The sequence below is a fragment of the Schistocerca americana genome, chromosome 7 (genome assembly GCF_021461395.2).
Source record: "Schistocerca americana isolate TAMUIC-IGC-003095 chromosome 7, iqSchAmer2.1, whole genome shotgun sequence".
In the NCBI taxonomy this organism is placed as follows: domain Eukaryota; kingdom Metazoa; phylum Arthropoda; class Insecta; order Orthoptera; family Acrididae; genus Schistocerca; species Schistocerca americana.
Window position 1 is genome coordinate 371,388,663 of NC_060125.1, and position 576,716 is coordinate 371,965,378.

Below are 576,716 nucleotides of genomic sequence, written 5' to 3' on the forward strand. Positions count from 1 at the left end.
TGCAGTTTCTGTAGGTGATATGAGGTAAGTACCAGAGATGACTGATTTTATTGCCCTTACTTGTCCAACCTGAGCTTGTACTATCTATGGCTTGTTAATTCTGATCATCCTTTTTCCCTCCCTGATTTGGTTAACATCACAATTGGACCTGACTGAAGGTCTGAAAAATCGCACACCAGTAAGTAAACAAAACTGTAGGCTCTCTTAATGGCAGTTCCAACATTGCTTTGGTATAAAGGACCAGCAACTCAATTTATTTATTATTAGTGAATCCGGCAATGCTTTCCAATTGCTAAATATGTGGGCACTGAATATACATCCTAATCTCCTCTCCCCTTTTTCTGTGTGTCTTCTCCTCCTCTTCCCTTTTCCATCTCCTGCTCTTCCCCCTTTCTCTTCGTCCACTTCTTCTTCTCCTCTCTCTCACAGCCTATCTCTTCAGTTCCCCCCCTCTCCACCAAAAAAAAAAAAAAAAAAAAAAAAAAAAAAAAAAAAAAAAAAAAAAAAAAAAATCTCTCCATCTACTACTCACCGCTCTCTCTATTCATCTTCTCCTTCCCCCTCTCTATGTCCATTTTCTCCTCCTCCCCCATCAGTCCATGTACTCTTTCTCTCTGACTTTGGGCCTTGTTTGCAAACGAAACCTAGATTGGGAAATGAAGTTGCTTAAACTGAATGGGTAAATCCAAGTAATATAAGGGGTACAGGAGAGACCTCTCCAACTGCTGGATCTGTGAGGATAGTAGCTTCAATGACAATATTTCTCATACTTTTAATCTGTGAACGGGTAGGATTGCAAAGTTTCAGATGATTCAGATTCCATAGTAGTATTGTAATCAGAAGTTGATCAGAGGCCATAAATAAAACATTCCTCTTAAAACTGATTGCAGCAATGAAAACAAAACTGCACACTGTCATGTATTGTCATTGTTTGTTTAAAATTATATATAATGCGAAAGAAAATGAAGAAACTCTTTGTCTAATGGTTTAAAGGCCATGATATCTAAGTTAAAACTGACTACGGAAAAGAAAATCAAACTGCCCATTTTTGCAGCACACCATTCTCTTTCTCGTAGTTGGCTTTAACAGAAAATCTGTCCATTATTGTTCAAAAAATTATATAGCCTATGTCCATGTGAGTGTTAGTTGAGTATCCTGCAAGAGTTTGATGCAAAATGGTCAAGGTTTTTGAGATTTTTGCTAACTATGTTTGTCCTTTTCATATTTAAAAAATAAATAGCCTCTATCTGTACAAAAGTTTATTAGAATATCGTATAAAAGTAACAAATTGGTCAAGAGTTTTTTTTGAGATTTTTTACTGACAGTGGTTCCCCTTTATGTATTCCATACATATTTACGTACCATATATATTTAAAAAATGTGTAGCCTGTGTTCATCGGAATCTTTATTAGAGTATCGTGCCACAATTTGAAGTAAATCGATCAAGGATTTTTAGAGTTTTTTTTGCCAATGTTTCCCCTTTATCTACTATATATACATTTCTGCACCACATATATTTAAAAAAATATACAGCCATTGTCCATCAGAATATATATTAATTAATAGAGGGAAACATTCCACATGGGAAAAATATATCTAAAAACAAAGATGATGTGACTTACCAAACGAAAGCGCTGGCACGTCGATAGACACACAAACATACACACAAAATTCAAGCTTTCGCAACAAACTGTTGCCTCATCAGGAAAGAGGGAAGGAGAGGGAAAGACGAAAGGGTATGGGTTTTAAGGGAGAGGGTAAGGAGTCATTCCAATCCCGGGAGCGGAAAGACTTACCTTAGGGGGAAAAAAGGACGGGTATACACTCGCGCACACACACACATATCCATCCACACATATACAGACACAAGCAGACATATCATATATACCTCCCCACCAAATTTAATAAATATTATGGATAATGATGATTCTGATTTAGTGTAACCTCCCCACAAAATTCTTTCTCATTTGTAACCTCCCTACAAAATTCTTTTCACATTAACCTCCACACAAAATTCGTTTACATTTAATCTACCCACAAAATTCTTTCCGATTTAATCTAAGCTCAAAATTCATTCACATTTAGCGTGACCTCATAACAAAAAAATTCCTAAACCTCTCAACAGTAAAAATTATAATTATGTCGTTCACATTCAGTGTAACGTCCCAATAAAAAAAAAATTCAGTAACCTGCTAATAAAACAATGTAACTAACCTCTCAATTAAATTGTCACTCACTTATGACTTTTCAATAATTCACTGTGAATTTAACCTGGTAAATTTTGGACGACAGCAGTGCTGCGTCATGGCCCTGGAAGATCATTTTGAATAAAAAAGGAAAAATTCTTACTTCAGTGAAGTCGCCGGATATATCTGCTCTTGCAATAAATTTTTCCGGCACAGCTCTGTGCAATGCTGGCCGACCTATGTGTCATTTATGAAAGGAAGCAACTGATTTTTCTATTGCAATAATCGGGATGATCATGGATGGGAGAAATTAGTAAATTCTTTAAATTGAAATGAATGGTTGTTAAAAGTTACTTTTTATGAGGAAGATTATTATTACGAGAGTTTTAAAACATTTACATGCGACTTCAGATAACGTTACTACATATGCGCGAGGCTGCTTTTTACCTTATACAATAATACTCAGGCTCCGACATTGCTGCACCGCGACCGGGCCAGCCAACACGATACACCAGACCAGACCAGAGCAGACTCCAGACTAGCCACAACTTACTGCTACAGCTACACGGTTCCTATTGCAATCAACACTGCTCTCTGGTCAGAGACCTTGCATATCGCAGGCAGCGCATGAGCAATACATCGAAATTACATCTGCTCGGACCTCTTACAATGTGACAGCAGAACTGTCAAACCACCTGTCATTTTTATTTTATTCGTTGAGATTTTCATACAAAAACACCATCCCTATTACCAACTTTTCCAGTGGATTTTCCAAAAATGTTCTTTGTTACAAACCTTGTCCTAAAAATTATTAACACAAAAAAAAAAATCAACCAAATTGGTTGAGCCCTTCTCAAGTGATGATCTTTTATACCTGCGGCAACTGATTTTTATTTATATAGATTTATTTAAGTTTCTAGCATAGTTGCATAGTTTTTTATGTTTGTGTTCATTGTCAAACCATTGCATCAATCTCTAATGTTTGACTGTAACATAATTCCAAAGGAACATTCAAAAGACATATTCATACACCAGATCAACATACCAAATATCGTTAGAAGAAGTCAACAGGTGCCTTTAGTTGTTTACTGTGTATTAACGTGCACACATTGTTTGCAGTTGTGAATATGGAAATATCTCATTCTACATAGAGAAAATCGTCTTCCTCCCCCTCCTGAACCTTTTCTTTGTAGAAAAAAAATCTGGGTACAGAGGGATATGTTCTGTACATCTATCACAGATTAATATTAATAATATGCGCATTCCATTCCTCTTCTTCTATTGTGCAACGATAACATTTTCTGCAAAACCAGCTGCTGAAGTTTTATTTGTGGAAATAAAACCCCTGTTGACAGTTGCAGTTCAGTGTATGATTGCATTGCAGTCTGAGAAACTGTCTGTTGGTTTGTGTTGTGGGCTCTTTGGCTGATGTTTGTTGATGATTTTTCTGATGTTTCACCAGCTTGAATGGCTGGCATTGTCAAAGCTTCACCCTCCATTGCTGGTGGAGTGTGAAGCTTTGGCAATGCCAGCCAATTATGCTGGCGAAACGTTAGAAAACTTACCAAAAAAATATAAGCTGAAGAACCTGAGGCAGAGGCCAACAAGCAGTTTGTCAACAAGTGGCCACGAAAGCCTCAACAATTCCATTACAGTCTGTTTAAGGAGTCAGACACTGCAGCATTTTTCAAGTGTTGTAAGTTGAAGGAATTTTCAGTTAGTTTGTGCTCTGACTTGCATGCAGTAATAGAATCAGGAAATTTATTCTATCTCCTTTATCCATATTCCCCTCCAACATAACGTACTGTCACCAACAATGTTTTCTAGTCTTACTGTTCCATTAGAATAAAATATTGAGTCATAATACTGTACATTGCCCCTGCACAGTGACCAAGAGATTTTTAACATGACCTGTATCATCCTTCTGTTTATGAAAGAGGTAATACTCATTGAGTAACTGATCAGCATTACTGGTAATTGAAGATCCTGTAGTAGTGGGACTGGGCATATTTTCTCTCAGTACTCAATTGTTGTCTCTGAGTTTGTGATGTACTTAAGTTTTTTCCTCAGTCAGAAACCACTTCTTTGGATTTCTACTCATATTAGGCAATTTGTAGCACACAACTTCATACTGAAGTAGCTTTTAAATGTCTGTCAGCATTGGAGGCATCTGAAGTCCACTTTTTGTTGTTCCAAATTGTCACTTCAGTTGCATAGGTGTTACTGTTTGATACGCCTACAGCATATGGGAAAATGTGAGGCCCAACTGTGATTCATCCTCCAAGCAATAAAAAAAATCATCAGCATTCGCCTTAAGAATTATTTGCCGAGACTGCTGTATCTAAATCGGAATATCTTGGATATTTTCATTCTTTAATGTGTTATACCATAAATTTGTGTGTCAGCATTATGCAACTGTTGCTGGAAAATTAGTGAAGGAAAAATTTGGCAATCCACCTAATGCAACACTGAAACAACTTTCATCTATTGAAATACACAATATATCCATGTTTCTCAGTCCAATAGCCCCAACAGAACTCCTAAATACTATTGATTCACTGAAGAGTAATTATTCAACTGGTATTGATGATATCCCAGATTATATTATAAAAATAACAGCAAGAGACATACTCTCTCCTTTATTAGACATATGCAATTCATTCCTATCATGTGGTGTCTTCCCACAGCAACTGCAAATGGCAAAAGTAAGGGAGACCAAGAGATGAATGCACTAAGCAGATTCAGAAGGATGTAGATTGTAGTATGTACTGGGAGATGAAGCTTGCACAGGATAGAGTAGAATGGAGAGCTGCACCAAACCAGTCTCTGGACTGAAGAACACAACAACAACAACAACAACACATGTGTGTCTTGTTCTAAACAATTCCTTACTATGAAAGAAATGGTTTACACTATAGCCATAACACCAGACTAAAGCATGACATCTGCTGTGAACTTGCGTCTCTGTCACTAGCCCAAAAGGGGATAAAGTATGCTATTACTAAAATAGTCAATTCCCTACTGACCAATATTAAATACATGAGAGACAGTACATTTTCATTTTAACATAACTTATGGAAATATCTCCTAGATGTGTCTCTCTATTCTTTATTATAATTCTTCCTTTTTATATATTTAAGTTAATGGGTCAGTTTTCCTAATAGTGGAGTGTTTTTTTTTTTTGGGGGGGGGGGGGGGGGGAGTAGATGTTAGGATGTACATACATTTAGTGATTAAAGATATTGGCATTGGTGAATTGATGACTAATAGAGTACTGTTCTCTATAAGGTATGTTTCAGTTGCTGTTCTGATGGGAATATTGCTGTCTGGGATCTGCACAATCAGACATTAGTACGCCAATTTCAAGGTCATACTGATGGTGCTTCATGCATTGATATTTCTGCGGATGGCACAAAACTGTGGACAGGTGGCCTTGACAACACAGTACGCTCTTGGGACCTCAGGGAAGGACGACAGCTGCAACAGCATGACTTCTCATCGCAGATCTTCTCTCTTGGTTACTGCCCAACAGGGGAGTGGCTTGCTGTCGGCATGGAGAACTCAAATGTTGAGGTATTGTGGTATTTGGGTGGTGGAAGAAGTGGAATAGGATGTAATAAGTAGTGTTGTGAATATAATATTATTAGAGATGCTAGACTAACTGTGTGAGAAACTACATCAAAAAAGGCTCTATTTTTACAATAAAATTAGCTACAAAAGCATCACATTGGTGAAATATAACTTAAAATATGAATTACTGGAATGACAATTTGAATCATTAATATCTTGTGTAAGAAATGTTCATTTTTTGTGTTTTACTTTCAAAAGTATCACAAGCAACTAGAACTGTACATACGGAGACGATGAGTACACCATTGCACATTACCAGTGCAATTGGATTACCATTGCATTTGGATTGAGACCATCTTGCTAGACTGCTGTCTTTTGCACAGCAAGTTTTACTGTCTATAGACACACTGTTGTCAAGTGTGCAGGTGAGGTGATGTACAGGTTATACTGCTTGCAGACAAGTTACTAATGCCTCACATGTGGTGGTCATCTCGTCTTTTATGCTGTGAAAGCACTTGTGTTCCAGACTTCCGGAAATTACTGTAGATCCTCTCCTATATTGCAACATAAGGCAAACCTTGGGAGCAGTAGTATACTATTGTTGGTGCCAATGGATGACATTCTACACATTGAAAAAATATGTGAACCATTTGTTGTTGTGGGAAACTTCATACTGCAGTGATGTTCATTGATACAGACTTTATCTATTGATAGGTACTTCTCATTTAGAGATATACAGTGAAAATATACGTCTTCAATTTAATGATAATACTGTAGTAGTCATGACACACTGAAATTGCGTGGAGGAGCTGCAGTTTTCCTTGAAAAAAGCAAGTGGTAAGGAAATGGTTCAAATGTGCAAAGCAAAGGAAATATCTCACAGCAACTCATTAAGAACACGCTGGATGTTGGAGCAGCAATTCTGGTGTGAATGCTTTAACATTGCCAGTAATAGCAGTGCCCTGATTCTGATATTGATGATCTTCACGGCTGGTTTTCTCCCTTCCCCCTCCCCTCCCCTCCCCTCCCCACCCCTCCCTCTCCACCTTCCTCTGCCGTTTCTAGTCTTCATCTGTGAAGTGTATGGCAGAGGGTACTTCCCAGTGTACCATCTCATAGTGTTTCCTGTCATTCCATTCACAAATGGAGTGTGGATAGATTGACTGCTTAGATGCCCATGTGTACACTGCAATTAGTCTTAACTTTTCTCCATAGTACACTGGAGGTATGAATTAAAAAATGCCTTCAGTTACAACTTTTCATGTTTTATTAAATACAGGATGCATTTTGGACCCTGTGGGTCCATCACCAGGTGTAATGTGCCTTAATACAGTTTTATTTCTTATCTTGAATGAGGTGAAATAAAACATGTATTAAGACACATTACACCTGATGATGGACCCACAGTGTCCAAAATGCGTCGTGTATTTACTAAAACACAAAAGAGATGAGTGAAGGCATTTTTAAATCCATACCTCCAGTGTACTGAATACAGTCACGTTTGAAACTGCAAAATGTGGATAAAATTAAATTTCTCAATAGTGCCTTTGGGAATAATACTTCAGTGGCTGTAGTACAGGCCTAGATTCCTCTCTTAGTATTGGTTCTTAAAACTTTGTAAGTAATATTTCTTAGGATAATTGACTTCTGCAATAAACTTTTTGATCTCGGCCATGGCACTTTTTGATGAGTCAGACAAACCTGTAACCATTTGTGGTGCCCTTCTTTGCATACATTCAGTATCTCCTGTTAGCCCAGTCTTATTTGGTATAGGTCTCAGATACTTGAGTAATATTGTAGGGTGGGTTGCACAAATGCTTTACAATCAACCTCTTTTGTTAATTGAGTGGATTTTCATAGTATCCTAAGAAAAAAGTGAAATTTGCCACTTGTCTTATGTCTGGTTCAACCAGCTAGTTGTGGCTGCAACATTTTTGTGCTTTTGAAGAACTGTTTAACGCTTTGGAACATTTAAAACAACCTGCCAATATTTGCACCACTAATCTTATCCAGATCTGTCTGGGTGTTTGTGCAACTTTCTTCTGTTCATTATAAATAACAGAATTACTGCAAGATGTGCAAGGTTAGAATTAATGTTGTCTACCAGGTCATTAATATATAATTTGAACAGCAAGGGTCCCAACGCATTTCTCTTGGGCAGATTTAGTCACTGCTGCATCTCTTGATGACTGTCCTTGCAAGATAACTTGCTGTGTCTTCTGTACCATGAAACTATCAGTCCAGTCACAAACTTCCTTCGATACCCCATATAATCATACTTTCTCTAATAAGCATTTGTGTGGTACTGGACTTCATGCATTTGAGAGGTCAAAAAATGCTGCATCCAGTTTACTGATTTGATCCTTGACTTTCCAGTTGGCATGTGAGAAATGTGTGACATACATTTCATGTGGCAGATGTTTTAAGAATTCAGTTTGGTTGGTGTGGAGGAGATCATTCTGTGTAAGATACCTCATTATGTTTGAGTTCAGAATCTGTTCTAAAATCGTATAACACATTTATGTCAATAAAATCAGAAGATAGCCATGTGGATCACTTTTGCTACACTTCTTGTAGGTGGGTGTGACTTCTGCTTTCTTCCAGCCATTGGGCATAGTTCTTTTTTGAGGGATATACTGATCTTACGGCTAAGAGAGGGGCTAACTTAGCTGCAAATTCTGTATAGCAGGATCAGCCACGGTGTACTAGACTGCACGCCAGCACGATGTGCTGGCAAAGGATGAGCCTGTGTCAGCTTTGCTCAGTACTTCTAGGAAGTATGACATTCTTCTGGTATGGTGTCAGTGCTGTTTACCCCCTGCTATTTGCTCATAGTGTAAAAGAAGTTCACAGGTCCAGTTGCTGTTTGCACAGAAAGAGGCAATCTAGTTATCTAATGCAGAAGCCTTTAAAAATGAACGGTAGTGATCTAACACAGAAGTCTTTAAAAATGAGTGGAAATGTCTGAAGAAAAGGCTAAGAAATCTCAGTATCTATTATGCTATATACAGTCGAATAATCGACAGGTATAGCAAATTTGCTATGAAATATCATTACACCAAGCAGAAAGAATTTAAAGATTTAGTTGACGATCAAAGAGCAAAAAAATTACAGTGATCAGCAGATTGAATTAATAAATTGTTCTGTATATCAAGAAGCACTTTGTGCTAAATTTGCAGGAATGGAACACATGATGAAATGAGTGGTACGAATAGTAAATTTTCTGAAGTCACACACATCATTTGACTGTGAGCTGCAATAGTTTTTGCTGTTGTCAAATTTATGAAGGAAAATCGAGAGTAGGAATGGGATTCCAGACCTTGCTTTTTAAGTGAATTTGACTGCACTCTGACCACACTAAGAAACTGCTGTGTGAGAAACATATCACTTCTGATTGGATGGGGCTGTATTTAAAAAGAAAATCACATTGTGTAAGGGACAAATCCTGACAAAAAAACACTATTTGTTTCCTTAAGTTCACTGGTATTGAAGAAAATGCAAGGTTTGAAAATTTCATTGTGGCCATGAAGGAATGTCAGGGATAGTTTTCTAAAAATTTTGAAACACTGCCAATCTTACCTCTGTTTTTGAGCTGTTTTCGAGACCATTTGCTATTTCAGTTGAAAGCACCTCTTTGCATGTGCAGTTGGAACTGAGTGATCTGCAATATAATTCCTATTTAAAAGAAAATTCTTTTACATTGAAAGTGTCCATGAGGTCTACATTGTTTTCCTCTGAAAGAGTTTTCACATCTCCACAGTGAGGTTTCAAATGTGATAAAATATTTGAATCAACATGTGTGTGTGTGTGTGAAAACAAACAATGGTATATATTTAAGCATTTGTCCACAAGGCCTCCGTATAAAGTAGAAAACACAAATATACGCACAAGCATAACTCACACGTGTGTTTTCTACTTAAGAAGAAGGCCTTTTGATGAGTAGCAATCTATTCTTTTCATAATATTGTTGTATGTGCGAGAACAGCTTTTTTCCATCATTAACCTAAATAAGTCATAATTACATGGTAACGTGAGTATGAAAATCTGTGAAATTATATGTCTCTGTCCATGTTCCAAAAGGTTGTACCAGATAAAAATTATATTATGCCTTCAGTACATGAAAAATAATTAAATAATACTGAAATATAAAATATGAAACTAAGTCCTATGCACTGTGATTACATTGTCATTTAAATGCGATGCATTCACAGTTTCCCCTTCCTCGTGCCAGGCGTGGTTATGGGGGAGTGCGCAGCTGCTAGGTGAGAGCACTATGGTACGCAAGACATAGCCCTGCTCATGTGCTGAATTGTTGGCCATCTCTGCTGTATAGAATTTGATAGACACACAGCCCTGCTCATGTGCTGAATTGTTGGCCATCTCTGCTGTATAGAATTTGATAGAGACAGAGCCCTGCTCATGTGCTGAATTGTTGGCCGGCTTTGCTGTGTAGAATCTGATAGTGTTTTATGGGGCCCTGAAGTCATGTTCAATTTTTATGATTTTGGCTGTTCCTCAGCACCATTGACATTAATATATGTGTCACTCATTTTTGCAATTGTGAAGGAATTAAACTGGAACAGTACTCCTGTATCTTCCCCCCTTTGTAAATAAACATTTAAAAATGGGACTCAGCATTCTGCTTTTGTTTTGCCACCCTCAGTTTCAGTTCCTGTGTCATCCATGAGCATCTGGATAGTGTTGGTGCCAGTGATAGTATTTACATATAATCTGAAATTCTTTTTGTTTTGTGAGAGGTATTTTTGATAAGATTCTGTTTAAGTAGGATTCACAATTGCCCTTTTGACAGTGAAACACATTTCATTTAGCATCTCTCTCTAAATCCTTATGTTTTGTTTTCCACCTATTGTGCAGTACTGTGTGTTTCTTTAAAGAGACTGTACACAATGGGGGTCCCTCTCATCAGAAACAGTTTTACTAGGTACACAGCCTACCTATTTAGTGCCTGGTTAACTATTCTTCTAAACTTAAGCAGCAGTTTCCCTACATGCTCCTATACAGAATGAAATGGCTTTTAGTTCCTTCTTGAGGTATGGAATTCCTACTTCTTTATCTAGTTTACTGAATATGCAAATCTTTCTAATTGTTTTAGTAGTCCTTTGTACTTTCTTAATCATCACTGCTACAGCTGCTTCATGGTCAGTGATACAGGAGTCATTATACATATGGAAAGTGGACAGGTCTATATGTTACAAGGATATCTACTATATTTCTTTCACGAATGAGTATCCAAGCTATCTTTTCGAAGTATTGTAAGAGATGTCTTGTCATGCCCACACGCTTGACATATGTGCAATCAAGACGACCATCGCTATCAACTGGCACAATGAAGACTGATTATCAATTACTGCATGACCTCAATTGCCACATTAATTATACAATTATAAATAATCTTTTTGTGGATTTCCAGTGAAGAAATTTCCAGTGACATATTGCATGAGCAAACTGTCACTAAAGATGGTCTTTTTGTCATCTGCAAGTATGAAGTGGTGTCAACCACAATCCTATTATTCTTCTAACTTGATTGTGCTGTGCAGGTGTACTTGAATGTCCCAACAGCAGAGCTACTGAGCATCTGCAATTTACTGTCATATATGATTTCTTCCTCTTTAGAGCCTCCAAGATTCTTGCTTTTCCTTGACTGACTTATTTTGTTGTTATCTCTGCTTTGTTTTGCAGTCTTTTAGAAAATATTGTTTTTATTTTCTAGTCTCAGTAACTTTACAGCACGAGTCAAAAAGGACTTTACAGCTTTGGAATTATGTAGAAATCTATTGAGATAACTTGGAAGGTCAGTAGATGTATGGAAAGTTCTGATTGAGAATGACATTATTTAGGAATAAAGAGATGACTCACTGAAAGGCAGAAGTGCTGCACCATCGACAGATACATGAACAAAAGATACAGAAATTTGCTTTGCTAGCTTTCAGAATGAAATTCACACACACACACACACACACACACACACACACACACACACACACACGTGCACCCACACACTCTCTCATTCACTCACATGCATATGCCTGTCTCACTAATTGTGCTCATTCGACTGGCAGCTCTTTCCTGGCCCATGGTTAGTGAACTGGGGTGAGGTGAGGGTGCAGGGTGGGGTTGTGTGTGGGATGGAAAGAGGCAGAGGCAGGGAGAGGGTTGGAGGGAAGCATCTAGTGGCTTGTGTGGGAGAGTGGGGAGCCATCCATGGGCTATCTATACAGCATATCCTGTAACTCGCTGTCCCCCCAGCCCCACCCAATAGTGTGTGTGTGTGTGTGTGTGTGTGTGTGTGTGTGTGTCCCATTACTCCCCCCCCCCCCCTGCCCCCCAAATACTTATCAGCTAGTTTTGTGCTGTAATCTCACGCCCTAATCTGTTAAATCGCATGCTCAGCTGTCTGCCGCCTGCCCCCTCTACCTGCACCCGTAGCTAGCCCACAGATGGCTCCCTGCTCTATCACAAGCCGCTTCCTCCCAACCCCTTCCCTGCCTCCTGCCTCTCTATATCCCTCACACACCCCACTCTGCACCCCACCTCACCCCAGTACACTCACCAAGGGCCAGGAAAGAGCTGGCAGACAAATGAGCACAATGTAGGGAGACTGGCATGTGATGTGAATGAGTGAGCGAGTAAGTGCATATATATGTCTGCTTGTGTCTGTATATGTGTAGATGGATATGTGTGTGTGTGCGAGTGTATACCCGTCCTTTTTCCCCCCTAAGGTAAGTCTTTCTGCTCCCGGGATTGGAATGACTCCTTATCCTCTCCCTTAAAACCCACATCCTTTCGTCTTTCCCTCTCCTTCCTTCTTTCCTGATGAGGCAATAGTTTGTTGCGAAAGCTTGAATTTTGTGTGTATGTTTGTGTTTGTTTGTGTGTCTGTCGACCTGCCAGCACTTTCATTTGGTAAGTCACATCATCTTGAGGGAAACATTCCACGTAGGTCTTTAAATATGTCTGCTTGTGTCTGTATATGTGTGGATGGATATGTGTGTGTGTGCGAGTGTATACCCATCCTTTTTTCCCCCTAAGGTAAGTCTTTCCGCTCCTGGGATTGGAATGACTCCTTACCCTCTCCCTTAAAACCCACATCCTTTCGTCTTTCCCTCTCCTTCCCTCTTTCCTGATGAGGCAACCGTTGGTTGCGAAAGCTAGAATTTTGTGTGTATGTTTGTGTGTCTGTCGACCTGCCAGCACTTTCATTTGGTAAGTCATATAGCACACACTTACTCGCTCACTCACTCACATCACATGCCAGACACACAAACACAAATATCAAGCTTTTGCAACCCATGGTTGCTTCATCAGGAAAGAGGGAAGAAGAGGGAAAGACGAAAGGATGTGGGTTTTAAGGGAGAGGGTAAGGAGTCATTCCAATCCCGGGAGCAGAAAGACTTACCTTAAGAGGGAAAAAGGGACAGGTACACACTCCCCCACACACACATATCCATCCGCACATATACAGACACAAGCAGACATATGTAAAGGCAAAGAGTTTGGGCAGAGATGTCAGTCGAGGCGGAAGTACAGAGGCAAAGATGTTATTGAATGACAGGTGAGGTATGAGCGGCGGCAACTTGAAATTAGCGGATGTTGAGGCCTGGTGGGTAACAGGAAGAGAGGATATATTGAAGAGCAAGTTCCCATCTCCGGATTTCTGATAGGTTGGTGTCAGTGGGAAGTATCCAGATAACCCGGACAGTGTAACACTGTGCCAAGATGTGCTGGCCGTGCACCAAGGCATGTTTAGCCACAGGGTGATCCTCATTACCAACAAACACTGTCTGCCTGTGTCCGTTCATGCGAATGGACAGTTTGTTGCTGGTCATTCCCACATAGAAAGCTTGGGGCAGTTACAAGGGTAGGAGCCAGAGGGTAGGGAAGGTGGTTTGGGGATTTCATAGGGATGAACCAAGAGGTTACGAAGTTTAGGTGGATGGCGGAAAGACACTCTTGGTGGAGTGGGGAGGATTTCGTGTGTGTGTGTGTGTGTGTGTGTGATAGTGTGTGTGTGTGTGTGTGTGTGTGTGTGTGTGTCATGTTTCTCTTACAGCTTGAGGAAGGAATTTCGTTCCAAAAGCTAGCAAAGCAAAGCTTTATACATTTTGTTTGTGCATCTTTCAATGGTGCAGCGCTTTTGCCTTTCGGTGAGTTAAGAGGTGGAATCCAAAATTTTCAAGGCTGGTGCTTCCATCTGAAAAGTAGGAGTACTAGATCTTTGCACTGCTAGGTGGCGAGAGCTGCATATCTGATGAGTCAGTGTGCAGAGTGGCATTCAGCTGGGAGGACATGTTGCGTGTCCACAATGATTTCCGTAATACTCTGCATTCGGTGTGTGGCGATTTTATGATGGGTCTGCGAGCAGAACAATGCGTGTGTATCAAATTCTGTGTGAATCTCAGGAAAAGTGCAAAGCAGGCCCCTCCAATGATTCAACAAGTGTTTGGGGGACAGAGCATGAGTCGTGTGTTTGAGTGGCATGCTCAGTTCAGGGCCGGCCATACAGACGTCAAAGATTATGCTGACACTGGAAGGCCTGTTAGCCACACAACGCCAGAGATTGTAGCCAAACTTCAACAACTGGTTCGTGTGGATCGACATCGAACCATTCAAGACCTTGCAAATGAAGTGGGTGTTGGTTATGGGACATGTCAATGAATGTTGACTGATGAATTGAGGATGCATTGTGTCACCGCAAAATTTGTGCCAAGTGTCTTGACTGCCAATCAGAAGGCACAGCATGTTGAAGTGTGCACGGACCTTCGTCAGACCACATCTGATGATTCAACCGTCTTGTGACAGGTTATCACGGGCGACGAGAGCAGGATTTACCGTTATGACCCAGAGACAAAGCAACAATTGCCACAGTGGAAGAGCCCAGGCTCTCCAAAACTCAAAAAAGCGAGACAGGTGAAGAGAAAAGTGAAGAGCATGATCATCGTTTTCTTTTATACCAAGGGAACTGTGCACAAGGAATTCATCGCACCCAACCAAGCAGTGAATTCCGTGTACTACTGTGACGTTTTGTGACGGCTCCGTGAAAATGTGCGGTGACGATGGCCCAAACTTTGGCATCAAGGGAACTGGCTGCTGCATCATGATAATGTGCCCTGTCACACGTCCTTGCTCACCAGGACCTTTTTGGCAAAAAACAACATGGCGGTTGTATTCCACTCACCGTACTTGCCAGATTTGGCACCTTGTGACTTCGTGCTATTCCCAAAACTGAAACTCGAGTTCAAAGGCCACCAGTTCAACACTAGAGAGGATTCAAGAAGCATTGCTGGCGGTGATAAGCATGCTCAAAGAACAGGACTTACAGAAAACGTTTGACCAGTGGCAGAAGCTCTGGGACCAGTGTGTACATGCAGATGGGAACTACTTTGAGGGTGATGGTGACCATTAGTCTAAAGGTAACGTTTTCAACAGATGGCAGCACCAGTCCTGAAAATTTTGGATAGCACCAAAATAATAATTTGTTAGAAATGGTAGATATGTCTTTTGTAGCAAACAACCTCAAGTTTGATTTACATAGTGCATCAGTACCCCTGTCTGCCACCAGGAGCTTCAATTCCACAGATTGATGAAGATAACCGAAATGGAATGGTTTATTACCAGCAAGATTGCTGTTATATCAGAATAACACAATAAAATCCAAAATACTTAAATGCTTCATTCACAATGATACTGATTCGCAACAGCGCTTCACAATCCATAACAATTACACAAGTCCAGGGCACCCCAGTTCACATTCGAGATGGTAGAGACAGTATCCTAAGTTCCACAGGGTTCATAGTACGTGTGGTCACTAGTTACAAGTGCAAGCAAAGGCAGGTGCTAGACTCGCTGTACGAAGCTGTTGCAGTGGCCTATGTACAGTCCTTGTAGTCCCTGAATACGGCATGTGGTGGCACCAGGGGCCGAGTGGAGAGTCGTCTCCATTTCGCAACACTGGCCCTCTAGTGGTCATTTCGAAATGGGCTTCGCAGCCGGTCGGTGAATCTATGTGCCCAGTCCATTTGTGTTACCTTTGCAGCTGTGCAGCTATCTGTGCTTTCCGTGTGTTGACGTCCGCCATTGTTGGCTGGTAGCTGTTTGATATCAGATACCACACTCCTCCCACAGGAAGCTGTGAAACAGTGGCTGGTGATGTAGGAGACATCCATGTGTTCTTCATCAGATTCGTGTGGGAAAGTGGTGCAGTAAGGCCGAAAATGTCCCTGGCGATGGCAGAGACAGCGAGGCTGGAAGACCTGCTGGGGCTGAGGTGGTGGAGGCAGTTGCAGAGGCGTCTTGTCATCTGGGCCCCTGTCCAGGAACAGCATTGTAGTGTGGGGGAAATGTCTTCGGCCAAAGGTTGTGCTCCCAGTGAAGGTGGCTGTTGTCTGGATGGGCTCCGGATATCGGGATACCCGTGATGCCACTTGCTGGAACCAGCAGGTCCGCAGCAGGTGGAGGAGAAATCCGGCTGATGGGCCTGCGATCCAACTGTCGGTGGGGATCTGGCTGGCAGGCAGTCGATAGTTGCTGTGCTGACTGAGGAAGGAGCTGATTAGCATGCTAGAGCATGACCTGATCCTGGATCTTGACACGGAAAACCTTGAGGCCCCACTGTTGGAGGATCACACCCAGCAGCCAATTCGGTTGGCAACCAAAACCTCAAGCCCAAACAGCCACTCCGGGACAGAAACGCAACGCTGATGGAGGTGGCACTGACCTGGGCAGTGGGAACAAGAGAGTGAGGAGCATCCTATTTCCACAGTTGGGTCTTGAAAGTCTGCACCATGCATTCTGCCTTGGCATTGGACTGGGGATGAAGTGGGGATGTAGGAATGTGGTGGATTCCGTGGTACAGGCAGAAGGTGAGAAATTCCTGGCTGTTGTCAGTAACCTTCCCTTCATGGAAGCCTTCAATGGCGAAGTACGTTCTAAGGCAGGTACAGTAACAGATGTGGTCGTGGAAGGACAATGGACAAAATATGGGAAGTGGGAATAAGCATCCTCTACGATGAGGTACACATCATCAAAACACTAGCCAGTGAAATCTAGGTGTAGACATTCCAGCGGGCAACAGCAGGGAGGCCAGAAGAAAAAGTCTGACATTGTGCCACCTGCTGGTGCTGGCAAGCTGGGCAGTCATGGCCCATCTCTTCAATGTCATGGCTCATGCCAGGCCAGTACAAATAATGGCAACCCAAGAGCTTGGAGTAAGTGATGCCCCAATGGCCCTCATGAAACAGTTGCAGGACCTGGAGCGCAGTGCATCTGGAATGATCACCCACAGTTGTCCATCCTCAGGGAGCAGGAGCACTACTCTGTCTATAGTGGTGAACTGGTGGCCCATGGTAAGGTAGTGCCGGCAGGCAGGAGAAGAGAGAGGTGGCTGCCTCTCTGGCCATCCACGGAGAATGCTACTGCAGACCCACTGGATCAGGATCCTGACCTGTTGCCTTTGCAACTGTGGAACTAGTCAGTGGGAAGGAGTCCTCCGCCACTTGGACTGCAACATTGATCTGAAAACAGAGAAGCTCTTCTTTGTCAAATTCAGGATCGGGGCCCCAGGGAAGGTGTGAGAGGGCATCTGCACTAGCATGTTCTGAAGTACGCCGAAAGTGAATGTCATATTGATAATGGGTCAGGAACAGCTCCCAGTGCTGCAAACGATGAGCTGTCTGGTCCGGAATTTTGGAGGCAGGGTGGAACAAAGCGATGAGAGGTTTGTGATCTGTTATTAAGTGGAACTTAGTGCCGTACAGAAACATGTGAAATTTATTGAGTGCAAAGACAATTGCGAGAGCCTCTTTTTTGATCTGGGAATATTTTTTCTGAGTATCTGAAAATGTTTTAGAGACATATATTTCATCTGTGAATCGATGCACCAACACTGCCCCGACACCCGCCTCCGATGCACCTGTGGCCAGGATGAGTTGCTGCCATGGGTCAAAGCAGGAAAGGCACGGGGCTGTAAGCAGTTGTGATTTCAAGGTCTGGGAGGCAGTTTCACAAGACTGAGACCAAGTGAAAGGCACCCCATTTATACAAAGTAGGGAAAGAGGAGCCGCCACTGTTGCTGCCGCAGGAAGGAACTTCAGTAGTATTACACTTTACCAAAAAAGGGCTGCAGTTGCATGAGATTGGTGGGTCCCAGGCAACTGGACAGTGGCGTGGATGTGATGGTCTAGTGGCTTGATTCCTTCGCTGGAGGTCTTGTGTCCCAGATGTTCAATTTCCTGCTGGAAAAAGCAGCATTTGTTTTTGTTGCAGCAGAGGATACCATTACGGAGAACCTGGAAGATTCTGGAGGTGGTTGTTTATCATGTGTTGTGTAACAATCACATCATCAAGGTAGTTGACACAGCCTTTGACTGAGTTGACCAGTTGTTCAAGAAAGTGCTGGAAAATGGCCGGTGCACTAGCAATGCCATACATGAGTCACTTAAGGCGATACAGGCCATGTGGAGTATTGAGTGTGAGGAACTCCTGAGAAGCATCATCCAAGGGTAACTGCAGATACACCTCTGCTAAATCAGTCTTAGAGAAATATTTGCCATTGTGGAGTTTTGCCAATATTTCTTCCGTACGAGGTAGTGGGTATGTGTCAATTTCCGATTGGGAGTTGATGGTCACTTTAAAATCAACACACAAATGAAGATTTCCGGATGGTTTCCTGATGACGATGACAAGTGTGGCCCATGGACTGGAGGATATGGGCTCCAGGACACACACTGCAGTGAGACGATTTAGTTCTTCCTTGACGAGATCGTGGAGAGCGATAAGGGACCGGACGGGCACGAAAATAATGAGGACGGGCACCAGGCATCAGGGAAACACGTGCCAGAAAATTGCATGCTTTACCCAATTCGTCACGGAAGATATCTTGGTATTCATGACAAAGCTCTTGCAGGCCAGCATATGGAACTTCATCAGAAATCACATTGACAGAGTCCTTGATAGAAAATCAAAAGGCACAAAAGCCGTTGAGGCCAGAAAGGATGGTGGTAGTACTGCTGTTGATTATCATGTATGTGATCATCTGTGTTACGCCACAATAATTTGTAGGAAGATCAACCTGGCCCAGGAGAGGAATGCTGAGTTTGTTGTAGGCCACTAGCCGGCGAGAGGAAGTCTGCTATGGGAGCGCTCCAAGATGTACATAAGTTGCATAATTGATCTAGCTAGCTACTGCTCCAGTGTGGACCTGTAATTTTAGTGGCCTGTTGTGAATGGAGGCGTCCTGGAACAATTTATTGGAAGTGTCCTGGACCTCAATAGTGGAAATCTGATTAACATCCATTGGAGTGTTAAAAGAGTCTTTCTTGGACGTGGATTTAGCAGAATGACACACTGATGACACATGATCTTGTAAGGTGCAGAGAGAGCAGTAGGCCCAACGATCTGGGCAGTTGTCCCTTTCATGTTGTTTGTAGCAGTCCGGACAAGACGGAAGACAGTTTGGGGTCCACTGGTGAGAAAAGCACCCGGGCTTCTGCTGAGATCGTGACGGGCATGCAGGACACTTGTCGGAGTGGATGGTGGCAACCTCCACATCGTCAGTGGGTGTATAGGGATCATCAGGATTACGGGGCAAGGTGGCATGGACAGCTGCAATCTCCTCCCAAGTCTCCAATTTTAGGCTTGCAGCGCACGAGGCTTCAGTCATTTGAGCCAGTTCTAAAACTCTGTCTAACGAGGGATCCTCAAGTTATAGGGCGTCATCCTGGAATTCTCTGTCTAGTGCACCATGAATAATCATATCATGGATCATTTCCTCAGCATACGATTCATTATATGTGGCAGTGACAAAATGGCATTTGTGGCTGAGGCCTTGTAATTCAGCTGCCCACTCACGATATGATTGTGATGTGTGCTTTTTGCTTGAGGAAATAATGCATGGGTGGTGCTGGTAAAATTGCATCAACAAGGCACATATCTCCGGAAATGATAATTCCAAAGGAGTAGACAAGGACCCAATTCGCACAGGAAATGATAGACCACCGGTTTAGACCAGGAAAGAAACAGAGATTTCATGAGCTTGATGTCAGTTGCCTGAAAGGCCTAGAAGTGTTCCTTCAGACTTGTTTCATATGATTCCCACTCTTCAAGGGCTTCATCAAAAGAAGGGAAAGCCGGAATTTGATGAAATGATTGTGCTGGTGAGAAGAGGCTGTAGACTAGCCATGAGTTGTTGCTGGTTCTCCACCTGTTGCTGCATTAACTGCGTGATCCAGAGATGTTGATTCTTGTTGACTCATCACCATTTTATTGTGTTATATCAGAATAACACAATAACATCCAAAATACTTAAAAGCTTAATTCACAATGATATTGATGCACAATAGCACTTCACAATCCATAACAATTGCACAAGTCCAGTGCACTCCAGTCCACATCCGAGACAGTAGAGACAGTACCCTAAGTTTCACAGGGTTCCTAGTACGTGTGGTCACTAGTCACAAGTGCGAGCGAAAGCACGCGTAGGACTCCCTCTTCGATGCTGTTGCAGTGGCCTATATACCATCCAGGTAATCCGGGAACACGGTGTGTGATGGCACCGGGGGCCAGGTGGAAATTTGCTTCCATCTCGTGACACCGGTCCTGTAGTGGACATATCGAAATGGACTATGTGGCCAGTCAGCGAATCGATATGCCCTGTCCGTGTATGTTATCTTTGCAGCTGTGCAGCTGGCTGCGTTTTGCTCATGTTGACATCCATCGTTGTCGGCCGGTGGCTGAGTGATGGCAGATACCACAATTGTGCATCGCCTCATTTTCTCATGTAAGTTTGAAGCTTCCTCAATAATTGCTTCCCAGGTCTGTGGGCTGGCCATGAAGGGCCAAATGCGTGGTCATCTCACTTCCCAGACTCCACGCCATTGAATTCCTTTCTCTGGGGTTTCATTTAAAGACTGTATATATGTTCCTTCAAATAGTTCAATTGGCTCTGGGTACTATGGGACTTAACATCTGAGGTCATCAGTCCCCTAGAACTTAGAACTACTTAAACCTAACTAACCTAAGAACATCACACACATCCATAACTGAGGCAGGATTTGAACCTGCGACCGCAGCAGTCATGCGGTTCCGGATTGAAGCTCCTAGAACCGCTCGGTCACCTCGACCGGCTATGTTCCTTCCCTACCAAACAATTTATCTGACCTGAAATCTTCAATCTACACTCCTGACACCCAAGTTATACCCGATTTGCTGCAACAAATTTGAGAAGAAATTGATTACCAGTGAGATGTTTGCTGCATCAAGTGGTAATCACATCATATCAATGTGGCACCACTAGTATGTGAAACTTGAGGTTGTTTGCTACAAAGGGATACAGTACCAATTCGGTAAGCTTTCTCAATAAATTCCTATGTCATTCCAAAGTTGTAAAGTACTTTTTGACTCATCCTGTCTATAAAATAGTACAGTTTGTTTGATGCGTATTGGTTGATAGACACTGTGTTTCAGTTTTAAGTTTCTTTTTTCAAAAATGTTGTCTCTCTTGATCTCTTTTCTTTCCTTAGCGGCCATTGGCAAAATTTTAATTTTTAAGGATGAAATTTCCAGGCATATTGCTTATTTTTCTGTTCCTCTTTCTAGCATAAAATCTCATCAAAAATTTAACTAAATTCTTGTACAAAATTACATATGGGTCTTACCTATGTTACAGTATTCAGACTGATGTACTTTGTTTCTTACAGGTGCTGCATGCTGTGAAGCCAGACAAATATCAGCTTCATCTGCATGAATCCTGTGTACTTTCATTGCGTTTTGCTGCCTGTGGAAAGTGGTTTGTCTCTACTGGCAAAGACAATTTGCTCAATGCCTGGAGGACTCCGTATGGTGCATCAATATTCCAGGTATATTAAGCATAATTTTTAAGACCAGTATTGAAATAAATATCAACAATAAATTATGTATAGTTGTTTCGTGATACAGCAGTTGGTATGGTAGTTTATGAAAGGCAAAAGTCTAGGTTCATTTAAAAAAAAAAAAAAAAAAAAAAAAAAAAGAAAGAAAAGCTACCAATAATAATGATGAGGGCAGTGAGACCTGTTGATAACCACATTAGGTCCTATACAAGTGGATTAAGACTGCTATTGAATCTGGTGTACGTGAATGAGGAGAGCATTTTTTTATATGGTTTGGAGAGGACACTGACTTCAATTAAGTTTTGTTTTTGTTATGGTGATGTAAGTTGCACAGTAAGGTGTTCCTGTTTGAACTTTATCTGCAGATGAGTTTATACTGATGAGCTAGAACATTACAACCACTGTTCGTAGTGGGATTAAAAACCACCTGGCGACATCATGGGCGCATGACATGGAAAAGAAAGCATATAAGCAGAGCAGAAATAAATGGAGAATCATTCTAACAATGATACAGTCCACAAACGAGAAATCAACTGACATAAGTGACTTTAGCGAATGACATATTGTTACAGCCTGGGACTGGGGAACAAGCATCTCAGAAATAGTATAGCTGGTCAGCTGTTCATGTGGTACTGTTGGGAACATTTATGGAAAGTGGTTTAAAGGCAGTGGATCCACGAGCAGGAGATAATGTGTTGGATATATGCATCTCTTCAAAAAATATGGAGATTGGAGCCTTGCTCACTGTAAACCAGGATAGGTGATGATCTGTGGCAGATCTGATGATAGAGTACAGAGCTGGTCCAGGCACAAGTGTTTTGGAGCACACTCCTCACCCCAAGTTATTGAACATGTGGCTCTGCAGCAGGCAACCCATAATTATTCCTGTATTGGCCCCATAACATCGTCAATTACAATTGCAATAGGCATGAGATCATGGAGATCAGACTGTGGATCAGAGGAAACATGACAGATGAATCACATTTCTTGTTAGACCAGGTCAAGTGTTGTGCCTGGGTTTGCAGTCATCCAAATGAATGGCTTCTCAAAACATGCCATTGTGCCACAGTTGCAGGCCAATGGGGGCCTTATTATGCTGTGGAGGCCATTTGCTTCGGCTTTCATGGGGCCTGTGATACTATTTGGAAGCACTATGAATGCTGTGGACTGTGTGAACCATCAACATACTTTACACTTGATCTCTCCGCCAACAGGGATGCCTCCAAATTCATCTGAACTGAATGTGGTGTAACACATCTGAGACACTGTCGGGTGGCAGTTTGACCCCCCCCCCCCCCCCCCCCCCCCAACCCCCGGACTGCAATTTACAGGACCTGTGCTTAGACATTTCGTGCCACATACATCCAGAAACCTACCAGGGACATGTCAAATCTGTGCCATGCGGATCTGCTGCTGTAAGGGTTGTGGCTATAAATTAATGGGACTGATGCTGTCACAAATTAAGTACCCATTCACCAAAGATGAACAATCAATAGCAGTGAAGCGTGGAGCCTTCTCAGCCGAACGCAGCATCTCTGTCATCTATAGACAAATCAGTGTGGCCATGGCCTTCATTTGTGTGAGAGCTATTGTTTTGTTTTGCAGCAAAAATGGTGAATGTAATAATAAAGCAACAAGTTGTTGTGAAGTTTCACATGAAACTTGGAAAAACTGCTGCTGAAACCTATCTTTTATTAAAAGAAGTGTATGCTGAAGACTGTTCATCACATATGTGAGTTTTTAAGTAGCCTTCTCAGCCGAACGCAGCATCTCTGTCATCTATAGACAAATCAGTGTGGCCATGGCCTTCATTTGTGTGAGAGCTATTGTTTTGTTTTGCAGCAAAAATGGTGAATGTAATAATAAAGCAACAAGTTGTTGTGAAGTTTCACATGAAACTTGGAAAAACTGCTGCTGAAACCTATCTTTTATTAAAAGAAGTGTATGCTGAAGACTGTTCATCACATATGTGAGTTTTTAAGTGGTTGAAGCATCTCCAAGATAGCCAAGAAGACGCGGAAGATAACTCCCTCCCAGGATGCCCATCAACATAAAAACCAAATGAAAATATTGAAAAAGTGGGTAGTATGATTCAGTCTGACTGCCGATTGAGTATTCAGTCGATTTCTGAAACCGTAGGAGCTGACAAAGAATGCATAAGACAAATTTTACCTAACCAATTTAGAAAAGTGTAAGCGCAAAACAGTGCTGAAAATTCTCACTATCAAACAAAAAGAAGCTCGTGAAAATGTTTGTACTGACACATTGCATACCATTGAAAATGATCGTAATTTCTTGGGAAGAGTGATAACATGTGATGAATATTGGTTTTTCACAAGTGATCCAGATCCATGCACCAAGAGCGAATAGCTTGAATGAGCACGTCGAGACTCAAAGCAATGATGATTGTTTTTTTTTTCTGATATTCATGGAACTGTATATCTTCACTGGATTCTTGGAGGTCAGACTATTAATTGACATTACCACCTTGAGGTTCTTGCTCAACTCTGCGGGAAAGTAAGAAAAAAAAAAAAAAAAAAAAAAAAAAAAAAAGGATCCAAGTTGTGAAAGAACAAGTGTGCGTCAAGACAGTGCACTAGTTCATACTGCATTGTCTGTTTAGAGGTCTCTAGTGAAGTACAGCATCCTAGTGTTTGACCATGCACCATGATTTTTATGTTTTCCCCAAGGCCAAATCAACATTAAAAGGGACAAGATTTCAGTCCACTGAAGGGGCATGTGTCATCAAGGATCTCACAAAGGAAGACTTCCAGCATTGTTTCCATCAGTGGAAAATTCGTATGGAGCATTGTAGGGATAGATGAGGGTAATATATTAAGGGTGACAATAACTAAATATGTACAGTTCTGAAGTAAAATATTTACAGCAATAATCCCATTATTTTATAGTCACACCTCATATTGCATTCCAAAGATGGAACAACATGCTCTTAAGCAGGCGGTCATAATTTTTAGCTCAACAGTTGAATTTAAAATTTTTTAAAGTGATTGTATTGTGCGTGTTTAGTTTAAGTAGAAAAATTGGAATACAATCTCTCAAATATTTCTTTGGTTTGAATTGCTTATTACCAGTGGATATTCGTTTGTAATTGGTGAAAGTTGATAATACATGCATCCCTCTATCATTTTCAAGTTATCCATCTTAGATTTTTTAAGCGTTCACTTTGTACTTCTTTTTTTTTTGTGTTCTGACTTGTGCCAGATGTTAAAAAAAAAGATCCCATATATACATCTATACCTCACAAACCATCTTCCAATGCATGTTTGAGGGTACATCTGATACAGCATCATTTAATTTTGTGAATGATGTGCTGGATGAACAACTATTGGTAAGCGTCTGTATGAGCTCTGATTCCTCTGACTCTCATGGCATAGTCATTTTGTGATACGTATGTGGGAGGAAGTGATATGTTGCCTTACCCTTCTTCGAACATGGACTCTCAAAATTTTAGAATAAAATTCTGCATCATGGACAATGCCCGCTTTTAGTGTTTGCCTCCAGAGTTTGATAAAAGTTTCAGGGATGCTCTCACACATGCTGAACAAACACTCCTTTATTTTTGATGTTTTTTATCTCCACTATAAATCCTACAAGGTAGGAGTCTCAGATCGATGGACAGTGCCGTTGAGTTTGTAAAGAAAACAATTTCAGTTGTCAAAATTAAGAATAATGTCTTTTTGGAAGTTGTCTGTATCAACAATAAAGGATGCTCTTACTGTTGTGAATATTCTTGGCAGCAAATTAAAGTTCAATGAATTCTCATCCAGATATGAAATCCTCAGTGACTGTGGTGTTTTCCCTATGATGTACATACAAATGGATCATTGCACCTCAATGTCAGCAATATTAGGCCACCTAAATATTTGCTGGAAAAATACGTGATGGAAATGCTAAGCCCTTATTTGGGCAAATGCACTCATCATATCTGCAATTCTGTGGACTTTGTAAAAAGCCTCAGCAACTTCAGGGTGAAAGACTTAGATATTATGGTGAGCTTTGATGTCATTTCATTAATCACCAGGGTACCTCTATGAGAGTCAGTAGAACCTATTGGCCAGAAATTTGACGAGAAGACCACCGACCTTCCCATGTATGTCCTGGCCCCCACGCATTTTTTGTTTAATGGAGAATACTATGAGGAGGTGGTAGGAGTCGCAATGGACAACCCACTCTCAGCTGTGGTCACTAATTTGTATATGGAGAACTTCAAGGAGGAAGCCCTGGCATCACCCAAATGAAAACACGTTTTTTTCCTGTTATGTGGATAACACATTTCATCATCTGGTTCCATGGAAGGGACAAACTCCTTGATTTCTTTACACATTTGAACTCTGTACATCGCAACACCAAATTCACTATGGAGACTGAAGCAGAGGGAAGATTCCTGGACATCATAGTCAACAAAGGAGCTGATGGCACCCTGCACCACAGTCTGTATCAGAAGAAAATGCACACGGACCTGTGTTTGTGTGCAGGCAGTTGCCACCACCCAACACAGAGGAATGGGGTACTAAATGCACCAATACACAGGGCGTGCACCATTTCAGATACAGAGTGTCTGCCTCAGAAGCTGGAACACCTTAGAACTGTATTCTGAGAAAAGAGGTATTCAGAATGGCAGATTAGGCAAGCTCTCCAGCCCACCACAATAGTACAACCTGTGGAGGCAGAAGAAGCCACGGAGAAAGAGCCAGCCACTGCCTTTATACTGTATACTGATCAGGAAAAATTGGATGCCTATTTTGCCAAGTGTATACTGTCTTTTGCCTTCCCAATAAAACATGAGCATTATTGGAAAGCATCAAAGGTCATGTTGGTTTGCAGAAGGCCGGCTTATATGAGATTCCATGTCAGTGCAGGAAGACATATATTGGACACACAGTGCACGCCATCAAAGATTGTTGGTGAGACCACCAGAGGCACACCGATTGATGTATCCCACCAAATCAGCAGTTACAGACCACTATTTGTCCAAGAATCACATGATGAAGTACAAATGTACCAGGATCTTGGCACCAACTTCCAGATACTGGGCAGCATTGTTAGAAAGGTCATAGAACTTTGCACCAGGGACAATATCATCAACAGAGATTGCAGCTATAATCTTAGCAAGGCTGGGGAACCAGCACTGAGTTTAATAAAGAAGACTCTCAGCAGACAAAATGATCAGGAGATAATGGCGGACTGTGAACTTACATTGATGCTATTACAGACACCGATGTTAGCATCTCTGTGACTGCTGATGCTCAACAGCAGGCAGGGACTGTGAAGGGAGTGGCTCATGGGGGCAGGCGATATTAGTGGCCGCACGTCCTCAGGAACTTAGTTTGTCAGCGCACCCAACGATGGCAACATATCTGACCATTGAATTATTGTGCCTGTTGGACACTGTGAACTGGTGGTACACCCATGAACTATTCAAGCTACATACAAGTAAAGCTGTGAGTGCCGGGCGTGAGTCGTGCTTCGGTAGCTCAGATGGTAGAGCACTTGCCCGCGAAAGGCAAAGGTCCCGAGTTCGAGTCTCGGTCGGGCACACAGTTTTAATCTGCCAGGAAGTTTCGTTACATACAAATAGTTTAAAAATACCAATTTTCTCATCAGAATATTCCATAATTGTGGCAGATTTGTTCATGCTGTTTGCGAAACACGTAATAGCTCGAGTGCAAATGAAGGGTGATCCATTACATTTAGCCCACATTTAAATTGTTTGGTTACAAATCATATCCAGTGTCTTGGATGGTCTTGTACAGGTGATTCAAACCAACATATTATTCCATGGAACAACATATCCTTTGGGAAAAGCCTGAAGTTAAGTTATTCCAGCATCATTGCCAACTTGGATACCAGTAACCTCCTCCTAGCATTATCCCATGGCCATAGAGTTCAGTCTGTAATATCACTGAGTGTATATATCCATCATCTCTCTGATCTTCATTGTGGTCTTCATCCGTCCACATTGAGCTGATATGCAAACTTCATCACTGTTCCTTATGCTGCTCTGTGACCTGTTTTCTCAGTGATTGGTTTCATGTTTGCCCACAATCTGATAGTGGTGTTACTTACGCAGTCAGACAGTCACATGTTATTAGATGACACTGATGGATTGCTCAGTGAGATTTGTTATTGACCAACACATTGTAGCAGATACAGTGCAAGTTCAAGCACAGTTTTAAGTACTTGGGCACTAAGTTGGAGTAGAATTTTGCTGTTGCATAGATAGCCTGTTACTTTTATGCCATTGCATTGATGCTGCATTGATCCTGGTTCAAGTATCATCATTTGTGATACCAGCACATTGCATACAGGATCTGAAGTAGTGAAACCTTCTCTAGTATGTTGCCTCTTAATGTAATGAAACCAGGGACTTGAATGATTATTAAGTATTTGGTCAGATGGAAGACTGTTCCTCAGCTAGAAAATGTAGAGGAAGCCCCAGCAGTGAATTACATGGAAAGCCCAGTCAGACCTCTCTCTGCATGAAAGTCACCATTGCTTGGAATAAAAGTATACAGTCTGGAAAACTTAAATGTACTACGTAAAGGCCTTATCTGATGCCTTATAGTTGCCCAGACTTTAAGCCACATAAAAAAGTTCTCAAAGCGGTTTTTACAATTTGCAAACTGTATCGTAACTGTGGTGTAAACACAGGTTGCTGAAGAACCAAGTAAGAAGCTTCTATTTATTCCATTTTGTTTGTCATTGGTGGACTTAATTAACTGGGAGCATCCTCAGGCCTCTCTTGAAAATTCAGCTTTCAAGGGGCATGTAAAAATAATTGATCATTCTGAACATCTACTACATACAAAATTCTGTAAATACATAGATGTTGCACACAATAGAGAGAGATTCATTAACTCAAAAAGTTCAATAAATTCAATCATGAAAGACAGCCTTAAAGAATGTGGAACGAGTCAAGTTATAGATTAACAGGCAGAAGCAACAAGTGCTGCTACTTCTGTGTAAGAATAATGAAATGCTGAAATTGTTTATTTGCAGGATGGCATATCCACAATTATACATACCCTTAATATCCCATTCATACAGCAAGGGGCACATGTATTGTGAGGTAGGGCTAGACATAGTTTGCACATGTTAAAATGGATAGGTGTAGCAACTGGTTGCCAGCATTGTATTCTAACTGGTATCGCCAAGAAGCACATTGCAGTCACAATAATCAAAGGTCGTGACAGTGAACTTCACTGACAGAGTACGGATATTTAAGCACCTGAAACCAGCAGAAACTGAAAATATTGTATTAATTCATTTTGCTCAAATTCTCTAGCTAGATCTTAAGAGTTAAATCTTTTGCAACCTAACTCATCACTCTGCTATGCATGTTAAGAGACTTTATAGTTGCTTATTTTAGAAAATAAAATCCTAACATGACAATAAAGACAAAACTACCACTGACTAAATGCATAGAATGCTTGTTGTTCATTCAAAACACTTCATTCAAAACATCACTGAGATCACATGCACTTGAACAATATTCTGGAAGAATCCCATTGTTTAGATAAATAGTTACTTTAGATAAATAGTTACTTTAGATAAATATAGGTAAATAGATACATATTAGATTTACCTCATATTGTTAACTAAATTATAATTTATCATTTATTTTAGTATAATTATATATGCACCACAGTGTTAATTTTGTATAATAGACTTAAAGTGATTAAGATGGTTTAGTCGATAGCAATATTATTTCAATTGTAAGTCAATAATATTAGAATCTTTCACAAGTGTATTCATCATTTCTTTATTCAGTTTAGGTTATTTAATAATGAATTGTAAATTTTAGGTTTCATTTGAAATTTAAGGTGTAGAACAGTACTTTCATCTTCAGAATTACATGAGAAACATATACAAAGTTAATGACAATATTATGGAAAGGATAGACTGCTACTCATCACATAGCGGAGGTGCTGAGTTGCAGATGGGTACAACAAAAAGAGTGTCAAACAAGTAAGCTTTAGGCCAGAAAGACCTTTTTCGAAAGTAGATAGACAAACACACACACACACACACACACACACACACACACACACACACACACACACACGACCACTGTCTTGGCTGCCGAGACCAGATTGTGAGCAGCTGTTTATGGGGGAAGAAGAAATCATTGTGGTGGCAGAAAGGAGGAGGCTGGGGCAGAGAGGGGAATGGATAACAGGATTGGGGTGGGTGACAGTAAAGTAAAGTGGTGCTTGTGGGAGCATACAGAGCCATGGTTGGGAGAGGGTACGGCTGGTAGGTGCAGACAGGGGGAGAGAAGGGGGACAGAAAAGGAGAGAAATAAAAAAGACTGTGGATGCATTGGAATGGGCGCTGCAGTGATTATAGCTGTTGCGAAATACATTAAATATATTTGCACATGCGAATATCGATAACCACCAGCTGTGTAATGGAATGATACAGGCACTTCAATGTCATACTTATCCACAGACACAGTGCAAGCAGCTTCAAAGTAAATTGTCATCCCTGTATGGGAATATATGTAATGGATGTACGAGTTCAGAGAATGGAAGTTTGGGTCTGGCTGTGAATCATGCTCGCGTAGGCAAATGGTAAGGTGGCTGATCGCAGTAAGTGGGAAATCCAGTCCGGCACAAGTTTTCATTGTCATCATTCCATTATACAGCTCATTATATGGTTATCCATATCTACAACTGCAAATACATTTAATGTATGACTTAATGAAGGTTGTGGTCGGGAGGGTTACGAGACGTAGGATATCTTGCAGGAAGAGTTCTCACCTGGACAATTCAGAAAAGCTGTTGTTGATAGGAAGGATCCAGATTGCACAGGCTGTGAGGCAGTCTATAGAATGAAGAACTTTGCATTGGGCAATGTACTCAGCAACTGGGTGGTCCAGCTGTTTCTTGGCCACAGTTTGTTGGTGGCCATTTATGCGAACAGACAACTTATTGGCTGTCATACTCACATAGATCACAGCACAGTGATTGCAGCGTAGCTTGTGGATCACATGACTAGTTTCACAGGTGCTTGTAGTAGGTGATTGTGGGAGGATGTATGGGACAGTCTTGTTTCTAGGTCTGTTACATGAAGCAAGGGCTTGGGAGTAGAGGTTGTGTAGGGATGGAGGAGAATATTGTAAGGTAGGAGAATATTGTAAGGTCTGGTGGGCAGCAGAATACCAATGTGGGTGCAATGGGAAGGATAGTGGGTAGGAAATTCCTCATTACAGGCCACAATGAGGTAGTTGAAACCCTGGAGGAGGATGTGATTCAATTGCTCCAGTCCTGGGTGGTACTGAGTAATAATGGTAAAACTCCTCTGCAGCTGGATGGTGGGACTTTAGGAGGTGGAAGTTGACCAGAGAGATAACACACAAGGTTGGGAGCATAATTTTGGTCTGTGAAGGCCTCAGTGAGACCATTTGCATATTTCAAGAGGGACTGTTCGCCACTACAGAAGTGATGGCCACAGGTAGCTAGACTACATGGAAGGGACTTTTTGGTATAGCATGTGTAGCAGCTGTTGAAGTGGAGGTATTGCTGGTGGTTGGTAGGTCTGATATGGATTGAGCTACTGATGTAGCAATCTTTGAGTTGGAAGTCGACATCATGGAAGATGGCTTGTTGGATTGAGAAGGCCCAGGTGAAGCAAATGGGGAAGAAGGTGTTGATGTGCTATAGGAATGTGGATGGGGCGTCCTGATCCTCGATCCAGATCACTAACATGTCATCAGTGACTGAACCAGGTGAGGAGTTTGGGATTATGGGTGGCAAGGAAGGATTCCTCTAGATGGCCCTTCGGATCGGATGGTGCCATGCGGATACCCATTGCGATGCTCTGGATTTGTTTGTGGGTGATGTCTTCAAAGGAGAAGTAATTGTGGGTGAGGATAGAGTTGGTCATGGTGACCAGGTAGGAAGTTGTAGGTATGGAATCTGCTGGGCGTTGGGAATGGTAGTGTTCAATTGCAACAAGGCTATGGGCATTAGGGATGTTAGTGTAAAGGGAGGTGGCATTAGTAGTGACAAGCAGGGCACCTTTTGTTAAAGGAACAGGAACTGTGGGAAGTCGGTGGAGGAAATGGTTGGTATCTTTTATATAGGATGGTAGGTTGTGGGTAGTAGGCTAAAGATGTTGGTCTATGAGAGTGGAGGTTCTCTCAGTGGGGGCACAAAACCAGCCACAATGGAGCATCCTGGCTGGTTGGTTTTATGGACTTAGTGAAGCATGTAGAAGGTAGCAGTGCAGGGGAGTGGTAGGGGTGAGGAGGGATGAATCTGACAGCTGGCGGATCCTTCTGCCAGATAATCCGTGCAGTTCGATACAACTGTGATGGAACCTTTGTCAGTAGGTCAGGATGAGGATCAGTTTTTAGGTGGTGCGTTGTGGTTCTCTCTGCAGATGCTAGTGTATTTTGCATGTTGAGGGTTGTGAGAATGATAGTGAGGCAAGGTTAAGGTTAAGAAATTGTGGAAAGTTAACAGGAGGTGATTTGGGGGGCAGTGGGGATGGCACAAAGTTGGATGGAGGAGTGAACTGAGTCAGGCAGGGTTTGATATTGGTCTTTGGTTGGGATGTTGGCGAAAAAGTGTTTCCACTGTAGGAGTCAGGAGAAGAAGAGAAGGTCTTTACCAAGTCTAGCATGATTGAATTTGGGAGCGGGGCAAAAGGTGAGGCCTTTGGAAAGGACTGATACTTCTGTGACGCTAAGACTTTTGGAAGAAAGCTTCATGACTGTGTTTTGGGACTGTTTAGGTTCTGAACTCTATATGGTGGTGGGAGGGAGTTTTTGAGGGTGGGGTAAATGTAGGAAGTTGTTGCAGAGGTGATGGATTGTGGTAGTCCAAGGCAGGAGTAGGAAGTAATGAGGGTGGAGAGTTTTTTGAGAGGGCATTGTGCATGTTGCTCTGGTTCCTGGAGGGCACGAGATTCAATATGCAATACCGATCCAGGAATATGGGAGTGCATAGCAGGAGAATTTTGCAGATGGAGAGAAGGTATTGCAAGGTGGTTTGGGCCTGATTGATATGGTTTTGCAGGACTATGTTGGTGAGGGTTAAGAATTGGCAGAATCTGTACAGGCGGAGGTCATTGTGGAAAGAAGGATGGCAGCTGGAGATGGGTAATTCGAGGGCAAGGCCGTTTACAGGGGATTCCATGGCCCAGGCAACAACACTGGAACAGTGTGTTGGACAGGGTTCTGGCTAGGGATAAGGAGGTGTTTCTGTATTGGTGCAGATGGAAGGAGCAAGGACCCATGGTGGAGGCTAAAAATGCATAAAAATACATAAATAACATAAAAATACATGTGAAAAAAATTCACAAAAGTACACCAAAATATGTGGGAAAAATCGTTAAAATAACGGAATGGATGAAGTATGCAGAAACTAGATGAAACCTAAGGAACCAGGCCAATAGTGAAAGGCGAATATCCACTGAAATTGGAGTGATAACACAATGAAATCAAAGAAAAAAATAGAGTGTGATGTTGCTTGCAGGTCTGTGGCCAGATATGTCTGAAAAGAGGGACAGCAGATGTGACCAGATAGATGAGGTTAGTTTGTGAGAACTGATATATGAGAGGTGAAGGAGTGGGGGGTGAGGAAGGGTTGGTAGCATGAGTTACAAGTTTGTGTGGCACAGGAAGGTACAGAAAATAACACATGAAAATATACGGGAGTGACACAGGGGGAATGACCTATTTGAAGGTCTAGGATTAATGATATCGGCAGTAGAAATGTGGGACACGAGATGCTGCACTGGCAATCAGTGCACCCTTGTAGCCTTGTGTTGTGCGCGGATGAGACAGTTGGTACAGTGTGACTCATAAGTAAGAGCATGCAGTGCAGGAAGGCGACGCGTAAAACACAGGAAAGAAGAGAAAGAAGGACAGACGGTGTATAGTAATGCATTAGAAAATAGTAACAAAGGAAAACAGCTCTGGGTTACAGGATGGAAGAAAATCCATTAGGCAAAATGAAACAATAGAAAATTCAGAATGGAATAATGACAATATTGTGGAAAGAATAGATTACTACTCACCTTACAGAGGAGACATTGAGTCACAGATATGCACAACAAAAAGACTGTCAAACAAGTACATCTGCAGAAAGAACCACAAACCACCACCTAAAAACTGATCCCGACCTTATTATCTAACCTGCTGACAAAGGCTCCTCCATTGTTGTTTTGAACTGCAAGGATCACCTGGCAGAAGGGCTCTGACAGCTATCACATTTGTCTACCTGCAAACCATACCACAGTGACTCCATTCCAGAAAACCAGCAGCACCCCAGAGTCTGTCTCTCTCCTCAAACTTATCACTCCCTGCACTTCCACCTTCTAAATGCTTCCTACAGTCCATAAATCCAACACTCAGGACACGCCATTCTGGCCAGTTACTGTGTCCCACTGAGAGAATCTCCATTCTCATAGACACCTCCAGCCTATTACCCACAACCTTCCACCCTATATAAAAGATACCAACAGTTTCCTCACCGACTCTCCACAGTCCTGTTCCTTTACCACATGGTGCCCTTCTCCTCACTATTGATCCCATCTCCCCTTACATTAACATCCCTAATGCCCCTGGCCTTGTGGACATTAAACACTACCTTTCCAAAGGCTCAATGGATTCCAAACCTACAACCTCCATCCTGGTCACCATGACCAGATATGTCCTCACCCACAATTGCTTCTCCTTTGACAGCATCACCTACAAACAAATTCAGGGCTTGGCAATGGGTACCCGCATGGCACCATCCTATGCCACCCTTTTCATGGGCCATCTAGAGGAACCCCTTCTCACCACCCAGAATCCCAAACTCATTATCTGGTTCAGATTCATTGACAACATTTGTGTGATCTGGACTGAGGATGATGACACACTATCCACATTCCTCCAGGACCTCAACATCTTCTCCTCCATTTCCTTCACCTGGTCTTCCCCAACCTAACAATCCACCTTCCTTGATGTTGACCTCCACCTCAAAGTTTGCTACATCAGTACTCCGTCCATATCAAACCTCCAACCACCAGCAATACCTCCACTTCAACAGTTTCTACCCATTCCATACCAAGAAGACCCTTCCATGCAGCTTAGCCACCTGTGGCCGTCGCATCTGTAATGAGGAGCAGTCTCTCTTGAAATATACCAAGGGCCTCACTGAGTCCTTCACAGACCATAATTACCCTCCCAGCCTTGTACAGAAACAGATATCCCATGACTTGTCTCTCCAGTCATCACCCACCACCCAAAGTCTTACCATCCAGCCACAGTTGAGCATTTGCCTCATGACTCAGTACCACCAAGGTCTGGAGCAACTGAGTAAGGTTCTCTACGAGGGTTTCAACTACCTCTCATTGTGCCCAGAAATGAGGAATGTCCTACCCACTGTTCTTCCCACCCCACCCACAGTGGTATCCTGCTGCCTACTGAACTGACACAATATCATTGTCTGTCTCTACACAACCCTTGCACCCAACTCCTTGCCTCATGGCTCATATCCCTGTAATAGACCTAGGTGCAAGACTTGTCCCATACTTCCTCCCACCATCACATATCCCATCAAAGGCAGGGCTGTGAAACCAGTTATGTGAACTATAAGTTAAGCTGCAACCAATGTGCTGTGTGACTGTCAAGAATCTGTCTGTCCGCATGAATGGCCGGTGACAAACTGTGGCCAAGAAACAGCTGAACCACCCAGTTGCTGAGCACACTGCCCAACACAACATTCTTCATTTCAATGACCGCTTCAAAGCCTGTGTTATCTGGATCCTTCCTACCAACACTAAATTTTCTGAATTGCGCAGGTGGGAACTCTTCCTGCGATATGTCTTACTTTTCCGTAACCCACCTGGCCTCAACCTTTGTTAGTCATTCTCCAGTGCCTATCTGTCCACTTCTGTCTTCCAATTCCAGCACTACACAGCCCTTATTCCACCAACGAACCCACAGTCTTTTTACTTCAATCCTTTTCCACTCCCCTCCCCTTTTCTTGCCCTCCGTCTAACATCCAAATTGCAACTAACTGTGATACCCTCTCCACACCACGTCCCTGTATGCTCCCACAAGCAGCACTTTACTGTCCCCCACCCCTACCCTTCTCTCCCTCTCCCTCCCCTCCTTACCCCCACTACTCAGATTGCTTCTTCAGTTATGTTCACATGCTCATGTGCACGCACGTGTGTGTGTGTGTGTGTGTGTGTGTGTGTGTGTGGGCTGGCACTCGCACGCATGTAAGAAGGCCTTTTCTTACTTGTTTGACAGTCTTTTTGTTGTGCCTGTCTGCAACTCAACATCTGTGTTATATAGTGAGTAGTAGTCAATATTTTCCATAATATTGTCCATCCTGAATTTTACATTACTTGATATTGTTTAACACAAAAATTGTAGAGAGTCACATAAATACTTGGTAGGTTTAATTCCTGTCACATACCCTAGCAGCCACAGGGTCTTACACTACTGTGGACTATCTGTTTTGCATTTATACATTTTTCTTTTTTTTTCTTTTTTATTTTCCCACTTACATTATGCAAGAACCTGATGAAATCTTTCCTTCTTTTTGCAGTCAAAAGAATCATCATCGGTGCTGAGCTGTGACATATCAGCTGATGATAAATACATAGTGACTGGTTCGGGTGACAAAAAGGCTACAGTTTATGAAGTTATTTATTAATGTTATAAAAAATTTCTTCATAATGTAATACTGAAATAATTTTCCTACTCCCTTGTTTTATTTGGAGTTTCAGATTGTTACATTATTTGTCATTGAAACTGAAATGGACATCAACAGGGATGAACAAAGTATGAAAACAGTATTCTTGAAATCATCTACAAAGATGATTGCCAATGACAGCTATTTTAGTTTTAATTTCAAAGTATCTGAACTTAAATTATTTTTCTCTTTAACAAAAAGAGTGTGTGTGTGTGTGTGTGTGTGTGTGTGTGTGTGTGTGTGTGTGTGTGTGTGTGGGCGTGCTCGCGCGTGCGTGCGTGTGCATGTTCATGTGTGTGCATGCTTGTGATGCCATTGCACATGTATGTTTGAATGAATGTCACAGAAAGAATTAGAATAAAATAAAGTTGTGAATGTTAAATTTCTTGTATTACAGTACATGAAAGCTTAAAGGATAATAGTACGAATGATTTCGTCCTATTTAAATAAGCAGGGGTTAGTGTGTTAATAATGAACATAATATTGTTCTCCAATAGTTGACAGTATTTTTACTACAACAGAAAAATCTTTTACATGCCATCAATCTGTGTTAATTAAGTGACTGACTTCCAAGGCTCTCTAGCTGTAGAGATGTTATTTCCTGTGTACATTCCTTTGTTTAATTTTTAAGGAACTGTGGCAAAAATGAGCCTTAAGGTATGGCTCTTATATTATCAATGCCTGTAAATTTTCGCCCCATTTACTGGTCACAAATGTATCTACATGAGTGCTTGCTTATGTATACCACAAGGAAAGAAAGCACACATGCGTAGTAAAACATGCACTTTTGTAACTTTAGCTGTCAAGGAGAGAGGAGTTTAAATGAGAACTCTGATGAACTTGGGTGAATTTTCTTGGTGGAGTGAATATTCAAAGAAGTTTTGGGTTCGCTGCTGGCTGTTGTTAATTACAGTCCATGATAATTCCACTGGGCACCTGCCAGTCATCTTCAGATGAGCCATCGAACACTCAAGATGATTTTCCCCATATCACAGTTTATTATTATCATGCTGTATATATTCCACACATGTCTAAGATAGCAGTGGGAGATTGACCGCACTACGTTACTGGCTGACCCACCACTGGGTGCTGCCTGCAGGGTAGTGTGATCAGTTTCCCATTACTATCTTAATGCATATGTGGAATACACATACCATGGTAATTAATTGTGGGATGGGGGAAATCATCTTAAGTCTTCACTGGCTCACCTGAAGATGACTGGAAGGTGCCTAGTCAAAATAATGTGCCAATGACTGGCAGCAGGTTTGATTAACTTGAAGGATAGAGGAGGAGAAGGAGGAGGTGGAGGAGAGAGAGAGAGAGAGAGAGAGAGAGAGAGAGAGAGAGAGAGAGAGAGAGAGAGAGAATTTATTTTTGTTTCTAAATACATCCATCAGATGTTAAGGGAATGTATGTTCTCGATTTTAAATAGGATTTGTTCTCTCTCTATATATATCCATGTTGGATAATTTTGTTTGTAACTTTATTTTGAAGAGTAATATCACTGCAGTGTAATTTCTTTCAGCAAAGAGAAATTTGAAAAAAATTGTAGATTTGCCTGTATCAGGTGCTTTCTGTATAACTGTAAATAGAATCCCTCCTGGTTACCCCCACAGTTGAAAATTTAATATATAACTGATTGTGGGATTTGTTTTCATTTTGTAGCCCTCATTCTTGTTGCAAAGGAGACATATCTTGAAAATGTGTCAGGAGATAGTATGTGGATGAGGAGGGAGGCACCAGGTATATGTGAGCTCACAAAAATGACTAAGATGACTATGCAAATTTTGCAAATTAAAAACCATTACACTCCTTGAATCATATGTTACCACAGTTTTCTGTATATGGGGAAGGAATTGAGATAACAGTGTTGTATTACTGTATTTTTTTAAGGATTAGGTAGATTCTGGCAATTAGTTCATCAAAATTATGATTCAAATAGTCAACTAAGAAACAGAATTGTTATGTCTTTGAACCATTCAGGCCATATTTGATCCTTCATTTGCAGTTCTACAGAAAGGAACCATTGAATGTTACAATTATTTTGTTAGCCATTGTTGTTACAGGCATTGAAAATGTAAATTACAAAACTCAATTTTTTCTGGACAGTGTACTTCACAGCAATCAGTGCATTTTAATCCATTAGTTGTAATGGAGGAATAACAAATGTATCAAACTCAGAATGCAATAACAGGCACAGCCAGTTGATGTAAATCAGGGATTTATTTTTCTGAAAGTATGGTTAGCTGTAGCACACCAATTTAAACCCTTCCTGTCACTTTTATACTAGCATCTCAGAAGATCAAGATCTGTATGTGTGAATGTTATTTGGATCAAATTACATATTTTTGAAGTCAACCTGATTTTTTTTTCTTTTGAAATGGTGCAGTGTGATAGTGGAAGTTTAATTCAATTAATTTTGCTTTGTCAGATGATGTAACATGACAGATACCTCAGCACGAATTAAGTGTGCTTTTTTCTCTTTTTTTCGTTGATCACATCTCTGTTAATTAAAATGCTTGGCAATATGAGAACTGTTTCAAACTCTCATGCTGATAGGTCTATTTGTTGTTGAACATCTGATTGCATTGCATCATTGCAACCCACAGACAGTTATAATAAAGGGAGTGTGTTTTACGACATTCACATTTGTTTTTATGGATATTCTGCCTTGACTATGCAGTTGACACATTATCTCCTCAGAGTTTTATTTTCTACACATTATGTATTGTAACAGTATTTCATGATGTAAGCCTGTTACATTTTAAATATAAGCCCTGTAATGGGCACCTCTTATTACAGAAACTAACAAAACAAAATGTGAAGTGGCTATTTGCTATGTTTATCTCAGGGGTTTCTTTCATAAGCTGCACAGATAATGGATTTTTTTAACTGAAGCAGAATACATTTTCTTTCAGCAGATGACATTCATGTACAATAAAGAAACCAAATGAATGAAAGAAAATATAGAATTTTTTTCTAATAAAAAACTGAAAATATTACATACATGCTACAAATTTAATTTCCTGCTGCTGGTAATAATTTTAAAAAATGTTACCATTTATTATTAAGAAAAATACAACTGTAAAAAATGCAGCTATTGCAATAAATGTTAGGCCTTTTTCAAATTCTAAAAGTTCTCTATTATTTTAAAAACCACTAGAGATATATTACAAGATCTGCAATGTTTATATGGAATACTACAACGTGGGACAAATAAAAGTGGCCTGGATGAGTGGCTAAGACTGGATCTGAATGTATGCATTAATGGAGGAGGAAAATACCTACAGTTACTACCAAGAGGATGGAGCAGCTGCCCACACACCCAACCAAACATTAGAGCACATTTACATAATGTTAATACCTGGCAGAGTTGTTAGCAGAGGTCAGTCTTGTTGTGGCCACCCAGGTCACCAGATCTGACAGTGTGTGATTACTGTGTTTGGGGAGCTCTCGAGTCTAAGGCATATCGGAATGACCCTCATAGTCTTCAAGAAGTGCAACACAACATTTTGAATGAGATTGCAGCAATTCTAGCAGCAATGATCCTCCTCCAGCAACTTGCCGACCTGGGCCCAAAAGTGCCAAGAGATGAATGGTGGTCGCTTTCAACACCTGCTGTAGTCAGGTTAGTACTGTGTTTATTTCTCTTTGTACCTTAGAAGTCTGTTCTCCAAGCCATTTTCATCTGCCCCATCCTGTATAATTTATGCTTTTAAAAATTGGCACATGATATGAAATTACTACAGCATCTTACGCAGAATGATTATTATTCTTAGTATACCATGTCAAAGGAAATGAAGGGCAGTATCCCATCTTTATTTTTCATATTGTTTGACATCCTTTAGGTACACACACATTCATTTTAAGTTGTTTACTACAATAAGATCTGCAAATACTTTATGTTCTCTATTTTTCTTCAGTGTGTGTGGTGAATTATGCGTCCAAATTAGTTCTCGAGTAAATTTTTATTTTGGAAAGTAAAAGTTGAATACCCCCTTCACCCAGCCAGTGCTGGGGTTAAGGACTGGTATGATACTTCTCCAATTATGTGGAGAACCAACTGCACCTGTGTAAAGGCTATTATTACAATGGGGGTCACAACTTCCAAAGGCATTTGAAAGCTACTGCCACCTGTCCTGTTTGCTTTGTTAACTTCTTCCATTAATTGTTAAAAACATGAGGAAAATGAAAATGTGTCATCAGCAAAAAAAGGTGGTTCAGGTGTGGTGCATTAACCGATATTTCTTCTTGTTTTTCCCAATATAAAGACTTGATAACTTTCTCTGAAACTACTAACAATAGTTTCTGAAACCCATTACACCCTTGCTTAATTCTCTATAAATTCTTGATCTTCCACCATATTTTCCTGAGTATTTGAACAAACTGAATAATTATTCAGCTTCTGGAGGACTATTGGGATACATTTTATGAAAATTTTTTTTTTTTTTTTTTTTAGTCGGGCAACACAGTAATAATTTTCATTGCTAGTTTTGTTCACAACTTTCAAGTTGTTTGTTCTAAAGCCAGCTTGTCCTGTTGCTTGATTTCTCCATGCAATTCATGATAATCTTTCAAGATAGATATGCTTCAACTGTATAAGTCTTGTTTGGGAAAAACTAACGTATCAAGCTCAGTTTGAGTCAGTGAATGCAGTGGTGTTGATATCCTGTTACGGAAGTGCCTAGTTTTCAATCAGTAAGGCCATGCATTCATAGACCAGATATCCGTTTTGCAGGCAAGTGGCAGTGTTAGTCCAATCCGAAAATAAACTCTGCAATACACAGTACACTGTGTAAACACTAACGGATACATTTGTTTTCATCCTGTAACATGCATATGTACCTACCTACCTACATTCATACATACATACATACAAACATACATTAATATGAACATAAATGGTGTATTTTGCTCCATCATATGATGGTGTTCATATGTGATAATGAGGTCTGATTACAAAATGTTCAAGGCAGAACTTCTGAGAACAGTACAGACAATTAATAACAGCACAGTATTCACAATGTTTGATACAACAATCACTATTTGGTACATGTAACACTGATTTAAGTATGCTATTGGAATTCAAATCAGTTTTCTCTGTCGCATATCCACTGGTCTTCCAGGCATAAAGGACCACGTCCTTGAAAACTGGTAAAGACACTTGGCGGTAAATAACTGAATGAAGTTATTAACCCTTAACATAAAACCCCAACTTATCTCATTTTTATTATTTTGACAGAAACTTAAAATCTCGAGTATACTCAGGCTGAACAGATCTTCGAAAAAATGAAGCCTTGCTTATATTTGTTTCAGCACTGAAATTTAAAGAGTTCAGCCAGTAGAGAGCTCCTGGTACTACATTTGTAGTGGGGCTGTTGTGTTTTAGTTGAGGTGGTTGCCACTAAATATCATCTTTACTATGTGCAGCTTTGGATACTTGTCAACAAAACGTGTTTTCAGCCTCTCTCATGTGTTGCTGTTTAGGCAGTGCTTTAAAAAAAGCATGGCTATAGTGATCCTGAGTTTGTCATCGAATTTAGTGGCTCAGAAAGTGAAGAAGAAAGTAATGTTACTTCATTAGAGACTGGAAGTGATGACAGTTCATCAGTTGAGTGACAAGTGCTTGCCAGTGACGTGAGATAAATACATCAACTGCGCTTCAGCCAGCTGCTTCAAGACTTATGTTCACAGGAAACCATTGTGAAATACGTGGTTAAACTTCACAGCTACACATAAACTACAAAAGTCTTCAAGTTTCAGGATATTTTCAAAGTCCGGTGCATGAGTATCTCGCAATTTTACTAGTGTTGATCTTAAGAATTTTGTAACTCATTATTTTGGGCATTAAAAGCTACTTTTATGTGTCTATATGTAATGTCATTAATTGTAGAAAGTTTTTCATCAGTAAAAAATATATTATTTTTTGGAACATAATTTGAAAAAAAAAGCATCGTTATGTTAAGGGGTTAATACTAGGTCATGTGTAACTTGCAACATCTCAATTTCTAATGCTGTATTCATGCCTGTGAACAACAAGTTTATGTTGCCTGAAAAAGTAGACTTCAAATGGCTGGATGTATTGTGAATGCATTTTCAGTTTAAGGATTTCTGAATTTCAGGTTCTTAAAATGTAGCTCCATGGACTGCTAGTCCAAGAATCAAGCAAAAGAAAGGAGTTGCCTTTTGAATCTGGAATTCAAACATTTTGTAATCAACTGAGAATAGATTCCACTTAAGTTTACTACGGGTGCTAACATCAACAACCATGTTAAGAGGAGTTTCCCATGTCTCACCTTTGGCCTGAATTGTCCTTTTTGTTCTTGAAAACAAATGTACAGCTTCTTACCAAAAAATTCAGCAGATGGCATATGAAGTCAGACAGTCTGAGAATACGTTACAGATAATATAGATTTCACCACAGCATACATATGCTTTTCTCTTACATTCTATAAAGTTTGCCTACTTGCCGTTTTATATTCAAATCATGATTGGTCTGTATTGAAAATACTGTTTCCACTATACCTGTCACCTGTGATTAAGGTGTGTACAAATGCTGCTGCAGACCACTTAATGTCTTTTTTGTCCTTCGTTCCCTTTTGTACAAACTAATCTTTTGGGAGTTTATGTGGTTTTCTCTTTTAAATCTATATACAAAAGTTTTTGATTCAGTGCATTTAAAACTGCATTCTTTGGCCGATCATGGACAATCAGACCATGATCTCTGCACTCCTTAAATTTTTCAAACATTTACTTTTATATTAAAGAATACTGATATGATGGGAGATTTTTTTAACAAAATCTTACCAATATATAAGCTATATTCATTGCACAATTAAACTTCTTTGCAGTTGCCAGTATATATTTTCTATTATGCTTCTTTTTAAACTTTTCTACATATGCACACATTTTCTTATACATCTCTCTCTAGTGGTTTCTGTCAACTCATGTCATTTAACTCTGTCTGATGATGATCATCCATGTTAAACAGCTTCAAACAAGTACAAAGTATTTCTGAAATGGCGAGGTTTCTCAAACTGATGATAAAGTGTATTATTTGTGTACTTGAGTGGTGTACAAGTAATGTGATGACTTAGTGCACATTCTGCACAGAGAGAGAAAGAGGGAGAACACTTTGCAGCATTGCCCCTTGCATGCTGCCATTTCAGCACTAGGTGGACATCTGGGAGAGGTGCACAAGCAAACATTATCATTGTTGGTAAGAGTTTATCATTCCAAAGGTAGTGTTGTACATTTATTAAAAGAGAGATGTTGAAAGAAGACAGCAATGACATAAAAATTTAATTGCTTACTGGATGAACAAAAAATTTCTGATGAAAAATTATTTTGAAGTACATATGTGCCACATAAGAAAGAGAGTCATGTTAACAACAACAAAAGTGGAACTAACTAATAAATGTAGTAGCAGTAGATGGTGTGTTGGTCAAACTGAAAATAATAAACGGTGTGTTGTTAAAGGCAGCAACCTTAAAGAAATTTAGTTAGGGAAACTCTATTTGTTGATCATATGTGTGTGCTTTGCATATTCAAATGAACTTTAGTGACCAGTTGGATTTAAACAGTCTCATTCTTGCTCAATTTGTGAAATTAGAAGAAGACCAAAATGATTATTTTGTGAAACACACACACACACACACACACACACACACACACACACACAAAAATTAATCTACACTCACATAGCAGCTGCTGGAAATCACTATTTGCCTCTACAAAAATAAAATATAAGCATCCCGAGGACAGACTGAAAATTTGCAATGCATTCATGGATTTGACAGCTACACAGACAAGGTGATAATTGGTTCATGCAAATACATTCGTGGTATCTAATTCCTGAAGGTTTATGATAGGCTCCAAGACAAAACCCTTGCTGCTATTTTTAAAATCTTCGACTTGCACATCTTATCACTCTGCCCATAAAAACCTTATTATGCTTTAGATCAGTGTGAGAGACTTAACATTTGCAATTTATGAAGCTCTGCTTTTCTTTTCATGCACAGTTTTTATACACCCAGACTGAAACAGCGAGTGAAAATTTGAACCAAGGTCAGGTATCAAACCTGGGTCTCCTGCTTACAGGGCAGGTGGATTAGCCACAGATTATCCTGGCATGCCTCCCTCCTCAATCCAGATTCTCACTGCAGCCCTAGTCTACTTAAATACGCCCTTACACTCGAACAGAATTGCCAAGACTCTCCATGTTCTGGAATAGAACCTCAGCATTGAACGCAAATGAGGGACCCGGCCTGAAATCCAGGTGCAGTTACTTCTGGAAATGAAATTATGCAAAATGCTTGTATGTAAGGGGGAATTTAAAGCAGACTAGGGCTGCAGTGAGAATTTGGATTGAGGAAGGAGACATTCCAGGGTAATACATGCAGTTGTGCTAACTGCTGTGCCAAGGTGGCTCAGTGATGCACATACCTAGCAAGCAGGAGACCTGGGTTTGATTCCTGGCCTAGGTACAAATTTTCACTCGTTACTTCTCTATAAGCATGAAATCATATCTTCATGAGAACAGTAAAGTCTCTGAAATTGTGTAGTTTCATTTGTACACTCCTGGAAATTGAAATAAGAACACCGTGAATTCATTGTCCCAGGAAGGGGAAACTTTATTGACACATTCCTGGGGTCAGATACATCACATGATCACACTGACAGAACCACAGGCACATAGACACAGGCAACAGAGCATGCACAATGTCGGCACTAGTACAGTGTATATCCACCTTTCGCAACAATGCAGGCTGCTATTCTCCCATGGAGACGATCGTAGAGATGCTGGATGTAGTCCTGTGGAACGGCTTGCCATGCCATTTCCACCTGGCGCCTCAGTTGGACCAGCGTTCGTGCTGGACGTGCAGACCGCGTGAGACGACGCTTCATCCAGTCCCAAACATGCTCAATGGGGGACAGATCCAGAGATCTTGCTGGCCAGGGTAGTTGACTTACACCTTCTAGAGCACGTTGGGTGGCACGGGATACATGCGGACGTGCATTGTCCTGTTGGAACAGCAAGTTCCCTTGCCGGTCTAGGAATGATAGAACGATGGGTTCGATGACGGTTTGGATGTACCGTGCACTATTCAGTGTCCCCTCGACAATCACCAGTGGTGTACGGCCAGTGTAGGAGATCGCTCCCCACACCATGATGCCGGGTGTTGGCCCTGTGTGCCTCGGTCGTATGCAGTCCTGATTGTGGCGCTCACCTGCACGGCGCCAAACACGCATACGACCATCATTGGCACCAAGGCAGAAGCGACTCTCATCGCTGAAGATGACACGTCTCCATTCGTCCCTCCATTCACGCCTGTCGCGACACCACTGGAGGCGGGCTGCACGATGTTGGGGCGTGAGCGGAAGACGGCCTAACGGTGTGCGGGACCGTAGCCCAGCTTCATGGAGACGGTTGCGAATGGTCCTCGCCGATACCCCAGGAGCAACAGTGTCCCTAATTTGCTGGGAAGTGGCGGTGCGGTCCCCTACGGCACTGCGTAGGATCCTACGGTCTTGGCGTGCATCCGTGCGTCGCTGCGGTCCGGTCCCAGGTCGACGGGCACGTGCACCTTCCGCCGACCACTGGCGACAACATCGATGTACTGTGGAGACCTCACGCCCCACGTGTTGAGCAATTCGGCGGTACGTCCACCCGGCCTCCCGCATGCCCACTATACGCCCTCGCTCAAAGTCCGTCAACTGCACATACGGTTCACGTCCACGCTGTCGCGGCATGCTACCAGTGTTAAAGACTGCGATGGAGCTCCGTATGCCACAGCAAACTGGCTGACACTGACGGCGGCGGTGCACAAATGCTGCGCAGCTAGCGCCATTCGACGGCCAACGCCGCGGTTCCTGGTGTGTCCGCTGTGCCGTGCGTGCGATCATTGCTTGTACAGCCCTCTCGCAGTGCCCGGAGCAAGTGTGGTGGGTCTGACACACCGGTGTCAATGTGTTCTTTTTTCCATTTCCAGGAGTGTATATGTGCAATTTTTACCTGCATTCATAACAGCTTGGTGGGATTTTAATGTCACTAGTATGTCAGCAGCCTACTAACTTGGTTCCCATGTTGTTTTACAGTCTTATTGTCAGTTTGTGGGCAACAGAAGCAATTTCACTTTGATTTGTGATGAGCTGTGAGAGGGAGAGAGGTGACACATTGTTCAGTAACAAAATGGTAATACCTGGTTTCAGTGTACGCATATTGGGGGCTTCGTTCTTGCTGACATCCACCACAGTGATTGAATTTGTAGGGGTACAGGAATTACTGGTTTGTAAATCAGTGTGTGAAAACACTGTACATCATTTTGCAGTGGTTTTAGACTTTTATGCCTTAAACATAATATTAGAGAATTAAGGATGTGCGTGCTGGTCCTGTATAAACAATTCACCCCAATGTCAGACAGCCAAGCCTGTCACTAATTTTCTATCATATTTATGTTTTGTGACTCTGGTTTACATATGTTTTTGTAATGAATGTGGTCTTTTCCAAGCAATTACATGAAATGTATTTGAAGTTGTGAATGTGGGCAACCATCAGCTGTATAAGGAAATGATGACAATGAAAATTTGTGCGAGACACGGACTCGAACCCGGACTTCATGCTTTATGAGAGCGATCTCCTTACCCACTTTGGCTATCCATGCATGACGCATGGCTAGGCCCAAACTTCCATATGATGTTGTTCCTGAGTCACAAAATGTTCTTGTACACACACTATGTAATTCTCATACAAGGGAGGTCATTTTAATTGAAAGTTACCACCTGATATTGCCAGATAAATATGATGTTGCAGTGCCTGTGTTGTTAAGAAGAATGATGAAATGTTCCTTCAGACATGAATTCATGGATGTCCGAAGGAACAGGCACTGTGGTGACTACAGCCAGTATGAAATACATGAAATATATCCACAGTTGCAAATATGGACAACTATCAGCTGTGTAAAGGAATTAAGACAATGAAAATTTGTACTGGACAGGGATTCGAATCTAGGTTTCCTGCTTTATGTGACCAGTTGTCTTAACAGCTTTGACTATGTGTCTGAAGAAGCACTGCATCATCCTTCTTAATAACACAGGCACTGCGATATTGTATTTATCAGTTGATACCAGGAAGCGACTTTCAGTTGAAATGTCCTCCCTTGTATGAGAATTACATAATGTATGTACAAGTTATTGTTGTGACTCAGGAACAACAACTTATGGAAGTTTGGGTCTAGCCATGTGTCACACATGAATAGCCAATGCATTTAAGGAGATGGCTCTCATAAAGTGTAAAATCCAGGTTTGAGTCCCAGTCTGGCATAAATTTTCATTGTCGTCATTCCCTTATACAGCTGATTGTTGTTAATATTCGCAACTGTGAAAACATTTCATAAATTTTGTAACAACTGTAGTCACCACAGTGCGTTGCATCATTCTTCTTAGCAGCACAGGCACTGAAATATCCTATTTCCAAGCAAGGTTGTGCGTCTGTTTTATTCTTCTTTGCAACTACTGTATCACTCACCTCGATAATTAATTTCTTTCTAACAGTCATTTTAAGATGTCTGATGCACATTTCTCTAGTATTCATAATGTTTTCCATTTACTGTTACTAAAAGTCATGGCTTTGTTCATTTGCGAAACTAAAATTTTTGTAGTCAGGTATTCATGTGTAGAATACAGAGGAATTACATATGGCATAAAATGTTTTTAGCCAAGTTGCTTAGAGTACCTATGTCTACTTTGTGATTGTGTGGCTCCCCTGAGGATTTAAAAGATGCTTATATTCAATTTGATAGGTGTCTGTTGCATGATTCTCATGTGTCATACACTACATGCTTTAATTACTCTCACGTGACAACTGCCATCAGTGGGGTGGGTACTACGTGGAGACATACCATCTGCTTCCGAGACACTCTCTGAAGAAATTATACACAGCTCTCATTTGTTTGTGCTATGCTTCTCAATATTCTCTTTGGTTTCCCACAATGAATGCTACAAGGACAATTAGTTGTCAATACATGTGCCCAAAAGGAAAAACAACTTTCACAACATACTACTGTGTGTGGGAGAGGTACACTATGGGCTGCAGCTTTATGCAGTATGCTATCTCTTGCTACTGTGCATCTCCCCACCGCCCTCCCTAATTGCACAAGACTAACTGTTTTGGAAATATAAGAGCTTCATGTATCATTGATATCTGAAGTGAACTTTGTTGATGAGAGTGTGTTGAGGCTCTCTTGACACATTACAGAGGAACGGCTCATCATTCAAATAAATAAGGGCAATCAATATGACACTTGCAGGAGACGCACAGACATGTTGCATGGGGCTTTAAAACAGATGATTGATGCCAGAAACATGCTGATGATGAGAATGCATTCTGAGTATTCTCATCCTGAGTGTTCTTGACAGAGTCAGAATGGAACTGCTACTAAATAGCAATGGCTAACCATTGTCTATAAGTCACCTTTTCGTGTCCAGTTTATAGGCAAACATCTAGGATGACCAGCGAGAGATGCCAGAGATTGAGCAATCTGAAAACAAGATGATGCGATAATAGGGGCACCAGGAAATGTTTTCATGGCATTCTTCAAACCCATCACATTGTGTGGGAGATACTCTCGACCAGTTTGTTTGGAAGCCTATCCTTGCACATAATGGCTACCCCTATATGATGACTGCACTTCCTTGACAGGGTGGGATGTTTCTGGAAGATAATGTGCCTTTTCACATAGCTAGAAATGTCCATGTGTGGCTGGAAGGGCCTGATAAGTAGTTCTGTGGGCTTCCCTGCTCCAAAAATTCTTCAAATCTTAACATAAAGGAACATTATCCATCAACAGTTGTGAGAGACATTGCCATCAGTCCAGGAACATGTAGATACTGTGTATCGACACACGCTGAACATCTGTTACAGAATCCATTTTTGATTGGGTTAGTTTCTTATCAATTCACTGATGAAATGTCTCATTAACATTGGCTGTAATAAGATAGTTGATCATTCTAACTGCATATTCATTTTGGTATATGATCTTGTTCCTGTTGTAGGCTCAGCAAGTAAAGAAAATCTGGGATAACTTTCAATGTCTTGCAATAGATCCATGCATAATCACTTTTCAGTATTAGATACTTTATAGAGGTGTCAGACTGCTTAACTATTTCAATTACAGTATATTGATAATTTTTACTTATGGGCCATCTGACAGCAACTGAATAAAACACAATTGTAGTGCCATAAGTGTTTCGCCCTTATTTTCTGCAAGGCATCATCAGTGGCAGGTTGCATGGACAATTTCTTACATATTATGCTCCTGTTGCATTTTTGGTGTTGTTCTTCTTCTTATGAATGCCAATTTGTACAGCCCTTTGATACAAGCCTTTGCTGCATTATCTTAGCCATGAAAATTCATTGAATCTATATCAGCGAGTAAATATCTCATTCCGAACCAAAAATACCTACAGTTATGCATGGACAATGGAAGCCCACCCGTCACTGACAGACAGTACAAGCACATAACCACTGCACTATCTCTTAATTTCTTTACCAGTATTCAGCAATAATTATTTGACTGGAGATGATAGTGGGGGTGTGTACATGTTTTATCTGCAACTGATGAAGTACTTAGTCCAGTAGCTGATATTATCTAGCAGTCTTTTTCAACATGCCTGTCTGCCACTCAAAACTTGGCGAGTAGTGATCTATCCACTTCATACTGAAGTTATTACATCCCAGATTTTCAATTGTTCAACAAATGAGTAGCTACCCTGACTCTGTTAATTCCATTGGAATTAATATAAAGCGTCCATCAAAAAGATCTCCCGTACTTGGAGAGGCCTCTGTATGAACAGTGGTGGAGATACTGATGTGGAGGGGATATTGATCAACAATAGTGTACGTCACCAGAATGAGATTTTCACTCTGGAAACTTCCTGGCAGATTAAAACTGTGTGCCGGACCGAGACTCGAACTCAGGACCTTTGCCTTTCGTGGGCAAGTGCTCTACCAACTGAGTTACCCAAGCACGACTCACTCCCCGTCCTCACAGCTTTACTTCTGCCATAACCTCGCCTCCTAACTTCCAAACTTAACAGAAGCTCTGGCAGAAGTAAAGCTGTGAGGACGGGGCGTGAGTCGTGCTTGGGTATCTCAGTTGGTAGAGCACTTGCCCGTGAAAGGCAAAGGTCCCGAGTTCGAGTCTCGGTCCGGCACACAGTTTTAGTCTGCCAGGAAGTTTCATAGTGTACGTGCCATTTTCAGTAGGCGCAATGGCATGGATAGGTGAGCATTGTGCGTTTGTTGCGCAGCAGTATATTCGTAATGGTAGTTTAGTGATTACTACTCAGCAAAGCATTTCGCATTTGGTTCAAACTTGGCTGACATGATTCTGTTCATGATAGAAAAACTATTCAAGTTTGGAGTCTACTGGCTGGCCTTGGACTGCAGTAATGTGGAAAATGTGGCATGTTTGAGAGCATCTGTCCAGAAATATGCAAATCATTCAGTACTTAAACAAGCAGCTGCCTAGGGATCTCCGATAGGAGTGTAAGAAGAATCTTACATAAAGATTTTCATATGCATCCATACAAAATGATGGTTACCAAAGAATTAAGCAAGAGAGAGTCTGAAAATGGCGTAGCTGTGTGTGAGGAAATTCTTCAGAACATCCCCTGAAAATATCTGCTACTGTGCAGCAGAAAACCCTCAGGAATTTCATGTATGACCACTTCATAGCCATTGTGTAACTGTTTGGTGCACCTTTGCTGAGTTTGGTATTGGGTCCATATTGTATTGAAGAAGATGCTGTAATGGGAATAGTTAATTCAAATTGCCACTTTCACATGATGGTGACTGTCCTCTGACCTAAGTTAAACTAGTTTGTTGGGGAGCTTGAAGATCCCAACAAGACGGAGCCACAGTTCACACTTCTTGGCATTTCCCAGAAATTTTAAGAGAGTTGTTTGCAGGATATTTTCTTTTTTACTGAAGAAAAATTGTCTGGGCCCCAAGGTCACCTGATCCATCACCTTGTGATTATTTTCTTTGGGGCTACTAAGAGAATGAGCTGTACAAAAGTTGCCCCACAACCCTGCAAGTGCTTAAGGAGCCAATCACCATTCTACCGGAAATGGCACAGAGAACTATGGACAGCTTCTGGGAAAGGCATTATCAGTGTGTCAACAATGAGGATGCCATTTACTGGACATAATTTTTTTAATCAACCAATGTAAAATCAAATAGTATTTATTCTTCACAAATAAAAGTATTTTTGTGCATCCTTCTTTGTTTGTTTGTAACTACCTTTTGAAATATGGTAGGTCTTTCTTCTGGACCCTTTAAATTATTGTTTGTAAATTGATCAAGACATTCAATGAGCAGCAAGTAAATTAAGTTTCCAGTTCAACAGGATAAATACAGAATACATGAATCTTCATGGGGACCATAATGTCTCACAGGGGCTACTTCCACATTTCCAGGCTGCAGATGGACTATGCTCCCAAGTTCAAGCATTTAGGGGTGCTACATTCAAACAGGAACCTACCAACCAAGTTGAAATACTTGTAAGTTGGCCTTTGACCCGTATTTTTGCATCAAGGAGCTACGTGGAGCACCACAAGATAAGACCTGAACAGGCTACTGGTGTGTGGAAGAACCTTCATAAAATCTATCGACTCATTGTAGATGCAGAAAGTGAAAAAGCGATTACAATTTTGAACTATACACCACATACAATTAGCCAAACATTATAGCTGTAATCAAAATGTAACATGCATAGTGGGTAGGTATGATTAGCCAGAAAGCCGAAGGTCAAAAATAGTGTTAAATATCAAAATCACTGGTGCTAGACCTGTGGGAAGACCCCAAACATTGCAGATGAAGTGTGATTTCAAAGATCTACAGCATGTAGGAAAGAGAGCACTGAACAGAGAGCTAGAATGATGTCTCAACTAGGATTCCAGATACTAACTATTTTTTTGTACAAATATCAACAATGTAGAAAAATATAGATTGCTACTTACTATAAACAAGACATATGAAGCTGCAGACAGGCACAATTAAAAAGACACTTACACAAAGCTTTCAGCCACAGCCTTCATCAGCACAAGAGAAACACTCACCACCCATACACACAAGCAAGCACACAACCACACCTCATGCACACATTACTGCTAACTCCCAACAGCCCAGGCCAGAATACACCTGTCACATGGGATGGCAGCAGCAGTTTGGAGGGGTCAGGGAAGGGGAAGGGATAATAGTGACTGTGTACAAGTTGGTGTACAGAGAATTCTGTCTGGCAGAGTGTGCAGGGACTAGAATGCTGACAGGTGCAGCATCAGGAGGCTATGGGACAGGGGGATGGCGAAAAAAGGAGCAAAAAGGAGAGAAGCGGGAAAAGATGGGCGAGTGCATTGGCAGAGGGCGGCAAGCAAATGAGATGATCATATGGCATTGTTGGCCGGGAGGCCCCAAGAGGCTGGGAGATGAGAGTGGGGAGGAGATAACGGACGGAGGGGGTGGAAACTGTTGGAGAGAGGTCAGTATGTTACCACAAGTTGAGGTTGGGATAGTTATGGGACTGGAGAATGTGTTGTAAGGATAACTCCCATCTGCACAGTTCAGAAAAGCTGGTGGTGGAAGGGAGGATCCAGATGGCTTGGGTAGTGAAGCAGCCATTGAAATCGAGCATGCTATGCTCAGCTGCATGTTGTGCCACCGAGTGGTCGACTTTGTTCGTGGCCACGGTTTGGCAGTGGCCATTTGTCCTGGTGGACGGCTGCTTGGTAACCATACCAATATAAAACACTGTGCAATGGTTGCAGCAGAGCTGGTAAGTGACATGACTGCTTTCACGGGTGGTCCATTCTGTGTTGGGGTAGAGTAAACCTGTGATAGGACTGGAATAGAAATTGCTGGGCTGGTGGATTGGGCAGGTCTGTTAACTCGTTCTTGCACAGGGATATGATCCTTGTGGCAAGAGGTTGAGACTGGGAGTGGCATAGCGAGGATGTTGTGGAGCTTTGGTGGTCGATGGAGGGATGCAAAGGGTCTCAGGTAGGATGTCCCTCATTTCAGGGCATGATGATAGGTAATCAAAGCCCTCGTGAAGGACGTGGTTCAGTTGTTCCTGTCCGGGGTGGTACTGTGTGACGGATATTGGTATGACTTCCAACCAGCTATCCACCAGGAAGAACACCCATCATCAAACTGTGGCCACGAGCAAAGTCGACCACCCTGTGGCAAAATATGCAGCTGAGCATAACATGCTTGATTTCAATGGCCGCTTCACTACCCAAGCTGTAAGGATCCTCTCCTCCACCACGAGCTTTTCTGAACTGTGCAGGTGGGGGTTATCCTTACAAAACATTCTCCACTCCTGTAATTATCCTGGCCTCAATCTGCAGAAACATACTGTCCCCACAGCCTCCACCCAACAGCTTACAGCCCCCTCTGTCCTATCATGTCCTCCCCATTCCTGTCTCCCACCCTCTTTGTTTACCACCCTCTGGCGACATACCTGCCCATCTTTCCCCATTCCTCTCCTTTTCTCGCTACCTCCATACTCCACAACTTCCTGATACTGCGTCTTTTGGCATTCAAGTCCCTGCACATTCCACCGGACAGCATTCCTCTGTCCCCCTACCTGTACCCTACTATCCCTTCCCCTTCCCTGCCCCCTCCAGATTGCTGCTGCCATCCCATGTGATAGTTGCATTGTGGCCTGAGCTGTCCAGCATGTGTGTGTGACGTTTGCATGCTTGTGTATACGTATGATGCATGTTTCTCTGTTTCTCTTTTGCTGATGAAGGCTGTGGCCGAAAGTTTTGTGTAAGTGTCTTTTAATAGTGCCTGTCTACAACTTAATGTGTCTTCTTTATGGTAAGTAGCACTCTACCTTTTCCTGCATTGTTTGCTATTGTCTGTAAAAGGCTCATACAAATATGCTGTCCAAACAAAGGGTAAGTCATAATTTACGAAAGGTATTATTTCTTGCACAAAATAAAATCCTCGCCCAATACATAATTACAAATTTTTACTCTTCATATCAGAATTAATCTGCAGGAGTGCGATCATACATGGTGGCCAATAAGCTGGTTTGGAATGGTGGAATGGAAAAATGAGGAAGGGTTTGTTTGAAACAAACACAAAAGGGGAAGAACTGAGACTTTTCAACAAGGTTTTGTGCAAATTGGGATGAAATGAAGAGAGGAGGAGGATAAACTTTGAGAATACTGGAGCTGAGGAATTAAAAGAACACAGAACCAAAAATATAGGTACCTCTTCCCACCCATCACACCTGGAACCCTATTTATGTGAGAAACTGACAAGCTTTCTGGAAGGTAGATAGCCAGGTTGTAGAGAGATAACATCATAAACACTGAGATGCATGAAAAAATGCTGTATCATGCATGAAGTTTTAATACATTTAATCTTTACTACTAAGACAGTCCTACAGTTGACTCAATTTAGGGAAATCCCTGACACCTGGCAGCATTTTTGACAGCTTTCAATTGTGATGCACAAATGGCTGTAGATAAAAACAATCACCATCTGTATAGCTATGAAGAAGTGAGGCAGCTGTGCCAATTGTACAGAAACTGTCGGGGATATTACCTACAAACAGTGTTCATTTTTCTTTTTGTTTCTAATAGAAAATTGGCAAAATGAGCACCCAAGTAATGCTGGGTTTTTGAGCTAATAAACAATAAAAATATACATAACCAATTAATTTCCATCACTATCTCCAATCATTCACCATTCTCCTTTTGGTACTACTGCCATACAGTGAAATTTCCTTAGCAAGGAGTGCATCAACTTTTTTTACCATATTCTGCAAACCACTGTGAAGTGACACAGCAGGGGATAATTTCCATTCTATCAAATAAATGGATCTCCTTCCATTCCCTTTACATATAGATCACCGGAAGACTGACTGTTTAAATTTAACGTTATCTCTTTAAGTCCCCACATAGAGGGGTGTAGTAGATTCATAAATTCTGCTTCTTGAAAATTTGTATGTAAGTTTTTCAAATAATTGAAAATCTGGTATGCAATAACAATAATATGAATTATGATATATTGCTACTCACCACACAAAAGAGACATTGAGCAGCAGGCAGGCACATTTAAAAGTAGACTTAAGCACTTAAGCAATCAGACAGTTCTCCTTCAGATTTAGAAACACACGCACATGCAGGGCCAGATTTTATAACAAATCTAATTGCTAAATTGTGGGTATTTCCTATTACCACTTGCTCTAGGCTGTGTTCTAGTCTTTGTGCAAAATTAAAATCTGTCCCACTTTACAAAAAAGAATTTCTCCTAGAAGTTTGTAGGGAAATACAAATTTATCTTTCCCACATTACAGTATATGCTCATTATGTTTCAATTATTAGACACACCCAGAAATACATTTCACTGGGTATTAATATTACTCTTGAAATTAATGATCTAATTTTCCTAACAATTTCTTCCATGTGTCTTTACCATGACATTGACTATGCTTTAAAATCTAGCTTTAGGATCTGCATATTTTTTGTCATTTTCATGTAATAACTATGAATTGGATATCCTACTGCACATGAAAGCCTTATAGTTACTACTAAGAGAAATTATCAAATAACTTCCGGGAATTCAGCCAGGTAACACTTTCAGCGACCGCTGATATTTCGGCGGGAGAACACCCCGCCATTTTCAAGGCAGTTTGCCGAAATATCGGCGGTCGCTGAAAGTGTTACCTGGCTGAATTCCCGGAAGTTATTTGAAAGTTGTATACGCCAGGAGAAACTCAGGTCTCACAAAGAGAAATTATGTTTCCCATAAAGATTAATATTATAAATTAAATGAAACACAAAGAATAAACAAAAAGGCACAATAATCAAATAAGTGTTCAATTAAAATATAATTAAACATCAGTGAATCTTCATTGCACTTTCAATCAAGAGCATCAGATGTGACATGGATGAAATTTCAGTTCAGTCACTACTGAGGGGTCGCAATATAAGCACGCACATGTTGTACTATGTCCACTGCTTATTGTACTACCTACTCCACCACAGCGTGCACTAACCAGACAGCCCACAAGTCAATCTGTGGAAAAAGGTGTAGGTTGGTTGGTTTAAGGTGGGAGGGGTTGAAGGGGCCAAACTGCTTGGTCATCGGTCCCTTGTTCCTATAAAACAAGTCCAAAAGGGAAGGAATAAAACAAACAAGACTTATCGCACAAAACCTGGAGAAAGGAAAACCAAAAGAATTACAGAAGGGCAACAGACACTACAGTGGACAAAATAAGACAAGAAAACCACAGAGAGACACAAGAAGCATGTAGAAGGGATTAAAGCAGTAGAGCAGATGACCATGGCTGGCTGATCACAAGAATAAAAAAGGGTAAGCCAGCCTCTCTGCAACACATTAAAACCTCCAGCCTAAACACAGATGGGCACAGGACACGCACTAAAACTTAGATGGAATGATAAAACGCTCCCTCACATATAAAACATAAAACTAAATCAGCCAGTGAGGGGTTGTCAGCTAAAACTAGGGGTAACAAGTCCAGTAACTGAAAATTCCATTGCAGGGCAGCTAAAGCAGGACAGTGCAACAGGATGTGGGCCACCGTCAGCTGGCCATCACACCAACACTCAGGTGGGTCATCACAGCGGAGGAGATAGCTGTGGGTAAGCCAAGCGTGGCTGGTGTGGAGCCGACAGAGAACCACGAGTCCCTGTAAGAGGACCACATGGAGGACTTCCACACATTCATAGTCTCCTTTGTGGCACACAGTTTATTGGGCATACCTAGATTATGCCATTCTGTATCCCAAATCCCAAAAGCCTTGTGGCGTAATACTGGGCACAGGTCAGTTTCAGAGATACCGATCTCCAGAAGCGGTTTCTGAGTAGCCTGTTTGGCTAGCCTTCAGCAAGCTCATTTCTTGGGATTCCAACGTGTCCCAGAGTCCAGACAAACAACACTGAACAACTGGACTGTTCCAGGGTGTAGACAGACTCCTGGATGGTCACTACCAAAGGATGACGAGGGTAGCACTGGGCAATAGCTTGTAAGCCACTCAAGCAGGCACTACAGACAAGAAAGGACTTACCAGAGCAGGAACGGATATGCTCAAGAGCATGTGATGTGGCCACCAGCTCTGCAGTGAAAACACTGTGCAGCCATCCAGCAAGGAGCACTGTCCAATATGTCCTATGTGCACATAAGCAAAACCAATGTGACCATCAACCAGCAAGGCATCGGTGTAGACTACTTTTGAGCCCCAGGACACATCAGGAATCGAGAGAAAGTGACAGCAGAGAGCCTCAGGAGGAACTGAGTCCTTAGGGCCATGCGAAAGTTCCAGCCAAAACTGCGACCTAGGTATGCACCACGGAAGTGTATGTGAATGGACCCAGAGAAGAGGTGGTAAAGGAAAGGACTCTAGTTCAGACAGAAGGGATCGGATGCGAACAGCAGTTGTAATCCCTGACCTGGGCTGGCGACGTAGGATATGAACTGCTGTGGCTGGGAAAAGGAGATTGTGATCTGGTTGCTCAGGAGAGCTACGAATGTGTGCAGCATGATTGACAAGCAGTTGTCAGCGCCTGATCTGCAATGGAGGGACCCCAGCCTCCACCAGCAGGTTGATCACCAGACTCATCCTAAGAGCTCCCATAGCTAGCTGAACCCCACAGTGGTGGACCGGTCCAGCAACCACAATGCTGAGAGCACTGCCAAACCATAAACCAGACTACCATACTCAAGGCAGCACTGAACAAGGGCTTTGTAGAGCCTAGAGCTATCAGCACCCCAATTGGTGTAGCTCAAGCAGTTGAGGGCATTATGGTGCTGCCAGCACTTCTGCTTAAGCTTACAAAGGTGAGGAAGCCAAATCAATTGGGTGCCAAAAACCAGTCCTAAGAATTGTCGTGTCTCCACTACAGTGAGTAGATCATCATCAAGGTAAAATTCTGGTTCCAGATGAACGATACGATACAGACAGAAGTGCATGACTTCATGGCTGAAAATTGGAAACTGTGGGTTAGAAACCATGACTGTTCCTTTTGGATGGCTCTCTGTAGGTGTCACTCAGCAACACCAGTTTTGGAGGAGCAATAGAAATTGCAAAAGTTGTCTGCATACAGAGAAGGTGAGACGGACGGCTCCACAGTTGGTGCTAGACTGTTAATGACCACTAAAAATAAAGAGACACTCATTGCTGAGCCCTGCATGACACCACTCTCCTGGATATGGGAGAAACTGCAGGAGGCACCAACATGGACACAGAAAGTACAGAACGACAGGAAGTTTTGGATAAAAATCATCAGTGGGTCCTGGAGACCCCACTCATGTAATCTTCGTACATTCATAGTTGAAATGGAGGACAGTGGAACGTCAGCTGGTGTGAATTTATATTAAAAATGAAGAAATTCCTCGAGCTGTATTTAAAGTGTCGATTTTATTTTGGCAACTAGTTTCAATGTTGTAACATCATCTTCAGGCCCTATAAAATATACCATACATACAACAACCAATGTGACCTCAGTAATCTATGAGTTATTATGTAAACAAATATATTATAAACATATTACATAATGGACGAATTCAATAAAATTAATTACATTTTGGCCGTTTTCATTAAATGCAATCATTCTGGAAATTAACAATTTATGTGGTACAAATGAAATTATATATACATGATCATTTATATTACAGATCAATGTCAAGCATTAAATGAAATGGGAGTATACATAAAAAAACTTAGGTGACAAGCCATTACACTTACGGATAACAAGTGCTAAAGAGAATATGCATTGCTAATCAGACATATGTAGGGTAAGATCCATTATTAAAGAATGGTAAAGGGAGGGAAAGGTAGAAATAGAGTTATGTTTGCATAACACTGCATTGCCATCATACTAAAGTGATGGTGAAACGAGTTACTTAAACAATGTCAATCATAACGTCGCAAAATGAATAATAAGAAACCGGAAAACAAATATGGAACCTAGTTAATAAAAGGTAGTTTGTGGTGTAAAATACATACTAATCAATCTAAAACTTACTCATTTCAATAAAAATGTAAGTTAACATGCCGCTGAAAAACGCTATTTCAACACCTTTGTCTCATCAATGGCAGTAACCTTGGTCACACGTAGTGTAATTCTAGTATGCTTACATGGTCAATAGAACGATCAAGTTCATAGCAATACTCCAAAAGAAGTAACTAGGTATTGACAGTCAAAACAATACGTCACACCTGTAAAATATTTGCTGTTCCTCTAATAAATAAACACTTATCAGAACGAGGACACACAGTAAAGTGTACAGCGTATAACCCTCGTATTGTAAATGTGATCTAGTCAAAGGTTGATTAGGTTAATTACACTTGATGACATGCTTAATCACTACTTATTAGGATGGCGGAACATCTGACAACCAATACCACCATTACACCACGGGTATTCATTCGTTTTGCTTATCCATATACATCAGTTCTTGTATTAAATTAATAATTAAAATATAAGCTATCTACTGATTACAAGAACAAGCATGAGAGTGGGAAGTAAAATTATTCTGAATACAAGGTCTCTTAAGTGATTCGGATGAAACTGACCTGTAACAGCGAAAGACGATAATGTGTCCAATCTGGAGCCTGACAAGGGAAAGCGAATTCTCTGTCGAATTGACCACATAGTGAACTTCATAGTGGGTATAACCGAGCACAAACACACTACCTTATAATCAGTAAAGGATAAATCTCCATCTATAGGGGTGTCAATCCAAGTACATGAATTCACATAATCTAATTATCACATCAACCACAATATGGGAAACCATAAGAATCTGTATGGATGATTGGCATCCGGTAATTGTTAACAGGCCGACATCTCTCACAATAATGTGTCATGTAGTCAAAGGAATAATATCGGTCCTACGTACACCACAACTTTTGTAAATATTTATGATACTGTTTATCCGCACTACCAACAAAATACTATTAACTTCAAAGTGAGTGGTTATTTCCTGTTCATACAGAAGTCAGTTCTGCTCTATACTGTATGTCAAAGGAAACCAAAAGTAGTATTTAAAACTGTATCAATGTTTACTGATAAAATAGTTTGAAACCCAAATACCTAATCATTGTTATAGTGCAATGTGGCGAGGATATGGTGTTGCCATGTTGTGTCGTAGCCTTTTCATAAATCAAAAAAGATGGCTACCAGGTGTTGGCATCTGGAAAAGGTTGTTCAAATGTCAGACTTGAGGGACGCTAGGTTATCAGTAGTACAGTGATCCTTGCAGAAACCGTCCTGGCAGGGAGCTAGTAGGCCCCATGACTCAAGGAGCCAACAACACCATCACTCCAGATGCGGTTGAAGATGATAAGGATATATCGCTGGTAGTCCAATGAGAGATGTTTAATTATCTGAGTGTGGTCACGATCTGGCCCAGGAGATGTGTCAGAACAATGTACAAGGGTGTGGAGGAGCTCCCACTCAGTACATGGAGCGTTATATGGTTCACTGTGACGTACAGTGAACGAGAGGAGTCTCTCTTCCATGCATCATTTGAGGATACAAAAGGCGGAGGGGGGGGGGGGGCTAATTGTTTGACGCAGAGCCCCGAGCATAGTGCTCAGCAATTTCATAATTTCATTTGCATTGGTAGTAGTGCTCCATTGATAGATATGCCAGGGACACCTGTTGTTGTCTGGTACCCAAAGACGCATCTAATCTTTGTCCAAACTTGCGAAGGTGATGTAAGTGACCCAATGGTGGAGACGTGCCTCTCCCAACACTCCTGTTTCCATCTTTTTAGGTGCTCCAGTGATAGGTGCCACTTTTGTCTCTGTAGAGCCCGCCTCCACTCTTTAATGGCCTCAGTAATTTCTGGTGACCAAAAAGGCACTGTCTTTCACCAGGGCCACCCTGAGGAATGAGGGATCACCTTTTCTGCAGCAGAAACGATCATTGTGGTTACACTCGTGACCACCACACGTTACTGTGTAGGGAAGTTTCAGTGGTGACGGTGGAGGTGAAAACTTCCCAATCTGCCTTGTTTAAAGCCCAGCTGGGTAGGTATCTGGGGGAATGATGCTGGGGGAGTGACAGGAAGATGGGGAAATGGTCAGTACCACACAAGATGTCGTGGGCTCTCCATGGATAGATGGGAGGAGTCCTGGGTTGCAAAGAGATAAATCAGTGGTCGAGTAAGTGCCATGAGTCCTACTGAAATGTGTGGGGGACCCAGTATTTAAGAGACAGAGGTTGAGTTGAGAGGAAATTTTTGACATCTCTACCTTGGCCAGTAAGCACGGTGCCACCCTACAAGGTTTTATAGGCTTTAAAATCTCCCAAAAGTTGGAATTGTTTGGGGAATTGGTTAATCAGTGTAGCCAATATGTTCAGGGTACCTCACCATCTGGAGGAAGATATACATTGCAGGCAATTATTTCCGGTGTTTCCTTATCCTGACAGCCACAGCTTCAAGAGTAGTTTGAAGGGGGACGGGTTCACTACATACTGCACTCAGGACATAGATGCATACTCCACCTGACAGTCTATTATATTCACTACAGTGTTTGTAATATCCCCTATAGCTGCAAAGGGTAGGTGTTCACATTGCTGGGAACTAGGTTTTCTGGAGGGCAATGCAGAAAGGAGGTGTAAAGTTTAACAGCTGTTGTAGCTCATCTAGGAGGTGGAAACAACCACTGCAGTTCCTCTGGAGGATGAAGTTGTCTGGAGTCTGGGAAGGCAAGAAGGACCCAAGGAGGTAGTTTTTGCCTTAGGGTCACCTGCTGCCACTGACTGACTACCTGAGCGATTGATAGCCATCGTGTCTGAAGCTCCAGCGAGATCTAGGTCCTTGGGGGATGCCAGAATCTCCACCTCGTCCTCAGACATGGAGTTTGTAGGTAGCAGTGGTGTGGGGGCCACTACAATTTCTTTTTTCTTGGGAGTCTTTTTCTTTTTGGATGTCACTGCTTATTGGATTTCTTTGGCTGGAGTACTTCACTGATTCAGTCTCAGAGGCCGAGGAGGACCTTGAGCCCCCATGACCAGCCGCTGGCGGGCATCCTCTTCCTTCTGGTAGGAACCGGGGAAGGCAGTGACTCAAGGGACCCTTTCCTAGCAAGAGGAGCCAAAGAAGACAGGTGCTTCACCGACTGAGAAGTGGGAACTGATGTCCCCGATGGTTGGGGGGCATTGCTCCCAAAGTAAATGTTGAGCGAGCAAGTGCCACCCACCATCAAGGGGGCCAGGTGTAGTCTTGCAGTCCTCAGGACCAACTATAAATGGAAGAACTGATGGTCTGTAACCATTGTTATAGCTGTGGTGTAAGATGATGTCATGTGCACAGGGTTTAGCCTTTCAAATTTCTTCTTAGCCTCTGTGTAGGTCAGTTGGTCTAGGGTCTTGTATTCCATGCTTTTCCTTTCTTTATGGAGAATCCTGCAATCCAGCAAGCAAGGGGAATGGTGCTCTCAGCTGCTGACACAAATGGGAGGTGGGGCACATGGTGTATTGGGATGTGATGGATGTCCACAATCTTGATATGTGGTGCTGGAAGTACAGCAGGAAGAACTACCAGCAATTAAAGCACCACATTGGGGGAGGGATATAATTATGGGTTTACATCGCATTGATATACCATCACTTTGATCTTCTCAGGTAATGTGTCACCCTCAAAGGCCAAGATGAAGGCATTGGGGGCAACCTGATTATCCTTCAGACCTCTCTGCATGTGCCAGACGAAATGAACACCTTGTCGTTCGAAGTTGGCACGCAACTCATCATCAGACTGCAAAAGGTCCCTGTGGAATATAATACCCTGCACCATATTTGAGTTCTTATGGGGCATGATGGAAACAGAAACATTCCCCAGCTTGTCACAGGTGAGTAATGCCCGTGACTGGGCAGAGGATGCTGTTTTTATCAGGACTGACCCTGATCATATTTTGGACAATCCCTCCACCTCCCCAAACTTGTCCTCTAAACACTCCACAAAAAACTGAGGCTTCATTAACAGGAAAGATTCCCCATCAGCTCACATATATACTAGGTACTGGGGTGAATAAGGTTTACTCCTACCTTTAGCCTGGTGATCCTACCACGGTGTGGCCAGGGAAGGGTCAACTTCCTTGCATTGAATTGAGACCTTGAACTCTAAGAGATTGCTGGTGTTTGACCACAAGAGAGACATAGTCCACTTCATTGTGGGTCATCCACCCTGATGCCACCCACTCTGACCAGCCCCCCCCCCCCGGGCGCCACCCAGCCTCAGCAAAGGCCACCTGGCAGGGGGCTACAACCAAACAACCAAAAGGGTACATGGTGACCCCACCTCAACACAGCGTCAGTGCAGAAAATGACACTGCACAGTAGATGGAGGAAATGCAGTTGGGAAGAAATCCTTGTCCAATGGCTGGAGAATGAGTGGAATTGCAGATCCATGATGATAAAGGATGCCAAGGCCGCAGCACACGAGAGACATGATGTACCATGTAAGGGGCCTTTCCCCATTTGGCTCGCTCTTTGGGAAAATTTTGAAGAGTGGCAGGCAACACTATAGGGGACCATCACAGATAGGCTGAAACATCTGAGACTCCTTTTGGTCACCTCTTACAACAGGCAGGAATACCTCGTTGAAAATTTGTGTGTGGTTTTTCAAATAATGGAAAATTTAGTATGCAATAACAGCAATATGAATTATGAGAAACTGCTACTCACCACATAAAAGTTGTATTGAGCAGCAGACTGGCAGTGTAAAAGTAGACTTAAGCAAACGGACAGTTCTCCTTGAGATTTTAGAGAGAAAAACACACACACACACACACACACACACACACACACACACACACACACAAACACAAGGGGCCAGTGTCATTTCCGTCCTTTAAAAGACATCATGTTATAACAAATCTAAGAGAGCGGCCTGAGCTGGCGAGGCGGGCGCATCGCTGCTGTTGCGCGCTTCGCTTACTCGGCCGTTGAGAGCTCGTGAAGAGGTTTTCTGTGCTGTGGGCGCTGCGGAGAGCAAATTGTCGTGCGTTGTTTTGACAACGCGTGCAAATTGTCGTGCTCCGCGCCTCGCAGCATGGGAAAGAAGGGTGCGCAGAGGAAACCTGCCGCTACGAAGGGTCCTTCGGTTGTGCGACTCTCTGAGTCTGCCGACCGTGCAAGGAACTCCTGTGAAGACGAGTCGCGGCCTGTCCCCCCTTTGTACGTCAAGTGCAAAGGCGGGTGGACAGCGCTGTTCGACACCATGACGAAATGCGCTCGGAACGAGGTGGTCTACGAGTCTGTCGATACAGACTCGCTGATCTGCGTTCGAGCCACAAACGTGGCCGACCACAGGGCGATCAAGGTCGCAGTGGCCGACCACATCGTCGACGCGCCGCCGGCGCGTGAGAAGGCACCTTCCGTAGGAAGGATGAAGACGACTAAGGCACTCCTCAGGGGGTTGCCTTGGTGCTGTGACGAGGCAGCGGTCCGGGAAGGGCTGCTGCGAGCCGGGTTTGGTAATGCAGCCGCAAGGTTGCACAACCGGACCAACAGGAAGAGGGCGCCGCTCTATGCCGTAACCGTGCAAACGGTCGACGGCGGGAGCGACATCTTCGACTTGCGGAAGTTGCTGGGCTTCCCGGTTACGACGGAAGCTCTCCCGACCGCCATGGATCCTCAGCCCCAGTGCTTCAGGTGCCAGGGCGAGGGCCATGTTGCGAAGTATTGCCGCAACGCGGCGCGGTGCGTCAAGTGCTCAGGTGAGCACGACAGCCGCGCCTGCGACCGCGGCAGCAACGCTCTGCCGACTTGTGTCCGGTGTGGCGGCCCGCACGTCGCCAGCTGGCGCGGTTGCGCGGCTTTCTCTAGCCGCAGCCGTGCCGGGGGCGGCGAAGCGGCCGCGGCCGCACCGACGCAGCAGCAGAAGAGAAGACGACGTCGGAAACGGCGTAGGGCGGAGAACAGCCCGGTGCAGCTGAGGGATGGCGCAGCAGCAGATCCACCTGCCAGGGGCGGGGACGGCCGCTCGGAAACGGGCCGCCAGGACGCAGCTCGCCCTCCCGCGAAGAGATGTGACCTCGAGCTCGGCATCGCCATGAAGGAGGCCACAGCAGCCCTCAAAGCCGTAATGGCGGTGGAGAGGGCTGCCTTCGCAGCCGCCGTGGCTGCAGAGAAGGAAGAGGCCTTGAGGCAACTGCGTGCAGTCTTCGCCCAAGGCCTCAGTGCAGTCGTACCTGCGAACACTCCTGCGACCTCGCAGAAGGACGTTCGCGCGCCTGTCCCAGCGGTTGCCCCAGCAGCACCGCAGGTGAAAGGTGCAAAGAAGAAAACCGCCAGGGCAGTCTTCATCGCGCAAGCGTCGCCGCGCTGCCGCGCCGAACTTTTGTGTTACAGGGAGTAAGCCACTGCGGCCGGCCCAGGAGACAACGAGGGAGCCCAGCCGCGGCACCGGACTGACCCAGCGAACGACCACGCAGTACATAGGTAACGTTGCACGATACCTCACGCTAACCCCCCTCACCTTGCATGCTCTGTCGCAGCTAGCAAACCGCTACTGCTCTTACTTCCCGTCCTACTGTCGCAGAGGTTTTTTTCCCTTGGCGCTGGCCTTGGCACTTTTTTTCCTCTGCTCTTACAACCGCTACCCTTCGATCGCTTTCGACCACTACTATCTCCTGATGGACCATGTTAATGAGTAGCCTTACCCAGACGCATGGATAACATCACAGCCTGCATCCTGTGACGCCTTGATTCAAAACTAACATGCATACGGAGGTGACAGTAGAACTTTTGTGTTGGTCACCACGTTGGTGCGGGCGTGGAGGGGCCCCATCCTTAGTAAAACAAATCTAACTGCTACATTGTGGGTATTTCCTATTACCTCTTGTTCTAGGCTGGCTTCTAGTTTTAGTGTAAAACTAAAATGTAAGGAAATACAGATTTATTTGTTCCACATTATGCTATGAGCTCATTATGTTTCCCTTATTACCCCACCCATTTCATTGGGTATCAATATTTCTCTAAAGGTCTTTGAAATAATGAGATATTTCCTATTTTCCTATGAATTTCTTGCGCGTGTCTTTAACATGACATTAACTATGCTTTAAAATCTAGCTTTTGGATCTGCATATTTTTAATTATTCTCCTGTAGAAACTATGAATTAAATATCCTATTGCACATACAAGCCGTACAGTTTCTATTCAAAGAAATTGTGTTTCTCATAAAGATTAATATTATGTATTGTATGGAACACAAAGAATAAACAAAAAAGAAGATGCAATAATCAAATAAATGTTCAATTAAAATATAATTAAACAGCAACAAATCTTCATTGCGGTTTGAATTAACAGCATCAGATGTGATGTGGATGAAACTACAGTTCAGTCACTGCTGAGGGGTTGTAATGTAAGCATGCACATGTTGTACCTTGTCTATACTACTTATTCTACTACCTAATTCACCACAGCACGCATTAAGCAGAGAGCCCACAAGTAAATCTTTGGAAAAAGTGTACGCAAACAGTCACTAGCAGCATCAAGAATCCCCAGTATTATATGCTGGATATTGTCACCATGTGCCCACGAGCACTGAGTTCCTGATATGCAAGCTACCATTCCAATACCACATGTACAAGACTGTGGAGGATTTAAAGACTGACCTACACTTCTAATGATTTCTCTTTCATGGTGCTCAGGAACCAGCAACACTTACAAAGTGTCTGACAAATCATGTCCTCTCCTCAACTTTGTACACTTGGGGAAAATAAATAGGTCTTTTATTGCCATCCCTCTTTTTGAAGCTGACAATTTTGTTAGACTACTGTATTATTTCAGTTGTGAAGCTGTGCCTGATTTGAGAGGATGGCATTACACTGTTGTGGGGCGATTAGTGGCATGTCTGTGGTTGCAAGAATGTACACAGAAAGGGAAAACAATGTCAGGAATGTGCTGAGATTACTTTGGTTAAGGCCCTACCTTGTAAAGCAACCCTACCTAATTGTTTCAGGCAGTGTCAAAGAAAGGTAACTTACTGGATGTAAGAAAACACAAGAGAAAATGTATACTGCTGTCACTCAGTGAGCAATCTCCAATGAAATCATTCACAAAAGAGCAGCTAAACTTCAAGTACTGTGGTGCATGACCACATTAAAAAAGACTTGTAAGTGAAAGGATTTTGACTGAAGTTTGTGAATGAATTATCTGAAAGTATCAAGGAGCAGCAAGTTGTAGCCTATTGTGCTTTGTTGGCACAATTTCCAAATGTCATGTCTCACTCAAGAGTGTTATTTTATGATGGATATACAATTTATCACAATTCACACAGGAGGAATGTGGTTTTCTGGTCTAAAGAAAAGGCCTGTTATGTGCAAGAGTTGCCAAGGAACTCACCTCATGTTATGCTAGGGGCCAAGATGTTATCATGATACTGTTCAGACCCTATTTTTCTGAAGTGCACAATAATGAAAATTCATATCTGACTGTGTTGCCAGTATGGTTAATACCTCAGCTCAAATAATGAGATTTGTGGTTAGAGCAGGAAAAAGCTTCAACAGATTTTGCTTTTCAGGCGAATGAGTTCCTTGACGAGCAATTTTGAAGCCTCTGGATTGGGCATGGTTGAGAAACATTTCCTGCGCCATTGGTGGGGCCTCTACAAAACTTGCACCTTACCACACCAGTCAACTCGTAATGGGAAATAATGAACTCCCATGTGTCAGTAAAACATTATTGGAGAATTGCGCAAAAATGTTGAGGAAATCTTTCAAAGCATAACTTGTCAGATCCTCTGCAAGGTATCAAGCAGGACACAGATAGCATAAGTCTATGAGTAAGGCTTGATGATGCACAAATCTACATATATATACATACTTTAGAAACCACTGTGAAGAGCATGGCAAATGGTGTTTTCCATTGAGCCAGTTAATAGGGCTTCTTTCCATTCGATTCACACATGGAGCATGGTAAGAATGACGGTTTAAATGCCTCTGTGCACATTGTAATCAATGTAATCTTGTCCTCATGATTGCTATTGGAGTGATAAATAGGGGGGTTGTAGTATGTGCCTATTTTAAAGCTGGTTCTCAGAACTTTTTAAATAGGCTTTCTCGGGATAGTTTGCATCTATCTTCAAGCATCTGGCAATTCAATTTCTTTAGCATGGCTGTTACACAGTCCCATTGGACAAACAAACCTATGATCATTCAGGCTGTCTTTCTCTGCATATGTTCAGTATCTCCTATTAATCCTGTTTGGTACAGGTCCCATACACGTGAGCAATACTATAGCATGGGATGCACGAGTGATTCGTACGCAATCTCCTTTGTAGACTGATCACATTTCCCTAGTATTCTACCAATTAGCCAACGTCTGCCACCTGCTGTACCTACAAGTGAACCTATGTGATCATTGTTCCATTTCATATCCCTAAAATGTGTTACACTCAGTTGTCTGTCGCTTGACTCATTGGACTGGATTGGTGCGGCTATGCAGCTAAAGGGACCAAACTATGAGGTCAACAGTCTGTCCATCCTGTATACGTCAAGCTGGGACAAGTCCTTAGAGAGGAAGGACACAGAAGACAAAACCTGAGGAACGCTTTGTAACCGAAAACCAATAGAACCAAGAGATAGAAAGAAGTAGAAATGAGAGCAGAGGAAGAGGTTGGAGACAGGTAAGTTTCACCACTCAGAAAGCAGCTGGAGGTTCCCGTGGCATGTTATGCAGTGGGAGATGCACCCTTGGCATCTGTTAGTTCCTCATCTTCCATTACCACAAGAAAAACTAGCAATGCAGACAAGTTGATAAAATCTCAGGAAAGAGAACAATGGCTGTGAGACAGTAAACCAACAACAAATGTAAAAGAATAAGAAGAATTGTTGCATGTATATACGCAAAACCTGTTCGTCTATTGACCATACAGCCATCAGTGTATACCACTTCCAAACCCAGAGATGCATCGAGGATGGCCAGGAACAAGTGGCAAAAATCTTGAGGTGAACAGAACCTTTCAATGAGTTGACTGATTCCAACTGTGACTTGTACTCATAGGATGCTACATTTTTTTCATTTTTGTGAAGTGTAGAATTTTATATTTCTGAACATTTAAAGCAAGTTGCCAATCTCTGCACCACTTTGAAATCTTATCAAGCGCTGGGTGAATATTTGTTCATCTTTTTTTCAGACAGTACTTCATTATAGATAACTGCATCATCTGTGAAAAGTCAGTGGTTACTACTAATATTGTCTGCAAGATCATTAATATACAACTTGAACAGCAAGGGTCCCAACGCACTTCCCTGGAGAACACTTGAAGTCACTTCTACATCTGTAGGTGTCTCTCCATCTGAGATAAAATGCTAAATCCTACCTGCCAATAAATCCTCAGTCGAGTCACAAATTTTGCTTGATACTCCTTCTCAGGTATTGTTGAAAGGAAAGTGCGAGTATTAGTTGAGGACCAATTGGATGAAAATCAATGTGGGTTTAGGCCTCTTAGAGGTTGTCAGGACCAGATCTTTAGCTTACGGCAAATAATGGAGAAGGGTTATGAATGGAACAGGGAATTGTATCTATGCTTTATAGATCTAGAAAAGGCTTATGACCAGGTTCCTAGGAGAAAGTTATTGTCTGTTCTACGAGATTATGGAATAGGAGGCAAACTTTTGCAAGCAATTAAAGGTCTTTACATGGATAGTCAGGCAGCAGTTAGAGTTGACGGTAAATTGAGTTCATGGTTCAGAGTAGTTTCAGGGGTAAGACAAGGCTGCAACCTGTCTCTACTGTTGTTCATATTATATATGGATCATATGTTGAAAACAATAGACTGGCTGGGTGAGATTAAGATGTGTGAACACAAAATAAGCAGTCTTGCATATGCGGATGACTTAGTTGTGATGGCAGACTCGATTGAAAGTTTGCAAAGTAATATTTCAGAGCTATATCAGAAATGTAAGGACTATGGTATGAAGATTAGCATCTCCAAAACGAAAGTAATGTCAGTGGGAAAGAGATATAAACGGATTGAGTGCCAAATAGGAGGAACAAAGTTAGAACAGGTGGACAGTTTCAAGTACTTAGGATGCATATTCTCACAGGATGGCAACATAGTGAAAGAGCTGGAAGCGAGGTGTAGCAAAGCTAATGCAGTGAGTGCTCAGCTACGATCTACTCTCTTCTGCAAGAAGGAAGTCAGTACCAAGACTAAGTTATCTGTGCACCGTTCAATCTTTCGACCAAGCGAAAGCTGGGTGGATTCAGGGTACCTTATCAATAAGGTTGAGGTAACGGATATGAAAGTAGCTAGGATGATTGCAGGTACTAGTAGATGGGAACAATGGCAGGAGGGTGTCCACAATGAGGAAATCAAAGAAAAACTGGGAGTGAACTCTATAGATGTAGCAGTCAGGGCGAACAGGCTTAGATGGTGGGGTCATGTTACACGCATGGGAGAAGCAAGGTTACCCAAGAGACTCATGGGTTCAGCAGTAGAGGGTAGGAGGAGTCAGGGCAGACCAAGAAGAAGGTACCTGGATTCGGTTAAGAATGATTTTGAAGTAATAGGCTTAACATCAGAAGAGGCACCAATGTTAGCACGGAATAGGGGATCATGGAGGAATTTTATAAAGGGGACTATGCTCCAGACTGAACGCTGAAGGGCATAATCAGTCTTAAATGATGATGATGACTCCATATGATCATACTTTTGATAATAAACATAAATGTGGTACTGAGTCAAATGTTTTCCAGAAATACAGAAACACTGCATTTACTTTACTGCCTTGATCCATGGCTTTCGGGATGTCGTGTAAGAAAAGTTCGATTTTGCTTTCATATGATTTGTATTTTTCCATAGGATACAAAGTTTTTATGTACAGGGTGTCCATAATTAAAGTTCCAATCTCAAAGTGCTGTAGAAAGAGAACCATCACTGAGAATGATGTCAAATTTGAACAGCATATTATTGATACAGGGGGAAACATCTTGGAACAAAAAAATATTTAATGAAAATTTGACCAATGATGGCACTGTGTCAGAATATGCACATCAATGGACACACTGTTCCTCAATTTGTGACCGAGATGCCCAACATGACTGTCTTCATGAAGGATTACACACTGCTGGTAAAGATTTTTTACACGAACAGTGACTATGCACCATTAACCCTGCAGAAGTTCTGTTCACTCAAGGTATGGAAAAAGGCATTGGGATGATGTGTGATGAGGGTCTGGAGAAAATGATTACAAAATTCGAAAAGATAGGTTCTTTTTAAGTGCAATGTGGCAGGAGGAGGAAAGCAGTTGATCTGACATCTGTCAAAGATGTGGCCGCAGCACTGCAGGAGGGGTGGAGGGGTTGAGTGGTGGTGCGAAAACGTGCAGTGCACAAGGAACTGCCTGAACATTCGACATGCCTGCGAGCATGGTGTATAAAATCCTATGAAATGTCCTCCATTGCTATCCACATAAAATCACCCAGGTTCAGGAGTTACTTCCATTTCTATCCATATAAAATCACCCATGTTCAGGAGTTACTTCCTGCTGACCTGCCAGCAAGAAAAATGTTCGCTCTGGAATTTCTTGCTCACATGGAAGTGGACAATGAATGGGTGTGGAACGTACTGTGGACAGACGACTCCCACTTCCATCTCCATGGACATGTTAATATGCACAATATTGGCAATGGAATATCAGCAGACACATCAACTGGTATCACTTCATTCTGCAAAGGTGACTTTATGGCAAGGATTGATGGCATCATTCATCATAGGGTCATATTTTTTTGAGAAGATGAGTCCTGTGCATCTTGTTGCCTGTATCATCAGTGGTAAATGCCATGAGAGCATTTGCGCATCAGTATCATTCCAATCCTTCAACAGAGCGAATGTGTGGGTAGGATCATTTTACGCAAGATGGCCCTCCTCTCAAGATGGCCCTCCTCCACACATCGCACAGCCAGTGAAGCATATGCTGCAGTGGCATTTCGAAAATTCCTAGAATTATCAGCCATCATTTGCCTACAGCCTGGCAGTCCAGACCACCTGGTGTTAATCCTAGTGACTTCTGTCTATGAAGTTATCTGAAAAATGTTGTATTCAGTGCTCAAGTTACAAACATAGCTGAATTGAAGGCATGCTTTGTGCAACACAGTCTGAACAGGATGCCCAAGGCAATCCGATCTGTTGTGTAACCAACTTGTGGCAGAAAAAGGTGCATAGCATACAGAACATGTCTTACACCAATCTCATTACAATTGGAAATCGATGTCATTTTGCCTTTTACATGGTTTTTGGCCTCAGAAAATTAAAAACCAATATCATTTTGCTTTTTATGCAATTTTTGGCCTCAGGGCAATTAAAAACCAATTTTTCCCATCTGATGTGGTATGACCCAGCCATAGTGAAGGGCTTGCCTAACTAACTGCACCACAACTATTGACTTCCAAACTTGTGCAATACGCAAATTGAACAGTATGGAAGGTGTAATGTGCTACTCAAACCACAGCCATTGTATTGTGATATGTCTGTCATTTACAGCTGACCCTATTTGCGTTAAGACACTTGCAGCACAATACAAAGTATACTGGTAAAATTTTTGTTAAACTTTCTTTGTTCCATAATGCATCAAAAATATGCTGTTCAATTGTGACATCATTCTAAGTGGTGGTTCTCTTTCTACAGCGTTTTGAGATGGACACCCTATATAAGTACTGCACTATACAATATACTCCGAAACTTCTCAGACACATAGTACCCACCAACCTCTTTGAAGACACCAACTGGTGTGTCAGTCATCCTAAGTGCATCACCACTATGTCTGTGGACCTTCAGCTTACACTCTGCATACACAGACTAATTCCACTTTTCTCCATTCATTCATGACGTGGTGTTAATGCAGCAAAAGAGAAACATACAGATGAATTTATACAATAGCATAAAAAATTATATCTTGTGCACAGAACTATCAGATAATAATATCCCATCAAACTTCACTAAAATAATGTCTACCATGGAGACTCCCTAAACTTCTATTTATTACATGTGCTTTTTTATAGAATCAATTATTTTATTATGCTTGTCTTGTCACAGGTAAAAAACAGCCTTTTTCAGTCCATTCCGCAATTATTTTAACGATGTTTTTGATTTGTCCTTCTTCCTCCTCAAACTGGATTAATGCTTTCTGTCATATTGTACATAGATTCAAGGGGAAGTGTTTTGACAATTCACTAGCAAGTTCCGTATGAAACTGTTCACAACTGCTTATAAGTGGACACCTTTCTGTCTTTTATTTAAAAACCTATCGCATGAGTCTGTTAATTTGGCCCATAATAGCTGACCTTCCCTATTCACATTAACTACAATGTCACTGTTGTTCTCTTCAGCTGTGTTTGTTCCACCTCTAACAGTTGTACTTTGAATAGTAATTGCAATAACTCATTTGAATACTGCTGTGTTTAGAAACAACTGTAGCAGCCAGAGGACTAATAAATTTTTTGCTTCTTTAGGTCATACTACTTCTACAATCTGCCCATCAGTTTTTGTTGGGTAACCTTGAGACAAGAATTAAGATAGATTTTGTATGCACTTCTGACAGTCAGTCCCACATTTGCATTGTTAGATGTTCATTCATTCTTTCACACCGTTCTAATATTCCTTTGCATTCAATAATGTTTTGAACATATCCTGTATATTCTCCCTGCATTAATTGTTGAAATTTGGTCACTATAAAAATAAATAATTACATGAAATGAGTGGCAAAAATATGTTTTAACCTTGTAATTATGTTTTACAGTACTCATAGTGAAATCATTTAGCAATATCTCATGTTAAGCAGTATCTTACTCTACACTTTCCCTTTAATTCCTTGAACACTCATTATCCAAATATCTGTTAGGGCAAGAGAGACTATTTCAAATTAAAACTGATTTTTCTCCCAGTAATACTTTGCTATTATACTCATTTCATTACAATCCTCAAGTATCTTGTCAAGGATCACTAAAAAGTGAAACATCAGCAGCATGGGATGGGATACCAACAAAAGTGTTAAAAACAGTCTATTTGCCAAACACACTGAAGTATGCTGTAGTTAAGCCACTATTCAAAAATGGCACAAAAGGACATATGGGAAACTATCGCCCAGTCTCTCTTCATCCATCACTATCAAAAATATTTGTAAAGGTAGTCACCAAACAAATTCAAAATTTCATAGAAAAATTTAAAATTATCTCAAAAAATTGGTATGGATTTCAAAAAGGCAAAACCACAGTATCTACTACAAATAATTTTGTTGATAAAATTAGCTCATCTCTAGACAATTCACTGCCTGCCATATGAATTTTTTGTGACCTATTAAAGGCCTTAGATAGTGTGAATCACTCCCTGGTACTCTGTAAACTGGAAAAGTATGGAATTTGGGGCATGGTATTAGAATGGTCTAAGTCCTATCTAACCAACCGAAGGCAAAGAGTGGTTATAACATCAGAGAGAGGAACTTATACTTCAAGATGGAAAACCATTTTACGTGGAGTATCCCAAGGTTCTGTCTTAGGTCCCATTCTGTTTTTGTTTTACATAAATGGTCTGCCACTTAATATTGGGTGTCATTCAGTTTTATTTGCAGATGATACATTGTTGAAAGTAACATTACTGATCAAATTCCACAAACTGAATTAAATACTTTAGAAAAATTAGATACCTGGTTTGATTTAAACAGGTTTAAGTTAAACATGGAAAAGACTCAGTAAATGCAGTTTAGAACAAAACAAGCAAAATTAAATGATATTCAGGTCAGTCACAGAAACCAGGATTTGCAGAAAGCTAGTTGTGTGAAATTCCTTGGAATGCAACTAGATAAAAATCTATCATGGGGATCACATATACAGTACCTTGCAAATAAATTAAATAGCCTAGCATTTGCAATGAGAATATTGTACAATGCTACCAGTATGGGCATAAGAAAAATAGTATATCACAGCTACTTTGAGTCAGTAATAAGGTATGGAATTGTATTTTGGGGTAACTCAAAACATATGTGTCGAATACTAAAACTTCAGAAAACCATCATTAGAAATATGCACAATGTGGGGTGAAGAAAATCATGTTGCCCACTCATAAACATATTAAATGTTCCCTCACTAGACGTGTATGAGCTGATATCCTTTGTACACAGCAACCTTGATTTATTTGTAGCAAATCACTTTCGACATGGTTACAACACCAGAAATCAAAATTATTTTATGCTGCCCACCCACCGTTTGAAACTTTATACTCAAACTCCACATTATATGGGTATGAAAATTTATAACAAAGTGAAAGAAAGAGACTTACTCAGCATAAATTTAGAGACACTGAAAAAATCCTTATATGAGAAACTAGAGCAGGAGTATTACTATTCAGTAGAATTCATAAATGACAACCTGAAAATTTGAGTAGGAGAGAGCAATTACTTAAGACTGTTAATCTTAAAAGTCTGTTACTTTTGAAGAAAAATTATTAATTGCTTAATTAAGTAGTTATTCAGTACTGTATATTATATTACTGGTATTACAAGGAAAATTGTAAACCAGTTTTTGTGTTTTGATGAGTCTCCTGTACTTTAAGTCAATGGCTTGAAATTCTAATTCTACCACTATTTATTCCTCTGATATTGTTTCTGTTGCTAATCATTTCAAAATAACTTTTGCGGATATTTCTTTTTCTTCCAATAACTGATCAGAATTAATTATCCCATTAGTTAAATATAGTAGAGTACTCCATATGTATCAAAGAAAAATTTAATACAGAAAACTATAAATTATGAGACAGAATTGCTGGCAAGTACTTCATTCCAAGAAATGAAATGTGTAGTAATGGCAGCAGACACAAATGAAAGTAAAAGTGAGAAACTACTTTGGAGCTACAGTTCCTTCCTTGTCAAGGAGAGAGGGAAAGGTAAGTAAATTTAACAAGGACAAGCAAGTCATTAAGACCCCAGCTGAGAGAGAATCACCTCACTACATGTGAGGCATGAGTGAACTACCCTTGTTTTTCTAAATTCAGCAACATATCCTTCACTCTCCCATGAGGAAGAACTGTAATTGCGAAAGGTAGGAAGTTTGTCAGTTTTATGTATGTCTTTCACCAGTATTATACATTTTGTGGTTGGAAGTTAAATACTGGCTGGCGAGCAATTCTGTCTCATAGTTTATTAGAGAACTCCATATTTGTATTTGAGTAACATGAAATTTATTTTCCAAGTTGTTTCTTCCTTTCTTCTTTAACAAGATTCTCAACAGTCCTTGATGAGCACAGATGCAATCTTGCTTCAATTCTGTTTTCAGATGCATATAAAAATTAGTGCAGCACTTCAATAACATACTAGGAAACATTCTAGGTAGCAGTTCTGACAGGCTACAGGTCACCAACAGCCAATGTTTTAAACTTCATTAAACACTTAGTTAGGGGATTATTAAGACTTAGCAGAAATAATGAGGAAGTGACTGCATGTGGAGATTTCAATACATATTTCACACTGGGTAGTCCTCATTGAAGGCATCTATAGCTAGCGATGTCCATCTTTGTTTCGACTCCGCAGTTATCTTCCCAACAAGAATAGGAGGACATAATGCAACAGCAATTTATAATTATTTTGAAATCCAACTTCCTTTTATGAACAGATGTAAGGCCCGTGATAAATAGTTAATATGGCCATGGCAGTAATAAAGCATCTACAGCAATCAGGTTAACTAAGAAAAGAGAAATAAAATTTTGCAGAACTATAAATGCTGACTCAGTTACATTATTCAGAGAGTTTACAGGATGAAGCATGAGAAGAAGTTTACCAACGACACAAAGTAGGCAAGAAATTTGCCAACAGCAGCTCCCCCCCCCCCCCCCCTTCCTTCCATGGTCTCCGACATCAGCAGTGTTTGAAGAACGTGCAAAGTACACTGCTGGCGTCAGAGACTGCAGGGATGGGGTTGTGGGCTGCTGTTGGCAAGTGATCAGCCAAGGCTATCCAAACAAATGTGGGCATAAAAGGAAGGTACTATGAAACAGATATTCAGTTATGTTGCAGTAACAATGGAAACATGTTGTCTAAATTGAAAACATGGAAAGATAAAAGGACAGTTGCAGCTTGTGCTTTATCATGGGTTGCAACAAAAAGAAGTAATGCTGCAAGACTTACTACATCTGCTACTGCTGGTGTTGCTAGTGATAATTCTATTACAAGTGAAATACTTGACACCGTAGTTGATCTGTTTCCTAATTTAGACGATGAACCACAAGAACCATGAGATATTATTCAAGAAGCATATGATAATAGTGAATTAAATACTCCACCTATTGAGGAAATAGATAAGCATTTTTGAATTAAATGGAAAGCTGAAGAAGATCCACGGGCTGGTCCGGTAGGATATAAGCAAGCATGACAAGATACTTCAAGTAATGAAGTAGAAATGGCTGAAGAATGTTTTGCACAGATTCGTCCTACTGGAAATAATAATAGTGACACTGATAGTGGTATTAATAGTGTGAATCAACTGTCAAAGATTTTTTACGTGGAAAAGTGTAAATGCTATTAGAAACAGTGATATGCATTTTATTAATATTCATCTGTTTCAAGTGTGGGGTTATGGACATGGCTGGCAAGATGTTAACGATGCTCAAGATAATGTTTATGGTAAACATTATGTTACATCTGCAGCCCAGTGGTATTCTAATCAATTAAGTCAATTTTTATCTAAGTCAATTTTTATCTAAAGCTCAATTTCATAGTCTACCAGATTATTGTTGTGTTAAATCGATTTCTATTGAATTTTGAAAATATAGTTTGAGAACATTTATTCTTTGTATTGTAATTTCTGAGTAAATTATTATGTTGGAGATAAGCCTCTGTAATGAGGAAAAGCTCAAAATAATAATAATAATAATAATAATAATAATAATTGATGTAATAGCTGATGGATTAGAAGCTTCATTTTCCGCACATAGTATATTAAGTGGATCAGGATCTATAACACGTGTACCATTTATTATTTATAATAAAGGTGGAAATTTAGTTGTTGCTCATGAAATAGTTGAAATTAAGTAGTACATCTACTAATCCAATGTTAAATAGCGGTATCAAGGGAAAAAAGATTTAGCTAAAATCATGTGGGAGGAGGGATATAATGATCATCTGTCCTGTACAACAGTAGTACAAAATTGGCCTAATTATGACTCTTCGTTTATTCCATTTGATAATAATGGTTAAGGAAAAAAATATGTGGAGTATTCATAATGCAGTAAGTGGATCAGTATTATTAAATAAAATGTGTTCATAGAGTATAGTAAGTTGTGCAGTTGATAATTCAGAAATTTTTTCATGTGAATTATAAGTCACAAATAGTAGAATTAAAAAGCACATTGTGCTCAGGATGTAGGTTTAGCAAATGATACACATGTTATGTTCAATGAATAGGCCTGATTTTTCAACTGTAATGAAGAATGTAAGCCCAAGTGGTTTTGCGGTGCAAGAAGAGAGTGAAAAATTAAAACCAGTATCTAATAATATAACATTATTTGTGTATGATCAGTTTAGTGAAAAAGGTCAGGAAGTAGGTAAATTAAATGAAATGCATCAAGCACCTCAAATACCTACTTTTAGTTTAGGTGTTAATCCTGATCCAAATAATACTCCTACTGGGATAAGTTTGTTTGTGAATGCTAAAATGGTAATTCAGATGACAACTAGAATTACTATGGGCACTAATTATGAAACATATAAGTCTCAAACATGCGCATTGAGTCATTCTGATGAAATGTGGGTGACTTCTTCAACTATATATTTTGTAGATGATTTTAGAGGTGTTTGTTTTGATTCTAATACAATATAGAGTACTGATATAATACCTGGATCCTCTGCACATATTTCTGATACTTTAAATGTACCTAATCCAAACAATAAAGGAAAAAATGTAAAAACCATGATCGTAGTAGATCGCCTATTACAGGTACTAAGGATGATGACGATTTAAGATAAAACAATTTGTATTATTTTTGTCAAAACTTATATTCAATGGATTTAATTGTTTTTTTTATTTTATATCCTATGTAGTCCAATAATATTTACAAATCCTTTGTTCCCATACATCTCCTTTGAAATATTCAATCTTAGAATATACAAATTCAGGAGTTTTATCAAGAGTAAAAACTCCTTCACACTTTATTTGAATATTGGGCCACTAAAAATACATTTTAATTGAACAAATGATTCTGGATCAAAATTAGGATCATTCATCCATTATTAGCACACTCCATCAATCCAAATGTAAAATTTTTATTATTTTTATTACATCGTCCACTATTAATCATAGCAGTTGCCATTAAACAAGCAAATGTAGATTTGAAACTATTAGGTAAACCTATTAACTGAATACAATTCCATTTTCCATTTGTTTTGTTTAATATATTATACAATGTACATACAAAATCGTAAATGATATCCCAGTCACTTCCAAATTGATATTCTAATAAATGTTTAATTATATCTAAAGATTCTTTTTCATCGAAATAATATGAATCAAATTGTCATGCGTATGAAACTTCCTGCAGATTAAAACTGTGTGCCAGACGAAGACTCAAACTCGGGACCATTACCTTTCACGGGCAAGTGCTCTACCATCAGAGCTACCCAAGCACAACTCACAACCCATCCTCACAGCCTCAATTCTGACAGTACCTTGTCTCTTACTCCACTGCAGAGTGAAAAATCTCATTCTCTTGTGCATATGCTTGAAAATACACTTCCTTTGCATTCAAAAGATAATTATATAATTGCCATACAGAAAAATCACTTAACATAATTTGAATATGTTTTATAACATTTGAAAAAATCTTATCATGTAAGGTACATAAAGAAATAGTATTCCTCCAAAATAATGTATTTTGTATCTTGTTAATTGGAACACTAACATGATTTTCCACAATATTAACTAGTTCTGAAAATGTTTACTTTCTTTTGCAATCTTATTTATGGCCCAGATAAATTTGTATACTGGTTATCAAATTCTGGCCTGCTTAAGTCACTTTCAAATTGGGATTCTCCATATTCACATACATTTGTATTTCCCTTAGTTTGGCTTTGCACCAAACATTGCTTGGTAGTTTTGTGATTTTTTTGTACATTGTAAAACTGACAAATCATAAATACATTTTTTGGTTTGTCCGACCATAATGAAGAAACACATCTGTCTTGGTTTCGCAATGAAATACTTGAGGAGACTGATTTTCGTAAATTCGGCCCGCCCAAAGTTAGAAGTGATGCTGTTGTGGAAGATACATCTGCATGATACGTTACGTCATTTGCAGTTATGAATGAAGTGGATGTGTTCTTTACTACTTCCTGCTTTTTTCAGGAAGACGAAGACAAATTTTCCAAGTAATTGTAATGATTTTGTAATGGTAGTTATTGGTTTTCCTGGAAGATCTTACGTGTCCAATTGCTTTGAAACTTGAACATGTTGCAGAAATTAATGAAATGTTCTGGTTTTTGGAACAGTTCCATTTGCCTTGTATACAATTCACTATTTTGAATAATTGTTGTTGTTGTTGTTGTTGTGAACAGTCCAGAGACTGGTTTGATGCAGCCCTCCATGCTACTTTATCCTGTGCAAGGTTCTTTATCTCCCAGTACCTACGGCAACCTACATCCTTCTGAATCTGTTTAGTGTATTCATCTCTTGGTCTCCCTCTGCGATTTTTACCCTCCACGCTGCCCTCCAATACTAAATTGGTGATCCCTTGGTGTGTCAGAATATGCCCTACCAACCGATCCCTTCTTCTAGTCAAGTTGTGCCACAAATTTCTCTTCTCCCCAATTCTGTTCAATACCTCCTCATTAGTTATGTGATCTACCAATCTAATCTTCAGCATTCTTCTGTAGCACCACATTTCAAAAGCTTCTATACTCTTCTTGTCCAAACTATTTATCGTCCATGTTTCACTTCCATACATGGCTACACTCCATACAAATACTTTCAGAAACGACTTCCTGACACTCAAATCTATACTCGATGTTAACAAATTTCTCTTCTTCAGAAATGGTTTCCTTGCCATTGCCAGTCTACATTTTATATCCTCTCTACTTCGACCATCATCAGTTATTTTGCTCCCCAAATAGCAATACTCATTTACTACTTTAAGCGTCTCATTTCCTAATCTAATTCCCGCAGCATCACCCGATTTAATTTGACTACATTCCATTATTCTCGTTTTGCTTTTGTTGATGTTCATCTTATATCCTCCTTTCAAGACCATGTCCATTCCGTTCAGCTGCTCTTCCAGGTCCTTTGCTGTCTCTGACAGAATTACAATGTCATCGGCAAACCTCAAAGTTTGAATAGTGATTTTGAATAGTGATGCTCGTATATTTTTTGATAAAGTGGTTATATAGACATACAAGGAGTCCATACACTCTTGTCCCAACTAATATAACTTAACAATTTTAATTAGTAGTGTTACAATTCCTAGGTATTTTACTGAATCAGTACTTTCAAGTTTTCTTAGATGGTGAATTCAAACTGGTGTCTTCTTCTTCCTTTTCTACAACAACTTCTAGATCTTTACCTGGGGTTTTAGGAGGTTCTTGATCAGTGATCTTGCCAGTATCAGAATAGTTTAAAGAAGAATCAGTAGCATTAATTTTATTATTGGTCATGGTTTTCGATCCAAATAATTTGTTAATTTCTTTTTGGTTTGGTTGAAAATAAAAGTACACTTTAGTTTGTATTTGTGTGTCATCATGATAAATATATTCATCAACAAATTTTGTATGTATTCTTTCTCCAAATGTTGCTTTTAAACATACATTTCAAAAAAAAGAATTGAACTCATTTGTAATAATGTTTCAAACATATTATTAATATCTTTACATCTAATTTCCAGTGTTTGGAAAGCATAATGATGTTGATTTGGAGAATAAGTTGAATAGGTGTAAGTTCTGGTACCGAAACATAGTTAATTCTTTCAATGCATCATTATCTCTCTTATTGACAATTTCATTTATGTAACATTCAGGACACAGTGCTGATAATATTACTTTTATATAAATTAAGAAACAAATGTAATTTTCCAATATTTCACTCGTGATATATACAATTGACCAAAATAATTTCTGTAATTGGAAACTTACATTCATTTGGCCATGATCATTTTATACAATGTGTCTCAGTTATTACAGCCAAACATCACATAAAATGATCATATCTTCTAAACTCTTTTAATTCCAGTCGAAAGACCACAGAAAATTATTGTCATTAGGATATAAGTTGTTTATCCAATAATTTCATGAATATGTGAATTTAAAATTCATTTAGGCCATGTTAATTCAAAACAAAATATGTCTGGTCTAGATGTAGTTCTTTATTTATACTTCTTATATCTTCCGTGCACTTTATGGAAATACATTTCAAATGTTCTTTTATTTGTGAATCTGATATAGTTGTATTTGATTCATCACCAGGATAAGCTGTAATACCATCAGATTCATCTGAATCCCATTCTAAGATTGCACGTGCATCTGTTGTAGATGAAAGTGAATCACTAGAATTGGTATCCAAAGTTCTACAGCTTTAAAAGACAGCCGTTCAACATTTCTAAAAATAAAATAAGTTAATTATGTTGATAAGTACCAGCTCATGCTTTCATGATCACTTGCCAACAGCAGCCCACGACCCCCCCCCCCCCTCCCCCTCCCTTGTGGTCTCTGATGTCAGGTGTGTCCGAAGAATGCACAAAGCAATCATGGGTTGCTGTTTGAGAATTGTGTGTTTCGTCAGTAGGATCTTTAAATCCTATTTATTGTATGTTATGGTATGTTTTTAAGAGTTATTGTCACTGTTTGATATTTTCTGTGCTTTCTTTTCTCAGCATACATCACATCATCTGCAAGTTTGTTGGACGGCATGTAGCTGATTCTATACACAGAAAAACAAAACTTTTGCATTTTGTTTATGTTCAAGAACATTATGCCATCTTGCTATTCTAAACTAAAACTAGGTACTTGAGGTGCTTGATGTATTTCATTCGATGTACCTACTTCCTGGCCTTTTTCAATACACTGATCATACACAAATAATGTTATATCATTAGATACTGGTTTTAATTTTTCACCATCACTTGGACTTATTTTTTTGATTACAGTTGAAAAAGCAGGCCTATTCATTGAACCTAACATATATATATTGTCTTCTAAACCTACACCATGAGTATGACATGCTGTTTTAATTATACCTATTTGTGGTTTATAATTCCATGAAAAAGAAATCTGAAATATCTACTGCACGACTTGCTATACCTTGTGAATGTTTTATTTAATAATACTGGTCCTCTTACTTCATTTTGAATACTCCACATAATTTTTTTTTCCTGAACCATTATTATCAAATGGAATAGACCAAGAATCATAAATAGGCAAATTATGTAATACTGTTGTACAGGATGGATAGTCATTTTATCCCTCTCCCCACATGATTTTTAGCTAAATATTTTTTCCCTTGGTACCACTAATTAACATTAAATTAGCAGATGTACTATTTATTTCAACTATTTTATGAGCAACAGCTAATTTTCTGCCCATATTATAAATAATAAATGGCACACGTGTTATAGATCCTGACCACTTAATGTACTTTGTGTGGAAAATAAAGCTTCTAATCCAACAGGTATTAAATCAATAGAAGTCGAATTAACATAACAATAATCCAGTAGACTATGAAATTGAGCTTTAGATAAAAATTGACTTAATCGATTAGAATACCACTGGGCTGCAAATGTAACATAACATTTACTGTAAACATTATCTTGAGCGTCTTTAACATCTTGCCAACTATGTCCATAACCCCTTACTTGAAATGATAAGTATTAATAAAATGTTTATCACCATTTTTAATAGCATGTACAGTTTTCCACATAAAATCTTTGATGACTGATTCACACTATTGGTACCATTATCAGTACCACTATTATTATTTCCAGTAGAACAAATTTGTGTAAAATGTTCTTCAGCCATTTTTACGTAGTTACTTGAGGATGTCATCATCAGAAAAAATGAAACTGACATTCTGTGTGTTGTAATGCAGAATGTATGAGTCCTTGATTGAGTAGGTAGGTTAGCAAATTTTAAAAAAGAAGTGAACATGTAGCAGACAGAGACAGTGGGAAGTAGTGAAGTGTGATGGTCAGGTTAGTGCATGATTATAATTACAGAATCAAATAGGGGTAATGCAGGAGTAGGTCTTCAATCAATCTCTTTATTCATCTGTTAACAATATACATTGTATGGATGTCATCAATTACAATATAATTTCTTATATTTAATTTGTTTCAAAAACTTGAATAATAAACACAAATATTTTATATCAATATATATAAATAATATTACTTTTCTATATTCAGATTTTCTTAAACGTTATAAAAACTATGTGTTAGTAAAAATTGTTTTTGATCTACCTTTAATTTATGAAATTCTTTAATTTTCTTTATTGTTGCAGGCAAAGCATTAAAAAGTATCTTGGGCTGGCAGCTTACACTTTTTTGGTAGAGCACTCCTTTGTGGGTGTTTCTGTGAAAATCATCTCTGTTCTTTGTCTCATGGTTATAAACCTGATTACTTAATGTTGAAAATTCGTGGTGAATTCTCAGATAGAGGACACATTCATAGATGTATAAGCTAGGAAGAGTAATTATTTTAAATTCTTTTAATATTTCCTTGTGTGACACTCTACAGGGAACCCCTTTCATTATCCTAAAAGCCCTTTTTTGAAGTTTGAAAGCTTGTTTTGCCATACTTTAATTTCCCCAGAAATCACATCTAAGCAAACTGTTCATACACGCATAATAGGCACACAGCAATGATTCAGTGTTGCAACAGCCCCGAAGCATTCTTAGCACGTAGCAGCATTTAAACAAAACTTGTAGATGCTTTTCCCATCTCGAGTGCTCATCCACCCACATACCTAGGAATTTTGTGTATGGAGCTTGTGCAATAACATATTTCCCTAACTCAGCTTTTACTCTTCTTCTAGCTTTACTTTTAATATTACTGAAATTCATCAATACCATTTAACTTTATTTATGATCAAAGCATTATCGCTAAACCATTTTACTGTTTCATTTATTGTCCTAGAGACACTGTGCTGCAGATTATCCTCAGTGTTTCCGTTTATGAAAATGCTAGTGTCATCAGCAAACATCACCATTTCTGCAACTGTCAGATGGTTTGGCAAATTGTTTATATACACCAAGAACAACACAGGGCCTAACACAGAACCCCAGGACACTCCATAGTTCGTTTTTTTTTAAATCTGAAAGATACTCTTTGTCTTCATGACATACTTTTACTTTCTGTTGTCTGTCGAGAGATAAGTCTTGAACCATTTGAAGGCGAGTCCCTGGATCCCATAAAATTCAAGTTTCATAAGCAATAAGTCATGGCTGATTAGATCACATGCTTTAAATAAATCTAAGAATATCCTGCAGCTTAATTCATTATTGTCCAAGGCTTTTAGGACCATTTTCAGGAATCGTAAGACTGCTGTTTCTGTGGATCTGTTCATTCTAAACCTATTTTGAGCATTAGTCAGTATTTTATTTTTATTCATGAAGTCAGCTAGCCTTTCATACATTACTCTTTCAATTACTTTAGAAAAACCTGACAATAATGACACTGGCCTATAATTATTTATGTTAGCTGTACTATCCTTTCTGTGAAGTGGCTTTATTATGGAGAATTTTAGTTTTGATGTGAACACTCCTGTCCTGAAAGAAGTATTAATAATGACAGTTAGGTGAGTATCTATACTGGTAGAACTATGTTTGATTACCTTGTCTGGACTTCCGTCAATACCACAAGACGATTTATTTAATAGTTTATTAATATCATTTCTAATTTCACTTTCTGTTACCGGGTACAGAAACATTGTCTTTTCACAAGTTGGTACGTTTATGTTTTTGTTGTTTGAATTGCATAGACTTTTAATTAGGTTCGGTGCTATGTTCTCATGTTGATTGAATATATTGGCTATCTGATGAGCATCTTCTATCACTTTACCCTCACTTCTAATTTTGAAATGATGGGTCTTGGTTTTATATTTTCCTATGCTATTGTTTATAACCTTCTAAATTGATTTCGATTTATTGCTTTCCATGTTAATGTATGAATCACTCCTTAGCCTTTTTGCTGCATGTAAAACTTTTCTATAGACCCTTCTATATTTCCTATAGTATGGTTTTATTGTTGTAATTATTTTAGTATGTTTGCTTAGGTTTCTAATGGTGATTGCTGATTTTTTTAATCCCTTGTGTTTGTCTTCTCACTGACTTTATAATCAGTAAGAAAACTGTCATACTATTTGTCTACATCATCAGTTTGTTCTATGCCCCATTGTACCCTCTTTAGCATACTATTAAAAACCCTTATGTTGTTTGCATTAGTAAGTATTCTTTGTACTTATTTTTCAGTGACTGTGCATTTCTTATTTTTCTCATTCCTTACCATCATTTTTAAAGCCACATGGTCAGAAAAGACTGTATCTGTTACTTCAATATTGTACTCACAGCTTTGTCTGTTGGTAAATATCTGACCATGTGTTGTTTCTGACCCATCCCCATATCTGGTAATTTCCTGTACTGTAGGTTGCATGTTGTGTGAGTTAAACAGATTTAATAATTGTTCCTTGTTCTTATTACTTTTGTTAAAATTAATGTTAAAAGTCACCAAGAACTATTGTGCTTTTTGACCTGCCTCTCGATTCATTTAAAAGATCATCTATATAATATAAGAATTGGATAAAGTCACCTGATGGGGATCTATGTTTATAGATTTAGAGAAAGCTTTTGATGACATTGACTGCAACAGTCTTTTAGATTCTGAATGTAGAAGGGATAAAACACAAAGAGAGAGGGCTTATTTAGAACTTGTACAGAAACTAGACTGCAGCTAGAAGAGTCAAAGAACATGGAAAGCAAGCAGTGGTTGACAAGATAGTGAGACAGAGTTGTAACCTATTCCCAGTGTTATTCAATCTGTACACTGAGCAAGCACTAAAAGAAACCAAGGGCAAATTTGAAGAGAGAATTACAAGTTCAGGGAGAAGAAATAAAACTTTGAGGTTTACTGATGAGATTATAATTCTGTTAGAGGCAGTAAAGGACTTGTAAGAGCAGTTGAATGGCATGGATAGTCTCTTCCAAAGAGCATATAAGACGAACATCAACAAAAATAATAAAATAGAGTACTGGAATGTGATTGAATTACCTCAGGTGACACTGAAATAATAAGACTGGGAAACGAGACATTAAAATTGCTATTTTGGGCAGCAAAATAAATGGCAATTGCTGAAGTAGAGAGGATGTAAAATGCAGGTGAGCTCTAGGACAAAAAGCGTTGTTGAAGACCAGAGATTTGTTAACATCCAATTTCAATTTATGTATTAGAAATATTTTTCTGGAGTTATTTGTCTGGAATGTAGCCTTGCAATGAAGTGAAATGTGAACGATAAGCAGCTGAGACAAAAAAAGCATAGAGGCTTTTGAAATGTAGTGTTACAGAAGAATTCTGAAGATTAAATGTGTAGACTGAGTAACTAATGATGGGTTACTGAACCAAATTGGGGAAAAGGAAAGTTATGGCACAACTTGACTAGAAAGAAGGATCAGTTCATAGGACACACCCTAGGACTACAAGGAATTGTCAGCTTGGAAGTGGAGGGAAGGGTAGGGCGCAAAAATTGTAGAGAGATACCAAAGGATGAAATCAGTAAACAGATTCAGGTAGAAATAGGCTGCAGTGGTTATTCGGCAATGAAGAGGCTAGCAGAGGACAGAATTGTAGAATAGTGTAGAGAGTTACTTCACATCAGTCTTCGGACTACAATGACAATTCATCAAAATACTTGTATGAAACTTGTCCAAAGTCTAGTATAGTTTTGTGAATTGATCTTACAGGTATAGTTTTTATGCCAAAATGCATTAAATACAGCAAACTGTGTTAAATATGGTACAAAGGTAACATTAGGCAACCAGTTCAATTTTCTACTACATGTATATACATGGAAGAGACCTAGGAAGGTTTCAAAAAATTACATAATGTACAACAGATATTTCAAAACAGATTTTAAACTGCGAAACATTTCCAGTCGCAGCTGTTCACTCTAATCATACTTTGTTGGTTATGAACTGCAAATTAAAACTGAAGCGCTCCAAAAAGCAAGGAAATTGAGGAGATGGGGCCTCGACAAACTGAAAGAACCAGAGGTTGTTGAGAGTATCAGAAAGAGCAAAAGATGACTGCCTGATTGAAACCAAGGAAAGGAATATAGCAGAACATGAATGGTTAGCTTTGAAAGATGAAATAGTGAAGACAGCAAAATGTCAAATAGGTGAAAGGATAAAGCTCAGTAAAAGTCCTTGGGTAACACACACAGTACCGAATCTAATGGACAAAAGAAGAAAAAATAAAAATGCCGCAAATTAAGCAGGCAAAAGGGAATATAAATAGCTAAAAAAGGAGACTGATAAGAAGTGCAAAGCGCTAAGCGGGAAATGCACAGGTGTATAGAAGCACGTGTAACTAGGGGAAAGATATGCAATACCTACAGGAAAAATAAAGAAACTTTTGGAGAAATGAGAAGCACCTGTATGAATGTCAACAGCTCAGATGACAAACTAGTACAAAGCAAAGACGATAATGCTGAAAGGAGGAAGGAATACAGGGTGGCCCAGGAGGAATGGCAAATATTCAGGAATGATCATTTGAAGGATTGGCTCTAAAATTCAGTCCTTGGAACCTACAAACACTACTCCATACCTTCAGTACATTGAAACAGATCTGCAAGCTCTTTGCTTTCCATAATTTGGAAGGAGGTATTATGGACCAAAACAAGGAAAAATTGTCTAGTAAACAAAAGCTCTACGAATGCTTGCTTGCTTTGAGAGCTATAAGCTCATGTTCAGCAGAAGAGATGTGTTTAATAATAGCGAAGATGAGCAAGTGCTCACAGCTCTTAAGATATGTACTTTAGAGCCCATGTTTACTAGACTTTTTTTTTGTTCTTTTGATCCATACTGCCTCCTCTCAAAATACGGAAAGCACCGAGTTCATAGAAGGAGACATTTGTTTCACAGTTTCGAAGATGAAGACGTGCTCACAGTTCTTAAAACATGTATTTAAGGTCCATATTTACTAGACTTTTATGCTTCTAATAATTGTTCCTGTCACATCTCTGAATAGTGTACACTCTTTCTGGGACACCTTGCATAGAGAAGGGTTGTACTAGAGAAATGAACTTGAGCACAATACTATAGAAAGAGAAGAGGTAGTAGATGAAGACAAGTTGGGAAATATGGCACTGTAAGGTGATTGTGACAGACTGCTGAAAGACCTGAGGTGAAACAAGGCCCCTGGAGTAGACGACATTCCTCCAGAGTTGTTGAGGCCCTTGGGAGAGCCAACCATGAGAAAACCATTTCACCTGGTGTGTAAGATATATGAGAGGGGAGAGCTTCAGACTCCTAGCAGAATGCAATAATTCAAATTCCAAAGAAGGTAGGTGCTCAAATATGTGGATACCACCAAACCTCAGTTTAGCAAGTCATGCTTGCAAAATACTGGCACAAATTATTTACAGAAACATGGAAACTGGTAGAATCCAAACTTATGGAATATCAGTTTGGGTTCTGGAGAAACATGAGACCCCACGACTTGTCTTAGAAGCTAGACAGAGAAAAGGAAAATCTATATTTATAGATTTAGAGAAAGCTTTTGATGACATTGACTGCAACACTCTTTTAGATTCTGAATGTAGAAGGGATAAAACACACAGAGGGGTTATTTAGAACTTGTAGAGAAACTAGACTGCAGCCAGAAAAGTCAAAGAACACGGAAAGCAAGCAGTGGTTGACAAGATAGTAAGACAGAGTTGTAGCTTATCCCCAGTGTTATTCAATCTATACACTGAGCAAGCACTAAAAGAAACCAAGGGCAAATTTGAAGAGAGAACTACAAGTTCAGGGAGAAGAAATAAAACTTTGGGGTTTACCAATGAGATTATAATTCTGTTAGAGGCAGTAAAGGACTTGTACGAGCAGTTGAATGGTATTGATAGTCTCTTCCGAAGAGTATGTAAGATGAACAACAACAAAAATATAACAAGGGTAATTGAATGTGATTGAATTACCTCAGGTGACACTGAAATAATTAGATTGGGAAATGAAACATCAAAATTTCTATTTTGGGCAGCAAAATAAATGGCAATTGCTGAAGTAGAGAGGATGTAAAATGCAGGTGAGCTCTAGGACAAAAAGCGTTTTTGAAGACCAGAAATCTGTTAACATCAAATTTCAATTTATGTATTAGAAATACTTTTCTGGAGTTATTTGTCTGGAATGTAGCCTTGCAATGAAGTGAAATGTGAACAATTAAGCAGCTGAGACAAAAAAAGCATAGAGGCTTTTGAAATGTAGTGTTACAGAAGAATTCTGAAGATTAAATGTGTAGACTGAGTAACTAATGATGGGTTACTGAACCAAATTGGGGAAAAGGAAAGTTATGGCACAACTTGACTAGAAAGAAGGATCAGTTCATAGGACACACCCTAGGACTACAAGGAATTGTCAGCTTGGAAGTGGAGGGAAGGGTAGGGCGCAAAAATTGTAGAGAGATGCCAAAGGATGAAATCAGTAAACAGATTCAGGTAGAAATAGGCTGCAGTGGTTATTCGGCAATGAAGAGGCTAGCAGAGGACAGAATTGTAGAATAGTGTAGAGAGTTACTTCACATCAGTCTTCGGACTACAATGACAATTCATCAAAATACTTGTATGAAACTTGTCCAAAGTCTAGTATAGTTTTGTGAATTGATCTTACAGGTACAGTTTTTATGCCAAAATGCATTAAATACAGCAAACTGTGTTAAATATGGTATAAAGGTAACATTAGGCTACTAGTTCAATTTTCTACGCAGAGTACGCGAAAGAACTTGCCCCCCTTCTAACAGCCGTGTACCGCAAGTCTCTAGAGGAACGGAGGGTTCCAAATGATTGGAAAAGAGCACAGATAGTCCCAGTCTTCAAGAAGGGTCGTCGAGCAGATGCGCAAAACTATGGACCTATATCTCTGACGTCGATCTGTTGAAGAATTTTAGAACATGTTTTTTGCTCTAGTATCATGTCGTTTTTGGAAACCCAGAATCTACTATGTAGGAATCAACATGGATTCTGGAAACAGCGATCGTGTGAGACCTAACTCGCTTTATTTGTTCATGAGACCCAGAAAATATTAGATACAGGCTCCCAGGTAAATGCTATTTTTCTTGACTTCCGGAAGGCGTTCGATACAGTTCCGCACTGTCGCCTGATAAACAAAGTAAGAGCCTACGGAATATCAGACCAGCTGTGTGGCTGGATTGAAGAGTTTTTAGCAAACAGAACACAGCATGTTGTTATCAATGGAGAGACGTCTACAGACGTTAAAATAACCTCTGGCGTGCCACAGGGGAGTGTTATGGGACCATTGCTTTTCACAATATATATAAATGACCTAGTAGATAGTGTCGGAAGTTCCATGCAGCTTTTCGCGGATGATGCTGTAGTATACAGAGAAGTTGCAGCATTAGAAAATTGTAGCGAAATGCAGGAAGATCTGCAGCGGATAGGCACTTGGTGCAGGGAGTGGCAACTGACCCTTAACATAGACAAATGTAATGTATTGCGAATACATAGAAACAAGGATCCTTTATTGTATGGTTATATGATAGCGGAACAAACACTGGTAGCAGTTACTTCTGTAAAATATCTGGGAGTATGCGTGCGGAACGATTTGAAGTGGAATGATCATATAAAATTAATTGTTGGTAAGGCGGGTACCAGGTTGAGATTCATTGGGAGAGAGCTTAGAAAATGTAGTCCATCAACAAAGGAGGTGGCTTACAAAACACTCGTTCGACCTATACTTGAGTATTGCTCATCAGTGTGGGATCCGTACCAGATCGGTCTGACGGAGGAGATAGAGAAGATCCAAAGAAGAGCGGCGCGTTTCGTCACAGGGTTATTTGGTAACCGTGATAGCGTTACAGAGATGTTTAATAAACTCAAGTGGCAGACTCTGCAAGAGAGGCGCTCTGCATCGCGGTGTAGCTTGCTCGCCAGGTTTCAAGAGGGTGCGTTTCTGGATGAGGTATCAAATATATTGCTTCCCCCTACTTATACCTCCCGAGGAGATCAGGAATGTAAAATTAGAGAGATTAGAGCGGGCACGGAGACTTTCAGACAGTCGTTCTTCCCGCGAACCATACGCGACTGGAACAGGAAAGGGAGGTAATGACAGTGGCACGTAAAGTGCCCTCCGCCACACACCGTTGGGTGGCTTGCGGAGTATAAATGTAGATGTAGATGTACTGCAAGCCTTTTGTTTGGCACTGACATTTGTTGGTTTCACCAACTCTCAACCAAATTATCATCTTCCATCCCCACCTAGGCATTAGGCTACACTACATATCAGTCAAAGGCAAAGGGTATTGAACACTCATATGACAGTAGCAGTAAGACAAATGAAATGAAATTCAAGAAGTAGTTGCAAATACAGGGGCAAAAAATGCTCCATCAACAGCAGATCCAATAAACTGACTCAAGACTAGAAAAGTGTACAGATTAACTGAAACGTCCAATATCGCTTCACCAACTCACAATCAAAGTGTCACAAATGAACTTAACCTACACTCCAAGCCACTGTTTCCCAACAGGCGGTCCGCGAGCTATGCCAGAGGGGTCCGCAAGATGCTATTAGAATAAAAAATATATTTCGTATCATAACAAATTTTTTGTTTTGGCTGCTTCCAGCATGAGCAGAACTTTAGCGAATGCTAACTTCTGTGTCTAGCGTCTTCCTAGAGCCAACTAACGCTAGCACACTCTAGCGCAAAACTAGAATTTGATAGAGGCAAATAGTTCTTCTGTATGCCGTTCGACTGCGCGCGCTGCCTCTTTGCAGCTGACAAAGACAATAATGAATACGTCAGTGTTTTTTCTAAGTACCAAAAATAGAAAACGTATAAAAAAGACTCTTAATTTGGCTTTTTTAGGTACTTGATACTGCGATATGACAAGGTACCAATCATGCTTGATGAGGGGGTCCTCGAGAAAATTTTGTTGGGAACCCCTGCTCCAAGCTATGCTTCAGAGCAGTACATCACATGTAATATTTTGTAATCACATTTGTTGTCCTCATCAACAGTCAGCCAAGCTGTCACTTTCTAAATTAACCTCGATCTCTAGCTATACTGCAGATCAATGTCACCACAACTTACATTTGAAAAACTTGTATAGAAGAAAAAACAATACTGTCAGTGGTCTGTTCTCTTTCTGTTTACTCAGAAGTTAAGTTACACACCACATTTCATTATGTTACAGGATGAAACCAACATCCGGTATCAGAAAGTTCAGTTGACCTTCAATGCTTGGGGCAGGGACTGGGAACCGTAGTGGGTCTATGCAATATAATAATAATAATAAAATGGAAATGAGCTAATGCAGGACACATTTCTCTGAGAATCATTACTTTCACTCGCATACATCTCACAAGACGACTATAAGGAGCAATACAGGGAAATCATAGCTCATGTTGAGGCTTACTGACAGTTGTTCTAAGCACACACCATTTGCGAATGGAACATGAAAGAGGATAAATGATAGTGGTACCCAAAACACACTTTCACATACTAAAAAAATACCAGTCCCGAATGTAATGAGCCTCTCAAAAATCCTCGCCAATGAACAGCATCAACACCATGACTAACCAAATGACTAGTGATTCTCATCGTTTCAAGAATTAAAGTTTTTTTTTTCCCCCCCAAACCGGCCTAATACCAATTTATAAATCCCTCTTAATCCAAGATATTTGCTCTCCTCTGTGATGACAAAAGCTGTCCCTCATAGTTTGTATAGATAATGTCATTTACATATGTTACCGATGACGATTTCCGCTTGGTCAACAACTTATCGGCAGTTCTCAACTCTTTCACATGCGATGGACGATGACATCTGAATTAGCCGACATACATATAAGGCAAATTTATCTTTAAATTCCTTGTCGCCTTGTAGGTTGGCAATCACAGTCACTTTTTGCGCAAATGTATTTCAATAAGGACCCTTCATCTGATCACTAACTCGTAAAATGTTAGTTAATTTTCATGGTAAAACATTGGCAAGATGTTGATGGTTTTCCTGATAAATATAGAAAATCTTGATAACGGAACTAGATTCACTATCACATCAGATGAAAGTTGGCTGTTAATAAGCTCCAAGCTGGATATCAGTTGAAAAACGCAAGACAGCCTATATAAATTCCATACAACAATACAGTTAATGGGGCACATTTTGTAGCATATCATTTACACGATTTTGGATTCAGCTCCTAAACAAACAAGAGAATTTTGAGTGTTTAAACAGAGACGTTTAGTAAACAACTTCTACGGCAGATTTTGACGACACATTCAGTTAACAAGTACTGTTAAGCAGTACACATTAACAGCTCAGATCAGCCACAACCATACATCGAGCTTTTCAATTGATACACTAGACAGTATCGATTGTTGTTATAATTTTAAGGCGTATCCTAATGTCAAGGATGATGGAAAGATATATCATTTTAGCTTCACATTAAGAATATCTATGGACGTTTCCGAAAACTTGTCAAAATAATTATAGAAATCTATGTTTTTCAGTGATACCGAGAAGGTACAATTAATGTACTGGGAGCAAGCGTCATACATCTATAAATATCAGCCCATCTTTTTTTCTTGACGTGACAAATCATTCGCATCCTGCTTTTGCCTTCACAGTGCGCATGCGTAGTTTGCATAGTATTATGGTAACTGTTCATTGAGGAATGGTGGGTGGTGTTTTATTAAAGTTGTTTGATTACGCCAGTTATTAACTTTTTTTTTTTACAAAATGTGAAAATTTTACAATCGTTTAAGTGACATTTGTTTGAGTTTTTCCGCCTGTAGAAATATGATAATTGGCAAATTTGAAGCTTCATTTGGTTCTTTGCTGTCGAATAAAGGCACTGGTGGTTTTTATGGAACGAAGAAAAGTGTTGTATTCTGCGTTAAATCGCGTTAACAGTCAATCCACTGGAACAACGGAGTTACACATTCTTATTGCTTGGAATCAAACCGTAAAGTGAGACTGCTGTTGCAAACAACCAAGTTAGGAAGTGGATGTGTCATAAAAAATTGTCTCGTGTTCCTATATTGACATGTGTTGTTCTGAAAGTGCCGAAGGCGTTTTCCTGTGGAGTGCATCAATTAATTGTTTGGAAACTGTTCATATTAATCAGTCATGGCATTAAACAGAGTTATTATGGATGCTTTGGAGGTTAGAGTGTGGTGTTTTCTGTCTGTTTACTTTCACCTACACTTTCATCAGATTTGAATGTTAAAAGGAGCGATGAGAAAATAGTAGCAAGTGTTGCTGATGTTTCTTGTCAAATCGCCTGCAAACATGTTTCCACAAGAAATCAAATGTGCTGCCCATTATGTGCCTCAACCGTTGAAGAGAAGACCAACATAGGCCACAAGAATGTCAGGAAATGTGGAAAACAATCGCTATATAGTACAAGTGTTCGTGGGTGCTCTTTCACAACATTATGAATCACTGTCTGTGGAAGCTGGAAAGCAGACTACATCTGAAGAAATAGTGTCTTGTATTGTCGAGCGACTGTCGCTAAATGATAGTAATGGAAATCACTATGAACTTGCCGAGGTGGTTGGTGATTCTTTTGGCCAGGAATGCAAGGAAAGAAGACTTGGACCGAATGAGAAACCTGTTGCTGTTATGCTGTTGTGGCCCAGGGTGCTTGACTCTCATCAACAGTATTACAGGTAAGCTTATATAACCTTTTGCATTTGGAGAGGGTGATTGCAGCATACTGTCATATATTCTAGATATATTGGTAGTAGATACTGTACTGCAGCTGTTATATTTATTTGAGATCTTTGATGAATCAGTTTAGATAGACCACTGTTTATATTTCATTGTAGGCTATGTAACAGTATCATATTAAGTTTACTTGCAAGAGAAAATATTTGTGATTCTGATTGTTTGTGCAGAGATTGAATAATGCTCTACCTTTCTATCTTTTAACCTAATTACTGTTTTATTTCTTCAGCATTAGGTAAAAGTTGTAATGTTGCTATATTTGACTGTCAATGTGTTAGGCCTGTGTCTACTTATTTCTCAACAGAAAAACTGACAGCACTGGCATGAATGATTGTACACACAAAAATAAATCATGTATGATGAATGGAACGAGAAAAACTAGTATTGTTCTTCTATCTTTTGTTGCTGAACAAACAGACAATTTTTATTTGCAGTTGGAACTTGCATTTTTGTAAAAGATCTCATCTTTGCTTAGTTTGTGTCAGTGTAGCCCATTGACATCTTTGTTGTAGTGACACTGATCGCAAGCGTGGTCTGACATCTAGTTCATGTTGGAAGGAAAAAATGCGGTTACTTTTTCATAATTTTGTGTGGACTTGATGATCAGTGATGTCAACTAGTAGTAAATAAAATAAAGCAGTTTCTTGCAGTTTAAATGTATCAGTCCAGAAAGTGTAGTTGAGTCAGTGTACGTTGATTCCTGGCAGTTGCAGTGAGTTGGGTGTGGCACCGTAGTTGGCCTACATCAGCCAATAGTGTAATGCAATTGTGTAAATTTCTCTATGGCAGTGGCTCAGTGTTATCACAGCTCTGTAGATAGCTACTGCTTCTGCCTGGAGCCATTAGCTTTTCACAGGTGAAAACTGGCAACAGCCCTATGAGCTGTCGGGGTTTTCTTACACCGTCTCGATGTTACTTAGTAATATAATTGTTGGTTTTGTTGTGCCCATAAAATTCTGTATTAAGGCTAGCTTACGACTGAGTAAAAATAGTATATTGAAAGTTAAAGGAGTGAGGACTAGGCTGTACTTTATTCTCGAATGTGTGCAAATTATTGTGTTGCCTTTCATATTGGTGCATGTTTTGGGAGAGGAAGTTTTTGATAGAGCTAGTATGAGATAGTGGTAATACTACATATTACTCCACCCAGGCAAATTATATTGTGATAGCTAAACTTAAGTAATTACCTAATCAGTAGTAAATACAAGTGATTCTTGTAGCAAGCATAGCTAATATTGTACATAACATCTTGCCCTACTTCTAGAGTCTATATTGGTAGCCTTTTATTGGTTTTCATTTCCATGGAGTAGTAGCATCTTTCAATTAGGAAACAATGTGACTTGTTTTTTAAAATATTTGTCTTCATATTCATTGTGTTGCATACTTTTATTGTGCTGTGAATTTTCATGGCTATATACAGAGGAGTGTGAGCACACAGTTTTAAGTGATATGAGGCGAGCATAAAGTTTTCTTTATATCTTGTGTTGGATGAGTATCAAAATTTTTTTAAGTAGATCAGCTGTGCTGCGTCTTTGTGGGTATCATTCTTGGCCAGGTAGACGTAGTTACACATCAATCTACCAGAGTGATATGTAATACTACATGTTACTCCACTCAGGCAAATTATATTGTGATAGCTTAACTTAAGCAATTACCTAATCAGTAGTAAATACAACTGATTCTTGTAGCAAGCATAGCTAATATTGTACATAGCATCTTGCCCCACTTCTAGAGGCTATATTGGTAGCCTTTTCTTGGCTTTCTTTTCATATGTCTTTATCTTATTTTAGTTCCCATATTAATAGCTCTTAAGCACTTATAATGAGAGTGTGGTCATATATAAGTCTCACAGATTTTCACCCTAAAGTAAATTTATCGTTTTCCCTTGACCATTTCTTATTTTGTTTTGTTGGTACATAATTTTTTGTACTCTTTCTTATCCATGGTGCAAATGCAAAGACATCAGCATTACTCAACAAAGTTATAAGGGGCAGTCATATGAAAATGAGACAGATTGAAAAAAATATTAGGCTGTTTATTGTTTCAAAAGTAATCGTCATAACTGTTAATGTTTTTTCCATTGGGAGACAAGACAGTTAATGCCTTCCTGAGAAAATGTTTGCGGTTCCCTGCAGAAGCCTGAGCATACCCAGACATGCATCACTCCATAAGAAGCAAATCATTGGCCCTGAATGTCTCTCTTCAGGGCTCCAAAAAATATAAAAATATCCAGGTTGTCACTTTGATAATATTGAGATGCACCATCAGGTCCAAATGCCCAGGTATGTTAGACAGCATCATTCTGTTGCAGGATAGTGCTTGCTCACGTATTGCCTTGCTTATTTTGACTACACTGCAGAAGTTTTGCTGTCCTCCGTACAGTCCCGATCTCTCCCCATGATGCAATTCTTGGTCATAAGTTTGATTTGGGTGAAGAGTTTCACATCTAGGTGCAATTATGGTTCTATAGGCAATAGCAAACATTTCTCCATGAAGGCGTTGAACGTTTTGCGTCACAGTGGGATAAAAGTATTAACAGTTATGATGAGTACTTAAAAAAACGGTTTACTAACATTTATTAGTGTGTGATATTTTAATTTGACAGCTCCTGATATATTTGCATATCATTTATTCATGTATTTATTTTCTTTTGGATGTATAACCTGCTGTACACCATATTTTATTGGTATCATTTATCTTAAACTCATAACAGCATTTTTCAAACTCTACATACATTTATTTTACAATAATTTGTATGTCCCTTTGTCACCATAACCACACAGATGAAGTTACATTTTGAGCACCCAGTAACCTCCGATGGTCATCATACAAAATTCAGATATTTTTTCATTCTTAACGATTACTACCTTTAGTATAAATAACATGTTATTAGAACCCGGGTAGGTTTCTCTAATCTACAACTTTGGAGTAAGCCTCAGAAGTATTGTGCCCTATGCTTACATGTAGAAACTGTAGAACTGCTGAGAACGCCTCCTTCCCCAGACGGAAGGCACCAAATTGTACACTTTTCACAGTGATGATATCCCTGTATACATTTCATTTTTCCTCAAGTGTAGATCCTGCTTAGATGCATCTAACCTGTTCCATATTATATGTATAAGGATACATCATCCTGATTATAAAATCTCATTTATTCTGAGACCAGTTTACTCCTTCAGTATTATAAATACATATGAGATTGCCTAGTTTACTTGATTTCTAGTTTATAAATATTCCTCTACATTACCTTAGCCAGTAGCTATTATCATTGATGTCTTATCATAGTTAGTTTTTATTGACCTTTATTGCTCATTAGAAACACATTAAGTTATCCCAAACCAGTGCCTACTCATGGTGTTATGGATGCCATTGGTTACTCATTGGAATATGTTATTCAGAAACTGTGTCAACTTAAGCTGCTTTGAATGCTGAGAACACCTCTTTCACTAACTTGGATGTTACCATGTCATTAATGATGACGTCAAACACATGCCTTACCCTTCGCTTGTGAATGTGATTTCACTAACATCTGAATACTATATTGTGCAAGATATGGGGTGTTTCAGAGAGTTTGTGACAACTATCTAAGGGTAATGGACCACATAGGGAACAACTTTTGTTAGACACAACTGAGATATCTGCTTTTTTTTATATTAGTTTTATGTTTCGCTTTTATTTTTTCCTAGATAGAAACGTGATCATTCCATGTTCCTTTACCTCACAGTACGAAGCCCAGGTCCTTAAAAGCACTGAATATTATAACAGGAGTGGGACAAATGTATCTGCTTCAGTTTTGTCAAACTTTTGTATGATTCATGAGTGCACAATTTTGCTACCATTGTGTTTGCAAATATTGTATGTATTGCACCGTTATGGAATTAGTGTAGCTACTAGGGCTTTTTGGACCTGCCAGGTTAGCCGAGAGCGCTAATGCACTGCTTCCTGTACTCGGGTGGGCGCACCGGCCCCGAACTGAATCCGCCCAGTGGATTAACGATGAGGGCTGGTGTGCCGGCCGGCCTGGATGTGGTTTTTATGCGGTTTTTTACATCCCGCTAGGTGAATACCGGTCTGGTCCCCGTGTCCCGCCTCAGTTACACGACTCGCAGACATTTGAAAAAACTTGTGCTGAGATTGGCGGGCAATGACTGAACAGCTGACGCCACTCAACACTCATCAGTTCTATAAGATAAATTACTATTTACGCTACAAACACCTGCATATCATACTGTAGCTCAACCAATAATGGAATGAGTCTTTATTAATCATGTTTGAGTAATGATACTCTGTGGATTCTTTGCAAAGAGAGATTTGGGTTTGACTCGTTTTGTCATTTTGTGCCAAGATTGGAGCAGTTTGTAAAAATGGCCTATAATTATATTCGATTCCGCAAAATTGTAAGAAAGAATGCATTCAGATGTTGCTATACATCGATTGTTCAAAGCAAGGGGAGGGTCTCAGGGTATTCAGAGTACATGTTTTCAGGGTACATGTTTTCAATGAGTTCATTGTATGCAGTGTAATATTGCACATGATTCTGAAGACAGTGGAACAGGTGAAATGCCCTCATAGCAATAAATTTCTCATCTATTCAGATTCCTTTAAAATGTTAAAAGCAATACAAAAGATTTAAGCAGCAGCATAAATAGTGCAAAATATACAGGACTCCCTCATCTCCTACAGTGACAGGGCCAACATGTATCATTTTGCTAGGTACCTGGCACATATGAGTCCAGAGAAAGTAAGAAGCTGACAGCAGCCGAGGTAGCCAGTAGGGAACACAATAAGACACAATACACCATTAGCTTGGAAGCTGCAGTTGTCTTGTTGACTTCAAAAGCTATGGAAATGGGAAAAGAGGAATAAACTGTGGCCAGTGAAATGATAGATTCACCTTTGGGTTAGGTAACACAGGATGATGTCACCCTCATCCACCTTTGATTCCCTCTTCCCTGTTTGATGTGCAAACAATGATTGGGAAGAATGATTGTCAGTGAGCCTCTGTATTAGCTCTAATTTCCAGAATTTTGTCATTGTGGTCATTTCACAAAATGTATGTGGAAAGAAGTAATATGTTGTCTGACTCTTCGTGGAAAGTACCCTCCCGAAATTTCAGTATTAAACCTCTCTGTGATACACAACACGTCTCTTTTAGTGTCTGCCACTGGAGTTTATTGAGCATCTCTATAAAACTCTTGTGCCAATTAAACTATCCCATGATGAAACGTGCCACTCTTTGTTGGATCATCTCTATGTCTTCTATCAATCCTACCTGGTAAAGGTTGCAGATTGATGAACAGTGCTTGAGAATCATTCAGATAAGTGCCTTGTAAGCCTCTTCTTTAGTGAACAAATCACATTTCCTTAAGATTCTTCCTAAGAATCTGTTTTGAGCCTGCTTTTCCTACTATTCATTTAATGTGCTCAGTCCACTCTGGATAGATACTTTCAGATATTTTATGGTGATTACTGTGTCCAGCAATTAGTTGTCAATAGTGCATTGTACAGCAATGGATTTCTTTTGTATATGTGAAATATGTTAATTTATTTATGTTCAGGGTCAGCTGCCAGTGCTTGAAATCCTCTGTAGGCCCTTCTGCAAATTGTTACTGTCTTCCGGTGTTGCTATGTTCGTATAGACGACTGCATCATCTGCAAACAACCTTAAAGAGCTACCCATGCTTTATATTCAATCATTTATATACATTCTAAACAGTAATGATACCCCCATCATTACCTTTTCATCTGTCAATTTTATCCCCTTAATAATGACTTGTTGAGTCCTGTCTTAAGGAAGTCTTGAATCCAGTTGCAAATCTGCTCCAATACTTGGTAAGCCTTCTTTTTTTTCTCCCACTCCACTAAATGACAGTGCAGGACAGTATCAAATGCCTTCCCCCAAAGACAAGGAACACAGCAACAACCTGAGTACTAATGTTTAGAGTGCAGTGGATCTCGTGGAGGAACAGAGTGAGCTGAGTTGTTTTGCAAGATCTCTCCAGAACACATATTGATACTTATAGGAGTGATTTTCGTTCTCCATAATTCTGCAACAGATTGGTGTCAGCAATGTAGAGCAATAATTATGTGCTCCTCTCCTAAGACCCTTTGAGAAAACAGAAATAACTGGTACTTCCTGCAGGTGCTACATATCCTTCATTGCTCCAATAACCTATCATAAACTGCTCCCTACTACTAGTAGGGGGGCAGGTTCTTTCACATAATCTCTGCAGAATCTTAACAGGCATTTAATCTGCTCATGATAACTTTCCACTACAAAGCAGTTGTAGCTGTTTTTCTGCTCTGAGATCAATTATCTCAATATTTGCCATTTCAGAGTTCATATGATAGCTGAAAGGATGAACTGTGTTAAGATCTTTTGCTATGAAGTAGTTTCGGAAGACTGAATTCAGTATTTCAGCCTTTCTTCTGTTATTTTCCATTTTGGTGCCATTATCTACATCTAAATCTACATCTACATAAACACTCTGCAAGCCACTGTACGGTGCATGACGGGGGTACCCTGTAACACTAAAAGTCATTTGCTTTCCTGTTCCACTCTCAAACGGAGCGAGGGAAAAGTGACTTCTCTGTGGATCCCTATGAGCGCTAATTTCTCTTATCTTTGTGGGCCGTATGTGCAATGTATGTTGGAGCCAGTAGAATCATTTGTCAGTCAGCTTCAGATACTGGTTCTCTAAATTTTCTCAATAGTGTTTCTCGAAAAGAATGCTGCCTCCAGCCAGGGATTGCCATTTGAGTTTCCAAGACACCTCCATAACACATACATGTTGTTCAAACCTACCGGTAACAAATCCAGCAGCCTGCCTCCGATGTCTTCCTTCAATTCAACCTCCCAAACACTCTAGCAGTACTCAAGAATAGGTCGCACCAGCATCCTGTATGCTGGTTCCTGTACAGGTGAACCACTTTTTCCTAAAATTCTCCCAATAAACTGAAGTCGACCATTGCCTTCCCTACCCCAGTTCTCACATGTTCGTTCCATTTCATATCAGTTTTCAAAGTTATGTCCAGGTATTTAAATGACTTGACTATGTCAAACAGGACACCAGTAATACTGTATCTGAACATTACAGGTTTCTTTTTCCCGCTCATCCACATTAATGTATATTTTTCCACCATTCATTACACCAGCTGGAAATTTTGTCTAATCCTTTATCTTCGTACAGTCACTCAACTTCGACATCGTACTGTAAACCACTGCATCATCAGCAAACAATAGCAGATTGCTGCCCACCCTGTCTGCCACATCGTTTATGTATACAAAGAAAAACGGCGGTCCTATTACACTTTCCTGGGGCACTCCTGGCGATATCTTTGTCTATGGTGAATATTCGCCGTTGAGGACAACATATTGGTTCTATTACTTAAGAAGTCTTAGAGCCTCTCACATATCTGTGAACCCATATTCTCGTGCCTTAGTTGACAGCCTGCAATAGGACATCGTGTCAAATGCTTTCTGGAAATGTAGAAATATGGAATCTGCCAGTTGCTCTTCATCCATAGTTGACAGTGTATCATGTAAGAAAAGGGCAAGCTGAGTGTCACATGAGGGATACTTTCTAAAACCTCACTGATTCGTGAGCATAAGCTTCTCAGTCTCAGAAAAGTTTAATATATTCAAACTAAGAATATGTTCAGTGATTCTGGAGCAAACCGAAGTTATGGATATTGATCTGTAATTTTGTGGGTCTGTTCTTAACCCTTCTTATATACTGGAGTCACCTGCACTTTTTTCCAGTCACTTGGGACTTTGTGCTGGGCGAGAGATTTGTGATAAATGCAGGCTAGGTTAGCAGCCATTACCATAGAGTACTCTTTGTAAAACCGAGTCAGGATTCCATCTGGACCTGGTGATTTATTTGCTTTCGAATCTTTCAGTTGTTTCTCTGTGACAGGGATGCTTATTACTGTCATCCATACAGGAGTCTGTCTGATGGTCAAATGATAGTATGTGTGCACTAATCTCTTGTGTGAATGATTTCTTGAGCATGAAATTGAAATCTTTGGCTTTCATTTTGCTGACTTGAACTGCCACAACAGACTGATTAACAAGGAACTGAATGGAAGCCGTAGACCCACTTAGTGTTTTCTCGGGATGTCAGCCAGCTCTTATGCTAAGGTGTGATGGTGCTAGTTGTTGAATGCTTCATGCATTTCACCTTTTATCCACTTACTAGGCACATACCTCTCCTGACCATAGTTTACAATCTGCTTAAACTTTGCCCATTATTCCTCCACATGTGTCTTACTGGTACCAAGTGAAGTCAGTTCACTGTCTAAGTGAGATGCTAACAGCTGCTTATCTGCTCTGTGTAGCAGAAACACTCTCCTAGCCTTCTTGACTGATTTATTACCTTTTGTAATCACAGTTTCTGAAGAAGAGAAATTTGTTAACATTGAGTATAGATTTAAGTGTCAGGAAGTCGTTTCTGAAAGTATTTGTATGGAGTGTAGTCATGTATGGAAGTGAAACATGGATGATAAACAGTTTAGACAAGAAGAGAATAGAAGCATTTGAAATGTGGTGCTACAAAAGAATACTGAAGATTAGATGGGTGGATAGTGTAACTAATGAGGAGGTACTGAACAGAATTGGAGAGAAGAGAAATTTGTGGTACAACTTGACTAGAAGAAGGGATTGGTTGGTAGGACACATTCTGAGGCATCAGGGGATCACCAGTTTAGTACTGGAGAGAAGTGAGGAGGGAGGGGGGGGGGGGGGGGGGGAAATCATAGAGGGAGACCAAGAGATGAATGCATTAAGCAGATTCAGAAGGGTGTAGGTTGCAGTAGTTACTCGGAGGTGAAGAGGCTGGCACAGGATAGAGTAGCATGGAGAGCTGCATCAGACTAGTCTTTGGACTGAAAGACCACAACAGCAGTTGGTATAATGACATCATGATCGCTAATTGTTATTAACATTGTCGATAAGGTCTGGCCTAAGGTCTAAGATATTTCCATTGCTTGGACTGCCAAGCTAGCTGCTCAAGACAGTTTTCAGAAAACGTATTCAAAAGTATTTCACATGACTGTGTGTGTGTGTGTGTGTACCCATCACAATGAATCCATAGACATCCCAGTTATACTTGGTAGGTTGAAGTTGTCTCCAACTAGTATTGCATGATCTGGGTTTTATGTGCTACTGGCTGAGGACTTCCTTTGAATGACTCTAGAACTGTTGCACCTGAATCGGGTGGCCGGTAAAATCAGACAACAATTGACTTGCTTTCACCTACACCTGTTATACATGCTCAGATAACATAACTGTCACATTCAGCTTCAACCACAATGAAGACAGTATTTTTATTAACTGAGATGAACACTCCCCCTCTTATGATCTCTAATCTGTTATTATATGTTATATCTTCCATGACTCACTAAATGCCTCAGAGCTTTCCACCTCAGCTTTCAGCTCACTCTCAGTCCGATAATTTTAGTGCGATAAATTTCCTGGAGGGCAGTAAATTTGAAAACTTTATTAAGAATACTTTGACAATTTACTGATAAAATTTTGACAGTTGTAGTGTCTCTATTCTGAATGCTGTTTGACTTCCCGTGCTGTTTATCAACTGGCGAGTGTTCATCAGAGCACCTCAAACTACCGTCTAGCCATAAAACTGTTGTATGCCCTCCACAAGTACTCTGATACCTGAGTAACTACTTTCTTTGTATAGTGCACCCCTGACCTATCAAGGAGAGTACTACAAATCCCCACATGATAACACAGGTCTAGAAATCTGCAGCCAAGACCGTCACAGAGTCAACAAAGCCTTTGGTTGAGACCATCCACTCAGCTCCAAACCAAAGGTCACCCATCAACTCTGGGAACAATGCGGCAAATTGTGAGCTCTGCGCACACCCTACGTGCGAGACCAGAAGTCTTCACCATCTCCGCCAGCTGCCTGTATGAACCGAGGATGGCCTCAGAACTCGTGTGACAGCCGTTGTCCGTGCCGACGTGAACCACAACTTGCAGGCAACTGCACCATGCAAGCTTGTTGGCTGCAGGCAAGGCCACCTACACATCTCGGATGAGCAGCCTCCCCTCCCCCCTCCCCCCCCCCCCCAATCTCCCCTCCCAATACACTGAGTACTAATTGGCTTGCTTTCCAGTCCTGAACACTATCTGCTGAAGGGGCTCCATAATGCGCCTAACTTTGGAGCACCGGATAACTGGTAAACCCCTCCCACCTGCTGAAGGAGTGGCCACTTGTCCACTCACAGGGTGAATGGGTGAGGCCAGTCGGCCAGTATCCACATTCCCCTCTGCCTCTAGTGACGCAAATGCGTCACCACCAGCCACTCATCCTGATGTGAGAGCGGATCCAACACTGAGTGCACTAGGAGGTGCTTCGAAAGCAGAACCCATGAGCAAAACAAGCGACATCTGAGGAGTCCTAAGCGAAGTGCCAGATTCTATGCCACCGCTACACCCCGAGGTAGCAGCCTGAAAGTGACAGACCTTAGCCAAAAGTGCACTTAGCTGTTCATGAAGCACCAGCTCCTCCTGCATCTGCACACAGCATGCACATGTCCTAACCATCCTAACAAGATGAACTGAATAGTAAACTGTAAGAGTAGGCAAACTCCTAGAAATGCAACTTTCCGCCCTCCTTATGTGTCGCCAATGGATGCCGATATTTTGATGAGAGATGTAGCTGGCTGTTCAGTGAGTAACTATTGCACTACAGAATGAATGAATTTACATGAACAAAAACACGGATTTAAACCTCTGAAACAGAAAATTGTGCACAAAATTAGATAAGTATACTATGAGGAAAACGGAGAGAAAGATAAACACTTAACTTTTCCTTCTGTAGACTTATATCAGCCAAGATCTGGAGTCTGACAGTCACTGACTGACTGAATAGATGACTTCGAACTGATTACCAATTTTATGCAACACCAAAACCTCTTACTGTTTTTAGTAACATATTCATTTGCACTTTGTTCAGCTTTTGTTTACCAGATAGGTTTTGACTTCTCTCAGATCTGTGATAAAGCTTTCTTTGTTTAAGTAGCAGTTTTCTAAGACCACTACTAAACCACGGTGGGTCATTCCCATCCCTTAAGACCTTGCTCGGAACGTATTTAAGGCAGTTTGAATCATGCTTTTGAATTTTTCCGTTTGTGCTCCAAACCTTCGTTCCTGGCACTGAACATTTGATGTTACTCAGATACTCAGCAATTTGTATCCCGTCACTCGTGCTAAGCAAAAATTAAAATATTTTCTTAACTTTCGTAACATTCCTTAAACTGTAGTCACAGATGTTACCATAGGCATATGATCATTTATATCTTCGTAAACAATTTCTGATTTGTAAAGCTTGTGTGTGTTTGTTGCTAGGAGGTCTAAGTCACATTTGGAATCCGTGATAGTATCGCTACATGTTATTCATTTCTTTACTGCAATAAATGTGCTGCCATTATTGTCAACTAAGCTATCCTTTGATAAATATTCCAATATGAATTTACAATTTCATTGCTATTCACTTCTGGTTTCAATCAACTTTATGCTCCTAATACAATCTGGGCGTTATAACCTTCAGTAAGCGCTACTAATTCTGGGACCTTAAAATGGATGCTCCTGCTGTTTACTAATACCATGTGGCTGATGTATCTTTGATTTCAGCGGGCAGTTCATCTCTGATCCCAAGGGAAGTTCCTCTAACCTTAAAAACCCCCATGTGCAGACCTCACATAATCCGCTATCCTAGCATCCACCTCCTGTGAGCAGAGCATGCCTGGTTTACTAAGGGGAACCCTACAACTCTCCCCCGATACTGGAGATCGTTTGCATCTGGATGGCCTCTTTCCTGACCTGCCCCTGTTCCCCGAGGGGCTCCATTACTCGCCTAACATACGAGATCCCAATGGCTAGCATAACTGTCCTCTGCACCTGTTCGGATTGGGTTGGAAAATGACCCATTGGCCAAACATGAGAGGTGTCACACACTGACTCAGAAGTGTCACCAACTGGGGTAGTATCTCATACCTGTTTTTAAGCTGTAAGGAGTCAGCCTTGCTGCCAGTTCTCTGTTTTGACTTCTGCCCAGAGACACTCGAACACACCTTTATCCACCACCCATTCTCAAGTGAAGACAGGCTGGTAAGATGTTGCATATCGGAAGTAAAGTGACAACTGGGTTGCCAGGGCACCAACAGTTTCCCAGGTCTTGTCCCGATGTCACTGTAGCTTTGAGAGCGATAGGCAGAAGCCTGTTGACCATGGCTAGCATAGCTTCCAGCTTTTTAAGGACAATGGCCAATTTCCCTTGTGTCTGAAAACAACAAGTGCAGTGCTTATGCATATCATACTGTTTGAAAATTTGTATGAGATCTCACAAAATACAAACAAAGCCATCTGAACTCACTGAGGAAGAACAAAGAACCCCCGCCCCAACCCCTCCCCCCAAACCACTCCAAACCAGGCAGGAAATTACCCAACTGTGGCACTACTGAAGTTGGGATATGTGCAAGATATAAATGAGAAGATGAGAAGAAGAAAGAGGCACTAAAATATGCTCCATCGAATTCTCGCTATAGCCTAAGATTGAAAGAAATGTACTGAGGGAGGGGGAGGGGGAGGGGGGGGGGCAACAGCTTAGAGTAAGTTAGTGGCAACAACTTAGAGTAAGTTAGTAAACACTAGTCAAGACACTAAAATGCACAGGCACAATTTACTTCCTCACAGAACTGTGTTTGGAAACAGAAACCAACTAAATTAAATTACTGCGTATCAGACAAACTGCTACAGCTATAGGCACACTTCTCATCTCTGCAACAGCTGCTACAGAGGATTCGGAGTGTGCCAAAGATTTGGCTGTGGTGTTCCTAAACGACTGTAATGTTGCCACCCCCCTGGGGTTGGCAGGGTGGCTTTGGTACAGGAAGTTGTGGTGGGATTGCTAGCCGGAGGTAGCCCTAATAAATATGGCTATTAAAATACACACTTTACTTTACTCAGATATGTGCACTTGTCATACACAGAGCAATGAGAACGCCTGTTTCAGCATGTGTGCCAGCAAGGTGACAGCTAGTGCCCAGCAGGATGGTGCGTTCAGGATTGCTGACACCAGTGCCCAGTATGTGTCATGCGACCCAGTTAGCTCTGTTGCGTCACATGCATGTTGTATTAGCGGTGCTCAAAGGCAGCCTGAGTTCTTGCAATAGCGTTCTGATGGATGGCTGTATCCTGCGAGAGGCCGTGTGAAGCGTGGCGGCACCTGCTTCATTGGTGGCAGAAGGCAGCTGCCTGCCTGGGCAGGAGTCCAACCCACTGATTGAGTGGGCCCTGGATAGCTCTGCCACACCCATGGCACCAAGTGTGGAAGGTGGACTGAGTACATGATGCAGCTACAGTCTGTCACTGTAGGTCCAAACTGGTGACTGTTGCCAGTGGCTTCGTGTCTATGAATGGCTGCAAATGATCTCAAAGTAGCTGAACGTAACCGTTCCCAGTCAATGGCCAGTTCAGTTTGACCAGATGATCCAGTCCACTTTAAGTAAACACAGCCCATACCATTAGAGCGCCACAACTTGCACAGTGCCTCATTGACAACTTTGGTCCTTGGTTTCATGGAATCTGTGCCGCACTTGAACACTGCCAACAGCTGTTACCAACTGAAATCGTGACTTATCTGACCAGTCCACAGTTTTCCAGTCATCTAGGGTCCAACCAAAATGGTCATGAGCCCACCAGAGGCACTGTAGGCGAAGGCAATGTCATGCTGTTAGCAAACGCACTTGGGTCAGTCGTCTGCTGCCATAGCCTGTTAACACCAAATTTTACAACATTGTCTTAAAGGGTACATTCGTCGTACATCCCACATTGATTTCTGCGGTAATTTCAAGCAATGTTGCTTATCTGTAGCAATGACAACTCTACACAAACGTTGCTGCTTTCAGTCATTGAGTGAAGGCTATTGGTCACTGTGTTGTCCATGGTGAGAGGTAACGACTGAAATTTGGTATTCTAGGAACACTCTTTAACACTGTGGATCTCAGAATACTAAATTCCCTAATGATTTCCAAAATAGAATGTCTTATGCATGTAGCTCCAACTACCATTCCATGTTAAAAGTCTGTTAATTCCTTTTGTGTGGCCATAGTCAAATCAGAAACCTTTTCACATGAATCACCTGAGTACAAATGACAGCTCCACCAGTGTACTGCTCTTTTATACCTTGATACTTTGTGTACTCGATACTACCACCATCTGTATATCTGCATATCACCAACCCATTACTTTTGTCACCTCAGTGTACGGTAAATTACTGGGTTTTGCTTTTCTTTCTTGTATTGCTTGTTTCTCAGAATATGACAATTTGATGGGATATTTTTTCGTATTCCAGCCTTATAGTTTGGTTGTGAGTTAGTGAAGCCAACAAGTGTGACTGGAGGAAAACTGGCTGTGGTGCTGGATTGATATGTATCATAATCCTGTGATCGTTTCGGAAACCTTCTGGGATATTTTCAGAAAGTTCTGATTTCCATGATGGTGGCTAGGCAGGAACTTATCAGTACAGTTTAAATTTTATAACTTTTTTTTTTACTGCATACTCCACAATATGTTCCGTTATGTGACCTTGTAAATTCATCCACTTGACAGCGTGACAACGTTTATCAAATCCTGTTTTATCATTGGTTCTGCCATCTTGTCTAGTCATTCAACTCTTGATCCTATCATGCAATGTGCAAGTATTTCCCAGTTGCATCCCACACTGGAAAAGCTGCTTACACCAAGAGCAGAGACAAGCCAGAACTTTGCCAGTGCTGTGATAGTCTCAGCTTCAGAAATTTTGACATGAACTGTAGGTGTGCTATGGATATAGAGGGTGGTACACGATAAGTCACTTGATTTGTTTAATGAATAACACATTTGTTGTTGACAATATTTGTAATTTAATGATGTAGAAATAAAGAATACAGCTTTGAAATTCAACCTAATGAATCACGTGTTCAATATGACTGCCGTTTTGGTTTACAACTTTTTCAAGTCGCACGCGTGCATTTGTGATGACTCTCCAACACAAATCTTCTGGAATGGCGCGGCTCAACTCCACAGTGTTGGCCCTAAGTTGCACTGCATTTTTGGGGTTTCTGTGGTACACCCTCTCTTTAAGGAACCCCCAAAGGAAGAAGTCACATGGGTTAATATCTGGGTTGTGGGGAGGTCACATTCCTCCTCCTACATAACGTCCTGACATTCCTCCTCCTACATAACGTCCTGGAAATCTGTTTTACAAAACCCTAAAGCCGTTGGAACACGGACCATGCTGTTGAACGTTAATGTTGAGCGTGCCAAGTTCAACGTGCTGCTGAACGCTCAGCTCAGGAACGATGCGACTTGTGCATACGGTACGTGGGCCCCAACGTGGTATACCCGATTGCAACGCACTGCAGCGGCAGTTGAGGGATGTTTCTGGTTTGTAAATCACATTGTTTACTCAACGGGCGCGCGTAAAATTCCCACGTTAGCTCTATTAAAACGCACATTTCCTCCATCGTCCACGAAAAGGAATGTACCATGTCCAATCAATAAGGACACAGACTTATAAAAGTTCCATTACAAAGAGTATGGTACAAATTTGGAATACTTCTCTGCATAAGATAAACATTATTTCATCATTCCCACATTTTAGTAAAACCCCAAGGCCAGTCTTACTTGATCACTTTGCAACATTTGAATTACGAAACGTAAAAGAAAAAGGAGCAAAATATCTTCATACAAGTAGCACAAGCTGAGGGGAGAGCACTCGACTCTGCCACTTTTAAACCGACAGTATTTTGGCAGTACATTGACGACACTTTTATAGTGTGGCCTCATGGTCTGGACCATCTCCAAGAATTTTTACGTCACATGAACTCCATACATGAAAACATAAAGTTTACCATGGAGATAGAGAGAGAGATGGTTGTCTGCCATTTTTAGACGTCTTGGTGCGACGGAAGAGTGATGGCACACTTGGTCACTCGGTGTACAGAAAGCCCACTCATACAGACCTGTATCTACAAGCTACTAGTTGCCACCATCCAGCACAAACAATGGGCGTTCTCAAAACCTTGGTCCACTGTGCCCATACTATCTCTGACGCCGACAGTCTTCAAGCGGAACTGGAACACCTGCAAAAAGTATTTTTGAAGAATGGCTTTTCACCTAGGCAAGTGAACAGAGTGATGAAGACCTACAAACGACGGAACAAGGAAGAGGAAGAGGCCTTCAGGTCGACTGTTTATCTACAATTTATTGGGAATATTTCTTTACAGATAGGCAGAATATTGAGAAGGTATCAAGTGAGAGTCATCTTTCGCCCTCCTTCCAAAATTTCATCACTGGTGGGATCCGTTAAAGACGACTTGGGCCTGCGTAAACCAGGTGTTTACAAAATTCCGTGTGAATGCGGCAAATCGTATATAGGGCAAACAACACGAACTGTGCAGGAACGCATTGTGGAACACCAACGGCATACTCGCCTTCTCCAACTCACCAAGTCCGCAATCGCCGAACATTGTATTTCCACAGACCATTCCATGAATTACGACGATACAAAAATTTTGGCCCATACATCAAACTTTTGCAGCTCGATTATCAATGAATCTGTGGAAATAAGATTGTCTGACAACGAGACTTTCATCAGTCGAGATAGCGGTTATCAGCTGAACTCTGCTTGGAATCCTGTTATAGAGAAACTTCGTAGTCGACATAGTTATCTGCATAAAGATGGAAATCGACCTGACACCGATACGCCAGGCTTTCGCAGTGGAGGGCGCGAGGCGCAGCGCACGGAGCCGTTATGAACGCGCACGCTGAGCAGCGCATGCGCAATGTCACCTCAGAAGGCTTTAAATAGCGGAGCTCAGCGCGTACTCGCCAGTACTACTAAAGTGGCATTCACCTGAAGATGGCCAGAAGACTCTGTGCCGAAATATCGTGGCAGGAAGTTACTGATATCCGGCAGTTCTCCCGTGTTTTTATGGAACAGTCTAAGCTGTCCTGTAGATTAAGCCAATCGAACAAAGTCACCCCTCAAAAAAAGGTGAACTTATATTTACATAACATCAAATATTATAGCATATACTTATATTAAATTAATAATAAAGTATCAGAACCTAATAAAAACGCAAATGTTAGGAAAAAAATTGGTAGTGTTAAAACGGGAACCACCATCCCATCAAAGAACTCCCTACGGGACAGTGACGGCTACTCGTTACGTCAAACCACCAACACATGCTATCTGTCTAATAGTATTATGTTAGCCGTTGCTGAAAATGTTAATCGTAGATAATTATGTTACTAATTGAAATTTAATTATAACACATTGTACCAAGAACAATGCGTTTTGGGTGGATCTTCGTAGTGTCGCTGCCTTAAAATAGCCTACTCTCATAATACGCAAATTACAATAATTCTTTTGCCACGAATATGATGTTTCTCATTGTTTTATTGGAACGAATCACACAGTTGACAACAGGTTTTCCAGTGATTCTCAGTTTGCTGGTGCTCAGAAACTGTATATATACGTATAGGCTTGAAATGAATGCCAATATGGCGCCCCACAACTCAGTACTGAAGGGAGATGCCGTGCGTGTGACGTAGGTGGCGTTGTGCCATCTCATTGGTCAACGCTCAGACGCACGCTCTGAATATCTGACATGCCATATATTGCACTGCACGTTCGGAAAGATTCCCGAACGTGCTATTCCATGCTATGACGTCAGAAACTCAGCACTCTCAACGCTCAACGTTAGGATGCACTGTCCGTGTGCCGACGGCTTAAGACCCAGTCATTTGTGTAGGAAATCAAGTACAACATTGGCAGTATGGGGGTGTGCTCCATCCTGCATGAACCATTGTGTCTGCAATGGAAGACATGAAACCATGAGTTGAGGAAAGAACTGGTTTCGCAGCATGTGCAAACAGCATTCACTGGTTGCTGTAGTATCGAAGAAGAATAGCCGATGATTCCATGGCTTGACATGACGACCCATACCCACACTTTCTCCCCGTAGGTGTCTTTCCTGTGGATTATTCGTAGAGGTTCACGTGCCCAGAATCGAATGTTCTGTTTGTTCACAATACCGTTCACGTAAAAATAAGCTTCGTCAGAAAACCATGTGTTGTGTAGCACTGCCTTTTGGTCTTGCTCGATTGCCAAACAGTCAAACTGCAGTCTCCGCTCCTTATCTCTCGCAGTAACCTTATGCACTGCAGTCATCTTGTACAGATACAAGCGAAGGTCAAATTGAATAATTCTTTGTACATATTGGCGTGAAATTCCCAACTCGGCACTGGCTCTTCTAGTTGACTTACTCAGACTACAAGTCAAAGCCACTCGAACTGCTTTAATGTTTTGTGGCAGACATACGGTATGCACATGTGACTGCTGACATTCCAAAACAGATCCAGTACCTTTGAATTTTAGATGTAATCTGCGTGTTGTCCATGGGCTGGGAGCCCACCATGTGCCGAAATGAGCATGAAACCTTCTCTGTGACAATGTAACGCTGTTCGTCACTGCAAACAGTAACACAATCTTCTTTTTTTTGCGTGACGGTCAACCGTCCTTTGTCCGCCGTCGCGGCAAACTGAAATGGTGGACTCACAATGAAAGCAATGAACTCGCAACGACATCTGGCATAATTTCCATAAGCTGCATGAAGTTGGACACACAATTTGAAAGCTATTGCCCCAATAGTATACTTGTAGGATCAAAATTCAATCAGGTGACTTACCATGTGCCACCCTGTTTCAGGCATACACGTTACACTGAAAGTTGTTGTTATGGGGATTTGCTAGTGCAATTCCAGGGCTATCAGCTCCTAAACAAAGAACAAAATTTAATTGCTGTGAAACTGGTTGGGAATGTTAAGATTTTAGTACATATGTGCTTACATATTCTCAATGAAAACCTAGTTTCACCTTTCTCTAAGAAATCGGTGATGTTCTTATAATCCTATGTATGAAACACCCAGTGGAACCTGAGATACAACTTAAACAAGATACATAATGGATGATTATGTTAAATGTCAAATGAAGAGGAATCTTTAATAACAGTATGATTATTTGATTAGTAAGTAATAAACGTGTCTTCTTGACATCGTATGTGGAACTGCTCTGCAATTCACTTTTGTAGTATTTGTTTGTTTGGTTTGTTTGTGTATGTTTGTGTGCGGAAGGGCAGGGGAGGGGGGGAAACGCATTTGTGTTTAGTCATTTTTAACAGGTTTGTGTGGCTCAAGAAAAGAATAATGAAATTAGTGAATAAGACTGGAACTGTCCTCAAGCCAACTAAGAATGGAATGGAATAACAACATAAAAATGAAAATGTGTGCTGGAGCTGTGTTTTGCTTTGGTGTTCACATACGTATTTTGAGGTGGATATTCTGAAGTTGTGGTTACCGGTGAGTTTAAACTGTTTTGTTAATATTTTATTGCAACCTAGAACCCCATCAAAACAGAGTCTGGCAGATAGACATTTACCAAAAAGTGATGTATGTAGGTGAGCAAGTTGCACACTTTTGTTTCTATTGAAATATGTACTGACAGAATGTTACATTTCACAACAGAATTATCGTTAGGCATGGATACTGGTAATGGAAATTACACATCAGAAAGGAAGTGGCTTTTGCAGGGAAACTGAGATACACAATCCTTTCGGGTGTTCAGAATACAACTCTATTGGATGTTATGGGTCCAGGAGAAATTTACAAATCTTACCAAATTAACAGTTAGGCAAAGCAAAAGGCAAATTTTTCACTTGCATTTGCTATAATATTTCACGAGGTATGATGTCTCAGAGAAGTGTGCTGTCAGTTGTCAGCATCGGATTTGTAATAAGAAGTGTATGGCTGCCCCAGCAGTTCAGCTTTTTATAATAAAGCTATGTACATTTTCTGCAGTTGAGGGCAGGACTGTTAAGGTTAACCAAATTTTATTGTCAGGTGCCATACTTGTTTCTTACTGTTGTTGCATAACTTTTTGCAATCATTGATGTTTTAGAACTATATTAGAGCAGTACCATTTGTTGAATATGAAATTTCATTGTTTCAGGTTCTACCTTAGGGAAAAAGAACGAGTCAACGATGCATTATGGACTGACACTTTCACGATGGATCCACAACTTATCCGTGACTATTTCTACAGATTTCTGTATCAGCCAAAGGACCGGGAATATCCTGATCTGTGCCAGTTACCAGATTTAAATGAACAAACACTCTTAGATAACCTGAAGGCAAGGTTCAATGGAGGGCATATATATACTTATGTAGGGTCCATACTTATTGCACTCAATCCCTTTAAGGTAATTTAAATTGAGTATTTTTCTATCATCCAACAAAAATTTGAATAATCATAGGTTGTTGGTGTTGGTTTTTTTTATTTTTTAGCGTGTGCGTGTGTGCGTGTGTGGGGTGGGGGGTGGGGGGGAAAAGTCAGTGTTTGTTCTTTTTCCTCCCCTATCAATATAATGAAAACAGACGCTCCTATTCCAGAGCTGTGACCAATCTCAGCTTTCACTGTGACGTGTTCATTCTCATGGATCAGTCTCGTGAGTACTCAACAATTGCCGTACTATCTAAAAGAAACATTTGTCGTTTTCCTTGTTATGTGTTCAGTAACTATATTAGAAAGTTACTGCGTACATTGAGAGAGCTGCAAGAAATATTTTAATGGAACCAAATTTCTTGGTCAAAACAATCAAAAGTACAATTTTGTTAGAAGTCAGCTGTTAATTCGAAAGTGAGATCATTCCTGATAAATTCTTAAAAAAATCTTTAAAAAATGTTGGGTCTATGTAAAATTAGTTAATGGAACAAAATCTGCTTTCCAGATGCTTCCTTCAGTTGTCATTTGGGGGGGGGATACATAAATAATTGAACAAGGAATTGAAAATCAGTCCACGCCACTAGCCAGACGGAAGGCCACCATATGTGATTATGTACCTGTCATATTCTGTATCAAATATGAACAATTGACTGTTTTCGAACTGTTTCTTGTAGATCTCTGGAATACTAAAACACAGTAAGTGATTGCAAGAAGGTGCAGGTTCTAATCCAGAAGAAGGATGTAGAACAGGCGTGCACAACTGTATGCTTACTGCACTCCATCAATATGTTGTTGAGTTGAGGGGTTCATTGTACTCATTTATGGTAATGATGTTTCTGGATACTGAACAACTTAACTGCAGGAAACAACATATTTTCAGCAAGCACCAATTGTGTCTAAGATTGAACTCCCCATTTATACGCCCTACAACACTTTCTGAAACCATCCAGGTGAGCTGATAACAACTTCCCTAAGCACTTTTTCTGGTACCATTGTAAGGGAATGGAAAATTTGATTGTGGGATAGGGCTGGAATTCAATAATAGGAAAAGGAAGAGAGAGAAAAATAGTAGGAGAATATGGACTGTTGGAAAGGAATGAAAGAGGAAGACACCTGATGGAATTTACCACAGAACATAATTTAATTATTGCTAACACTTGGTTTGAGTATCATGAAAGAAGGTTGCGTACATGGAAGAGATCTGGAGATACCTGAAGGTTTCACGTTGACAATATGACTGTAAGACAGATTTTGGAACCAGATTTTAAACTGTAAGACATTTCCATAGGCAGATGAGGCCTCTGAACATAATTAATTCACTTGAATTACATATTGAAAGTGAAGAAATTCCAAAAAGATATGAACTTAACGAGTTGAAACCTGAATAAGTTGAAAGAACCAGAAGTTTTTAGGAGTTTCAAAGGGAGCATTAGGTAGTGATAGTCTGGTACAGAGGAAAGGAACACAGTAGAAGATGAAATGTGCAGCTTTGAAAGACAAAATTGTGAATGCAGGAGAGGATCAGGTAAATAAAAAGACAAGGCGTAGGAGAAATCGTAAGGTATCACAGCAGGTATCAAATTTAATTGATGAACAAAAAATGCAGCAAACAAAGCAGGCAAAAGGGAATACAACCATGTAAACAATGAAACTTCAGAAAGTACAAAATGGCCAAGCTGGAATGGTTGGAGAATAAATGAAAGTGCGTAGAACCATGCACATCTAGGAGAAGATAGATACTGCCTTCAGAAAATTAAAGACATCTTTATAGGAAAGAGAAGCAGCTGTATGAACATCAAGAGCTCAGATTGAAATTTAATACTAAGCCAAGAAACTGAAGCTAAAAGATAGAAGGGAGATGTAGGGGTAACATGAGGAAAAGGAACATAAAGAAAATATTACAGAAAGGAAAGAGGAAGTAGATGACAATGAAATGGGAGATGTGGTACTGTGAGAAGGATTTGACAAAGTACTGAAACACCTGAGTGGAAACAAGGCCTGTGGAGTAGATGACATTCCCTCAGAACTACTGATATGCTTAGGAAAGTCGGCCATGACAAAATTATTCCACATGGTGTGCAAGATGTATGAGGTGGGCAGAATATCCTCAGACTTCAAGAACAATGTAATAGTTCGAGCACAAAGAAAGCAGATGCTGATTGTTGTGAACATTACTTAACCTTCAATCTTCTAAGTCATGGTAGTAAAATATTGACCCAAATTATCTACAGAAGAATGGAAAAAGACGTTGAAGTCTACTTGCAGATATCCCCTGTGGTGTCTGGGGGCTAGAATAGACCTGTGGCCCTTCCTTGCCTGTTGTAAGAGGCGACTTATAGGAGTCTTTTTATTTGGCTGTGTTTTTTACCTTGGTATGTTGACTATACTTTGGACTTCTGAAGGTTTTTGATCTTTCTGCTTCTGCCTCCCTCCCCCCCCTTCACCCCTCGCACACTCATCACACCTTTTTTGGCTTTTTAAATTCTTGTCCCCATTTTGGGTCACCAGCTCAGTAGAATTCCCAATGTTATCTCCCATCAGGACCTAACTCTACAAACTGATGAAGAGCTGTGTACTAATCTGGCATGGTGCGGTTTTGTCCACAGCATCCAGAAGGGACCCAAGGGTAATAGAGTGGACACTGGAGCTTTCATCCTGGTCTTTGACGGCAGTATTTTGCCTGAGAGGGTTAAAGTCATGGTTTATAGGTTTGCCTTATTATTCTCCTCTGATGAGATGTTTTAGGTGCCAGAGGTTCAGACACATGTCCTCCCACTGTTCTAAAGAGGATATCTGTCAGGTATGTGGGTTGGCATCCCATGGGGGTGGCCCTTGTGATCAAACCCCTCAATGTGTCAACTGTCCGGAACCACACCCTCCTTGTTCACTGCAATGTTCAGCGTTTAAGAGGGAGAAAAAATCAAGAGTATAAAACACTTGACTGCCCACCTTATCAAGATGCAAAGAAAAAGTTTGAGAGACTTCATCTGACTGATGTGGTCTCCACAATTTTGTGATTGTTGTCCCACAGTCCAAACCTCACTTGATGAAAAGGTCTCGCATGGCACCTCCTGATCATGGTCATATTCTGGGGCCTGCCCCAAAGTTGGGGAGGGAGTGTCAGCTCCCATGCCTCCTGCACCTGTAGCACAGGTGTTTCCCACGCCATTGGTGCAGCCAGGGATGCCCAGTCATCCTCTGGCGGTGATAGGGACGAGGACACATGTCGAGCTGCTCGCCTCTCAAGACAAGGGCAAGCAGCCATAGGCTGCGAGCAGAATAAAGGATGGTCCTCTTCGCTCCTGGAAGATAAAATGAGGAAAATCTTCACAGAAATTGAAGTCTCACAAGGATAAGAAGGAAGATAAACTACTTTCTAAGACTTCAGGTGTTCCTCTCTCCATCCCTGCAAAGGTTGAGCCTATGCACCTTATTTTCCACTTTCTGAGACCTGGTTCCAATGCTCCTTCAATGGAACTCTAATGGCTACTATTGCCATCTTGTCAAACTCCATTATTTACTGGCTGCTTGTTCCATAATTGGCATAGCAGTACTGGAAATGCAGTTTACAGCAATACAGGGTTATTACAGATGATTGAAGCGATTTCACAGCTCTACAATAACTTTATTATTTGAGATATTTTCACAATGCTTTGGACACACATACAAAAACTCAAAAAGTTTTTTTTAGGCATTCACAAATGTTTGATATGTGCCCTTTTAGTGATTCGGCAGACATCAAGCCGATAATCAAGTTCCTCTCACACTCGGCACAGCATGTCCCCATCAATGAGTTCGAAAGCATCGTTGATGCGAGCTTGCAGTTCTGGCACGTTTATTGGTAGAGGTGGTTTAAACACTGAATCTTTCACATAACCCCACAGAAAGAAATCACATGGGGTTAAGTCGTGAGAGCGTAGAGGCCATGACATGAATTGCTGATCATGATCTCCACCACGACTGATCCATCGGTTTTCCAATCTCCTGTTTAAGAAATGCCGAACATCATGATGGAAGTGCGGTGGAGCACAATCCTGTTGAAAGATGAAGTCGGTGCTGTCGGTCTCCAGTTGCGGCATGAGCCAATTTTCCAGCATGTCCAGATACACGTGTCCTGTAACGTTTTTTTTTGCAGAAGAAAAAGGGGCCGTAAACTTTAAACCGTGAGATTGCACAAAACACGTTAACTTTTGGTGAATTGCGAATTTGCTGCACGAATGCGTGAGGATTCTCTACCGCCCAGATTCGCACATTGTGTCTGTTCACTTCACCATTAAGAAAAAAATGTTGCTTCATCACTAAAAACAAGTTTCGCACTGAACGCATCCTCTTCCATGAGCTGTTGCAACTGCGCCGATAATTCAAAGCGTCTGACTTTGTCATCGGGTGTCAGGGCTTGTAGCAATTGTAAACGGTAAGGCTTCTGCTTTAGCCTTTTCCGTAAGATTTTCCAAACCGTCGGCTGTGGTAAGTTTAGCTCCCTGCTTGCTTTATTCGTCGACTTCCGCGGGCTACGCGTGAAACTTGCCTGCACGCTTTCAACCGTTTCTTCGCTCACTGCAGGCCGACCCATTGATTTCCCCTTACAGAGGCATCCAGAAGCTTTAAACTGCGCATACCATCGCTGAATGGAGTTAGCAGTTGGTGGATCTTTGTTGAACTTGGTCCTGAAGTGTCGTTGCACTGTTATGACTGACTGATGTGAGTGCATTTCAAGCACGACATACGCTTTCTCGGCTCCTGTCGCCATTTTGTCTCACTGCGCTCTTGAGCGCTCTGGCGGCAGAAACCCGAAGTGCGGCTTCAGCCGAACAAAACTTTATGATTTTTTCTACGTATCTGTAGTGTGTCGTGACCATATGTCAATGAATGGAGCTACAGTGAATTTATGAAATCGCTTCAATCATTTGTAATAGCCCTGTACATCCCCCTGCTCTGAAAAATTACAAACACTGCTGTACCAATTGCATTAATGTTGAGAGAGTGTCCAGTGGTGTTTGTACTCTCATGTGCTCAGTATTTTCAGTGAGCAGAAGCCTCTTCCACTGAACAAGAGGCCGTGGCTGTTAGTGTCTACCTGTCAGTTTGGATGACAATCTGTAATGTTTATCTACTCCGAGGAGGACCCTTCCATTACAAAGAACTGTTAGAGTTACTGGAACGGCTGCCTGCCCCCTTCCTCTTACTGGGGAACTTTAATGCCCATAATACTCTGTGGGGCGGTGACACTACATCTCGTAGAGGCCAAGCACTAAAACACCCCCTTTCAGAATTACACATCTGCTTGCTTAACACTGGAGCTGCAACGATTATCAATCTGTTCCTGGCCGCTTGGTGCTTTGACTCAATCTGGTTAAATGAAAAAGAAAGGAAAGGGAAAGTCCATTTGATGTACAGGCTAATCTCCTACTCCCTATCTCTTTGTCCATATTCTCCTCCTCCCCTTCTCTTTGTACATCTGCTCTTCCTTTCCCCTCTCTGTGTCCGTCTCCTCCTCCTCTCTCTCTCCCTCCATCTTCTCCTGCCTGTCTCGTTGTCCATCTCCTCCTTTCCACTTTTTATGTCCATTACCTCCCATCCCTCAGTCCATGTTCTCTTCTCCCCTCTCTCTGAACTTGAGCCTTGTTTACTGTTACAGCAAATACATATTTGCAGTAGTATTCTAATCATAAGCTGATAAGCAATAAATACAACATTCACGTATATATCATTGGTGTATTGTGTAAAAACTTGAAGTAAATTCCTCAAGACTTTTTTGAGATTTGTGGTAATATCATTTCGCCTTTATAAATTACATTTTTATTTATATACTATATATATTAAATATATATATATATATAAAAATGAGCCTATTCGAATGCAACATTTGTGAAAATTTCAAAGCAGTTGGTAAAGAACTTAAAGAGATTTAGGGTTTTGAGCAAATGAACATTTACATTTTTATTTATTTAGTCGATGACTAAATTTGAAAGCTTGATGTATATTATTATAGCTGTTATGGCATCTTTTTGAAAATAATATCAAGTTTCCAAATTTAATAAACTGTGTGATCATTGAATAATGTCATCTAAAGGAAGTTAACAGTAGCATCTCTTCGTCTCGTAAATTAACATTAGAACTTGTATCCCTGTCGACTGTGTAATAGCCGTAGTTGGTTAATTGCATATATTTTATAATTTTTGAGCTATGCATTACAAACTTTTAAGAGTCTTCTCAGTGTCTCATTATTATTCCTGTGGCATTTTAAGACCAAGTGGTACTTCATGTTACATGTTTGAATGCAGTTTGCAATGCAGAATCATTATCTTATGTTTCAGTTTCATCCGATCTACAATCCGAAGTATGTTAAACTGTATCAGAACCGACGGTTGGGTCCAGAGTTGCCCCCACACATATTTGCAGTGGCAGATGCAGCATATCACTGCATGTTAAAAGAAAGGCGGAATCAGTGCATAGTAATTAGTGGTGAAAGTGGTTCTGGAAAAACTGAAAGTACAAATTTTCTACTCCATCATCTGACAGCACTTAGTCAAAAGGGGTGTCATGGCAGTGGAGTGGAGCAGACAATACTCAGTGCTGGTCCTGTACTTGAGGTTGGTTATAATTCTTGACATTCCTTTCATAGAACTGATAATTTACTTTGTGTTCTTACAAATTACAGCAACATAATTCAGATTAGTATTTGATCTATATATATATAATAGATGACATTTAGATGAAATGTTAAAAGTAAAGACAGTATTTATGAAAAATTGTGAGAATTATAAGGACTAGATAGACATTGAGGAATATCTTCTCTTCATATATTTCTTCATTTTATGAAGCATCTCAACATTTTGATGAACAACGGTTTTAATAATATAATATTGAAAGAATGTGTAAGAGTAACTATACCTTTGCTAAAAAAATTACACATTTAGTGTTATAATAGAATTTAAACTGTTAAATAGCAAAAAGTAATGTGTAGTATACATCATTAGTCCATTGGGTACAAAACTTTCATAAGAAGTTTTGCTAAGAAGGTTATTAGTATCACCATGTTTGGAGAGTGCAGTTGCTCCTGAACAGTAAAAATAAAACGTCTAGGAGAAGAAATGGCTCTTTTAGATTGTAAAGCTACCTGCATGCAAACAAATTGAAATGATAGTGGTGGCCCCTTTCATGAGGAGTGTGACATGTACATTTAATTGCACAGAAAGTGATAATGGCTAAAATTTGAATAGCCCATCATGTATGTAGGAGCCAGTCATATTACAGACTGAACAGTACTGCTCATAAAAGTGAAGAACGTTTGTAATTGTAATTAAGGGAGCTAAGGAGGAGGGGGGAGGGGGGTGTATTGACAGCACAAAGGTCACATTCTCCAAAAACACAAAAGAAAATCTGCCTCATATTATGTCTTTGATTTCATATGTGGAAAGGGCACTTGAAGTTTTGAGGTGAGTTTAAGGGCAGAACAGCAATAAGAAATAGTTAATATTGCAGCACTTAGTACAGTGACGTCGAAGTGTGGTGGGGTAGTCCATTGGGTAATGGATAACCAGCTGCATGACACCGGGATTGGGATCGAATACCTCTTTTGACAATTATTCCCTGTTTTAATGCATTAATTTGTTAAATATGTGGAAAATGCCAAATTAACAAAACTTACAGTTCCCCCCCCCCCCCCCCCCCCTCCCCCCGTCTCTCAAAAGGGCACTTATTATCGCATCCAAAGGCCTTGCACTTCATTGTGCATTTGCATCTACAAGGAAGATAGTCTACTAGGTGAGCAATAAATCACTCATTTTCTACCACCTCACCACAGTCAGCTAAAGCGACATTTAGAAGTTTGTTGTGGGTTTTTGATAGGGACCAGGCCAGTTTTCTCACATGGTCAGTTTTGTCTCCAGCTGTATGTTTGCAGTGGGGCTGAGGTCTGGTGCAGGAGGAGGCCAGTCGAGAAGAGAGATCTCATTCTGTTACGTAAGCCACTTTTGTACCATAGTTGACATATGTTGTATTGGAAACATGATTCCCTCAATATATAGTTTATGGGATTATAGCATTCCTCATAATATGACTGTACTGGGCAGCATTGAGCCAGCCATCTATTGTGTGAAGCTTCTTTTGTCCACAGGAAGACATCCAGTCCTAAACTGCCACAGACGCAAGGCCACTGTGAGGTGACGTGCGGATATATTTTGGGTTGAAATGGCAGCTTATGGCTTAATACTTATACTGTACCATTATTTTCTATGAAAATACTTATTCATAGGAAAATATTGCATTGTGCCGCTCAGAATATGAGGTGCTATCCAAAATTTTCGAGACTGCCATCTGTTGAAAACCTTACCTTTGTACTAATGGTCACCATCACCCACGAAGTAGTTCCCATCCGCACCTACACACTGGTCCCAGTGCTTCTGCCACTGGTCAAACATTTTCTGGAAGTCCTGTTATTTGCGGGTGCCTATCCACGCCAGCGATGCTCCTCGAATCCTCTCTAGAGTGTCGAACCGACAGTCTTTCAGCTTGAGTTTCAGTTTTGGGAGTAGCATGAAGTCACAAGGTGCCAAATCTGGCAAGTACAGTGGATGGGGTACAACTGCCATGTTGTTTTTTGCCAAAAAGGTCCTGGTGAGCAAGGACATGCACCAGGGCGTGTTGTTGTGATGCGGCAGCCAGTTCCCTTGACGGCAAAGTTCGAGCCGTCGTCACCACACGTTTTCACGGAGTCGTCGCAAAACATCACAGTAGAACATGGAATTCACTGTTTGGTTGCGTGGGGCGAATTCTTTGTGCACAATTCCCTTGGTATCAAAGAGGACGATTATCATGCTCTTCACTTGTCTCGCAAAAGCGTCTTAGAGAGCCCGGGCTCTTCCAATGGGGCAATTGTTGCTTTGTCTCTGGCTCATAACAGTAAATCCAGTTGAATCATTGCAAGGGTCTCCATAGCACTTTTCCCGAGATTCACACAGAATTTGATACACACGCGCTGTTCTGTTTGCGGATCCATCATAAAATCACCACACACCAAACACAGAGTATTACGGAAAGCACTGTGGACACGCAACACGTCCTCCCAGTCAAATGTCACTCCGCACATTGACTCATCAGATACGCAGCTTTCGCCACCTAGCGATGCAAAGATTTACTACTCTTACTTTCCAGATGGCATTACAAGTCCCAAAAATTTTGGATTCCACCTTGTTCATATTTTCCTCCACCTCGCGCCCGCCTGGGGGCTCATGGCTCTTTTGTCAGTTCACGCGTAAAGCATATGGGTTCAGAGCTACTGTGGCCCTTTTCTTCTTTCCTGGGCTGCATTCCTGTCCCTGTGCCCCTCCCTCCCTATCCTTGCTCCTTCCCCTCTTGCCTCCTACTCCACCTCTCTCGGTGTCCTTGGTTTCATTGGTCCAGCTATACTCTTGGTTTCTGCTATCCCTTAGGAATCCCCCCCCCCCCCCCCCCCCCCCTCTCTCTCTCTCTCTCTCTCTCTCTCTCTCTCTCTCTCTCTCTCTCTCTCTCTCTCTCTCTCTTTGTCACGTACATCTTGCTCACCAGATGGTAGAGTTTTGTCAGGACTGGCTCTCCCAAGACTGTCAGTAGTTCTAATGGAATGTTGTCTACTCCCAGGGCCTTGTTTTGACTTATTTATTTATTTAACCTGATCAGATTAGGGCCATCAGGCCCTCTCTTACATCGGACCAGTATTCCACACATGCAGCATTTCACACATCAGAGTTACATCATGACCATAGTTTAAATGAGAAAATTTGCTTACTCTAGTGGCAATATGAATAAAAGAGTAGTGACTAAGACCTAATAAAGTAAATGCTGGCAGTATATTTACAACAGGTGCTATACATACAGATTATGATAAAAGCAATAATAATAACAGTAAAAAAAATCAAATAATAATGACAAACATGAGAAAGATTGGCAATAGTAATGAAGGTTTGTGATGATGTACATTAATATCTTGGTGTGTAAAGTAGATGTTTACTAGTATAGCAAGTTTTGGGGAAGGGAGATTTAAGGAGGGGGAAAGAGGGAAGTAATGAGGTGAAGTGCATTCATGTACAGAGGAAGGCATTACTGTTGCTTAAGTAAATACGTCATTAACTGTTTTTTGAAGCCAGACGTGTTTTTTAAGTTCTCTAACATAATGAGGGAGGTTATTCCAGAGTCGGGTTCCCGCTACTGTAAAGGACTTGGAGAAGGTGACTGAGCGATGCAGTGGAACGGAGAGTATTTTATTATAACGGGAACTTGTGTTTCTGTCATGTTGTTGCGACATGAGCGTTAGGGACAAGGAGAGATATGAGGGACAGTGTACATTTATAAGGCAGTAGATGAGACGGAGTGTATGGAAATCTCTGCGTTTGTCTGCACGCAGCCAGGACAATTTTGCATATGCTGGTGAAATGTGATCAAAAAGTCGAACGTCACAGATATATTGGACGCATGCATTCATGACCAGTTCTAGACGTTGGGAATTTTCCTGAGAGAGGCCTTGTAGGATAATATCGCTGTAGTCAATGATTGGGAGTATAAGCATTTGTACTAATTTCTTTTTCAGATTGAAAGGGAAGAGTTCTTTATATTTTTGTAGGACATGTAGGGAATGCTGATGCTTTTTTGCACACTGCAGTTAAATGCTCTGTCCAATTTAGATATTCATCTATTATTACTCCCAAACTCTTTGCTGAGGGAGAGAAGTTAATATTTGTTCCATTTAGGATAAGAGGTGGTACGGATTCCCGATGTTTTGGACTAATGAGCTTAGAGCGACCCATAAGTACCGCTTGGGTTTTAGATGGGTTTAGTTTTAGACCTATGTCCTGCGCCCATTTTGACAGTGCATCGAGGTCATTATTGAAATTTGCAATAGCTTTCTTGAGATTGCTTGGTTTCGCACTTAGATGCAACTGAAGGTCATCAGCATACATATGATATTTGCAATAGGTCAGAACTGATGACACATCATTGACATACAGAGAGAAGAGTATAGGACCTAATACCGAGCCTTGCGGAACGCCTGACACTACCTGCCGCCATTGTGATTTTATATTCCCAGACAGGATGCGTTGCTGACGAGACATCATGTGTGAGCGAAACCATTGCACTGCACTTGGTGAGAAATTTAGACCGCTAAGTTTGGCTAGTAAGATGTCGAAGTCGACAGTATCAAGTGCTTTGCTGAAATCTAAGAAGCAAATGATAGTCACTTCTTGTCTGTCCATGGCAAGTTTCAGGTCATCTGTCACCTTTATCAGTGCGCAAGTTGTGCTTCGATGTTTACGGAAATCTGATTGGTATTCGTCTAGTAGGTTGTTAGTAGTTAGGTAGTTGGTGAGCTGGTCATGAACTATATATTCTAAGGCCTTTGATAGTGCAGGAAGAAGGCAGATGGGGCGGTAGTCAGAAGGTGCTGTGGCGATGTCCTTTTTAGGCAGTGGCTTAATTTGTCCCAGTTTCCAGGCCTCAGGGAAAACACTTGTGATTAGTGAATTGTTGAAAATGTCTGTTATAGAGGGCAGTAGTTGGTCAATAATAAGTTTTACCATCTGGATAGTGATACCATCATGTCCAGTAGATGCTGATCTAATCCGCATTATGGCTTTCTTGACAGTACTGCAAGTGACGTGCTGTAGATAGAATTTTTCTTTGCTACAGTCATTCATCCCCATGAAGTAATCAGTGATTCTCCGTTTTTTTTTGCGGTTCAGTTTTGGTTACAGGGAATGTGAAGAATCGGTTTAGTTCTTCAGCTGGGATCATGGGATTTTCTGCAACTTTTATTTTGCCTAAATCGAGACTACGGAGATTTTTCCACAGGCTAGCTGGTCTACATCTATTGTCAGCTAATGTACGGGCATGTCTGAGCTTAGCGTTTCTCACCGCTTGACTGACTTTGTTTCGTTTCTGCTTGTATACAGCATGATTTTCAGGTGTAGGGTGTATCTTGTATGCTCGATGTGCAGCATCTCTGAGATTCATGAGCTGTTTTAATTCATCAGTGAGCCAAGGTGCAAGTTGCCTTTTTACTTTTCTGGTCTTTATTGGAGCATATTTGTCATATAGTTGAGTAATTTTGTTAGTGAAATCCTGGAGTTTGTCGTTTATGTTCATGAGGGGAGTAGAGGTCATCCCCCAAACTATTTCTTGTGCTTCAGTTTCGAGTTCAGGCAAATTTATGCGTTTGAGGTCTCAGTATGTAGACAGTTTTTGTTTCTTTCTAGGGCATTCTAGTGAATACGTCATGGAAATGATGTCATGGGCAGACATGCCAGACACAGATATTTGAGAGGTGCGGATTATTCTGTTCGGAGATTTCGATGCGAATATATCTATGAAAGTGTGACTGGTAGTCGTGTGATGAGTAGGTGCCAGCTGAAGTAACGTCATATTTGAGGAAGAAAGCATCCTCTTAAATTTTCCAGTGGAAGGACTACTGCACAGAAAATTAATGTTAGTGTCACCTGCTATAATTACATGTTCATATGACGATTCGAGACTAGAGAGGGCAGTTTCGAAGGAGGCGAACCCACCTACTTTAGGAGGTTTGTAAAGGGCACATATTAAGTACTTTCGGTTAAGTGATTTGATCTCTATGAATATATATTCCACTTGTTTATCTACATTGTTGTCGGAAGTGTGTAGTACTGTAGGTGACAAATCAGAGCATTTATACGCCCCTACTCCGCCCCCTCGTCCGTTGCATCTGTCGTACCTGAGAAAGATATAACCATCTAGGTTTACGGAAGTTGTAGGAATACTTGGTTTGAGCCAAGTCTCTGACAAAAGTATTACGTGTATATCAGCAGTTTGAAATATATATTTGAACTTGTCGAAGTGCGCTGGCAGAGACTGGACATTTGCATGTGCAATATGCAGCTTGGTGCGTTCAGGTGTTGATTGCCCGAGGAGGCTGCCGACCGATGTTTGCGGGTCGTGGTTAGCGGTGACAAGAGGGCCTGGCATGAGGAATGCGGAAGGCGTGTGAAGGAGGGGTGGTGAGGGAGTGTCCTCCCAGTTCTGTGCAGTGAAACCGGCCAGGAGGGGAGGGGGTAGGTCCCTGGGGAGGCATGGGATCTGCGGCCAAGGTCAGCGAGGTCTGCAACGGTTCTGGAAGTAGCCGTGGGCTGGCAGGGGAAGGAATTTCACTAAACACAACGGGAGTAATCTGCACGTTACGACAGAGTGTGATATTAATTTCACTTATGAGGATAACAACTAAAGTATGATGGTGGGTTGCTAATTAAGGATGGAAGTGAGACTAACTTATGTAATAATTAACAAAATTACATGAGAAAAACAATTAAAGATGAAAATAGTTATGTGGAGAAACGAAAAGTTGATAATACAAATAATAACAAAAATTACACGAGAAAAAATAATTAGAGATAAAAAAATAGTTATGTAGAGAAACGAACAATTTGATAATACATTAGTTAAGATATGGTTGACAGTGTAAACAAAATAAACATACAGGTTAGTGGCAGCAAGTTTAGACATGATTTAGCTTCTAAAGCACAGGCTTTCGAGTTCATTAACACCGCAAATTGTTTTCTTTCCGTTTTCGGTCTTAACCATTATCCTGCCGTCATTTGTCCATACGTTCTGTAGCCCAAATTTCGAAATCGCGCTCTTCAAAATGTTTAGTCTTTCAGAGGTCAGATCCTCGCGTACCGTCAGACCCGACTTCGCAAGATTCTTCTTTGCTCTAAAGATTTCAGATCTTTTCCTATATGACATAAATTTCACTATTATAGGTCTTGGTTTTGTAGAACCTGGCGACTTACGACCCACTCTATGACGTCTGTCAATGTCACTCAGAGTCACCTGCACGCCTAGCTTTTCTTGGACAAGGTTTATCACAAGTTCATCTGTGTTCTCTCTGCTGCTCTCTGGAATGCCGAGCAGTCTGAGATTGTTGCGTCTCTGATATTGTTCGAGCTCGTTCGTCTTCTCGATCAGTTTCTGTTCGAGCAGTCGTGCTTTCTCCTCACTTGCTTTTAATGATGTGTCCAGTGCACGGATCTCGCTCGCATTCGTCTCCAGAGTTTTCTGTATTTTGTCCGTCACTGCTGCAGTGACAGCATCAGTGATGGTTTGAACAACGAGCCCGAGCATCTCCTTAGCCTGCAGCGCAGCACTCACCTCAGTCTTCACGAGTGCGGCGATGTCAATGATGCCAGGCGGAGCGGCCGCAGCTCCCGGTGTAGTAGACTCCACGCCTGCACTGTTGCCGGCCTGGCCGTTGGCTGCACTGCGCGTTGTTCGGCGATTTTCCATTTTAAGTGCGATTCCTTGTAATTGGTGCTCAGTATGTGATGTAAAATACGACACTCGGCGGTAGATATACGGCTTTAGTATATGTAGACTAGCCTAACTGCTTAAAACACCTCCAGATTTCACGTAAACTTGCGAGCCAAGCTAACGCACGTCACTCACTCGCCGCCATGTTGCACTTTAGGTCTTTCAGTGCTCTGTCAAATTCTTCACGCAATATCATATCTCTCATTTGATCTTCATCTACATCCTCTTCCATTTCCATAATATTAACCTCAAGTACATCGCCCTTGTATAGACCCTCTATATACTCCTTCCACCTTTCTGCTTTCCCTTCTTTGCTTAGAACTGGGTATTCATCTGAGCTCTTGATATTCACACAAGTGATTCTCTTTTCTCCAAAGGTCTCTTTAATTTTCCTGTAGGCAATGTCTATCTTACCCCTAGTGAGATAAGCCTCTACATCCTTACATTTGTTCTCTAGCCATCCCTGCTTAGCCATTTTGCACTTCCTGTCGATCTCATTTTTGAGACATTTGTATTCCTTTTTGCCTGCTTCATTTACTGCATTTTTATATTTTCTCCTTTCATCAATTAAATTCAATATCTCTTCTGTTACCCAAGGATTTCTACTAGCCTTTGCCTTTTTACCTTTATTTCTTTTTGCCCACTTCATTTACTGCATTTTTATATTTTCTCCTTTCATCAATTAAACTCAATATTTCTTCTGTTACCCAAGGATGTCTACTAGCCTTTGTCTTTTTACCTACTAGATCCTCTGCTGCCTTCACTATTTAATCCCTCAAAGCTACCCATTCTTCTTTTACTGTATTTTTTTCCCCCATTCCTGTCAATTGTTCCCTTATACTCTCCCTGAAACTCTGTACAACCTCTGGTTTAGTCAGTTTATCCAGGTACCATCTCCTTAAATTCCCACCCTTTTGCAGTTTCTTGTTTTAAATCTGCAGTTCATAACCAATAGATTGTGGTCAGAGTCCACACCTGCACCTGGAAATGGCTTACAAATTAAAATCTGGTTCCTAAATCTCTGTCCATTATATAATCTATCTGATACCTTCTAGTATCTCCAGGCTTCTTCCATGTATACAACCTTCTTTCATGGTTCTTGAACCAAGTGTTAGCTATGATTAAGTTATGCTCTGTGCCAAATTCTACCGGGCAGCTTCCTCTTTCATTTGTTACCCGAAATCCATATTCACCTACTATGTTTCCTTCTCTTCCTTTTCCTACTATCGAATTGCAGTCACCCATGACTATTAAATTTTCATCTCCATTCACTGTCTAAATAATTTCTTTTATCTCATCATACATTTCATCAATTTCTTTGTCATCTGCAGAGCTAGTTGGCATATAAACTTGTACTACTGTAGTAGGTGTAGGCTTCTTGTCAATCTTGGCCACAATAATGCATTCACTATGCTGTTAGTAGTAGCTTACCCGCACCCCTATTTTTTTATTCGTTATTAAACCTACTCCTGCATTACCCCTATTTGATTTTGTATTTATAACCCTGTATTCACCTGACCAAAAGTCTTGTTCCTCCTGCCACCGAACTTCTCTAATTCGTACTATATCTAACTTTAACTTATCCATTTCCCTTTTAAATATTCTAATCTACCTGCCCGATTAAGGGATCTGACATTCCATGCTCCGATCCGTAGAACTCCAGTTTTCTTTCTCCTGATAATGATGTCCTCTTGAGTAGTCCCTGCCTGGAGATCGGAATGAGGGACTATTTTACCTCTGAAGTATTATACCCAAGAGGACGCCGTCATCATTTAACCATACAGTAAAGTTGCATGCCCTCGGGAAAAATGATGGCTGTAGTTTTCCCTTGCTTTCAGCCGTTCGCAGTACCAGCACAGCAAGGCCGTTTTGGTTAGTGTTACAAGGCCAGATCAGTCAATCATCCAGACTGTTGCTCCTGCAACTACTGACAAGGCTGCTGCTCCTCATCAGGAAGCACATGTTTGTCTGGCCTCTCAACTTATGCCCCTCCGTTGTGGTTGCACCTATGGCACAGCTATCTGTATCGCTGAGGCACGCAAGCCTCCCCACCAACGGCAAGGTCTGTGGTTCAAGGGGGAGGGGGGGGGGGGATGTTAGCTTAAGAAAAAGAAAGGAATGTTTGAACCCAAAAAAAGCAGCAACTTCCCATACAAAGACTTGCGTGTATCTTCAAAAGACAATGTTATGCATCTGGCGGAGCGCTGACGGTGTCTTTTACCACGAGTTGCTTCCCAGCGTTGTAACCATCACTTTGGGCATTTGTTGTTAACTACTGAGACAGTGATGAGGAAGACTGTGTGAAGTGAAGTGATGCTACTCTATGATAATGCCCACCTGCATTCTACTACATGGACAATAAACACTATACAAGAGTTGGCTTGGGAAATCATTCTGCAGTCACCTTATTCTCCTGATCTTGCGCCCTCAAATTTCCACCTTTTCCACTCTTTATCGAAACACTTTCAAGGAACTTCGTTGTGCGGATGAGTTCTTCACCTCAAAATCACTTGATTTGTACAGTTGCTGAATTGAAAAGTTGCCACAATTTTGGCAGACTGTTGTAAATAGTGAAGGAGAATATGTTATTGATGACTAAAGCCTCTGTTGTTTGCATCTGTTGTGTTTATTCAACTTACGGAGAAACTCTACGAACTTACAAAGCAATCCAATAGCAAGCACGGTAGCTGGGGTCATTTGTACCTTTTTGGTTGAACACCCTGACAACACAGGGATCAGCTGCTACATCCGCACATATACTTAGGAATGGTTGCTTGTCATCATGGAGCATTGGAATTCCTGACAACAGCCGCCATGCTAGAAGGCCCTTGCTGTCACTGGTTGGTGCCCATGGGGGAGCCCCTGATTGGGGTGGGTGGGGTAAAAGTGGATGTTTTGCATATGAAATGTATTAAGCTCCAAAAAAACTGGCTGTACTTTTACGATTGTCTCTTTAGTGGGACAGAGACCCTTTAATGCCATTTCTTATGACCCTGCAACGTTCCCTTCCCAGGCTTGCTGACTTGGGGTGAAACACTTTCCTTGCCACCGGTTCTGCGCCAGGACTGACGACACTTTCACCGTTACCAAGCCATTATTTTTCATGGAAACAATTGAAGACAAGTTCGGCGAAGTGGAGTCTCTGAGTAAGTTATGGAAGGGGTTGCTGTTGATCGTAACTTCTGTGGCCCAGTCTGTGGGCCTTTATGCCTGTGACCATGTTGGCAACATCCCAGTGCCTGTTAATCCTCACCAGTCTTTGATATGTTTCAGGCTGTCATTTTTCATAGGGACCTCATCTCTCAAACTGATGAGAAACACTAGGCCAATGTGGAATGGTGGCATGTTAATTTTGTTCGACATTTTCAGAAAGTAAGGACAATCACATTGACACCGGCACCTTTATTCTGGCATTTCAGGGGTACCCTCCCAGAGAAGGTAAAGATTACAGTGTAATCAGTGTAACATGAAGCTGCACGTCCCACCACCCATGAGGTGTCTCCGTGTTTGTGTTTTGGGCACTTGTCTTCCTGCTGTACAGCAGACTATGTGGATACCCACTCCATGAGGGGAGCTCCTGTGTTCTGCTGTATGTGTGCATTAATTGTCACGACCATCACTCTCCCTGCTCACTGGACTGATTGGTTTATAAGAAGGAAAAGAAAATATGGGACTAATTCCATTGATCATTTATCCTGCATTGAGGCTCATCAGAAATACAACCATCTTCATCCTATATCTGTGACGTCTAACTTTGCTGCTATTACATGCTTTCCCCCTTCTCCCGTGTCCTTATTCCCGTCCCACTCCCCTCCTCTCTCTCTCTCTCTCTCTCTCTCTCTCTCTCTCTCTCTCTCTCTCTCTCTCTCTCTCTCTTACTCTTCCCTCTGGTCTCCACACCCTCTCATCTGGGTGCTGCCCCCTACATGTGTGGAGAAGTGTCCCACTTCTTCAATGTCTGCTAGAGATGGCTCCCGACCTGGCCCAGCCCTTCTTGATCTACAAAAGAGAAAACTAAGTTCCAGGACAAGGCCCCTTTGATGCCCCTCACAACCTGAGTCTGATCTCTTGTTTATGGATGTTGCCGTGTTCTTGTTGGTGCCCCTCACAACCTGAGTCTAATCTCTTGTTTATGTATGTTGCCCTGTTCTTGTTGGTGACGGATGGTGACCTGGAAGCGTAACTGGCTTTGACCCGATTGCCTCTCATTTTGATCCCTCAGATTTTGTCATTCTACTGAAATCTAATTTTACAGATGCTGGCTCACTGACCCTTCTTGGTTTCAGTGCTTTCTGTTTTAACCGAATCAGCACTTTGGGGGCTTCCAATGGCATTTGCATGTTGGTCCATATTGACATTGTTAGTACATGGATCCCCCTTCATACCACATTGAAAGTGGTTGCTGTCTAGATCCAGTTGGGCTCTGTGGTCATGATTGGTAATTCTCATCTCCTTCCTGGCAGTCCACCTGCACCCACTGCCCTAAATGCTCTCCCTCAGCAACTCCCCCATCCCTTTGTCCTCAGGGATTTTATTTTCCATCACCCCTTGTGGGTTAGTGCTTTTTTTGTCTAGTCGGGGTCCCCTCATAGAAAAGTTTCTTGTGGATCATGACCTGTGCCTTCTTAATGATGGTTTCCATACCTATTTTCCTCCTGAAGCCGGGTTGCCCCACTGGGCTTTCCATCACACTGATTGACCTCTATATAATTCCCAGGCCGTGTTTACTTCCTCTTGGTTAGGTTGTATTGATGAAGTCGTCCATGAAGTGTGCGATATGATTATTTGTGCCACTGGATTGCCGGCCCCTGCTTGACAGACCCCTTTCACCACCAGCTGTTCCCGTGGTAGAGTATGGCCATTGTAGTCATCATCCATGATCACTGTTGAGCCTTACAATGCCTTAAGCGGCATCTTTAAATGCCTTTGTGCAGGTGGTTATCTTTAAATGCTTTCGCGCTAAATAGCACACTGAACTCGGATTCGGGAGGACAACGGTTCAATCCCGTCTCCAGCCATCCTGATTTAGGTTTTCCGTGATTTCCCTAAATCACTTCAGGCAAATGCCGGGATGGTTCCTTTGAAAGGGCACGGCCGATTTCCTTCCCCATCCTTCCCTCACCCGAGCTTGCGCTCCGTTTCTAATGACCTCGTTGTCGATGGGACGTTAAACACTAATCTCCTCCTCCTCCTCCTTTGCGCAAAAGCCCTTTACTTAAACAAACAGAACAAATAGGTTTGTTGGGAACACTTTGTCTCTTCCTAAATTTTTCTGTCCCTTCATCATGTGTGTGGACTACTCTCTGCAACCTCCCAGGTTGCCAACTGCCTTCTTATATCCTGGCCCTTGACCTCCTCAATGACCTTTATACGGATCTGTCTATTCTTGCAGAACACCTTGTGTCCATTTTGCAACATCATCAATGCAAGCCTCCTATCTGGCCACCTTCCTCCTCCTGATAAAGCGGGCTGAAGCTTCCCGCTTATGTTTTATCCCTTATCAGGTTGAATCCTACAATGAACCTGTGACTGAATGGGGACTCTTCTGGCCCACTCCTTTTCTCATGAACCAACCCCCAACCATGATTCCATCCATAACCAATTGTGTCGACATCTCAGTCCTCCACAATGACAATACCTCCTCTGGATGTTTAACTCCTTAACTCCTTTTGGCTCCAAGGTGATTTCCCCTCTCAGTGGAGGGACAGTACTATGGTTCCTGTCCTAAAGCCTGGTGAGGATCTGTCATCCCTTGATAGTTAATGCCCAGTCAGACTGACCACCATCCCTTGCAAGTTATTTGAGTGGAAGGTGGCTTGTCATCTATGTTGGGTCCTTGAATCGCGGGTCCTTTTGTCTCCTTAACAGTGCAGCTTCCAGGTGGGACAATCTAAGATCGATCATTCCTTTGGTTGGAAACTACTTCACAGTTTTCTTTGGTCTTTTTAAGGCCTAAAACATGGCTTGGTGCCATCTTATCTTAATTACCCTCCATGAAAGGGGCCTTTGGGGCTCCCTCCCGATTTTTATTCACCAGGTCCAGTCCCACCAGTCATTCAAAATTAGGGGTGACACCATTGTCAGATCTCAGCGGACCCGGGATAATGGCATTCCATGGGGTTCTGTATTAACTGTTCTCCTTTTCCTCATTGCTGTTATGGACTCATGGCCCCCATCGGATTGTTGGTCACCCAAACTGTCTGTGGATGATTTCTGTATCTAGGTTAGTTCTCACTCGGTGGCCTCTTTGGAGTGACAGCTCCAGGGTGCCATCCGGTGCACTTCTGCGTGGACCCTTTCAGTTCTCTTCCCTGAAATTGTGTGTGTGTGTGTGTGTGTGTGTGTGTGTGTGTGTGTGTGTAGGGGGGGGGGAGGTGCATTTTTGCTGATATACTACAGTCTGTCCCAATCCCGAGCTGTATCTTGACATTCAGTGCCTGATCGTGGGGCTCCAGATCGATTTCTTGGGTCCTCTTCTTGACAAAAATCTTACCTGGTTGCCTCATATCCACTTTCTGAAAATTGGGTCTTCCGTAAAGTCAGTGTCCTTCGCTTCCTTGCCCACACCTCTCGGGTGCAGATCATTTGACACTTCTCTGCTTTTATTGGGCTTTAGTTCTGTCCCATGTGGACTACGATTATCAAGTTTATGACTCAGCTACCCCTTCCATACTGCTCCTCTTGGATCCATTTGGCCACAGGTGCCTTTTGCACTACCTATGTTGATAGTCTTCTAGTCTTCTGGTTGATCACTGGGATCTCCCCCACCCTCCTTCACCTTTTTAGTTCCTTAATTCCAGCTTCTGGTTTCCTATACCATTGCTATTCACTCTTTTCCTGCTCGGTTAAAGGCTGAATCTGGCAGGGGTGGGGAGTGCGATTAAGGGCAGTCCTGCCACGTCGCAATTTTCCTTCTGCCTCTCGTGATGGGAATCTACCACTTCTCGCTTTCGTCGGCCGTCGTAATTTAATATATTATTATTATTATTATTATTATTATTGTTTGATTGTTGCCGACTTACGTGGTGGGCCTTAATAAAAATGATATTTCATTCAATTTTGATTTACGATTAAATGCTTTCCTGAAGTTCTCCTTTTTAACAATATGAATCTTAAATAATTTGCTACTTTAATGAATGTTAGACTCACTGAATCTTAAAACATGACCATATAAATTGAACAATGGAATAAACTTTTCATGTTATTTCCTCAGCTAGTCAGTTCATTTTAAAGCAAAAAATCTTTATTTATTAATTACAATTGCGGACCACACACTTGCGAGAGTATTTTTTCTTACCTCCATTAACCATTGTATTATAGTTGGAGTCCTGACTCTGGCTTTCGGTTATGGTACTGAAAATAAGAATCTTAAAGCTATGTATTTCTGCAACTTCGTGCGGCTGTGGAGAAAAATGAATATTATGTTAATAGCGGGCGAGTTTTTTGCTTCCGCTAAATTTTTATAAGTTAATATCGTCGCGTAATGGCGTCGTTGGCTGCATTGGCCATTACGATTGTTGGACTGTAAATTACTTGAATGCAGGTTAATTCAAGGAAGGCGGACATGAAATCGGGATCACCTCTTACAAATTAAAAGTGAACAATGATATTATATCAATATATTGTCTGCTTAATTCGTACAAATATGCTTACATTTGCCAGCACTCGCAAGATGTCCGTCTACACGCAACTAAGACGAGAGAAGAAGTGAAGACGACTAAAAAATTAACAAAAGAGCGTATCTTGTCTCTTTAGATCATTTTGTTATATTTCTTTGCACTCGAAACTTATACAGAGAAATTATTATTTTATGGGTACATTATAAAATTTTTTAGTGTCTCTTCTTTATAAATACTGTTTTTAAGTGTTTCCTTATTACTTCACTGGGGACGCTATATTGCCCCCCAAATTGTTTATGTCATAAAAAATGTTCGTGTTTTTGACATAAATATTTCCTATTTCATGTCCACAGTGCCCACACGCAGATTTTTCTTTCAAGGTCTACATATGTCACATTGTATGTTTAAATCGTTGTAATTACAGAGGTTTGTTGCACACAAAGTGTAATTAATACAGATGAAGTTATTTACATAACAATATAGTATATAATTCGTTACGAATATAGTCATGTACAAAGGAAAAGGACGTAGAATACAATTAGTTTCATTTTGGCTGCTTCTTTTTAGGGTTGCAACTTTTCAGTGTTCAAAGATATACAATCACGAGTTAGTCTGTAATACTTGAAGTACCACTGGTTGCCAACTGTTCTCTCCCCACTTGGCGCGGCCTTAGGGAAACACTAACTGCTTTGGTTACTTTCACTTAATTGTTTCTGGGATGTCATTGGAGTACAGGATGTGCATACATTACGAACAATTTTTTGTTGCACTATGCAAAGAAATGAGGTAATTATAACAATTTATATATTGTCGTTATTGATAGCGGTGTCATTGATGATCTACACCGAGACATTTAGCTCGCGACGGTGCCTGTTGGCATGTTCGGTGCTCGGCGTTCGTGGCAGCTGCGGAGAGGTCAACGCCCGCTCGACGCCAGCGTGTCTCTCGCCGTCGCGGAACGTCAGATGATTGGCTGCACGGTTGGCGATGCGCTTCTGTCTCGGCTGGGCGTGGCGGAGTGGGATGATATCAGTCCCTCACGCTTGTTGGCAGGAGTCAGCTATGCTACGCATCTCCGACGTAGTACATGAAACATACACGCAACCGACGTAATATTCCCTCCCACTGCAGATGGTTACGCTAGTGGGAAAGAAGCATTTATTAGTGCGGCAGTTGTTGTTAAGTTTTCGCCAGTTACCGAGTGTCAAGCCAGCATTGTCTTGTAGAATACATGACATGGATCTTCTCCCTTGAATGCAGTTTTGATGCGATACTGTTTCCATTGCATGTCAGCTTTTGTCTTGATAAAATTATTTATGTTTTCGCCGCACTCGCAGGCACTGCTGAGTGTCCCAATACGAGCTTAGCATAACATTCGCCGTTTCTGCGGTCGCTGTTTTGCAACAGTCCAAGCATCGCATTCCAATCTTGCATTATTGTACTCGCTGAAATTACAGTCTGTCCCAAAAATATTGACTGTGGGTTCACTTCACATTAACAGTTCACATTTGTAAGTAAATTCACAGTTTTTCGTGCAAAATATTGGCGTTTGGCATCTTCACCGCTGTTGAACGTTCAATACTAGCACTTCACTGTCCATATCACAGTTTCACCTTCACAGTTTTTCACACTGCTTAAAGTAACTGGTTCGATTAGTTCACAAACACTAATGTATTTCTTTCAGTCTGAACTGGATTTTGGCTCGTGCTGGATTTTACCAGTCTCTCGCACTAATTACCTCATTCCATTTTCCACTATAGTTGTACTTGCCTTCAGACTTTTGACTATACAATTGTGTTTCCGTCTCATCTGAGGTAAGTCCCCATGTCATGCCTGCCTATTCATTGTGTACTTGCCCTCCAGAGCCAGACTCGACTTTACAAAACTTTGCCTCTCGCATTATTTTACACATTTTTGAATCTAGGCCTAGCGTGCAAGTTCCTAGATTAGTGTTAGATTTGTGACTTTTGTTTACACGATAAATTCATGCAAATCTCTGCCTTAGCAGATGGGATTATATTTTAACAGTGCTTAGCGTTAGTCGGGTTTACTGATTTGCTTTGTACCTTGTCCACAACACATGAGGTACCTTGTGTGATGTACACGCTGCACTCATGTTGTTTAGTAAATTATGATTGAGCATATTTCAGGATTGGTATAGACATAAATACATGGAACAACATATACACTATATTATTGAATTTCATAAGTTTCATTACTACTGCAGTTCAAAAATATTCATGATACACTAATGAAATATTCTTTCATCATTACATGCTGTTGAATTTTTTTAATATATATTTTTAAAGCATATTTAAATGAAATTTGTAAAATATTCTTAAACCTACGTTCATTTTTTCTTTCATAATGCAATTGCTTAAAAATACTGTTATTTCTTAACATCTACAAAATTGAATCGTACTAATCATGTGTGCCTCATTGTCTTTAAATGTTACACTAAAATCTGAACATTTACACACAGAAAAAATACACTATAAACTTAACCTACATATTTACATATGTAAAATTTGCTCTACTGAGCGAACGCCTTTAAGTCTTTGTAAGTATTTTTGTTATTTCCTTCGTAACTGCCTCCTTCTTTGACCACGGGATGGTGTAGTTTGCGTGACAGAAAATATCGTGAGGTACCACTTCGATGTTATAGGCGTAGCCCTCGATAACACCGGGTTTTTCCGAAAACACATTCTCATAATCTGTAAGTAGCTGAGTCAATTTGTTTTGTTGTGCTTCAGTCAAATGTTCTGACTCCCTGACTTTCATGGCTATCAGTTTCCTTTTTTCCTCTCTGACTTCAATAATAAACTCTTTATAACACACTTGTCTTGTACTTAAGTCAGAATATAAATTCATTACCTGTATTCCTTTGAATCTAGACTGAAAGCTTTGGCAATATTTACCGTGCATTTCCCGTGTCCTCAACAATGGCAAAATTACATGTCTACCCTCATTCATAAGGCTTACTTCCCCGCACAAGAGGTCGATATTTGCATCCCTCTGGCGTAAAAATTCCGTCCCCAGGATACATGCAACACCTAATCTCTTAACTACTAGGATCGAGCTTTTCATTGCTTTATTTCCTACTGTAAACTCGACTTGCACCTGGTGCTTTATGATATGAGATTGTGCACCTGTTACACGACAGTTCTTCACTGGCAATACTGGTATTCTATTATTTTGACTCGAGTAGATTCTTACTTAAATTGCATGTGAGTTTCATATAGGAGGTGTAATTTCGAGTTTTAGTTACTGTAATTGTAAATTCAGGCAGATTGTAGCGCAGCCATTAGGCATTTGTACAGGATAGTTCATACATTCTTTGCGTGTTTCCCTTGCGTTATCTAGGCATGGACTCTTGTTTCAGTAACTGTTGTTCAACATCGATTAGAATGGACAGGGACTGTGATTGCTGTGTTCGGATGAGGACTGAGTTGGCATCCCTTTGCTCACAGCTGCAGGCGGCGCTGACGGTTGTGCAGCTTGAGGCTGTTGCCACTGGGCACCACTGTGGGGAGCCGGGCTTGGGTATCACGGGGATGTCAACCTCGTCCCGTCTGTCCCCAGATCGGTCTACCGCTGTGGTTGCCCCGGTTGCTGCCCACAGTGGGGCTGAGCCCTCGCCTGTGGCTGATAGGGAGGTCTTTCCAAGGCGTGGCAGGCAGCGAAAGACGTCCCCGGAGGCTGATCAGAAAGCCTCCCCAGTGTGTCTGACAAACAGGTTTCAGGTACTGTCTCTGGCTGAGCCAGATGCAGCTGCCTGCCCTGTTTCAGAGGATGATTCTCAGCCTTCAAGGTCCGGGCAATCGCAGAGGGTGGGCTTATTGGTAGTTGGGAGCTCCAATGTTAGGCGCGTAATGGGGCCCCTTAGGGATATGGCGGCTAAGGAGGGGAAGAAATGCAGTGTGCATTCCGGGTATAGTCATTCCTGATGTGGAAAGGGTCCTTCCGGATGCCATGAAGAGCACAGGGTGCAGCCAGCTGCAGGTGGTGGCACATGTCGCCACTAATGACGTGTGTCGCTTTGGATCTGAGAAAATTCCCTCTGGATTCCAGTTACTATCTGATTACGTGAAGGCTGCCGGTCTTGCTTATGAGATGAAAGCAGAGCTCATCATCTGCAGCATCGTTGACAGAACCGACTGCGGACATTTGGTGCAGAGCCGGGTGGAGGGTCTGAATCAGAGGCTCAGACGATTTTGCGACCGTGTTGGCTGCAGATTCCTTGACTTGCGTCATAGGGTTGGGGTAGTTTCGGGTTCCGCTGAATAGGTCAGGAGTTCACTACACTCAGCTGGTGACTACACGGGTAGCGGAGGGGGTGTGGCGCGGACTGGGCAGTTTTTTAGGTTAGAAGGCCTCGGGAAAGTACGGGGTGGGCTGCAATCTCGAAGGGTGCATGGCAAAGACAGGAGGTGCTTGGGTCAAGGAACAGTCTGAATTGTAGTTGTAAATTGTTTTAGTTGTGCTGGGAAAGTCCCTGAGCTTCAAGCGCTAATAGAAAGCACAGAAGCTGAAATTGTTATAGGTACAGAAAGCTGGCTAAAGCCTGAAATAAGTTCTGCAGAAATTTTTACGAAGTCTCAGACTGTGTTAGGAAAGATAGGTTAGGCAGAATTGGTGGTGGAGTGTTTCTGCCTGTCAGTAGTGGTTTATCTTGTATTGAAGTCGAAGTAGGTACTCTGTGCGATTTGGTATAGGTGGAGGTTATACTTAACAGCCAATCTAAGTTAATAATTGGCTCCTTCTACCGACCCCCAGACTCCGATGATATAGTTGCTGAACAGTTCAGAGAAAATTTGAGTCTCGTAACAAATAAATACCCCACTCATATGGTTATAGTTGGTGGGGACTTCAACCTTCCCTTGATATGTTGGCAAAAATACTTGTTCAAAACCGGTGGTAGGCAGAAAACATCTTCCGAGATTGTCCTAAATGGTTTCTCCAAACTTATTTCGAGCAGTTAGTCCACGAACCCACGCAAATTGTAAATGGTTGCGAAAACACACTTGACCTCTTAGCCACAAACAATCCAGAGCTAATAGAGAGCATCATGACTGATACAGGGATTAGTGATCACAGGGTCGTTGTAGCTAGGCTCAATACCGTTTCTTCCAAATCCACCAGAAACAAACACAAAATAATTTTATTTAAAAAAGCGGAAAAAGTGTCACTAGAAGCCTTCCTAAGAGACAATCTCCATTCCTTCCGAACTGACTATGCAAATGTAGATGAGATGTGGCTCAAATTCAAAGATATAGTAGCAACAGCAATTGAGAGATCATACCTCATAAATTGGTAAGAGATGGAACTGATCCCCCATCGTACACAAAACAGGTCTGAATGCTGTTGCAGAGGCAACGGAAAAAGCATGCCAAGTTCAAAAGAACGCGAAATCCCAAAGATTGGCTAAAATTTACAGACGCGCGAAATTTGGCGCGGACTTCAATGCAAGATGTCTTTAATAGGTTCCACAATGAAACATTGTCTCAATATTTGGTAGAAAATCCGAAGAAATTCTGGTCGTATGTAAAGTACACAAGCGGCTAGACGCAGTCAATACCTTCACTGCGGAGTGCTGATGGTACTGTTACCGACGACTGTGCCGCTAAAGCGGAGTTATTGAACGCAGTTTTCCGAAATTCCTTCACCAGCGAAGACAAATGGAATATTCCAGAATTTGAAACGCGAACAGCTGCTAGCTTGAGTTTCTTAGAAGTAGATACCTTAGGGGTTGCGAAGCAACTCAAATTGCTTGATACGGGCAAGTCTTCAGGTCCAGATTGTATACCATTAGGTTGCTTTCAGATTATGCTGATACAATAGCTCCCTACTTAGCAATCATATACAGCTGCTCGCTCACTGGTAGATCTGTACCTACAGATTGGAAAATTGCACAGGTCGCACCAGTGTTTAAGAAGGGTAGTAGGAGTAATCCATCGAACTACAGACCTATATTATTGACGTCAGTTTGCAGTAGGGTTTTGGAGCATATACTGTATTCGAACATTATGAATCACCTCAAAGGGAACGATCTATTGATATGTAATCAGCATGGTTTCAGAAAACATTGTTCTTGTGCAACGCAGCTAGCTCTTTATTCGCATGAAGTAATGGCCGCTGTCGACAGGGGATCTCAAGTTGATTACGTATTTCTAGATTTCCGGAAAGCTTTTGACACCGTTCCTCACAAGCAACTTCTAACCAAGCTGCGGGCCTATGAAGTATCGTCTCAGTTGTGCGACTGGATTCGTGATTTCCTGTCAGGAAGGTCACAGTTCGTAGTAATAGACGGCAAATCGAGTAAAACTGAAGTGATATCAGGTGTTCCCCAGGGAAGCGTCCTGGGACCTCTGCTGTTCCTGATCTATATAAATGACCTGGATGACAATCTGAGCAGTTCTCTTAGGTTGTTTGCAGATGATGCTGTAATTTACCATCTAGTAAGGTCATCTGAAGACCAGTATCAGTTGCAAAGTGATTTAGAAAAGGTTGCTGTATGGTGTGGCAGATGGCAGTTGACGCTAAATAACGAAAAGTGTGAGGTGATCCACATGAGTTCCAAAAGAAATCTGTTGGAATTTGATTACTCGATAAATAGTACAATTCTCAAGGCTATCAATTCAACTAAGAACCTGGGTGTTAAAACTACGAACAACTTCAGTTGGAGAGACCACATAGATAATATTGTGGGGAAGGCGAGCCAAAGGTTGCGTTTCATTTTCAGGGCGCTTAGAAGATGCAACAAGTCTACTAAAGAGACAGCTTACACTACACTCGTTCGTCCTCTGTTAGAATATTGCTGCGCGGTGTGGGATCCTTACCAGGTGGGATTGACGGAGGACATTGAAAGGGTGCAAAAAAAGGGCAGCTCGTTTTGTATTATCACGTAATAGGGGAGAGAGTGTGGCAGATATGATACACAAGTTGGGATGGAAGTCATTAAAGCAAAGACGTTTTTCGTCACGGCGAGATCTATTTACGAAATTTCAGTCACCAACTTACTCTTCCGAATGCAAAAATATTTTGTTGAGCCCCACCTACATAGGTAGGAATGATCATCAAAATAAAATAAGAGAAATCAGAGCTCGAACAGAAAGGTTTAGGTGTTCGTTTTTCCCGCGCGCTGTTCGGGAGTGGAATGGTAGAGAGATAGTATGATAGTGGTTCGATGAACCTTCTGCCAAGCACTTAAATGTGAATTGCAGAGTGATCATGTAGATGTAGAAGTACTTGTAAAAATTTGCACTCATGACATTGGTTGACGCACTGGTATCGACTATTATCTGTATTGGTGCTCCGTACATATCTGCTTGCAATATAGCCTGCACAACACTTTTGTCGGTTTGGTTACATTTCTGCGGTATGTCTACCAGTTCCTTTTCTATTTTTATTCCCTCATTGTATCTCAGCATACAAAGTTTATGGCTGTCATCCGTGAATGTGCCCTCACTACACCATCCTGCACCCAACACGGAGAGCGTATTGTGGCTGCCTTTACTTTAACGGACGAGCATTAGTGGATTGACAGTTGTCTGTCACTTCCACTAACCTCACATTGTGGTTCTGGTTGTTGTTGTTGCTACTGTTGGGTTGGCCGCCCCGATGGCGTATTTTGATACTGTGTATGGCTCTGGTTTTGGGGTGGTCGGTTGTAACTTCCTGACATGTTCTGTGATGGACCTGGGTTGGTGTTTCATTGTGGCACTGTGTTTTGTTGCCACTGTGGTGTCGGTTCATTACAACCACGCCACTGGTTTCGGTTGTTCCGCCATTGCGGATTGCCGTTACCATTATATCCATTAGTCAAGCGTCCATCATAATGTCTCTTCCGATTTTGATGACTATAACCGTTGCCGTTATAACCATTGCCATTGTTTGTGCCTCGATTCTGTTGCCGGTGCTCTTGCCTATTCCCGTTACCATTTGGTACTAAGTTACTACCGCTACTGTGGCTGCCATTGTAATCGGCTTTTTGTTGATTACAGCCTGCATGGTTCCACTTGTTTTCGATTTTCATATCTTCGATCAACAAGTCAACAGAATCCACTATTTCCATGAATTGTTCTATATCGTATTCCGGCACATTGATGAAATATCTTTTAATTTCACTGGGCAACTTCATTTTTATTAATCTGATTATGTCACGATCGGACATGGGCTCGTCCCAGTACCTGGGTTTGTTTATATACTTTTCAAAATATTTGCGTAACGTTCCCATCTTAGGATTGTACATTTCTGGGCTGTACAACTCTTTGCGTAGTCTTTCTTGGACGTTATCGGACCAGAATTTTTGCAAGAAAGCACCTTCAAACTGTTGCATCGTTAGACATTTTTCGGACACTTCGGTGGCCCAGAGTGCTGCGTCACCTTGAATAAAGGAGACCACGAACTGTATTCTTTGTCTTTCCGTCCCTGTCCTGGGAAACACATTCCTGAAGCTCTTAATGAATACCACAGTGTGGACATTTCGCTTTTCGCTATTGAAGGGTTGGAATGTCCTGTTTTTTATCACATTGTCCTCCTTTTTGCACATCTGATTGCTACATTCTGTGGCATTCATTACTTCGTGATGTGCGCTGCACGGTATCGCATATTGTTCGTGCCCGTAATTCACATTAGGTTGCGTTTGCGCACTCGCACCCTGCATACAGTCTGCGTTATTATAGTAATCAGTACACGGAGTCGGATTCATTATCTGTCCGCCACTGTTTACATTGCTTTCCAACACAGTCTCCGCGCGACCTCCGCTGTCACACGAGATTTGATCTGTGTTAATTCAGCGTGTAATGCGGCAGCGCTAGCGTCAATATTTACACTCGCGGCTGCAGTTGCTTGTTCTACAGCTATTTTTACGTCGCTTTCAATCTTTGCAGATATCTCGCGAACCTTTACTTCTAGCCATTCATTAAATTCTTTTTTGGCTTTTTGAGCTTGCACTTTCAAATATGTGTCAATACTTTTCTGTGCATCTATCTCCACATTATCCACGCAGTTGGATAAAGTCTGGACATTGTCTTCAAGCCTAGCCTGCGATATCTGTAATTTTTGCGTCTCGCCGGCTAAGCTTTTCACAAGATCGGGTATTTCTTTGCAAGTGTCCCGCATCTCGGCAAGTTCGCTTTGGATACTGTCTAATTTTGCTCACGTAGCATCTGAGCCAGTTTTTTGTCTCTTTCTTTTTCCCTCTGTTCTGACATTCTTTCTTTTACTCTTTCTTTCTGTTGTCTTTGTTGCTCTTGCTCACGTAGCATCTGAGCCACTTTTTCGTCTCTCTCTTTTTCCCTCTCTTCTGACATTCTTTCTTTTTCCCTTTCTGTTCTCTTCGTTGCTCTTGCTCATAGAGCATCTGAACTAGTTTCTGATCTCTCTCCCTATCTCTTTCTTCTAACCTGCACAGAAATTCTGCAAATGGGTCTGCAATCGGTGAGCATACTGGTGCCCCGCTTAATCTAGCACTCGATTGGCCCCCCTGCCCAGGCAGTGGAGTTGTTGTTATTCTATTCCCATTCTGCTGTGGAGCGTCATTCACCGTCCACAAATCCTCGTGCCCCGCTCCAGAAATTATGTTATCCGAGGCGGTGGCTTGGGATTCGTTTACATTTTGCAACTGATCCTCACTTTCCATATTAACAAAATTTTGTTCGTCTGGTACGGATGCTTTAGCTTGTCCTATCTTACCCATAATAAATTCACTTTAAGCCACTGACAAATCTTTAACATTGATACATACACGAATAATTATCCCCTCCAAAAATAAACACATAAATACACAAATACAATTTAAATTGCACTTTACTTACTATTTTTCACTGAAGGTATCTCATGTGCACATGGGTTCGATGTTCTGCAAAGAGCTACACAGGATGCTTGCACAATAGGCCTTGCCTTTGTTATTTTTCTTTATCGAAATCCTTTATCTTTTCTACACTTTTCTTCTTGAGATCTCCTCAGGGTGTGGTTTTGTTGCTGTACATGTAAAAGAATTCATATAGGCATTAATATTTTACAACAATTAGACACATACATAATTACATTCCTTACAATAATAAGTATTATATTAATAAATGTCGAATTTTCTTTGATCGAGCCCCACGTTGGGCGCCAATCTCGCGTTCGTCGTAATTTAATATATTATTATTATCATTATTATTATTATTATTATTATTTTATTTTTGCCGACTTACGTGGTGGGCCTTAATAAAAATGATATTTCATTCAATTTTGATTTACGATTAAATGCTTTCCTGAAGTTCTCCTTTTTAACAATATTAATCTTAAATTATTTGTTACGTTAATGAACGTTAGACTCACTGAATCTTAAAACATGAGCATATAAGTTGAACAATGGAATAAACTTTTCACGTTAATTTTCTCAGCTAGTCAGTTCACTTGAAAGCAAAAAATCTTTAGTTATTAATTACGATTGTGGCCCACACATGCGCGAGAGTAGTTTTTCTTACCTCCATTAACCATTGTATTGTAGTCGGAGTCTAGGCTCTGGCTCTCGGCTGGGGTACTGAAAATAAGAATCATAAAGCTACGTATTTCTGCAACTTCGTGCGGCTGTGGAGAAAAATTAATATTATGTTAATAGCGGGCGAGTTTTTTGCTTCCGCTAAATTTTTATAAGTTAATATCGCCGCGTAATGGCGTCATTGGGTGCATCGGCCGCTGCGATTGCTGAACTGTAAATTACTTGAATGCAGGTTAATTCAAGGAAGGCGGACATGAAATCGGGATCACCTCTTACACATTAAAAGCGAACAATGATATTAAATCAATATATTGTCTGCTTAATTCATACAAATATGCTTACATTTGCCATCACTTGCAAGATGTTCGTCTACACGCAACCAAGACAAGAGAAGAAGTGAAGACGACTAAATAATTAACACAAGAGCGTATCTTTGTCGTCTGTTTAGATCATTTTGTTATATTTCTTTGCACTCGAAACTTACACAGAGAAATTATTATTTTATGGGTGTGTGTGTGTATATATATCGGAAAGACTTACCTTAGCGGGAAAAAAGGACAGGTATACACTCGCACACACACCCATATCCAACCACACATACACAGACACAAACTTTTATATATCTGTATATAGACACACACACACACACACACACACACACACACACACACACACACACAAAGAAGATGTGACTTACCAAACGAAAGCGCTGGCAGGTTGATAGACACACAAACATACACACAAAATTCAAGCTTTCGCAACCAACGGTTGCTTTATCAGGAAAGAGGGAAGGAGAGGGAAAGATGAAAGGATGTGAGTTTTAAGGGAGAGGTTAAGGAGTCATTCCAATCCCGGGAGTGGAAAGACTTACCTTAGGGGGAAAAAAGGACAGGTATACACTCGCATACACACACATATTCATCCGCACATACAGACACAAGCAGACATTTGACAGCCTTTACAAATGTCTGCTTGTGTCTGTGTATGTGCGGATGAATATGTGTGTGTATGCGAGTGTATACCTGTCCTTTTTTCCCCCTAAGGTAAGTCTTTCCGCTCCCGGGATTGGAATGACTCCTTACCCTCTCCCTTAAAACCCACATCCTTTCGCCTTTCCCACTCCTTCCCTCTTCCCTGATGAAGCAACCATTGGTTGCGAAAGCTTGAATTTTGTGTGTGTGTTTGTGTTTGTTTGTGTGTCTATCAACCTGCCAGTGCTTTCGTTTGGTAAGTCACATCTTCTTTGTTTTTAGATATATTTTTCCCACGTGGAATGTTACCAATTTTTTAGTGTCTCTTCTTTATAAATACTGTTTTTTAAGTGTTTTCTTATTACCTCACTGGGGACACTATACACTCTCTGCTGTCTTTGTATCGGCCATAGCAGGTTGATACACGGTTTTTTACTCAGTAATGAGCTGCCCCACATTGTAGTTGGGGAGCCTGCTGTCATGGTAATACACATTTTGTTGGAGTGCCGTCACCTTTTGGCCCTTCGCTTTAAACGTGCCCTCTTGGGTGTTAGCGGTCAACCCTTGCGTGGTTACATCTGTACTCAGTTTGTTCCTCCTTAGCATACCTTCTGACTATTTGTTTGACTGTTTGCCTTTCCCATTGATGGACTGTGCTCTAGGTGTTGTTCCTCCCTTAGTTTCTGCTGCCTCAGACCGTGGGACCGATATCCTTGCCGTTTGGTTCCCCCATCAAATTAACTAACCAACCAACTCAGCAGATACTAATTAGTAAAGTCGTTGATCGTAGTGGATATTCCCTTTGATGGCTGCATGTTTGATTTATAGTACAACCTCCTGAAGACAACACTGTCGGGGTTGAGGTGAACGACCTCTGTTGGTTGGTGTAGCTGGGCTGCTAGGGGCTAGGAAGACCTGCAGTTCACCACCCTAGGTGTGGTTGTAGAGGTGTGGTGGGTGGGTACCAGGTGACGTCCTCGTTGGCTCATAGAGACAGGCTGGTCTTGACTGGTTATGTGTGTTTAGCTCGGCAGTAGTCTGTTGTCTCTGCCAGTGCATGGCATTCCCCTGGGCAACAGGAGGTGTTCAAGTGAGGCAGTCTGGTCAGCACTGCAGTGGTAGTACTGATTTGAGCCCTGTAACCAGAGTGGCAAGTGGCGACCAGTGTAGACAGCTGTGCAGACTGGCACGAATACACAGCTCAGTGTGGGAAGCACTATAGCATGCAGAACCAAACTGTGAACCCCACCATAGGCAGCAGCGGCTTGCAGTGGTGATGAGTGCTCACACAACTGGTGATGAAGAGCAACGGGTGTTTGCTGGCACAGGCAATGGCGGCTAGGTGTCCAGATTGCCCAGGCTCAAACTGTGGATCCCAAAGTAGACAGCCAGCACTGGTCTGGATCTAGCCAGCAGTAAGCCCACCAGTTAGTAGGCAGAAAGTCAGCAGTGCTCAAGACGTAGTTGCGGACAGCAGACCCACAGTTACTGAAGAAGGAGTAGAGCGACAGCAGCTTATAGACCCATTTCAACTTGTAGACTGGGGTAAATTTCCTCTCGTAATTGGCTGCCGGTAGTGAATGCATAATGCCCGTTTAAAATTGGCAGCATATAAGCAGGCCTGTCCTGCTATTGTTTGTGAAACTGTGGTGCTTTTGCCCTCAAGTCATAACAGGATGAAGGTGCAAGACATGACTGTTGAAGATTACACCGTTGCCCCAGCTTTCCTGTTGTGTTGGCAGCTTCACAGGCCTAGGTGTGTAGTAATTCAAGTTCCCAGTAATAGTTTCTATTGCATCACCATAATCCGCTTACAATGTTTTACATGAAAAACCTGACCAACCCAGTACTGTGGCTTGTCATGTCACCTTGGTGTGATGTCTGCATCTAAATAAGTCATAGAATTATTCTGCTGGGAGAGGCGAAGCTGTGCACAACAGTGCGAACTGTGTCAACCACATTGCGAAATGCAGTCTTACATTTGAACTGTACTCCAAGAAAAATATTTTGCTATGTTGTATTTAAAAGTTGATTGTGGAGTGGTGTTACATGCCAACATCCAGTTTCCACTGAGCTGCTGGAGAATCCAGTAGGCAAATTATTTTTTATCCAGTGTTGTGCGGTGTTCTCGGAAACCCTCCATGGCTTTAATGTGCCCCTGCCTCCGATGCTGTCACATTCACTTTGCCCACCAGAGTAGTTAGTAGCTTTGTTACCAGTGACTATAATAATAATATAGATGGGAATCTTATATATATTACAAATGCAAAAGTTTGTGTGTGTGTGTGTGTGTGTGTGTGTGTGTGTGTGTGTGTGCGTGGGTGCGCGCGCATGAGAGAGAGAGAGAGAGAGAGAGAGAGAGAGAATCAGTATGTGTTTTAATGGACTGATTTGGATGAAATTTGGAATGGAGACAACTTATACCTTGTATTAACACATAGATTACTTTTTATGCCAAAGATACTTAATGTTCTCCTGGGATGTTCAATGCGACTACTGTTCCCGTAGGACGGTCAGTATGACTACTGCTCCCGTGGGATGGTCGACATGACTAAAAAGTCATCCATGAACATTAACTATCAAATAAATATGTTAAGTTCAGCATAGAAATTAGTTTTTAACTGTTTTCACAGATGAAATATGTGCATACATAAGTGCAAAACAACAGAAATATTCCTGTAAGGTAACTTCACTAGCTCTGTACAGTTGTAATGTCATCACATGAAAATATTTTGCACCATGTAGAAAGTTTTGAAAGTCTGTTTGATTGAGATTATTTCGGGATTCTTGAATTGACATGGCTTTTCTGTTTGGATCTGAATATTCATAGGGTCTTTGATGATTTTGTTTGTCTCTAGGATCTTGATAGTTTGCTTTCCAGATAGGTTTGTTGTTTCTTTCATGCATTGAAACAGCATTTGTAATGAATTACTGATTGTGTTTTCGATTTGGCTGCTGATTGCAGCCACCTTTATATATCATCATTGACTTGGCTTATTTCTGGGATTTTGGTATTTGCATTTTGAATAGGTTTTTGGTTTTATATTTCTAGGTACTTCTTGAAGTAGTTATATTATTTTAGGGTTAGGTTGGTTAGTTGTTGGGTTAGGTTTTTCAGGTACGGTATATTTCAACATCAGTTCTTTAGTTTAGGTATAACTTTTTAAATTTATAACGTCTCACAAATGCAAGCCACATCTTTTGCAGAGTTTACAAAGAGCTTTTACTATGGAGATAGACAGCAAGAATCATCACTTCATACTGAACGGCACAGATTAGAGCAGGTGGGGTGTTAGGCAAATGCTTGAGTAGCTAAATTATCAATGCAGGCTGATACCCGAACATCAGCAGAATGCTACCAGCATTGCATCTCAGTGTGCTGCTGAGACACCAGAGCAGTTGAATGCTCCATGACAGGATGTTGCAGAACCCATGGCCTCTTAGCGTGCTTCTGACACGCCTGAGAAGGCAATTTCTTGAGCTCAACAACACTCATCACCTCGCTGTGTGTCTCCTGAGACAGAAGCATTGGTATCTCGACATCAAGCTAACACAGAACTCTTGGGCTCTCTATGTGCTACCGAGATAGCTCAGGAGGCGGTTTCTCAGTGTCAAGAAAATGCAGTATGTGTGACCACATTGTGTGCTCCAGAGACAGCGAGAGTTGTGGTTTAGATGTCATGAGAGCTCAGCATGTGTGGCTTCTCAGTGTGCCTTTCTCAGCAAGCCTCTGAGACTGCAGAGGAGACGGTGTCTTGACACCAGCAGCACGCAGAACTTACGGCTTCTTAGCATAACTCTGAAACAATCGAATAGGTGGATATGCACCGACTCTCTGTTTTTAAAAATTTCAACTAGTATCCAACTTTAGTTACCACAGGCTTGTCAGTATTGACTGTAAAAACAGGCATGCAGATTTTGTTGGGCACTGAAATGGAAGGAGGAAACAGAATGTGTCACTGTGGGGGCAAGGTAATCATTCTCACATTAGAGGAGCCGGTCAATCTTTTAAAAGAATTATTTTGTGTTGAGACTGATCACAGCGCTCCATAAACCATATCAAAAAATATATATTTCAGTTTTTACGTGACCCCCTTTGGGGCAGATAAAATTCTCGCCATGCATAGGGTTTCACTGATTTTTATTGTGCAGGGGTAAGTGCACCATAAAATAGAGTCACTTTTACCTCTATGCAACAGTCAAGCACAATTACTCAAGTTTACTTTTATGGGAGACGATGAGATGGAGACAGATACTTCATGTCAAATTATTCAGGGAGTTAAACAGGCAACTGTGCTCTAATAAAAAAATGTTGCATGACCCCACTGTGTTGGTGCAAAAGTTTAAAACAGCTCGCGGAAACTTGCCTGATGAGCTGTGAGGTGGTGATCCACGCAGATGGCGTGCCGAGCGGACAGCATGCAACCAACGCCTCTACAAAGCATTGGTCATGCCGAGGTTGTGGTTGCAGGCACTGATCCCACAGTCCTGAGGGACATTGTCATGCGTGCACAGCATGATTCCCTCACCCAGTTCGCTGACACACGCCGCTTCTAAGCTGCTCTACAGTATCCTCTTATGTTCTGGAAAGGGCAGAAGTTATATCAGTTCAGTATCCCTAAAATGAATCCGGCCACTGGATGACTGAACCTGAACAAAAACATGTTTTGTATTGTGCATGGATTTCTATGCATTTTGCCTGATATTACATGAACATGACTTCAACTTGTCGGTGCAGTGTAGTGTACTTCTGTCCCAGTTTGTGGTAGACGTGTACATGAAGATCGAGAATGAGCCTCAAGACGCCATCGCGAATGACGGCAATGTGAATCCTAATGACTTACGACAAGCGGTGATCCTCTTGTTATTGAGTGACAACACTTGAGTGATCCTGTGCTGACCGCTTCTTTCCAAAACTTTTAATACTCACATTAACGTGAAGTTTTGTAACCTGGTCCAGGAAATTAAATACATTTGTAAGTACATAGACAAAGGCAGTGACAGCAGCAGTAGGGCTGTGCTAAAATTAACCCAAGAGACGAATTGCAGATGTTTAGAGTGGCTTGATATGTGAGCAGCAATGAAGCAGTACGGCGGATATTGGGCTTGCTGCGAGAGCCACCTGACAGTGGCATATCTTGCAGTGAACCTTCCCAACAGTGAGCATGTTTACTGCACAGAGGCCATCTGGCACAGTAGAGTAGCGACACTGCCCATGACTGCCCTGACCACATTTTTCCATCTGTGCCAGACAGACATGTGGAAATGGCAAAATATTACACATGGTATGCATTATGGAAAAAATGGAATTGCTGTGTACAGGGTGCCCCCATTGAAGGCTGCTGTGGTGTGAAGGTGTCAGATGCCTGGATAGAATTTAAACTGTGCAGGTGACATATTTTGAGTGTTACTGTGTATGATTACTGCTGACCTGTGTCTAAGGACCCATCAGCTTTCAGGCCCTCAAAACAGTCAATGGACAGAAAAAATCCATGTTCTGGGAAGTGCATGAGACAATGACATATTGTGCTGGTCAGTGGCCAAGTCGAGGGAGCTCTTCACTATCACATTTAGCACCTGCAAGTGCTTGAATCCATGCAGCTTTGGAATAAATATAAAACCACATTATTGGAGGAGATCGCACACAGGAGCTAAGAGAGAGCAAAGGCTGCCACAAGAAAAAAATATTTTAATGAAGCACTGAAACTTACTGAGGACAAGGTTTTCTCAATTGTGGGAAAATGGCTGATTTTGGCATGCCCATTTCTCAGCAGATGGGATGGTTGTCCACTGATTTGCCCAGGGAGCTCAGTTACGACACTGCAGACTTGGAGGCAAAGTCACCCAAACTGAGCCCCAGTTATTACCAGAACAAAGGCAAATTTTAATAAAATTGTGAGTCATTGGAGAGTGGAGAAGGGGTCTGTATTTTTTGGACACACCAGGGGTTACTGGAAAGGAATTCATATTGAATTTGTTGCTGACTTAATTGTGCAAGGACAGGAATGTTGTGGTAGCTGTTGTGTCCTCTGTGGTAGCTGCAACCTTGCTCAGTGGAGGAAGAACTGCCCACTCGGTGTTCAAATTCTCACTGAACCTTGCAAGTGAGGAAACCCCCACTTGCAGTATAAGCAAGAGCAATTGTCGTGGCACTCAGTTGCAGCGTTGCAAATTGATCATGTGGGGCAAATGCTCTGTCACACAAGCATGTGATGGAGGTGCTCAATCGTAGCATGCAAGACACTCATGGTAACTGAATGTTGGTGGGCGGTGTGATCGTCTTGCATGCAACCGACTTCCAACAGATGCTGTTGGTCTTTGAGTGAGGCACTGTTGCAGGTGATATCAATGTGTGCCACAAGGTTATCAGTGCATGTCTCAAGGCTTCGTCAGTGCGGCCAAATGTAGACAGATCTCACCTCTCAACTAATATGAGAGTCCAGCTCTACAATTCAAAACCATCTCGAGATCAGTGATGGTCACATGGCAATGGCTGTGGAAAACCTAACAAAATTTGAAAGTCACTTTTTAATATTGTAAGCTTGGAAGATGACCAAGTTAATGATGTTTTTCAAAGCTTACAACAAAATTTGAGCAACAAGGAGTAGTTATGTGAGAGCAGTCATGGCGTCTATGAACGAATCAGTGGGAAACATCAATAAAAAAATTATTCATTCAGTACATTCTGAGATGACCATCTATGTGTCAATCAATACAGTGATGACAAGTTATGACACAACTACATATCTTGTAGAGTTTCTAAACTCAGTAGAGCTGTTGGTGTACCGTCCCGCAGGTTAGAGCTGAAGATGGATGTGCCAGCTGTTGGTGTACCGTCCCGCAGGTTAGAGCTGAAGATGGATGTGCCTGCCATACAGTTATGTAACCTGGATGCACGAAGAGTGTGTTGTGGCATCAGGCTATTCATCAAGGAGCTGAAAAGGAACATTGTGCAGGCCACCATCATCACTGAGAGGGCCAAAGGAGAGACTGCATTGATTCTATTAATTCCTACCATCCCAACAAACTTGCCTTTCCAGTTGAAACGCTTGTAGTTCCATTTGAAATTTGCCTTCTCGATCACTATAAATAAGAGTCAAGGATAAACATTAAAAGTAGCAGGTATTTATCTGTGCATTGTATATTTCTCACATGGGTAGCTCTATGTTAGATTAGATTAGACTAATTATTCATTCCGTAGACCCATAAAAGAGGGAATCCTCCTGGGTGTGGAACATGTCAGATAAACACATTACAAAAATGTAAGTAGAAAAACTTGAGTTTAATTAATTTTAATGATCCTCAGTCAATAAACAGTAAAATTATGCACATGAATTGAATTTAAACTTCTAATATTTACAGGTTTAATACTTACATCTGCTTTCATTAAATCCATCATTCAGACATTTGCTAGTTTCTTGGCTATTACAACCAAGTATTGTCAAAAATTAAAGTAAATTATTCATTTCGGTGATCCCCAGTTAAGAACAGTCAGATTATGTACAAGATTTAAAATTAAACTTCCACTATTTACAGACTTAAGACTTACATCTGCTTTCCATACATCAATCATTCACACAGTAGGTAGTTACTTGGCTGTTACAACCAAGTATTGTCAGAAATTAAAGTATAATAAATTTTCATTAAAATGGTCTACTGCACTTGTTGAGAAACTCATGGAATGGGATAGAAGGAGTTGGCCACCAAAAATTCTTTTAAATTATGTTTAAATTGTGCCTTATCTGAAACTAAACTCTTAATGGTTGCTGGTAATTACTGAAAATATGCGTTACTGAATACTGGACTCCTTTCTGGGCAATCTTTATGTATATTGTTCTTATGTGTACTGAGCAGTTTGTTGGAAAAAGAGATGTATTATTTACAGCAAACTTCATTAAGGAATAAATAAACTGAGAAGCTGTGGTTAATATGCCCAATTCTTTGAATAGGTTTCGACATAATGTTCTAGGATTTACACTACTCTTACTATACGCTTCTGTACTCTAAAAATGTTTTCTCTGTTTGTGGAGTTACCCCAAAATATGATACCATATGACATAATGGAGTGAAAATAAGCAAAATATGCCAGTTTTTTAATATTTATATCTCCTATGTCTGACATCATTCACATTGCAAACACAGACTTGTTTAGGCGCTTAAGCAGTTCGTTAGTATGTTGCTCCCAACTGAATTTATTATCAAGTTGTAATCCCAAGAATTTTACACTCTCAACTTCTTCTACACTACTGGCCATTAAAATTGCTACACCAAGAAGAAATGCAGATGATAAACGGGTATTCATTGGACAAATATATTATACCAGAACTGATATGTGATTACATTTTCACGCAATTTGGGTGCGTAGATCCTGAGAAATCAGTACCTAGAACAACCAACTCTGGCCGTAATAACGGCTTGATACGCCTGGGCGTTGAGTCAAACAGAGCTTGGATGGCGTGTTCAGGTACAGCTGCCCATGCAGCTTCAACACGATACCACAGTTTATCAAGAGTAGTGACTGGCGTATTGTGATGAGCCAGTTGCTCGGCTACCATTGACCAGACATTTTCAAATGGTGAGAGATCTGGAGAATGTGCTGGCCAGGGGAGCAGTCGAACACTTTCTGTATCCAGAAAGGCTCGTACAGGACCTGCAACATGTGGTCGTGCATTATCCTGCTGAAATGTAGGGTTTCGCAGGGATCGAATGAAGGGTAGAGCCATGGGTCGTAACACGTGTGAAATGTAACGTCCACTGTTCAAAGTGCCGTCAATACGAACAAGAGGTGACCGAGACGTGTAACCAATGGCACCCCATACCATCACGCTGAGTGATACACCAGTATGGCGACGACGAATACACGCTTCCAATGAGCGTTCACCGCGATGTTGCCAAACACGGATGCGACCATCATGATGCTGTAAACAGAACCTGGATTCATCCGAAAAAATGACGTTTCGCCATTTGTGGACCCAGGTTCGTCGTTGAGTACACCATCACAGGCGCTCCTGTCTGTGATGCAGCGTCAAGGGTAACCACAGCCATGGTCTCCGAGCTGATAGTCCATGCTGCTGCAAACGTCATCGAACTGTTTGTGCACATGGTTGTTGACTTGCAAACGTCCCCATCTGTTGACTCGGGGATCGAGACGTGGCTGCACGATCCATTACAGTCATGCAGATAAGATGCCTGTCATCTCAACTGCTAGTGATAAGTGGCTGTTGGGATCCAGCATGGCGTTCCGTATTACCCTCCTGAACCCACCGATTCCATATTCTGCTAACAGTCATTGGATCTCGACCAACACGAGCAGCAGTGTCGCGATACGATAAACCGCAATCGCGATAGGCTACATCCGACCTTTATCAACATCACAACAAAGTTTCACCAGGCAACGCCAGTCAACTGCTGTTTTTGTATGAGAAATCGGTTGGAAACTTTCCTCATGTCAGCACGTGTAGGTGTCGCCACCAGTGCCAACCTTGTGTGAATGCTCTGAGAAGCTAATCATTTGCATATCATAGAATCTTCTTCCTGTTGGTTAAATTTCGCGTCTGTAGTACGTCATCTTTGTGGTGTAGCAATTTTAATGGCCAGTAGTGTATTTCCATGTCATCATATTTTTTACACACACCAGAAGGAAATCTCTTGGAAGTTCTGAACTGCATATAGTGGGTCTTTTCAAAGTTTAATGACAGTGAATTGGCTATGAACCACTTATTAATGTCAGTAAAAATTTGATTAGCTGCCATTTGATTTACTATTTGTTGCAATGTTTGTATTATCTGCAAATAAGACAAACTTGGCATCTGGTAATGTAACAGATGACAAGTCATTAATATACACAAGAAACAGTAGTGGGCATAATATGGAACCTTGGGGAACACCACATGTAATTTCTTCCCATGTCTGATTGATTACTGCTGAAGTTGACTGCTCATATGCATCAAGAGCCAGAAACCTGTATATATACGCAGGGAACAAGAAGTCTGGGGAATGTTGTTTACAGATGTATTGCTGTACATTTCTGGCCGTCCATACACACAGAGGCAATAATGATCTTTCCTGCACTAAGAATGTCACGCCCTTTTTTGGCACATTTTGTTAATTTGATACTCCATCGTATAAAAATGTTTTCCACGAACTAAATGAGTGAGGTATGAGTGACTTGAGTTCTGTCATTTTTTCCCCGTTGTCTCAACATTTGGTGCTCTTTTTTTTTTTTCCAATGTTGTTTGCTGGGCTGCAAGTGGCTCACACTTCAAGGCTTCCAAGAAAGAACTTTAGCGATGGCTCATTGTGTGGGTAGTGAATTTTGGCATTAGCATTTTTTATAAAAGCTGTATAACCATGGGTAACACCAATGGGCACAGCTAGTAATACAATATGTGGTTGTAGATAATCATGTGTGTGGTGTCATACTATCATTCATGCAGTCACTCACCTTTTAACTAACTACGCACAGACACATTTTCATGAATATAATTCAAGTCTATTTTCCAGTGACTATTAGGCAAGGGGAATATAAAACTTCCTGGCAGATTAAAACTGTGTGCCGGACCGAGACTCGAACTCGGGACCTTTGCCTTTCGCGGGCAAGTGGTCCCGAGTTCGAGTCTCGGTCCGGCACACAGTTTTAATCTGCCAGGAAGTTTCATATCGACGCACACTCCGCTGCAGAGTGATAATCTCATTCTGGAAACATCCCCCAGGCTGTGGCTAAGCCATGTCTCTGCAATATCTTTTCTTTCAGGAGTGCTATTTCTGCAAGTTTCGCAGAAGAGCTTCTGTAAAGTTTGGAAGGTAGAGACGAGGTACTGGCAGAAGTAAAGCTGTGAGGATGGGGCGTGAGTCGTGCTTGGGGAGCTCAGTTGGTAGAGCACTTGCCCGCGAAAGGCAAAGGTCCCGAGTTCGAGTCTCGGTCCGGCACACAGTTTTAATCTGCCAGGAAGTTTCATATCAGCGCACAAGGGGCGTATATGTTGTGGGTTCAAGTCCCTGCACTAACGTTTTTGTTGTTTTCTTGAGGTAAGAATAATATAATATGTGGTTGTAGGTAACCATATTATTATTATTATTATTATAACTTTTGCAGAATTCGTAGCCAACCTATGTTGGTGGGCTAGCCATAAATACTGTTGCCAGTTTTATCATATTTTCCATTACAAGTGAACCTCGCCGATTTGCAGCCTTAAAAAATTGTCAGATGTACTACGAAAAATTAACTGCACATCATCGGAATAGAAGGAAATTTTTCCGTAATAATAATAATAATAATAATAATAATAATAAGCTGTTAGAACTTAACATGTAATCCAACCTCAGCCGCTTTACATCCAAAGCCTACAGTTGGACCATTTAGTTATAGTGATGACCCGCTTAAGGGTCTATGCAGTGTATCTATAGCTTATAACAGTGTATTTTATTTGCTAGAAAACCTTTTGTTTTCTTCGAATAGGTTTAGAATACAGACCGAACCATTTCTGTGTTGCATTTGAAGTAATAATTCCTCTTCTGCATGTTCTCAGCATAATCCGGAAAAATGGCGCGTATCATTTCTTTTGCATCAGTGCTATACCCTACAATGACTCTGGCTGTGATTTTCATCCACTACTTCTTGTTGCGTCAAGTGCACAATGGAAATATACACCAATCCCAGATCGGTGGGCATTGGAATCAAAAGGGGTGGCTGAAGAAAGTGCTAACCCATGAGAGAGTGATTTTGAGTTATTATCTGTTCGTTAAATTAAAGACAAGAACATAGTTACAATAAGATGTACACTGCGATTTCAGAAAGTAAGATACACATTATTATGGCAAGCCAAGTAACTTTTATTGAATGTTGCACTACACTTCAAAGTGTCACAGATACATAAACTACTTTTCAACTTAGTCACAAAGTCCTGTAAACAGGGTTCGGAATGTTCTCTCAGTTGTTCAGTTCCTCGATGATAGAAATCTGCTCCTTGGCCACAGTGCTCCAAAAATTGCTGTGTGAACAAATGTCCTCATTGTTGAAAAATATCTGTCCCCTTAGATGTTCTTTCAGCTTGCCAAAAAAGATGGCAATTGCACTGTGCAAGATATGGATCACTCGTGTCTTTGCGGCGTAGGTCAAATTATTGGTACCATTTCACTATGGTTGAGACACGACATTGCATTTGGCCCATGTACCACCTGGATTTCATTAGACATTTTGTGCACAAGAATCACACTATTCCACATAATTCCCCGATTTAACTTTGGAATGTGTTCCCAGTTGCTGCACCATTTCAGTTGGGCACAGTTATGCACCTATTATCCGTACCACAGCAGAACTGTCTTTGTAGAAAACCCGTAACATGTACTTTCTTCTGACAATGTGACATACTGTTCTGCAATGGTCTTAGTCGGATGTCATGTGTAACTTAGTTTTTGAAGTTGCTGCCTATCTATGGTTGTAGTTTAGAGTGTATGATGCATTTGAAAATGCAATAGATGATGTGATGTACTAACCCTTACTAAACCATGGGTTAACGTTTCCTTCTCCCGATCTTTTCACTAGATCCACAAATTTTGGGAGAATTACTAATATCTTTCTTGAATGATTCAGAAGTTACAATATACTTGCATATCTTTAAGACCATTATTACTTCTGAATCATTTCCTGTGACTTCTCTGCCCAGCAGCAACATTTGGAGTAACTTTCCCCTTCTTATGCCATATTGCCTCCCTGCTTTTTGTCTTCTCTTGGCTAAAGATTATTTTAAATACTAAGCTATAGATTTTAAAGTTTTGTCTTTCAATTCAACTCCAGTTATTACTATTATTCATTTCAGTTTTGTTGTTTGCATTCTTTCCTTTGAGTTCCTAGTGTATCCATCACTTTTTGGGTCTTATTTTTATTCATCTGCTCACTGTCATTCTTGAAAGAATCAGGGCTTTTTCCACTGCATTTGGAGACTTTTAATGTGTTTTGGAGACTTTTAATGTGTCCCAATGCCAATCTTAATCACTGTAGCATTTAGTTTTTTTTTAAGATATAGATCAGACCATCTCGCCAAGATATTACTTACATTTCATTTTTATTCTCATTTCTTCTTCTTTGTATCCTTTACCCCCGCCCACCTTCCCGCACTCCCACAGGCAGGAGCTCAGTGTACTGTATTTAGAAATAAGATAACTAGATGATATCTGAGCAGCGGTAGCCTCACTGAGTATTTCAGCTGTGCTGCGCACTTGCTGTTTATGATAAGCTTGTATTTTATCTGTTTTCATTTGTTTTCCTAATTTGAAACATAGGAGTAAAAAATATATTGTCATTATTAGCAATTTATATGCTTTGAGACAGAAAAGAGTCCACTGTCCAACTGATCAGTAGGCACAACTGATGCAATAAAATTATGTCTTGTGTGTGATGTACAAGCGTGGGATGTAGAGTAATTATTTTTTAAGGTGAGAAAGCCAACGAGAAAAGGAAAGTTTTATGTGTGGTTAATGTTTTTATCTGCATAGTTCTATCCATTTCTTTGCGTTAAACTCTTTATATTCTGGTGGAAACATCTTAGTTGAATTATCTTTATTTTCTTGTTGTAGGCCTTCGGGAATGCCAAAACAGCACATAACAACAACTCTAGCAGATTTGGAAAATTTATTCAAGTTAACTACAAGGAGAATGGAATGGTTCATGGGTATGTTCTGCAGCTGTTATTTGATAAAGATTATATTTTTATTTTGAATACATTCATGACTTGTTGCCTGATTTATCAGCTGGTTATCCAACTAATACTGATGATAAGTTATTCCGATGTTTATTTTATAGTGCTGTTGTCCAGAAGTACCTCCTTGAGAAATCCAGAATATGTTCCCAAGGTCGCAATGAACGCAATTACCATGTGTTTTATTACTTGTTGGCTGGAGCATCTGAAACAGAGAAGAAAGCTCTTCATCTAAAAGATATGGAGGAGTACCACTATCTCAGCAAGGTACTTCTAGTTGAATTCTTTTAAATAAGATATGATACTAATTGTAAAAATTATGAGTAATACAAATATTTCATTCAGAACTCAATTGGATTAAGAAATAAGGAAGCTGTAGCAGAAATTTTGTTGGTATGTGAAAAATCAATTCTTCATTATGTGATAAACAATGGAGAATACAGGATGGAAAGTAACAATATTATGAAAGGATGGTTGCTGCTCACTAAAAAGCAGAGATGCTGAGTCGTACGAGGGGCTATCCAAAATTTTCGGTACTGGTGCTGCCATCTGTTTAAAACCTTACCTTAGGACTAATGGTCACCATCACCCTCAAACTAGTTCCCATCCACATGTACACACCGGTCCCAGCGCTTCTGCCATTGGTGAAACGTTTTCTGGAAGTCCTGTTCTTTGAGGGTGTTTATCACCGCCAGCGATGCTTCTTGAATCCTCTCCAGTGTTGAACTGGTGGCCTTTCAACTTGAGTTTCAGTTTTGGGAATAGTGCAAAGTCACAAGGTGCTAAATCTGGTGAGTACGGTGGGTGGAGTACAACTGCCATGTTTCTTTTATTGCCAAAAAGGTCCTGCTCAGCAAGGACATGTGACAATGCGCGTTGTCGTGATGCAGCAGCCAGTACCCTCAATGCCAAAGTTTGGGTTGTCGTCGCCGCAGGTTTTCATGGAACTGTTGCAAAACGTCACACTAGTATACCGAATTCACTGTTTGGTTGGGTGGTAAGAGTTCTGTGTGCACAGTTCCCTTGGTATCAAAGAAACGATGATCATGCTCTTCACGTTGCTCTTCACCTGTCTCACTTTTTGGGGTCTTGGAGCGCCCGGGCTCTTCTACTGGGATGATTGTTGCTTTGTCTCTGGGTCATAACCGTAAATCCAGCTCTCATCGCTGGTGAAAACCAGTTGAAAGTAGGCTGGTTCATTAAATGCGGTCTCATGAAGGTCCATGTACCCTTCAGATCACTGTGCCTTCTGATCAGCAGTCAAGATCCTTGGCACAAACTTTGCGGCGACACAATGCGTGCCCAATTCATCGGTCAACATTCGTTGACATGTCCCATAACCAATACCCACTTCATCCACAAGATCTTGAATGGTTCAATGTCGATCCACACGAACCAGTTGTTGAATTTTGGCAACAATGTCTGGCGTTGTGCGGCTAACGTGCCTTCCAGTGTGAGCATAATCTTTGACGTCTGTACAGCCAGCCCTGAACCGAGCATGCCAGTCAAACACACGCTTACGGCTCTTGCTCTGTCCCCAAAACACTTCTTGAATCTTTGGAAGGGTCTCCTTTGCACTTTACCGAGATTCACACAGAATTTGATACACACACGCTGTTCTGTTGGTGGATCCATCGTAAAATTGCCACAAACCAAACGCAGAGTATTACGGGAATCACTGTGGACACGCAACATGTCCTCTCAGCTGAATGCCACTCTGCACACTGACTCATCAGATACGCAGCTCTTGCCATTTAGTGGTGCAAAGATCTACTACTCCTACTTTCCAGATGGCAGCACCAGTCCCAAAAATTTTGGATTCCACCTCGTAGATAGGTACAGCCAAAAGACTGTCACAAAATAAGCTTTTGCCCAACGAGGCCTATGTCAAAAATAGACAAAACACACACACACACACACACACACACACACACACACACACACGGCCACAGTCACTATCAGCTGAAGCCACACTACAAAGAGCAGTGCAAGATGGGAGAGGCAACTGAGTGGGAGTGAGGAGGGGAAGGGATAGTACGGTATGAGTGGGGGATGGTAAAGTGCTGCTAGGGGAGCGTTCAGGGATGAGGTAGTGTGGTGTGCGTACTGTAAGACCTTCGGTACACCCACCATCAGATTATTTGACTTGTCGCTCTAACGAAGTAGGCGAGTGTCAGCAATATGTCTCGTGGTCTTATCGTGGCGTGTTTATCTTCTGCCGTTAGGTCAGACGATAGAAATGCCATTTGCACGCTTAGAGTAGCAGATTGACGGTGACCAACTTTAAACAGAAACTGATTAATTTTCACACACATTTATTAAAATAATAAAAAGCATAAAAATAACTTAACTTGGTTCTGGATGCTATTTACAATTGACATTCTGAAGTTCCTTTGGTCTTGGTACGTTAATCTTATTCTCACATATCTCTGATACTTGACAAAGTGTCTATACATTTCTCTTCATGGCTATGTACAGGAATAGATTATCTTATTAGGCACAGACTGAAACTTGCCTATAGACTGGTACAGACTAATGCAGACTGACTTATCGGAGACTGTACACTCTTTATAATACCTCGCGCGTTCAGGTATCACTGCGCGAGTGTGATCCGCGAGGAGAAAAGGTTCTATGTTAGCAGCAATCTCATTGGTTGCATTACATATTAATACACGGATTGGCGGAAGCAGAATTTGGTCCGTCTCTATGACAGCGCCATCTCGTAGTGCGGAGACGGACGAGCGCTGCGCCTCCGCTGTTGTGCTTAGCGGGGCGCGCTCTAGTGGGAAAGTTGTATATGTGCTGACTACGCAGAACTATGTACACAACAGGTGGAGAGTGAGTAGAACAGCTAGGTGCAGCCTGGAGGTTAGACGGAGGGAGGGGGAGAGGGGGGGGGGGGGGTAGAGGAAAAGGAGAGAAGTAAAAAGATTGGGTGCGATGGTGGAATAGAGGGCTGTGTAATGCTGGAATGGGAACAAGGAAGGGGCTAGATGGGTAAGGACAATGAAATATTCAAGTTCCTTTGTTCCATGTGGTCACACCACTAATGTGTAGTCCAGGTATTGATAGAAACATGTTGGCTTGAACTTGTTGGACTCCAGTGTGTTTGCTTCAAAGTGTTTCATATATAGGTTTCCCAGACTACCTAAAGCCACATCATCAGTTTGTTCAAAATATTTTCTGAGAGACAGGAAATAAGTTGATACGAGAATGTGCTTCAAGAATTTAGTGTAACTATTGTCGACCTTCTCCACAATTAGTTCCAAGGATTCGGATTTGATACTCTCATGTTGAAACAGACCGTAAAATCAATATCATGGAACTGCAGTTGACTGAGGCTATGTATAAAATGAGCAGAGATGCGAATGTGGTGTTTACACTTCCCCACATTTTCTCTGACAATGTATTTCAGGCATTTTACCATTTAGTACATAGTTGTATCAGTATTACTTTGCATTTTGCAAAGGGACCACTTGGCAATCAGGTTTTTTTAATCTTCATTGATTTGAAATTCAGAACTTTGAAATCAGTTGCCAAGTGCAGTTACATGTGACTCTCAAAAATTCTCAAGAAAATCCACTTTGAAGTTCTCCAAGCAATTTTAATTCACTAAAAGTAGAACAGTTTTTGAAGGCCTTCATGACTCTGTTGATAACACAAGACTAGTAATTGCTGGCTCGAGCCTTTCTTCAGTCCCCCTCTCTTTTTTTTCTCAATTCAAACTCCTACTTCATTTAAATATAATAGTCATCAAAAATATCATTTTGGTTAACACATGTATAACTATAATTTTTATGAAAAATGCTCCACTTCTTATTTCTAATTACACATCACACTCAAAATTCCAGTTGCAAATATAAATACTTATTAACTATCTGTTATAAATGATTGTTAATAAAAAAAATTCAATTTAAATAATTGAAAATTAAATTTTTATGGGGTAAAAATGGAAAAAAGTTGGGTTGGAGTCAAATACTGGTTGTTTGGACTACGTTGTTACATGCCACAGATGTGGTCTCACTCGAGCCAAAGTGATAAGCACATAACATCACAGAAAAAATAATTTTCGTGGTATTAAGCCCACCTGCTGCATTTTTACAGCTGCAGTTTGTTTTTTCAATAGATGAGTTAGAAAACAAACTTTTTTTGCAAAGTTTTGAAATGAATCATGAAAATACCCCATTTCACAGAAGATTGGATAGTACAACTGACGATGAACAATTGAATGAAGTTTTATGCAGTCTTCTCTGCCTTTAATTTCACTTCCGTGTTTGATCAAGTAGGTGCCAGTTCTGTAGACACCTCATGAAGCTTTCCACTTAACGGCAAAAATAAATGTCAGTGGCTGTACTAATGGGGTGCATTTTTGTGGAAACAATTTCGGGCTGAAAATTTTCAAAAAACTTCATACTACAACAAGGAATGTAATGTGCCTACTGCTATTTGGGCATTGTAAGGCTGTGGACCACGTGAAAGTTTTGTGGTTGTCATTACTTATTTGTATTGTCTGCTTGTCTTGAAAACAGCTCATTAAATAAGTGTGTTGCTATATCTTAGGCAGCAGACTCCTTCTTTGAAGATACAATGTCCGTACCAGCTGCAAATAGTACCAAATACTAAGCGGGGAGGGGCAGTCCTTATAAGTTGCAAGTGGATTACCTCAAGTCTTAGCAGTCACGAAGTAGTTCTATATCTTTATGCTTAAGTAAATCTCCTTTCCACAAACTAATTTTATTCACATTACTTGTTATCTAGAAAGAAAATTCTTACCACAGCAAAGTTTTGCATGTGAAATTAATCTATTTTCATTATATTTTAACTTTAATCAGTGTGGATCAGCCACCTGAAAGAACTGTTCCATCATTAATAACCTCCACTGTTATGGGGCAAGCCTGACACACTGAGAAGAGATATCATCTTCCTTTGAATTTCATTTGTAGGATTGACATTTTTCTGTTTGTAAGCCATATCTTTTAAAAGATCAAAAATAACATGACGGTAGGACAATAGTGTTGCCCTTGTCGACTGGCAGAATTACAATTTCCTTGCTCTCTTGAAGATTCCTAAGTCCTACTTGCTATTTCTTGAAGATGTTTGAGGTAAGCGTTGTGTCACCTTGATAGCACTCCCCAAGTTTCGTGGTAAACCTCTTCTGCTTCATCTGGTGGGAGTGAACCTACAATGTGCTCTGTGGAGCTGATATAATCCATTATTGATAGTAATTTTGATGGTCATGAAATGTAGCCCTGCAGCAAGGATCTTCACTTTATCCTCTTCCATATGTTTGACAGTAAAATTAATTATTCTGGATGTCAATGCTTCCTATCTTATCATTTTGTGGAAGTGATAGAATTCTGCTTTCTGGCAGGTAGATATTTTAAACTACACTCCTGGAAATTGAAATAAGAACACCGTGAATTCATTGTCCCAGGAAGGGGAAACTTTATTGACACATTCCTGGGGTCAGATACATCACATGATCACACTGACAGAACCACAGGCACATAGACACAGGCAACAGAGCATGCACAATGTCGGCACTAGTACAGTGTATATCCACCTTTCGCAGCAATGCAGGCTGCTATTCTCCCATGGAGACGATTGTAGAGATGCTGGATGTAGTCCTGTGGAACGGCTTGCCATGCCATTTCCACCTGGCACCTCAGTTGGACCAGCGTTCGTGCTGGACGTGCAGACCGCGTGAGACGACGCTTCATCCAGTCCCAAACATGCTCAATGGGGGACAGATCCGGAGATCTTGCTGGCCAGGGTAGTTGACTTACACCTTCTAGAGCACGTTGGGTGGCACGGGATACATGCGGACGTGCATTGTCCTGTTGGAACAGCAAGTTCCCTTGCCGGTCTAGGAATGGTAGAACGATGGGTTCGATGACGGTTTGGATGTACCATGCACTATTCAGTGTCCCCTCGACGATCACCAGTGGTGTACGGCCAGTGTAGGAGATCGCTCCCCACACCATGATGCCGGGTGTTGGCCCTGTGTGCCTCGGTCGTATGCAGTCCTGATTGTGGCGCTCACCTGCACGGCGCCAAACACGCATACGACCATTATTGGCACCAAGGCAGAAGCGACTCTCATCGCTGAAGACGACACGTCTCCATTCGTCCCTCCATTCATGCCTGTCGCGACACCACTGGAGGCGGGCTGCATGATGTTGGGGCGTGAGCGGAAGACGGCCTAACGGTGTGCGGGACCGTAGCGCAGCTTCATGAAGACAGTTGCGAATGGTTCTCGCCGATACCCCAGGAGCAACAGTGTCCCTAATTTGCTGGGAAGTGGCGGTGCGGTCCCCTACGGCACTGCGTAGGATCCTACGGTCTTGGCGTGCATCCGTGCATCGCTGCGGTCCGGTCCCAGGTCGACGGGCACGTGCACCTTCCGCCGACCACTGGCTACGACATCGATGTACTGTGGAGACCTCATGCCCCACGTGTTGAGCAATTCGGCGGTACGTCCACCCGGCCTCCCGCATGCCCACTATACGCCCTCGCTCAAAGTCCATCAACTGCACATACGGTTCACGTCCATGCTGTCGCGGCATGCTACCAGTGTTAAAGACTGCGATGGAGCTCCGTATGCCACGGCAAACTGGCTGACACTGACGGCGGCGGTGCACAAATGCTGCGCAGCTAGCGCCATTCGACGGCCAACACCGCGGTTCCTGGTGTGTCCGCTGTGCCGTGCGTGTGATCATTGCTTGTACAGCCCTCTCGCAGTGTCCGGAGCAAGTATGGTGGGTCTGACACACCGGTGTCAATGTGTTCTTTTTTCCATTTCCAGGAGTGTATATGAAGTCTGCTTGTTACCAGTTAATATTGCCAACCCAATCCTGAACACCTGCAGTAAGTGTGTCTGACATGGTAAGCTACCTTTACTCGCTGCGTTAGTTAAGACCTTTACTCGCTGCTTTGGTTAAGATAAGACTGGATTGATCCTACATCAGCTACACGCACTGACCTCTGTCTTCTTAATTGGAGCCATCACCATCCTTCACAAAGAAATTCCCTGCTAAAGACTCCAGTCAACAGAGCCTGAATACTGTCGTATGAGGAGAGCTGAGGCTGTAAACGGTTGTTGCAGTCAAAATCAACAATGCCCGACGAAGGTGCTGAGAGTGGAAAAGTAATTGAGAAGCCAAGGATAACATATCTGCCTTATACTGGACCAATCTTCTGAAACATCAGTAGACTCTCAGAAATACAGCATCCAGTGTAATTTGCACACACAAAAAATATAAAAAGTCTGCTTGGTAATGTTAAAGACAACCTTGATCTCCTAGGCCATCCGTGATCTAGACGTAGCATCTTTGATTAGTAATCAAAAGTCCTCGGTCCCAGATTCAAACCCTGACTGCTTAACTTTTGGATAAAAATCAGCAGTAATGGCAGCTGAAGACTTCTGGCAGAAGGAGTCACCCTCATTCTGCCAACCTCCTTGTCAAAGAGGGTGGAAGAGTAGACAGAGCTTCAAGGCACTCTCTTGCTGTTGCGATGGGAAAGTGCTCCTAAAAGCTGGAAGAATCAGCAATGAACAAGGGCATGAGGATGCAGAAGGCAATGGAAACCACTTCATTAAAGGCAAATAACGTGTATCCAGAGGGCATGTGGCATGTAACTGAAATAGTGTCAAGACGATCTCTCTATTGGGAAAAGATTCTGTATTAGTTCCCGATTTGGATGACCAGGAAGGAGGGTATTGCCAAGGCGGAGGTGATCATAAAAAAAAAAAAAAAGGTTGAATAACCAATGTTCTGTGAGTTGGGATGTGGAATCTCAGAAGTTTAAAAGTGGTAGGGAAGCTAGAAAATGTGAGAAGGCACTTGCTAAAGGCTCAGTCTAGAATTAGTGGGTGTCAGTGAAATGAAATGGAAAGAAGACAAGGATTTCTGGTCAGAGGAGTATGGCTAACATCAACAGCAATAGAAAATGGTATAATGGGAGTAGGGTTCATTGTAACTACGAAGATAGAGCAGATAGTTTGTTGTGGGTTGATAATTGTAATTATAGACACTCTGGAAGTATTGATTATCCTTGAATTAATGTTTTATATTCCATGATGTACGTTCCTTGGAGAGAAATAAATTAATTTTGTATTGGAGTCACGATGTTGTGTGTCCATAATATTTTGGTGCCGAAACCCGCGAGAAATTGTGATTTCTTGCGTGATTTCAACAATTAACGGCTTACTTCACACTGTAGGAAACAAGAGATGATGTCGGACCGCACCACAAGCTAAGCCTATTCCAATATAATATGATCGCATGAACTGGTTGCTTCAAAACAATTTTTGCAGCTTTGTATTGCAAGCCTGAAACTTGCAATCAGAGTAGTTATTTTTGTTAAAAGGTTTTCGTTCACTTACGTTTGCGCATACGCTGCTTGTTAAACGTTTAAGCTATTCTTAAGTGCACTTGTAAACAATCTTACAACAACCGTCTTTAGTAAGACATAATGCAGGACGAATCAGAGATACAGTTAGAAAACTTCAAAAGAAAGTGAACTAGGGAGAGGACTAATGCTACGTGGTTTTGTGACTGTTGATGCTATTACCAGAGAAAGCCCGTTGATGATTTTGAACATTACAGGGAACGTCTTCAAGAAACTCTAGAGAAGCTCGTTTCATAGATGACACTATTCATAATTGTCTCTCTGACGATGAATACAATGCAGACGTGCTGAGCTGTGAGGAATATATAGACAAAGTCAAACGCGCTATACAGAAGGCTACAAAAGCAATTGATTACAAGCTTTCAGCCACAACGTCGCAGACAAATATCACGTCACCACCAGTGGTCACACAACCAACTGTATTCCACTCTGTCAAGCTACCAGCAATTAAGCTTGAGTCATTTTGTGGAGATGTCGAAATGTGGTCCCGCTTCTGGGAACAATTTGAATTGACCATTGATAAAGACCCATCCCTTTCTACAGTAAACAAACATGTTTTCCTACGAGGGTATCTGTTAGGCGAACCGAAGTTGCTAGTAGATGGAATACCTATAACGGCTAGCACGTATGAAGAAACAAAGAAAATTTTATTGAATAGATACAGAGATAGCAATCGCATTATACAGGTGCACCTCGATTATTTGGATGCGCTAAACCTGTACAGTCAGTGACACCTGAAATGCTGAACAGTACATTCCTGGAATGTAACAGTCATATTCAAGCACCTTAGGAGAAGACGTCGTGGCATACGGTAAAATTCTCACTACGAAAATTCTCCGTGCATTTCCTGCTGAAATGTGCCAGAAATGGGTCATTCATGCTAGAAGAACCAAAGTAGCGGAAGGAGATGTACTGAAGCTACTCAACTTTTTGGAAGAAGAAGTTTGTGGTGCTCTCACTGCACAAAAGATTCGTACAGAATATCAGTCATCTCCTAGCTTCACGCCCACTGCAGCAGCGCTTCACGTAAATTCAAAGCAAGTGAAAAATCCGCGTAAGCCTAAACGAGATGTACCGGTACAACCATATTGCGTATTTTGCGTAGCTCGCTCTCATTGGGACCAAGACTGCAACATAGTAACTGACAGCCAACAACGTATCGATAAACTAAAGCAAGATAATCGCTGTTTTATATGTCCAAACCGAGGTCATAATGCTAGAAACTGCAGTAAGAAGGGCAAGGTCTCGTGTTCTAAGTGCAAGAAAAGTTATCACAATGCTATCTGTACTGACATTCTGCCTCTTCTTCATCTTCTCAGCAAATTAGCTCTATATCTGTAGGGAGAATCGACGTAAGTTCAGCAGGTTTTACTTATCTTCAGACAGCTTGAGTTTGGGTCAGTGGACCCGCAGGATTAAGCTGTGTTCTGGATAGCGGTAGTCAGTCAAGCTTCATTTCCAAGTTCCTGGTTCATGAGCTAGGTTTAAGAACTATAGAACATTGTGATCTATCTGTCAACGCCTTTGAAATGCCATCCGCAACTTCAACGCATTGTAGAGTCATAGAATTCACACTGCAGGGTACATGGACTAATTCCAAGACGTCTATGACTGCGTTTGAAAGCACATGCTCATTTTCCGTGCACCCAACTGTGCCTTCCGATTTAAGAAAACTTGTACACACACGGGGACTTCAGTTTGCGGACATAAGGGATGGTACAGAAGATCTTCCCATCGAGATTCTTATCGGAGCAGATTACTATTGGAAAATCGTTAAAGATTCCCTTCCGATTCGACTAACGTCATCAGTTGTACTGGTACCTTCCATTCTAGGTTGGATTCTTAGTGGAAGCAAATCAAGCACCACAGCTAACCTTGTGACGGCAAACTACATCAGTTTAGAGACAGCGACAACAACAGACGATATTTTATGACATTTCTGGAATTTAGAAACAATGGGAATCATAGAAGATGAAACAACAACTCTGAATCAGAAGAATTGGCGTTATTGCAAGATTTCTCAAAATCCTACTGCAACGAAGACAAAAGAAGAGTGGTGTCTTTCCCCAGAAAACCCAACGTTATGTTATCTAATAATCTTCAGCAAGCAGAGAAGAGATTTGCTTCACTGGAGAAAAAAATTACAAAGGACAAGAAACTGAAACAAATTTACGAGGCACAAATGATAGAACACATCAAGAAGAAACATGTGGAAGTCACCCCTTCTGGACAGAAATTGGGTGACACATTTTATCTGCCACATCATGCAGTAAAGAAAGAAAAGTTAGGTGTCATCAAATGGAGGATTGTATTTGATGGTTCGTCGCATGACCAGAATGCACGTTCATTGAATGACACTTTAGAAATAGGTCCTAATTTACTTCCTGACATTCTTTCAATATTACTGAGATATCGTCTACATCGAGTAGCCTTAATTGCCGATATCAAACAAGCATTTCTACAGTTATTTCTTCACAGGAAAGATAGAGATCTCACGAGGTTTTTGGTGCAAAGTAATCGTAGATCAACAGGGAAACTATATTACAACTGACGAAAGGATTACATACCGCTTCACCCGGCTACCTTTTGGACTTACCTGCAATCTGTTTCTTCTTGCAGCCACGCTGAAAGAACTTGCTGTAATGCACAAAACGAATTTTCCGCAAGCTGCTTTACTTGTTGAAGATTATATGTACATGGATGATTTTGTAGCAGGTGCTAAAGATGACAATGCCATAATTAACTTATATTATGAGCTTACATCACTCATGGGACAGATCAGTCTACCAGTGGCAAAGTGGGCCCCAAATTCAAGCCAACTGATTGGAATATGGCAATCAGAAGGTGTCATAAACACTACAGATACGGAGGTACTGGGAGTCCACTGGAACACACAGACTGATACGCTCAGTGTTGTTCACAACAATGTTACCAATCGTCCTGCCACTAAGCGAGAAGTACTACGAAACACTGCTAGATCATATGACCCACTGGGTTTGTTGTCGCCTGTCCCCCTCACTGCAAAAATAATTTTTCAAGAAATTTGGTCAAGAGGAATTGAATGGAATGAGGTTTTACCCCCTGATCTTAGCAAATGCTGGTGAATGTGGGTATCAACATTGCCATCATGTTCACACATAAAAATGCCTCGATGGGTTGGTGTATCTGAAAACACTGAGCCAGAAATCCATGTCTTTTGCGACGCATCAGAAAAGGCCTACGGAGCAGTCCTTTATGTACGGTGCACCACAACAAATATGGTATCAGTCCATCTAGTTTGCAGTAAAAACCAACTAGCTCCCATCAAAAAAATAACTCTTCCACGGCTGGAACTTCTAGCGACACTTCTTGGATCAAGACTACTTCATTATTTCTGTAAGGCCACGAGCTATAATGCAACTCGTGCAACATTGTGGACTGACTCAACTGTAGCCTTAGGATGGATACAACATTACCCTAATCGATGGAAAACCTTTGTGTCAAACCGTGTTACGGAAATACATCGACTAACGAATCCGTCACAGTGGAGGCACTGCCCTGGTGACGAAAATCCAGCTGATCTAACCTCCAGAGGTACCACAGCAGATAAACTTCACCATGCTTCTGTATGGTTCCATGGATTTTACAGACGGAAGAGCACTCCTTGCCAGAAAAGAAGAAATTGACAGACCAAGTCTTCATGGTACAAAAAACGGTTCTTATTTTAACAGCTACACGGTACAGCAGCTACTTCAAGCTGTTAAGAGTTACAGGATGGGTACTTCGCTTTAAACGGCACTTATTAAAAGAAAGCAGAACATCTGGAGAACTAACAGCATCAGATTTGGGCTAAGCACGCACTTACTGGATTCAAGTTGTTCAATAGCAACATTTTGCGCTCGACCTGCGTGCACTATACAACAACATGCCTCTACCACGTAATTCTCAGATAGCTCGCTACAACCCATTGTTCGATATTGGTTTTATTCGTCTCGGTGGATGGCTGCAATTTGCAGAATTAACCAGAGATCAACGCCACCCGATTCTTCTTGAAGGACATCATTATTTCACATGTTTACTGATTCAGCAGACTCGCATTCATTTGCATCACCTTAGAGTAAACATAGTGTTACCTGAACTGAGAACAGAATTCTGAATCCTTAGAGCTCGACAGACAATTAAACATGTTCTACACCGTTGCCTACCTTGTAAGATGGAGAAAGCCCATGTTGTTCAACAAACTGAGGCTCCATTACCAGCTCAACGAGTCTCACCACTGAGACCATTTGCAGTAACAGGTATTGACTTTGCTGGTCCATTATATGTCAGACAAGGACATATTACGAAGAAAGCGTATATTGCTCTATTCACATGCGCAGCAACACGAGCCATGCACCTGGAACTATGCTCAGATATGTCAACTGACAGATTTCTTCAAGCCCTACAAATGTTCGTCTGAAGACGAGGAGTGCCCAGCACAATTTACACTGATAATGCTACTACCTTCCATGCCACGCACTTAGAGCTGAAGGAGCTCTGGCAGGCTCTCATGGCAAGCAAGACACACAAGTACCTCGCCCAGCAAGCCATCACTTGGAAATTCATCGCCCCACACGCGCCTTGGTGGGGAGGATTCTGGGAACGGATGGTGGGATCTGTCAAACGCTGCCTGAGAAAAGTTTTAGGACAGTCACAGTTGGACGAAGAAGGTCTCAACACAATCCTGGTCAGCATAGAAGCAGCACTAAACTCTAGACCAATTACGCAAGGGGGAGAGGAATCTGAGCCACTGATACCCGCGCATTTCCTTGTAGGTGATCGACTCACAACACTACCTACTGGTCCAGAATCACCAGTTAGCAAGGACTTGTCCAAGGAATTTCAATGGCTGCAGAAAATGGTAGAACACTTCTGGAACAGGTGGAAGAAATAATATCTGATCTTGCTCAAAAACTTCCATGAAACTCATCAACCAAGGCCAGGTTCAGGAAGACTCCAGCTGGGTGATGTCTTTCTTCTACAAGAGGATGTTTGTCCACGACACATGTGGAGGAAGGTGCGGATAGAAGATCTTCATGAAGGAAGAGATGGGGAAATACGAACTGTAACCTTATGAACTTCAGAAGGATCCATAATGTCACGTCCTGTTCAACTGGTCATTCCTCTAGAAGTTGACCAGGGTGGGGAGGGTGTTGCGGGTTGATATTTGTAATTATAGACACTCTGGAAATATTGATTATCCTTGAATTAATGTTTTATATTCCATGATGTACATTCCTTGGAGAGAAATAAATTAATGTTGTATTGGAATCACGGTGTTGCGTGTCCGTAATAGAGTTACTGTGATCAGTTCAGTGACATTTAGTAAGAGGGTTGCTATCTGATTCAACAGCAAACCAACACAGACAACGATAGTTCAGGTGTACGTGCTGAAATCACAAGCAGAAAATGAAGAGAGAGAGAAAGTATTGTAAGATATTGAACACTTAATTCAGTACATAAAGGGAGGTGAAAATCAAATAGTTGTGGGGGATTGGAATGCGGTTCTAGGGGAAGAAGTGGAAGAAAGGGTTACAGGAGAATATTGGCATGGTAGTAGGAATGAGAGAGGAGAAATACTAGTTGAATTCTGCAAGGAAGCTAAGACGAAATGGCTACATGAAAAATGCAAAGAAATAGAAAAAGAAATGATTGTCGTACTAACTCAGCATATAGAAAAGTCAGAACAACCTTCAGTGAAATTAAAAGCAAGTGCAGTAACATTAAAACTCCAGTGAGAATTCCACTGTTACGTGCAGAGGTGAGATTGGATAAGTGGAAAGAGTGCGTTGAGGGCATCTGCGGGGGCGATGACTTGTCTGATTATGTGTTAGAAGAAGAAACAGGGGTCAGTAGGGAAGAAATAGGGGATCCTGTATTAGAATCAGAATTTAGACATGCTTTGGAAGACTTAAAATCAAATAAGGCAGAAGGGGTAGACAACATCCCATTGGAATTTTTAAAATCATTGGGTGAAGTGGCAACACGTTAGTGTATAGAATGTATGAAACTGGTGATATACCATCAGACTTGTGTGTGTGTGTGTGTGTGTGTGTGTGTGTGTGTGCGGGGGGGGATTATTTTCACACAGTTCCCAAGATTGCAAGAGCAGACAAGTGCATGAATTATGGCACAGTCAGCTTGACAACTAGTGCATCCAAGTTGCTGACTGGAAAAATATACAGAAGAAAGGAAAAGAAAACTGAAGATCTATTAGATGATGATTAGTTTGGCTTTGGGAAAGGTGAAGGCTCCAGAGAGACAGTTCTGACATTGTGGTTGATAATGGAAGAATGACTGAAGAAAAATCAAGACATTTGTCAACCTGGAAAATGTTTTCAGCCGTGTAAAATAGTGTAAGACATTTGAAATTCTGAGAAAAATAGGGGTAAGCTATAGGGAAAGATGGGTAATATACAATATGTACGAGAACCAGGAGGGAACCGTAAGAGTGGAAGATGAAAAACGAAGTACTTGGATTAAAGAGGATGTAAGGTAGGGATGTAGTCTTCCACCCCTACTAGTCAATTTAATCGTTGAAGAAGCGATGACAGAAATAAAACATGGGTTCAAGAAGGGGGTCAAAATTAAGTGTGGAATAGTATCAGTGTTAAAATTCACTGATGACGTTGCTATCTACAGTGAAAGCGGAGAAGAATTACAGTATCTGTTGAATAGAATTCACAGTCCAGTGAGTACAGAATATGGATTGAGAGTAAATCAAAGAAAGACGAAAGTAATGAGAAGTAGCAGAAGTGAGAACATCGAGAAACTAACCATGGTTGGTGATCGTGAAGTAATCGTTACTGGTGATCATGAAGTAGATGAAGTTTAGGAATTCTGCTACCTAGGCAGTAAAATAACCCATGATGGGCAGAGCAAGTATAATATAAAATGCAGACTAGTACTGGCAGAATGGGCATTCATGGCCAAGAGAAGTCTACTGGCATCAAAAATAGGTCTGAATTTGTGGAAGAAATTTCTGAGAATGTGCGTTTGGAGCACAGTATTGTATGGTAGTGAGACATGGACTGGGAAAACTGGAACAGAAGAGAACAGAAGCATTTGAGATGTGGTGGTACAGAAGGGGGTTGAAAATTGTGTGGATTGATAAGCTAAGTAATGAGGTTCTCTGTAGAATAGACAAGAAAAGGAATGTATGGAAAACACTGACAAGAAGGGACAAGATGATAGGACATATGTTAAGACATCAAGGAATAATTTTCTTGCTAGTAGGGGGATATGTAGGGGGTAAAAACTGTAGAGGAACACAGAGATTGGGATACATCCAGCAAATAATTGGAGACATGGATTGGCAAGTGCTATTCTGAGATGAAAGGTTGGCTACATCAAATCCAGCAGAAGACCGACTAAAAAAAAAAAAAAATTACAAACGAGAGAGCAGATAGGTGGAAAGATTATATTGAAGTCATCTGTGACGGACTGGGCGTGGCTGATGACAAGATAGAAAAAGAAACAGGAGTTGGTATAAAAGGGATAGGGGATCCAGATTCCATGCAAATTTGACATGTCTCATGTACACCGGACTATAACAGTAGTTGAGGAAAGCTGGAAGGAACATCGGTGGTACGCCTGACTAAAATAACAGTGAGATGACATACAAGGAGATCAGTTATGGTGTAAATGCCAAGTTTCTGGGACAGCATAATTAAGGAGTCAATTGAAATAAGACAATTGGAAAACATGATAAACTGTGATGGTGGTTTCAATTTAAAGAAGGCTTGAAGTCTAATGTTCAATTAAGTAAGAGCTCACCAACCGTCTCATCCAATAGAGCTGGAAAACAGTGTTGCAGTGGTGAAGTGGCTGCCTCTCCTAAAAGAATCTCAATGAGACTGGAACAAAAAATCTTGTTTGCTATTCTGAAACTACTACTGTGAACAGGATCTAGTATATTCTCTGGTGCTCTGACACCCGCCTGGATTCATTGGAGAGTGTAGCCTCAATCCACCTGAAAAATGCTAAGATAATGTGCAGTTTATGAAGTAACAGTGCAAAACTGAAATAAAAATGAGAGTCAGATGGCAGAGAGCATGTATGGAGACAAACTGATATAAATAGCAGTGCAACAGCAGCGATAATTGACAGGTGGTTGGAGTCCATACAGTGAGTATACAAACCAAGTGCACAACTAACAGTAATTGAAGATGACTGGATCAGTTCTCAAAATGTTGTGCAGAAAATGAAATTGATAACTTGGCTCCATACCTGAGTGCACACCATTAATCAATCACACTGAGAAAACCTTGAGAGATCACAAGCTGTCATGGTCACTACACACAAATCAGCTGTAGTTAACTAAGTGGCAAAATAAAATGTACACCAGTTCCTCAGCTTCACCTACAGGAGATCCAATCATATAGTTACTGTATGTTTCTTTACAGTTACCCTACTTAGGCCACAGAATCCAATGACTCCAGGTGGGTGTCAGAGCACCAGAGAATCTACTAGATCCTATTCACAGGAGTAGTTTCAGAATAGCAAACTACATCTACATCTACACTCCACAAGCCACCTGACAGTGTGTGGCGGAGGGTACCTTGAGTACCTCTATTGGTTCTCCCTTCTATTCCAGTTTCGTATTGTTCGTGGAAAGAAAGATTGTCAGTGTGCCTCTGTGTGGGCTCTAATCTCTCTGATTTTATCCTCATGGTATCTTTGCGAGATATATGTAGGAGGGAGCAATATACTGCTTGACTCCTCGATGAAGGTATGTTCTTGAAACTTCAACAAAAGCACGTACTGAGCTACTGAGCGTCTCTCTTGCAGAGTCTTCCACTGTAGTTTATTTATCATCTCCGTAACGCTTTCGCGATTACTGAATGATCCTGTAACGAAGCGCGCTGCTCTCCGTTGGATCTTCTCTATCTCTTCTATCAATCCTATCTGGTACGGATCCCACACAGGTGAGCAATATTCAAGCAGTGGGCGAGCAAGTGTGCTGTAACCTACTTCCTTTGTTTTCAGATTGCATTTCCTTAAGATTCTTCCAATGAATCTCAGTCTGGCATCTGCTTTACCAACGATCAACTTAATATAATGATTACATTTTAAATCACTCCTAATGCCTACTCCTAGATAATTTATGGAATTAACTGCTTCCAGTTGCTGACCTGCTATATTGTAGCTAAATGATAAGGGATCTTTCTTTCTATGTATTCGCAGCACATTACACTTGTCTACATTGAGATTCAATTGCCATTCCCTGCACCATGTGTCAATTCGTTGCAGATCCTCCTGCATTTCAGTACAATTTTCTTTACAACCTCTCGATATACGACAGCATCATCCGCAAAAAGCCTCAGTGAACTTCCGATATTATCCACAAGGTCGTTTATGTATATTGTGAATAGCAACGGTCCTACGACACTCCCCTGCAGCACACCTGAAATCACTCTTACTTCGGAAGACTTCTCTCCATTGAGAATGACATGCTGCGTTCTGTTATCTAGGAACTCTTCAATCCAATCACACAATTGGTCTGATAGTCCATATGCTCTTACTTTGTTCATTAAATGACTGCGGGGAATTGTATTGAGTGCCTTGCGGAAGTCAAGAAACAAAGCATCTACCTGGGAACCTGTGTCTATGGCCCTCTGTGTCTCGTGGACAAATAGCACGAGCTGGGTTTCACACGATCGTCTTTTTCGAAACCCATGCTGATTCCTACAGAGTAGATTTCTAGTCTCCAGAAAAGTCATTAAACATAATATTTGTTCCAAAATTCTACAACTGATCGACGTTAGAGATATAGGTCTATAGTTCTGCACATCTGTTCGACGCCCCTTCTTGAAAAAATAAATTTTTTTGTTCCAGTCTCATTGAGAGTCTTGTAGGAGAGGCAGCCACTTCACCACTGTAACACTCTGTTTTAATTATGCAATAATATTCTAGCTAATACTTACCTGCTTCCTAGAAGATGGACTCTGTTAATCATAAAATAAAATTAAAGTGCTGGACAGTAGTTGGCAGCAAAATAGTTACCTGAGTTATAGTTTGGAGTGATTCAGATCTCTGTTGGTGTATTTGGAATTAGGTTTCCACGAGTTCCTAAAACAATTTTGAGTTCCTTGAACAAAGCCACGTCTGAATCCTCCACTTCCCATGTCCAACTAACCTACTGCACCATTTGCAGTGAGGTGTTCAACAGTGTCTTGCATTCCTCCTTATATGGCAAAAGTCCAGAGTCCTTAAGATTGTACATTTTGTGTCGTGTTTTTCATAACAGTAATTTGTCTGGAGCAACAATAGACAGAAGAGGAATGAAAGATAAAAAAAAAACCGACGGAAAATTTCTCTTATGGCTTTTACACTTGTTACAGCAAGAAATGAGTACTTAATTAATAGATGCAACATGTCATGATTCAGTGATAGCATCATTGTACAAGGTCTTCACAATTGGATTTAAATTTGTTCATTTTCTGTGATTCACTTTGACATTGTAATGAATTTTCTTTGCAGAGATGTTTTGTAAATCTGTCAGTGCTGTGGCTGTCAACATATTATTCTCAGCAGTGTTTGAATTTATTCCACATTCAGAAACACCATCTTCTGTAGAGATTTCTGTATTATTGTGTGTATATGTTATTTTTGATCTTGTAATGTCTGAAATTGTGGTTTAAATGCTATTGGTTTTCATTCACAGAGTGATTGTTACACCTTTGACAGTGCCGATGAGAAATATGAGTTTTCACGCCTGAAACAGTCTATGGAAATGGTTGGCTTTGCAGCAGAGAAACAGAGACGTCTGTTTGCAGTATTGTCGGCAGTACTGTTACTTGGCAATGTGGAATTCGCACCACGCAAATCGGCTGCCTATCATCATGATGAAGCAGTTGGAGTGAAAAATCTGGAAGTTGTACAACTCATATCCCAGTTACTCAGGGTGCGACAGGAGACTCTTATGGCGGCTCTTACGGCAAAACGTGCACGCGCATCAGGAGAGACACTGGTGATAAATTTTCGCCTACCAGAGGTAAGCCATAAAGCAAAAATGCTTTATTACATTCTTTTGTGGTAAACCTTATATGTGCCTGTTCCCTGATTTATATTTGTGAGTATGGGAGCTGAATTTATATTAAATACCTTAAGATAAGGCTTTCAAGAATTGAATTAAATGTATCATAGTTCAGAATAATTTTGCATTGTATTCTCTGTGATTTGTACTGCTGTTACTTCTCACCCTGGCCTGCATAAAAACTCCCAAATAATTATTTTTTACTTTTATAAATGTAACATTGGCAGAAGATTATAAAACATTGTCTGCTCTCAAGTTTATGTGGTAGCTGCATAATTGTAAATTCAGTAGTGATCCCAAGTTAGTGGTGCTATACCTGTAATGCCATTAAGTGCAATGTTCACTGTTTTGCATTCAGTTTTAATGTGTGTAGAACTTTATTTTTGAATAGGCTAACATTACCATTCCTGAAATTGACTCAATATATTACCTTATTCTTTAATAATGAAATTTAATATTAATTGAAATGCATAGTCTTCGCAGTACACCAGACTTCATATGTACTATGTCAGCATCTTGTTCAGTCATGAAAAATCCAGTTATTGAATACAGTAAATAATCAAATCTTCATGCTTTGTGGGTTTGTAGTTGGGCCTCAGGGTACCTACTCCCAGTGTACATATTTTTACTGTACTTGTATTGTGACATTAGCCAGCACTCACCAAGTGACAGTGTTTTAAGATCTCTTCAGTTGAGTGACTTGTAGAACATCAAAATTTATGTACGCAGAGAAATGTGTTGTAATTACTATTTTATTCAAAACATGTACATAGATTTCACAAAATTACTGACAAGCTTCTGGTTTTACTCACAGCTCTCGGTTTTCTGGCTAAAACCAATTTCCTTCTTTTTCCTGCACTTTTTACTGTTTGTAACCACCATTACATTGTTGCAAATATTTTCTGAGTGAAATTTTTCTGTATCACTTCCATAATAGACTCAAAATTATGAAGTGTAAATGTGTGTGACTAACTTACGTCTAGACAGAAAAAAATTGTTCTGACTGGTATAATAGCAGGGCTGTTCTGAAAAGAGAACTAAATCTTGTCCCTGTACAGGGAAAGGTATGTCCACCCTCTGCCTTTTTTTACTCTGCTGTTCGTGTTGTTAATAATAATGATGATAACAATAATATTATTAATAATAATAATAACTCATTAGATTGGGTCAGTGCACACACACATGTAGTTGATGCTATGTTAAAATACAGGAATGTAGTAGACAAGAGTTGCAAAAACTCTTACGGGAAAAGGCAAACAGTTTGTTCAAGGCTAAAGGAGTAGACAGGAGGAGAAAAATGTAACCAGAAATTTAGATTGGCTGAGGCTTTAGGAAAAGAGGAAAAAGAGTATGGAAAGAAGAGTGAAACAAAACAGAAGAGTAGGTTAATGCATTTGACTTAAAGGGAGAGAGAACACAGAAAAAAAAATCAAGACTAGAAAGAAATGTAGCAAAAGAAGGGATTAAAAACCAGGAAATCAGTAGCAGGCAATGTAAAACAAGGATGAAGAGTATAGGAAGGGCTATGGTAATGTGGTTGTCCAATTGAAAAGCTAGTTTATTTTTGCCCATATCATTGCCAGGCCCAAGATATTTTAGTCATACCACCTAGTGTGTATAATTACAATGCTGTCAAAAATGTGCTCATAAATCTTCTGCCGTAATCAAGAATATGCACCTCAAGAAGCTAATGTGCACTGAAGGAACACACTAACTGTATACTGTCACCCAGTGGCTATGTTCCGTGTACTTTTGAGCAACCTAATGGATGATATTACGAGGAGGAACATTCTTAATTTTCACTTCGATGGATATGCAAAACAGCCTCGCAGTGTGTGACAGTGACCTTGATGCTCTGGCCAAAGCAGCAGAATGTGTCACGGAAATGCATCCATATGTAGGTGTTGCTATCACTTCTAATTATTTGGAGAACTCCATAGGATAATACTAGGAACAAATTGTTAAACTTGCCAAGCATATTGTGGACTATTGAATGAGATATTGTGATCATGCTGTCCATTTTTTTCGCAGGGTGTTTGATGATATAGCAATTTCCAATTAACACTTTATTTATTTACTTTCACACTTTGTTTATTTACATTCACCTTCAACACAAAAAATGTTCCAATTCATTGTTTCCAGTATGCTCTATTGGATCATTGCATCAGATTTTTCCAATTTATGGACTTCTGAAGATCTACATCATCATTGTTTTGTTGATTCCAAGATATGATCAGCTTATGATGGACAGAGTGCTGGCAGCACATTGATCAGCAGTGAATCTCCATAGACTAATCTGCTTAATCAATTCCGAGAAATCACTCGTTTGTTCACATACTTCAGCATCAGTAAAACATTGAAAAATACACCCTTGTGTCACAGTACTGAGTCACCTACTTCATTTCTATTCATTATAAGTGTTATGACTGTTCTTCAGCTGTATGAACTTTTTACAGCGTAGATCTGCAACAAAGTGCTTTTGACTGCACCACTCAGGGTGTTTTTCAGGAAATTTCCAAAGCCTGATGCTGTATTACAAACGAAAACTGTGTAACAAATGAGCCTGGCTAACATAAAAGCCACAGTGCATTTTCAACAAAGATGGAGGCCATTTGCAACAATCCTTCAACTACTTCCAGTAAATAGATCAACATATGACCGCGCACTCTTGCTTTAACAAGCTTATGTTAATCAGTTCTGACACATGGTTGAAGTTCAGTGCCTACTTGTCAGAAGCCAAATGATGCATAATCACATCAACCATAATCCTGGATTATGTTTACTATGAAAGTAAAATATGTTGATGCTGAGACAAATGTACCAGCAGTCGCATATGTATATAGGAAATAAACTTCAAATTACTTGTCCCTGTTCAGCAATGGTTATTATCAACAAAAATATTATGTCTATCAAGGTTGAAATTGAGTCTGCTTGTAAAATGGTCTTGACACAAATGGCAGGCCTAGATGAACTCTAAGTTAATTATTGAATGTTTTTACCAGTCACTTGATTCCACTGTAACAGTTGTAGAATCATTCAAGTAAACTCTATGCTCAGTAGTGCAGAAATACCCAGATCATGCAGTATTAGTTGGAACCGACTTCAGCCTGCCAAGTATAGACTGGGGTGTCTATGGATTCACTGCAGGTGGTATATAGACAGTGTTGTCAAGTTTTTTGGAACACATTTTCCAAAAACTGCTTTGAATGAATAGTTAAACAACCCACACACAGTGTAGTTATTTTAGACCTTGTAGCTACGAACAGGCCTGACCTTACTAACAGTGTCAGAATAGAGGTGGGGATTAGTGATCATGTTGTCAACATGACGATGATGGTTACTAAAGTTAATAAATCTGTGAAGATGGCTAGAAGAATATTTATGTTAGAAAAAGCGGATGATCAGTTATTAGCATTCCACTTGGACAATGAATGGACAAAATTTAGCTGCAGTATGACAGACGTAGAGAATTAGGGGCAAAGTTTCATTTGACTTTAAATTGCACTCTGTTGTGTCCTGCCTACTCCTCAAATACGGGGTGCCAAGGAAACCTGCTTTTTTGGATTGCTATACAACATTTCAAGCAAATCGTATTAATGAATTTTTATTATGGTAAGATAAATGTTAATACTTAACTTTGAGAATTTACAATGGTGTGTCACAAGCAACAGGCGACAGACAAAATAACAATATCTCGTCAGTATACACAACACCTAATACGAGTGAAACAGTACAGTTCCTAAGTTGCTGCTGTAGAGCCTGTAGAACGGCTAGTCTTCAATTGGGCTGCGGCCAGGCAGCGCAGCGCTTATGTTCTCTTCACTTTGAAGCCGCTGCTATCTCGGTGTCGTCCTAGAGAGGGGCAGTCAGCATATAACTGGCTGACATCTTCTTCACAGCCCTCTTTGCTCTTCCGTTTCCGATGGTGCACCGGTGCTTTTTACGTCAGAACATTCTCATTCTCAGCTATGGCTGCAGGGGATGTCAGGCCTCGGTCGTACCACGCCATCCGGCCTTCGCTCTGGAGGAAACGTCCCCCGGAAAATGACCAGAAGGGTATGCGTCCACCTCCTGAAGACCACAACCAGATTTAGAGGGCATCGGCTGCTGTTGTGCGGACGGGTTCAGCTCCATCGATAGGATGAGAGGCGGCAGAGGCTCCATCTTCATGGTGCCGTCCCTAGGTGTCGTGATGACACCCTCTGGCAGTTGCTGTCCTCGGGATCGGTGAATCTGGGGTAGAGACACAGAAGGATCGTTGTGCACCTGACAGTGGTGAATTTGATTGTGATGTCGGCGCTGCAATCTGTCTGGGTCTGAAATAAGATAATGTGTATGCCAAGTCGATGAAGGATCTCACCTCATCCCCACCGTCTGCTGCCGCTAAAATGGTGTAAAAGGCAATATTTGTGTCGCGAAGTGATACTTGCAGCCTTCCATCGGCACTAGATGCTGAGGAGGGTGGAGCAGTTTTTGATGGCAGTGGCCACGAAGCAATTCTTCCGGCGGTGGTCCATCTCGTGGATGCAAAACAATAGGAGCCGAGAAACAGTTGCAGTGCTTGGTCCCTCGTGTGTTCGGTGCAAAGTTTGGCTATCTGCTGCTTGAAAGTTCTGACAAAACGTTCTGCTTCACCCTTTGACTGTGGATGGAATGGTGCACTAGTTGGATGCTGTATGCTGTTCACAGAATATTTCAGATTCATTTGACGTGAACTAAGGGCCGTTGTCTGACACTATGACTTCAGGTAAACCTCCGAGACAAAAAATAGAGGACAACACCTGAATTGTGCTATGTGATGTTCTTGAGTTCATTGGCACAGCAAAAGGAAAGTTGCTATACAAGTCAACCACTATCAACCGATGAGTGTTCCAAAAAGTCCCTACAAAGTCTATGTGCACACATTGCCATGGTGATCGTGACTTAGGCCAAGGAGAGAACTTTTGTGGCAGAGCAAACTTATTTTCCGCATGTGCGTGACACTGTGATGTCGTCTGTTCTATTTGGGTGTCCATACCCTGCCAAGTACAGTGTCGACGCGCTAACTGTTTTGTACGAACAATCCCCCAGTGTCCTTGGCAAAATAAGTGCAACACTTCTTTTTGCAAAGCTTTAGGAATCAACACATGTGACTGTCCACTGTCATTTTGAACAAGAATCACACCTTACTGCATAGTGAGGCTATGCTGACGTGCAAAGTATTGGCGCACTACAGAGTTCTTGATGCTGTGCAGTGAGCGAGGCCAAGATATGTGAATGTATTGTAGCAAAATGTTCAAATTTGAATGAGCTTCCCCTGACTGTGCAGTTTTCCTACAGTTCAGAGGAAAGGATTGAAGCAATTCAGAATCCTGAGCATCGATGTGACAACAAGATTCAGCAGAAGTGTCAAAGTCTGTATCAGGGCCAGTCAGAAGACGGGAAAGTGCATTCGCCTTGCCATGTTTAGCCGTCAGATGATATGCAATATCGTACCGGTATTGAGGCAACAACAAAGCCCATCTTTGCAATTTTGGGGCATTTCTTACAGGAACTGGCTTCGTCGGATGAAACAAGGACTGCTGTGGCTTTTGGTTCATTACTAAGAAGAATTTCTGCCATAAAAATAGTGGTGGAATTTGTGACACCGCACACAGTAGCCAATGCCTCCTCCTCTATTTGTGACTAGTTAACACTGAGCTTTGGAGAACCCTTTTGATGCGAAAGTAGTAGGCATGTCTTTATCACCAATTCTGTGTGAAAGCACTGCACCGATTCCGTAAAAGGAAGCGTCAGCTTGCAATAAGACTGTTTTTTCAGGATCAAAGTGCACAAATCATTGATCACTGAGCAATGCATCTGTAAGTTTTTGAAAAGCTTCTTGGCACTCAGCTGTCCAAACAAACAAGACATTCTTGCGATGCAAGCGATGCAGTGGAGCTGCGATTTGTGCAGCATTTGGTATGAACCAAATATAAGAGTTCATTTTCCCTAAGACTGACTGTGATTCCATGATATTGTGAGGAACTGGCATGGATAACAAATGTGACTAAAGAGGATGTATACCTCGACTGTTTATGACATGACCAAGATAGTGCAACTCATATGTAAAAAAAAAAAATCACACTTGTCCAGTCTACACTTAAGTCCTGCATCATATAACACACGAAACAAAAGACACAAATTTGCGATATGTTTTTCAAGTGTACGACCTGCTACGACAATATTGTCCATATAGTTTGAACAGTGCGGTACTCGAGCAGTTAGCTTTTCCAGATACTGTTGGAAAATGGCGAATGTGGAAGCACTTCCACAAGGCAAACACAAATATTTAAACAAGCCAAAATGAATGTTCACAACACACACTTTTTGAGATTCTTCTTCTAGTGGTATTTGAAGATATGCGTAGTGCAAATCAATTTTGAAAAGTAGCAACGAGCACCTAATCTGTCCATGAGATCCTCCGGGTGTTGCAATGGATACGTATCAATCACAGTTCTTGGGTTGACTGCAACCTTAAAGTCAAGACAGAGTCGAACACGACCTCAAGGTTTGGGGAGCAAAACCAGTGGACTTACCCATTGACTATCTTGTATGGGCGCAATAGCTCTGCTACCATGCAATTCTTTAAGTTCAGCAGCGACTTCGTCCCATAATGGAAAAGGAACTGTTCTGGCCCGGCAAAATTTCAGCTGAGCATTATTTTTCAGAGTAATATGTGCAACAAAATTGTTAGCCTTGCCTAAGTCGTCAGGAAAGAGTTCCGGGCATTCTTTCAGCAAGCTAGCGACACTGTCTTTTGCATTGAATGCAGACATGGGCAACACATTGGCATGAATTTTAAAGCCAAACAAGTCAAATGAATCAAGGCCAAATATGTTCTCACAGTCGCTTGATTGTAGCACTATTGTGCTACAATTGAACACAATACGTGGCAGGAAAAGTGCATTTTCCGAGAATGGGAATGTCTTGTACATTATAAGCCATCAGGTGCATATTAGTTTTAGACAGGTGTGGGGAGCCTGACAGTTCATGTGTGTTACAATTCAGCAGTGTAATAGAGGCACCCATGACCAACTGAAATTTCATGTTTTCCACTAATAAGCGAATGAAAAAAAAGTTCGTTGGACAGGCATAGCACCGAAGAAACTGTTTGCTTCTATTTTTAACCCTGTATACACCTGACCAGAAGTCGTGTTCCTCCTGCCACCGAACTTCACTAACTCCCACTGTATCCAACTTTAACCTATCCATTTCCCTTTAAATAAGAAAAGTAAAAGAATGGGCCTGTGTAATTGCAGACCAATGTGCTTAACATGAGTTTGCTGCAGAATTCTTGAACACATTCGGGGTTTGATTATAATAAATTTCCTTGAGACAGTAAAGCTTCTGTCCACAAGTAAGCATTGATTTAGAAAGCATCAGTTGTTAGAAACTCAGTTTGCTGTTTTTCACATTATGTCCTACAGACAATGGATGGAGGGCAACAGGCAGACAGATTCTATATGCCTAGATTTCTGGAAAGCTTTTGACTAGGTGCCCCACTGCAAACTGTTAAACAAAGGTACGAGCGTTTGAAATTGGATCCCAGATTTCTGAGTAGCTCGAAGACTTCTGAAGTAATAGAACCCAGTATGTTGCATTCAGAAAGAAGGATATCATCAGGAATGACCCAGAGAAGTGTGATAGGACTGCTCTGATTTATGGCTGTTTGCTGATGATGCTGTAATATACAAGAACGTGTTGTCATTGCGTGAGTGTAACAGTGTACGAGATAACTTAGATAGAACTTGTAGTTGGTGTGATGAATGGCAGCTTGCTGTAAATGTAGAAAAATGTTAGTTAATGTGGATGGATAGGGGGGGGGGGGGAACCTTTGGATGGGTGGGGGTGGGGGGTAACCTTTAACGTTAGACTACAGCATTAGTAGGGTGATTCTTGCACATTCCCACCAATTCAATATGTAGGCATAATGTTGCATAGCATTATGAAATGGAATGAGCGTGTCAGGTTGATTGTAGGGAAGGCAAATGCTAGACTTTCATTGGGAGGATTTTGGGAAAGTGTAGCTCTTCTATGAAAGAGGCAGCGTATAGAATGCTAATGTAACCCATTCTTATTGTTTGAGTGCTCAGGATCCCTACCAGTTCGGATTCAAGGAAGACATCAAAGCAGTTCAGAGGCATGCTGCTAGATCTGTTACCAGCAGCACCTCAGGGGTCACACTTTATGACTGTTTGTGGCATTTAATCTCCATATTGTACATGCTCACTGAGAGTTGAAATGATGGACCGAGCGAGGTGGCGCAGTGGCTAGCACACTGGACTCGCATTCGGGAGGACGACGGTTCAATCCCGCGTCCGGCCATCCTGATTTAGGTTTTCCGTGATTTCCCTAAATCACTCCAGGCAAATGCCGGGATGGTTCCTTTGAAAGGGCACGGCCGACTTCCTTCTCCGTCCTTCCCTAATCTGATGAGACCGATGACATCACTGTTTGGTCTCTTCCCCCAAACCAACCAACCAACCAAGTTGAAATGATGAGGTTGATTATTACTCTGATCTTCAAAGCAGCAGTCTTTCTGTGATCCACAGTATATGTGAACCTGGTCATTTCTCCTAGTCATGACATAGTTTTTACTTGAATACAATAACGTTTATGTAATTTGAAAATGTGAAGTTCTGTTTTATATTGTGTCATTGTTGGGGTTGGGTTGGATTGTTTGGGGGAAGAGACCAAACAGTGAGGTCATCGGTCTCGTCGGATTAGGAAAGGACGGGGAAGGAAGTCGGCCGTGGAACCATCCTGGCATTTGCCTGGAATTATTTAGGGAAATCACGGAAAACCTAAATCAGGATGGCCGGACACGAGATTGAACCGTCGTCCTCCTGAATGCGAGTCCAGTGTGCTAACGACTGCACCACCGCGCTTGGTGCGTGTCATTGTTCTTGCTGTTTTTGTTGTCTTATGCTCAGAATGATTCATGGAGCTGAACAACAGGATTGTCTTGGACGATAGTTTCCCATGCCATCAGTTTTGACTGGGTTGTCATTTTTTTTGTTGAGCGGTTCACAGTACACCTTAATTAGAATTCCTCACCCGAGTTCCATGATGTCGGGTAAGCAAAGATATTGCTTGAAATTTTTTTTTCAAAGTTGAATGGCACCACTTCATTGACTACTGTTTTGATTTTGTGCTGGTGTAGGATATTGATATTTCACTGTCTCTGTGGGAAAACAAATCGTCTCCATCTTGTCAATAGTAATTCAAAACTGTTCACTTGTTTGAAATTCTAAGCTTTTCTTGTTGATTGGTAAGCATGTTCAGTACCCAGCTTACAAACAGTTTGTGATATCTCAGCTTTTCCTTGACAACAGTGCAAATAGAGGTGTGTCCAACATAAGGAAAAACACGTCTTCAGTGAGTCATAATGCATATTTGTATGGCCACTTTTAAAGTCTCAACACTGTTGTCCAACCTTTCCTTCACTCACTACCCTAAGACTATAGACTTGGCACAACTCCTGATAATTCTGAGCAGCTTCAGATATGTTTGTAACAAATACTGTGTAACAGTATGCTCATTGCTGCTGGTGGGAGCAACAATTTTTGAAGTCATTTTTCCTTTCATCCACAGCCAAATGAATATTGAATCATATCAGTAAATTTTGTGGCTTCATAATCAGTCAGTAGGTACAAGGAACCCAGTGCAATGTTACTTATTTTTGGACAGTTGTTTTTTATTCCTCTTCCAATCTGTGTGTGCGAGTGTGTGTGCTTTTTGATTTTTAACTGTTGTCCACAAAATTTTAATTTAGCTGACATGAAAATGAACAGTTTTTTTAAAGTGTGAAAGATACAATGAGGTTATTGGAGCTCATATTTGGTTTGAAACTGTTGTGGCTACCACACACAATGGATCTAAAGATAGGGTCTCCCCTGACACTGAACATCTGGAAATGTCTTAATTATAGGTCTTGGGGAGCAGACAGGTCCTAGTTAGATTATGGCTGCACTGTTTATAGATCAGCAGGACATCCCACAAAAGTATCAATATTATCCACAATGTGGGGATCAAAGTGACCACAGGTACTTACAACACTAGCTCTAAACCTAGCGTCCTATGTGCTGTGGAGCCACGATTTGTTGTCTGATGGCAGTTCGTTAAGGTGAATCAAGCATATAAGTTCTTTATTATTCGAGAATCACCAGTATGTCAAACTGTTACTCGCCATACCATGGAAGCAATTTTCACAAATTGTCCATTAGCAGCGAAGCCATTTGTGATGTGTAAAAACCACAACCCATTGCATTTGGTATGAAATGTCTGAGCCAGGGTTGGAATGATCGCCAGCTTGGCTACTGAAGGCCCTTGAATAATTTTGATTTATTGAGGCGTAGTAGAGATTGCACTCCTGCCTATGTTTTTAATATGACGTTCCTTTGAAGTTTTAAATGAGCACGATAACTACATAGCTGCACTTTGATTCTTTGAGTGCTCTTAAGTCTATACAGTATATGTACTCAGCAAACAGAAGTGCCCTGAACAACCAAGACTCCGTTCTTCGCCTGCAAGGGCTAGGAATGGAGATGTCATTTTGCTCGGAACAACTGTATGACACATTAAAATCTTCAGGAAACATGGGAGTTCTTTCAGTAATTTTTGGGTTTGCAGTTGGATCCCATCAACATTCTGCTACAATATTTCGCCCCAGAGATGTCCAGCCGTCGTCAGGTGAGTGGGTGAAGTACTGAAGAGACCTGTTGCAGTCATGGTATTTATAGCGAATTCTGCACATGCGAATCGTACTGACGGATTGCGATGCATGTTAGGAGGTGACATGCTCAGCACAGCCAAGTTGTGTGTGCTGTCCTCAGTAGTGACGTAAGAGCAGACTAATCACTGAGTATCGACTGAACATGTTGATTCCGTTGTGACCGCGTAATTTAATAATTGGATTAATTTTTATCCAGCTGAAAACTGTTATCACAGTTCATTAAATTATCAGCAAGACGTATTTCCATGGATTCTTTAATTACAGAGTCCCAGAAGCTGGAAACTGGTGCTAAAATTTTGCTATTATTGTATTCCATTGAATGTGCCATGGAAATGTAATGTTCTGCCACAGCTGATTTTAAAGGCTGCCGCAGATGGTGTGTCTTTAAGTGTTCTACACAGCGTTCCTGGACCGTTTGTGTCATCTGACCTGCAGAGCCACACTCGCAGGAAATTTTATAAACACCCGCCTTCCTTAATTGTAAATTGTCTTTAACGGATCCGACTAAGGCCTTGCTCTTTGCTAGTGGGCGGAAGATGACATTAATATTATTCTCCCTAAGCAATTTGCCTATTTTAGGAGACACATTCCCAGCATATGCTGTAGTTGGATCCATTAAAGGCGATTTACAATTGAGGTAGGTGGGTGTTTATAAATCGGAATCGGGACAGATCCTCTCTTGTTACTTGAAGTCGAGTATCTCCGAAGAGGCTATTGCTCACCGAGCACGCAAGGCTGTACGCCCTCATTGGGCCAAACAACAAAGAATCTGGTCAGCTCCTGTAGTGTGGTCTACGAGTCGCTGCTTTGCGTATTTTTAAATCATGCAGGGCACCGTTTAACCCACTGGGTGAAGAGGGTGTAGTTCAGGTCAGAGTTGGTTCTGTGATTGGGGGTGCTCTTTTATCAGATCTGTTTTCATGGACAGTACCCCACAACTTGGATGGAGGCAATATTAATTCCCTTCTGGAAACCAGGCAAGGACCGGAGCACCCCTAACAGTTACTGGAGTGTAGCCCTTAACAGTTGTACGAGTAAGACTCTTGAATGCATAGACTGCCAACTCGTCTGGCTACTCGAATCCCGAGTCCACCTGAGCCACTCCCAGTGCAGTTACAAAATAATATCACTGGAGATGACGATACAGGAGTCCTTTTCATGCTGGAACCATTTGGTTTGTGTGTTTTTTTGACCTCGATAAAGCATATGATACTACTTGGAGGTACAACATTCTTTGCAACTTCATGAATGGGGACTACTTGGATGCATGCCGCTTCTTATCCAATCCTTACTTGAGGACTGGCGTTTCCGATATCATGTAGGTGATGGCTTGTCTGACTGCTTTGCACAAGATAATTGGGCCCCCAAGGCAGTGTCCTCAGTGTTACATTGTTTGCCATCGGTATCAGTGGCATTTCCTCTGCAGTCAGGAGCCTTGTCAAATGGTCTTTGTTTGTGGATGATTAAGCAGTCGTCTACTCTTCCTCTGATCTTACAATGACAACAAGGTAGCTAGAGCTGACCATTAGAGGAGCCTGGAAACCTAGGCCAGGCAACTGGTCTTTTGGTTCTCACCCAAGAAGACCACATGTGCTCATCAAAGTTTTACCCAACCAGTGCTCACAGTGGGGGACAATATTTTACATTTTCAAGAAACGGTGCAGTTTTTGGTTTTATTATTTGACTCGAAATTAACATGGCTCCCACACCTGAAAGACTTACAAACAAAGAGTGTCCAGTCATTGAATATTTTGAAATACCCTACCGGAAAAAGATGGGGAACTGACAGGTGTCTGCTCCTCTAGTTTTATAGGACATTTGTTCGATCACATTTAGATTATGACAGCATGGTCTACGGATCAGCCCATTCTTCCTACTTCAAAATGTTAGATGCTGTCCAACATGAGGGCATTCGGATGTTGACTGGAGCCTTTCGGACCAGCCCAGTTCAAAGTCTGTGTGCAGAGGCTGGTGAACCACCACTCTGGATTCGGCAGCGTATCCTTTTGGCTTGACAGGTGCTGAAAATATCAGTGTCACCTCAGACATTGACATTTAGTTTAATGGTCCAATCCACATTTGAACCGTTGTTCAGGAATTGGCTCCTTACAACCAAGCCATTTGGAACACGTGCTACAGACTGTGTCAAGCATCTGGATCTATCAGGCATCAAAATACACAGCCAAGGATGGAGTGCATTGCTGCCTTGGCGTCTTCAGAGGCCCAAAGTGATTTTAGCTTTACACAATACAAGAAAACTTGTACTCCAGATTATGTTTTTACAACTGTGTTTTCGTCCATTTTAAGTATGTACCACAGTTTTATTGTTATTTATACAGTTGGATCCCAGTAAGAGTGTGTCCTCTGTTGTTCTAATGTTTTCCCTGATAGGATCTTCAAAATGCATCTTCCAGAACAATTTGCAAATTACAGTGCAGAATTATATGGCATTCTGATGCCACTGAAGACTGTTCACAGACATCACTGGACAAGGTTTCTTGTCTGTTTCAGACTCACTTAATGCACTGCAAGCACTTCACCGAAGGTATCCAGTAGACAAGATGATTCAGCTCTTCCATGACTCCTTACAGTGGTTCCAACACCATGGCAAGAAGGTGATCTTTTGCTGGGTACCTGGCCACATTGGAATACAGGGCAATGACATGGCCGACAGAGCCGCTAAGGAAGCTTGCCAGGATTGTACTGTCCATCAATGTCCCATCCCATTGCATGTCATCATCCCATTTTCTGACAGACGTACCTTGCATCAGTGGGAGACTGAATGGCCATAGGTGACAGAAAACAAACTGCTGTCACTCAAATTGATCACAAAGGCATGGCAGACTTCCAGCCTCACTGTTGGAAGGAGGTTCTGCTTACTAGACCGTGCATCGGAAATAGCCCTTTAACACATTGCTTCCTCCTTCGGTGGGAGGATCCACTAATCTGTGAAGTCTGAGGCATGCCAGTTACAGTTCAACACATTACGGCCACGTGGGTCCTTTATAATGATACTAGGGCTCTCAGTCTCGATGGAGATCTGCCCACAATCCTTGCAGATACTGATTCCAGTGTTACAAGGGTGGTGAAATTTTGTGAATTGTCAGGCCTTATCACTAAATTGCTGGGAAGGGCAGTAGACTTTAATATGCGATAAACTGCTCCACATGTGGGGACAGCCTTCAACCCCACCCATGAAATTAGCATGCTGACTTTTCGTCAGGGTGCTGATGACTGTGATGTTGAGCACCCCTCACTTCAAATTATTGTCATCATCATCATCATCATCATCATCATTATTGTCGTCATCAAGAAATAGTGCCCAGAACATTACAACACCTTAAATGTCTGTAAATCTAGATGTACAAAATGAAATGATTAAGCTAACAAATGAACCAAGGAGAACTTCAGCATTGCAAAAGTAACTTTGAGACTAAAAAAGGTCCTGTTATGTGACTTCAATGAAGACATTAATTTTTAGACCATCGTTTTGTCTGAAACTGACCTCATTTCTTTGAGTTTCCAGTAATCTTCTAGAAATTCACCCTATTCTTGAAAGTTTTTATAAAATCTTATTTTATTCAGAAACAATCGGTTGCATTGTTTTTGAGAAGAGGTGTTATGAGACTAGCAACTAATTAATGAAATATCACTTTTCTGAAAAAGAAAAGAAACAGTGAGTCAGATTTTTACTGATAAAATGCATTTTAGGTAATGCTCTTTGAAATGAATGATAAGCCTCACAGTAACAACACTCTGCTTTAGAGAAAGAACAACATATAATAAATGAATTTACAGGAAAATGTGACAAAATATTGCTATTAGCATAAAAATTTCTAATAGTGAACCAGACATTGTTCTCTCTCTCTCTCTCTCTCTCTCTCTCTCTCTCTCTCTCTCTCTGTGTGTGTGTGTGTGTGTGTGTGTGTGTGTGTGTGTGTGTGTGTGGACGTGCATAGCAACTGAATGTGATTTGTAATTTTTTTTTTCCAGGCAATTGCTGCACGTGATGCAATGGCAAAGTGTTTGTATGGTGCCTTGTTTGATTGGATTGTCATGCAAGTAAATCATGCTCTGTTATCAAAAAAGGACACACTGCGAGATCATCAGGGAAATTCAATAGGTGTTCTTGATATTTTTGGGTTTGAAGACTTTGGTTTGTGTAATAGGTAATTATATTTGTAGTCCTAATAATGAGTAGTATTTTTAGTCTGCTGTCACATTTGGAATTCAGGATTCTTGACTGAACTGTTTTCATTTTAATATTTATTCACTGTTTACTGCCTCAGGTCATAGTTTTTGGTTAGGTTATTGATTAACTTGAATTTAAAACTGTGTTTGATCTCAGATGTTCAGGAACAAACCTGAAATACAGTTCAGTTGCAATGCATCGGTTGGACTGGCCGACCAGTACGGTTGCAGGTTTGAATCGTGCCTTGGGCATGGATGTGTGTGATGTCCTTATGTTAGTTAGGTTTAAGTAGTTCTAAGTTCTAGGGGACTGATGACCTCAGAAGTTAAGTCCCATAGTGCTCAGACCCATTTGAACCATTTTTTGGTTGGACTTCCAAGCATAACATTTCCACTCACTGACCTTTTTAGCAGTAAAAAGAGTCTTCTGCATTTAACTCTATGGATTAGCGATGCTCAGAGTGTGCTCTGCAGAGCCATGGTGCTTCGCAAGGCCTCCATGAGGCTCTGCCAAAATAATATCAATGTGATGGCTAAAGCATGTCAGGTTTTGTCAAATACTGAAAATAAAGGCTGTTGTAAATGTATCAGTGTTGACAATATCAGGAAAAGTACATCAAGAAAAGAAGGAGGTTTGTTTGCTACTCACTGTAAAGATGACTTGGTGAATTGCAGACTGGCACAACGAAAAGATTGTTCCATCCGAAGCTGCCTGCAGGAAAGCGCACGCGCGCCAGCACGCGCGCCCACACACACACACACACACACACACACACACACACACACACACACACACACACACACAAAGAAGCACATCTCAGGCACTCATGACCACAATCACTGGGAGCTCGGGCCAGAATGCTGGAGATAATGGTCTTATTATGTGCTTGCTTGTGTGTGTGTGTGTGTGTGTGTGTGTGTGTGTGTGTGTGTGTGTGTGCGTGCGTGCGTATGTATGGGCGCGCGCGCATCGTTTCTTCTTTTCTGAAGATGGCTTTGGTCAAAAGTTACATTGTAACAGTCTTCTTGTTGTGCCTGTCTGCAACTCAACGTGCCTTCTTTATGGTGAGTAGCAATCTATCCTTCTCCTAACTTGTTGATACCCCAACTTGGAGTTTCCATTGTTTCATATCAGTGTTGGTTTTATAAAAGTTATTTTTTCTCTCAGTTTGTAATACCCGAAAATGAGGCAGCAAGCAACATAATAAATACACAATAATGCTATGATCAAAAACTACAAACAAAAGAATTCAGCTTGTATGAGTAGGTATGTGGCAACTAGGTACTTGCCTGACACTACACGTGATACAGCGGCCGTGCTGATGCTTCAGCCCCTCTCCCCAGTACCTCACCCCTCTTTTTCTTTCCACTTGCCATGTCATTTACACATGCCGCAAACAATCCACTGTGCTCTCTCCAGCTCTATCTCATCAACAAACACCTCGAACTGCCTCAATGGATTTTTGTTGCTTCGCTACCTGTAGCTTCACCAGCAGGGGTCTCGGACCATTGTATACTCGATTTGTGTTTGTTATTGAATGCAGTTGAAAAATTCATTGTCTTTTGGCGCTATTATTCTACATTTATCACATTGAAAAATTAAACAGTTGACTTTAAAAAATAGAATGGAGGGTTGGCTTCAAGGTGTTGCAACAGAATCTTGCCTTGAAAGTTCAAAGGAGTCTTGCCCGTAAGATGTGCCATCAAACTCAAAGATTTCCGGTAAATATCCATTACAACCGTAAACTTCTTGCCATGTAAATAACAGTGAAAGTATGAGTCCCACATATAACTGCTAGCATTTCCTTTTTTGTAGTGGGGTAGTTATGCTCCACACTGTTCATTTGCCTTGAATCATATAGCGTCCACCCCTCGAGTTGTCACTGTAGTCTACTATACTCTCTGCCAACTGTTGAGTTATAAACTCTTCCATTAGGGGCTTTCTATAAACCTGCACATTGGTACCTGTAGCATAACATGTTGCTGGTAGAGGACCCTTCATCTTAAAAAAATCCATAAATTGTAGTAGTAAAGCTTCCATTGCGTGCCGATGCTATCTTGCAAGTGACCAACTTTTTTGTGTAATACTTCTGCATTGACAGTTCACTTGTGACTATGATCATCGCATGACCTATCAATATCCTCTACCTCTAATACCTCTGAAGTGGTAATGATTAAGGCCTTTGGCAGACTAACTGTCCCCCTTCCGAAGTTATCCAAGCTTACAGGAATTGTAAATTCACTTTTGTATAACTCTTCATTTTTCGACAGTGGCTCTACCACATGTAATGCTTCATCTGGTAAATAAGTATCAATATAAATGCTAACGTTCTGTTCCTGCTGGTATTTTATCGGGGGAACCAATGTTTAGCGCATATGTTTACAGTTGTAGTTGGCAGCACCTTCATTAGCGATGCTCCTTGTGACAGTGCCTCGGTTGCAGCTATACCCTCCAATGAAGATAAAATCTCAGTGAGTCCTACTTTATACTTCAAAAGACGAATTTTGACATGATGTTTGTCAAGAAAATCTAGTCCAAGAATTGCTGAATATCCATCACCCATGTATGGTAATGCTTTTATATGGACACAAAAATTTCCAATTCTCATACTAAAAGTAAGTAGTGTCATACCTAAGAACTACATGATATTATCACTGACTCCATCCAGACAAAAGTCTCCTCCTGCCTGCGAGGTGCAGACTGATGACTGATACGTGCCCACCAATTTCCACCAGAAATTTATGTTCCTTGCCTGCCACAAAGCGTGCCAGTAACGTTCTGTCTGTGCTTCTGTTTGTGCCCACCAACATTTGAAACATTCTCATTTGTATTTTACTGTGGCTTTCCATTGACAGTGTTTTTCCTGCCTTTAATTTCCACAGCTCTGCGCTTGATGTTGAACTCTCGAACTCATCCACGCTTATATCTTTCAGGTTGCCAACATTGCTTCACTACATGATCTTTACACTCACGTTATAATGCTTTAACTCTGAAGTGAGGACACAGTGGTCTGTACATACTCTTCTGGCGATGTCAGTGTCTTCCAATTGCATAGTAACCCTAAGATCCGCAGCCAAGTCTCCAGAATTTTCCACCCTCACCGTACATGATATCTCGGTAGGGATACCACATAGAAAAACATCCTCATCCATATTTTTGTCTTCTAGCACCAAGACTCTTATCGACTTCTACATTTTGCGTCACTTGGTATGTCTGTGCATTTATATTTCAGATCCTACCTAAAAGGCTTCCGCTGATTTCTTATGCTTTTACGTTAAAGTACTCAATTTTTCTTGGAACAACCTTGTGCTATTTTACTTCCGATAATGCTGTGATAAGCCATCAATTTACTATTGGAATGTACCCAGTGTACTAAGAACTCCATGGTACAACACGTATGTTTTAGCTCTCCTGTCAATCATAAATTAGTCACACAGAGAAAAGTCTCATCTCACCAACCACACTCTGTGGCAGCAGCCCTCACAATGCCAGAAAAAGGCATTGTTGAGGTAGGTGCCAATGGATCAAGAGCTTCCACTTATACTAATTTGCAATTGCTGAACCACAGCTTGTAAATGCTTCAGCCTGCTCACACAGCACCTCTTTCTCCAGCTATTGTTGAGAATTCAAACCTGACAATACCTGCAGCTGCTCTGTCAAAGTGGCAGAAGTCCCTCCCGTAGTAGCAGCACATGCGCCTGGAGTTTTGTGTAATCTAAAACTGCCATTTACAACAACAGACAAGTACAAATAGAGAAATTGTACTAATCCTTTTACTGTATCATTGCCCAACAACGCTCAGAAAATTCGTGTACCAAATGCCCAAATCCTCTAAAATTACTACATGCTGCTGGCACAGCCTTGGTACCTGCCATTTACAACAACAGATAAGTACAAATAGAGAAATTGTACTAAAAACACACAAACAAGTATTCACTAATCCTTTTACTGTATCATTGCCCAACACCGCTCAGAAAATTCGTGTACCAAATGCTCAAATCCTGTAAAATTACTACATGCTGCTGGCACAGCCTTGGTACCTGCCAGTTCATGCCCTGACAGGTTACAGAACTTACAGTACAGTGACGTTAAATACATTTCCATGACATTCTCTCTAAATAATGACAAGTTAATTGGCTCCGCCAATTCAACAAATGACCACCGTCAAGGTGCTGTTGATGTCTATGCGACTTGACATGGTAAAGCCAGACACACACAGATACTAAAAAGGCCATCAACAGAGAAAATGTTCACTCACCACACCACATCGCGTCGATACTGCCAGATGATTGCCATTTCTGTAGGCATTCTTCCAATGTCATCGAAGTCCTGAGGTGACAGTGAATTCTGACAGCAGTGTTGTGACCCGAGGAGCTGGGTTCGCTTTGTGTACAGGAGGCTGAGCAGGGAATGTGGGAGAGTGGTCCACAACAGGTCTGTTTAGGAGGCGGCTAGGGGGGCAAAAGTGTTCACTCTCGCTTGCCGTCGGGAGTGAGTGCTCACTGTAAAATGAGGCAGTGAGATCTCATTACGTAGCGGGGAGGATGCACTACCTTCAAAGGAACGACTACAGTTAGACTCAGTGTAGCCTTACACAAACACATACCGAGCGTCTCTCCTAAGATTCTCAGGTGCATTCAGCAGATATTTGAAATTTCGTTTTAGCAACATTTAGCTGAAGTCAGCCCAAACAAATACTGCTCATCACATGTTTTATATGACACCCATTGTTGGTACAAAATGTCTGTGTATTTACCATTTCAAACAAAATCATTATTAAAGTTGAATCTTGTGTGCCCCTTTGGTAGAGCATTACCAAATTAGTCTAGTGTGTTATTTTTTTATTGATATGTGTTAACAGGAACAATAAAACACACAGAATAATCAGTACTCCAGCTGCGACAGCAGCGCTTCCGCATGGTAGCAGCAGCCTAGAGCAGTGATGTCGCTGCTGGAGTACTGATTATTCTGTGTGCTGTACTGTTTATGTTAATTCACATCCATAAAAGGAATATTGCACTAGACTGGTTTGGAACCACTCTATTGAGTGGGTGTGTAAAATACCAGTTTAAAAATAATTTGGTTTGTAACTGGAAACAAAACAATGTTTCCCATCCGTGGAGGATGTTCCCATTTTAAAACATGATAAGCAATATTTGTCTGGGCTGATTCAGCTGCGTGCTGCAAAAAAGAAATTACAAATATATGCTAAAACATCAGGGAAAATGCACCTAACGACTCTTAGGAGAGATACCTATATACTTCTGGTGCAGGGCTTAAATGGAGAATAGCTGTTTTTAAATCAATGAAAAGTAGCACGATGGCTGGGTGAGGAACTTCAAAGTAAAAGTCAGACACATCAGTGTGGGTCATTCCATGCCAAGTCGTCTAGAGGCTCCCACATGACCCTCATGGATTTTGATGAAATTTTGTATGAACATTCGCACATGTTCTCAGTGAACACTGGTAAAGTTTCAGTTTCAGGAATTCAATACTTTCGGAGATACAGTCACTTGTTTAAGGTCATAGCACAGCTTTCTATAGTGCGTCCTTGAATTTTCAGCAACTTTGAGATGAGATATCTCTGTAAGTATTTGCATGAAAGAAACAAAACTTGGCCATCTTATACAACTTTTAGGGCTCTTTAAAGCAAAATATCAAGAAAAGGATTTCTGAGCAATTTTCATATAGATAATTTGAAGCAAAGTTGGGCGAAAAAATAGCTGTTTAAAAAAAATGCAAACTTTAGTTTTTTATATCTCCAAAAGTAATTGTGGGATGTACATGAAACTTTGCACACCATAACTCACCAACATAAGGTTTTAGAATATAAAATTTCACTCTCCTATTGCTTTCCATTATTTCACAAATCTAGGGTGAAGTTGACGATTTTTCAAAAAGTGCTAAAAATGGGTATTTCTAGTCAAATTTTTCAAGACAGTGTTTTCTTCAAACTCTTCTAAACTATGGTCATTAGAAAGAGCATATTCTAAACTATCTATAAAAGTGGATTTGGTTTTGCGATGCAAGCATGTAAGGCCCTAAAAAGTAGCATCATCAAAGAGGCGCACTGGAAGTTTGAACACATTTTTCTGCCACTCAAATTGTACCCAAAATCTTGTATTTTGCCTTATACATGTTTATTAATATCTGGGGTAAGTGAAATAATAAGTCCTGGTGAATAGGACCTAGCTTAAGTCCAAATAGCAAAAGAATAAAAATAGAAACAATGTTATTTCTTAATTGTCACCCCCCCCGCCCCCCCCCCACTCTCTCTCTCTCTCTCTCTCTCTCTCTCTCTCTCTCTCTCACACACACACACACACACACACACACACACACACACACACAATTATTATGAAGAATGAATGTAAATCGTAAAATTTATTTGCATAATCATCTAATTATTAGTTGCCTGTTTAATGAACAACACCAGCTTACTGATGGAAAAGAAGTCTATAAATGAGTTGCTATGGTCCATGGTGGCTTAACCACTGCTACTTTCATTTCACCTGAGAAAACCAGCATTCCCATTGCCATAGGGGCCACGCCCAATAGCTTAGCAACAACAGCCACTGGTGAGTTTCTTTACCACAGGATCTCAAGCCTGATAAGGTTTTCTTTACTCAGGTTCCCAAGCCTGATAGTAAAATTATTTAAGTGCCCTGTGTAAAATTAGAAGGCACTCTTGGGTTCCTTAGATTGTTTCCTCTAACCTATTTCAATTTTTGATATGCTACATTAATTTTCTGATGAATATCAAGAGGAATGGTGTATTGCCGGCCAGACAAATTTACTGATGGAGCTGGAATAACTGCAATAATGTGGTGTTCCGGAACCCAGCACTTGTCACTTCTTGGTGGCCAATAAAATGAATTTGCTGGACCATGTGGGTGCATAAAGTTTATTAATGCATCCCTTTGCTCTGTGGAGGTCTCACAGATATTCCCAATCCACCACACGTTTTCATAGATGCATGCAACATATTGTCCTGGTTGGAGAGCAGACATTAATGTGCCTCCTTCATTACTGTGACCCATTTTAGCTAGAAAAGATGAACAATCATTTGAAACTCTGCTGACCTGAATTGTTGTTTCATCAATAGGTAAAAAGTGATGATTTTCTCTAGTGCCTGCTACAGTTTGTCCAAGTTTAAACCTCTCTTCTTGTGACACAATATTTTTTTCAATTTCATCTTTACTGACGAAAACAAATTTAATTCCATTAATGTTTTCAGAGCAGAAGTGAAACAGATCTAGAGGGGTAAGAATTTGTCCATTAAGTGGCCGTTGCAAGCTTTTTTTTAAGCACTGGAGCCTTCACTGAAATAATGAATGTGGGATATCTGTGCAAACCGTGCTTTTATATATTTGATGAGCTCCTTGATAAAAACGTGAACTGTAATAGTGTCATGCCGCAAACAATCACTGATAATGCAAAAACTTACGAATCCTACTTTCTCATTTTGACGAAAGTAGATAACAAATGGATGAATTGTTGCTTGACTATTGTCCCAGTGGAAGCCTTGCGCAGCATCCTGAATGATAAAAGAATAATTTTCTGCAAAATCCATTAGGACAACAAGCTCTTCGTCTTTCAGATGACATTTAAGGCTTTTAAGATCCAAGCTTTGATGCTTGGCAATGTAATGATGGCATGACAGACTCCATATTTTATTTTTTACGTCTTCAATAAATTCATCCACTACCATCCAGTGTGGCCCAATCGGTATGTATCCATTGCTTAAACACAATAACTTCCTGTGGCTCATGATCTAGGAAGTAGCTGGGAATTTCAGATGCTATAGCTTTGGGCCCAATACACCTTTCACAGTGATGTAGCATGCACTGTTTAGAGTTCAAACTGCAAACTGCCTTGCTGCGAATCTCCTTATAATTTTCACGTATACCAGCTCCGCTAAGCATACGCTTAACATTTTGGTGAATTGCACAGACGCAAACTGCATGCATTCCAGCTGATCCTACTGTTACACACCATTTGGGTCTAAGTTCACAAAACTTTGAGAACCCTATTTCTGGACCATTTATATTCTTATAGATAACATACATTTCCCGTAAATTGCAAAGTAACAATCTTTTCTGCATGTATGTCTTTCTATCTAAAAGACTAACTGAAATGCTATCTTTTTTTCCAGGACTCATCATCTTCAAAAAAATTTCGCACTCTACTAGCAACTTCTGCTGGTAATTTCCTGCTTTGCCTATTTTCGGGAAGTGCCAGAATGCCCTTCTCTGCCTTAAGCTTCCTAGCATTCTTCACCATTCTTTCGGAGACACCGAACTGAGCTGCTGTTTTTCTGACTGTCCAACTTACAGGTGCCAAGGTTAAAATTTGCATCTGTGCTTTATGAATTGCATTCTGCATCTTGGCTTTCAGTTCAGTCAGCAAATGTGCAGAGTCAGCACAGTTTCCACATTCCTTAATTTCACTAGCATCTTCAGTTTGTCGGTTTACTCCCATTGCATTTACAATTCTGTTTTTAATCACATTTTGAGCCTTTTGAATTTTCTTCTTCACATATTGGGACTTATCTCTGTAGCTTATTGTTCTCTTCAGGGGTGAAATACCGATAGACAATAAGCTACTATTTAATTCTTCTTTTGGTGTAAAGTCCTCATCAGAATGTGATGATGAGGCTGATAAAGCTTCGTCCAAGTGTTTATTTAAGGTAGTCCTGCAAGCCGGACAAATTTTCTGACCTGGCTTTATCTTATTAACAAGCTGCTTCTTGAACATATCAGAAGCCTTATTAGCTGTTTCAGTATCAAGAGTGCGAATTCTTGCCTTAACATTATGATTCACTTTCCCAAACGGATTGAAGCTTTTTTTAACCTCTCATATTGTGTCAGTAACAGGGCTTCATGGTGTAGGCAAACTTAAGAGGTATTGTCCTGCTTTGCTTCAGAACGTCGGACCAACAACTCTTTTTCCTCATCACTAAAATGGCCCGTATCAGTTTACAACATGTCAGTGCAGACAGAGAAAATTCAGTTTACAGCAACATCACAATACCTTTCTTGCAAAGGATTATCAAAAGTTGGAAAGTGAACAGTGAGAAGCAGAGCTTCAAAAATTGAAAAAAAGAGCTGTTAGGTGATGTACCGAAAGAAAGAAATTGTCATATGGGAGTACAGAAATAAACATCTGAATAAAATTTCCCAACATTTTCATTATGAAAATATATTTTAGTTTTTAGGAGGGACACTCAACATATGAATCTGCAGTTAGAGCAGTTTAACATACTGCTTTTCTCTTTGCAAGTGTTGCACAGTTTCACTGATTTTCAGTTGATGTTGACAATGTGGAAATTGTGCTACAATTAGAACTTACAGACCTTCACTGTAATGTTGCGTGATAGGTTTCATAACAAAATTAGTATTGTAGACTTATTTCCTTAATGTAAATTTCCACGACTTAACAAATCTGTAGATATGATTATATCAATGTTTCAATCTACATTCTTATGCGAGCAACATTTTTCTGCAGTGAAGAGAATGAAATCTACCGACAGAAGCTCACTGACTTCAATTTAAAACTTGTCTTAGAATTAACAGTGCCCAAAAAGAGATACCAAACATTGACGCTTTGATGAATAGCAAAATAAATAATATTCAGTGACATCCAATGCTTCCATATTTAACATGTAAATAAAGTGATAATGAAGTGTGTTTGACAGTTTAAATTTCATCTTAAAATGGCATTCTTCATAAGGGTGCATCAATCATAGGAAAAACCTTTCGTACTTATATGCCCCACATTGTTCACTGCGTCAGAATGTTAGAAGAGATGCTTCATGTCACTGTCATTCCTTGTTAATACAACAGCCCAACAAAATAAATTTGCCATGAAATGCATTGATGAGCTACCATGAAGCAATGTATCTCCATAGAACATTACGCTACTGGCTTTAGAATTAAGATTTGTTGCAAAGCTATCTAGTCTCAATTCCTCCCTCCTCTCTGTTCCCTTCACCATTACTTCAACCACTACCTGTCACATGAGCCAGCCTGTTGCCCACTGTTTTGGCTTGAGTGTGAGCCAGCTCATATGAGCAGATCATGGAACAGGCCTAGTCTAGAGTATACCCGGAGTCATTTGCAACACAGTGGTGAACGTAACAACATTTATTTGCCGGCATGAATTTACAAAGTTATTAGTTTGTGTCAGTGTATTGGATGGCAGTCAGACATCAGTGTGAGTCACAAAGTAGTGATGATGTGCCCCATCAGTGAGATGTGACGTCTCAGCCACAAGTTGGTGAGTGACGGCCATGTGTTGTTGTGCAGGCAGCAGCATGCGGGCGGGCAGGCACCCGGGCAGACACTGCTCATCCCGAATGTTTCTGTGGTGCACTGGAGCCCTTACATCTCAGTGCTCTTGTAGACAGCCCAAAGTGATTAGGTGATAATAACCGACTCTGTGATCCAGGATTAGGCTCTGGTCATCCACCATGGATTGACCAAGACTGCAGCAGATGTTCACGAGTTGACCAGAGGCATGCAGGTGTGCCACATCTTAACCATATGGAGATAAAAGCTTGTAGGTTATCCACAGTTTGCCCTCAGTGAAGAAAGATGGGCAGAAAACCAGTCTTCTCCTCATCTGCGGTGTCGCAGTAGGCAGCAATGACAAACCAAGGCAGTGGTTTGCATCATCTTTGTTGTGTTTCAGTGTTGAAGTCAGCAAGAGGTAGCAGGCAGACCATCATCGATCAAATGGTCATGGTTTCAGTGAAACTTGATAGACCTTTGTCATTGGTTCTTGCGACACGGACAGAATGGCAGCATGACTGGATGTGTGTTTGAGCTCTAAGAAGCTTATTATTTAAATGAGTCGAGGCATGCGTACGACAGAGTTGCTGTTGGTACATTATTGGCCTCGTTAGCAAGCCTTGCCTCATTGTGGTTGCCAACCAAGGGTTATAGACTGTTGCAGTGGTGCTTGAAGTAATGGGGTGTTACTTAATACTGCCCTGTTACATAGCATTGTGGCATTTGCACATTTACTTCCTGTGCTTAGAGATTCTGTGGTAAAGCTTGCCTGGTGCCTTGTCTTCCACTACATCGGCGATATGCTGTGTTGACATTTTGATTGGCACACTAACCTCGAGCTGACCACTTCAGCTCTTAGCTCACCAGGTAGAACATTTAAAAAATGTAAGCGTTGATAGTGAAATTATTCTGTGGCGCAACAGAATGCTGTTTTCTATTACATATGTGTATGCGCCACCCATGAGTCTGCGGTAGGTGAGTGGTAGCCTTTCCCTTAGTTTATGTATTGTTCCATTCAGAAATTTGGTTTTAATTTTAGATCTCTTTTATTCTGAAGACTGAAGGTTTTACATTCGTGGAACATGACTACTTGTCGGTAGTTACTTCTGAGTTTTTTCAGCATTGGTCTCATTTAACCCTTGTGTTTTAGTTGGATGTTCTTGTGAACAGACCGCACCTGTAGCTGAGTGGTCAGTGTGGCTAATTGCCATGCCCCCCCCCCCCCCCCCCCCCTCTCCCAGTCAGGTTGGAGCTTTTATCTTTTTGGTGCTGGTTGTTGTGTTGTCCTCATCATTATTTAATCGTCATTGATGTGCAAGTAGTTGGTGTGGTGTCAATAAAAAGACTTGCACTAGGCAGTCGAACAACTGCAGATGGGGTCTCACGGCCAAATATCATCATACAATCATTTCATTTTTTGTGAACACTTTATTTACTTCAGTCTAAATATTTGCTTATGATCTGTTACAGTTTCGAACAATTTTGTATCAACTACGCAAATGAACACTTGCAGTACTACTTTAACCAGCACGTCTTCAAATATGAACAAGAAGAATATCGTAAGGAAGGTATTCGATGGACAAATATTGATTTTATGGATAATACAGGTTGTCTTCAGCTCATTGAAGGAAAGCCAAATGGCTTGTTGTGTGTTCTTGATGATCAATGCAAGTAAGTAAGAACAATTTTTTTTTGTATTTAAGATTTCATAGTGCATTGTTATGGATTCTTGACTTGATAAATTTTGTGACACAAGAATTGGAAAGGGTTGATATTAAACATTTTTATTGTGATCTATTCCTGAGAGTTTTTTATTTACAAAAAAATTTTTTTTGTAGTTTTCCAGGAGCGACTAATGAGACATTGTTACAAAAATTCAATTCCGTTCACAAAGACAACCCATTTTATGAAATACCCCAGCGGAGAGAAGCAGCATTTATTGTAAGGCATTATGCAGGAAAAGTTAAATACCAGGCAAGTACTTTTGGGAATCCAAAATTTTTGCAATGATTTTTCTAAGAAGAGTAACAGTAGTGAAAAACACTAATAATAATTAATATGTAATCCCTGTGGCGCCATTGTATTGTATTGGTCTTAATATAAACTGCACCTGAACGTAGTCAACACCCTCAATTTTGACCTAAAAGGGGGGGGGGGGCTAAGTGGAGAAATATTTGTCATATTACTCACTTACAAAAACTGTTCGCAATATGCTCACTCCTAATCTCATTTTTGAAATGTTTTGATGTGGATTAATTACACGCACATATCAGCCTCCAGGGCACTGGACATGTGCAGCACATCTTTAATACTTTGGCCCGAGTCTAGTAATGTTGTGAACCATGAAGAGAGAATCACTTCACACATAAGGCTGGTTAATGGTGTTCTAATCTAGCCAGATAGAGTGTGTGTAGGATCCTCATCTTAAAGCCAATCAAAATAGTGTTTTTTGCAAGCAATTTTTCAATGACTTCTCTATGACATCAAGCACCTGCAGTTTGAAGTCCTGAAGTAATGACTATGCCTGCCTTCAATGCAGCAACAATTATGAGGCGACCTTTAAAAGCATCTAAACATACTTACTGAGTAACATACTTGCTCTGTAATTTCTAACAGTAGGTAGCCAGACCATCATGGATTCTGTTGTCACCCAGCCCTTTTCTTGGCATATCCCCTTATAGAAATTTGCATTGGACAAAGTTTTACACTTCAGAAAAACATAGTGGAACATCTTTTCTCCATCTACACGAAATGCTAACCTCACAGTAATTATTTGTTTTCCATTTTCGGTTGTTTGTAGTGAGGTATTTTTTGCCATTCCATAGTCCACTATTTTATTGCTTGACATGTACCAAAAGATGGAACTCTTGAAAGTGTTTTGGAGGATAAGAGTATCTCTCAAAGCTGACTGTTTCTCTGTAGCACATAGAGGTCACTGCTTTTTAAGCATAAACTTGTGATACAAACCGATACACCCTCTGGATTTTGTCCGTTATGTATGTGAAATTTCCCAGGTATTTAACTGGATTATTTGTTGATAAATAGGTATCCCATCTTCCCTTTTTATCTTGTGCAAATGAAAGCACCCTAGCTTCGAGTCTAGGATATCTCCCAGCTTTGGTGATCTATGGTGTTTCCTTGATGAAATGCAGTTTACAGGTTATTCTCCAAAGTGATACAATGCTGCACCATACATTTTCAGATGTATCTTTAAGATGTACCAGTTGCATAACAGATAATGGCAAGTTTGAAATTTACACACAAAATGCACTGAATTCTGGTTTGTAGGTGCTTTTCTTTCATTGTTACCACTCATTGGTGTAGGCTAAATGTTATGCTTTAGATTGTGTGAATACTAGTGATATTGTTGATATTGTCTCTCCATTTAAAACTAAGGAAGTAGCATTATAGTTTAGTTTCTAGAAAGGAAAATATAATGGTATTTGTAGGGTTGTACAGATAAGCTGCATTCTAACTTTTCATGGCCGAATTTTGAGGAAAAAAATGCAGCTTATGTATCAGCCAGTTCAGTAGTATAAACTGGCAGAGTTGTTTATTGGTACACTGGATTTGATAATGCTTCAGTTGTCTTGTGCTTCGTCGTCTGTCCTCTGATCTTAAAAAACATGTTTTAAATTATTGCAAACAAAGAGACTGCCCTGTAGTTGATGTAAGCAGAAGCAGTATGACGATACCTTACTATTAATTCAGGTACAGATTAAGTTTTTTAAGAATTGCATGTCTTTTGTTAACGTACACCTTATTCACATATGTTAATGCTCTCCTTTCTTATGGAATCTAGATAACACAATGAATGAATGGAAGGGTGAGAGAATGAATGTCATATCCTAGAGAAACAGAAAAGAAGAGGGTGTTGCTATCCTTGTTAAGAACTATGTTAGATTTAATGCAATTGAAATTCATGATATTTTATTTGAGACAATATGTTGAGGCATGGGGTGCTCAGTTCGCTGTAAAGAAAAGGACGATGACGTCTTATTGCGCATTCTCGTAGAATGCAACCAAGCACCTCCTTCCGAGCTTTTTAAAATGGGCAGGTTTTTGATAATTACTGTCCACTATGTTTATTCCATGATGAGCTACATGGTGAACAATCAAATACATCATGAATCTAATAAAATGTACTAAGAGAGAAGGCAGGTCTGCATTGTGATTTAACCACTTCAACTCTTATTCAAAAAGGTGTCCAATCCAGTAGCATTTTAATCTTAAACTCAATACCAAATAACATCAGAAGTTTATGTAATAAAGCACAGTTTAATATTTGTGTTTAAGTGGTGAATATGGTGTCTTACATATGAGTGAACATATATTTTTGAAAGGACACTACTCACTAAGTAGTAGAAACTTAACAGCTGTCGACAGACACACAAAAAAGAATGAAAATCTCATAGCATTAGGACAAATCCTCAGAAATGTGTGCCCCCCACCTACGTGAACAAGTACAAGGTACCAGCTGAATACCGAACACACAATAGCAAAATTGCAGTTTGGCATGTGGACTGGGATGAGGGGTTGTGTTGGATGGGTTGAGTAGAGGGAGAAAGAGGTAGGTAGCAGGAGGGGTGGGGGGGGTTGGGGAAGGGTAGGTGATGACTCAGAGGGAAGTAGCAAGTGTTTGGGATAGGCATGCAGGAGGGAGAGGCAGCAAGAGCATGACCTAGGGAAGTGACACGGGCACCGAAGACGGTGAGTATGTGTGGCACACGGTGACAATGATGTGAGGATGTACACTGAGAGGGGGTGACAGGGCCAAAGAAGGGGAGACTGTTGGGTACATGTTGTGGGTGCAGTGGGTTAGTGGAATTGATGCCCCCCTCTTCCCTCCTTTCCCCTTCTTCCCCCCACCTTCCCTCCTCCCTCTCTCCCCCTCCACCCCTCTCCCAGTCTCCTCCCTCTCCCCCCTCCACCCCTCTCCCAGTCTCCTCCCTCTCCCCCCTCTCCCCCTCCTCACCCTCTCCCCATCCTCACCCTCTCCCCATCTTTCCCTTCACTCCCTTCACTCCCTCTCCACCTCACCACCTCACCCCCTCTCCACCTCACCCCCTCTCCACCTCACCCCCTCTCCCCTTCACCCCCCGCTCCACCTCACCCCCCTCTCCCCTTCACCTCCTCTCCCCTCTCTCCCTTCCCCTCTCCCCCTCCCCCTCCCCTGCCCTCTCCTTCACTCCCTCCCTCTTCCTCTCCCTCCCTCCCTCCCTCCCCCCCCCTCTCTCTCTCTCTCTCTCTCTCTCTCTCTCTCTCTCTCTCTCTCTCTCTCTCTCCCTCCCTCTCCCTCTCATAATCCTAGACACAAACAGTAATGTGGCCACAAAGAACAAGAGGTTATTTATCCAGTCAAGTAAACAACAAACACAGAAACAGTACAAAAAAAAAGTCGAAGAGAATCTGTGGACGGGCATTTGCCATGCCGTCCTTACGAGGGTGGTTCGTTAAGCCTGGTAAATTTCTATGAAAGAATGGAACATTATCTTTGCACTTTTATGGTTGGTAAGCTTTATTATTCCAAGGATTGTATAAAGCAGGGCTTCCCAACGTGTGGTCCACGGACCCCTTAGGGGTCTGCTGGCTCTTTCTAGGGGGTCCGCGGCCACTTTTCACCAAATCGTGTAAAATAATGAGTAAAATTATTGAATAAAAATGTGAAAATCAAATCCATCACTATTTTTTTTCCCCATGTGTGTACTTTTACTTCAGGTCGTATTCCCAAGCAGCCTTTGCGGTTCCTAAATGAGAACGCATACACAGTTTAGTGCTGGAGAATGCAGTTTCTCTGATCGACTGTTTCACAACAATACGGGGGTCGTTTGTGCGCCGGTTCACGGCGCTAGATGCTTTGAAACCTTTTACACATGCGCGGAGTGAACTTTGTTAACCAATCGCAGCACTCGCTTGCACGAATGCGGCCCCAAGCATCATGAAATGTTAAACTTGCTTTGTCAGTGCACTACCTATTTCATAAGTCGATTTTTGTCCAGTTTATTACTTCTAACATGGATTGGTGGCTGAAGTCAGGATCATTGAAGAAGGGTGCAGTTTTCTCCGTCGCCTTCACAACAAGGGAAGTTTCCAGTTGAAATGAGTGAGGAGGGAGGACGACCAAAGGAAGAACAGTCACAAGAAGCTCCACAGCCAGTTTATTATGTGAAAATGCTGCAAGTACTCCATTGGTTGCAATATCCTGTGGAAGTGGAATAACCAAGAAGCATAAGTACAATGAAAGCTATTTAGAAATGGGCTTTATGGAGACAAAGGAGGGTTAAGCTCAGTGTGTAATTTGTGTGCGAGTCCTTTTGAACAGTTCAATGGTTCCAGTTAAATTGTGCCGGCATTTTGAAGGTACTCACCCTTATTTCCAGGCTAAAGACATCGATTTTTTCAAAAGGAAGAGTGCTGAACTTGCTGCTTCTCAGCATTGCATGAAAAGTCGAGCAAAAACAATTAATGAAAATTCATTAAAAGCTTCTTTCTTGGTTAGTTATTGAGTGGCAAAAACACCAAAGCTCATACCATTGCAGAAAAGCAATGATATTGTTTCTTGTATGCTAGACGAAAAGGCAGTAAAGCTTGTATCTTTGGTGCCATTATCAAACAATACTGTCAAGAGACGCATTGTTGATATGTCAAATGATGTGAAAGACACTCTTGTTTCTCGCATTGTAGACAATTCATTTTCTCTGCAGATAGATGAATCCACTAATGTTGCAGGATTAGCGATTTTATTGGCTTTTGTCCGTTATGAATACTCTGTATGTTTTGAGGAGGACCTCTTATTGTGCAGACCACTACCTGCCAACACAACAGGTGCAGAAATATTCCGTCTATTGGATGATTTTTTAAGGACTAACGAAGTTTCATGGTCTAATTGCATAGATGTGTGCGCAGATGGTGCAAAAGCTATGACAGGTCCTACAGTCGGAGCAATAACGAAAATAAAAGAAAACGCCAAGAATTACAGCAGTAGTCATTGTGCTCTCCACAGATATGCTTTAGCTACGAAATACGAAACAAATGCCTGTTTCGTTCAAGAAAGTTTTAGACGAATCGATTCAAATCATTAACTACATAAAATCAAGGCAGTTGAAGTCAAGACTTTTCACAATACTGTGTGAAGATATGGGAAGCCTTCATCTTCCCTGCTACTCCACGCAGAAATGAGATGGCTCTCACGTGGGAAAGCACTCTCTCGGTTGTACGAATTAAGATTGGAAGTCTTATCTTTCCTTTTGGAGCATAACACCAAATTAGTGGACCTTATTAATGACTAAAATTGGCAGTGTATACTTGCCTATTTGTCAGATATTTTCTCCAAAATGAACAAAATGAATATTTCACTCCAAGGGCAAAGTGAAACAAAGGTCACTGCTATCGACAAAGTTCGAGCATTCAAGAGGAAAATTAATTTTTGGTCTGAGAGTATCGGGGAGGGGGAGGTCGAGTGTTTTCCTCTTCTCAAGGAGTTTTTGGAAAACAAGACATTGGCGCTTGGGAAGAATTTGTTTCGTCAAATCCTGAAACATCTCCGAAGATTGACGTCATTGTTGGAGCATTATTTCCCAACAGCTGAAGATGAGAAACTGCAGAAATATGAATGGGTGGTCAACCCATTCACTGTATCCAAAAAGCCGAACATTCTATCATCAAATGAATATGAGTTGTTGGTAGAAATTGCCACAGACCCTACTTTGAAATCAAGTTTTGAGATTGACGGTTACTCACACTTTTGGCTCCGTTTGCATAACAAGAAATACTACCCCCTGGTTGAAAAGGCAAAACGTGTACTTCTTCCATTTGCCACAACATACATGTGTGAATCTGGATTCTCGGTCTATGCTGCCCACAAAACTAAGTACCGAAGCTGTCTAGAAGCAGAACCAGACATCCGTCTCCAGTTGTCAAGAATTGAACCCAACTTTTCAAAATTTTGTCAACAGAAGCAGCCTCAACCATCACATTAGGAATCCATTATTATTCCTACAGACTCATCTATAGTAAAGAAGAAAGCATTTTTCTTAGTAGTAGCTCAGTGAAAGTGCTTGAACAATAACTCTGTAGGAATTTTGTTTCTGTCTTGTATTATTTACAAAATAATTATTAATTGAATTCTGTTGGCATTGATATTTTTGTTATGAAAATTAAAATGATCTCTAAAGCTAATTTCTTTACTTTGTAGTATATTCCGTCCTCTCTGTTAAATATATGGCCTGTCTATACTTCAATTACAATTACTTGCTATTACTCTGACACTATATTGTGGCAACTGGCTGCAAGCGTAAACAAATGTGGACTTTTCGCATGCCACCTTGTAAAAGGTAAACCTCCTCTGCCAGAATTGTTTCCTTTGAGGAAAAAAAGTCTTACATTCTGTGAAATGCTTTGTCTTCTTATATAGAAATAAGAGCGTCTGTTTGTTTGTTTTCCTAATTTGCTGACTGACACGATATAGTGTCCAAGTAGTAGTTGAAGTTGTCAGCTGTGGCTAAACTGTTGCACGCCTTCTGCCAGTTGCCAGCTACCCACTGTTGCAATGCCGCCTGTTAGCTGCCGGCTATGGACTGACAGCTGCCCAGTAGATACACAAAGATGTAAAAATAACTAGACTTTCCAAGCTGTTTACATGAGCACGAAAATCGATTGTGGAACTGGAGAACGGCTTTATAAAAGCAGATTTCCAGAATCGATTTTGAATTGTTTACCTGTTCAACCAAACGCGAAACTGGGACATCGGCTTACGAAATCCGGTTTTGGAAACGCATGTGAACTGGGTGAATGTATTCCCACACATAGCACAACAGATGTCACAATAGTCCTCTAAAGACAATTCCATGGCCCCTTTTCTTTCGTGATGTGGAATGGCCGTGCAGTCTATGGCGCCATGTCGTCATGGACTGCGCGGCCGCTCCCACCGGAGGTTCGAGTCCTCCTCCGTGTATGTGTGTGTGTGTGTGTGTGTGTGTGTGTGTGTGTGTGTGTGTCCTTAGCGGAAGTTAAACTTAGGTTAATAGTGTGTAAGACTAAGGACTGATGACCTCAGCAGTTAGGTCCCATAGACTTTACACACATTTGAACATTTTTCTTTGGATTTCACGCAAAACCTAAAAACAAAACACACACACACACACACACACACACACACACACACACACAACTGTTATGAAATATGCATGCTCCTTACACAACAATAGCCAAACAGTGGAAGTGAACGGACCACAAGTGGCAGCTTGTCAACAGTGAACAGTTTGGACGTGACGTTGACTGCTCTTGGATGAAGTCAGCTCCAACGTGTGAAATGTCAATTACCAAGTAATTTTAATCAGGCTATAGTGTGTTGAACAAAGGGAGTAAATCCACTAGCAAGTGTCTGGATACAGTGGGAATTCAAATTGGATCGTTAATTTCAAGTTGTTTTCATTTATCTCTAATCCAAAGACTATTGATACTTCGGGGGGGTGGGGGTGGGGGTGGGGGTGGGGGTGGGGGGGGCGGTCATTGGGAAGGTGGCACTTGCATTAAGAAGCTTTCAGTTCCCATGGGTTTCGCTCTGAAATTTAAAGTTACTGCGCTCTTGACTGACTAGGGGTCCGCCATGGATTTTCGACTAAAGAAGGGGCCTGCCAGCTGAAAAGGTTGAGAAGCTCTGGTATAAAGAATTTCATCCATGTACAGGTACAGTGTGTCAAGTACGATTGAAAATAGAGAAAGAGTGTTTCATACTGTTGCTAAATATTTGCATTTGATGGGTTTGGTTGCTGCACAAATCTAAACAGAATTGGATGAAGTTCTCACTGACAGTGCTTCATCATTGAAGACCATTTACTTTTGGATTAATGAATTTTAAACATGGTCGAACAACCTCGAAGACTAAGCCCGCTCTGATTGTCTAACTGAGGTCACCATAAAAGTAACCATTGACAAAAGCCATGATATGGTAATGCAAGACCAACAAATGAAAATTTGAGAAATTGCCGAGATTATATTCATCTCAACTCAGCAGGTGCATAATATCCTGTACGGAGAATTGGCTATGAAGAAGTCTTGTGTAGGTTGATGCCGTGACTGCTCACAGTTGACCAAAAGTGCATCTGGCACATTTCAACACAATGTCTGTCAGTGTTTAATTGCAATCTGCAAGACTTTTTGTGCCTATTCGTGACTGTTGATGACACCTGGATCCATCATTACATACCATAACCAAAAGGACAGTCAAAACAATGGACAAAGGCTGGTGGAAATCACCAAAGAAGTCAGAGTCAATTTGTCAGCTGGCAAGGTGATGGCCATCTCTCTCTTCTTCCTCTTCTTCTTCTTCTTCCTCTTCTTCTTCTTTTTTTTTTGGGGGGGGGGGGGGGGGGGGGGGTTGTTCCCAAGGAATAATCCTCATATATTACTTGCAGGGTAGGAGGAGAACCAAAACTGGAACCAATTATGCTTCATTGTTGGATTGTTTGGGACTTGCTTGGGCTGAAAAAAGGCAAGGTTGGCATGCAGAAAAGTGCTCTTTCACCAGGATAATTCACTGTCCCACACATCAGTGATAACAATGGCGAATATGCTTGAATTGGAATTTGAACTGGTTCGTCGTCCATCCTAATCACCAGATTTAGCCCCAAGTAACTTTTCCTTGTTCCCTAACTGAAACTTTGGCTTGCTGAGAAGAAATTTTTAGGAAATGAAGACAGGGTAATTGCAATCGATGAATGTTTTGCAGAGTTTGACAGAATCTATTTTTCCAATGGGATGAAAAAGCTGGAGAATTGCAGGACCGAGTGTATATCCGTCAAAGGAGACTGCCGAGAAGTAGGGTGAGTTGTTTATGAATCAAACATTTTTTCTTACTTTTTTAACAGACTTACGAAACCATAATCATATATAGAGACCTCTGGTAGACAGAATCGTGCGCGCCATACCCTGTGCGTAAGTCGAATGTGGCCTCTGGTCACTGATTCGCGAGTGACCATAGTATTTCAGTGTAGAATGCCAGCGGCCTGGTGCAGTGGCGTGTATCCGGGTATTATGTACAGGGTTGTACCACACATAAAACACAAAATGTGTACATCGAATAATGAGTCTTGAGCAAACTATGAAATGAGGACGAGATTAATCTTTTACCTTTGTTTTATTATTGCAGCCTGATGTCGTGGTTTAAATATGTATGAAAGCGCAGGTACTGAGTCAGTGATCCAGTATCTGATATTCTTTGATGTAATAAATTAACAGTTTCAGAAGTGGCAACCAGAGTTTGTATCACTCTCTTTAGATCATCCAGACAACTGAAAACTGAATAATGGATTTAAAACAAGTCCCAGGATAAGGATTCACACCGGCAGTATAATAATATTTTTGTCACCATGACCTGTGAGGTTAATTGCATAGAGATAATTTTCTAATGAGAATGATTTTAAAATTTGTATAAATAAAAGTGCATCGAAATAGGTACAATGTAAGACTACATGTTTATATGAATGCTGTAAGAGGGACAGCCACACTGTTCATATGCATCCTCCTTTGTTTGTTTGCTATAGTTTTTTTTTTTTTTTTCAATATTTTGTATATCTCTTTGTCCTTTGATTACTTTTCTAATTTTAAGCTGTGTTTTTGCTAAATTAATAGCATTATTCCTGGCATTCCTTAAAGTACTTGAAATATGCTTAGTTTATGTTATGTTTTCTGTTTGATTACAATAGTTATACTATGGTTGTTCTGCATCGCAATATCATTCATGTATGAACGTATCCCTGAAATTTGTATATAAATAAAATAACGATCGTATTACTACAAATGTAAATTAATATTTTTAGGCAGCAGAGATGAGGGAGAAGAACTTGGATCTTATGAGGCAAGATATTGTCAGTGTACTAAAAAACAGCAGTATGGCATTTGTTCGAGAACTAGTTGGTGCTGATCCAGTGGCAGTTTTTCGTTGGGCTATTGTGCGTGCTTTTTTTCGGGCCTACTTTGCATTTCATGAAGCTGGTCGGAAGCATCGACAAGCACGTGGTGAGCCCATATATAGATTATATATATTAATTCTGCTCATGTAAAAACTTTAAAATTTCTTTCAGTGTTCTTAAGACTGAAGGTAGCTACATTAGATAAAAAATATCATTATTTTGTCTGTAATTAAGTCACAGATAACGGAGTGAAGACATTAGTTATCTTCTTGTGGTGATTTCAGAAGGAAGACAAACTATGTTATTATGTCTCCCTGAGTGCAGATGTATGTACTCTGTACAGAAACAGACAATGGTGATATTATTTCTCCCCCTTTCCTAGTGTTGTTCTAACCTATTAATCACTGCCATTATAAGATTTTCTTTCTGTTATAAAATTAAATGTTCATTTACATATGAATATCTCAGAATTGACTATTCACGACTCCCGGAAAAATAAACCTTTGACCTGGTTAAAAAAAATTTCTGGACCAGGACTTACGCCCAGGCGGTCTCAGTATTCTGATAGTCCAGTTTAAAAAGATGCTGCCATCTTTAACAATCATAGTGGCCATTTACAGTGGCACGCTGTTATTTCTGACAAAATAGGCAGCCACTTATTACCACCACAGGAAATGAATAGTTTTGATATTGTCAGTACTGATTTTGAAACAAGTGATACAGAAATAGATTTTTGTATTAGTAATTAAAGAATTAGTAAACACAACCACTCACTCTGTAGAGTGTGCTAAGATGAGGGTTGATCTGATAATGGATGTTGTTCTCTGAGTAAGAATGCTGCAAGCTGATAATGGGATTTTAATGCAAAAATGGAACAAAAGTGAAAGATAAGTCTTAAATGAGGAAAAGTAGGTAATCATTCACCACCACCACCACCACCACCACCACCACCACCGCTACCACCACCACCCATAGCTTTAAGCACGTCATATTTGTATTGATCCTGGATGTGTTTTAGAGTCATCTACCCACCTTCCATTAAGTTGTCTCTATCTGTTTTTGTCCTCTTAGTATCTATTCACCCGGCTTCATGCTCTATGCTTTTCATTTTTGACAGAATTAGATCTTTCACTTCTGTCTGTTTCATGAACCATAAATTTGTTTTCCTGCCAGTTAGTACGTCTCTCCAATGCTTATCAAGTAGACTTCAGTTTTTAAAACGTTTCGACATTAAAAGCAGAAATAACAGAAGTAGATAATAATAGAATTTTCAGAGGGCAACATGTTTGTCCTTTAAACATCATTTAAGAAAACAGAAATAAATTTATTCGGCAAAGTGCAAATGGAACTTGAAAAGCACAATTGCGTACATTTCATCAAACAATAAATAAATAATTCAGAATATTGGTCATAAACCAATCAAGTGTTGTCTAAGGATTTTTCTGCCACTTATTCATCTCTTTCTCATGTGGCATTGATTAATATAATATCAAGTTGTGCCATGGCTTAGAATCAGTATTAATGTAGGTTACTCAGGTAGTTATTAAACACTTAAGAAAAATGAACACCTATCGTTATCAGTTGAGCTTGTTTCAGTATTTGTTTGAACCTGAGCTGAAGATCTCTGAAGTGATTTTAGTTCCTCTATGGTGTATGAGGTGACCCCCCCCCCCCCCATCCCTTAGTGAATGTATAGGGTTATTTTTAGCTCTTTGTACAGTTTGACAGTTGTTATTTCCGCAGCATTAGAATTACTTATTCTGATGCTCATTTTAGGCACTTAAATGTAGAGGGAGGATGGTTCATGTATACTACACTGTACATTTTATAGGCTAATTGAAAATACATCTGTTTGAAACTACCATGCTGCACTTCTGATACACTGAAAACTTTTAAGCTGTATTGATTCGAATAGATGTGCAAACCCACATCGCACTGTTGTGACTATGTTCAGACCTCCGCACACTGAGGTGCATTGTGAATCATGGAAAAATAAAAGTGTAATAATATATTCAGAACATCTAAAGTATTGTTTGTACTCATTATTAATTTTCGTTACTCATTTGTTCATTATCTACAGTTTTGGCAATCTTAGTACTCATATCCAAGTATCAATATTATAGATTATGAACACTGTGGATAATGTGTAACAAAGAATGTTGTAGGCTTATACCCATTGAAATATGTGTGTTGGAATCAAAGGAAAAAATTTAAGTGTTATGTACAAAACAATTGTGGGAAATATATTTCTACAGATTTAAGAATGTACATTGCAACGATTAATTTTTTTTAAATGTCAGGCAGATTGAATGGCTCAGTGATATACTTAACTTCGTCATCAGTGGGAAAGGGTTATTCATAGATGATTTCCTTTTAGACATGGTGTTCCAAAATATTTCGTTTTTGTCAATAGTTAGCCTGTGTCAGTGTGTGTGTGATTGTTATGTTATGCAATTAAAAACAACTTACCAGATCTCCTTAGAAGTGTTTGCACTTCTTTAGTGATAAGTTTTTTGTTCCGATGATCCTAGGAATAGATAATTTTAAATTTTCTCTACATACTGGAATGCAGTTTTGCAAAATGCTTTTCTGCTCTAAACCAATAAAAAATTTACTCTATGCACAGATGGTAGCAAACCTGGACTTCAGAACCGGTGCCGAAATCATTCTCCCAACGAAAATTTGATCAGGTAATTATTATTGTTATTGTTGTTGTTGCTATTATTATTATGATTGATCTTGCTTTCTGAGGCTAAGTATCTTGATACATACACCATTGGTCTTTGTTCGGGCAGTTTCTTAGACTTATCAACATTCCATGCATATAAATGCAGTAAGACACATCTACAGATTTAAGTGTTTTCATAGTGGGTGGCAATTTTGTTAGATAACCTTTGATAAAAGTAAAAAATATATTTCTTTCGTGGTGGAAAGTACGTTATTTAATGAAACACCCTGCAATTGTTTCATTAAAGCAACTACTTTTTTAAAGGCCTTAATTTTAATTTTCCTCTCTGCACAATTTTTTTAATTCATACTTAGTTTTTGACTGTCTCAAATTGATTGGCATTTCTGTGTATTATACTGTCTCTCTCCGCATTTCATATGGCGTTTGTGATGTATTCATGTATGACTGTTTTCCGACCTTAATCTTTTTCCTTATGCCGTGACACGTGGTCTGTCTGAACTGCAAGAACAGTTGAGCTGTTACATAACCTCATGGAAAACAACTTTCTTAAATCTTTTTGGTAGGACCAAATGCATATATGTGGACTCATGTTGTTTCTACTTTGAAGACAACCACCACTGGTTGAACAAATTTGATACATGCACAGATATGCAGCAAAAGTCTTTTGTCTTTTGTGTCAGATATCATCCAAGACAGTTTCCAGCACAGAGTAAGAAAATGTCTGTTGCAAACTACTCTTCCACTGTCACTGAGGTGACTGATCTTGATGAACAATGGAGAAAATCCTTCAACTTAGGTTTCAGATTCCGTAGTTTGTCACATGTAGATTTCAAATCATATTGAAGATTACTGAAAATGTTTGTTGTTGAGGTTATTTGGATAAGTAGCAGCTGCATTGGACCTTGCTACATCGTCCCACCACAGTTTTCTCAGGTCTTTCAGTTCTTTATCCAGCCATGATGAATTTGATCCTGATTGTTTAACTGATATTTGCACATCTACATTTGAAAGCCTTGCTGCCACTGCTAATATCTTTTTGCCTTTTCTTGTTTTGCGTCCTAATCATGTTACTTGGTTTGCAATTGTTTGGGCTATTGAAGTGCCTAATATTTCTATGCCTTTTTCTATTTTTTTAAAGCAGATCCTGTATTGGAGTTGAAAAATCTATTTGAGGTATGTTAGCGTATTTGATGAATATGCTGAAGAGAAAATAGAATTATAAACCAAATAAGAGCAAAAATCAGCTCATTCACATTATACATTATTTTAATTGTGACTACGCTGATTTTGGTGTTAATAACGTAAATGAGAAATGTGTTGCCCCAAAATATTTTACCACTATAGACGCTTTCACTAACTGAATAGACAGTGGGCTTTTACGGTATCAACAGCACGTAACTGCACCTCTACAGGTTAGTTAGTTATTTAGAATTAAAGTTTGTAGTTTATACTTGGGAAAATTACTTTTCACCTCTCAAATGTCGCTGTATGACATATTTCAAGAACTTACCCACGTAGCAGAAGCACAAAGAACAGTTGATAACTTTAAACAACAGGAATTAAACTTTGTTTCATATTGTTCAATGTAAGTGGGGCAGGTAAATCGGTGTGATCAGATATTTGTTAATAATTAATGTGTTAGTGTGAATCATCAGATTTTTTAATGAGATGCTGTACCAGCTTTATTCTGTAGGGTTGATTGTGATAGTAATTGTGCACGGTTACATATATGTATGTTCAAATGGTGCCGTAGGCAGTCTGTGAGTATTGAAATTGCCCAACTCGTAACATGTGTTTGATAGATTTTGAATGCAATCTCTTGACGTAGTTGCTAAGAGCACTGAATTTTTTTCTTTAAATAAAATTGCTTTAATTTTATACTTGTTGACCATTTATTACATGTTTGTGCATTATATAAAATAGATGTGTATTATAACTTTAAGAAGTTGTTTTACCAGATGCATTTTGTGAATTGTGACAATTTTGTTAGGCTTAGAATATTTTATCCATACAAAGTTTTTTATTACTGTGACCAGTACAACAAATGATACAGAAGAGTAAAATGTTTACATACATTTAAAAATTTGCATTTACTAGTTAAAAACATAACTGTTGTTTCTCATTTCCATGTGTAGCCACCTAGTGACACTTTCGGCAGTGAATCTCACGATTAACAGGATTGCGTAAGTGTTGTTGCTCTCCCATCATTTTAAAAATTGCACTTGATGTGTCACATCCTGCTGGTGCCCTTGTAATTACTCAGTCCAGTACTTACGCATGAATTTGTCTTTCTTCCACTTAATCTTTTGTTAACCCATTAGTTACCACAAAGCCAAGAAGCTAGACTTGTCATACAGCGTCTTTCATTTTACGGAAATATTTTGAATAACATCTTTTTTGTGCTACGTAGTAGATATGGCTGCACCATAAATATCAGTTGTAAACCATTCATGTAATTATATTATGCTTGCATGATTAAAGTTTCCAACACCTCTGTAAAATAAATTGCTGTACTTTTTTATATACTACCACCTTAGCAGGTAATCAACTGTAAGATGTTCTCTTCATCTTCAGTTTTGTGTAATGTTGCATTTGTGCGTCAAGACTCGTGACATAATTGTCAAACACATTTCTAACTTTTTTTCATTTAAAATATGAGATAGTAGTAACAGGAATCTGCTTGTTTCGATATGTAACAATTTGCACTTGTCTGCAGTAATTTAGCATAGTTGAGTGGATTAAAAATTTATAGGGAAGAACAAAGATGATGTGACTTACCATACGAAAGCGCTGGCAGGTCGATAGAAACACAAACAGACACATACATACACACAAAATTCAAGCTTTCGCAACAAACTGTTGCCTCATCAGGAAAGAGGGAAGGAGAGGGAAAGACGAAAGGAAGTGGGTTTTAAGGGAGAGGGTAAGGAGTCATTCCAATCCCGGGAGCGGAAAGACTTACCTTATGGGGAAAAAAGGACAGGTATACACTCGCGCACACACACACACACACACACACACACACACATACATACCCATCCGCACATACACAGACACAGGCAGACATTTGTAAAAGCAAAGATATACGAGGGCCGTTCAGAAAGTAACCTCCGGTTGATTTAAAAAAATACACCAAGTTAAATAAAAATATTTTAATATATACATCTTACAACTACATCTTACAACTACATCTTTGCACTATTTTTCTACATAGTCTCCATAGCGATTGAGGCACTTTAATCGTATCTCTTCACAAGCTTTGAAATTCCTTCTGCATAAAAATCACCCGCTTGTGCCTGGAGCCAGCCTGTGACCGCATCTTTGAGCTCTTCGTCGTCATCAAACCGCTGTGACCCGAGCCATTTCTTCAAATGCATGAAGAGGTGATAATCACTTGGCGCCAGGTCTGGGCTGTAAGGTGGATGGTTGATAACGTCCCACTTGAAGGACTCAAGAAGGGCCGTTGTTCTGCGAGCAGAGTGAGGACGGGCGTTATCGTGCAAAAAAACGATACCGGAAGTCAGCATACCACGGCGTTTGTTCTGTATAGCCCGTCGTAACTTTTTTATTGTTTCACAGTACACGTCTTGATTAATGGTCGTACCACGTTCCATGAATTCAACCAACAACACCCCTTTGGCATCCCAAAACACCGTTGCCATCAGTTTTCTGGCAGAAAAATCTTGCGAGGCTTTTCTTGGTTTGGTAGGCGAATTTGAATGTGCCCACATCTTTGATTGTTCTTTTGTCTCAGGGTTCACGTACTTAATCCAGGTTTCGTCACCGGTCACGATTCTGTTTAACAATGGTTCTCCTTCGTCCTCATAACGTTGACAGAAAGCCTAATGCAGAGGCCATTCTTTGAGTTTTTTGGTGGTCGGTAAGAATTTTGGGCACCCATCGTGCACAGAACTTACGGTAACCCAATCTTGCTGTCACTATCTCGTACAAGAGAGTCTTAGAAATCTGTGGAAAACCACATTGAGAAACGTCGATTTTCACGAACTTTTGCATCAACTGTCTGAACGAGTTCGTCAGTCACCAATGATGGTCTACCACTCCTCTCTTCATCATGAACGTTTTCTCGTCCACTTTTAAATAAACGTACCCATTCACGGACAACTCCTTCACTCATAACTCTTGATCCGTACACGGCACAAAGCTCACGATGAATAGCTGCTGCAGAATATCCTTTGGCTGTAAAAAACCTTATGACAGCACGCACTTCACATTTGGCGGGGTTTTCTATTGCAGCACACATTTCAAACTGCCACAAAAACTAAACTAGGGCAGGTACGACGTTCACTCGACCACGGCTTGATGCCGACTGACCTGTTGAGTGCGTGAACGCACAGATGGCATCGCTACTCCCCCCACAACCCGCACTGTGACCAATCGGAGGTTAATTTCTGAACTGCCCTCGTATATCTCTAAAAACAAAGATGATGTGACTTACCAAATGAAAGTGCTGGCAGGTTGATAGACACACAAACATACACACAAAATTCTAGCTTTCGCAACCAACGGTTGCTTCATCAGGTAAGAGGGAAGGAGAGGGAAAGACGAAAGGATGTGGGTTTTAAGGGAGAGGGTAAGGAGTCATTCCAATCCTGGGAGCGGAAAGACTTACCTTAGGGTGAAAAAAGGACAGGTATACACTCGCATACACACACACATCCATCCGCGCACACACAGACACAAGCAGACTTTTGTAAAGGCAAAGAGTTTGGGCAGAGATGTCAGTCGAGGCGGAAGTACATAGGCAAAGATGTTGTTGAATGACAGGTGAGGTATGAGCGGCGGCAAATTGAAATTAGCGGAGATTGAGGTCTGGCGGATAACGAGAAGAGAGGATATACTGAAAGGCAAGTTCCCATCTCCGGAGTTCTGACAGGTTGGTGTTAGTGGGAAGTATCCAGATAACCTGGACGGTGTAACACAGTGCCAAGATGTGCTGGTTGTGCACCAAGGCATGTTTAGCCACAGGGTGATCCTCATTACCAACAAACACTGTCTGCCTGTGTCCATTCATGCGAATGGACAGTTTGTTGCTGGTCATTCCCACATAGAAAGCTTCACAGTGTAGGCAAGTCAGTTGGTAAATCACGTTGGTGCTTTCACACGTGGCTCTGCCTTTGATCGTGTACACCTTCCGGGTTACAGGACTGGAGTAGGTGGTGGTGGGAGGGTGCATGGGACAGTTTTTACACCGGGGTCGGTTACAAGGGTAGGAGCCAGAGGGTAGGGAAGGTGGTTTGGGGATTTCATAGGGATGAACTAAGAGGTTACGAAGGTTAGGTGGACGGCGGAAAGACTCTTGGTGGAGTGGGGAGGATTTCATGAAGGATGGATCTCATTTCAGGGCAGGATTTGAGGAAGTCGTATCCCTGCTGGAGAGCCACATTCAGAGTCTGACCCAGTCCCGGAAAGTATCCTGTCACAAGTGGGGCACTTTTGGGGTTCTTCTGTGGGAGGTTCTGGGTTTGAGGAGATGAGGAAGTGGCTCTGGTTATTTGCTTCTGTACCAGGTCGGGAGGGTAGTTGCAGGATGCGAAAGCTGTTTTCAGGTTGTTGGTGTAATGGTTCAAGGATTCCGGACTGGAGCAGATTCGTTTGCCATGAAGACCTAGGCTGTAGGGAAGGGACCGTTTGATGTGGAATGGGTGGCAGCTGTCATAATGGAGGTACTGTTGCTTGTTGGTGGGTTTGATGTGGGCGGACGTGTGAAGCTGGCCATTGGACAGATGGAGGTCAACGTCAAGGAAAGTGGCATGGGATTTGGAGTAGGACCAGGTGAATCTGATGGAACCAAAGGAGTTGAGGTTGGAGAGGAAATTCTGGAGTTCTTCTTCACTTTGAGTCCAGATCATGAAGATTTCATCAATAAATCTGTACCAAACTTTGGGTTGGCAGGCCTGGGTAACCAAGAAGGCTTCCTCTAAGCAACCCATGAATAGGTTGGCGTACGAGGGGGCCATCCTGGTACTCATGGCTGTTCCCTTTAATTGTTGGTATGTCTGGCCTTCGAAAGTGAAGAAGTTGTGGGTCAGGATGAAGCTGGCTAAGGTAATGAGGAAAGAGGTTTTAGGTAGGGTGGCAGGTGATTGGCGTGAAAGGAAGTGCTCCATCGCAGCGAGGTCCTGGACGTGCGGAATATTTGTGTATAAGGAAGTGGCATCAATGGTTACAAGGATGGTTTCCTGGGGTAACAGACTGGGTAAGGATTCCAGGCGTTCGAGAAAGTGGTTGGTGTCTTTGATGAAGGATGGGAGACTGCATGTAATGGGTTGATGGTGTTGATCTACGTAGGCAGAGATACGTTCTGTGGGGGCTTGGTAACCAGCTACAATGGGATGGCCGGGATGATTGGGTTTGTGAATTTTAGGTAGAAGGTAGGGGTGCGGGGGTGGGGTCAGGAGGTTGATTGAGTCAGGTGAAAGGTTTTGTAGGGGGCCTAAGGTTCTGAGGATTCCTTGAAGCCCCGCCTGGACATCAGGAATGGGATTATCTTGGCAAACTTTGTATGTAGTGTTGTCTGAAAGCTGACGCAGTCCCTCAGCCACATGCTCCCGACGATCAAGTACCACGGTCGTGGAACCCTTGTCCGCCGGAAGAATGGCGATGGATCGGTCAGCCTTCAGATCACGGATAGCCTGGGCTTCAGCAGTGGTGATGTTGGGAGTAGGATTAAGGTTTTTTAAGAAGGATTGAGAGGCAAGGCTGGAAGTCAGAAATTCCTGGAAAGTTTGGAGAGGGTGATTTTGAGGAAGAGGAGGTGGGTCCCGCCGTGACGGAGGACAGAACTGTTCCAGGCAGGGTTAAATTTGGATAGTGTCTTGGGGAGTTGGATCATTAGGAGTAGGATTAGGATCATTTTTCTTCGTGGCAAAGTGATATTTCCAGCAGAGAGTACGGGTGTAGGACAGTAAATCTTTGACAAGGGCTGTTTGGTTGAATCTGGGAGTGGGGCTGAAGGTGAGGCCTGTGGATAGGACAGAGGTTTTGGATTGGGAGAGAGGTTTGGAGGAAAGTTTATCTACTGAATTGGGGTGTTGTGGTTAGAGATTGTGGTGATTGGAATTTTGAGGTTTTGGGGGCAGTGGAGCTGGAGCTGGAGGTGGGAGATTGAGTAGATGGGAGAGACTGGGTCTGTGTGCAATGAGAGGAGGTTGAGGTTAGCTGGAAAGGTTGTGAAGGGTGAGTGAGTTGCCTTTCCGGAGGTGGGAAACCAGGAGATTGGATAGTTTTTTGAGGTGGAGGGTGGCATGCTGTTCTAATTTGCGGTTGACCTGTAAGAGGATGCTCTGAACAGCCGGTGTGGATGTGGGAGAGGAAAGATTGAGGACTTTTATTAAGGATAGGAGTTGATGGGTGTGTTCATTGGCTGAGTTGATGTGTAGGCGAAGGATTAGCTGGGTGAGAGCAATGGATTGTTCAGTTTGGAACTGGTACAGGGACTGACGGAAAGAAAGGTTACAGCCAGAGATGGGAACTTTTAAGTGTGAGGCCTTTGGGGGTAATGCCAAATGTCAGACAAGCCTGAGAAAATAAAATATGGGAGTGTAATCTGGCTAGAAAGCCAGTGTAATCTGGCTAAACAAGCCTGAGAAAATAAAATATGGGAGTGTAATCTGGCTAGGGCGAAGGCATGTTTGCGGAGGGAATGTAAATAAAACTTAATGGGGTCGTTGTGGGGATGTTGTGAGGGTGACATGTTATTAGAAGGTGTGAAAGCACCCACGTGATTTACCAACTGACCTGCCTACACTGTGAAGCTTTCTATGTGGGAATGACCAGCAACAAACTGTCCATTCACATGAATGGACACAGGCAGACAGTGTTTGTTGGTAATGAGGATCACCGTGTGGCTAAACATGCCTTGGTGCACGGCCAGCACATCTTGGCACAGTGTTACACCGTCCGAGTTATCTGGATACTTCCCACTAACACCAACCTTTCAGAACTCCGGAGATGGGAACTTGCCCTTCAGTATATCCTCTCTTCTCGTTATCCGCGAGGCCTCAATCTCCGCTAATTTCAATCTGCCACCACTCATACCTCACCTGTCTTTCAACAACATCTTTGCCTCTGTACTCCCACCTCGACTGACATCTCTGCCCAAACTCATTGCCTTTACTAATGTCTGCTTGTGTCTTGTGTATGTGCAGATGGATATGTGTGTGTGTGCGAGTGTATACCTGTCCTTTTTCCCCCCTAAGGTAAGTCTTTCCGCTCCCGGGATTGGAATGACTCCTTACCCTCTCCCTTAAAACCCACATCCTTTCGTCTTTCCCTCTCCTTCCCTCTTTCCTGATGAAGCAACCGTTTGTTGCGAAAGTTTGAATTTTGTGGGTATGTTTGTGTTTGTTTGTGTGTCTATCGACCTGCCAGCACTTTCGTTTGTTAAGTCACATCGTCTTTGTTTTTAGATATATTTTTCCCACGTGGAATGTTTCCCTCTATTTTATATATAGGGAAACATTCCACGTGGGAAAAATATATCTAAAAACAAAGATGACGTGACTTACCAAACGAAAGCGCTGGCATGTTGATGGACACACAAACATACACACAAAATTCAAGCTTTCGTAACCAACGGTTGCTTCGTCAGGAAAGAGGGAAGGAAAGGGAAAGACGAAAGGATGTGGGTTTTAAGGGAGAGGGTAAGGAGTCATTCCAATCCCGGGAGTGGAAAGACTTACCTCAGGGGGAAAAGACAGGTATACGCTCGCATACACACACACACACATCCATCCGCACATACACAGACACAAGCAGACATTTGGGCCCAAACTCTTTGCCTTTACAAATGTCTGCTTGTGACTGTGTATGTGCGGATGGATATGTGTGTGTGTGTGTGCGCGAGTGTATACCTGTCATTTTTCCCCCTAAGACTCCTTTTACAGACCTCACATTTCTTGATTTGTCTACCATGTACTTTGAAACTGATAGAATGTGGTTCAAAATTGTTTTCTGTGAAAATGTTTCTGGAATAATAGTTAATATATAGCCATGAAAATTCACAGCACAATAAAAGAGTGAGACATAATGAATATGATGATAAATATTTTAAAAAGCAAGATACATGATTTTCTAACTGAACAATGCTACTACTCTGTGGAAGATTTCATGAAGGACGAAATGATACTTTGAGCTGGGTCCCTAAAATGGAACAAAAATTTATGATAGTTATAGTAGGTGTAAATACTGTAAGTCTGACAAATTTTAAATCAGTAAATTCTCCACAAAGTATTATTCTAAGTGTGACAAAATTTCAAATAAGCTAATTGTTACCTTGACATGTCTCCTGTACATCAGACATATGATCTGAAATTGTGTACATTATGATATGAACAAAACACATTTCACATTAAAACTTGCAGCTTTTCACTGTAGGATGCACAATATTCAACAGCTGAATTGATATTTGTGAAAAATTTGTAACAGGGGGTGCAAGAGAGCTTTGGTTCTTTTTCTTCTGAAGAAAGAGGGGTCAGTTTTGCTGTAGTGTATTCATCCATAGCTTTAGTAATTTCTCTGCACTTTCTTGATGCATAGAGCTTATGACTCGACTTCACTGACCATGGTTACTTAACAGGACTAACACCTACCTCTGTAATTGACTGATTCAAGGTATTTGCTTGTGCCTCTATTGATTAAAAATCTGAACCATGGGAAGCTTCCCCTTGTTCAGATACTATCATTGTTGTTATTCTGTCAAAACATTTAGAACACACAAATTCGTCACTGGAAACATCTTCACTAGAAACAGAGTTTTCAAATGAGAACACTTATTCCCAACCTGAACAAAGTCTGTTTTTTTGTTTGTCTTATATGGAAGTGCAAATAGTCAGCACACTTGACTCTCTCAGAAGACATTTCAAATAGTCCTTTTCACGGAACACACTGCAGCTTTGTCAACTGGCAAATTCCTCACGAAAACACAGAACTCACTGGATGTCTCAGATTTCTTATAATCTTCTTTAGTAAACAAATTAGCACTGAACAACTACAATACAGAAACCTGCAATGAACAACCACAACAAAGAAACTGACAAGAAACTACAACAAAGTGTAACAATGAAAGTGAAAATAAATAACTGCAACAAAGAAAGGGATAAGAAATAACTGCAACAAAGACAATAAAAATAAACACTGCAACAAAGAAATTAGTAAGAAACAACTTCAGTGAAGACATACATTATGCTTGAAAGTAAAAAAAAAAAAATGACTTTTTAAAAATAAAACCTGTCCAACTTAAAAGTGGAAGCTCTCCTATACAGAGAATATAGTACTAAATGGTGCTAATCAACAAAAAAAATCTTAACTTTTCTGGATTGGCATTTTTGAAAAAAAAAAAAAAAAAAAAATTGTAAATTATAAAAAATTCAAAACGTGAGAGTAAAAGAAATTTGACAGATATGTCCAAACGGAGGATACCATTGTAATCATAAAGTAATTATCTTTCAAACAAAAAAAAAAAACCTAACAAAATACCCAGAACTGTTAGAGGGATACGGCATTTTAAAAATGTTTCCGAAATTCACATCTTCAAAATGGTGTTTGCAGTGTCATCTTTGGAGGCCTGTATCTCGGGGCAGGAATTTTTTTGGAGAAAACAAAAAAATGTGTCTTTCTTACTTACTCCTGAATTTTACCATATGCTAAATTCAATAACATCCCAGACTATGAAGGTAACCCCCCTGCCTGAAGCAATACGGATTATGCCTTTTACATTCCTGGAAGTAACGTTTTATCAAATTTCCTGTTTACAGTGTTAACTCGCATCTGTTTTGGTGTTACCCTATTAATAATTTTTGCCTGATGTACACTTTATGAAACAATGTTTACGGAGAAAAAGCTGACGCAATTGACGTAGAATGAGGCTGGCCTTCAAGTAGCATTTCCAAATGTTACATGGTTAATTTTCTCAACAGCATGATGCTCTGCTCAGTAGAGCTGAATCGCTAAGAGTCGGAACAATTTGTGCTTTGTCGCCTGCCGTTGCCAAGTTGTAATTGGCATGGTGGCTGATGGGAGTGACCAATTGTGTTCGAACAAAGATTTCATGACAGATCACAATTATTTTCAAAGTGTCTCTACTTCACTTACACTGCTTTGTTATCTTCATGGCACCTTTGCATTATTTGAATGCAAATTTTGCATGTTTTGTTTTTTGGCCACTTGTACTGCTAGTTGATACCTTTGCTCTCCTTGTGTTGCTCAAACATGTCTGGTTTAAATAAAAGAACGGTGCACCCTTTACATACTTTTTCAGGCTTAGCATGAAGTGTTTTGAGAATTTGTCATGCAAATATTTTCATAAGTATTTTTTTTGTGATGTTTCACAAACAGTGGGACTGATGAGTGTGTGTGTGTGTGTGTGTGTGTGTGTGTGTGTGTATGGTTTTTTGCATAGTGGAGGAGGCACAGGTTAACTTATAGTCTCAAAAAGATGACTACAATGCAAGAGAGAGAGAACAACACGCATGCAAACATCACACAAAATACTTATGTAAATATTTACATGTGATAATGAGAATAAATTCTCTTGCTAAGCATGAAAAAGTATTAACTTGTGCAGTGTTTCATTATTTAAATGATGAATGACACAGTTGCAGGCTTTCCAAAAACATCAGTGATGATGAACGAAATTAAGTCAGATGCCTCAGCTTCCCAGACACTTAACAATTCCAATTATGTAAGCAGCTTAACATTCAGGTAACCTTAATTACATAATAAACATGTCCCTGACGAGTATTTTGATGCCTATTATGTACATATATTATTCATAAAGTGCAAAATTGTAAGGGGCAGGGAGGTTCCTACACCCAACTTTTACTGCTTAAAAAGTTATTTCCCACATTTTACATTTTCATGAGTTTTACACCACTTTTTAAAACTCTCATGAAAAGTGTAAAAGCAGGTTTCCTCTGTATTTTTCTCTTTGGCTTTGTTAAGAGAGTATGCAGTGGTTTGGAATTTAACAAGAGACTCCGACACACGGTTTGACATAAAAGTATTTCCTGTTTCCTCTTTTCTTACTGATGTAAAGATTCCTCTGTGGCAATAAAGTTTGTAATAGGATTTGGACTTAACAGCTGTTCATAGACTGTAACCAAGTTAGCTTATTTTTGTGGTCTTTGGATAAGCATTTTGTTACAGGACTCACATTAGAAAACATGTAATGATAGAAAGGACCACCCATTGTGACAACTAAAATATAGAGAGCTGAATATGTGCGGTAATTTTTGTGGTATTTCTGTGTCTGCTAAAGTACAGTTTTGTAATAATGTTCCATAATTAATTTTTTTCTATCTCTAATTGCATCTTAATAGGAAAACATGGGAATTTTTGTGGGATGTATCTGTATATGAACACAAAGCTATGGAGTGTAATATATACTTGTAGTGTGTGTTTCAGAGGCATCACTTGTACCTCGTTGCAAGGTTCTACTGGAGGTAATGATGTGCTTGTGCAGATGATATCTGATAAATCTTATTAACACTAAAACTTGGCTGTGTGGGTGGGTGGTGGTGGGGACTTAAGGTAGTTTGTATAGAGAGAAAGTTCCAGAAAATGTATGATACGACATGGAGGAAAGGCGGTATGAAAAAGGACAGAATGAACTCGAAATGATTGGCAAAATAAAAATACATCTGAGAAGATGAATAAAGATGAATTTTATTTGCTACAATGTATTTAAGGCAGGATTACGTGCTGTTAGTACAATATGCTTTCCAAACATGGGAGATAATTTTGGACCATTGAGGACATGCCACTTTGTGCCAATGTGAGTAATCGTGTTTGGCAAGGTACACAACTACCAATGTCCATTACACACATTTATCTTCCATCAGAAACTCTTTGAGATGGACCTCCATTCACTTAAAGCAGCATTTTGCATTTCCTGCTGGGTTTGTCGGGTTCAGCTAAACTGGTGGCTGTCCGACATTTGCTTAAGGTGATTCAGAAGAATGAAGACCTTCAGTTGAGCAACTGTCTCTGTGGCATCATCGTCTACAAAGTCACCAGGAAGGCGCAGTGTTTCTCCATAAACCAGTTCTGCCGCTGACGACCCCAGGTCTGGTTTGAAAGTCGTCCGTAAGCCTAACAAGACCACTGGTAGTGCGGTTGTCCAGGTTTCTTCGTGGTACATCAGCGCGGCCTTCAAACAACGGTGCCAGCGTTCGATCATTCCGTTGCTTGCTGGGTGATAACTTGTGGTCTTATGGTGGGTGTAACCACAGAACTTGGCCAGCTGTGAGAACAGGTCTGATTCAAATTGCCGTCCGCAGTCAGTGGTAATGTGTAGTGGGCAGCCAAATCTTGCCAACCAAGTCATTGCAAAAGCGGATGCTAATGTGTCTGCTGTGATATTATCCAACGGCACTGCCTCCGGCCAACGTGTAAAACGGTCGATCATTGTAAACAGATATCTTTGTCCGTTCGAAGGTGGAAGTGGTCCGACTACATCCAAATGAACGTGGGCAAAGCGGGCGGTGGTATCAGGAAAATCGCCGATCGGTGTGTGTACATGGCGGTTAATCTTGCAGCGTTGGCACTGAAGACAAGATCGGACGGACCCACTCGCGGCAGTGTTTTTGCATGCCCGGCCATACGAAACGTTGCGATATTAGGCGGAATGTCGGGCGTACCCCTGGATGGCACAATCCATGTACTGTATCAAAGGCTTGTCTTCTAAAAGCCGGCGTCAGAAAGGGACGAGGTCGGCCACGAGAAATGTCGCAGTATAGCTGTGTATGTTGCCCCGGAACATCAACAAGTTTCAGTTGCAATGCGGAAGCCGTATCTTTAACATAGGCAAGGAGTTCTTCGCCGTCTCTCTGTGCCTGTGCCAGTGCAGGAAAGTCTATGGTAATGGAAACACTGCTGATCCGTGAAAGGCAATCTGCAACAATGTTGTCGATCCCAGAAATATGTCTAATGTTTGTAGTAAACTGGGCCACGAACTCAAGGTGATGAAATTGACAGGGGGAGCAGTTGACACTATTCCGACGGAAGGCGAACGTGACTGGCTTGTGGTCTGTATATATCGTGAAAGTTCGCGCTTCCACTTGGGGACGGAAATATTTCACTGCTTGGTATACCACCAGGAGCTCACGGTCGTATGTGCTCCATTTTCTCTGTGCAGGCGAAAGCTTGTGGGAATAATACGCCAGTGGCTGCCATGCGTTGTTGCAACATGGCTCCGATCCCCGTCTGGCTCGCGTCTACGACAATTGCTAATGGCGCGTCGAGCCGTGGGTGTGCGAGAAGCGCCGCGTCGGCCATGCTCCTCTTTGTTGCCTCGAACGCAGAACACATGTCCTCTGTCCGCTGTATCAGAGACTTGCTATTTACTTTGGGGCCTGATAATGCCGCCGTCAAAGGTTCCTGCAGTTCCGCAGCGTGGGGAAGGTGTCGTCGATAAAAATTGAGCATCCCCAAAAAACGACGTAATTCTTTGATCGTAGTTGGTCGGGGTAGCTGCAAGATAGCGTCTACCTTCTCGGACAGAGGAAGAGAGCCTTCAGCAGAAATCTTATGGCCAAGAAATGTCACCTCCCGACTGCCCAAAAATACACTTGTCCATGTTCAAGACGACACCGTAACGCTCCAATCGCTCGAAAATCTCTCGCAGATGTTGTCGGTGTTGTTCATGGCCAGCAGAGAACACTAACACATTGTCCAAGTAGGCGAAACGAAACGGCAGCCCCTGGAGAACCGAGTCTATAAACCTTTGCCAGGTCTGAGCGGCATTGCGTAAACCGAAAGTCATAAATTTGCTTTCAAATAAACTGAAAGGCGTTATTATTGCAGTCTTAGGAATGTCGTCATTGGCCACCAGAATCTGTGTATACGCTTTAGCGCAGTCCAGAACTGTGAACACCGTGGCACCATGTAGAGCGTGATTATAATCCCTCAGTAACAGAACGGGATATCTGTCCCGCACAGTTCGCGCGTTAAGCGCACGGTAGTCACCGCATGGGCGCCAAGCTCCACCCTTCTTCGGAACAAGATGTAATGCGGCGGACCACGGGCTCTTAGATGGCCGCATTATGCCCTCGCGAATCATGGCGTCAAATTCAGCCTTCGCTATCTTCAATCGGTCTGGAGCGAGACGCCTAGGTCGGCATGCTACTGGGGGACCATCAGTCGTTTGAATGTGATGCATCATGTCATGTGGTATGAACCTGGGAGCGCCGGGCGGCCTGGTCAAGTTCGGATAGTTAAGCAGTAATTCAGTGTACTCACTCTCCGTAGCATGGACCAACTTGGCACTGTGCGTTGCGGTGTTGCGACGGAAACCCGTGACTGCTAAGCCAGTGACGCTGTCTACCAAGCGTGCGTTCGCGATGTCCGGCAGCAGGTGGTAGTGCGCCAGGAGGTCAGCCCCGACGATCGCCTCTGTGGCGTCAGCCACTGTAAAATTCCACTCGTACGCGCGACGTAGGCCGAGATTAAGCTCCGTCCTCTGTGTGCCATATGTTGCGATGGAAGAATTGTTGGCAGCCGTCAGGCGGAAGGCAGTTTGCGGCCGGCAATGATGTATGGCTGTTTGTGGTATGACACTCGGGTCCGACCCAGTGTCAATTAAAAACTTTACGCCGGAACTCCTATTGGTAATGAACAGGCGCTTGGAGGATAACTGGCAGTCGGTTGCGCCTATTGTTGACCGCCGGTGGTGTTTGGGTGCGAGCATGGCGATGTGCACTTCCTTGCCTGATCGCCGAATCGTCGGTGGTACCAGCACAACGGTACCGCGCCTTGCGGAGTGGTAGTACCGCCGGAAGATCTGTTTCTCGAACGCTGCCGTCTATATCGGCTTTTTCTATTGTTGTCGTCGTCACGTGCCAGCAACGCACTGATCTGGGTGCAGAAAAGCTCAACCTTGGCCGCGAGTGAACCATGGTCGGCCCGTGCTACAGACGCGGTACTGTTTGCATTGTTGCCCAACGCCACGAATGCGCTGACAGGAGCCGGTGTGATCGCGTCCTGAATCCAGTCTGCTAGCTGCGCCACATCATCCAGTTGCATGTCCGTTTTTGAGGCGATTATGGCTTTTATTTGCGGCGGCAACCTACTGCTCCACGGCGTTCTGAGCAGACTGTCTGGCACAGTAACGGTGTCAACTTTGCTGCGTAGGTGTCTCAGGTATTGAGAAGGCTTCCTGTCACCAATTTCTTCCTGTGTAAGAACCTGACGTATCCGGTCCTCTTGTGACGCGGCCATCCGTTGAATCAACTCTGATTTTAGCCTGGAGTAAGCTCCAGCCTCGGGCGGTGCTGTGATCATGTCTTGCACCTTGGCTGCATAACGTTGGTCGAGCTGGCTCACAATCAGCGCAAATTTAGTTGCTTCGACCGTTATTCCAGTGCAGTCAAAACTTGCCTCCGCTTGCGCGAACCAGAGTACCGGGTTGTCGGGCCAGAACGGCGGCAAACGGACTGCAATCCTGGAGACGGCCTGCTGTTCAGTCATTATGTGCTCGTTACTTACGTAGCTCATGGCTGCTTCTTCTTGATCACGTCGGTCTCTGCTTGAATCACGTTGGGGTCACCACTTCTCGGGTTCAGCTAAAGTGGTGGCTGTCCGACCTTTGCTTAATGTGATTCAGAAGAATGAAGACCTTCAGTTGAGCAACAATAACTTTATTGCGAGCGCGTATCTGACGACGTCCGGCATGCATGGACCGATCGGAGTTACAAAATTTTGCTTCCGGCCTCTACAGAAGGATCCTTAATCCTCGGAAAACTTCCGTAGTTAGGAGAGAAAACAGTAATCGTCCACACAAGCCAGGAGGCATGGAACTACTAATTAACTCAAAAAACAAGGAATAATAATAATAAACAGAACGTATATAACAGCTAGAAAACACAGCGCCTCTAGAGGCTGGGCGCGGAACTACACAAACGTCGTATACAGTAATTACGACCACACAGCACTGCACTGACACACGCGCACTGGACTGACACACGCGCACTGGACTGGCACACGCGCACTGGACTGGCACACGCGCACTGGACTGGCACACGCGCACTGGAATGGCACACGCGCACTGGACTGGCACACGCGCACTGGACTGGCACACGCGCACTGGACTGGCACACGCGCACTGGACTGGCACACGCGCACTGGACTGGCACACGCGCACTGGACTGGCACACGCGCACTGGACTGGCACACGCGCACTGGACTGGCACACGCGCACTGGACTGGCACACGCGCACTGGACTGGCACACGCGCACTGTACTGGCACACGCGCACTGCACTGGCACACACACACGCGCACAGCACACACACACACACACACGCACAGCACACACACACACACACCGGCGAACTTGAATTAGCGCGCGGCAGCGTCGCTACAGGTTTGAAGTTTATTATAATTGACAAGGTACGACACTGGGCCTTTTGTATTAATGGTTGAGAGCTTTCTATGACCACTGTTTTCATGCTGTGTTACATGGCTGTGAGTGCTACACCATTCCTTGTAGACACATTGGACAGTCCACATAGATACACCCACAAATTGGCAACTTCATTTGTGTTGTGGTCATGGGCACGTCCAAATGTAATAGCTCCTTTCTGGCATTTTGTCACCTATTGCAGTGACCCATCTTACTATAATGGCTCCCTTTCTTGACATTTTCTTTCATATAGCTGGCTCAATTCGAGAAAAGGCAGTTAACTTGGGGGGGGGGGGGGGGGAGATAAGATTTTTGTAATTTTTAATTTTGTTGCCATGTCGTAAAATGAAGTCTCAGTTATTTTTGGTGACACATAATTTATTTTTCCATCTATGTTATGTCTTGCTCAACAGTGACTGCTCTTGTTGTAAGATTTCCAGTCAATTTGAAAAAGTTATTCAAAGAATGGAAAATCCAGGATGGAATGTAACAGTATTGTGAAAAGGAAAGTTGCTATTCACCATATAGTGGAGATGCTGAGTCACAGATAAGCACAACAAGAAGACTGTCACAAACATAGCTTTTGGTCAGTAAGGCTTTCGTCAGAATTAGATGACAAACACATGCAAATACACTCATGCAAACGCAACTCTCACACATGACTGCAGTCTCAGGCAACTGAGGCTGCACTGCAAGTAGCAGCACTAGTGCACGTTGGGAGCAGCGACTGGGTGTGGGTAACAAGGAGGCTGGGGCAGGGAGGGAGACGGATAGTGGTAGGGTAGAGGTGGCAGACAGTGACTACCTGTGAAACAAGTCACGTGATCTATAAGCTAAGCCACAACCACTGTCTGCATTCTATGTGGGCATGACAACCAACAAACTGTCTTTCTGCACGAATGGCCATCGACAAACTGTGACGAAGAAACAAGTGGACCACCCTGTTGCTGAGCATGCTGTCAAATATGACATCCTTCATTTCACTGACTGCTTCACAGCCTTTGCCATATGGATCCTTCCCACCAACACCAGCTTTTCTGAATTGTGCAGGTGGGAACTTTCTCTGCAATATATCCTATGTTCCTGTAACCCTCTTAACCTCAACCTTGGTTAGTCATTGTCCCCTCCCATCCAGCCCCTTCTCTGTTCCCATTCCAGCACTACACAGCCCTCATTCCTCCATCACACTCAGTCTTTTTACTTCGCTCCTTTTGCGCTATCCACCTCCCCATTTTTCCACTGCCCTCCATCTAACCTCCCAATTTCACATAGCTGCCCTACCCTCTTTCCCTCATCCCTGCACACTCCCTAACAGCATATGACTGTCTGCCACCCCTACCCTACTATCCCTCCCCCCTCCCTGCCCCAGCCTCCTCCTTGCCCCCATCCAGTGCTGCTGCTTGCAGTGTGGCCTCAGTTGCCTGAGATTGTGTGTGTGTGTGTGTGTGTGTGTGTGTGTGTGTGTGTGTGTGTGCATGCGCGCGAGTTGAGTTTGCTTGAGTGTATATGTGTGTGTGTGTGTGTGTGTGTGTGTGTGTGTGTGTGTGTGTTGTCTAATTTTGACGAAGGCCTGACTGCCTGAAAGCTAGATTTGTGACAGTATTTTTGTTGTGCCTATCTGCAGCTCAGCATTCTGCTTTGTGGTGATTAGCAACTTTCCTTTCCACAATATTGAAAAAGTAACTCATAATTTATTGTTAAAAAAAAATGTTTGACCTGCACAGCATGTGCAACAAAAAAAAAAAAAAAAAAAAGAGGGAGGGAAGGGGTCCATTAAGGGCATAGTGAAACTGAGCATTACCCATGATTGCATCACAGGCAGTGGTATGAATGCTAACACCAACAATTTTTTGTCATTACAATTCGATACTGATCTTGTACAACCGTCTGGCACATAAGCACTGCTTCATTGCTATGACACACCTGTGGTGCATTGTATGCTATCTGTTAGTAGTTCTGCATTACAGCACTCCACCGAGACCACTAGGATTTTTTAAGAGTTTTTCCTTTGGGCTTATCTTGGTGTGTCTGCTGTCATGGTGAAAAATTCAAGTTTATTGGACTGATCGGTTAAGAAGTCTTTTTAAATAAGAGTATAGGAAAATCTAATGTATAAGGACAGGGAATTATTTGAAGCCAATCACGGGACACAACAAACAGTTTATTAAGATCATGAGTAATCTCATCATTTAGTGTCAGAGGGTCTTACGAGAACTTAAAGTTCACAGAATGCCAATGTGAGAGAAGATATGTGGATCAGAGGATATGGTGGGGACAGAGAGTTGAACTCTTAAATAAATAACATTATGTTGCCAATACTCATTTGAGGCAAGGAAGCAGTATTAGGGTACTCATTTGAGGCAAGGAAGCAGTATTAGGGTGTAACGTTCTGTTGACAGGGAGGTCATTAGAGACGGAGCACAAACTTGTATAATGAAAGGATTCTGAAGGAAATCGGCCGTGCCCTATTCTGAGAAGCCATCCTGGCATTTGTGTGGAACGATTTAAGGAAATCAGAAAAATCTAAATCTGGATGGTCAGACGGGCATTTGAACCGTCAGCCTCCAGAATATGTGCTAACCATTGCATCACCTCACTCGGTCATTGTAATCTAGATAGTGAGTGCATCTCATACCACTGAAGATGAATATGGCCAGATCGTGCCCAAAATATTGTGCTTAACAATGGAACCATCAACAAACTTAAAGTCAAAAATACACTTGGTAGTTACTAATTTTTTTCTTCGTGTTCGTCAAATAATTAATTTCCACAGATAGGAATATATAAACATCATGTCATCTCATATTTTCAGTTCATACTTTTGGATTTTAGTTCATGTTTGAGGGGTGATTCAGCTGCCCCTACCCTTAGGTTTAATGCAACCTGCAGTGTCTTCAAATACCACACGCAAGATTTTCATATCCTTTCACTCTTATATGTATCAGTAAAAGACATTTAGAACAGATTTCAGTAGACATTATTGAAATTATTGAGACCACCAACATGAAATATATAAAGTACTTTGCAACAGTGATCTTATTCTTCTGTAGAGTTAGTATGTATTATATTATCCATTTTCAGATTTTATACTGCCAGTGCATTATCCTGTTGAAAAAATAGTTTTCCGCTGATTAAAAGCAATTTCTTTTACACTGTGACATGTGATATGTATGTGCTCAGTACCTACACTATCCATCCGTTAGTGGACAATAATATGGGGTGTGTCAACCCTCTACCTTTATGGTGGCTTGTGCTCTGCTGGGGAACTTTCAGTGAAGTGTGTAGAAGTCAGTGGAGGAATGGCTGCCCATTCTTCGTAAAGAGCAGAAACCGTAGAAGATGGTATTGATAAGATGCTGGGGTCTGAAGTGGGGTCAGCATTGTAACTCATCCCGAAGGTGCTCTGTTGGGTTCAGACTGGGATCCTGAATGTTGTTATCCACCAATCATTGCTTTAAAGATGCTGCTTTATGACAGGGTGCTTTGTCAGGCTGATATAATCATAGTCTCTGAACTGTTCCCCCTACTGTACGCTATACAAAACTCTGTAAAATGTGTACAGGGTGTATATGCCACGAGACAAATGGGAAAAACTTGGATCAAAAATCTGGAAATTTCTTAGAATTCCAGAAATGTTTCATTGTTTTGGTTTTCTGTTAAATTTTTGTAATTTTGACTGGTAAGAACTGATACTCTGACCCTGCTACTCCAGAATAATACTGCAGTAGTTAAGTATAAATGAAAGAATAACACCAAACTAAAACTCTAATTGCAAAGAAAATGGTTCACAGGCAAGTATGTGCTGACAACTAAATGTCTCAAATGGCTTTAGGATGAAGACTATGCAATACTTCGTAACAGCAAACTGCTTTTGATGAGTGTGATGTCACGGGAAAATATTGAAAATGGGGGTTTGAGAAGTGTTACTTCGAAAGTAAATTTCCTTTTATACAAATTGAATTATGTTATGTGTGGCAGTGTGTGATGAATTTCTTAAATCACAGACCATTTAACTCTCATTCAAAACTTAACACTTCGATGACCAGCCACTTAGGAAAATTTCGAGCCCAGAGGACCATCTCTATATCCCATTATTTAAAATTGTACTGGTACATTTGTGTTGGATATATCTCAAATGGTAACATATGCTAAAAGAGACCAAGCTTCAAGGTTAGTTTTTCATATTTACTTTAGTTCTTTGATGGGTTACAAAGTTATGCAGTAACAATTGCAAAAAGTATAATTATCCTCCAAAAACAAGTGCGAGGTGAATTCGTGAGCAACATACATAATTGACTTTTCTATGGAAACATCGAAGTGTTCAATGGAAAATGTATTCAGCCAGGCAACCCATGAAATGCTCGGTGCACATCAGTGGAGTCTATAATTGTGCTTGTCAGAAATATTCAGTTGGTGCAATTTAAGCTGTGCTCTTAGGATCCTACCTAACCACACCCTCACGGGGGAAGGGGGGGGGGGGGGGGGCAGCAAAAAATTTTTATGACCAATATTAAATGTGAGAGCTTAGCTTTCGTTGTAGCTGTACTAAATGTATATTAATTTAAACCATTAAATTTTCGTATTTGTGTGTTTGCACTACTTAACACTGATGTTGCTATTGACTGACTACATCACATATCCTATGCTCTGAATATCAGCTGTCATTGGCTGGCGAGATCACATGACTTGAGCTATGAGTGGTTGACAATAATGTGTTGCACAGTGCAATCTTGTTTTCAGTGCTTTGGAAGCTACCACGCTGTATTTTGTGGAATGCATATTTATAATTTCCTAATACAAAAATGTGCAGTTCACATGTTGCTGCACATTGAATATCTTTTGAAAATGTGATTTTTTTCTGGGTTTCTTTTCTTAAAGTGCTGGGAAGTTGTATGCCAGTGTATAAAACCTTTACCGACCAAAGGATTGAAAAGTTTTACAGCACTGAGGGAAAGTATATTGAACTTAACAAGGAAAAATAAGTATTCCCTTTTTCACCCAGGAAAATGTCGATTTTTTTAAAACTGAGGAATCCAGGAAAAACCAGCAATGTTTTTTTCATGTCTTTGTATACACCCTGACTTAGCATTTCCTGAAGTGCAATATGGTGTCCACACCGTAACCACAAAATCATCCCCATACTGTAGCACCAACACATTCTCCCTACCTCACTGTTGGTGATACACATGATGGCAGGTAACGTTCGCTGGGCACTCGCCAAACCCATATCCTTTCATTGGGTTGCCACAGGGTGGAAGATGATTCATAACTTCAAATCACTTGTTTTTCACATTCAGTGTCTAGTGGTCTCACTATTTATATCTCCGAAAGCATCCCTTAGCATTGACTACAGAAATGTGTGGCATATGAGGAGCTACTCAATCATTGTGCACCATTCTTTTTAAGTCTGTACATGCAGTCTTTGTGGCTGGAATGCTGGTGGCAATGTGTAACACACGAGTCATTTCTTCTGCTATTTTTTTACAACAAGCCACTTCAATGGTCAAAGGTACCTGTCCATCAATACGTGAGGTCTGCCTATGCCGTGGCTTAACTGTGGTTGTTTCTTCGCATTTCCACTTCACAATTTGGACAGCTTTAGAAAGGTTGAAATGTCCCTGATGGATTTGTTACTTAGGTAACTTCATGACTATTCCACATTCAAAGTCAGTGAGCTGTCAGAATATACACCTTTTTCTGTTATTGCTTCTCTACTGAAAATGCAATACTCACCATCTACATTTATACTGGGGTGTCTGCCTGTTGTGACATCTAGTGGTCAATTGTGCATTACATAGGGGTGTTTGAATACTTTTGATCAGACATTGTATAGCCCAAGCTGTGTATTGGTATGAAAAAGCAACTGTGCTTGAGGTCACACTGTCAACTGTATTCCTACAGATCAGTGTGTTCCATCATAAACCACTAATAACTTACTGTTAACCATAATTGAATGTCTTCCGTAATTTATTTTGCCCAGTTGACCCAAGCCAAAATACAATCTTAAATGCATGGAAACAGCATCAAATGTTCATAAATGGTGGACAGTAGTTGTACTGAGGTGGACAGACTACTCATTTTTAAAGAAAACTGTCCTCTCATGCATTCTTATTTAAGATGGCTTTGTTGTGTGAGTTAATTTTATGGAATGTGATGATGGTTCTTTGTTACTTGCGTCATCTGTAACATCAGGATGTGGTATCCTGAAACACCAAATACAGTGGGTACTCTTGAGGCCTTTCTTATATGTTCAGTTACATGTATGTGAATGAAGGAACCTTTAGTATCCTTTCCAAGTTTTTGGTGTGTTTGAAGATAGCTGTATTCGAAATGCATTATGAACACATAGATGCCTCAGTCATTTATCACCTACAGCAGTAGAAACGGTAGACGAATGAACTCATCTGCTGTGAATAAATTACGTACAAAAATATTCCATTGGTTTCTTGGAACTCTATGATGACAACTTCACGTTTAACTTGGATATTTTGTGTGTTTTTCTTTATTTCATTTTATAAAATCATTTTCTTTGACACAGGAATTATCATTGCATGTACCATCTTTATAATTGTGACAGGATTTCTTTGTATTTTATTATTATTATTATTATTATTTTATTATTTTAGTTTGGGTAGTTTCAAGTACCATTTAAAATGGAAGCTTTTATTTAGCAGTTTGTGATAATGTTTCCAGCTTACCACTGAAACATAGCTCCATTATCAGCACAAGCTCACATTATAAGGGGCAATGTGGAGAGGACAATGAAAATGATCAAAATGAGCAAGGATTGCCACACAGGCTTGCTTGGTCACATTTACATTCAGGCAGTGAATCACAGAAACCTGAAATGGAACAGCAAAATCGTGTAAAGATGGAATTTTCAAGTGGATGCAGGAGAGATTCGCAGCATGCATTAGGAAGAGTACTTTGTCCTGACGAAGCCAGAGTTCTGGAGAGAGCCAACCAGATTGTCATGTATGTAATGGTGAAAAACAAAAAGCTATTTCGGCATGATGCAGTGACATTTGTCCTGGTTTTCTGGGGGGAAATGGTGGTGGTTATGGTGATGGCAGAGTGACAGTAAATTGTTGTAACATTATCTCTGAAGTCCACTTGTTTTTCTAATAGAGTTTTAATTTTATTTTTTTGTGACATTGGCCTTCTGCACTGATCTATACTTTTTAATAAAAAATATAATTAATTGCAGCCCTCATCTCTGTTGATGAATGCGCACACATTAAACTTTGAATCGGAAAGCTGTGCAGTGACGTGTTGTGACCATATAATGCAATATTATTAAATACGTAATGACAGTATTTATCAGGCAGAACTTCCACTGAACTTATAGTTCTCGCAACACTCCTTAATTAAACATGGAAATGTTTGTCAAAGACCTGTTATGTTCATCAATTTTATCTTATGCAAATGATAAGCTCAGCTGTAATTTTATTATTCAACATGTTATCATTGTGAAATTAGTTTAAAAGTTATATTGAGCTGTTTGGTATATCAGAATATGAATGTAAAGTGTAATAGCTGGAATGCAAAATTTTGGAATCTGGCTGTATCAATCCACTCTTTTTCAGCCACTCAAAAATATAAATCATCCAGAATATTAGAGAGAGAATATTACTGAGTCCTCTAGCATAAGCAATTTCATAGGAAAAATTGCTTTTATTCCAGGATAAGGTTACACACACAGTTTTAATTTACTTAATTTATGTAGTGATTCCACTTTTTTGGGTTCATCTCTTAAATAAAAAAAGTATTCTGCTAAAGCACTTCAGTACGTTACTTCGCCAAGTGCACACTTACAAGGTCTGTTCAAAAAATTCCAGAACTTTGTCCACAAAATTTTTCTGTGCTTACCTTTTACTTATTGTGCCTGATCTCCTTTGAAATACTCTTCTCCACTACTGATACATTGCTCCCAATGCTGTTTCAACTCCCAGAAGCAGTCTTGCTATGCCTCTTACTCGATCATGCGAAGTGCCATCTGCGAATTTTTCTTTCATCCCATCAAACATTGCAAAGCTTTGTCCTTTCAGTGGGGTTCTCAACTTTGAAAATAAAGAAAAAACCCGCAGTGGACAGGTCTGGAGAGTACAGAGAATGAGGCAGCTCAGTGATTTTGTTTTTTGTGCAATAGTCACGCACCAACAGGTATGTATATGCAGGTGCATTATCGTGAAGCAAGAGCCATGAATTGTCTCGCCACATTTCAGGCCATTCCCTTCTCACATTTTCTCTCAGGGTTGCGACACGTCCTGATAGTACCATTGATTAACAGTTAGTCCCTGTGGCATGAATTCATGATGAACTAATCCTTTAAAATTAAAGAAAACTATCAGCGTGGCTTTGACATTTAACTTCACCTGGCAAGCTTTTTTGGTCTTGTAGAACCTTTCCCAATCAATTGTGAAGATTGAGCCTTGGTCTCAACATCATAACTGTAGACCCATGCCTCTTCACTAGTTATGATTCTCTTAAGGAACATCTCATTCTCACTTGCGAGATCCAAAAGCTCTTCACATATTGCGAGGCAAAGGTCTTTCTGTTCTTGACTCATGAAACGTGGAACAAAACTTATTGATGGCAACACGATACATTCTAAGATGCTGTATTAGGATTTCGTGACATGATCCAACTGAAATGTTACATTCTTCTGCAATCTCTTGGACAGTCTGTCTTCTATCGGCATCCACAGTTTCGTTGACATTCCTGACATGAGCGTCGCTTGTAGACTTTGATGGATATCCTGAACGAGGCTCATCTTTAACCCTTTGACTGCTGGAGGCGCACCATCTGCTTGGTTCACTGAGGCGCGGCTGCCTGCTGCATAACCTTGCTACCTGTGCCAAGTGCCTGTTCCTTGAGCTGCCACCAGGGCCGAAGTGGCTCGTGCTGCCTCACTCACCCTGTGCTGAATATTTCTGAAGTGGCTACGACTTCAGGTGAAGCACTGTGACCTTTCATGGCTGATACAGAATAAATGCTCTTACTACGTAGTTTCTGTGCAGGTGACTTATTGCAGAATCAAACTGAATCATTAAAACTATTGTCCATCACTAAGAATTATTTGTATATCTTGCTTGTAGTTTTTTTTACACGATTTTTGTAGCTTATGCCGAAAGCGAAGTGATTCGTTAAATTTACCTCAGTCGTTTACCTTTCTTTCTTGCATACCCATTTGTGACATCTTCATTTCTCTATAGTTTCCTCACTGTACTAACTCAAGAATGGGTTCCTCCCTGTACTAACTCAAGAACGAATAAAATAAGCCATAGATTACAGATAACTGTACATCGCTTTTGTTGTTCAAAACGTTGTATTATGTTGTTTATAGCAGAAAGCGACATACAGATCCGCATTCATATCGCATTACAACATCGGAATTTACTGTTAGCAACGGTAAGAACAATTATACTTCACTTCGTTAAATTCGTTTTATGGCGTGTTTGGAAATTTCACATGGCCTACTACTTGTTTCTGAGTATATAACAAACTGAGTGCCTAGTCATCCGCCATCACAGTTTTTACATCTAATGGGTACACTGTGTAAAGTGTTGCATCCAGGCACAGATGCAGCCATCCTTTGTAAATGGTGCTGTTATAATTTGGAATCGCTGTAAATAAATGATTGTCTGCCACAGATATTTTTTCATGTGCTATAATTTTAATTGTTGCACATAAGTACTCGGCAGATTTTCCAACATTTGAAAGCTGTGAAATCTTGTCTTTTCAGTTATAGAGAAGATTCAAAGTCATCCATCCTATTTGATCCAAGCTTTGGACCTGCACAGCCAAAGTTAAAAACATATTTTTATTTTGTTTTTTGCCTTTTTTTTGGTTTTCAAAGTTATTTTCTGATAGCACTATTGCATTCTTTCTGTGCTGCAATTAGTAATTCATTTTTGTGTGGTGATTTTCAAAACAGGGTATGACACACAATGGTGCCTTGTAAGTTACACTCATACCTGCTTTCTCGATGAACTTTCTGTTTTCAGCAAACAATGCATCTATGCGTTAGCATACTTTTCTTGGAATGCTAACTTTTTATAATGTTTAGAAAATGCCTTCCCACAAACTTGAGAGGATTATCATCAGAACACCATCCCCTACCAGCTCTTCTGCACTCTGATGCATACGTTTCTGTAAGTTCCCTTACCAATGTCAGATGAAACTCTGTTATTGATATTTTATGACCAGTTAGTGACCTGTGTAGGCCTTGACGGCCAGAATTGCGAAAGGCTACTGAGGCATGGGGTGGTAAGTCCGCTGTGCGAGTTACTTCATCATCAGGGTTCAGGTAGTGGCGCGTCTATACTTGTCACCAGCACTTAGGGGCCGGGAAACTGGTGTGACCTAAATCGTCAACAGCGTTAAGGGGGAAGACCAGTGGCTGTGACTAAACTTGTTATTAGCACCCAGGGATTGGCATGCAGCATGACGAGTAAACTCATCAATAGTAGTCAAAAAGCTAACTTCTGTCTGGCCATTTTTGAACTGTGTGAACCATTCGAAATACCGACTACTGCTTAAGCACTCATCACTGTAGGCTTCGTGCATCGTTTGGTGTGTTTCTGTAAAAATTTTCTCAAGTTTCATGCAAAATTTAATGCAGGTGTGTCGGTCCTCTAACTCTGCCATCCTGAAATTTGCAAGCTGTGCGACACAATGTTGTTCTTAATACAGCACTGAACAATAACTAACAGACATCTCCAATGAAACTACCAGCAGTTACACATTAAATGCAGACGTGTTACAGGGCTGCCAACAATGTTTCGCTCCAACTTGCCATTGGTGCGAAATTATGAATGTTCCGGAATTTTTTTAACAGACCTCATACACCTAGTTTTATTTGAAGTATTTCAAACTCTTTCCACAAACTTCATATGTAGTTTTATAAATTCCCCTTACAGAAAGTTTGCTTTGTTTCTGCACGTGCACTTTCACCTATTTTGGCAGGTTACATTTCATGAAATACTGGCAAAAGCAGTTACATTATTAAAGAAACTGCTATAAAAGTTTTAACTACTTACTAAAAAAAAATACCTTTAATAGGCAGGAATTATGCCAATCCATGATACATGTTAATAAAATGTACTGGAGTGTTCCAACTAGACTTCATTTTATTTTACATTTCCTCTCTGTATCTCCTCCATTGTATGTGCCATTCACTCCTTTCTTCCCATTCTTTTTTCATTTTGTCTTTCATACCTAAGCAACCTTTTTCATACCTCCTCTTTCCTCATGGTTCCCATTTACATGTCTCTGTTGTTTCAGTGAGTTGCCAGCTTCTTGACAATTTTTAACTTCGTTGAGTTAGTAACCAGTTGTTAGATTATCTTACTGTTAGGAAACTGAATTGTATTCTCATTTACTTCAGAAACACTGTCCCATTTTGTCTAAGACCTAGACATGTACCCTCTTCTGTGATCACATAGCACACTTTGTTATGCAGTTTAAGCACAATCTAATGAAATTTTAACTACAAAAAAACCTTTCCTGTGGAAGATTGCTTGTTACAATAAATGTAATTACGACGTTTTTATTTGTAGGGCACTGTGTCGCCTGATAAGTAAGAATAACTTTTTCTGAGGCACTGTTACCCCAGCATAGCTTTTGCTGACTTCAAGCAATATGCTCTGTGATATACATTTAATGTAAAAGTAGAAGATTTTATGCAAATGAATGTCTTAATAATTTTAAAGTCTAGGGTATATAACAAACATACATTAATAAATATGTATGTAAATTCTTTACTCACATTTCTTACTCACTTTCCTCTCTCATCTTACTTCCTAGTTTCATGATTCTGTGTGCGTTTGTCAGCTCTTCTCTCTCTCTTCTTTTCATTTCATGCTTTTCCCCAATCCACCAAATTTCCTTAACTTTCTCATTTTTGTTTTTCTTCCTTTCTTCATTCTGTTTTGTAAAGTTTTACGGTATATGTTATTGTCTTTGTTTCATGTTCTGCCAACTATTCTTTTTTGACCCTTCTGTGCCTGTGCTTATAATACTGTGTTTCTTGTCCCATATCTTTCTCATATTTCTATGCTAACTTTTCCTGTTTTCAGATCACATCTGTTCAGTTACATTGCTAATTTACATCTCATTCTATTGTGCTGTGTCTCTGTTGGTTTGAGTCCTGGGTGACTTAGCCATCATTTCTTCTTTTTTTGTGAGCTTGATCTTCATACTAATTTAGGTAATTCAGATGTACATTTTTTATTTTAGTAGTTTTTTTTTGTTAGTGGATGTGTATAATTCTGTGTTTTGAATCTGAAGCGGTATTTATTTGCATTGCTGCATGGGTGATACAATATTGCAAAATTTCTTTTTTGCCCTGTGCAGTGTTTTCCTTACAAAATTCTCCATTTCACATGTGTTGTGCTGAAGAAAGATGATGAGTTTCACCTTTTAAGAAAGTCAGTACTTTACTTTTTCTTAGTATAAAATCTGAGACAGGACCAAAGTTTTATTTCTAAAAATGTAAACCTACCAGTTCCACAGCAGCAGAAGTTACGCTGGTGACAGACTTTCCTTGCCAATTGATAAAAATACATCCATATGTTCATTAATTGTAGTTAACTTCTAGCCATTATGTCTGAAAATGCACTTTATGTATTCAAAGACAGAGGTTAGTTCTTGTGAAATGAAATTTTAAGCGTTTGGAGAATTTACATCTCTTTATAAACAAAAAGGAATTTAAAAAAATCTCTAGTCAGCATAATTTTTACTTCATTTCTTCTTTCACAACTGGATAATTGTAAGCTGAACTTGATGGCTCTCTTCTGTGCCCCAGTAATTCAGAACCTCCCATTGATTATGTCTAAGAATATTAATTTAATTATAAACTGATTTGTGTGTGTAATTTTTGGAGTAATAACTGGGAAGATTTACCGTAATTATCAGATAACAATCTGGAACAGCTCTGAATTCAAAGGAGGAAAATTCAGTAAGATGGAACTGCAGATCTTTAGGTACGCATTAAAGACTGTAGCAGCCCAAGCGGTCATATTATGGCCCACTATTTAGAGCAGGATAGGCTGCAATCTATGATAGGTCTGACGACAGACTACAATGATGGAGCAGCACAAGTGGTTAGGAGTTCACCATTCAGCACAAATTGTTGAACATGGGCTGTGCAGCAGATGACCGTTGCATATTCCCATGTTGACCTAACCTCATTATCAGTTGTGATTGCAGTAAATGAGAAATTTTCAAGATCGGAAAGTGGATCAGTGGGAGCGTGTTGTCTGGTCTGATGAATCTCTCTTAGTGTTACACGAAACCTGCAGCATGCCATAGAAGCAAGTCAGTGGGGCCTGTATTATACTATGGGAGACATTTGCCTGGTCTTCCATAGGACCTATGAAAGTAAGCTCCATGAAGCTTTGGACTACTTGAACCTTATTGCAAATTACCTGCATCCCTTCATGCTTTGTCTTTCCTGATGGCGATGGTGTCTTGCAGCAGGATAACTGCCTGTACCACAAAGTCAGTAGGGTTGGACTATCTGAGAGGAAGTGGTGGCCAGCTCATCTCCCCCCATGTGACTTTAACTTTCTGAATTGAACCTTTCTTTATATACATGTTTAACATCCAGGTAATGAAATGACTAGGTTCTGTAGCCTTATCGTTGCTTCGTTGCACATTATGCTAATATCCTTTCTGCTCTTGAGAAAATTCTGTTTGTGCTTATAATGCATCATGTTCCTAGTGCGCTTTTCTCTTGTAAGAAAACAGCAGTTGAGAATAGGGTACAAATACCAAATTCATTGGAGATGCTTCAGAATGTACTTTGAGTACTGCCACAGAACATTGTACGTCAGAATGTCACTAAGTAAATGAAAGGCTTCTGGAACATATCATTTGGATCTGTAAAATAGGATCCATCCAGGTACTCTTCCATACCACAAGGTCTGTTTATGTTCTGCACTGTCATTTTTTGGTGTACACATTTTTCACTTTATCCACTTTTTTCCTTCTCTCAAGTTCTGCTGTATCTTTTCTATATTTCTGCTGTGATGGTACTTACCTGTCTTTCGCCAGTTTCATACCTGTTTGTCTCACATGTCATCTCATTGTAAACTCTTATTCATATTCATGTACTGAATGAAGTGTATCCAGACAACAGCATTATTTACTGCTATAAATTGTTATCTTGCTATGAATTGTGTCAGTTGCTCCTTAAATTTTTGTTAAGAAATACTACAATCTCAAATGGTTTTTGTGAAAAGGGCACAGTTCATCCCCTTTACTGTTACTCTCTATTCCATACTTGGTTTTCTCTCTGGTGGCATTTTCAGTGACAAGAAATTAAGCTCCAGTCTTCATCCTTCCTTTCTTTTAGCTGTCATAAGCCTAAAGCTGATTTGAATGCTACAATACTTCTCTGAGCATGCTCCCAACCGGTAGTGGCATGGCCTTGCCTTCCTTCAACGTCAGAATTTGCTCATGTAATATAGGCTCTTCTAATACTGCCCTCAGTTCATCCTCAAGCAGGTGCAGGTAGTACAGGGTGCCCACCAGGTCGCCCTACAGCATGCAGAGTGTGCATGCATGAGACACTTGCCCCTCCCCCCTCCCCCTCCCCCTCCCCCTCCCCGTGAGCTCTGCCAGTGCTGAAGTACTATACAGTCTACAGTGTGGCTGCTTAACTGCCTGCGTGTCAGCTGTTCATCCACAGCTGTCCACCGCTGCCCAAGAATGCCCTGCTGCCCACTGGGAAAGGGGGGGGGGGGGGGGGGGAGGCTGCAAGCAGAAACAACCTGATCTATTGAGTTACAGTAGCATCTAAGGCCTAACTTACAATTTGTAAATGTAGCAAATTAAACTTACATACATTTTTTGTTGTGGGATCTAAATGTTCATTTGGTTTTATTCATTATGAGAGACTATTTGTTCATGGATATTTCCCCCCCCCCCCAGCCCCCAATGTTATTGATGTCATGGCCAGGAGTAATTTTCTGCAGTGTCCTATGACTACCACAAGTGCTTGTATTAGCTTAACTGTGTGCTTTGGTGTTTTAGTTCTTACACTTTTCACCTATTAACTCCAACCCCCCTTACTTTGCTGACCCAGTCCAATTTTCTTGTATGTTATTTTGTTTTACAGAATTATTGGTATCATTCTTTCCATGTGCTACATTTCTTACATGCTTCATTTGTGTTTGATTCTACAGTTTGCTTCCTGATTTACAAATCTTGCGATTTTATGTGTTGATCTTGTAGAATATTATTTTTGGCCCACTTGTAATTATTTCTTGATGTTTTGCTTTGAAATTTAGTATACAATTTATATGGTTTTTCTGAGAAAGTATTTATAACTGTGGAGTGCTTTGTAATTATGATATAATGCAGAACATGTCATATATTTATCTCCTGTGTTTTTGTGCTATTGCAAATGAGTCTTTGAGTTACTAGCATTCAGTTACTTTGCAGGAAAAACAAATCCTTCAGACCACGAGAACGCAGTAAGAAAGGCCTCAAGAACCTGCAAACAGTAAAGACACTTGCAGGACGAACACAAGCTCAGAACTTAGGTGGCCATCCACAGACTCAACAACAACAACAAGCACCAGGAAAAGCTCGAAAACAGCCACAGACAGTTACTGCACAGTTTCAGCAGTCACTACACAGTCTTATGGATACACTCAACCATGCTAATCCATTTTTCATTCGGTGCATTAAGAGTAATGCTGATAAGGTTGGTGTCTGTGTAAATTGTGTTTGTCACTCACCACATAGAGTTGGTGTTAGTCAGCAGGCAGACAGTTTAAATGTTAACTGTTAGATTTTATTAGCTATTGGACGAAATATTTCATCATGTCTGTGTGCTGACCAATATGTCCTCTGTGTGGTGAGTAGTAATTTATGCTTTTATTCCATCCTGGATTTTTGATTCTTAAAACTTAAGTGTGTTTAGAAATAAGCATTGAAAGACCACATTGCCAGTCATCTTTAAGAAAGTGTTTGGAGTGACATATGTACATAAACGGTTTTCTGTGTGACAAGCGAGGAATGCACAGTATGAGAAACGAGATGAGAAGTGAACATAGAAGAATATATATATCTGGAATGATAGAGATAGCATTGTATGTTTGAATGTTATGGTTGACCACAAAAAAGATCTTTACCAAGCGAGGTAAAGCCGTGGTAAGCACACTGGACTTGCATTCGGGAGGACAATGGTTCGAATCCATATGCAGCCATCCAGATTTCCTTCCCCGTCCTTGAAACATATGCTCTGCCTCAAGCCCTAATCTTCCTTCCTTGTAAAACCCTCATTCTTTATATAAAGTAAATAATGTTACGCATGGACGTAGGATTTCCTTTTGTGTCCTCTTCTGTCCTTCCCCTACAAAAGTTGTAGTTTTATGTCATAGGTGCATGCTAATTTAATGTGGTTATATATAAAAGGAATGTAACGGAAATTAAGATAGTTTAACAGTGTGAAAAATGTGTACAGGTTGTGATGGCCTTACTTTTTCTTGACTGAATACTCATGTTCATCTCAAGTTCATTGCTGCATATGTATGACATAGCGTTCTTTCTACAATTTTGTCTTTTACATCATGTCCTTCCCTCACAAGATTTCTGTCTCTAAAATATCTCTCTCTGTACACTTCTTTTCTCCACAGCCATTCGCTCAATATGTAAGTTCAGGAAATTTTTCTAGAATTTTCATTTCAACTTTTTGATCTGCCTAAATATTATGTAATTCACCTGTTTTTCATAAGAATAATTTCAAACCACTCCACTCTGGTCTGGTCATCCTGATTTTGATTTATATGGTTTCTTTAAAGCTGCACAACAGTCACTTAAATAAAACCACTGCTGATTCCTTGTAAGGATTGTGTCAGACCTGGGCAGATGTCTCATTTAGGAACTTCCAAGTTTTATTGTGGGCGTCAAGGAGTAGTAGTATAAAATAAATGGAAATTTTATCTCAATTTGACGTGAACATCCGGATTCCATCAAAAATGTTGTTTTGTATTTAATCATAAACTTTTTTGTCACAGACAATATTATTATTATTATTATTATTACTATTTAATGATACAATAGACAACAATAAACACAATAATTGAGGTCACTGTGCTACAATTTGTCTTTTATTCCCAAGTGCCTAGGACTACATGATCTATCAGCAGATCCCGTCCACATGGCTCTTTTAGTTGGCAAATGGATATTGCTGTGATATCATTTGCCTATTGATAACTTTCCACAAGGCCTCCAGTAGCCCAAGAACCATTTGGACCACTTTTACTTGTTTCAAGTCTTAATGTCGTTTAATTTTTTCCGTTTTTATTGTTATTGATACTACTACTACTACTTCTACTACTACTACTATTATTATTATTATTATTATTATTATTATCATCATCATCAGCTTCATTATCATTGTTGACTTACTTTAGATCCTTTTTATAGATTCCAAATAAATTTGATAATGAGACAGTGCAAAGACAGCTGAGGTATACGGGCATGCTGGAAACAGTGCGCATCAGGCAAGCTGGTTACAATGTGAGGCTGACATACGATGAATTCATACAACTTTATCGGATTTTGCTACCAAAGGGATTACTCAGGTAAGATATTAAGTTTGCTTCTTATAGTACTTGAGTGAACATTATCACTTTGACATTTTGGACTGCAGAGAGAGTTCCACATACACTATGTGATCAAAAGTATCCGGACACCCCCAAAAACATATGTTTGTCATATTAGGTGCATTGTGCTGCCACCTATTGCCAGGCACTGTATAACACCGACCTCAGTACTTATTTGACATTTGAAAGAACAGAACTGGGCGCTCTGCAGAACTCACAGACTTCGAATGTGGTCAGGTGATTGGGTGTGACTTGTGTAATACGTCAGTACACGAGATTTCCACACTCCTAAATATCCTATGTCCACTATTTCTGATGTGATAGTGGAGTGGAAACGTGAAGGGACACTACAGCACAAAAGTGTACAGGCCGACCTCGCGTGTTGACTGACAGAGACCGCCGACAGCTGAAGAGGGTCGTAATGTGTAATAGTCAGACATCTATCCAGACCATCACACAGGAATTCCAAACTGCATCTGGATCCACTGCACGTACTATGGGGAGGTGAGAAAACTTGGATTTCATGATTGAGCAGCTGCGTATAAGCCACACATCATGCCAAATGATGCCCCGCTTGGTGTAAGGAGCGTAAACATTGGATGATTGAACAGTGAAAAAACATTGTGTGGAGTGATGAATCACAGTACATAATGTGGTGATCCGATGGCAGGGTATGGGTATGATGAATGTCTGGTGTACATCATCTGCCAGTGTGTGTAGTGCCAACAGTAAAATTCAGAGGCAGTGGTGTTATTGTGTGGTTGTGTTTTTCATGGAGGGGGTTTGCACCCCTTGTTGTTTTGCATGGCACTATCACAGTGAAAGCCTACATTGATGTTTTAAGCACCATCTTGCTTCCCACTGTTGAAAAGCTATTTGGGGATGGCAGTAGCACCTTTCAACACGTTCAAACATCTGTTCTTAATGCATGGCCTGTGGCGGAGTAGTTACACGATAACAACATCCCTGTAATGGACTAGCCTGCACAGAGTCCTGATGTGGATCCTATAGAACACCTTTGGGATGTTTTGGACCATTCGTGCTGCCCTTCTCGTATGGGTCACAGACACTTGACAAGTATTCTAAAGCTGATCGCACAAGTGATTTGCAAGGAATCTCTTTTCTAGGCTGCTTGCACTTCCTCAGTGTTTTATCAACAAACCAAAGTCTACTACCTGCTTTACCCACAACTGAAACTAAATGATCATTCCATTTCATATCCCAACAAAACGATACACCTAGGTGTTTGTACTAGTTGACCGATTCTAACAGTGACTCATAGATATTATATAATCTGTTCATCATAAGAATAAACCTGATGTAAACAAACACAAATGCGATGATTGGTCAGAAGCTCTAGGACACGTACACTGGTGTTGTTACGCTCTTGGAAGTAGGCCCTATCTTATTACTAATTTACGTTAAATGGAACTTTTAAGATATTCAGATGTATTAACAGCCATCAATGTTTCTCTTAATCACGCTTTACCTACATAGTTTTTATTTCAAAAATCTTGTACAGTAACAGCCTATGTTGTGTTGTGTTCTGATTGTCGCGCAGTTAAGGCACAGTACAAAAATGGCTGGGGCTGCTTTCTGTTCCATAGTGAAACACGCTCGTTGTAAAAAGTGGCTAGAAATGGGGGGGGGGGGGGGGGGGGGGGGGCACGAAAGGCAAAGGTTCCGAGTTCGAGTCTCGGTCCGGCACACAGTTTTAATCTACCAGGAAGTTTCATATCAGCGCACACTCTGCTGTAAAGTGAGTGCAATAGTTTGTGTTATGTAAGTGGAGTGTTGTCATATCTTGTCTTGGGTTTCAACAGTGCAGTTGAGTGCTGAATGGGTAAGATATCCTGTATTATAGATTCTAACTGGGCTTAAGCATTGGACATTCTATCTTAAGAGTTTGTGCAGGCTTTTCATATGGCACCGTGTAAAAGTCACACTGAGCGTCCCAATTTACATAAAACTGCCACACTCTGACTGTCAGAATCTACTGTCACAATCCACTGCTTGAGCAACAGAATTCTGATGGCAAGAGTTGCACTGTATGTCGTATTGGGGGGGTAGTCGAACCAATTGTAAATCAGCGCTTGGGAACACCTTGTGAGTAACAGTAATATCCACATCACTACACCATTTTGTGTTATAGAAGATCCACCCAAGCTGCAGCACACATCACAGTGGATAGAGAGCTGTGAATGCCTGTACAAATTCATTGTGGTACCTGTTGGTACAGCCTAATGGTGGATGCACAGACCAAGGGCCACATGTGGCCCACCATTGACCTGATGGCAGCCCACCACTCACCAATCATTCTTTTAATTTTTTTCTTTTTGTTTTCATCATTCATGCCCTCCTGAAGTGGAGAGAATGGGCCCTTTTAGAACTTAGTTCTTTTGAGCCCAGTCCAGCTGACAATGCAGCAGGGAAATCCCAATTTGGAATAATAACTTGTCTCACAGTCTGACAGTTTTTAACTTGTGGCCTTATGTAATCACAGTAAGAGGTTTGCAGCCCACAATACTAGCAAGTCTGCGTACCCTTGCGCTAATGGCAGGAAACAGTACCTCAAAAACAATTTGAGGTGATGCATCTACTGCACCAACAGGGAACTTCTCAGGCAGATAGTGGGGGTATTCTGATGTAGTGGTTGCTTACATAGCATGAAATTTGTCCCCACAGTTGTCCAATCATGGGCATCTTTTTATTTGCATGCAACACACAGCTCACACCCTGTAACTTTAGTACGACAATACATCATGTTGTTAATCCCAAATTGTGTCAGTAGGAGTTGAGGTTCACTACGTAGAGATGATACAGTCACATGAAATGTGTGCAGTTAGGTCAGAGCTTTGGCAGTGCTGGGTGTCATTTAAGCAGTCACCGACCAGAATGTATGACCAACACTTTCACTATGTTGTGAATCCATGCTATGATGAGTTGTCACATGCTCGTCATCTTTAGATGTTGATCTGGATGATTCTGTGTGCTACATGTTATTAAGTAGATGTCTGTAATTCAGTTGCTCATTAGTGTGTGCGGTGAGTTGTAATTTTAAGTCATTCCATTGTTTGGATTCCACCAAGGGGCTTCCACTATTGTCTTAAACTATAATTGATGTGAATAAACAGTTCTTTATCACTGGGGCACTCATGAATACAATTTTCATCATGCCAAGGTTGTTGGGCTTTGCACTGAATGGAGTCTCAGAAACTTTATAACATTTCAGTTATACAAAACTAGGAATGTGTGTATCTCAATCTTCACTGTTGCCTGTAAACAGGCAATGTTGCTGACTCTCTCATCCGTTATTTTCCGTTTCCCCTGTCCAATCAGACTTAAATTTTTCCTCTCCAGTTACGTAACTGCAGTGCAACTGTACACGGACTAGAATCATTAGATGCTTCTGGCTGGAGATAGGGAACATTGACCATTACTGGCATTACTTACTATTTTTATTTGTTGTAGATAGTATCCAAATATAGCATTGAATATAGCTACAAAATTATATCATTGTATGCTACAAAGTTTGGGAGGTATGATGGTATATAGATGGGATTATGATTTTTAAAGAATTTGGAGGTGGAGGTTTACTGGCATTATGATGAACGTGCAGTACCCTTTTGTAAAGGTGGCCAACACACAAGATTAATGGAGATTATAGAACACTCCTCAGTGCATTAGAAGCTATTTAAAATAAGTATTACAGTCAAAGTCCAGTTCCACCAGTAAGAAATAGAGTTTAAAAGATAAACACTGTAAACCAAACTGATATACTGAGAATGTACTTCATTGATTGAATTATAAATGGCTGATATCAACTCTGGGGTGTCTTATATGCAGGATTAATCAAAGAGAACTCCTAGTGACAAGTGCCCTCTGTGTAGTTATTCCATGACAAATGGCATAAATGTGGTCCCAACTGCTTGGTTTGCATAGTTACATCTGGTGATGCCACTGCGATCCCAGAGACAAGTTCATCATGTGCAGTGTGTAACATATCTCTTTTTTTTAATTGAAGATGGAATACAATCCTGGTGGTTGTGACACACCTGAAATGATATAGTAAAATGGTTCTTGTGTACTGTTGTTTGAGTAAGGTAATCCAAATTTCTTCTACTTTATTTTGAAATATGACATAAAAGTTTTTTTGATAGTTAAGCAGTGGCACTACACGTAATCATTTCAAGTAGCTTTTTGTCTGTCACTCCATTTATGCAGCAAATATTTGAACTGCTTTGCTTGTACTTTAAACTTGAATAATTATCTCAGTATCTTTGGGTTAAATTTTGAAGAATAAAAAGCTAACAACAATATTGTGCAAGGTGCGCATGTCAGAAGACAGTTTTATTTGTTTCTGACATACAGAGATAACAAATTGTGCTGTTTTTCTCTTAGTTTTACTTGTTAGTTCAGTATTTTAATTTTTAGTTGAAAATTTTTTTCCCTCCTTAATTACCTTGAAATGATTGAGGCTGTGGATGCAGTTCACAGGCTGATGTTCGTGATTTTCTCTACACTTTAAATCTGAATCGTGATAATTACCAACTTGGCATAAGCAAGATCTTCCTTCGAGAATCTGAAAAGGTCCGATTAGACTACAGACTGCATCAACAGATAGTGGGAAGCATAGTGACCATTCAGAGATGGGCACGGTCTGTACTGGAGCGACGACGCTTCTTGCGCGCTCGTGAAGCTGCCATCACTATACAGGTAGGCAGGCAATGTATTGTAGTCTTTATTGCGAAATTTGTTTGGAAATGTGACATTCCAGTAGTATTTAGACATTTCATTTGCTTAGATTGTAATGTGCAAATTAATTGTCCTGTGTATCAAATAATATTTTACTTACAGTTCATGATTTCTTTTGTCTCACTTTGATAAAGTGAGGACTTATTTACCTTAGTTACCTTTTCAGGGTGTGTGTGTGTGTGTGTGTGTGTGTGTGTGTGTGTGTGTGTGTGTGTGTGTGTGTGTGTGTGTCATCTAATTCTTTTTTTTTAAATGTGATAGCAAGGGAAGTGTCAGATGCTCTTTGGCAAACTGAGCACAAAGAATAAAATAGGTAAACATTGTATAGGAGTGTAAGAAGAATTTGGTATAAACAAAGAGTGATTAAATTAATCATAAATGGGAACATTAAAATAACTGTTGAGAATTATAGATTAGTATTGCTTAGCAATTTGTAACTCTTTCTTGTGATGGATCTTCTCTAATACTTCTTGTTCATTCTTTTACTCATTGTCCCACTGTAGATAGACGTCTCACCATACTATTCTTACTGTCTCACAAATTACCTTTATTAATTCCTGTCACGTGTATCTCTTCTTATCAATGAGGGAGATATGTATTTCTCAAAAATTGGTAATGGTGTGACTTGTAACTGCCATAAAATGCTGCAGAACAGAACCCTCAGAGCTTCAGTAAATGCATCAGATGGAACAAGACAGATGCTTTTTGCAATCAGTTGCTTTTCTGTACCTGAAGAAGTTAGTTTTTTTATGTACAATCTCTCATTAACTTATCTCATGCCCTACAAATCTGAAGACTTGAACCCACATTTGCCGTCATTATACTAGCCTAGCTTCTCTCAATTTTTTCCTAGTTGTAGAATATCCTCAGTTCATTTCATTTTTTCCTTCCAGACTCATTATAATACTCTTATTTGTAAAATTATAACGAATTTAGCAACCAGTCATGGAAACATAATTTATTTATCTTTTTGCAAATCAGTTTTGACCGATATCAGTCATCATTGGTGCTAAAACGAATACAAGAGACAGGGCATAAGCAACAACTACCTTAACAAACGAAAAAATGACAATAAAACATAGTTACATCAGTTACGACATATACAGATGTCTGAAATTAAAATTCAAAGTCATAACATACCATTTTTCTAACCGATACATACCATAAGTGGAAGTACTGTCCTTGGCAGATTTCTATTACGAAGCAACACATCATAGCTCAAACACTATAACAAGACAACATGAGGTGGCGCCACATTGCAATAAGCGCCCTCTATGTAAAATACAAAAGTAATGTAAAATACAAGCAATAAGGAATATACTACATTACAAAAGATTATATAGTGATGGTAATTGATAATACCAATTTAAATAATTACAAGAAGTGAAAGTGTCTGAAAATTGTTTGTCAGATTATAACAAATTAAATATATACATCAAAACTACGATCGTCAAAATTGTAAGAAGAGATAAACTCGCTAAAAATATAATTCCATTCACACAAATTTAGGAATGAAACTTACTTGTCATAATGACAAAACCAAATAGTGGTATCAGTGGCCATCTGTCTTTCGACATACGAACCACAAGTGCATCAAGAGGCACATGTATGTTACTTCCAATAGATGACGCTATGTTACTGAATGCACAAATCCAAAGTTGACAGAGTTCAGGTGAAAATTACAGTACGAGATAAACAATCGTATTACTTAAATAATGCAATTAACAAAGTGTTACGCATATGAAGAGACATATATGTGGATAACAACTTTAGATCTACTATGCGAACTATAGCCTCATGAACAAATGTACCATGCGCCCTTATATTTCTCATGAGTATGGTGGTAACCAGTGCAAGGATTGCCATATTACTGTCAACCACCAGCGATAAAATAGAGCTCAAAAGTCACTCACAACACAACAAGAGCAGCTCGCTCAGAATATGTAAAACCAACTCTAAACATCGAAAAACATTTACCATGTAACAACCACTTTTTGTGAATAAGAATGGCTCAGTTTAGTGGTTTTTTTTGTGGTAAATGGTTTTCGATGTTTAGAATTGGTTTTACATATTTTGAGCGTGCTGCTCTTGGATCGTGAGTGGCTTTTGAGCACCTATTTTATTGCCGGTGGTTGGCAGTAATATAGCAATCCTTGCATTGATTACCACCATACTCATGAGAAATATAAGAGCACATGGTACATTTGTTCATGAGGCTATAGTTCGCATAGTAGATCTAAAGTCGTTATTCACTTATATGGCTCTTCATATGTGTAACACTTCGTTAATCGCATTATTTAAGTAATACGATTGTTTATCTCGTACTGTAATTTCACCTGAACAGTGTCAACTTTGGATTTGTGCTTCTTGATGCACTTGTAGTTCGTATGTAGAACGGCAGATTGCAATTGATACCACAATTTGGTTTAGTCATTATGACAAAATAAGTTTCATTCCTAAATTTGTGTGAATGGAATTATATTTTTAGCGAGTTTATCTCTTCTTACAATTTTGACAATCGTGGTTTTGACGTATATATTTAATTTATTATTATCTGACAAACAACTTTCAGACTTTTCACTTGTTGTAGTTATTTAAATTAGTATTATCAGTTACCATCACTATATAATTTTTTGTAATGTGATATCTTCCTTATTGCTTGTATTGTACATTACTTTTGTATTTTACATAGAGGGTACTTATTGTAACGTGGTGCCACCTCATGTAGTCTTATTATAGTGTTTGAGCTATGATGTGTCACTTCGTAATAGAAATCTGCCATCTGTCATTTTTTTGTTTGTTAAAGTAGTAGTTGCTTATGCCCTGTCTCTTGTATTTGTTTTAGCACGGATAATGACCAAAATTGGTCGAAATCGATTTGCAACAAGATAAATAAATTATGTTTCTGCGACTGGTTGCTACATTCTTTATAATTTGATATTCCACTATCGCTGCAAAGAAGTGGAACCTTATGGAGCCCAACATTCAAATTTCTCATTTGTGTTTAGCCTTAATTTTTTTTGTCATTCCTGTTATGCAGTGATATTACTTTTTCCCCAGTTTTTGTTGTCCACTCAACTAGAGGTCGCAACAGATCAGAAAAATGCCAATCTGAATCTGCACCACATCTGCAAGACCCTTATCTGTATCGGGATCCACAGCCACAGCAGTTTAAGCTGCCACTGCTCTGATCAAAGGCTTGTTCCTTGACTGAATTTTCATCTGGGGAAGTCAGCATTTGGCTTTGATATGAATTGAGAATTAACATATTTCAGTGACAGCTGTATCAATTTGAAACTAATCTTTTTCATATGAGAGTGTCTCAAAACATATTTATTCCTTATTTATGTAGAAAGGTGATAAGAAGAAATTTCGTACCTGATTTTTAACATTTTACACGTGTGCCTCATAATTTAGATAATCGTATTTTAATACAAGGTGACCTGCCATATTTTCAATGCAGTTGGCAAATAATAATAAAATACTGTCATAATTAATAAAGCAGATTTTGAAAATTTTTCCGTAAAATATTTTTCCCGCATTGAGAAATCGAATGAAGTCATTACACAAGTTGTTATATGTTTCATACTGTTAAATGGTAGTCACATAGTTGCTTTATGAATGCATCTGTTACCACATTGCTAAATAATTACAACATGTTACTTTTCTCACTGTAACAAACATTGCATCATGCACTTTTAAATGTATTTAATACAAACATTGATAGATTCACTGATCTTATGCTGAATGTTATTTATGGCCTGTGTGAGTAACAAAACAGAAGTTGGACTATGAAATGAAAATTCCAAAGAATAGCTTGTTCAAGAACAGCCTAGTACTTGCTTTATGCTTTCTGTTTGAAATGACATAAATGAGATCTATTACTGAAAAAGAAACAGATATAAGACAGCTTCTAATAGGGTGGAAAGGGAATGCACATTTGAAAGTGTGCAGAATGGAAAGAAGAGCAAGTCATCGTCTTTAGCCCCACCAGATGTTGACAATGCGTATATCATTCTACAGGGCAGTACAAAATTTGTAGTGGTACTCCATCCACGGGGAAGGGCATATGTAAGTGTAAAGTTAAATGAAATACCTTACAGCACTCCACGCTTCGTTAGAAAAGTTGATGTCTGGTGGTGAAAAAAGAAATGGGCAGGCAACCAAGGAGCATTGTCAGTAGCTTTGAATAATCAGAGATGCCAGCACAGTGGAACCTTGTGATCTGTCAACTGTATCACACCTTACATGATTGCCAACCACGTATTCGTGGTGTCAACCAGAATGTGCTTCTCAGACTACACACACACACACACACACACACACACACACGGTAAGTTTGCAGCAGTGCATAATCACTATGTGCAGGTCCCTTGGGTGCAGCTAAAATAGTCATACCAGAAGGTAAGGATGGCAACAAACCTCCACTTTACATGTACCTTCCAAACATTCTGAGAATCCCCAGAGGCTAATTATCAGCTAACTTTATGACAGATTGCGGTGCTGATTTGTGCAATTGTGTTCATTGGCAACAGGTAACACAATTTTATGAAAAGTGTATGCTAAGAATGATACTGTCCTTTAATTTTTAGATACAGAGCAATTATTGTGGATATCTGCAGATAACTCACAGATATCCGCTGTCGTGTGTGTTTTTATCGACACGATGACAATTACTGGATGTACCTATGTAGGCCTGGCCTCTAACTCTGCCCTTTGTGTTCCACCATTTCTTTCCAACTTCTCATTGTGTGCTCTTGCATAGAATGCATTGTACCTTCTCTTACACCATCTGCCACCATTGAGAGAGGTGGTGCAATTACAAGACATAGGACTCACATGCAGTAGGATGGCACTTCAAATCCCTGTACGGCCAACCATGTTTTCTGTGGTTTCCTTAAGTCACTTAAAGCAAAAGCTGGGATGGTTCCTTTCTAAAAGACATGGCCAATTTCCGTTCCTTATCTGAGCTTGAGCTCTAGCAATAGTGATTGTATTGTTGGTGGGACATTTAACTTTAATCTTTCTACTACCTTTCCATCTAGCATGATCAAATTTGTTTTTCTCTATGATTTCATGAATCAGTGGTTAAAATAAGCAAACTACCAGACTTGCTAGGTTTACTAAGTACATGTATTATGAGTACATTGCAAAATGGTTATCTATTTATGTAGGTTTCTAAAAGCTGCTTTTCTTGGAAAATATTATGACATTGTTTCATAGGGGACTTATACATGTGAAATTGAACATACCTTAGCAACTGATAAGATACAAGCAGAGTGTGATATTTTCTTACTCTTGCAGCTGATCCTTATTGCTGTACAAGATGTATCGTGGATTGTGCTGTAAGTTTATTGCCAACATTTCTATGTGAAGATTTCATTAATTTTATCACAGGATTTTTAATCTGATTGAGTGCTGCTAATTTTTCATTATCTTCTGTATGTTACATCCAGAATGTTCTGTGCAAAGTTAACTGTGTGGCATGTCCATCACTGATTTAATGTTTTGATTTTATGTATAACCAAACACCTACCAAGTATGTGTGTTTGTATCAAAACTGGAAATATGTGTAATCTGCTGTATAATCCTATCTACGTTGTTAATGAAAAATTATGTAAGTGTTAACACAACCTGCTGTAGATGTATCATTTACTGTCAGCCTTCATTTACTGTGACACTGAGTTCTGTTTCTTAGGGAACACAGTCAGGACATAAACCCTTTTGCAGAACTCCAATGAAAATATAACAAATTTAACAAGATTTTTCAGTGAGTAAGAAATTAACATTATTGTTAAACAATGGAAAATCCTAGATGAAATGTAACAACACGGGAGGAGGAAAGTTGCTACTCACCATATAGTGGAGATGCTGAGCTGCGATAGGCACAATAAACACACACACACACGCGCACACACACACACGCAAGTGCAACTTGCACACACATCTGCAGTCTCAGAGAGCTGAAACTACACTGCGAGCAGTAGCACCAGTGCATGATGGGAGTGGCAACTGGGTGGGGGTAAGGAGGAGGCTGGGGCGTGGAGGGGGAAGGATAGTATGGTGAGAGTGGCAGATAGTGAAGTGTTGCAGTTTGGATGGAGGGTGGGAGAGAAGGTGCGGAGGGGGGAGTGGGTAAGTAGCGGAAAGGAGAGAAATAAAAATAAATAAAAATAAATTAAAAGACTGGGTGTGGCGGTGAAATGACGGCTGTGTAGTGCTGGAATGGGAACAGGGAGGGGGCTGGATGGGTGAGGACAGTGACTAATGAAGGTTGAGACCAGGAGGGTTACGGGAACGTAGGATGTATTGCAGGGAAAGTTCCCACCTGCAAAATTCAGAAAAGCTGGTGTTGGTGGGAAGGATCCATATATAACATAATTGTTATTTGCTCTGTCAATTTTGCTGAGCAGGGAGACCTCTTCTTTTGTGTACCTCATGTCACAGGCCAAGTCCACTTGATATGCCTCATCAGGTGAATGAAAAAGCGTGCTGCCAAATAATAATTTAAGTGGGGCTACTGATAAACTTTAATAAGAAGATGCTCTGGGAAAAGTGTGAGGCTAGTGCTCAGCTGTGACCTAACCAATACTGTGGTCGGCACAGATAAAACGATAATGTGACTAGGACATTCAAAATACAGTGCATCCTATTAACATAACATGGTGTTTCATGGGACTGCTCTTCGTTTATGCACGAACTTGGTGTGTTATGGTGCAAGTTATCCATGTGTATGCTTGATGTATACCGGTCATCAGAAGGAGCTATATGTTTAATTTTTTTGTGCTTGTAATGTTTCCTTTTCACGTGTAATATTTCTCTCTAATCTATTATTCCAGTGTTGTATCTTTTTAATTGTAATTGGCAGTACATTTTTGGCAGAATCTTTTATAGTAATTTATTTTTTCCTTAAAAAAAAAATCCTCTGTTGAAAAAAGCCTTAGAACTAGATATCAGTTTTAAAATTTTCCCGGCGAATTGACTGTTCAAACAAATTTCGGGCTTGCAGCCGGTCATCGTTCAATACTTCGCACAATATTTCAATTGGGCACCTGCCAGTCATCTTCAGGTGAGCCGTCGCAGACTGGCGAAAACGCCCTCCGTTCCGCAGTATATAGCGTACTGTAACTATTCTGCGCATGCGTCGAAAACTTGATAGATGAACCACACTGCCCGCTGGCAGCGCCCTTGCTGGTGGAATAGCGGAACTCAGTCGCCCTCTGCGTTGCTATTTGCCACGACCGTCTACACACTCTGTCGTCTTCGATTTGAGCAAATCGTGGAGATGATGGGATTCCATGCACTGTCCAGCTGGTAGCCGCTGTCACGGTTTAACAGATTTAACAGATCTGGACAGTGCATGGAATCCCATCATCTCCACGATTTGCTCAAATCGAAGACGACGGAGTGCATCGACGGCCGTGGCAAATAGCAACACAGAGGGCGACTAAGTTCCGCTATTCCACCAGAGGGGGTGCTGCCGGCGGGCAATGTGGTTCATCTATCAAGTTTTCAACGCATGCGCAGAATAGTTACAGTACGCTCGCTATATACTGCAGAACGGAGGACGTTTTCGCCAGTCTGCAACGGCTCACCTGAAGATGACTGGCAGGGGCCCAGTTGAAATATCGTGCGAAGTATTGAACGACGACCGGCTGCAAGCCCGAAATTTGTTTGAACAACTAGATATCAGCTTTCCTACATCATATGTAAGAATTTTGCGTATCTTGTCAACAGATTTCAGCTATTCTTTGTGACTTAAGAGTATTTACTGTCCAGAATTAATAGTTGAGTTATAATAATTTAAACCGTAAATATTCTGTGAACACTGCATGTAGTTCCAGCAGTATGTCAGAAACTTAAACTGTCCTCTTCGAATAATGCTTTTCATAGTTCCCAATCATCTGTATCACTGATGAGTTGTTAACAACCATTACTATTTACAGTGAAATGTAAATTAAATGTGTGTACTGGATGGCAGTACTGGACAGTAGGATGGAAGGTTGGGACTGATTGATTGAGTAAAAAATTGCAACAATTTCATATATTTATTTAAAGAACCTTCAGAATTGTAACAGGTCACACTCTTAAAATTTAATTAACAAATGGAAAAAAAGGCATCAACAAGGTTTGAAATTTTATTAACTCTCTCTCTTCAGAGTTGAAAAGCAGCTTCACCACTATGAAAACCATGCTTAAAATGAGAGCTTAATGGCAGTAAAACCAACAGTTGAAACAGAACTAAAGAAGATTAAGTACAGTGATAAATGACCCAGGCTAAAAACAGTCAGACATTTAGTTTAAGAAAGGTAGCTTCCATTTTATAAACAATTTAGATGGTTCCCCGGTTGGATCCCAAATGTCTTGCTCAAATTCAGCTGCTTGTAAACAGTCACCTAGTTCCATTACACATGCAGAGCTACTACATGATATATATATATAGTTTATACCAGAATTAACCCGTACTCAGATATTCACCTGAAACACTACAATAATAGGCACAACAACATGTTAACAATATCAATTTAAGTGCTACTGCAGCATGTAGCCTGATTACGAATGGCTCGTTTTCAATGAGCTAAAACAGCACAATCACTATGGCTAAGTGAAAGCAGAACATCAGCTTACAGTACGCGACCAAAGAACACTTTCATGGCACCTGATAACCATATTTACTTGCGGGTCATGCTGTAGCCTACTGTGTCCACAATGTCAGAAATCATGGTCACAGTTGCACACTCAAGACTGTGCCGGTTGGCGCATCTTTGCCTATTGATAAGTTTGTGGTGGTCTATGGGCTGCATGTGACTGGCACTGAAACCCGCAGTGATTACTGTAGTAAAGTCTGTGGAGGCTTTGAGTCAGTGCCTTCAGGGAGGAACGACATGATGGAATGTTTCTTTTCATAGAGTGTGGTAGATGGGAGCAGCTTCTGTTCTGTGCTACAGATGGGCCGAGTCAAGGGGCTGTTATATGGCAAACCTTCCACGTAATTCTGTATGGAAGGGACTTTCCTGATCTGAACTGATATCATTTGTTGCTTATTGTCAGTGTGTTTTGCCACAAACTCGTGGATGGTATAGTTGTCTTTGCCTTGAGACCCTCTAAGCAATATTGAACCCTCTCACAGAATGGAACAGATGTTATTGGTGGTTATTAGCCTGTCTGGTTAGTGCTTATGCTGTGGTACGAGAATACAATTCACAGTGTGGTGATGTGGCAGTGGGTTATGGTGCATTTTGGGTATTAAATCATTTGCATCCAACTGTGGAGTGCGAACTATGTCATCGGACCTCATATGGATTTTTCTGTATCTTGCTGGGCAGCAGGAGCTGTATCGTGTACTATCTCTGTTTCAGATGAACCTTGGGTATGGTATCTACCTTTTACCTGTATGTACAGTAAACAGAATGGCCTGAATAAGTAAAAGCCATTAAATGAGTGAAAATGTGCCAACCTGATGAAGAAGATGCAACTTCATGAGCCATTTCATCGATGTTTGCAAGTTACATAAATGTTTGTTTTGTATATTGATGATACTCTTTATTATGCTTTTAAATTTAGTAATGAATGACTTTGATTGTAGTTTTGGATTTTAGTAATGCTATTGTTGGTTTCATATTCTTGTAATGCTATTGTTGGCATAAAGTGAAAATTTTCAAGTAAGACTGCAGGGGCAGCTCTTATAAAATAATAATATAGAGAGGTGTGGATATAGAATGTCTGGGGGCACATGAAAGGTTCACACTAAAATCTGTATTTGCATAATTATGAGCTGCACTAGTTTTGGAGCCATGTATGTCCTGTTAGTGTTACGGGGTTGTTGTCACTGTGAAATGTGGGATAACTTATATGTCTGTGTTACAGGACCCATGTGGTGTTGCTTTCAAATGTAAGTAGAGTTGAAGCAACATGAACTTTGTCTTTTTGCGATGGTTTATTGCTTTTAAACTGTTGTTGCCCCGGAACTGAATGGTGTTACCTTTTTTATGATGATTTTGTTATGATGAGTTTGCGTAACATATTAATTAAATTTAAGATCAGTGTTTCTACAATCGTCACTCTGTACTCATTTTCAGAGTTTAATTTGAATAGTTGATGTCCCATGGCACAAATGGTAGCAAAGTGTGGTTATGATCCATGGACCTAAGGGTTGTGGGCCCAACACGCTTCCACAGCGCAACTCAGCTTTACCTTATCTACATAACTGGAGATCTTTCTGTTATTTCCTACTCATGACCATATGTAGTTAAATCCTGCAAAATTCTTCATGGTAGTGTTCCCTTGCAAGGTATGCCCCCTTGTACTGCTTCCTGATTATATTGCTTGCAAATGTCTCATGCTCTACCAACTAACAGCCACAAATTTTGTTGTGATGATAACCAAATTGCTTCAATTTGATCCTCAATCTGTACTAACAAAACCAGCAGGTGGCTTAAGTCTGCTACTGTGTCACATGATATTACCTCTTAACCTGTTCAGAGCTGCACTAAAGGGTTAGGTAATTTATCATACATGCTTATTTGGGGTTCCAATGCATATTCTTATATTTGCTGCGTACCTATTTCCATGGTGGCACTTGCTCCATCCGCTAATGCCGACATGTTAGTCCATTCCCGCAATTAAGCAATGTGCTTTTGAAATGCCTCTCTCTGTTCAGAAGGTAATGTCAACAAATCCTCTATTCTCTGTGAATAATGCACTACTTTAGCTTGCAGATTTCTAACTTGTGAAGATGTTAGTCTGGAATCAGTGAACAACTCCCTTGCCTGATTAACTTCTGTGAGCGCAACATTAACAGCAGTGGCATCCAAACTCACCTGTTCTATGCCCTTCGGGATGACAGCAATTGGTAGTTCCATATTTTGGCACGATTTTCACTGTTACTCACTGATATTTCCTTGTGTCTGGACACATTATCTCCGTAGCTCGTGTATTAGCTCCTCTTTTCCCAGACAAGTGATATTATTCTGTAACACCATAAAATTAAAGTTAGCAAGTCGGTAATAAAGTACAGTTAATCAGGAAACTAAGAGTATTGTCACTGTGCACTGTTTTGGCAGATGTTGTGGCCTGCTATCATTTGTGTTGTAGAACTTCAACTACTCAAATTAAACTCAGAAAAATGAGTACAGAGTGACATTTATTGAAACACTAATGTTACATTTAACTTGTGTGTTACCAAACTCATCTTCATAGAAAAGGTAACACCATTTAGTTCCAGGGCAGGAACAGTTTGAGCAGTAAACTATCACAGAAAGACAAAGTTCATGGTGCTTCAACTATACTTTCATTTGAAAGCAACACCACATGGGTTCCCTAACTCAGAAATATGAGTTATCCTACATTTCATAGTGACAGAAACCCTGTAATACTGACAGGTCATATATGGCTCGAAAATTGGTGCAGCTCAGAATTACTCAAACAAAGATTTTAGTGTGAACCTTTCATGTACTCCCTGTCATTCTATACTCACACATCTCTATATTATAATTTTCTATAGAGGCCTCTCCCCCCCCCCCCCCCCCCCCAATAGTTTTAGGAGACAGTTTTCACTAACACCAAAATAGCATAACTAAAATCCAAAACTACAATCTAAGTCATTCATTACTAAATTTTAAAGGATATTAATATACAACATAAGGGTCATTGAGGTACTAAACAGACATTTATGTAACTTGAGAACTTTGGTGAAATGGCTCATGAAGTTGCATCTTCTGACACCAGCATGGCATATTTCCACTCATCAACAGCCATTACTTGTTAGGGCGTTTCTGTTTACTGTCCATACAGGTAAAAGGTAGTTACCATACCTAAGGTTCATCTGAAACAGAGACACCATACGATACAGCTCCTGCTGCCCAGCAAGATACGGAAATATGTACAAGGGGTCCAATGACATGGTTAGCACCCCACAGGTAGGTGAAAATGATTTAATACAAAAAATGCACTATATCAGAGTCCCACATCACCATATTGTGAAGTTTATACTTATACCACAGCATGAGCACTAACACTATAGACAAATAAACACCAATAATGTGTGTTCTGTTTTGTGAGATTTATATTGCTTGGAGGGTCCCAAGACAAAGACCAACTATATCGTCCATAAGTTTTTGGCAAAACATAGTGACAACAAGCAATAAATGATATCAGTTCAGAGCAGAAGATTCCTTTCCATACGAAATTACTCAGAAGACTTGTCACATAACAGTCTTTTGATTCAGTCCATCCATACTACAGAACAGGAAGCTGCTCCCATCTACCACGTTCCCTGTAAAGAAACATACCATCATGTCCATGCTATATATGCCCTGTTTGTCTCTGAAGGCAGTTCAGTCTCCACAGACTTTACCACTGTAATCACTGCAAGTTTCAACATCAGTTGCAGAGTACCGACTGCTATAGCCTCACGTGTTACACAGATGTTCGGTTGCATATTGCCCCATATACAACCCACACTTCCTTGTTGTCGCTCCACAGTCCCCCATGTAAACACCATTCTCAATGCGCAGCCATCCTCCCAGCTGTGCACAACACACAGCCCATCAACCGCAGCAAACCTATCGATAGGCAAAGAGGTGCCAACCGGCACAACTCCAGCAAGTCACATTTCTTAATACCAAGTGTGTGCTATGCCTGATGGCTCACTAGACCGCCTCTCCTGTTGCCCGTAACTTTTGGCTTGCCATGAACTTCTTTCTCCTCACCACCCGGGCCACAATATCACTCAGTCTTCAGAAGGACCACATCCCATCTCTGACCAGTGACACACAGGCCCGGAATGGTACCAAATTCCTTGTATAAGGTAAAAATAGTACCACCCTTGGTGTGATTGGGAGGTACAATAAACCATAACAGCCATAAGAGTTCAGATGAGTCAGAATGGCTGATCTCCATGTAATGAGTTTGTTACTCCACTACATTGCGGCTCTTATTGAGCGTGCTGCTACGACAGTGATGATTATGTGGAACCAGTGGATAGGAGACATATAGTACACAACGACGATGGGTACTGGACCACATGACATGAGAACTGTGCAGGATGACCAATATCTTGTCCATATGGCCATAACTGACAGAATAGCTTCATCCACAATGTTGGCTTGGTATTGCAGCAATGAACAGATGTGGATGTTTCCGCGTTAAGCTTTAACGCGATCTACTGGGGGCCCATCTGGTAGCACACATGTTGTTACATAGGCTTGCATTGACCCGAAACTGATGAAGCTTCAGACTGCCATGGGTATGTGGTGTACATTGTCTCTGGTGCGTTGAGCGGCAAAATCTAGTGTTTTTGGATGAGCCCCAATTCATATTGCCCTACAGTAATGGCTGTGTACTTATTATGTCCTACTGTGGTGAACGCAATCAGGCAGACTGCATATTTAGAGCAAGCTGAAGAACAACCGCTACATTGGGGATGTTTTACAACACGAGACATTGCTCCTATTGCAGGAAGCTCCACATGCCATGTTTCAGCAGGACAATACCCATCTACATGTGGCAAGGAATGTGCAAGCCTTCTTCAAAGAATGACATGTACCACAGCTTCCCTTGCTTGCATGTTTGCCGGACATGCTCATCGAATATGTTTGGGGTGTGGTCAGTCTGCAACTATTTTGTTCTGGTCCTTGTGTAAGCATGGTCGATGCTTAGTGGATGTGTCTGCAGACCATGTGGCATTATGTTCTGTAGCAGATTATCCAAGCCCTGTTTGATTCAGTGTTACAATGGCCAGAGGCTGCAATTGGAGCATTTTTTTGCTTTCATTCAGAGTGCATGGTCAGTTCTGTAATTCTAATAATTTTAGTAATGACCTGATTTTCCTTTGTTTAATCATTTTTGTATTTTGATTTCCCTAATGTATGGAATAAATTTCATTGTTACTACATGTTTCCTCCCAGCTGGTGAAATTGTGACAAATAGTAGTGTAGCTTACTGAAGTGAAGTGACTTGGGTGCCTTGACAGTACATATAGCTGTACTGTAGATTCAACCATAATGGAAGGGTATCTTGGAGAGGCTTGGATGCTGAAGAGGGGCAGCAGCCTTTTCAGTAACTGCCTGTTTGGTGGACTTATCAGGTCATAAGACATTAGCCAGTGTGACCTTGTTGTGGTGGTACTGCAAATGCCTGAAAGTAAGGGGAAACTACAGCCATTATTTTATTTTTTTCTGAGGGCATATAGTTCTACTCTATGGCTTAATGATGATGACATCCTCTTGTGTAAAATATTCTGTAGCTGTAATAGTCCCATTTATATCCCCGGGCAGGGACTACTCGGGAGGATGTCATCAGAAGAAACAAAACTTTCATTCTGTTATTTGTGTGGAATGTTAAATTTTGTAATTGAATAGGTAGATTAGAGGATTTAAAAAGGGAAATGGCTTGGTTGTAGTTAGATATTGTGGAGATTAGTGAAATAGAAAGGCAGGTAGAAGAGGACATACAGTCAGGTCAGTACAGTAATATCAACAAAAAATGACCTAGATGTAACACAGGAGTAGGTGTAAAAATGCATAAGACAATAGAAATGCAGGTAGGCTACTATGAACAGCGTAGTGAATGCATTATCACAGCAAAGATAAATGTTAAGGTATCAACTATCACAGTAGTACAACATTATATGCCAACTAACTCCACAGATGGTGGAGAGATTGAAAGAACATATGATTGGATAAAGGTAATTATTCGCAAGAGAAGCTGGACTGGGAGAAAGGAATGAAAAAGGAAGCTTTCTTGTAGCATTTTGTACCCAGCATAATTTAATCATTTCTAACATTAGATTTAAGACTTGTAAAGAAGGTTTGACTACATGAAAGAGACCTGGGATGCTGACAGTTTCAGATGAATTAATAATGGTTACACAGAGATTTTGAAACTAAGTTTTATAATTTTTAAAGACATTTCCAGGGGCAGACGTGTCTATATGAGGTGGAATCAAAAATTTTCGGAACTGGTGCTGCCCTCTGGAAATTAGGAGTAGTAGATCTCTGCACCACTAGGTGGTGAGAGCAGAGGACGTATTGCATGCCCACTGATTTCCGTAATACTCTGTGTTTGGTGTGTGTCGATTTTACGATGCATTTGTGAACATAACAGTGCGTGTGTATCAAATTCTGTGCAAATCTCAGGAAAAATTCTACGGAGACCCTTGCAGTGATTCAACTAGATTTACAGTTATGACCCAGAGACAAAGCAACAATCGTCCCAGTGGAAGAGCCTGGGCTCTCCAAGACCCAAAAAAGTGAGACAGGTGAAGAGCACAATCATTGTTTTCTTTGATACCAAGGGAATTGTGCACAAAGAATTCGTCCCACCCAACCAAACAGTGAATTTCGCCTACTACTGTGACGTTTTGCTACGGCTCCGTGAAAACATGCGGCGACGACGGCCCGAACTTTGGCGTCAAGGGAACTGACTGCTGCATCACGACAATGCGCCTTGTCATACATCCTTGCTATCCAGGACCTTTTTGGCAAAAAACAACATGGCGGTTGTACCCCAACCACTGTACTCGCCAGATTTACCACCTTGCGACTTCGTGCTATTCCCAAAACTGAAACTCAAGTTGAAAGGCTGTCGGTTTGACACTCTAGAGAGGGTTCAAGAAGCATTGCTGGCAGTGAGAAACACCCTCAAAGAACATTACTTCCAGAAAACGTTTGACCAGTGGCAGATGTGCTGGGACTGGTGTGTATGTGCAGATGGGAACTACTTCGAGGTTAATGGTGACCATTAGTCAAAAGATCACAGCACTAGTCCTGAAAATTGTGGATAGCACCTCTTAATGCACTGACTATAATTTACTGGTTATGAATTTCAGATTACAACTGAAGAAATTCCAGAAGAGTAGGAAATTCAGGAAATAGAAACTATATGGATTGAAGGCACTACAGGTTGTTGAGAGTTTCAGAGAGAGCATTAGGCAACGATTGACTGAAACAGGGGAAAGGAGTACAATATAAGATCGATGGGTGTCACTGAGAGATGAAATAGTGAAGGCAGCAGAGGATCAAATAGGTAAAAAGACAAGGCCCAGAAGAAATTGTTGGATATCATAGGTGATAATGAATTTGATTAGTGGACTGAGAAAATAAAAATGCAGCAAATGAAGTGGACAAAAGGAAATACAGAAGTCCAAAAAATTAGACTGACAGTAAGTGCAAAATGACTTAGCAGGAATGGCTAGGGAACAATACAAGGTTATAGAAGCATGCATTACAGGGGGCAAGATAGATGATGATTAGGAAAATCAGAGATCTTAGGAGAAAAGAGAATCAGATGTATTAAGAGCTCAAATGACTAGCCAGTACTAACAAAAGAAGGTAAAGCTGAAACTCCAAGAAATATGTAGTTTGTCTGTATAGGGAAACAAACCAAGAACAGTAGTATAGAAAAAGAGGAGGAAACAGGTGAACATGAGATGGGAGGAAATATGATACTAAGAGAAAAACTTGGCAGAACACTGAAAGAACTAAGTGGAAACAAAGCCCTTTAAATAGACAGTATTCCTTTAGAATTACTTAGATCCTTGAGAAAGCTAGCCATGACAGAATTGTTCCACCTGGTGTACAAGAATATGAGAGTGAGGAAATACTCTCAGATTTCAGAAAGAATGTAATAATTTCTGTTCCAAAGAAGATAGGTGCTGACAGATATGAATACTACCGAACCATCAGTTTAATAAGTCATAGTGCAAAACATTGACATTAATTAATTACAGAATAATGGAAAAACTGATAGAAGCCAACCTCGGGTAAGATCAGTTTGGATTCCAGACAAACGTAGGAATACACGAGGCAATACTCATCCTATGACTATCTTACAACCTAGGTTGAAGAAAGGCAAATGTATGCTTGCAGCATTTGTAGATTTAGAGCAGGCATGGGCAACCTTTGGTGACCTGTGAGTCCAGTTCACAAAGTTACTGAAGCTCACAGGCCACCTTGTTACATGGCGTGATAGCATCACTCTTGCTTCATGAAGTCAGAACTGTAGTGTTTGTTACATTAATTTTTATAGCATAAGGCACCAATATCAATGGCACCGCTTTCACAAAGTGCCACGCTAACAACTTTTGCCTCACAACTACTGAAACTAAGTAGACATTTGGAAAGGCAATTAAAGCTCAGGGAGAAGAAATAAAAACTTTGAGGTTTGCCGAAAACATTGTATTTCTGTCAGAGACAGCAAAGGACCTGGGAAAGCTGTTGAATGGAATGGATAGTGTCTTGAAAGGATATTGTAAGAGCAATTTCAACAAAAGTAAAACAGGGGTAATGAAATGTGGTCAAATCAGGCAATACTAAGGGAACTAGGTTAGGAAATGAGACACTAAAAGTAGTAGATGAGTTTTCCTGTTTGGGCAGCAAAAAACTGATAATGGCCAAAGTAGAGAGGATAAAAATGCAGGCTGGCAAGAGTTAGATGAACATTTATGAAAGAAAGGAATATGTAAACATTGAATGTAAATTCGTTAGAAAGTCTGTTTTGAAGGTGGGCGATAAACAGTTCAGATAAGAAGAGAAAGAAGCTTCTGAAATTTGATTTTGTAGAAGGATGCTAAAGATCAGATGAGTAGATTGAATAACAAGTAATGAGGTACTTAATAGGATTGAGGAGAATCAAAATTTATGGGACAACATGACTAAAAGAAGGTTTTGGTTTGGTGTTAAGGAATAGTCAATTTGGTAATAAAAGGGAGTGTGTTGATAAAATTATACAAGGAGACCAATGCTTGAATGAGGTAAGCATGTTCAAATGGATGTAGGTTGCAGTATTTATGCAGAGATGTAGCTCAGAAGCTAGTAAAGTCTGTGTGCTTGTAGTGGGTGTTGGTGCACTGTGAATCAGTCTGCTACAGGTAGCCTTTCCCCATTTTTGTGCCTGTAGGTTTTTAAGTGTAAGAGGGGTACAAATACTGAATGTCTGTCAACTTGTTTCATGGATGCCACTAACAAACATTTGTATTCTAGTTGGGAACTGCACTGGGGCCTCTATGTGTCACTCTTTTTCAATACCTTCTGCGGTCAAATGTGCCTACCCAATTACACAAAAAATTACTTTAGGCATTTATCGCACGTCTCAAGGCATCGAGCACAGTATACAGTTAATGATTTGATCTGGATGTCTACTGACAACTCTTCACAATGCTAAGAATACGCCTAGCCTAATCAGCTTCACTTTCTGCTAGTTTTGTATGCTGTGTGCCACACTTTCTGTTGTTTTTATGCTGCTGTGCCTTATGTGCTTCATTTTCAAAAGAATTGTAACGTCTGAGGTACACTGCAAGTTTGTAGGCTGATCTCCCACATTGCGGTTTGTCTTGTCTGTTCCTCAAAATCTGGACTATACTGTGGCTGGTTGTCTTTACAACTTCAAATTGTTCGTATTCCACCAAACTTTTTTTGTCATGTTACTGTTGACAATAGTATCAGAAGTATAAATGTTACTTCATCAATCTACTGCGATTGTAAGGTTAGACAGAACAACTCAAATAGGTTCCTGACATTATGCAATAATCAGTTTTCGAATGTTCATAAGTTACATGAAGCACTGACGTACTTAACTACTCACCAACCATCCCCCATCTAACCAATCCTACTTCCTTCCTTGAAGAAGAAACATATTAGTTCTGAAAGCTGAGATTAGTATTTTCTGCTTTTAAGTGTTCCTGTCAGCAATGTGGGGAATTGAATCCCATGCAGGTGAGCACTGTCCACCACTCTTGTCTCCTTGTAATTTTAGCAGTTTCCTAAACTGAATTTTCCATTTTACACATTATATTCTTTGCAGGGCACAAAGACACTAATACAGTGAATCTCTCTCTCTCTCTCTCTCTCTCTCTCTCTCTCTCTCTCTCTCTCTCTCTCTCTCTGTCCCTCTCTCTCTCTCTCTCTCTCTCTCTCTCTCTCTCTCTCTCTCTCTCTGTCCCTCTCTCTCTCTCTCTCTCTCTCTCTGTGTGTGTGTGTGTGTGTGTGTGTGTGTGTGTGTGTGTGTGTGTGTTTTGCTGCCTAGCCCTCTCTACCCTCTCCTCCCATACCCCTGACGCGTTCCCTTACTTGATCTGCACCTGTACCTCCTCCACTGTCCCTTTCCCTCTACATGCCTTTTCCTCCACTGTAGCTGTGATTGTATAACTTTAGGTATTGGTTTGCAGGGAGACCACTGACACATCCGTAATATACAATTTAGTAATAACAGTCAGCAGTATAAGGAAACTTGTGTATATTATCAAGAGAAATTTCACATCTTTTCACAACTGAAGTACACACAATGTTATCCTCTATCAGGCGTTGAACACAACACAGGGCAACAGTTTCCTGTGTCCTGTATCTTTCAGTTTTTTTTATTACAGTAGTGTCTAGCTATAGTAAATAAAATCTACTGGGTCTATAAGTTGTTACATTTTACAAAAAAATGACGAGCATTCAGGAGATCAGTATTTGCAGTTGCTATAATCCTGAAATCTAAAAAATTAAAAAATAAAAATAGATGTAACAATCTGACTTGTAAATTCAAAAGGTTTTGTAAGTAAATGAAGCTTAAAGAAACTTTGTGTATGCAACATAGACTGTAGTTAAAAAAAAACTTAGCAATATAACAAAGGCCAGGAAGTGTGTGAATTTTATAACTGAGTCTGCCCTGTCCAAGTATTACAACAAGATTTATACATACTTATGAGCTGTGGCAATTAAATAACAAGGCTGCCCACCTCATATTGCACAACCTCTTGGGGGGGAGGGGGGCAAAGAGGTGGTGAGGTTGAGAGGTTGAGGTTGAGGTTGGTATTTAAATGCAGCTGACCTTGAACCTTCAAGAGCAGCCACTGTTCATTTCACATTTTGGTCTGGTTTTGAGCCTTGATTGTAGAAGATATTGTTCTATAGTAGTACTGCAAGCTTGGTGAACTTAAAAATTAAGCAGTGCATTAACCTCAAACCCTTCATGAAATTAAAAAAATTGCCAGCAGGATGTTTTCATTTTTTAAACAAGTTGTTTTATGATAATTCTGTCACTTGTGTGAGTTTTTGAATGGCAAAAAGGTTCTCAGAAGCAAGTAAAACTGTTATCATGACGAATGGGTGCCCGAGGGTCAAACTGTTAATCAGAAATACTACAGAGATGCCCTAATCAAGCCAAGGGAAAGAATTAGGAAGAAGCGATCAGATTTGTGGAAAAACAATGCGTAGATTGTGCATCAGGACAATGCTAGTCCACAGTGTCGTATCTGTGAAACAGTTTTTAGTGGACAAGCACATTCCTATGCTTGAACATCCTCCATATTCTTCAAATCTATCTCCCTATGATTTTTATCTGTTCCCGAAAATGAAAAGTGCATTAAAAGTCTGTTCGAGAGGTAAAAGCAGAAACAGCAGAATTGTTGAAGGTGACAGTGGATGACCTACAGCATTGCTTTGAACAATGGAAGAAACGCCTGCAGTAGTGTATATAGATAGAGGAGGGGAGTATGTTGAAGGGATAAGAGTTAGTTGTAACTTTGTTTGGAGTGTACCACAATTCTGACACCAGTCTCATTATTGACTTGGCACACCTCGTATACTTGCATATACATAGTGGCTATTACTTCTCTTGGCCTTGTGCTTTGCATTGTGCTCTTGATTTGTGTTGAATTTTATATGTTAACCTACATGTGTTTTACCTGAAGATGTATATATCTTTCATGTTGTGTAGTACACATCTTTATAGTGCTTTTACCTATATCTCAGCCAGTTTTTTTAGTTATTTCATTCTCAGGAATTTTCCTTTGGCGCATGTATCTTTTTTACCAGTCTTAACACAACTTAGTATAAAATGTATTGCACTTGCGACTTTCAGTTAATGGCGACAGTCATGAGCAAATTTGTGTAGACCTGCATTTCAGAATTGTGTATCTTTTAAGGAACTAAATCAGTTGGGAGATTGCTGAAATACTTGTATTGTGAAGTTAGGAGTAACTGGTAAAACAAATTAACGAGCAACTGTCCAATGTGGAGAGAGTAATGTGAAACTTAGAAGTAACAGGAACGATATAGTTGAGAATCAGATTCTCCAAAGAAAAATAAAGATGATATGCAATATTTTTTTTTTAGCTAAATTAATTGTGAGTTAGTTAATTAGGGTCCATGTGTGGCTTGGAACACTGTGGCTGCAGCAGATGTGCTTCTTAACGTGCCAAACTGAGCACAGTTTCATTATTGTCTAATGCCCCTACCTGTGCTAAATAGCCCATGTTTGGGATTTGACCTGAGCCAAGGTTACATGAGCAACTGGCCTCACATTGTGCTGAGCATTTGTGGAGTGGTTTCTCTGATGTCTCCTCCTGTCACTCTGTGATTTGTCATTGTTAAGATAGCATTATTGTAGATGTAAAAATTATTTTCTGACTTTGTATCTTCTCTGTGAATGTGCCTTTGTTCAACATGGTTGCTATTGAATTTGGAGTGATTAATTTAAGTGCTAGCTGATCCCTACCTGCTGCCACCCTGTTCCCCCTGGAAGGAAATATGTGCACCCTGACTGTTTGCATGGCCGGCCGAAGTGGCCGCGCGGTTCTGGCTCTGCAGTCTGGAACCGCGAGACCGCTACGGTCGCAGGTTCGAATCCTGCCTCGGGCATGGATGTGTGTGATGTCCTTAGGTTAGTTAGGTTTAACTAGCTCTACGTTCTAGGGGACTAATGACCTCAGCAGTTGAGTCCCATAGTTCTCAGAACCATTTGAACCATTTTGAACTGTTTGCATGTAGTGATACTCACGTGAAAGAGTCTAAACGCTTTATAATTGTATGTAATCATGTAACTGTTGGGGGAGTGGGATACGAGTCTGTTATTTATTTAGTTAGATACGGGAAACCACCAAAGAAAATCACATACAGACAGGCTGGTACAATGGCCCACATTGTTAATCCCCGGGCGGATTTAATATGGGGACATTGCACCTGCCCAAATTTCGGACGTGGTATGCTAATATATGCGGCTGTATGGGTGGATTATGGTTGTTACAATTCAGCAGAGATGTAAGTATTGTTTTCCCTTAAGCAGCTCATGATCCAATTTTGGTGACCCATTTGAAAGTTACTATCGCTTTTGGATACTTCAGATTCAGAAGAACTATCAATTACATCTCTTGTTGAAACATAAGACTTTAGTTTTACACCTGCAGATGTAGACAGCTTAGGGTTGTTGATTTCAGAATCTGTGGAGGGGTTCTTTTTCACATGGACATCGAATAAATCATCCTCACTGTTGCTCTTTGTGATTATCTCTATGGTCTTCTTCCTCAGTTTAATGATAACAGTTTGTCATTTTCTTTGTAGAATAGGTAATGAGAAAAGCACTGTGATGCCACTACTAATGAACAGCAAGAAATAAAGCAAAATTGAATGCAGTTTCTATATCTTTATTAATGCCATCTTAACAATGAGAAAAACCCTGTGATGCCACTACTAATGAACAGTAAGACGTAAAGCAAAATTGAATGCAGTAAAATGAAACCACAACAGAGAAAGTAAGTGAAAGCAACTTCAGGACCAAAACTGTGAAAAGCAACCGAGAGATATGGGGTGCATATTCTGCTGTATGCTTACTTGTCAACAGCAATCAAGTACCTGAGCGACGGTGCAACTGTATTTTTCATGAGAGTGTAGGAGTCAGCAAGGAAGCTCAAGTTAACTTGTCAGTACCCCTGAAAGAAACTCAGAGGCCACACTTAGTCATTAACAGAGTCTGGGGAGCTGCAGCAGAATGTGATGATTTAATACAACAGCTGTCAAAGGTGAATCGATAGTTTAGGAATAACTATTATCATTGTTTCTATCTCATTACTAAATATGAGGGGTATTTGTTCCTATTGCAGTGAAATTAGAAAATGTATTAGTACAATTTACAGATATTCGAACAATATAAAAATTTTTTAGTCGTAGACATACTTGGTGTTATGAGTAGAAATAATTTCTCTCTAATAGCTTAAAAAGGTACATGATCTGCTTTGTTTCAGATATACATGACAAGTGAAACTGGTTTAATTTTGGTTTAATTATCATGTTGATTTATTTATTTTCTTTCTTAAATTTTCCGCCCTCTGTATTGATTTTACTGTGAAAGTTGCAGGAGACAGTGTGGATGTACGTGTAAGCCATGTTTAGGTTTCAGCATATGAAGAAGTTAAGAGTTTTTTTTCCTTCTAAACCTTACACTTAATTCATAAGCAGTAATTTTCAGTTTTTCAAATAAATTGAAACTTACTGTCTTATTATTTTGCTATTGTTGCATCTGTCAGTTCTAGTAATCTGTGTAAATCAGTAACTTTTCACGCAACACCTTATGAAACACTCATGAATTCATGCCTATTGCAATGCAATTACTAGTAATCAGTTGACTTGCAGATTGTTCGTTGTTGTTGTTGTTGTTGTTGCTGCTGCTGCTGCTCCTGCTGCTGCTGCTGCTGCTGCTGCTGTTATACCATCACTCATTTATGTTAGGACTTATTGTTTGCTTACAAGTGCTAAAAATCAGTAGATGTATATCATGTGGTTCTCTTTACCAGTGAACAATATATTTAACCACCTTTGACTTGTTTTCATAAGTCGATACAACTTAAATTCCATATTTTGTTGCCACAATTCACACATTTTGTAGCTTAATTTTTTTTTTTTTAAAAATCAAGATTGTTTAAATATGCCTGCTTCACAAAGAAACATCTTTCATGTGGGGTAAGCATTGTATACTCGCTTTTAATTTTAAATTCTTCATTTCAGTTTTTATTTATGTTTTTCTTTTTTAATGGCACAGTCCCTTCAAGTAAAAGGAACTACAGCCCAAACATTAATCATAAAATAAAGGGTAGTATTTGCTTGTGACAAGCAAATAATGTTGCGCAATGGACTATTAATTGTTGGACTTGCAGATCTCTTATGCTTGATGATTAATTATCTTCCAGGGCTATCAGTGAACTATTAATTTGTGGATTGCGTAAGTTTACAGTTGTTCAGATCATTTGGAACTTTTGTTTGATGTAGCCTTTTTTGCAATGATATGGTATGTACATAGGTGTGCTCGAGAAGGGGCATTGGCATAAATATTATTATTTTTGTAAACATAATTGGAAAAGCATTGATCTACAGACAATATTAAATAAAAATTAATACTCTTCATAAATCGTGTGTAACTATTTCTTGGCTGTGAACACAAACATAATTACCTACAATTACAGTGTGTGCTGCTGCAGTCTGTGTTATGTCATTTCTGTACTTACCTGTTTCAAGTCTGCAATACTGCTAGAAAGGGCAGGAGAAGGATCTGAGATGTGACTGTACAACAATAGTGTGTTGCCCTGAGTGGGTAGGCTTATGAGTATTGCAGTAACATTTGAGGATTCATTGAATGAAGAGGAGGTGCTGATAGAATACAGACATATTACAATTTCACAATAACACTATTATTAGAATAAGGAAGGAAAATATTCCAGGGAAGATTTGAGACGTGAAGAAGAGCATCTCTAATGTTGTTGACGGTTTTCAGGATGATGAAGTTCAACAACATATTTATGTATCTGACATGAGGAAAAAGTACACTCAGCCATGACGAACTGCTGTCTTCTTTTAAAAGAAGTGACCACTTCAGATATAATAAATTGTTGCTGAGGGATTAGCATACAGTTTAAAGTACGCATAAGTTTCAAGATAGTGTTTAAGCTAACAAAATGTGGGTAAATTTGATCTATACTTTGAGTCAAGGCAGACAGATGATACCATCATGCTATCAAGCCAGTACACATAAGAAAATACAGTAAAATGGTTTTTTCCCTTGCAAATGTCTTTGTGGGACTTGAGGAATATTGTAATTTTTTTAAATAGTAGAAAAAAATCTTAATGCCAGAATGACATGATCGGAGATAGTGTGGATCAGAATGAACCTCTGTGGCCTCTTTGTGTTATAAATGATGTTGTATAGAATTCTGAGACTGCTATCGTATTATTATCATACTATATTAATGGGGTAGAACTTGTATGAGATCAAATTAAGCAACATTAGAAACAACAATAAAAAATGTGTGCTGACAGTAGCAGATGTTTGCCATGGGATATCATAAAGCAGATCTTGATAGAAGCATAGCATAATATAATGAAACACATCAAAAAGACATAATGAATGGATGGAAGAATGATCATGAAGTTAAAAGTAATGGTGAGCATTTTATTTTTTTACTTATTGAGTTAACTTCTGGTCATTAGGCTACACAGATGACAGTTACTTCGATTCATAAACCAGTATCAATAGTGTGCATCTCTTGAAATCATAATTTGTTAAACAAGGTCTGTTCATACCTTATAGTTATTTCCTCTTGTTAGTTCAGTTGGGTTAATTAGTGATTGCATGGTATTTACCGTGTTGACCTACTTGGCATTTTGTTAGTGAACATTCATCTTGCCTGTGATTCACCATTAAATATCCAAGTACAGTATCAGCATATGCATGACAGTCACTGCCATTCCTGCCACCATCATGACCCACCCTTTCATTGATGAAGACAGTGACACCCAGATTTTGTTTTTCTTTGCAAAACTTGCATGATTGTAATGCTTGAGGTTTGACTTCTTGCGCGCAAGGTGTGAATGGTGCCCCCCTCCGCCCCCACCTCCCACTACTGCCATTAGTTACATTATTTGTCAATCACACAACTATTTTAATCAAGCTATAGTGTCCTCATGAATAGCATGTAGAAATTTTTTTTACCAAGTTGATTTAAATATCAAAACTGCTTTTGATCTTAAAGTATAAAGTTTTAATACTTTTTCTTTTCTCGCTGGCAGACAGCAAAATAAAGAGCAAGTTATTTATTACTGAAAAGGTGTTATCATAAATGCTACATTGCTTTTTTAATTAATTTTATTAATTAATTTTCTACAGTGTGCATGGAGGATGTACCTGGCACAGAGAACCCTTTGTCAACTTCGCAGTCAAGTTTCTGCAGCAATTGTAATACAAACAGCATGGCGCAGGTATCGTGCAATGAAATGGTATCGACGATTGCGGAAGGGGACAGTAGCTTTCCAAGCGTGTGCGCGTGCAAATTCACTTCGTATTCGCCTTAGGGCAGAGAAAGAGGAAAGAGCTAGGCAAAGAGAGGTAGAGCATTTTTTTCACTGTTCAAAACAATGCTGGTTGTACTTTATTTTTGTTCATTGTATGTTATGTTGTTAGATTTGTATTTCATTACACGGCCTTCTGAGCATTAATTGTATTTCAATTTTTTGTGAATCTTCTATCATGACTATGGTTGTTTTTGTATTTTAAAATAGAAAATGAAATTAATGCTTTGCCTTGATCACTTATATTTAGTTTTATCTGCATTAAGACTTTTAAAATGAAAATTCTAAATGTAATTCTATAATTGTTAAAGAAAACTAGCACTGAATTGTAATGTAAAGAAAATGAATGTGTAAAGGAAGGTAGAGATACCTGATTTAGATTTAAATACTGCACTGAAGACAGATAGCACAATAAAGAGCATCAGGTAAATTATCAAGAAGTCACATTTGTTTACATGTTTACAAGTAATGGAGAAACTGTGATAAAAATGTCGTCACGAGAAATTGCCAAAATTAAAGCTCCTGGAATGTGATCTGAGAAAAGTCATAACAGTTTCAATACAGTACCATTATGCTTTCATTTAATGATTATGCAGTCATTTGACCGGGAACACTTACATCACTGTAAAGAAAGAATATTGGATAAAAGTAGAGATATTTTCTTTGTCGCACATGTTCCAACTGTAGGAAGAAAAGGACTCTTATTATTGATTGTAAGAAGTATAATTAAGCTGTATTCACAGAGGGAGAAAATATAAAAATATAGGAAAAGGGTAGGAGAATACATGTTTCTTAAAAAGAAATTGGCAGAAAGTCTTAAAATGATACAGCTCTAATGGCTAGTGGAGAAATGCCAAGCTGTAAGAATATCCATGACTATGGGAAAGACTAATGCCGTGTAATGGAACATTTAATAAACCTATGGAGAAAACAGGTTAGGTGGCAAGGCATTATCGAGTAAAGAAATGAAGGCTGATAGGTGGAAGGAACTTACACAAGGCTATACGAAAGACTCAAAGCTAAAGACGAAGGCTATACAAAGTGCTCAAACCTAAAGACGATATATGGAAAGGGAAAAGGAAATCAATGAGATGGGAGTCATGATACTGCAACAAGAATTTGACCGATCACTGAGAGAGCTAAGTTCAAACAAAGGAGAATTGTTAAGAACTTTTAGACAACCAACCAGGATAAAACTATTGCACCTGATATGAAAAATACCCTCAGATTTTCAGGTGAATGTAATAATTTCAGTCCCACAGAAGGGAGTTGCTGAAAAGCATGAATATTACCAAACCATCAGTTTAATAAGTCATGGTTGCAAAATACTGACAGATTATTTGGAGTAGAATGGAAAGACTAGTAGAAGCCATAGTTTGGCATCAAGAGAAATGTAGGGACATGCAAGCCAATACTGACCGTGCAATTTGTTCATAGTAGACAGACTGAAGAAAAGCAAACCTATGCTTACTTGTAGATTTAGAGATGGCTTTTGACAATGTTGGCTAGGAGGATACATTCTTCAAAATTCTAATCATACCTGGGATAAAGTACAGAGAGTGAAAAGATCTCTGTAACTTGTACAGGAACCAGAATGCCGTAAAATAATTTAACATCTAATATATCAAACAATGGAAACACCAGGTAGTAATATCAACAATGTAGGAAAAGACAGATCGCTATTTACTGTACAAAAGACATGTTCAGTTGCAAAAAGGCATGATTAAAAGACACTCACGTATAGCTTTCGACCACAGCCTTCATCAGTAAGGACACACACACACACACACACACACACACACACACACACACACACCTAGTGCACACAAGATTGGCAACTCTAGCATCTGTGGTCGAAATGTTGAGATTCCGAACCTGAGATTGAGATGCTGGAGTTGATGCTCACGTGTGCGTGAGGTGTGCTTGCTTGCTTTGTGTGCGTGTGTGTTTGTATTTACTTACTGATGAAGGCTGTGGCTGAAAGCTATATGTGAGTATCTTTTAATCATGCCTGTCTGCAACTTGACGTGTCTTGTTTACGGTAATAGCAATCTGTCTTTTTTTACATTGTTAACATCTAATATAAATTTAACTGTTGGAAAATATTCACTGAAGTGTTGATTTGTGATATAGCCTTACATGGAAGTGAAATGTGGATAGGCAAACAAGGATAGAACCTTCTGAAATGTTGTTTAGCAGAAGAATGCAGAAAATTAGATGGGTTGGTCATGTAGCTACTAGTACTGAATCAAATTGGGGAGACTAGAGCATTATGGCACGAGTTGACCAAAAGGAGGTATTGACTGATAGGACACATTGTGAGGTATCAAGGCATAGTCAGTTTGGCAATGGAGGCAGGTGTATGAGAAAAAAAATAATATAGGGAAACCAGTGGTTTACCACAGTATACAGGCTCAACTGGATGTAGGTTACAGTAGTTATGTAGATATGAAGAGGCTTGCACTGGATAGATTAGCATTGAGAGCTGCATCAAACTATTCTTCAGATTGAAGGCCACAACAACCTTAGTATTTATTTTCATACTTGCTTTTGGAGGGAAATTTTATTTACATAGTGGATGGGTACAAAACTGATATCACAGAAAGACAATTTCATTCATATGTTGGCTACAACACACAACTGACTCAAGAACAAATTTCAGGTAAAATGACAAAAGACCTCTGTTGACAGGAATATGGTTAATGGCTCTGAACTGATGTGGCTGAAACTTTCAACTCAACTTACACGTTTGACAAACTTGGGAATCATATTTGCATCACTGTTTATTTATTCATCATCTTTTTTAATGATAAAGTGATTTCTAGGTTGACAGTAGTGTGTTGTAAAAGAGAAATAATGGAAAAATAATCGTATGCTAAGGACATACGTGTGAGAGGGAAGCTTTTGAATTTTATGAGAAGGCACTAAATATGACAGCTCATCTAACCTGATGGACCAAGCACAATGCGTTATCTGTTATTTGGAAGGAACACTAATCAACTGGGAACAGTATCTGAGGGGGGAATTATATTACATGGAAGATCGAAAGAAAGTTTTTGATCTCAGCAGTCTCACTGACAAACAAAAGAAAAGACTGTTCAGTAGATAATGGTAGACATTGGCATAAAAGAATCAAAATCATTTTCTTTGACTGCATTTTGTACAGGTCACACAAAAGGATCTAGAATTTATTTGTGTATAGAATAAGGCACTGCTTTTGCGGGTTGCCTTATTGTTGTCTTGCATCAGGCAGAGTAGAGTGTATGCAATATAATTTGAGCTGTAGCTGCATAGATGGCTCGCAGGGGAGACACCATAGTAATGGTGAGTGTTTCATTATGAAAAGCTTCCCTGATGTAGGGGAAGTTGTGCATTTCTCATTTCCCTCTAATAACGTAAATTTAATAAAATTACATAAATCACATTTGCGCCAGTACGAAGTACTCTTCGTGCACCTGCTTTATGTGGACACTATGATGCCATACTATGCAAGACAGAGTACAAATAACAATACTGAAATGCTGTGGTTGACAACCAACAAGTAGCTTAGGTGATTACCCTTTGAAACAAAGTGACAGTCTGTCTCAGTGTGTAGGATGAGAATGTGTCTCCCGCACAGATACTCCTGTATGAGTTCTATGTTTGTTAATGTCAGGATGCCTCTAATTTCTTGCTGTAAGCCCTGCCTATAGTTACAGCTGTAGTTGCCTCGTACTACAATTGTATTGTTGTGCCCCATACTGTATCTGACTAGCCTATACAAACAGTCCTATGTATTTAATTGTGCTTCCTGCAGCTGTTCCTGTGCATTTATCTTGCTGTAGCAGATCCTGTTTACCTTCCCTGTCCCCCAACCCCATTACTCAGAAAACATTCCTGTATTGTTTACTTTGATTTGCCTTCCTTTGTGATACAAATATATCATCCATTTTCATTTGAATATGTGCCTAACACATGTATCCTTTCTGTTATGACATCAACCTTGAGTATCGAATCAGGTTTAGTTTGTTCAGTCATATAATCTGCATACAAAGTGTGTTTTTTAAGTAAGCACTGTTTTGAAGTAAAGATAAAACAAGTAGACTTTTCATAGCAACTTTATTTTTGTATGAAAGCCTGTGTGTTAGTCTACTGTTCTCCATCATTCCCCCCAATGTTCTGCATGTTGGCATTTGTTTGTGAGTGTTTGAAATGCTACCTCTTATTGAGAATCCTGATGACTGTGAAATATGTGCTGAGATTCATTTTCTTACGGCTGAAGGTGCAAAAGCAACTGAAATTCATTGTCAGATCACTGAAGTGAATGAAAAAAACATTATGAGCAATGGGATGATACTGAAATGGTGCATGATGAGAAACAAAGTGGGTGACCTTCAGTCATTACTGACTATTTGGTACAGAAAGTTGACACGAAAATGTTGGAGAGAGAAGGTGCTTTGTGATTTTGACATTAAGTGATGAATTTCCTCACGTGTTTAGAGGTGTACCTTGTGCAGTTGTTACCTTATCAGGCAGCATATATCTGCAAGGATGATATTCAAAAGCTGGTTGTTTAATGTGTTAAGTGCCTTAATATTGGTGGGAGTTATGTAGAAATGTAGACTAGAGTGCAGGCTTTCATGTAAAAATAAATCTGCTGAGAAAAATGTACCTGTTTAATTTTTTTACTTAAATAATACATCTTGTACTATTACATGGTATCACTTAAATCCTGTTTAAGTGAGTAGTCAATATTAATTCACTCCAGATATTATGTCTTATGTTTCATTATGGAATACGAGAGGGTACAAGATTTCCCATGATTTTATCAGTAATAATTCTGATCAAAGTTAGTGTACTCATCGGAAACTCCCGTACCATAGTAATATGTAAATGAACAAACATGACGAATTTTGCGTTGGTGATAAGTGGGCCATACTCATCTCGGTAATTAAAGTTATCTGTATTTGAAATCAGTGTTCGGTGGATTACTTTCTATTGTTGTTCTATATGTGTGTCTGAGGTATTTCTTTTGGACTTCATGGAGTGCTGAATGTTGTCAAGTTGCACCTGATATCATCACAAGTGCAGCAAAGAAACCTCCACACCGTCTGCTGTTCCAAGGAATATCTATGACCTGAATGTTTCACAGATAATAATGTCAATTACAGTGATGTTCATTTGATCACTTAAATGCTAGACCCAGTACAAATCAGTCAGAGTATGTTAAGGGGAGATTAAATTAAGCATTTGTCTTCAAGTCGTTGGACTGCTAATTTAAAAGAAGTACTAATTGATGAATAACTAAGGAGTATTTGTTGTCAGTTCATCAATTTTTACTGAAAACAGAAGTGACTGACAGCCACAGATTCGTACAAGTACACAAACAAATGTCTTAGTTTTCCAATACCTATGCTGTGGCATCCAAATGACCTAAGTGAAGACGTAGCTGACAATCAAAGTATAAACCACACTATTATATCCTGCATATTTTGAATCCATTTTAATTTCTTCAGAAATTAGTGGTTCATATGATATGGTGATTGGTCTTTTATTTTATACTGAAATTTTCTTTTACATATTCACAAAAGAACTACATTAAAGCTGTAGATATAACTTTGTTCTAGTAACCATAAATTTTACGGTATGTAGGAAAGTCGTGGACAGGCAGCTGCAGCAATAGCCACATCTGATGCCCATTCTACACAAAGTACAGATGAAGCTTTCCTTTCAAAAGAATCAAGCCAGGAAGAATTGGATGAGCGGCTTTCATGCGATAAGGAAGCTGCTGATTCAGAAGGGTAAGCTGAAGATTACTCCTAAGGAAAGGTATATGTTCCTAAATATATTTCTCATTGTCAAATTTCATATTGTTTTAGAAGCAGTGGTATTCAAGAAGATAGTGAAAGTGAACTGAATGTCTTCCATCCTTCTAGTATCACTACACCATCGCAGCATGACAGCTCGGCCAAATCACAGCATAGGTAAAAACATCACTTACCTCATGTTAATGAGTCAAAAAATGGAAGCTACTGGAGGCATTTAGTGTACAGGGTGATTCAAAAAGAATACCACAACTTTAGGAATTTAAAACTCTGCAACGACAAAAGGCAGAGCTAAGCACTATCTGGCGGCGAATTAAGGGAGCTATAAAGTTTAATTTAGTTGTACATTTGTTCGCTTGAGGCGCTGTTGACTAGGCGTCAGCGTCAGTTGATGCTAAGATGGCGACCGCTCAACAGAAAGCTTTTTGTGTTATTGAGTATGGCAGAAGTGAATAGACGACAGTTGTTCAGTGTGCATTTCGAACGAAGTATGGTGTTAAACCTCCTGATAGGTGGTGTATTAAACGTTGGTATAAACAGTTTACAGAGAATGGGTGTTTGTGCAAAGGGAAAAGTTCTGGATGGCCGAGAACGAGTGATGAAAATGTAGCACGCATCCAGCAAGCATTTGTTCACAGCCCAGGAAAATCGACTCGCAGAGCTAGCAGAGAGCTGCAAATTCCACAATCAACTGTATGGAGAGTCCTACGAAAAAGGTTAGTTATGAAACCTTATCGTCTGAAATTGGTTCAAGCACTGTCTGCAGCTGATAAGATTAAAAGAATCGATTTCTGTGATTTTATCCTTGCTCAAATGGAAACAGATGAATCTTTCGTTTCAAAGATTGTGTTTAGTGATGAAGCAACTTTCCACACTAACGGGAAAGTGAACCGTCACAATGTCTGTATATGGGGCACTGAGAATCCGCAGGAAACAACTCAGTATGAACGTGACTCGCCTAAGGTGAACGTTGTCTGTGCCATTTCAGCCAATAAAGTTTTTGGTCCCTTTTTCTTCGAAGGTGTTACTGTAACTGGACTACAGTATCTGGAGATGTTAGAGAATTGGCCTTTCCCTCAGCTCGAACAAGAAGCACAACAATTCATATTTCAGCAGGATGGAGCGCCACCACATTGGCACTTATCTGTCCGTAACTACCTGAACGTCAACTACCCGAGGCGATGGATCGGCCGCCAGGCAGCCCATGACAGAGCACTTCATCACTGGCCTCCAAGAAGCCCTGATCTTACCCCCTACAATTTTTTCTTATGGGGGTATGTTAAGGATATGGTGTTTCGGCCACCTCTCCCAGCCACCATTGATGATTTGAAACGAGAAATAACAGCAGCTATCCAAACTGTTACGCCTGATATGCTACAGAGAGTGTGGAACGAGTTGGAGTATCGGGTTGATATTGCTCGAGTGTCTGAAGGGGGCCATATTGAACATCTCTGAACTTGTTTTTGAGTGAAAAAAACCTTTTTAAATGCTCTTTGTAATGATGTATAACAGAAGGTTATATTATGTTTCTTTCATTAAATACACATTTTTAAAGTTGTGGTATTCTTTTTGAATCACCCTGTATTTTAGCCTTTTTCCCTTCTTTTCTAATCTGTTCATAGAAGTAGGCTGTGCATAGTCTTACTCATTTTAATAATATGCATGATGGTTTCTTATTGAATTACCTAATAACAAATGCAATCTTCAGAGAAAATCAGAAGTGTAATGACAAATTCACAAAAATATAGTTTGCACATATAATAAAAAATATTGTAAATAGGATATTGTTTAAATCAGAATGACAGCTTATTGAATAAAATAAGAGCTCACATTTTTTTAAAATTAATTATTGATGTAGTAGTGGGCTTCATCAGTAATTTTAAATTTAGTTTCTTTCTTTTGGTAATCGTGATGTTAGAAAGTCATATGTGAACAGTTTTCCAAATAATTACTAAACATAATGCTTTATTTGCCTCAGAAGCAGAGAAAATGTCTTTTGTAAAAGTATGTGTACATATTTGGAAAATCATGAATTACTGTGAAATTGCATCACAGACTCAGTCATTGGTTACTGTCTAAATTTTTAAACAAAAAACCACTGTCATAATACAGACAAAGAACTCTTGCAGGCAGGGGGAAAGCAAGAAGACATCCATTGGTCTTGATGTGATACATCTGAAAAAGAAAATTTCTTTCAAACGAAACAAGGGACCAAAGACTGAAGCAGCTCAGAATGTACTTCAGGATGATAAAACTACAGGTGTGCGAAACTTCTCTCTTATTATTTGTGCTTATGTTTTAACTGTTTCCTTGTTTCTTGTGAAACTGTTAGTTTAGAACTACGGTATGAAATAGGAAACTACGGTATGAAATAGGATAGATTGCTACTTACCACATAGAGGAGGCAGTGTAAAGCAGACAGGCACATAGTGTGTGGCCATAGAGTTGTCTGTATGGGGTGAATAGGAGTGTATCCTGTTTCAGTTAGCCGGTTGGTTAGTTAGTTACATGTTCTGTAGATCATTTGTACACTTCTTTTATCAAAGTGACGTGGAACAAGTCAGTTTACAAGATGTGTGTACATGATTAGCGTTAACATCAATGAACACATTATTATTTGTAGTCCTACTCATGCAGCTACACTTCATACAAAAATAGTGACCTCAGGTTTGTAAGTAGAAATTTATCAGTTGTATAGAAGTTTTCCAGGAGAAATGATTTTAAATTAGATTTCAAACTTGCTTCCCCTCCTGTCAGACAGTTTATGTTATCAGGCAATTGATCAAAAATTTTTGTTGCTTCATATTAAACACTTTTTTGAGCCACTGACAGCTTTAACAATGGGTGATAAAGTTCATTTTTCTCTCTATTGTTGTAGGTATGGACATCATGTTCTTCTCAAATTGTGGTGGATTATTTGTGACGAATTTTATTAGCAAATGTATGTATTGCGATGGATGATGCAGTTAAAAATGCCTTGCTCCTTTAGTAGTTGCCTACGTGTTGTCCATGGATGAATAGTGCTTGCTTTTGTGCAATCAATACTTCCTTTGTAAGTGATGAGTTAATGCAGAAAATTATCCCATATTGACATTATTGGGTGGAAATATCCAAAATATCTCAGGAAGTCAATGCATTTGTTTCTAAGATTAGCAATTATATGAGGAGTAAAAGTAGCAGAACTTAAGTTTTGAGAAGCTGAATAATATGATTCTTCCAGTTCGAGTTTTCAATATGTGCACCCAAAAGTTTGGAATATTTTACCCTATTTACTGACTCCTACTCATGTGCTATGTCAGTTTCTAACAGGTAGCTCAATAATGCATCAAGTTTTCTCATAAACAGCTGAAAGTTTTCTAGAGGGTATCTGTAGCCTACTACGATTATCAGGGAAGTATGGTGCAGCAACTACTCACAAGCACATGTTTCTAGGTTCTGAGCAACACAAAAACTGTATATTTCAATATTTTCGATTTTGTGCCCAATTTTTTCATTGGTTGCAACTCCTCCTTTTTTCACATTAACTCTACATAAAAATGATGAAAGTCTGTAATCACTGATATTTAACTTCTCCATCCCTGTGGTTACATGGTGTTTGGAGAAGCACAGAACATTGTACCATCTTCAGTGCATACATTAAGCTCATGTATCTTTGTTTTCAATCCTCTGCTGTTCTAATGAAACAAATTAATTTTATTTTTCTGGAAACTTTTACACATACACTCCTGGAAATTGAAATAAGAACACCGTGAATTCATTGTCCCAGGAAGGGGAAACTTTATTGACACATTCCTGGGGTCAGATACATCACATGATCACACTGACAGAACTACAGGCACATAGACACAGGCAACAGAGCATGCACAATGTCGGCACTAGTACAGTGTATATCCACCTTTCGCAGCAATGCAGGCTGCTATTCTCCCATGGAGACGATTGTAGAGATGCTGGATGTAGTCCTGTGGAACGGCTTGCCATGCCATTTCCACCTGGCGCCTCAGTTGGACCAGCGTTCGTGCTGGACGTGCAGACCGCGTGAGACGACACTTCATCCAGTCCCAAACATGCTCAATGGGGGACAGATCCGGAGATCTTGCTGGCCAGGGTAGTTGACTTACACCTTCTAGAGCATGTTGGGTGGCACGGGATACATGCGGACGTGCATTGTCCTGTTGGAACAGCAAGTTCCCTTGCCGGTCTAGGAATGGTAGAACGATGGGTTCGATGACGGTTTGGATGTACCGTGCACTATTCAGTGTCCCCTCGACGATCACCAGTGGTGTACGGCCAGTGTAGGAGATCGCTCCCCACACCATGATGCCGGGTGTTGGCCCTGTGTGCCTCGGTCGTATGCAGTCCTGATTGTGGCGCTCACCTGCACGGCGCCAAACACGCGTACGATCATCATTGGCACCAAGGCAGAAGCGACTCTCATCGCTGAAGACGACACGTCTCCATTCGTCCCTCCAGTCACGCCTGTCGCGACACCACTGGAGGCGGGCTGCACGATGTTGGGGCGTGAGCGGAAGGCGGCCTAACGGTGTGCGGGACCGTAGCCCAGCTTCATGGAGACGGTTGCGAATGGTCCTCGCCGATACCCCAGGAGCAACAGTGTCCCTAATTTGCTGGGAAGTGGCGGTGCGGTCCCCTACGGCACTGCGTAGGGTCCTACGGTCTTGGCGTGCATCCGTGCGTCGCTGCGGACCGGTCCCAGGTCGACGGGCACGTGCACCTTCCGCCGACCACTGGCGACAACATCGATGTACTGTGGAGACCTCACGCCCCACGTGTTGAGCAATTCGGCGGTACGTCCACCCGGCATCCCGCATGCCCACTATACGCCCTCGCTCAAAGTCCGTCAACTGCACATACGGTTCACGTTCACGCTGTCGCGGCATGCTACCAGTGTTAAAGACTGCGATGGAGCTCCGTATGCCACGGCAAACTGGCTGACACTGACGGCGGCGGTGCACAAATGCTGCGCAGCTAGCGCCATTCGACGGCCAACACCGCGGTTCCTGGTGTGTCCGCTGTGCCGTGCGTGTGATCATTGCTTGTACAGCCCTCTCGCAGTGTCCGGAGCAAGTATGGTGGGTCTGACACACCAGTGTCAATGTGTTCTTTTTTCCATTTCCAGGAGTGTATTATGGTCTTTTACTGCTCTAATTTCTTTCAGTACTATTTGTTTCTAACTTGACTCTAAGCTAAAAATGTGCCCCTTTGATTCCAGTAATCACAGGGATTTTGTCTAGTGTGCTTGTGATATCCCCCCCCCCTTACAATTTGCAAGGTGCTCAGCTGGTCTTTAGTTTTTTTCTTACTCAGGTGCAGGCTGTGTTAATTGTATCCCAATTGTAGCAAGAGGCACGGCACAGATATGAGACTTTGTTTCAATCAAAAGCAATTCACTCAGATCTTTGTTCAAGCAACTAACAGCTGTGTTGGACACTGCCAAACCTCAACAAATCCCACATGAGTGTGTTTTCCTCCAGATCACCTTTAATCTGTATTCTAAGTTGCTAGTGAGGCTGTTCCCGCTCTTCCTCCTGTAAGTACCTTACCCTCGCCATCAAAACCTCTGCTCAAGGCCCCTGTTCTCTTGTCACCAGGATAAGCCAATGTATCATATCTGTAACACTCTCTTGCCTGTGCCACGATAATACTAAATAAGCTACCCTTCTTTGAAATTCTGAGATGTTCTCTGTCAATCCTTCGTGCTAAGTGTCTCATACCATGTAGAAATACTCCAGAAGAGGATGGAAAAGCATTATGTAAGCAGTCTGTATAGCAATGTTGTTGAATCTTCTAAATGTTCTGTCAGTAAAACACAGTCTTTGTTTCATTTCCCACGGTGTTACATGTATGTATAATGCTTATTTTCTAGTATGTAAAGATCACACACACACACACACACACACACACACACACACACACACACACACACACACACACAAAGCATCTCAGCTGAGGTGGGTACTGGGAGAGGCCCAGAGACAACAGTAATTAGTGAATGTGAGTTGTGCTTGCTTGAATATATGTGTGTGTGTGTGTGTGTGTGTGTGTGTGTGTGTGTGTTCAATACAGAATTGGCAGACATGCTGCAATATACCTAAGTGCTGTTGGAATAATGTTTGTTTATTTTTCTTATAACAATTCCTTTTTTTGCTTATATGTCTATTTCCACATGCAACAAAATATTTCTGATTCTTAGGCAGTGTGGTATCAACTATTGAGATACAAGGATCATCCACACTCCTCATGTGAAACAATCTGAAGTAGGCAACCTTAACACTAAAGATTCAAGAGGCTAAAAGTAGGCAAACTCACCACTGATATTAAATATATGTATAGAAGAGGATGTACGGAGATACCATCATTTGACCACTGCACACACATTCATATGGAAGCTATAGAAATAGGCATCCCTGGCACAGATACATGAGAGACTCAAATACGTTTTACTTAACATAACCCAGTACATTATCTTGGGTGGCAAGTGTTTGTAAGAGGCAAAGGTATCAAGTGCGCCCAGGGAAGAATGAGAGGATTGCTCGTTTTCTATATGCATAAGGATCTGATGGATAGGGTGAGCAGCAATCTCCGATTGTTTTCTGCTGACACTGTAGTATACAGGAAAGTGTCCGAGTGACTGTAGGGGGATTCAAGATGACTTAACAGAATATCGATTTGCTTTGATGAATGGCAGCTTGAAAAAATTTAAATTAAAATGAGTGGGAAAAACAATCTTGTAATATTGGAACATAATATTAGTGATATGCTTCTAGATATATAAAATTTTTAGGTGTAAGGTTGCAAAACAACATGAAACGCGACAAGTGCTCAAGTTTGGTTGCAGGGAAGGCAACTGCTCAACTTTGGTTTATTGGTGGAATTAGAGGAGAGTGTTGCTCTGAAGAAGACTACATAAAAACATTTGTGCAACTCATTCTTGAGTACTGCTCTTTTTTGGTCTCTCCAACAGGTCAGATTAAAGAAAGCGATCGAAGCAATTCAGAGGCATGCTGCTAGTGTTTCCGGTAGGTTCAATCAACATGTGAGAATCATGGAGATGCTCCATGAACTCAAATGGAATCCCTGGAGCAAAGGCTACATTTTTTTCAGGAAATGCTATTGAGAAAATTTAGAGATCCGTCATTTGCGGCTTACTGCAGAATGATTCTAGTGCCACCAAAATACATCTCTCTTAAGGATCATGAAGGAGAGATGAGAGAAACCAGAACTTGTATGGAACAGGTATGGGAATGACTAACAGTGATACAGGATACCCTCTGCCATGCATGATGTGATGGCTTACTGAATATGCATGTAGATGTAGAAGAGAGAGTAAGGTAAGTGAAGGAGTAGCTAAATGTGGGAGTTATTTTTCATGGACACGAAATTAGTGTTATATGATTTGCTGATTATTTAGCAGTAATTGTCGAAAGTAAGTGGGAACTGAATAGTGTGTAATGAAATTGATTATGTAGTAGCTGATGGCCTTGATTTGTAGATAAACAAAATTAAAATTAAGCTTATGGAGTGTGCAACAGATGAACATTCACAACAGGTGTACATTCGGGATGGCTAAATGTTAAACTTGGGCAAGAGGCTCTTCAAATACGAGGTTAGTGGGCTTTCTACAAGAAAGAAACAGCTCCTGACATTCAGAAATAAAAACTTTGAAATCAGAAAAAAGATTCACGAAAAGCTATGTTTGGAGCACTGTATGAGTGTCAAATAAGATCAATGAGGAAGACAGAAATAAAAAAATTAAGTCACCTTTGAAATGAAGTGGTACAGAAGAGTGTTAAAGATCAAATGGATTGATTACTAAGTAATGAAGCAAATGAAAGAGAAAGTCTACTAAACACCAATTAAAACAAAGAGAAATTGCATAAGCCAAATGCCGAGCAGTTTCCTTTGCAAAGGTCGCAGTTGACATCCTTTCCCTGTATGTCCTCATTGTGAGCTTTTGATTTGTGTTGGATGACTTTGTTGTCACCAGAATGTTAAATCATACTATTCCTTTTTCTTCCTCCTTTAGTGAAAATGGGTTCATTAACAGATGCAACCCACATTTGTTTGTTGGTAACTACATTTTGCTTTGAGAAATTACTGATAGTCCTTTTTTAAGTAAAGGTTATTAATTGCTCATTTTCTTTCACTCAATTAAATCATCCAAATATTGATATAATCTTACAGATCTTAGATTAACACTATTATGTGCCCTCGATTTTCTTATTATGAGGGCGGATGAAATATAGATGGGATTTTATTTTTTATTTAAATTCATTTATTGGAAAACTCGAGGCAATCATAATTTATTTTTCCACATAGACTCCTGCTTTGGAAATGAATTTGTCACAGCTTATGGGCAGCTTTTTGATGCCCTCATCATAAAAAGAACTGGGGCATGTGACCAGCCAGTAGTGCACGAAGTCTTCCACACCCTCGTCATCTTCAAATTGTCGCCCTTGTAGAGCTTCTTTAAACGGTCCAAATAAATTGAAATCACAGGGCGATAAGTCCAGGCTGTAAGGAGGATGATCAAGTGTAGTCCAGTGCATTTCCTGTAGTTCGGAGACAGACAGAACTGCAGTATGGGGTCACGCATTGTCGTGGAGGGGGATGATCTGCTGAATCAATTTCTCTCGTGTTTTGCGGCAATATGCAACTCTTGCCTTATTTAATAATTTACAGTAATAAGCAGCATTGATTATACATCGCTCATGCAAAAAATCAATCAGCAAAATGCCTCACTGATAATAAAAAAAAAAAAAAAGGTTGAAAGAACCTTGCCAGCTAACAGTTGAGTTTTGACTTTCACTGGTGCTGCCTCTCCTTTCCTCCGCCACTTTTTACTGGCTTGTTTGGATTCTGAAGTGTAGTGGTGAACCCATGTTTTGTCTCAGTTGATGACCCGACTCAAAAATGCATCACCTTCTTCCGCAAACCTTGCTGTAGACATCTGACAGACTGCCAAACGTCTCAACTTAGGTTTTTGGTCAAAAGTTTAGGTACCCACCTGGAACACGTTTCACGAAACTGTAGATTGTTTGTGATGCTTGCTCTGTTTCTGATAGTATCACCTGTTGATCCTCCTCAGTAATGTCTTTAATCACATGAATGTTTCTGTCTGTAATGATTGTCCGAAGACGGCGATCATGTTGCTAATTTTCCACACGTTCTTGTCCTTCCTTGACCTTTTTATGACAGGCAAAAACATGTGTCCTTGATAGTGTTTTATCACCGAACTGTGCAGTCAATCATGGCAAATTTCCGCTGCTGTAACTCCTTCACAAGCAAGAAATTTGATAATTATGTGTTGCTCAATGGAGGGGTGCACCTGTTGCTCAGACATCATGAGCGTTACTGACGAAATGGCCGGAAATATCTTAACAGTAATCTCTCCTTACTTCTAACAGTCCCGCTAAGCATAGCAGAAGTGCGGGGCTAGTCCTACCAACTGTTGATGTTCAGGAACAAAAATCCCATTTATGTTTGATCCTCCCCTCATATGCCATTTCCATACAATGTGGAAAAAATGTTAGTGATATTTAAGGATGTAAATTTGGTCACTGACTAGCCACATTATCTCACTGTTGGTGTTGTGTTTTAGCAGGTATACGAAAAGGAAGTAGCAGTGACAGTCTGTCTTCACAACGAAGCATTGATTCACAGAGGAGTAGTGAGTCGTCTATGAGTAATATTTCTGTTGATGTTACTCACGAGAGGTTAAGACGACAGAAATACCCTTTTAATTGTAAGTACTGTTTATTTAACTCCTTTTATTTACTTTTACTTAAATTTACTGAATTTATGCATTTATTTAATTTGGCAAGATTAGAGTGTTAACAGGCTGTCTTTTACATCTAAACAGACATCCTTGGCAAGTTAATGTTACAATATGTGTCAGAAACGAACAGTACACAATAATAATAATAATAATAATAATAATAATAATACAATAAAGAATAGAGGGTTCTCTCTCCCCCTCTCTCTCTCTCTCTCTCTCTCTCTCTCTCTCTCTCTCTCTCACAAACACACACGCACCTGCAGTGTCTTAGCTCTGCAGTCTGCAAGTAATAAATGGGGAAGCTCCTTTGTAGCTGCTTAGCAGTGGTGATTGGGGAATCTGGAGTATATATGGATATCGTAAGGCAGATCTGTTGGTCAAGTAATTTTCCAAGTCAGTCAGAGAAAGAGCTACATGTGAAAACAGTCATGTCATGTACAAACTCCACTCCGCTTTCTGCGTAGCTTTTTATAGGGTAATGCCCACTGGTGAACTAACCATTGAAATGAAATGACTGTAGCCAAGAGCAGAGTTGAGGATGTGCCAAAGCATCTACATCTACATCCATATGCCGCAAACCACTGTGAAGTGCGTGGCAGGGGATACATTCTAGGGTACCAATTACTAGGGTTTTTTCCCATTCCAGTCACATATTGAATGCAGGTAGAATGATTGTTTAATTGCATGCTTGTCCTCACAATCCCTACAGGAGCAATATGAAGCAGTTTGTACTATATTCCTAAAGGCATCATTTAAAGCTGGTTCTTGAAACTTTATAAGTAGGTTTTCTTGGAGTTGTTTATGTATGCCTTCAAGAGTATGCTATTAGTTTTTTGCAACATATCTGTTGTTCTCCCATGAATCAAATAAACATGTGACCAATTGTGCTGCCCTTCTCTGCATACATCCAATATCCCCTCTTAGTCTTATTTCATACGTGTCCCACAAACTAGAGAAATATTGTAGGATCCGCCATGTGGATGATTTGTAAGTAATCTGTATTGTGGACTGATTGCATTTCCCCAGAATTCTACCAATAAACCGAAGGCTGCCACCTGCTTTACCCACAACCCGTACAAAGTGTTACACCCAGGTATTGGTATGAGTTAACAGATTCCAACCATGACTCACTGATATATATAGGTACTTTGGTTTTTTCATTTTATGAAGAGCACAGTTTTGCATTTGGAGTGTTTCTAGTATAGACAGTTCGGGTGTTTCTGTCATACAGTTTGCCTGTGCCTACTTTTTTATGATTATATGAAATAACTAAATAACTGCAGCAACATCATAATTTTTAAGAAGGGGAGAAAAAGAAACCCACCAGAAATTAATCACATTGCATTGAATATGAGGTATGTAACCTCCATGCTGCATTCATATAACTATTTCAAAAATTAGGTATAGCAGGATGGGTTGGGGGGGGGGGGGGGGGGGGGGGGAGAGAGAGAGAGAGAGAGAGAGAGAGAGAGAGAGAGAGAGAGAGAGAGAGCACAAACAGAACCAAATTGGATGCATTTATTGTTCTATCATTTAGTTTTATAAGTGTAAGAATAAATTGTATTAAACGTTTTTGTACATGATTACTGTTTCAGTAAATAAAATAACAGAGAGGAGGGAAAGTAGCGGGATGACAGGTCCACACAGTGATGGAGAAGTGGATGAAACTGTCACACGATCTGCACCTCCCATTGTGCAAACAACAGCCCTGAGTCCCTTCCCAGCACCAGTTCAAGCACCAGAACCTGATCCTGTATGGAGACGGCGTGAAGATGTTCCCTCACCATATTCCGTTCCTGGGAAGTCTCCTCTACAAAATGATGGCCATAAGAGTATACCTGTCCATAAACCAGTCAGGTAAAGTATAAATAGTCATATTGTGGTGCAGTTCTTGTTGCGTCCGTTCTTGCTACGAAAATGGGATGAGAAGTTCCGCCTTATGTGAGACACCTTTTTTATTTTGTTTCACCCATACACGTTTCAGCACTTTTGTGCTATCGTCAGTGGATTTAATTTCTATTTTTAACTGTAAAATTGTTGTTAAATATTAACATTTCTGTTGTTTATAACATTATATCAAAGTTCCATTTATAGCATAAGTGGCGAAAAGTGGATGTAAGCATTAGTTTAACATACCTTACATGATAGGTTAAGAAGTAAGCCTATTTACTTCACCAACAACAAAGGAGAACACACTACAACTTCAGAACTGTAAGTTACACACAAAAAATGTGGTACAGACTCATTTCCGTTCATAAATGGATAACGAGCAGAAAAAATAAATTATGTTTTTCTGTTTGCAGATGACAAGTTGTATATTGTGTAGAAGAATAGCTACCAACATAAACGGACAATAACATCATGTAATGTATGTTAACTAATGCTTACATCCACATTTCGCCACTTAAGCTATAAATGGAACTTTGACATAATGTTATAAACAACACAAATGTTATGTAACAACAATTTTACAGTTAAAAATAAAAATTAAACCCACTGACGATAGGACAAAAGTGCTGAAACATGTATGGGTGAAACAAAACAAAAAAGTTGTCTTGCATAAGGTGGAACTTCTCATCCCAAAGTGTCAATAACATAAAAACAGAATTAAGTAAACTTTCTTGCACTTTTCACTTACAATTAAATTGATCTATGTCATCCTTGCAATGTATCTATTTAGGTAATTTGATGTTTGCAGAAATATTGAGTGAAAATTGTTGTTTGTAGATGTGTGGAAGTGTGTAACACACTTGCAGATGTGCTAACCAGCGGAAACAGAACACATACTGTGATAGTTTTACTGTAGTTGAGTCGACATTCGGAGATCACTGACAGTTACAGTGGACTGGGTGTGGTAGCTTTGTGCGCCTACCTTAACCAATAATGTAACGTGATTTTGTAAATGTCTCAATGGCAATGCCTCAGTGTTGTCACAGCTGTATAGACGATGAGGTCCCATACTCCAAGGAGCGTAGGAAACATTGCGGGAGACCCGCACCGCCGACTAGGCAAGGCCTTAGCATAGGTGGTTTGCCATTGCCTTCCTCCGACCGTAATGGTGATGGATGATGATGATGATGATGATGATGATGATGAAGAAGAAGACTACACAACAACACCCAGTCATCTCAAGGGAGGGAAAATCCCTGACCTCGCCGGGAATCGAACCCGGGACCCCGTGCGCAGGAAGCAAGAACACTTCCGCAAGACCATGATTTGTGGACAGCTATATAGAAGATTACAGTTTTTGCCTGCAACCATTGGCGCTATGCTGCTGAAAGATGGCAAAATGCTGCTACCTGTTGAGGGTCCTCTTACGACGATTAGACCAGTCTGGACCCAGTACTGTATTATGCCTTTTCAGATGCCGACTACCAGTGTTGAATGAATTGAACAACTCGTGGGGGAAAAAAAAGTTTTCTGAGCCCTAAAAGATATGATAATTTCTGCTATTAATTAATCAAAATTGTAAGGAAGAATGTAATAAAGATTATATTAGTAGTTGTTGTTATTTTGACTGATGGTGAAAATGAACCATTTCAGAAGGTATATATAATGCCTGGAAAATTCACAGCTATGTCAGTCCTGGTTTGATTTAGCACTCCTCCATGGCTATATGTAGTGTTATTGACAGAGAAAGACAATTCCTCAAGGCAAGTGTTCAAAGCAACAGACTACCAGAAGTGACTGAATTTGTTAGGTGTTAAATTTGAATGTTGGTTCCAGCTGTCTGTGTCAGTAATTGCATAAATATGAACTGCAAGCAATTACACCTCAGTTGTGGTTATGTCTTCCGTTGGAGCGAGATGAGTAACATAGAAAGTTTGCCATCATGTACAGTGATGAGAATTGTTAATTTGGCAATATATTGCAGTAGATAAGAGATTTTAATAAAATATAAAAATAGGATTTGTAATGAAAGTAGCCCACTGAGAAAATTAGGTATTTTATATTTCGTTCATTGTGAATTGGTATTGTAATAGCTATGTAAAAATATCACTCTATAGTTAATAATGTTGATCGAAGGAAAAGAATATTAATGTTTGATTTCCTGTTGACAGTAAGGTCACTTGAGGCAAAGCACATGTTCAAATGATGAAAGGTTGAAGGATGAAACTAGCGAGGTCCTTCTTGAAGATACCATCCCAGTTTGCCTTGAATGATTTAGGGAAACCATGGAAAACCTAAATGTGGATGGCCAGATAGGGATTTGAACTGCTGTCCTTCCGAATGCAAATCCAATGTCTTTTTGCCGTGCCTCACACGGTGAATAACATTGATTTTGCACTATTGTGTTTTAAAAGTGGATAGATTTTCAGTAGTAATTTACATCAAGAAAGCTATTTGACCACAGAAAAATTAGCAAGATTTTGGAAGTGGTAGAATAATGTAAGTATGAAGCTTATAAATTATGAATTATAATTTCATACTAGCTCAAATCCCTTAAACAGACGTTTTGTAGGACTGGTGAACAAACTGAATTAAAAGGTAAGAAAATGAATTAGAAGGAAAGACATTTGTAAGCATCTGTTACATTAAGTGTAAATGTTTAAATGAAAGAGGACTGAGAAGAAAAGGAAATTGTTTGAGTTCACAGGTAAGGGAAAACTAAAGAAATATCACATTACAAATGGTGGGAATGAAGAGTGCTTACTGAAAAAAGTGTGAAAAATTGCTCCAGAAATGGGCACTGAAGAAATGAATGTCTTAGGTTGGAAAGTATATGTTAAGTAAACAAAAGGAAAAAAAAGAAGAGAAATGACATTTTGCTTGTAATAGTCAGGAATCATTGTGGATACTGTTGTAATGAGTTGTGATGTTGCTATGTGTTAGGGGATACATACAACTGAAATATGCAGTAATCACACTAATTTATGGAACTGCAGGGCTTCTGTAAAGACTTCTCTATGGGGAAACCAGTGCATGATCTCACAAACATTGCCTTGGCAGAACTACACAACAAAAGTATCATATTAACATTATATATGATCTGGTGAAGACTTTCAATAGAGTGAATAGTAAAATCTAGTAGGGAAACTAGAATAGACTGGTGTTAGAGGATTACCTTTGCATAGATGGAGTCGTATCTTAACAGTAGAAAATGAAAGATCATATTAATAAATGATAATTATAAGACTAAATGTGGAGCAGTAAAAAATTAAATGTGATGCTCTGCAAAGTTCGGTGGTTGCCTTGCATCTGTTCTTGATCTAAATAAATAATTTGTCAGGGTCTCTGGAAGAAATCTCAAAAACTGTGAAGTTTGCTGGTGACACAAGGACCCAGATATAGTCACACCACATACAGTTACGAGAATAACAGGACAGGCTCACCACTGAATCACAGCAGACAGCTGGGGTTCAGAATAGAGTTTTAGATTCTTTTGCAAAAGTTTGTAACAGGTTCTCAGCAGACAATGAGCATTACCAAATGAAAGTGCTGGCAGGTCAACAGACACACAAACAAACACAAACATACACACAAAATTCAAGCTTTCGCAACAAACTGTTGCCTCATCAGGAAAGAGGGAAGGAGAGGGAAAGACGATGTCTGCTTGTGTCTGTATATGTGTTGATGGATATGTGTGTGTGTGCGCGAGTGTATACCTGTCCTTTTTTCCCCCTAAGGTAAGTCTTTCCGCTCCCGGGATTGGAATGACTCCTTACCCTCTCCCTAAAACCCATATCCTTTCGTCTTTCCCTCTCCTTCCCTCTTTCCTGATGAGGCAACAGTGTGTTGCGAAAGCTTGAATTTTGTGTGTATGTTTGGGCAAACTCTTTGCCTCTGTATATGTCTGCTTGTGTCTGTATATGTGTGGATGGATATGTGTGTGTGTGTGTGTGTGTTTGTGTGTGTGTGTGTGTGTGTGTGTGTGTGTGTGCGTGCACGAGTGTATACCCGTCCTTTTCCCCCCTAAGGTAAGTCTTTCCGCTCCCGGGATTGGAATGACTCCTTACCCTCTCCCTTAAAACCCAAATCATATATATATATATATATATATATATATATACAAAGTAAAAGAATTTTTCATTAGCTAGTCCTTCCACAGTTCATCAGAATATTTGAGCTCAAGAAAGTAGATGCAAAGTAACTCTGATGTTAATGTTAAATAGGTTTTAATTTTGTCGGTGTGTAAACAGCTTGTTGAAAGCTACCTAAATGCTTTGTTTGGAGTTTCATATGAAACAGTAGCTGTTTAGTGTAAGAGGAAGAGCAGTGACTTTTTTCCAAAGTAGCTGCTTTTCTCCACTTGTACAAATGCATATATAATCTAGAAATAAATCCCAGAATTACCAGTGTGAGAAGTTTACGATTAGTCCAACATCTGTTGTTAGTATACTTCACAGAAGTAGCATGCAGTTGCTGTTTCTGCATGTTGACGTGTAAAGTAACACATTAAACGTCTCACAGAACACAATGTTAAATTCCTCTCTCTTTGTCTGAACAGGCTCAGAAGGCCTAAAGTACCAACTGACCTCCATGTCATTGTCATCTGATAAGTGTCACTAGATGCGGAAATGGAGGTACGTGTGGTCAGAACACCGCTCTCCCAGCCATTGTCAGTTTTTGCAACCAGAGCTGCTACTTCTCAGTTAATTAGCTCCTCAATTAGCCCCACAAGGGCTGAGTGCACCCCGGGCACAGCAGTGCTTGGCAGACCCGTTCGGTCACCCCCCCCCCCCCCCCCCCTCTCTCCCCCCCGAGTGGATTGCTAACCGAGCCTGAGAGCGCTTAACTTTCGTGTTACTAGAAAAGGCTGTTGGCAGAATGTGATGTTAGAATGAATGAAAAAAAGTGAGGCAAGAGTGAAATTACAATATCTAGAGGATAGGAAAAACAGAAAATCACAAGAAAATACTTGACATTAATATTTTTTAGATTTGCAATGATGATCTAAAACATTCTGACCACCTGCTTAATAGCATGTTGATCTACTTTTGAGACACAATACAACAGCAAGTCCTCAGTAAGTTTCTGGAGGTATGACCAGACATCTAAGCACAAATTACACAGTTCCTGTAGATTATTGGCCAGAGGACTGTGGGTTCAGAACTGTCTCCTGATAGCATCCCGTGTCTGTTCCATTGGGCTCGGATCAGGTGAATTTGATGGCCTAAGCATCAACACTAGTTAACTATCGTGCCCCTCAGACCACTGTAGCACAGATAGTTACCCTGTCAGAACAAAATAAAACTGTAATTACAAAGGAAATGCACCACTTACAACAACAAAACACCATGTGAGTACAAGCGTCTGCAAACAGCAAAAATATGTCGAAGGCCTTAGGGCGAAGACTGTACAATGCTTCGTAACAATAAATTGCTTTCTATGAGTGTGACGTCATAACTGTTTACAGTAAGTTCATTTGAGCAGTTGCCAGCAGACTCAAGTGCACGCACAATTGACTCGCATATGAGCAGTACCTTCTCCCACTTCCGACTACTTGAAGTGTGGCTGTTAGCTGTATCTGCAGTAGCAGCAAGCAGCCAGATGCTAACGAGAAAAATTTTTCTGGCACACCCTAGCTGCCAGATTCATGCATGCGCAGAGTTGTCAGAGTTGTAGTGGGGAGGGGGGTAGTCTCCACGTGACCTGTGTTTACATTAAGTGATTTCACTGTTTCCTCTTCGTGTACAGCTCCCACGTCAAATGAAAACAAAACGGATTTCTGTGTCGGGGAGCTATCAAGTGAATTAAAATACATTCACATAATTATGAAAGGCAAAAATTTATTATTAGTTTCAGTTTTCTGATTTTATTTCCATGTGTTTGGCAGTTAAGCATTAATCTCCTTGCAGAACAATGAAGTTTTTTTTGTCAGTTCGCTAAAGAAATTTGGCTTTATTAATCTCTTCTGCTGAGGCAATAAATTTATTTGAAGTGCTTACTTTCATCTTCTGCCATGTATGGCATTATGCCATAATAAAGAACCAAACATGAGATAGTACAGTACTGGTACACCAAGAAAATTAATATCCTGAAAAGCGCACTGAAAAGCTTATCATCTTGTGGGACCTACTTTGTTGTAAATCTGGATAAACCAATCTGCCTTCAAGCCGAATTATGCATTTTAGTATGGTTTAGGAAATTCTGATGCTCCTGAAGTATCCTCTGATGTCCTGTTTCTTTTATGGCGTAAAATAAGATCTCTTAATGCTTTATACATACAAACATCTGGGCTTCCTACATCACTGCAGCTGCGCACGCGCAATAATGCCTATTTTCTGGTGCTATCTGGCAACTGCTAAAACGAACTTATTTCTTAACAGTCTCGGGGAAAGTATTGCAAACGGTGGTTTGTAAAGCATTACTTTCAAAGTAAATTTCCTTATAAACAAGATGTATTATGCTACATGTGAAAATATGGGATGAATTTCTTAAATCACAGAGGGTTTGACTCTCATTTAAAACTAAACATTTGCTTATGAATATAATAGAGGGAAACATTCCACGTGGGAAAAATATATCTAAAAACAAAGACATGTCTGCTTGTGTCTGTGTATGTGCAGATGGATATGTGTGTGTGTGCGCGCGCGAGTGTATACCCGTCCTTTTTTCCCCCTAAGGTAAGTCTTTCCGCTCCCGGGATTGGAATGACTCCTTACCCTCTCCCTTAAAACCCACATCCTTTCGTCTTTCCCTCTCCTTCCCTCTTTCCTGACGAAGCAACCGTTGGTTGCGGAAGCTAGAATTTTGTGTGTTTGTTTATGTGTCTATCGACCTGCCAGCGCTTTTGTTTGGTAAGTCTCATCATCTTTGTTTTTAGATATATTAACATTTGCTTAGCTTTTCTTGTAGCTACACTAAGTATATTAATGTAAACCATTAACTTTTCCTCTTTGTGTGTTCACACTTTTTAACGGTGGTCTTGCTGTTGGCTGACTATAGTACATGTCTTATGATTTGAGTATCTGCTGTCATTGGCTGGTGAAATAATGCAATGCCCCAGAAACTAAAGTGCCGTGTTTGGTGAAATTCGATTTTACACTTCTGTAATGTGAAAATGTGAAGCGTATATGTTGCTGCACATCAAAGGTCTTTCCAAAACGTCTCTTCTTTGTTTTCATCAGAGGTCTTTCCAAAACTGCTCTCCTTTTTCTTCACCAGTTTTTTTCCCTCTTAAAGTGCTGAGAAGTTCTATGCCAGTGTATGAAATGTTAACCATTGAAAGGATTGAAAAATTTTACAGTTCTGAGGGAAAATCTACGTAAAACCTACTGCCACTTAGCATGGAAAAAGTGTAGTTTCTTCCGGTAAAAATTAGCAAGATATTGGAAGTGGTAGAATAATGTCAGTATGAAGCTTATAAATTATGAACCATAATTTCATACTAGCTCAAAACTCTTAAACAGAATTTTTGTAGGACTGGTGAACATACTGAATTAAAAGGAATATCTGTGAAAAATCCAGGAATTTTTTTTTCCTTGTCCACATATACACCCTGAACAACTTTCCATTGATGTTTGTGACAGTAGCATGTGAAGAGCTGAGAAGCTTCGCCTTTACTGAGGTGCTCATTCCCAGAGATGGGGCCATAACAATCTGTCTTTTTTTTTTTTTTTTTTAAACTGCCTATGTCATTGGGTTTCCCATTGTCTCTCATCATTGTTAGAATGTTTCTTCATTTGTATCTGGTCCGCTTATATACTTTCCTTTCCATTTCATGTGCCTGCAATGCCACCAGGCTGTGTTATTCTTGCGGTTGCCAGTTATCATAATTTTTTGGCTCATCAGTGTTTAAGTACACTACTTGCCATCAACATTCCAACACCAGGAAGGAAAAAGCTCATTATAGCAGGAAGAGTACATATTAAATTTTTATATGATCTGATGCCATATGGAAAGCAAAATTTAGTACACAGGCATCTCTGTCGGCAACTATTTCTCCAATCCAGCTGGGCATTTTGTTGAATTGTGCTAGGATAGCAGACACAGCTATGTCATTCCATGCTGTTTCGATCGTGTGCCAAAGTTCATCAGTTGTAGTAGCTTCTGAGTGGTGATGTGCCAATCTCTTGGCAACCTATGACAGATGTTCTCAGTGGGTGAGACATCTGGGGAACGTGCTGGCCAGTGCAACAGTTGAACACCCTATGTATAGAGATATGTCAGCTCAGCACTTGAAAAGTTCAGTCTTGTGTTATCATGTTGGTAGATAACATTATGCAGACTTTGAAGATAAACTGCAACCACTGACTTTAATACATCAGAAATGTAATGCCTACTGTCCATATTTCCAGCTGTGTGAGCCAGAGGCTATTGTGTTGTGCACTGAATGGCTCCCTACACCAGGCGTGTATAACAGTGTTGAATTCTTTTTCTCTTCAGCATCTACATACACAGATACATCCATTATGATGCTGAAAGTAGAACCAGAACATGTTGGAAGAGAGATTGAGTTACTACTCGTGTGTCCAGTGTTATCATTGGGTGCACCACTGTCTGTGTGCATTTCTCTGGTGGTATATCAAAGGGTCCATAACAATGGTCCCCTTGCTGAAGATATGTGGTGCTCCAAACATCATCACACTGTCCATGTGGACACTTTTCTTGCTGCAAATGTGCTATTTCTTGACTCAAAATAATTGGCATGGCTGTACAATGCTACATGGCTGGGTGAACAATATGTCAGTCATCTTAGGCACTTGTGCTACACACTGAAAAGGCTTCTGAAATATTTACATTCCATAGTGTATAAATTTCATGCACTTACTTTCTTTGGGTGTTGCAAAATTGAAGGTAATTTTTCGCAATAAATATTCAGCCTATTAGGTGGAGCAGAAATTTGGATGATATATATGATGTAATTGAGTTTTGTTCCATTGTTTCTTCTTTTTTCATAGTTTTAAATTTTTTGTTTCTTTCATTGGTATCACTCATTTCCTGATTGTTGCAGCTATAGTGTTCCAAGAAATATTCATATAGCTTCTTGAAAATATGTATTTTACAGGCGGGAAAGTCGGTCAGTGTCGGTTGAACTATTTGGTGATACAAGACGACGACCAACATTGTCAGCAAGTGTTAGTCATGAGGGTCATTCACCAACAGAACCTGAAGCTCCTGCTCGTGGCTTGCGGCGGCAGAGGGCTCCTCGGGGAACAGTGTGTCGCAGTGCTGGGGAGGAGTTATCTGGTGGTGTTGTCATTGACCCATCGGGTATGTATTCAAAAGAAACTCCTGGCTATTTAGAGATCATAAAGTTGGCTGTTTTGTAATTATTTAATACCCCATTTTTCCTGAAAGACAAACTTGGCATAAAGTTTTGCTTTACAGGTGGAACCATAGTGTTGTAATGTTCACTGCAACAGTTAAGAACAATTCATTTTGTAAGATATTAACCCGTCTGTGGCATAACTGAATGATCATTAACCTGAGCACCAATTGAAAATATTTTTTTTTTCCAGTGGCCTGGTATGTGTGAATACTATCGTGAAGGTAGATGTCGTCTGTGGTGACTAGTGAAGTGTAGACCAAGCAGAAATTTCAGATGATTTACAGTGTAGTTGCTGCTGAATTCTAGAACATATTCTGAGCTTGAATATAATAAATTTCGTAGAGACCAAGTAGCTTATGTCCATGAATCAACACGGTTTTAAAAAGCAACATTAATGTGAAACTTGCTTTTTTTCTTTTCTCCTGTGATCTGCTGCCAACTGTGGATGAAGGGCAACAGGCAGGTTCCACATTTGTAGATATACAAAATACCCCGCTGCAGACTGTCAATGAAGGTACGAGCAAATGATATAGGTTCCCAGATAAGAGATTAGCTCAAAGACTTCTTGAGTAATAGAACCCAGTAGGTTGTCCATGATGGCGAATGTTCCTCAGAGATAAGGGTATTGTCTGGAGTGCCCCAGGGAAGTGTGATAGGACTGCCGTTATTTTCTATGTACATGTAAGTTAATGTGGGTGAATAGGAAAAACAAACCAGTAATGTTTGAATGTAGCATTGTTAGTGTCCTGCTTGACAGCCATATCATTTAAATATCAGGGGATAATGTTGCAAAGTGATATGGAATGGAACAAGCATGTGAGGACAGTGGTAGGAAAGAAAAATGCCCAACTCCAGTTTATTGGAAGAATTTTAGGAAAATATGGCTGACCTGTAAAGGAGACTGCATATGGGTTTCTAGTGCAACCTATTCTTGAGTATGCTTGAATGTTTAGGATACATATCTGGTCAGATTAAAGAAAGACATCGAAGCATTTCTAAGGTGGGCTGTTAGATTTGTTACCTGTAGTGATATGGATGTGTCTCAGGAAGTCACAAGGGAATCCCTGGAGAGATGATGGTGATCTTTTGACCACTGTTGAGAAAATTTAGAGAACCAGCATTTGAAGCTGACTGCAGAATGATGCTGCTGCCAACATACATTTTGCATAAGGACCATGGAAATAAGATAGAAATTAGGGCTTATACTGAGGCATACAGATAGTTATTTTTTCCTCACTCTGTCTGCTAGTTGAACAGAGAGGAAATGACCCATAGTGGTACAGGGTACTCTCCACCAAGCACCATATGGTGGCTTGTGGAGTGCATGTATAGATCTAGATGTAGATTTAGATGAACATCTTTAATGTAAGCGTGCATCATTTTGAAATGGATCGTGGGTGTCAAATGATGAAATCAGAGGTATGTTTTATGTATTTCAACCTATAGCTGCTATAAGCAGAAAATAGTTGGGGAGTGTGGAATGTGAAATGGAAAGCTGTGTCTTTCGGTATGTTGTCTTGTGAGGTGCTTAACATTTCAGAATATTCGCAAGTTGACATTCCATGCCAATTCAGTTAGATCTGAAATTACTGGAGCATGTCAGAAATGACAGATGTATGTTCTTTATCTGCTGATCTAGAATATATAACCAGCATCCTGCCCTTAAATGAAATCCATCCCGCTGATTGGAGGTTGTGTCATCAGACGTAACACTGTGTGATCAGAAGTAACACTCAGCTATCCTACCAATTTCAACATTCTTATTAGCTTCATCCCAGTCTCATGCCATATGATCATACACACTGAATTTCCCTGTCACAAAGTTGAATTGTGTTGCAGTTCTTTAATGAGTATGATAGTGAACTCAGATTGATTTTTTGGCCATCAAATTTGCCTGATTCTATTACAGTTCCTTTATTTTTATTGATGTTTTGTTTATCTTATAACCTCATCCTAAAGACAGTATTCTGTTCTGAAGGTCTTCAAGTCCTTTGCCAGTCTCTTGCAGAATTAATTGTTTGTATCAGTCTTTTCATTCTTTTGTTAATGATTTTTGTTAGTATTTTGTAACTATGACTTATTAATCTGATCCTTTGGTAATATTCACACCTATGACCATGGTGCATCTATGGCAAGAGATTGTTATGTTCTTAAAGTCTGAGGAGCTACGTCCACAATTTTGTCTTCAAGTTAGTTTCCATTATACAGCCCTATAGGTGCTTGTCTTTTAACCAGAGATTTTTTAAATTTTCCTGTAGGTAGTATGTATCTTTCCACTAGTCATACATGCTTTATCTGCTTTGCCTTTCTTCTCTAGTCATCCTACACATCATTTTAGAATTTTTGTCAATGTCAGTTTTTGGACATAGGTATTCACTTCTACCAGCTTCACCTGCTGTGTTTTTGTATTTTCTGCTTTTGTCAAGTAGATTCAATATATTATTTGTTATCCAGGTATGTCTATTGAGCATTGTCTTGTTGCCCAATTGTTCTGCTGCTGCCTTCATAATTCTATCTATCAAAGGTATACATTCATTTCCTATTGTGATCCTTTCCCCCCATTGACTTAGTTGTTTCCTAATGTTCCTTTTCTAATTTTCAGCTTCTCTGGGCCCCATGCCCTTAATTTCCTAACTTAAGGGGCTCCGGAACGCCCTATACTTGCAATGTTAAAATAATGCTTATAAATTACATCTTTCCTCACAAAGTATTTGAGGTAGGAAGTTGAACTTTTTACAGATTATTTATTGGAATATGGGCTACAACTTAACACAGGGATTTTACAAAATTTTAGTTCAGTTACTAAAGATGATTTTTTTTCAATTGTAATGAAAATTCACAACATTTTTTTGCAATTTTTTATTTATATATTCAAAAATATACAGTTTTTTGGAAAAAGGCTGTGTTAAATTATGCAGGAGGTATTGTGTAACATTTACTGAAAGTTTGAAACAAATATGTTTGGAAGATCCTTAGAAAACATGCAATTAGTATGAGAAAATAAAAGTTTTGGGAATCGAGCGACAAAGATATAGTGCATTCCAGGTCCATAGGATGGATTACCTTCATCCTCTGCAAACTCCTCCTCCAGCTTCCTCTTGTTCCTCCTCCTGTTTACTCTTGCTTGTATTTCTAGACTCTTTACAGCCCTGTCTGCAGCCCGAAGGCATTCCTTGTCTAAAGCAAGCATCGCTCGTACCATGTTAGAACCTATCTTCATTCCCATATTTCTAAATACTTTGCACATTACAATGTTGCCATCATCGAAAGTCGCAACAGCATCATACACATCGAAGTGAAGTGTTTCTATTCCAACAAATACAGTCTTGGGGATTCTCGACCATATAACACTATTTTTCCGTGAATACACTTTTTCAACAGTTCAGGTGCTGCTAAGTCTCTGAAAATAGGTTTTATCACCTCCATTATTGCATGAGGCAGACTATGCTTATGAGTGTACACTTCGCCAGTTAGCAATCTTTTGTTATATTTACACCAACTGCCTTCTTCTTTGGGACACAAGCTATGTTGGGGATTTTAATCGGTTGAAGAAGTATGAAAAAAAAAGAGCCCAAACAGCCTTCTTAATTTCGTCGACACTTTGTGTATTTTGCTTAATAGCCATTCCATAATAGTTCTGTATTTTGTCAATTACACTGTCAGTTAACCTTCCCTTCCCATCCAACCCTTTACCATCACTGAGTTTTTGTTTTTTGTACGAAGCTTTCAGTCACCGAAGTCTTGTTCCCATTCGCTTCTGTACGTGTCCAATACACTCAAATTTCTGCACTACAACATCATCACCATAGGGCTTCAGTCCTTGAACATGTTTGAAACTTTTAGAATCAACGTCACCAAGGTAATTAACATATCGCACTTTATCACACGCCTCAGAACGCTGGAATATACTGGCAACACCAGCCACTTCCATTCCTCCACTACTGCCACTATAGTTAGCTTTGCAATTATTTTCATGTGTACCTTTATATTTTTGTGGACATCTGCAATACTTTGATATTACTGCTACATCTAAAACTTTCCCTGTATACATACTGGTGGCAGATACTACACCATGAAGAGATGTGTGTCCCCGTTTATGCCAGGTACCATCGAACGCTGCAGTCAAATCTCTGTTACCATTATTTTCCATTACTGCCTCTTCCACAGCGTTCTTCGTAGATTCTATACAGACATCTTCTACTTTAGACCCTATTAATTTATTATAGGTCGTAAACTTGGTTGGGGGATTTGGAAGATTCATGATGCCACAGAAAATTGCACCTGCAGTAGCACCCTTACCAACTGAACGCAAGGAATAAACAAATCTAATGTTGTGTTCGTAGATTTTGCTACCATTTTCTTCAGTTGCAGATACTGCAACACTGTTCCAAAAGGTGGTCATGTATGAACACTTATCACATTTCAGTTGTATTTCACTAGCAAGTCCTATGTGCTTTATTATGGAGAGTTCCAGACCAACTTCACTACAATGAATACATCTTACACAGTTTGAAAAAAATCCTTTGAGAACCGACATATCAAATATTTCATTCACATCCGATTCGCCCATAAAACATTCATAGTTTTCACTCATTGAACCAAGCTTCTTCTGTGAAGTATTTTCTTTCCCGCTTTGACTGCTATGGGCAGGTGTACTTGAGAGGTTAGGTTCACTCACTTGGTTATCGTCTTTGTTGTTTACAGTAATAACATACCTTTGGCTTTCCAACATTTCTCCTTTTCTTAAAAGCCTTCAGAGGATTTCTAATAACTTTACTTTTACTCATTATTATACTTCAACAAAACAGAGACTCAAGAAACAGAATTAATTACGAATATTTTCGAGATAACGACAGAGTAAATAAACATGAAACAATCGACAATCACACCAGCGATATATATTGAACCATCACAGGTTAGCCACAACACATACTTTATCTCACATCACTAAAATGTACCTGATGAACACAGACGTTAATAATAACACAATTTGACAGCAGTTTAACAGCGCCACAGTGAGTCACGCCCATGTAGAACACATTTCGAAAAAAATTTAAAAATAGTTGTAGTCTTCGGAATTGAATAAATTTTATATCTATTAAAAGGTAATAGTCTGCAGATTCAGAAAACACAAAAAAGTAAAAATTGAACTTTCCATGATTTTGAGCCTTTCCGGAGACCCTTAAGCAATTTATTCACCTTTACTCTGCAGTTCACAACCAGTAAATTATTGTCAGCCCATGTGTACTCTTGGATATGTTTTGCAGTTTCAAATGTGGTTTTAAATCTCTTATCATTACATAATCTATGTGAAACATTTTGGTGTCTCCAGATCTCTTCCATGTATACAGCAATCCTTGATTCATGACCCTTGTGTTTGCAATGATTAAATGGTGCTTTGTGTAGAATTGTGCCTTGTGGATTCGCCTTTCATTCCCCCCTCCCCCCAGTCCATGTTTGACTATTTTCCCTTCATTTTCTTTTCCTGATATTGGATTTCAGTCTCCCAAATTTTCGTCTCTCTTAATGTACTGCATAGTTTCTCTAATTGGCTATAGTTATTTTGTCTTCCTATGGATCATACAAATACTGATAACTGTCTGCTCAGCAAAAATCTTGTAATACCCTGGTAATAGAAAAGAGTTTTTAAGCTCCCTGGTAAGAGATTGTTCGTGGACAATTTTCATTATTTTTTGGAGTCAGGGATGCCTGTGGATTTCTTGTTTCTGTTGGCAGTAAAGGTATTAAATCATTGGTGGTTTGAAAATTGTCTGAGGTGATGAATATTATTCATAAAGCTTTGGACAGTAAGCTATCATAATAAACAAATCTGGTGTGGCTGGCATTGAGATATTTTTCTGCATATAGCACACCACTTCTGCGTTCAGAGATTATGTAGTCTGTCAGTATTTCATAACACAGATCAGAAACTTCAAGATTGTAATGTAGTTCCATCATGTCCTAAGAAAGACTAGAGCTCATTTTGTCTGGAATGAACTTGAACATTCTGCTTAATAATGTGATGTCAAAACAGAACTGAGTGACTTTGTATTGCATATCTAGAGTGTGTAAGAATTTTTATAGTTATGAAATAGTCTCTTCACAGGTCAGAAGATGGTTGCTGTGACAACTGAAAATGGTAATACAGATTAACAGTTTATGATTTTTGTTGGTGAATTTCAGTAAGTGTTTCACTGCAGTGACTCATTTTTATGAATGAAATCTTCCTGCTTTTTCTATTCCAAGATGAACAGGGTTTCAAAAACTGTCTCAACTTCATAACTGCAAAATGTATTAATCTGCAAATAAATCTCTCCCCAGGTGCTACTAAACTACTCCTTTCAAGTGAAAGCTCAGGCATAGGAGTTCCACGGCGGCCACGCAGTGGTGGGATTACAACGTTGGAACTGCGTCGTCGAAATAGTGATCCGGCTTCGAGGCCAGCAATATGTGTGGGGGATGGTTCACCATCTGTCAGCAAGGCTTCAGATGCCCTTGAGTGGAAGGGCAATCTGTTCACAATTGCAGGGCATACATTCCGGAAAGTTACAAAATTTTCCAAAGAAGATCGTTGTGTATACTGCTCGGAACCAATGATAGCTATTGTAACACAAGGACACAAATGCACAAGTATGTGAGAAATATATTTTTGTTTCTTTCTCAGTAACAAAAATTGTGTTTCCAAATTAAACCTCTGACAATATAAATTAATAGCTATACTGAAAACTGAAACTCCCAGTAACACACTGAATTGACAAAAGTCATGGGATAGCAGTATTCACATATACAGCTGGTGGTAGTGTCTTGTACATACAGACAAAAGGGCAGTCCTTTGGTGGAGCTGTTATTTCTCTTCAGGCAATTTGTGTGAAAAGGTTTCCAATATTATTATGACAGCACAGTGGGAATAAACAGACTTTGAATGTGGAATAGTAGTTGGAGCTACAAGCATGGAATATTCTATTCCTGAAGTGGTTTGGAGATTAAATATTTCGAGATCCACAATGTCAAGAGTGTGCCGAGAATACTAAATTTCAGGTGTTATCTTTCACCACAGACAGTCTTTAGTATCGATCAAGAACAGTGTCATTTGTGTAGAGTTGTCAGTGCTAACAGACAAGTGACACTGCGTTAAATAACCACATAAATTAATGTGGGACAGACAACAAATGGACCCCTTAGGACAGAGTGGCCACCCAGTTCAAGACGTCAGTTTGTGCACAGAATTGTGTACTGGGAATACTTTCGTAGTTATGGATGGCTATAGAGGCAGCGTGGCTCAATATTTCTGCAGGAGACTTCCAACAACTTGTTCAGTCTATGCCACATCTAGTTGCTGCACTACGCCACGCAAAAGGAGGTCGAACATGATATTTGGAGGTATTACATGACTTTTGTCACCTCAGTGTGTATTATAATATAATGTAAGAAGATATTTGGAACCATGTCTCAGAATTCCATCAGCTTGGCAACATTCCATATTTTTAGCATGTTCTGCAGTTTTGTTAATCCTGTAGTTAGAACTTCATGTCAGGTTGGAACTACATCTCCCTTAATGGTTAAAAGTACAGTTGTGTTAATTCTTCAAACCAATAGCTTCCATGCCCACAACTAGTCTGCTGGCGGCAGTTTTTATGACTGGCTGATATGTACAGGATTGCAGTGTTCAATTAAATTGCTCTAGCGCGCGAATGAAATTTTCGGGAATTGTTAACAGTATAATTTTATTAACTTCATGCAAGATTAATGAAAATGAACTTTCAGTGAGATATACTTCGAAGTAATAACCGAAACAAAGTCCTACACCACAGTCTCTTCCTATATGTTTCCAGCTGTTCCTTTACAAGACACAGCCTGAAATGTATATGAACCTCTTCCTTCGCTTTTTCAGTGAGTTGGTGGACAATAACTATGGACTGAACTATTTAATAAGCTTCTGAAGACTGTCCCATTTTTCTTTCGATTAAGGCAGTTTGTAGTTCCTGACTTCTTCTGGCCCCCATTTTCCAGCAAAGATCTTAAGGGTGTGTCAGCTCAGTTACCCCTACAGTTAACTGAGAAAGTAGTGTTGTTGGTTCTCAACAGACAACAGAGTATTGCAGTTTTACCTGCAGGGTTGCAATTGGTATGTGGATGGTCAGGTTACTGCCAATGTCACAAATACATCCTTAGGTTCCGGGTTTTATTAGTTGATGTAGTACATCATCTAATGCCTTTTCACATACTGCTCTCACTTTAACACAATAGAGGGAACTTCAGTTATGGTGACATATTTCAAGTAGATTTTCGTGCATTTACATATTCTGTAGCAAAGACGGAGTTCTTTGTAAAATTAAAATATATGTACCACAATACGATAATGTGACTTAATGATGATGGAAATAGAAGATCCAGAAGGGAAAGTGAACAGTTGGGAACATGCTGACCACTATTCACTTTATTGATCAAAGGAGGTTTGTAATGCTGATTTGCAACGTACGTAATGACAGTGCATTTCATTACATTATTCTAGAGTTCAGTTGCTGTTTATTTCAAGGTTAAATAACAAATATGTGTTAAGATTTTTATCTGTTGTGTATAATAATGGTGCTTGGAAAAGCGTGACTTAATTGTGAGCTCACAACTTCTCCAATTATTTTCTCCATTTCTCCAGTTATGTTTTAATAAATTCATTTTGGCTGAATTTCTAGTTTACTTTAGTTGTCTCAAAGTAAATTAAAGAACAACAGGTCAAATGATGTGTGTGATTACCATCAATGTAAGTTTTATTTAGAACACAGACTTAAGGACTTGATCAGTAGTCTGAAGGAAGTCATGTTTAACATAAATATGCTTTTTTCCTATATTTATGATATGTGTGGGTATTAATGCTGTAGCATTTGCTGAATTCCCTTCTGAAGCTCTGTCAATAGTCAGAAAAGAGCTCTCTTTTTGAAGGAGAAATGTAGCTGTATTTATTCTCTGATATCTGTGTTATTTCCATTTCACTGGCTCAAGTTGGACCACCAAGTTACCATTGTGTGTATAATGGCCAATTGAACACTGAAAAAGATTTTCATATTAAATGACTCATTATCCCACATGAAATTAGCAGGGAGCTAAGATAGCTGTGAAACAGAATAAAACACAACACAAATGACTGTCACTTATCAACTAATGATGACTCAGTCTCTTTTTTATTTTAAGGTTGTACTGTATACATAATCATTAGTAGCTTAATATGATTGCAGGTCAGATGTAGACAGCACTCTTAATCTTAACTTTAATTTTTTTGTTTTTCCAATTTATGAAGTTTTTATCTAACATCTCTGCTGAGCTCCACCCTCGAACACCGCCTCCATCATCACTACTACTGTCATTCAGACATTGTGGGCAGGAGGACAGTATGCCTGTCCTACCTTTTCTCTTGCTGTCTGTTCTTAAGACAATTCATTGTTTATCCTAATTGTGGTGAATATGATCTTAAGTGTAAGGGTTTAGTGAGTGTGTGAAAAAGAAAAATCTGTCAAACTTTTGTTTTGCTTCAAATTAATATTGATCCCCATTGTTTTTAAACAGAAATGACTTAATTTGAGGATATCTTGTATTTTCTTAAGCATGTGTGTTTTCTGGAGCATAAGCCTAGGCATGTATGCATGGTTAAAGAGTTTCCAGTTACGAATGAAATGAGCATGGTAGAAGTACCTTGCATATTTCTGAAACACTGACACTAATATTTTCTTACTGTGGCATGAGGACTTGTCTTCATGGGGTAGACTGTGCTCCATCATCGCTATTCCTAACTGAGTCTCCCAAATAGTGGCATTAGTAATGCACCAAGGTTTTGCAGTTAGTTTGTGTTGCAGAAAAAGCTTTCTCTTCTGATTTGTAGTACACTGCTGACTTTCAAGAAATTCAATGTGAGAGATTTTTTAAATTGATTTAGATTTTTTAATTGATTTGAATTTGATATTTGTGGACCAAATTTTGAGTTTCTAGTAAATAAAGCACTAATTCAGGTTACCTTCCATTCAGAAAGCTGTTGCACTCAGCGACTGTTACATTGGCTTGTGAATTACAGATTGCAGCGTTTGTCCTTTTTAAATTTTATTGTGTTGATATAGATTTCTGCCAGAAGCTAGCCATTCTCAATGCACTATTATTTTCGCTCAGTGCACGTAATGCCTGTTGGTCGGGCTTCATCCACAGTATATTGAAAACTACTAGTATTCAGTGAACTGTTGATGAAGCCCGACCAACAGGCATTACATGCATTGAGCGAAAACAATAGTGCATTGAGAATGGCTAGCTTCTAGGCAAAATCTAGATGTCCACAATAAAATTTAAAAAGGATGACTGATCGTTGCAATCTATAATTTACAAAGCACTAATTATCTTTAATTGTGGTAACAGATAACGTCAGTGATATTTACCCTGTTATAGTAGTGTGAACTTCAATTTCACAATGCAACACATCTTGTATGGAATTTTTCTTCAGCTGTGTCAATTTCCAGTAGTGTCTTGAAATGAGTGTAAATTTCATTGGATCCATCATTGTATCTGCTGGCATGCTTCTTGTAACAGTGCCAGAAATGGTGCCTTCCGTCATCCCAAAGAGAGCTAAGATTTAATGAAACTTGGCAGAGTAGCACACTATAATGTTCCATACATAATGTACAAACATGAAATGCCATAGCATTCTATCAGTGCCTATAAGGATGAATTCACTTAAGTGCTAATAATTTTAACTATGTGGATGAGTCATTAATCTGTCAATTGCCTTAAGCACTTTTGTTGACCATTTTAATTAATTATATAGGTCTTTTTCAAGCATTAGACTGATTTTCCACATTACAGTTTTTGATCAATTTTAAGATTCCAAGTACAGCAAGGAGAATGTTATAATCATTTATTTTTGTAGTAATCATTTCCATTTCAACTTCTATTGAGCAGTTTGAAACATATAGAACGGTTGAAAACACCCTTTCATTTTATTATGAAGTTTCAAATAATAAATCAATATTCCACTGGTGAAGTAATCTGCGATAGGATTTTTACTTGTGGAAAGTGATTTACTAACTACAAAGATTAAAGAACTTTTTGATTGTTCTTTGTTAACAACCAGCTTTATTGTTGAAGTTATTAATGATCATTATTATTATAGTTTCATTTTGATCTGACCAAGGGTATCTGTCATGAAGTTTTTTTACCAACAATTTTTTACCCCGTTTTAGCCATTCTTTGCTCTTGTAACACATTTGTCATAATGGCCATTACATTATTTTCCTTTTATTAATGTTTTACCTTATTTCAGATTGCAAGAAATTGTTTCATCCAAAATGTATCCAGAATGGCGGTGTTCTGGAAATGCCTTGTTTACAACAACCTGCTGGAGGTGGAAAACCGGGCAGGAGAAAAAATCGGAAGCTGTCACAGATGCCATATGACCTCAACAAGCCTAAGCCTGCTATAACAGGAAAATTTAGCCTTACTAAAACTTCAGAGTTTACTGACAGTCCGGACAAAATTATATCTGATGCTGCAGAATTGCAGCAGATGCAGGACTTTATAACAAAGAAAGTAAGAAAATCTGCTTTCATTTTTTCATCTGTGTAACTGTTTTACATGTTTTATCACACTCTTATATATAACTTTCCTCCTTGCCTATAGCCTTGGACACCATTTCAGATCTGTTTAGATGGAACAAATTATGTACTTTTTAGAATTTATCAATAGTATTATTCTTATTAAAGTATTTTGTACTATGACGCTATGTGGAAAGCCGCCTTCCCTTTTCCTTAGTGATAATGTTGTATGCAGTATTTGCTTTGCTGTCATTCAGTGCAGATGTTGATTGCTGGGAGTAATAGAATACAAAAATTTAATTCTACCATATGTATAAATGGTGTAATTCCATCAAAGACAGTATGATGAAAAAAAATGGAAATATTTTATTGTGTAATGTTCAGTGTTGATCAGAAACTTAAGTTGCTTGTTTCTTTGTGACCAAGGAAAGCAGTCTTTTATGGCAAGACTGTTCAGTCATATTTTGTATTAAACTGTTTATACACTTGAGAGTGTAATGTCTCGTGAACTGCTAAGCATGAGACACCTGCTCCTGAGTCACAGGAGGCATGGGGAGAGGATCATAGATCCGACTAGTGGGAACACTGGTGTCCAGTCCAGAGATCGGAGTCTGAGGTGATGGCAAAGGTGCCAGTTGTGACTGCAGCCACTGTTGGAGCTGGGCTGCCGTGATGGGTCAGGCAGGCGTACTCGGCAACGATTTCAAACACCCCAGATGCTGAACAAGCTTCTACGCCCAGACACAGGCGTCCCATGAATAGGTGGGCCCGAATACAGGGTGGGCATGCTGCACAGGCTGCAGGAGGTCAAACAGGATGTGATGTCAGCACCCATGCAGAATTTTGGCCAGACAGACCATGTTGACAGAGGTGGACCTGTGTCGAGAGGAAGTTGTGCAAGGCCTCCTCAGTCTGTGATGTATGTAAGGCCTTCTGCATCTAGGTGTTGCATGTGCAGACCATCTGCATAGCCATCCCATTGGTGGTGGGCTGAAATGGGGCAGTGATCAGATGTTCACCCCGGTTCCAGCGGCAGAAAGCTTGGAGCTGAGTCTGTGGGAATTGGAGCCCACTTTCCGACACCAGGGCGCAAGGTGCCCCTTCAGTGGCGAAAATCCTCGCAAGGGTGTGGATGGTAACAGGGGTGGTGGTGGTGGATGCACATGTGCTGCATATGGGAAGTTGGAGGGCACACCCACCACCAGCAGACACATAACATCTTGAAATGGCCTCCTGAAATCAGCTTGGATCCTCTCCCAAGAGTGATTAGGTTGGGTCTAGGGTCAAGAACATTTAGCTGTGGACAGTTGATTGAGGGAGCAGACATGACAGCAGCAGCAAGCGCATTTACTCTTTGTATTGATATTGAGCCAGTAAATGCCAGAGCCTGGTCAGTGCCTTAGTGTCATCCCCCATTATGATGCATGAAGGAGCTGATGAATTCATGGCCAGAGTAGGTTTGGAATGATGACCTGGAAGTCAGAGTCCTTTGTAGCCAGTGTTAAGAGCTGGTAGCACAGCATGAAATAATTGTGAAGAATCAGTCGTCTTGATAGGAAACATGCCCTGACCACCCCTTCTCGACCATTGACAAAACCTTAAGCAGGACTGGGTTGTGGAATGGATGCTGAGGTGACCTCATAAACAGTCCGCAGGAATTCGTCCAAGATTGTTTGCTTCTGTTGATCCGGGGCAAAACAAACTGTTTCCTGGTGATAGAATTCTGCATGGTGGCCGGGAGGGAGGGAGGACAAATGTCTGTGTTAGTGCATTGGGAATTGGTGTGAAAATGGACTTTTTAATGTCGCCCACTTAAAAACAAATCCCAGTGCTGCAGACATTGCACTGTCTTATCTGGGAATATAGACCGATGCTCGAACAAGGAAGTCAGGGATGTGTTGCCAACAAGTGAAATTTAGTGGCATACATATGTACATGAAAGTTATTGCACCATAAACAATAGCTAAAGCTTCCATCTCATTTTGGAGTATTTGAACTGCGCAGCATTACCTTTTGGAGGTCAAGGTAAGGTTGTGCACTCCAGACCATCGGATAACCGGTGTGGAAAAACAGTCACAGTGCTGATCTCACAAGGCATTGAGATTACGAGTCACAGAAAACACCAATGATGGCACTGACGTCCATTTCATCATCCGATGACGGTGGCTGCTGCAGCATGCGGCGGGCAGGCACCGATGAGTAGGGGCGGAAGTGGTGAGGGGGGGCCATGGTTGGCATGTTGGCTCTTACTCGTGAGAGGGCATAGGACAGGACCGGGGACGGTGTCTATTTAGTGCCATCCTCATTGGGTTAGTGATCGGTACTGGAGGTGTCAGTGAGAGCGTTAGAGACTAGGGCTGCACAGGACACAACAACAGAGGTGGCGATGGCAAAGGCGGCAGTGGGTTCAGGTATAGCAGTGGTTGCACTGGCAGTGATAGTCAAATAGTGGGGGCAAAGGAACAGCAGATTGCAATCTACCAGGCAGCGACTCCTGTGCAGTCTGAACGGGATCGTCTGCGACACAGGAACAGGCAATGGCGGTGGCAGGGGCAGGGGAGGTGGCAGGCCCTTCCGAACAGGCCCCACTGTGAGTGGCTGCAGCTGGTCGATGTGACGAGATGTCCACCTGTCAGTAATGTGGGCAACCCACAGGTGCAGCTTCAGAGGACCTGCCAGGTGCATACTTCTGCATCTGAGTTTTAAACGTCTAAACCATGCTTTCAGCGTCACCATTAGATTGAGGATGAAATGGGGAAGCTGTGAGATGGCAGGCACCATTATCCTGTCAAAATTCTCCAGAAATATAGTCGGGGTCTTTATCAGTAACCATGGTATATGGACATCCCTCGGTTACAAAATCTTAGGCAGGGCTGAAATAGTGGCCGCTGCGAAATTGGATCAACAATGTACCACATAGGGGAAACTTGGAATAAGTGTCCACTACAATGAGCTAACATTGATTTAGGAATTACCTAACAAAATTGACATTTAAACGCTCTGATGGGTGCTGCGCTGTCGGCCAGGGAGAAAAAAGGTGCCTGCGGGTCACCTGTTTCTGAACACAGCAAGTGCAAATAGCGATAATCTGTGTAATGTCCCCACCTATGCCTAGCCAATACACTTGCCGGTGAACCAAAGCTTTGGTGTGAGATGTTCACCAGTGACCGACATGCAGAAGCTGCAGTACATTGCAGCATAAGGAAGAGGGAATCACAAACCAGGGAGCAGCGTCCTCTGTAACAAATGCACCCCATCAAACACAGAAAGGCATGTTGGAGGGAGAAGTTGTTATGCAAGGGATCCAAGGCACGGCCTGGGGTTTTTCTGGCCAACTGTGCTGCACAAAAGAGACAATGTGACTAAGAACAGGATCCACAGCGCAGCCGATACTGTCATGGCTCTAGTGGTGGGAAAACCACCAACCATGTTCGTGTTCTCAACATCTAAATAGAAACAAAGCAACTCATCCTAATTGAATGCTGAGTCTGACCTGCTCAGAAGGCAATATAAGGCATCATCCTTGGCATTTTGTGCCATTGGCCGGTAATAGATCTGATAATGGTAATAGGAGAGGAAGAGAGCCCACCATTACAAATAGTGTGCTGCCTTGTCTGGCAGTAGCCGAAGGGCAAAGAAAGAGTGATCTGAGAATACCACTGCTAAGCAGGAGAAGTCTTAGAAACGTAAGCAATGAGTTGTTCAGACCTGTCTGTGTATTTGTGCACCAACACCATACCAAGGCTGTGCTGAGAGGCATCTGTAGCCAACGCGAGATGCTGACCGAGCCGAAAAGTGGTCAGACTGGGGCAGAGTGAAATTTAGATGTAAGCAAAGTGAACGCTCTGTCACGAGCTGGGGAGCAGAAAAAAGGCACATTTTTACACAAAACTGTGTGCAGTGGCTGAGCAATTGTGGATGTATTTGGTAAAAACTTATGGTAGTATGCCACTTCACATAGAAATACCTGCAATTCCTTAATGGAGGTTGGTCGTGGCACAGCCGCAATTGAATCAACATGGTGACACAATGGTCTGACCCCTGTGTGAGAAACCTCAAAACCTAAGTACTCAATTGATGGCTGAAAAAAATGAGATTTGGCAAGATTGCACTTGAGGCTGAAAAACAGAAAATAACAATTTGAGATTGCTGGGTGGTCTTTGGTGGAAGTATGTGTAACAATGACATTGCTGAGGTAATTAATGCAGCCAGATACAGAGGCAGTTGGCTGCTCTAAAAAATGCTGAAAAAATTGTGGGCGTGCTAGCGACACCAAAAGACAGGCATTGATATGAGGTACGTCCACAAAGTAAGTTCCGTGTGGTTATATCAAACAAATGTGTACAGACACAGAAAAAATATTTATGATACAAAAATCTACAACTGTTAAATTACTTTCCTACATACATTCCGAAATTCTGTAGGCACTTGTCATAGTGTGGCACAATTTTTTGTATGCCTTCTTCATAGAAGGTTGCCGCCTGTGTATTCAGCCATCTTCGGTGCTTGTTCTGCATTGCGCGGTGCAGTTTGTTAATGGTCTTGCAGTAACTATGTGTATTGATTGTTTGGCCTCGTCGTAAGAAATCAATCAGCAAAATGCCTTTGCTGTCCCCCCCCCCCCCCCCCCCGTCCCCCCCCCCAAAAAAAAAAAAAAAAAAAAAAAAAAAAAAAAAAAAAAAAAAACAACAACAGTGCACATGACTTTTCGAGGTGTCAAGATTTGCTAAGGTTTAACCTTCGTTATCGAAATTTCAGTTTTTTAGTAACAATTTCATGAATTAGTGATAGTGAGATTTGCAGAAATTCCATAGCAGGGGCCTAAGTGTAAACTTACGGTTCTGCTTAATCTTATCTTCAATTGTGTGAACCAGTTCATCAGTAACCGCAGGCAGACGTCCACTTCATCCTTCGCCGTGCACTTCATCACATCCTTCATTGAACAGTCTGACCCATCTTCTAACCATTGAATCACTTGTAACATTTTGTCCCTAAACCTCACAGATTTGTCGATGAATTCCCTTTGGCTTAACTTTCTTTGCATTTAGAAAACGAATCACAGGTCTGATTTCACAGGCAGCGGCATTTTCAATTAAGGCTGACATTATAAAGAAAAACTACAAAGCACACATCAGCAGCAACGATCTGAAAATGTCGTACATTTATTCTCCTTTAGTCAGAGTAACTGCCGCACATGCTCGGAACTGCGATTGTAGCACTGGCGCGAATAGAAATAGAAATGGAACTTTCTTTGTGGACAACCCTCGTATATGGGTTAGGCTGAAAGGTACATTGACAACAAGTAGGTGCCTAGAGGCGTCATGCTAGAGGAGCTGGAGATACACTTCTGACAGATCAATCTTGGAAAAGTAGTGGCTGCCTGACAAATTTGCGAGCAACTCTCTGGGCGGGGCAAAAGATATGTATTTATCATGGACTGTGCGTTAATCCTTTCACTGAAGTTGCCGCAGAGGCAAAGCATACCCGATGGCGTCTTAACGATGACCAGTGATGTAACCCATACTCTGAAAGAAATAGTCTGAATGACATTAAGTGACATCAAACAGTATATTTTAGCCTGAACAGAGTCACGCAACAACACAACAGGCACCTGTCGCACAAAAAAAAAAGTGTGGGTGGATTCTTTCACATGGTAATGTGGGCCTGAAGACCAATACATGGTGTGTACGACCCGGGAGATCCGGGAAAAACCCAGGAATTTTTTCATCTGGGAGAAAATTGGGCAAAATCTGGGAATTTTTTAGAATTCTGGGAATTTTTCATTGTATTGGTTTTCTGTTAAGTTTTTGTAATTTTGACTGGTAAGAACTGATACTCTAACAAAGGATATTACTGTATCCCACAACTGCAGAATAATACTTCAACAATAAAACATAAATGAGAGAAAAAAATGAAAATAACTTAAATTGCAAAGGAAATGCACCATATACAACAACGACACACAGTGCTCATGCAAGCGTCTGCCAACAGCAAAATGTGTCAAAGGCTTTAGGAAGACTATGCAACACTTCATAACAACAAATTGCCTTCGATGAGCGTGAAGTCACAACTGTTTACATTAGATTTGTTTTAGCAGGTACGAGCGGGCTCATGCGCATGCGCAGTTGAGTCTTGTTTGTGTAGTAGATTCTCTTGCTTCTGGCTATAGGAATGTGGCTGTTGGCTGTGCAAGCAGTCGCAGCAAGCAGCTAGATGCCACCGGGAAAAGGGGGCGCCAAATTTGTAGTCTTGAGGAAAAAAAACTTGTTTCACAAAGCGCCTAGCATCCTGCGCACGTTGGTCTATGGATTATTCATATGGTTTTTTAACACATCCTTGTTGGTTTTTGGACATTTTTGGACACATTTTAAGTCGATTTCTGAATGAATCATAAGTTGATTTTTGAATGTGTGCGTAGTGTACCTGATGTGTCTGTCAGGACTTGGCATCTACAAATAAACTTTCCTTAGACAAAAGGGAACGGGGCTATATGAGCTGAGCAGAGTAAAACTGAACAGATGAATGCCATTCGCTGTCTGATTATATGGTTGATTGGGTTTGCGAATGATCAGCGTTGTTCTAATTACTAGCGAAATCCATAAATTCAGACTACCGGAATGGGGAAATAAACGACTAACAGGAATAAGAGGTGAGAAAGATTACGTATTATCTTCTCAGTGTACCCAAGAAAATGAAATTTTGACAGAAAATTTTTGGCCAGATTGCTACACTAGTAAGGACCAGTTGTACAATCGCCTGCTAACAGCCACTTTAATTCTATTCTGGAATTAACATGGAAAAGTGTTGTACGAACATGTAACACTGCCTAATCGGAGAATAATCGCGGGGTAACTAAATCTGTGATTCTGGCAGGGTTAGTGAAGTTAATCGGCGAACAAATTTTGACAATGTCATGCATAGCTACACAATTGATGATGAAAAGGTTGTTTGTTAGAACGAGAAGAAACGGGGACATCACACAAGTTATGGCAGAATAAGACGATTCCAAATTTATATAAAAATTTTGTAATACTACTTTTCAGTCTCATACTTGAGAAACTGGTGCGTATGAATGAAATGTGAAACTATTTTCTAACGTAAAGCTTTTTTTTTGTAGTAGGCCTAATAGGCGTTTGATATTGGTACTTCTTGAATTATATTCTGTCCTGTTATAAAAATGACCATTTGTGCCAAAACAGTTTCATTTATTTGGTGTGTGGTACAAAATTGCTGCAATATTAGAAAGGCCTATTTTGTTTTATCTAACAGACAGTGACAAAATAGACGTAATAAAATTGAGAAACCACACCAGTCTTGGGTATTATTTGTATTAACAGCTTTTTCAGTATTAGATAACGACATTTTGATTTTTCATGTAGCAAAACATTTGATGAACTTTGATGAGGTAATAGATTCTTTCGCAGCAAAGAAAGCACGCCATGTAAAGCTCTAGCAAGATAGAGAGAAAAAAATCCTAAGAGCTAAGGATGAGGGAATGTATACTTTTTTGCTTGTCCCTTGTCTTTGTGTATCCTATATTTAATTTTATGTCACACAAAACAGCAAGTCATTAACTAATAGGAGATAAAAGAGTGCAAATTTTCTGAAGAGTTCTTGTTCTCCCGATTACAAATAATCCCATTTGCTGTTTATTGCGGTAATTTTTTAAGGAGGGGCAGGCTGTCAAACTGGCTGACTGGGAGCAGGAGACACACCCACAGGACATTTCAATTTCCACTGTCCTGAATATAGTTAGATGGTATCCATTACAAAATATACACATTCCAATTCCACAGAGCGAAATACAGTGGCATGCAATAGAAGAATGCTGTATGAAGAGACTTGACATTGCACTTTGAAACACTTAAGACCAAATAACATGTCTTACATTTCCTCGAACACGTATGTTTTATGTTTCAGACTTTTCAGAAAGATGTGTGCTACATCTAGATTTCAATGATTTGGAAAGTAATATGCGGTGTTTGGTGGAATTCCAATGTATACTTTTGTAATACGAAAATATGCAGTGTGGATGTTACTGCGCATCAAAGATATTTCCAAAACATGTCTTTTTCCATGAGTTTCTTTTTCTAAAGTGCCGGGAAATTCTGTGCCTGTAATAAAACCATAACCATTCGAAGGATTTATAAGCTTTGCAGTTCTGAGGGAAAATATATTTTCACGTAACATGGAAAAATTGTTTTAACCTGGAAATCCGGGAAAAATCCAGGAATGTATTTTCCATGTCCGTGTATATACCCTGCAGTAGCACAACTTAGCCTAGGGGAAACAGAGACAAAAACTCAGAGCAGAGGAACTCCAGTTGCTGATATAGAACTTGATCTGACACACAATTTACGTGATAGGTGATGGACAAACACGTCTAACCTGAATGTGTCTGCAGTATGGGAATGATCCACAACAAGGAAGGTGAAAGGGGAAACAACACATTTTTAAGAGACAGGAGCAGAGAACTGACCCAGGTTCGTAATCTAATGTTTATTGTAGCTAACGTCTATGAAACCTATATGAGGGGCAGCCCAAGGCCACATACGTTTGTGCATTCACTAAAGTCACTGCATCTCCTGTGTCCAATTTTAGCGGTTTATTAAACACACGCAAGACAATAAACAATTTTTATTATAGAGATATAGTTTATTTCTATCGGTACTTCTGTGTCCACCATGTTCGAAGAGGAGTTAAACACTGATGCAATGTGGCCTTTCTTTCAGTGCTTGTTGCAAACTGCCTCACACTTAGGGCACGCAGCGCACTCGTGTTGGATGAAGCAGCACCAGCAAGACAGAAAGGGGCACGTGCCTGCTGCTATGACGCAGCCTGTTGCTGTTGTGGCTGTAACTGACATAGACCCATACGATGTTGAGTTGAAGGTTGTACTGCTGCAATGGCTTGCCCGTCATCCTGAACACTTGCGGTTTGCCCAATGAGTTTGACTGAACAACTTCCGATACCTCCGTGCACTCAGCAGTCTGATTGCCTACGACCTGTGACATTTCATAGGATTGTGCTATGTTGAGTACATCTGTAAACGCTGGATTCTCCATTTAAGTGCTTTTTCGCTTACTTCCCTGTCCGGGGCCAGACAAATAATATTAGCCACCATGTGATCAGCACTGGATTTGTGAGGGGTACTAGTGGCAAAGTTGTGATGACAGGTCAACCCATGTAATTCTGCAGCCCAGGCTTTGTAAGATTGGTTTGGGTGTTTCTGACAACGTAAAATCCTACATGCATCACAGTGAAATGCATTCTGTCTCGGTAATAGGTTGAGAGGAGCTTATACACTTCCTCAAATGATAAGCTGACTGGTCTTACAAAAGCACAGGTTGGCACAACTACTGACAAATGTGCGGCGAAAGCAAGGAAAGAAAGAAAGCCCAACGCAGGTTTGCATTGCCCGTGCTAAAAAAACTGGACATGTTGCTGTAACCGTGTCTTGTAAGAGTGCCAATCTTCTGCGGTTTCATCATATGCCGGAAAGGATGACGATTGCACTGATGGAAGAGTAACCTGCCGTGAACACACAGATGCCACGTGATTGAGAGTGGTGGTGAGAGCCTGCTGCTGTCCTGTGAAAGCTTGCTGCTGGGCAATGATACGTTGGAGTATTTCCTCCATCGAGATGTTTGTCAGATGACTTAGCACTGACACGACCATGTGGAGAAAACGTAACCTTCTCTCATGTGTGTTCATAGATTTTCCCAGCGAAGGAGATGCTTGAAGGTCTCTTGGACATGCAGCTGGGTTGACTGGTCATTGTAGAACGAATTTTCGATGGCGTAGTGTGCGATTATCATCAGGTTACTCCTGTTTTTCTGACGTGACCGCCAAATTCGACACGCCTTCATGATGATCCACCGAAAGCGACAGCCTACATACCATACGCAGGCAACATATCTGGAAAAATAGCCAGGATTCTAAGATGTCATAACATATAATGCGTCTACTGCCTGCCGCCAAAGATCAAGTCCCTTGTAGGGACAGTGAAGGACGATTTAGGACTCCGGAAATCTGGAGTTTATTTCATACCGTACGAATGTGGGAAAGCATATGTGGGGCAAACCATTCACACGATCGAGGAAAGGTGTACTGAACACAAACGGCACACCGATCTCCAACAGCTTACAAAATCTGCAGTCGCAGAACATTGCCTCGAGACAAATCATCGTATGAAATACGAGAACACAGAAGTCCTGCTCAACACATCCCACTTTTGGGACTGTGTATACAAGGAAGCAATTGAAATCCGGCTGCACGAGAATCTTATTAACAAGGACAATGGATTTCAACTCAGCCAAGCGTGGAATCCAGCAATGAAAGTTCTGCAGGAGCAGTGGAAACGGGGCTCCACACCCACCGAAGGTGGCATGCGTACTGACGCCCATCAGTCATCTCGTCAGCGCAAGCTTCCCCCACCACTGGGGCTTGCACATCCCTCGGTCCATACGCGGAGTCAGTGGAGGGGAGAGGCGACAGGTATATATACCACACCACCCGCCGGCCTAGGACATCAGTCAACAGGAGTAACCTGATGATGATGGCACCTTACGCTGTCGAAAATTCGTTCTACAAAGACCAGTCAACCCGGCTGCATGCCCGAGAGATCTTCAAGCGTAACCTTCTCTGGTCGCCAAGTTCTTTATAGCAAGAACAAACATGATTTACGGAACATAGTACTTTATAGAGCAATATGTAAAATGCAGTGTGTGCACAGCTTTGAACACATTGACCAGGCAACATTAATACAGTGTAAAGAATAAACTGAGCACTTGTTTGCAATTGTGTAAATAATGCTGTTTATTTGGTAGCTCACCAAAGCGCACCAGGGGGCTGACCGAGGCAGCCTCTGTAAGCGGTCCTGTGAACTGTATGGATGTGCACTTTCTCATTACAGTTCTGACAAGTGAAACTGCACTTGTGTGTGAGGCTCTGCATGTCTGCTGCCCGTGCTGAGCAAGACTGTCCATGTTATTTATGACAGTCCAAAATTGCAGTGTAGCTGCAACAAGGTGTGTCTCCTGACTGTAGTATTCATTTAACAGAGCACAGTGGTCCTCAAAAGACACACCACTAGGTTTGCAATTTCTGCCCAACTTCGTAAAACAACTACTAGTAGACAAAAGTAAATAATATTGCTGCTCACTGGAAATGTTAAGCTTGTAACAGTATAGTTCAAAACATCAGAAGTAGACTTCCCAGCTCTCACAAGATTCATTCAAGGGAGCAAACAGCGGTGGGGGCGAAGCTTCGACCACTGACTGATGTGGGTGGCGTTGTGCCACAACCTGCTGGAGAGCAGCCTTTTGGGCTGCAGACTGTCACTCGGGCAGCTCTTGCTTCTAAAGTTCCATAAACTTGGGGTCCATATCACTGACAGTGGTTGAGCATGTACCATCAAAAACAGGATAGGGTAAGTCCATGTTGCCATCTAAAGTATTGTGTCCTTAATAAACATGCAGTCTGTAAGCAAAGTAAAGTTCACTATGAGGAGAAAGCAGCAAGAATATCAGTAACAGTATCCAGAAAGTCCAGGTTTATAGTATGGTCAGTATATTTAAAGCAGCTAGGTGTAAAAAGTGTTTTCTCATATGGCATGCTGTACAAGAATGAGCCGGGCATGTTGCTTAACCCATTGTTGTCAGTGGTTCAGCCTAGGTGACCTGCCGTCTGCACTCCTCACTCATGAGTTGTAATGCCTCTGATCCACTTTTGATATCCTCCGTTGTCAGGGATATTAAATGCAGGACATAATGTGTGATTTCAGGAACAATGAGAAGTTACTCTTTTGGCTAATAAAGTCAGACGTTAAACTATGACCCTAATGTAAGCTGTTTCTCAAAAACCTTTGAGATAATTGAGGTCTTTCTTCAGGAAATGTCAAATAGTTTTTCTTTTAAGTTGACACTGACAAAAATACCTTTGACCAAAAGGTTTTTTGTAATATAGCAACAGAGTTTTTAGTCATGAAACATTAAACAGATTACTTAAAGGGTAACAAGCTAAAGGACAGAAAAGTAATAGTTTGCAGAATTCTTCCACTGTTTCTTTGAGAAACACTTGTGAACTGTTGGCAAGTAGAAAAAGAGGAATTTCTGTCCATTCTTCACAAATAAGCATACATGTTAGTTGAAATCTTGGTACAACATTTAAAAAATGAAAAAAGGTAACTGACGGCTGGAAGGGAGGCAGCAGGTGCGTGGAATAAGAACATGGTGTGCACATCAGCAACAGTGAATTCATGCAATGCACAATGGTGATTACATGGTGAAGTGGGTTGGGAGGAGGTGAGAGAATAGAGGAAGGGGAGACTCTGGGCCAGTGGGTGTGGCGCAGAAGGCATGAATGTAGTGTCTTGGGACAGAGTAAAGGTGGATGTGGGGCATGGGGTAATTGAGATTGAGGCCAGGCGGATTGTGATAATGAATGATGTGCTATAAGGACGACTCCTGTGTATGTAGTTCAGAGACACTTGGGGGGCGATCCTGATGGCATGAGTTGTGAAGTAGACACTGAAATGGATACGTTGTGCTCAACAATGTTTTCCTCTACTGGGCTGTCGTCTGTCAATTCTTCTCTTGGCAACAGTTTGATAGTGGTCATTCGTTCAGGTATACAGCTGGTTAGTGGTCAGGACCATATAAAATGCTGGGTGCAGAAATTGCAGCAGAGTTGTTTGCTTTCAGGAATTCTGGATTCTAATGAGATAGGGTAAGCCTGTTATGGAAGAGAAGGATGAAGTAGTTGGTGGGCGTATTGGACAGGTTTTGCACTTTGGTGTTCCACCGGGATACAACCCATTTGGCATGTGGTGGGTAGGTGTGGCAGAAGGATAGACCAGGATAAAACATAGATTGGCAAGGCAGTGTAATACCACTGGGATTATTGAGGAGGATTGTGGATGGGGTGTTCCTCATTTCTGATCATGATGTTAAGCAGTCAAAGCTCTGTTGATTGTTTTATGATGGGAGTCCAGGTGGTTCTTAGGATTGTTGGGTTGGTTAGGTGTGTTTGAGAATATGCCGTGGGAAATCTGTTTATTATATTTTGGGGATAGTGCCTGTTTGTGAAGGCCTTAATGAGGCCTTTAGCACACTGGACAAAAGAATTTTGGACACTGCAGACGTGCCTTCCACATGTGGTCAAGACAGTATGGAAGTGGCTTTTGGTGTAGAAGGGATGACAACTATCACAATTTATTACTGTTGACGGTTAGAGGGCTTTATATTGACGTATGTAGAGCAATCGGAGGTCGACATCCAGGAAGATGCCAAGTTTGGATGATGACCAGGTGAAACAAATGGGAGAGAGATAATGAGGCTATGAAGGAATGAGGGTAGGAAGCCTCGTAGAGCACTGAAAGTGTTTGCCTGACATGGCTTCACTGGCCAGTGGGGTGCAAGAGAGAGCGGAAACAATCTTTGCACAGCTTGGCAGTAGTAGCTGAATTTGATGGACACTACCTCACCTTATGACACAGCACTTCTGTGATTTGCATAGCTACACAGGTGCACATAGACTGTGTAATTGTTGTGTATGCAAGAATGATGCTCTTATGTGGGCCTCAAACTGGTTTGTGTTGTAGCTAACTGCCTATTTTGTTAAGACACTTGGAATAGCTCACACACCTCTTACAACATACTCGCAAGTGCTTGCCCGATTGAAAGTGGGTAATACCAAACCAATGGATATCGAATGATAAGAAAAGACTTGTCACTCATCTAGATTTACCACAATGCTCTGACTTCTAGGCACTGGGCCAAGATCATGAATATATCATTGGTAATCCTGTACCAGACAAGAGGTTTGGAATTTTTTTGTGGTTTAGAAAGGTTTTGTCTAGATGGCCCATAAACAAATTCGCATAGGAGGGTGTCATATGGGTGCCCATGCCCATGCTACAGGTTTGTTTGTGCAGCTTCCCCTCAAAGGAGAAGTAATGGGCACATATGAAATCCCTGGAGGAATAAATGCTCATTAATCAGATTAAGAGCAGCCGACCAGTTGCAAAGGATAAAGTAATCTTTACCTAGGTTTCAATAGATATAAATCTATCTTCTTCAGAAGACGGCAGTCGCTTATGCGCTCTCCAACTTCCATGTACCTATTTTATTTGTCTGACAAACCCTGTTCTCAGGGCTATATTTTATTTGACTAATGAAACTATGCAGATGTTTGTAAAAACGATAAGGACATATCGCTTCATATTAATGTAATACTGCCGTCTTCTGAAGAAGATAGATTTATATCTATTGAAACCTAGGTAAAGATTACTTTATCCTTTGCAACTGGTCGGCTGCTCTTAATCTGATTACGTGGAACCGTTGCTGTAGCGCAGCTATGTTTAAAGTACTAAATGCTCATTATTATTTTTCCTGATTTAACTCTTATCAATATCAGCCAGGGTGGGAGAGTTCGGGATATTTTATGCACATTTTTTGTAATATATTTCAGAGCTTTTGAAAAAAAATATTTTTCTACCATTTTCTGTGACCGTTTTAAATATTTCAGTTAAACTTGATTCAAAAATTCAAGCCTGACTGAGGTTTAACATCAAATGTCACATTCAGTCAACAATAGCATTAAAACTGGGATGTTCAACCCATGACCCAAAGCAGGTATCAGTGGGGCCCAAGAAGTTACATAAAATTTAGTTCATGCAAAGTTATGATAAATTGAATATTTTCAGTTTCAAACTTCCACCTCGATATGCTCTTATCTTACTGGTCCATCTCTTGCTTTTCCATCTCATGCTAGCAGAAATCTGCAGTGGGAGCCAGAGTAAACTCCATTGTTGACGAAGTTGGGTCCTTCCACACTGTCGTGATTCATATTAAATTGTAACTTTGGAGCATTTTTCTGTATAGTCTCTTTGTATCACATGCCTGCTTCCACAGATTGCTGATATTTGAGGAGGATAGGAAGTGCTCCAATACAGACTGCCCTTGAATTGAATACGTTTTGTACTAAGTCAGAAGACTGCCCCCCCCCCCCCCCCCCTCCTGCACACACACACACACACACACACACACACACACACACACACACACACACACTTGTTGTGCATCCTGAACTGTGTATTTCAATTAAAATAACTTTGCAATTGACGTTGCAGCTGATCGAGTGTTAACTGTCATGCAGAACTGGCTCAAGTGTGACTTGTAACATGTCAGCAACATTTCTGTTCCTGTTCACCCACGTGATCTGTTAATCACAAAGTTGTTTTATTCAAGTTACAGCTGAATTTTTAGTGTATTTTTAGTTATAAGACAAATTTCATTGAATTATGGGCAAAATCAATTAAACAATTAGTTGCATGTGTAACCTGCTGTGAACGAGTTTCTGTGACTTTTCACATATTCTGGTAATGTTGTGGTTGCTTACCACGTAGTTCAAAGTCCCCCCCCCCCCCCCCCCCCCCCAACAAACAAAACTTATATATAAAAGATGGTATTTTGAAATTACTCTGCATAATTTTATTTTCTAAAATCTTGTTATACGTAGTAACGTATGATCATGTGGAAATGGGTTGCATGTATGTTTGATGAGAATGTGTCGGAGATGGAAGTGTGTAACGACCATGAGTTCGTTTTGTTGGGTTACTCCTTTGTAAAGCCAAAGGAGAAAGCAAATGTTGAATCTGAATAACCATCCCATATGTTTGTGTCCGCCCTCTTCTTTTGAAAGGGTGTTTGTATTTATAACAATTGTGTAGTACTTTTTCTGATTGATGTACTTGTTATACAGATCTTTAAGATCGAGAGTGAAGAAGGCGAGAAACCAAGTGAGGTGGACAGAGTCTTCAAGCAAGCACTTCGAGAATTCAAGGATAACCTCGTGGCTACATACAGTGTTGCAAATAAACAGGGTGATAAGGCATTCAATATTCAGTATAAGGATCTGATTGCTAATTTTCTCCATGTGAGTATAGCTTCAAATAATTTCTTCTTCATTTTTATTTTATTGTAACACAAGTGCTATTAACATTTGAGCTTAAGGTGAGATTTTATATGTAGCTGAAGTTAGTGAGGTACCTTATCTTTTAGGATGCCAGGAAGAAGCTAGGTTCATAGTTTAAGGGCTTACTAATGTCATTGTCACGAAGGTTAGGTACTGGTTGGAGAAGAACAGGGGATGGACATTATAATCTGTTAGCTTATCATCTCAGAATGTCCTTTAGTAATACAGGGAAACCACATAAATCGCCATTTTGATTACCAACTGTGTATTTGTAATAATTTAATGTATAATTCTGCCGTCTTTAGTGTGGATAGGGACTGTCAGTGCTGTGTTCGGATGCAGGCTGAGCTGGTGACCCTTCGCTCACAGCTTCAGATGGTATTTGCTTCAGTCACACAGCTTGAGGCTGTTGTCAAGGCATCACTGTGGGGGCTGGACACAGGGATCCAGGGATTGTCCAGCACGTCCCATGTGTCCCCTGATTGTTACACTACCGTGGCCACCTCAGTTACTGCTCGCAGTGAAATTGACCCCTCACCTGTGGTCAAGCGAGGTTTGTTTGATGGTGTGGCAGGTGTGAAAGACTCCTCAAGGGCTGATTGAAAGGCTTCTTTGTTTCATCTGACAAACAGGTTTCAATTGCTGTCTGTGGCTGATAAAGATCCTGAGCCAGATGCAGAGGAAGCCTCTTGATTTGCAGCATCTGGGCATTTATGGAGGGTGCGCGTACTGCTAGTTAGGAGCCCCAGTGTTAGGTAATTAAGAGGGCCCTTAGGGATTTGGTTGCCAAGGAGGGGAGGAAGTCCAGTGTGCACACTGGGAGGAGTCCTCCCAGATGTGGAACGAGTGTTTCCGGATGCCATGAAGACCACAGGGTGTAGCCAACTGCAGTTGCAGGGTTGCCACAAGTTCTGGAAATCAGGGAATTTCAAACATATCAGGGAAATTTGTAAAAAGAAAGGGAAAAAAAGAAAAAAAGAAAAACACTGGAAGAATCTAATTTTTGTCTCAGTAGCATGAAATTGTTTGTTTACTGAGGTGTCGTGCTTTGTTGCTGGCTGGGCACAGCTGAGTAAGTACACTGCTTCCCAACTCTCTCGTTCTCACTGCTTCTCCCCTTCCCACCGCTCCCCGCAGCTTGCAATCAGTGCTGCCATCACTACTTGCTGCTAACCTAGCAGCTGTCGATGAGAGGCAGGACGGCGTGACGAGTAGTTTGTTTGGGTGTGATTCACAGAACTTGTTGACACAGTGGCTGTAGACAATGGTCATTTGTGCATGAGTTGTGTCTGAGTGATTGTGTGAATGTGTGAGCGTCCCCGTTTTCTGACAAAGGCTATGGCCAAAAATTTAGTTGTGAGTTTGTCATTGTCTTTTCTATGTGCCTGTCTGTGGCTCAGTGATCATCTTTACGGTGAGTTGCTACCTATCCCCTTTCGTATTGATTCTCAAACTATTTGCTTAAGTTAACTGTTGCGCGGGTGATCACTACAGTCTCATTTCATCAACATGGTGTCTGTGACATGTTAATAACTGTCCACACAAGTGGACTTTCATGATGGGCCAAAACCACAGGTCATTTCTGGGGGTATTTCTAATGAATTGGGCCAGCCGATGTGAAGCCCATAGTTTCCCACTAACGTGCAGGTCCTGCCTGTCAGATTTAGCGTCACCGATCTGCCGACAGGCTGGGTCTGTCTGTGTGTGGCATAATGCTGTGGTTTTTCATGGTTTATCCATGGACCCAGGACTTTGGTGCTCCTCGGCAGGTCAGAGGCCACGGGCAATGGATTTCAGGAATTGCGACTGTCTTGTCACAAGTAATTTGTACAGTGCGGTGTTCTATAGATATTTTATTTATTCTGGTACATTTTGGCACTTCAAAAGTAGTTTATATATTAGAAAGTAAGGACAATAAGAAGAAGAAAATTGTGGCAACCACTGGCAGTTTGTACACTATGCGCTCCTGTATTTCTTGAAAGAAAAATCACACAATACCTGTAAAATAGTAGAGATAACACAGTGGGTAATAACCTACAATAATGAACATAGTAGAACCAACATTTTATTCACGGTCACCTACAGTGTTGGTTTTCACAAATCTTCCCCACCTTATACATTTATTTGAAGAGACCTACGTTTTTCTGAGGCTGTTTCTGAAAGCAGTGAAAGTATTTTAAATCTGTCTTGTGACTCCAACAAAATGCATATTTTTGTCACCAAATGTGTTTCGCTTTATTGAAATATATAACATCAGTGGTCTGAATGAAATGTATATACCATTTGGCTTGCTTTCTCCATCTAAAAGCAGTTCATTACACAAGATGTTGATGTTAGTACTTAAGATTTTTGCTCACACATTTAGAAATACAGAAATCCTTACATTTTTGTGTCAACTTATTTGTTTACTACCCTTGAGATCTCAAAATTTGTCAAGGAAAACTGCTAAAACTTGTGTGGAAATAAGGGAAATATCAGGAAATTTCACTTGAGCAAATTTGTGGCAACCCTGAGGTGGTAGCTCATGTCGGTTCTACTGAAGTGTGTTGCTTTGGGGTTGGAAGTGGGTTCTCTCTGCTTTCTGGCAGATATCTGAAGGTGAACACTGCCAGCCTTGCTTGCAAGATGAAAGCATGGCTCACCATTAGTAGCATCATGGGCAAGCTGATTGCGGACCTTTGGTACAGAGCTGAGTGAGGGTTAGAGGCTCAGACAATTCTGCGACCATGTTGGCAGCAGATTCCTTGAGTTGCACCATAAGGTGGTGGGGTTTTGGGTTCCTCCCAATAGGTCAGGCATTTGTTACTCACAGGAGGCAGATACACTGTTAGTGGGGGCTGTTTGGAGTGGACTGGGTGGTTTTCTAGGTTAGATGGTGTTGGGGAAGAATCAGAAGGGATTCAGTCTTAAAGGGTGTAGGTCAAATGCAGGACAGGAACCACAGGTATTATAGTAGTAAATTGTCATAGCTGTGTTGGGATATAACAAGAGCTCCAAATGCTAATAGAAAACACTGAAATTCAAATTGTTATAGGTGCTGAAACCTCAGATAAGTTCAGACAAAATTTTTGTAAAGGACCTAAAGGTGTTCAAAAATATCCAAGTCCCTGACACAGAGGATACAATTGCTGAAACATTAAAAAAAGAACATGAGTATCATCTCAAATACATATTGCACTCATACAGTTGTAGTTGGTGGTGACTTCATTCTACGCTCAATATATTGGCAAAAATAATGTCCAAAACTGGTCATAGGTATAAAACATCATCTGAAATTCCAGAATGAGATTTTCGCTCTGCAGCGGAGTGTGCACTGATATGAAACTTCCTGGAAGATTAAAACTGTGTGCAGGACCGTGACTTCGAACTCGGTCAGGACCTTTGCCTTTCACAGGCAAGTGTTCTGGTGGAAGGTAGGAGATGAGGTACTGGCAGAAGTAAAGCTGTGATGATGGGGCGTGAGTCATGCTTGTGTAGCTCTGATGGTAGAGCACTTGTCCGTGAAAGGCAAAGGTCCCGAGTTCGAGTCTCAGTCCAGAACACAGTTTTAATCTGCCAGGAAGTTTCATCATCTGAAATTGTTGTAATTGCTTTCCCCAAAAATTACTTGGAGCAGTTGGTTCAGTAGCTCACTTGAAGTGTAAATGGTTGTGGAAACATACTTGACTTCATAGCAACAAGTAATTCCAAGCAAATAAAGAGCAGGGATTAGTGACGACAAGGTCATTGTAGCAGGACTGAATACTGCAGTGTCCAAACTCACCAAAAATAAAGGAAGTATGTATGTTTCACAAGCAGATACATTTTCGTTTGACACCTCGCTGAGGGAGTCTCCATTCCTTCTGAATCAACTATGTAAGCGTAGACCAGATGTGGCTTAAATTCAAAGTAGTAGTATCGACTGCATTTGGTAAATTTATATACCAAGTAATATTAAGAGATGGAATTGATACCCCCATGGGACACAAAGCGGGTTAGAACACTGATGCAGAAGCAACAAAAAAGCATGGTAAATTTAAAAGAAATTTAAATCCTCAAGATTGGTGAAGTTTTACTGGAGGCTGTTTATACCATTTCTCACAAGTGGCTTCTAATCAAATTGCATTACCATGGAGTATTGACGTAATGGTGTGACTGGACTTGTGATTTCCTGTCAGAAAGGTCACAATTCATAGTAACTGATAGAAAGTCATTGTGTAAAACTTTCTCCAAGGAGTGTTATAATGCCCTCTGCTGTTCCTAATCGACACAAATAATTTAGAAGAAACTTTTAACAGCTATCTTAGACTGTTTTTGGATGATGCTGACATTTGCTGTCCAGTACAGTCTTCAGAAGATCAAAACCAATTGCAAAATGATTTAGGCAAAATACGTGTATGCTGTAAAAATTGGAAATTAACCTTAAATAATGAAAAGTGCGAGGTCAGTGACATGACTTAAAGGAATCTGTTGAATTTCGCTCACATGATAAATCACGCGCAACTGAAGACTGCCAGTTCAACAAAATACTTAGTGATAAAATTTACAAACCACTTAAATGGGAAGAGTCACATATATTAACCTTAAATATTGTTGCGAGTGACTGCTTAGTGTGGACAGAACTGTAAAATGTAATGTATATAGGCGAAATAGTGTAAAACGTTCTTCAGTATGTCTTGTCTTGTGACGTGTAGGCTGACACCGAATGGGGAATGGTACTGAATCAAGGGGTGCTGAGCAAGCTAAGGGACACGCCATATGGGAAACCAGTCTCAATGTTAGAAATACAGTTTAAACCAAGAACTCAGAAGGATGGTTGACAGCAGGAATCCAATATTTTCATGAAACACAGTGGGCACTGCACAATGTTTTTTTGAAATTATGACAATGGTGGTTTCCTGCTGGGGCATTTGTATGCACTGCATCGTATTTGCTTAACAGCGTACCTTGCCAGCCAATCTGAAGATGCCTTGTATAAGGCAAAATGTGTCATTGGAGGATAAATAAAATAAGTTGCAATCAAGACTGTTTGTACCTTCATATTATTAACAGTGGTTGCTGTCTCACACTGCCATGCATTGGAAGAAATCAAACTTATTTCTTTTCCTTAGTTTAATTTTTTTCATTTTGCTGGCACAGACCCATCCAGATGTCCTGTTTCAAAGTGTGCAGGAGTGGAATGTCTCACATGTACCATTATCTATATCTTGAGGCTGCAGACTCCTTTCTCAAAGATGCAAACATCAGTTACAACTAAATAAATTCGCATGCTCAAATACCAGTTACAACTGAATAAATTCACATGCTGCTGCTTTATCGTAGATGTAGTTCACCTCTGTTATCTACATTACATGTTAGATTTTACTACAGCATACGACTTTAACAAAGTTCACAACACATATTAGCCGTCGTGTTTTGTGTTGTGTATATCCTCTCTGGGTTTCCCTTGACAAGTAACATCATGACCATTGTCATGCCCGGTGAGGTTCCATGGTCTACAGCAAATCTCCTAGGTGGTACGGCATTTTCATGGTATAACTGCTCTGATGAACCAGTGTCTCGAGGCACACGAGTCCAGGTGCTCATCCCCCTTGGCTTGCAGATATGCTGTGCCCCCTTTCGCTCTAATGACATGCACAAAAGAAACAATTTTGTGCAAAATTTGCAGTAAAAAAAAGTTTACTTACTAAAAGAACAAGATGCTTGCTCAAGATCACAACTAGCCTTTTGGTCCGAGAGAGAGAGAGAGAGAGAGAGAGAGAGAGAGAGAGAGAGAGAGAGAGAGAGAGAGAAAGGGGGGGGGGGGTTGAGGGGGGTAACCAAAAAACTTTCTCCAAAGTGATAGATTACCTCTCAGTCTTCTACTGTATGGTAAGTACATGTTTTCTACTTGTGCTTGCTTTCGTTTAGTTTTTGACAATTCATTTCTTTTTGATTGAAAAGATTCCTCTGTACGTCACATCTAAAAGTGTTGCAAAATCTAATCTGTTTGAATATTTCTCATAGTTTGGGTAAAGGGTTAGGAATACTGAACAATGGTAGATCTCTGACAGCAAATAGACTATAGTTTGTTCTCAATATGAAATACACAATGAAACTAGAACAGCTGCATAACTTCCACTGTCTAGATTTTCAAATAAAATAGATGTAGTCAATGGTACATTCAAGTCAAAGTATATATTGAGATGCAGAGTGCAGCGGAATTGACAACACAATTTAAGCTTTTAATAATGGTAATTTAACACAATTAAAATTTTTAATTACGGTTATTTCAATTCTCTCTCTCTCTCTTTTTGAAGCTTGCATAAAAGTATTTTGTATAATAGTTACTTTTTTAACACATCGGAGTGAGATGGTCTTCATTCTTCTCTGAATATTTCTCTGCGTAATGTGTAAGAGTATCTGTTGCCATCTTCCGAAGTCCAAACCATAATATAGGATTTTGGGTCTGTCTTAATGAAGAATCTGTTTGTTTATTCAATTCCCCAAATTAGTTTCAGGCAATATAGACTTTCTTCCAAAAAATGAAAAATTAACATCATATTTACATTACATTGTGAAAAAACATATAGTAACGTGTACTGTCCGGTTCCAGACATCTGGAATGTTTTTTCATAATGTGATATACCTAAAGTAATGTACCTAATTATGTTCATTTTTCTTGTTTTAGAATAAAGAACTCACTGATAAAGGTGATATTTTGCCAAAACTAGTTTGGAGAATTAAATAAGGTGGCCGAGCGGTTCTTGCGCTTCAGTCCAGAACCACGTGGCTGCTACGGTCGCAGGTTCGAATCCTGCCTTGGGCATGGATGTGTGTGATGTCCTTAGGCTAGTTAGGTTTAAGTAGTTCTAAGTCTAGGGGACTGATGACCTCAGATGGTAAGTCCCATAATGCTCAGATCTATTTGAACCATTTGAATTAAATAAACAAACCGCGTTTGTTTCCATGTGGACCCAGAATGCCATATTGTTCTACGCAGTCATGGACCAATAAGAGGAGAGTTCCATTTACAAGGAAGTCTACACCATGTTGTAACTTTGTTATGTAAAGGTGTCTGGCACAATAATCATAGGTTTTCTTGAGCATGGTGTTTAAAATATTGTTTTCAAACATCACATAGAGAGGAAATGGGCTTTGTCTGAGAACAAATTGGGTTTGTGTTTTACCTTGTTTCCAATAATTTGATACACAGTTCCCCTGCTTCCCTTAGATCAGTTAGTAGTAATTGTTGCACAGTTTGAATTTTAAAAGGATGAAAGTATGGATCTATTGTTGGAATTCTTCTAAGATTCTTGTTTGAAATTCAGAGTTCAACAGTTTATTAGCTGAAAGAGCTTTCGGAGATTGCTGTAGCACTAGTCTCACAATTTGTACATGTTTAGAGTATTTACACAGCTACTTCTTAGGCAAGCCTGAATCAGTTCGCTTGAAATAAATTACCCACAGAAAATGGTTCTAAATGTTGGCACCACTCCACATACAGGGTGGTCCATTGATAGTGACCGGGCCAAATGTCTCGCGAAATAAGCATCAAACGAAAAAACTACAAAGAATGAAACTCGTCTAGCTTGAAGGGGGGGAACCAGATGGCGCTATGGTTGGCCCACTATGGCGCTGCCATAGGTCAAATGGATATCAACTGCATTTTTAAAAATAGGAACCCCCATTTTTTCTTACATATTCGTGTAGTATGTAAAGAAATATGAATGTTTTAGTTGGACCACTTTTTTCGCTTTGTGATAGATGGCGCTGTAATAGTAACAAACATATAAGTACGTGGTATCACGTTACATTCCGCCAGTGCGGTCGGTATTTGCTTTGCGATACATTACCCGTGTTAACATGGACCGTTTACCAATTGCGGAAAAGTCAATATCGTGTTGATGTATGGCTATTGTGATCAAAATGCCCAACGGTCGTGTGCTGTATGTGCTGCTCGGTATCCTGGATGACATCATCCAAGTGTCCGGACCGTTCGCTGGATAGTTACGTTATTTAAGGAAACAGGAAGTGTTCAGGCACATGTGAAATGTCAACCACAACCTGCAACAATTGATGATGCCCAAGTAGGTGTTTTAGCTGCTGTCGTGGCTAATCCGCACATCAGTAGCAGACAAATTTGCGCAAGAATCTGGAATCTCAAAAATGTCGGTGTTGAGAATGCTACATCAACATTGATTGCACCTTTACCATATTTCTGTGTACAAGGAATTGCATGGCGACGACTTTGAACGTCGTGTACATTTCTGCCACTGGACACAAGTGAAATTACGGGACGATGACAGATTTTTTGCACGTGTTCTGTTTAGCGACGAAGCATCATTCACCAACAGCGATAACGTAAACCGGCATAATATGCACTGTTGGGCAACGGAAAATCCACGATGGCTGCGACAAGTGGAACATCAGAGACCTTGGCGGGTTATTGTATGGTGCGGCATTATGGGAGGAAGGATAATTGGCCCCCATTTTATCGATGGCAATCTAAATGGTGCAATGTATGCTGGTTTCCTACGTAATTTTCTACCAATGTTACTACAAGATGTTTCACTGCATGATAGAATGGCGATGTACTTCCAACATGATGGATGTCCGGCACATAGTTCGCGTGCGGTTGAAGCGGTATTGAGTAGCATATTTCATGACAGGTGGATTGGTTGTGAAAGCACCATACCATGGCCCGCATGTTCACTGGATCTGACGTCCCCGGATTTCTTTCTATGGGGAATGTTGAAGGATATTTGCTATCGTGATCCACTGACAACGCCTGACAACATGCGTCAGCACATTGTCAGTGCATGTGCGAACATTACGGAAGACAAACTACTCGCTGTTGAGAGGAATGTCATTACACATATTGCCAAATGCATTGAGGTTGACGGACATTTTGAGCATTTATTGCATTAATGGGTATTGTATTTACAGGTAATCACACTGTAAGAGTGTGTGTTCTCAGAAATGATAAGTTCACATAGGTACATGTGTCAAATTGGAACAACCAAAATAAAATGTTCAAATGTACCTACATTCTGTATTTTAATTTTAAAAACCTACCTGTTACCAATTGTGTGTCTAAAATTGTGAGCCATATGTTTGTGACTATTACAGCGCCATCTATCACAAAGTGAAAAAAGTGGTCCAACTAAAACATTCGCATTTCTTTACATGCTACACGAATATGTAATAAAAAATGGGGGTTCCTATTTTTTTAAAAAGCAGTTGATACCCATTTGACCTATGGCAGCGCCACCTTGTGGTCCAACCATAGCGGCGTCTGGTTTCCCCCTTCAAGATAGACAAGTTTCGTTCTTTGTAGTGCTTATGTTTGATGCTTATTTCGTGAGATATTTGGCCCAGTCACAATCAATGGACCACCCTGTATAACAGTATTAGAGTATCGATTAAATTTTACTGTGACCAATGCTTCAACATGAAGTATTGAGTTTGAATTGCGCTCTATAGAGTCTTAAGAATGAGCTTGCAGTGTTCCACTTATTCTTTACCGTGATATCGGGTGGTGCAGTAAAGTCTGATCAGGACCCAATACTTCCTATATTCAGTCTTGCTCACATTATTGTTTTGGCACACTTGCCAACCTCTTCTGATTAAACTTCGTTTCTTTGAGTGCTGCAGTTACTGCTGGAAGTTCAGAGCACAAGACCAAAATCCAGTTCTCAAAATAAATATGATACTTGTGTCAAACAAAGTATCGTTTCTTGTGCTCTTTTATACAATAATCATTTGTTGCAAACCTATTTTGTCATTTGGAACATCACAATAACAGTAAAACTACAATTATTTGATTTAATTCGAACCCATTCGGTTAATCAGAAATTTGGATGATTGCATGTTTTTCAAAAAAAGGGTCGATGTATCTTAATTACAGTAATTATGTACTGTATGTGCAGTACTGTGAGTTGAAAACGGGAGAAAAAAATATTTTTAAAGAAAAAGAGTTTTAGTGATTGAAATGAAAATGCAACAGCTTTACATACATGGTATGTAGCGAACTGTTGAGTACAGGTGCTGAAAGTCATTCCTGCTGAACATCTTGCTCAAAGTAAGCTGTTTGACTGTCTTCGTCTGTTTTTGGGCAGCCAAATCATATGGTCTGACAAATCACACACCATCTATTCTGCTCTATCTTAAGCACTACCTTCTGAACATCCAGGAAGTTTCAAAGAATGTTTCTTAATTCCTCAAGTGACATGTCATCCTCATCTTCTCCTGTCTCTTCCAATTCCTTTCCTTGGCTTCTTTTTACTTTTTCCCCTTTTCCTTCTCTTCTTCAGTTGATACGCCTTTCAGCGTCAGCTGCACGTTTAAATGTGACTGCCTTAACCAAGCTCTGAGCTTCCACCACCATGTAAGCGCAATCTTTGTTCTTCTTCTTCTTCTTCTTCTTCTTCCTTTTTTTTTTTAAATAAAAAAAACCCAACACACCTCCTTCATCTTCGCTCTCTACCTAAAGTTTCCTTAAAAGTTGCTTCTGTAATGGTGTTTCATGTATTCGTAACAGACTGGCAGAAAGAGTTATGTAAACTGGCCATCCCCTCTTTCTAGTAATTCTGCAGTGAGATGAGTTGGTGCATTATCAACAATCAAAAGCACTTTACTGTCTCTTTTTCCGAGAGATTTTTGTTGTTTTTTTAACTTCATGGATGAAAATTTCATTGTACCACTTGGTTAGCAATGCTGCAGTCATCCGAGCCTTGGGTTGGTTTTTATAAAACCATCAACCGAAGGGGTTTTTTATGGCTTCCCGTAGAGTTCACGCAGGTAAGTACCGTAACACATCCTTTTCTGACACTATGTTCTGTAGCACTACACTCCATTTTAGATGCTAAAGTGCTTCTGGGTAGAGCTTTTCAAACGAGTGGTTTATGAGCATTGTACAAAAACTCAGGTTGGTAGGAGTCTGCTACAGCTTTAAATTTTTCAGTAGAATCATCTGCAGCTCTGGAGTCTACTGTTAACTTCTTGTGACTTATATCTAATTCACGGACACCAGGCCTGCACTTAAAATTTCTTAGCCAGCCATTACTTCCTTTAAAGGATGAACCACCAACTTTTGAACTAAGGTCTTAGCTTTACCACAAAGAATCAGACCTGAAATTGGGTTTCCCATAGAATGTTGCTGCAAAAACAACTGGAGAACAGCATCTACTAAATTTTTGTTTGTTTTTCTAGAAAACTTCCATCTTTGTTTCCAAGCATGACACGAAGTTTAAAAGTGTAGGTTTGCTCCTTTTAAGGGCTGAAATTGTTGCTTGACCAACATCGTACATCTCAGTCAACTGTTTACCTGTAACTCCTTTATCTGATTGCTCTGTAATTTTTAGTTTGTCTGCTAATGATAACACAGCAAGTTTTCTTCTGGAAGGCATTGTGAATGACTAAAGGCTCTCACAAACAAAACAATGCATACAGTCAGCATGTCCACAACACACAGACAGTGACTAGTAGTTATCACCTGGCAACGGTGGCTCGTCGTCCCAGTAATGTTCATGCTGCACTTACACTAGCTTCATGGAGGGAAGAACAATAGTACACGTAGCCAGAGTTTGGATAACTGGAGTTGAACAGTTCATTGAAAAAGACGAAGTCTACAAATAGTCTGTCTTATTTAACAGATTCCAATTGAGTGAATGTATAACATGTTTTTTCTTGTCACCGTGGTGTCATAGGCATTGTACGGCCACTGCTCCTCTATTGCTCTCACGTTTCTTCCAAGACAATGACTGTTGTGTGTGATTATTGTAAACACAGGTTGACAATTTACGGTAACTGAATCACATCAGTGTATGTGTCACACTGTTGTGATAGCAGCAAGGAACATATGTAAAAGCATATGTCCATTTTTGGACATATCATGGCATTATGCTTCTACAAAGAAGATATCACATATACTAAAACAGCACAGAGCTTCAGATGATGACAAATTAATTTGTCAAAACCAGTAAATCATAATAAAAAATATATTTGCAACTGATGACTGAACTTTATTCTGGAAAATATATACGAAACCAGTAAAGCATAATGAAAATTATATTTACAACTGATAACTAAACTTTATTCTGGAAAATATATACGAAACCAGTAAAGCATAATAAAAATTATATTTACAACTGATGACTAAACTTTATTCTGGAAAATATACACTACAGTTGGTGAAAATTACAGCTATGAATAAAATAGTAAATGTAACTTCCTGTGTAATTAATGTCAAAGAAAAAAAAAGAGGTGAAAAAATCAATTTGGATGTGTAGATTAACAAATCTATTAACGTCCTTTTTTTTTCATTTTATATCAAGGATTTTCATACTGTAGATGCCCATTTTTTTAAATTTTTTTTTTCATTTGTTTCAGATAATGCAAACTGTCTGTAACCAAGAAAATACTAAGGAGGATTTTCCAGTAACAATGGGAGTAAATGCATTCAGAGGATTTATGAATGAGTTCATGAATCTGAATCATCTTGAAGAAAAGCCTAGCAAAGCTAAGAGGAAAAAAGAAAAGAAGCGGAAGATGGAAGATCCAATAATTTATGCAGGACATTGTTTTCTTTTAACAATTATCAATATTCCAACAGCTTGTGAAATATGCACATCATTTTTCATGTGGCCGATTGAACGTGGCCTTGTTTGTCAAAGTAAGTTGGATAAAAAATAACACTTTTATGTATCTTCTCCTTGCACTTGAATGCAAGTCAGATAACTATATTTTCAACCCTTTAAAGATACCATAAGTAAGTATAATTGATAATGTTGTAGATGAAATTTTGTGTGTGTAATATATCCATATGGACAACCAGCTGAATGAATGCAGTCTGGTGTTTTAGTAGCACAAGAACCACAATAGTGTATAATTAGACACAATTACTGGTCCTGAGAACCAAAGGCATAGAAGAAAGGTAACAATAAATTGGTTCTGAGAGCTAAAGACATAGAAGATGTCTGCTGTAGAGATATGGGTAAATCATATTACCTTTCTTCTATGCCTTTGGTTCTCACGGGTAATCCGACGCATTATTGTAGAAATTAATTTGGTTCTCAGGAACACAATGTGTAGTTAGCCTGCATCTAAGGTAATTCCTAAACATAAAATAGCTTCTTTTGGACGCTTTTGTTTGGTGAAATTTTCTTAGTTTGCACTCAGTATTTGTCTTCCAGCAGGCAGGCTAAATCTATATAACTTTCGGTTATATACATAATTTGTGTGTGTTCTTATCTTTCTGGAATTTATTTTGAAGAAGCCTTTTGGTTAGAATGCTCTCCTTTTAACCTACCTTCTTGCCATTCGCTAGTAGTTTTTATGTTCACATTATTTTCTTCATTTCATATGCTTTTGTAGACCACATTATACCACTTGTTAAGTTAGTCGATCTACTTAGTAGATGTGGAGAAATTCTTGATTCCAAGTGTATTGACCAATTTTGGCACCTCTTTATGTAACCTCAGATTGTTCACTCGGACGTTGGAAATGTATGATATTTGAAAGCTGATCTTTGTAATTTGTTCCAGCTCCACCTATTTCGAGTAAGAGGTGGTGGTGGGGATACCTTCTTTTTCACATCTGGCTCACTTTTATTCTTACTTTCTAAAATTGAGACTTTGTTTCTAAGTTCACATTCAGTGTAAAAACTCAGTTTTTTGAGAATAATAAAGAGGTGAACTATTTGTGCATCAGTTACATATGGCATGCACCCCATGTTTTTTCGTTTAAATCTTAGAAATACAGGGTGTATCAAAAAGAATCATCTGATTTGGCATGTTTATATTTCTGAAACTAATAAACATGCGAGGTGTGTTCAAAAAGTAAGGTGACTTTATATATTTATGAAAAAATATTTATTTATTCATCAATATTCATGTTGTCCCCTTCAAAGTAATCCCCCTCAGATACAATACACTTGTGCCAAAGCTTCTTCCAGTCCTCGAAGCACTTCTCGCAAGTACTTTTTGGTACAACCTTGAGTACTTCCAGCGATGCAGTTTTTATATCCTCAGTCGTTGAAAATCTTCGCCCTTTCATAGATCTCTTCAGTTTTAGGAACAGGAAAAAGTCCCAGGGGGCCAAATCCAGTGAACATGATGGCTGAGGCATGATTGTTGTGCTGTTTTGACCAAAAAAATCTCTCACAAGCATTGATGTATGAACAGGTGGATTGTCATGATGCAAAAGCCCTGAATTGTTTTCCCACAATTCCGGACTTTTTTTGCATATTGCTCTTCGCAAATGGCGCATAACATCAAGGTAATACTCCTTGTTGACCGTACGGCCTTGAGGTAAAAATTCACGATGCGCTACGTCAGGGTAATTGGAAAAAAATAGTGAGAAAAATTTCAACATTTGATTGAACTTGGCGTGCTTTTTTCGTTCTTGGCTCTCCGGGTGCTTCCATTGGGACGATTGGGCTTTGGTTTTGAAGTCATAACCATAAACCCATGTTTTGTCACCAGTTATGACCCTGTTGAGCACATCAGGATCATCATTGACGTCAGTCAAGAGCTCCTGTGTGACACTAATGCGATGGTTCTTCTTATCAAGATTAAGAAGTTTTGTAACAGACTTCGCTGACACACGTCTCGTGCGCAAAACATCTGAAAAAAAATGTGTGACACAAACTGAGTGATATGCCAACGTCCTCAGCAACTTCTCTACGGTAATTCAACGATTTCCCAAAACAATTTTCTTCACAGCTTCGATGTTATCATCTGTTGTTGATGTGTTGGGGCGTCCAGAGAGAGGTTCGTCATTGGCATCTTCTCGGCCATCTTGGAAGAGCTTGAACTACCTGTAAACATTTTTTTTACTTAGAGAAGACTCACCATATGCCACTGTCAAAATTTCAAGTGTTTTAGAGCACTCGATTCCATTTTTCACACAAAAGTTGATGCAAATTCTTTGCTCCATTGTTTATAATAATCGAAAATCACCGAGCGCATCACAACACTTCTAACCTTTCTATCTGTCAGAAGCAAATTAAGTATGCTGTACACTTGAAACTGTGGGCATATGTTCGGGAAATGTGTACCAACATAACAAAGAAAAAGATCGATAATCGAATGTATGCTCCCTGCTCAATTTGAAGACACCTTACTTTTTTAACAGCTCTTGTATACAGTGAATTTTGTTTTTTGTTGAATGGGAAACTCAGAAAGTTTTTTTCATAGGTGTTCAGTGTGCCCCCTTGAGATGCACGGTGTATGTCAATGCAGTATTCAGATTGTTCCTACACTGCAGTGAGCATGTCTTGAGTTACAGCTTCCACAACTGCGTTATGTGATGTCTCAGTTCGTTCATTGTTGTTGGTAATGAAGGCACGTAAACGGAGTCTTTTATAAACCACCACGAGAAATAATCACATACAGTCAGGTCCAGGGACCTTGGAGGCCAGTAATGTAAGGCTGAATCATTTGGTCCAGTGCAACCAATCAATCATTCGTTAATTCTTTGATTTAAAAATTCCCACACTTCTAGATGCCAGTGTGGCGATGCCCCATCCTGCTCTGGTAAATGAAGTCATTCAAATTAGTCTCCAAATGTGGGAAAAGGAAGTTTGCAGGCATATCGAGATACGTGCTTCTTGTAACAGTGTTCTCTGCAAAGAAAAATTTACCATACACTTTTTCCCATGAAAATGTGCAAAATACATTAAATTTTGGAGAGTCCCTCTCATGATGTACAACTTCATGTGGTTGTTCGTACCCCACATTCCCACATTATGACGACTCACCTGTCCATTTATATGGAAAGTTGCTTTGTCACTAAACACTCCATCTTGGCGAGAACAAAATTACAGAATTCCACATGTTGTTGTTTGTCACTTTCACAAAGAGCTTGCAGTAGCTGAATTTAGTATGGTTTCATGTGTAAACGTCGATACAAGACATGGCAGATGGACATGGAGGGCATGTTGAGCTGTCGAGCTGCATGGCAAACAGGTTTCTGTGGACTCCTTGTGAAACTATGGCGGATGCATTCAACATGTGTGTTGGACACTTGGGGACAGCGTGGCAATTTGCCTTAACAAAAACAACCAGTTTCTTGGAATTGTTCGTGCCATCGTCTAATGCTCTGTGCTGTGCTAGGATCCACACCATATGTACTACAAAAGTCACGGTGAACAGTTATTACTGACCCACACTGCACAAAACATAGACCACGAAACACTTTCTATTGCTCTGACACCATTTGTACTAGTAATGAAGTGGGTGCGCACTGCTGCCACTTACAAGGGGAGGCCACGACGTTTGTTACTGCAAACTTCGTACACTCATAGTACTCCATTAGGACGTCAAAATGTGTAAGCAATAGTGCATAATTCTCAGGCGTTACTGAGAAAATCGCAAGATAATTTTGGTCATCAAATATAAACCTGTGTGGCCTTTTTTACCATGAAGTGGCTGTAGCCGAGTCGTTAGTGTTTAAGCCCCATAATCGCTGGATCGAGTCCCGTTTTCCTCCCCAACACAGTCATATTCTTTACTATTTATATTACAATTGATATAATGGGAAAAATACGTGTGTTCGGATGAACTTTTATTAAATTTACAATGTTATTTGGCAGTATACACATTTTTATCATCACAAATAATATAATATTCATAACTATCGACTAATAGACGCATAAAGTGATACTGAAAATGTATGCTTGTCCGAGATTTGAGGAGTCCCTTATACATGGAAGGAGCCAAAACTACTTGTTACCTGCAAGTTTTGACCTGCATAGACGGCTTTCGAAAGATGTACAGTTTATCGTCGTTTTCAACACTGAATAAATGCTATGTTTCCGCATACACAAGGTCTTTTGAGGTTTTCCATGGAAAAACAACATTTTTAAAAACCTCTTTTTCAGCCGATAATTTGAAAGCAAACCATGCATTATGCAGTATTTCCTTAAATATTGGCGCTGATAATTGATCATGCTGTATCGAGTGTATTTTAATAGTGCCTTCACGAGAAGCAATTTCTTGTTCTCTTTCAATTAAATAAGAACAATTTTGAAGATGCTTAGTGAAATTTTTGAGTTTCTTGCAGAAATAAACAGTGCATGATGGGAAACTGGCATGCATTTCAGAGGTACGATTTTAACCCTACATGTTCCAAGTCCTTTATCAACGGTGAAAATTTTGTCGTACAAACCATGATTCTTTTGATCCCCCCAATAATCTATTATTAATAAGAATTTTTCTTTCTTCATGTAGGGAAGCATGACGCTAGATAAAAATGAGTAATATAATTGCGTGGTAAGTTTCCCGGATTTCGAACTCGTTACAACGACATTCGGAAGATATTTCGTTAATTTGTCAATGGTGTTCTGAACCTTTGGTCCAAACTTCCCCATGGCTTCTCGCAAACAAAGAAACACGAGCGGCAATAATTCGCCATGCAAATTTATCGCTTATTATGCCTTGTACGAGTGTGTCACCTTATTCATATCGTGCCTTCTGACAAACACGGTCTTAGAATTTCTTTCGGCAAGAGTTCTGTTGTTTGGCAACCCGTCTGGTCTGTATTGATAACATTAAAAAAAATCGGCGTGACTGTCCTCGTCTGCAATTGAAACTTTCTCGCGGCTTCCAGCGTTTCTTCCACAGACGCAAATTCCCTCGAACTCAAACGCCGCATGATCTTCCTGTGCCGAATTCTGTGCCGTAGTTTGAATTTTATTATCCGTGCTTTGAAGATGAGGTCCTCCGATTGGAATTGGCGTGCAGCAGCCGAAGCCCACTGCTGTAGGTTTCTGGTTGCCACCTGAAAAGTAAAATCAGTAGTTTCATTTTATTAATATAATTATTTCTTCGAATGAGGTTGTTGAAGATATAGAAAATTGGATGTAGAGTAATCAAAATATCCACGGGTGTGCTGCCGGTCTATAGTGTCCAACGGGCACAATATTTCGGCGCTCGTACATGTCGCCATCATCAGGTGAACTGACGGACTGAGCTCCTGTGAACGTGCTGGCACGAAGATCCGTACGCTATGGTTGCTCAGAGGCCCTCTGAGCAGCCATAGCGTACGGATCTCCATGCCGGCACGTTCACAGGAGCTCAGTCCGTCAGTTCACCTGATGATGGCGACATGTATGATCGCCGAAATATTGTGCCCGTTGGACACTATAGACCGGCAGCACACCCGTGGATATTTTGATTATCAAATACGCCGGAAGAAACTCAAGAATCACAGATGTAGAGTGACAAAAATGAACACTTACTTGCTGATAATTTTGGCGAGACTCCACGAAACAGTCATAAGTCCATGAATCGATTAGCAAATATTTATCGGTCGTTGATCCTCCAGATTTTATGTTTTCTTCCCATCTCTTCAATTCGTCTTTTCTTGTCAAACTTCTAGACCCTTTTATCTGGAGGGTTTGGAGACTCCATATAGGGTGTTCTTTCGCCAGTTTAACAACTTTTATTTTGGTCTCCAATGGAACATAATCAGCTTTTGACGGCTTTTCCGCTAGCTCATAATCTTCAGAAATCATTGCTGATGCTTCTGTATCGACGATGTCCGCTTCTTGAGAAGACTATCACAATATATGAATGCATCTTTCAACCGATGTTTTGCAACTGCACTATGGATTGAATGTTCATGAAATTCCTTGTCCGCAGTTCTCGACACTTTCATTTTTGTAGTCATGATGTAAGGTTTTATACTTCATGAACAATTTGCACATACGTTATTTCATCCTGCTACATAAGCAAGGTCTCACTACTATGCAAGTTAACTGTCAAATGATACCCATTTTATCCCGGTTCCAGCCTGGCCATCCCCTCATTCTTTGAAAGCCGTCTGTGCCAGTCAAAACTTGCAGGTAACAAGTAGTTTTGGGCTCCTTCCAGGTATAAGGGATTTCTCAGATCACAGACAAGCAAACATTTTCAGTATCACTTTATGCCTTTGGTCATTTACTAGTCAATAGTTACGAATATTATATTATTTGTGATGATAAAAATTTGTAGACTGCCAAATAACATTGTAAATTTAACAAAAGTTCATCTGATTACACATATTTTTCCCATTATATCAATTGTAATATAAATGGTAAAGAATATGAGAAAAAAAAAAAGAAACCTGGCGAACGGAACTCGATCCAGCGATTATGGGGTCTGAACGCTAACCACTTGACTGCCGCTACTTCATGGTAAAAATGGCCGGCACAGGTATATATTTGACGACTGAAATTATCTTGTGATTTTCTCAATAACACTTGAGAAGTACGCACTACTGCTTAAACACATTTTTTTGTCCTAATGGAGTACTACAAGTGTACGAAGTTTGCAGTAAATCCACATTCCAAACGTTGTGGCCTCCCCTTCTTAGTGGGAACCATGTAAAACTCGAGAGTTTGCTCTTTCCAACAGTACATTGTTCATGCGTGCATCTCAAATAACTTAATAGTTACGATTTTTTAAACATTGGATTTTTTAAAAAAATTTTGTACACTGTATTTTCGTAGCTATTGAAAATTCGCTATTGCAGATTTTCAGAAGTATCTGTATGGGCCGAGGAGAAAGTATTTTATGCTTTTTAGTTCAATTTTAATATGTGGTGTGTTAAAAATTCATTTTTATGTAAATAATTTTTTCTTTAACTTTTTTTTCAAGAACATGTCAGCAATTTTACTCACTATCTTGGCATTCTTAAATAAAAATAGTGTAGCCTGTGCATAACATCAAACTGAAGAATGATCAAATATCTTCACAAATAACTGATGCAGGAACTAATAAAATTGTATACCTCAAGTAAAACGGGAAGCATTTCAGAAGTTGATTCAAAACTACTCATCATAAGATTTCTCTATGTACAAAATTTTGTTAAATGAGTACAATTATATTAATTGTCAAATTTCATTGTTAAAATCACGATTGGTCTGTGCATCTTTTTTGCAAGCTCTGGCCATTACTAAAGCAATGCTGTAAAGCTGTGAACCTCTACAATTTTTTTCCCAGCACACTTCTCATTGAATATGTAGAGTGCTTCTACAGCTTTCTTCAGCAAACTTCTCATTAAACACAAAGAGAGAAAGTTGCCTTAGTGTTTAGACCTTTCCTGCTTAAGTGCTATCAGTATTATAGTATTATTGAGCATCCTGAATTCATCATTTGTGCAGCTGTGGAGTCTTCATATCTATCAACCTGAAACCAACATTTAATTATTTGGAAAGTGCTGGTTTGTTTGTTTGTTTGTTTGTGTGTGTGTGTGTGTGTGTGTGTGTGTGTGTGTGTGTGTGTGTGTGTGAGAGAGAGAGAAAGAGAGAGAGAGAGAGAGAGCTAGCTAGCTTTGAATGTTACGAGTAACAGTTGTGTAGACAGTTGAAGCATTTGAGTGTGATCACCAGTGACTGTTTCCAATGTATCGTGAAACTTCATTTTCCCATTTCTGTAATTAACATTTTCCCATTGTTTGCAACAATGTTTTATCGGTTCAGTCCTATCATCTGTGTTCACGCTTTTGCATCATTATAAGTACAAATGTCTCACCATTTATGATTAAAGGAGATGTAATGATGCTAGCAAGGCATTATCTTTCAAGTAGTGTTTCTGTACCATACTTTTAACGGTTTGGTGACAATAGAAACGGTGCAGAACTGGATTGTACACTTTCCTTTTCTTTCATTACAATTGACTAACTTGAAACACAGTCGATCCTCTTCTCTGTATACGTGGCTGCGTCAATCTCCACAACTTCTTCTTCAAAGAAATAATGCTAATTCGAGGGATTAAAAAAAGACTCTCTCTCTCTCTCTCTCTCTCTCTCTCTCTCTCTCTCTCTCTCTCTCTCTCTTTCTCTCTGCGCCTCTGCTCTTGAAATAACTAGGCACTCTCATAATACTTTCAGTCAGTTCTGGTGTATTTCCATTTCCACAAGTCTCACATAAGTATACAAATACTTGCAATTCAATTATGTCTTTAACCGTCAGATACAATTAAGTATATTTAAAATGTGGTGAGTTTAATAACCACCAAAAATTCAAAGACAGTTCTTGCTTCTAGCAAGTCTAACACCTGAATTAAAAGTCTCCAGTCAAATCATATTTCATTTCCAGATTGAGATTTTCACTCTGCAGTGGAGTGTGCGCTGATATTAAACTTCCTGGCAGGTTAAAACTGTGTGCTGGACTGAGACTCGACCTCGGGACCTTTGCCTTTCGTGGGCAAGTGCTCTACCAACTGAGCTACTCAAGCACGACTCACGCCCCGTCCTCACAGCTTTACCTCTGTTTCCAGAACTTCGCTGCAGAGTGAAAATCTCATTCTGGAAACATCCTCCAGGCTGTGGGTAAGCCGTGTCTTCGCAATATCCTTTCTTCCAGGAGTTCTAGTTCTGCAAGATTCACAGGAGAGCTTCTGCAAAGTTTGGAAAGTAGGAGACGAGGTACTGGCAGAAGTAAAGCTGTGAGGACGGGGCGTGAGTCGTGCTTGGGTAGCTCAGATGGTAGAGCACTTGTCCGCGAAAGGCAAAGGTCCCGAGTTCGAATCTTGGTCCGGCACACTGTTTTAATCTGACAGGAAGTTTCATATTTCATTTGTTCATAACAATTACAATCATTACACTGTCAAAGAATAACGTATGGTTGCTCCTTGTATGTCACATACAGCTTCTATGGCGCGAGCGACAAACACTTGCCTGCACTGATCGACCGCCACAATTGCAGTATTCTCCCAATACACTTCCTTCCTGGACACACATAAATTGGTGGCACGGTAGACACAGCTCCACTCTCCCACACTTATACCTAAAATATCGAGTGTTCGAGAGGGTTGAAGACCCCGAAATTCTCGAGGCACTACATGCTCACTTCTCCACTATCTCTGAACTGCAGCAATATTCTCAAACTTCCAGTATCACTTAATTACTTGCTTCAGGACTTCAAAGCTCAGATGTATGCCAGTCATGTTGAAGTAGCTTCCTTGTCACTAACTGGGTTGGGTAGTGAGATCCACAATTCTGCTACCACGTGTTCAAGAAATATAACATTACTTTCAGCCAGAAATTGAACCTTGTAGAACAGCAAATAAATTTTCTGTGACAATTCAAAGTATATGTACTTTTTTTTACAGTTGCTTCATCAGGAAAGAGGGAAGGAGAGGGATAGACGAAAGGATGTGGGTTTTAAGGGAGAGGGTAAGGAGTCATTCCAATCCCGGGAGCGGAAAGACTTGACTTAGTAGGAAAAAAGGACAGGTATACACTCGCGCGCGTGCACACACACACACACACACACACACACACACACACACACACACACACACACACACATCCATCCACACATATACAGACACAAGCAGACATATTTAAAGGCAAAGAGTTTGGGCAGAGATGTCAGTCGAGGCGGAAGTGCAGAGGCAAAGATGTTGTTGAATGACAGGTGAGGTATGAGTGGCGGCAAGTTGAAATTAGCGAAGGTTGAGGCCCGGTGGATAACGGGAAGAGAGAATATATTGAAGGGCAAGTTCCCATCTCCGGAATTCGGATAGGTTGGTGTTAGTGGGAAGTATCAAGATAACCCGAACGGTGTAACACTGTGCCAAGATGTGCTGGCCGTGCACCAAGGCATGTTTAGCCACAGGGTGATCCTCATTACCAACAAACACTGTCTGCCTGTGTCCATTCATGCGAATGGACAGTTTGTTGCTGGTCATTCCCACATAGAAAGCGTCACAGTGTAGGCCGGTCAGTTGGTAAATCATGTGGGTGCTTTCACACGTGGCTCTGCCTTTGATCGTGTACTCCTTCCGGGTTACAGGACTGGAGTAGGTGGTGGTGGGAGGATGCTTGGGACAGGTTTTAGACCGGGGGCAGTTACAAGGGTAGGAGCCAGAGGGTAGGGAAGATGGTTTGGGGATTTCATAGGGATGAACCAAGAGGTTACGAAGGTTAGGTGAATGGCGGAAAGACACTCTTGGTGGAGTGGGCAGGATTTCATGAAGGATGGATCTCATTTCGGGGCAGGATTTGAGGAAGTCGTATCCCTGCTGGAGAGCCACATTCAGAGTCTGATCCAGTCCCAGGAAGTATCCTGTCACAAGTGGGACACTTTTGGGGTTCTTCTGTGAGAGGTTCTGGGTTTGAGGGGATGAGGAAGTGGCTCTGGTTATTTGCTTCTGTACCAGGTCGGGAGGGTAGTTGCGGGATGCGAAGGCTGTTTTCAGGTTGTTGGTGTAATGGTTCAGGGATTCAGGACTGGAGCAGATTCGTTTGCCACGAAGACCTAGGCTGTAGGGAAGGGACCGTTTGATGTGGAATGGGTGGCAGCTGTCATAATGGAGGTACTGTTGCTTGTTGGTGGGTTTGATGTGGACGGACGTGAGAAGTTGGCCATTGAACAGATGGAGGTCAATGTCAAGGAAAGTGGCATGGGATTTGGAGTAGGACCAGGTGAATCTTATGGAACCAAAGGAGTTGAGGTTGGAGAGGAAATTATGGAGTTCTTCTTCACTGCGAGTCCAGATCATGAAGATGTCATCAATAAATCTGTACCAAACTTTGGGTTGGCAGGCCTTGGTAACCAATAAGGCTTCCTCTAAGCGACCCGTAAATAGGTTGGCATACGAGGGGGCCATCCTGGTACCCATGGCTCTTCCCTTTAATCGTTGGTATGTCTGGCCTTCAACAGTGAAGAAGTTGTGAGTCAGGATGAAGCTGGCTAAGGTGATGAGGAAAGAGTTTTTATGTAGGGTGACAGGTGATCGGAGTGAAAGGAAGTGCTCCATTGCAGCGAGGCCCTGGACGTGCGGGATATTTGTGTATAGGGAAGTGGCATCAATGGTTACAAGGATGGTTTCTGGGGGTAACAGACTGGGTAAGGATTCTAGGCGTTCGAGAAAGTGGTTGGTGTCTTTGATGAAGGATGGGAGACTGCATGTACTGGGTTGAAGGTGTTGACCTACGTAGGCAGAGATACGTTCTGTGGGGGCTTGGTAACCAGCTACAATGGGGCGGCCGGGATGTTTGGGTTTGTGAATTTTAGGAAGTAGGTAGAAGGTAGGAGTGCGAGGTGTCGGTGGGGTCAGGAGGTTGATGGAGTCAGTTGAAAGGTTTTGTAGGGGGCCTAAGGTTCTGAGGATTCCTTGAAGCTCCGCCTGGACATCAGGAATGGGATTACCTTGGCGAACTTTGTATGTAGTGTTGTCTGAAAGCTGATGCAGTCCCTCAGCCACATACTCCCGACAATCAAGTACCACGGTCGTGGAACCCTTGTCAGCCAGAAGAATGATGATGGATCGGTCAGCCTTCAGATCATGGATAGCCTGGGCTTCGGCTGTGGTGATGTTGGGAGTAGGATTAAGGTTTTTTAAGAAGGATTGAGAGGCAAGGCTGGAAGTGAGAAATTCCTGGAAGGTTTGGAGAGGGTGATTTTGAGGAAGAGGAGGTGGGTCCCGCTGTGATGGAGCACGGAACTGTTCCAGGCAGGGTTCAATTTGGATAGTGTCTTGGGGAGTTGGATTATTAGGAGTGGGATCAGGATTATTTTTCTTCGTGGCAAAGTGATATTTCCAGCAGAGACTACGAGTGTAGGACAGTAAATCTTTGACAAGGGCAGTTTGGTTGAATCTAGGAGTGGGGCTTAAGGTGAGGCCTTTGGATAGGACAGAGGTTTTGGATGGGGAGAGAGGTTTGGAGGAAGGGTTAACTACTGAATTGGGGTGTTGTGGTTCCAGATTGTGTTGACTAGAATTTTAAGGTGTGGGGGGGAGTGGAGCTGGAAGCGGGAGATTGAGTAGATAGGAGAGACTGGGTCCGTGTGCAATGAGAGGAGGTTGAGGTTTGTTGGAAAGGTTGTGGAGGGTGAGTGAGTTGCCTTTCCGGAGGTGGGAAACCAGGAGATTGGATAGTTTTTTGAGGTGGACGGCGGCATGCTGTTCTAATTTGCGGTTGGCCTGTAGGAGGATGCTCTGAACAGCCGGTGTGGATGTGGGAGAGGAAAGATTGGGGACTTTGATTGGGGTAGGAGTTGACTTGTGTGTTCATTGGCTGAGTCGATGTATAGGTTTTCGTTTGCCACGAAGGCCTAGGCTGAAGGGAAGGGACCGTTTGATATGGAATGGGTGGCATTAAATATGTCTGCTTGTATCTGTATATGTGTGGATGGATATGTGTGTGTGTGTGCGAGTGTATACCTGTCCTTTTTTCCCCCTAAGGTAAGTCTTTCTGCTCCCGGGATTGGAATGACTCCTTACCCTCTCTCTTAAAACCCACATCCTGTCGTCTATCCCTCTCCTTCCCTCTTTCCTGACGAAGCAACCGTTGGTTGCGAAAGCTTGAAATTTTGTGTGTGTTTGTGTGTATTTTTATTGTGTCTATCTACCAGCGCTTTCCTGTTTGGTAAGTCATGGAATCTTTGTTTTTAATATATTTTTCGCATGTGGAATGTTTCTTTGTGTGTATATATAAAAACAAAGATGATTTGACTTACCAAATGAAAGTGCTGGCAGGTCGACAGACACACAAACAACCACAAACATACACACAAAATTCAACCTTTCGCAACAAACTGTTGCCTCATCAGGAAAGAGGGAAGGAGAGGGAAAGACGAAAGGATGTTGGTTTTAAGGGAGAGGGTAAGGAGTCATTCCAATCCCGGGAGCGGAAAGACTTACCTTAGGGGGGAAAAAAGGACGGGTATACACTCGCACACACACACATATCCATCCACACATATATACCTTAGGGGGAAAAAAGGACGGGTATACACTCGCACACACACACATATCCATCCACACAGTTTGTTGCGAAAGCTTGAATTTTGTGTGTCTTTCGACATGGCAGCGCTTTTGTTTATATATATATATATATATACAAAGAAACATTCCACATGCGAAAAATATATTAAAAACAAAGATTCCGTGACTTACCAAACGGGAAAGCGCTGGTAGAGAGACACAATAAAAATACACACAAACACACACAAAATTTCAAGCTTTCCCAACCAACGGTTGCTTCATCAGGAAAGAGGGAAGGAGAGGGATAGACGACAGGATGTTGGTCTTAAGAGAGAGGTTAAGGAGTCATTCCAATCCCGGGAGCGGAAAGACTTACCTTAGGGGGGAAAAAAGGACGGGTATACACTCGCGCGCGCACACACACATACATACACACACATACACACACACACACACACACACACACACACACACATCCATCCACACATATACAGACACAAGCAGACATATTTGTGTCTTTAAATATGTCTGCTTGTGTCTGTATATGTGTGTGTGTGTGTGTGTGTGTGTGGGCGCGCGCGAGTGTATACCTGTCCTTTATTCCCCCTAAGGTAAGTCTTTCCGCTCCCGGGATTGGAATGACTCCTTACCCTCTCCCTTAAAACCCACATCCTTTCGTCTTTCCCTCTCCTTCCCTCTTTCCTGAGGAAGCAACCATTGGTTACGAAAGCTAGAATTTTGTGTGTATGTATGTGTATTTGTGTTTCTATCGACCTACCAGGGCTTTCGTATGGTAAGTCACATCATCTTTGTTTTTGGATATTTAACTTCATGATGATGTTCATAGAACTTTTCGTTGTTCGGCCTGCATTCTTATGTAATCAGTCAACTTCACCTGTGCTAACAACTGTCCGTGATGTAGCAAGTTATACGATCTTAAGTCAGATACTCTTCTTGTCTACTGTTTAATGTTTATATATGTCCAGGCCGTGTAGACATTCGAAATTTTTGGTGTTAGACATCAAAACTTGATACTATTTGTGAACTATAAATACAGAAAAAGAAAAATCAGCAGAAGAAATTGAAACATCCTGTAATTCTGGATTTGGTGGTCGAAAAGTATGAACTACATACATTTTCAAGAAAATATATGTATGTGCTCAAAATGTAATTCAACAGTGTTTTCATCTCTCTCTCTCTCTCTCTCTCTCTCTCCCTCTCCCTCTCCCTCTTAAAGAGGGGTATCCTATGTGCAGGTTGGGTGAGATGTTTATACAGGGTGTTACAAAAAGGTATGGCCAAACTTTCAGGAAACATTCCTCACACACAAATAAAGAAAAGATGTTATGTGGACATGTGTCCGGAAACGCTTAATTTCCATGTTAGAGCTCATTTTAGTTTCATCAGTATGTACTGTACTTCCTCGATTCACCGCCAGTTGGCCCAATTGAAGGAAGGTAATGTTGACTTCGGTGCTTGTGTTGACATGTGACTCATTGCTCTACAGTACTAGCATCAAGCACATCAGTACGTAGCATCAACAGGTCAGTGTTCATCATGAACGTGGTTTTGCAGTCAGTGCAATGTTTACAAATGCGGAGTTGGAAGATGCCCATTTCCTGTATGGATTAGCACGGGGCAATAGCCGTGGCGCGGTACGTTTGTATCGAGACAGATTTCCAGAACGAAGGTGTCCCGACAGGAAGACGTTCGAAGCAATTGATCGGCGTCTTAGGGAGCACAGAACATTCCAGCCTATGACTCGCGACTGGGGAAGACCTAGAACTACGAGGACACCTGCAATGGATGAGGCAATTCTTCGTGCAGTTGACGATAACCCTAATGTCACTGTACAGAGTGTGCTACAGGAGAACCAGTTGTTTCCGTACCATGTACAGCGTGTGCAGGCACTATCAGCAGCTGATTGGCCTCCACGGGTACACTTCTGCGAATGGTTCATCCAACAATGTGTCAATCCTCATTTCAGTGCAAATGTTCTCTTTACGGATGAGGCTTCATTCCAACGTGATCAATTTGTAAATTTTCACAATCAACATGTGTGGGCTGATGAGAATCCGCACGCAATTGTGCAATCACGTCATCAACACAGATTTTCTGTGAACGTTTGGGCAGGCATTGTTGGTGATGTCTTGATTGGGCCCCATGTTCTTCCACCTATGCTCAATGGAGGACGTTATCATGATTTCATACGGGATACTCTACCTGTGCTGCTAGAACATGTGCCTTTACAAGTACAACACAACATGTGGTTCATGCACGATGGAGCTCCTGCACATTTCAGTGGAAGTGTTCGTACGCTTCTCAACAACAGATTCGGTGACCGATGGATTGGTAGTGGCGGACCAATTCCATGACCTCCACGTTCTCCTGACCTCAACCCTCTTGACTTTCATTTATGGGGGCATTTGAAAGCTCTTGTCTACGCAACCCTGGTACCAAATGTAGAGACTCTTAGTGCTCATATTGTGGACAGCTATGATACAATACGCCATTCTCCAGGGCTGCATCAGCGCATCACGGATTCCATGCAATGGAGGGTGGATGCATGTATCCTCGCTAACGGAGGACATTTTGAACATTTCCTGTTACAAAGTGTTTCTCGCTGACGGAGGACATTTTGAACATTTCCTGTTACAAAGTGTTTGAAGTCACACTGGTACGTTCTGTTGCTGTGTGTTTCCATTCCATGATTAAATTGATTTGAAGAGAAGTAATAAAATGAGCTCTAACATGGAAAGTAAGCATTTCTGGACACATGTCCACATAACATATTTTCTTTCTTTGTGTGTGAGGAATGTTTCCTGAAAGTTTGGCCGTACCTTTTTGTAACACCCTGTAGATATAAATTTAATAGAATTGAAACGTGGTTTTGCAGCAGTGGGCTGTGTCACTGACAAATCTTGTTCCTTACATTGTCTGCAACACAGTAATTGGTGCAGCATGAGATTGTGAATAATTTAATGCAAGAGGAAAGCATAATTTTTACCTTCAACGCACCAGGAGTAGTTCAGGAAAGGGTGCCTAGAAATACGTTAATCCCAGTAACATTATGTAAATTTGGAAACAGTCCGAAGAAGAAATGATTTTTACAGGGAGAACTGTAAGATGCAGTCACTGTTGCACCCCAGTGAAAGTTTTAAATATCATGACAGAATTTTTTATTCATTGCTATCAATTCTTTTTCTACATTTTTTTAATATTCAGAACATTTACTGTCAAAATTCACCCATACTGTTATGGGATGAAATACGTGTGTTTACTTTTTTTTAATTGGTTGTGTGCTTGCTTTCCAGACTGCAAGTTAACATGCCACAAGAAGTGCTATACACGAGTTATTGTGGCTTGTGGTAAAGAAGGCCATGGTGAAAGTGGGTATACTAGTGAGGGCCGTCGTGTATTTGGTGTTCCTCTTCACCTCTTAGCAACTGGTGATGGGAAGGTACCTGCTGTTGTTGACCGCTTAATCACCACCATTGAAATGCATGGCTTATATACAGAGGGAATATATCGGAAATCTGGAGTGAGTATAAGGCAGCACTAGAAAAAAAAAAGTGTAATTGAATGATAACTTGATATGATGCTTCATATATCTGTTGCAACGTAATGATGCTTCTCAATCAATCTAAGATGTGTGTCACCTTTTTCAAAGATCAGATATTTGAATTGATACTATTGGTCCTTTGCGATTCCTGGAAAGTATTTGGAGAATGTTCAGCTGTTGCCAAGTGTCTTCTAGTTTTTAACTTATGACAATGATTGTTTATTGGACAATGTATCAGTTGACACTTCAAGTACACTTAGGATATTTAATTGAAACAGTGATCATCTGTGTACAGCTGAACATGTATTTCTGTTTGTTTCCTATTCTTCTTGTGTGAGGTGGTTAACTTTAGATTTTTGTTCTGGAAGAATGTATTTTATGTTCAGTTCTGCAAGATTCGATAGGGACTCTTGCTGTGTAGTATGCAAGTAAATTACCTTCATTTGAGAAACTTACATGCAGCTATCGTCTTCATGTTCTGTAATCTCACCTATTATAAATATTGTGGCAACTGAAATAAAATACTTTCTGCCATCAAATATTGCATAATGTTACAAAAATGCCCAAGCAAGGTAGTTGAGGATTCTGATGGGTTTCTAAACGAGACTTGAGTTTTTGCTTATCACACTGAAATCTTTGGTAGAAGTAAATACAGTACCACATTTTAGGCTGACGTGATCAGAAGACCACATCATCTGTAATCTTTTTATTTTAAATACTTGGTATTTAAACTGCTGTGTAAACTTACGTCAGAGGTCTTTATTTCTGGTGTTAATTTTGTTACAGGTGAGTTCTAAAGTGAAGGAATTAAAGGCAAGAATTGAAGATGAACATCTAGATGATATCAACTTCGGAAGTTATCATGTTCATGTATTGGCAGCCGTATTGAAGAGCTTCTTGCGTGAAATGCCTGAACCTTTGTTAACATTTGATAGTTATGAAGACTTTTTACGTGCTGGCAGTCTTACAGATCCTCATGATCGTGTGTTGACCCTCTTCGCAATAATTAAGAAGTTACCAAAGCCAAATTTCGACCTTGTTGAGAGGCTTGTATTCCATCTTGCAAGGTATGTTTTTGTATTTATTTTCTAATTTTGGCTTTTAGAATCAGTTACATTTACACTTTCCTGGCTTACGAATATAAATCTGTATAGTACTAGGATTCATAAATTTTTTGTCTGACAAGGAGATCCCCTGCAGAAACCTTTGCATGCAGATAGGTTTTATCAACATGCATCCAGCAAGCCTGTCATAACTTACCACAAACATGTAAATCTTTTACTAACAACATCAGTGAATGTTTGATTTAGTGTCACATGATGTTCAAGACTTGTGAAAAGCACCCAGTATTAAAATAGAAAAGATGATTATTTCCATGATAGCACAGGTCCATTGTAAATTTAAGATGACAGGCAAACTGTATTTTCCTGAGGTAAGTGATTTCCAGAAGAGTAATAAAGTATAACCCCTGTGAAATTTCAGTGAAGTGCTGCTAATAAAATTTTCAGTTTTTTTGAAACAAGGACAGTATGTTAAAAGTAGTGTTCCTGGGAGCTGTGTGCATTTTCCAGTTGTCTTCTGATGTGGGACAGAGTTGCATAACTTCAGAAAAATTGATACTACATTGCTGTTTGAACCACAAAGAAAATACATTATCTCACCAGACACTGCCTTCTGAACTATGATGAAAATAAGGGGATAAGGTAGCAAGGCAAGAAACTCAACTCTGAATGTTTGGGCCAATGGCACACAAAATGGAACTTAAATAACACAAAATAAATATATTGAACAACCTACCCGCCAGGTTAGCCAAGACCACTAATGCATTGCTTCCTGGACTCGGGTAGGCACGCCGGCCCTGGATCGAATCCGCCCAGAGGATTACTGACGTTGGCCGGTGTGTTGGCCAGCCTGAATGTGGTTTTTCGGAAGTTTTCCACATCCCGTTAGGTGCATGCTGGGCTGTTCCCCATGTTATGCCTCAGTTACACAACTCACAGACACATGAACATGTTTGCACTATTCCATGGATTACACTAGACACAGGCAGCTGGGGTACACTAAGTCTGTCCTGGGGGGTACGGGGTGACAGCAGGCAGGGCATCCGGCCACCCCTTAAAACTAACCTTCCCAAATCTGTTCATAACTGTGCCGACCCTGCAAAACTACGGGACAAGGCACCAGAAAAAGAAAGAAAGAAATATATTGAACAACACAGTCAACTGTTGATTTCAGCATAAGTCATAAGAGGTAATGTGTCAGAATTAATATCATCTTTGTCATTATCTTTGTGCATGTAGAAATATTCACCTTTTAGGAAGAAAAGGGGCGATGACAATCACGAAAGCAACTGGTACAGTGCATAGTGATTGTCAGTTTAAATTATGAAAGACAACTCCTCTGAGTGTGAAAGAGTCAGTGGATAAATACACGAAACATATGGTTTGTTGGTTAATATCAACCAGTTTTCAAACACAAAGCGTACTTTTGTTTGTGATTTAACAGTCCTAACTTTTTAAATAGATTATGTAGGCTTTAGTTACAATACCTTCCAGGTGTACTGTGGGGCTGCTTCTCTCTAATGGTGACAACCTGTGTATGAGATGGTACTCCATTATGTAATGCTCATGGGTCACTAGGTGTATGAAGGTTGCCATTCAAAAATAGGAGACAGCTAACTAGTACTGTATCAGTATGGTGTATGGTGAACACAATGCTAATGTTTAGTATGTATGAGATAGTACTACACATGTATTATGTTCATCAGAAGGTAATTTATTGCCATCTGAGGAGGATCATTGAGCAACATTGCTTTTCAACTCCAGATACACTTGAGTGTCGTCATTGCCCTTGCCCTAATTTATTCTGATTTCAATTCATATTGCTTTTCTGAGAGGGCTTCACCAAGACTCTCTTACTTTTTCTGATTGCATTATCTTATCTCCATTTTAAGACATAATTGTTGTTGCTGCTGCTGCTGCTGCTGCATGTGTGGGCTTCTATCCTCCCTTCCTATCCCATCATGTTCCCACCATTTTTATTGCCTTTTCTCTTAATTTTTTTCTTCTTCTTGCATCTAATCCAGCCAACTGTGAACCAAGCAAAACTTAAACGAATACTTTTTATTCTCTCACTCAATTGCTGTTTTTGTACCTGGTGAAGATTCTTCCATGTTTCTGAGGAACATTTAAAGGTGTTTTTTCCCGAAATTTTCTATCTTTTGAATGTCTTCTTGAGTTGTGTTAAATATTTATTAATTTTCTGGGATCTGTTGTTTGCTTGTTTGGTCAGTCCATTGGTTTGAATGATTTTTAAGTTTTGGACTTCGTTAATTTTTCCAAAATATATTTTTAGTGATTTGGGGTCATCCTATTTCAACGATTTGGGGGAACCTACAATATTTGTCGTATGTTCTGTTTTGGATATTGAGATTTGTAGGCCTTCCTTCTCTGATATTCTTGTAAGGAGGTTTAAGTGATTAATGATTGTATTCTTTGGCAAGGACTGCAAGGTCATCCACAAAGGCCAGGCAGTTGATATTGATTCCTTTGTGTCTCATTCCTAGTTTATATGTTGATTCACTCCAGCCTTTTGAAGCCCACTTCCTCATCCATCATGATTCTTTTCAAAACACAAGTGAAGAGTACAGTTGCGACTTCATCCCCTTGCTAGACTTAATTTTCTGATTTCAAATGGTTCAGAAATTTTGCCTGGATTTTAATTTTTGATTTAGTATTCATGAGAAATTATTTAATGAAACTGATGAGTTCATTATCCACTCCAAATTCTTCTTGTGTAGAGAATAGGATTTGTGTCTCAGTAGACTCATAAGCTTTTTTTTGTAAAGCTCACAAAGGTGATGCAATAGTTTTGCCTTATCTGAGGAGCAACCAAAATGGCAGCCAGAAGTGTAATCACTTTTTTCAACCCCTTGTGTTCTCTTCTTCTGCAGTTGGCAGTGAGAAGCTTTAATCCTCAGCTTGCGATTGTGGGTACACAATGTTGTCACAGTGTGATATCTACTTTGGCCACCATCTGACCATAATGAAACAATTATTACCAAACAGGAGCCTGATGCTGATATGCTTTCTGTGGAAACACTGCATTTAACTTACACAGCTGCCACCAACAAAACTGTGGCTGTTAGTTTGGTAGAGTGTAGTTGGATTGCAAACATTGGTGGAGGATGTCGAACTTAAAATGCTATTTTCTTTTACCCTTTTGATAACTGTTGACTGAGGACTAGGATGAGAAAGTGACAGAGAGTGAGAGTTGACTCCTGACTCTCCAGCCAGCACTTTCAGTTCTCCCAACCACAGTAGAGATTCTGCCTTTAGCGTTTTGTAGATCTGCAATTTGCCAGTTTTTTCTGTTTCAGCACTTAGTAATTATTTGTTCACTCTTGTGTAAGATAATGTTAGTATTTAGTAATTGTTAAATCATGATTTAATGAAGGAAGCCTCATCATTGTTGTCAGTGGTAATCTACTTTTATTCCTTTGGTTTTATTATGTATTGTGTTTTTTATGTAATTTGTTTTTTATGTAATTGTATAATGTCAATTGTAGGTGTATTTCTTTATTTTCTTCAAATGAATATTTTTTAATGAAGATGACGATTATATGATCGTTCCCTCATCCCAGTCTGAAGCAAGAAGCCGTAAATATGTGCATATATGAGCATGTTCATTTAGAAGAAAACAAATAGAAAATGGTCTTGATAAGGACCAATTGAAACTAAATATGAAATGATACATATTATTGAACTACACTGCCATTGTTCAGGATGTACTGGTCCTAAACTACTTAACAGTATCATGTCATCTTACATGAAAATGCAATGTTTGTTATAATGAAAGTTGTGGTGGAAAAATATATATATATATACTGACGAACAGCGTACGCGGGCACCTAGAGCTACTAGTGCCCGCGTACGGAATAACACTCGGCTGGCACTGTGAAATTTTCTAAGTCCCTTATCTCTCGCCGCGCCACTGCGCGGCTATAAAAGCGAGCGTTGCCCGCGGAGCGGATCATTCGCGCTGCTGCTGCTGCTGCACAGGCAACTGCATTGAACGCTGCCAAGATGCCATACAGAAGATATCGTCGCCGTGCAAGGCAGACTATATATATATATATATTTGCACGGCGACGATATCTTCTGTATGGCATCTTGGCAGCGTTCAATGCAGTTGCCTGTGCAGCAGCAGCAGCGCGAATGATCCGCTCCGCGGGCAACGCTCGCTTTTATAGCCGCGCAGTGGCGCGGCGAGAGATAAGGGACTTAGAAAATTTCACAGTGCCAGCCGAGTGTTATCCCGTACGCGGGCACTAGTAGCTCTAGGTGCCCGCGTACGCTGTTCGTCAGTCTTCGGCGGCTGGCGCGTGCCATGCAAGACAGACAATATATATAAAACAATTGAAGACGTCGAAATGACAACATCTGCTGCTGACAAGAAGAAAAATACCATAAAATCTGTCGCTGCACACTTGCTACTAGATGGACCTGCAGTCTTTTGTGGATGTAGACTTAACTTCAGTATTGATCTGAACTATACATTCTCGCATGGTAATGGTTGGCTAAAAACCGGACAATGGTACATCTAGAATCTGTCGACATAGAGTATGCAACAGCATGTTACGTCAGCTCTGTGAGTGCTTTACCTTTGACCCCGCCGATAAGGCGGCTCAAGTCCATCTTGGCAGCGCGCCAGCCGCCGAAGACTGATGAACAACGTACGCGGGCACCTAGAGCTACTAGTGCCCGCGTACGGGATAACACTCGGCTGGCACTGTGAAATTTTCTAAGTCCCTTATCTCTCGCCGCGCCACTGCGCGGCTATAAAAGCGAGCGTTGCCCGCGGAGCGGATCATTCGCGCTGCTGCTGCTGCACAGGCAACTGCATTGAACACTGCCAAGATGCCATATAGAAGATATCGTCGCCGTGCAAGACAGACAATATATAAAACAATTGAAGACGTCGAAATGACAACATCTGCTGCTGACAAGAAGAAAAATACCATAAAATCTGTCGCTGCACACTCGCTACTAGATGGACCTGCAGTCTTTTGTGGATGTAGACTTAACTTCAGTATTGATCTGAACGATACATTCTCGCATGGTAATGGTAAATTATATGTATATATAATAGATGGAAACATTCCACGTGGGAAAAATTATATATAAAAACAAAGATGAGGTGACTTACCGAACGAAAGCGCTGGCAGGTCGATAGACACACAAACATACACACAAAATTCAAGCTTTCGCAACAAACTGTTGCCTCACCAGGAAAGAGGGAAGGAGAGGGGAAGACGAAAGGAAGTGGGTTTTAAGGGAGAGGGTAAGGAGTCATTCCAATCCCGGGAGCAGAAAGACTTACCTTAGGGGGAAAAAAGGACAGGTATACACTCGCACACACGCACATATCCATCCACACATACAGACACAAGCAGACATATTTCAAATATGTGTGTATACACACACACACACACACACACACACACACACACACACACACAAAACTTATATGACTACATTGACCTAGCTGAATACACTATGTTGGAGCTTCAGTTGTCTGGCTTGACTGGGGTGGGTGTTAAGTGGAGTGAGAGAGGGGTACAAAGAAGGTGGGGAGTGGGGGAGAGAGAGAGAGCGTTGAGGAAGATTAACAGGCAGGTGGGAGGGAGGCTGATGGGGGAAGGAGAGGCAGCAAGTGTATGGGATAGGAATACTACACGGCACCAGGACTTTGCCATGAGGTGCATGATTATGTTAATGTGGAGGAGTGGATTGGAAGTAGTAGACAGAGCAGAGGAACGGGTGATTGCTGGAGTGTGCCTTCAGGATGAGTGAAGTTAGGATCCTGGGGCAGTGTGGGAGTGTTGGAAGGCAGGAGGCTAGTGAAGATTGAAATCAGGAGAATTACAGGAACAAAGGATGTGTAAATAGAATGTGTTGTGGTCAGCAGTTTGTTCTTCTGGATGGTCAACTCTGCTCTTGGCCACAGTTCGTTAATACCCATTTGTTCGGGCCTACATCTGGTTGGTGCTCTTGCTGACATAAAGTTGTGCAGAAATTGCAGCAGAGCTGGGTGAGTGAATTGGGCTGGTTTTGCAGCTGTATCTTCAACAGGAATATGGCACATGTGGCAAGGAGTTGGAACTGACTGCGATGTAGGGTTGACCAAAATATTGTACAGATTAGATGGACAGTGGAATAACACTGTATAGGAGGGATGGGATTAGTATGACGATCCTCATTTCTAGGTGTGATTATAAAATAGTCAAAACCCTGGCGAAGGATATGGTTTAGTTATTTGAATTCAGTAGATACTGGGTGTTGGGGGGGGGGGGGGGGGGGTTATTGTTTGCAGCTGGTTCTTGGGGATAGAGAGGATACGGTGCAGGAAATCCATCTAATGGCACATGTTCTGGTTGTACAAAGGAAGAAATAATGAAGATGGTGACATGCAGTTCCACCTTGTACTTGGCATTAGAAGAGAAAGTAGAATTATTAGAAGCCTCTGCATAAAGACCATTTCGACTGTTTTGCTGGGGAGAGTAGTTGGCAAGCTAATACCATTACATGCAGCTATAAAGCATACTAAAGATTGTAAATAAAAAAATCAGTCTTGGTGAACTGAAATAATTAATTACTTAGTGATTACAACTTGTGACATAATTACAGACAGTTTATGATTATAGCCAAGTAGTCCACATAGAATATTGTAAATATTAATGTGTGCAATACCACAGTGTCCTATTTTGATGAGATATTGAATGCTGTTAAAAGAAGTATGAAAAGAGTAGTTGCTATTCCACATAAAGCGCAAGTGCTGAGTAACAGATAGGCTCAACAAATAGACTGTCACACAATAAGCCTTCGGCCAACAAGGCCTTAGTCAAAAATAGACAGTACACACACACACACACACACACACACACACACACACACACACACACCACAACCACCAGCACAGTCAAATACAACTCACACACATGACCACAGTCACTGGCAGCTGAAGCCATACTTCTGGCTTGAGTGTGTGAGTGCATTTGTGTGTGTGTGTGTGTGTGTGTGTGTGTGTGTGTGGTGTTGTCGTCGTCTATTTTTGACGAAGATCTTGTTGGCCAGAAGCATATTGTGTGCCAGTTTTTTTTTGTTTTGCACATCTGTGACTCACCATCTCCGCTATATGGTGAGTAGCAGCTATCCTTGTCATAATATTCTTACATTCCACCCTGGATTTTGCATTGTTGAAAAAAAAAGTATGTCTTCATGAAGAACTGTAGTTGCTCCCGTAGTTCAGTAGATAAAAAAGTTTTGAGTATTAATCATATAGCAAACTACGCACCTCTTTGTGTGCTATCATTCACAAAAAACTTTGTTTTGAAATCTTGTATCATTTATCAAATATGATGGGTGTTATGACCACACGATCCATGTTGCTCTGGCCAGAACACTGAGTACACTGCTTGCATCCCTCCCATAGATATAAAAAGCAGTATTTCAATAACTGTGATAGATATCGTGCTGGTGTCAGCTTGAAACACAGGTTTGATGTGTTAGCAACATTTTGTACTTAGCAGTGTCTGACTTAAATCAACCATATGCAAAATCTACACAATGTGTTTTTACCTCTTCAAAATTATTAGAACTTTATGTAATGCTTAATTCAGTTTGATGCAATAACTGTAATGAATATGAAATGAAAGTATGTCCTCTGTCAAGCGAAGATATCAGGCTGTAAGATATGAAAGAATCAATTTTTTTCACTGAAAAGTGTTCTTAAAATTGTATAAGTATTTCACTGAAGCTGGCATGTCCACTCAAGTGTATCACTGAGAATTTGTTTAATGTGGCTGTGCTGCACATGTAGTTCATTGTAATTGTATGGCACTGCTTCTTGGTGGATTGCTTGGCATTCTGTCCTTTTCCTGTGACACAGTATTCAGTATGCTCTTGTATACAAAACAAACTGTACATGAAATTATTGAGGACCTCTCATGAAATTGACCCAAAATATGTGGAGTGAAAAAGTTATTACTGTGGTTCCCAATGACTGCTGATGTGCTAGTGACATCACACACAGATTCATCCTTTCCATGAGTTATTTACGAAAGAACACGAAGTGACACATCCCTTTCATCATGGGAACCTAATCCTACTAAAAATTACAGGAGTGAAATAATTCCAAGGTGTGAAACAGTATTGACAAAACTGTGTGTTTGTCTATGCTGTAATTCATTTTTAGAGGAGCTTTAAAGTGAAAAAACTTAAGTTGTCACAGTAATTGTATTTATTTTGTATTTGGAGGGAGGGGGGGGCGGGGGGGGGGGGACCAGGGCAGCGGACAATGTCATCATTTCCAGTGCCACAGAAATATTCAGCAAAGGTGGCCGGAATGTCGTCTCCCAGTGCATATGGCGCTATTAGGCAATAACAGTCGTGCTCACTATGGAATGCAACGAGCATGCCTGTAGCAGTAAAAGTGTTAATTCAGAATCAGTGAGCTGGATAAAAAAAAACACCAACAAGAATTTATTGATAAGACACTGCTTCTTCAGTAGAAGCCAAATGCAAGGGACAACAAAAAGTAATTTAAATTTGTGGTTATTTTGCAACCCCAAGGAGTAAAAGCTGTAATAATGAAAATTTTAAAATTAGATAATAAATTTGCATTGTTAAAAAAATGCATCACTCAATAACTTACAATATTAAAAGTTTAAAATAAATTTACACAGTTACACTTGTTGCAAATGAAAGCAGAGAAGCAAATAAAATTAGCCAATAGAAAACACAGGAAGTCCAGTATCAGTTAACAGAGGCCACAGCTCTGATGAACTTATACTGAAAATTAATTATTTGACTGCCTTAAGTCGAACAGTCTATTACTCAGATACATACCCTATGGTAAGACAAAGCCAGTTTAATTCACTAATCACTGTCGCATTAATCGACAATCTGATATAAAGCTCCTGCTCAAAACCAGTTCCATAAACATTTCATAGTAGTGGAAATTAACATAGTCAAACTCTTAGAGAGTGATAATATGTATCCACTATACAGTTCTGCTTTCTAATTCCTGTAAATATGACACTATGACACTCTCTGTGCAATACGCGAGCTTGCAGCACAACTCAGCCACAGGATCCCATGCACCCCAGGTTGCCCGCCCCATCTCATTTTTGGATCTTGCTTGAAGCCTGCTCTCTCTCTCTCTCTCTCTCTCTCTCTCTCTCTCTCTCTCCCCCCCCCCTCCCTCCCTCTCCCCCTCCCCCCCCTCCCCCCTCTCCCCCTGACTTGCCCTCCTCGACCTATGAAGGAGTAGTAGTAGTAGTAGTAGAAAAAGAAGAAGAAGTGAAATATATCTGAGGACAAGGTTCTTCTCGTGCATCTGGAGGTTCCTATTCCCCCCCCCCCCCCCCCCCCTCCCTTTTCCTAAGTTTTGTCTGTTATTTTATGCCATTTTGTTTTTCCTTTTCTTGTGTCTTCTTCACCTGGTGTAGACCCTGTTGTGTTGTGGTCGTGGTATGGTGTAGGGATCAGGATTGGTCAGCGCCAGTGCTGGTGCCCCAATGTGCATAGCGCCTTTGGGGCACCCCCTGCTTTCACCCACCCACCTCCCCTTATTTAGTCTTTACTCTTTCTGCCGTCCAAACGTTCCTTTTGTCACTTTATTGGGCCATTTTCCTCTCCAGTTGACAGGACTGTGCTGTTTACATTCTTCCTCACTTAGTTTCTATCACCTCAGATCAGAGTCCAATGACCTTGCTCTTTGGTGTCCACCTCCTCTCTCTCCCACCCCTAATCAACCAACCGACCAACCGTTGAAATTCTCTTAATTGTCCAACATTGTCAGTTTGAGTGGTCTTTTAAACTTAAATATTTTAAGTTTAGATATTTTGCATCACAGTGTGGCTTACAGAGATTTTGCTTCCTCTACTTTGATGTTTCTCTTGATAAAGTGTAAAATTAAATTAACAGTGAGCAACTGCAGAGAAGGTGCTAAATACACTTGCGCAAGCTTAATAAGAAACTGACTTGAAGTAAAAGTCTGCTATGCTTTTGGTGTATATGATTTGTTTTACTTCATAATAACATGTAACTATTTTTCAAAAATGACTGTATATTCTTTTAAAGATCTGATACCTTTGTTGTAATCTGATATATTGATCAGCATGTATAAGCAGACAGACAGCCAGGATTTTATAAAATTGGATTCGAAAATGTTTTTTTACTTTAGTAATTAAATAGGATCGATTACTACTAATTGCACACGCACAACTGACACGCAGATGGCCACTGTCACCTCAGGGCTTAATCTGATACTATTTTTAAATGTATTTTGAATGTGCCTGCCTGCCGCTAAATGGTGCCTCTCAGTGTTGATTAACAAATATCCTGTTTGATTGTTGTTATTCCAGATTTTTGTTACTTTTTTGCACATTAATTTCTAAACTATTATGCTGTGTGGTAACAAGAAAGTGCTTAATTATTATAGGAGACTATTGCTTACTTTGTTATATACTGTTTAAATAATGATGATGATGCTACCAGTAATGTGTGTGTGTGTGTGTGTGTGTGTGTGTGTGTGTGTGTGTGTGTGTAATAATCCCTGGAGGAATAAATAATTAAATAAATTTTTGTCATTTTTAAACTAAAAATGACAGATTTTGGATGTTCAGTAAACTTTTCGCCTTATCGGACTTCATCCTCTGGAATAGCTGATCTTTAGATATCTTCACAATGGTAGTGTGAGCAAACTTTCAGTATTTTAATTTTGTCAAGTTAATATATAATATACACAGTGAACTAACAGCTAACGTACTAGTTGTGTTTTCTAATTATCCATTCCACACATATTTCTCTCTCTCTCTCTCTCTCTCTCTCTCTCTCTTTCTCCTCTTTCTCTTTGAGTCCGTGAATTCATTGCATTGTAGCTTATTTTACTGCAAGCACTGCTGTAATGCACTGAATGTATTCTCCACTTATTCACTTATTGCAACCTGTGCTCAATGATACGATACACACATATTTGCTATTCTTATTTTCCTGACACCATTTTGTAGAGTGGCATCACATGAAGACGCAAATCGGATGAATGCAAGTTCACTGGCAATTGTTTTTGCACCCTGCATCCTCCGCACAAATAAAACAGTTCCGGCACAAGATTCACTGCACGACATTGGACGACAGACTCAGTGTGTGGAGACAATCATAGCAGATCAGTTACGTAAAGTCAAGTCAACGTTGGCTGATATCGATACATTGGACAGCGCCTGCCACACAGCCACGCACCGACTTTCGTCCCTTCGTAGCTCCAAGGTACATGTTAGTCCTTTTATGCATCTGGTTTTTTTAAGTAGAATATATTTTTCTTTTTCTGACTCATTTAGGGCACATTTGGCAGTTTCTTAATAAATTTCTTGTGTTGTTGACACTGTTCAGTATTGGATGACTGAAATGTTAGATAATTATTGTGAATTCCTACCTCTCCACATTCTCTCTTCTTCTCTCAAAGTATACTTCAGAATGGTGCCTGGTACACCATCTGAAGTCACTGAATGACTTGAGTCAAATGCTTCCTTTGAGAAAGTAAGAATGAAAACTTCATAGATGCACAAAAACACATGCAAATTTTCAGATGATGCGAACGTTGAAAATAGATGTTTCCCTCAACATCTGGTAAAGGAAGGGAAGCCTTGCAGGGGTTGGACAAAGGTTTCAAAGTAAGTATTACAGGAGCTCAGGAAAGAGAAAATCTGCCCTAACATAACTCTTTGACATAACTTTAGCCATACTCTTTGGCTTATTCACGTTTTGTAAAGCGTGTAAACATGTTCCCTGTGGCTAAGTGCAATATAATTAACATAAGTGGAAAACACTCAGTATGTTTTCCAGCATACTGTGTACACCAACCACCAACCAACGGACACTAATAACTGTAAGTAAAGCAACAAAATCTAACGTATAATGTGAATAATTCTCACCACACTCAGTGCATACATGTTTCCTTTATATATCTTGCCACATCTATATGACTCCCACACTGCTGCAGACAAACAATAAAGATGTACCATCTGATGATGAACCACTAGGCGGTTCGAATCTAGTAATGGAATAGTAAAATAATTGAAGAAAAAAACAGACGGCGATACTTTGTTGTTATACTCATCAAGTAAAGTATTAGTTGAGCCTTAAGTTTGATTGTGCTCCTCCCTCCCATTTTTTCCTGTAGTGTGCTAGTGATACTACTCTGTACCTGGAAACAACATATGTGCATGTGAGAGAATAATTGTAGGTGTACTCCCATGTTCCTGTTAACTGTAGATTACAGCCACCTTTTGTCAAAATATCCCATTACAATTTTAACAAATACATTGCATCCTCCCACCCACAAGCAATACAGTATGAATTTCCATTTAAAGATGGTATGACTTTTGTAACCACCGAGTTTAAGAGAACAGAAAAATATGAATTACACCATAATCCAAGTTTGTGTCATTCTGAAATTTATTTTCGTAATAGCAGAGAAAATGAAATAAAGCTTTAACTGCTGGGCAGTTATGTGGTGTATTGCATCGCTGATCATACGGCTTCATCTGATCCACGATTGGTTTGTCAGGCTCATTGGAAGAAATTCGGGGTGGTGGGGAGGGGTGGGGGGGGGGGGGGGCACCTGGAATATGTGATACGTTTTCTGATGTTCCTCCTGACACTCAACTCACCTGGAGTTTGCAGCTCAGTGCTGCAGGCCATTGAAAGTTTTGCTTAGTCTACGCATTCAGAGTGCCATATTGATGCCACTGGGTTCGAACAACAGAGACAAACATGATGTGTATTTTCAACTTTTCATGGCGTAATGAATAGTCCATTAAATTTTGGGCATGCACCCGCACCAAAAAAATTTCTTCCATTGATATTTTGGCTGCATATTGTCCAACTATCCTCAGAGGATGTCTGGACAATACGCGGCCAAAATGTCGGTGGAAAAAATTATATTTGCATGGCTGCATGCCCGAAATTTAATGGTCTTGAAACATACATGTTTCCAGTGTGAGCGTGAAGGTATAGGCTATGTGGTCATGAGAATGCGGAGATCTGTGGAAACAGCTCAGCATCTTTAAGGGATGCAGTGAGAAAGATTTATGCCTTTGGATTAGTGCAAACAACACACTCCTTTCTTCCAGGAGTGCTCGTTCTGCAAGTTTTGTGGAAGAGCTTCTGTGAAGTTTGGAAGGTAGGAGACGAGGTACTGGCAGAAGTGAAGCTCTGAAGACAGGTCGCGAGTCGTGCTTGGGTAGCTCAGATGGTAGAGCACTTGCCCGGGAAAAGCAAAGGTTCCGAGTTCGAGTCTCGGTCTGGCACACAGTTTTAATCTGCCAGGAAGTTCCACATCAGTGTACACTCTGCTGCATAGTGAAAATTTCATTCTGAACACACGTGTTATGTACCGCTTACTGCCTACACCTGTGCTACACATTGATTCATCGCAAAAGTTGGTTTTAGACAAGGATGACACGAAAATTACCAACTGATTTTGAAATTTGCTGCTTTGAACAATGACATTGGGGCTATAACTTGTTGATCAATCTTTACCTGTCTCTGTTGGTCCATTGTGGGCACAGGGCAGCAGCTGGTCAAATATTAACAAAGAAATTCGTTAAACAGCCACACAATTGAGAAGTTATTTTATTTGATTTTTGCTACCAGTTTCTGCAGTTCGTTACGCCACCTTCAGGCCAAACATGCACCTCTCTAAGGTAATTGATATTGGCATACTGGGGCCATATGTTCCTGGATGTCGTGAATTCTCAAGTGCTTCCTTTGAACTGCAACTACACTCGTGTGAGTTGCTGTGAAGTCTTCAAAGGAAGTGTTATAACCTTTAATCACCAATAATTGCGTGGACATTCAAACACACTCACTTAGAAACAATAGCTCGTTACATGATAACAACTCAGTATCTCCTATTCGACTGCCGTGCCGTGACATGCGGCCGGCGCCGTTCGTAGCTAGGTGGCGCTCCCGCGCTCAGCCGAGTTGCGGAGCGCCTCTATCGCCGTTTGCGCGTACTGGCGTGGTGGCACTGTTAAATGTCGTGGCACTGTCACAATAGGAAGCACTTGAGAATTCACGACATCCAGAAACATATGGCCCCAGTATATCAATATCGATTATTTTTTATAGGTATGTGTTGGGGCCTGATGATGGCATAATGAATTGCTGAAACGGGTCGTGAAAATAAAATACAATAATTTCTCAACTGCACAACTGTTTGGTGAATTTCTTTGTTAAAAAAACTTCATCTTTTGTTGGTTCATGCTTAAAGTTCTGTGCTAGTTGTTTGGTAGTTTCGTGCAAGTCTTTATGTGCACCTTTACTGACTATTTGCAAAAGTCTAGCATTAAGTAGATGGTGAATGTCACCAATTGCAGGAGAAGTGCGTGGAGGATTATTTCTTTACCTTGTACAAAGATAAACATGTTTGCTTGTTGTGTATTGAGTCCTGTCAGTTGTCAAGGATTCTAATATGAAAAAGCACTTTTCTGTGCAACACATTACTCAGCAACAAGTTACAGGACATCAGCAGAAAGACAAAATCAAAATACAGTATGACCTTGATAATCCAGCTCGGGGATCTGCCAATGTCCAGATTATCAAATATGCTGGTTTATCGAGGTCATTTTTAAAAACGTGGTTTTGGAAAAGGGATATAAGCAAAAGCTACAGTTTTAATGTACAAAGGCAAATAACTATTATTAATTAAACACAACAGGTAGGAGTACAGCACAGAAGAATTAATAGGAGGCCTATGTATTAATTTCCTGTAAAAAAAAAACAAAGCTGAATTAAAAGTTGAATATCGCAATGGGCTATTGAATCAGTTTAAGGCACAAAATTTTAGAAATATTCTGTATCCGTGTATAACTGCTGTATGTCATTAACTAAATAAAATAAGCACCATAGATTAAGTAAGATCAAGAATAAGCTAATTAATAAAAGTTGCTACCAAGATTTGGTGTAGTTGAATTGGAATCACTGCCTTTAGGAATAGCACAGATATCTGACATTGTTGAGGGCTTGCAATGTGATGGACTGGTATATGTACCACTGGTGGTTTAGCTGAAATTCTCTTCTGAGCCCTTTGGAATGTTGCAGTAAAGCTAACTTGCTTCTTGGGTTGAGCTCTTTTGTGACAGAGATTATTTTGTATAATGATCAAATTCATAACTTCAGAAGTGCTGCATTGTTGGTTGTTCTGAGCAAAATTCACAAAAGTGTTTAAGGCTTCTGAAGCACTAGCCCAAGACGTGTGTTGCAGCAATTTCTTCATCATCATTCTCAGTTTCTGGTGCCTCCTGTGGGTTGAAAACATTTCGTAACATCACATAGTCAGTTAGGTTGTCTTTGTTAACTAAATTTCTGTCGCTGTTGATCCAGTCTTCAACACCTTCTGCTGGAAACGCACTCAGTTTGTTAGTGGATTTTGAATTTATCACTCATACAATTTTAGAGTGATCAGCTGTCGACTTATCTTTATTTACATTGATTTCCACCTCGACTCCTTTGACTAGTTTAAGCTTAAGTTTTCTCCAGGCCTAACAATGCAACTGCCTTATCTTGATGAGAATATACTCAGTCAGTGATGCAGATGATTGTTAGTGACGAGGTGCCACTCTGAACAGTTATGATGTTTCTTGAAAGAGTCGAATTTACTGTGAACTGCGCTGAGCTAAAAATAAGGAATAACTTCTTATGCATGCCAGACTGCAGAGTCTGCTGGATTATCGAGTGCCGGATTACACGGTCTTACTGTATTGATTATTACTTCGGAAACGCATAGGTTGGCCAAACTAAGAGTACAGTGTGACAATGCAGTTATAGTTAATTTTACAATGAGTAAGAAAGTTGGCAAATCATTGAAGCCTTTTGCTGAAGGCGAAATCTGAGGCATGCTTCTTGGACATTGCAAATTTACAAATAAGTTTATTGAGATGGACAGTTGTTTGCTGTATTGGTGTGGTGGCTGATGGCATTAAAAACAGTTTGTCTAATCATGTTGCCACATGCAAAGCATTTGTGATGACTTTGGATGAGACCACTGATTTGTTAGACACAGTTCTATTAGCAGTTTTTGTTCGTGATGTAGATGTGGAGCTCAACAATGGAAGTGTTATTAGCATTACAGCCAGTAAAAGGAACATTTTATTTACTAATGGCGTTTCAGAATTTTATGATAGAAATATTTAAGGGAGCTATTGTAAAACATCAAAAGTATAGAAATAATGCCCTCCACACATGAATATGAAAGTGAGCATCTGAGGATAGGTTGAACGTAAAATGAATGTACTCCCAAAACCATGTGTTGTGAGGCATAATTTGTTTGTGTGGCATGTTGTGAAAGAGGTGCCATTCCTGTGGGTGCTTTACCCCATAAACATTGTTATGGAAGCTATAGTTCTGATTCCATGTGGTAGGAGTCTTGGTATCGTGTCTCTTGACGAGGCAGCCCACAAGCTGATGTATATACACTCCTGGAAATTGAAATAAGAACACCGTGAATTCATTGTCCCAGGATGGGGAAACTTTATTGACACATTCCTGGGGTCAGATACATCACATGATCACACTGACAGAACCACAGGCACATAGACACAGGCAACAGAGCATGCACAATGTCGGCACTAGTACAGTGTATATCCACCTTTCGCAGCAATGCAGGCTGCTATTCTCCCATGGAGACGATCGTAGAGATGCTGGATGTAGTCCTGTGGAACGGCTTGCCATGCCATTTCCACCTGGCACCTCAGTTGGACCAGCGTTCGTGCTGGACGTGCAGACCGCGTGAGACGACGCTTCATCCAGTCCCAAACATGCTCAATGGGGGACAGATCCGGAGATCTTGCTGGCCAGGGTCGTTGACTTACACCTTCTAGAGCACGTTGGGTGGCACGGGATACATGCGGACGTGCATTGTCCTGTTGGAACAGCAAGTTCCCTTGCCGGTCTAGGAATGGTAGAACGATGGGTTCGATGACGGTTTGGATGTACCATGCACTATTCAGTGTCCCCTCGACGATCACCAGTGGTGTACGGCCAGTGTAGGAGATCGCTCCCCACACCATGATGCCGGGTGTTGGCCCTGTGTGCCTCGGTCGTATGCAGTCCTGATTGTGGCGCTCACCTGCACGGCGCCAAACACGCATACAACCATCATTGGCACCAAGGCAGAAGCGACTCTCATCGCTGAAGACGACACGTCTCCATTCGTCCCTCCATTCACGCCTGTCGCGGCGCCACTGGAGGCGGGCTGCACGATGTTGGGGCGTGAGCGGAAGACGGCCTAACGGTGTGCGGGACCGTAGCCCAGCTTCATGGAGACGGTTGCGAATGGTCCTCGCCGATACCCCAGGAGCAACAGTGTCCCTAATTTGCTGGGAAGTGGCGGTGCGGTCCCCTACGGCACTGCGTAGGATCCTACGGTCTTGGCGTGCATCCGTGCGTCGCTGCGGTCCGGTCCCAGGTCGACGGGCACGTGCACCTTCCGCCGACCACTGGCGACAACATCGATGTACTGTGGAGACCTCACGCCCCACATATTGAGCAATTCGGCGGTACGTCCACCCGGCCTCCCGCATGCCCACTATACGCCCTCGCTCAAAGTCCGTCAACTGCACATACGGTTCACGTCCACGCTGTCGCGGCATGCTACCAGTGTTAAAGACTGCGATGGAGCTCCGTATGCCACGGCAAACTGGCTGACACTGACGGCGGCGGTGCACAAATGCTGCGCAGCTAGCGCCATTCGACGGCCAACACCGCGGTTCGTGGTGTGTCCGCTGTGCCGTGCGTGTGATCATTGCTTGTACAGCCCTCTCGCAGTGTCCGGAGCAAGTATGGTGGGTCTGACACACCGGTGTCAATGTGTTCTTTTTTCCATTTCCAGGAGTGTATGTGAATCAGATGGATGAGTCACCAAAGTTTGCCCATGCCTGATCTGTTGTAATGAAATCCAGAACAAAATACATTAGTGACAATACAAGATAAGGTGTCACTACCTCAGCTGTTGAAATGGCTGTAAGAGAAGAGGATTGTGAGGACAACAAGGAGAAAATCAGAAATGTAGTGAGGACAACTTGGTTCAAATGGCTCTGAGCACTATGGGACTTAGCTTCTGAGGTCATCAGTCCCCTAGAACTTAGAACTACTTAAACCGAACTAAACTAAGGACATCACACACGTCCATGCCCGAGACAGGATTCTCAGACTGCAGTGCCTAGAACCGCTTGACCACCCTGGCCGGCAGTGAGGACAACTGAGAGGAGGCTAGTTGATATTACACAGCACAGAGAAAGTAAACATTTAAATATTGTGGTACATACTACAGTAGTAGTAGTAGTAGTAGTAGTAGTTGTTGTTGTTGTTGTTGTTGTGACTGTGATGGTGGTCTTGAGCTGAAGTCTGGTTTGGTACAGCTCTCCATTGTAGTCTGTTGTGTGCAAATGTTTTCATCTCTGAATATTTGACCTACATCAACCTATCCCTTCTTTTTGTGAAGTTGTGTCATAAATTTCTTTTCACACTGATTCAGTTCAGTAGTTCTCAGTTAGTTAATTGATCAATCCATCCACTCCTCAGTATTCTTTTGTAGCACTACATTTTAAAAGCTTATATTCTCTTTTTGTTAAAAATATTTATTGACCACATCTCACATCCATACAGAGATACACTTAAGATACATACAGAGATACACTTAAGATACATACAGAGATACACTTAAGATACATACAGAGATACACTTAAGATACATACAGAGATACACTTAAGATACATACAGATATACACTTAAGATACATACAGATATACACTTAAGATACATACAGAGATACACTTAAGATACATACTTTCAAAAAACACTCAAAAGTTTGTTTAATATGAACATATTTCATTTTTTTTGTAGAAATTTTTCTTGTTATTGCTAGTTCACATCTTACAGGGTGTTTAAAAAAAAGGCAAATAAATTTAACAGTTTCCTTAAAAGAAAGAAAAATTATTAGCAAAGTGTTACACACTACAATAATCCTTTCACATAGTACACATGGGATCTCCATAGAGCACAAACATTAAGTGTATCCCCATTTAGCTTGAATAATGATCCAACCTTGGACTGATGCATCACGCTTTTTTTTTATGCTGTCATTAATTACGTAAAAGCAGAAGAGTCAGCTCATTATCTTGGCTGTGGTGCTGCACTAGGGCACATGTTGAAAATTGTGCAAGTGAAATGTCACTTCCGGCTTTGGATAAAACTGTAGGAAGAATATATTGTATTAACAGTAAAGAAACAGGCAATGGGCATTAATGATGATGATGATGATGATGATGATCTTCTTTTTCTTGTGCATGCATCCCACATTGATGCAGGGTCGACATGGTTACTAAATGGATTTCGCATGGGTAATTTAAGGGGTGGTCAGATGCCATTGCTATCGATAGTTAGGATAAAGTTAGTACAGTGTATAAGGAATGAGACGGTGGATTGTTATGAAGCACAGTGACTACCTGGCAGAAGGCCTCTGCCGATTATCTGACTTCTCCACCTACAAACTCTGCCAGAGTGATCCCAGCCCAGAAGTCCAACATAACCTTCAATCCATGCCTAAAGCGTTAGGTCCTTCTCAGAACCTCTCCCCTGAACTCATTTCCCTTCTCACCCCTATGGCACACTCCACATCCACCTCCTACATGGTTCCCAGAATCCACAAACCCAACAATCCTAGATGCCCCATTGTATCTGGCAATTATGCCCCCACGGAAAGAATTTTGGCCATCATTGACCAACACTTCCAATCAATTGCCCACAATCTAGCCTCCTACATCAAAGATACCAACCATTTCCTTCACCGATTCTCCGTCACTACCATCCCTTTACCTCTTGGACCCATATTCATCACTGTTGATGCCATCTCCCTATACACCAATGACATCTTTGTGATCTGGACTCAGGGAGAAGACACCCTACCATCATTCCTTCACAACCTCAACACCTTCTCTCCCATCTGCTTCACCTGGTCCTCCTCAACCCTGTGTGCCACGTTCCTGGACACTGATCTCCTCCTCTCTGATGTCTCCATCTACAACTCTGCCTACCCACCAACCAACAACAGTACCTGCATTTTGACAGCCGTCATCTCTTTCACACCAAATAATCCCTCCCATACACCCTGGCCACCAAAGGATGGTGTTTCTGTAGTGACAAGAATTCCCCGGCCCAGTATGCTGAGTCTCACCAAGGCCTTCACAGATATGCACTATCCCCTGGGCCTAGTCCACAAAAAGATATCCCATGCCCCCCCCCCCCCCCAAATTCTTCCACCACCCCCAAGAACTAAATGGACTGAAACAACTGAAACACATCCTTTGTCAGGACATTGATTATTGGTCTTCATGCCCTGAAATGAGGGACATCCTACCCAATATTCTTCCCACCCTCCTAAAATGGTCCTCCATTACTCAACAAACCTCCAAAAATTCTAGTCCCTCCCCATGCCACTCCCAATTCCAACCGCTTGCCACAGAAATCATATCCCTGTGGAAGATCCAGGCACAAGACCTGCCCAGTCAACCCACACAGTACTTCTTATCCCAGTCCTGTCATAGGTTTATCCTATCCAACGTCTGCCCAGTCAACCCATGTAGCACTTCTTATCCCAGTCCTGTCATAGGTTTATCCTATCCCAACAGGGGACGGGCCACCTGTGAAAGCAACCATGTCATTTACCAGCTCTGCTGCAACCATTGCACAGCATTTTTATATTATTATGACTACCAACTTGTTGTCCACCAGGATGAATGACGACTGCCAAACTGTGCCCAAGTGCAGAGTCGACCACCCCTGTGGCACAACTTGCAAGTGACTGTAACGCGCACAGCATTTTTATATTATTATGACTACCAACTTGCTGTCCACCAGGATGAATGACCACTGCCAAACTGTGCCCTAGTGCAGAGTCGACCACCCCTGTGGCACAACTTGCAACTGACTGTAAAATGCTTGATTTCAATGGCTGCTTCATTATCTGAGCCCTCTGGATCTTCCCTTCCACAACCACTTTCTCTGAACTGTGCAGATGGGAGTTATCCTTACATCAAATTCTCCACTCACAAAATTTTCCCAGTATCAGCCTACGGTAACCTACTGCACCCACACCCTCCACCCAAAAGTTTCCATCCCCTCTGTCCTGTCACCTCCTACCTATTATTGTCTCCCACCCTCTTTGTGTGCCATCCCTTGCCAACACATCTGCCCCATCCTTTCCCTTCCCTTCTTCAGTCTCCACCCAACACCCCTCCCCACAGCCTCCCGACACTGCACCTGTTGACAGTGTAGGTGCTGTGCACTCTGCCACACAGTGCTATTCTCTTCCTACACCCATGGTCTGCTATCGGTCCCCGTTCCCCGCACCATTCAGACTGCTGCTTCCATTCTGTATGACAGCTGCATTCCAGTCTGAGCTGCCGGAGGTGCAATTGTGTGTGTGTGTGGAGGTGAATGTGTCCTTTTCTGATGAAAGTTTTGGTCAAAAGCTAATGTGTAAGTGTCTTTTCATTGTGCCTGTCTGCAACTCAACATGTCTCTTTACAGTGAGCAGAAATCTATCATTTCCTTACGCAGTTTTGGAGATTGGCATGTTCAAAGAGAGAGGCAGACAAGATTGTTTTATGGTTTTGTAATTAGTATAGATACAGATGATGCTTGCTTTAATTTTATTTTTTTAAGTTGACATTTTATAACTAGTTGTACTAATTTTCCACTCTTACAATTGATCTACAGATATTCAGCCCTGAAGAATTGTTACCAGCTAGTGATTCAGTAAAGAAAACAGATGAAGAGGAAGCACTTTTAATGGAGCACATAGAAGATATACAAAAAGAGAAGGCATTGTTGACATCAACACTCCCAAGTCTAACAAGGACCACCTCTGATGATGATATGCTTTCGACAGATCTTGATGATGGTGGTAGCCTGGATGATATGTCAGTGAGAGCTGATGATGATGGTAAGTTTCATTGGCTATCTGAACAGAGTAGTTACAACTTACTTAAATAAAAGATGTGAATAATAAATAAGCCACAAACATTTTACAGACTTATCACATATCCTTTTGTTGTAGAAGCAGTCATATTTTTCCATGCAGTGCAGTGATTAGCTGTGGTGTCTTTTCCTTGTTTCAAAAGTAAAACCATTTCAAAATTTAATACTTAAAATGCTATGTGTCTATGTTGTTTACCTCTTTGGTATTAAATTTGAGTCAAATTTTATGAAATAGCAGCAGATTGATTAACACTTTTACAAACGAAAGTGTCAACATTTCACAGCCAATAAGATCAAAAGTAATCTTGACTAATGAAATCACAGAGCAAGTGAAACATTTTTAAATGTCTAGGATGCAGGATCACGCATGAATGCAGCCATGATGTGGACCGAAAATTAAATTAATTTCCTTTAATATGTGGCAGGAGTGTAAAAAATTTACAGCGTAAAGCTAGGAAAGGAAAATAGCTCAAATTTTACAAAATTGTAGCAGTACCACTCCTTCCCTATGGAAATGAAGCATGCTTGACAATGAAACACCAATAAAGTAGAATATGGTCCCAATAAATGAAGTACTTAAGAATAGTGGAAGGAAGTACTAGAGAAGATCATAAAAGAAATGTAGATATAAAGAAAGATTTAGGAATATGTAACCTAAATGAAAAAAAAGTGGAAGGACTGTAGAGACCGCACGGTTGGAGAAAGATTTCTGCTAAAGGTTCTCAGTTATAAATGCAATGGAAGAAGAAATGTAGGAAGGGCAAACAAGAGCTGGAGTAGTGTAACAGGCAGTTTACCTAATACATGAAGAGAAGAAGAAAGGGGAGGGGGAGGAAGAAGAAGTGAAAATAAATTGGGTATCGGGTTTGAAGTCTTTTATTTCCTTCCCATAGCAGACAGGGAAGAACTACATACAAGACTGAATAATGTTTAGGAACAAATGCAGCATGGGATCACTTTCAAGGGAGTCACATTAATACTGAAAGAAAATCAACAATGAAATAGCTGACTTCATGGTGGTGGTGGTTAGTGTTTAACGTCCCATGACTTCATGGTATCTGAGACACAAGAAGTGACAGGGTGTAATAAAATCAGAGAACAGGAAGGGCAGACAGCAAATAGACATACATGAGAGCCACAGGGGAAAGAAGCAAACAGTAGTAGAAGAAGAATGAAGCCAAGAAGATAACATAGTGTGACAGAGAAATGTGAAGGATGATGATGATAAAACTGAATGCTGCAAAGTTTGGAAAGAGCTGGAACAAATTATTTTAAGAGTTAAAATTGAGGTGCAACCGGCAGTTACTTATGACTTTCCTTCGTAAAGGAAAGATGTATCTGACTGGTGGCTGCTCCATAGTTTTAATTTCTAATAGTCACTATCTCCCCTGCAGGCAGTGTCTGGATTCACTATTTTAAGAGTGTTGGGACGTGGGAAACTGATATTATTATAACAATAGCTGCCAAAAACCCACTCAATAACCAAATACCAGGGTCTGCAGCTATGCTGTTTGACAGAATTACATCTCTGTCTTTAATGTTGAATGACATAGTGGCATGTGTGTATGATGGACAGTGATGGCTTGCTGAGGTTGAAAGAATAAGTTTGGAAAACAATGATGTTTTTGTGCATTTTTGCCACCCTGTTGGCCCAAGAACGTCATTCAAGAAATGTACTAGTGCAAGGTTGAAAAATGTTTTAAGGAAACTTTTAGTGCTTGAACTTACCACAGCAACTGGGAGGTCTTATTCTATATCACAGAAACTGTCTGAAGAAATAAGTGTTCTTAACATTCACCACCAGGTTTAGAAACAGTTGCATCTCGAAGGATGTTGATTGAAAATATTTATTTTAAGTATGTCAAAATAATATAAATGTTAATTTCAGTGATGTTTCCACTTTTTGTATATAATTCAGTACCTTACTTCAATAATAATTGATTATATTCTGCCAATATCACACTTAAATAGGCAACAACCATAAGATCAGTTGTAGAGTAACGTGAATTATTTCCTCATTTTCAAATATTCATATCTTTGTTCACAGTCATATATCATTGTTGAAATTTTTACAGTACGTTGTTATCATATAGCTGCACAAACTGTGCAAAAATCGTATTTTTATATTTAGTGCCACCTAAGATAACTAACCCCTAACGTTACAAAAAATGAAAATTTTCATATTTCAAAAATTCATAAAAAATTAAGGAAACATTTGTAATTATTCTTTCTCTACATGAGGCTAGTAGTGTATGATATCTAACCATAGGAAAAAAATAGACTCTCATAAATCACTCCTTGTTTGTTATTTTTGGGCCTAAAAAGTGGATTTTTGAAAATTTGGATACCAAATTTTGGAGGTAATTTTGACTGGTTATTTTTGAACTTAGGGTAGTTTGTGTAATAGACAGTGTTCTAGAGGACACTTTTCTGAAAACAATCATGTCAATTGCAATGTTTTAACTTAACCCAGTGCAGAGATATTCAAATTTGCGGCAATGTCTCCAGACTGAAAAATAGTTGCGCGCCTACAAATAAAAATGGCCGCCATCCAGTAAAGGTGCAAGACAAATTATTTTAAAAAACTGTTTTGAACTTTTCAAATGTAGGGCAATCACATATAAAAAATTAAAATATTTAAAAATGGTCAAGCAACCATCGCTGGACCACTTCATATGGATTGACCCATATTGGTTCATGATCAATGCCAACTTCAGGCTTTTCATCCAGTGTAAAAAGTTTCTGTAACCACAGATCAGGTGCTATATGTCATGCTATTCCCTCTGATGAAGTAAATTATATCCATGAAGAAAGTGGAATAGGATGTGTGAAGCCACTGCATATGGACAATATCTTGATGTCTTTGATAACATATGGTTTGGGGTCTAATATTGTGATATTAGCCATACTCTTCTGCCTTATGTCACTCCTCCTTCTGTGAGTCATTTCATTGTAGGCTGTGAAAGTAGGTGTTTCGATTCCAGATTGCAGAATGTTCAAAGATAACCAGATTATGATTGAACTTCACAGTGCCCTTAATTGCAATAAAGGTAAGAATGATTCTTTAGAAGAGCAAAGCAGAATGGTTGCAGATCCTTGCATCTGTATCTCAGGATGGTGACTGTTCCTCTCTTCATGACTCTCTTCTCTGCAGGAAAATTAGTAATTTTAAGGCTAATTGAAGAATGTGTTAAATATTGTGTGGACTGATATGCTAAAGTGATTGCTAGAGATTAATGGAAAGTGGTTTAGTTTAAGACTGTGGTATGATATCTATCCTGGCAACTGATAATGTAAAAATAATTATCGGTAAGAAAGTGCCAGCAGAGTAGTATACTATGAGTGAAGCAGTGATGGTGTTGTCCTCCTCAGCTTTGATCATGCACATGTGCATAGACTTACATTACTGAACTATAAGCCTTGATGAGATAGGGAAAATACATAGACAATTGGGAAGTTAGTTATGTATTCAACAGAGCCAAAATCTGTTATTTACTCAAGAAATTATTATTATTTTGAGCGGAGTATGTGGAAGGGTGCAGAATTGTTGCATGTTAAAAGGAAGAAATGAGTGGAAAGAGTTTTTTAACTACTTTTTTTCCAAACAGTACCTTTGTACACCCTTTGAAGAATCAAGAAGAGGCTTAAAATTATATCATGATTGGTCAAAAATATTATAATTAGATACTTAAACAACAGAAAATCCAGGATGGAATGATGGCATATATTGTCATAATTAGATACTGCATTATAATGCAAATACCAATTCTGTCAGTTAGCCAGTGTTGTTTAAACTTAAGTTCAGAATCAATTATATAGAAAGGTGAATGCTGTACAAGGAAGGAAGAGGGAATAATAACTAAAGAAATACTGAAGCATATGATTCAAAACATACAAGATTATACAATTCAAAACATACAAGATTATACGATTTAAAACATACAAGATCAGCAGTGCAACGTTGAGGGGGGGTTCAGAAACAAAAGCTGAATAGTTTACAGAGACGCTCCAAAACTAAACTGTTACAGTAAAGACAGACACTGCAGGTTAACTATACTTATTAAGATATGAGAATTGCAGATACTGGACCACTTTGACTGGATTGAACATCTCATGCACATGCCAGTAAATCGTAAGAAGCCAGCATTATTATAGTACTGATAAGCCAGCAGTAGTTGATGACATCCTCACAGTTACTAAAATTGATGATGATGATAATGCTCTGATGATTCCCTTCTGGCCATTAAATGAATTTTTGATGGTTGAATGGACTTTTGCCAAAGGAATTTCTGTGTTGTTTTTGAGGATTGTAAGATATTGGCACGAAAGTGGAAAATAAGACACAGGAAAAGAAACCAATTCATCATCCCGATCACCTGTCATGATTAAGACCGCTAACAGTACAGAGTATTTGTAGTTAATTTCAGCTGAAGTGCCATTTGCTACCAATTTAATTAGTAATATTGGTTTATATGTATAAGAGGCATTCAAAAAGAAATGAGCCGGTGGCATAATTACAGAAACCAGTACCTGTATGTTAGAAGTATTCACCCTGGCTGTTGAGACACTTGTCCCACTGTGACACAAGGCAGTGAATGGCTGTCTCATAAAATTCTCGGGGCTGCAATGTTAACCAGTTCTGCACATACAGCTGGACGTACAGCTGACCACCCTGCACCAAGTGATGAAATCAAAATGACCAGGCAATCTCACCTGTGGGGTCATTCTGCTCCATGACAATGCAAAGTCACACATGGCCAACACAGTCGTGGCACTACTGCAGAAATTCAAATAGGAGGTTCTCGGATACCCTCCATACAGTACGGACCTCTCTCCTGTGATTATGCCATTTTTGGTCCCCTTAAAAAGACTCTGAGGGGCAAACAATTCACCTCAGTCGACGACATCCAGCTGTACGTGTGGAACTGATTAACATTGCAGTCCGGGGAATTTTATGAAACAGCCATTGACCGCCGTGAGTCACAGTCGGACAAGTGTCTCAACAGACAGGGCCAATACTTCTAACATACAGGTAGTAGTTTCTGTAATTACGCCTCTGGTTCATTTCTTTTTGAATGCCCCCTTATATATGCATCCATAGTTCCAAGGGACAAAGCCCATGTGGTGCTTGGAGTACTTCCACTAAGCTGGAGATAAAAATTAAAGGCAGTGGAAATTTTTTAGTGGTCTGTTGCTAATGGTGAGAGGTTTGATTTTTTGTGAAATGTATTAGCATTTTGAAGGCTTCAACCACAATAGTTGCTAGCTGGTCACTGTGACCGAGTGGTTCTAGGCACTTCAGTCTGGAATTGCACGACTGCTATGGTCGCAGGTTTGAATCCTGCTTCGCGCATGGATGTGTGTTATGTCCTTAGGTTAGTTAGGTTAAAGTAGTTCTAGGGGACTGATGACCTCAGATGTTAAGTCCCATATTTCTCAGAGCCATTTGAACCATTTGAACACTAGTTGCTTCCTTCTGCAAAGAACTTGGTGTGATGCATTTTAACGTATTTGACAATAGTAAATTAGTTTTCTGCTTACCAAAAGGATAAAACAGTTTCATGGTAGCAAATACAATGAAGAGCCAAAGAAACTGGTATAGGCAAGTGTGTTCACATACAGAGATATGTAAACAGGCAAAATAAGGTGCTGTGGTAGGCAACACATATATTGAGACAAGTGTCTGGCACAGTTGTTACATTGGTTACTGCTGCTAAACTGGCAGGTTATCAAGATTAAAGTCAGTTCGAACATGGTATTATAGTCAGCACAAAAGTGATGGGACACAGCATCTCCGAGATAGCAATGAAGTTAGGATTTTCCATACAACCATTTCACAAGTGTACTGTGAATATCGGGGATCTGGTAAAACATCATATCTCCGACATTGTTGCGGCTGGAAAAAGACCCTGTAAGAATGGGACCAACGACAACTGAAGAGAATTGTTCAATGTAATAGAAGTGCAAACCCTCTGCAAATTGCTGCAGATTTCAAAGCTGAGCCATCAACAAGTGTCAGCGTGTGAACCATTCAATGAAACATCATTGATATGGGCATACTGAGCCAAAGGCCCACTCTGGTACCCTTGATGACTGCACAACCCAAAGCTTTACTACTCGCCTGGGCCTGTCGACACCGACATTGGACTGTTCATGATTGGAAACATGCCTGGTTGGGCAAGTCTCATTTCAAATTGTGTCAAGCGAATGGACACGTACGAGTGTGGAGACAACTTCACGAATCCGTGGACCCTGCATGTCAACATGGGACTGTTCAAGCTGGTGAAGGCTCTGTAATGGTGTGGGTCATGTGCAGTTGAAGTTATATGGAACTCCAATATGTGTAATTATGACTCTTGACAGGTGACACATACATAAGCATCCTGTCTGATCACCTGCATCCATTCTTGTCCATTGTGCATGCTGAGGAACTTGGGCTATTCCGGCAGGGCAATGCGACACCCCACATGTATAGAATTGCTACAGAGTGGCTCCAGGAACCCTCTTCTGAATTTAAACTTTTCTGCTGGTTACCAAACTCTCCAGACGTGAACATTATTGAGTGTATCTGGGATGCCTTGCAACATGCTGTTCAGAAGAGTTCTCTACCTCGTCGTACTCTTACAGACTTGTGGACAGCCCTGCAGGATTCATGGTTTCAGTTCCCTCCAGCACTACTTCAGACAACAGTGGAGTCCATGCCATGTTGTGTTGCGGCACTTCTGCGTGCTCTTGGGGCCCTACATAATGTTAGGCAGTTGTACCAGTTTCTTTCGCTTTTCAGTGTAGATGGCTACAAAGGGTTCATAGTAGAAGAGATTAATTGCACCTAAAACACACTCTTTATTGGTTGTCTTTTTTGTCATGCTCTGTACATTGTCTCTCTGACATCGTAACTTAATTTTGAAGTAATTTGTGACTGTATGCAGGAATCCTGCTCAATATCTTGACCCATACAAAACTGGCAGCCAAGCCAATTGACGTGTTTAAAAAAAATAATTTTAACAGTAAAAAAGGTAGTTTGCTACCTTGGAAGTGGAACATAGGCTGTGGTAGTAATCTCTTTGAAGCACTGATTACGGACAACTGCAAAATTTCTGAAATATATGATGTAAGAAAAACTCTCTATCGAGTAAATACATAAAAAAGTAATCCATTTAGTCATATCGGTTGCGTGATAGTGTGATCTAATAAAAAATAAATATTCTTTAAAATTTGGATTTTATTTCTTAAATCCCTCTGAGTGCCAGTAAGATATAAATCTGATTTACATAATTTGCAGTTTACTCTCAGTAGTTTCATAATTTTAAAGGAAAACATGTATAATTTTTTTTCATGTATTCAAATTTTAGCTACAAAGCCACATTGTTGTTGTTGTTCTTGTAATTCTCGTCTGAAGACTGCTTTGATGCAGCACTCCACACTAGTCTATCCAGAGCAAGCCTCTTTGTCTCTGAATAGCTACTGCAAGCTACAGCCATTTGAACTGGATTACTACCCCCATGAACCATGGACCTTGCCGTTTGGTGGGGAGGTTTGCGTGCCTCAGCGATACAGATGGCCGTACCGTAGGTGCAACCACAACGGAGGGGTATCTGTTGAGAGGCCATACAAACGTGTGGTTCCTGAAGAGGGGGAGCAGCCTTTTCAGTAGTTGCAGAGGCAACAGTCTGGATGATTGACTGATCTGGCCTTGAAACACTAACCAAAACGGCCTTGCTGTGCTGGTACTGCGAACGGCTGAAAGCAAGGGGAAACTACAGCCGTAATTTTTCCCGAGGGCATGCAGCTTTAGTGTATGGTTAAATGATGATGGCATCCTCTTGGGTAAAATATTCTGGAGGTAAAATAGTCCCCCATTTGGATCTCCGGGCGGGGACTACTCAAAAGGACGTCGTTACCAGGAGAAAGAAAACTGGCGTTCTACGGATCGGAGCGTGGAATGTCAGATCCCTTAATTGTGCAGGTAGGTAGGAAAATTTGAAAAGGGAAATGGATAGGTTGAAGTTAGATATAGTGGGAATTAGTGAAGTTCGGTGGCAGGAGGAACAAGACTTTTGGTCAGGTGAATACAGGGTTATAAATACAAAATCAAATAGGGGTAATGCAGGAGTAGGTTTAGCTCTGCAGATGATGAAGAAATTGATGAAATGTATGATGAGATAAAAGAAATTATTCAGGTAGTCAAGGGAGACGAAAATTTAATAGTCATGGGTGACTGGAATTCGAGAGTAGGAAAAGGGAGAGAAGGAAACATGGTGGGTGAATATGGACTGGGGGAGAGAAATAAAAGAGGAAGCCATCTGGTAGAATTTTGCACAGAGCATAACTTAATCATAGCTAACACTTGGTTCAAGAACCATGAAAGAAGGTTGTATACATGGAAGAAGCCTGGAGATACTAGAAGGTATCAGATAGATTATATAATGGACAGAGATTTAGGAACCAGGTTTTAAATTGTAAGACATTTCCAGGGGCAGATGTGGACTCTGGCCACAATCTATTGGATATAAACTGCAGATTTAAACTGAAGAAACTGCAAAAAGGTGGGAATTTAAGGAGATGGGACCTGGATAAACTGACTAAACCAGAGGTTGTACAGAGTCTCAGGGAGAGCATAAGGGAACAATTGACAGGAATGGGGGAAAGAAATACAGTAGAAGAAAAATGGGTAGCTTTGAGGGATGAAGTAGTGAAGGCAGCAGAGGATCAAGTAGGTAAAAAGACGAGGGCTAGTAGAAATCCTTGGGTAACAGAAGAAATATTGAATTTAATTGATGAAAGGAGAAAATATAAAAACGCAGTAAATGAAGCAGGCAAAAGGGAATACAAACGACTCAAAAATGAGATTGACAGGAAGTGCAAAATGGCTAAGCAGGGATGGCTAGAGGACAAATGTAAGGATGTAGAGGCTTATCTCACTAGGGGTAAGATAGATACTGCCTAGAGGAAAATTAAAGAGACCTTTGGAGAAAAGAGAGCCACTTATATGAATATCAAGAGCTCAGATGGAAACCCAGTTTTAAGCAAAGAAGGAAAAGCAGAAAGGTGGAAGGAGTATATAGATGGTCTATACAAGGGCGATGTACTTGAGGACAATATTATGGAAGTGGAAGAGGATGTAGATGAAGATGAAATGGGAGATACGATACTGCGTGAAGAGTTTGACAGAGCACTGAAAGACCAGAGTCGAAACAAGGCCCCGGGAGTAGACAACATTCCATTGGAACTACTGACGGCCTTGGGAGAGCCAGTCCTGACAAAACTCTACCATCTGGTGAGCAAGATGTACGAGACAGGTGAAATACCCTCAAACTTCAAGAAGAATATAATAATTCCAATCCTAAAGAAAGCAGGTGTTGACAGATGAGAAAATTACCGAACTATCGGTTTAATAAGTCACAGCTGCAGAAAACTAACGCAAATTCTTTACAGACAAATGGAAAAACTGGTAGAAGCCGACTTCGACGAAGATCAGTTTGGATTCCGCAGAAATGTTGGAACACGTTAGGCAATACTGACCGTACGACTTATCTTAGAAAATAGATTAAGGAAAGGCAAACCTACATTTCTAGCATTTGTAGACTTAGAGAAAGCTTTTGACAATGTTGACTGGAATACTCTCTTTCAAACTCTAAAAGTGGCAGGGGCACAATACAGGGAGCGAAAGGCTATTTACAATTTGTACAGAAACCAGATGGCAGTTATGAGTCGAGGGACATGAAAGGGAAGCAGCAGTTGGGAAGGGAGTGAGACAGGGTTGTAGCCTGTCCCTGATGCTATTCAATCTGTATATTGAGCAAGCAGTGAAGGAAACAAAAGAAAAATTCGGAGTAGGTATTAAAATCCATGGAGAAGAAATAGAAACTTTGAGGTTCACCGATGACGTTGTAATTCTGTCAGAGACAGCAAAGGGCTTTGAAGAGCAGTTGAATGGAATGGACAGTGTCTCGAAAGGAGGATATAAGATGAACATCAACAAAAGCAAAACAAGGATAATGGAATGTAGTCGAATTAAGTCGTGTGACGTTAAGGGAATTAGATTAGGAAATGGGACACTTAAAGTAGTAAAGGAGTTTTGCTATTTGGGGAGCAAAATAACTGATGATGGTCGAAGTAGAGAGGATATAAAATGTAGACTGGCAATGGTAAGGAAAGCGTTTCTGAAGAAGAGAAATTTGTTAACATCGAGTTTAGATTTAAGTGTCAGGAAGTCGTTTCTGAAAGTATTTGCATGGAGTGTAGCCATGTATGGAAGTGAAACATGGACCATAAATAGTTTGGACAAGAATAGAATAGAAGCTTTCGAAATGTGGTGCTACAGAAGAATGCTGAAGAATAGATGGGTAGATCACATAACTAATGAGGAGGTATTGAATAGAATTGGGGAGAAGAGGAGTTTGTGGCACAACTTGACAACAAGAAGGGAGCGGTTGGTAGGACATGTTCTGAGGCATCAAGGGATCACAAATTTAGCATTGGAGGGCAGCGTGGAGGGTAAAAATCGTAGAGGGAGACCAAGAGATGAATTCACTAAGCAGATTCAGAAGGATGTAGGTTGCAGTAAGTACTGGGAGATGAAGGAGCTTGCATAGGATAGAGTAGCATGGGGAGCTGCATCAAACCAGTCTCTGGACTGAAGACGACAACAACAACAACAACAACAACAACTGTATTCGTGACTAGATCTTATTCTAAAATATTTACCCACCACAGTTCTCTTCATTACAAAGTAGACTATTCCTTTTTGCCTCAAGATATGTCCTATCAACCGATCTGTTATGGTAGTCCTGTTGTTCAATGTATTTCTTTTTCCCCATTTCAGTTCAATATATCCTCATTAGCTGTTCAATGTGCCTATCTGATTTTCATCATTGCTCTGTAGCACCACATTTAAAGAGCACCTATTCCCTTCTTCTCTGAAATGTTTTTATTGTTCACCTTCAGATAAGACTTCTAACACTTCGATTTAAGGATTTATCTTTTTCAGAAACACTATTTATCTGCTGAATGTCGTCATTGTCACCTATTTTCTTGCCCAAATACAAAACTCATTTACTGATTTTAGAGTTTAATTTCCGTATTTAATTCCCATCACCTGATTTAATTTGGTTACATTTCATTACCCTTGTTTTACTTTTGCGATTTTCCATACACCATCCATTCCATTCAGCTATTCTTTCAAGTCCCTTACCTTTGCTGCCAAAGGTGGTAAGGGACTTGAAAGCAAATAAAATTTTTATTTCATCTCCCTGAACCTTAATTCTGTATCCTAATTTCTCCTTGGTTTTCTTTATTGTGTGCTCAATGCTCAGATTGTCTCACTCGGTTTCCAACAGTTGCTTCCCCTTTTATGTCCTTGACCTTTACTTGCAGTGTGGTCTCTGTGCAAGTTGTGAATAACCATTCGCTCTCTCTGTTTTATCCTTGCTACCTTCAGAATTTCAAAGAGTGTATTACAGTCAACATTGTAACATGTTTTTTCTAAATCTATACTCGTGCTTTAAAGTGTGTTCGTTTTTTCTTAAAGTATCGTCTAAGGTAAGCCTTAGGACCTGTATTGCCATTCATATTCCTACATATCTCTGGAACCCAAACTGATCTGACCTAAGGTCAGCTTCTATCAGTTTTTTCCATTCTTCTGTAAGTAATTAATGTTAGTATTTTGCAACCCTGACATGTTGAAGTGATAGTTCCGAAATATTCACACGTCAGCACCTGCATTGTTTTTTGGAATTGTAATAATTACAGTCTTCTTGAATTCTGAGGTTATCTCAAGTGTCTCATATATCTTGCACTTTAGGTGGAATAGTGTTCTCATGGCTGGCTGTCCCAAGGATCTCAGTTGTTCTGAAAGAATGTTATCAACTCCATGGGTTTTTATTTACCTTAGTTCTTTCAGTGCTTTGTCAAATTCTTCTCACAGTGTCATATCTCCATCTCACCATCGTATATTTCCCTTATTTTTTCTGTTATATGGTCTTATCTTAAAGTTAATTTCCCTTGTTTACCCCTTCCACATATTCCTTCTACCTACCAGCTTTCCGTTCTTTGCGTAATATTGACTTGCCATTTGATATCCATACAGCTGCTTCTCTTCCAAAAGTCTCTTCAATTTTCCTATATGGAACATCCACCTTTCTCCTAGTCGTGCATGCTTCTGTAACCTTGCATATGTGCTCTAGCCATTTCCGCTTAGCCATTCTTGCACTTCTCAGTCACATTTAGAACATGGTATTTTGCATTTGTTGCATTTTTATATTTAAACCTTTTGACAGCTGGAGTCTATATTTCATGCATTATCCAACTGTTTCTATTTGACCTTGTCTTTTTACCTATTTGATCATCTACCCTTTCACCATTTCATCTCTCAAGAGTCATTCGTCTGCTGTGTATTTTTAATCCCTCTGAAGCTCTCAAAACCTCTGGTTCTTTTAACTGATTCAGGTCCCCCCCCCCCCCCCCCCCCCTCCGAAGTGGATGTTTTCCTTCTACTTCTCCTTCTCGTCCTTTTCCTGCTATCATATTCCAATCCTCTACTTTCATCTCCCTTAACTATCTGAGTAGTTTAGTCAGTCTCATCAAACATTCTTTCAATTTACTCATCATCAGCAAAGCTAGTTCGGCTATAAAATTGTACTTCTTTAATGGGTGTGGCTATTGCATATAATGCATTGACTATAATGTTGTTAATTGCTTATCTGCATTCTTTTTTCCTAATTTGTTATTAGACTACTCTTATGTTTGATTTTGTGTTGATAATCCTGTACTGGACTGACCAGAATTCTTCTTCTTCCCTTCACCACATTTCACTTATTCCTGCTGTATCTAACCTCAACCTTTCCATTCCCCATATTGCATGCTGTAAATTTCCTATGCGACTGAGAGATGTTATATTCCACACTCCACCCCATCGAAGGCCGGTTTTGTTTTCCTGATAATGATATCTTCCTGAATGGTCCGCTCCTGGAAGCCCAAATGGGGGACTATTTTACCTCTGAAATATTTTATCCAAGACGATGCTGTCATAGTTAAACCATGCAGTAGAGCTTCAGGCAATCGGGAAAGGTAATGGCTGTAGTGTCCCCCTTGCTTCAGTGATTCACAGTGCAATCCAGACTCTTACCCATGAAACTACAGAAAGACTTCATGCCACTCTTCAGGAACCACAGATTTGTCTGGCCTTCCCACAGGTACTGCTCTGTTGTAGTTGCACCAGCACAGTGGATATCTGTATTGTTGGGGCACAGGGGATGCTAAATTCACCTGTATAACACTAGTCTTGGATGCCACTATGTTGTGTACACACACAGTGTAGAATGTCATGGACATCCATATAGGTACTTTCGTGGTTGTATCAAGTTCTGAGAAGTGGAAGAAGCCATATATTAATAGGTTTTAACTACTACGTACGTCCTATGAATGTAGACTGCTTCAAATAGTGAAGATCTTCCAAAAGAACATGGCTGTTGGTATAATTTGTTATAACTAAATATGAGATAAAAATTACTGGCAGTTGAAGTCTTCATGGCGTTTACATTTGAACTGAGGTGCAGGTTGGAAGGTGCTATAGTGGTCTTGTGGTTATAATATTGGGTTGTTAAAAGGAACTATCTGGTGCATTGGTCCACATCCTTCTATATCTAATATTTTTTTTACCCTTTGCTTTTTAAAAGAGTCTGGGGCCATATTAGTTTAAGGAAAGTATGTTCGGTAATATTTGATGATGTATACATATAACACATTATTGTGGCCAAGATAGAAGCCCATGCCTACTACAGTAGTACAAGTTTATATGTCAACTGGCTCTGCAGATGATGAAGAAATTAATGAAATGTATTATGAGATAAAAGAAATTATTCAGGTAGTCAAGGGAAACGAAAATTTAATAGTCATGGGTCACTGGAATTCGAGAGTAGGAAAAGGGAGAGAAGGAAACATAGTGGGGGAGAGAAATGAAAGAGGAAGCCGTCTGGTAGAATTTTCCACAGAGCATAATTTAATTATAGCTAACACTTGGTTCAAGAATCATAAAAGAAGGTTGTATATGTGGAATAATCCTGGAGATACTAGAAGGTATCAGATAGATTATATAATGGACAGAGATTTAGGAACCAGGTTTTAAATTGTAAGACATTTCCAGGGGCAGATGTGGACTCTGGCCACAATCTATTGGTTATGAACTGTAGATTAAAACTGAAAAAACTGCAAAAAGGTGGGAATTTAAGGAGATGGGACCTGGATAAACTGACTAAACCAGAGGTTGTACAGAGTCTCAGGGAGAGCATAAGGGAACAATTGACAGGAATGGGGGAAAGAAATACAGTAGAAGAAAAATGGGTAGCTTTGAGGGATGAAGTAGTGAAGGCAGCAGAGGATCAAGTAGGTAAAAAGACGAGGGCTAATAGAAATCCTTGGGTAACAGAAGAAATATTGAATTTAATTGATGAAAGGAGAAAATATAAAAACGCAGTAAATGAAGCAGGCAAAAGGGAATACAAACGACTCAAAAATGAGATTGACAGGAAGTGCAAAATGGCTAAGCAGGGATGGCTAGAGGACAAATGTAAGGATGTAGAGGCTTATCTCACTAGGGGTAAGATAGATACTGCCTAGAGGAAAATTAAAGAGACCTTTGGAGAAAAGAGAGCCACTTGTATGAATATCAAGAGCTCAGATGGAAACCCAGTTCTAAGCAAAGAAGGGAAAGCAGAAAGGTGGAAGGAGTATACAGAGGGTCTATACAAGGACGATGTACTTGAGGACAATATTACGGAAATGGAAGAGGATGTAGAAGAAGATGAAATGGGAGATATGATACTGCGTGAAGAGTTTGACAGAGCACTGAAAGACCTGAGTCGAAACAAGGCCCCGGGAGTAGACAACATTCCATTGGAACTACTGACAGCCTTGGGAGAGCCAGTCCTGACAAAACTCTACCATCTGGTGAGCAAGATGTATGAGGCAGGCGAAATACCCTCAGACTTCAAGAAGAATATAATAATTCCAATCCGAAAGAAAGCAGGTGTTGACAGATGAGAAAATTACCGAACTATCAGTTTAATAAGCCACGGCTGCAAAGTACTAACGCGTATTGTTTACAGACGAATGGAAAAACTGGTAGAAGCTGACCTCGGCGAAGATCAGTTTGGATTCCGCAGAAATGTTGGAACACGTGAGGCAATACTGATCGTACGACTTATCTTAGAAGCTAGATTAAGGAAAGGCAAACCTACATTTCTAGCATTTGTAGACTTAGAGAAAGCTTTCGCAATGTTGAGTGGAATACTCTCTTTCAAATTCTGAAGGTGGCAGGGGTACAATACAGGGAGCGAAAGGCTATTTACAATTTGTACAGAAACCAGATGGCAGTTATAAGAGTCGAGGGGCATGAAAGGGAAGCAGCAGTTGGGAAGGGAGTGAGACAGGGTTGTAGCCTGTCCCCGATGTTATTCAATCTGTATATTGAGCAAGCAGTGAAGGAAACAAAAGAAAAATTCGGAGTAGGTATTAAAGTCCATGGAGAAGAAATAAAAACATTGAGGTTCGCCGATGACATTGTAATTCTGTCAGAGGCAGCAAAGGACTTTGAAGAGCAGTTGAATGGAATTGAAAGTGCCTCGAAAGGAGGATATAAGATGAACATCAACAAAAGCAAAACGAGGATAATGGAATGTAGTAGAGTTAAGTCGGGTGATGCTGAGGGAATTAGATTAGGAAATGAGACACTTAAAGTAGTAAAGGAGTTTTGCTATTTGGGGAGCAAAATAACTGATGATGGTCGAAGTAGAGAGGATATAAAATGTAGACTGGCAATGGCAAGGAAAGCGTTTCTGAAGAAGAGAAATTTGTTAACATCGAGTATAGATTTAAGTGTCAGGAATTCGTTTCTGAAAGTATTTGTATGGAGTGTAGCCATGTATGGAAGTGAAACGTGGACGATAAATAGTTTACACAAGAAGAGTTTAGAAGCTTTCGAAATGTAGTGCTACATAAGAATGCTGAATATTAGATGGGTGGATCACATAACTAATGAGGAGGTATTGAATAGAATTGGGGAGAAGAGGAGTTTGTGGCACGACTTGACAAGAAGAAGGAAGCGGTTGGTAGGACATGTTCTGAGGCATCAAGGGATCACAAATTTAGCATTGGAGGGCAGCATGGAGGGTAAATATCGTAGAGGGAGATCAAGAGATGAATACACTAAGCAGATTCAGAAGGATGTAGGTTGCAGTAGGTACTGGGAGATGAAGGAGCTTGCACAGGATAGGGTAGCATGGAGAGCTGCATCAAACCAGTCTCTGGACTGAAGACCACAACAACAACAACATACATATAAGAGTGCTCCTCCCAGGAGTGAGTTGTAATTGTGAATAATTTGCAAATTAAGCATGAAACACATGAATGCCAGTGAATGTTCAAAATAAGTAAACAAGATAAGTACCATACAAAATAAAAAGCATCATAAAGACTGATACATTTGGAAAAGAATTAAAATGTGAATTAGTATCGGCCATCTATAAAGTATAAAAGAATATTTACAAGCTAGTTATTTTAGGAGTCTTCTTTTCCAAACAAGAACATTTTATACATATGCAGATGTAATGTATTCTGATGCTAGCACAGGAATGTACCTACAGCTGTTTTTCTCGTTGTTTCAGTTACTTTCAAAAGTGAAAAGGAGGAAGTTCATTTTTCTTGCAGTGAATTGTAATTTTTTGCGGGAGTTGGGTCATACTTCAGACGGTCACCAGGCTTATACTGTTGGGGAAGCTTATTTCAAGTACTTTTTGTAATACTTAATTATGGTATGTAAATAATGAGTAAGAAGTTGGCAGGTTCTTTTTTACTTTCAAAGAAGGGACAGGCAAGAATAGTTTCCAAATTTCAATAAATGTACCAATGTAAGATATGAGCTACTGCTGTAATTCATGAGCAGGAATGTCTAACATAGTTACACTGATACATAGTATTTACAATCTTTTTACAGTTTCAGAACAGTTTTAAGGTGACACTGCATTTATTATTTTGATGTCAAAACACACATAATTTTGTATGTGTAGCTAGAAAAAATTATATTACAGAAATGGTCTTCATATGAGTATACAGATCAATTAAAATGAAGTCAATAAACAGTTCAAAGTGAATAAGATGAGGGAAGATGCAACTTACCCACTAGTATGCAGCCAATAAATCCATTTCAATTTTTTAATACTAATGAAGCACACGCAATGATTGGGTACTTGCACACCATTTCTGAAAAGAATGTAACTTTGTTATCCATGCATTACTTTCATGCTTGGAAATAATTATGTACGGCGCTGAGAACAGCAACCAGTCGCATCAGTTCAGATTGGTAAACTGCTTTTATGTAAACATTCCTTAGGTGGTGGCACGTATCAACATGATGATGGTGTCAACTTCCAAGTGAAATTGTGAGGCTGTAGTGCACCGTGGTTACCTTTCTCCAATAGCACAAGATAGAGAACTGTTCCATGGGAGACTCACTGAGCTCAGACTCAATAAGACCACGAAAGTCAACAGATGTCCCCGACAGACAACACTGCGCATGTACACTCCGTAGCAACATCTACATTTATATCCACATGGCTACTCTACAAATCATACTTTAAATGCCTGGCAGCAGGTGCATTGAACCACCTTCACACTAATTCTCTATTATTCCACTCTAAAACAATACACGGAAAAACAAACAGTGTCTATATCTTTCCGTGCAAGCTCTGACTTTCTTTATTTTATTTCGATGATCATTTCTCCATATGTACTCTCTTTGTCAGAAAAGTTGCAGGACAGTTTTATTTAAAAGTAGAAAATTGGACTTACTCCTGTGGATGTAGTCCCCTTGGCTGGCTGTACATGGTTGCCAACATTTTTGGTGGTGTTGGAAGTAAGCAGGGAAGTTTTCAACTGTGATGCTTGTAAGCTCATCTGTTATGGCATGTTGGATGCCTGTGAGATCTTGAAGAAGCTTTCCTTCCATTTGCATTTTCAGTCATGGAAAAAAGAAAAAATAGCAAGGCAAGAGGTCAGGCGAATATGGCAGGGCAATAATAGAATATATAACCAGTAACAAATAAAGCAGTATGGGGTCTTGGATTATAATGCAGTAAGAACCAATCCTGAGAAAGCTACAAATCAGGGCAGCGATGTCGCATTGCTTGTCACAAATGTTTCATGACTCCGATATAAAGAGTTTGGTTCACTGTTAGACCTGAAGGAATATAGTCATGGTGAACTAATTCTTTATTGTCAGAGAATGCGATCAACATTGTCTTTGTTCTTGAAGGTTGTTGGTTGTTTGACGTTTTTCAAGGCCAGTGATTGAGAACTCCGCCATTCAGCACTTTGACGCTTCCTGTGAGGATCATACTAGTAACATCAACTTTCATCCCCGGCAATAATCTTTGACAAATATGGGATCATGTTGGGCTCTATCCAGAAGTTCGGCAGAAATTTTTCGTCTTTCCTGTTTCTGTTAGTGTGTGAGGAAGAGTTTTGCACTAAGTTTTCATTTTTCTAAATCTTTGCATAAACTCTTGTGTTCAAATTAAGTTCTTCTGATATTACACACTCCATGTTTGCATTGGTATGTGCTGCAGACAGGCAACCAGCTCTGGGATCATCTTGCATTGAATCTCTACTTTCACGAAACCTTTTGTACCCCTCATTTGATGACCTCTCACTTTTCATTATTTGGGGTCAGTTGCCAAGTTTCACAGGATGCAGATAGCTTATCTATATAATTTTGCAATTGGTTGTCATCTTATGATGACTTTACTACATAATATACGACGGCATCATGTGCAAACAACCTAAGACAGCTGCTCAGCTTGTCTCCTAAATCAGTTATATAGATAGTGAGCAGCAGAGGGCTTATAACACTGCCTTGGGGAACACCAGAAATCACTTCTGTTTTACTCATTGACTTTGTGCCAGTTACTGCAAACTGTGACCTCTCTGAAAGGAAATCATGATTAAAGGCATAACGGAGATGATATTCCATAAGCATGTGATTTGATTACGAGCCGCTTGTGAAGTACGATGTTAAAAGGCTTCTGGAAATCTAGAAATACGAAATCAATTTGAATCCATAGTCAACGACACTCAACTCTTCATTGATTAAAGAGCTAGTTGCGTTTCACAAGAACAATGTTTTCTAAATTCATGCTATGTGTCAATAGATGCATGGTAATAGAGGTAAGTCATAACGTTTGAACACAATATATGTTCCAAAATCTTGCTGCCTATCAGTAAAAATTACTCTTATTGCTATCATTGGTGTGACCTGTGCAACTTTCTGGTCTGTGGGCACGGAGCTTTCATCGAATGAGCTGTTGTGTACGATTGTTAAGTAAGGAGCTATTGCATCAGCGTACTCTGAAAGGAACCTAATTGGTATACAATGTAGACAGGAAGACTTGATTTTATTAAGTGACTTAAGTTGCTTCACTACGCTGAGGATATATACTTCTAAGTTACTTATGTTGGTAGCTGTTCTTGATTTGAATTCTGGAATATTTACTTTGAAAATAATCCAATCCAACAATATAATGTAATTGGATTGATAAAAAAATCCACTCACCAAGTGGTGGCAGGAGAACACACATATAAAAAATGGTTTTACATCTGCAAGCTTTCGGAGGTAATGGCTCCTTATTCTGGCAGAAGGGTTGAAGGGGAAGGAAGAGGAGTGAAGGATAAGAATTGAGAGGTTGAGGAAAAGCAGTCAAGTTCAGAAAAGTCAGTCAGAACCCCATGTTTGGAAAGACTTACCATACAGAATGAGAAGAAAAGACTGATTATTGGGACTGCAACAAACGAGATTTGAAAACCTGAGAGCTTAAGGTTGGAGGGCAGTGTAATATGTAAGACAGAGATTACTGCTAGAACATCATGCATGAGTTAATAAGAGTGAAAGGCTAAGCACTAGAACAGCTTTTTGTCGCCCTCCCGTCTCCGTAGTATCCTTGTCCTATGCTCTTTCGGCACCCATCTCCCCCTAGCCTATGGCTCTAACACCCATGACTGTCCCTGCTGCAAGCTTTGCCCTATGCACTCTCATACTACCACCTGTAACTGCAAAAGATGTACTATCGAAGGGGGAGCCGCCTGTGAAATGACACATGTTGTACACCAGTTGTTGTGTAAACACTGTTTGGCCTTTTACATCGGCATGACTACCACCCAGTTATCAGTCAGGATGACTGGCCATGGGCAGAAGGTGTATACTGGTAACACACAATATCCTGTTGCAGAGCATGCTCTGCAACATGACAGTCATGACCTCGGTGCCTTTTTCACCAAACGCACCATCTGGATTCTTCACCCAGACACCAGTTTCTGAATTCTGCAGGCGAGAACTAGCGCTAATACATGTCCTTGGTTCTCGCTAGCCACCTGGCCTTAACTTATTACTTTCTTCTATCTCCACATTTATTAACAGTAACCACTCCTTTCTTCACTCTGTTTGCTTTCTACGTCTTTCATTTTTTTACCTGTCTATTTTTCGCTGTCCTCCTCCCATCTCCTATTACATAAAATGCACTTAGCTTTTCACTCTTATTAACTCTTGTATAATGTTTTAGCAACAATTTTTGTCTTGCATATTACCCTAATCTTCCACCTTTATGTGCCGGCCGCGGTGGCCGTGCAGTCCTAGGCGCTGCAGTCCGGAACTGCGGGACTGCTACGGTCGCAGGTTTGAATCCTGCCTTGGGCATGGATGTGTGTGATGTCTTTAGGTTAGTTAGGTTTAAGTAGTTCTAAGTTCTAGGGGACTGATGACCTACGATGTTAAGTCCCTTACTGCTCAGAGCCATTTTCACGTTTATGCTGTCAGGTTTCCAAATCCGCCAGGTGCAGTCCCCAACAATCAGTCTTTTCTACTCACCCCCTGACCCGGTGTTCTGGGTGACTGTTCCGAACTCTACACCTTTTCCTGAACTTGTTCATCAGTTTCCTTCATCCCACTTCCTTCCCCTTCCCCCCTTTGCCAGAAGAAGGAGCTACTGCCTCTGAAAGCTTGCATACATAAAAAGCTTTTTTTGTATGGGGGGAATATTTACTTCGTTTTTGTTGGTTAAGGAATGTTTGAAGGTATGTTTAGTAACTCTGGTTTAGCAGCACTTGTCATCAACAGTATTTCCATTGCTAATATGCAGACATGGCACTGATTGTGTGATTGTCTCCTGCTGCTAGCATACTTTACATACGACCAGAATCTTTTTGGATTTTCTGCCAGGTTTTGAGACCAAGTATGTCGTGGAAACTATTATAAGCATCTGGCATTGAAAACCATGCTAAATTTTGAGGTTCTACAAAAGATCGCTAGTCGTGGGGATTTTGCGTTTATTTAAATTTGGCCTTTTTTTTCTTCTGAAACAGTGTTCTGACCTGTTTTGTGTACTGTGGGGGATCAGCTCCGTCCTTTGTTGATTTATTTGGTATAAATCTCTCAGTTGCTGTTGATAACTATTTATTTGAATTCAAGTCACATCTGGTCTACACTTACATTGTTAATTTGGAAGATTTGGAGATTGTCTTTGAGGAAGGCATCAAATGATTTTTTTTAAAAAAATAGATATATTTTTATTTTTGGTGGATTTGGGAGTTACAGTATTTGGGCTTGCTACAACAACCCTGTGTTGATGAACTCCTGTCCCCATGTTGATGCTCGCTATTAGCTCAGGATTATTTGTTGCTAAGAGGTCAGGTGTGCTTTTGCAACTGTTAGCTATTTTAATGCACTCGTGAACTTACTGTTCAAAATAAATTTCAGGGACTGTGTTTAGCGCAGTTTCAAATGATATTTTATGCATACCTCCAGATTTAAGTATGTGTTTTTGCCAACATATCGAGGGTAAATCAAAGTGACCACCAACTATAATCGTATGAGTCTGGTATGTGTTTGAAATTAGACTCAAGTTTTCTTTGAAGCTTTCAGGAATTGTAACATCTGAATTGGGAGGTCGGTAAAAAGATCCTACCATTATTTTAATCCAGTTGCCCAGAATGACCTCTACCCACACTAACTCACAGGAACTATGTACTTCGATTTCGATACAAAATAAAATACTTACAATGGCAACAAACGTGCCACCGCCAGCTATATTTAACCTATCCTTTCTGAACACCATCAGGTTCTTTACAAAAGTTTCAGTTGAAGTTATTTCCGGTTTCAGCTCTCTTTCAGTGCCTATAACCATTTCAGCATTAGTGGTTTCTATTAGCGCTTGGTGCTTGTGTACTTTCCCAACACAGCTACGACAATTTACAGCTGCTGTACTGACGGTTACTAGAGCTATGTTCTTCCCGAGTTTGACTTTGTACCCTTTTTGCTTTTACCTAAGACCTCTGACCCAAAAACACATCACAGAAAAATGTTACCAAAGTGAATCTTGTGTCTCCCATTGAGGCATGCGAGCCGCTCCACCTTGGCAAGGTCTGTGGGTCATGGGAAATAAATGAAGCCATACTGTCATTGTTGTTGTTGTTGTTGTTGTTGTTGTGGTCTTCAGTCCTGAGACTGGTTTGATGCAGTTCTCCATGCTACTCTATCCTGTGCAAGCTTCTTCATCTCCCAGTACCTACTGCAACCTACATCCTTCTGAATCTGCTTAGTGTATTCATCTCTTGGTCTCCCCCTATGATTTTTACCCTCCACGCTGCCCTCCAATACTAAATTGGTGATACCTCGATGCCTCAGAACATGTCCTACCAACCGATCCCTTCTTCTGGTCAAGTTGTGCCACAAACTTCTCTTCTCCCCAATCCTATTCAATACTTCCTCATTAGTTATGTGATCTACCCATCTATTCTTCAGCATTCTTCTGTGGCACCACATTTCAAAAGCTTCTATTCTCTTCTTGTCCAAGCTATTTACCGTCCATGTTTCACTTCCATACATGGCTACACTCCATACAAATACTTTCAGAAATAACTTCCTGACACTTAAATCTATACTCGATGTTAACAAATTTCTCTTCTTCAGAAGAGAAATTATACTGTCATTATAATGTTTAAACAATGGGACATAGAGGATAGAGTATAACAATATTATGAAAAGGATAGATTGCTACTCACTGTGTAGTGGAGATGCTGAGCTGCAGGCAGGCACAACGAAAAGACTGCTGAACAAGTAAGCTTTTAGCCAAAAGGCGTACTTCTGAATTAGAACACATATTAAACAATGGAAAATCCAGGATGGAATGTAAGAATACGAGAGAAGGAAAGTTGCTACTCACCATATAGCGGAGATGCTGAGTTGCGATAGGCACAATAAAAAGATTCACACAATCATAGCTTTCAGCCATTAAGGCCTTTGTCAGCAGAACACACACACACACACACACACACACACACACACACACACACACACATGCAAGTGCAACCTGCACACATGTCTGTGCAGTCTTAGAGAGCTGAAACTACATTGTGAGCAGCAGCACCAGGGAGAGAAGGTGTTGAGGGGGGAGGGGGTAAGTAGCGGAGAGGAGAGAAATAAAAATAAAAGAAATTAAAAGACTGGGTGAAGCGGTGAAATGACAGCTGTGTTGTGCTGGAATGGGAACAGGGAGGGGGCTGGATGAGTGAGGACCTGTCCCATACATCCTCCTACCACCACCTACTCCAGTCTGGTCACTAACATTACCTATCACATCAAAGGCAGGGCTACCTGTGAAACCAGTCATGTGATCTACAAACTAAGCTGCAACCACTGTGCTGCATTCTAAGTAGGCATGACAGCCAACAAGCTGTCTCTCTGCATGAACGGCCACTGACAAACTGTAGCCAAAAAACAAGTGGACCACCCTGTAGCTGAGCACGCTGCCAAACATGATACCCCTCATCTCAATGACTGCTTCACAGCCTGTGCCATATGGATCCTTCCCACCAACACCAGCTTTTCTGAATTTTGCAGGTGGGAACTTTCCCTGCAATACACCCTATGTTCCCGTAACCCTCCTGGTCTCAACCTTCGTTAGTCACTGTCCTCACCCATCCAGCCCCCTCCCTGTTCCCATTCCAGCACAACACAGCCGTCATTTCACCGCCACACCCAGTCTTTTAATTTCTTTCATTTTTATTTTTATTTCTCTCCTCTCCGCGACTTACCCCCTCCCCGCTCAACACCTTCTCTTCCACCCTCCGTCTAAACTGTAACACTTCACTGTCCGCCACTCTCACCATACTATCCCTCCCCTTCCCTGGCCCCGTCTCCTCCTTACCCCCACCCAGTTGCCACACCCATCATGCACTGGTGCTGCTGCTCGCAGTGTAGTTTCAGCTCTCTGAGACTGTAGACGTGTGTGCAAGTTGCGCTTGTGTGTGTGTGTGTGTGCGCGTGCGTGTGTGTATGAGTGTCTACAGCTGACAAAGGCCTTAATGGCCGAAAGCTATGATTGTGTGAAGCTTTTTAATTGTGCCTATCGCAACTCAGCCTCTCCACTATATGGTGAGTAGCAACTTTCCTTCTCTCGTATTGTTAGAACACACATTCACGCAGATGCAACTCTCACACATCTGATCACTGTCTCTCACTGCCAAAGCCAGATTCTGGCTTCGACCGCCACAGACAGTGCTCATGTGCATGTGAGTCTCATTTGCGTTTGTGTGAATGTGTGTGTGGGTATGTTTTTTAATTCAGAAACAGGCCTTTTGGCAGAAAGCTTACTTGTTTAGCAGTATTTCTGTGAATCAGCATCTCCACTCTATGGTATCCTTTTCGTAGTATTGTCAGAAAGTGTGTTGTAATACATCCCTTATCAGGCAAATAAATATTTTACCAGTAGAATGGGGAGTAGAGGAATTCATGAGATGTTTGGGAAGGAGAAAACTGAGAACAGGACGAGCAAATAAAGAGAAAGGGCAAAAACGCTAATAAGAAAAAAGAAATTGTGAAAAAGGACAATTGACTGACAAATTAGGAAAAGTGGGTTTAGGAGTAATTACGAAGTATTATATTTTGTAAAAAGTGTTGGTCTTCGTCCATTCATTTTTTTTCTGACAGACCAAATTTTCATTTCAGTTCATCAGCCTACAATACGACGTATGCGTCAGCATCCTGCTGCTGTGTCTTACTCCATATCTGGCACAGATGATGATGAATCAGCAAGGAAACTAAAACGACAGTCATCATCTGACAACAGTGTTGTATCTCTTTTTCCACCACCTGCACACACAGACTGTGATGAGGATCCCATCATGGTCTAACTTCTGTATTATTAGGCCATTGAAGGGTTTTGTATTGAATATCTGTGATTTGGAATTATTTCTTAGTATAGTGTGTCTGTGTATGTATGTAACAGTGTCAAAGAAAGTAGTTGTGAATCAGGAAATTATATGTTTCGTGTGATTGTGAATACTGCAAATACAGAAAGATCTGTAACACTATATACATATGTATGGCTAGCAAATGTACATAATTATTCTGTCTCAACAACACTGCCTTATTCATTGACTTCTGTGTTTTTACTGTGACACTATTATATTTGCAGTTAAATTAGTAAAACTCTTATTCCTTGTTACAAATCTGTGTCTCTTTTTGTAGACACAGAAGCTACGCTTAAAGTGTTGTAATTGGTATCATTGTTGTGAGATGTGAATTACTACTTAAATGTCATGTGAGAATACCATTATTTGTAAAACATTTTTATACAGAATTTACAAGTTTTTCTTACAAAACTATTATAGTTGCAGGAAATGCTCTGTTGTTAATCTTTATTAGCTGCGTTAAAATATTTGTGCAGAAAATAAAATGTTTTTGTTGTGAACATTGATTTTATATTTGAGAATAGAGATACTGGTCTTCTTAGCGTATGCACATAAACATTTTGTTTTTGTTACTTAAATTACAAACTTTGTATATATGTGTAAATGTATGTGCATTGCAGATGTGTATTGAAATTTCATGGAAGTTAAGACTGGATATTTTAACCCTGCAGTTTTAATTATTTTTGTAATCTGTATATAGTTTATAAGATGTACTAAACCGTGGCTGGTATTGTATGAGTCATTTCTTTGTGTTTTCTCTCAAAGATTAAACCACATTCTCGTACCAGTTATTAATGTATGAATTCATTTTGTAATAAAAAACCAAATTCTTAGCTGGTTTAAATATGTGATTATTGAAATTATTCATGATATTCAGAAATAGAATTTAAATAGAATGTGTTGTTAATGTTTTTTAGGACATGTCAGAGTGTAGGTGTCATTGATTCTGAAGCGATGAATTAGTTGTGATACTTGCAATGAAAATTCCACTTACAAAGGAAGTACAAAAGATAAAGCTTCACAGCAAGGCAAAAATAATGATTTTTCACTGAAAACGCTTTGTATTAGCAGCACAGAGGACATCAGCATGGAAGGAGGATGTAATTGAGCCCCTGTGCAAATGATGATAACTGAAAATCCAGCATTCAGGATAAACTATGAAATGAATGCGCCCTCTCTGCCTCCTCCTGCATCATTGTGTAGGCTTCCATTATTTTCTTTGAATTGTGTATGTAAGGAGTTATATCTTAATATTTATTACATACTACTATTTATTACATTCTTTGTGGTAACCAGGTAGTCAAATTTGAGAGTACTTGTTAACTGTTCTCTTTTATGATGCTTCCATTATAGTAGGTACCCTTAAGGTTTGACTAGATAAGAACCTCTCTGAAGATTTATGAAGTCCTTTTGTGTGAAGGAAAATAGAATCAGTCAATCAAAATTTTGGTCATGATTTCTGTATCATCTCTTTGTAGGTCCTTTCTTTGTAGTAGATGTTGAGGAAGCACCTCTCTTTGTAGTAGGTGTTGAGGAAGGAAATTTTTAATTCATTGAGGCATTTTGCTTGATTTTTTCAGACTACTGGTTAAATCACAAACAACACTATGACTCGTCTTCACAAAATCAGTGGAATTTAAAAAAAGTATACATTTGTGGAAACATAAGAATCTTCATCTTTGTGACAAATACTGTGTAGTTAGGTGCAACAGCTGACTTATTGCTATTACTGAATCAAGAGGCATCAACACAGAAATTTTGTTCTGTTTTCACAATTTAATCATTAATGTTAATATCTTAGCATGAATTTTGTCAAATATGAAAAAAGCTTGTGAGCTAGAAGAGAGCTTACCACTTCCAATTACACTCAGATGCAACCATAATAGACCTGACAGCACAAAAACAGAGATAATACACATGGAATCTCAAATCTCAATTGTTCAGGCTGCTGTTGTCTTTAAAAAAAATCAGGAAAGGGGGGAAGATAAAGGAAATTTTAAGCATGACATATCATTTTTTGTCTAGAGTACGTTTTCTTGCCCTCAGTTTTCCTTTTATTTAGTTCCTCTCAGTGTTACCTTCTTGTATTCTTTTCCTTCTGTATCCTGTTATTTCTTTTTGGTTTTCAGCTGTCAGCTAATTGTTGGCACTGTGAAATTTGAATCTCAATTAATAGTGATCAGTGCTTCCAGCTCCATACTGGCTATTTTTCTCTCTCCTAGCCTTGAGTGATACACAATGGTTATCTGTCATTATGTACAAATACTATTTCATGTTAAACACATCATAGTTTAAGTATTGTTCTGTTCTGTAAAGAACAATTTGTAAGTTGGAAGTTTAGTGAGCATTTGCTTTGTTTCTGTATCTTTCTTTTCACCTTGATTTTATTTTGGAATTGGCAAGTGGACACTACTTTTCTGTCTCGCACAGTGAAATACAGTTTAACATAAGTTTCTTTCACTAATTGTATAGTTTGCTCTTATTTTGATAGTTATTTTGTTACCATAGTTGATCATGTGGTATCTTTTGATTGAGTACCCAGTGTAATAGACAGTGTAGCTTGGTACTTTATAAAAGAAAAAAATGTGTGAACTGATTATTTAATATTTATAAATTTCCCATATGTCTATTGTGTTTTATCTATGTTTTTAGCATTATTTGGTTCCATGTATTATATTCAATAAATTGTAGCTTTATACTTGTCGAGATTTTTAGTAGTGGTGTAACTAAGCTGAAATACTGTAACTATCTGTAAGTTTGGCACTCACAAGGCACTGAAACTCATAAACTGTGTCGTACTAAGGTATCCTTGCAATAATACTCACACGTTTTCATTAATTGTTCTGGTAGTTAGTGTACTCAATGCCCAGTTTCTGTATTTTGTTTACGGAACAATTTATTTTGCACTGTTCAGGACAGTTACAGCACTTCTTTTTGTGTGAAATTCATCCTCATTCAGGTATAGCAATATATATTGACTGTTCATAATAAGATCACAATTTGGATTCTAACATTCAAAGAATGGATTTTGAAAATAAGTACTTTCAGTTTCTTTATTGATTTAATCTTGTGTTAAACATCACATCTGAATATAACTTTCATTTGCTTTTGACAATTATTTATTATAAGTTCCAATCTTGAACTCAGTTCCTGGGAAGACGTAACCATTACAGAACTTGAACTTTCCCTCATATATTGTGATAACATATAAAGTCTGCAAATTTGAAACATTTGTCTGATATCATTTGGTAGGGCAAAGATAGTCCTGAAACAACCGCAAGCAGGTAAAATTTTAGTTTGTGTTGCTGTAACCTGGTAGTTAGTGACATATTTCACACAGTTAACATTTCTATGCTGTTACTGGAGGCTCTTAACTCTTGCATTGTAGTGATTATTTGACATGTGCACTGATCTCAGTGCCCATTTACTGTGACACCTTACTTTATTTGTATTATATGTAACTTGTTTCTGTTGTGCAGTATGAGTTGGTGATTTGCCTTTATAGCAGATCTCGGAAATGCTGGACAGAGTAAGTTATCTTTTGACTGACAGTAGAGTTCCGCAGTATGCAACATTTTTGATTGTTCAGTAGTGTACCATGAAGTAAATATTGTTTATCAATATAACACTGTTATAGTTTTCAAGCTTTGAAGTCATGTGGTTGTAACAAAGTTGTAAGTACTATTTATATCGTAAAGTATACATATCTGTGTATGTTTGTCCTCATTGTATTTTAATAATTCTAAACTTTTTCATTGTTCAAGAATGTAAGTTCATGTCTATTAATGTTACGAGATGATTCTCTTACATAAATTGCAATGTAAAGAGCATCTGCTCTAGATATATAATATTTTGTGATAGTAGAAAATTGTATATTTCTAACAAATTTAGAAAATTCTTACACAAAACAAATAATTTTGTATTTGTAGGAATTATGTACAAATGAACATACACAATAATTACATGTACATGTATATCTTTAATTGTATGCGGTCTTTTAAAAAGTGCCAGCTGATATATATTGGAATTAAAATGTCTAAACTTGCATCTTATCATCTTCCCTTTCCTTGAACAAGTTGTTCATATTTCATCATGCAATCATCTGGTTTTGATTGTGCGTAGTAGGAACAGTGAAACAATCACCACATTGACTTATGCACCAACATAAACAATACTTTATTACTATTTGCATAGAAGAAAGTGTAGAGGTAGTTAATGAACCATAAAGTACAGTATAAACTAGGCTCAAAAAATTGTGATAGAGTACCTACAGTCTTGATGTGAGCAGAGAGGCAGAGGACAAAAACAGGATGGGGAGTGAGCAGGATGGGGAGATGAGGAGTGAACAGAATTCTGCGGATCGCAGTATTGAGTAACTGTATTCCCACTAACAAGGATGATCTCTGAGAATTAAGATTAAAAAAAAATGCTGTAGTTGATCATTAGCTCAAAATTTTTGCAATCGTTTTCTGAAGTGTATGGAAGGTAGAGAAAGGTCTATGTATATAGCTTGCAAAATGTTAGCAAGTTCTCTTATAGAGGATACATCCTCAGTGCAATATATAGTGACAGACTATACTTCGATCAAAATAATGAAGTGATTAACATTCGAGCATTCGAGGGGGCTATGTTGTTCTTTCACATTTGTCCCGTGCGCACAACATCGTTGTGGCAGCAACAGCTAGGCATTTCCATTCTAGATACATTCACGCTGCCAGTTAACATGTAATACTGGATTTGCTTAGCAAAGGGATAATATAATCTTCTTACTTTTTTTGCACACTTTTGCAACTAGCTTTTGAAAGTGCCAAGCAAAATAAACACGCCTTACACGGACATTGCAAACAGTGAAAATGAATCAGCATTGTTACGTTACGAGCTGCAAGTGTTGTCCGCAACTGACTGGATCTGACAGCTGAGGAAGCAGAGCAGTATGATGATTACGCTTTGGACAGATGGTGTGACCAAACTTGTGCTCCAACTGGTTGTTGCTGTGGTAGCTGTCCTCTACTGTCAATAAACAACTCCTACATCTACATCTATACTCTGAAAACCACCATGAGGTGCATGACAGAGGGAAACCTGGAGTTTTCATTGTATGATTTTGCTGAACAGCTTTTCTTTCATCTTACACCTCTAGCTGTCAATCACTTCGTTATCCTGATACAGGTATAGATGCAGCTAACAATGATTTAGGAAAATAAAAGTAAAGTTACAAGGGCTCAGATGTCATATATTTAAAATATACACTCTGTAGCCTTAAAAACCTAGTTAAAAAGGAAGGGTGGGGGTGAGGACTGGAACTACATACTTATGAGGTTGGAAGTGAAAGATGTGGTGAAGTTTAGGCAGAAGTTAAAGCTTAAATATCTCACATTCATGTCACTTCTGTCAAATAATAAAAAAGTACAATCAAATACATATAGAAACCACTACTAGCCAAATGGCTTCAAAGATAGATACAAGTGATGGGTTGATCTTTGAAACAGAAAGGAATTGTTTCTCCTTTATTTGGGGTATGGAGTATCTTAGTTACTTAACTGCACAGAGTCTCTGTCTGGCACACAGTTTTAATCTGCGCACACTCCAGTGCAGTGTGAAAATTTAATTCTGGTAACTGCACAGCAGTCTAAATATCTGTTTTGTTGGACGAATTTCACCTTCTTTGCAAAGCTAGTCTTTGCTGGGTGCTTTACTGTGTAGTGAGTGAGGTGGCACAGTTGTCAAAGCACTAGTTACACATCGTGGAGAAATGACGTACTGTTTTCATCAGGCCTTCTAGATGTAGATTCTCTTCAGTGTATTAAATCACAACATAAATGAGGCGATGATGTATTCTAAAAGGAGACAATCAAGTAAACTCAATCTCAGCAATGTCTAATTTCCCTTCCTCCATGTATTTGCATCTACTTGGTAAGTGAAAACTGTTTTCATCCATATCTCATTGCCTATAATTTCTTGTATACTTATTTTTTCTCAAATTGCTAAACCATGAAGGAATTTGGAGTTTGCAAATAATTTTGTACTTTCATAGGTACAAAGTAGAAAATATATAACTATAAGTTAAAGATATGTCTAGATTAATAAATAAGTCACAGAATTTCATTATCTTCACTGAGACCTTTGAAGAATTGTCAATTTCAAAGTCGCAAAGAAACACCACAAAAACAAATGGACCAACTCTGGAAAGAGGTAAAGACTTAAGATCCAACAGCTTATAAAATTAGGACACACACACACACTAAAAGGTTTAGATGCTGTGCCTGTACAGACTGCAAAAATTCCTTAGTAAACTTGGTACACGACTTGTTTGGCATGAATAGTTGACAATATATGCAGAGCAAGGATTTTGCCAGCCTGAAATACTGTGTAACAAATACACTGCTTGACAAAAAAATTAAGCACCCAAATGAAACTTCATGGGTTAAGAGGGTAGGGTATGTGATGTTATTTCAAAGATAACAAATTAAGTCAAATTTACAAAGAACTCCATAGCATATGCCTTCCTATCAGCATGACATTGCACCCCTCTGGCCTGGATGCGTGCACTTACTTGCTTGGGTCGTAAAGCTGTTGCATCCACTGTTGAAGCAAGCTGGCCCACAATTGTAGTCACTTGTTCTATGTCCTTGATACTGGCATTGAACAGAATGTGCTTCGAAGCTGATCCAACAAAAAAAAAAAGAAGGTTCAAATGGCTCTGAGCACTATGGGACTTAACATCTGAGGTTATCAGTCCCCTAGAACTTAGAACTACTTAAACCTAACTAACCTAAGGACATCACACACATCCATGCCCGAGGCAGGATTCGAAACTGTGACCGTGGCGGTCGCGCAGTTCCAGACTGAAGCGCCTAGAACTGCTCGGCCACACTGGCCAGTGATCCAACACATCTTCTATTAGGCACAAATCTGAGAATCATGCCGGGCATGGGAGTAACTCAACATCACACAATAACTCAACATCACACACAGTTTGCAGTGACATGTACCAAGTATGGATGAGCATCAACCTGATGAAATATGGGTTCTTCATGATACAGTCGCATGAAAGGTAACTCACAAGGACGCAGGATATCAGTAATGTAACACTGTGCTATGTTCCCTCAATCTCTACCAGATGTGACATACATCATACCCAATGTTTCCCCATACCATGATGCTGAAGGTCCCTGAAAAGCGCTTCTGAAAGAAGTTTGTTTACAGCAACTTTACATAATGAAACTTTCTGGCAGATTAAAACTGTGTCTGGACCGAGACTCAAACTCGGGACCTTTGCCTTTCGCGGACAAGTGCTATACCATCTGAGATACCCATGTACGACTCACGCCCCGTCCTCACAGCTCTACTTCTGCCAGTACCTCGTCTCCTACCTCAGTCCAGCACACAGTTTTAATCTACCAGAAGTTTCATATCAGCACGTACTCCGCTGCAGAGTGAAAATCACACTCTGGAACTTTACATAATATTTGTACTGCGCACTTCTATATAGTAAATACCTTTTTGGCCTTGGCTGACTTGTCCCGTGCTGCAGAGTGAAAATCTCATTCTGGAACTTTAAATAATTTTTGTACTGCGCACTTCTATGTAATAAATACCTTTTTGGCCTTGGCTGACTTGTCCCAGATGATTTGTGCTGGAGGACAGTACTGAGTGAAAGTATGCTAGAATTGTATCTGCAGGTCTACACATCATTACAGATTTTGAAGTTCAACTTACCTACATGCTGACACCACCAAATTTTTTCACCTGGGTCTGTAAGAATTTCATGCTTGGAGTTTGTAGTACATGCAAGTCATTTCTATTTATTTGGAACTATATGAGTCATCATAAGATTGTGAATTATGCTTTTGTCTTATTGACATATGATCCTCATCCTCAATTTTGTAGGTGACATCTGGAGAATCCCATAGGATTTGATGTCTGACAAAGTGGCACTTTAATAACTTTTCTGATAAATCAGTTTGCTGCACAGGTGTAAAAATCCACACCAGGTTACCTGCTTTACAACAAGTCTGTGTTTGGTGCTATAATGGTCCCAGTCCTTATCCTGGGTCTTCAAGGTCTGTATGCCTGTCAGCTGTCTTGCTTCTTCATTTCAGATGATGAGACATTAGATGTAATCTTACTCTTGTTCATCAGACTGTTTCAGCCTCTTGACCATGTTACAAGGAAAATGAGTAGTGCCTTGCTTTGGGGAGTTGTATGCAATTATCATGACAGGCTATATTGTATGCCACTCTCTCTTTTCAACATCAACATGTACTGTGAGCATATCTGTGAATATCTTATTTATACATTATGTGAGGCCATTCACCTGCAGGCAGTAAGTAGTTATCATTTGGTTGCATCAACAAATTACTTCTGACACCAGTCCTCACCGAGACACTTTTCTTTACTCGGAAATAGCTGCACACAGTGTTCCACACTTCAAACACCCTGACCATTTCTGGGAGCTTTAGCAGTCAGCACAGCCTTGATGATGGTGTAACAGATGAGGCAGTCAGTGCACAATATTGCCTATTTATTCTGTTTGTTGGCTTGTGAAACTTCTCAGACAGGTCAGTTTCAGTCTGATGAAATACAACATTTGCAGGAGGTATTGGTACCAGACATTCTGGAGATAATTTATGAACATGCTTCTATCATTGGCATTCCCTGCTGTGAGTCACAGTTTATGGGAGAAATTGCCAAAAGGAGTACAGGAAGTAGAGTGTGAGGAGGTTCAGGGAATGATGATGAGAGTTTTGTGGGGAAAGTACAGTGGACATAACAACAGTTTAATAATTGTACGCCACCTGAACAGTGCATAAATTACACGGATGGATCCAATCAGGATAATAATAATGAGCCACAAGGTGGGAAAGGAAGAAACAAGGAAAACCCACACAGTGAGCGAATACTATTGAGAGAAGGAAGAGGGAGAGATTGAAACCAGGACAGGCTCAAAAACTAAGAAATGAATTTGTAGTGGTCTGCATACATACGAACTGGCATCCAGGGCCAACTATTTGGTGTGGACAGCAGAGACCCTGTATTATTATTATTATTATTATTATTATTACAATACTGGAAACAGACAAAGACACAAAGATTGGACAGCAAGGAGGGGAAATTGTTGAGCAATATCAGCAATAACCAAGAGCGAGGTGTGGAATACAGCAAATTGCAACAATGAGCACAAATTGAGAGAATTTAGTGGTAGTGAAGCGGGAGGCGGTGGGGCGTCGTGAGCAGCAGAGATGCCCCTCCAGTGAAGCTGACATCATGACAAAGTAGCAAATACATGAAACTATCAGAGGAGAATTGGAAGTTGTTACCAGCTAATGTGATGCCCTTCAGATCAACGCAGAGCAAAATAGTACACAGGCAGAGATTGAAAGATGTGGTGATGGGCGCTGGCAACCGGTAGGAGGCAGGATCGTTCAAAGTTGTAGAGGCCAGAAGAGAGGATCAAAATAGCAGCCAACAAGAAAGTGAAGATGAAGAACGTGAATACGTAAGACAAAGGAGATTCTATCCTTAAAGGAATTAACTTTTGAGTAAGTGAGGTGGTGCTTAGCAGAATTTTCATACCATTGAAAAAGTGATGAGAAAAGCTGGATTGCTAATTTGTTATGAATCTGAGACAGGTCATGGTCAGCCACACAACAAAACAGGAGCTGGCACCAGCAAGTTCATGGATGTCACTCTGATCAGTCCAGAAAAAAGAGGAAGAACGAACTGAGATAGATATAGCCAGAAGCGATGTGACCTGATGGGAGGCAAAGCCACTAATAATCCAAGCTTTGGAAGAATGTGTGGGAGCAGGAGTCACTATAGTGGAGAGAGAACAAGGAAGACATAGAAGCAGCAGAAGAATAAGAGACTGGAAATCAAGAAAGGATGAGGAAAGGATAGATAAAGGGGTCTGGAAGATGGTAATCAATTCTTCTATCAGATTTGAGAAGAGTAAAGAAAGGGAACTTATGATGAAGAAGGCGAAGAGGAAGATAGGGAAGGTGACAGTCAACTACGAAGCAAAGGCAGTGAACAAGGAGGTCGTCTAGCTGAGGATTAGAAAGTGGGGGAGAATGGTATGAATGATAGAAGAGAAGATGCCTTGGTAAATCGAAGATAAGATAGCACTGAAAGAGGGAAAACAGAAGAGAAGGCAGACGAAGATGATGATGAAGCAGAAGGAGGCTTAAGTGGAATGGGAGAAGAAGAAGAGAAAGGGAAGAAGTTTCTGATCAAGAGGAGGAGGAGAAGAAGAGACCTGTACGGCACAGCAGTTTAAATGAAGCAGAGGAAGAGGAATTTGATACATGATGGAATTAATAGTGAACTGCATTAATTGGAAGGAGAGATGTACCTTTAAAATTCCACGAACCAAGTTGATGAAAGATGAAGATTTAAAATTATTTGCTATTTGATAAGCCTTATCAGAAAGCCTGGATGAAAACAAGGGAACACTAGATTATGGGAACAGTCGCAGACCTGATAAGGCACCAGTGGAGGTAGTGGAATTATCTGTCAAAAAACCACTGAATAAATGACGAGGGACCAGCAAACCAGAAATATCAGTGGTGTACACTGATGAGAAAGTTGTACCGGTTCCACCTGCTTTTATTTTCTTTGTTTGTTGTCCTCAGTGTTGATGTACTGCGTTGCTACACTGATAGGAAGGTGGAGTTTGTAATTTGGACACTGACTACGGTAAATAACTCTGACTGTGGTAAATAATGTAGCCGACAGATGCACAGCTACGTTTCACAGTACTTTAATGTCACTGTTCACAACCCCCCAATAACACACAGTTATTCGGCCAGTGCACCATTGTTTAACTTTCGATAAGCTTCATTAATAGTTTGCACGCGAACCTCCACATACTGCTTAGTTTACTGTTGAACATCTACGAACAGTAAAACGTAACTACAGAGTTCACCGTTCTTGAAGAATAATCAGGTACGTAGGGAGCAGACAGTCATTGGTTTTTACACACGGCCTAATTGTTTAACACTTAATGCACAGCTAATTTTAAGCATTGTTGTCATTATAATCAGCACAGGTTACTCGTCTGACTCATGATCAAAAATCGGGCCCTTATATCCTCGCAATAATAGGTGCTGAAACCAATTGCCCAAGTGAAATTTACAGAAATTACAATTAAAACTTAACTCATTAAATTAACTGAATACATCAAAAAATTGTGTCTTTTTAACACTTTCTTCTACTATAGGGGTTAAGCAAAATTATTTGTTTAAATAATGAAATTAACATATATAGTTACACAAACAATACTTTTGACAAAACTGTTAATTACTTTGGAATTAATTAAAGGCTGGCTTTGCGAAAATGTTTTCGAATAGATCCTTTAAAATTAGTATTAGTTGTTCCTCCAAATGTTTATACTTATGTCACCCCAGACGACAGAAGAGGGAGTAAAACTGTTAAAGGAGCTGGTGAAAGAGGCCCAACAAGCTTTTTTGCTGTCTTTGATGACTCTACGGCATTGCGCTCGGAGTCGTTTGTACCCAATACAATTCGCCAACGTAGGATGGCAGCGAAAGGTGCATAAAGCACGTCGTCGAGCACGGATAGCATCTCTACAAGCCTCCACCAGGGGACGGAAACGCGACGTGAAGAAGATGTAGTACGAGGAATGAAACTTTCGGCAGCATTGATGATAACAGCCGTGAGGTATTCGACCTGACTGTCACAACTGAGAAAATCGTGGTCCGGAAAGGTCGCCAGTGAGGAGTAAAGTCCCCAGTCAGCTTTCGGTATGTTCCAGCTCGAAGGGCGTGGGAATGGGGTGTGGTGTAGGAGACGAACGACACAGGGGAAGTGGTCGCTCGAATAGGTGTCAGAATGGACATACCACTCGAACCGGCAGGCAAGAGTGGTAGAACAGATCGAGAGGTCCAAGTGGGAGTAGGTATGAGTGGAGTCCGAGAGGAAAGTCGGGGCGCCAGTATTGAGGCAGACAAGATTGAGATGGTTGAAGACATCCGCCAAGAGGGAGCCTCTCTGACAGGATGCAGGAGAGCCCCAAAGGGGATGATGGGCATTGAAGTCGCCAAACAATAAAAACAGCGGAGGAAGCTGAACAATCACGTGCATCATGTTAGCCCGACTAACTGCGGATGACGATGGAGTGTAGACAGTACAAACAGAAAAAGTAAAGGCAGAAAGAGTAATACGGACAGCTATTGCTTGGAGTAGGGTGGTCAATGGGATGGGATGGTAATAGACATCGTCCCGAACGAGCAACGTGACCCCACCATGAGCCGGAATACCGTCCGCATGGGTGAGGTCAAACCGCTCTGAGGTATAGTGGGTAAAAGCAATACGGTCAGTTGGGCGCAACTTGGTTTCCTGGAGACCAAGGACGAGCGGACAGTGCAGACGGAGGAGCAGTTGTAATTCCTCCCGATTAGATCGAATACCTCTGATGTTCCAATGTAACAAAGCCATCGCTAGTCAGAAAAAAGGGGGGAACGAAACGGGTGAAGAGCTGGTCACCTCGACGGCCGCGGAGGGCCAGGTTTTGAGGGAACAATGCTATAACCGGCGGGAGGCGGATCCTGTTCCATCGAGTCATTGCCAGCTGCGGCCGCTTTCCCAGGTTGCGTAGGAGGGGCAGCATCATTCGCCGACGAGAGGCCAGCTGAGCGCCTGGCAGCAGAGCGTCCCGGCGAAACTGAGGATGGCCGGGAGCAGCAACTCGCGGATGGAGCATCAGACAAAACGTGCCGGGGTGGAGAGGGGGATAAAGATTTCTTCTTGGAGGCCTTCTTGGAAGTCCGATGAGGCACGGGGATGGTGGGCTGGACCCGAAAAAGGTCCTCACGCGCGGGGTCTGTTTTGGAACGCCGGACCTCGGAAGCCGGGGTCCGGAACGTTTACCCGATGGACACCTGAGAAGAGGATCGCTTCTCAGGTGGCGGAGGGGGAGGAGGAGGAAGGGTGGCCTCTGGGGCAGAGGGGGCAGGGGCCACGAGGGAGGAGGATTTGGAAGGGAGGGATTTGGGAGGTGGAGGCATAGACCCCGGATGGGGTGAGGAGGTGGAGGGGGGACAGGATAGGGGTGAGGATACTGTGGAAGGAGTGGACACGACTGAGGCAAACGAAGTTGTCAATGTCACGGGATGGAGGCGGTCATACTTCTTCCTGGCCTCAGAATAAGAGAGACGATCCAAAGTTTTTAATTCTTGAATCTTCTTCTCCTTCTGATACGCGGGGCAGTCTAAAGATCTAGGCGAGTGGATGCCAGGACAATCGACGCACCGAGGTGGTGGGGTGCATGTATGTTCCTCACGAAGAGGACGTCCACAATCGCCACAAAGGGGCTCAGCCTCACACCGTGACGACATGTGCCCAAAGCGCAAACACCGAAAGCAGCGCATAGGAGGCAGGACGTAAGGTCACACGTCGCACCAGTAGCACATCACCTTTACCTTCTCTGGGAGAACGTCCCACTCAAAGGTGAGGATAAAGGCTCCGGTGTCGATGTGATGATCTTTGAGGCTGCGCTGAACTCGCCGGACGAAATGCACGCCTCGGCGCTTCAGGTTGGCCCTGAGCTTCTCATCAGATTGCAGCAGGAGGTCCCGATGAAAAATAACCCCCTGAGTCCTATTCAGTGCCAGATGTGGGACAATGGACACTGGGATGTCCCCTAGTCGGTCGCACGCCTGGAGCACCGCCGACTGTGTGGCGGAGGCGGTCTTTATAAGAACGGACCCCGAATGCATTTTACTGAGAGCCTCGATTTCCCCGAAGATGTCCTCGATGTGCTGGACAAAGAACATGGGCTTGGAGGTGGTGAATGTCCCCCCATTGGTCCGAGAACAGACTAAATAGCAGGGGAAGTACTTCACCCCAAGCCGGTGGGCCTGTCCTTCCTCCCAGGGAGTGGCCAAGGGGGAAAGGGCAGGAGAACCAGAACCAGAGACAGTACCTTTCTTTTTGAAAGACTCGGCCGCTGAGCGACCTGATACATGTTGATGTTTCATCTGCGAAACGTCCGCCCCGATACCACCCACTCTGACCAGGGGCTCTCCCCACGGGCGCCACCCAGCCTCAGCAAGGGCCACCTGGCGGGATGACCGTTTCCGGGAGTCCTGATGCCCCAAGGAGATGGGCATCTACTCCTTGGCCGACGTGGGGAGGGTGCAGCTCAGGTATCGGCAGTACGATCCCTGTGTTGTAAGGGGGCTACAACCTAGAGGGTACATGACGACCCCACCACAACGGGCTGGCTACCGTGCTGGATTTCGGGTGCCATGGAAAGTCCATCATGATCGCAGGCGCAGATGGGGACGCACTAAGGGCGGAACGTGTGCAACGCATCAGGCGTTTAGGCCCAATTGGAGGAATAGTGGGTGTGGTTACAACGCCGTTACAATGCTGAGTGCCAAGGTCTTAGTGCACTGAGGACCAGTGATACACCACGTAAGGCGTCCTTCCCCAAAAGGCTCGTACTTCTGTAGAATTTTGAAAAAAGGAGGTCAAACACCAAGGGGGACCATCACATGGAATGCCGAAACGGTTGAAACTCCTTTTAGTCGCCTCTTACGACAGGCAGGAATACCTCAGGCCTATTCTTACCCCAGACCCACAGGGGGGACAAAGGACTATTCAGCTGTAACAATGCCATTGAAAAAGGTCAGAATTGAAAGTGGCAATGAGATGTTGACCAAATCAGTCACCAAATCAGCATATGTGACCATAAATGTAGGAAAGTGGTGGTAGTAGTAGTAATAGTAGCAGTAGTAGTAGCTTTATTCATCTGTAGATCTCTCTTTACAAGGATGTAGGACATGTGAAAGTATTTACAAATTTAGATCAATTTAAAAGAAGCTAATTTGTGTACACATATATTTACAGACTTCTAGTTAGAGACAATCATTACATTTACTCCTGGTATACAATACTTTTTCTTACAAATAATTTATTAATTAATGTAATGCCACACTGTTCGCCCATATCTGACTGTCAGTCACTATACACACATTGTTTAATAACACTACACACACACACACACACACACACACACACACACACACACACACTCACACTCACTCTGGTGATCTCTGGGCCATTTTCCGTACCGCAACTTCCCATTTGTATCCTGAAAAACTGAGTCAGCATCCTTCCATAATGAGTGAGATGTTGAGGTCAGGAAGAGGAAGAGGTGTCAGTATTGTGCTGTGCATAGCTTGGGGGTAAGTATTTCTAGAAAGGAAAGAAGAAGGAAAAAACATAAAGTGAAGGTGTTATGTGGAATGTTGGATGTTTTATAATCATTATTACTATTATTTATTTGTTTGTATAACATTTTTTATCAAACCCCTACTCTATTTTATCTAAGTAATCCTTCAATGTATAAAATGTATTGCATAACAGGTACTTTCCAGCTGCCTTTTTAAATAAGTGTTTTTGCAATTTCTTTAACCTCTTTTGGTAATTTATTGTACAGTTTTATTCCTTGGTAGAAAATTTTGTTTTGAGTTTTATGTTTATTTTTTCTTGGTAAATGTGAGTCGAATCTATCTCTTGTTGCATGGTCATGGACAGAGCTGTTTTTGCAGTAATTACCAATGTTATTTTTGATGTGCACAACTGACTGGTAAATGTATTCACATGGAGCATTTAAAATCCCCAGTGTTTTGAACAGATCTTTACAATGAGCTCAACTAGTATTTTTGGTTGTTATTCTTATGGCTCTTTTTTGGATTTTGAAAACTGTGCTCATATTTTTTGCAATTGTTCCCCAAAAACTAATGCCATAGCTAAGAACTGATAAGAACTGAGTGTACATATGAAAAATATGTAACTAAAAGACACTGCATGTTACACACTGATGATAGGATTCTAAGTGCATAACTTGCTGATGGCATTCTGTTTGCAAGTACTTTTTTGTGTTCACACCACTTCATCTGAGAACCAACATACATTCGTAGAAATTTTGCATTTGTTACACAGTCTACAGAGGTGCCACCTACATTTAATTTAACATGGTCATTTTTCCTCTTCAAACTGGAATTCATGGCATTAGTTTTCTTTATGTTCAATGTCACTTTATTGCTTATTGACCAATCGTAAACTTCCTTGAGAGTTTCATTTGTTTTCTTGGCAAGGAGTTCTCTTGCTTTCTCAGTGGCTATAATATTGCTGTCATCAGCGAAGAGAATTTTTTCACCATGAGTAGCACTACTGGGAAAGTTATTGATGTATATCAGGAACAGTAATGGTCCTAATGTGCTACCTTGTGGAACCCCTATATTAATGTATTTTGATTCTGATAAATGTTTTACTAAATGTTTAATTGTATTTGAAATATGTGTTATCTCTACTCTTTGTACCCTATCTGTTAGGTATGACCAAAACCAGTCATTAGTTACCCCTCTTATTCCTAATGCTTCTAATTTATTTAATAGAATCTTGTGGTCAACTGTATCAGATGCCTTAGAAAGATCCACTCATCTTAATCAAGAGCATCAAGTACAACTTTTGTGACTTCTACTATGGCTGACTCCGTATTTTTTCCACTTTGGAAACCAAACTGTGATCTGCTTAAAAGATTGTATTTATTCAGGTAATTCGTTAATCTGCCTTTCATAATTGATTTATTATTTTTGAGAATGCTGACAGCAGGGAATGGCCTCGTAATTTTCTATGTATTCTGCATCACCTTTCTTAAGCAAAGGTACAACTCTTGCCTGTTTTAACTGCTCTGGAAATGTCGCTGATGTGAAGGATTCATTTATTATATTTGTTAAGGGGCCCTGTATAATCCCTGTGCATTGTTTCAGTACAGACATTGGTACTTCATCTAAGCCTACTGACTTTTTATTTTTTAGTTTTTGAACAGTTCCATTGACTTCATTCTCTGTGGTTGGAAGTAACATCATTGTATTTAGTGCAACATTATTTATAGGTGTTACATTTGTTTCGGGGAATTTTTGCTGTAACTTCTCTGCATATGTTGCTGATTATGCAAGAGTGTGAATGTAATTCATTGAAACTAAGAGCTTATGCTGTAGTTACAACAGTCACTGAATGAGGTATATGTGATTATTAGTGGATGCACATTCAGATTGTTGGAAAGGAGAAGTGGAATATCTACACATGGGAATACCAGCAGCTACTACAGAGCCATGTTAGTATCCAAATGGGTGTCGTCCTGTATGGCATTTGTTGCTGTATGAGATGTCAAAATGATTGACAGTTGCCACATCACCCGATGTTTGTAAATAAGGCAGCAGGCAGCTGATTAGGAAATGGGCTTAATCTAAGTCCTAGAGGATGGCAGAAATGAATGTTTGAGCATGCGTGGATCTAGATGTGGTTTTGTAAATAATCTTGCAATCGTGTGGGTAGTGGCAGTGCAGGCATAGCTTTATTCAATATACTTTACCAGCATCTTACAAAGTATGATTCAGCTGCAACAATACCAGTGAAAATGGTGAGAATAGAAAGTTATGGTCTTCAGTCCAAAGACTGGTTTGATGCAGCCTCCATGCTATTCTATCACGTGTGAGTCTCTTCATCTCTAAATAACTATTGCAGCCTACTTCCTTCTGAATCTGCTTACTTATTCATTTCTTGGTCTCCCACTACAATTTTTAGCCCCCCCTCCTCCCCCCCTCCCCCCACCCCAACACCGAGCGAGGTGGCCCAGTGGTTAGACATAGACACTGGACTCGCATTCGGGAGTACGACGGTTCAATCCCGCGTCTGGCCATCCTGATTTAGGTTTTCCGTGATTTCCCTAAATCGCTCCAGGCAAATGCCGGGATGGTTCCTCTCAAAGGGCACGGCCGCCTTCCTTCCCCGTCCTTCCCTAATCCGATGAGACCGAAGACCTCGCTGTCTGGTCTCCTTCCCCAAAACATCCCCCCCCCCCCCCCCAACACACACATACACACACACACACACACACACACACACACACACACACACACACACACACACACACTCTCTCACTCACTCACTCACACTCTCTCTCTCTCTCTCTCTCTCTCTCTCTCTCACACACACACACACACACACACACACACACTTACACACACTTACACATACGCACTTCCCTCCAATACTATAATGGAGGCCCCTTGATGTCTCAGAATGTGTCCTATCATCTGATCCCTATTCCCCCCCCCCCCCCCCCCCCCCCCCTCTGCATCAGACCGTCCCCTCCTCTGGTTTTAGTTTATCCGTCCCAACCTGGGATGTTTATGTCTCACGCACTGGAGTGAAACTTTACATATAATTTAAATTTGTGGAGCTGAACACTGAAAGTTTTTAATAAGTCTTACTATTAATACTATTAATATGTTTCAATTTTCTGTCATCAGAATAAGTACAGCTTTTCACAAACATGCCTCTACTTTTTGAATTCCCCTCGTATACCTGTATGTAGATGATTTTCTAAATAAGCTTTACCTATAATGTACTTTTAAAGATATAACAAGGGATGGCTTTTCTGATAGTGAACACGCGTGAATAGTGAGTTTTGGCATTAACATCTATTTATAAATAGCTGTTTAACCATGTGTAACGCCATGGTCAAAGCTAGTAACATATATAATTCTAATAACCACGTAAGACATCCCCCACCCCCCCCACTGGTAAAAGCACAAATCGCACCCTGCATAATCTACCCATATAATTTACAGCATCCTTCTGTAGCATCACATTTCAAAAGCTGTATTATCTTTTTGCCTAAGCTGCTTTTGTCCACATTTCACTTCCATAAATGGCTACACTCCAGGCAAAATCTCTCAGTAAGACTTTCTAACACTTAAGTCTATAATTGATGTTAACTAATTTCTCTTTTTCAGAAAAGCTTTCCTTGTCATTGCCAGTCTACATTTTATATCCTTTCTACTTTGGCCATCATCAGTTATTTTACTGCCCAAATACCAAAACTCATGTACTTTTTTCAAGTGTCTTGCTTCCTAATCTAATTCCCTTAGCATCACTTGATTTAATTCAGCTGCATCCCATTATCCTTAATTTACTTTTGTTGATGTTCATCTTATATTCTCCTTTCAAGACACTGTCCATTCTGTTTAACTGATTTTCTATATTCTTTGCTGTCTCTGACAGAATTACAGTGTAATCAGGAAATCTCAACATTTTTATTTCTTCTCTCTCAACTTTAACTCCTGTCTCAAATTTTTCTTGTGTTTCCTTTACTGCTTGCTCAATATACAGACTGAACAACATTGGGGATAGGCTACAACCCTGTCTCACTCCCTTCTTAACCATTGCTTCCCTTTCGTGCTTCTTGACTCTTATTACTGCCGTCTGGTTTCTGTACAAGTTGTAAATAGCCTTTCACTCCCTATGTCTTATCCCTGCTACCTTCAGAATTTCAAAGAGAGTTTCCCAGTCAATATTGTGAAAATCTTTCTCTTAAGTCTACAAATGCTTTAAGTCGCAAGGTAATGTTGCTTCGCATGTTCCTACATTTCTCCAGAATCCAGCCTGATCTTTCACGAGGTCGGCTTCTACTCAACTTTCTGTAAAGATTTTGTGTTTGTATTTTGCTGCTGTGATTTATTAAACTGATAGTTTGGAAATTTTCACATCTGTCAGCACCTGCTTTCTTTGGAATTGCAATTATTACATTCTTCTTGAAGGCTGTGGGTATCTTGTCTTTCTCGTACTTCTTGCATACCATATGGAAGAGTTTTGCCCCAAGACTATTAGTAGTTCTGATGGAATATCATCTACTCTTGAGGCCTTGTTTCAACTTAGGTCTTTCAGAGCTCTGTCAAATTCTTCTTACAGTAACATATCTCCCATCTCATCTACATCTGCATCCACTTCCCGTTCTATAATATTGCCTTCAAGTTTATCTCCTCTGCATAGACATTCTATATACTTGTTCTGTCTTTCAGCATTCCCTTCTTTGCTTAGGACTGGTTTCCCATCTGAACTCTTGATGTTTGTATAGCTGCTCATCTTTTCCCAAAAGGCCTCTTTAATTTTCCTTTAGACAGTATCTATCTTTCCCCTGATGAGATATGCTTCTAAATACTTATAACTTTCATCTAGCCATTTTTCACTCCATGTCAATCTGATTTTTTAAATGTTTGTATTCCCTTTTGCCTGCTTCATCTGCTGCATTTTTTATATTTTCTCCTTTCATCAGTTAAATTCAGTATCTCTTGTTTTATACAAGGCCTTGTCTTTTTACCTCCTTGATCCTCTGCTCCCTTCACTATTTCATCTCTACCCATTCGTTTTCTGCTGTATTCCTTTCCTCTTCTAGTCAACTGTTGCCTAATACTTCCTCTGGAACTCTCAGTAACCTCTGGTTCTTTCAACTTATCCAGATCCCATCTCCTTAATTTCCTACCTTTTTCCAATTTATTCACTTTTTATTACAGTTCATGGCCAATAAAGTGTGGTCAGAGTCCACACGTGCCCCTGGAAATGTTTTACAATTTAAATATCTGTCTTACCATTATATAATCAATCTGAAACTTTCAGTATCTCCAGGTCTCTTCCACATATAGAACCTTCTTTTATGATTCTTAAACCACATGTTAACAATGATTAAATTATGCTGCATGCAAAACTACCAGGCAGATTCCTGTTTCATCCCTTACTCGCAGTCCATATTCAACTACTATTTTTCCTTCTCTTCCTTTTCCTACTACTGAATTCCAGTCCTCATTACTAATAAATGTTCACCTCCCTTAACTACCTAAATAATTTCTTTTATCTTGTCATACATTTCTTCAGTCTCTTCATCTGCAGAGCTAGTTGGCATAAAAACTTGTACTGCTGTGGTGGGTGTTGGCTTTGTTTGTATATTGGCTACAATAATGTGTTCAGTATTTTGTTCATAGCAGCTTACCTGTGTTTCTGTTTTCACATTAATTATTAAACCTGCTCCTGCTATAGCAAATTCTAAATAATAATCAATAAATATTGGGATTCTAAATAATAAACAATAATTACTAAAATTTGGGAGGCATATGAGAGAGATGTTTTCTGGCACTCCCTTTAGTATTTTCGTGCCAGTGTTTCCACTACTACATTATCTCATAGGGGGCAATATAAAACTGTACATATCTTCCTTAATTTTTTCTCTTTTGAACTTTACTGAGTCATTTTGTGATCTTATGTCTGAAAATGTAGTGAATAATTGTTATGTAAACTGATGTTTTGAATAGTTCTTGGGTATTCAGCTAAGTGGTGTCATCCAGGAGGTGCAATGTTGTGGCAAGCTGACTTCTTACTACCTTCAGGCATTTTGGAAGATATCAAGAAGTCGACTTAGCAAAATATGGTGCCTATAGGTTGGCGCCACCCAGCTGAATGCACGAGAACTATTCAAGATTTTGCTATGCTGGAAAAATCTAAACTGATGATATTTGTGTTGTAATATTATATCAATGTAATTTCTATGTCTTCTCTTTGTACATCTGGAAGCTTGGCCTGGTAGGGGAAAATATATATCTGTATTAATTTTTTATGGGTGAAGGGAAGCAGCTGACGAGAGTTCTGTTCAAAGGTTTCTCAGAAGACTGGAGATGCTGAGCTGCAGGTGCAGTTAAAATTGGCAGAGTTTCATTAAATTGTGAAGAAAAGAAAAGTTTTGTCAGTGTTGGGCAGAGGATGGGTTTGGAGGGTAACAGAAGTAGCAATTCTGAGGCTGACAATTCCGTTACTGCGAGAAAAGAAGAATTGAGTATGAAACGCTTTAGAGGATGACTGGTGTAATGTGGTTACTACTGTTTGTTGTATTCTAAGAGGAAGAAATGATGCGTAAATGGACCCAGAAGAGGATGCTCAAGAAGAGAGCACAGCAGGAGATGAAGGAAAAAATCACAAATAAGAAGATCCATTGCAGAATGATGGGAGGAAGACGGTACCAAAGAGGTATTACACCTACAGGAATCAGCAGCCATCAAATTGTAAGAACACTGTCACACCATAGCTCACTCAAGCAGCAAATAAACAATTCATGTGAACATTGTGGCTGGAAGAAAGACAGAAATTTTATTTAATTTTTCAAGAGGATTTAGATTGATGGTTTTGTGTGAATTGAATTGTGGATTGTTTGTTCTAAACTGTATTACGAACATGTAAGGGCCCAGCTTCTGATATCTTATTCAAGCAGTCTAGTAAACAGATGATTTGAAATTCAAAAGTGCTATTAAGCAGACGTCCATTGACAAATGTTAATATCTGTGTTCATGGCCTTAATCAGACATCTGTCCATCCCACATATTTGGAAGTAATCTAAAATTTGTTTATGGTGTTTCATTTAAAGTCACATCAGAGCTGCAGCAAAGTCTTATTTTCAGTTTCAGTGAATATTTTAGAACTCAATGAAATTGTCTTTGCCATTCTGGCAGCAGCTGAGTGATATTCCTGGAACAGCAGAGCACTGACTCCAGGGTTTAAGCTACAGCCATAATGAGGTAGTAAATATCTGGGGTGATGTTGCTGAATTCAGCTGTCAACAATCCACTGCCGTTTGTGTCACAAGGTCAAACAAAAGCAAAACTATTTTGTTACAGTATGTTGATAATTTTTACTTTTGGATTGTCTGATTACAGTTGAATGAAACAATTTTCGTGCCATACACATTTCATCTTCATTCTTCAAAAGGCATCTTCAGTGACCTGGAACATGCACATATTTTTGTTTATACTGTTTAGTTTACATGTTGGGATGATATATGTATAGCTTACAAACAGTTCGGGCAGTTTGCTTTTCTATGATGTTGTTTCATGAACATTGTTCTAAATGTTGTGTATTTGTTCCATTTTTGGCGCTGCTCTTCTTCTTCTTTTTTTAGTTGCCATTTTAAACTTTGTTTTATATTATAATTTTTTTTGTTAAGTGTTGTAGAGTGTCTGAAATTGATGTGAATTTTCTCATTTATCACACGTTTGCTTTCAGAAATGGCATTCTGGATGTTGTAGTTTTCTTGCATTAGCATAAGGTTTATTCTTATTATTTTCATATCTTGTTCCATGTTTGTAGCATGGTGGTTGTGGTGTCTCAAGTGCTCTGCAAATGTGGAATGTTCTTTCTCATACTTCCGGTACCTGATGTGTGCTTTGTACCATGCTTTAAAATTCCTTCATATCATTCCTGTGTACATTGCATCACAACTTTTGACATTCAAGTTTGTATATTCCTGATCCCTGGAATTTATCACTCTTGATTATTGACTGGAGGCTTTGTGTAGTTTTATATGCTATTTGGAAGCCCTTTTTTATTATTATGTTTGTTACTCTGTGTTAATTTGTGTGTGTGTAGGTCATGGTATACCATCTGCTTCTTTTCTGTGTGATGTTATCTTTGTGTGTGCATGTGTGAGAGAGTATTCTTGCTTTCTGGAAATGTTTGGTATGTTGTGTGCATTTTGTATTTTTGTTTATATTTTGTTATCCAGTTCCTGGTGGTTTCTTTATTCACACACGTTTCCTGCTCAAAGTGCCGATGGAAATGTTGAATTGCCATAATTCTGCGAGATGCTTTGCTGTTTTTAACCAACCATTTCCCGTTTCCCCCCATGAACCATGGACCTTGCCGTTGGTGGGGAGGCTTGCATGCCTCAGCGATACATATGGCTGTACCGTAGGTGCAACCACAACAGAGGGGTATCTGTTGGGAGGCCAGACAAACGTGTGATTCCTGAAGAGGGTCAGCAGCCTTTTCAGTAGTTGCAGGGGCAACAATCTGGATGATTGACTGATCTGGCCTTGTAACACTAACCAAAATGGCCTTGCTGTGCTGGTACTGCAAACAGCTGAAAGCAAGGGGAAACTACAGCCATAATTTTTCCCGAGGGCATGCAGCTTTAGTGTATGGTTAAATGATGATGGCGTCCTCTTGGGTAAAATATTCTGGAGGTAAAATAGTCCCCCATTCTGATCTCCGGGTGGGGGCTACTCAAGAGGACGTCGTTATCAGGAGAAAGAAAACTGGTGTTCTATGGATCGGAGCATGGAATGTCAGATCCCTTAATCGGGCAGGTAGGTTAGAAAATTTAAAAAAGGAAATGGATAGGTTAAAGTTAGATATAGTGCGAATTATGAAGTTTGATGGCAGGAGGAACAAGACTTTTGGTCAGGTGAATACAGGGTTATAAATACAAAATCAAATAGGGGTATGCAGGAGTAGGTTTAATAATGAATAAAAAAAATAGGGGTGTGGGTAAGCTACTACAAATAGCATAGCAAACGCATTACTGTGGCCAAGATAGACACGAAGCCCATGCCTACTACAGTAGTACAAGTTTTTATGCCAACTAGCTCTACAGATGATGAAGAAATTAATGAGATAAAAGAAATTATTCAGGTAGTGAAGGGAGATGAAAATTTAATGGTCATGGGTGACTGGAATTCGAGAGTAGGAAAAGGGAGAGAAGGAAACATAGTGGGTGAATATGGATTGGGGGTGAGAAATGAAAGAGGAAGCCATCTGGTAGAATTTTGCACAGAGCATAACTTAATCATAGCTGACACTTGGTTTAAGAATCATAAAAGAAGTTTGTATACATGGGAGAATTCTGGAGATACTAGAAGGTATCAGATAGATTATATAATGGTAAGATAGAGATTTAGGAACCAGATTTTAAATTCTAAGACATTTCCAGGGGCAGATGTGGACTCTGACCACAATTTATTGGTTATGAACTGTAGATTAAAACTGAAGAAACTGCAAAAAGGTGAGAATTTAAGGAGATGGGACCTGAATAAACTGACTAAACCAGAGGCTGTACAGAGTTTCAGGGAGAGCATAAGGGAACAATTGACAGGAATGGGGGAAAGAAATACAGTAGAAGAAGAATGGGTAGCTTTGAGGAATGAAGTAGTGAAGGCAGCAGAGGATCAAGTAGGTAAAAAGACGAGGGCTAATAGGCATCCTTGGGTAACAGAAGAGATATTGAATTTAATTGATGAAAGGAGAAAATATAAAAATGCAGTAAATGAAGCCAGCAAAAAGGAATACAAACGTCTAAAAAATGAAATCGACAGAAAGTGCAAAATGGCTAAGCAGGGATGACTAGAGGACAAATGTGAGGATGTAGAGGCTTATCTCACTAGGGGTAAGATAGATACTGCCTACAGGAAAATTAAAGAGACCTTTGGACAAAAGAGAACCACTTGTATGAATATCAAGAGCTCAGATGGAAACCCAGTTCAAAGCAAAGAAGGGAAAGCAGAAAGGCGGAAGGAGTATATCCTCTATGAAGATGGAATGGGAGATATGATACTGCGTGCAGAGTTTGACAGAGCACTGAAAGACCTGAGTTGAAACAAGGCCCTGGGAGTAGACAACATTCCATTAGAACTACTGACGGCCTTGGGGGTGCCAGTTCTGACAAAACTCTACCATCTGGTGAACAAGATGTTTGAGACAGGCGAAATACCCTCAGACTTCAAGAAGAATATAATAATTCCAATCCCAAAGAAAGCAGGTGTTGACAGATGTGAAAATTACTGAACTATCAAAGTCACAACTGCAAAATATTAACGCGAATTCTTTACAGACGAATGGAAAAACTGGTGGAAACTGACCTCGGGGAAGATCAGTTTGGATTCTGTAGAAATGTTGGAACCCCTGAGGCAATACTGACCTTACGACTTATCTTAGAAGAAATATTAATGAAAGGCAAACCTAAGTTTCTAGCATTTGTGGACTTAGAGAAAGCTTTTGACAATGTTGATTGGACTACTCTCTTTCAAATTCTAAAGGTGGCAGGGGTAAAATACAGGGAGCTAAAGGCTATTTACAATTTGTACAGAAACCAGATGGCAGTTATAAGAGTCAAGGGGCACGAAAGGGAAGCAGCGGTTGAGAAGGGAGTGAGACACGGTTGTAGCCTATCCCCAATGTTATTCAATCTGTATATTGAGCAAGCAGTAAAGGAAACAAAAGAAAAATTTGCAGCAGGTATTAAAATCCATGGAGAAGAAACAAAAACTTTGAGGTTTACCAATGACGTTGTAATTCTGTCAGAGACAGTAAAGGACTTGGAAGAGCAGTTGAATGGACTGGACAGAATCTTGAAAGGTGGATATAAGATGAACATCAACAAAAGCAAAACGAGGATAATGGAATGTAGTCGAATTAAGTCGTGTGATGTTAAGGGAATTAGATTAGGAAATGAGACACTTAAAGTAGTAAAGGAGTTTTGCTATTTGTGGTGGCAAAATAACTGATGATGGTCGAAGTAGAGAGGATATAAAATGTAGACTGGCAATGGCAAGGAAAGCATTTCTGAAGAAGAGAAATTTGTTAACATCGAGTATAGATGTAAGTGCCCAGAAGTCGTTTCTGAAAGTATTTGTATGAAGTGTAGCCATTTATGGAAGTGAAACATGGACGATAAATAGTTTGGACAAGAAGAGAATAGAAGGTTTTGAAATGTGGTGCTACAGAAGAATGCTGAAGATTAGATGGGTAGATCACATAACTAATGAGGAGGTAATGAATAGAATTGTGGTGAAGAGGAGTTTGTGGCACAACTTGACAAGAAGATGGGATCGGTTGTTAGGACATGTTCTGAGGCATCAGGGGATCACAAATTTAGCATTGGAGGGCAGCGTGGAGGGTAAAAATTATAGAGGCAGACCAAGAGATGAATACACTAAGCAGATTCAGAAGGATGTAAGTACTGTGAGATGAAGAAGCTTGCACAGGATAGAGTAGCATGGAGAGCTGTATCAAACCAGTCTCAGGACTGAAGACCACAACAACAACAACAACAACAACAACATTTTCCGTTGAAGGTATCTGAAGCACTGATAGAGGAAACTTGCCCACTACGGTGCGTCCACACTGGCGCGTGGCTCTTGCGCATTGAGTTGGCCATATTTGGGCTCGATGAGCGTGCTGCGCGTGCACAACGCACCGCAATCTGTCTCCTGTCAGTTTTTCCAATGAACACTTTGAATGTTCTTAGTTCAGATTTGGACGGCAGCGCAAAAGATTTATCGTTTTTAGTGCGCATGTGAATATTGTTTTGCAAGATATTAATGAGAAAAGAGGGATTTTTAAGTTGAACTAAAATGTCACATTTTAGTTAATATCTTGTCAGGCTTCAATAAATGGATTTTGTGATTGATTTGCCAGCGATTAAATATGGAATGGTCGGAAGTGACTTTAATTAAACTAATTGATGAGTATAGAAAACAATCCAGTCTTTGGGATCCTCAGCATAAGGATCATTACAGGAAACACATGAAAGCAGATACTTGGCGTGAAATATCTGTGGGGATGGATGTATCTGCGGATCAGTGCAGAAAAAAAAAACCTTTGCTGTCTTCATACCGACAGGAGATGGGCAAATTGAAAAACAGCATGGGAACAGGAAAAGGTAAGTTATGAATCTAAAAAGATATTATGTACCTAAATCTCTTAATTGTGATAATTTAATGAGCTGACAAGTTTAGCAGTGTGGCTGATCACAACTGTCATTATTACTATTCAAAGAATTTTGTATTCGGGAAAAATACTGTATATTAAGAAAATGAGGGTTGGGTTGTTTGGGGAAGGAGACCAGACAGTGAGGTCATCGGTCTCATTGGATTAGGGGAGGATGGGGAAGGAAGTTGGCCGTGCCCTTTTAAAGGAACTATCCCGGCATTTGCCTGGAGCGATTTAGGGAAATCACGGAAAACCTAAATCAGGATGGCCGGACACGGGGTTGAACAGTCGTCCTCCCGAATGGGAGTCCAGTGCCTAACCACTGCATCACCTCGCTCGGTAAAGAAAATGAATGGTATTATAAAATAATAACCTTCATTTTCATTTTAAAGTGATTTATTTACATACATCATACAAACTTTTATAATAACAGTCACAAGTACTTTACAGTTCTGTATTTTTTTTAAACAGGGTTTTATTGCAGTCTATATTTTATCTTTTCGGGATGAGACGACTTTTACGTAAGCTGGTGGTTTGCTTATGAAGCTTTCTAGTTTCTGGAGGACAGGGACATACCAAGAAAAGGGCTTACTGCGGTAAGAAAATATTGATGTACTCAAGCGTATTTGTGTTGCCATTCTAGGAATCCTTATTTCATACAATAATCTGCTATTTCATCCCTAATTTTTTGACAATAATTTATGGATTGTCGGGGGACATGTCTCTGTGGTAACAACATATTATCTTCACCCTGGACCCTCCATGAGCCTTCAATTAAAACTCCATTCTCTTCATGGTCAATGGAAGCAGGAGTGTAGAAATTTGGGAATGGGTCCTTAGATAATTGTGTAACAAAATGACTGCCATCACTATCACCTCGGTTTTTTTCAGGTGTCAAAAGCATTGGTTTTCTTAGAACCCAAAACACTGAGCTTGGTATATCAAAGGTGCTGTTGACCATCCATTGGGCCCTACTCGAGTGATAATTAAAAATTCTGTGAGGAGTTCCTTTGGCAAAGTCTCCGGAGTATGGCTTCATGAGGTTTTCACTTAGAGCAAATTCACTATCACCTGCAAAGAAATACGGTATTTGCATAGAACACCCCGGCAGTAGTTCCACTACCAGAAGTCCCAATGTGCTCCCAGTCATTATAGTATGTAGCTTGCTCCCTTGAATAATTCTTCCATCCAAAATTCTTCCTTGGCATCCCACGTCAGCAAACATAAAGTTACAATTCCTGTCCACTAATGCAAAAAGCACAATACTGAAGGTGGATTTATAATTGAAGTATTCTGTACCCAAGTTCATTGGAGCTTGCAAAACAACATGTTTCCGTTCAGAGCACCAACACAGTGAGGCAGGTTCCAATGTGTTCCAAGCTGCAGGTATCGTAGGTAGCTGAAACAGAAATCATACTTCAACTTACTTTAACCATGGGGGGGGGGGGGGTTGGGTTGGTTGAGTTTATATATTATATTTGTAAAACAGGACTGATAATTGTTTTGGTGACTGGAAAACTAATTACTACGTTATTGGTCTGAGGCCAACGACATGACTTAATGTTTTTTAATAGGCTTCTATTTTTATGTTAGTCACGTAATACCAGTAATACATAATTAATATTTGTTACTATTGATTATTACTTGTAAATTACAGGAGACAGATGACATTATTAGAACTGAAGATGACATCTTGTCAGGACTCAACATTTCTAAAGACGACAAACAAGAGCCAGCACGGTCAACACCTACTGTCAGACCTACAAGGGTCACTCCAAAAGAAATGCACACTATTTTTGTAAAAATACAGTTTTCATTCTGCATTTTTTGAAAGTTTTACAGTGTGTAGATACATCCTTCCCGCTTGTTTTCAAACTTAGTGCAACCTGTTCCCGTGAATGGCGCCGTCACAGCACGTCTTCAAGATGGCTGCTACACTTGACGTTTGTCAGAAGCAATGTGCTGTCATAGAATTCCTGGGCTGTGAAAATGAGCCAGTGGGAAACATCCACAAGAGGTTGAAAAAGGCATATGGAGATGCTGCTGTCGATTGCAGTACAGTTAGTCGGTGGGCCAGCAGGTTACGTGATGAAAGCGGGCATGGCTATATTGCGGATTGTCCTTGCAGTGCCAGGCCTTGTGCTGCACATACTCCAGTCAATGTGCAGAGAGTTAACGAATTGGTGACTGCTGACAGACGCATCACAGTGAACGAATTGTCACGCTACGCTGGGATAGGGGAAGGAAGTGTTTGCAGAGTACTGAAAGTGTTGGTGTTAAAAAAGGGTTTGTGCCAGGTGGGTTCCCAGGATGTTGACAGTGGCTCACAAAGAAACAAGAAAAATGGTATGTAGCAAACTTTTGGAACAGTACGAGAATGGTGGAGATGAATTTCTTGGAAGAATTATGACAGGCGATGAAACATGGCTCCATCATTTTTAACCAGAGATGAAGAGGCAATCAATGGAGTGGCATCATGCAAATTCACCAAAGAAAAAAAATTCAAAACCACATCTTCTGCTGGAAAAGTTATGGCTACGGTGTTTTTCTATTCCAAAGGACTCTTGTTTGTGGACATCATGCCAAGTGGAACCACCATAAATTCTGATGCATATGTGATGACACTGAAGAAACTACAAGATCGCCTGAGTTGTGTTCGACCATATCTGCAAAAGCAGGATGTTTTGCTGTTGCACGACAATGCACAGCCACATTTCAATAAAAAAACCTGGAAGCGATCACAAAACTCGTATGGACAACATTGATACACCCGCCTTACAGTCCTGACCTGGCTCCATGTGACTATCGTCTCTTTGAGAAAGTGAAAGACTCTCTTTGTGGAACAAGGTTTGAAGATGATGACTCCCTTGTGCATGCTGCCAAACAGTGGCTCCAACAGGTCGGTCCAGAATTTTTCCGTGCGGGTATACAGGCGCTGGTTCCAAGACGGCGCAAGGTAGTTGAGAGGGATGGAAATTATGTGGAGAAATGAAAATATTTTTCCTAAAGGATGTATCTACACACTGTAAAACTTTCAAGCATGTAGAATAAAAGATGGATTTAAAAAAAAAAGTGTACATTTCTTTTGGAGTGACTCTCATACTAAGCGTAAGTGAACTGATGGTAACAATTCAATGATGAGGAGTGTGTTTGACATTTTACAAACTGCTGCAGAGAAATTGGAGAAAGAGCGTGTAATAAGCCCAACAAAATCGATGACTTTTTTAAGTACATCACTGCAAAAGTGAAGAAATATTCGCCTGGAACGCAGAAATCGATACAGCGTGCCATGTTTGACGTACTTGTGAAAGCTGATAAAGTGTTTTTTGATTGGGCTGCTCCAGATTCTTAGCATTACAACTGGCAATTCCCTCCAGAAAGTGTGTATCACCCCACACATTCTCAACAATACGTTTTGCACACTTTCAACCAGTACCTTCTCCTGTACAATCGCCACCTGATTCCTTGACACCTATTTATTCTCAGCCATCTCCTGCTGCATCAATAGCTTCAGAACAGCTTTCGGATTTTGTATAACATAACTTTAGTTTAATGGATTTTGTGTAAAATGCGTTTAATTTTGTATTTATAAAAATATTTAAAAAGATAAAACAACTTTCAAAACTAAAAGAGTTAAACAACAGTGTTAATGCATTACCTTGATATATCCTTGTAACTCATGGATGAGTGCTGCACAGACGTATGGTACTATTAGCGCAATAGATCGCTTAGAAATCCTGAAAGTATACTGCAGGCTAGTAAATGAATCTCCCATGGCGAGAAATCGAAGTGTTACTGCTAACCTGGAAGAATTAATCATATAGATTTTATTCACACACCTGTGTGTGTATCTGTGTATACCTGCCCTTTTTTCCCCTTAAGGTAAGTCTTTCGGCTCACGGGATTGGAATGACTCCTTACCCTCTCCCTTAAAACCCACATCCTTTCGTCTTTCCCTCTCCTTCCCTCTTTCCTGACGAAGCAACCGTTGGTTGCGAAAGCTTGAATTTTTTGTGTGTGTGTGTTTGTGTTTGTTTGTGTGTCTATCAACATGCCAACGCTTTCGTTTGTTAAGTTACATCATCTTTGTTTTTAGATATATTTTTACCACGTGGAATGTTTCCCTCTATTATATTCATATCATTGTATACAGGGTGAGTCACCTAACGTTACCGCTGGATATATTTCGTAAACCACATCAAATACTGACGAATCGATTCCACAGACCGAACGTGAGGAGAGGGGCTAGTGTAATTGGTTAATACAAACCATAAAAAAATGCACGGAAGTATTTTTTTTAACACAAACCTACATTTTTTAAAAATGGAACCCCTTTAGTTTTGTTAGAACATCTGAACATATAAACAAATACATAATCAGTGCCGTTTGTTGCATTGTAAAATGTTAATTACACCTGGAGATATTGTAACCTAAAGTTGACGCTTGAGTACCACTCCTCCGCTGTTCGATCGTGTGTATCGGAGAGCACCGAATTACGTAGGGATCCAAAGGGAACGGTGATGGACCTTAGGTACAGAAGAGACTGGAACAGCACATTACATCCACATGCTAACACCTTTTTATTGGTCTTTTTCACTGATGAACATGTACATTACCATGAGGGGTGAAGTACACGTACACACGTGGTTTCCGTTTTCAATTACGGAGTGGAATAGAGTGTGTCCCGACATGTCAGGCCAATAGATGTTCAATATGGTGGCCATCATTTGCTGCACACAATTGCAATCTCTGGCGCAATGAATGTCATACACGCCGCAGTACATCTGGTGTAATGTCGCCGCAGGCTGCCACAATACGTTGTTTCATATCCTCTGGGGTTGTAGGCACATCACGGTGCACATTCTCCTTTAACGTACCCCACAGAAAGAAGTCCAGAGGTGTAAGATCAGGAGAACGGGCTGGCCAATTTATGCGTCCTCCACGTCCTATGAAACGCCCATCGAACATCCTGTCAAGGGTCAGCCTAGTGTTAATTGAGGAATGTGCAGGTGCACCATCATGCTGATGCCACATACGTCGACGCGTTTCCAGAGGGACATTTTTGAGCAACGTTGGCAGATCATTCTGTAGAAACGCGATGTATGTTGCAGCTGTTTGGGCCCCTGCAATGAAGTGAGGACCAATGAGGTTGTCGCCAATGATTCCACACCATACATTTACAGTCCACTGTAGCTGTCGCTCTACCTGTCTGAGCCAGCGAGGATTGTCCACAGACCACTAATGCATGTTCCATGGATTCACTGCCGCTTGGTTTGTGAAACCCGCTTCATCGGTAAACAGGTAGAACTGCAACGCATTCTCTGTTAATGCCCATTGACAGAATTGCACTCGATGATTAAAGTCATCACCATGTAATTGCTGATGTAGCGACACATGAAACGGGTGAAAGCGGTGACGATGCAGTATGCGCATGACACTACTTTCACTCAGTCTACCAGCTCTCGCAATGTCCCGTGTACTCATGTGTGGGTTCATGGCAACAGCAGCTAACACACCAACTGCACCCGCTTCTGTGACGGACCTGTCACGGACCCGTTTGCGTGCTACGACCATACCTGTTGCATACAGTTGGCAGTAAATGTTTTGCAATGTGCGGCACGTTGGATGCTCTCTGTCCGGGTACCGTTCTGCATACACCCTGCAGGCTTCAGCTGCATTTCGTCGACACTTGTCATAGATGAGTATCATCTCCGCCTTTTCAGAGTTCGAATACACCATGGTCACAGTTCCTACAACACTACACTATCACAGACGTCTGGTAACACGGTGTACTACAGTTGATATGCGTGCAGGGACGAATGCAGAATAACAATAGCAGCAAACGCTACATGCGGACACTATGACAGCTAGACCAAACCACAACAGTGCACTACAGCCAAACTCGTAAACACGGTCGTCATCGTAAACATGTCCCTGCAGATGCTGCTCGCCAACCATGGCCCATGTTTGTTACAACACGCAACTGAACGTCGGACGTTTCAAGCGTCAACTTTAGGTTACAATATCTCCGGATGTAATTAACATTTTACAGTGCAACAAACGGCACTGATTATGTATTTGTTTATATGTTCTGATGTGCTAACAAAACTAACGTGGTTCTATTTAAAAAAACGTAGGTTTGTGTTAAAAAACATACTTCCGCGCATTTTTGTATGGTTTGTATTAAACAATTACACTAGCCCCTCTCCTCACTTTCGGTCTGTGGAATCGGTTCGTCAGTATTTGATGTGGTTTACGAAATATATCCAGCGATAACGTCAGGTGACTCACCCTATATATATATATATATATATATATATATATATATATATACACTCCTGGAAATTGAAATAAGAACACCGTGAATTCATTGTCCCAGGAAGGGGAAACTTTATTGACACATTCCTGGGGTCAGATACATCACATGATCACACTGACAGAACTACAGGCACATAGACACAGGCAACAGAGCATGCACAATGTCGGCACTAGTACAGTGTATATCCACCTTTCGCAACAATGCAGGCTGCTATTCTCCCATGGAGACGATCGTAGAGATGCTGGATGTAGTCCTGTGGAACGGCTTGCCATGCCATTTCCACCTGGCGCCTCAGTTGGACCAGCGTTCGTGCTGGACGTGCAGACCGCATGAGACGACGCTTCATCCAATCCCAAGCATGCTCAATGGGGGACAGATCCGGAGATCTTGCTGGCCAGGGTAGTTGACTTACACCTTCTAGAGCACGTTGGGTGGCACGGGATACATGCGGACGTGCATTGTCCTGTTGGAACAGCAAGTTCCCTTGCCGGTCTAGGAATGGTAGAACGATGGTTTCGATGACGGTTTGGATGTACCGTGCACTATTCAGTGTCCCCTCGACGATCACCAGTGGTGTACGGCCAGTGTAGGAGATCGCTCCCCACACCATGATGCCGGGTGTTGGCCCTGTGTGCCTCGGTAGTATGCAGTCCTGATTGTGGCGCTCACCTGCACGGCGCCAAACACGCATACGACCATCATTGGCACCAAGGCAGAAGCGACTCTCATCGCTGAAGACGACACGTCTCCATTCGTCCCTCCATTCACGCCTGTCGCGACACCACTGGAGGCGGGCTGCACGATGTTGGGGCGTGAGCGGAAGACGGCCTAACGGTGTGCGGGACCGTAGCCCAGCTTCATGGAGACGGTTGCGAATGGTCCTCGCCGATACCCCAGGAGCAACAGTGTCCCTAATTTGCTGGGAAGTGGCGGTGCGGTCCCCTACGGCACTGCGTAGGATCCTACGGTCTTGGCGTGCATCCGTGCGTCGCTGCGGTCCGGTCCCAGGTCGACGGGCACGTGCACCTTCCGCCGACCACGGGCGACAACATCGATGTACTGTGGAGACTTCACGCCCCACGTGTTGAGCAATTCGGCGGTACGTCCACCCGGCCTCCCGCATGCCCACTATACGCCCTCGCTCAAAGTCCGTCAACTGCACATACGGTTCACGTCCACGCTGTCGCGGCATGCTACCAGTGTTAAAGACTGCGATGGAGCTCCGTATGCCACGGCAAACTGGCTGACACTGACGGCGGCGGTGCACAAATGCTGCTCAGCTAGCGCCATTCGACGGCCAACACCGCGGTTCCTGGTGTGTCCGCTGTGCCGTGCGTGTGATCATTGCTTGTACAGCCCTCTCGCAGTGTCCGGAGCAAGTATGGTGGGTCTGACACACCGGTGTCAATGTGTTCTTTTTTCCATTTCCAGGAGTATATATATATATATATATATATAGTTGTTGTGGTCTTCAGTCCAGAGACTGGTTTGATGCAGCTCTCCCTGCTACTCTATCCTGTGCAAGCTTCTTCATCTTCCAGTACCTACTGCAACCGACATCCTTCTGAATATGCTTAGTGTATTCATGTCTTGGTCTCCCTCTACGATTTTTACCCTCCCCGCTGCCTTCCAATACTAAATTGGTGATCCCTTGATGCCTCAGGACATGTCCTACCAACCGATCCCTTCTTCTAGTCAAGTTGTGCCAGAAACTCCTGTTCTCCCCAATTCTATTCAATACCTCCTCATTAGTTATGTGATCTACCCATCTAATCTTCAGCATTCTTCTGTAACACTACATTTCGAAAGCTTCTATTCTCTTCTTGTTCAAACTATTTATCGTCCATGTTTCACTTCCATACATGGCCACACTCCATACAGATACTTTCAGAAACGACTTACTGACACTTAAATCTATACTAGATGTTAACAAATTTCTCTTCTTCAGAAACGCTTTCCTTGCCATTCCCAGTCTACATTTTATATCCTCTCTACTTCGACCATCATCAGTTATTTTGCTCCCTAAATAGCAAAACTCCTTTACTACTTTAAGTGTCTCATTTCCTAATCTAATTCCCTCAGCATCACCCGACTTAATTCGACTACATTCCATTATCCTCGTTTTGCTTTTGTTGATGTTCATCTTATATCCTCCTTTCAAGATACTGTCCATTCCGTTCAACTGCTACACCAGTTTGATGGCGAGTTTGTATACACCGTTATCCAAGTGTATGCCTGATCGAAACGTGTACCACTCCACGGTCGCAGACCGGTAGAGGACACCTCCCTACTATGGGGAACATTCACCTGAACTTCTGTGGGACCTGTGGTAGTAACAGAAAGCAGCGTAATAGTTATGGATTAGGTGAATATTGTCTTGTTTTATGTCTTCACCAAAGGCGGTGGCAGCGGGAAAGCTGTCTGTGTCACAAGATCAGAATCGTGCTACAGTGTTTTGAGGAGCATGACAGTGAACTCACATTATTGTCTTGACCACTAAATTCGCTTGGTCTGTACCTGATGGAACGCATGTGGGCCTCCAATGGCCTCCAGTTCCGCACTCATAGACCGCCGGCTCCTAATTTACAGGAACTGATTGACCTATGCGTATACTTCTTGTGCTAAAGACTTCTGCAAACCACCAAGTACTTGCCGAATCGATGTCACAATCGCTGCTGTATTACATTATCAAGCAGGAGATCATAGTTTGTTTCTTATGATCGAACATCTACATGTGTATATGCACTGAAATGCGTGACAGAGAGTACTTTGCCGGGTACTACCTGCTTAGGTTTCTTTCCGTTTCAGTCTCTACATCTTCATCCACATCTATACTCTGCAAATCACAGTGAAGTGCATGGCAGGGGTACGTCCCATTGTACCAGTTGTTAGGGTTTCTTCCCGTTCCGTTCGCGTAGGGAGCGCGGGAAAAATGATTGTTTATGTGCCTCTCCGCGTGTTGTAATTATTTTAATCTTGTCCTCATTGTCCCTATATGAGTGATACTTGGGGGATTGTAGTATATTCCTAGAGTCATCATTTAAAGCAGGCTCTTGAAGCTAGTAGACTTTCTCGGGGTAGTTTGCGTCTATCTTCAAGTCTGCAAGTTCAGTTTCATCAGAATCTCCTTCTCTATAAACTTTCACTGCCCCTGTTGGTTCGGGTCCCACATTCTTGAGCAATATTCTGGAATGGTTCACACGAGTAATTTTCAAGCAATCTCCTCTGTAGACTGATTGCACGCCTCCAGTACTTTACCTATAAACCGAAGTCTACCAGCCGCTTTACCCACGGCTGTGCCCGTGTGATCATTTCATTTCATATCCATACAAAGTATTACACCCAGGTCTCTGTATGAGTTGGTCGATCCCAGCTGTGACTCATCGGTATTATAGTCATAGGATACTATGTATTTTGCGTTTTGTTAAGGAGGTAATTTTACATTTTATAGCAAGTTGCCAATCTTTGTACCACTGTGAAATCTTATCAAAGTCTGATTGAATAATTATGCAGCTTCTTTCAGACAGTACTTCTTTACATATAACTCAGTGTGCGATTTGCAGGGGGGGATAGGGGGGTGGGGATTTTCCCCCCTCTGCATCAGACCATCCCCTGCCCTGGTTTTAGTTTATGCATCCCAACCTGGGATGTTTATTTCCCACGCACTGGAGTAGAACTTTACATATAATTTAAATTTGTGGAGCCGAACACTGAAAGTTTTTAATACAGTCTTACTATTAATACTATTAATATGTTTGCTTATTAATTTTGAAAACGTGTTATGTAGTAGTTAAGCATTTCAAAACATTTAGAACTAAATCATCATTATCATATGGTCATTGTTGCTTTCGTCTAAGGTGCGCCATCCGTTTGCTTGCGAGGGAAGTAGTGTGGCACTCATAGCGCAGCAGTCGTACCGCAGAGATGGGTGAGCTGGGGGCTGAAATTTCCACCCACTCCGGGCCCTAATACAGGGCGGTGACCGGCCCGGTACCTGTGCGAACATTTACTGTTAGGCCACCTTTTGGCAACAGTATGGCGCGGACTAACGCCCCTGGGACGAAAGCACAAAGTAGTGCGAAGTGAGCGTGAGCAACGGTACTGTCAGACGGGATCGGACAGTCTGACTTCACTAGCCGCGAACCACAGGCTCCCCAGCATCGCGCACTCCAAATTAATTGGTGCCGTTCGTTCGTTGCCTCGCGTCCGCCAAATACACGGCGATCTTCACACGTTCCCGCTTCAGTAGCTTCGTTAGGGAGTTGAGTGCATCCGGGCCTGTAAGAACTACGGAATTTCAGGATGTCATTCAAACAAAGCAAAATTTCTGATTTCCTTAAGAGCCTGATACGTGTTCAAACTCTGACAGTCAGGATACTAACAGTGGTGCTAAAAGAGTTAAAATAGACAGTGAATGTAAAAAAGAAAACGGTAATGATGATGTTAATACAGGGGAAGAGACTGAATCTCCGGTCACTGAAAACTGTGACGCGTCTCAAAGTAGGAATGGGAGTAACAGTATTCTTGAGATTATAGTAGGAAATTGTGTTGCCTTATCACGTTTCCAAAACTGGCAAAAGACTAAGCCGTGGCTGTCCGTAAATGACAAAAACTTAGCAATATGTCAGTGTGTTCACAAGTTCGTGAACTTAAGGTGGAAAGCAGTGAACGTGTGCGTATCCATAACGCGTTTTTACCTGGTGTTTCTGCTAATAACGCCAAAAAACTAAATGGTAAAATCGGGGACCATGAAAAATGCAAATCACACATAAAGTGCGTAGAAATCATGATTATAAGAGAAGAAAAGTTTAGAAAAATGCGTGAGTGAAAGTGAAAAGTTGTGGGGAAAGCAGCATCAGGAAAAAGTAATCGCAACTGCTTCATTGTTCAGGTGTGCATATGTAGTAGCTAAACAGAAATTATCATTCAAATCGTATCTTGCAGTAATCGAACTACAAAAGCTTAATGGTTTATCAGTCGGTAATATGTTTCATTCTGACCATGCATGCCGAAATATCATTACGTTTGTAGGAGAAGAAATGAAAAAGAATCTTGCTCACTTCTTGTAGAATCGGGTACAAACTTTAGTATTACGATGGACGAAAGTAGAATGGTTTCCAATAAAACTTGTTTAGTAATATATTTGCGTTTGTCATTTGAGGGAGTTGCTTGCAATTATTTTTTTGACATTGTTAAATTAGAAAGTGCGACAGGAGAATGCATTTTCAGCACATTGTTAGCAGCTCTTGAAAAGTATGGCATTACAAATGATGTACTAAAAAACCACCTTGTAGGTATCGCAACAGATGGTGCCTCAACAATGCTTGCACCTTATAAAGGCGTAGCCGCTCTACTGCGTAGTCATTTACATAAGGATTTAACTTCGTTCAATGTATGAACCACAAAATGGAATTAGCTTGTCCATCGTTTTGAAAAACTGAGACATGATGGTTCCCGATCAACTCAGGAGAGATCTAAATTTGAAGGTTTGCTAAAACATCTCACAAAGTGGTTGCTTGTAATGGAATTAGTTATGCTTTATGAGGCCCTAGAAGTTCTGCAAGTATTATCATTCTTTATGCAGAACAGAAATTCTTCAGTCATTAAAGCAAAACAGGAAATTGACGTGGCTATAAGAACTCTTGAAACACTGAAAACAAATGACTCGCCACGAATTAGGATGATAGTACAAGAGTTGGAGGAAAAGCGCACATTCAAAGGGGTATTAATTAAAGAACCATCTCGTGATGAATATAACAGATTTTAGACATTTCCGAAGAAATTTTTTCAGTCTTTGGTAGACAATATAAAAAACCGCTTTGAGGACCTGGATTTCTTTTCGGGTGTAGCCGTACTAAATTCAGATACATGGCCCTCAGATGATTATGAACGTGTGTTTTATGGTGACATGTCAATTTATCGCTTGTGTAATAAGATGGATTTTAAATTACGTGAAAGCACGTGTGCGTCACTAGTTAAAGATTTTCGAATCTATAAAGAAAATCCTCAACACATGCCCAATTCTGTGAAGGAACTTATGAAGGCAGTCGAGGTTGTACCTATATCTACGGCTGAATGTGAACGCGGATTTAGTGCTATGAATTTAACACTGACTGGTCAGAGAAATCACTTACAAATTCCGACACTTTCAAATCTACTTTTCGTTTCAATAAATGGACCTCCACTGCATTGCTTCGATGCAGAAAAATTTGCAGCAACGTGGATCAAGTCTCAGCACCATAGCGCCCTTGACAAACCAACAGGCAAACCCTCGAATCTTCAGGAGCAGTCTCATTCATCTCGTCTCTTCAACTAAACCCTGTAAGTTAAAATGACAATTATATACTGTAGTGCTAGCGGAACCGGCCACACTCTGCTGTGGCTTTGTCATAATACGATGATTTAACAAATTAACATTCACTTATAATTTAAGAGTGTTAAAAGTAAGCACAACACAACACAAAAATTTTAATTTTACATTTTATTCAACTCGTATTTTAGTATAGTTTGAGTATCGTATATTACATGAATCATTTACAAAGTTGTTAATTAACAACATATGAAGATTTATTAATTTTATAAATGAGGTAAATAAACTCGGCATTGCCCGGATGCTTCTACCTTCCCCTTATGTCCATCTCCTTCTTTTCCCACTCCCCATCTTCTCCTGCCCTTCTCTCTGTCCATCTGCTTTTCTCCTCTATCACCTCCCATCTCCTCCGTCACTCTCCCCTTCGCTAAGGTCAATTTCACTCCCCCTCTAAGTCAATCTCTTCCTCCTCTCTCTTTCTGTCCCTGTGACATCCAACATTTACATATTGAAATCAGTAATTTGCGTCTACAATTGCCATAAGGACAATGCTGAATGTTTTTTTGTAGTTGATGTATTCACTTCCAGTATTCGGAGGACACATAATTTGCACACGTTTGCCATATATGGCTCCTATGCAGTGAGGGAAATTCCACTTCACTTCGAAATTTCTTGCTACCTTCTGCCATTCTTCAGTATCCTTTGGAATCTGAAAAGTAAAACATACTCATTACTTTCCCTATTTTTTCAGACTGATGACACAGAGGACACAGTATCAAAAGATGACGGCGCTGTAGCTCTAGAAGAACATGTACTTCCCACAAATGTCAAGCACATATTTTCAAATGTTCTTTTTAAAGCGGCCTTGGGGGAGTATGAACAGCAAACTCCAAGCATCGAAACATTGGTTGCAAAACCTAGCTGTGGAATTGTATATGTGGACAATAATAATTGTGACGAATTTGTTCAAACAGAAAAAGAAGAGCTCGAATGAATTCGATTTTAGAAATAAGTATTTTTCAACAGTTCCTTAATATCCATTTTAATTTGCTTAAAAATGTCAATAAAACATTACTTAAATGAAATCAGTATTGAATGTTGCGTTCTTACCTTTATGTAATTCTTCAACACCAATGAAAAAGCTTCACATACTTGTGTCACTATGAGGGAAACAGCAGAATATGATACTTTAAATAAGTACATTAGTGACTTGTATGAATCGCCAGTGGCTAAAAATCGTAATGTGATGGCCCATCGAATTCTTGGTGAAATACTGTCTTGTCAGTTGTTATCTTTCTTTACAATAAGAGATGTAGTTAACTGCAGTAAGTAATTAAAGTCTTCAGTCGACATTCTCGTAAAATTACTAAATAACGCACCGTCGTCTGCTTCTAGTTCCTAGGATACTATTTCGTGGACCTTCTTTAATTACTCTTCTCTTCCACCATCGTTTTCTTTTCCTTTGGTTTTCAATTCCGTTGTTAGCTGCATGTGCAAGTACCAAGTAGGTCGCCGCTGCAAGACCGACACACGTGTGGCACAAATTCTGTTGCTTTGGTATAAATTAACCTGCCGCATGCAACATACGCCGTAAGATGTTGCCTGTTGTAGCATGCTACAAGACGACGCACGCCACATTTCCGTAGCATGCCACGATGTTGCAAGACGTCGCCCCAGCGTAAACGAGGCTTTAGAGCCAGGTCTGTAATGTATGGTGGATGTGATATGTTGCGTACGAAACTAGAGCCTGCGATCAGATCCAAACATCATGGAAAACTGTGAAGAGGTGTCATCCTGCAGCAAGACAACGCTCACCCACATTCTGCCAAACGGACAACCGACGCAATAAAGGAGTTGAGATTCGAGGTGCTGGAACATCCACCATACAGTCCAGACCTTTGAGGAGGTCATTCTGTTTGAGAAACTGCATTACGTTTGAGCTCACAATATATTCTAAGATTCTGCTACAAATCGATGTCAAAGATATTGGACAGTAGCTTTGTGGACCACTTCTACCGCCCTTCTTGTAGACGGATGTGATCCATGCCTTCTTCCAACTACTGGGCACGGTTTCCTGTTCGAGGGATGGAGTACAAGAAGAATGAACGCTTAAAAGTCCCAGTGCGCACAGTAATTGGTCTAATCTTGTTTTCACTGTCTCTGCGACAGCGATAGCTAGGGTTTGTAGCTTACTTCTACATTCATCACTTTACACTGACGTAACAAAAGTCATGGGGTATCTCCTTATATCATGTCGGACCTCCTTTTCCCCGGGCGTAGAGCAGAAATTAGACCTGTCACGGACTCAACAAGTCGTCGGAAGTCCCCTACAGAAATACTGAGCCATACTCTGTAGCCGTCCATAATTGCGAAAGTGTTGTCGGGGCAAGATTTTATACACGAACTGACTTGATTATATACCCCAGAAAGTGGAGAGAGCGCTGCAGACCTGTAAACGACGGAGCAAGGAAGAGGACTTTAAAACGATTGCCTTTTTGAAACTTCCTGGCAGATTAAAACTGTGTGCGCGACCGAGACTCGAACTCGGGACCTTTGCCTTTCGCGCGCAAGTGCTCTACTATCTGAGCTACCGAAGCACGACTCACGCCCGGTACTCTCAGCTTTACTTCTGCCAGTATCTCGTCTCCTACCTTCCAAACTTTACAGAAGCTCTCCTGCGAACCTTGCAGAACTAGCACTCCTGAAAGAAAGGATACTGCGGAGACATGGCTTAGCCACAGCCTGGATGATGTTTCCAGAACGAGATTTTCACTCTGCAGCGGAGTGTGCGCTGATATGAAACTTCCTGGCAGATTAAAACTGTATGCCCGACCGAGACACGAACTCGGGACCTTTGCCTTTCGCGGGCAAGTGCTCTACCATCTGAGCTACCGAAGCACGACTCACGCCCGGTACTCACAGCTTTACTTCTGCCAGTATCTCGTCTCCTACCTTCCAAACTTTACAGAAGCTCTCCTGCGAACCTTGCAGAACTAGCACTCCTGAAAGAAAGGATACTGCGGAGACATGGCTTAGCCACAGCCTGGGGGATGTTTCATCAGCACACACTCCGCTACAGAGTGAAAATCTCATTCTGGAAACGTCCCCCAGGCTGTGGCTAAGCCATGTCTCCGCAGTATCGGTAGCTCAGATGGTAGAGCACTTGCCCCCGAAAGGCAAAGGTCCCGAGTTCGAGTCTCCGTCGGGCACACAGTTTTAATCTGCCAGGAAGTTTCATGTCAGCGCACACTCCGCTGCAGATTGAAAATCTCATTCTCGAAACATCATCCAGGATGTGGCTAAGCCATGTCTCCGCAGTATCCTTTCTTTCAGGAGTGCTAGTTCTGCAAGGTTCGCAGGAGAGCTTCTGTAAAGTTTGGAAGGTAGGAGACGAGATACTGGCAGAAGTAAAGCTGTGAGTACCGGGCGTGAGTCGTGCCTCGGTAGCTCAGATGGTAGAGCACTTGCCCCCGAAAGGCAAAGGTCCCGAGTTCGAGTCTCGGTCGGGCACACAGTTTTAATCTGCCAGGAAGTTTCATATCAGCGCACACTCCGCTGCAGAGTGAAAATCTCATTCTGGAAACATCCCCCAGGCTGTGGCTAAGCCATGTCTCCGCAGTATCCTTTCTTTCAGGAGTGCTAGTTCTGCAAGGTTCGCAGGAGAGCTTCTGTAAAGTTTGGAAGGTAGGAGACGAGATACTGGCAGAAGTAAAGCTGTGAGTACCGGGCGTGAGTCGTGCTTCGGTAGCTCAGATGGTAGAGCACTTGCCCGCGAAAGGCTAAGGTCCCGAGTTCGAGTCTCGGTCGGGCACACAGTTTTAATCTGCCAGGAAGTTTCATATCAGCGCACACTCCGCTGCAGAGTGAAAATCTCATTCTGGATTGCCTTTTTACCATATATTGGTAATATTTCAGCGCAAATAGGCAGAGTACTAAGAAAATGTAAAGTGAAAGCAATATTTCGCCCTCCTGCGTTAATTTCGTCGCTGTTGGGCCGGCCAGTGTGGCCGAGCGGTTCTAGGCGCTTCAGTCTGGAACCGCACGACCGCTACGGTCGGAGATTCGAATCCTGCCTCGGACATGGATGTGTGTGCTGTCCTTATGTTAGTTAGGTTTAAGCAGTTCTAAGTTCTAGGGGACTGATGACCTCATATGTTAAGTCCCATAGTGCTCAGAGCCATTTGAACCATTTTTTTTGTCGCTGTTGGGGTCTGTCAAAGTCGACCTAGAGCTGCGCAAGGCAGGTGTTTACAGGATTCCGCGTGAAACCGGCAAATCTTACATAGGGCAAACAACGTGTAGTGTGCAGTATCGCATTGTAGAATACCAGCGGCATACTCGCTTTCTTCAGCCGTGTTAAGTCTTCCATCGCCAAACACTAAACACTGGTCAAGCCATGAATTTCAATGAGACAAAAATTGTGGCACTTACGTCTAACGTTTGGAGTTCTATTATTAGTGAATCCGTGGAAATATGGCTCTCTGGCAATGAGTCTCTTATTAATCGTGACGGCGGTTACCAAATGAATTCGGTATGGAATCCAGTCGTCGAAAAACTTCGTGTCCTCCGTAGCCGGCGTGGTTCTGTGATGGAACCGCGAGAAGACAATTGAATTGATACCGATGCGGCGAGTTTTCACCACGGAGGGCGCACGGCGCAGCAGAAACGAACGCACTCAAGCAGCGCAAGCGCAACAAGTGAATCCACCACGCATGTGCCGAAGGGGCCTTAAATACCAGAGCTCAGGGAATTTTCGCCAGTATCACCTGAAGATTGCCAGAAGACTCTGAGCCGATATGTTGTGGCAGGAAGTAACAAACATCCGTCAGTTCTCCCGCAATCTTGTGGAACAATGATTGTGCGGTACTTCTGGCACTTGTTGGCTCTTACAATCTTTGGAATTGTATGGATGGTACTTTTCCGAAAGTTAGATGGTATATCTCCAGACTCATAATTCTACACACCAACGTGAATAGTAGTTTTCTTGCCACTTCCTCCCCCAATGATTTTAGATATTCTCGCGGAATGTTATCTATTCCTTCTGCCTTATTTGAACTTCCTCCAAATCTCTTTTAAATTTCGATTCTAATACTGAATCCACTATCCCTTCCATATGACTCTTGTTTCTTCTCCTATCTCGTCATCAGACAAGTCTATCCACTCATAGAGGACTTCATTGTAATCTTCCCAACTGTCTGCTCTCTCATCTGCATTTAACAGTGGAATTCACGTTACACTCTTAATGTTACCACCCTTACTTCTAATTTCACCGACGGTTATTTTGACTTTTCTATATGCTGAATCAGTTCTACCGACAATCATTTCTTTTTCGATGTCTTCACATTTTTCATGCAGCCATTTCGCCTAGCTTTCCTGCAAGCGAGTTGTATTTCTGTCTTCATCGATCAACTGAAGTATTTCTTCTGTTACCCATTGTTTCTTCGCAGTTACCTTCTTTGTACCTATGATTTTCTTCCCAACTTCTGTAGTTGCCCTTTTAAGAGATGTTCACTTCTCTCCAACTGATCTGCCTACTGAGTGTTCCTTAACGCAGTATCTATAACCTTAGAGAACTTGAAGCATCTCTCTTCATTCCTTAGTACTTCCGTATCCCACTTCTTTGCGAATTGACTCTTCCTGACTTATCTCTTAAACTTTAACCTACTCTTCATCACTACTTAATTATGAATTGAATCTGTATCTGTCCTGGGTACACCTTACAATCCAGTATCTGATTTCGGAATCTCTGCCTGACAAAAACGCAGTCTAACTAAAATCTTCCCGTATCACCCGCACTTTTCCAAGTATACCTCTTCCTCTTGTGATTCTTGAACAGAGTATGCGCTATCACTAGATCAAATTTATTCCAGAGCTCAATTAGCCCTTCTCCTCTCATTCCTAGTTTTTCTTCAAGTATATTTATTTACTTATCATCATCAACTTCTCCACCTCCCACAAAGTAACCCCCTCAAATATAACACACTTCTGATATCGATTTTTCAATTCTGGAAGCGCTTCTGGAACTCACTTTTCGTTATGGTGTTCAGCTCCTTCAGCGATTCTGTTTTTATCTCATCAGTGGTGGCAAAATGACATCCTTTTGTGGTTATCTTCAGCTTCGGGAATAGAAAGAAATCGCAGGGGGCCATCCCCGACGAAGCCGTTGGCTGAGCAACATAACGATGCCGCGCGGGGTAGCCGTACGATCTCGGGCGCCTTGCCACGGTTCGCGCGGCTACCCCCGTCGGAGGTTCGAGTCCTCCCTTGGGCATTGGGTGTGTGTGTGTGTGTGTGTGTTGTCCTTAGCGTAAGTTAGTTTAAGTTAGATTAAGTAATGTGTGAGCCTATGGACCGATGACCTTGGCAGTTTGGTCCCATAGGAACTTACCACAAATTCCCAAACATAAAGGTATTTGCTTTTTCCGAAAAAGCACAAACAAGCATTCAGGTGTGAGCGGGAGCATTATAGTGAGGCAATTTGCCACAAATCTAGTCATTTTCTTTGGATTGCTTCACACAAACGACGCATAACTTCCAGCTGATAATCCTTATTCACCGTACGACTCATAATGCGCTATCCCATTGTAATCGAAGAAAATAGTGAGAAGAAGCTTCACATGTGATCGAACTTGTCGAATTTTTTCTCGTTCTTGGCTGTTCAGGCAGTTTCCACTAGGACGATTGGGCCTTGCTTTCGACGTCATACTCGTGTACCCCTGTTTCGTATCTGTTAAACCTTCTTCGGAAGTTGTGGATCATTGGCGACTTCTTTCAGCAATTGTTGAGCAATGTCTACGTGTCGTCGTTTTTGGTCTAAATTCAACACATTCGGTACGAACTTTGCTGCTACACTTTTCACGCCGAAAACATCAGAAAAAAAAACGCTTGAAATGAGCCAAAGGATATGTTGATATCATCAGCAACCTCCGATGGTGATTCGGCGATTTTCCAGAACCATTTTCTTGACTTCTTTCACATTTCCGTGAGTAACTGAAGTGCTAGGGCGCCCAGGGCAGTCGTCGTCTTCACCGTCTCCTCGACCCTTACCACTGGTAAACTCTTTTTTAGTTTCGAACGCGATGCTGCACTTTATTCCATTTTCAGGCAAAGTTTAATACAAATGCGTACTCAAATTGTGCTCAGATGAGTCATGTGAAAAGGTTTCCGAAGTCGTTACAGCCGCACGACGGGAGTTAACAGACTTTGGCCGCAGGGTGGTAGTTTGAGCTAGACGCATGGGACATTCCTTTTCGGAAACCATTAGGGATTTGAGTATTCCAAAATCCACAGTGTAAAGAGTGTGATAAAAATACCACAGACATCGAAGGCCTTCGCTTAACGTCCGATAGCAGCGGCGTTGGCGTAGAGTTGTCAGTACTAACAGACAAGCAACACTGCATAAAATAACCATAGAAATCAATGTGAGATGTTCGTTGACGTATCCGTTACACAGTGCGGCTAAATCTGACGTTAATAGGGTATGGCAGCAGACGACCTACACGAGTGCCTTTGCTAACAGCACATCGCCTGCAGCACCTCTCCTGGGCCCGACACCATATCGGTTGGATCCTAGACGACTGGAAAACCATGGCCTCGTCAGATGAGCCTCTATTTCATTTGGTAAGAGCTGATGGTAAGGTTCGAAGGTGGCGCAGACTCTACGAAGCCATGGTCCCGAGTTCTCAAGAGGGCACTGTGCAAGTTGATGGTGGCTCCATAACGGTGTGTGCTGTGTTTACAAGGAAGGGGCTGGGTCCTCTGGCGTAACTGAACAGACCTTCGACTGGAAATGGTTATGATCGGCTACTTGGAGACCATTTGCAGCCGTTCATAGGCTTCATGTTCCCAAACAAAGACTAAATTTTTATGGATGACAATGCGCCATGTAACGGGCTCATTGTGGTTCGTGATTGGTTGAAGAACATTGAAGACAATTCGAGATAGCGATTTTACCACCGAGATAGCCGGGCATGAATCCTATCCAACATTTATGGGGTCAGTTCGTACAAAACCCTACATCAGCAACTCCTTCACAGTTATGGACGCCCATAGAGTCACCACGGTTCAATATTTGTGCAGGGGACTTCCGTCGACATGGTGACTCCACGCTACGTCGAGTTGCTGCATCACACCGGGAAAAAGAAGGTCCGTTACGATATTAATAGATATCCCAAGACTTTTGTCACCTCATTGTACTAACGTATCATTCAGCATTACCTATTAGCCAGGCGCAACTAATAGCTACGAATACAGTTTTGTGTGACCCTCCAACGAGAGAGCTTTCTGGGCAAATGACATACATCACATAATTTGTTATTAGTTTAGTGTAAAAGTATTTTATGTGATCCGTCGTCGTTTTAATAGAATGGTCTTATGCCACATTAAAAGTAGAGTCAATATGTTAAAATAGCAGCCTGTTGTTGTGATATTCAGTCCAGAGACTGGTTTGATGCAGCTCTCCATGCTACTCTATCCCGTGCAAGCTTCTTCTTTTCTTGTCTAAACTATTTATCGTCCATGTTTCACTTCCATACATGGCTACACTCCACACAAATACTTTCAGAAACGACTTCCTGACATTTACACCTGTACTCATGTTAACAAATTTCTCTTCTTCAGAAATGCTTTTCTTGCCATTGCCAGTATACATTTTATATCCTCTCTACTTCGACCATAACCAGTTATTTTTCGCCCCAAATAGCAAAATTCATTTACTACTTTAAGTGTCTCATTTCCTAATCTAATTCCCTCAGCATCACCTGATTTAATTCGACTACATTCAATTATCCTCGTTTTGCTTTTGTCGATGTTCATCTTATATCCTCCTTTCAAGAGACTGTCCATTCCGCTCAACTGCTCTTCCAGGTCCTTTGCTGTCTCTGACAGAATTACAGTATCATTGGCGAACCTCAAAATTTTTATTTCTTTCTATGGATTTAATTCCTATTCCGAATTTTTGTTTTGTTTCCTTTACTGCTTGCTCAATATACAGATTGTAAATAGGCTCTCGCGCCCTGTATTTTACCCCTGCCACCTTTAGAATTTGAAACAGAGTATTCCAGTCAACATTGTCAAGAGATTTATCAAAGTCTACAAATGCTAGAAACATAGGTTTGCCTTTCCTTACTCTATCTTCTAAGATAAGTCGTAGGGTCAGTATTGCCTGACGTGTTCCAACATTTCTACGGAATCCATATTGATCTTCCCCGAGGTCGGCTTCTACCAGTTTTTCCATTCGTCTGTATAGAATTCGTGTTAGTATTTTGCAACCGTGTCTTATTAATCTGATAGTTCGATAATTTTCACATCTGTCAACACCTGCTTTCATTGGGATTGGAATTATTATATTCTTCTCTAAGTCTGAGGGTATTTCGCCTGTCTTATATATCTTGCTCACCAGATGGTAGAGTTTTGCCATAGCTGGCTCTCCCAAGGCTACCAGTAGTTCTAATGGAATTTTGTCTATTCCCGGACCTTTCAGTGCTCCGTCACACTCTTCACACAGTATTATATCTCCCACTTCGTCTTCATCTACATCCTCTTCCATTTCAGTAATACTTTCCTCAAGTATATCGCCCTTGTATATACCCTGTATATACTCCTTCCACCTTTCTGCTTTCCCTTCTTTGCTTAGAACTGGGTTTCTATCTGAGCTCTTTATATTCATAGAAGTGGTTCTCTTTCCTCCAAAGGTCTCTTTAATTTTTTTGTAGGCAGTATCTATCTTACCCCTAGTGATATATGCCTCTACATCCCTTCATTTGTCCTCGAGTCATCCCTGCTTAGCCATTTTGCACTTCCTGTCGATCTCATTTTTGAGTCGTTTATATTCCTTTTTGCCTGCTTCATTTACTGCATTTTTACATTTTCTCCTTTCATCAATTAAATTCAATATTTCTTCTGTTACCCAAGGATTTCTACTAGTCCTCGCCTTTTTACCTACTTGATCCTCTGCTGCCTTCACTATTTCATCTCTCAAAGCTACCCATTCTTCATCTACTGTATTTATTCCCCCCATTCTTGTCAGTCGTTCCCTACGGCATCTAAATATTGCTACCGCCCACAGCGAGAAACAGGAAAAGCAACACCGCCAGATGAAAGAAAGCACGAATACGGGCGCCGTACCACGCCGAGAAACACAGTTCACAACGTTGGCGTGAAATTGTTTAGTATCAAAAACAGCCCTCACTCTCGCCGCTTCCGTTAGAGATCTGTCTGCTGTGGAGTGCTACCATCTCTGTCAAGCGTTCACAGCGAGTGCTAGCGTATATTGAAATAAATCGCATATTTCTATATGTTTCCAATGCTGAGAAAATCGGCGGTGTTACAACTTGCATGGACCTCTTAGTAACCTCGTACCTTTTCCGGTTGGTATATTTACCTATAATGAAGAACTACCTAAGCTGCATGAACATTCCGTCAGATCTTGATAACATTACAAAGTGGCGTAAAGATTGGCAACTTGCTATATGACCAGAAATGTAAAAAGTGCACTTCACAAAACGAAAAACGTGTCGTCCTATCCACAGAAAAAGACAGAGTCATAACTGTATACATCTAAATCACGCAGATACCTGGTTGTAACACTTTGTAGGGATATGAAATGGAACAATCACACAGCCTCACTTGTACGTGAGGAAGGTTACAGACTTCGATTTATTGGCAGGATACTGGGACAACGCAGTCTGTAAAAGAGAGAGCTTACAAATCACTTGTATCTCCCGTCTTAGAATATTACTCAATTTTATGGGAAGCGCACCAAATAGGATTAACAGGAAGTATTGAACTATTGAACAATGTGAGTCAAAGTCACTGCCACTCATAACCCTTTGAAAATATTAAGGTAATCTTTTTTGTGGTAATTGTAAGTACAAACATCAGGGTGCACTGTATCAACAAAGATGGAAAAACAATTCGAGCAAGAGTGTTATAAGTAATCCTGTAGCTGCAATAAATTGTTCCGTTATTTCGAATGCCAATTGTTTGCTTTGTATTCAGGTACGCTATGAGACGGGCGGCACGAATGGTCCCACGTTTTCTATCCAATCTTGCGTAGGTAGAAACAAAGTTTATAACAACACGCGCCGGTGGTAACGTAGAGACAGGTGGAATGAAACAGGCCGTTCCGGAGGAGGATGACAGATCACGAGGTGAACGAATAACCAACACAAGTCCGAGGCATAACCAAGTCGTCTAAACATATATACCACAGTCCAGAGGCAAATACAAATCTCGAAACGTAAATCGAACAAGAAACAGTAATCTGCTATTCCATGGCGCGATACTCAGGCTTCAGTGACTAGCGAGAAATTGACTGCAATCGCTGGACTCCGGTATACGAGGTGTGATGAAAAACTAACGGGAATTTTTTAATTTCGCGGACTTTTTACACACGATTCTCAAAAAACATCTTTTATCTTGTCGTTCTACATGCTCGTGATGTATGTTCGCATTTTCAGCAGTTTTGAATATTTAGTTTATTGTTGACAGTCGAAAAGGTTACACGTGTTTTCGAGTCTCGGTGAATTGTACGTACGAATTTCATGCCAAAGCCAAGGCAACCTGACGAGAAAAGTAAGTCTCTCCGCGTGTGAGAATCACATCATTGTGCGAGCACTGTGGGAAGCAGACACTGGGACATGGAGAACTGATGCGGTCCTGGAAGCGTCCTCAGATAGCCGAAGTTGTTTCGACAAGCTGGAAAACCGGGTTCTTGTCCCAGTCCAGCACAATTTTTCATACGTTTCCAGTAAATTGTATAGCTGTTGTGGTGGTGTATTCGCAATTCGCGATTCCAGTTCTTGATCACGTTCTAAAGAAGCGTTCGTAGCCGCCATGGCATCATTGTTGTTGTAAAAAATGTGTACACCTGCAGTGAGATTACTTCGAGAAGTTACGTAAGTTTCACAGTCCTCGTGTGATGACTTGAATGTATTAATATTGTCTGACAGGTCACTACTATCCAATATGGTTAACATGGATCCCAATATGCTTCACTGGGGCATGCCTGAATTATTTTGTCGATCACTTTACATTTTTTCAATGGCTCTACATCCAAGATAACATGTTGCGTCCTCCCTACTGAAGTCCTCAATACAGTCACAAATTTTATTTAATGTCTCATACTCTCGTATTTTTGTTAGTCAACCATGGAATGGTACCCTGTGAAATGCTTCTTGGAAGTCAAGAAATCCTGCACGACTAGATTGCCTTGATCCATGGCTTTCAGTTTGTCATGTGCGGAAAGCGTAACATTTCAGTGTATTATGTGAAGGGCTTATTTCAATAGTGGTACAAGTCCATTATTTCCACTTTTCTGTCTACTATAATGCTTCTGAAATTAATGAGCCAAACAAACAGAAAGATAGGTTAATCTCTAGCAAGAAGCCATATGCGTCAATATTTCTGGTATCTCAACTGCAGATTTTTCAGTGCTCATTTAACTTTAGGACTCTGTATCTCAATGTGAACAAAAATTGACTAGTACCACTATTGAAATAAGCCCTTCATGTAATCCTTACAGGATGTTAGCACATTAAACGCGGACTAACCTCTCATCCTGAACGGAAGATGGTCGCCATGTAAGATAATGTATACTCGGAAAATAGCAAAACCCACTACTCTGAACGAGAACAGACGGTGTTATTTTGTCTCTTAAGCCTTCCTCTTACGCACATGGACAAGAAGCTGGTGGCGTCACAGCATGGAATCCCACGTTACACTGCACTGAGTAGCTTGAAATGAAGAATGTGCGTATCACGTTTTTGTCTTGTGAAGAGGAGCGTGGCCAATGAGATGCGACATAGTTTTTACGTCACAAGCAGAACTTAGGAGCCGACATGTTGTATGAAGTTAAATTTCGTATTTGGTGGGTTCCTTCATTATAGAGTTCGTATTACGAATATTACATGTTTCTAAGTATCAACAAATCGAGGATCTCGCAAAATCGCACCTTTTTAGATACGATTTGTTGTAATAAAATGACAGGAAACTACATATCAGATTCGTATATTTGATGTCTTTAGTGTTATGACTTGTGTGGTATGACAGTACACCGTTTCAGTGCTGAGGCAGAATGATGATCTATCAAAAGAGAGTCGTTTTGGTACAGTTTGTCGTAGTTAAAAATCAAATAATGACATTTGTAAACATGTTATTTAGACAGTGTATACAATATGTGGAGGCCTGGCTGCCAGATCGAAGCCGTGGTCGTAGCTGATAGCGCTGTGAGCCAGAAAGAGAAAAGTAACATGTTTGTGTCCACTTTCTTCCATATTTTTTCCCACCTTTAGGTTTCTAAATGATTCTGGGTCTTTATTATTCATTTAATAGAAGTATATCCACGAAGTGGATGTTATTTATTGTAAATAATGTATTTGATGAAAATCTTGTTGCATAGGCCAACGGCTGGAACGTTTCCTCAGTGGCCAGAAATCTTAACGTGACTTCTAGTCTATCTTAGGAAGTAAACACAAGTTACGCACTGGAAGTTTTTGCTATTAGGGAACTTCGTGTAAAACATATATACCTATTTCTCGGTTTTGTGGACTGCGTTATATTTGTATCTTGCTGGTAAATATTTTTCTCAGTGATGGTCAACAGCTTCGAAAAAATCTTCTCTTCCAGGCAAATGAAATCACGAAACGAATCTCGATCTTGAAATCCTGGCGATGAAGTACGTTCCTTCAGAGTGTTGATAGTCAATACAACATCGAGAATGTGGTTATTATGCACGTGCAGGCTAAAATTAGACCACACACCTTAACTACATTAAATTTAAAGCCGAAAATATGATGGAAATTCAACTTGACTTGAAAGTCATCTAAATAAATAAAATAAGACTGAAGTACTGTTTCTGATTTTAAGATCTGAGCTGTAATAATAAATGAACTGTCGTAATGAAACTTTTGGTGTCGTAATGTGAAGGCAAAGTTTCCGTGTAATAATAATTAATTGTCGTAATGTAAAGGGAAGTGTTTCATACTGTAAAGGTTAACAATCTGACAGCAAAAATTTTGAACAGAATAAACTACCTGAATAATGAACTTTGAGATAAAACCTACGATAATTAGTTTTGTAAAACTGATCACAGATTCCAGAACTAAAACTGATACACAACACAGAAAATCTAACTGTCTCTGAATGACGTAAGTTGGCCTGACTGAATAAAAAGTAACATCAAAATATTTCGTCCTTACCTCATTCTGCGCAAATCTGGATAACGCGTTGCAGTACTGCTCTGTCTTGCACGGCACTATGCTAAAACGGCAAATTATTGTATCTACACAGAGACACTCGTGAGTTGCAATGGGTTCCCTGTTAGTTGCAAATCGAAGTATTTTCGGAACACGCTTGGTTCCTTTTCTACTTTTGAAAAAACTGTGATCAATTAAAAATTGTAAGAGGAAGATGGGTGAAAAATGGCGCTGCAATAATAAAAGAGTGACTTCAAACAAATTACCTTATAATTTCTCTTCACGTAAATAAAAGATTTCATTACACTTCCTCCTTATCAGATCAGTTACCATTACTCGTACATAATCATCTTAATTAAACGCATCGCTAAATTGGGACTGTACATTTGAAACATAACATTACAGCTGCTTCCCCACTTTAACACAGCTAACCACTACTGCACCTTCGCACACACCAAAGACAATAACCTAACTTTTGCGATACAGCTTTACAACATTGCTGCTCGCTCACAGTCGATTCAGATACCAAAATTATACATGACACCTGTTAAACTAACAAATAATTTCTGCCGGTATGCGTCTCACATCCTTATACAGCATTATCTAGTGTTGCACTACCAAGAAATCGGCGACTCCAGAATCTAAAAAGTGGTTCAAATGGCTCTAAGCGCTATGGGACTTAACATCTGAAGTCATCAGTCCCCTAGACTTAGAACTACTTAAACCTAACTAACCTAAGGACATCACACACATCCATGCCCGAGGCAGGATTCAAACCTGCGACCGTAGCAGCAGCGCGGTTCCGGACTGAAGCGCCTAGAACCGCTCGGCCACAGCGGCCGACCTCCAGAGTCTCATTCGCGATTTTCTTCGCTCTCCTTCGATAATCGCTATCAGAGTTAAAGCAGCTATTTTATGCGCGTCCGTTTCCGTAAAGAAACTGTGTGATTTGTGAGCTCAATAAAGCCGACAACTGCCGCTGGAGAGCGTTGAGAGCGCAAAATCACATTAACCAGCTCGTCCAGTGTGCCGACGGCGTTGTGTCCCATGAGGTAGGACGTCCTGTCCGCGTCCAAGTCAACGTTAGTTGCCTCGTCCCGTGTGTGGACGGTTTTACCAATGTTTGTTGGTACCTCATATGTTCGTGTCTTTGTGAGTGAACTTTGGAATGGTGCCGAGTCAAATGGTTCCCGGAAGCCAAGAAATCCTGCAACGACTAGATTACCTTGATCCACGGCTTTCAAGATAACTTGCGAACCATGGATAAAGGATGTCATATTCCTTGACTTCCGGAAAGCGTTTGACTCGGTGCCCAACTGCAGACTCCTAACTAAGGTACGAGCATATGGGATTGGTTCCCAAGTATGTGAGTGGCTCGAAGACTTCTTAAGTAATAGAACCCAGTACGTTGTCCTCGATGGTGAGTGTTCATCGGAGGTGAGGGTATCATCTGGAGTGCCCCAGGGAAGTGTGGTAGGTCTGCTGTTGTTTTCTATCTACATAAATGAGCTTTTGGATAGGATGGATACCAATGTGCGGCTTTTTGCTGATGATGCTATGGTGTACGGGAAGGTGTCGTCGTCGAGTGACTGTAAGAGGATACAAGATGACTTGGACAGGATTTGTGATTGGGGTAAAGAATGGCAGCTAACTCTAAATATAGATAAATGTAAATTAATGCAGATGAATAGGAAAAAGAATCCCATAATGTTTGAATACTCCATTAGTAGTGTAGCGCTTGACACAGTCACGTCGATTAAATATTTGGGCGTAACTTAGCAGAGTGATATGAAGTGGGACAAGCATGTAATGGCAGTTGTGGGGAAGGCGGATAGTCGTGTTCGGTTCATTGGTAGAATCTTGGTAAGATGTGGTTCATCTGTAAAGGAGACCGCTTATAAAACACTAATACGACCTATTCTTGAGTACTGCTCGAGCGTTTGGGATCCCTATCAGGTCGGATTGAGAGAGGACATAGAAGCAATTCAGAGGCGGGCTGCTAGATTTGTTACTGGTAGGATTGATCATCACGCGAGAGTTACGGAAATGCTTCAGGAACTCGGGTGAGAGTCTCTAGAGGAAAGGAGGCGTTCTTTTCGTGAGGAAATTTAGAGAACCAGCATTTGAGGTTGACTGTAGTACAATTTTACTGCCGCCAACTTACGTTTCGCGGAAAGACCACAAAGATAAGATAAGAGAGATTAGGGCTCGTACAGAGGCATATAGGCAGTCATTTTTCCCTCGTTCTGTTTGTGAGTGGAACAGAGAGAGATGATGCTAGTTGTGGAACGAGGTACCCTCCGCCACGTACCGTATGGTGGATTGTGGAGTATGTATGTAGATGTAGGATGCCACGCCCGAAAAACGTCTCGGACTAGGCTGTCAACGATAGTCTCAAAGTGTACGGGAGTTTAGAAGTCAAGCCTAGAGGAGAGTACGACCGGTTCGGGAAACGCGGGCTAGCAACGCGCCTCTCTCCGCACAGTGCCCGCGGCCTCGGCCGTGACAAATTGAGGCGGCTGCAAGACGCGTGGCCCGCCTGCGGATTAATCCGCCAGCTCCTTGTATTGTTCGGCGGGCTCCGCGGCCAGCGCTTTGCCGGCGGCCGAGAATAAAAGCGACCGAGGCCAGAGCACCAGCTTCGCTCTCGGCGCAACAGGGGAACGCAGCGGGCCAACCCCAAGCATGTCGGTCGGCTGGCGACTAAATTCGTTCAAGTTGCAATCCTACTATAACCGCTCAACATTGCTGTCGAAGGCAGGCTGTTCTCTAACAGCTCACATGGCAGTTGCAGGCGAATGCGTAGGTATCCTCACAGGAAAAAAAAAAAAAAAAAAAAAAAAATTACTCATCCAGGGGCGCAGCAAGTTGAGTATCCAATCTCATCTGCTACGTTTTACGGCCTCCCAAGATTTTCTAAATTTTTTCCTAAACTGTGAGAATGGCAGTATGGCAGAGTACCTAGTACCCAGTGAGTGCATAGTAATTGTTGTTGTTGTTTTGGTCTTCAGTCCAGAGGCTGGGTTGATGCAGCTCTCCGTGCTACTCTACCCTGTGCAAGTTTCTTCATCTCCCAGTACCTACTCCAACCTACATCCTTCTGATTCTGCTTCGTGTATTCATCTCTTGGTCTCCCTCTACGATTTTTACACTCCACGTTACCCTCCAATACTAAATTGGTGATCTCTTGATGCCTCGGAACATGTCCTACCAATCGATCCCTTCTTCTAGTCAAGTTGTGCCACAAATTTCTCTTCTCCCCAATTCTATTCAATACTTCACCATTAGTTATGTGATCTACCCATCTAATCTTCAGCATTCTTCTGTAGCACCACATTTCGCAAGCTTCTATTCTCTTCTTGTCCAAACTATTTATCGTCCGTATTTCAGTTCCATAACATGGCTACACTCCACACAAATACTTTCAGAAACGACTTCCTGACACTTAAATCTATACTCGATGTTAACAAATTTCTCTTCTTCAGAAACGCTTTCCTTGCCACTGCCAGTCTACATTTTATATCCTCTCTCCTTCGACCATCATCAGTTATTTTGCTCCCCAAATAGCAGAACACCTTTACTGCTTTAAGTGTCTCATTTCCTAATCTAATTCCCTCAGCATCACCCGACCTAATTCGATTATATTCCACTGTCCTCGTGTTGCTTTTGTTGATGTTCATCTTATATGCATCTTTCAAGACATTGTACATTCCGTTCAACTGCTCTTCCAGCTCATTTGCTGTCTATGACAGAATTACAATGTTATCGGTGAACCTCAAAGTTTTTATTTCTTCTCCATGGATTTTAACACCTACTCCGAATTTTTCGTTTGTTTCCTTTACTGCTTGCTCAATATACAGATTGAATAACATCGGGGATAGGCTACAACCCTCTCTCACTCCCTTCCCAACCACTGCTTCCCTTTCATGCCCCTCGACTCTTATAACTGCCATCTGGTTTCTGTACAAATTGTAAATAGCCTTTCACTCCCTGTATTTTACTCCCGCCACCTTCAGAATTTGGAAGAGAGCATTCCAGTCAACATGGTCAAAAGCTTTCTCTAAGTCTACAAATGCTAGAAACGTAGGTTTGCCTTTCCTTACTCTATCTTCTAAGATAAGTCGTAAGGTCAGTATTGCCTCACGTGTTCCAATATTTCTATGGAATCCAAACTGATCTACCCCCAGGTCGCCTTCTACCAGTTTTCCCATTCGTCTGTAAAGAATTCGTGTTAGTATTTTGAAGCCGTGAGTTATTAAACTGATAGTTCGGTAATTTTCACATCTGTCAACACCTGCTTTCATTGGGATTGGAATTATTATATTCTTCTTGAAGTCTGAGGGTATTTCGCCTGTCTCATACATCTTGCTCACCAGACGGTAGAGTTTTGTCAGGGCTGGCTCTCCCAAGGCTGTCAGTAGTTCTAATGGAATGTTGTATACTCCCGGGGCCTTGTTTCGACTTAGGTCTTACAGATCCATAAATGGGTTTAGTACCATTGAATTTCATGGTTCATTATATACTAATTTCTAATATAGTTGCAGTGATCTAATTAGTTAACTAAGAAACTTTATTAACAATGAAATATTGTTAATTGAAGAGATTAATGCAGTATGGGCTTACATATTTAGTGAGCGGTAGGAAACATATTTGGGCATATTAACGTCTATCACTTGAAAGCAATACCCCCAACTTTTCCGTAAGGAACCTAAAATTGCATGAAAGTAATTATCTACCGAATTAATTAACATTAAAACTAAATTCTGAACTTCGGAATTATAATTTTCTTGATATACCTTTTTATGTTTCATTTGAAGTGCAGCATATGTTAATTAACTCACTTATTGGAAAGTTTAATATTTTGAGGATCACAAAATATTTTATTTAATATGGCTGCCGTCAGTAATGAGTAGCGGAAAACATATAGTTCATAGGCGAAACTGCATATGGACCTAGCACATCTAAGGTCAGGCGGTCTGCGGCTGAGAGTAAAGTGAGCAACTCCTGTGTCTCTGAAGTTTTCGCAAATGTCGCATACAGTTCGTTTTCTTCAGTCGTGGGTTTAATTCCTGACTCCTGTGACAGTAATTACTAATTAATTCCGAGTGAAAACTTGTTGGAGGAACACAGTGATTATTGACTCCTATGAACAATGATTGGTTAGCAGAGCAGTTTTGGCGAGGTTAATTATTTCAATTTCCGGAAATATGTATAAGGACAGTGATACGGTGAACTGATATGTTAAATTTTTGCCACATGTGAATCGTTTTGAACCACTGGACTATATTGTGTAATTACTGCACTAGGGCAATTTAACACTCTACGAACTAGTGTAGTAGGTAACAGTCTGCTTTCCTTTTGTCCGAACTATATGTGAGACACGAAACCGGCTACATCAATGAACATTTTACACCAAATGTGTAATTAAGACGTATTAAGATTGAGATTATCACTTTGCAGTGGAGTGTGCGCTGATATGAAGCTTCCTGGCAGATTGAAACTGTGTGCCGGACTGAGACTCGAACTCTGGACCTTTGCTTTTCGCGGGCAAGTGCTCTACCAACTTTTTTTAATTATCAGATTGACTTGATATTTTCATGAAAATCAGATAACCATAGTCAAATCATCATTTAATCCCAGCTGCAAAAAGAAAATCAACAAATTAAATGTTTTTTAATCTAGTCTTTGATCACAACATCAATTCTTTTGACGATGACCGGTTTCAGTGCTTAACGACCATCCTCAGATCTACACTATACAAATAAATACACCTGGTGAGCAGTGTGTCGTGTCTTTCAACACAATACAGCAATACGTATCATCATAAAACCTGGGAAATGTACAGACAAATGGTTCAAATGGCTCTGAGCACTATGGGACTCAACTGCTGAGGTCATTAGTCCCCTAGAACTTAGAACTAGTTAAACCTAACTAACCTAAGGACATCACAAACATCCATGCCCGAGGCAGGATTCGAACCTGCGACCGTAGCGGTCTTGCGGTTCCAGACTGCAGCGCCTTTAACCGCACGGCCACTTCGGCCGGCCAATGTACAGACAAAATACGGTAAAACGTACTTGTTCTACACCATGTCGTAAAGTGATAAGGCCATAAAGGCATCCTCAAAACATATAAATATAGTCAGCATAGCATCGTCACATAGATCTAAAATAAGGTGTAGAATAGGCCACAGCGTCCAAACAGCCATTATTGCTGCTGGCTACTGAAGTACAGTAGCTACCAGAAATCTGTTTGCCTACATCCTACCTAGATGTTGCTACTGTAGGCTTAGATGTAGTCATCATCTACGCAAAAAACATAATCTGATAAAAGACATTAGGTAAAATACATGTAGCAGACTTTTAAATGTTGATAACTATCATAGTAACCAACTGTGATACAGTAAAAGACGAATACAGTTACCCATATAAAATTATTAAAAAGAAATATGTAAAGAAAATAGGTCTGACCCTTTTTTGGTGAATTTACGGTCAAAAATTAATATATGTAACAGATTGCCTCTAGCAATCTATAAATTACCTGTGAAAGATAAATGTCTGTATTACAGCTGTATGATGACGCCGCGACCAACACGACACTAAACGGACACGAGGAAAACACGCAACGCTACGGTAGAGGCTGAACTAATAGCACAAACTAGTCGGCCGACGCGCGAAGCTTCAATTCTGCCAGTACCTCGTCTCCTTTGGAAGGTAGTAGACGAGGTACTGGCAGAATTGAAGCTGTGAGGAGTCGTGAGTCGTGCTTGGGTAGCTCAGTTAGTAGAGCACTTGCCCGGCAAAGGCAAAGGTCCCAGGTTCGAGTCTCGGTCCGGTGCACAGTTTTAATCTGCCAAGAAGTTTCAAAACGTATTAAATCTGCGTCTGGTATCAACCACCATACTGCTATAAACTGTTAGTAGAACTAACATGTATCAGCCAGTTTTGGACCAGAGCAGTTGCCGAGTAGAACAGAAGAGGCTTATGTAAAAGGAAGCAGGCTTGCCGGCCGGAGTGGTCGTGCGGTTCTAGGCGCTTCAGTCTGTAACCGCGTGGCCGCTACGGTCGCAGGTTCGAATCCTGCCTGGGGCGTGGATGTGTGTGATGTCCTTAGGTTAGTTAGGTTTAAGTAGTTTCTAAGTTCTAGGGGACTGATGACCACAGATGTTAAGTCCCATAGTGCCCAGAGCCCTTTGAAGCAGGTTTTTCCGAATCCCACTGCACACGCACAGATGAATCGTTAAGCGTTTACACATGACGCAGCAATTGCTTCACATGCTCAACCGCACGTGAGCATGAGGCGGTGCGATCAGTGAAATATATACATTGAGGTGACAAAAATCATGAGACAGTGATTTGCATATGTAGAGATGGCGGTAGTGTCGCCTACATAAGATATAAAAGGGTAGTGCACTGGTGAAGCTGTCATTTGTATTCAGGTGGTTCATGTAAAAAGGTTTACGACTTGATTAACGGTCGCACGACGCGAATTAACAGTTTGAACGCGGAGTGGTAGTTGGAATTCAATATTCCGAGATCTACAGTGTCAAGAGTGTGTCAAGAATACTAAATTTCAGGCATTACCTCTCACAACGGACAACGCAGTGGCCGACGGCCTTCGCTTAACAATCCAGAGCAGCGGCGTTTGCGCAGTTGTCAGTGCTGACAGACAAGCAACACTGAGTGGGACGTACGACGAACGTGTCCGTTAGGGCAGTGCGGCGAAATTTGGTGTTAATGGGCTACGGCAGCAGCCAACCTACATGAGTGCCTTGGCTAACAGCTCGACATCTCCTGCAGTGCCTCTCTCGAGCTTATGATCAGATCGGTTGGACCATAGACGACTGTAAAACTGTGAACTAGTTAGATGAGTACCGAATTCAGTTGCCATGGTACCAGGTTGACAACAAGACACTCGCGAAGCTGGTTGTGGTTCCATAATGATGTGAACGGTGTTTACATGGAGCGGGCTGGGTCCTCTGGTCCAACTGAACTGATCAATGACTGGAAATCGTAGAGTTCGGGTAACTGGAGACCATTTGCAGCCATTCATGGACTTGATGTTCCCGAAAAAGATGGAATTTTTATGGATGACGATGCGCCATGTAACCGGGCCATAATGGTTCGCGAATGGTTTGAAGAACATTCTTGACAATTCTACAACCATATTGATGGACAATGGCTGTGCATGCAGCAGGAACTACTGAATGGCAGTAGTCAGCTGTTATCGTCATTCAGCAGTTCCTGTTCCATGCACACACATTGTCCATCATTATGGTTGTAGATCTGGAGGTGATCATGTGATGATCGAAACCGATCACTTTTTAATAAAGGTTGTAACCTCCCCAGAGAAATTTGTAAGGACAATAATTAAATGTTAACGAGAATAGAACCTAGTGTAACCTCCCAGCAAATAAATGTTAGTCAATGACAATAAATGTGTGAATTAGCAATCTGACCCAAATGTAAGCTGCCCACAAAAATGTAAGACAATTCAATGAAAATGAAATCTCAGTGACAATGAAAACGCAAATAGACCGAAATGTCGATCTTATGGCCCTGTGCAATAATCCGAATTCTTACCTCTGTAAAACTGCATGTCTAAATTCTGCTCTTATTCTTCGCCATAGCTTGGAGGAAATGCATCGCAAATATTCTTTGAATTTAACTGAAACCTTTGTTTAAGGAAATGCAAGGGAAATATCCTTTCAATTAAATAGCTCTTTTTTTAAAAAATGGTTTGAAAACAAAATTATTATTGGGCACTTCTTGAAAATTAATTACAATAAATATACATTACATTATCTGATGTGCGCAATGCAGCTTCGTTACCTTATTTAACAATATACCTCATTTAGCATCTTGACCAGAGACCCATGTCGACGCCCGCGGACTGCGTCCCACTCGCGACTCTACCCGCAACTGTACAAGACTACTACTGCCAACTGAACTAAACTCTCGCGCGGTCAAGCGCAGACTAGCAACGATAAACAACTCTCTGGTCAAAGATTCTGTCATGCCTCGCCATCGCTGCTCCAGAACATACGTGTTTCAAGGTGCCTTGCGATAGAGACTGTTTTATAATTAATTTCAAACTTTAAAACTAGCTGTTAGATTAACGAAGAAAAGCGAGCTTGGACGAAGGCAGAGTATATTCAACTGAGTTATAAATTTCCTGCAGACCGAGATTTTTTTATGTGGCTTAGGAAACACGGGAATTTTAGAGAAATTCTGGGTCATAAGGAGGTTCACCGATTTTTTTTTTTCGCGTGGCCTATTCGCGGATACAGTAGGGATGAGGGAAATAATAACGGTACCCAGACCGTATTTCGCCACTCCAATAAAGTGGCTTGTGGAATGTAGATGTTGACGCTGAAGTTTGAAAGAAAGTGTAGGCGAAGGTAACCTACTGAAAACCATTGCCAGAAGGTTAAAGAGAAAGCGGGATGGATTACGAAGGTAGCTTGTCACTGGTAAGAACAGCTGAGAGGATACTTTGTAGAGGGAGACAAATGTGTTGGGTTTTCGATAATATTGGATTTTCGATGACTTTTGATGTTACAGTTACGTAGAGAAGAAAATATTAGAGCAAAATAAGACGCTTTGTATGATAACAGCATGACCGTCGAAATACTGACAAAATACAATGAGTAAAGTGGCCATTATACTGAAGAACATTGAAATTCGCAACACAAAACGCATGAAACTCGACGTATATGCCAAAGTTATATACAAGATTTTTAGAGTCGAAAATGCCTTTCACGTACAGTATTACACGCCAAAGCGATCCGAAGAAACAGTAACTACAAAACACGATATCATGAGAAAAGGTTTTCCGGCACAGTTTGTGCACGGTAATGGAACGAAACATGACGTTCTCGTGTTTTCATTTCCGCTTCATGTTATATGGTTGGAACTACTCTTGCGGAAGTTCTGCACAGAGCGGTTCCTACCGTCTAATAAGCTTTCGTCGCTGCTACATTCGAGCGATTATATTCTATTTTCAAAGTTTTTTCCTTCTCTTGCAATTGTATCAACATTGAGTCGGCGCCGTGTAGTGAATATTTAAGCGCTTACGGATATTACGGGTAATCTGTAAAATAAACGAAGTGTCAATATAACATATAAAACCTTTTTATTACTAAAGAATACATTAAAGCTGAAGTCTACAAGGAGCCATGAACTTCATTTATTATTCAGGTAACAACCTGCTCATATTGTCAGCTTATTATAGAAACAATGCATACCAACTGTGGCCTTACATTAACAGGCACATATTGTTTGTGTTTACTGCGATACTTTTTATTTTAATCGCAACACATTCCCTCAAAGAAAACAAAATTATGTTATCTAACAACACATTTCCAACCGAAGTCTATGAAATACATGAATTAAACGAATAAACGATTTTAATTTCAACTAAACATCAAGTTCTCTTTCAGTCTTTTAAAATCAATACTTTGGAGATGTTTAGTTAGAATGTCAGGAGGTTGTTCGTGAGTTTGGCAGTATTGTGTGTTGAACCAGCCATGATTCAGTTAATCACTGATGCAATGAGTCTTCAAATCACAGTGCTTGCTTCTTCTTGACACTTGATCTGATTGCATCATTAGTACTGCATTCTCGTTATCCGCACAAAATGTCATTTTCATATTTTTGTTCAGCAGTTCTTCTGTGAAGTCTTAAACCCATCATCTCTTGACAACACTGAAACGCAGTTATGTATTCTGCTTCAGTAGCATTAGTGCAACCACACACTGTTTCTTGCAGACCCAATTGACTGGAGTGTTATTGTACAGGAATATATATCCTGTAGTATTATTTCTCTCATCCCTATCGGCTGCAAAATCTACGTCACAGGAAGACACTACTTCTTTCTGTTGTTTTTCTGACTAGTAGAATATCCCAGTTCCTGCCGTTGAATTCAGGTATCTAAAGATTATCTTTAGATTATGAGTGTCTGAGTGATTTTGATTGCTAATTGATCTGCTTTCGTAGTTCACTGCGTATGCCAAGTCTAGTTTTGTTTACCATCTTAAATACAATAACTGTCTACAGCTTCACGTCATGGGAAGTCTGACTTTACTGTGTTGATTTCTTCAGTTTTACCTTGTGGTGAAATTGGAGTTGTTACAGTTTTTTATTTATCGATTTTGTACCTTCGCAGTACTCCTTGAGCATGTTTTCCTTGATTAATATAAATATCTTCTTTTGTTCTTTTGATTTCAGGTCTAAGATACATGGTTTCTCGTTAAGTGTGATGTCAGAATTTGTCTTCAGTTTTTGCAGGAGATTTTTCATTCGACAGATGTCTTTCCCAAATAGAATCCCATCATTAACATGTATCTGATTTGTAAACACATTGGTCAGGTTTCAGTAGCATGAGTTTTTCATTCTTAAGAAACACGTTCAGCTTCTTATTCCATTGCAAATGAACTTGCTTCAATCTATACAGTGCTACTTTGAGCAGGTAAATTTTCCCAGATGTTTTGTATCACCATGGAGCTCGAAATATTGAGAGAAAACTTCAGTTCGCTTGTACGTAAATGCTCCAGTCATGCCATAATCATCGGTGGGCACTTTAAACATACCACAATCGATTGGAAAGATTAGTTTTGTTAATGGTGGTCGTGACAAGACATCCTGTGAAACATTACAAAACTGTTTAGAACAGAAAGTTCGGAACCCCTTTCGTGATAGAAATATGTTAGACCCAATGGCAACAAATAGGACAGACCTATTTGAGGAAGTTCACATTGAATTAGGTATACTGCTCAGCCAAAGTTTGGAATACGATCGTAAAATGTAGTCTAGTATACTAGAGGTCTCATTGGGCTAGGCAATTAATGTATTATCCAATTAGAGCCCGTATACTGAACGGTATTTACTACTAACATGCTTAGTGGCTGTTTTCCAGGCAGTAAACATACGACTGTCGCTGCGGCATACCTCGAGCAGTTCAGTATAAACAACAGCTGCATTCAGTCTATGGTCAGCACTGCAGTAATATACCACGTAGAGGCATGCAACACTTTGATGAATTCAGGATAGTGGCTTTACGTGCAGCAGTTCATACACAGCATGATGTTGCCGATCAGTTACATGTCACTCAAAGTGGTGTGTCTAAGGTGTGGAGACAGTACAGAGAGACGGGAAATGTGAACGATAGACCTCGCAGTCGTTCTCTACGACAATATCGATGCGGGCTCCTATCTTCCAACTGTGGGCTCGCAGGCACCCAACATCAACTGCCAGAAATATTGGAAATGATTTCTTCCAGGCTACAGGAATTCGTATTTCAGACCAAACTGTGTGTAGAAGATGGCATCATGTTAGTCTTCATTCCAGAAGACCGATGAGAAGAGCTGTATTGAACCAACGGAACCGACGCAGTCGAAGGACTTGGGCTCTTACACATCAACATTGGACCATTGCAGAATGGAGTAATGTCATGTTTGCTGACGAGACCGGGATTGCTTTGCGACCGGACATTAGTCGTTTTAGGGTTTGGAGAAGTGCTAGGCGACGCCAGGAACACCGATACGTTCAGAAATCCACCCGTCTGCAGGTGGAAATGTAATATTCTGAACAGCTATAATGGTGGGACAACAGACCCCTCTAATTCCCATCTACGGCACTATGACTGGTTCCCAATACCCCCACGAGACCCTAAAAACAGTTGTAAGGTCCTACAGATGTGAAATCGGTGACAACGTCATCCTAGTCGATGATAATGAAGAACCGCACGTACTCAAGCAGTATCTTGGTATTTTCAAAGATGAAACATCAACCGAATGCATTTGCAGCACAGTCCACAGATATAAATGCAATTGAGCATGCTTGAGGTCTGTTGAAGGAGGATACTGCACACCCTCAGAATCCATCTGACAACCTTCAGGACCTCAGTGAAGCTGCCATTGAGGAGAGGGACCTCACACTCAAGATAAATTTGATAGTCCCATCCAGAGCACGCGCCCCATACTGGAAGAATTCATCTTTGTTTGGGATGATACAATCACTACTAAAAGCTGATACTCATCATCATGAGATAAAGATTTTCACTGTTTTTGTTTTTAAGATTTACACTTAGGAGAGTTCCCTCTTTGTTTTCTAATGATTTTTTTGTAACTAACCAAAATCGTTCCTGTTTTCAGAAGGAATTAAGTTTATTTTGTTAAGAAGGTACTGTACAAACATCAGTGGGTGTACTATAAGAAGTCATAATAGTAAACTCTATGATATTCCAAACTTTTATTTATGTATATATGTTAGGTATATGTGACCATTAGGCGGGTGTAGCAACAATGATTACGCAAGCAAAAGAGCAACTAAAAGAAGTATGAAAGATTTATAATATGAGCCGAAAACTAGATAAAAAGCAGTAGGTTCATACCTCAATGAGGAACTTGAAACTTTTAGCATAGGAAAATAGAGGAACTGTGGCTCGAACTTAAAAGAATACTTGACTGGAGAGATACGTTCCCAGTAGAAAAGTTCATCATGGGTGGGACCCTCCATGATTTGCAGTCATTATAAAGAAACTTCGAAGGAAACAGAGGCTACTGCACAATAGGTGTAAAACAAAGCATTGAGGCTATAGATAGAGATATACTGAATGAAACGCGTTTGACTGTAAATAGAACAATGTGTGAAGCCTTCAATGACTGCTGTAACGGAATATTACCAAGCAATCTTTCACAAACCCCAAAGAAATTTTGAATGGTCATACGTAAAGACTGCAAGTGGCACCGAAGTTAGCGTCCAGGAACTCGAGGATGAAAAAGGAACTGAAACTGAGAATAGCAAAGCAAAAGCTGATATACTTAACTCAGTTTTCAAATGTTCCTATAAAAAGAAAACCCTTGAGAATTGCTTTAATGTAATCCTCGTACCACTGAGAAGATGAGCGAAATAAATATTCCTACCAGTGGTGCTGAGAAACGGCTGAAATTGTTAAAATGAAACAAAGCTCCACTGCCTGATACAATCTACATTAGATTCTACACTCAATTTGGAGCTGAATTAGTCCCTTTTAAAATTATAATCTATCGAACAAAAAAACCGTGCCCAATACTTGGAAGAAAGTACAGTTCACACCTGCCTACAAGAAGTGCAGTACAGGTGACCCACAAAACTACCTTCCAATTTCCCTGGAGTCCTTTGTTGTAAAATCTTAGAACATGTTCTGGTCTCAAACATAATGAGATAATTTGAACAGTATGCTCTCCTCCATGCCAACCAGCATGAATTGCGAAAACATCGATCATGTGAAACCCAACTTGGATTTTTCTCACATGAAATATTGAAAGCTTTGTCTCAAGCCAGTCTGATAGATGCAATATTTCACCTCAATAATACATCTACGATTATTACCAAAAGTACGATCACATGGGACATTAAGCAAAATTTGTGAATAAATTGAGAAATTTTTGGTAGGGAGTACGCAGCACATTATCTTAGACGCAGAGCCATCGACAGATGCAAAAGTACCCGTAACTTTGGGTATGCCCCAGGGAAGCTTATTGGTACCCCTGCTGTCGTATATTAATTACCTTGCAGACGATATTAACACAAACTTCAGATCGTTTAAATGCCTCCGTGCGTGCAATAATCAATATAATCTTGTCCCAACGATCCTTGTGGGAGTGGAATGCAGGGGGTTGTAGTATAGTCCCAGAGTCATCATTTAAAGCCGATTCTTGAAAATTTGTGTGTAGGCTTTCTTACGATAGTTCACATCTATCTTCGAGTATCTGCCAGTTCAGTTTCTTCAGCAGATCTGTGACTTTCGTGCTGCCTTTTTCTTTATACTTTCTGTATCCTCTTTTAATCTTAGCTCTGTTAATCTTAGCTGCACATGTGAATGTAATGGGAAAACACTAATAGTTGGTACAAAGGGACGTACCCTCTACCATGTTCTTTACACTGATTTGCAAAGTATAGATGTAGATCTTCCATAAAAACTTGTATTTCCAGACAACTATTAAAAATGTCTGTTTTGACATCAAATGTCGTAATTATCAAATCTTCTTGTGTAGAAAGTGCAAACAGGGATATCGGGGAACTAATTTGTACAACAGAAGTAAAAATATCTTTGAAATCCAATTTTGCTTGAACCTGTTGACATCCTCTTGTAGCTAAACTAGCTTTGCACTTTCGGTTAACCGTTTTCTCGAAAATCCAGATACCTGTAGTTATTTCTATTCCACAAGCAGTTTCTTTATCCACCCGAGTCCAGTTTCATTTTTGTTGAATGATTCTTTTTCTTCATTTATAGTCTTTATCCAGTTTTGCTTGTCTTCACCTTCAATGCACTCCTTATATATGAGCATAAACATCATTTCTCTTTGGAAAATTTATTTGACACTTTGGTTTCTGATCATCTGGAGTTTCTCTTATTTCTTCTGGACCTTCTAATCTTCCTTACTTTCTTCTTCTTCGTCTTCATAAAAATGTTCTCTGCTTTCTTCTTCTCCTTCTTCTTCTTCTCCTCATTCTTTGGTTTTCTGCAGTTAGATTTATTCCTCTTTCTTTGGTTTCCTCTTTTTTGTTTTCAAGTTAGTGGATAAACTGAAGATCTCTTGCTTCAGAAAATTTTCCAGTATTTGGATTTCATACGTCATACCCATTGTCTTTATATCCTACAAGATCACTTCTTTACTTTCTTGCACTCAGTTTTTTTAAATATCCAAGGTGTTTTGTGAACACCACAGATCCAAAAATAGCCAGTCTTGACAAATTTCGTCTTCTTCCGTATCACATTTTAGCTGGAGTAAAATCAACAGTTGTAGCAGGATTTCTGTTCATGGTGAGGTACCATGATTCCTGTTTGAGATGCCAGCTGAGTTGGTGACCCTTCACTCACAATTCCAGGTGGTGTTGACTTTGGTCATGCAACCTGAGGCTGTTTTCAATGGGCATCACTATGGAAAGGGGGAGAGGGTGGGTGAGTCAATCCGAGGGACGTCCAGCACGACCCATGTGACCCCCAGTTAGTCCACTACTATGGCCACCCCAAAAATGGTTCAAATGGCTCTGAGCACTATGGGACTCAACTGCTGAGGTCATTAGTCCCCTAGAACTTAGAACTAGTTAAACCTAACTAACCTAAGGACATCACAAACATCCATGCCCGAGGCAGGATTCGAACCTGCGACCTTAGCGGTCTTGCGGTTCCAGACTGCAGCGCCTTTAACCGCACGGACACTTCGGCCGGCATGGCCACCCCAGATACTACCTGCAGTGAGGTCGATTCCTCACCTGTTGTCGAGTGTGATGTCGTTCCAAGACGTGGCCGTCAGTGAAAAACTTCCAGGGGGCCGGTCGGAGGGACTCGTCATTTTATTTGACGAACACGTTTGATGTGCTTTCTGTGGCTGACGATATATCTGAGTCACATAAAGTCGCTCGCCGTGTTCCAGAGGAATACTTACGACGCTCAAGGTCTGAGCATTCACACATGGTGGAATTATTGGCAGTTGGGAGCTCCAGTGTTAGGCGCATAATGGATTCCTTAGGTTGGTTGGTTGGTTTGTGGGATTAAAGGGACCAGACTGCTACGGTCATCGGTCCCAGATCCCTTAGCGATATGACTGCGAAGAAGGGGGAGGACACCAGTATGCACTCTGTGTGCATATCGGGAGGAGTCATTCCAGATGTGGAACGGCTACTTCCGGCTGCCATAAAGAGCACAAGATGCAGCCAACTGCAGGTGGTGGCTCATGTTGATGCTAGCGATGTGTGTAGCTTTTGGTCGGAAGAGATTCTCTCTGGTTTCGGGCATCTAAATGAAAGACTGCCACTCTTTCTTGTGAGATGAAGGCGGAACTCACCGTCTGTAGCATCGTCGACAGAACCGATTGTGGTCCTTTGGTACAGAATCAGAGGCTCAGACGATTCTGAGACGGTGTAGGTTGCAGATTCCTCGACTGGCGCCATAGGATGGTGGTTTTCTGGGTTCCACTAAACACGTCAGGAGTCCACTACACGCAGGAAGCAGCTAGAGGGGTAACGGAGTCTGTGTGGAGAAGACTGGGCAGTTTTTTTTAGGTTAGAGGGCTTCAGTTTCAAACGGTGCAGTATGAACAAAGGAAGACTGTAAACAAAGCAACGATCAATATTGTAACTGTAAACTGTCGTAGCTTTTTGGGAAAAAAACCGGGGCTAATAGTAAACACTGAATCACAAATCGTTATTGGTAAGGAAGGCTGGCTAAAGACGGAAATAATTCGCCCGAAATTTTTACAAAGGACCTAACCGTGTTCAAAAGGAATAGATTAAATGTAATTGTTAGTGGAATGTTTATTGTTGTCAGAAGTAATGTACCTTGTACCGAACTTAAAGTAGATAGTTTCTGCGAGTTAATATGGGTAAAAGTTATGTGTGATAACCGGAATAAATTAATAATGGGTTCATTTTACCGACCCCTCTACTCAGTTGATCCAGTGCAGAGAAAACGAGTGTCGTTTCAAATAGGTACCTCACTCACACAGTTACAGTTGGTGATGACTTCAATCTACCCACGATATGTCAGCGAAAATAAATGTTCAAAGTCGATGGTAGGCATAAAACGTTCTTGAAAAATCGTACTAAATGTCTTCTCAGAAAGTTATTTTGAACAACTAGTTCAGGAGCCCGCTCGAAGTATAAAAATAGTTGCGAAAGCATACTTGACCTCTTAGCAACAAATAATGATGAGCAAATATGGAGCATCATGACAGACTCAGGGATTAGTGGCCACAAGGTGGTTGTAGCTAGACTGAGTATCATAACATCCAAACCCATCAAAAATAAACGCAAAATATATCTATTTAAAAAAAATCAGATAAAGTTCGCTTGATACCTTCCTCAGAGACAGTCTCTCCTCCTTCCAATCTGACTATGCAATTGTGGACCAGAAGTAGTTTAAATTCAACGAAATAGTACCGAGAGCCATTTAGAGGTATACACAGCGTAAATTAATAAGAGATGGTACTGATTGTTCATGATACACAAAATATGCCAGAACAGTGTTGCAGAAGCAACGAAAAAAGCCTTCCAAACTTAAAAAAACGCATAATCCGCAAGGCTGGCGAAATTTTACAGAAACTCGAAATTTAGTAAGAACTTCGATGAGCGATGCTTTTAATAGTTTCCATAACGAAACTCTGTCCCGAAATCTGGCAAAAAAAACCAAAGAGATTGTGGTCGTATATAAAGTATACCTTCACTGTGCGCTAACAATGGTCATGTTATTGATGACAGCGCCACTAAAGCAGAGTTACTTAACACGGTTTTCCGAAATTCTTTCACAGAATAAGATGAAGAAAATATTCCAGAATTCGAGTCAAGAACAACTGCCAACATGAGTAACTTAGAAGTGGACGTCCTCGGTGTAGCGAAGCAGCTTAAAATACAGAAGAAACGCAAGGCCTCCGTTCCAGATAGTATATCAGTCAGGTTCCTTTCAGAGTATGGTGATACAATAGTTCCATACTAACAACCATCTATAGCCGCTCACTCTTCGAAAAATTGGCACCTAAGACTAGGAAGCTGCATCAGTCACACCAATACCCAAGAAAGGAAATAGGAGAAATCCACTGTATTACAGACCATATCATTAACGTCCATTTGCAGCAGTACTTTGGAACATTTACTGTGCTCTGACATTATGAATTACCTCGAAGAAAACGGTTTGTTGACAAACAGCCAACACAGATTCAGAAAATATCTTTATTCTCACGAAATAATGAGTGCTGTCGTCAGGGGACGTCAAATTGATCCCATATTTTTAGATATCCAGAAAGCTTTTGACACCGCCCCTCATAAACGACTTCTATTTAAACTGCGTGCCTATGGAGTATCGCCTCAGTTGTATGAATGGATTCTTCATTTCTTCTCAGAAAGGTCACAGTTCGTAATAATTGACGGAAGATCGTCGAGTAAAACAGGAGTAATATCTGACGTTCCCAAAGGAAGTGTTATAGGCCCTCTATTGTTCCTGATCCCACAATGGCGGGAGAGTACCATCATTCCAGTGCTCAAACCCGCTAAAAACCCACTTGATGTGGATAGCTATCGGCCGATCAACCTCACCAACGTTCTTTGTATGTATAGTAAGTCGGCCGTTGTGTTGGCTCTTGGAGTCACGTGATCTACTGGCTACATGTCAGGGCGGCTTCCGCCAGAGTCGCTCTACCACTAATAATCTTGTGTCCCTCAAATCTGCCATCCGAGCAGCCTTTTCCAGACGACAACACCTGGTTGCTGTCTTTTTTGATTTACGAAAAGCTTACTACACGACCTGGCCACATCGTATCCTTGCCACATTATATGAGTATGGTCTCCGAGACCCGCTCCCTATTTTTATCCAAAATTTCCTCTCTCTCCGTACTTTCCGTATCCTAGTTGGTGCCTCCCATAGTTCCACCCACATCCAGGAGAATGGGGTCCCGCAGGGCTCTGTCATGAGTGTATCTCCATGTTTAGTTGCCATTAATGGTCTAGCAGCAGCTGTAGGGCCGTCCGACTCACCTTCTCTGTATGCAGACGACTTTTGCATTTCCTACTACACCTCCAGTACTGATGCTGCTGAGCGACAGGGAGCCATCCACAAGGCGCAGTCATGGGCTCTAGACCAAGGCTTTCAGTTTTCAGTTTAGCCGGCCCGTGTGGCCGTGCGGTTCTAGGCGCTACAGTCTGGAATCGCGTGACCGCTACGGTCGCAGGTTCGAATCCTGCCTTGGGCATGGATGTGTGTGATGTCCTTAGATTAGTTAGGTTTAAGTAGTTCTAAGTTCTAGGGGACTGATGACCTCAGAAGTTAAGTCACATAGTGCTCAGAGCCATTTGAATCATTTTTTTCAGTTTTCAGCCTCAAAGTCGAGTGTCATGCATTCCTGTCGGCGTCGTACCATTCATCCGGAGCCAGAACTTTACCTTAATGACGATCCACTCATTGTAGTGGAGACCTATCGATTCTTAGGACTGGTTTTCGACGCCCCATTGACTTGGCTTCCTCATCTTCGACAGCTTAAGCGGAAGTGCTGGCAGAGTCTCAATGTGTCTCAATCTGAGCACCCCTCTTAGATTTTTTGCAGATGATGCTGTCATTTACCTCTTGTAAAGTCGACAGAAGATCATAACGAATCGTAAACTGATTTAGACAAGATATCTGTATGGTGTACAAAGTGGCAATTGACTCTTAATAATGAAAAGTGTGAAGCCATCTACACGAGTAGTAAAAGGATTCCGCTAAATTTCATTTACACGATAAATCACACAAATCTGAAGACACTGAATTCAATGAAATGCTTAGGAGTTACAGTTACGAGTAACTTAAATTGGACCGATCACATAGATAATGTTGCAGGGAAAGGCAAACAAAAGACTGTGATCTTTTGGCAGATCGCTTAGAACATGTAACAGGTCTACTAAAGAGACTGCTTACACCGCACTTGTCCGCCCTTTTCTGGAGTATTACTGTGCGGTGTGGGATCCGCATCTGATAGGATTGACGGATGATATCGAAAAAGTTCAAAGAAGGGCATCTCGTTTTGTATTACTTCGAAACAAGGGAGAGATTGCCGCGGGTATGACACACGAATGGGGCGTTTTTTGTTGCGGTAAGACCTTCTCGTGAAATTTCAATCACCAACTTTCTCCTCAGAGTCTTAAATTATTTTGTTGGTGCTCACATACACAGGGAGAAATGGCCATCAAAATAAAATAAGGGATGGAGAGCTCGCACCGAAAGATTTGACGATTTTCCCGCGTGCTGTTCGAAAGTGGGACAGTAAAGAAGTAGCTTAAAGGTGGTTCGATGCACCCATCTGCCAGGCGTTTACGTGTGAATTGCAGAGTAATCGTGTAGATGCAGATGAGATGAGATAAGCTGCAATCAAAATTGCATAGACCCACATTTTGTTTCCAACTTTTGAATCAAACAACATGGCCCTTACTTTGATCATATAGTATGATTAATTGCTTCTGCCTTACCATTTAATTGCGGAGACCGTTTGATTGTGTAGTCAGTCACTATATCCTTCTTTTTTGCATCTTTTGTATCTTCACAGGTGTTTACGTTTGGCATAGTTTTCCTTTCATGTGACATATGCTCATTACTGCCTCTGTCTACAGTAACCTTGGTATCTATTTTATCAATATTCTTTTCTTGCTTTTCTATCGCAAGTGTTACCTTTGATGCTTTCTTCGTCGCCTCATGTTCCCTTTTGTAGTAACATTTCTCGGCTGGATGATTTGTATTTTTGCAGTATTTACATGGAGGCAGTTCCTTTATTGGCGAACACTCTCCAGATGATATTTACCGCACGGAGAGCATTGTATTTTGTTCTTGTTAGCACTAAGGTTCTTTCTACACTCACTGACATATTAACCTGAACCTCCACATCCAAAGCACTTCTCTGATGCCTCAACTTTTCTATTCTCATCTTTCTTCTTGCAGGCTGTAGCTTTTGAATACAACCTGTAATCCTTCTTTATTTTTCTTCATCTGATCTTTTTCAGATTGAAGTCTTGATTTCAGGTTTTCCAACGTTGTTGTCCTTGTGACCAATGCTGTTTCGTCAATATCAAATTTCGGGCATTACCTCTCACCACAGACAACGCAATGTCTGATGGTCGTCTTTGAACGACTGAGAGCAGTGACGTTTGCGTAGAGATGTCAGTGCTAACAGACAAACGACACCTCATGAAATAACTGCAGAAATCGATGTGGGACGTACGACGAACGTATGCGTTAGCAGCTAAATCTGGCGTTAGTGGGCTATGGCAGCAAACTACAGACGCGAGTACCTTTGCTAACAGCACGACACGTCTTGCAGCTCCTCTCCTGAGCTTGTGACCATATCGGTCGTATCATAGGCGACTAGAAAACCGTTGCGTGGTCTGTTGGTAAGCGATGACAGTAGAGTGTGTCGCAGACCCCACGAGGTCATGGACCCAAGTTGTCAACAAGGCGCTCTGCAAGCTGGGGATGACTCCATAATGGCGTGGACTGTCTTTACATGGAGTGGACTGGGTCCTTTGGTCCAACTGAACCGATCACTGACTGTAAATGGTTACGTTCGGCAACTTGGAGACAATTTGCAGCCATTCATAGACTTCTCGTTCCCAAACAATGATTGAATTTTTATGGATGGCAATGCGCCATGTCACTAGGCCGTTCGCCATTGGCTTGAAGAACATTTGGACAGTTCGAGCCAATGATTTGTCCACCAAGATCGACCGACATGAATCCTATCGAATATTTATGAGACATAATCGAAAGGTCAGTTCGTGCACAAAATTCCGTACAGGCAACTTTTTCGCAATTATGGACACTACAGAGGCAGCATGGCTCAACATTTCAGCAGGAATCTTCCAGTGACTTGTTGTGTCTATTCCGCGTCGAGTTGATGCACTACGCCGGCCAAAAGGAAGTGCAACACGATATTAGAAGATATCCCGTGGCTTTTGACACCTCATGGTATATTTCTATCATTTTCAAAGTTTTATATCTTTCCAAGTGAGTCAGTATTGTGTTGATCTGCATTTTTGTGATATGTTTCGTAAGTGTATGATAGATTTCATTCGACGTTTCACATGGAAAATGGAAATGAGCGTTTGGCGTCATTAGCCGGGAGGCCCCTTGTAGGGCAGGTCCGACCGCCTTGGTGCAGGTCTTATTACATTCGACACCACATTTGGCGACCTACGCGCCCGATGGAGATGAAATGATGATAAAGACAGCACAACACCCAGTCCCTGAGCGGATAAAATCCCCTTCCCAGCCGGGAATCGACCCAGGCCCTGTAGGATGGCAATCCGTCATGCTCACCACTCAGCTATCGGGGCGGACGACGTTTCATCTGCAAGGATACGTGTTTTAACATTGATACCTACGGTACTCCGCATATAGTATTTAGCAAGCGCGTCTTTTTGTTCCCAGTTGGATTTTTTGTCGTTTTCAGGGCTCCTGACACTGCCGGTAATGTTGGGAGACGTCAGCCTGAGGCTCGGCTGCCTCCTCTCATATCAAATTGTCTCTTAATGCCGATATGCTAATTTCGAAACCAGTTAACTCGTGCTTATGATTAAACAGGTTCGCCGAGATCTGTGAGTGGTTGAATGGTCCGTCTGCCATTTCACCTCATCTCTTCCTTCCAAGTGGATTTAGATCAAGTGCATTAGTGGATGTTTTTAGTAACTCCACCTGTCTCATAGTTTTAGGATCTCCGTGCGAGCTGTAGGGATGAGTGGAAAGGGAAAGTCGGCCTCCGTTTACGTAGAAACTGCCTTGGAGGGGAGATTATAGTCGCACTAAGAGTCGGCGGCCTCGGAATAACAAATACGGTACTTGCTGGCCGGTGCTTTACCTAGCGCCAGAGCGATTGCTATCGGCTGGACGCCCTTGCCATGCGTGAGAATTGCGTTTGTGGAGACGGGGGACTCGCCAGAAACGCAGGAGGGAGAAATGACTAAACTTCGGTCGCCCATTTAATGCTTTCCAGAGGTCACATTTTACACTCGCGCTCATAAATTAAGGATAATGCTGATAGATGGTGAAACAACACTCTGATGCGCGGTTTGCGGGTTTAAATCACCTCGGGGTATGACCATGCTGTGCGTTTGATCTGCGGTCGTCGCACTGGCGCTTGCAGCAGTCCACATACGCAGAGGTGTGTTGCTGCATGTCAAAGTACGGTGCAGCGAATAGGTGTGCAGACGTTTTCAGACTTGCTAATGGTGACTGTGTGTTGAAAATGGCTTATACATATTGATGAAGTTATGAGGGGTAGAATACTAGGGCGACTGCTGGTCAAACACAGCAGGTCGTAGCACGGGCCCTCTGTGTGCCACAAAGTGTGATCTCAAGATTATGGCGACGATTGCAGTAGACAGGAAACGTGTCTAGGCTTTACAGTACGGGACGTCCACAGTATACAATCCTACAAGAAGACCGATATCTCACCATCAATGCCCGCAGATGGCCACGGAGTACTGCAGGTAGCCTTGTTCAAGACCTTACCGCAGTCACTGCAACAGTTGTCTCCAGACACACTGTCTACAGACGACTGAACAGACATAGTTTATTCGCCCGGAGACCTGCAAGGTGCATTCCACTGACCCTTGGTCACAGGAGAGCCTGGTGTCAAGAACACAGTAGATGGTCATTGGAACAGTAATCCCAGGTTATGTTCACGGACGAGTCCAGGTATAGCCTCAACAGTGATTCTCGCCGGGTCTTCGTCTGGCGTGAACCAGGAACCAGATACCAACCACTTAATGACTTAATGTCCTTGAAAGGGACCTGTATGGAGGTCGTGGTTTGATGGTGTGAGGTGGGATTATGATTGGTGCACGTACACCCCTGAAGGTCTTTGACAGAGGAACTGTAACAGGTCAGGTGTATCGGGACGTCATTTTGTACCAGAATATCCGCCTTTTTAGGGTTGCAGTGGGTCCCACCTTCCTCCTGATGGATGATAACGCACGACCCCACCGAGCTGCCATCGTGGAGGAGTACCTTGAAACAGAAGATATCAGGCGAATGGAGTGGCCTGCCTGTTCTCCAGACCTAAACTCCATCGAGCCCGTTTGGGATGCTCTCGGTCGACGTATCGCTGCACGTCTTCAAACCGCTAGGACAATTCAGGAGCTCGGACAGGCACGGGTGCAAAAATGGGAGGCTGTATCCCAGCAGCTACTCGACCACCTGATCCAGAGTATGCAAACCCATTGTGCGGCCTGTGTACGTGTGCATGGTGATCATTTCCCATATTTATGTCGGGGTACATGTGCAGGAAACAGTGGCGTTTTGTAGCACATGTGTTTCGGGACGGTTTTCTCAACTTATCACCAATACCGTGGACTTACAGATCAGTGTCGTGTGTGTTCCGTATATGCCTATGCTGTTAGCACCATTTTTGTGTAGTGCCACGTTGTGTGGCACCACATTCTGCAATTATCCATAATTTATGAGCATGAGTGTAGCTGTAGATATCTGAAGAGATTTAACCTAACGAAAAAAATCCCAACACCAAGGAGGAGTTGTGCGACATCTGAATGATGATGTGTATTCCAAGTTTGCGCCAGTCGATTAAGAGAGGCGCTAGTAGCGCCACTATGAGGATGCAAATCAGGTTTGATTTAAATACGTGCTGTAATGGTCGTGAGCGTTAGTTACTTTGAGACTGAACGTGGCGAGTTGATGTTAATCAATAATGCCTTTAAGGCGACATAGACGCTATTATGATAGGCTGCATGGCGGCTGCAGTGTAACACGTGTTAAGTTCGGCTCGCGAAATTTAGTTGAATTCGAAGGTGTTCTCGCAGGTGGTGTTGTCTAGTACAAGTGGAAATCGTGAAAACAACAGTGTTCTGTGCATTAGTGCTATTTTTTTCTGTGCTCCGCCAATATCTTCGAGAAAATGGTAAACAGAAGAGTGAACAGCAGCGCGTCCAGCAGCGGGGAAGCAGCAGGTGCGGCGGGCCCGCTCTTGGCGGAAGGTGCAGCCGCGGCTCCCGGTATAGCGGAGCTGGTCCGCTCTGAGGTAAACGCTGCGCTTCGCGATAAAAACAATCTCGATCTGATAGCAGGCACTATATCAGATACTGTAACGGCAGCAGTATTGGGCAAAATGCGTGAAACTGTTGAGGCCAATACTGCCGAAATTACAGCTCTAAAAAAGTCTGTGTCTGAATACGAGAAAAAGGCACGAGAGTTGGAAGGGAAACTATCTGCCGCAACTGACGAACTAGAACAGTACCAAAGGCGAAATAGTCTACGACTGTTTGGAGTAGTAGAAAATAAGGAAGAAGACACAGACAACCTGCTTATACAGGTTGCGCGTGAAAAATTAGGCGTTGAAGTGACCAAGGCAGACATTGACAGGAGCCATCGGGTGGGACGAAAACTACCAGGTGCCACCAAACCTCGTCCAATAATAATTAAATTTGTCTCGTACCGAAAAAGGGCAGAGATCTTTACCCAGAAGAAGAAGTTAGCAAGGACAGGACTTACAATAAGGGAAGATCTGACACACGAACGGCTAAAGATTTTAAACAGTGCCATATCCCATTTCGGTCTTCAGAATGTGTGGACTCAGGATGGCAGAGTAATCATTAAGACAGCAGGTGGAAAGAAGACAGTCACAAACATGACAGTTCTGAATAGTGTTAAGTGAAGCTACTCGAGCCAAAAGTGCAAACTTAACACCATTTGCAATTGTAACAGCCCCAATACTCAGATATAGTCTTGTAATTTTATTAATTTTTTAATTATACCCATATTTGTACCTTAAACTAATTGTTTTTGTAACTGTATTAACTTTTCACTATTTTTTGTGTCTGTAGCTCTAACCATTCCTTAATTTTAGTTATTGCTAATACTTTTTTCATTTTCTCAGTTTATTCTCTTCCGTTCTGAAATAGTTCTATTGCAATTATTAGTCTCTCCTTTAGTTCATTAATCACCCATCTCTTCGGTTTAAATTGTTCATAACATAAGTCACTATCAGTATCACTTAAGCAAATTTCAATCTAATTGTAGCTTCCTACGATAATCACTACCAGTATCACTTTAGTAAATTTCAATTTAATTCTAGCTTCCTACGATAATCTATTAATTATTAAGCTTACTTCTCTCTGCTGGCAGCATCGGCCTCTTAAATCGCTCCCTTCTCCCTTATTTCCACCCTAAGCTGTTTCAAATACGCTAATTACATTTCTCCTCTTACGACAGAGGATACACAGTGACACACAGTCGTCACTATTTCGGTCATATTCTCCTTGCACCGAATACCACTAATCCATTTTCTATACTCCCGCAACCTCAGGAAATCTTTAGCAGTCGCCTTTCTTTCGGCACTCGCGGTGTCACAAACAGGGCGTGCAAAATCTCGGACACTCCTGTGTTATGTCACTTGGCGGAAGCAGCGGCCAGTGCCCCTCGCGGCAGGTAGTGCCTAACAAAGGGACAAACCAGTCTGCCACCCTACTCCAGGCTGCTCAGCGGAACTCGTCAGAGCTTTTAGCAGCTCACTGCAACATCCAGTCTTTACCTGCGCATTACGAAGAACTTAGCCTCCTCTTCAACCAACTAAACTACCATGTAATCCTCTTATCCGAAACGTGGTTGAAACCACACATATCCTCTGCATCTTTTCATCTCCCAGGGTACACATTTCTTAGGGCAGACAGATCAAAAAAGCGAGGTGGCGGGGTCGGCGCGTATATACGAACCGATCTCAAAGCGAAAGTCTTATGTACATCAAATCCTGCTGAAGAAAAAGAGGCTGAATTCATGTTCATTGAAATAAATATACAAAGTCGGAAATTCTTGACTGGCGTCGTGTACAAGCCGCCAAAAATAAGCTCAATGAGTTCCTTCCAGTCGGAATTACATTCACTTCAGTGTCAATACGAACATGTCATCGTGATGGGTGACTTGAACATAGACCTGCTAAGAGACACTCCCTCCGCAATAAACCTAAGAAGACTGTTTAGTTGCAATAGCATGAACATTCTTCCATTACAACCTACACACCATACGGCGCACAGTCATACTCTTATAGACGTAATCGCAACGAAACAGACTGACAAAGTAAGAGATGTTGGTCAAACATCGGCCCCTGGCCTCTCAGCACATGATGGAATATTCCTGGCCTACTCTGTGCAGCCCCCAAGGATCAAATCGCGTTACATAACTTGTAGGAACATGAAACGTATTGACCTTGACGCTCTAACAGCCGATTGCTCAGAAATCTCATGGCATCAAATAATCAGAAAACCCACAATCGACGGCAAAATTAATGAACTTGGTGATAAACTCACTGCCCTCTATGACAAACATGCACCTGTGCGCACAATCCGTGTAAGAAAATCTCCTGCTCCATGGCTGACAGCTGAATTACGTCAAATGATGACTAATAGGGATGCTGCCCACAGGCGTTTCAAGGCAGATCCGAAACCCGAGCGTTTCGAAGAATATAGAAAGCTACGGAACAGAGTGAAACAATGCATTCGCAACGCTAAAATCAGGCACGCTCGCTCCCTTGTACGCAGCGATCTGACGCCCACGACTCTATGGAAGAATCTCCGTAGCTTGGGGGCAAAATCGGAAACTACTTTTCATGTGTCAGCTAACGAATTAAATGAATTCTTCTCTGCACCTCTGAATACCAGCACAGCTGATAATTACCGTCCACAAGAATCCCGAAACAGGATAACTAACAACGATACCTTCCATCTAAAACATGTAACAACAAATACGGCAAGAAAAGCAATAATAGAATCTCTTCTGATGCAATAGGCAACGACAGTATCGGTATAACCATGATTAAGAATGTTGCCGATATCTTAGTACCTGTCTTAACTGACATATTTAATTTTTCCCTCGTGAACGGAATATATCCCACTGCATGGAAAAGAAGCCTAATTCGACCCATCCCTAAGATCGAAAACCCGCAACTGCCTAGTGATTACCGACCAATTAGCATACTGCCTGCTGTTTCCAAAGCACTTGAATATATTGTTCATGATCAAATCACTGAACACTTGCATGAATTCAGCCTATACGACAAATTTCAATCCGGTTTCCGTAAACATCACAGCACAAACACTGCTCTAATTAAAGTAACTGATGACCTGAAATATGCCATCGACAATCGAAAGGCAACAATATTGACGCTACTGGACTTCAGCAAAGCTTTTGACACTGTTAACTTTGACATATTGCTCGGAAAAATGCAACAGCTTAATTTCTCTGATAGTGCAATGAGATGGTTTGAAAGCTACTTAAAAGACAGACAGCAATGTGTTGTCTGCGTAAATGAAAAATCTTCCTGGAAACATGTTTCCTCGGGAGTGCCACAAGGATCAGTCTTAGGACCACTTTTGTTTTCTTTATATGTCAACGATATTTCGTCGGTTCTGTCCTCCTGTAAATATCATTTCTATGCCGACGACCTCCAGCTCTACCTAAGCGTCAGACCTGAAGATGTAAACACTGCAATCGCTCAGATGAATGATGATCTGTCTTCAGTAGTGACGTGGGCGAAAAACCTGGGGCTTAAACTAAATGCAAAAAAGACGCAAGTAATCTTAATAGCCCATCAGAAATTAATAAGTTCAGATTTCCGCGAACGGCTGCCTCCTATTCTGGTCGACGGTACTCCAATACCATATCAGAAAACAGTAAAGAACTTGGGTGTAACTTTGGATGAGCATCTCAACTGGGCGGAGAATACAGTCGCAGTGTGCCGAAAGACGTCTGCTTGTCTCTATGCTCTCAAAAAGTTTCGGAACATATTTCCACAGGACTTGAAAAGCCAGCTCGTGCAAGCACTCGTTCTACCGAACCTCCACTATTGTGATGTGATTCAACAAGGCATGAGTAGTGAAAACAAAAGACGGCTAGAGCTAACCATGAACGCCTGTGTGCGTTACACCTGCAACATTCGCCGATATGATCATGTTAGTGCTTCATACTCCGAGCTAGGGTGGCTGCGGCCGGACAAATTGCGTGACTACCACACTCTATGTCTACTCCAACGAATCCTCGTCGCGCAAGCACCCCAGTACCTTGCTTCAGAGATTAAAAACCTGTCATGCCATCATAATCGAAACACGAGGTCACTCTTATTTGGTATCCTAACTGTGCCCACTCACAAAACAAAAACTTTTGCAAACTCCTTCTCAGTTGCCGCTGTCCTCCTCTGGAACAAACTGCCCCTTACCTTGCGCAAAATTCGATCTCCTGCTGCTTTTAAGAAGAAGTTGAAGCATTTCCTACTATCATCCTCACAAAGTTCTCCACAAAATTAATGTACAAGGACAATCCCCTCATCTGTCAAATAGCAAAGCTAGCGTCTCCTACCTTGCTCCTGAGATGCCTTCCTCTTCATCTATCTCTATTAGCCACGCAATCTTCTTTTCCCTTATATTTCCTTAATTACGTTTCATCATGTCTCTATTCTTCTCCTCCCTTCACCATGAGTCTCCCTCATACTCCCTGCTGCCGGCACTCCTATCTAAAATCTGTCTCTTCAATCATGTCTAATTATAACAGTACTTGTGACCTAAGAATATAAACTCTATATGTATGTATTTTTCCAGGTGTAACTTTCAAATTGTTTATTTCACTTTTTGTACTAGATGTAGTTTAACATGCCTACTAAAACATATGAATGTAAAATAAGTAGAATGCCTGGTTAGATGTAAGAGAGGGCCTGATGGCCCTAATCTTGCCAGGTTAAATAAATAAATAAATAAATAAATAAATAAATTATGAACACATCAGTGAGTTTGAATGAGGTCGTGTAATAGTGCTACGAGAATCTAATTGTTCTTTCTGCAATACTGCAGAAAAGCTTAGCACGAATGTAGCCACTGTATACGATTGCTGACAGCTGTGTTCACTAGAATGTACCGTCGCAAGAAGACCGATCTCCGGACAGCCACATGGTACTCCCGAGAGGGCAGACCATCGTGTTTGGCGTATGGGCTCTGGTGCATCGTCATGCATCTGCAGCAGCAATTTAAGCAGCAGTTGGCACCGCAGTGACACAACGAACTAGTTCAAATGGGGTACTTCAAGGACAGCTCCGATCCAGAAGCCCTGCAGCATGCATTCCACTGACCCCAAACTACCGCCATTTTCGACTTCAGTGGTGTCAAGCGAGAGCTCATCGGAGGGCAGGGTGGAGGTGTGTTATGTTTTCTGGTTTGCCTCAGTGTCGGTGATGACCGTATGTTAATTATAAGGAGGCCAGTTGAGGGCCTGCAACGAACCTTTCTACTTACTGGATATACTTGACTTACACCTGAAGTTGTGGTCTGGGGTAAGATTTCGTATGACAGCAGGAGCTCTCTCCTTTCCAACAGGATAACGCTCTTCCACATAACGCTGCTGTAATCCAACATGCTCTACAGAATGCCGACATGTTGCCTTGGCCTGCTCAATCACAGTATCTGTCTCCGATCTGCCACATATGGTACATCATCGGACGATACTTCTAGCGTCATCTACAAACAGCTTTAAACGTCCCTGTGTTGACCGATCGAGTGCAACAGCTATGGAACTCCATCCCACAAACTGACTTCCGGCACCCGTACAACACATTGCATGCAATTACAATGAAATGAATACCACTAGCTGCATACAGGCGTTGATATAAGTCAACGGGGACAGTTGAAAATGTGTGCCCCAACCGGGACTCGAACCCGAGATCTCCTGCTTACATGGCAGACGCTCTACCCATCTGAGTCACCGAGGACACAGAGGATAGTGAAACTGCAGGGACTTATCACTCGCACGCTCCCCGTGAGACCCACATCCGCAACTTATTGTCCCGCACTATATTCATAGTGGCCCTGCCCATCATACTCATTACTCGCGGCTTTACTGCCAATTCCCGCAAGACTTCGGGCGCTGTTTGTGCAGCCACATGGTCAAATGGCCGGTGAGTCTTAACTATGAAACCATCTTCGTATATACATTGCATGCAAGTTTGCATGCTTGCGTTTAGTATTCTAGCGGTTACATTGGTTATTAACATACCAGCAATTTACATTTGCAATGGTTTATCTCATGCTTACATTAACCTGTGATCCTGCAATGTTGATTACCTAAATACGTTACACAGACAAATGTATTCCCGAAATTTCATTAGTCTGCATTCAGTATTTTTTCGCGTTGTTATTTTTTACTTCCGAGTATTTGCCAAGGGGGCGAATTCCTGGAGGGTTGACTGAAAAACTGTGCATTGAGATTACATCTTTATTTGTTGCATGAGAAGCCACTTTGGGCGATGCTTCGGTTTCTGCTGTGTGGGAGCGAAATGCGTCGCTTTGGCTCCAAACATGGTAAAAGTTTGGGCACTTGTTTCTCGTTTCTCGGGTACGTGATTGTCGCGGATTGGTACATTATAAACAGTTACCGTAGGTGGAAGAAATAACGCTGATGAGTGGCCGAGGCAGAAGGACATCGGAGACGAGGTGCAGGCGGCCGTCTCGCAATTGTTGGCTGCGGCTCCAGTGGTGGCGGTAACGCTCGTCATGCACTTGCAGTCCGGCACAGTCGCTGACGGGGGGAGTGAGACCTGGTACTTAGGGAAAGGCAGGATTCGGTGTGGACGGCGCCGTGATCAGTTACCGTTGGTTATTCAGTCTTTTTAAAGCCATGTACACTTTATTTGGAAACAGTTGCAATAAGGTTGACAATAAGGAACAATTATTAAACTTGACTGTTAAGACACAATGTCTAATTAAAAAAATATTAAGCATATTGCACTCACGGCTGAAGGCCTTATTGACAAGAAATTCAAATTATTTGACGGCTGAAGGCCCCAATAGTAATAACTCAAAAAACGGTTGGACGGCTGAAGGCCTGGATAGCAAATTTTTGAGAAGCAATTAAACTTCTTCAAGAGATATCTGAAGAACAATCACCAACATTTCAGTGTTAAGATATTTTGTCTAATTAAAACTTCTTAAGGCAAGTTACACTGACAGCTGAAGGCCTTATTAACAAGAAATTCAAACTCTTTGTCGGCTAAAGGACCAAACAGTAATAATTCAAAATTAAAGTATTAAAAAAATCATCACAATCTGACCAAATCAAGAGAGAAGTGGGCCTCAGTGCTCCAAGGATCGACATGGGAAAGTAACTCAACTTCGTAAACGATCAGACAGGCAGCCAAGAGTTGTATTCACTTAACCGGATGGCAACTCAAACTTGTGACAGTTTAAACACAGACCAAAACTCTTGAAAAATCCACCTAACATCTGATAGCCAATACAACGATGGAATAACCTAGGCAAGGCGGAACTGGCGGACAGCACTGCGTCTTCAGAATCCAGTGTTTAGATCATCCAGAAGCAGAAGGAACCACTACGACCAAAGTAGCCCAAAAGAAACAAAATATCCGATCCACAATCAAGAAGGCTGTCGAACTACATGCCTTACCGAACAGCAGCAGCAAGGCGAGGAAAGGTACACTGACGCGAAAATATGCTAACCTCCAGGGCAAGTAACTGGGGTGTTAGTGGCCACTAGGCAGAAAAATACCGCTGATTGAACTTCACCAATAATAACACAAGGAATTCAATGATTAATGATAAGAAGTGGAGGACAGCTAATTAATTTCGCCAACTCCAAACACTCCACTCATTGGTCTTCGTCTCAGCGACCCTGCGAGCACCAATGCGCGAAAAAATGGTGTGATCTCAAAATAGTGGAGGTTTCACTACTGGGTTAATGTTCACTCAACTCAAACGTCCTGGGTCCGGTGGACAACGACGTTGTGGCCCTCGCAACTACAGCCCCTCGATCTGGCAGTGCCTGCGTGCCACCAGCGGTCCCGGCATGTCCTCGTGCTGCCGGACCTCACTGCTGCTCCGTCCCAACCGAACTACCCGACACACTCCGACCCAGAAAACGCTTGACGTCCTTCCAAAGATAGTACCGCCGTACTAGACATCGATAACTGCTGCTGCTGCCACTCGCAGACAGACAACACTAGCAAACGTAGTGGTGCCAGTAAACACAAGAAGAAAACGAGACGCCACTATACCTATTACACGATGCCAACCTACTAACAGCAACAGTACGAGCCGCAACACGGTTCAGCGAGACCATGGCAAGTGCCATAATCGATTTCCCAGAAACTTCGCTCGGTGCAAGAGAAAATAAGCAGAAAATGTTTTATGTTATTCATAGATACTGTCAAAGTTTTCTACGTAGCTCAGATGCCACCTAGTGGTGGCATGGTGGCTAGTGTCACGGCATCTCACGTTTGGCATCCCGTGCGTGAATCTCCACTTTTTAAATTTTATTTCATTTTATTTCATTTATCTGCCCATGTTCGTGGAAGGTTACTACACAAGTGTTTCATATCAAATTACAGGATACAAGAGCGTCATTTTAGCTGTAAAATTACAACTGAGTTTCGCAATAAGTGTCATACATTTACACTGAAGAGCCAAAGAAATTGGTACACCTGCCTAATATCGTGTAGGGTCCCTGTGTACACGAAGAAGTGCCGCAGCACAATGTGGCATGGAGTCGCCTAATGTCTGAAGTAGTGCTAGAAGGAACTGACACCATGAATCCTGCAGGGCTGTCCATAAATCCGTAAGAGTACGAGGGCATAGAGATCTCTTCTGAAGGTATCCCAGATATGCTCAGTAATGTTCGTGTCTGGGGAATTTTGTGGCCAGTGGAAGTGTTTAAACGCAGAAGAGAGTTCCTGGGGCCACTACCTAGCATTTCTCGACGCGTGGGTCGCATTGTCCTGCTGGGGTTGCTCAAGTCCGTCGGAACGCACAATGGACGTGAATGGATGCAGGGGATCAGACATAATGCTTATGTAAGTGTCACCTGTCAGAGTCGTTCCTAAACGTATCAGGGGTCCCATATCCTTCAAACTTCAAACGCCCCACACCATTACAGAGACTCCACTAGCTTGAACAGGCCCCTGCTGACATGCACGATCCATGGTTTCATGTGGTTGTCTCCATACTCGTACACGCCCATCCGCTCGATACAATTTGAAACGAGAGTCGTTCGACCAGGCAACATGTTTCCAGTCGTCAACAGCCCAATGTTAGTGCTGATGGGCTGAGGCGAGGCGTAAAGCTTTGTGTCGTGCAGTCGTCAAGGGAACATGAGTGGACCTTTCGCTCCGAAAGCCCATACCGATAATGTTTCGTTGAATGGTTCGCACGCTCACACTTGTTGATGGGCCAGCATTGAAATCTGCAGCAATTGGCGGAAGGGTTGCACTTCCGCCACGTTGAGCGATTCTGTTGAGTCGTCATTTGTCCCGTTCTTGCAGGATCTTTTTCCGGCCGCTGCGATGTCTGAGATATTCACGGTACGCTCGTGAGATAGTCGTACGGGTAAATCTCCAGTTCATCGCTACCTCGGAGATGGTGTGTCCCATCGCTCGTGCGCTTACTGTAGGACCACGTTCAAGCTCACTTGAATCTTGATAACCTGTCATTCTAGCAGCAGTAACCGATCTAACAACTGCACCGGACGCTCGTCTTAAACAGGCACTGCCGACCTCAGCGCCATATTCTGCTTGTTTACATATCTCTGTATTTGAATACACATGCCTCTACCAGTTCCTTTGGCGCTTCAGTGTATTATCATAGCTAACACTTGGTTCAAGAATCATAAAAGAAGGTTGTAGACATGCAAGAAGCCTGGAGATACTGACAGGTTTCAGATAGATTATATAATGGTAAGACAAAGATTTAGGAACCAGGTTTTAAATTGTAAGACATTTCCAGGGGCACATATGGACTCTGACCACAATCTATTGGTTATGAACTGTAGATTAAAACTGAAGAAACTGCAAAAAGGTGGGAATTTAAGGAGATGGAACCTGGATAAACTGACTAAACCAGAGGTTGTACAGAGTCTCAGGGAGAGCATATAGGGAACAATTGACAGGAAGGGGGGAAAGAAATACAGTAGAAGAAGAATGGGTAGCTTTGAGGGATGAAGTAATGAAGGCAGCAGAGGATCAAGTAGGTAAAAAGACGAGGGCTAGTAGAAATCCTTGGGTAACAAAAGAAATATTCAATTTAATTGATGAAAGGAGAAAATATAAAAATGCAGTAAATGAAGCAGGCAAAAAGGAATACAAACGTTTCAAAAATGAGATTGAAAGGAAGTGCAAAATGGCTAAGCAGGGATGGCTAGAGGATAAATGTAAGGACGTAGAGGCTGATCTCACTGGGGGTAAGACAGATACTGCCTACAGGAAAATTAAAGAGACCTTTGGAGAAAAGAGAACCACTTGCATGAATATCAGGAGCTCAGATGGAAACCCAGCTGTAAGCAAAGAAGGGAAAGCAGAAAGGTGGAAGGAGTATATAGAGGGTCTATACAAGGGCGACGTACTTCAGGACAATATTCTGGAAATGGAAGAGAATGTAGATGAACATGAAATGGGAGATATGATTCTGCGTGAAGATTCTGACAGAGCACTGAAAGACCTGAGTTGAAACAAGGCCCCGGGAGTAGACAACATTCCATTAGAACTACTAACGGCCTTGGGAGAGCCAGTCCTGATAAAACTCTACCATCTGGTGAGCAAGATGTATGAGACAGGCGAAATACCCTCAGACTTCAAGAAGAATGTAATAATTCCAATCTCAAAGAAAGCAGGTGTTGACAGAAGTGAAAATTACCGAACTATCAGTTTAATAAGTCACTGCTGCAAAATACTAACGCGAATTCTTTACAGACGAATGGAAAAACTAGTAGAAGCCGACCTCGGGGAAGATCCGTTTGGATTCCGTAAAAATATTGGAACACGTGAGGCAATACTGACCCTACGACTTATCTTAGAAGCTAGATTAAGGAAAGGCAAACCTACGTTTCTAGCATTTATAGACTTAGAGAAAGCTTTTGACAATGTTGACTGGAATACCCTCTTTCAAATTCTAAAGGTGGCAGGGGTAAAATACAGGGAGCGAAAGGCTATTTACAATTTGTACAGAAACCAGATGGCAGTTATAAGAGTCGAGGGACATGAAAGGGAAGCAGTGGTTGGGAAGGGGGTGAGACAGGGTTGTAGCCTCTCCCCTATGTAATTCAATCTGTATATTGAGCAAGCAGTGAAGGAAACAAAAGAAAAATTCGGAATAGGAATTAAAATCCATGGAGAAGAAATAAAAACTTTGAGGTTCTCCGATGACATTGTAATTCTGTCAGAGACAGAAAAGGACTTGGAAGAGCAGTTGGACGGAATGGATAGTGTCTTGAAGGGAGGATATAAAATGAACATCAACAAAAGCAAAACGAGGATAATGGAATGTAGTCGAATTAAGTCGGGCGGTGCTGAGGGAATCGGATTAGGAACTGAGACACTTAAAGTAGTAAAGGAGTTTTGCTATTTGGGCAGCAAAATAACTGATGATGGTCGAAGTAGAGAGGATATAAAATGTAGACTGGCAGTGGCAAGGAAAGCGTTTCTGAAGAAGAGAAATTTGTTAACATTGAGTATCGATTTAAGTGTCAGGAAGTCGTTCCTGAAAGTATTTGTATGGAGTGTGGCCACGTATGGAAGTGAAACATGGACGATAAGTAGTTTAGAAAAGAAGCCAAAATGTGGTGCTATTGAAGAATGCTGAATATTAGATGGGTATATCACATAACTAATGAGGAGGTATTGAATAGGATTGGGGAGAAGAGAAGTTTGTGGCACAACTTGACTAGAAGAAGGGATCGGTTGGTAGGACATGTTCTGAGGCATCAAGGGATCACCAATTTAGTATTGGAGGGCAGCGTGGAGGGTGAAAATCGTAGAGGGAGTCCAAGAGATGAATACACCCAGCAGATTCAGAAGGATGTAGGTTGCAGTAGGCACTCGGAGATGAAGGTGCTTGCACAGGATAGAGTAGCATGGAGAGCTGCATCAAACTAGTCTCAGGACTGAAGACTACAACAACAACATGTGTATGTGGTATTTCCAGGGGTTATAATCTTTTCAAATTCACAGATTCTTTTATTTCATTCTTATACCAATTCTTATATTAATTGTTGCATTTTATTCTTATGTTTATTCTGCAGGAAGATTTGGTGCATTCCCATCCGAGAAACATTCGAAAAATAGAGATTTCGACAAATAGATAAATGAAAAGCGAAAACAAAAATTAAAACAAAATATAATGGGGCGCAAAAGTTTGTAGTGTCGACGCTATAGTTCAGCCAGCATACTTTCATCTCTGACAGTTGCAGTGGGCTGGGTGCAACAGTTTTGCAGGCCTACCTCAACCGATAACATAATGGAATTTGTAAAAGTCTCTATGGCAACGCCAAAGTGTTGTCACAGCTCTGTAGACGGCTACTATTTTCTCCTGCAGCCATTAGCGCTCCATAGCTGAAAGCTGGCAACAGTGCTAGAAACTGTCAGGGATCTTCTTATGTTGTACCAACTATAGCCACTGTGCCACCGCTTCAGTCGGATTACTATGCGCTGATGGGCACATAGAGTACCTGTAAAACTTCGACCGTCGTTTTTTTAGAAACGGTCGAATATCTATAGGTAAGGTGTTCGCTTATTTTGATCCCTCTTTCACTGAACTAAGTTTCTGGGAAATCAGATTATGTCCCTTGCCACGTTCTCCTCGTTAATTCTTAGTCATTCAGGGATGTGTGATCACACTGGAAGCCTCTTCACCACTGTACCATACGGTGGTGTACTGTAGCAGTACAGTTCCACTAATAGCAAGCAATTTTGATCTTCGTTAAAACTCCATGATCAAGACTGGTCTTCTCAGAAGTCTACGCCAGTTTCTGGAAGAAACCAAGTATGTAATATGACATCAGGGACCAGACGACACACATTATCTTTTCCACCGTGTGCCAAGACCTGCAGGTGGTTGCACCTTGTTCCGTCGATTGCTGAAATTCGGTAATGGACTTTTCACGAGGCAGGCCATATGTTCGTACAGTGATTTCATTTGCAGCTGAAATATTCTGTTAATTTGCATATCTAGTAGTAACGAATGATTAACGGGTGCATGAGCCTAAGATAAAGCGTGGCCAAACGTGTATAGGTCATTAAGTTTTGGAGCCATAGGTCTGTTATTCACGGTGGGCAAAACTGGAGAAATAGAAACACACAACATGGAGGAAGACAAACCTGACGAAAACTTTGGTTAGTAAACATATAGTTTTTGCAGATAAAATTCTTGCAGGTGAACTGAAGTGTAGAGTCCGCTGACACTAACTTGCGCTAGCTTAAGGGGACTGGTTCGGGAAAACAAGGGGAAGTCTTGAAAAACTTGTCAGTTTTCTAAATAGTGTAGTTCGAAGAATAAGAGTTGCAATCCCATGCAATGCTTACAATCGTTTAACAGATCTCTTGGGAACAATCTGATGTTGAACCACAGCGTTTGGTGTAACACTTTTTTCTAAATTATACTTTGTGTTGCAAGTGAAATAAAGCACGTTAATTATTGATGTACAGCATAGGTTCATATATCTCGAAATAAAAACTAAGTATAAGCTTGATGTTTTTTCTGGACGTTCTTTACACTATTATGTTTAAAGCAGACTTTTAAGAATATGTTGCTGTCATAAATTATGGTTCAAAATACATTTAATAATTATCAAACATGTCAGGAATGAACTCATAATTTTTCTTCAAAAAGTCTTTAATTTTCAAATTTAGGTATCCGTTTCCTTATACAGTTGTCAAAACTCTCGTGTAAGTTTTGAGTCCTACCATGTAATTACGTCTCTAGCAATGTTGTGTAACTAAGACTAAAAATTCATAAAAATAAACAAGTGAGAACAAAATTCTGTTTTTGTCAGAGTTGTCTGCGTGGCATGTGGGCATTTTGATGAGTGCAGACACTTTAAATTTTCTATAATTTTGGGACTTTCGTCAGTACAATTTCCTCGTTTATCCTGTGCAGGAAACTACAGAAAATTTATAAGACAAAAATTAAAAACAGGTTTTTTGATACTTATTCGCGTAGTATTCCGTTTTAAGTGCATAGTGGATGTGTTTGGATTAGAAAACTAAAGGTTTGCGGGGAATGAAAGACGAAGACGGTGGACAAAATTGTTTGAACTTCTTGTTCAGAATGTCGCCAATAATGAAATACCGAAGCTCAAAACTTTTACCAGTATAGATACACAATTTTAGGTGAACAAACACAATTTGCATTTAAATACACACGTCAATGTCCGTTACAGACTGCATGCTTCAACGACATTTTATTTCATTGCATTAAGAGCGTTCATTAAATAGAAACAGAAGGATTTTCTGCGAAGTAAATGTGTGTGTGGTAAATGAAGCGAATACATGAGCCAATCTTTTTTTATATCAGCTTCAGTCAATTCAGATGTAGATAACAAGGAAAAGAGGGAGAGAGGAGGAGGAGGAGGAGGAGGAGAGAGAGAGAGAGAGAGAGAGAGAGAGAACAACCATTTACTCACATTTTAATTAGTTGCGTATACATTACTACTATCGAAATTATGTGGAAGGAGTCAGTTTACAGCTGTTCATGCTTTTTTGTGCGTGGTGGAATTATGCATAGTGCACTAACAAATACGAATAAATAAATCTGTGCCGCTAGTCATTTTACAAGTGAAACACCAATTTAATGTATACAGATGACGGTATCTCCAAAAGCATCCACCATCAATTACAGATTTTTGTGTCTAGCGCTGCACCTCGCTTCCTATCGTTGTGCGCTATAGTGGCTGTGCAGAGACAGCTGTTGTGGAGATAGGAGTGTTTGGATGAGGCACCACCACATCGTGGTGGTTCCCAGGATATTTTATATCTCTTTCTCGTCAACGTATTTTGAAGGAAAAAATTGACATTGTCTACTCTGTGATCAAGTTTCTTAGAATATTCTACAATTAAAGAAAAGTTTTCAAATTTTCCATAATGCTTTAGAAGGTCCTACAATGCAACTTGGTAATGGAGCTTACGGTGTTGATTTGCATTCCAGGAAAATCTTAACACATGAATTGTGCAAAGTAATATAGATGATAAATGAAGATAGATGATAAAAGATAGATGAACAACTTATGAAAAAGTGTTCCCCTTACAGAGAGAAACAACTCGATGCACTCATTCCTTATTGTCAGGCAACAATCGCTGTCTTGGTAAGAATCATCTACCTATTGTAGTTCAGGAGATATGACGCAATAAACACTGACATATATGAAAAAATGCCGCATCACGTGTGAAGTTTTAATACGTTTATTCTTTACTGCCAGTACATTCCTATATTCAAGTCCGCTTAAGGAAATCTCTGACACGTGGCAGTGCTTTTGATAGCTTTCAACTGCGAAGCGCAACCGTCTGTAGGCGAAAACAGCGGCTGTCAATAGAACTATGGAGTGGCATTGCCATAGAGACGTTCACAAAACTGCGTTGTAGACACCCGAACAGCAGTACTTATACATTTGTAGATTAGGCCCATTTCTTTCTACGACTCTTTCATAATTTGAAAGGTGTTTCCACGAATACATGGAAATGAAATTTTTTCGATTATACATTACAAACAAAGTAATTTTTTTCCAGTTTGTAATAGAAATATGGCAAAACAAATACATGGGCAATACTGGTATTGTCAACTATTACAGAACATGAATATTATGCCTGGTGAACAAGACTTGAAGGGCTCGGCACTAAAAAATCGTAAGGGACAAATCAGTAGTTCTGAGAAAACGCACCACAAATATTTTAATAAAATCACATAAATTATACATCTGAAATACATACAATATTATACTTTTTCGGGTACAGCGCTACTTTATTACACAGCGTCAGTAGTTCCATGTTTTTAGTATGTAATATCAACCCGAAAAAACGTTTTAAAATTTCAAAAAACACACTTACTTAACATTTTTTTACATGAAAACCCTTACATCTGTACTTCGTATACTACTTTCTTCATTCTGGTTTTTCTTCATCTGTTCTTGCACACTGTCATGTTTTAGCCTCTTTCGTCCTTTCCATCTGCTTTGTTGATCATTAACACGGTTAGAATCTGCGTTATCATTGTCACTACAGCACGTTTCTTCGGAGGAACATCTACCTCCAAGAAGCCTATGAACCTACAAAAAAATCAGAGTCATAAGATTAACATTCTGCACAGTTCTAAGAATAATGAAACGCCTAAAACTGTACATCTACTGTAGTTTTCAAATGTTCAAATGTGTGTGAAACCATATGGGACTTAACTGCTAAGGCCATCAGTCCCTAAGCTTACACACTACTTAACCTAAATTATCCTAAGGACAAACACACACACCCATGCCCGAGGGAGGACTCGAACCTCCGCCGGGACCAGCCGCACAGTCCATGACTGCAGCGCCTTAGACTGCTCGGCTAATCCCATGCGGTTGTAGTTTTCATTATGTAACATATACACTGACGTTCTCCCACACACCTCCAGAGAAAAAATCTTGAAAAAGATAAACATGTGGAATAGAGAAACTCCATAATAACAGATCCATAACTTAATACCGATTGCTGTTAGAAGGGTAGGTTTTAACACATAGCCACAATTACATATATGGTAATACTTCATAGAAAACTAATCTGGATTTCTCACTACGGCTAGTAAGTAGTGTTAAGGGTAGCCCTTAACATTACTGGTATAATATTGTTAAGTAAATTCATGTAAATAATGTTAAGGGACGCAACTTAACACTGTTTACTTGCAGAAATAATTTTGCTTTCTTTATTGTAATTTCATTCCCCTGCCTCACATGGGCAGGGGAGGGCTGGCAGGGCAGGAGGGAGTGCAGAGACACTGAAGGGGAGCACAGGAGATGGAGGGAGTGTGGGAGGGGGAAAGCCACTCAAGAGAAGGGAGGGGGAGGAAAAGGAGCCCTGAGGAGCAGGCAGGAGGAAGGTGGGGTTAGAGTTGGAAGGAGGGGTAGACATCATGGCGAAACTCATCATCTGGGAGGGGTAGGTGCTGGAAGTTGCATTGGGAAACGAGGTGGAGGGTGTAGAGGTGGAGAGATGGCAGGACACAACAGTAACGCCGCAGCAACAGGCTGGGGGCAGAGAGGAAGGGAGGCAGCAGGGGGTGGGGGGAATCGAGTTGGTAGATAATATACAGGATGTGGACGTGTTCAAGGAAAAGGAGAAGGTGGGGGAAGGGGATGAGGTTGTAGAGGATGTGCTTGGGGGTTGGAAGGTGGATAGGGAAGGCGAGTCAGAGTGCATGGCGTTCTAGGATTTGGAGGGCTTTATAGAACCTGGGAGGGGCGGAAATCCAAGCAACGCTGGTATGACAAAGGATGGGGCGGATCAAGGATTTGTAGGTGTGAAAGATGGTGGAAGGATGCAGTCCCCAGGCCTGGCTGGACAGGAGTTTCAGGAGGCGGAGTCCGTTGTGGGCTTTGTGTTGGATTGTAAGGAGATGGTGAGTCCAGGTGAGGTGGCGGTCAAGGGTGAGGGCAAGGTATTTGAGGGTAGGCGTGAGGTGGATGAGGAACACCATAAATGATTGAGTAGAAATCATGGAGACGGAAGGAATGGGTGGTGCAGCCTGTGATGATAGCCTGGGTCTTGGAGGGCAGAAATAAATATTCATATATACCTGATTATCAACAACTCTGGAGGTACTTTCATCTTCAGGAGCTTATTCCGGGTCTTTATCACAGTCATAAGTATCCAGGTCATCTCCACATTCATTCAAAAACTCACGGAAAAGCTTGTTTTTCACACGAACATTGGACGCTTCACTATCACTTGCCACCATGTTTTAGGCACTTACTATTGTTTGCTTGGACACAAATCGAAAAAGCTACCAACAGTGAAAATCTGAAAGTTGACAAAGTGGTGGCTTCTACCGGATTTTCGTGGAACTTTTTACTAATGTGAATAAACCATGCCATCACTGACATTTTACAATTAATATATCTGTTTCTGGCAGACTGTCTCTTACCATTGTTTACTGCCGAGCCCCTCAATTTAAATACGCTGATGCTGTTAAGAACCAAGACGGAAGCGTAAGCTTTCCAACACAATTTGCAAATGTACCCAATGTTACCTCGCAAAAAGCTTCTAAACGTCATCACAAAAGCGAAAGTATTAACTCAAAAAAAGGCAAGTCAGTACCACAAAATCCAGCTCAATTCACTAACCACTGGGTTTAGAAACGCTCCGATTTCAGGTAGTATTAGCGCACATATGATTCCCAATAAAGCACAATGGCAAACATTTCAGTATCGCAGAATAAGTGTAAAAGAATCGTGTTTCTCGAACGGACAACTGTTCGAATTTTGGACAACCACAAAATATATTCGTTTTTTCACCTCAAAGCAAAACACCAAACGTAGTTTATAAGAATGTACTTTGTCTGTAAGTTACATGCTGCACAAATGAGATGATAAACTGCACATTTATTTTCCAATACAGAAAAAAACAGCAAGTGAGGCAGGTACTTTTCAGCCAGTAACAAAATAAACATTCATGTCTACTGTACCAAGCACGCTACCAGTGATTAGTTAAGCACAAGTTCACGAAGTAGGAGTTGTCCAAAAGAAATGATTACAAGTTAGAATTAAAATTTGCTTTGATATCTCTCAGGTATTTTATATCACTGCGCAAATGACCAAGGATTTTTATTGCTGCAGTAATGAGTACTAAAGGTATTATTTCTAGCGTTGAACTTGAGGACATCAATAATCTTCTCAGATTGTGATGAACTGTTTATTGCCTTAATTTGCGAATGCAGGACGAAGTCCGTAGATTGGGCGCCCCAAATATTTCGTAAAGACTACTAATTGAAAGCATCGAAACGATATTTCCATTAAGTGGCAGTGCGCAAAGGAGCAAATAATTCGCTGTATAGGTATTGTATCTGCAACAAGGTACTGAACTACAAACTATTTTTAAAAGGGAACGATATACTTTTTCAACGTGTTTGGAGACTTGGAAAGTGGAGTTCAGACGTCTTCAGTGCCTCAGCGTTACTTAACGTTTACACTGAAGTGTTCACAAAAAAATTACTGTTACGTTAAGTCTCAAGATACAAATTCCAAGGTTGGTGGCATGACATTGTCCTACGTGACGCAACATTTTTGGTATCGCACCAAGCCCTGTTCAACGGTGCTTACGGTTTTTTTTTGTTTTTTTTTTGCGCAGGGCAGACAGCGTTTTTCCTGCTGGCTTGTACGTTTTTTTTCTTTTTTTTTTGCACAGGGCAGACAGCGTTTTTCCTGCTGGCTTGTATAACTCGTACGGGGACCGTGTATAAAAGAGGCCAATAACGTGGGAAACGATACAGGAACAATTCAAATATTCATACCAGCTTCTTAGTTGTGCCGCTGCACTGGCTCAGGCTACATGCTGCTTCCACTGTAAAAGCCATCTAATTCCTACTCATCCTTGACGAAATGAAATCTACAGTTCTCGGAAAACGCTTTTTTCATTGTACTCAGGTCTCAAGCGACACGAAAAGCCGATTGGGACGCTAAGCATAGAGGGACGCCGAAGTGCTAAATTCGTATAATGTGCATATCACAATTTGTAGCGAAGTGGTCAAAGGGAAAGGAGGAACTTTCGTAGGGGGGTGGGGGGGTGGGGGGGGAAGCCAAATGTTATGTATTTTTCCTGGAAAAATGTTCTCTAATCGATCCTGACTGTATTGTGATGCGTTACGTCTTATTTTCTCCTTGTATTTAGAAAATTATCTTGTTATCTTTGGAAAAGTCATAGAAGCTATAAGAGTATTCTGTGGCATTGAGCCACGGTCATGCAATACTTTTTAAAAGATTAAAGCGCCTTTTGATTGCGTAGTATTAATTTTTCTCTTGTAGAATCAGATCTCGGTTTTTGTGCCATTATCAAGTAAAATGCTAAAAGTTGTTAGACCGTTATTAAATTATATCCGTTAAGGCAATCCACAGCAGGTACTGGCCTGGACTGCTATAACAGATACGACTTAATAATGGTCTAACAACTTTTAGCATTGTGCTTAGTAATAGCATAAAAACCGAAATCTGGATAGTACAAAAGATAAATATGATAATACAAAGTCAGGTGGGAGGTTACACTTTTAAAATGTTATACTAAGAGGATTCATACGTCGTTAGAAAAGTGTAACACTCCATTAAAACAGTTGCTTTAACGTCTCTATATACAGAACCATTCACGGAATATTCAGGAGGCGAAACTACGAAGTTCGTTTTTACATTGTGAAAGTGTATTTAGAATGCTCGTCTCCTTGAAGGACGCCACACGAAATGTAATAATAAAAGAAGAGAAAATAGTAGATCCGACGAACAGTGGAAGAGTGGAACATCTCGGGAGCTAAGAATACCGCAGAAAATTGCTCCTGTCACAAAACTTAACAGCAACACTAAAAGTGTCCTCAGAACACGCGTTCTGTTCGTGGCGCTAGAAAGAGCCGTTTCCATCGCAGTTGGTCAAAAGCAATTTAGTTTTGCGACCCCTAGGACGGCTGCGGTGGTTTCCTGATCCCAAAAGTTTTAATGGCGTTCTGGCCGACAATGTGCAAAGTCAAGCGGTGTTCAGAAGTCGCGGGCAGTTTCAATTACACACAGCTGACGGGGGTGTGAAATTTTTAACGCTCAGACTGTTCCCTTGTGCTAACGCTGCCAAGCGTCTTGTCTGCAGGAATTTTATGAAAGCGTCCTTGTATTTGTTTCAAACTCAGTTAAAGCAATCAGTTTTAGACCGTTACAGCTACTTATGTATAGTTCTTGCACTTTTTTCTGTTGCGTGTTTAAAAAGTAGTAGAGAAGCAAGAAATCCAACGATTTCGTCATTCCAAAAATACACCAAAAACTATATTATCTTCTATAAATCCCTCCTGAAAACTCTCAGGGATCCAGATATTAAATCACCTGGGTTTAACTATTTAAGCATGTTAGACAGAGATGAGGAAGAAGCAGCTTTTACACATATTAACGCAGCAGGGACAGTTTAATACAGAAGATGTGCCCTGAGAGTACGAAACGTTTTAACCGAAAGTACATTTTTGGAAAACAAGAAGCTATTCAGCGTTCTTAAGAACTAAAAGCAGAGCTGGTATTGTGTTTGATACTATTTAAAGCCATATTGACTGTTATAAGAGTGTGATTGTTTCAAAAATATGAAAATATTATTCAGAGATGGCTACCAGTTACAAATTCTTCAAAATTCGTTTCATCTGCCATCGTCGCTCCTTTCACTCACTCTGGTCACAAAGGTCAGTCACAGAATACGATCGTTGAGTCGACTGAAGTACTGTATAATTGAGGAATACCAATACTGATTTAATCATTCCTAATCGTTTAGGATGGTAAAACGAAAAGTAAGCATGCAGAGCTACAAACAAAATGCGACTAAAGCATCCTAGGGTGGTCAATCTTACAGATATAACACTAGATGAAAAAGAAAAACAGCTCTAAAACACAATGTTGGCTCACCAGCAAATGAATAAAAAACAGAAGATCTCATTATAGAATCTGAATGTGTACGCACTATAGAAGAAAATAATGACAACAGTAATGTGAACACAGGGCTAACCTGTGCAGTTACTAAAAGAAGAAATTAAAAATGTAGCAACACAGTTAGAAAAGAAAACAATAAATTAAAAAATAGCTGTGATTGAAAAAAGTTAAAAATCTAAAGGGAAAACTGCAAGCAGAAAACACTGTTATAACAAAACCAGACAAAGGTAATAGTATCATCCTCTTGAAAACAGAAGAATTCGTAGAAAAAACAGAAGGAAGCAACAGCAAAAACAACATAAAAGGGTTAAAATCAAATACAACTAACAGATTTCAATCACATGTCAAAACACACTAAAAAACATAGAGTATACATTTACAGCAGAGAGAAACAGACTTGTACAAAAAATCCTCAAGCCCCAAACATGAGATGTCAACCAAAGGTCTATAAAGAAAATTATCCAGTCCATCCAACAGTGAATATCAGAGCAGCTCCTACATATCTGCTAGCAAAACAAATGTAGTCACAGCAGCTCACCCTGTACTATAAAGCAGAAAATGATATAACAATCAGAAATTTCTCACAACTGGTAGAACATACAGACATTAAAATCCCTGGCACAGCAGCACTGTTCTCCTATGATTTAGAAAGTATGTAAATTTGAATTCCTGGTAATGAAACCGTAAAAATAACTGAAGATAACTTAAAACATACAACTAGCTACATCATGAACGCACAGATGAAGCAATAAAATTATTGCAGTTCATAATACAACAAAATAATTTTCAATTCAATGAAGAATACTACATACGAGAAGAAGGGTGACCTTTGGGTTCACCTATTACAGGAACATTAGCCAACATTTTCATGAATCATATAGAAAAATTAGTATTTGAAGACATATAAACACAGAAAATCTACATCATCTACTGGTACAGATACATGGATGACGTAATATGAATGATACATGGACCTGAAAATAGAATACTGTAACTACACAAACTCATAAATACTATACCCAAAAACACAAGGTTCACCACAGAAGAAGAACAAGGAAACATTCTAGATTTAGCCATAAGAAAAGAAAATAACAAACCACCTGCTGAATCACAAACAGGCTACAGTCAGATACATGCTAAACAGATTGAACAGGATCCCCCTAAACACCTCTGATCACCAGAAAGACAAAACAAATAGCATTAACAAATGGACAGAAAGAAACAATGGTACACAACTAAACAGAAAAAAAGACAAAAATAATAAAAAACGCTAACCAAACCACATCAACACTTACAACCTGCACTACTACTAAAAATGACATACATTGACTTGTTGTTGTTGTTGTTGTTGTGGTCTTCAGTCCTGAGACTGGTTTGATGCAGCTCCCCATGCTACTCTATCCTGTGCAAGCACCTTCATCTCCCAGTACCGACAGCAGCCTACATCCTTCTGAATCTGCTTAGTGTATTCATCTCTTGGTCTCCCTCTACGACTTTTACCCTCCACGCTGCCCTCCAGTACTAAATTGGAGATCCCTTGATGCCTCAGAACATGTCCTACTAACCGATCCCTTCTTCTAGTCAAGTTGTGCCACAAACTCCTCTTCTCCCCAACTCTATTCAATATCTCCTATTTAGTTATGTGATCTACCCATCTATTCTTCAGCATTCTTCTGTAGCACGACATGTCGAAAGCTTCTATTCTCTTCTTGTTTAAACTATTTATAGTCCATGTTTCACTTCCATACATGGCTACACTCCATACAAATACCTTCAGGAACGACTTCCTGACACTTAAAGCAATACTCGATGTTAACAAATTTCTCTTCTTCAGAAACGCTTTCCTTGCCATTGCCAGTCTACATTTTATATCCTCTCTACTTCGACCACCATCAGCTATTTTGCTCCCCAAATAGCAAAACTCCTTTACTACTTTAAGTGTCTCAGTTCCTAATCTAATTCCCTCAGCATCACCCGACTTAATTCGACTACATTCCATTATCCTCGATTTGCTTCTGTTGATGTTCATCTTAAACGTTCCTTTCAAGACACTGTCCATTCTGTTCAACTGCTCTTCCAAGTCCTTTACTGTCTCTGACAGAATTACAACGTCATCGGCAAACCTCAAAGTTTTTATTTCTTCTCCATGGATTTTAATACCTACTCTGAAGTTTTCTTTTGTTTGCTTTACTGCTTGCTCAATATACAGATTGAATAACATCGGGGAGAGGCTACAACCCTGTCTCACCCCCTTCCCAACCACTGCTTCCCTTTCATGTCCCTCGACTCTTATAACTGCCATCTGGTTTCTGTACAAATTGTAAAAGGCCTTTCGCTCCCTGTATTTTACTCCTGCCACCTTCAGAATTTGACAGAGAGTCTTCCAGTCAAAATTGTCAAAAGCTTTCTCTAAGTCTACAAATGCTAGAAACGGAGGTTTGCCTTTCCTTAAGCTTTCTTCTAAGATAAGTCGTAGGGTCAGTATTGCCTCACGCGTTCGAGCATTTCTACAGAATCCAAACTGATCTTCCCCGAGGTCGACTTCTACCAGTTTTTCCATTCGTCTGTAAAGAATACGCGTTAGTATTTTGCAGCTGTGGCTTATTAAACTGATAGTTCGGTAATTTTCACATCTGTCAACACTTGCTTTCTTTGGGAATGGAATTATTGTATTCTTCTTTAAGTCTGAGGGTATTTCGCCTGTCTCATACATCTTGCTCACCAGAAGGTAGAGTTTTATCAGGCCTGGCTCTCCCAAGGCCGTTAGTAGTTCTAATGGAATGTTGGTTACTCCCGGGGCCTTGTTTCGACTCAGGTCTTTCAGTGCTCCGTCAAATTCTTCACGCAGTATTGTATCTCCCATTTCGTCTTCACCTACATTCTCTTCCATTTCCAGAATATTGTCCTGAAGTACGTCGCCCTGGTAGAGACCCTGTATATACTCCTTCCACCCTTCTACTTTCCCTTCTTTGCTTACAACTGGGTTTCCATCTGAGCTCTTGATATTCATGCAAGTGGTTCTCTTTTCTCCAAAGGTCTCTTTAATTTTCCTGTATGCAGTATCTATCTTACCCTTAGTGAGATAAGCCTCTACATTCTTACATTTGTCCTCTAGCCATCCCTGCTTATTCATTTTGCACTTCCTGTCGATTTCATTTTTGAGACATTTGTATTCCTTTTTGCCTGCTTCACTTGCTGCATTTTGTATTTTCTCCTTTCATCAATTAAATTCAGTATCTCTTCTGTTCCCCAAGGATTTCTATTAGCCCTCATCTTTTTACCTACTTGATCCTCTGCTACCTTCACTACTTCATCACTCAGAGCTACCCATTTTTCTTCTATTGTATTTCTTTCCCCCATTTGTGGCAATTGTTCTCTTATGCTCTCCCTGAAACTCTGTACAACCTCTGGTTTAATCAGTTTGTCCAGGTCCCATCTCCTTAAATTCCCACCTTTTTGCAGTTTCTTCAATTTTAATCTGAAGTCCATAACCAATAGATTGTGGTCAGAGTCCACATGTGCCCCTGCAAATGTCTTACAATTTAAAATCTGGTTCCCATATATCTGTTTTATAATTATATAATCTATCTGAAACCTTTTAGTACATCCAGGGTTCTTCCATGTATACAACCTTCTTTCATGATTCATGAACCAAGTATTAGCTATGATTAAGTTATGCTCTGTGCAAAATTCTACCAGGCGGCTTCCTCTTTCATTTCTTTTCCTCAATTCATATTCACCTACTACGTTTCCTTCTCTTCCTTTTCCTACTGTCGAATTCCAGTCACCCATGACTATTACATTTTCATCTCCCTTCACTACCTGAATAATTCCTTTTATCTCATCATACATGTTATCAATTGCCTCATCATCTACAGAGCTAGTTGACATATAAACTTGTACTACTGTAGTAGGCGTGGGCTTCATGTCTATCTTGGCCACAATAATGCGTTCACTATGCTGTTTGTAGTAGCTTACCCACACTCCTAATTTTATTCATTATAAAACCTACTCCTGCATTACCCCTATTTGATTTTGTATTTATAACCCTGTATTCACCTGACCAAAAGTCTCGTTCCTCCTGCCACCGAACTTCACTAATTCCCACTATATCTAACTTTAACCTATCCATTTCCCTTTTTAAATTTTCTAACCTATCTGCCCAATTAAGGGATCTGACATCCACGCTCCGATCCGTAGAACGCCAGTTTTCATTCTCCTGATAACGATGTCATCTTGAGTAGTCCCCGCCTGGAGGTTGGAATGGGGGACTATTTTACCTCTGGAATATTTAACCCAAGAGGACGCCATTATTATTTAATCATACAGTAAAGCTGCATGCCCTCGGGAAAAATTACAGCTGGAGTTTCCCCTTGCTTTCAGCTGTTCGCAGTACCAAAACAGCAAGGCCGTTTTGGTTAGTGTTACAAGGCCAGATCAGTTAATCATCCAGACTGTTGCCCCTGCAACTACTGAAAAGGCTGCTGCACCTCTTCAGGAACCACACGGTTGTCTGGCCTCTCAACAGATACCCATCCATTGTGGTTGCATCTATGGTACGGCATCTGTATCGTTGAGGCACGCAAGCCACCCCACCAATGGCAAGGTCCATAGTTCATGGGGGAGTACATTGACTTACCACAACAATTTTGACATAAAATCGGTAACATATACAAAAAACAAGGCATAAACATTGCTTGCAAAATGAACAATTCTATACAAAAGCACATCCCAAAACTGAAATCCAAACCAGACAGATACCAACATTTTGGTATCTATTAGCTCAGTTGCAGTGATTGTGAAAAGACATACATTGGAATGTCTGGCTCTACATTCGATACAAGATATAAAAAACACATCAGAACATTTAAATACACTACAAACCATTTAACATTTGTAGGTCATCTAAAGCAAGCACGCCATAGACCAAGCAACATTCAAAAAGATATGAACATTGTAAGGATCAGTAAAGACAGACACCTCCTCCCTTTCCAAGAAAATTTCCACATAACAAAGCATTAACACAAAATAAACAGTTGCTCAATGAGCAAATAAATATTGGAAACCAGGAGCTATATAATATAACTGATGAAATTACCTTGTACATGAAAAAGAAAAGAGACTTTTCCATACTTCACCCTCTCCCACCCAACCCCACATCCCAATTTCATTTCGCTCTTGCTCCTCACCTACTTCTCCAAATCACACTCCATCACACTACTATACACTTATGTCCACTCATCATTTGTCTTCTCCCTCCCCCACCCAAAAAAACTCCATCACTATTCCTTCCCTAGTCTTAACAGAGTATATAAATACATGGCCACATTATTAAATAGACTTATAGAAATATAATAAACTAAAAGAAAGGAGTATAGATCAAAGACAAACTAGTGGCAAGGTTAAGTTGGCAACACTACGAAACACAAACCTCAATAAATACTTAGAAGTGTGAAGATAAACACAAACATTGGTGTGCTAAAAAGTGTGCAGTGTAAAACAGAAGAAACGCATAGTGCTGCAGTGAAATTAAAAGCTAGACCACAAATATCAGTGTCTCAAGAAGGAAAACATCAATGATGTGCTAGCAGATGGCATTTCACAATGTAGGAGAGAAATAAAGCGGAAATAAGCGTAAGTAAAAACCAGCATATTGTTAACGAACAGTTTTTCGATCTTAAAGCAAATCAAAATGTAAATAACTTAATTACAGATCACTGATGATGCTTTACCTCAATAAAATTAAACGAGCCTAGAGAAAAAAAACCGCATTTTTGAGTTTCAACGACAGAACGATAATACCCTCAAGAATTGTAAAAACTATGGACAATATGGCCACACAAATGAAGAATTGAAGCATCTTAATTTAAGATGAATGATGTGATTCATACACCGCGAAGCAGCAACATTTGATTTACATACCATTTACATACCATAAAATATGACTGCTGCACATTCCACCAGTCTTACAAAGTTTAGTGAAAATGTGAAAAACACTTTTCAACCTGATGCACTGTAGTTAAGAAAACGTGTGTTATATTTTCTACGAGCAAAAGTAGCACTCCCATTAAAAAAACCGTACAAAAATACCGTATGGCCACAGTCAGCATTTATAAATTCGTTCAGCAGGCTTAAACGACAGAGTGAAATTGGGTAACAAACCATAATCAAAATCACAGTTGAAAATTCAATTACTTAAACTCAGCACAACTTCGTAACTTGAACTTCAAAACAAAAATGACAAACGGTACATAAACCAGTATTAACTGGATGAAAACTTGACTTCATAATCAATAAAAATTTCACACACGATACATAGAATGTTTTATTCAAATTAGTGTATACTACTAGGTCAGTACCTGATCTATGAGAACTCTGGACCACTTGGTACTTAAATGACCTTGGAAGATACAAGTGTTAGCGTGGCTTACCAATATTTCAGGAGCAAGGACGCCATCAATGACTTTGAATGCATGATTTCATCAAGATGGCCGTGGTGGGAATTTTAAAAATGTAAGGTGGCACTGGCAGCGAATTTAAAAATTAAAGCTGGTGCAGGCGAGAAAACTAAAAATGCATAATGGTAGCGGCGGAAAATTTAAAAATAAAAGATGGCGCCAGTAGAGGATTAAAACCAAATGCTAGACAGCTGTGGTGGGAGAAATAGAGCTGGTGGGAAATTAAAAAAATGGCATCCATTAAAATGAGACAACCAGTCACAGTGCAGTATTTTCCCAGTCATTAAAATGAAACATCTAATCAGTACTTAGCCGTTATGTTCAAAAGTGTGTTTAGTACACTGGACTCACATCAGGAGAATGACAGTTCATATCCCCATCTGGGCAACCAGGTTTAGGTTTCCTGTGATTTCCCTAAATCAGACCAAGCAAAAGCTAGATGGTTTCTTTGAACGGACAAGGCCAGTTTCCTTCGCCGTCGTTCACTAATCAGAGCTTGTGGTCAGTCGCTTATGACCCCACTGTTGATGGGACTAATGTTCTTTCTTTTTCTCATACACATCTGAGTGGTGTTCCACATCTGTACTTCAACTTTCACTGTCTCTGTTTTCATATTTCACTAAAAAACAAAATGTTTATGTGAAATGTTGTACAGTCTCATCACTAAATTTCATCTTTCTCTTTTCTATTCTACTACAAAGTGCTTATGTCTAAAACTGTACTACCTTATCAACAAACTTCATCTCTGTTTTACATACCATTAAAAAATCTTTGTGCCAAATATTGTACAACTTAGTCATTAAATTCAACATCTCTCCATTTTATACTTCACTGATGAACAGTGAATTTACATAAGCTTCTTAAATTGATCCTAAACTGAGTCTTTTTCTAAATAATGATTCTGAATCCTAATGTTTCTTCTCCGTATTAATTTAAGTACAGCTGCAATCTCAGTACGAATATTTGTCTTTGGAGCTGCAACTCATGCATACTTGGAGTGCACATAAATAACATGCTAAGTAAAACAATAAAATATATTACAGATGGAATGAGAGAAAACCAAACAAACATACTTTAAACATCAATTTAGTATAAAACAAATCATATTTCTTTCTTTCTTCACGAGACAATTAAACATATTTATTGACCTTCAACACTTTTTAGAAAATAATCCATTGAGAACAGTAGGTTGCTACAATTTGAGTAAATGTTTGAAACATTTCCAGCGGCTATTCAAGTTTTATGAGCTGTAGCTGGCTTAACACTGCTGCACTGCAGTGGACAAGTGTTGATGTCGCATTTTGTCGTTTTTAATCAGTCCTGAGGCTGCAAACGCACGCAGGGCACAGCACCAGTAGGGCGTATTCACTGGAGTGGACTGCATGCATTTACAGCTTCAGTACTGATCAAAAACGACAAATAAGCGACATTAGCAGCTGTACGCGCAGCAGACAACTGCACCACAGGGTTAACAAAAATCAAACTGACAATGAATTACGTTTTGTGGGAAACTAGCAACAAACAGCTTGTTGTGCTGAGTCAGACACAGACACAGTATTTGTGATACACATCAAATGCAACAAAGCGTTCAAGTTGTGTAAAGCATTCTTTCTTGAATGAAATTACTAATTTCACGTTCGCTACCAAAAAGGAATTTAGATCATAATCTTGTATGTGGAAACTAAACTCCATTGTGAAAATCACAAGTTATCATTTAAACAGCTGGTATTTATAGTCCCACTACATGATACTTTAAGAACGGCAACTGACATTTTATATACACAGTTATTACATGGCATACACGAAGATTAGTTCACATAACTAGTTTCGAAATCAGCTATGCCCACATTCTTCAATCTGTTTGGATAAGTTATGTACACAGAGCCACTAATGGGGAAATTAAGTTCTCTATAAGTAACAGCTGATAATGTGAATGCTGGATGTATCTTACAGCACTGCTGCTCCAAATTTTGTGTTGTCGCGTCTTCCTACCAATATCCGATGTCTTTCTCTCTTCTAAAAATGCTGACAGTCTTTCGATGCTTATTGTGCTTCTGCCATCACCCAACTGCTTCAAATTCTGCGACATGGGAACAGAAGAATCTCTGTTTTCTTAAATTATAACTTGTAAATGACAATTAGTCAGCAAGTCAGTACTTTCGCAGCCTCCAAGCAAGTCAACTCAACGAAAATGCACAAGTGATTTCTCACACAGACAAGTCAGAACAATACGTGGCTTGTTCCACAAGCAAGCACGCTTAATCAGCAAGCTTCGGACTTGCAGATGCCTACCAAGGTGGCTCGTATTTCACTGACCCCCCCCCCCCCTCCCACCCCCACGACCCATGGACCTTGACGTTGGCGGGGAGGCTTGCGTGCCTCATCGATACAGATGGCCATACCGTAGGTGCAACCACAACGGAGGGGTATCTGTTGAGAGGCCAGACAAACGTGTGGTTCCTCAAGAGGGGCAGCAGCCCTTTCAGTAGTTGCAGGGGCAACAGTCTGGATGATTGACTGATCTGGCCTTGCAACACTAACCAAAACGGCCTTGCTGTGCTGGTACTGCGAACGGCTGAAAGCAAGGGGAAACTACAGCCGTAATTTTTCCCGAGGGCATGCAGCTTTAGTGTATGGTTAAATGATGATGGCATCCTCTTGGGTAAAATATTCTGGAGGTAAAATAGTCCCCCATTCCGATCTCCAGGCAGGGACTACTCAATAGGATATTGCTATCAGGAGTAGGTTTAATAATGAATAAAAAATAGGAGTGCAGGTAAGCTACTACAAACAGCATAGTGAACGCATTATTGTGGCCAAGATAGACACGAAGCCCACTTCTACTACAGTAGTACAAGTTTATATGCCAACTAGCTCTGCAGATGATGAGGCAATTGATGAAATATGATGAGATAAAAGAAATTATTCAGGTAGTGAAGGGAGACGAAAATTTAATAGTCATGGGTGACTGGAATTCGAGAGTAGGAAAAGGGAGAGAAGGAAACATAGTAGGTGAATAGGGATTGGGGGAAAGAAATGAAAGACGAAACCGTCTGGTAGAATTTTGCACAGAGCATAACTTAATCATAGCTAACACTTGGTTCATGAATCATGAAAGAAGATTGTACACATGGAAGAATCCTGGAAATACTAGAAAGTATCAGATAGATTACATAATGGTAAGACAGAGATTTAGGAACCAGGTTTTAAATTGTAAGACATTTCCAGGGGCAGATGTGGACTCTGGCCACAATCTATTGGTTATGAACTGTAGATTAAAACTGAAGAAACTGCAAAAAGGTGGGAATTTAAGGAGATAAGACATGGACAAACTGATTAAACCAGAGGTTGTACAGAGTTTCAGGGAGAGCATAAGAGAACAATTGTCACAAATGGGGGAAAGAAATACAACAGAAGAAAAATGGGTAGCTCTGAGGGATGAAGTAGTGAAGTCAGCAGAGGATGAAGTAGGTAAAAGGACGAGGACTAGTAGAAATCCTTGGGTAACAGAAGAAATATTGAATTTAATTGATGAATGGAGAAAATATAAAAATGCAGTAAATGAAGCAGGCAAAAAGGAATACAAACGTCTCAAATATGAGATCGACAGGAAGTGCAAAATGGCTAAGCCGGGATGGCTAGAAGACAAATGTAAGGATATAGAGGCTTATCTCATGAGGGGTAAGATAGATACTGCATACAGGAAAATTAAAGAGACCTTTGGAGAAAAGAGAACCACTTGTATGAATATCAAGAGCTCAGATGGAAACCCAGTTGTAAGCAAAGAAGGGAAAGCAGAAAGGTGGAAGGAGTATATACAGGGTCTATACAAGGGCGACGTACTTCAGGACAATATTCTGGAAATGGAAGAGAATGTAGGTGAAGACGAAATGGGAGATACAATACTGCGTGAAGAGCTTGACAGAGCACTGAAAGAACTGAGTCGAAACAAGGCCCCGGGAGTAGACAACATTCCATTAGAACTACTAACGGCCTTGGGAGAGCCAGTCCTAATAAAACTCTACCATCTGGTGAGCAAGATGTATGAGACAGGCGAAATACCCTCAGACTTCAAGAAGAATATAATAATTCCATTCCCAAAGAAAGCAGGTGTTGACAGATGTGAAAATTACCGAACTATCAGTTTAATAACCCACAGCTACACAATACTAACGCGAATTCTTAACAGACGAATGGAAAAACTAGTAGAAGCCAACCTTGGGGAAGATCAGTTTGGATTCCGTAGAAATGCTGGAACACGTGAGGCAATACTGACCATACGACTTATCTTAGAAGGAAGAGTAAGGAAAGGAAAACCTCCGTTTCTAGCATTTGTAGGCTTAGAGAAAGCATTTGACAATTTTGACTGAAATACCCTTTGTCAAATTCTAAAAGTGGCAGGAGTAAAATACAGGGAGCTAAAGGCCTTTACAATTTGTACGGAAACCAGATGGCAGTTATAAGAGTCGAGGGACATGAAAGGGAAGTAGTAGTTGGGAAGGGGGTGAGACAGGGTTGTAGCCTCTCCCTGAATGTTATTCAATCTGTATATTGAGCAACCAGTAAAGGAAACAAAAGAAAACTTCGCAGTAGGTATTAAAATCCATGGAGAAGAAATAAAAACTTTGAGGTTCGCCGATGACATTGTAATTCTGTCAGAGACAGCAAAGGACTTGGAAGAGCAGTTGAACGGAATGGACAGTATCTTGAAACGAGTGTATCAGGTGAACATCAACAGAAGCAAAACGAGGATAATGGAATGTAGTCGAATTAAGTCGGGTGATGCTGAGGGAATTAGATTAGGAAATGAGACACTTAAAGTAGTAAAGGAGTTTTGCTATTTGGGGAGCAAAATAACTGATGATGGTCGCAGTAGGGAGGATATAAAATGTAGACTGGCAGTGGCAAGGAAAGCCTTTCTGAAGAAGATAAATTTGTTAACATCGAGTATTGTTTTAAGTGTGAGGAAGTCGTTTCTGAAAGTATTTGTATGGAGTGTAGCCATGTATGAAAGTGATACATGGATGATAAACAGTTTGGACAAGAAGAGAATAGAAGCTTTCGACATGTGCTGCTACAGAAGAATGCTGAAGATTAGATGGGTAGATCACATAACTAATGATGAGGTATTGAATAGAATTGGGGAGAAGAGGAGTTTATGGCACAACTTGACAAGAAGAAGGGACCGGTTGGTAGGACATGTTCTGAGGCATCAAGGGATCACAAATTTAGCATTGGAGGGCAGCGTGGAGGGTAAAAATCGTAGAGGGAGACCAAGAGACGAATACACTAAGCAGATTCAGAAGTATGTAGGATGCAGTAAGTACTGGGAGATGATGGGGCTTGCACGGGATAGAGTAACATGGAGAGCTGCATCAAACCAGTCTCAGGGCTGAAGACCACAACAACAACATAGTCAAATGCATCGGCGTTAAACATGAGCCTCACAACAAACCAAATGATTTCATATACTGATTTCATAGTAGTCGTTATTGTAAGCCAGTTACATATTTTACGCTACGCTTTTAACAACCTCATAGTGCAGCAGACATTCTGCTGCTCAAGGCAAACACAGAAACATCCTGTAGAATTGTGGCAGTTAGCACATATTTCCTCAATTTCAGTAATTTTGTGATGACGAGCACAGCCCCCAGAAGCGTTCCAAATTTAAGACGCATAAGACTAGTATACTAACTTCATCCTGCAGTGCAAAACGTTTTTCATCTCCATCACCATCAATGTCTTCCTTTCAAGGATTAGGCTACTGTCCGCTCCAGACTCACGAACAAAATCGTTCCTATCTATTCCGAACTCTTCCAGTATCTCGTTTCCCATTTGTGTTGTCATTCAGGATCTTCTGGAAAATTCTATGACCTGGTATTCTCATTAGGCGTCGTATTCTCATTATGTGTGGTCTCCACTTTTCAGAATGCTTTTGAATTTTTTTGTTCACGTTGAAAACAATTAATTCTCTTCTAATATATTCATCTTTAATCACGTCTCCCTTGTGCAGCCCTTCGTTTTCCATTTTATAATTACAGAATTTCATGATGGTGTCTCCCTTGTGCAGCCCTTCGTTTTCGATTTTATAATTACAGAATTTCATGATGGTGTCTTTTTGTACGCTATGGCCCAATGTTCTTCCAATCGTACAACAGGCACCTTGGAATTTGTGTAATTTATTTCCAATATTGGAGTTATAATCAAAACTTATATCACAGCCTAAGGAAGAGATCTGAGAGACTTCTTTTGAAAATGATTTATATGAATCAGTTATCGTCCTGACTATATACACTCCTGGAAATTGAAATAAGAACACCGTGAATTCATTGTCCCAGGAAGGGGAAACTTTATTGACACATTCCTGGGGTCAGATACATCACATGATCACACTGACAGAACCACAGGCACATAGACACAGGCAACAGAGCATGCACAATGTCGGCACTAGTACAGTCTATATCCACCTTTCGCAGCAATGCAGGCTGCTATTCTCCCATGGAGACGATCGTAGAGATGCTGGATGTAGTCCTGTGGAACGGCTTGCCATGCCATTTCCACCTGGCGCCTCAGTTGGACCAGCGTTCGTGCTGGACGTGCAGACCGCGTGAGACGACGCTTCATCCAGTCCCAAACATGCTCAATGGGGGACAGATCCGGAGATCTTGCTGGCCAGGGTAGTTGACTTACACCTTCTAGAGCACGTTGGGTGGCACGGGATACATGCGGACGTGCATTGTCCTGTTGGAACAGCAAGTTCCCTTGCCGGTCTAGGAATGGTAGAACGATGGGTTCGATGACGGTTTGGATGTACCGTGCACTATTCAGTGTCCCCTCGACGATCACCATTGGTGTACGGCCAGTGTAGGAGATCGCTCCCCACACCATGATGCCGGGTGTTGGCCCTGTGTGCCTCGGTCGTATGCAGTCCTGATTGTGGCGCTCACCTGCACGGCGCCAAACACGCATACGACCATCATTGGCACCAAGGCAGAAGCGACTCTCATCGCTGAAGACGACACGTCTCCATTCGTCCCTCCATTCACGCCTGTCGCGACACCACTGGAGGCGGGCTGCACGATGTTGGGGCGTGAGCGGAAGACGGCCTAACGGTGTACGGGACCGTAGCCCAGCTTCATGGAGACGGTTGCGAATGGTCCTCGCCGATACCCCAGGAGCAACAGTGTCCCTAATTTGCTGGGAAGTGGCGGTGCGGTCCCCTATGGCACTGCGTAGGATCCTACGGTCTTGGCGTGCATCCGTGCGTCGCTGCAGTCCGGTCCCAGGTCGACAGGCACGTGCACCTTCCGCCGACCACTGGCGACAACATCGATGTACTGTGGAGACCTCACGCCCCACGTGTTGAGCAATTCGGCGGTACGTCCACCCGGCCTCCCGCATGCCCACTATACGCCCTCGCTCAAAGTCCGTCAACTGCACATGCGGTTCACGTCCACGCTGTCGCGGCATGCTACCAGTGTTAAAGACTGCGATGGAGCTCCGTATGCCACGGCAAACTGGCTGACACTGACGGCGGCGGTGCACAAATGCTGCGCAGCTAGCGCCATTTGACGGCCAACACCGCGGTTCCTGGTGTGTCCGCTGTGCCGTGCGTGTGATCATTGCTTGTACAGCCCTCTCGCAGTGTCTGGAGCAAGTATGGTGGGTCTGACACACCGGTGCCAATGTGTTCTTTTTTCCATTTCCAGGAGTGTATTTTCCGAGAAATGCCATTATTTTCGTTTTATTGCTAGAAACCTTTAAACTGTATTCCTGGCATATTTTGTTCACTTGGTATACTGATCTTGGAGTTAATCTTCACTCTTTTGAATAATGACGATGTCATCAACAAACGGAAACATATTCAGGTACTAATCATTTGCTGTCTTAATTCTACTTGACTTCTACTTGGGTGTATTACAAATGTGTATTTCTATAAAGAATTTTCACTGCCTCTGTTAGGTGATAAGTCTAAGCACATTCAGACATAATCTCCTGTAGACTATCACATGTTATAAAGTTGTAAGCCTTCTTAAGGTCGATGAAGAACATATTGGATGTTAGAATAAATTCTTCATGTTTTTCATTGATCTTCTTAATAAAAACATTGTCTGTGCATGAACAATGTTATATAAATCTATTTTGTTTCCTGGAAATAACAATGTTTGTGATGTTATTTGTATGGTAATTGACTATTTTTAAATAAAGCCTGTAGCTGGCTTTTAGAAGGCTGATGCCATGATAGTTTTTATAGTGACTGTGTTTCCCTTTCCTGAAGAAAGATTACTTCTGCTGTACACCAAGGGTCTGGGATCTTGTAATTCCTTTGCCATTCGTTTATTACCTGTAAAAGTCTAGTGAAAAAAATCTAGTGATAAGTCTCTATATCATTTCAGCATTTATTCCGTCTGGTAGCTTTCCTGTTCTTCATACATTTCAAAGCTTGTTGTAGTTCTTCCGTAACAATTGGATTTACTGTTTTCTTTTACACGCTTTCTCCAGTATAATCTTTGGCTTTCTATGAACATTGATGTCTGTATAATCATTTATCCATTGCTAATTGTGTATGATATTCAGTGAAGAAATGTGTTTCTCTTCTTTGTGCATGTGCATTGCTGCCTACCATGTACTTTATGTTTTAAGGTACTCATGAACATGTCCCATGACTCTTGGTGTGTCTTGTGTATTATTTCTTTTACAGTATTCCTTTTTAATTTATTCATTTGCCAGTTCTCTAATGTTTTTGTCTATAGAAACTCGAAGTAAGCAAATAAGCTACCATTTTTCTTTAATAATGTCCTTAATTTCTTTATTACAAATTCTGAATCATCCTTTTCCATTGGTTAGCTAATTTCATGTTCCATGGATAATTTGAATGACAAAAGCATAATGATGTGGAACAAGTCATTTCACATTCGCCCCACAAATTACTTTGTAAATATGGATAAATGTTGAACATTTATAGTCTTCTGATTTATTATTAAGTGGCTCGCAAGTATTTTCGGACCGACACAAACTGGGCGACTGCTTAATGTCAAGGGCGTCTATTATTGGCGATTGAACTACAGATCCATGCATAATATCGCTATCAGCGCAGGCACTTAGCTTTGTCGTGCTGGGTCCCTCTGCCATGGTATTGGTGCCGATGTTGCAGCTGAAACTGACACTGATGATCTCGTAGCCTCTGCTGCCGTACTGCAACCGCTGCTGCGCAATGAATCGCCGTTGAAAATGCCGCTGCTGGCTGGAGCCACAGGCTTTCGATGTGTTCTTCCGCGTTACTTCTTTATCACTCCTAACCGCTGCTAAAACTCGGAGGCCTTAACTGTTGCAAAATTCGTAGATCAGAGCCTCCATGCAAACTGCCTAAACTGCCACAGACTTGGGACAAAGGTCACAGAATGTCGTTAACTGTGAAAACTACAATTGTAATTTCACAACTGTTAAAGAAACCTAATATTTAGTCCCAAACTGACCTCACATTTAAGTTTTGCGAGAGATCCTGCCTATCGAAGTCCAGATAATACTTTTTGAAACACTTTGCAGAATTCAAATCTAATTATAAACTTTACAGAGTTCATATTCCGCAACTAACACTTTCCAAAATCCAGTCCTGTTCCAAAACTTTGCAAGATTCTTATCCCTCAACTAACACTTTCCAAATTCCTATTCCGAAAGAGACCAAAATTGCGAGCAAACATCCGAAAGATGTTCGGGCTCACATGCGGTTCCTCTTCGTCGAAATGTCTTGGCTCAAACTCGTCTAGGGGTTGAAACGCATGTGTCGCATTACACGCCCTGAATTAGACACTTGTGACCATTTGGTTAAACTATCTCGCTGATGGCAAGTTTGCGAAATGCAAAGTTAACCTAACTTATAATAACAGTAATAATAATATCGGGAATTAAATTAACGCACTATAAAAGATGTAGGCCACATAGTTGCGATTTAGTTAGAATAATGTTTATTCAGAAAGTAAACTAACAGTGAAAGTGGTCGTATTTAGAGTTATTGTTACACTCGAGCGCATATCCATTTGACACAGTTCGATCATTCACAACCTCATCGCGAAATACAAGTTTTCTACGCGAAAAATCACACCAAGCGCGTGGCTGCTCACTGTTCAGAGACTAAGTATCGTGATACCACACAACGCGAAATTTTTTAAGTCGTCTCACTTCCTAGCTGACTAAAGACTGACCGTCCGCTTTCGCGTCTGCATCCGAACTGTACCCTTTGGTGTCTCCAGCCGAACCCGCCGCTTTCGCGTCTGCTCCAGTACTGTCCCTCTGCCCGCTCAACTGAATATCCTCGCTCAACTGACTAGGGCAGTTCCCTTTCCTGAAACCGTCCATCTGATTGGCTACAGCTTATTCTACATTATTTTACATTTTAACATTTTAAGTAATCAAAGCTTGACCACTTTCGCGTTCTAAATAAAGTAATAATAATATCCATTACATAATAAACGTTAAATTCTTTTAAGTAAAACCAATACAATTTTCTTCTTAGCTTTGAATGCCACGGCCAGTAGCCTTGCACCAATATGCTTTCTAATAAATAAATAAAGAACAAAAGTAACTTTTATGCACTAAACTTTACAACAAATATTCTATTACTGAATTATTCAATAAGGTATCATGCTGTCATCGTTCAATGTGTTTTGTATGTAGGAAATGATAATCTGATACTTAACTGTAAATAATTTAAATTTACTATATCTTTTAAACAAATAAAGTCACAGTGTTGATATTTACAACGTTTGTCAATTTAATGATACTCTTCTATATGAAATATCGATCTTTAAGAACGACCAAAGCGTTCAGACTTTATCATTTAGGTCTTTGTTATAAAACTTGTTAATTTCACTTTAACAGTTAATCCTAAACTGTTATAGATATGATCATTATTAAAATTTTATTAGGATTACCATGAAATTTTATGAAGAATGGTAGATTAAAATTACTGTGGCTTGATACCCTGCACTACTACAGAATAAAATAGCTTTCATAAATGTTTCCCTTCATGGTCGATTGTAGGTCCGCCATATTTAACACTGCTACATCTCCTCGACCACAGAAGGCTTCTACTGGGTTTCCCTATGATGCAGGTTCCCGTCTGTCTCACTCGCACACTACAGCGCTTGGGCCTCAATGGATATTAGACGCCTGTGAGTTTCCCCATCTCGTGGTGAATCTTCGCCTTTTGTGGGACGCGGTCCTGGACGACAGGGTTCGTTTCACAATTCCTGTAGGCTGACTATTTGGGCCATATATTTAAATGGGATGCAATGCTCGTTAATTCACAACTGTTGGAAATTATTGCAACAACTCGTTTTTATAGTGTTTAGATGGTTTCTAGATTGGCCATATTATGACCCCAGAAAATGAGGCCATAGATAATAGCAGTTTGAATGTAAGCAAAGTACACAGTTCTACTACATTGTTTACCAGATAAATTACTAATTACACATAGTGCAAAGCAACCAGAACTTAACTTGCTAGCGAGATAGTCGATGTGGGATTTCCAATCTAAATTTTCATCTATGTGGAGCCGAAAAATTTTGTGACAAATTCTTCTTTATTTTGTATTCTGAGGTCCAGGTTATTTTCTGACTTTGTTTTCCTGTAATGGATTTGATAAGTTTTTGAAATATTTAAAGTTAACTTGTTCATTTCATATAATTTTTGTAAATATTCCAAAACTCTAGTTGCAGATGTTAGGAATTCTTGGTTTACATCAGTTACAGCAACGTTTGTATCATCAGCAAACAGGGTTATGTGAGTACCACTGATTGGAATTTTGATGTCTTTACATAAATCAGAAATAAGAGGTCCTAGAACGTTTCCCTGTGTTACCCCAAATTGGACAGCCCGAAAAATCAGATCTGCAAACAATATTTTGGTTTTTACTGTTTGCTGAGGTAATTTCTACCACCCATCTTCTATTATGGAGATGAGACTGAAACCATTTCTTCGCAACTCCTTGTATACCAATGGCTTCTAGTTTGTTTAGCAAGATATCATGTTAGACTGTATCAAAAGCCTTCGATAATTCCAAATTTATTCATGTTGTACTGTTGTGTCTGCCTAGTTCCACTGCAATATTTTCTGTGAAATGAGAAATCGCTGATTCTGTACACAGTCATTTGCAAAAATTGTGTTTGTTTACAGACAAGAGATTGAATCTTTCAAGGAAATTTATAATTCTGTATCATGACTTCCTCTAGTACTTTTGAAAATACAGGTAACAAAGCTACTGGTCTATAATTTCCCATTATATATAAGTATAGTCCTTTCTATAAGGGGTTTTATTTTTGAAACTTTTAATCTTTGAGGAAACACTCCTTCTGATATGTTTAAGATGTGCAAGAGCGATTCTGATGGGACACTAGCAGATTTTATTAGGATTTCGTCAACCCCTGAAGACATTTTATTCCTAATTGTTTTTGTCATTCTTCGAACTTTTGATTTATTTGTAGGACATAGCAATATTGAATTGACTCTTTCTTCTCGTGGAACAGAACTTCCACTATTTCTATGGCAATTTTTACTCAGCTTGGCTGCTTTATGTATGAAGTAATCATTAATCTAATTTGCTGGAATAAGATTTCTGAGAAACACTCCATCATCTTCTAGAACAATGTCCTCTTAACATTTTTATTTGTTTCTCCTTTTGCTACATTCCATATTGGTTTCAATGTGTTTGTTGACCCTAAAGTTACTTCATCATTGTATTTTGTTTTAGCTCTTTTAATCACCTCCCTATAAATGCATCTTACATTCAGCGAAGTTTTTATCTTTGTTGTCCTTTTGATTAGACTGAGATGTTTTAGAGTTTATTAGATGCTCTGATAGCAGGTGATATTCACTGGTTCTTGTTCCATTATGTGCCAAATGATTTTTGTAAGCTTTTTTGGAACAACTCAAATAAGGACATGAAAGGCTAGAAAAAGTGTTGTATGAGTTATTGGTTGTTGTTTTTGAAAATACGTTTTCCCAGGTTTCCATTGCTCATGTCTGTATAAAAATATTTACTTTTTCTGTACAGAAGTGTCTTTTATATTCCCACTTGTCTGTTAGTACCTTGAGCATAGAAGAATTTGTACATGTGACGATTGTGTCGATCTGAAAGACTTAAGTTTACATCTTGTGCCTCCATGACATCATTTTTCACGCTTGTGAAGATATTATGTATTAATGGAACTCTGTTATTCTACTGGGGTCCATATAGAATAGTTTCATGTAGAAGCTGTTTAGGATACTCATAAGCTGTCTCTTTCCTTCACTTTCAGTGTTAATTACGTACATAATTGTTTTTTTAACTGAGTTGATTATTAATAACAAACTTAAAGAGGGAAAAATATACTGTATAGCAGTAGCCAGCATACTCAACTCCCTAAACAAATGTCTACACGATGATCATAGTTAAGCACCACATGTTATTCTTACAGCATGTTTTTCAGCAATAAAGACCTTCTTAAAGATAAGTTACCAGAGAATATTATTCCATATGACGTGGCTGAATGAAAATACACAAAATCTGTCGACTTATCCATCCCCAAGATCTGCAATGACAGTAAATGAAAATGTGGCTGAGCTAAGTAGGTTCTGGAATTCTAAAACGTGCTTTTTACTGTTTAAATTCTCATCAATATGGACATCTAAAATTTTTGAAGTTTCTATGCTATTTATTATTTATTCACTATGTTACAGTTATCACTGGTGTAGTATTTATAGATATTCAGAACCGATTATTCTGTCTTTTTAAAATCGAGGGTGAGCCATTTGCAAAAAACCAGTGAAAGACACTCTTCAGAAAACTGTTTACTGTTTATTCTGTTGCTGTATTCATGATTGTAATGACTACAATGTTAGTGTCATCTGCTAAAAGAACTAATTCTACTTGCTGTATATTAAATAGAAGATCATTTACATATATAGATAGCAATGCACATATGATTTTTCCCCAGTTAGAGGAACATTCCCAGATTACGTTGGTTGAATTACTAAATACAACTTTCTGTATCCTTTTGGTTGGATATGGCATTATCAAGTGGTTGGTTGTATCATCAATTCTGTTAACATTCAATTTACCTAGGAGGATACTATGGTTCAGATACTGATTTGCCTTAGATAGATCACAGAAAATACCAGCTGGAGCTATTTTGTTATTTAATGCTTGTAAGATTTGGTTAGTGAACGTGTTAGTGGAATTCTCAGTAGAGTAACTCTAAATCCGACGTGTGAAGGTATTGAGGAATTTTTTCTTGCTCAGGTGGGATACTATTCTAGCATACATCGTCTCCTCAAAAATTTTGGAATATGATGTCAATAGTGAAGCATGTCAGCAATTATTGACTTATTTCCTATCACCTTTCTTAGGGGGGTTTAACAATGGCATATTTCAATCTCTCTGCAAAAATGCCTTGAGGAAGTGATACATTACCTGCTTCAAATAAGACTGGGGTCATCTTATGGGAATAAATCTACAGCACTAACTTGGAAACACCATCAAATCCACATGAGCTTTTATTTTTGAGGGAATATAAGATTTTTTTTAATTCAGAGGGAGAATTTGCTGATACATTCATATGATTGAATTTTATGAGAGTTGTTTTATGAACATACTATTACGCTTTTTCTCTTGAACTATTCGTCCATGAATGTTCTATTATAATTAAGAAATTATTATTAAATGCGTTTGCTAGCTGTGACTCGTATTTTATAGCCTTTCCATTTAACTCAATACTGATGTCATCCGGTTCTTTGGCCAGTTGTCCTGCCTCTCGTTTCAATATTTTCCACATAGTCTTAGTCTGTCGTCGGAACTATTGATTTATGATGTAATTTGCACATTGCTTGATTTTTAATATTTTTTATTAGTAATTTTGAGGGGTTTTAGTAGTGTGCAACTACTGCAGGGCCTCATTATTGCCACCAGCTACAATTCCCCTTACTTTTCACAATATGGTTTAATCCTTTCAGTCATCCATGATTTTTTCCATGACCATCAAATGTCCTTTCTGACTAGCTTAAGTGGAAAACTATTTTCTAAAGGTGATATGTGTTCATTACAGGATATATTAAATTTTATGTCAACATTTGATTAATTATAAATTTCACTTCTGGTCACCTCTTGTAAATTGTTCTTAAAAATATTTGTTCTTGTGTCAATAATTATTCTAATTGAATTCCACTGAGAAATATCATTGCTGTAAGATACTAACTGTGCATCACGATCAGAAAGAGTATTTGTTTCTGAGTCTACAGTATTTCCTTGCTTTGAGCTTCATCAAAGCACTACGGGACTTAACATCTGAGGTCATCAGTCCCCTAGAACTTAGAACTACTTAAACCTAACTAACCTAAGGACATCACACACATCCATGCCCGAGGCAGGACTCGAACCTCCAAGCGTACCGATCGCGCGGTGCCAGACTGAAGCGCCTAGAACCGCTCGGCCACACCAGCCGGCAGTGAAGTGTCATTTGCACTGAAAGAAATTTGACGTCCTGATGCACTAATCATTAATGACAACAATTAGGACTCGACAGAATTTATGATTTAAAAATGTATGTAGCTGAGTCGCCCCAAAATGGAAAAACTTTACGTGTAACGAACAAAATGCAAGTAGTGGAACGGAAAAACGGAGAAAAAGAAGTGAAAGAGAAGAAAGTGAGGTTCAGGAGGGAAAATTTTCTACGGAAGTAGGACAGCTGTGCAATAGCAGTAAAATACTATTAGGGGCAGTTAAAGGAGACTGTAGACAGTGTGTTAATTGAAGGAGATGCACTGAGTAGCGGCGATAAAGTAGTTAAGAGTAGAACATAAGACTAAGAGGAAGCAGGAAATGGGCCAATGGTCAAGGGATGTCTGAAAAACTACGAAGAAGACATTGTATTACGTTCAGGAAGCGGCTATTGCGTAATTCAACAATAGTTATGGGAAAATTCATGTAAAGCGGTGGGATCAGAGTGCACTTTAGCTGGTATTTATAAGGAATATCTGGAACAAGTGATTGTAAATTAAAGAAAGCGGTACCAGTAGATTTTTGGGACTGATGATGTGCAATTTACATAGTTAGTGTTGTTGTCAGCAGACTTGAATGTAAGTTCTTCTCTCGGCTTAGACTGATTATCTGACAGAGTGTGTAATAAAATGCTGCAGAGCAGCTAATTAAACACATGATTTACGTTCTTTCGATCACTGGCGTTTAAGGCAATGGGACTTCGAAGTTTGGCGCACTCCCTCCATACCAGAATTTGCTTCACCGCGGAAGTGGAGAAAAATGGAGACCTTCCGTTTCTTGATGTCTTGATCCGCAGAAAAGAAGATGGTTCCTTGGCTCACAGTGTGTTTCGCAAACCTACTCACACTGATCTACATCTGTGAGCCATGAGCTGCCATCACACATCTCGACGCAGTGGCGTGTTGCGGCTCCCGTTCATAGGGCTAGAGTTATCTCAGATGCAGGGAGTTTATCAGCAGAGCTTTGCTATCTTGGTTATGTGTTTGTGCAAAATGGGTACTCTGATAAACAGATCCGTAACGCATTTAAACCTGCGCGCACGAAAGCTCAAGAACAGCCGGAAGAAACAGAACTCCACGAGGATGGTTTTTCCACCGTATGCCGGTGGTGTGTCCTTTAAGACTCGCAGGCTGTTCAAAAAACATCAAATAGAATGTGTCTTCTGCCCTACAGAGCGACTGCAAACCTTGCTGGGTTCTGTTAAAGACGGTCTAGGTTTAATGAGACCATGAATATACAGAAGCCCGTGCTATTGTGGGAAATCGTACATTGGCCAGACGTGTCGCACTGTTAAGAATAGACGTGCTGAAAATAGACTTCACATCAGACGTCAGCGTCAGCCAGAAAAGTCTGCTGTGGGTGAACAATGTCTTGACACGGGACATAGCGTGCACTACGGAGAGACAAAGATCCCTTCTCCGCTTCCAAGTACTGGAACTCCGTCATTAAAGAAGCAGTCGAAATTCGTATAAGTAACGACCTGATCAATATAGACACGGGATTTCAACTCAGCAAGATATGGGAACCGGCTTTGGCGGTACTAAGGTATCGTCGGCCGCTGAAGAACGAAGCCAACAGAGTCAAAGTCTGCAGACTTAAACTGGGCACCAACACTCTGCCCGCGTGCGCTCTGGGCTGCAATTTGCGGCTGCGCTTTACCCGCGTCACGAATGAGAAGACCGTGGCCCGTTTGTCCGGCAGGGGACACTGGATGTCGCCGTGCTCTATGATTCTTCTACGATGACGTTGTAGTTTCAACTCTTGGCGCCTGCGCTTTTCTAGCTTGTCAGCGTATATATTGGCGAGCCATCGTAGCAACACGCAGCATCCTGTTCCTAACCATCGTCCCTCAGAACATCCACCCCTTCCAGCGCCCCCACACCCTCCAGCAGATTTCCCTCGCCGCCCGCTATGTTTTCCATTTAAATACCTACGCCACCTACTCCCACAACCAGGCCCACTTTACCTTCACCCGCCTAGACACCCTTGTTTAAGACCCTTTCTCCTCACCCTGCTTCCTTCCCCCCTCCCACCTCCTGGCCGTCGCCGTATCGTCTCCTCTACCTCAACATTCGCTCCCTCTCTGCCAACAAATACCGCTTCATACATACCCTATCCCAGGTTGACTCCTTTATCCTTAATGAAACCTTCCTCCAACCTCACCATGTTGTCCACACCTCTCCCTACCTCCTTCACTGCACCGACAATCCCCTTCCCCTCACTCGAGGTGGGTCGCTATTGGCCACCTGAAGCGTCTCCCTGTCCAACCACAACCCCTCCTCAATGACCCAACTGAACACCTTTTCCTCAACATCTTTTTCCCCTCCCTCACCATCACCTGTGCCACTATCTATATCCATCCCACAGCTCCTCTCCCCTACGACTTCATTTCCCATGTTGACCGTACCTTCTCCACCTATGTGATTGCTGCCTACCTCAACATCCACAGCCGTGACCCTGCCACCCTTCGGCAGTGGCATCAGTTCCTTGCCACCATCCATGGTGACCTGGTTCCTCTCTCACAACACACTTGTCCTGAAAGTAACTCAATCCCCAATGCTATCCTTGCTTCCCACAAACTCCTTGTTCATATCGCCGTGGCGTTGTCGATCCCATTGGTAGTGATCACCTCCCCGTCCTTCTCACCATCTTCTCTGCCCGTGGCCCCTGTGCAGCCCTCTGCCCAGCTGCCCCTCCAAAGTCTGTTCACAACTACAGCCGCACCGACTGGGATGCCTACCAGGAATCCTTTGCCTCACAGGGCGAAAGCCGCCCCCTCCCCCCCCCCCCCCCACCTTTCACTGTCCTGCTGACATCACTGATGCCTCTTCCTTCCTTCAAAAGGCCATCACTGACGCTGTGGAGGCCCATGTCCCTACCAAACTCATCCACCCTCACTTCCCTCTGCTTCCTCTGCAAGCCGTCCTTCTTCTTCTTCATGAATCTCGCAGGCTCTACCGCTCCTTCCTCTGCACCTGTGGCTGGGATACACTCATCCACCACTAGCAATTACAGAGACACATCCAGAACCTCGTTACAGCAAAGTAACGCCTTGACTGGCGCCAGACATCATGTGCCTCAAGCCACCCTCCCTGTCCACTCCTCCAAGTACTGGTCAGTCTTACACTGCCTTACTGGTAGCCATCCCACCCTGCATTACCCTATCCTCCACGACGATCGCCCCTTTCCTGACAACCTCAGTAAGGCTAACCCCATTTTGCTTCCCCCTCTCCGAGGTCTTCTCCATTTCTGATGATCCCCACCATCCTTGACCATACTGATACCTCTGTCCCACTGCTCGCCTCTGGCTTCCAGTTCTTGGATCAGTTACCCCCTTCAGACATCAACACTCCCTCCACTCCAAATGCAACACCACCCCTGGTCACAATGGCGTCACCTACCACCACCTTAAGGAATCCCCCCTGTCCTTCCTGGCTGTCCTTGCTACCCAGCTCCACTGGCTTTTACGCCGATCAGTGGAAGACTTCACATGTCTTGCTGTTCCCTGAACGTGACAAAGCCCCCTCTGATACCTCTTCCTAGCGTCCCATCTGCCTCACCTCTGTGTTCAGTAAAGTCTTCAAGACCATTCTCTCCCGCCTTATTCACTGCCATCAACCACACCACCCCCTTCCCCTTACCTAGTGGGGCATCCGGCCTTCCTTCTCAACCGAAGACCAGCTCCTTAACCTTACGAATCTTCTTTCCCTACAACTTAACTCCTATCGCTCCGCTATCTTTGTCTCCCTTGACCTCCAGAATGTCCAATGTTCGTATGGAAAACAAGCTTTTCAGCGAGTTTTTGAATGTGTGAGGAGATGACCTGGATACTTATGACTATGATAAAGACCCGGAATACGCTCCTGAAGATGAAAGCACCTCCAGAGTTGTTGATAATCAACTTTCCTCCAAGACCCAGGCGATCATAAGCTGCACCACCTGTTCCTTCCGTCTCCATGATTTCTACCTAACCGTTTATGGCCATCCTATCCACCTCACTCCTACCCTCAAATACCTTGGCCTCACCCTTGACCCCCATCTCACCTGGACTACTCGTCTCCTTACAATCCAACACAAAACCCACAACAGAGTCTGCCTCTTGACACTCCTGTCCATCTGGACATGGGGACTGCTTTCTTCCACCATCTTTCACACCTACAAATACTTGATCTGCCCCATCCTTTGTCATACCATCGTTGCTTGGATTTCCGCCCCTCCCAGGTTCTATAAAGCCCTCCAAATCCTAGAACGCCATGCACTCCGACTCGCCTTCCATATCCGCCTTCTGTCCCCCACGCACATCGTCGACGACCTCATCCCCTTCCCCCACCTTCTCCTTTTCCTTGAACATATATGCACCCTGTATATTGCCTGCCAACTCGATCCTCCCACCCCCTCGTATACCCCTTCCTCTCCACCCCCAGCCCGTTGCCGCGCCTTTACCGTTGTGTCCTACCATCTCTCTATCTTCACACCCTCTACCTCCTTTCCCAACGCAACTTCCAGCACCTACCCCTCCTGGATGACTAACTTCGTCCTGACGTCTACCCCTCCTCCCAACTCTAACCCCACCCTCCACCTTCCTCCTGCCTCCTTCTCAGGGCTCCCTCTCCTCCCCCTCCCTTCTCCTGAGCGGCTTTCCCCCTCCTACACCCCCTCCATCTCCCGTGCTCTCCTTCAGTGTCTCTGCACTCCCTCTTGCCTTGTGTTCCCTCTTCATGGGGAATTGAAATTCAATGAAAAAAAAAAAACAGCAGCGCGTCTTTAAGCACTGGAAGATGACGATCCGCTGTCTCGTCGAAATATTGTGCACCTTTCACAACGTTATCCGACGCAACGCCCGTGAACCAATGAAGCAGAATGGATGATCTCTTCAAAGGAGGATATAAGATGTACGTCAACAAAATGAAAGTACGAATAATGGAAAATAATCGAATTAAATCAGGCGACACTGAGGGATCTGGATTAGGAAACGAGACCTTAAAGTTGCAGATGAATTTTGCTGTTTGGGCTGTAAAATAACTGCTACTGGCCGAAGAGGATATGGAATTTAGACCGGCTGTAGTAAGGACAGTACACTGGAAGTGAAATGCGGACGGTAATTCAGAAGCGAAGCTGTTGAGATGTGTTGCTATAGACGAAAGGTGAAGACGTGATGGGTAGATCGAATAACTAATGAGGAGATATTGAATAGAACTGGGGAAACAAGAATTTTGTGGCTGTGGTGTCGCCTTTTAAAATATCTTTTGACTCGGCCTCGTTTCAAGGTGTTGTGATACATGAAAAATTTAACCTCTGAAAACAAGCAAATATTCTGTAGTAAAATCTTAAATATCTCAAAATGGATCATTAAGTAACTACAAATAAAAAAAATGTGACCATGATTCATATGCAAGTTAAATAATCAATATAGTTACATTAATGGAGACTGCATCTAATTAACGGTACCGCGCCGATCACATTTACACAGATTTTTCTCTCACAGTAATTAACATTGCACGGAGAAAGGACGCCACAATAGTGATGAAATTAATATTCTGTAATAGATGATTAGCAACATTAGTAACGACACGTTTCTGATAGCTACCTAGGGAGAATAACAGAGTTGTCTTTCATCTTTTTAATTGCTTTTTGCAGATAAACACCATATTAAGTATTTCCAGTCAGTGCAGCGACACGTCACTAAGCACCTGACGATGGCGAGCAGCTGTCTCATCGAAATATTGCGCAGCTTCCACAGCGTTATCCGACGCGACGCAGTCACTAACTGCCTTCTGCACATTATTATCTCCTCACATGAACGTTTGTTCTGTAGAAACTACTTCGCCGGCCGCTGTGGCCGAGCGGTTTTAGACGCTTCAGTCCGGAACCGCGCTGCTGCTACGGTCGCAGGTTCGAATCCTGCCTCGGGCATGGATGTGTGTGATGTCCTTAGGTTAGTTAGGTTTAGATAGTTCTAAGTCTAGAGGACTGATGACCTCAGATGTCAAATCCCATAGTGCTTAGAGCCATTTAAGCCATTACCGTGATCCACGTCTTCTACCATGAAAAAAACCGCCAGAAGACCATCGGCGAAAAGACAAAAGTTCTAAAGGTCTCGTAAGACAATAGACTAATGAAATTACGTGAACGATTGTAGCTTATTAATTAATTACGAAATGGATCGCATTTTGCGAATTCCGATTGAGTTCGGCTGTTGGTGACACTTGAAAATTCGTGCCGGATCGGGAATCGAACCCGGTTTTCCCGCTTGTCGCGAGCGTTCGCCTTAACTACTGTATTTTTGAACCAGTTCTCATGAAAGGTTGTCTTAACCGCGTTTTTCCTTATCAGGAAGATATGAGCCAGGTATGGTATTGTGGTTACCACATGGCTGTTGATGAAATTTAATGGTTTGACCGTATCTAATGCTCGTAAAATGTGCCTCCTGACACCCTTTTAGACTCCCTGTAGAAGGCGTGGGTGAAGAGAAAGCCCTCCTGGAGGCCTCTACCAATGTTCACCACATCAGACTTGTCCGTCCTCGAACAATTACCCGCCGCCATGCCATATCGCGCAATTCATTCCAGTGCCGACTTCACCTCTTGGCCTGAAAGGGGCCAGAAAGACCCTGCAATGAAATGTGTGCCCCAGCAGCGTTATCTGCGATAGACAACGTTTCAACCCACAGATAAGCGGTTCAAGAGCAATTGCATGTAAGATCACTGGGAGCGGGCAACCCTGACGGACCGATCGATAAACTTAAAGGTGGCCCGCCACACGTCCATTAACCAGCACTGTGCATGAGACACCACGGAGAAGTCGTAGGATGGCATTGGCATAGGGCAGGGAGAAAGCCATGTGGGCCATCACCGCTCCAAGGAAATCGTGGCCCACCTGTCACAAGCATAGTCAGAGTCCACTGTGATCAGGGTACCCCAAAGGCGACAATCTGGTGTGAGGACTATCAGATCCTGATAGCCCTCGCCTTCTGCACATTATTATCTCCTCCCATGAACGTTTGTTCTGTAGAAAGTACTTGGGGCACGACGCTCTTAAGGCACGGTGCTGCAAGCTCTGTGAAGATCGTTGGTGAGCAAGGTCAGCAGTGATAATACTCAATCCCTCGTCCCGCTGTTGACTTGGGGTTGGGATAATCAGGCCTTGAACAAAGAACAGAGGCAGTGGGACAGTATGTGTCACCAGTTCTTGATACACTCCTGGAAATGGAAAAAAGAACACATTGACACCGGTGTGTCAGACCCACCATACTTGCTCCGGACACTGCGAGAGGGCTGTACAAGCAATGATCACACGCACGGCACAGCGGACACACCACGAACCGCGGTGTTGGCCGTCGAATGGCGCTAGCTGAGCAGCATTTGTGCACCGCCGCCGTCAGTGTCAGCCAGTTTGCCGTGGCATACGGAGCTCCATCGCAGTCTTTAACACTGGTAGCATGCCGCGACAGCGTGGACGTGAACCGTATGTGCAGTTGACGGACTTTGAGCGAGGGCGTATAGTGGACATGCGGGAGGCCGGGTGGACGTACCGTCGAATTGCTCAACACGTGGGGCGTGAGGTCTCCACAGTACATCGATGTTGTCGCCAGTGGTCGGCGGAAGGTGCACGTGCCCGTCGACCTGGGACCGGACCGCAGCGACGCACGGATGTACGCCAAGACCGTAGGACCCTACGCAGTGCCGTAGGGGACCGCACCGCCACTTCCCAGTAAATTAGGGACACTGTTGCTCCTGGGGTATCGGCGAGGACCATTCGCAACCGTCTCCATGAAGCTGGGCTACGGTCCCGCACACCGTTAGGCCGTCTTCCGCTCACGCCCCAACATCGTGCAGCCCGCCTCCAGTGGTTTCGCGACAGGCGTGAATGGAGGGACGAATGGAGACGTGTCGTCTTCAGCGATGAGAGTCGCTTCTGCCTTGGTGCCAATGATGGTCGTATGCGTGTTTGGCGCCGTGCAGGTGAGCGCCACAATCAGGACTGCATACGACCGAGGCACTCAGGGCCAACACCCGGCATCATGGTGTGGGGAGCGATCTCCTACACTGGCCGTACACCACTGGTGATCGTCGAGGGGACACTGAATAGTGCACGGTACATCCAAACCGTCATCGAACCCATCGTTCTACCATTCCTAGACCGGCAAGGGAACTTGCTGTTCCAACAGGACAATGCACGTCCGCATGTATCCCGTGCCACCCAACGTGCTCTAGAAGGTGTAAGTCAACTACCCTGGCCAGCAAGATCTCCGGATCTGTCCCCCATTGAGCATGTTTGGGACTGGATGAAGCGTCGTCTCACGCGGTCTGCACGTCCAGCACGAACGCTGGTCCAACTGAGGCGCCAGGTGGAAATGGCATGGCAAGCCGTTCCACAGGACTACATCCAGCATCTCTACGATCGTCTCCATGGGAGAATAGCAGCCTGCATTGCTGCGAAAGGTGGATATACACTGTACTAGTGCCGACATTGTGCATGCTCTGTTGCCTGTGTCTATGTGCCTGTGGTTCTGTCAGTGTGATCATGTGATGTATCTGACCCCAGGAATGTGTCAATAAAGTTTCCCCTTCCTGGGACAATGAATTCACGGTGTTCTTATTTCAATTTCCAGGAGTGTACATCAACGTCAATATAAAAATCACCAGATCTTGAAAGGCTTGGTAGAATTCCAAGGGGATACCGCCGGAAACAGGGTCTTATTGTTTGCATATTTTGCTATGGCTTCCTCGTTATCTGCACGGGTAATCTGATGACGAGCCGTCGAGGGTACCCGACATCGACTGTGACTTTCACCAAAAGCTGCACCATCATAATGCTCAGAGGCTAACGGATACATTCGCAGTGGCTGCCTGCGCTATCAAACAGCGAATATCAGGCACGTCAAGGAAGTGGATCATCGTTCGTCGTCACTGTGTTTCATTCGCAAAGAATATGGTCCATAGATGGAGGTCCACCACTAGCACGTTTTTGACTCCGTGTTCGCACCACGACACCTTCGAGACGATGCCGCGTCTGTGAGATGTTCGCCTTGACAAGACAAATCTCCGCCTGTCGGTCGGAGAACGGTGGGCTTGCCATGATTTCTCGGAGCAACGTAAAATAACATTCCATCATGAGGCGATACCAAAGGGACTGTTCTCTACCTTACTGCATCATCGGGCGCCTTAGTGCCGGTTTGACGCATTCGAGCCACCATTTCAGCGTGGAGAGATCGTCAGCAGCCAACCTTTGCAAGCAGAACATGTGTCTACTATGAATCAATGACATTCCGGCTTCTGAACCTGCACTACATTCATTTCACAACACTCGCGACTCCTTCGCACCTTCTGACGACGAAAGAAGACTATGCAGATGGCTGTGCTATGATAGGAAAACGCTAACGGCCATCTTTCTGCGTCCATCGTCGCTGCCGCTAGATCAGAGGAGACATAAATCCGATCTAGGCGACTCGTAGAGCGAGTAGTGAAATATGTGTATCCTGGATGGTTGCCATATAGGCTTTCCCAGAAGGTGTACTTCTTGCACCGACGGACGGAATTCAGGACACGTGATGTAATGGGGGTATTCATCGTTCGGATAAAGCACCCACCAAGGTTGCAGTTGTCGTACCGTCCCAGGAGCAGAGACACGCGACCGATGGCATGTCTTTTCCGTGACAGAGGGGGCATAGATATTTAAAATCCGTGTAACTTTTACCGTTATCGCCAATCCTCTTGCCGGCAAATACATCACCTCGTTATCCTCTATGCTATCTCGCTCCAGTATAGCTGTACCGTTACCGGGATTGCAACAGACCTAATGCACGAAGCATAACCATCGAATTCTGTAAAGGTCTTCAAACGCTTGCACAGGTGCAATGTCCATATCTGTTATCCGTAATACTTCTCGCAGCAATTGAAGCTTCACCTCTGGACCGATGGTATTGACACACATGGAACCAATCAGCTAGGCCTTGTAGTGTCCTGCGGTCGGCAAGAAAGAACTAGCAGTCAATCTGAACACACTTTATTACAATTGAAGAAAAACGCCGTCTTGGCATCCAATACGTTTTAAACGCAGAGCAAACAAGGAAAAAATCCCACTTTGTGGTAGAAAAACAGATAAGGAAACAAGACGATGGAAGAAAATACTGACCAAAACTACTCTACAAAATACAACGTGCTACTACAAGACTACGGCGAGTGAATACAAGCGCAGGGACGGCGTAAGAACTGACTTGAGATGTACCTAGCAATTGGTAAACACTGCCGACCTAACGGTCTAGGCGTGCTTATAAAGCCACATCGGCGGAGTCCTACAGCAGTCATACGAGTTCCGATTGATGGAACACTGTCACATACTGTCTGGTGAAGTAGTTCCATGTTTGTTTGGAATGTCTGTTACTGCTTCTGTCGTCTGGCCAGGTTTCTCTCCGCGCTGCTGAAAGCGGGTTAGCAACCCATCTTGCGTCTCGGTTCTGCGGGCCCTCTAACAATAAGGGGCCGCTACGATAGGCCTGCTGCATCTTCACATGCTTCAGATATAAGACAATGTAATGTGTAGGTACAGGCATAAGACACAGTAATTTAAAGATACAGGCACTGTGTGAAGACAGACATTGTAACCATCACCATAATGATGAATCGTTAATTGATTTGAACAGAGTGTTCTGACAGATTATGTAGAAATGGCAGTGATATTTACTTAAAACCAGCGTCTTATAAATTTTTGACATTGCGTGGCACAACCTGACTAAAAGAAGTTTGCTTTTGGAGGGAAGCGTAAGGGCTAAAAAATTTATATGGCGATCTAGGCATGAATACAATAAGCAGGTCTGGATGAATATAGGCTGCACTAATTAATCAGAGATGAGACCAGTCTTCAGAATAAAAACAACAACAACAACAACAAAGCTTAGATGTCAGACGTATATGAACTCTCATGAAAAACTGCCATGAAAAGAGGAATTAGCAGTAGTTTGCAACAAAACACCCATGAGATAAATATAATTAACTTAAATGTTTTTTTATGTCTCTGTCTTGTTAGGATAAAGTGTGAAATGTAGGTGAATATAAAGCAGTGGAATACCACTGAGAAGATAATATTATTGTAGCATAGTATTTGAAAATAACTTAATAAGAAACTTCACTGCATCGAAGTTGAGAATTTGTGCTCTGTTCAAGAAGTTGAGTGATTTTTATATAACTAGTATAAGAAGAGCTTAAGATGCTGAGTAAGCTTGGTTGGTATTGTACAGCGGGAGAAGGGTCAAGAGATAGTATAGGTAACCTATCTATACCAGACTAGGTCATTTTTTCTGGTTTCTAGGATAAATGAGATGAGAAGGAATGCAGGGGAAGAAATGTTTTCAGTTATATAATGGGATTAATTTCATTATAATTTGATGAGATGGGTGATATAGAGCAGGTGGAAGGCGGTAAGAGTAAGAGAGAGAGAGAGAGAGAGAGAGAGAGAGAGAGAGAGAGAGAGGGGGGGGGGGGTGGGGAGGGAGAGGGATAAAGACCGGGGGTGGGGGGTGGGGTGGAAGGTAGTGCGAGGGTTGGCTAAAAAGTAAGTTCCGATTGGTCGCGAAATGGACACCACAGTGAAAACCTGATGAAACTTTGCACAGATGTCTTGGGTAGTGTCTCTAGTATGACCGTCGATCGAATCAAGACGCTCTTTTCAATTATGAGCGCACTGTGAGCGAGTAAAGGTGCCTAGAACCACGATGTCTCCCGCCAAGTAGGAGGGCCCGCTGAGAGGCTTCGCCTTAATGAATGCAGCCCACCTGACACAGCTGCCACGCACTTCCTTCTACATGGCAATTCTTAGCCGCACTCTGCAGGGGCAGTGAAAACGCTCCTGCAGCCTTTTCGGTGGGAAGTGTTTGATCACCCACAACACAGCCCTAGCTGGCTCGTCCTGAGTATTATCTCTGTTCACATGAAACGCTGGATACGAAGACAACCCTTGGGCGCAGGCTACGTGCTATAGGCCAGCGTAGAGAATTATCAGAAAGCACAGGCGGCGGCCTTCTGTGACGATGGTGTTGGAAATTTGGTATAACGCTCCGACAAATGTCTAAGTCGGAGCGGCGACTATGTAGAGAAGTATCTGGAGAGTGTAGCTAACTCTTGCAAATAAAATGTTTCTGATTTTCAGTGTGGTTTCCGTTTAGCAACCGATCGGAACTTACTTTCTGGACAGTCCTCGTAGAAAGTACTTACGACAAGGCGGTTTTTGCCCCTATATTATGCTATGGTGGTAACAGACCTAGTCTTCACAAGATTTAAAAGGTGACTGATGAATGTTAGATAAGGCAAGCCATATACTCTCAGTGTGTTTACGCTTAATAAGAAATAGGAACTTACTTTAAAAGAATAATGAAGGCGGCCGGCCGAAGTGGCCGTGCGGTTAAAGGCGCTGCAGTCTGGAACCGCAAGACCGGTACGGTCGCAGGTTCGAATCCTGCCTCGGGCATGGATGTTTGTGGTGTCCTTAGGTTAGTTAGGTTTAACTAGTTCTAAGTTCTAGGGGACTAATGACCTCAGCAGTTGAGTCCCATAGTGCTCAGAGCCATTTGAACCAATAATGAAGGCATAATATAAGAAAAGATCAAACATGTTACCTCGCCATTCATTAATCATTCATTTGACTATCATTGTCATACATTGTTTAGGTAACATAATCCTTGAGCTTGTACAGAAATATGCTAATACTCGCTCCCAAGTGTAGGACGAAAAGAATCACCACATATCGTACTTGTAATGTATAATAACTATCGTTGGTAATTTCATTTCTGAACTTTTAGGATACCAATTAATCATATTGCAAATGAAGACAGCGCTGTAAATAGTTCTATAAAATATGAATTTTTCGAAAATAGTAATAAGATTTAAATAATCAGCCCGTTGGAGGCAAGGGTTGCTGCGTTTATGTATGTACAGGCATTGCAAGAGAACGCCTGTAATTAGTCCGCAGGCGTGGTGAATGTGAAAAACCACTACAGTTTGCTCACATTTATTTCACCCATTTTTTATTTACTTTTCTTTGTGCTTGCAGGATACGGCTCACCATTCTAAATGTTTAAAACGATTTAGTTGTAAGTTAATAATTTATGTATCTTTGTCCTGTGTCAGAACTTTAATGAGATATGGAGTTGGTATACTGAAGCGCCAAAGAAATTGGTACAGGCATGAATATTCAAATACAGAGATATGTAAACAGGCAGGATACGGTGCTGCCGTCGCCAACGCCTCTGTTAGACAACAAGTGTCTGGCGTAGTTGTTAGAACGGTTGCTGCTCCTATAATGGCAGGTTATCAAGATTTAAGTGAGTTTGAACGTGGTGTTATAGTCGGCGCACGAGCTATGGGACACAGAGTCTCCGAGGTAGCGCAGAAGTGGGGATTTTCCCGTACGACCATTTCACGAGTGTACCGTGAATATCAGGAATCCGGTACACCACCAAATCTCCGACATCGCCGCAAATGGAAAAAGATCCCTCAAGAACGGTACCAACGATGACTGATGAGAATCATTCAACATGACAGAAGTGCAACCCTTCCGCAAACTGCTGCAGTTTCGATGCTGAACCATCAACAAGTGTCAGCGTGCGAACCATTTAGCGAAACATCACCGATATGAGCTTTCGGAGCCGAAGGCCCACTTGTGTACCCCTGATGACTGCACGACAGAAAGCTTTACGCCTCGCCTGTGCACGTCAGCACCGACGTTGGACTGTTGGTGACTGGAATTATGTTGCCTGGTCGGACGAGTCTCGTTTCAAATTGTATCGAGCGGATGGACGTGTATGGGTATGGAGACACCTCATGAATCCGTGGACCCTGCACGTCGGCAGGGGCAGTTGAAACTGGCGGAGGCTCTGTAATGGTGTGGGGCGTGTGCAATTGGAGTGATAAGGGAAGCCTATTAAGTCTAGATGCGACTCTGACGGGTGACACGTACGTAAGCATCCTGTCTGTTCACTTGCACCCACTCATGTCCATTGTGTGTTCTCGGACTTGGGCAATTTCAGCGGGACAGTGCAACACTCCACACGTCCAGAATTGCTACAGAGTGGCTCCAGGAACACTCTTCTGAGTTTAAACACTTCCGCTGGCCACCAAACTCCCCAGACGTAAACATCATTGAGCATATCTAGGATGCCTTCCAAGGTGGTGTTCAGAAGAGATCTCTACCTCCTCGTACCCTTACGGATTTATGGACAACCCTGCAGAATTCATGGTGTCAGTTTCCTCCAGCACTACTCCAGGCATTAGTCGAGTCCATTCCACGTCGTTTTGCGGCACTTCTGCGTGCTCGCGGCGGCCCTACGCGATATTAGACAGATGTACCAGTTTCTTTGGCTCTTCATTGTATATGGCTGACTTATTTTCGTAAACATCGCGTGCTTCACGTTGGTCAAGCAATGAGGAAAGGGACACTCTTGAATACCTTGTTTTGGTCAAAATAGGACTCTCAAATGGAAGCAGAGAGGGCAGAGTGATGTGAGGACCGACAGATGGTAGCATGTCAGTAGGATGTAGACACCACAAATAAATGTTACAACTTAAATACTGTATTTATATGAACCAGCGAAGCGCGCGGTTAGAGGCGCCATGTCACTGCGCGGCCCCTCCCGTCGGAGGTTCGAGTCCTCCCTCGGACATGAATATGTGTGTTGTTCTTAGCATAAATTAGTTTAAGTAGTGTGTAAGTCTAGGGACCGATGATCTCAGCAGTTTGGTCCCTTAGAAATTCACACACATTTGACCATTTGACCACAAATGCGATTAATAAAGAAGAGAATATCTATGTTTGTTGTAAAATCTGTTTTGTAAAGCTTTGACACTGCCTTATGTGCGAAGAAGACACTTGCAAAACTTTTTCAAGGTAATTATATGTATTAACTGTACAGAAAAGGTGACTGTAATTACTTTTTGCTGAATAAGAGTGAATTAGGCCAATAAATGTCTGTGATTGATAAATGAAATTAAATGAGGTACCTAAATGTTGGATTTAAACTTCAGTTGAGGTATTATCCCATTGTTTAGAAGAAAAATAAAAAAAGATTATTACACTGAATTGTGTTTTTGAAATAGGAAATACCCCTCCCGGATTTTTTTTCCAGGTTACAGTGTATAAATCTAGAATTATAAGCAAAAGTGAAGCTAAAATATGTATTTCATTCCAAGCAGAAGGCGATTCTTGGATTTCTTTGTCACTCTCGTGTAGGCTTTATTTCATGATTGAATCATAATATCCATAAGGTATCAGTCAGAAAACTAAACATAATCTGATTAACACAGTATTACTGTCGTAGTCACCAAAATGTACTTGATGTCAAACACATAAACAGGGCGGGAAGAGAATACGCTATCATCGAAAGCAATTGCTATTAGGAGGCGGACAGCTTGCCTATAGTGGTTACATGGGGCGAAGTTGCGTTAGGCAACACCTATAACAAAGATATATGGTAACCCAGATTAGCAACTATTTACAATAATTTATTGATAAAAACATTACATTAGATAAAATGAAACATTTTTTTTTCAAAAATTTTTAATTGCTCAGATTGGGTACAAATATAAAAAATAAAATATGCTTGCTAGACTGGTTTCCACTTGTCAATCCAGGCGTCCTTAGTTCTGCGAACAAGCACAAATGACAGAAAATCGCCTTGGAAAGCCAATTTTATGAAGTATCTTCAGTTTTAAAATTTTGAAGGAAACACAAATACAAAAGCAATGATCTACTATTAAAAGTAAAACTGTCAGCATCTAACGTACGGAATGACCATCATATATAAACATTATCCGACTTTTAACTACATGCAACTTCAAAGTTTACACCAAAGGAAAATTTTTTGAACATACCATGCTTGTATAAGAAGAATGTTAAACAAAAATAAGAGGAACAAGCAAAAACCATATCATGCGATAACTTTCATTTGCCATATGAGACGCAAATTCGATGACAAAATTTTTAGTTGTAGCAGTTTAATGAAAATGAGCCTGGTACTTCACTTATAGGAATATACAAGAACCGGTGAAACGTACAGTACATAGTAAAACATGAAATCTAAAGTTAAAAGCTGCGACAAAATTTAAAGGGAGAACATACCAAGGGCGATAACTCGTGGTCAAACGTAAAAGGCAAAAAGATCATTGTTACACCGCGTAACTCATCGAAGCAAAATAAATTGTTTGCATGTCCAGTCGGACTAATTTAGCTGATACCCATTCTAAGCCATAAGCTAACTGGCGTCTGCATGCACTCACGCAGGCCGAAGCAAAAGTTGACAGGAGCAGGCACAGCGCAAGTACGTACAGTTAGCAAGTAAAAAGTAACGAGAGACAACGTAGTTCTACATCTACGTACATATTCCGCAAGGCACCGCACGCTCCGTGGAGGAGGGTATCCTTTCCTGTTCCACTCGCAGATAGAGCGAGCAAAAAACCAATTGGCTCTATGTCCCCGTATGAGCCCTCTTTTCTCGTATCTTATCCTTACGTGAATTGTATTTTGGCTGCAGCAGGATCTTTATGTAGTCGGATTCAAAAGCCGCTTCTCTAAATTTTCTCATGTTTCTCGACAAGAACGTCGGCATCCCTCCAGAGATTCCGATTTGAGTTCTCAAAGCATCTCCGCAATATTTGCGTTTTGTTCGGACCGACCGGTAACAAAACTAGCAATCGGTTTCTGAATTGCTTCGCTATCTTCCTTTAATCCAACTTGGTACGGATCCCAGACACTAGAGCAGTACTCAAAAGACGTCACAGTAGCGTCCTATATGCAGTCTTCTTCACAGATGAATCACACTTTCCTAAAATTCTCCCGGTAAACCAAAGTCGACCATTCGCCTTCCCTACCAGGATCCTCACACGCTCGTTTCATTTCGTATCGCGCTTTAAACGACGAGACTGTGTCAGTCAGGGCACTACTAATGCAGTACCCGAATATTACGGGTTCGTTTTCCTTCTTATCCTAATTAACTTACATTTTTCTACATGTGGATCCAACTATATACTTGGGAAAGAAAAGTTACTTCGTACACCAAGTTCTGATTAAAGAATGTTTGCATATTATTAAGAACAATCTACTCTTGTTCAAAAAAAACTTAGTGCCGGTGAAGCTGTTGAATTCGTTGAACTGCTTGACTTATCATTATCCTATAATTGCCTTGAATTTAACGGTAAAATTCATCATCAGACAGATGGATTGGCAATAGGCAATAACCTGGCTGTCACCTTGGCGGAGATTTGCATTAACAACCTAGAAAATAAATTATTAAAAAAAAATACGACGCCATAAGAGAGAAAACAGTATATTACAAGCGGTAGGTGAATGATATCCTAATTCTCTTTGTAGGTAATGCAGCCGACTTCAATCATTTTGCGTCACTATTGAGTGATATGCATCCTAAAATCGTTTTCGTTCTGGAAATAAAACAGAGTTTCTCGACCATCGCTAGGAAAAATGACATATATATGTAAAGTTTGGCATTACCTCGGTTCTGAGAGTTCCGGAACCTGTACAGAGAGTTGGAATAGAGATCAACATAAACATTTCCGCCCTTTTTATTGCTCATGAAACCACACATTGCATGTTGTACCACCATACAGCGAGACCTTCAGAGTTGGTGGTCCATACTGCTGTATACACCGGTACCTCTAATACCCAGTAGCACGTCCTCTTGCACTAATGCACGCCTGTATTCGTCGTGGCATACTATCCACAAGTTCATCAAGGCACTGTTGGTCAGATTGTCCCACTCCTCAACGGCGATTGGGCGTAGATCCCTCAGAGTGGTTGTTGGGCCACATCGTCTATAAACAGCCCCTTTCAATCTATCCCTGGCATGATGGATAGGGTTCAGACCTAGAGAACACGCTGGTCACTCTAGCCGAGCGATGTCGTTATCCTGAAGGAAGTCATTCACAAGATGTGCACGATGGGGACGAGAATTGTCGTCCATGAAGACGAATGTCTCGCCAATATTCTGCCGATATCGGTCGTTACGGTGCCTTCCATGGCCAGCAGCGGCGTACGTCGGCCCCACATAATACCACCCCAAAACAGCAGGGAACCTCCACCTTGATGCACTCTCCGGACATTGTATCTAAGGCGTTCACCGACGATTGTCTGGTTGAAAGCATAAGCGACACTCAACGGTGAAGATAACGTGATGCCAATCCTGAGCGGTCCATTCGGCATGTTGATGGGCTCATCTGTACCGGGCTGCATGGTGTCGTGGTTGCAAAGATCGACCTCGCTATGGACGTCGGGAGTGAAGATGCGCATCATGCAGCCTATTGTGGACAGTTTGAGTCGTAACACGACGTCCTGTGGCTGCACGAATAGCATTATTCAACATGGCGCAGTTGCCGTCAGGGTTCCTCCGAGCCATAATCCTAGATAGCGGTCATCCACTGCAGTAATAGCTTTTGGGCGGCCTGAGCGAGGCATATCATCGGCAGTTCCTGTCTCTCTGTGTCTCCTCCATGTCCGAACAACATCGCTTTTGTTCACTTCGAAACGCCTAGACATTTCCCTTGTTAGAGCCCCTCCTGGCACAAAGTAACAACGCGGGCGCTTTTGAAGCGCGGTATCGACCATCTAGGCATGGTTGATCTACAGACAACACGAGCCTTGTACCTCCTTCCTGGTGGAATGACTGGAACTGATTGGCTGTCGGATCCCGTCCGTCTAATAGGCGCTGCTCATGCATGGTTGTTTACATCTTTGGGCGGGTTTAGTGACATCTCTGAACAGTCAAAGAGACTGTGTCTGTGATATATATACACTAGTGGCCATTAAAATTGCTACACCATGAAGATGACGTGCTACAGACGTGAAATTTAACCGACAGGAAGAAGATGCTGTGATGTGCAAATGATTAGTTTTCAGAGTATTCACAAAAAGTTGGCGGAGAAATGCGTACCATCACGATTCAGACTTTGATAGAGGTAGGATTGTAGCCTAGCGCGATTGCGGTTTATCGTATCGCGACATTGCTGCTCGCGTTGGTCGAGATCCAATGACTGTTAGCAGAATATGGAATCGGTGGGTTCAGGAGGGTAATACCGAACGCCGTGCTGGATCCCAACGGCCTCGTATCACTAGCATTCGAGATGACAGGCATCTTATTCGCATGGCTGTAACGGATCGTGCAGCCACGTCTCGATCCCTGAGTCAACAGATGGGGACGTTTGCAAGACAACAACCATCTGCACGAACAGTTCGAAGACGTTTGCAGCAGCATGGACTATCAGCTGGGAGACCATGGCTGCGGTTACCCTTGATGCTGCATCACAGACAGGAGCGCTTGCGATGGTGTACCCAACGACGAACCTGTGTGCACGAATGGCAAAACGCCATTTTTTCGGATGAATCCAGGCTTTGTTTACAGCATCATGATGGTCGCATCCGTGTTTGGCGAAATCGCGGTGAACGCACATTGGAAGCGTATATTCGTCATCGCCATACTGGTGTATCACTCGGCGTGATGGTATGGGGTGCCATTGGTTACACGTCTCGGTCACCTCTTGTTCGCATTGACGGCACTTTTAACAGTGGACGTTACATTTCAGATGTGTTACGACCCGTGCCTCTACCCTTCATTCGATCCCTGCGAAACCCTGCATGTCAGAAGGATAATGCACGACCGCATGTTGCAGGTCCTGTACGGGCCTTTCTGGATACAGAAAATGTTCGACTGCTGCTCTGGCCAGCACATTCTCCAGATCTCTCACCAATTGAAAACGTCTGGTCAATGGTGGCCGAGCAACTGGCTCGTCACAGTACGCCAGTCACTACTCTTGATGAACTGTGGTATCGTGTTGAAGCTGCATGGGCAGCTGTACCTGTACACGCCATCCAAGGTCTGTTTGACTCAATGCCCAGGCGTATCAAGTTCGTTATTACTGCCAGAGTTGGTTGTTCTGGGTACTGATTTCTCAGGATCTATGCACCCAAATTGCGTGAAAATGTAATCGCATGTCAGTTCTAGTATAATATATAATATATTTGTCCAAGGAATACCCGTTTATTATTTGCATTTATTCTTGGTGTAGGAATTTTAATGACCAGGCAACAATTGCTTCATGGGTAAGAATCACCTACCTATTGTAGCTCAGGAGATACGAAGTCACAAATTATGAGTTCTCAGGCGGTAACTGTAAGTGCAACTAAATGCACCTACATCATGCGTGATGTTTAAATACATTTATTCTTTATTGCTCAGACACTCCTGCAGTCGAGGCAACATACGAAACCCGTGACACCTGGCAGCGCCTTGACGGCTTTCAACTGCGAAGCGCGAACGGCTGTAGAACAGTAGACATCCGTGGAGTTATGAAGACGCGAAGCCGTAGCAAGGTTTATAAACTGGCTTTGTAGACACGCGAAACAGCTGTAGTTATACAGTTGTGTACTAAGCGTATTTCTTTGTACTATTGTTTCAGAATTTCAAAGGTGTTTTGACAAATAATTAGAAATGAAGTTTTTTTGGTACGTAACCATAAACACAACTAATTTGTTATTTTAGTCTCTGACGGAAAACTGGCAAAATGGATATCCGGGCAATACCTGGTTTATCAGCTAGTTGGAATTTATGGGACGCCAGTATTCACTGATATAACTCTTGGCTCCCATTCACCGCACCTACAACAAAGCTTTCGTCCAGTCAGTGACTCATCTATTACTGTGTCTGCCATTACAGCAGGTTGGAATCGATAAAGAAATTGGTATCCTTAGACAAACTGTTTTTGCCAGTGGTTATAAAATATGAGAAGTTACGAACTGTTACAATAAAATAAAATTTAAAAAAAAACAGAAAGTGACGTATTATAATAATAAAACTGCGCTAACAAAAACAGCATTCATTAAACAAAAACTAAAATACATCTGTGGCCTTCAAGTTCAGGTGACGCAAAACATCGCGCTATTTTTCCGTAAGATTGACGTTAGGATTGGTTTTCAGACAACACAGTCGCTTAGGACACGCTAGTGAGACCGAAGAGGTCCAAAACCTGATGTTTGATAAGACGGGTGTTTACAGCATCAATTGTAATTACTGTGACTGCCACAGCATCGGCCAGACGGGCCGCCTCTTTGATGTACAGTTTACAGAACATACTTATCCCCAAAACAGAGCGGCTTCTTGTACGCACATCACTGCGAAGAGACAACCGGTGCGTGACATTGGGCATGGCCTAGAGGTGTTGCACAGTAGACGTAAAGGAAGGAAAGTAGATTTACTCGGGGACCTGGAGACACACAGCTGTAGAAAGAGGGCCCCTGGTCGAGAAGCTAATGAGCAGCAAGAGGTTAGCCAGAATTATTTCTTTAGATTTTTTGGCAAGTTATCCTTATGACAGACCGCAATATCTCCAGTCACACGACTGCGTGTTTTTGCTGCTGCCTTCCATAATCTGTCTTCTGCCTGCGAGTACGACCGCAAGACGGATCGCATTTACGTCGCTGGAGGTTGCGCTCCATCGGCATCAGCTGTCTTCTCGCCGTGGTTGATAACTTGATTATGTAATACTGTAAGTAGGCTGTTTATGTTTTCTTATTGGCAACGTTACGTAGCGCTCTGTATGAAAATCACTGGCTGTGCTGTGTGCAGTCTGTGGCTAGTTCGCATTGTTGTCTGCCGTTTTAGTGTTGGGCAGCTGGATGTGAACAGCGCGTAGCGTTGCGCAGTTGGAGGTGAGCCGCCAGCAGTGTTGGATGTGGGGAGAGAGATGGCGGAGTTTTGAAATTTGTAAGACTGGATGTCATGAACTGCTATATATATTATGACTATTAAGGTAAATACATTGTTTGTTCTCTATAAAAATCTTTCATTTGCTAACTATGCCTATCAGTAGTTAGTGCCTTCCGTAGTTTCAATCTTTTATTTAGCTGGCAGTAGTGGCGCTCGCTGTATTGCAGTAGTTCGAGTCACCAAGATTTTTGTGAGGTAAGCGATTTGTGAAATGTATAGGTTAATGTTAGTCAGGGCCATTTTTTTGTAGGGATTTTTGAAAGTCAGATTGCGTTGCGCTAAAAATATTGTGTGTCAGTATAAGCACAGTCATTTATAATTGTTCTAAGAAGACGTTTCATATGGCGACCCTGCCAGGATACCTCACTGGAATCTTCTGATTTTTTCTTGTAGTTTGTGTAATTAGTGTAGCTATTGTTTATTGCTAGTGTGTAATTATAGAGAGAATTTCCTTTGTAGTTGCAGTCTTTCATTGTTGTACAGTAAAACAGTTGTGGCATGCATGTAAATTTGCACCAAGTATTTCGCAGCTGCGCTTGCAATTAACTAGATATTATTTTCAGCACTATGTTAATGTGTTCTCTTAGTTTCTGTGTTATCGTGTGAAATATTGTGACAATAATGGCGTGTGAAAAACGTAACACTAGGCTCCAAAGTAAACAGAGAAATAATAGTGACGACGAGTGTAGCTTACCAGCACCACTGTGTAATGAATTAACAGACATTCAAAGTAGTAATTTGGTAACTGTGCATAGGGAAATTGAGCGGGCGTCAAATAATGGTGTAGACAGTGAAACAGGTAGTGAACAGGGAAGCATTATCGATCGATCGGTCGGCAACAGCTCGCCTCAGGAATCGGGAATGACAGAACACAATATTGCAAATACTGTAGACTCAGGTTTTGGGTTCTCACCGGTTTCTCAAATGAGTCAAGACACATTTTCCGCTTGTCAAATGTGAATGTTGCCGGTGCAAATTCACTGCCGAAAAGCACTGAAGAACATGTTTCAGACACCAGTGCACTGGTATTACAATTAATGCAACAAATGGGACAATAGCTTCAAAAGTTAGACACAATGGAAAAAAATCAGAGACAAACACAGCAAAAGCTTCAAAAGTTAGACACAATGGAACAAAATCTTCAAAATTTAGACACAATGGAACAACATCAGAGACAAACACAGCAACAGTTAGACACAATGGAACAAAATCTTCACACCACGCTTGAACAAACACGTGAAGATATAACTACTGAGTTACATAAAATCGAATCGAAATGTCAAAAAGTCTGTAACGACGTAAAAACACAAATTTGTGAGCATTTTCAACCAATTTTTTCGCGGCATGAAAATACATTACAGAATCACGAAACAGCCATAAAAGAACTGCAAATTATTGTTCATGAAAATCATGAGACCTTGCAAGCTAAAATTGACTCAGTTGCATCTACCATTTCGGTTACGCAACTTGCAAAAACTCAGGAAAACTTAAAGGACACAGTAGAAAGACACATGGAGGAAATTAGTTCATTATCAGAGAAAGTAGTTGAACTTTCGGATCAGCTAAATAATTTATCTATGAAGGTAGATGATAATCTGAATGACACAAAACCGGTAGTCTTTAATAACACAGAAGAGTGCGAACAAATCAGGAAATTCAAACAAAATCAGAATCAAATTAATACGCAACACCAAAGAGAAATCCGGGAAGTACAAGATCAGCTGACACAGGTAACACAAGAATTACGTATTTCAGAGGCCACTCGCGCTCCAATACGGGAAGAGGGACACAGAAATACGGAACAGCCACAAAATAATAACTCATGGCACTTCGGAAATTATGAAAGAAATTGGCAAGGTACACCGAATTTTGAGATGGAACCGCCGAAACGACGTAACAATGACCGACATGCGACTCGCCGACGTGATGATTTTGACTATAAGCTGTTCATTACTACACGTAAATTCAAAACATTTAAGAATTCTGGCAACGACATTCATCCACAAACATGGCTCCATCAATTCTCTCATTGTTTTCCTCCCAACTGGTCATTAGAGCACAGATTAGAATTTATGTGTGGATACTTAGGGAATGAACCAGCTGTAAGAATGCGATCGGTCATTCACGATTGTCACAGTGAAGGAGAATTTTACCATGCCCTCCTCTCAGCATATTGGTCTCAAGCTACGCAAGATCGAGTAAAACATAGCATCATGATGATGAAACACTTTGAACAATCTGAATTTTCCAGTCTTGTGAAATATTTTGAAGACATGTTGCACAATAATCAGTACCTGTCAAACCCATACAGCCCCTCAGAACTCATCCGCATTTGCTTAATCAAATTACCTGAACATTTACGACATATTATTTTGGCAGGACGTTGCAAAGACGACATTGAAGCTCACAAGAATTAGTAATTGACACTGATAATCGCGGTACGCGAAAACAGGAACACAACAATTACAGGTCACATCCGTCGCAATTCCGCGATGAAAGAAATAATAACTGGACACGACAAGGCTATTCTCACAACACAAATCGTGAGCAAAACAGACACCACCCGTATGACAACCGTTGGCAGAGTAGTAATAACTACAGGGATAGATCACCTCTCCGCGGTAATGACTATCACAGAGAAAATCAGAGAAACAGACAATATGGGAACCAAAATAAATATTATCAAGGGAGACAGAATAACTTTAGACGCAATGGACCACCGCGCAGTTACGATTCAGGGAGAAGTTCTCCACCATGTGACCGACAAGAAAGAAACTATGGAATCTACCGACATGACGGCAGACTTTATGATCGTAACGACAGACCTGAATTGCATCAGAACTGGCGGGATTCAAACAGAGCAGGGCCCTCTCAACAAGGTGAATTTGTAGAAGTTAGGTCTCCAAATCCCAATAACGACGCGCGCCAACAAAGAGACAATAGGCAATGGCTCATACCGCTGGCAGCCACGAAACGTACGTATGAAACTGACGACGCAGCTGCCGTAGCTAGTAATTACGTAAAAATGGAAGACATTAGGGACATCTTACTCCAGGAACACGACGTAAAACCTAACAACATTGCATATCCTGTGATTCACATTACAGCAAATGACGTAAATTTACGGCAGTACTTGACTCTGCCAGTCCCATTTCAGTAATTAGTGAAACAGTCTTTAGCAAATGTAACAAATCGAACGATTGCCCCACACTTCCGTTACGTAAGATTAAATTACAAGGTGCAATCTTTGGAAAAAGTGTAGATGTACGCCAACAAACCAACTTAGAATTCTTTTGTCAAAGCCACAGCTTCTCTATGAACTTTCTCATTGTTCCATTACTGTCAACGGAAATTATATTGGGAGTAGACTTTTTGAATGAATACAAAGCAATCTTAAACTTTCACGATGCTGAAATAAATTTAGAGAAAGAAGGTAAGTCAATAGCTTTGAAATTTGAAGATTGGCTCTCAAACCATGACGAGGAAATTAATCGGCTTTACCTTCTGTTAGACAACAGTTCGTAATTTTCTACGGAACTAGACTCTAACAATCACTCTGCAAGTACTGACAGGGATGATATCGACGACATATTTGATACTAATGAGTTAATTCAGAATAAAATTCGAACAATTGAGAATTGTAATGACACTGATAGGCAAGACCTTTTTGAGATTTTACAAGCACATTCCACAGTTTTTACTCACAAAACAGGAACAATCAAGGGATTTCAATACCAATTTCGTGTTCGTGAGCATACTAAATTTTGTGTTAGACCATACGTAATTCCAGCACATTATAGGGACCGTGTTAGAACAGAAATACAATCTATGCTTAATGAGGGCATTATTGAGCCTGCAGTAAGCTCATACAACAATCCATTACATGTTGTTGAGAAGAAAAATGGATCGATCAGACTTGTCTTACATTCGAGACAAATCAATACTATCATCATTCCTGAAACAGACAGGTCGCAAACGATGGAAGAACTTCTTCAAAATTTTAATGGCGTAAAAGTGTTGTCTTCTATTGATCTCAGATCCAGCTTTTATCAGATCGAACTTCATCCAGAATGTAGAAAATACACAGCTTTCCTTTGTTTCGTCGTTTATTATCAGTTTCGGAAACTTCCTTTTGGTTTGAACATTTCTTCGGCAGCATTCATTCGCGGGCTAAATTCCATATTACCTGAGTTCTTAAAACGTCACATCACCTTATAAGTGGACGATATTCTGATAGCAGAAGCCTCATGGGAACAACACAATCGTATCCTCAACAGCGTGTTACATATTTTTGCAGAATCTGGAATTACAGTTAACTTGGAAAAGTCTGAATTTGGTAGGACAAAGGTGAAGTTCTTGGGACATATTATTTCTTCTGAAGGCATTCAGCCGGATCCTGAAAAGTTAGAAGCAGTAAGAGCCATTCCAGTTCCATCCACAAAAAAACAAGTCCGCAGTTTTCTAGGTCTTGTAAATTTTACCGTCGTTTTCTGAATAAGCAAATTCTAGTTACACCAAAACTTTGTTTTCTCACTGGAAAAAATACTATTTGGAACTGGGACGAACAAGCACAGTTGGAATTCAATTCTTTGAAAGAATCGCTACTTAACGCGCCAATACTAGCTCATCCAGATCTGTCACAAGATTTCTGCCTTAGCACAGATTCTTCTAAAGTCGGTCTTGGTGCCCATTTATTTCAAGAAGCCATAGAAAATGACACTACTGTTCAGAAAACCTTTGCTTTTGCTAGCGGAGTGCTAACAAAATCTGAAAAAAAATTATTCCGTTACTGAATTAGAAGCTTTAGCTATCGTTTGGGCATTTAACAAATTCCGTTTCTTTCTTTCTGGTAAGCACGTAAAAGTATACAGTGATCATCGTGCATTACAATTTCTTATGTCTTCAAAATTAAATCATGACAGGTTAAAACGTTGGGCATTGTTTCTGCAAGGATTCCGCTTCACAATAGTCTACATTCCCGGCAAGGAGAACATTGTTGCGGACGCACTGTCACGCGCACCGGCTGGGCTTGAGAAAAGTAACACAGAAGGCAACCTCGAGAAAAATTTCAGTATTCTTTACATTCAGAAAGTCGCCTTTGAAAACTTCATCACCACATCTTTAAAGGACATTGCTCATGAACAAGATAAAGATCCGATTTGGAAAGACATCAAGAGCAAATGGCATGAAAAGGCACACACAGAGATTCGGCATTATTACCTGGTTAGAAACAACATACTCTTCAAACGCTGCACTGTTGATGACAAGCTATGGGTACTTTGCATTCCAGACGATTTTGTTAATAAGCTCATTTGGTACATTCATTTCAGCTACGCACAGTTTGGTCCACGAAAATGTTACCATATTCTTCGAACGACTTGTTATTTTAACAGTATGGAAAAGAGAATTCGAAGAGTCTTGTCTATTTGTAAACTTTGTCAAAAGGAGAAACCATCTACTGTCTCTCATCGTGCTCCGTTGTTTCCTATTATTCCTTCGAAATTAAAAGAATTTGCTTCTGTTGATCTCTTGGGACCGCTTGTCAGAACATCTAATGGATTTTCGTACGTTCTAGTCGCTATTGAACTTACTTCAAAATTTGTTTCTTTCACTCCGTTACGTAAAACCACTGGACGGTCTGTATCCAACGCCTTTGTTAAAATTTCTTACATGAAGTTGGACACGTTAGTAAAGTCATTTCAGATAACGGACCGCAATTCAGATCTGCTGTTTGGTCACGCATGCTTCGGAATCATAAAATCAAACCTGTTTTTATTTCATTGTACTCACCACATTGTAACCCGTCTGAACGGATTATGAAAGAAATCAATAAGCTTTGCAGACTTTATTGTCACAGAAAGCATCAGCATTGGGACAGATATTTACACTTATTTCAAAACGTGCTGAATGAAACGCCTCACGACTCCACTGCCTTACCACCTACTCTTGTACTAAAGAATGAAGAACCACCGAACAGAATCAGAGAGCTTGTACCTTTCCCAAATACACGTAAACTTCGACACAAAGACATAATTGATTTGGCTATTATAAATATAAAATCTGCAGCAGACAAAAGGAGAAAACTACACGGTAAAGCAAATGCAAAGAAATTATATATTGGTCAGAAAGTTCTCATTAAAGCTCATTCATTGTCACATAAGAAGAAACACTTGAGTCACAAATTCTTTCTAATTTACAATGGACCTTACAGAATCCGACGTATACCACATGATAATTGCGTTGAAGTTGAAACTCTGCGTACTAGGAAGAGTAAAGGTTTACACCACATTTCACATGTAATGCCGTTTATTGAAAGATAATCTGCTTTTTAACTTTGTCTTTGCCATATAACTTTTCTTTTTACATTACTAGTATGCTTTGTCAGACTTAGAATCTGTTAACGTGCAACAATGTTTGAAGTTAAATATCCAGTCAAGAACCAAGAGAACTTATTTCAACAGAAATTACGAATGCATTGTTATAGTGAACAGACGACACAGTGTTGTTATTCGTACATTCTTGCTTGTTAGTTGCACTATTACGTAACGACTATAAGGCTCACATACTTAGAACATTTACCAGTACTGCTAATGAGATTTTAATGCAACATTTTGGTTTACTTGAAAATACATTCTGGATTTAAAGTACTTTCAGTAAGATACCAGATGACACAGTGGTTAGTTTATGTGACAGCTACACGATTTTATCGCGACGCTACTAATGAGTGACAATTTACAATATTGCTTTTGCAGTGTTTCTGTTTTATATCTGCACAGTTTTCTGTTTTATTCTGGAAAGTAAAACATGTTTTAGTAGTAACTTTTGTGGTATAGCTACAATGAGACAGCCTTTTCTGTAGGACAACAATACATTACAGTACAGTACTTTCTTCATCACAACAATAAGTGTAATAACTACGATATCTAAGCACAAAGCATTTCACTTTTGTTTATCATGAGGTAAGTATATTGACTTCTGCAGAACTTAGCTTTCGGAGGACGATAACTACGAGACTTCCACAGAGATTATCTTACAACATGACGCACAGTTTAGCGCTACAGTACACGTATTTGAGTGATTAATTTCGCACTTAAAACATTTTTTTAAAGATATTTGAAGTACAATGATACGAGGGATTTCCGTGATACATTTCATTCCATTGCTGTAATCTGTAACACCTGGGGGTATAATTACATTAATCCTCAGGGGGGTACACGCTTACTTTGTGTACCATGTGTGTGGCAAGCACAAGGATCCCTAGCTAATATGGTATTTGCTTATACAACTTTACACATCGGTACCATATTTCTCCAACACAGAATTACACAGCTATCTGATTATTTGACAGAGAAACAAAACTTTTTTTTTTGTCAGTGACACATGTTTACGCAATTACACGGTTGGATAATTTCACACTTATGAAATTGTATTTTGTCTGTACTTTGTGAACTGTTCATATTTTTTTGGAACCAATGTGATACTATGAGAGCTTTGAATGATGTATTTGGTATGGGATCATGATTTTAAAGTACGTTTGAGGTAGATGACACTATTGAAATGAGCAGAGAATTTTTTTTAGGTTTTGAAATTACTGGAGGAAGCTACGACAATTTTGAGAGTTGACTGAGGTGTTATGATGTTATTATTACGATGACTATGTGTATTATGCTGTTGTGGTATGTTTATGATCAATAAGCTGATGCTATATGAGTTATTTGAGTATGCTACATATCTGTTATGATGAAATATTGAAGAAGTGTCAACGAATAAGGTAAGGAATAATGAGTAGTGGTTAGGGACTCTGGTTTGTGAAAAAGGTTGTTGGAAACCAAGAATCATACTTTAAGAGTTATGAAATGTATGTAAATGCGTGAATGTATTACAATGCCGACGAAAACTTTTTGGACTCTGTTATATCAATAGGATTTTGTTTCTACAGATTTGTAACGCAAATTCTTGACCTGTGAAATATTTTTATATGAGACTGTCACTGTAGTGGAAACTGCTGTCGTAAATATTTTCGTAAGAAAGTTAAGTGACCACCTGCACGTAATGCGTCGTGGGCACCCAGCTGTGTCAGACACCTGGAGAGAAAGCCATTAGTGTGTGCCTTTTCAGAGGCACAGGTAGAAAAAAAAGGGAGGCCATTATCCTCGCTATTGACATTCCTTTGTAGAAAGCAATGCAAATACGACACGCTCAGACTTGAAAACATATGATTATAATGTGGAGCTCTTAATTTATGATACTTACTAAAATGCCTAATGAAACGATGAGAAACATTTCACGGCTATTGTCTTGCTAGTTGAGAGAAATGCCAAATGGCTTGCTTTATGTATTTATTTACTCATTTTGTTTAATATCTAGTTTCTAGCTGCACTGCAGCATTGGTTAAAATAAAATTTAATAGATGTACTAATATAAATATTTTATGCCTACAGATCCAGTAAATAATTTTATGATCTATTAAAAAAAAAACGAAGGAGCATAAAAAGACATTTCCCTTCACAGGAATTGCATACAGAATTTTCTTTTCAACTACTTGCTAATTTTTTTGGTAGAAAAACTTCTTGTGGTGCACCACTTTAATTACATAGATATTAAGATGTGAATATACATTTCCCTTGTCTGCATTGCTGTCTTTAATGTAATATTTTTTCTGATTGAGCTATGTCATGTTCAGATATAAGTTATTGCATTTGCTGCTGCTGTTTGCCAGGCATAGTGCTACTAAATTTCACTTTGTATTACTCTGTTAAGCTAGTTTTACTACTGATTTATTTTTCTTGTTGCTGCACATTGGCCTATATTAGTTGTAATGTTGCATTGCTAGGTAATTTAGATTTACTGTAGCTTGCTTTGCAATTTTCTTTTTTTTTTGTCATTGCTGTTTGTGTTAATTGTTTTGTGCTGCTGCATTGCCTCGTCCCTTAGTTTAGCATCTGAGCTCAGTAGATTTAAGTTAGCTTAAGAGGGGGTAGCCTTTAAGAGAATGAGTTGCGATGAATTTGAAGAAATGCACTGAGAGGCTATACAAGAAAAGTACAGAAAGCAGGTATAGATAGGACTTTTGGAAATAATGAAGAACGAAGGGAGATCTCCGAGAAGTAAAGAAAGTTTTGTTTGCAAAATACTGCAGTAAAACAAACCCTGTCCTTTCCTTGTGGTATCCCACTATGTGTTTGTGTACCCTTGTGTATTTATGTTCTTCCTGTCTTTATATGTTTATCTGATAAGACTTATGTTGTAGAATTTTTCTAATACTCAGCTACATGAACTATGATGAGGAATACTGTTATCCTCAAATATAATTTGCATTAATAATATGTTATTTACTTTGTAAAGATGTTAGACATTATTAATTCTGTTCTGTTTTAATGCTCATGTGTGAAGTTGATGTTTCAATAATTATTCTGATCTTTTATGTATTTACTTATGTCATAATTGCTGTAACACTGATGTATATGTTTATTTCCATTCTTTTGTAAAGCCCCTATTACTACAAATGTTATCTGTATTATTATGTTTTTAATGATGTATTTTGTACCGTTGTTATTGTATTCTTATGTTATAAAATTGTAATTGATACCAGTTCATCATATTGTTAACTTGTAAATTACATATCACTGCACACGTTTCTGTTGGTCATAGTATATGGACAATGTGTGAGAAGTAGGGACTGTTAGTGTTTGCACGTGTGTTAATAATTCAGCAAGGGACTGGATGACAGCATTGCTGGTTCTAAGGACAATTCCAAAAACTTTGTGAGTGCACAAGTGGTGGTTATGGACTTGCTATATTATCCGCAAGACTCTTCAATGGTGATTGTGCACCTGCACAGTCACAACAGATGGCTGCTGGCCATTTCTACAAGGACTACAGTGGGTCTACACCTTTGCTGACTCACCAATACCATTATCTCTACAAGGACTGCAGTGGGTCTGCACCTCTGGTGGCCCACCAATACCATAATCTCTACCAGGACTACATCACATCCTCTGTGATGACCTACCTACCAATATTCTTCAAAACTTCGAATGACTCTGCTGTGGGTTTGCTCTGTTGTGGCCCATTACCTGTCTGGATGTCGAGAGTCAGCACTGTCTTTCCGTTGGAAGGACAACACTACTTCTCCAAGACTGCATGGAAATCCACTACTTCCGTGTGCATTTTCTTTTACTGCTCAGACTTTGAGAAAAACACTGCAATTTTACTGTGATGAATGGTCAGGACTGTCTTTATGGACTGTGAGAAAATTTTAGCTTTTGACCAACATTGTATCAATAAGTGTGTGTATTTGATATCTTTGTTATTGTAATTATGAAAAATTTTATCAAATCATTATTGGCCACTGCCCAAAACAATTTGTAAAATTTTTTGTGGGGAGCATGGGGGCTATGTAAGTAGGCTGTTTATGTTTTCTTATTGGCAACGTTACGTAGCGCTCTGTATGAAAATCACTGGCTGTGCTGTGTGCAGTCTGTGGCTAGTTTGCATTGTTGTCTGCCATTGTAGTGTTGGGCAGCTGGATGTGAACAGCGTGTAGCGTTGCGCAGTTGGAGGTGAGCCGCCAGCAGTGTTGGATGTGGGGAGAGAGATGGCGGAGTTTTGAAATTTGTAAGACTGGATGTCATGAACTGCTATATATATTATGACTATTAAGGTAAATACATTGTTTGTTCTCTATAAAAATCTTTCATTTGCTAACTATGCCTATCAGTAGTTAGTGCCTTCCGTAGTTTGAATCTTTTATTTAGCTGGTAGTAGTGGCGCTCGCTATATTGCAGTAGTTCGAGTAACCAAGATTTTTGTGAGGTAAGCGACTTGTGAAACGCATAGGTTAGTGTTAGTCAGGGCCATTTTT

The 576,716-nt window shown here is 40.8% G+C and overlaps 2 protein-coding genes across 2 annotated transcripts in view; both read left to right on the forward strand.

The window, feature by feature from the left end:
* The window catches only part of LOC124621802 (protein groucho), a 696,988-nt gene extending 658,267 nt beyond the window's left edge, over positions 1–38,721 (forward strand). Inside the window, exons 16-18 of the mRNA XM_047147238.1 lie at positions 5,475–5,759; positions 21,470–21,628; positions 36,217–38,721. Of these exons, the coding sequence (XP_047003194.1) occupies positions 5,475–5,759; positions 21,470–21,628; positions 36,217–36,324 (552 nt within the window). The 3' untranslated portion in view covers positions 36,325–38,721. The remainder of the gene's footprint in view (positions 1–5,474; positions 5,760–21,469; positions 21,629–36,216) is intronic.
* A 56,654-nt stretch (positions 38,722–95,375) lies between these two features.
* LOC124622651 (unconventional myosin-IXa-like) lies at positions 95,376–424,985 on the forward strand. Its single transcript, XM_047148429.1, has 31 exons — positions 95,376–96,266; positions 116,402–116,651; positions 122,992–123,267; positions 163,642–163,736; positions 163,868–164,030; positions 182,860–183,189; positions 197,981–198,156; positions 209,942–210,142; positions 210,310–210,445; positions 220,291–220,489; positions 223,010–223,073; positions 247,184–247,465; positions 255,941–256,205; positions 257,933–258,090; positions 262,602–262,827; positions 288,781–288,999; positions 294,594–294,742; positions 294,821–294,925; positions 296,896–297,026; positions 304,386–304,529; positions 306,158–306,419; positions 315,514–315,719; positions 322,099–322,407; positions 327,071–327,336; positions 343,107–343,280; positions 355,671–355,953; positions 372,295–372,521; positions 373,329–373,609; positions 384,616–384,871; positions 395,385–395,610; positions 420,694–424,985. Exons 1-31 carry the CDS (start codon positions 95,965–95,967, stop codon positions 420,876–420,878), a joined length of 6,546 nt encoding a protein of 2,181 aa, XP_047004385.1. The 5' UTR covers positions 95,376–95,964; the 3' UTR covers positions 420,879–424,985.
* The last annotated feature ends 151,731 nt before the right edge of the window (positions 424,986–576,716 follow it).

Bases quoted from the DNA above. Each gene is read 5' to 3' on its own strand.
- LOC124622651 (XM_047148429.1), top strand. From the start codon at position 95,965: ATGTCAGGAAATGTGGAAAACAATCGCTATATAGTACAAGTGTTCGTG. The intron at 96,267-116,401 runs GTAAGCTTATAT...TCATTGTTTCAG, and splicing joins TCTCATCAACAGTATTACAG to GTTCTACCTTAGGGAAAAAG. The intron at 223,074-247,183 runs GTAATTATTATT...TAATGTTTCCAG, and splicing joins CCCAACGAAAATTTGATCAG to CTTACCACTGAAACATAGCT.